The sequence below is a fragment of the Sturnira hondurensis genome, unplaced genomic scaffold (genome assembly GCF_014824575.4).
Source record: "Sturnira hondurensis isolate 20B ecotype Veracruz unplaced genomic scaffold, ASM1482457v3 Scaffold0016462, whole genome shotgun sequence".
Lineage (NCBI taxonomy): Eukaryota > Metazoa > Chordata > Mammalia > Chiroptera > Phyllostomidae > Sturnira > Sturnira hondurensis.
In genome coordinates this window covers 7501555-8033719 of record NW_028089093.1, presented here as the reverse complement: position 1 = coordinate 8033719, position 532165 = coordinate 7501555, and the positions used below count along the sequence as shown (strand labels likewise).

The following is a 532165-nucleotide window of genomic DNA, read 5'->3' as shown; positions in this document are numbered from 1 at the left end:
CTTCTCCCTGGCCCAAAACTTGGCCACAGCTATTTAACATATCTATGAAACCAGTTAAAGGTTATAGATATGTTAAATGCCATTCCAGAGGTTAGCTACAAAACTGTTGCTATGCAAAACAGCTCTCAATGGCCCTGCTCCATTCATCCCTTCCCCCAACTGACACCTTGGGGGGGGGGGGTGAGGACATCTCAATATTTCCTCCAATATTCCTGTACACCTTGAGTTCTGGACACCATTCCAAATCTTTTCTGGGGCCTCCCTTGGCTGCACCCTGTATCACTTTGTGTTCTGCAAGATCCTACGATCAGACACCTGGCCACCTCTCTGGGCAAGGGGGAATTTTCTGCCACATTTTCTCTTGCTTACATAGTATTAACTCTACTTTGGTCCCTTGAATAACCAAAGGGATCACTTCATTTGTCTCTTTTCAAATGAAACCACATCATAGAGTCCTTCTCTACCTGGGGTGAAAATTAATGCTAATTTGATATTTTACATATTCATTCTCCATTCCTGTTTCCACACACACACACACTTGCAGGAATATAAACGCTAATGTAAAGAACTTTTATTTTTACTGTGGTACCCTGTGTACTTATAAAATTACTAATTTATAGTACATATTTAATAAATATTGGCTGAACGCCAAGCAATATGACAACAGAAGATCACAAGAAATAATTTTTTAAAGATGTAAGTCTCAAGAGCTTTTGATACTCATGCCTCTTGATACTCCAAATCCTTTAGTTTCACAATGGAAGAACCTGATGATTCAATCGGAGAGTGTGGTAATGCAGTTAGACTGAATGCCAGGTAGATTTTCATCTGGATGATAAATAATTTTTGCTATACATGTAATGCACTTATTTAGAAAAATTACACCTAACTAACTTTCATCTCTAGTATTTTCAGTATTTGACTTGCAAATTATGCTCTAAGATGAAAAAAAAAAGATGAGGGGAATATTCATTTGTATTTAGTATCTTATTTGCTTTATCAGAATGTCACAAGTTAAAATACAGAGTGGGATATTTATATAAAAATCAGGTTATCCTCTGAGAATAATTTGTGTTGCAAAAATTTACCAAGAATGAACTAATAGAAGACTGTTGAAGAAGCGGGGAATATAGAGATTTCAGATACTGCCTCAGTCCCAGGTAGCTTAAAATATATTTGTAGAGATAATACATGCATAGGAAAGAAAATTACAGAGCAAGGTAGAAAGTGACAAATTAATGATAGAAAAAGCAAGGTAACCTCTGATCAGAGAAGACAGCCTGCAGTCTGAAAAGACTAGAGGAGGTAGGAGAGAGGCAATAAAATATAAACATTTCCTGGACTTAGCCAAAATGAAAGCCAACTTAAGAAGTTTATGCATATTAACCATTCAAAATTGAATTAGCAAAAACTAATGAATAGCATAAATAAACTCTCTAATTCAGACAGGATCACATGCTAAGCAACCTCCAAGTGACTAATTGACTACCACAAAAAGACATAATAATTCCTATTTACTCTAGACATAAAAAGTTACTGCTTGCACAGCTTCTCTTTTGAAGAGGAACACATACCTTTAATGTTTTAAATGCCTGCTGAGTTGACTATAACTCACAGGTAGAAGCCGTATTTATGTTTCCAATGAACCCCCCAAGTGATGATATGTCAGAATAATGTGAACAAACAGCCCTTTCAATGCTCACAATAGTGAATGGGGTTGAGCAATTAGCATTCCAGTTCAAACTGAAAAGGAAACTAATCAAAAGCTTCATGGGTCAATTACATCAGTACAACTTCAAATTTGTCCCTTGTTATTCAAGGAATCTGAAAATTTGACGCCCACAAGTATCAGGCTATGTTATTTTGCTATCTTTTTATTAAAATTCCTAATGATTGTAACAGACAGTTTATTTTAAGGAAACTATTATATATCCACTCCAATCTATTTGCTGTTCTATTTCCACACTGCATTGTCATTTTCACTGGCTTATTTTAGAAATATTTCTTTTCTTTTTCCTCCAGTCTTTCCTCAGCCTCAACCCTCAGTCCCCATACCCCTGTATATCACAACAGCAGATGAGCAAATACATTTTTTTTCATTTTTCTTATCCTTAGAATTGGTGTAAGATAGAGCTCAGGTAGATATTAACCAGTAAGAATTACTTTAGATACTGAATATAACGTTTTTTTAATGGATATACAAACTTGAAATTATCAGAAGAGTTGATTTGTACTCAGTTCCCTTCAAGTTACCAAAAGCATTTGTCTACAACTCCAGATGAATAACTTTTACAATAAAGTCATACAAATTTTTTCTTTTGTCCTTCTCTTACTGTCTCTCATATAATTTGTCACAAGTCTGCCTGATATCCAAAGCCACAGGTAGAGAAAAAAAACAAGTAGGGTCAGGAGACTGCAAGGGTCTAACAAAGACTTAAGAGATTAAATCAAATGGGAAATTCTCAATTAGAAGAGAAAGGTAGGTTCTGGTTCAAGGTGGCAACAAAGAAGACCCTGAACTCACCAACCATGGGCATACAAAGTCTAGAGCTACACATGGCACACTTTTCTCTGAAAAAAATCGAAATGCCAGCTGAGCAAAGACTACTACAAATTGGGAAACAAATCCTGTAGAAGAAGCAGAAACACAGTCTCACCATAAACCCACTCTTAGCATAGTGACCCACAACTGGGAGGTGACAGACAACCCAGAGCTTCCCCCTGAGGTGATGCCTCTTCAAAAATGGCACTGGGAAAACTGGTAGGCCACCCGCAAAAGAATGAAACTAGACTATTGTTTGTCTCTATGTACAAAAATTAACTCAAAATAGGTCAGAGACCTAAATAGAAGACCCAAAACAGTAATTTATATAGAGAAAAACGTAAGTGCTAAACTTATGGACCTTTGCCTTGGAGAGAAATTTGTGAATATGACCCCAAAGACAAGGGGAGTAATAGCAAACATAAATGAATGGGACTGCATATAACAAACTAAAAATGCAAATCAAAACTACAACGATTTCTTTCACACATGTTAGAATGGCTGTTATCAACAAGGCAATAACAAGTGTTGGGTTGTTGGAGAGGTTGTGGGGAAAAATAAACTCTTATTCACTGCTGGTGGGAATGTAAACTGGTACAGCCACTGTGGAAAACAGTATGGAGACTTCTGAAAAAAATAAAGAATAGAGTTATTATATGACCCAGAAGCCCTCTTCTGGGTACCTACACAAAAAATTTAGAAACACTTATTCACAAATATATGTACCTCATCTATATAAATGGTAACTTATATAGATATATAGGTATATATAGATATGGCAGAATACTACTCAACCACAAGAAAAGATAAAATACTGCCATTTGTGACAAGATGGATGAATCTTGAGAATATCACCCTAAGCAAAATAAGTTAGACAAAAAAAGCTAAGAACCATGTGATTTCACTCATATGTGGGATATATAAAACTGAAAGCAACAAATGAACAAACACAAAACAAATCAGCAAAAACTCATAGATACAAACAAGAGAGAAGGGGGTTTGGGGGAGCATTGCAAGGAGTCAAATATATGTTGACAGAAAAATCTGAGCTTTGGTGGTGGGCACACAATTCAATCTATAGATGGTGTATCATACAGTTGTACACTGGAAACCTACATCATTTTTATTAACCAATGTCACCCCAATAAATTGAATGAAAAATAAATTAAATAGATTAAACATTTCAAAAAAGGGGAGAACTGCTCTCAAGAAACAGAGACCAGCAAACACCATCTTTGCACTCACCTCTGCCTCTCTCAACCTGACCTGTGCCCTCAAAAATGGTGGTACTACACCTGGTACTCTGACTTCTGTGTCTGCAGTTAGAGGAGACCTCCACCATGGCCTGACTCTGGTGGCAAAATTTCAGATTTGGGGGATCACTATAAAGGCTTTACATGGATTTCAATGAAGACATTTAGGTGTTACAAAATGATAGTGTTTAATGTGTTAAGACATCTTATTCAGGAAATGCCAAACTTTTCCATATCTTAAAATATTTTTCAAAGATGTTTTAGAAGCTTTTACTGGAGGGGAAGATGGGGTGAAAGTGGTTGTGAATAAGGAACCCTTCACCCCCAGGTCTTGCTTCAGCCAGAAGAGACCTTTCTATTACTTTCAATATTGGGCTTACTTGTTGAATTTTGTTTAAAGAAAGAATTTCTGTCAATTTTATACTTCTAGAAAGCACAGGTCAATATGAAACTGAGATTGTGAGTTATTGATTGGGGAACATACCAGTGAAGGATAGAGGTGAGAAGGAGTGGGAAGAGACTGAGTGTGATATCTGAATCCTTAGAGAAGCAGGTGCCAAGATAAAATTTAAAATATCAGGATTTATAAGAAAATGTCTGTGTGGAAATAAATGGTCAAGTATTTAGATAAGGCAGGGACAGTCATCGGACAATGATGTAAGTCTTAGCCTTTAGAGGAATCCTAAATCTACCAAGAATAGGCCTGCCTTAACATCCCTCAGTCACTGGTGGGCAGCATCCCCCAGAAAATGTAGTCTTCTTACAAACTTGGCAAAGGATACTAGGGCACAGCAGATGGGGCCCTTGGTCAATTATTTCTGTCTGTAGTTGGAGATCTGTGAAGTATGTTCTCATGGCTCCTATGTAGGTGAGCGCCAGACTATAATGTTGATCTAACACCTGTGAAGAAAGAGAGCTGAGGGGAAAAGGTTGAATGATAAAACCTCAAATAACACTGCTGCTCTGAGAAACTCCCATCAGCCTGATGGAGAAGCTGAGCAAGATTACCTGTTAGAGGAAATTACCTTCCTTGGACACAAATGATGCAGTTTTTGTGTTCCCACTGTTCTGTCTGTGGGAGTAGACCTCAGAAGAAAGCGGCCTTGATATAAACACTACATCAGATTTTAAAGGTGCAGCAGCTGGGAGCTGTCAGGGAACTACATTCTTTGGAGAAAGTTTTTTCTCGAAGGGAGACCTGGGTGGTGCACCTTCATGGCCTCCACAGTATTTTATGAATAAAACTCTTTGAAAATAAGGTACCTAATAAATCCCTCATTTTACAGAGGGTGAAATTTAATAACTAAGTAAAATGAACTTCCAAGGTTGAATGGTTAGTTGTTTTATAGCCAAGACTAAAATATTTTTTATCTTCTATCCAGAATTATTTCTACCATACTTTCATACATTTACAACATTGAGTTCCACAATATAACTAATAATTTACTCTTATTACTAAAGCTTTCACATAATTACAGGATGAAGAGAAATTCCAATTTGGCTTGTATCCTACCTTAATCTTTCTTTTCTGATTTCAGAATTGTTAATGAAATTCTAACTCAGCACACAGAACCTTAAGATCAACAGGTAAAGATTATACTTAAAAAGCTGTTGATTTGCAAATAAAGAACTAAAGCCACAGGAAGAATTAAATTGTCTGATCGGGTCTAAACAGTGAGTGATGATACAGGATAGTCCAATTTGTCTAACCGAAAAAGTGCCAAAGGAAACTGCTTCCTCTTGGTATACGCTTATTTGCATGCATTTGAAGATGTTCCTGTTGGTAACATTTCTTGTTATGCCTTAACAAAAAGAGACAGGAAAATCATTTATCGATAGTTTGTTACCCAGTACATACTCTTCGAGGCCTGCTTCTGGAATTCGAAATCAAGATCCGTAAAAATACTTTACAGTATTTTGCTTTCTTTTTTTTTAAATTTAAGACAAACAAATACAAAGAATGTTGAACTTTAGGTAGAGAAAATTTGAGAAATAAAATTTAACTAAATAAAGTGAATTTGGGGGCTGTTACTTCTTTGATATTTAGTCTCTCAATATGCCTAGATGGAAAACAGAGTATTTCTCCACACTTTTATCTTTTCCCTTAATTTTTTAGTTGTTAAACAGTATAAATCTTATTTGTTTATTAAATTGGATTTCCTTTTATGTATTCTAGACTAAAATGTATAATTTATTATCAAAATATAATATATCTTAGCTCCTTTATGAGGGCGTTCCTCATGGCATACTCAGAGGTGTCTTCTGGTTATTGTCAGAAGAAAATACTGTGAAACCAGTCAGCAACATAAAGTAAAATTGAGATTGGCTATTTCAAAAGAGCCAACTTTAGAAGAGGATGTGTCTAATATTTTTCCTGGTGTGGAGTTTTAGTTTAACAACCTATATCATCAGATGGTGAGTATTAATAAAATTTGGCAGAAATTTAAGACTCTCCTTCGGCTCACTAAAGGCTTAATCACCAGGATATCAGATGTAAAGTGAGTTTAGAGATCATTCAATTCATTTTCTTTCCTGTGCATCTTTCTAGAAATTAGCCAATAAATTACTAACTGTTTGGTCAAGAACAATTCTAATTAAGAGAATGTCTTCCTCCATTCATTTACTGGACGGGCACCTAGGTTGCTTCCAACTCTTGGCTATTGTAAATTGTGCTGCTATGAACATTGAGGTGCATATGTTCTGATCTCACCTTTAACAGGAAGCTAAACAACAAAACAAACAAGCAAGCAAAATATAACCAAAGACACTGAGGAGAGAGGGGAGGAGAGAGGGGAGGGAATTTCAGGGAAAATAGGGGAGGGATTTAGAGGAACATATATAAAGGATACATGGACAACAACTGAGAGGGGTGGAAATGGGAGGGAGTGGGGAGCACGGGGGTTGGGATGGGATGGGAGTAATAGACAGAAAACTGTACTTGAAAAATAATTAAATAAAAAAATTGGAAAAAAGAGAGAATGTCTTCCTTGTATAGGCTATGGGTATATCATCCACTGTCTTAATTTATTCTCTGTTTGGCAGCTCAAGATTGTTTTAATCCCTCTTGCCACATGGTAGTACTTTAATTTTAAAGAAAACTCTTATGCCTCTTGTCTTCATGTCTTAAGCCACATAATTATAGCTAAATGTATACTAATATAACTTCCTTTTAAAAATAAGCAGATCACTACTGTGACTTTAAATATATCCTGAATTTCATTAAAAGCTTTGCCTAAGGGACACACATTTGAGAGAGTGGGTAGGAGTTTTTATTTCCTTGGCTGCATTAAAAAATAGAATTCTTGATGAGAATTAAAGGAGAGGGAGGAGTTTAGCTCCTTCAGATCTTTTAGAGGCTGAAGTGAAATCTCTGGGGAAATTGCAGGAGAAATGACGGAGAAAGATGAGCTTTAAAATAAGAAACTCTGCTAATTAGATATAATTGGGTCACCTCCTAACTATCATCACAATCTCATCTCTCATTTAGTAGTATTACACGTTCCATGTGAAATGATAAGAACATTTGTGCAGTGCACAAACCGAAAGTCTGTAAGAAAAGTGAGAATTTTTTAAAATGTAGCAAAAGTCATTATTGTAGCTATTTAAAAAAGTAGTTTATGTTTTTGTGCGTATGTACCCTAGTGTCCATTATGTAAACATTAAAATCCATGATGTAAAATGTATTATGCATTATCCCCACTCATCTCATTAGGTGAGTGGGATATTACAATTTTAAGCTGAAAGTAAAACTAAATGAGGATTTACCCTTTTTATCTAAATATTTTAATTATTTAAAATACTGAGATAGAGTAATGTCTAAGTTCTACAGAAATTGTTTATACTAGTATATTCAAAATCTAAAACCTAGGAATTACTTTCAGCTATATTATATATTTTAATAATATATCTTTACAAATTGACTATTAAAAATTACCTTCTAGGAAGCTGAATATATTTGATTTCAGTTACATAGAAATTTGTGGTAAAGTTAGAAACATCATTTGCAAATGTTTTTATTCACAGAGGCAATGTAGTATTTTGTCAAAATGTATATTATACAAATTTTAAGTTTTTATTTTATTTTATTATTATTTTTTAAGATTTTGTTTATTTATTTATCTTTAGAGGGGAAGGAGAGAGGGAGAGAAACATCAATGTATGGTTGCCTTTCGTGCATCCCCTGCTGGGAACTGGCCTGCAACCCAGGCGTGTGCCCTGACTGGGAATCAAACCACAATCTTCTGGTTCACAGGCCTGTGCTCAGTCCACTGAGCTACACCAGCCAGGGTCAAATTTTAAGTTTTAATTGTACATTATCTTTTGGTAATGTTATTTTGAACAAGTTTTGTGATGATATCACTATTTAGTACTTCAACTTAGTTAACCATAACCTGTATTAAGGTGCACAGCAAAAGTGAAAGATATGTATATTAATCTAGAGGTATTAAGAATCTGTCCAGAAGAGAAAAGAAGAAAAGGAAGGAAGGAAGGAAGGAAGGAAGGAAGGAAGGAAGGAAGGAAGGAAGGAAGGCTCCGATAAAGCAAAATTATTTTCTGTGTTAGCATTCTAACTTCCTACTCCATAAATACAAAATTATTTCATCAAAATAGTAAAATTTATGCAAAATAAAATAGGCAAAGTAAAAAATCTTACTAAACTGGGGATTGAGTTTCTTTTTCTTTTTCTTAGATAAGTTCCTTTAATATTTCATATAATAAGGGCTTGGTGATGCTGAACTACTTTAGCTTTACCTTGTCTGGGATGCACTTTCTTAGCCCTTCATTTCTAAATGATAGCTTTGCTAGATAGAGTGATCTTGGATGTAGGCGCTTACTTTTCATCTCTTTGAATACTTCTTGCCAGTCTTTTCTTCCCTGCAAGGTTTCTTTTGAGAAATCAGCTGACAGTCATGTGGGAACACCTTTGTAGGTAAATCTCTTTTTTTCCTCTTGCTGCTTTTAAGATTCTTTATCTTTAAACTTTGGCATTTTAATTATGATGTATCTTAGTGTAGTCCTCTTTGGGTCCAACTTGTTTGGGACAGTAAAATGATGACAAACTCACAACTATCAACAATGGAATCTAAAGAAAAACCAAAAACAAATGAAGCAAAAAACTAGAACAGAAAAAGAACAGAAACAGAATCATAGAAATGGAGATCACAGGGAGGGTTATCAGAGGGGATGGGGAAGAGCGGGAATGGGTGAAAGGTACAGGAAATAATAGGTATAATTGGTAGGTGCAAAATAGAGAGAGGGGGTTTAAGAATAGTTGGAAATGGAGAAGCAAAAAAACTCACATGTGTGACCCATGGGCATAAACTAAGGGAGGGATTGCTGGAGGGAATGGTGTACCAGATGGAGGGGGGCAAAGGGGAAAAACAGGACAGATGTAATAGCATACTCAATAAAATATACTTAACTTAAAAAAGAAAATTTCTAATATATTCAACCCTATAGCTATATTATGACATCTCATTTCAGTTTGGCTGTATTCCTTTTTCATTTCTCCTGAAGACAGCACCCAAACTTATTCCGAGAATCTTACTGTCTGTGAGGTTTGGTGCTTAATGACCTAGAATTTTATTTCTTAACTAAAACTAAAAGTTAGATATTCTTACATAATTCTCTTAACTGTCTATAATATTTGTCATGAATAAGACTTAGAAGTTATAATAAATCATTCTTAATTTGGGGACACATGTATGTACATTTTTATTATAATTAGTTATATATAAAATTTTTATAATTTTTAATGAAAGGTAAAGATCAAATATGTTCTTTGTTTTATATAATCAAAGGGAGACTATACTGCTTGTGTTTGAATAAAGTTTAGACTGTGAATATTGAATCAGTTTTAGAATTCATTTTGTATACAAAACAATCTTCTGACATTTTCCATTTGCACGTGGCCTAGTAGTCATTTCAAGTTCACTGTCTATTGCCATCGTCTATAGAAATTTCTTCTTTCTCCTTTTATTAGGTGGAGTAAGTATACAGAGCAAGACAAAAGTAGTTTTACAGTTGTGAGTATGCAAAACAGTGTTTATTCTTGTATTATTATTTATCAATTATTGTATTACTTTGGCCCCAGCCTGTACACATGCTGAATGATAGGTTTTGCTTTGGTCATAACTTTTTGGCAGATATTGGGGATACTGGCCATTATATAGATTAATTAAGCCCACATTTTTCTACTTGTGCTACATAGAGATGAGGATCCCTCAACACATCTGCCTTATCCAATCATTATATGGGAATTGCTCTCTGAAAAAAAAAGTGTGTTTTTATTTCTGGTTCTGACATTACATTCTTGGTTTCATCATGCAATTATTGGTAAGTCCATTTTAGTGTCTCACCAATCAGAAAGATATAAACAAGCAATTCATCAGTTTTGTGGAAATCAAACTCATTAGTTATTGCAGCAATCAAATTCTTTCAGTTCTTAAGAGAAATGCTGTTCTATATGAAAAACATTCCAAGATGGAAAATGGTTTTGTGTTACAGAGAATGCAATAATTTATTGTAAGTCCACACAAACCGAGGCATTTTATACCAAATTCTTCATGTTGCCTTAGAAAAATCTCATTCATAAATATAACTGTGTAGCATTATATTACACTTAAGTCTCAGTTTCAAGGTTTTCCTGAGTTAATATTGCTTCAGTGATAAATCACCATACCATGTACCTTGTTCACAACTGTTATTCAGGGCAGTGTTTTGTGGTATTACTGTGATTGCCTGACAGATCATGTGGTGATCGTAGAGAGCCGTTCATGACATTCCTACCCCAGTAGAGACTAGGAAGTAAAGACCGCACCGGAGTCCTAGACAACTGAAATTGATTACTGGAAAGTTTATTGCTTTTGGAATTTCTACTTTGTTTTGAATAATGAAATTGTGCGTGACCAATTCCTAAAACACAGTTAAAATCAAATATACTAGACATGATTTGCCAGGATGTAAAAATATATAATCTACTTTTAAAAAAATTGACTGTTAAAATTTATTGTTGCTTCCTTTTAATTATCTTCAGAATCTATACTATTGCGCTTAAATATTGCTGCTACTAGTACTGCTGTTACTGGTAACAGCAATATTTTTATATGTTTTCATAATCTAAATCTGGTAAATGTGACATCGGTAATTTCTTAGAACCCTTCTATCGAGGTAGTGCAATGATTACCACCCCCATCTTCCTGATAAGGAAACAGGAGTAAATAACTTACTCCATGTGACCCATCAACTACACGGTGAAACTAAGATTCAGACAAAGCTGGTCATGCTCTTAACTAATGGTCGAGAAGATATGAGAAGCACGTTAGCATTCTGGTGAATTTCAGGGGTGGATGTACAAGGGACTCGCACTGTGGCTGTTACCAAACTTATCATCATTTTCATAGTGGCTGCTTGTTTCTAGGTACAATGTATATGCATCATATGATTATTGTTCAGGTAAAGTGGCTATAACTTCCTCAATATAACTTCTCAATGGTGTTTTATGTGCATATAAAGTATTAAGTTTTATGGGCTTTACGATAAGAATATATGCATGAGTATGTATCAATTTGGCATTCACAAATACGCATACTACATAAATACACCAGTAAATAAATGTTTCCTTATGCAGCATAAATGTTAAATATAATACACCTTCTTGTGTCCATAATGTGATAAATCAAGAATGAGTGCTGTTTTCTTCCTCATGACTGTCAGTTTGGTGATGGCTGCTTCTTAGAGCCGCCCATGCCATCTGGGTACAGAGAGGGGACTGCCCAGGGCAGAGTGACAACAATCTTGTGAACCCACAGGCTCAGAAGTCAATACATTCTACTCATTATATTTACTTGATGAGATTGAAAGTCATGAAAAACATATTCATTTTTTTCTGATAAGGAATGGAACGATATAGCAGTCCTCAGCAATAAAGGCATAGGTAATTCCCTGTAGCCATGAGACATTCATCGCCATTCCCATTTATCCTCCTCCCCCCGTCACACCACACACACGTCTTTATGGTATCATCTCAAAACCTCATCCACTGGCAAGGCACCACAGTTATTTGTTCAATGATCACCCAGAAACACACTGAAGGAAATGGTCGAAATGTGAGGAATAAATTAACCAAAAGCAGCATTGGTCTTTTAAAGAGGAAAGTCATAATGGCGACTGAACACCAAAGGACACCAACCCATCACTGAAAACTTCTTGTAAGCAGTTTGATGAAAGCACAAATACCTGGTGGTAATATCACTAATCTATGTAACAATATCTTAAAAGCATATTAAACACAATTACATGAATAGCCTCAGCCTGGATTCAAATCTACACTTCATCACTAGTTACCCTGCTCAAAAACTCAGCTTTACAGAGGTGTTAACATGGAAGTGGCTGCAGTACTCATCTCAAAGAACCACCCTAAGGATTTAATCAGATAATACGCTTAAAACAAAAAAGATGGTTCTTAACACATAGTAATGTCTCAAATGTTTAATACTGAAAAAAAAAAAAAAGAATCCATCAGGAAGGGACACATGCTGGGCTGGAATGACAGCTCCACCAAGTTATCTCCAACTCCGTCCTCCGCCATCTGTGGATCTAACTCATTGGCTGGAGGTGACTCCCAAAGCCACATCAAGCTCCAAGCAAAGCTGTGAATTGTAGCCACGTTTTTGTTATAATAAAGAGAAGAATATATGTTGGAAGTGCAACTAGATCTCTGACACACGAGTGTTGCTACTAAAATCTAAATTTGAATAGAACTTGTTGCTTATTTATAACAATAAATTGAATATGCAGCTATATTTGGACTTTTGATCCATAATGACTAACTGCAGCATAATTGAATGTTCTCCTAACTTTTTTTCTCTTTACTATTGACCATAACTTTAAAACATGTAACGCTGAAACAATACAGACACTTGTCTGTTCCACTATCCCCCAATTTTCACTTCAGAACATATAGGGTCTGGCCCAAATAATGCCTTTTTTTAATTACAAAATATTTTATTACAAACATAAGCATGCAATTCTGTAACATAACAATATCACGCTCAAGCACACCATAGGACATTTTAGGTGAAATGTTCAAATTATAATTGTAAATTATTACATTCATATCATTACCCTACCAATCACACTCAAGCAGGCATTACTTCTGCTGGATCTTGCATATTGTGTTGGCCTAACAGTCTATTTAGGTTTTCCATAAAATAAAAGACACATTTTTCATTTTTACCAATAACATTACTGATTCAGATATTTTGAGTATATTGGCTATCTACCCACATGGTATAACATTGATTATTCTCAATTAATATCTTGATTTGATTATTATGAATTTTAACTGGTCTACCCACCCATGGAGCATCATCCAGTGAGAAATTTCCAGCATGAAATTTGCAAACCACTTTTGACACCTTTGATCAGTCACAGTGCCTTCTCCATACACTGCAAAAATTTTTTTGTTTGTTTGGGTTTTTTTGGCATTTCAGTGGCTTTTTTAGCTTTCTTGAAATAATAAAGCATAATATGTTGAATATGTTGCATATTTTTTTCCACCTCTAATATTAAAATGGCTCACAAGAAAATTCACCAATTTTGATGAGTTTTTTTTAAATTCATGCTGATGTGACAGCTGTCACAATACAATTTATCAAAAGTGTTTTGAAATGACTTAAAGATAATTAAGCACTACTAGAGCTATCTTACAGAGAAAACCAAACTTTTTGGTCAACTCAATACATGGTCTTCCTTACACTCTGGAAGCAGATGTGTAGTCACTCATTTCCTGGGAAATAAAGCAAGGTTTGATAGCAAGATTGTGAATAATTTACTTCCTCAATACAAAAACATCTGTACGTTCTTTTAGTATTCTGTATGAGTAAATTCAGCCTACATCTTTCTATCAGAGTAGCCTTTTTCCTATGATTGCAGCAAGTGGGTCAATTTCTAGAATACTCTCCATTAACACATTGGGTTAGGGTTACATTTTTGATACTATTTATTAATACTAATAGTAATTACTTATTAATCACTTATTAATACTAATACTTTTATTAGTATTAATAAAATATTTTTGAGATTAATTTAAATTATCTAGACATGCTTATGCTATTTGTGACAAAAGTAGTTTTACTTCTTTCTTTCCAATATATATAGATTTGATTAACCTTGCTTGTACCTCACTGGCTAGGACCTTCATTACAAAATTAAAAATGGTGGCAGTGGATAACCTTACTCTTTTTCTAATCTTAGAGAGAAAGCATTACATACTTCAACTTTTAGTGTGATAGCTGTAGGTGTTTTTCATAGACTTTTAAAATAAGATTAAGAAATATCCCTTCATTTCCTAGATATTTGTGAATATTTACCATAGATAGTTATTAAAATTTATAAAATTCTCTGCCTCAGGAGAAGGTCATATGTTTTTTCTATCTTATTTTTAAGGTGATAAGTTACATTAATTGTTTTTGGAATGACAATTAATTTCAAGTTTCTGAAATAACTGCTACCTAGATATGGAGATATATATGTATATATACATATATACATGAATTTTGTTTGCAATTTTTATGTTTATGTGTATGAGAGAGGTTATATATTTCCATTCTTGTGATGATGATACTATGAACATTGGTATAATGATTACATTGATTTCAAATAATAAACTGGGAAGTACTTTCTCTTTTTTGTTTTCTGGAAAAAGTGTGTATTTGGAGAAAATTGTATCTTTTTTAAGTATTTTTCATTGATTATGCTATTACAGTTTTCCCAATTTTTCATTCTGTATCCCCCTCACCCTCCAGCATTCCCCACTGCTTAGTTCATGTCCATGGGCTGTACATGTAAGTTCTTTGAGTCCTGTTTCCTATACCATTTTTTATCTCTCCCCATCTATTTTATGCCCACTAATTATGCTTCTTCTTCCCTGTACCCCTTCTCCCTACTCCTCCCTTCCCCTTCCCCACTGAACTCCTTCTAGGTGATGTCCATTTCTCTGGTTCTGTTCCTGTTCTCCTTGTTTGCTTAGTTTTTTGTTTTTTGTTGTTTTTCTTTTCTTTTAGGTTCATTTGTTGATACTTGTGAGTTTGTTGTCATTTTATTGTTCACTTTTTATCTTCTTTTTCTTATATAAGTTCTTCTAACATTTCATATAATAAGGGCTTGGTGATGAACTCTTTTAACTTGACTTTATCTGAGAAGCATTTTATCTGACCTTCCATTCTAAATGAATGTTTTGCTGGGTAGAGTAATCTTGAATGTAGGTCCTTGTCTTTTATGACTTGGAATACTTCTTTCCAGCCCTGTCTTGCCTATAAGGTTTCTTTTGAAAAATCAGCTGAGAGCCTTATGGGAACTCCTTTGTCAGTAACTGTCTTCTAATGTATTGCTGCTTTTAGGATTTTCTCTTTGTCTTTAATCTTGGGTAACTTAATGATGATGTGCCTTGGTGTGTTCCTCTTTGGGTTCAACTTCTTTTGGACTCCCTGGGATTCCTGGACTTTCTGGAAGTCTATTTGCTTCACCAGATTGGGGAAGTTTTCCTTCATTATTTATTCAAAGAGGTTTTCAATTACTTGTTGTTGTTCTTCTCCTTCTGGCATCACTATAATTCAGATATTGGAACGTTTCAGGTTGTCCTAGAGAGTCCTCAGCCTCTCTTCACTTGCTGATCTCTAGCGCACTTTCCAACAGACTCTCGTATCAGACTGGAACTATCTCCCACCTCCCAACCCCAGCCTTAGCGCACAGTCAGCTCTGAGTCTCAGTTTTCCCCTTAAGTCACTCCCTCCCTCGAAGCTCCACTGAGCTCAGCAGTCTCTCCACCCTGCAGCCACCTCCACCTGGTTTTTCGGAGTCAGGGGGCACAGTCCGCCTTACTGGTCTGGTTGTTCTGGTTGATTTTTTCTTTAATCCTTGGTTGTCAGGGTTCCATGCAGTTTCATTTTCTAGCAATTTGGGTTGCTTATTGCTTTTAGATTGGTTGTTATCCTCCTTTTGGTTGTGGGAAGAAGCAAAAGTTTTCGACCTACACTTCTATCTTGGCCAGAACTCAGTTGAGAAAATTATATCTTTAATATTGGGAGAAGTTTATCAGCCAAGAAGACATCTGGGTCTGGAGTTTTTTTTCATGGGAAAGTTTTAAATTATGATATTATTTATTTTAAATTGTTTTCTAGATTGCAATTTTTATAATTTATCCCCAAACCTAACTAAAATTAAGAACATTAGTATAGACTGATTGTTTTTTTTTGATTGTTGACAAGGGAAACTCAAGAAAATATAAACATTCAGAAAGTGTGGAGAGAATTTTACTTCATATAAAAATTCACATTACTGATATAAGAAAATATGGAAGGGTGAAATGTTCAATGCATTTTGAACAAGAATTATATTTATAATTTTAAAAACAGTATATTTTGTTTAGATATGTTCAATGTATACTGAACATGAATTAAATTTATAATTCCAACAAGAGTACTTTTTTTAGAAACAGGTATTATGCAATATCAATGAGTTTCGAAATTTGAGGAAATTGTTTATTTTTGTCATTAAGTTACTATTTATTAACTGACTAGATTAAAAAATAATCATGGTAGATATCCCATTTCATCCTTAAAATAAGTCTCTTGATCTGGTCTTCCCTGTTACTAGCATCTCTACCTTCTATAAAATAATTTGAATTTCTATGTGAAATTTTAAAATTTTTCTTAAGGGTTTCTGGCACAGCAAAAAACATTCTCTTTTGCATGCTCCATAGTTCCAACTGGAAAAGAGGTTGTGGGATTATTTTTTAATCCTCACCTAAGGGTGTGTTCATTGATTTTAGAGAGGCAAAGGGGAGGAGGGAGAGAGAGAGAGAGAGAGAGAGAGAGATGTGTAAGAGAAACATCAACCAGTCAATCAGTTGCCTCTTGGATGTGCCCCTACTGGAGATTGAACACACATCCTAGGTATGTGCCTGACCGGGAATCAAATTCACAAATTTTTGGTGTATGAGATGATGCTCCCACCAACTGAACAACCAGTATAGGGCAGGTTGTCAGATTATTTTTATATCTCAACATAATTGTCAAATTCATCTGTGCTCAAAATTATCAGTTGGGGCTATGCTGCTTTTCTCTCTTTCCTCTGTCCACACACATAAACAACCCCCCACACACATACACACATACATATACGTGTATACATATATACATATACATATATACATGTATGTGTATATATATAAAATAAACTTCTTTGTATTTGGTTTTAATTATGTTCTCTGGCTCATTTATGTCTGAAAATAAAAGATTTCCTTTTTGAAATAATTTTGACAATTTGTTTGATATAAAGGTTATCTACCATAAATTTGCTAAATTGTTTTGAAAGTAATCATGCCTTTCTAATTTAAGGTGTCCTAAGAGAGAGAGAAGCATATTTATTTTTTGTTTATTGACTCCAGAATATTTACTAAAGTCATCCATAAAATAGTTCCACTTGCAACTCTACAAAGTGATATATTTATGTTAAAGTATCTGGTTTTCTGGTAATTGGCAATATTATATTAACTGGTCACTTTCCTTAAGCAATTTTAGAAAGTAAATGATAAAAAATAGAGTAATTGTTTATATTAGTGTTACTTTCTCAATAAAGATTTCTCCTACTTTTGTATATTGTTTAGCATAGAAAATACATTTTAAAATGTTCATTATCCAAATAACATTTTTAAACAAAAAATCAAATTTTTATGGAACAAAAAAAGACCCCAAATAGCTAAGCAATCCTGAGAAAAAAGAATGAAGCTGGAGGTATCTCACTATCTGACTTTAAATATACTACAAAGAGATGATAATCAAAACAGCATGGTATTGGCAGAAAAACAGAAACACAGACCAATGGAACAGAATTAGAAGCCTAGAAATAAAATCACATGTATTTGGCAAAAAAATCTTGACAAAGGAGCTAAAACACACAGTGGAGAAAAGACAGTCTTTTCAATAAATGGTTCTGGGAATACTGGAAACCCACATGCAAAAGAATGAAACTAGACATTTTTCCCCATATACAAGTATTAACTCAAAATAGTTCAAAGTCCTAAATATAAGACCTGAAATAATAAATTAAATAGAAGAAAACATAGGTACTAACCTCATGAACCTTAATCTTAGAGATTTTATGAGTTTTGCTGAAAGACAGTAAGAAACTAAAGACAAAAATAAGTGAATGAGACTATATTAAACTAAAAGCCTTCTGCACAAAACAAAAAACCACCAACAACATAAAGAGGCAACCAGTAGAATGGGAGACGATATTTGCAATCATCAGCTCTGACAAGGGGTTAATATCTGAAATATGTAAGGCACTCATACAACTCAACACCAAACAAACATACAATCCATTTAAACAAATGGGCAGAAGACCTGAACAGACACTTCTCCCAGGAAGACATATAAATGGCCAAGAGATATATGAAAAGATATTCAACTTCACTAGCAATTATGGAAATGCAAATCAAAAAAAGAGATACCACCTCATGCCTGTTACAATGGTTATTATCCACAAAACAGGTAATAACAAGTGTTGGAGAGGTTGTAGAGAAAAAGGAACCCTCATTCACCGCTGATGGAAATGTAATTTGGTACAGCCATTATGGAAACCAGTATGGCAGTTCCTAAAAATAAAGAATAGAGTTACCATATAATCCAAGCAATTCCTTTTCTGGCTATCCACTAAGAACCCCTCAAAAACATTTATTCACACAACTTATGCACCCCTATATTTATTGCAGCATTATTCGCAGTGGTCAAGACATGGAAACAACCAGTTTTCTTCGATAGGAGAGATGGGATAAGGAAGATGTGGCACATGTATCCAATGGAATACTACTCAACCATAAGAGAAGATGGAATGCTGCCATTGGTGACAACATGGATGGTCCTTGAGAATATTATACTAAGAGAAGTGAGTCAGAAAGAAAAAGCTAGGAAGCATAGGATACTCATTTGTGGGATATAACACTAAAACTCATAGACACAGACAACAGTATGGTACCAGGGGGAAGAGGTGGAGGGCAGTAAATGGTAAAGGGGACCAAATACATAGTGACAGAAGATGATCAGACTTTGAGTGGTGGGCATACAATGCAGTATACAGATCGTGTATCATGCAACCATCCATTTCAACCCAATATACTTATTGACCAATATAACCACAATAAATTTAATTANCAATGGAATACTACTCAACCATAAGAGAAGATGGAATGCTGCCATTGGTGACAACATGGATGGTCCTTGAGAATATTATACTAAGAGAAGTGAGTCAGAAAGAAAAAGCTAGGAAGCATAGGATACTCATTTGTGGGATATAACACTAAAACTCATAGACACAGACAACAATATGGTACCAGGGGGAAGAGGTGGAGGGCAGTAAATGGTAAAGGGGACCAAATACATAGTGAGAGAAGATGATCAGACTTTGAGTGGTGGGCATACAATGCAGTATACAGATTGAGTATCATGCAACCATCCATTTCAATCCAATATACTTATTGACCAATATAACCACAATAAATTTAATTAAAAATTATATGTAATAAGAATCTCAAGAAATGTACACTTGAAACCTTTAAAATCTTATTAATCAATGTCACCCCAACAATTTAATAAAATACAAATAAATAAAAACTCTTGATTTATTACTTTATTCAATACTTTTTATTAAGCATTTACTATATGTTATTTGGTAAGTGTTGATTCATTGAAGCTTTTTAAATATCGAATTAATTCCTCTCTTGTGCTAAAATAATACTTGGTGTTTATTTTCACAACATGAGTTGGCATGCAATTTATTAATTTTGAGTGAAGAATCCTCAGTTGTGTATTTCACAATTTAAGGTATAAGAAGCCATCACTCACCTTTAACAGGAATCTAAACAACAAAACAAACAAGCAAGCAAAATACGACCAATATACTCAAATACGGAACAGGCTGACAGGGTCCAGAGGGGAGAGGGGAGAGAATCATAGGGGAAAAGGGGAGGGACTCGCATGAATAAGTATAAAGGACACATGGACAATAACTAAGGTGGGGGGACGGAAATGGGAGGGAGGTGGGGAGCACTGGGGGGGGGCAGGGCAGGGAATATAAAACAGAAAACTGTACTTGAATAAGAATTAAATTAAAAATAAATAAATAAATCTAAACTAAAAAAAAAAAGAAGCCATCAGAGAATAATGTGTTAAATATTATTTTTGTCTGACAGTATGATTTTATTCAGTTTTACTGAGAAATAAGTTTAAAGTATATAGCATGGTGGCTTGATTTATTATACTATGAAATGGTTGCCACAATATACTTGGTTAATATCCATCATCTCATAGAGATACAACAAAAAGTAAAGAAAAAAATTCTCCTCCTGATCTCTCTTAATATCTCCTCTCTTTATAACTTTCATGTATATCATACAGCAGTGTTAACTGTAGTGATCGTGTCATATCTTGCATTTCTAGTACTTATTTATCTTATAACTGCAAGTTTGTACCTTTGACCACCTTCCTCCAATTCTCCATCTTCCCACAGTACCTCTTACCCCTTCTCATAATCACAAACAGAAATCTGATTTTTTTTCTGAGTTTGGTGTTTTTGTTTGTTTGTTTCTTAAAGTCTACACATAAATGATATCATATAGTATTTGTGTTTGTCTGACTTATTTCACTTAGCATAATGCCTCAACTTCCATTTATGTGGTGATGAATGGTAGGATTTCCTGATTCTTATGGCTGAGTAACATTCAATTGTACATATACAACATCTTCTTAATCTGTTCACCCCTTGATGAGCACTTAGGCTGTTCCCAAATCTTGGCTATTGTCGATAAGGCTGCTGTAAACATGTGGATGCAGGTATCTTTTCGAGTTAGTGTTTTTGTTTCCTTTGGATCTATTCCCAGCAGTGAATTGCTGAATCATATCATAGTTCTATTTTTAGTGTTTCAAGGAACCTATGTATACCACTTGCCACAGGGGCAACACCAATATATAACACCACCAACAATGCACAGGGTTTCCTTTCCTTCACATTCATGCCAGTATTTGTTACTTCTTGTTTTCTTAATGATGGTCATACTGACCGGCATGAGCTAATATCACATTGCGGCTTCAATTTGCATTCCCCTAATGACTACTGATGTTGAGCTTTTCATGGACCTGCTGACTACTCCTATATCTTCTTTGGAAAAAAATGTTGATTCAGATCCTCTGTCCATTTTAAAACTTGAACGATTAGGTTTTTTTGTTTGTTTGTTTGTTTGTTTGTTTGTTTTTGCTGTTGACTTGTGTGAGTTCCTTATATATTTTGAATATTAACCTCCGACATATGGTTTGCAAATATTTTTTCCATGCCATAGGTTGCCTTTTCACCTTGATGATTTTTTTCTCTGAAGAAACTTTTTAGTTTAATGTAGTCTCACTTGCTAATTTTTTATGTTGTTACTTTAGGTGTAATTTAAAAAAAATCATTACTGACAACCAGGTCAAGGAGCATTTATTCCATGTTTTTTTCTTTTTTTTTTAAATTTCTACATTTCAGGTCTCATATTTAACTCTTTAATCCCCCGACAGTAGAATTTTTAAGTCATTAGGCAGATTTAATGTTTACTGGGTAAAATATTTCACAAAAAATGTTTTAATAAAAATAGATTCATTATGTCCTGGCTGGTGTAGCTCAGTGGATTGAGCGCGGGCCTGCGAACCAGACGATCGCGGTTCGATTCCCAGTCAGGGCACATGTTTGGGTTGCAGGCCAGTTCCTGGCAGGGGTCAGTTCCCTGCAGGGGATGCACCAGAAGCAACCATACATTGATGTTTCCTTCCTCTCACCTTCCCTTCCCCTCTAAAGATAAATAAATAAAATATTTTAAAAATTAAAAAAAAATAGATTCATTATTTCAGTTTAGCAGATAACACCGTATTTTGCTTAAAACTCTTAATTCAACTATAACTTAATCCTTAGTAAATGTAAGTTGTTATCAAGTTTTTAAAAATCACTTAATTGTTTAATATATTTTTTATACTTTAGAATTAATATTCTCCCCACTATATAGTAAACTACATTTATAACAGGGATATATGGTATTTTTCCATGAAACCCTGGCACCAAACAGAGGTTTGGCTCTCAATAAATGTTAAGTGAGTGAGTCAAAAGAGTAATGTATGTAATTACTTCTCTTTCTGGAAAAAATGACAAAAATATTATTACTTGGTAATGTAGATGACAATGGGTTAAATTCACCAAATGAAAACTATTTAACAGTGGGAAAGAAACTTTACTGGGACATCTTTTACATAAACCAAGTAACTTGGGTGACTTTGTACTTAATGCAGTGTAATCTTTTACTATTACGAACATTGAAAATCTCAGTTACCTCATCTACTTTCTGGTTGTTCTTTGATCAGAAGTTGAGTGTCCTCCCAGGTTGTAGTTACTGAACAAGGAGATAACTTGTTAGCCTTGTACACAAACTATCTCAGCAAAGAGTTTGCTTCAGGAAGCCAATTTTTGGTAAATTTGTCCATTCATAATAAAATAATTTTACACAGAATAAGACTTTTCTATTTCTTACTTCTTTTACTTCAATCTAAACCAAGTGCAACATCTTCTTGTAAGAAAAATGGAGATTGGTACACTACTCTCATCTTGGCCTAGTCCAGCAATTTTCAACCTTTTTCATCTCATGGCACACAAAAACTAATTTCTAAAATTCTGTGGTTCACCAAAAATATATGTTTTGCCAATCTGACCCCCCAAATAGGTATCATTTTGGTTCATTCACACTGAATAGCTTTTGTTATGTCGATGCTTGCAATTTTATTTTTTGACAATCTAAGGGAAAGGGGTCAGTGCCCCTGACTAAATAGTCAGGAACTGCATGGTTTAAAAATTCTTGTAGCACACTGGTTGAAAATCACTGGTCTAGTCATGGGCAACTTCAACTTTAAGAACTCATAAGTCATTTCAACAAAGACCAGGCACAGGGTCATTGTTGTGTAAGAAACCCAGACTCAGAGACTAAAGAATGTACAGTAGAGGTTGTTCTCATAGAACCTGGCAAGCTGTCAGAAATTGAACTTAATCTATGTCTCTCAGAGCTTACGTCTCTCCCATTTCTGCCTTTCTCGGTGTTTATTTGATGTACTTTCCTATTTCTGGCAGTGGAATGGCTTCTTCTGCTTACTTGCCACCCTTACAGGACTCGGTGCTGGCTGCTGCAACCCCAAAGGAGTCATTTGGCTGGCATTCATTATAGGTTGACTATAGTCTTTATTCTTCAAGTTCTTACTGAAAAAAATCCAATTGGCTTAGTTTAGACTATGAATCCCTCATCTATCCGTGGGGCTGTGTGACTATTCCAATGTAAACAGCAGTGTTCAGGGCTTCGAATTCATGTGATGCTCAAACAGCGAACTGGAAACTCCAGGTGGGGCGTACTCTGTAATGGCCCGTCTGGTATCATACCGCATCAATTTAAAGAAAGCAGTTGCCCTTGTTCCCAACAGAGCAGTATGTAAGCCTACTCCTTTTCCTTTCTGTGTTTCTTTAATTTTCTCCATTTGGAAACTTTCAAGATAAGTGAGTTGAGCATAAGATTTAAAGAGTTTTGAGATACTGTTCTTGTTTCTACTGTCTACTTAGAGTGCTTCTTTACCCTTACTCACATTTTCCCCTCTACTTTCAAATACTTACAATCTACACAACTTTGATGTAAAAATAATTAAGAATTACAAAAACATATTTTTAAATGTAATATTTCTAAAGACTTAGGTTATCTTAGGTTATCTCTTATCTGTGCTCTCATCACCCAAACAGTGATAATGATGCTACAAATTAAGGCAGTAGGGAGCAGGGGCCAACAGTGCAAGCTCTGTTGCTAGACTATTTACTTTCTCGTCCTGTCTTCACCTCATTCAAGCATTATGATCCTGGACTATATGTGTAATTCATGTAACTTTCTTAATACATATAATGTATTATATATGTTAGACATGAAGTAGGTACTTAATAAATAATAAATATTATCACTGTTTCTAATTACTACTATGTTATTACAATTACTGCTGTTACTACTAATCAATTTTAAAGCTATGAGTTTCTTAAAATTTGTAAATTAATAAAACATTCAATTACACTTTTTTGTCTTTTCTACAAAAATAATATATAAAATTTTAACATGAACCTCATCAATAAATTTCTGTCTACTTAAGCATTATGTAATGTTTATCCATCAGAAAAATTTTATCTGCTGAATTGATACCCCCCAAATTTTGCTTGTCATAAGAATTGCCATTTTCAGCGCTGCACCACTGCATTCACCCTCTAAATATTTCCTTCTCCTGTTTTAGTCCAATCTTAATAGACAGTTTAGCATAATCTAGATTAGTAAGGGAGGAGGTTAAGTTATCTACCTTTTACTTTCCTACAACTTTTATTTGTATTCAACTTATATGGTTTAAATTATGTACAAAGAATAAAAAGAATTGAATATATAGCATTCCATTGGAATGAAAACTGTGAAACCTTGGTGGTCTGTTTTGTAAGCATGTTATAGACTGCTCAAATATAAATCAAACATGCATATCTATTATAAATGTGGAACAACCTTAATCCACTGAGACAATTTGCACTGTGGCAACCCTTGATCTGCCTCAAATCTTGGTTTTATGTAAATGTTTGTATCATGAGTAGACACTGAGAGGAAGGTCTTTTTTAAATTGGTGTTAAATTTGAGGATACATGACAGCTCAGTTGGTAGAAAAGAACATCCCGGTGCCCCCAATCTTATTTCCAAGAATGTCAGTCTTCACGAGTGCTCACTAAACTCTTTCCAGGAAGAGCTCTTGGAGCATGGCAGCTGGCTTAGAGCTCTCATGACATTTAAATTCTTTAGCTAGTCACCCTTGAAAGGGGGATTATGAAACAGATGTACGGAAACCTTGTATTGATGTGTGACAAGAGTAACTCACATGGAGATGAGAGAGATTAGAGTTTTCTTTCATGTTTATGAAAGCCTGATGCTATTTAACTAAAACAATTACGTGTTGCTCCAAATAGGTAAAGTAAAATTATATCAGTTATAAATATTTGAATCCAAATAGATGTTTTCTCAATCCCAGCTAAATCATCTTATTTTTTTTTCTCTCTTTTTCTGCTTCTTCAGTCAATGAAACTTGTGGTCAGACTGACCAAAAACCTCCCAAAACCCAACTGTAGTTTTGTTGTCATTATTTCTATTTTCAGAGTAGAAGTCATGTTTTTGTTGAAAGTGAGTGATTTTAGAAGTTAATTAATTGCTTTGATAACTCTGGTCCATTATACATTTTGTACTTTTGGAAGGAGTTGCTCTTCATAATAATTTAAAGATAGGAATACCTAAGGCCCCACCCCTTATGACTTATCAGGTGTGCCAAGACAAAGAAATATGGCCCGGGTGAAAGAACAGAGCAAAACCTGAGAACTAAGCGACGAGGAGATAGCCAACCTAACTGATGGAGAAGTTAAAGTCCTGGCAATCAAAATGCTCACAGAACTGATTGCGCTGGGTCAAAAAATGAAAGAACAAATGAAAGATACCCAAAATGAAGTAAACCAAAATATTTAGGGAACTAGCAGTGACAAGAAGGAAACCAGAATTCAAAGTAACGATTTGGAACAAAAGGAAGAAATAAACATGCAACTGGATCAAAACGAAGAAACAAGAATTCAAAAAAATGAAGCGAGACTGAGGACTCTCTGAGACAACCTGAAACATTCCAATATATGAATTATAGAGATACCAGAAGGAAAAGAACAACAGCAAGTAATTGAAAACTTCTTTGAACAAATAATGAAAGAAAACTTCTCCAATCTAGTAAAGAAAATAGACTTCCAGGAAGTTCAGGAAGCCCAGAGAATCCCAAAGAAGTTGGACCCAAAGAGGAACACACCAAGGCACATCATCATTAAGTTGCCAAAGATTAAAGACAAAGAGGAAATCCTAAAAGCAGCAAGACATAAGGGGACAGTTACCTACAAAGGAGTTCCCATAAGGCTCTCAGCTGATTTCTCAAAAGAAACCTTACAGGCAAGAAGGGGCTGAAAAGAAGTATTCCAAGTCATGAAGGGCAAGGACTTACATTCAAGATTACTCCATTTAGCAAAGCTATCATTTAGAATGGAAGGGCAGATAATGTGGTTCCTAGATAAAGTCAAGTTAAAAGAGTTCATTATCACCAAGCCCTTATTATATGAAACATTAAAGGGGCTTATCTAAGAAAAAAGAAGATAAAAATATGGGCAATAAAATGACAACAAACTTACAACTATCAACAAATGAACCTAAAAGAAAAGAAAATCAATGAAAACAAAAACTAAGCAAACAAGGAGAATAAGAACAGAACCAGAGAAATGGAATCACATGGAAGGTTTCACTGGGGAGGGGGAAGGGAGAAATAGGGGTGAAAAGGTATAGGGAAGAAGAAACATAATTAGTGGGCATAAAATCAATGGGGAGAGATAAAAATGGTATTGGAAACAGAGGACTCAAAGGACTTAAATGCACAACCCATGGACATGAACTAAGGGGTGGGGGGATGCTGGAGGGTTGGGTGGGAGGGGGCAGGGGGATAAAGGCTGAAAAATTGGGAAAACCGTAATAGCATAACCAATAAAAATACTTTAAAAATAAAAATAAATAAAAAACATGGCATAGCATTAAAAATGTATGAAATGTTTTAAAAGTCCTGAGACCATGAAGTTTTATCCTGATAAACAATTCATAGTGATAAAAATAAGAAAAAAATAATTTAGAGATAAATGAAAGTTATGTAAATGTGGTATGCTCTGTAAAAGTATTATTAAACAGATTGCAATGCAATTAAATTTAGAGGCCTTCAACGTATTTATAAAGAAAAGGGCAACATCACGGTCATTCTTGTGCCTCCATACCTGATAGTGCACTTCACTCACTCCTCTTTCCGGTATTGATGCCAGATCCTGTGTTACTTGACAAGACTGGATATTTCATTTGAAACTCAGACAACAGGAAACATAACTAAGAGCGGGGGTAGGAAAAAGGGAAATCAGGTTATTAATATTAATTGATTCATTCAATGTATCTTTCCAAAACATCGTGCTGTTTTATTGGATATTGGAGTGAAAAGAGCAAGTAAAACAATACACCTCCCTTCAGGTCATATGAATTATAGAGAACACTCATCCGTATGATTAGTATAGGGAAGTGTGCCGATGAGTTATGAGAAACATTCTCAGCAGCGAGCTGAGCTCCCGACTGGCAGAGCCAGAGTCCCATGTTGTTGCAGTCTGAGTTTCTCAGAAATCTTATCTCGGCAGCAAAGCTAGAAAGAATGCCAGATGGTGAGGTGCCATGTAAATCCCACCCCCGTGTCAAAGCGGATGACCAGATGTGACAAATGTGGAAGAAGGATTTTAGGGCAGATGGAAAGGGCTTTTTAACCATGTATGTTTAGGAAGACTATGTATTTTAGGAAGACTGAAATCCTGTTGTTGCTTTAGTAACTCATGACCATTGTATCTAGTTTCCAAGAAGAATCTTTAAAAATTAAGTGTATCAATATTAAGACATCTATTAGTTTTAAACCTGTTAACATTCTAGAACTTCATTTGTTTAAAAACATTGTAATATACTAGCTTGGTTTTTAAGCAAGTGGTGGTGACCGTAAGGCTTGATGTGTCCATAACAGAGACCTTCGATCAAACTCATTATATTATAAAAACATACAGACCACCTTTCTTCCAAAGGCTCTTGCCTTTAGAGGCATTTAGTCCTGACCTGTCACAGTACCCTATGCAGACTTACCTTTCTTAGGTATTACTTCGGCCCATACGTATTCTTCTCCCTTTTATTGCATCAGTCATCTGAATCAAAACACCCTGCAGTCTGTGTTTCCCTGCAGCGTGGGATCTCGATAGCTGAAGAGCCCTCTGGAAATAAAACAAGATCCTAAATCAATGAAAATATACATACTTTTAATTCATTACTGGGCTCATAAGAAAGCCACATATCTTTCTAGGGACAAATAAGATGAAACAAAACAAGCTACAGAACCAACAACAATAAAAATAGTGAGCCAAACCAGTAGAAAACAAAAGTCAAAATGAATATTCAATAGATTGGCAGTGAAGAATTTTCTATCATATGTACCTAAGAAGTGGGAAAATGGCCTGAGATTCAAAAAGTAATGGTGAACAAGGAAATAAGTAAATATGTAAACAAACTGAAATATGCATTGTTTATATAATATAATAGCAGTATGGTCTAACTTGTAGATTTAACAAAAAACACAAAATTCTATTGAAAGTAGCATATATATCAGGAAAGGAGATGTCAGAATGAAAGTGTTCTAAGAATCTTTTGTTATATGTTAGGGAACTGAGATACCGAATAACTTAGGAAATTGTTGAGTTAAATATATATGATAAAATTTTGAGGTTGTTTTTCTATTTTCACAGTAGAAATAATGTTTTCATTGAAAGTGAGTGATTTTAAAAAACTAATTGCTTTGATGTATCTTGTTCATTACAAATTTAATACTTTTGGCAGGAGTTGCTGTTTGTAATAATTTAAAAAGAAATGATAGTTATGAAAATCTAGTATACTCTGGAAAAGTATAATTAAATAGAATGCAATGTTACTACATTCCCATGGCCCTCAACTTATGTACAAAGCAAAGGATAATATCATATTTGTTTTTGTACTGTCATACCTGATAGAGAAAAATTAAAAGTAAAAAACAATCAATATGCCAAAATAAAATATAAGAAAAAAGAAACAGAAGTAAGAATGTAAAATAAGCCCTGGCTGGTGTGGCTCAGTGGACTGAGTGCTGGCCTGTGAACCAAAGGGTCACTGGTTCAATTCCCAGTCAGGTCACATGCTTGGGTTGCCAGCCAGGTAGGTGCCCACTAGGGGGCGAGTGAGAGGCAACCACACATTGAGGCTTCTCCCCCTCACTTTCTCCCTCCCTTCCCATCTGTCTAAAAATAAATAAATAAAATCTTTTTTAAAAAATCCACTGGCTGGCATAGCTCAGTGGATTGAGTGCGGGCCTGTGAACCAGACGATCGCGGTTCGATTCCCAGTCAGGGCAGATGCCTGGGTTGCAGGCCAGTTCTCAGCAGGGGACACACCAAAGGCAACCATACATTGATATTTCTCTCCCTCTCTCCTTCCCTTCCCCTCTAAAAGATAAATAAATAAAATCTTAAAAAAATAAAAATAAAAAAATAAAAAAGAATGTAAAATAAAAATGGTAGAAGTCGAAGTGTGTCAGTTATCACAATAGACATAACAGGCCAAGCTTGACAGATAGTAGACACAGGTTATCAGATAAGATAATGAAGTAAAATCCATTTATGTGTATACTACCTGTGTAAGGATGATACAGGAGATACAAAAACACATGCCAGGATAAAAACTATAAAGTAATTAGCTACAGAGAATAGCACATTCTAAGAACAATTTTCCTTGTGAATGACATGAAAATGGTGAAGATGGCATGGGAGAGATCAGTTCAAGAGCAAAATCAATTTATGTATGCCTTGAGAGGCATACAATTCAATTTAATAACTGTACTTTGTTTTAATCATAATTTAAATAAGCCAAGTGTTAAAAGACATAGTTTAGCAATAAGGGGAAATTTGAACAGGAGAATAATGACAAAGTCAATTTGAGTGGCACAATCTGTTTTAAAGCCTGAGGTACTGACGGTTCAGGGGTTGGTTAAGAACTGGATATTAAACATGGAGGGTGCAAATAATGCAAAGTTACACTCTATATCTTCAGAGACAGACAAAGAAGCCCAAACCCCAAGAGTCACATAAATGGTGCCTACATCTGAAGTGTTTTATATGTTGATTTGTTATATCTAATGAGACTATAAGCAAGTTGTTTATTTTTTCTAAACTTTTTGGACCTCCCTATAGATGGAGCTCTAGAGTTATACCTAATAAATTTCATTAGGCTCTAATGATCAATAATTTTTAATAAATAATCAAGGTGTAATTCTAATGACTTCTAAATCAATACATTCTAGTTAATTCCTTTAATACAATATTAGAATAAAAACCATAACACACTGCAATAATTTACTACTACATAAAAATTGACTATCCCAATATATTTCCACTAGTACAGAGCTATTTTAATGTCAAAAAATACAAATGGAAAGCCTCAATTTTATAAGGTAAAACTCCATCATCGACACAGTTTTTTCTTCTGGGCTCCCTCCTTACCCACAGATTAAGTCACTAACGTCCATTACGGCTTTCCTCCCCGACCCTTGTTTGGGTTGTATTTCCAGGCTGGATTCCAAGATTTGGCTCACTCCTCGCATGTGTCACTAATCCTTGAATTGGTTCCCTGCTTTTTCCTTTGGGTTCAACACTGAACATTTTGAGAACTCATTTACGTCTTAGCATGAGACTCCAACTGCATATTACACTTGGCTGTATGCTCTCATATTATACAAAGCTCAACCCCAGTTACAGCCACCTTAAAGCTCAGGTCTAAGGTTCCTAGGCCAGGGGATGGCCCAGATTGTCACTTGCCAAATAGAAAAGAATTTCTTTCCTTATTATTATTGCTATTATTTAAAAAAGACACACTTATTCAGCACCAGGCTTGGACTATTACTTTGAGCAATCAACATCATACGTGGAAAAAAAAATACTACATCCAAATCCTTTGTTGGAATGCTTCACCCTTTCCACAGAACAGAAACTAAAATAACCTGTGACACAATTAGTCACAAATACAGTGTTCGAACTTCTGCCCATTGATGTGAGTGCTGTCTAAAATGGGTCTTCTTTGTAGCAGCTGGCATTGTCACCAATCTGCTTGGCTGAGTCCACAGACATGTTATTACTTGTAGCTTCCTAGCCACTTCCCTGGCCCTCCTCCTCTGTTAAGCTTTACTTCCTGGTGGTAATTAAAACCTTTCAACGCTGCCTCGGCTACTGCTGCTGCTGGAGCCACCATAGCCACCTTGGTTTTATGGTTTGGCAAAGAATTGGCTTCTATCACCATAGGGGCCATAACTTCTGCCTGCAAAGTCTCCTCCTTTCATGGCTGTAAAATTTGAAGGTTGTTGTAATTATCCAAATCATTATAGCTTCTGCCACCTGCCAAACTGCTTCTATCATCACCCGGTCCATTACAGCCGTCCTCACTCCCACCATACCCACCACCGCCACGGCTACTGCTGCCGCCTGGACCGTGAAAATTTCCTCCACAGCCAAAGTTGTCATTCCCACCAAAACCACCTCCAGGAAGTTTCCAGAACCCCTTTCGCCTCTGTGACTGGATGAAGCACTAGCCACATCCCACTTAGATAGCACTCCCCTTGCTTCCCAGCTGTGGCCATTCATAATATGGGATTTGTGAATGACGGTCTGTTTTAGGGAGTCAGGGTCATCAAAGGTTACAAAAGCAAGCCTCTCTGCTTGCCACTGCCCAGGTCAGTCATGATTTCCATCACTTTAGTTTTCTCATACTGTTCAAAATAATCTCTTGGATCTCTCAAGAGATCACCACTCAGTCTGCAAGTGTTCCCCAGTGCTCAGAATGGCTCCTCTCGTCAGTTGTTTCAAAGCTCAGACCTCCACTAAAGAGACTGGTCTGGCCCTCCGGGAGACTCTGACTGAGACACGACGACCGTGGGAGGGAAGACCTTAATGATGCAGGAAAAGAATTTCATTTTAAAATGCACCATTAAAAAAAATAGAATTCTAAATCTATTCTTTTTTATAGGTCCTTCTGGCCAGATTACTATAATGCTTACATATCATGTTCAGATAGTCAAATATGTGGAATCTGCAATTAAACTAACTTAAGACTGACCATCCAAGAGAAAAGATAGGTGAATATTAGGTGTGGAAGGTGTTCTAGGCTGCTTCCTGTACTATTTGTGACATGAACCAAGTCTCTTTATCTTTCTGGGACTTTTAAAATTTATTTATACAGTGTCCTTGTACTATTTTTTTTAAGATTGCCGCTTATTAAATGTTATCTAGCTTTTTTATCTTTGATAATGACATATCCCGTGTCTGAAAACTTCCCCTGAGTGGTCTGGACTATTGAAATAAAGCCTACATTTGGGTTCCCATAGCAACTTACGTGACTCAGTTAGATTTGCAACTACATTGCCATCATTCCTTTCGTCTCCCACTCAAATTGAATCCTCTTGCTCATCCTTATTTTCTCCATGTCCATCTTGGAGTCAACCCATAATCTGAGTTCATGAAATATTTATGGAAATTACAAGTGAATTATCAAGAATATTTTCACAGTTTAGATCTGCGTCACGTAGTATAGGTTTTTAACAGTTTTGTTGTGTCGACCCGTTTTGAGGTCCTCAGCAGTGGTCAGTCCTCTTTCTGAGCAGCTGATGGAGGACACACCCAACGACTTCCCTTCCCTGGTGCTCACACTGCAGGCCACCTCGCATCAGCCCTCAACTGCCCCAGCTTTCTGCTACCACGTCCCTGGGTGCGAAAACCCCGTGTGGCCCAGCCCAGCGGCCTTGTCTTGTCTGGAGACGTCAGTAACAAAAAGTCCTGTCTTTCTCGTGTCTAGTGTTACTAGGCTATTTCTTACTATCTAAGGGATCTTTAAATTGTGTACTATAACACATGTCAACCCTTACCTAAAAGCTATGTGTGTCTAGTAGAAATAATTAATTTAGCATAATATATTCAAGACTCAAAATAAAAAGTGTTCCTTAGAATTTGGTAGCAAAAAAAACCCACTTTACTATCAAAAGCCTTGAAATAACTCCCTTAGAGTGGACAAAAGAAATGTATAGCTTGCTAACATTTTTTGAAACTAACTTTTAAACACTTTAAAAGAAGCAATTATGCTGTATTCCACACTTATATGCCTCACATATGTCTAGACGCATAATGGGCACTTAAAATACAATTACCAAGAGATTGAGTTCGATATTTTTTTATATTGGTCTTTCTAAGGAAATGGTACTATTTCATTTTTTCTGTGAGAAGAATTTCATACAATCTAACCATATTAATTTAAGATGATCTTATAGACAAAATAACATAGATAAAATAACAAAATAAAATAAATCAATTAACAATATAATTGCAAAAAAACGAAGTTGGCTGCAACGAGTGTTCTTTTTTGAAGTTTCCAGCATCTGCTGAATTTACTATATAGGTTGTATTGTCCTTACATTTTGGCAGAAACATAAGAGAGAACATATTTTCCTTTCTGCCCCTCACACTCTTTGATTGGAAGGTTCCACTACTTTATTTGGACATTTTCCATCATACTTCTTATAGTATCCATATGCTAGCTTTTTATGCCTATTAATGTTTTCTTTACTCTGGGCACCCTTCCAAACACACTACTTTGAAATATGGAACTTCTTATTTAGTTATATAGCCAATATCTAAAAACCTCAACTAAGAAAAGATTTCCACCAGAATTTTCAAAGGTGCTGTTAAGATCAATCAAGGCAGTCACTCATGGAGTGTGGAAAAGAGTCATATAACAGCCCAGGAAACCATCCCATAAAGCCCGTACCAGGGAGAACAGAACGGAGGACCAGACACTACAAACCACCACGAGGGGAGACCGGCCAAACTCAGCAGCAACAGATGGAGAAGAAATGCTCTTATTGACTAACTTCCTTATGAGGTTGTATTTATGTTTCTACTTACTGGGTGCAGATCATATTTTCTGCCAACAGTAAATGCTATTGATTTAATACATGTGAGCTCTACATCACGCTACAGCCCTGTGGAATACAGGGATGGAAGAGAAACACAGAGTTAGTTCTTTTTCTAAGATACAGAAGATAACCCATAGACTGTCGAGGCACTTACGCTCCCGAAAGGCTCACGGCCAGGGAATGTGTATATCGTCTTTTGAAAAAAAGCATAGACATGAAGCAAAATTACATTTTCGATGGAGATGGGTGGTGCTACTTTTTTTCCAGATGTCTGCCTAATTTTCTTGCCAGAAATTTCTAAGACTTGTATCAAATTTTCCTTTAAAAATGCTTACCAGTGTTCTGTGAAGAAAAAGCAAGGCACGTAATGACTTGATCATCTCCGAGTGAGACGTAATGAAAAAGATACCGTATCATTACTGAGAAAATACGAGTCCAGAGAAACCAGAGATCAGGGCTCTCTGGCCTTTGGCAACGCCATGTGGGCCAACACGAGCAGCGGCTTTTGATCTAATTGTGAATTTGCCCCTTTGTGATGATGACATCCCATCGCCAGCATGCAGGAAGTAAACATTCTAAAGTAACCGGCTATGTCACTTGAAAATCAAACCCCAGAGATGCTGGCTGGAAGCCAAGGAGTGACTCCCAGACGCATAAGGAAAGTGGTTGCAGTGTATAATTAGGTTAATGCTGGACTAGACCCTGCTTTTGATGAGTTGGCAACTCCCATGACTGCTTCGCTTTAAGTGGGCTGGTGCCTGGGAGGAAAGTATACCTATGGGACTTACCAGGAGACGAGCCATTGAAGGGCTAAGGTTTCACAAAGGGTTCAAAGAACGGAATCACAGAACAGAAAGGTCGTCTGCATGGGTCCTGACACTACATGGGTTTTCCGTCTGAAGGACGAAATCCAACCTACTCTTTTGATTTAGATTTTCAGAGAGGGAGCCTCCACCATCTTCTCCGGTGGAGGTTTTAAGGTTTAATATATTGACAAGTTTTTCCATACGATGCCTCAAACCTCAAAGTCTCTTAGTTATAGTTAAAGCCTAATAAATTTCCCCCATAATATTCTTTAATATATATGTGTGTGATTCCTTCATATTACTAACTCTTACCATATCTGTACAATTTTTTCTTTGGAGTCACATTCTACACTCTGAACATTTTAATTTCTCAGTGATTCAGAATTTATCAGAATCCCATAAACTTGCCATTCGGATAACACGGAAAACACTGCACTCTCTTTCTTGGGTTTCTTATTCAGGTTATGATCATTTGTCACAGGTAATGCATTGAGGCCAATTGGACACTTTTGTTAATTGAAAGAAACTGTGAGGGGCACTAAATACATCTGCTACCCAGTGTTAGGTGGTTATGTCACTTAAGATCAGCCACTTTCTGTGGCTGAAGGTGAGAATGAGAAAAATATCAACATACAGAATGAGTTTCTGGTATGTAAGAAAAAATGCTGATTTTTATGGAAAAGAACACAAAACATTCAACTTGCTATTCCACTTGTTATTCAACATGTAGAATCACACTTTCTAAAAGTTTACATTATATTTCAGGAACACGTATTTTTAAAAAATTTTAACTTCTTTAATGTGCCTGAGTCATAGACTAGTAGTAAAATATTAAATAGGCAGTCACTTTCAGAGAGCACATTTAATACTCTTGCTAAAATATTCTGCATACTGTGGACTGTGATTCCAGGAAGTTTTTTTCAATAGCATGGCTTCCAGTCTGCCAGCAACAGAAATCAATAGCAAGCCCCCAGTATGGCACAGTTCCCCCAGTCTTTAGTCTTCTACGTGGTGATGGCTGATTACATTGGACTGCTAATCATTATAGAAAGAGCAACCTTCTGTTCTTACTGGAATACACGCCTCTGTAAATACAGACTTGAAATTCTTTCATACAATGCTCTTTCCCAAACTACCATCCAAAAACATACAGAATACCTAATACACCGTTGTAATAGTCTGCATAGCATTGCTCCTGATCAGGGAACTCTCTTCACAGCAAATGGAGTGCATTATTGGACCCGTGCTCATGGAATCTGTTGGTCTCACCAAGCTCCCCACCATCCTGAAGCAGCTGACTTGATAGAATGGTGAAACAGCTCGTTGAACACCCAGTTACAATGCAGACTAGGCGGAAACATCTTTTAGCACTTGGTTAATATTCTCCAGAAGGCGGTACATGCTCGAAATCAGCTGTCAATATATGTTGCTGTTCTAACGACAGCCGGAATTCTGGGGGCCACGAAAGAAGAGGTGGAAACAGGAGTGATACTGCTTACTGTTACACCTGGTGACCCACTAGCAGAACATTTTCTTCCTGTTTCCAGAAAGTTATCTCTTTTTGCTGGTCAGGAGGTCTCCCTGCCAAAGGACCGGGTGTTCCCCCTAGGGTTTACGCAGATGATTCCGTTCAACTGGAAGTTAAGGTTGCCTCTCAGCCACTTTGAGCTCTTCATGCCTCTGAATCTATAGGCATAGAAGAGAGTTTGTGTACCTACTGAGGTTACTGGCGCTGATAACCACGGGGAAACTGGACTGAAACCCCACAGTGGAAATAAGGAGGAACACGTCTGAAAGATGGGAGATCCCCTAGGTGTTTCTAAGTTCTACCACATCCTGTCATTAAAGCCCGTGGGCAGCTGCAACTGGCCAATTCCTGAAGGACTACGCATGTCCCAGGGCCTTCAGGAACAAAGGTCAGTCCACCAGGTAAACAGCCACAACTAGCTTAGCTGTTGCCGAGGGTAGTGAAAGAAGGTAATTAGAAATACCAGCAGCAACTATTTGACTAGTTGCAGAAAAGAGGATTCTAACTGTTAAATGTTAAGAGTATTTATTCCTCCTTGTGCTGTGAATGTGTGTGTGTGTGTGTGTATTTTTCAGGCAAACCCTGGCCAGTGTAAAAGTATGGGTGAGAAAAGTGATGAGGTAAAAGCATTATGGGAATTAGACGTACAAAACAAGAAATAAAAAATGCGGAAAGTGAACAAGTTTTAAAGCCCTTTGAATGAGGACAGTCAACAGAACACTCACCAAAGCGAGCTGTGTCTTCGTCTTCCTACGCTGACTTTGACAACCACCGTCATCCCTAGTACCGATCGCCGTGCTGAGCGACAACTTCCTTTGAAATTGTCTGATAAAGGAGAGCTTGTTTCTTATGATTGTGATTACATTAATACTGTGTTCTATTTGACTATCTGAAAGTATAACCAAATAGAAGACAGAATTTACTAAAATGTCACTTTATATACTATTTTAAAATAACATTTTAAAGTCATCAAACACAGGAAATTCCAGTTAGTTTTACCCAGCACCAAAGATTCCCTATTTTGTTTTGTGTTAATTATTCCCAACAAACAGGGTTTATTTTGAAATACCGAAAAGAAGTTTTGGTTACACACTTTTACGTAAAATATGTTTGTCTTCAGTGGTCAAGAAGAAAAGTGATATTCTACAAAAAAATGGAAATTTCATATGAAACACTGAATTGCTGAACATGACCCAATTTTCATGGGCACATGGAAAATATCAAAAGAAAAGTATGTAACTAACTTAAAGCACTCTAAGATTAATTAAACATTATGATAAAGTGTATATGAAATGATAATCCAAGTAAATAAACCAGAAACTAGTGATAATTCATAGTTATAAACTTTACATTATAGCATAGATACCAATCATTGACAATTACTGGTCCTATTATTACAAGGGAAAATCTTTTGAGCGATTTTTATTTATTTGATAAATAAAAAATTATGATTGTAACTTACATTCGAATGATATTCATAGACTTACATGACAATGTTGCCTTTATGAGTTGCGAGCATCCTATAAAACAGCACTGAGTGCGCAGAATGGAGGCCATAAATGCCTAACCTTGGCACCCTTAAGTAAACGCTAGGATACAAGAAACACCGCGTTGGTGTTCCGCTGTAATTACACGTCTTGTCTTTGGTTTATCTTTAACACATTTGACAACTGGGGTTTTTCTCTAAAGAGAAAATCTGCTCCTTATTATAAAGTTGTAAATGTAGTTTTGGAGATTTAAAAGTGAAACCAGAATATAAGAAAAATATAAAAAATGTATTTAAAAGTTTAATTTGGAATGCTTAATAAAACAAGAGAGAAATTACAGATTCCTGACCTGGGGATATTTGAAGGGTACATTTTTTGTCACTTTGCAATTTACTTATTAAAAGGTTGTGAGAAAATTCAGGGAAAAACGAAATATAAAACAAAATGCTAAAGATGCACAATGTCAGTAGTAATCATTCTGATATCCAGAATGAATTGTAACAAAAAAAAAATTTAGATCAATATTAAAGCAGTAATTTAAGGGGAAGAGATTTTCATAAATTTTGAGTGAAAGTAATGAATACACTTTTGATTATATGATCAAGTTGTTCAAGAGAATTCAATAATATGAACACATTTGAAAATGCTTATGATAAAAATATAAAACTTATAAACATTACCATAATATATAAAGGAAATATTTAAGAAATCATTATCTGTCCTGTAATAATATGGCTCCTATGGGGAAAAAAAACTTGATAGATATGTTCCCAAGATGATAACCATCCTAAGAACTTTCAGGACACTAACTGATACTAACTGTGAGGGTAAAATAGTTCTAACAGGTATTTTTTTCTACTTTCTCTACAGCAAATCTGATTACAAAATTGTTGTTAACTTAAGAAGCAATCAGAGTGTATGCAACTAAAAATGTAAGAAGAAACATGGGTAGAAGTGTGTCAGCCCACTTACACAAAGTCCTAGAGTTGCTTGCAAAGGTGGTTTTACATGACACAGTCACTTGAGGTCACTTCCCGTGTGAACCAACAGGAGTTTCTGCTACAGCAAGTAACTCCTGCTACGTTTGGATCAACACCTCTGGTGCTGTTTCAAATATAAGCAAATGTCAAACAAGCCACTTGGCTAAAACAGGTTAATGCCTCTTTGGTTCCATCCTTTGATGTATTTGATACCAACTGGCTTTGCTCCAGGGGGCTCTGGCATGGAGCAGACTTCAGCCTCTCGGTATTGTCCCCCTAATGGCGTCATTATAGTCTTCCTGCTGCACCAGGTTCCCCCACAGGCTTCACACGCCCATACGCAGCCACCAGCAGCCACCGGATGTCTCACTGGGCCTGGAGAAAGAAAAACTTGACGAGCAGCATAAACTGTGAGTTGCACCAGGAGACAACAGCAACTTAGCTCTGAATGTGACAGAAAGTGTTGCTAATCACAAATTTTTGGTCAATCTCTCATGGATGAGAAGATGAGCAAAACAGGAGAATTGCTCAGATATTTAAACCAAGAGGCCATTAAAATGATGTGGCCCTGATGCTGTGGTGGCCTACCTGAGCCAACCAAACTCTAAGCCTGTAAATTCTCCAAGGCTATGAAATCAAAATTCGAGGGACAAGCCCTCACAAACAGCCAGTGAGGCTTTGAGTTGTAACCTTTCAAACAACTTCTTTTCTTTGACTGGGCTGTATCCCTCTGTCTTGGCCCTGACTCCCACTGGGGGAATGCTTCTGACCACTTCCAGTTCGGCACAGGCCAATTCCAATGGACATTTGCTCGAATAACCTTAAACAACAATACTGCTGATCTTCAGGATCTTGTGAATCAAGTTCAGAATTCCCAAGGAATACACAGAAATCACTTTGAGAAGCCTGCTCTAGTGGAACATAAAAGCTTACAGAATAGAGTGACATGTGAAGAAGAGGATCATAGAAACTGTCCATTTGTTTCTAAGTGTGAGGAGTCTTAAGTTATGAAGGGTATCGTTCTCAACCATACGTTGTCCTTCCCAATTTTTGGCAAGAAAGGAAAGGCAAATAATAAATTGAAGCTTGTATTTATTTTACTTCAGAGTAAATTTAAGAAATCCCACTTTTTCAACAAGTAGTTGTGTGAGGAAATGTGTTAACATTTTATTTCCTTGATATTTACTAATTTATTCTTGATACTTCTAACCCACGGTTTGGAAACACTATTGTTGTTGGGTTTTCAAACTTGTTGAAAACCATTCTCATTTTTTCATTAACGCTCATTATGGTAGATGTTAGATTTTCCATTAGCTGGTTTAAGCTCTCACCTAACTTTCTGTTCCTAATAAGTTGCCCATAATCTCCTCGAAGAAACTTAGAACCACTTCTTTTCTCCCTGCAAAAACAAAGGAAAAATATTGGGTGGATGGACATGACGTTTTATTTATTTAGACATGACAATTTAGTGGGTGTGTACCCACTGTTAGTCAGCTCTGTTAGTCAGAGCCCCATTAGAATATTTAGTTTATAAGTGTGATTACCCAAATCCTGAAGGAAAAAATGACTTCAAGAATAAAACACCCAAACATATTTCATTGCAATATATTTGCATTCATATTACTCATGTGTCTGGCCCTATACTTTACACTCTCTTTTACACCTTCACTTATAATAATTATTTATTTACCTGACATAATACCAAAATTAGGTGCTCCCTTGAGTGCTTTATAAACCAGAGAATTAGGAGTGGACTAGCATTCTTTGTTAATCATTAAAAGTATGGCTGCATATTTATCCATCCATTTACTGCAATGTTTATTTATCCATCCATTTACTGTATTCAAGGCTGATGGGAAAAGAGGAGCACATTAGGAAACACACACAGATGCAGCACATGACGGACAAATATGCTCCTGAAATAAGGAAAATCAGCTACTCTTTTGATATGATAACAAACTTTCCCCCTAGTTATTATCTTTGACTCATCAGTCATTTACTTACTCATTAACAGCTCTCTATCCTGGGTCAGGCACTGGCTGTGCACCCAGACTCCATTTGTGAGTAGAAGACATACAATTAGGTGTCACTAACCCAACCTTGATGGTGGAGTTCCAAAATGGTAGCCACCTAAATCTTCCCCAAAGACATCCTAAATCAATGTGGTTTTTAAAAGGCTTCATGTTATGGAGCCATTTTAGGTCCACATCGATTTTGAGAGGAGGAGAGACTTCCCACGTATCCCCTGCCCCAAAACATGCATGGCCTCCCTAATGATTACATCCTCTACCATAGTGGTAATTGGTTATAGCTGATGGACCAACAGTGACACGTTGTTATCATGATCTAAAGTCCATAATTTTATACTGGGTTCACTCTTGCTGTTGTCTGTTGTGTGGGTTTGGCTGCATAACCATCATTGTAATATCATGTAGAATAGTTTCGCTGCCCCTCAATATCCTCTGTTCATCCCCCCTTTTCCTCCCACCCCCAAAGCAGGCAACCATGGGACTTTTTACCGTCTCCTGTTTTCCTTTCCTAGAAGGTCATGTAGTTGGAATCACACAGTGTGGAACTTTGTCAGCTTGGCTGCTCCCACTTCCTAACACTCATTGAAGCTTCCTCCATGTCTTTTTAGGGCTTGGTAGCTCATTTCTTTTCAGCTCTAAATAATATTCCATTATTTAAATGTACAATGTTTATCCATCCATTTACTGCAAGACATCTTGGTTTCCTCCCAGTTTTATCTACTATGATAAAGCTACCGTAAACATCTGTGTGAAAGCTTTTGAGTAGGCATAAATTTTCATGTACTTGGAGTAAATAGCAAGTAGCACAGTTGCTGAATCATATGACAAATTATGTTTAGTTTTGTAAGAAACCATTAAAGTTTTTTCCAAAGTGGCTGTACTACTTTGCATTTCATCAGCAATGAATGACTGAGTGTTCTTGTTGCTCCACTTCCTTGCTGGTAAATGATGTTGTCAGTGTCTGGGGTTGGCCATTTTAATCTGGTGTATAATGGTGTCCCTTTGTAGTCTTAATTTATATTTTCCTGATGATATATAATGTGCAGCATCTTTTCATATGCCTATATACATCCATATATCTTCTTTGGTGAGGTATTTCTTTAAATATTGGTGCATCTTTAATTGATTTTTTTAAAATTTTCTTACTGTAATTAAAAGTCTTTTGTGTATTTTGGAGAACAGTTCTTTATCAGCTATGTCTTTTGCAAATATATGCCCCCAATCTGTGACTTGTATTTTTATTCCCTTACTATTGTCTTTCATAGATCAGAACTTTTTTTTTTTATTTTAATGAAAGCCAGTTTATCAATTATTCTTTGGTGGATCCAGTCTTTGGTGGTTTATCTAAATAACCATTCTGAACACAAAGGTATCTGAATTTTATCTCCTAGGACTTTTGTAGTTTTGCATTTTACTTTAAGATAAGTCATCCATTTTTATTTTTTTGTTTGTTTGTCTGTTTTTGTTCTGTGAAGCATCTAATCCTGTAACAACATTCTAAAGTTCAGGGGACATCAATAATGAAAGCAGCGGCCTCTGTAGAATCTCGAAGTTCCTTCTTCTTTTGTCCGATATTCATCTAATTGTAAGTTTTTCCTTACTTCTTTGTTATTTTGTAAAACCTGAAAAATTCCTATATAAAATTTTAGATGCTATATATGTGAATTAGTATTCCAGGATGTCTGTAGGCCAGCAATTTTCAACCAGTGTGCCACAAGAATTTTTAAAGGATGCAATACTTATTCAGCCAGGGGCACTGACATATTTTTGCTTACATTGTCAAACAACCAAAATGACAACAGCCAACACAACAATAGCTGTCCAGTGTGAGTGAAACAAAATGATGCCTGTATATTTTTAGCAACCTAAAAATGTAATAGCAAAAAATGTAATATATTTTTTGGCATGCCTCATAACTTTAGTAGTTAGTTTATCTGTGCCATGAGATGAAAAAGGTTGAAAAATATTGCTCTAGAGTATTGATTTAGCTCTGAGTCCTTTTTAGAATTGGAGATTTTAGTCTCTCACACTCACATGCCTTAAATGTTTAAAACAAAGAAACAGCAACAATGACAAACTTGCTTTCTCCACAAAATATAAATTTTAACATTGAAGCTTTCTACAAATGGAGCAGTGGTATTTGATAATAAAGCAAGTTTACCTTGCTATTCTTTCTCAAAATCCTGTTTGTTCCCTTCATCTTATTCACTAAATATACAATTATTTTAATTGTTTTGGCTTTTGCAGTTTGTCTCTCTCACTAGAATGCACATTAGAAGAAGTTTTTACTTTTTCTATTTCATTCATAATTGTATGTTGGGCCTCACACAGCACCTAGCAGAGAATAGACACCTATTTGTTAAAGTATTGGGTTTAATGCTTTAAAATAAAAGACTTATAAATATTTGCCACTAGAGGGCATTTTCCCTCCATCTTAAAATCCTAGTCCGCTTTTAAACTGGAGAGACTGAGTACACTTTATTAACTTGCAAAGGTAAAATATTTCATATCAATCAATCATCTCAAATTACTATGAGCATATATACCCTAAAATACATATTTTAAGCATCTATATTCTAATAGTTAAGCCAACTAGAATTTAAAACGTTGATCTAATAAACTATTCAGGCTTTCCAATTTAACTCAATGTAACAATATACATATGCAAATATATTTCAGTGATATAAAATAGACATAATGGCCAGAACCATGCATCTTATAATACTTTAGTTATCTTAGAAAATATTATGTATATGATATGGTTTAACAAGAGATAAATAATTTTAATTGAGTTAAAAATGTAAGTCTTTTTTCCATAGAAGAATGGAGAATGAAGTGGTCACGAGGAGGCTCTGCAGCTTGAGTTGCTCTTTCCCTCCCCCATGGAAGTGGCCTCGACGTGGAGTCCACCTGCCAGATGTTTACTAGGGAGCACCTCGGGGATTAATGCCTGTGGACAGGACGGGGAGGAAGCAGGATTGGGCAAAGACCAAGTTCAAGCTTTGAAGGTTGATAGATCAACCCTACAAGTGAAGCTAAGAAGGCCCATTAGAGTAGTTCGAAGTTAGGCCCAAATAGCTGGCCCTTACATTTCTCTGTCCACCTGTCACTGGATGTGGACCATGGGGACCTGGAGCAGTTGGGAGAGTTGGTAGACGCAAGTGCAGAATCCCGAAGAGGCTGGAAGCTGGGGTCTGGGGCCTGGGGCGGCAAGTCCTTCTTAGAAGGGAGATCTGAGTAGTGCTCTGGCTGTGTCTATCACAATTCAGTTTTATGATGAATTTAATGGTGAAATATTAAATTAAATTTAATTTAATAGTGAAACCATTAGTTAAGTGGGGAATCTGGAATTGGTTAATATAGTTAGAAACAAGGAACGTTTTGTACAGCAAGTGGAATATTTACAATGTAATGATTTTTTAAATAAAAAATTAACACATGGACGTTTAAAGCATATTAACATCCAGGTCAGGTATTGAGAGAAAAATGTAAAGTTATCTTGCATAAGCCAGTAATGTTTTAAGTGTAACAAATTTATAGATACGGTTCAAAATTAATAAAGCTACTGCTTTGTTATATTTTGATACATGTTTGCTCTAATTTTGAATGTTGGTATTAATATTCTTGAGTACTGAATATTATGCTTTAAGTATCAAAAATTTGAGATTTCTATTTTTAAAATAGATTTTAGAGAGAGAAAGGAAGGGGGGTGGAAAGAGAGATGTTGATCTATATTGTTCTATTTATTTATTCATTCACTGTTATTCTCATGAGTCTTGACCAAGGACCAAACCCGTAACCATGACGTGTTGGTATAATGATCTAATCAACTGAGCTATCTGTTCAAGGCTAAGATTTTTAAATAATTAATTAACCCAATGGCATTTTTAGAAAGTATAAATAACCTGCTGTGAAAAAACCATACAAACAAACCTTCTTTTAACCGTAAAATTAGACCTTCTCTTATTAATGGTCTCTGTCAAAAGACATCCATCCGTTGGTCATTCTTATACCTTTCTTTTCACTTTAACTTTTAGAGTGCATTATTACTTTATGTAATTTAGGGTGACATAAAATCCTTAGGAGGAAATATTTTCAACAATTCTACAATTCAGTTACAACAAACTGAAATTCTTTGTTCAGTAACTGTTTCCTAAAAAGTTCAAGGAAAGCTTTCTGTATGTTTTCAACTCATCTACCAGAAGATGGCGCTCACGCTCCTCAGCAGTGAACCTGGAGGTTTGAAACTCTTGAAAGAAGTGGAATGAAGAGGCCTTCAGCTTGTTTAGCTGAACCGATTGAGATTCTTCGTATGCAGGTGCAACTAATCCTTTCAAGATATAAGAAAGCTCAATAAATTCTCCTTTTACAATATCTTCACTGGCTTTTGAGGCTGATTTTGCTTTTTGTCCGCAGCAAAGTGCGGAAGGCCTCTGCACCTATGATGTGTGTTTAAGCAGTAAGGAGACTGCCCTATTGTCTCCTGTCAAGCTGCTTGGGACGCAATTTCCTTTTTCCTGTTCTCAGGATTAGCTGATGAGAGCCAGTTCCCCAGGTACGCATAAACTTGTCAGATTCTTTTCTCCCCTGAAGTAGGTGACCAAAGAACTGTGCATTCACTGTCTCTCTCAATATTGTACGCTAGCAGATTCACTGGGCACAATAACTCTTCCATATCTCTGTCACTACTTCTTATTCATAGAACAAAGTGTGTACCTACTACTCATTTTTTTTAGTACTGTATAAATACTGAAGCTATACATTGGAAATTTTCAGGATTATTATGAACATTAAGATCACTACCAGGCAAGTTTATATATGTAATATTAAAGTACATACACAGATATTTACAGGTAAATTCTTTGTATATACAATATAAAATAACTTGTCCTTTGAACTGAATATCTAGTAAACTTCATTTCAGGCTAATCTTTTGTTGTTTCTTAGGTAAGCTCAGATTCTCAGATGTAAGTAGTTAGAAATAGTTCTCCTATTTAGCTATGTCATCCTGTGAGAAATAAGTGTACATAAAAAAGAACCAGGACTTCTCTAAATCATTTTTAGTTCAAGAAAACTACAATAATATCACCTGATAAGCTGTGGGGCTTAGCCCTTCAGTCTTTGTTTAGAAAATGAGCTGCTAATGAGAGTGACTGAAAGCAAATGCTGAAGAGGCTTCTCATTCACAGCTTCAGTGTTCTTCAGCTTTCCTATTGCCCCTGCATTGGTCCCAGTGACTGGACTGAGTTAGATACGGAAATGAGATGCTGGGCCTACCTCCAGTTATCGCTCTCTTAAGACTATATGCTAGTTGCTGAAGGGTTAACCAAATACACACTCGAAAGCAATCAGAGACATCTTTTAACATTCTCCATCAGATTGAGTTCATTTCCTACCTATTTTAAGATTTTCCAACCTTTAAAAATTGCACTTAAAATTAAAATCTATGTATGTCCTTATGTTACATGCATTTTGAAATCTTCTTAATACAATCTCCTACCCTTTTCCAAGCTGCACTGGCCTTGTGTGGGTTCCTGCAAGGTGGCCTGCTTGTGAGAGCCTTAGAATCGTTGCTCTAGCCATTGCTTCCGTCTTGAACTTTCTTACTGCTCATTTGCTTGAGTGTGGCTAGCTCTTTATTCACATTCAGATTGCAGAATCAATGGCATTCATTGACGTTCTATCCTACCATTTGCTTTTGAATGAATCTACAATGGATCCCTGCTGGGTTAGTTTTTTAGGATCACCATAACAAATTGCCCCAAATGAGGCTCTGTGTTCTGGAGACCAGAAGTCTGAAACTGAGGTGCTGGAGGGGAAGAATCCCTTCTTTCCTTTTTCACTTCTGGGGGCTCCTGGTATTCCTTGTGTTGTGGGAGTGATACAGGGTGCAGCCAAGGGGGGGGGGGCAGAAAAGATTTGGAATGGTGTCCAGAACTCAAAGTGTACAGAAAAATTGGAGGAAATATTAGGATGTCCTCACCCCTCCCCCCCGGGTGTCAGTTGGGGGAAGGGACGAATGGAGCAGGGCCATTGAGAGCTGTTTTGCATAGCAACAGTTTTGCAGCTAACCTCTGGAATGGTCATTTAACATATCTATAACCTTTAACTGGTTTCATAGATATGTTAAATAGCTGTGGCCAAGTTTTGGGCCAGGGAGAAGTGAGTGGCGGCTACCCAGGCTAGAACTGGGAGCTGCTTCTCGGAGAGAGGGCCTGCTTGAGAGCCACGTGGCTTTAGCAGAGTGGGGGTTAACCAGGCGAGAATTGAAAGCTGCTTCTCTGAGAGAGTGCCTGCGAGAGATGCATGTGGCTTTAGCAGAGTGAAGACCCCCTTTTGGCCAGGTGAAAGGGAAGACCACGCAGCTTTGCCAGAATGGAGATCCCTGCGGCCGGGTGGAGAAGAAAGACGCGCACTTTTGGTGGAGTGCGGCTTTGGTAGAAGAGGCCCACGCAGCTTTGGCGTGCTCCCTTTGGCTGAGTAGCCTGGAAAGCAGGAGAGACTTTGACTCTAGGACTTGGTACAAAGAACTCGTACCAGTGGAAGGTGCTGCATGACTTTGGATTAATTGGAGATCCTGCCTGGACAGGCAGGCGACACAGCTCACGTGCCAGCGACCTGAAAAAAACGGACGTGTGCTCTTTTCCTGATTTACGGTACCCGGAGTTGGGACAGTGGGAGAAGGGAGGCAGCTGTGTGTGTGTGTGTAGGTGTATTCCCTTAAAGACTTTGATATTTTAATGAAGGCACTAGGCCTGAATAGCATTAAATAAACATTTTGTTTCCTTTTCACAAATCTCTGGCATTGAGAGATGTCTTTCCAATTGGCGGCGGACAGAAGAGCCCAATAGATATTAGTATACCGTCCTTGGGAGGGGTCCCTGTTTTCTGTAGCAGTTTTTGGCATCCCTCGGTGGGCCAAGTATTGCCCCCCCCACCCCGGACCCTTTGTTCGGTAACAGGAGCACAACTTCAATCACAGCCACCTCTGTTTTCACAGACCTTTCTTCTCTCTGTGTCTTCCAGTGTCTCCTCTTTTTACAAGGACACTAGCATCTGATTCAGGACCCACCTTAGTCCAGGATGATCTCTGCGAAAGCCCTATTTTCATGTAAGGTTATATTACCGAACAAGGGGTTCAGGGGGGTGCAGCACTTGGCTCACCGAGGGATGCCAAAAACTGCTACAGAACAACAGGGGCCCCTCCCAAGGACAGTATACTAATATCTATAGGGCTCTTCTGTCTGCCGCCAATTGGAAAGACATCTCTCAATGCCAGAGAGTTGTGAAAAGGAAAGGGGAAGTTTATTTAATGCTATTCAGGCCTAATGCCTTCCTTAAAATATCAAAGTCCTTTAGTATACACACACACACACACACACACACACAGCGCTCCCTTCTCCCACTGTCCCAACTCCGGATACCATAAATCAGGAAAAGAGCACACGTCCGTTTTTCAGGTCGCTGGCACGTGAGCTGTGTCGCCTGTCCAGGCAAGATCTCCAATTAATACAAAGTCATGCGGCACCTTCCACTGGCAAGAGTTCTTTGTACCAAGTTCCAGTCAAAGTCTCTCCTGCTTTCCAGGCCACTGGGCCAAAGGGAGCGCCCCAAAGCCACGTGAGCCTTTTTTACCAAAGCTGCAGGGGTCCGCACTCCACCAAAAGTGCCTGTCTTTCTTCACCTGGCTACAGGGATCTCCATTCTGGCAAAGCTGTGTGGTTTTCCCTTTTCACCTGGGCAAGAGGAGGTCTTAACTCTGTTGAAACGGCATGGCTCTCTCTCCTAATGGCTACAGGGGTCTATATCTTCCAAAAACAGCGTGGCTCTCCCCTTCACCTGGCCAAGAGGGGGTCCTCACTCTGTTAAAGCCACATGGCTCTCAAGCAGGCACTGTCTCAGAGGATCAGCCCCCAGTTACATCCTGGGTCCCAGCCACTCACTTCTTCCTGGCCCAAAACTTGGCCACAGCTATTTAACATATCTATGAAACCAGTTAAAGGTTATAGATATGTTAAATGACCATTCCAGAGGTTAGCTGCAAAACTGTTCCTATGCAAAACAGCTCTCAATGGCCCTGCTCCATTCGTCCCTTCCCCCAACTGACACCTGGGGGGGGGGGGGATGAGGACATCTTTTGTCTCTCCAGTATTCCTATACACTTTGAGTTCTGGACACCATTCCAAATCTTTTTTTGCCCTCCCCCCACTGGCTGCACCCTTTATCAGTTACAGTTGGAGATGCCAGGTAGACATTAATTTTTAAGGGACACTCTTAAATCCACTGTATTCACTATTTGATATATTTCATCATTTATGTATTGATTTATTTATTATCTTTTCATCCATCTTTTTCATCCCACCTTCCATTAGAATGTCAAGCCCCTGAGATAAGAAACATTGTCTATATGTTTGCGTGCTATATTGGCACATAATAGAATATCAGTAAATCCTTTTAATTTTTAATAAATGAATAGAATGATGCTTCCAATAATCGTAGCTGAAACCCTCAAACATTTGAGGCATGTGACTAAGCTAATCGGGCAGATCAAGTTTCTGAGCACGCAAAACCAGACATTGGACCTTGCTGAATGCAAGCAGGTAATTCTGCTTCACATGGCCTTTGTTTGGTTCGCCTTTAGGCTACCCCTAATTTAACACAGCTCCTCTGTCTTCAACCCTCTCTCACTCCCGATAACAGTGGCAACAAAGGAAAACTAGCGAAGATCCTTCTGGATCTTTGAATATCACAGATGGAATCTCTCCTTTAACTCTGTGAGGGTTTATATGTGTTTTAAACTCCTCTTAACCATGACTATTCACAGAAGATTTCATCCTAGGCTGCACATTAATGTCACATGAGAAACCTTAAAAAAATCCTGATTCCCTGGATGAAATATATCATAATATCAAATCCTCATTTGTTGAAGATTACAAAGTGTTCCTATTTGTAATTCAGCCTCTTTTAGGAGCTCGGCTCCTTCAGCTTATGAAATCGCTTTGAGGGTTGAGCCGTCAAGCTAAGCTGGCCTTTAACTACCCAAAGGTTTCAGTGATTCTTTGAAGGACAAGATTCGTTTTTAAATGAAAGTTTCTGCTCTTTTGTTCTGGGCCTTCCCCTGCTCCCCACCCCATTTTTCTCTAGCGCTGCCGGCTGCCCAGGGCATTGTCTTTTATCTCCAAGGCCGAAGTCTGTCTTGAGACAAACACTCATAGTACAGCCGGTTTGGGTGGTGAGGGACGAGTTGTGTAGGGTGGCAGCGGGGCAGGAAATGTGTGTGGTTGTAGACACACTATTCTGTTTGTGGTGCCCCGATTCATCCCGCCATGATTGCTCCCCATCCCTCCCACTCCAGGCATTCACCGTGGAATTTCTGTGGCTTTGCTCCTACCAAATTTAAAAAGTTGTACTCTTCCAAATGTTTGTTGAGCTGACATTCTTCTGCTTGATCAAAATTTGTCTTCTTTCAGTCTCTCAGGAATAACTCAGTTCAGACCTTCTGAAACTTTTCTTCTCATTTCTGAGTATGGTTGTACATTAATGTAATTAAAAATATATACACACACTTTCTTGCAGTCTCGTTATAGAGGAACTCATGGGGGGAGGGGGAATGACATACTATTACCAAACGGACTCCCTGTCTTCTGGGGTCGCCCTGTACCAGGTTCACCTTGCCTGTCACCAGGGAATTATGGCTGTCAATGCCAGTGACCAGTGAACAGGAAAGGAACTATTTATCCAAAAGTTTTATAGACTTAGTGTAATGATTTAATGTCTTTGTTAAAACCCCAAAGTCCCTTAAAACATCCCAAACAGACACCATCCTTCCTTCCCCCCTTTGCCCAGTCTGGGGTACCGTATCTCGGGAAAAGAAATAGAAGTCCATGGCTCAGCTAGCCCCCGGTCCTTCCCAGTAATCCGTGCTGGGCTGGCAGGACTCCCTCAGGTCCTAGCACCACCAGCTGTGTCACCAGGATCTCCAGTTCTTAATCTGAAACCATGCGGCTCCTTCTCCTGGGCTACCAGCAAGAGTCCTTTCACCCATTTCCTTCCCACAATGTCTCTTCTGCAAACATCTCTCTTGCAAACTGCTAATGGAGAGCTCTGTATCACTGCTACATCTTGCTTATCAAGTTCCTAAGCTGCGTGGCAAACAGAGCCTCAAAGCTCCCCATGTAGGTTCTGCCCCACACAGCTCCTGTGCGTGGGTTTAAATCCCAGCACCAATCTTCCTCTGTATCCCCACTTCCTACTCTTCCCATAATCAACTGCACCTGCCAGCATTCCTGGACTTTTCTAGGTTTTCTGGCCTGCCATAGTAAGTTAGGGCAGGGGTGGCCCCATGATGCGGAGCCAACCATCTCCAAGTTCTCACGCAGGCACTGCAACCAGGGGGAGTTGCTTCCCAGTTACATCCTGGGTGAAAGTCACTTCCATCTCCCTAGCTCACGGCATGGCTATAAGTATTTCATGTATCCATGAAACCAGTTAAAGGTTATAGATGTGTTAAATGACTGTTCTAGAGGTTATTTGCAAAACGGTTGGTGTGCAAAATAACTCTCACTGGCCCTGCTGCGTGTGTCTCATCCCCCAGTTCAGACTGGTGGCTGTGGGAACATTCTATATTTTTAATATTTCCTGGGCATTCTGTGCTCTGGACCCCGTTACAGATCTCTCCTTGGGAGTGGGGCGCATCTGGCTTGTACCCTGTCACAGTCTTAGGGTGTAATGTGAAAGGAAAGATACTGGGTGCACCCAGTATGCCTTTTTGTCCAATGTGAGTTGCATATGCTTAAAACTAATACATATTATATTACACACAAATTTCTCATTCACACTCAGAGATGGCACTGGTGATTTTAACACGCTTGTTAAGAAAATTTAACACATTCCTAGTAGTGCTTTAACTAAAAAATCAAACATTTTTGAGAACTTCCTACTGTTTGTCTAAAACTGAGCTGGATACTGTAAATATAAAAATAAATAGGACCTGCTTTATTTTCTCTTGAAAAGCTCACCATTTGGTTAAGATGCCAGTCAAATAAAATACAGAGACTATATCTGACATATAATATAATGAGTGCTAGATCAGAAGCATATTCAGAAAGCTTGTTCTGAAGATTAAAAAATAAATAGTGTGATCATGCCTTTGAAGGATCAAGATTCAGTGTTCTTCATTGCTCTTCTGGTTTGTGTTCATTGTCCACATCCTCTGTGCTCCTTGTCTGAGTTCAGGGACTCTCTTCCTGGGAAGACAGTGGGTCTTCCTTTAAGACCAGCGTTGGAGTCTCTTGGCTTTCTGTGGTCATGTTGTCTGAGCAGGCAAGACCTTTCTGGTGGTTTTCCATACTTTATACAATCTGACATAGACTCCGCCTCTTTGCCTTGTGTGCTGTGTGAAATCTTTGTTTAAAATATGTCCCTTTATCTTAGCTCAGTGTCAGACTGGCCTGCCCGTGCCATTGTCTTACTGGAGACGGATCTGTGTAGCAGGTGCATTTCTCCAACAACCTGATTTTGTTTCCTGCCCGGGGTCACTATAGTTTATCTTAGAAACCACCCTGTTTCTGCTGTAGATGGAGCTAACATAGGTTTTCTTTAGCCAGATCTTACTGTAGAATACTGTTTGTGTTTCCTCAGGTGTGGCAAGTGTTGTCTCAGGCTCATATCTTGTTTTGAGAAGAAAACTATATTTTAAAAGATTGTTGTAATTTAATTATATGAAACTATTAAGTTGTAGTTCTTTTTTCTACCTATTAGATAATTTGGGGTAACAGGCAACTGTCAGGAAGTGAAAATTATTCCACATAGTATCAGTGTAGATTGCTGTATTTTTGCTACATTTTACATAACTTTCTAAAATTTGTATTTGATAATTCACAATGCTACTCAGATAATTTTATGCCTATTTTGCGTAAATATTTTAACACTTTTATGTTTTCCTATTTTATTTTTGCATTTAATATGGTATAATTGTGATCCAGGTAATAAAAATATTAAATTAATTAGAAAGTACTGACAAAATTGAGAGATGATTGAGATATTGTACAATAAAATATTTACTTAATAATTCCGGGGTCAGCTTGACCAAATATTTCAATGGTGGATATTTTTATTATGCAGCTAACTGCAGATATATAGCTGGCTAACTTTCAGAGTTGAATTAGCAGTGAATAAGACGCCCAATGTTTTCTAAATAAAATAAGCTTTAAACACTTTAGAGAACATTCACCATATTTAAAACATACTTTTGTTGTATTCTAATAGAAAAACCTTTTTGAAAAAAACTTAAATTTTACTCTTTTCAAAATTACACCTCAGTTTTAAAATACTAGGTGCCATAATAAATATAATTAAGATTAATAGTGTTCTCATTGCATAGTAGAGGAATTAAAGTTGTTTTACAAATGTACCACTCATTTGAAACCACAGTCATTTGAAGAATTCCTACAATATCAGCTTTCTCAATTAGCAAAGAATTTGGTGAATCCATCCAAAAGAGAAAATATAATATTCAACTCCACTGGGATTTCAGAGTTAAGAGACAGAGGCAGAAAAGAGCTGTTGTTAGGAAAATTTTCTGAATAAGTAGATTCTTCACATTTCTCCACGTTAATCTATTTCACTTATTCATTGGATTTTATATTACTTCCTTTCTCCTATCCAACAAGATTTTATTCTTTATAGTTCATGAGAAAGTTGAGAAAGAAAAGCATATTTTCTCATGTGTGGTTTCTAACCAGTAAAGTCTTGGAGGCTAAAGAAATACCTTTTGGGTGCAGGATTAATTATTCAGTATTTGCAAGTATTCTTATTCATTTGTTTATTTTGGTTCTCCAGCAGTGAAGGATTATAATTTTGTGATTTATGGCTCCTACTTACCTTTTAATAAAAAATAGGTGAATTTAGTACCTGAACTAAATCGAGTATGGAGTCTACACATGTCAAACACTTTGTCTCTATTCATGTAATTACAACCTCAAATTGCACTGGGGAAGTTCTACCAACTGACACTATCATAGATTTACAATGTGACAGTTTTCCCCCTGTAGGTTTTTAATTTGAAGAAGGACAGATGTTGAGATTCAAACCAAGTGGGACCAGTTCTCTGAAATGTTTTCCACTTGATTCTATGTTATGGCACAAAATTTGCAAGTGAAAGCTCTTAAATGGTTGGACAGCAGGCATCCACTTGAGTGAAAAGGTCATAAGAGTCAGTTAGCTGAGAATTTATGTGATAACATCAGGAGCTGTTTGTCTCGATATTAAAGGATCATGAGTGGTATTATAGTTTACAGCATACATATGTGTGCTGGCGTAGTAGAGGTACTCAATAGTCATCGAATTAATGAACTAAGATGCATATTATAATCAGAATTTGATTATTAATAATGGGGAGGGGGAAGAGATACAGTGCAAATAGTGGAACTTTCAAATAACATAATTCTCACCTTTAATGCTTGTAATGCACTATATTCTCCTACTTGGTACATCTGCCATTCTGAGTACTTTCAGCACTTTAATTTATGTATTAAAACCACATGGAAAAGACTAATTTTCAGCCACAGCTGTGGCACTGCTTGGCTGACATGTATAGCCTCCGTACCAATACTGACATATTTCCCATTTCACAAAGCTAACATCGTTACTTCTCAAGATGATTCAAATTATTAGCTGAAATTTCTTTTTACTCATTTTGTTTTCAATTCTAGCCTTTCAGACACTGCCTTTAAAGGTAAATAAGAAACAAAACATCTTTGTTTCAGCCTTCAGGATGCATTCATGGGCGGCCAACCCCACTTGGATGTACACGACCAGCTGCCAGAAACCCCAGTTTCCACAACACTAACAATGCATTGTCCATAATTTATTTCATGGTGAAGTAAACTCACACTTTTCACCATTTACTACATGCAAGGCATGGTGGCTTACATATTAAATGCATTATACATTATAAATCTTTACAGAAACCCTGTAGATACCTATTGTTATTCTCACCTAGCCAAGATGATAAGTAGCTCGCTAGCAGGTAACAAAGCCAGGCTATGTCTTTCGTTTAGCAAACAGTTATGGAACACATACTATGCACAAAGCACTTTGCTTGGTGCTAAAGAAAATAGCAAGCTATTAGATACTAATTGTTTAATGTTTTATTGCCTATTTCACACACTGAAATGTGAAAACCTTTAGTGTAGGAATTTTGTCCTTTTTTCATCACTAAATATTCAGCACCTTGGAAGCATTTGGCACACAATAGTAGTCATTAAACATTTAAAGATAAACGAATGAATGAATAAATGAAATACGTTCTCTTGGAGCATTGATAAATGAATCAGAGGTATGAAAGAAAATATCATATGCAGAAGAAATTCTTCATGCCCAGAAGTACAAATGCAATCTAAAAAGAAGAGCTAATAGTTACTTTGCTATCTATTTTTTATGCTCATTAACTAGTTTTATCAATTTTTTCCCAATGAAACTAGGATAATGCAAAATTTAAATTTTTCTAAAGTGCTGGAGGTGAGAAGCAAAACAACAACAACAAAAAATGGGATAATGAAAGGATTTCACAATGCCGTAACAGTTGGGAATCCCTGCAGTATGAGCTGTAAAAAGCTTTACTTCATGTAAGAAAGTTGCGCAGGTGTGGGTCTCCGGGGACGATGGCAGGTGCGGGCTGGCTGAAATCATGCAGCTTTTGTAAAGTTTCTGCATTCACCTGGACTCTTGTAATGTTACATTTGTCACGATAAATGACACATTGAAGTGTCTTTCAAATGGAAGTAAAACGTCAAAAGCCCAAGTTTCCAAGAAATTCAGATGGAGACATTTTATGATGTGAAAATAGCCTTTGCAAATCCTCTAGATACTCATATACTGCGAGGCCTTTACTTGAAATGTTGACAGCCGCTGATGCTTTCTCCCGGTACAAGCCCATGCTCAAGCTCAAAGTATTCCTGACGTATATTTTAAGAAGTGAACACACTTGGCTAAATATAAATTGTGCAGAACTTCAGACTTATGTGAGGGGAAATGAATAACCTAAATTTTTAAGATCTTTCTACATAAAAATGAAACAACTGTTAAGAGGGATTAGTAGGTATGAATGGAAGCTATTAGCAGGCAAACTAAAAGCAGAAAGTTGTCAGAATGAAATATTTATTTCTGAAATATCAAAAGTATTTACACAAAAACATTTTATATGACCAAACTTGCATAAGTATTTTAATTGCCATGGAGGAATATTTATATGAACTTCACACATCATATGGAAAGGATTCTTTTTTTAAAAAAATATATTTTATTGATTATACCATGACAGTTGTTCTATTCTCCCCAGAGACATGAACTCTAGTCTCGCATCACAGACTTTTACCACTAGTCTATTTTTTTTTCTGTGTAGTGGTTAGGAAGGCTAGATCTCCCTGAGAAAAGAGAGCTATTCCAGAATTGCTTTTGATGTTTGTCTAAAACCATGCAATTTATGAATTTGTGTAACACATAAACCACTTGCTCTCTTAAGAAAGTCATCATTTACTCTTACACATTTCAGTATCAACCCTTATAGGTTGTAACTTCCTAGAAGTCAGGTTTATATTTCTGGAGTCCGGTACATAGTAAGGAATTGAGAGATAATTTTTAAGTGAAATAAATGAGATATATCAATGTTTTCTGGTCTTCCCAGTGTCAATGCTTCCCTAACACATCTCTTTGTGAATTTTTACATATTCTAAGTATGTGACAGGTGGTTATCTGCCATATGTATTTCTTCCTGATAAATAAAACCTCAAGTTAACATTACCTGAATATGGTGATGGTGTGAATGTAGTATAGGGGATAGGATAAGTTATTTTTTAAGTTGACTCAGATTATAACCATGGTACAAGAGCCTGCCTCGCCACAGTGATGAGCAGAGATGAAGAGGTCTCTCACATAAGGAGACAGTGAGGTAAAGTGTACTTGGAAGCCAGGCGGAAGAGGCGCTAACCTGAATGATAAGATTTGGGGCAGATCTTCCCTGCCTCCCAAACATTTCTCTTTTAGGGTTTGATATTGTCACTTGGATTTTTGAGATTTCCATCACTTACAGCAATTAATTTATGTTAATATGCACAAACTGGGAGATTGTTAGAGTTATGTTATTAAATATTTTTTGAGTAGTTCTTGATATTGGTAGCGTGTCTTGAGAGAGTTACTTGGTTTACCTTTTTTTCTCTGAAATTTGTGGGAGGAGTTTTAGGAAAGACCTGGAGGCCTATACTAGGTGTCTCCTTTTAAAAATGCACTCTAAGAAGTAAATGAGAAGAAATGCACTTGAGTATTTTCACCGGAGACAGAAGAAAGCATTTGACACAAATCTTCATTTTGTCCGAAGTCTGGGTTTAAATTAAGACCCAAAAAAGATTATTAAGAAATTCAAAAAACCCATGTATACTTACTGCATCTATCGTTCAGTTACATGGAACTTACTGACTGGGAACTCAATGCCCCTGGTAGAATATACCAGGAGCAATGAGGCTGGTGCAGAAGAAGGATTGGGGAGGCACCGATGAACAGCACCAGGGATGGCAGTGGTTTCCTGAATTGTGTCAAGTTCTGGGTACGTCACAGTCAGCCAGGACAGGCTCTAGGTGGTTCAGGCACTAGTGTCTGAGCTAGCGTGGGGTGAGTGCAGATATGTAGCAGTAGAGACTCGGAGCTGGGCGGGATGCAGAACAGCAGGAACTGAAGGTGGGTTGCAGCAGGGATGTTGGACCAAACTGGGGGGCCAAGGCTCTGTAGGAGGCACTTATAACCGTGAAGTGCCATATCACATTTTATTTTTGCAAATGAGTTGCCTGTGAGTTTGGTAGTAAAGGTGGAGCTGTTGGGTTTGTTCCCACTGACATGCACATTCCTACTGGAGGAGGAGCTAATCCGTTCTATTGGCTAATGGTACAGAGAACGCAAAGATGAGGAAAATGGATAGGTGCTTGGGACGTAAATGCCATAGATTCCCGTCAAACAATTTTAGCTTTGAAAATGAGGGTTCTAGAATTACCTGCCTCAAGTTTTGAATGCAGAGAGAGCTCTAAGTTAGTTTGAATGTGTTTGAATTAGTTAAAACATACACATGCACACACCCCTCCTTGAAACCCAGATAAAACAACCTTGATTTGAGAATTTGCACTTCCAGCTAAGTAGGCATCTCCCTGAACAAATTCCTTAATCATCTCCCTTTTTAGATTAACCCACACTCTAAAATTACCTTTCTTCCAACTTCACTGTAACTGCCCTTTTGAAAGTTCAGATTTCCTAAAGGAAGGAAGGCCAAGTTAATTAATGTTTCACCATCTTTTTTACCTTTCTTTCTACTTCCACTTCCTGGTATCCCCTCTGACTTCTCAAGCACATGGGGCTCTTTTGCTTTGGCTTGGGGACACAAACTTCCTCTCTGGAACAGGTCAGAGTCATCCTGACCCATCCTTTGCCATGTGCTCTCTTTAGCCCCAAAGTGCAAGGGATGAAGAGCCCCCTGGAAAATGCTGTTCTTCTGCCCAATTTTCCAGCCCTTCTGAAAATTAAAGCCTTGGCCATGTTGCATAACATTTATAAGTTTTAAGCTACTGTTCACGACTCTATCATGATCAGCAAAGGAACCGACCGATAAAAGAATGTGGATTCTTCACGGTACTTGGTCAAGAAAAGAGCTCCTAAAGGCTGTGGGTCTTCAAGAAAACGGTCACAAATCTATTTCAGGACAACACATTTCCCAATGCAGACCTGAAACTGGAGTGGATTATTTGCTGTAAAAGGAGATTTGGATGTAAAAAAAAAAAAGCAATGGGTTTGGCTAGTGACATAGCTGTTGATGCTGTGTGAGATTTTATACAAGGGTTACCTTTTATGTTAAAGACATAAAAATACATTAAGTCACATCAAGAAGCTAATACTCAATGACATCTCTTTGGTTGTGACTTTACAGAGTTGCTCAATTATTGTATCATATCTGCTTTGCAAATAGTCTTGTACCTCAAATTGCCCCAGACTCCCATTACCATTGTTTCCAATTTATTGTCCCCCCCCTCCCGCAAATTTGGAAGTTTTTGTTACACATTAGCAAATCAGCAGTATTTTAAGATGATTTACAGATTACTTCAGCAAAAAATGAACTTTTTAAACTCGATGGCTGGAAACTTTCTTGCACTTTAGTTTGAAGTCCCTGCTTTCTGAAAGCTCATTGGCGTCATGTACTCAGAGCAACAGCTCTAAATGGTTTTTTTGGAAATGATTTTTAATAGGGCCCCCATGTTGCTGATGATCAGTAAACTATTTTCATAAGAACAATAGCACAGTAGCAAAGAGTCTTTTTTTCCCTTAAGGATAGATATTCTGGTTGATAAGAACGGGTACCTACAACAATGGATAAGCTAAGTAGTTCATGGGCTGCTTTAAACAGATAGTATTTGTTGCTTTGACCTGCAACAGTGAATGCAACAAAAGAATTTCATGCCTTCACAGTCAGACTTGGGGAGGAATTGTCAGGGTGAATTTAACATTGCAAAACTATTTGTGCTTGTACGACTAATGGTAGACATTGTTAATTGTTGCTGGTAGCAAACTGGCAAAGCTGCTGAAACCTTTGTAAATATCATCTGGAACTTAAACAATGCACACATGGATTTTATTTATGATGCTTTTCAGTAACCGTGAACTTGGGATCAGTTGGTTGTGGTGTGAAAAACAGTAGTAAGACCACCCAGGATGGTGTACAAAATATATCTCGGAAATCGATGGCATGCTCACATGTGTACACTTCAGCATTGGTTGTGTTTTTAAGTGTTGGCTCTGCACATCACTGTGATTTAATAGTTCCAAAGTATTTTAAAAAAATGGCCTTTGATTACTGTTTTTGCTAAATTACATATTTTATTATAAAAGACTTTCTGTTGGCAATCCAAGTAGTTCTACTTATAGTACAGATTTAAATTACTATATTCACTTCACAAAAATAAAATGCTATAAAATTACAGGAAAATGGTTCAGAAATTCAAGCAGTCACTTTCATACGGCTGCCAAATTCCAAGAAGCCTAATACTGGAATATTAGAAAAATGTGTCCCTGCGTAGTCCTAGGAAATCTAAAGGGAATGAGATGACAATATTATCTATAAAGTACACCCTCTGACTGCACTGCACCACTTCTCCTAAGAACATTATTTAAAAACTAAAACTATTTATATAATTGAGGTTCTTCATATTTTTTGTCCAAAACAACAATAACAGCAACCCAAAGCAACACAGAAAACCTCGCTTTTGAAAACCTGGGTAGTAGAAATATCTTCTGAATGGAATTCTCTCACTTTCAAATCAGCCTGCATCAGTATTGAGTAAATATTACATAAAATACAACAACTTGCTATAATTTCCATGGCAATCATTCTAAAAAATGTGCAATAGTTCCTCTTCATCAATAGTCTAAGTAAATCTCACCTGATGTGCCTGGGCTCAGACATCTGCATATCAGACCTCTGCCCCTAGAGCCGACAGGTCCTGGGCATGGGCTGGCCTTCCTAGGGCTCAGGCAGTGGAGGCCTGAGCAGAGCTGTTGGGCCAGTAAAGTCTTAGGAAATCACCTATAAAAGTCAGTAAGAATTATCTAAATCTGTGCCCTTGAAAGAGAATAGGATCCAAATCTATAGAAATGAGTCACTTAGAAGGAACCCCGATGCTGGAACATTTGTGTATGCAAAAGTCATTGGAGGATTTTGCTAATTCTGAATCAGTTCTGGTTCAGAAAGTCTGGGGTGGATCTTAGGTATCTGCCTTTCTAATAAGCTCTCAGGTGATGCCTGTAGTCGGCACTTTGACCACCTGTTTCCAGTAGCCTGCCCTTAGTGGATGGGCGATTGGCATGGACAAGATCAGTGATACATAAGTGGGATCTCAAGAGGAGTAAAAAGAGGAGCAGACAGGAACCCATGCATTTGCGCATTCATAAGAGAGATGCTGGTTGTGTTCCTTTACGCTTTTACTTCTTTGAAGATCAATAAACTTTCTTTTTCTGCTTTCTCCAGCCACCATTCTCTCTTTCTTTATACTATCACAGCTTTTGAGATTTTTCTGCTCCTTATGTTCTTAAAATTTTTTTGAGAACCCTCTTCCAACCCTTTAGCATTCTGTTAAATATGTTACGTCATTATGTAACCAGTAAATAGAAGTTGAACGTACAAGGTGAGCTGTGTTGCATTCAGTGCAAGACATTTAAACGTGGCAGGACTGACCGAAGTGCACAGAAATACAGAACTCAAAGATGTCAAGAGAGGAGACCTAGAATGAAGGCATAAAAGAAAGTGTAGTTCAATATTCTCTGAAAATTACCTTCAGTGCTACCATAAATATATGGGGTGTGTCCAGAAGGTTTCCAGCCATGTGATATGAAAAAATAGAGACATTTATTGAAGAAGATAAAAATGTAAAAAATATTGCATGTAAGACAATGATGCCTCAGTCCTTTCAAAGCAGGCACCTTGGGACCTCAAACAGTTCTCCTAATTGCCATCAGCTGCCTCATTATACTTTCCCAAATCTCATCAACAGTCTGAAATCTCTTCCTTTTCAAAGGTGATTCTAGTTTTGGGAAAAGCCAGAAGTTGCAGGGCTCCAAATCCGGGCTATAGCGGGGCCCAGTAATATTGTAATTTGATGTTTTACTGAGAAACTCTGCACCAGACATGATGCAGGAGGGGGCATATTGTCATGATGAAACTGCCAATCACCAGTTGCCCATTCTTTGGCCTTTGAAATCATGCAGATAGTTTCTGCAGGGGAATGTTCAGGATTAATGCAAAATTTGATGCAGATTCATTGCTCTACTTGTTCAGTCATTTTGAACCCGGTTGCCGTGCAGTACACGTGCTCACTCAATGGTGTCTATTGCCCCCACTGACTAGTACAGTGAAGTCATCATTGTTCACTCATGAGCATTCCAGTCCACTCTCCTTGGCTGCCAGGTCATATCAATGTTATGCAAAGCATTCTCATTATATTAACAATGGCTAGACTTTTTTCTGGACAGGCCTTGATTAAGTTTTGAACTTAATGCTCTTTTTTTTTTAGTTATGGACAGTATAAATTAAGTTTTTTTTTAAGAAGATTTTATTTATTTGTTTTTAGAAAGGGGGAGGGAAGGGGAGAGAGAAGGAGAGAAACATTAGTGTGAGGAAGAAACATCAATTGGTTGCCTCTCAAATGTGCCCCAACTGGGGACTGAACCCACAGTCCAGACATGTGCCCTGACTGGGAATTGAACAGTTGACCTTTCTTTTTGTGGAACTATGCCCAACCACCTGAGCCACACCAGTCAGGGCTAAAATACTTTCTTACAGTCATTCTTTTTCCACCTACCAGATTGTCTGATACACACAGTAGTTTTCACTGGGGATGAGTCAAAATAGTCTCTTAAAGTCCCCGTAAACACAATCATTCTACTTCAAAGGCTACTTTTTTTAAATTTCATCTCCTTATGCAGCTCTTTAAATCAATATCTCAGATAGTTAAAGCTGAAAGATGACAATACTTCAAACAAAAGCAATTATTTTACAAGAATTACCAAATAATTGAAGCCGATCAGTGTTCACACTTTTGGAACTTTTATCCTCTCCTACCAGACCTTGAGGTTTGTCAGATTCTGCCAAGACCTTCCTGTTAGTGAACATCTGGATCATGTCATAGATTGGTCTTGTTTTTGCCTAAGAGTTTCCTTGTGGATTTGCCTCTCACAGCACATATGGTTTATTTCTTATGTTTATCCTTAGCTTGGCAGGGTTTTCTGGTGTCATGTCTCTTTTCATCTCTACTTTTAAAAGGGAGTAATTTTGCATAAATTATTATCTTTCTAGGTGTGAATTATGGTAGTGCTCTTTTTCATGTGTTCTTTAGAGACTATGATTAAATGCCTGAGCTTCTTGTAAATTATGTCTTATTACAAGAAACATAATTTCATCTACACTATGTTTCTCAACTTAATTCTATTTTTGACAGCTTTTCATCTGTACTTGCGATGGCTTAGACTCTGTCTCAATTGAGATTTTTTAAAATATAAAAGCACACTTAATTAATATAGTTTATTTGAGCTTATATGAAAATAATTATTTTGTTTCCTGGAAGACAGTTTATGAAATAATGTATAGAGATGTGTTTTCTTTCCAAGCTTGAAAAACCTAACTTTGAAAGTTGTATATTATATATATGTGTGTGTGTGTGTATAGATGTGTGTGTATATATACATATACATATATATACATATATATACACACACACACAACCAAGTCAGTACTTAGTACAGCAGAGCAGTGGTTGAAGTCACCTTTAGAACCTCCTTTGGGTGATGCTGGCAGACAGTAGCCCTTAAAATTAGAAATAAAAAGTTGACCTAAGTAGAAACTAAGATAAATGTGTTGGTATCTTAATTGAATTGGGTTTTATGAGAGGATAAAAGTCAAACACATAAATTCTTTATCTTTAACTAGGTGTCCCTTAGAATTGCTTTTGAGAATTTTAATGGGAAAAAAGGCACATACAAAAGTGCTCAGATGAATGATATGACTAAAATTATTATTATTGCTATAATTCAGAATTCCTAAAATTTTGTTATGCTGCATTAGTTTTGTTTTAAAATTACAATGGTATAATAAATAAAATATATTAAAAAATAAAAAATAAAATTACATTATTAGTTATATGTACCAAATAAATATATAATTTAATAGAAAATTATATATATTGGAGTTGAATATATATGCATGGGATGATTATAACTATTGTTGAAGAATGAGAATCTATATTGCATTTCTTCTCATCATTATCAATGTACAATATTTGTAACTATTATATTTGATCAAAAGCATAAGGTTGATCTAGCTGTACACTTTTATAAAAGACACCATTTTGAAGTTTGCTTCATGAATAGATTCATTCCAACAATGAAAAATAGAGGTTTTGGTAACAAAATTATTTTCAAATAAAAAGCAGACTTTATAAATACATATATAATTCCAAAAATATTTTTTTATTTTGGTTACATAATGAAATATGTGAAGAAACCTTATTTTATATTAGTTATAATACTCTTTTTTGAACTAATTTCAACAGTTTAAGAATGATGCATGAAGAAACCAATAATTTTTCTTTGATTTTTTTTGTTACAAGAAGTAAACTATAGACATCGATTCAAGTGATTGATAACTCAACACTCAACCAACATTTCATTAGTTCATTCATCTTCCATATTAATTACTATCTTATATTACCAAGTGCCCAAGTCAATAAATTGTTTCCTTAAGTTTACATTGTTTTAGATGATCTAAACTAAAAGAATGGTTATTGCATTGGTCATTTATTAAAAGTATAATTGATTAGTTACTTTCATTATATGATACAACATGGTAAAAAAAGGTTCTGTTCTAACTGGATCAAAAAACAACATATTAATCTGGTGCTTAAAATTTGCTATATGTTAGATCTGGACAAACCATTTGTTAAACTTCTCTACAGAGCTGGGATAATAAAATCGCCCTACTTCATATAAGGAAGTTCAAATGTGACCATGAAAATCCTGTGAACATTATAAGATGATATGAAAAACATAATATACTATCAAGCAGAGCTTTAGTAAGGCTTTATTATACTTCTGCTTATGTTGATTTTATTTACCATTATATTACATTATAATACAATGCAATATGTAATAACATCTCTATTGGTGGGTTTAATATATACTGATGCAAATCAGATAATTTTACAAAAACGTATAAACATTTCCTTTAAACAAACTAAAAAAATTATTTCTCAATTATAAATATAATGCTACCTGATATTACATAGTTTTAATAATCACTGTTTAATGACAAAGAAGATCTTAGAAAGAGACTAGTATGCAGACTAATCTGCAACCTGCAATTGCAAATTATATTCCAATTTCCATTAAGGGTAGTGGGATATATTTTTTGAGTGATTAGGAATTTTATACCCTAGAGTATTTGTTGTCTGTTTTTTAAATTCTAGAGGGGTTTAAAAGTTGCAAGAGAGACCTTAATAGTGGCATGTCAATGACTATTGTTTTGATCAATATAATAACCTTGGGATGAGTATTTAATTAAACCTTTATAAATGAATATGTTTCATAATTGTATAAATTCAATATACACTTGATAGTACATTTTTTCATATGGATAACACATTTTATTTTTGATGTGGTATACTATTTAGTAGGTAATAAGGTAACCTGCTTCCCATGCCAAATAAAATATAACTAATTTCAACAAACATAGTATTAGGGTTAAAAGTAATGCAAGAAGAAAACGAGTAATGTTTCTGAAATTGGTAGATGCCATCAATACTAACTTGAAACATTGTTGAACTGTTTTTATTCCATATTTAAATTCAAATAGAATTTATTGAATGCTATATTATATATACCTACATTAATTTGTTGACACTTATCAGCAATGAAAAACATGGCATGAAAAAAAATTAAGGATTGATAAAACTACCATTCATTTTTTTATAATTTCAAAGATGTAAGCCTCCTAAATATTGAGGTACATTAAAAATAATCCTTAAGTGGAAAAACTCTTTGATATTAGGCATGTAACTTTGTCTAAACATGGTTAAGCCTTTCTCAAGTTAGTTATTAAAAACACAGTTCAAGCATTAAGAACTGGACTACACAAGTGACATGAGTTTTTAAAAATGTATTTACTTGAGGTATACTGTTTCAGTGACATGCACAGAAAGAGGATGGAAGTTGAGACTTCAAAATTAACCAAACCGTGATGAACTCAACACATTTATGAAAACTTTTATGTGGGTACTGTAAAAATAAACAGTGTGTCTACAAGTGTAAAGTTTAGATTAAAAGACATAAAATACATTCTTTTGTTACACAAGACAACCTTGACAGTTTAATATAGTGGTGATTTGGAGCGGACAAATTCAAGATGTAACTAGGTCTGTTCACTTTTTAAAACTTGTGTGTGTGTTTGTGTAAAAACAAGTCTTTGCTTGTCAACTAACCTCACTTGTATGATTGTTTAGCCGTGAAATGCTCCATGTAGGGTAACCATGGAATAATTACACCATTCATGTTGTAATGATATCTTTGGTGAAGTCTTGTTAAACCAAGTAAGCTATCTGCAAATTAGCAAGGTAATGCTGGAACCTGTGCCTGAGCAATCTAATAATAGATGGGAGAAGTCGTGCTGAAGGAAGGTGAAATATAAGAGAAATGATCTGTTGAGCTGTTGCAGCACAGAGAGATCAACGTGATGGAGCTGTCTTCTCCCAGCCATTCATCTGTGGAATTCCCAGTTCTAGCTGAAGCATGGACAGTTGACCTAGAGAGGAAATGGTAGTATACAGATTAGTTTGAAGATGCTTGTGGGAACTCTGTCCAGTGCTGATTTCAGCTGAGTCAGAATAAAAGAGGTCAACATTAAGAGGGAAGGAAGGGGGAAAAAAGCAAAGTGGGTAGGGGGTGGAAGGAAGCAGAGTGAATGACACCAGGGGCCAGTGATGAGAGTATGTGGTACAAATAGAGGGCAATAAGCCAAAATGTAGGAAAAAACAAACACACACACCATGTCGACTCATAGCAGTGGGGGATTTTACTTTTCTTTATGAAAGCGTACTCCATCCACCTAAAATATTTATTCCCAAACTAAAAGCATTTTTCCCATCTCCCCTCTACTCTCCTTATTTCTTCTATTCAGATCTCCCTTCTTTTACATCATCTGGACAAATCTGTCTTAAATTTTTGTTTATAGCTTGCATGTTATTTCTTTTCTGAAGCTTTCCATCTCTCTGCCCGAAGGAATTCCTCCTTCCTCTTCGACACTATAGCACATTTACTGTGAACTTGTATTTGGAACTTCCCACAGTATAACCTGGTTCTTTGCAACCATGATTCACTGAGTTCCCTCCCTGAGCCTGGAATCCTGCTAGGCACTGCAGTCAGACTCAGGTTAGACACAGACCCTGCCCTCAAGGAGCTCCCGTACTAGAAAGTGAGGCAGTGATGTAAATAGAAAAATTATACCTTCGTAATAACTGTAACAATAAAAATATATACAAGACCCACACTTAGTGTTGAGAAGGTGGCTAGCTTCAGAAATGGGATGTTCAGAAAAGACTTGCCAGATATGATGATTATAAATCATGTTACTATCTGTTTCCTTTATATTACTGTGAACTCTTTGAGGACAAGGGTTAAGTCCCAGTCATCTCAGTATTCTCATCCCTTACCAGTGCCAAGTACATAGTACATAGACAAGATCTATCAGTGGGATTTAGTCAAATAGATAGGAATCTGGCTTTAATGGGCAGTGTCTACAAGCCCTGTTTCTTCCCATTTGAAATCATCTTTGGTTTGGTTTCAGTGGCTGACTGCCTCTGCCTGTGTGTATCTGCATGTTTGAAATCAGAGCCAAACTTTTTTCTTTGGTCATGTGGATTGTAAAAATGGTCACACTGCGTGAGGCACGATTTCTGTGGCGTCATTCCCTCCCTCACTTATAGCTCCTCTTCATACATTAACCTCGAAACATGTTTCTTTAATGAGTCTAGAAAAAATTTAAAATAAAATAAACTAATAAGATTTTGCAGACTTTTTGAAAAATAGTGTTTTCTTTCTTATAGAAACATGTGTTTTGTCAATATAAACATCAACTTTAAATAATTATTACAAAGTCCAAACAGAAAGGATAGCTCACTTTGGCATTAGACCAGTTTATATTTAACAACTTACAACCCAGTAAGATGATTTAATAGTAACTTTGAAGCCATTAAACTTGATAGATTTCCAATAAAGTGAAAGCAAATTGTGTGTAAAAAATGAATTAATAAAACAAAGGTTTCAAAATGTTATACTATTCACTCCATATTAATGCTTGCTTATGACCTCCAAGACTGGCAATTTCAATGACAAATTATCAGGCATCTTTGAAGATCCTGAATAAAACCAAACTGATCATGATGACACATTATAGAGTTCCATTCCCTTTCATATTTCCTTTATAGATATGACATAAAAATAATAACATTTAATTTGAAGGCCTGAAAATTCACATCCTCACCACAAATATAGAACCCAGGTTACAGCCGATGACAATGCAGAAAACTGATAGCTGATTATGTGGCAACCTGGTTGGTTCTCACCATTTTCTAAACTTATGTTCCTTGACACCATATGCTAGAGGGAACAGTAAAGACATCTGAATTCAAATATTTTGAAGAAATATGTATTTAGCAACTGAATACATGCTAAAAGGAATAATTTACAGCAGCAGTTTCATTACATTTTCTCTCCAGTTTTGTAGTTCCCATCTGAAATGCAATGATAAATACAGATATGGAACACATATACTACCTGGAAAAAACATGCTTTTCAAATGGGCACACACCTTCTGCCCTTAAATAGCACATCAGCCACCTCATCACCTGTGAGGGAAATCTGGCATTTTAGGATGGTGAACACAATGCAATGGAGTACCTATAAAAAGTTGCATTTTACACTCTTCTCCTTTTCAAAATTATTTACATCTCTTTGCCTAATGTGTAGGTAGCAAAAATATTAAACACATACCATTGAAAAATTACTAAATAATACATAAGAGTGGTATTAAGTGTGCATTTACATGCATTTACATTTTACGTTTGATTTCAACGGGGCCATAATTTCTCTGCTGTGATGTACCTTTTTCCTACCTTCAGACTGTGGTCATCATTTGCTTAAGGACCTACGAATCTCTTACCATAGTTTCAACTCTGATGATCCATGCATATGTCAAAGTCTGTTAAAAATTACATGGGACATTATTTTTCGTGCAACCTGTCCTGACTCAATATACATTGGCAGAAGATTATGACTGTAATAAGAGTTATTTACCCGCAAGTTATATCTATAATTGTCTTTGAAAACTTAGAACTGATGACATTCAGACACAGATTTGTTGGTCTTTTGTTTCTTTAATTGAAGTGTAGACTTTCTATGGGTATTTTAAAATGCTAAACAAAATGCATTCAGATATTGGAAGATATCCTGAACTTATTTATTATCTCTATTCCTTCAAATCTTTTATTTTTGAAGACTAATCAGAAATAAAATACTTCTGTGATTGCAAGTAAATTTGTTTCAGTTGAAAATATAGAATAAAATGCACCACCAAATTTTGGTACACTTAGGATATCCTATAAAAATAAAAGAATGACCTATTTCTGGAACATTCTTTGTTTTTTGACTTTTATATTTCACACTTCTGTTTTCTCTACATGAATGTGTTCTTCAAATAACTTAAAATTCAGTTAGCATTTAAAGATGTACTACTGTATTAATCAATGGAGCTTAAAATTGAATGTAGAATTTTTTAGGCTTTCCTTTGAAAAAGTGTGAACAAACTGTTTATTCAAGATAATCATTAAAACTGTAAATTGAGCTTCCATCTGTGAAATTTTTCAGTTGATAGCAAAATTTTAGAATATTCACTGTAGTCTGAGGTGAGAAATGAATGCTGAGTTATTTAGAATCCCAAGACAGAGTTAGAATTTCAATGCTGTCTTCATTAAGTAGCAATAGGAAGTTTCTTTTGCCTTTTTGTCATAATGAAGGACCTAGGGAAGGATTTCTGGCAAGAAGAACGCAGTGCAAAAGAAACAATTGCAATGCTGATGGTTTTATACACCTTAACGTCAAAGATTCTCAAGAAATCATCTTAGAACAATAAAGCAGGCAAGCCCTTAATTAATAATAATATTTCATCTTATTTAATAAGTTGTTGCAGGAGACAAAGACTTTTACAGGTGTAAAGTGTGGATTGTGTCCTGGAAAATAGTTTGTATAAAAGTTGCTCCTACTGACATGAAAAGAACTAATGTTCTTTAGACAGACAATTGTCTTTAATGTGAGATAAGAGACAGTTAATACAGATATAAACAGAGTGGTAAAATTTGTTTTTAAGATGTTGTTCTGAATATTACTGATCTCTCATTTTTAAAAAATTAGATGACCCAGAGGTAATTCCTAATGGAATCATAAGACAGAGTTTTTATGTCCCAAATGTCGTGCAGAGATTCAAACACAGAATTAAGAGACATTTTCTATGAATATCTATTCAGAACAACATGAATGCTTATTCATTTCATGAAATATGCATTCCTTTTCTCTTCATTGATTCATTAGATACAACAAAATGCATTTAACAAATCAATTTGTTTCTTCCCTTTTTGAGAGGGTTAAATGCTGTTTTTCTGAGACCATTATGCATATTAAAATCACTTTAGACAATACTTAAAGAAGTGGAGGTGTTATTTGTTTGAAACCCTAAGAGTAATAAAACATAATTTATATCCAGGCTTTATGAATTAATTGCAATGATGTATATATATATATATGTATATTTCTAAAACAGTATTGGCTATCCCTCTTGAACAACTAAAAACAAAATGTTGGAGAAAAAAGCAGCATAGAATTGGAATTTTTAAAACAAAAACTATATAGCACAATAATTGTAAGATGAAAACCTACTCTAGCTTAGAAAAGAGCTAAATTTTACTGCATATTTGTCATGGTACATTTAAATTATAGTTTTAATAAAATACATCTTTAGATCAAAGCTGAAAGAAGACATCAGTAGTAGATCAGTGAATTCCATTTGTTTTCTGGATGATGGATGGTTTATGTTTTTCATATTTCTATAGACCATTTCATTCAGTATCATTTTACACCTCCCATACATATATAAACACGAGCGCTGGTAGACAGAAAAATATTCTTGGATCCAACCACATTTCGGAATATTCATCAGCTTAGTAACTCCATGCAGTTTATTTTAAAGTTTTAGTTCAATAAAATGGCTTTGCTGATGCAACTTTTCTTCTTTAGATGGCGATATGGCAAATGATATTTTTATTTCTCAGGCAAAGAGGAAAGCAAAACCTGTACAGTGAAGTCCCATAGGAAACATTAAGTCTGCTAAAGTGAACATCTGCGTTCACCTGACCTCTATTACATGTTGGTATTAGAAAGGAAGCCTATTAGGAAAGTTACTCATGGACTTAATTTATAATTGGTGGAACTCAGTTGCATTTCCCACCGTTGTAAACATCCACATAATGCCATGAAAAAAAGTTCATGTATATTGCATTTTTTCCAGTTACTGTCTTAAGAGAGTTTCTACTTGTTTGAGGTTTCTAGAGGTAATGCAGCTCAGACACTCCTAGGTGCCCTCTCAAATTCGTGGGTCCTCCTGTTTCTACCTTTCTTATTTTCCTGTAAGTGCTTCCACTTGTGACTGTTCCCTTGGGTATGTCCTGGCCTTTGCCGACGTTGTTTCCTGTCCCTTTTCCAAACTTGTTCACAGAACTCATCCATTGTGTTCAGGTTGGGGTGGTTAATGAGCTGCATGAAGTCTCTGTACCAGACCTTCTGGCTAGGTGTCATGCTGTTGGACATTTCTTTGGTTTTAGAGCCATCTCCATCATCATCTTTATGAAGAAGTTCTTCCAAATGCTCTGTGTCAATGACTTCCAGGGTCACTTTAAGAAGAGTTTGCATGAATCCATGTTCCACAGCGTGACACAGGTAATTGCCCGAATCCTTCCGCTGAAGACTGCGCAGTAGAAGTCCTTGTTCTGTCCTGATGATATGGTCATCAACTCTAATCTAGCAGAAGAAAAAAGGGCAGTAAAACACACGTATTTAAAAGGAATATATTTCTGAAACTCTGTCTCAGTAAAAATTTAGATTACGTATTGAGGCACATTTTAACAGTCAATAAAATTTCTAGCTTAAGAGATATGATAGCATTTTGCTATCAGAAAAAAGTTATAAATTTATGTCAATTTTTTAAGATGCTTTGCAAAATATTGGTTGCCTATGGTTTTAACAAATTTTCCCATTATAATAATTTAAAATATTCAAGATGATGGGAGGAAAGTACCAAAATATACTTTATTTTGCATATTTGAAAGCAAGCGTATAGAAGAGAAAATTAACATTAAATATAAGAGTTGGAAATACAGAACCATGATACTAGAAAACAATGCAGCATGAGAATAAACATATAAAAGATGAAAAAATAAAATACAAAAAATCAGCAGTTGGATAAGCAGAGAAAAGCATGGGGTTACATGTTTCATAATTATTTATTTAATTTCCTGGGTCTTAGATGTGATATAAAAATGCAGGTATGTTCTTAAATACAGCCAACCTCACTTTTATTTTGAATGCAGTTTATAACAGAGATCCCTGAAAGCCTAGGCTGTACTGTATAAAATCAACCTTGACATTTGCATGATGTTATTATACACAAAGACTGCTTCAATCAAAAAAGATAATGGGAGGATTTTTACCTTTATATTCAGATTATGTTTGTAAAAATGCACATTATCCATTTAAAAGTCATACAGCCTGGTTGCTCTTATATAATGCTTTTCAAAAGCTTTGAGTCCTCACTGAGATTTTCTTTGCACAATTCTCTAATTTCACAGAGGAATAAATGTATTCATTGAGGAGACAGCTCTGATATGCAAAATTCATATCAGAGTTCATACTGGGACATTAGATACTTCATCCTAAATCCCCTACTCCCTTTCCCAAAACTCTCATTTGAGGTGGAAGTTAATGGAGAAAGAAATACACATTTGGATAGCAGCATTAATTGAGTAACAGTTAAAATTAGTAGAATAATTTTTAATATATAAATATAGATAATATATGGACTCACATGAACAAGTATAAAGGACACATGGACAATAACTAAGGGTGGGGGACAGAAAGGGGAGGGAGGCGGGGAGCATGGGGCGAGGGGCGGGCAGGGTTGGGAATATAAGACAGAAACCTGTATTTGAACAAGAAGTAAATAAAAAAATTATATAAAATATATATATATATAAATATAGATAATATAATACCTTGTAGATAACTACAGAAAGAAGAAAGCAGATTCTAAAAATATAGGGCCTGGCACAAATACCACCCCTTTTTTATTACAAAATTTTTTATTGTGAAATCATAAGCACGTAATTCTGTAACCTAACAATACCACACTCAAGCATACCAAATGTCATGTTAAGTGAAATCTTCAAATTAAAACTATAAACTATTGCACCCATATTATTACTCTACCGACACTCAAGCAGGTATTATTTCTGCCAGACCCTGTATATCACCAAATGGCTTCTAGGACAAAACTTCCCTTTGTTATTGCAACACCTAGCATACAACCTGCCGTCTAATCAGACCTTCAATGCCTATCTGTTTAGTGAATGAGCTGTTATGAAAAGGATAAAGATTTGCAGTAATTTTTCCCCTTCAAGCCAACCATGCTGGGGTCACTTAGAATACGTCAGATAGAAACGATCCAGTTTATTTCATTCCTATACCTCCTCTTTGCGCTCTTCATTCCGTCTCTGGAATTGCCAGTAGACCAGAGCTCGCTGTGATTTTGGACTGCATTCCAGGAACGTGCTACTGTTTTCTACTCCATAGATGATTCTTTCTTCAAGGCTGTGGCCATGGTGATTATCTGTTCAGTGGAAAGGAAGATGAAATGAGAACGTGTTAGAGAAATAAACTCAACTTTCCAAAGAATTTGTTTGGAAATTCAGGAGATAAATTTATTGCCAAGTTGGAAGTATTTCTCAGATTGATTGAGGGTGGCAGAAATGTCAAGGATGTAAGATTTCAGAACCCAAGTGCTTATCAAACTAGACATTGTTTTGTATGGATTATATAAGGCATGTGCAGATATTCGTCTTCCAGAAAATAGCATTACAGTAACAAAGTCAGTCACGTGCGCGGCGTAACTATCCATTTTTATATGCCATGGTAATACTACCCAAGAAATTATTTCCACTCTAAAACTCTGTGCTCTGAGTGATGGGACCAATGCATACTGTACTATTTCCCAGCAGAAAAGTCATTCCACAGGGCTTTGTAAATAAGATTTTGCCTCTTTGTATTTGTTTTTTAATCTGTAAAATTAAATTCACCAGCCAATATTTATCTAATATTTTACAAAAAGTAGAGTTCAGGAAGTTTGTATTCCCTGCCAATTACCCCTAAATAATCCGCAAGTCTGTTCTGAAGAACAGTTGGCGTGAAATGTTTGGAATGGCTCAGAAGAAAGATGCATATTTCTAATGCAATGTGGTTTCAATTGCCTTTATTTTAAAATGACACATCTTTTAATATTTTCAAGAATTAGGCTACAGAATATGGCAAGAGTATATAATAAAATGCAGCAATAAGAAATCCTGTTTCCTGATTAAGTTTCTATTATTTTACCCTTTATGTAACCTCCTTCAATGTGGTAAATGAAACACAGTTAAGATCAAAAGTGCGACCTAGGGAGTGTAGGTAAAACTCATTTAGACAAAAAAAACCCAAAAAACCCTCTACTTATTATCTTGTATAATCCTGTTTCCATTATGACATCCTGTACAATCTGGGATTCATTAAATTAATTTAGAAAAAAAATAAATATATTTTCACATGCATAGAAGGCTGACAGTACAGACAGATAAAAATATTTTGTTCTCTATTTCAAGCTTAGCTAGATTTTTAATTCAAAAAAGTTTCCCCTCTTTTGGCATCACTTTGACAGTTTTACTCTCCTTATAATCAACTGAGAATTTTGTCTGTCATAGACAATATGATTTGCTTTCACTAGCCTTAAAACTTTCCCAAATCCTGTTTCCATCCAATCCCTGCCCATGGCTGAGGTCCACCCGCTCCTAATCTCCCCCTGCCTGTAGTCAGCCTTCTGCTTCTATTTGTTATCTCTGGGGCAGTCAGCCTCAGGGCCTGTTCCTTTACTGCCGGATGTGTGAAATAAAACTTCTAATATTCAGAAATATCTTATTTAAAGGACTAATCCCTTGGAATTAGGAAAAAACAAGAAAATCACTGAAATGTAAAGAAACAATATTTAACTGATTTGAAATCACTCTATTTCTATATTGGAGGTATGTATCTTTTTCAATATCTATATTGAATATAGTAGCATTTTTCTTTTTTTTCTCTGAAAGTATTAGTATATCTTTGATTGAATAGATTTGGCACGTGTGGCTCTGCCAGTTTGCAAGGCATCTGCTTCCTTGGATAGAGATAAATGGAATCTCTGTGCCCAGCAGGGTCTGGGAAGTCCCCTGTGAGTCAGGAGCTGCCATGAATAATTAAAATGCTTGTCACAGGGATCAATGCAGTGTACATGGAATTCTTTTTGTTCCTGCTAATTGCTGTGTTGTTTAAATTTCTTTGATTTAGAAATCCTATCAGTTGGAATATTAGTCAGTCTTAAAAAAGAAGGAAGTCTGCCATAAGCAACAACACAGATGGACCTTGAGGCCATGCTAAGTGAAATAAGGCTGTGGCAAGAGAACAAGTATGAGAAATAAAATCCCATTTATATAAGAAATCTAAAGTAATCTGAGAGAAGCATGGCAGTTGCTAAGGGTGTGGGAAAAGGCAAATTCGGACTTGCTAGCAATAAGTATGTAGTTTTAGTTAGGCAAAATGAGTAAGATTTTGAGATCTAAATTTTGTTAAGAGGGTGGACCTCACACTGTGTTATCACACCAATTAAATTTTAAAAACTAAAAAAATTAATATAGTAAAGAGTTATTTTACTTTTAATAAGAGGGTTTTCATTAAAATTCTAAATATTAATGAATCATAATTTATATGACAGCGTGACAATTCAGAATAAAATCCACTGGATTCAGAAACAAACACCATGGTGATCCACAGACATCTTCTGATTCGCCAACCGTGCCTCCCAGGCCTGCTTTTCTTGTAGACTTGTCTCTCACCTAATCTATGTTACTATAAATACCTACAGAAATACAAGGTATAAGTAAGTTATTGCTCTTAAACACAGAACTCTTTAAATACTTTAGTACACTAGTTGCCCCAAAGCTAAGAACAATGTGACTTATATAACAAGAAAGAACAGATTTTTATATTAATATATCAATTAGGTACATAAAAAAAAACAGAAAGTTGTCTTCTTCCCAATTAATGAAATCATTCCACCTGGCCCATTGAGAGTTTTTGGCTCAATTTTCTTAGAGTCCTGAGAAACCTGCTCAGCTTTTATTTTCTCTCAAGATTTCCTCTGGTGACAGCAAACATTTCCAAACACACACACACACACACACACACACACACACACACAGAGGAATTCTGTTAATAAATGTTTTCTTATATTAAAAAATTATTTTAACTGCTACTTATCTACAGGAAAATCTAAGATAGTATTTGATTTAATCAAGAACTTACAAGAAGTTGTATTTACTTTAATAGAGCAGAAGTTCAAGGACTTTTCAAGACACATCATAACATTTAGCTAATTTTTACCTAAATAAGAAAAGAACCACAACTGGCAAATTTGGCACATTGGCTTGGCACCTTTCATTTGAGTTTGCCTTCATAACCACTCTTGCCACTACCTTAAGGATTCATACCCCCCTAACTTGGCTCTTTGTATCTCTCCTTTGTCCAAATAAGAATCAAAAGAAAAATCTTTTAGTTGGGGAGCAGTGAGCCAAAAGTTTCATCTTATTAACCTTAATAGTAAATCATGTGTGGCGGTAGTACTGTCGTTCTTTGGTTTGAGATCCCTATATCGAATGGGATTTTCTTCTTGATTTCTGCTTCTGCTGCTTTAATCTCCAAAATATACAAGGAACTCACTCGACTTCACTCAAAGAAGACCAGCAACCCAATTAAAAAGTGGGCAGAGGACTTGAACAGACACTTGTCCAAAGAGAACATACAGAGGATCAAGAGACACATGAAAAGATGCTCAATATCGCTAGCTATCAGAGAGATGCAAATTAAAACCACAATGAGATACCACTTTACACCAGTCAGAATGGCTATCATAAACAAAGAAACAAACAACAAGTGCTGGAGAGGTTGTGGGGAAAAGGGGACCCTAGCTCACTGTTGGTGGGATTGCAGACTGGTACAAACATTATGGAAAACAATATGAAATTTTCTAAGAAAACGAAAAATGAACATGCCTTTTGACCCAGCAATTCCACTATTAGGAGTATGTTCTAAGAACCCTGAAACACCAATCCAAAAGAACCTATGCATCCCGATGTTCATAGCAGCACAATTCACGATAGCCAAGAGTTGGAAGCAACCTAGATGCCCATAGGTCAATGACTGGATCAAAAAACTATGGTACATTTACACAATGGAATTCTATGCTGCAGAAAGGAAGAGGGAGCTCCTACACTTTGCAACATCATGGATGGAACTTGAAAGCATTATGCTGAGTGAAATAAGCCAGGCGGTGAAAGACAAATACCATATGATCTCACCGTTAACAGGAATCTAAACAACAAAACAAACAAGCAAGCAAAATATGACCAATGACACTCAAATACAGAACAGGATGACAGGGACCAGAGGGGAGAGAATCACAGGGGAAAAGGGGAAGGACTCACATGAACAAGTATAAAGGACACATGGACAAAAACTAACAGGGGTGGAAATGGGAGGGAGGTGGGGAGCACTGGGGGGGGGGCAGGGCTGGGAATATAAGACAGAAAACTGTACTTGAACAAGAATTAAATAAAAATAAAAATTAAAAAAAGAGATACCCCTGTTGTATGTTTGGTTGGGTCCTGCCGCCATCAGCAGTGATTGCAGGAGTGAACCCTCCACTGAATATGGTTTTCTGCCGATTCCACCACAGCAGAATGTTCCAATCATCAGTAACTTTTAATTTCAGCTGGAACTTTCATTTAAAGTGCCTCAGTCAGACATTCATTAATTTGGGTGCTCAGATGTAACAACCTGTAACTGTTTTTTGTTAATTTCCCCATACCTGCCACCTTATGAAAGATATCCAAGTATTTTAGAAAGAATGATAAGACACTCTATAAATACCATTCTTCTTCCTAACCATTCTACCCCAAGTGCTTGACCAAAGTTTGTGCAACATTAGATGTCAAATAACAAAGTTTCTCTCCCCATCCTTTAGGGTCTTCCATCTTTTTCCTGCCCCTCAATCTGCCTCTCACTATCTCTCTCCCTCTCCTTCTCCCCCTCTTCCCCTACTCCCTCTCAACACATTACAAACAGGAACGATATTTTGATTGTCTTCTAACATTACTAGATTGTCCATACTTTCTTGGAATACAAGCGTACTACCATATTGAGTGTTCATTAAGGCAAACAGCTCTGCATAGAAATGGCAGCAGAGTATAGTTCAACTGTAAGTGCTTTTGGAAGCACATACTACTGAACTCATCATTAGCTGATATGAAACAAAAGCTCAGCCGAGAAAGCATTGTTAATTAAAGATTTCCTGAAGGATAAGAAATCTTGCATATTCACAGTAAATATAAGGTATAATATCCCCCTGGGTTAAACTAGTTGATCAGAGAGCTGTTTACATGAAACACATTCTGTTGATGCCAAGAGATAACAGATTTTACTAAATTGTGTTGTGCTGGGCCCCTCTGACTTGCTCACTGTGTTTATGTCATGATGACTTTGAGTGTGGTGTTCAGCACTTCGAAGTGTTTCCTGATGTTCATCTTTAATTTTTTCTTTCTCATGTTAATTTTTAGAAATTATTGATATTCTCTTGATTAATTTACTTTCTAATGTACCTTGTGACTCACTACTTGATCATATTTCTCCCTCTACAGTGACTAAAAATGTGTCAGAAAAATTTATATCTTGCCTTATAACTTCTTGGTACATATGTTCTTCTTAAATGCCTGCTTTTGTTCTCTGTCAGCAAACTTGTTTTGCCTTGTGACATTATTGCGATCTTTGTCTTATATTTGTTTTTAATCAAACATAGCTAACAAAATATTTCTAACCCTTTAAAATATTGTTTTTATTGTTCTTAAAATATACTACATAGAATAACAGTATAATGTTTGGACACAGAAATAGTCATAAAAATGTGCAGTATTATTATTATTGTTATTACTGTTGTGATAGTTTCAACTGTTAATTCATTCAAAACCTAAAATCTTTCACTGAGAATTCACACGAGGCAAATTACGAACTCCTTCCCAATATCAATCCTACTCCCCATCACCATCACGGAAAGTACTTCCTCTTCTATGATTCCTAAAAATCTCTTTTTTTGCATCTATTTCCAGAGCACATGTAGTCTTATTTATTATAACTATTTATTAATCTGGTTATCTTTCTTTTACTGTATAGTCTATAAGACAGTCATTAACCCTTAGCTGAGGTCTGCTGAATGGCAAATCCAAACTGTGTAGTCTGCATTTATAAGTGGAGGTCTCAAGTAAACTTGATATCCCCAGCACAGAGTTACCATAATTTTATTTAAAGATCATTTAAAATATAATCAATCAAAAAGGATATAGGGATTATAACCCTGATTATGGTAGGATACATTGTTAAAACACTGTTAAATGTCAACATTTCAAATTTTCTAAACTTGTTAAGTTTTCAAATTTTGCAACAGTTGATTTGAGATATGCTGGGAGAAAATAGTGACTAATCAAGTGTACTCCAAAATCAAAAATTCCAAATATGGGATATTGAGAAGACAAAGAAATTTAATAAATTTTATGAATATACTCTCATATGCTCAAGGACACCTAAATCTCTAAAAGATCCTTGGCAATGAGTAATCTTGTAAATTTTCAGAAAGAAAGAATTTTAATTTAATATATTTTAAAATACATTTCACACTTAGGAAGCAACTGTTTGAATACAAACTTTTGTCATGAAAATTACCAGTAGACAAGAAGGGTATAGTTGTTAAATTTGCATAATGAATTCTCACGGCTGAATTGAATATTTAGAGCAAAATAATTGAGAACAACAGACATTAAAATAATTTTAAAAGCACCACAGTGTGTTTGAATAACACAATGTTACAATATGTTGCAGCTGTTAATGACAAGAAATACTGTTTTTAAGGAAGCAATTCTCAATTAATCACTTCCTCTTTTAGTGGGGTAATTTATGGAAATGAAATGAGCCCAATAAACCAGAAAGAATGGGAGGAAAGAAAGAAGTTAAATAAATTGCTTCCTTTTGTAACAACAAAAATCCATGATATCCATCATTTGGCCAGAAATATCATATTGCTAAAGGCCTTATTTAGTATTTGATTCTCTTCCAATAAAGCAGAAACAGAAGGCATCACATTTCAGCTTTCCATTTATTCCACTCTCCATTTTAACCCCATAAATGTCTTCCAAGAGTGAGACGTTAATAATATAAGAGGCTCAACAAATTAGATGTCATGTAGAAAAGACAAAGATGGGTGAGTTAATGAACACTATATTTATTTAACTATTTGACCTGTTATCATTTTTGATGTCCTCCCATTTGTATTTGAAAAGTTGAATTTAATAAATAATAAACATAAAAGTAAAGCAATTTTGGGGAGGGGCAAATGGTTGTAAATTATTTTAAATGTATTTAGCAAATACAGTTAATTTCAGAAATACATAAGGAGAGATCTAATTCTATTTGTTTTAGTCACATTCTAATTTTAATATTTTACAGTATAAGTTTTTTTTCTCTATGATGTTTACTGCTAAAGGCCAAGCAAAGAAGAGAAAGAAGCGTTGGGTAGCAACCTTTGGTGATGTAGAAAATTGCAGATATGCACTTTTTCAGTAAAACATCATTACTTAGATTTTCCTTACTAGATTCTAGATGATTTTCTCCAGAAATAGAAGAAGCACTTTATCAATAGAATATATTTTAATTTGACTTAAGGTGGATGAATTGTATTTTTTAAGTTGCAATAGCTAAAAAGACATTTTTATGGATGATCAAAAACTCTTGGGAAGACATAAAATATTTACAAATAAAAAATTGAGGACAAAAATTTTATTCCTTTCAACATCCATGCATATTCTTGGATCTGCCTCCTAAGATGGCTAACAACTGATTTAATTTCATATACTATAGTGCACTTAAATTACATAGTCTGTACTAAGCTATATAGCAATTTGCTTATTTATCAAGATAATGCTTAGTACAGTGCTTCTCCAATGTTTTATAGGACGCTCACACCAACTAGTTTCTTTGTAAATGTTTGTTGAATGTTAGTTTATGTTCATGTGTGCACCCAGAAATGAGCACATATGCGTATATTAAAGCTGTGTGCTCAATACCTCTATTTGTCAAGTACAAAAAAGACTCAATTAATGAAACTTTAGAGACAGTTTAAAGTTACAAACTTATCAACTTGAAAAAAAGTTTAAATTTCAAACTACTTTGATTTATGTGCTAAATTAAGATCTGTCTCTGGTGCTGGGGAATACTTATTGACCAGTATACAGCATTTAAAATTTTATAATTCAAGTAGTTTCTAATCTTCCTTGAATCCACTGATTCCTGTGGATTTGTGTTGAAAATGTTCTTCTTGGTATACAGATAGGTAGATGAAAAAAAAATCACAGACAAATATGACCAGGGCACTTTAATTTTATTGTTCATAGGTAATTATTTTTTCAGAGATAGTCACTAGTAGCTTACTTTTTAGAGATTAGTTAAGTTAAAATATGAAAGTGGAATTGAGTTATTAGGAAATTACTATGAAGCCAACGGAATAGTTGTATTTAATACTGTGCTTAATATCTTGTGATGACGGAGTCTGCAATGCTTCTTAGCATAGCCAAAACTCAGTAAATTAAGAGGCAACACCAATATGAAGATATCTACTGTAATGTTAACTTCGTCTATATCAAACATCTAATATGTATTACTTTTATAATATTATAGAAAATGTTGTATCAAGAAAACACATAATTCTTGTGCCAGAGTAACATTATCATAGGAATGTTTACTTTGTGAAAATATGAAACATGGACTTTGATGTTTAATTTACTTTTCCCTAAGAGGTATGATAGGAAATGATGGAAAATACCCATTTGCTAAGGCAGAGAACTTCTATAAACAATAATGAAAAAAAAATCTTCCATTTTAATATGTTCTCCTTATAAGTTTTAGAAATTAAAAAATATGGCATTTCTAAAATGTTTCTGCTCACAATGCTTAGGTTATATGTGTAGAAACACTTAGATAGTCTTTGGTGACATATTTAAAAACATTAATAAAGAACAAGGATGACATAAAATATTTAGAAATTGTTATTCAGAAGTATATGCATGTTTTGCACACATATACTATAAATAATTGAATTATTAGCCTAAGGTACTATCAGAAGATGTTTATTGTGGTGATTATCTCCAGTGAAAAAAGTTTTAGAAGGGGTTTACAAATGTTACAGAAGACAATACCATGGTAAGTTCATTCTAGATGCTTACTTCTTTATTTGTTAAGATCTCTGATATCAGAATGCATGTTGAGGCTGCTGTTGATCTGAGCTGAAGTTGCTTTCTTCAGGAAAAAATTTGTTTTTTCTGCAACACACATGAGAATCTACTAACCTGATACCTTTTTTTGGTCTACCGTGTTGGTGCTTTCAGAAAGTAAACCTACCCCTGACTCGTGTGGATTGGGCACCATCCTGCAAACCAAACCGTGCTGGTTGGTTTCCCAGTCAGGGAGCATGCCTGGGCTGCAGGCCAGGTCCCTGGTGGGGAGAGTGAGGGGTGGTGATGTTCCCCTCCTTCTCTCTCTCTCCTCATTTCCCCTCTCTCTAAAAATAAATAAATAAAATCTTATAAAAAAGAAAATAAACCTTGATGAGTACCACCTTGTGGTTCAAAGAGTACCCCCTCCCTTTTCACTACCCATAATTATGGTTGAAATAAGCAAATTTCCTTGCTATCTTCTGTACGGGGATTGGTTTTGCCTTCATGCTAATACAGAAGCATACTGTGTCCTGATGTGCTACTGGGAATATCTATTAGACAACCCATCTGGGGCAGGTGTTTTTGTTTTCGTTTTAAGCAGTGCATAAAAATAATGGTGCATCTTACATTCAGTGACATCTTAGACTTGATACAAGCTGGTAATTTATTAAAGTTAGAGATTTTTTAAGGCTGACATCATACTCATCTATCACATCTTGAGGCTCCTCTTGGGGCTAAATGATCAGATTCATAGCTAGATTTTCCTACATGTATAAAAGAAGCCAAAGCATAGACCAGGCGAGCATTGCTGCAAAAGACTAAATTTACAACTCTGCAGACCATAAAAATGACACTGCAAACAATATTTTATGAAATTTTGATGCCAAGAAAGACATAAATTGATTCAGTTGTCAGGATAATTAAGAAGACTGAATTCTGTGGATGTTTTACTACGGGACACTGGAGGAAGCTGCATGTATGTAGAACAGCCAAGAGAACTATCGCAAAATGAAATTCAATGATGGCATTTAACTAGAAGTTAGGATATTAAATACTTCAATGATTCAAAAATCTAAGATGTAAAATTTAAAAAAAAATTACGGTGGAGGTTTTTCCTTCTCTGGAGGTGTAGATGAGAGTATGACTGATTTTGGCTTGGTAAGGAAGAGGACATGGGAGGTCGTTTTAAAGGTAAATTCACTCAGATACTTATGCCGTTGAATGTAGTCAGACCAGCGCCAATTCTGTACACAACAGTCATTTTAAGGAAGGAAACATGTTGCAAAAACCTGAAGTTTGTCTTTAGCATTCTGTATGAAGTGTGAGTGGAAAGACAAGAAGATCTGGCAGCACATACATATTTAGGGTTTTACACTGAAATTTCCCAAGGTGAATGGACACCAGCAACAGTGGAGAGCCCCCTGGACCAGGGGAAGGGGAGCTGGATTTGTCTGCCTCACCTAAGCTGGCTCACCATCAGTGTTGTCTTTACACAGAGGGCACAGGGCGCTGAGTGAGTGTTAAGGGTTTCATTGAGAGTAAAATTCCATCCACTTAATTCTGAATTATTTTATATAGTCTCTCTATTAAAACCTCAGGATATGTAAAATATGGAGTGTTACAAAATATGTTTACCATTACAGCTGGAACTGATTGTCCTGAAGTGTGTAATTTGGCTTCAAGTTGCTTAGCAGCTTTCTGTGAAAACATCTCATATCCTTATATGTTTCCATATGAGCACAGATATTTGATTCCATGTGCGATGTGACATTAGCAAGACAACATACATGACTTAATAGGGCTGAGCTCTGGACTTCTGCCCATTTTACTCTAAGTATTGATAGCACCCATTCAAAAATAGTTTACTGATCCCCAAAGGTAAGACTTGGCCTGGCCGGATGGGTATGCCTGACTTAGTTTCCAAACAGTTAAAATTTACTACAAACTTTGATGTCTAGTTTTTCACGTTTGGTCAATTATCAAACAAGCAGACAAGGAATAAAGAGGCCTTCAGAAAAGGAATGGTTCACTGCTGCAGAGCTGCTCAGAGTACTGCACCATTTCCTCCCGAGTGCCACAAGCATCTCCTTAGGACTGCTCACACACACACACACACACACACACCCCAGTAACACTGAACCTCAGCGGCTCCTTCTCCTCCCTACATTGCTCATTCTGATAGAAGAGTCAGGGAGAACTTGATGGATGTTCATTTTACTTTTACTATAACTAAGCAACTCCATACTACCAATTTTTACAGGCTTTTACTAATCTAATTTCGAGAAACACCACTTTAGAATCTGAAGCTCTCTCAGGCTTAGTCAATCAACAGTCAACAACAATAATTTATTCAGTTTCGCTCAAAAAAATAAATAGGTTTTTGGTCAGCTTTTCCTTGTATATACACTCATGATTCCAGCACATATGTAATTAAAAATACCTCCCGGGGCTAATAACGGTCTAGATTGCTGAACAAATGGCTGTATCAGTAAAATATCATGTTAAATTGTAAAATGTCATATTGTACTATATTAAAAATGATTATTAGTAAAATATAAACATATATATATTTATATGTAAAATTTCCTAGCAATCACCAAAATATAGTATGATATCCTACATACAGTGGTGTGTAATAATTACTTATTTGTTAACTGATTGACTGATATTTCTTAAGATATCCCAATTCTAATTGTGATGATATCAATAACAGCATATGACTTAAAAATACTTACAAAAGAACAGATGTTAAAAATACTTAAAATACTTAAAATACTTAAAAAATACAAAAATACTTAAAAAAGAATAGATGTTATTTAATTCAAATTTCTACAGGAAAAATGAAACAACTATTAGCTATACTACATCTTGAAATATTTACATGATTCATTTACCAAATATTTATTAAATATCTATGTGATATTTATTACCATGATATTCATGATATTGTGTCTGTTTTAGCACTCAAGGTATAAGAAAGAGCAAAATAACAAGATCCATGTTCATATGGACATTAAAGTCTGATTAAAAATGAGCTCTATTGCATCATCTTATTTCTTAGCTTCTTCATAGCTCAGGAAATAGATTCTTTAATACAATGAATTAATAATTCAAAAGACTATATAGCTTAAATGTACTTATCATAATTCAACATTTTTATATGAAATAGATGAACAGAATAGCGAATGTTAACACCATTTGAAAATTTGAAGACTGTAAGTCAATAAGGTACTATATCTGTACAATAACAAAAATTGGTAACATCTTCTCTAACATAGTGCCATTTTTTCTTTATGATGAGAACAGTAACAGATAGGAAAGTCCTTGGCAAGAAAATTTCCAAGCATAACAGATCCAAAATATAGGCTGAATTCATGACTACTTGTCTTCTGATACTGGCACCCTCCAAACAACCCTGTGATTAGTCATGAATCAGACACCGCATACACAGGACACCTAACAGAGGGTGTGGCCTTCGGAAGAGGAGCTAGATTGTGAAATACATGCTAGAGGGCTACTTGTGCAGTGTGTTTTCTTCGGTAACATTCATGAAATGTGAATATTCTACATTCAGAATTAGTAGATCAAATCCAAGTTTACTGATGAGAATATTAGACCTTCTTTTACAATTAATGTAAAGGGCACCAAAAAAGTTAATAGGATAATTATATTCAATTACATTTAAAATGCTTACATTTTACATCCTGGCTATTTTTAACTATGAATTATTCATTAATAGTGATGCCATTGATTAGTTTCCCCAGCAGAGGGAAGCAGAGTTTCATCATTATTTTTGTAAAGGGTTGAAGAACAGGAGTAAATATACTGCAATTTTACTCCATTTTTAAATGGAGATTGCTTGGTATTTCAGCATTAAAGAAGCATTTTAACATTAAATAGGCCTTGATATTTTTAGCAGGCATAAAATGATTAAAATCCCCAGTTCAAGAGAATATCGTACTAGTAAATTAGCCTGAAGATATTGGAATTATCTTCTACTTGACTAGGATAGCCAATAACAATATATTGGGTCTATGTCACCAGCATATTGATGAATACTTTGCATGACATTTAAAAACTATACTTTCTGTCCTAGCTGATGTAGCTAAATGGATTGAACATGAGCCTGCAAACCTAAGGGTAGCTGGTTCGATTCCCAGTCAGGGTATATGCCTGGGTTGCAGGCCAGTTCCCCAGTAGGAGGCAAATGAGAAGTAATCACACATTGATATTTCTTTTCCTCTCTTTCTCCCTCTCTCTAAAATAAATAAAATCTTTTAAAAATACACTTTGTTTTTTGATATATTTAAACGTATATATTTGCCTATTACTCTCAGGTCGCTACTATATATATGAAAACATGTACTTAAATTGATTTTGTTAATATGAGAAAACTGAACTTTAAGTCTCATAACTTTAATTTATCATACATGTAGTAATAAGACATAATTAATTTCTTTGTGTTCTTCAGAGTTTTCTTTCTCTTTGGTTTTCTTCCTCTTTAGTTGCATTTCTGTAAGTATTCTGGGAGCGGTGTGTGCCCTGCCTGTGTGTGGATGTGCATTATTTCTTATGATTTTATCCTCGTGGTAGCAGGTTACAAGATGAAAAATGTAACTTACCATGGTGTTGTAAGTCTGAACAGTGAGTTAGTGGGTCTCCATTTCTTATATCTTGTCGTCTTGTGCGTCTAAAACAATCCATTTAAAAGGTATTATTGTATCTCTAGTCCCTCTTGGGAATTTGTCATTAGACTTAATATGAATCAAAAATCAAAGACTCTCAGAGTATATCAAAAAAGATCATCTATGTCTGACTAAAAGATTTTTTAAGAGCAGCTTATGACACCTGTGAGGGCAGTCCCCAAGATGATCAAAATGACAAACAGTATGCAAATGTATTAACAATGCATTAGAAGTCTTTCAAAGACCTCGGTAACAGAAAATTCATGTTTTGTTTTGTTATGCTACTGGATATGAATCAGTAAGAATCTAACATCTAGAAACGCCTACGTTTTTAACATCTTAAATTTTGATTCTCAGCTAAAACCACAAAATATAGAATAGCAATCCATTTTTTCTTAAACAGGTAAATGTTTTTTTTCCTAATCGCTAATGAGGGAGTAAGCTTGAAAATTAAAATTCACATGAATGTTCTCTTTATCTTCACATATATACATAGTTTCTTAAATTGACTTTTGTTAAGTTTAAAAGTATTAGGACTACCAATTCTATTGTTAAGTTAGCTTAAAGTAGTCTTTTATGGTTGCTATTATTAACCTTTTTAAAACAAAACATTTAAGATCACAGAGCTGTGATTGAAAATGGATTTACTTGGGCAGTGAATAAAAAAAGAAATTCAAGAACAAATATTGAGGAGCAAGGCCTCCTTCTGTCAGAGTCAGGTGAGTGAGAAGACAATGAACTTACCTCTGAAAGAAATGACAAATTTGGTATAAAAATCTAAATGAATTTCTCCTTCCTTCTACTGCTCAGATTATGTTAGTGGTGGTACATTCTGGGTGTTCTGCCTGCCCTTAGCTAATGGCTGACCAGGAAGAAGGAGGTTGTCTCTAGCCATTGTGGTGCAAACAAGATATATAGTTCCAGAAAGAGGCTAAAATGGAGATTGCCCATGTGTAACAGACTGGAAGAGATTGGGGACACTTGTCCAACTGTTTTCTGCATCTGTTTTAGTGGGTATTGTCTTTCTGCAAAGTCAGTTACTGTCCATGAAAAGAGCTCTCACAAAGGCCATTGAGAATTGCAAACATGGAATTTGTTACTGTATTCATAAATTTAGAAGTCCGAAGTATTTATAGATTCCTATTTGTAGAATTGGTTAGACTGTCAACAGATGTTGCACATTTCAAAATTGAGCCAACAAGAGAACTTGTGAAACACAAACCACAAACACTTGGGAAGACATATTTTTACTGCATTTTAAGCTTTGAAAAATGCCATTACAAAGGATATATAAATATGAGGTCTCTAAACATCTTTTCCAAAGACATGAAACTGGATTAAGTAAAATGTGCAAAGCACAAAATTTATAATAATAATCCCTTTAATTGTGGATTATAGGTATGCAATAAACACATTTCAAGTACATAATAATACACAGCTTTTTAACATATGATAGCTGTAGTTATGGTTTTAATCCTTCATATTAAAATTAGAATGGAGTATTACTAAATTAGGCAATGTGATACACTAGCACATGGAAAGGAAATGATATTCAATTTTAGTTCAAACATGAATTCACATTTTTTGAATAACATTATAAGTCTCATAGAACTGACTGATTTAAAGAACCATAAAATTTTAATCAAATATTTAACTTGATTGCTATAAAAACTGCACATTTTTATTTATTAAACTATCCATAGTTTCTTTAATCAATAACACATTATATTCACACTGAGTTTTTGTTTTAAATATAAACTTCCAACTAAATCAATACATTTGTATAAATGATACAAACATGTCATCTCAATTCTGAATGTTAGAAGCTTAAGAAAATTATATTTATTAAATGAAATAGCCTAATGCCAAATTTTCATTCAATATTACTAACAAGAAAGGTATGTAGGTTTTAATTCATGTGGACTGATTATATGACAAAGTTAGTGATGATTAACCACTACATGTCAGTATTATCTAGAGTGGTATAATGAACAGATTTTGGTAGATATTAGGATTATTTTTCCAACATTTAAAATAAACCAAGTATTTTAGAATACCCTTCACTAGAAATGAAAAATATTTATGCTATAGCTTCTTATAAAACATGAACTATAATAAAATTTGTTTCTCCTAAAATGCAGTTGCCTAATAATGCTGATTTCTTTTTATATTTCAATAATTTTATGTGTATAAGTTTATGTGTACTGTTTACCTTTAGGTTTTTATTAGCATGCTATTGTATATTACTTTCATCTATCATTCCTTGTTTTTTAAGCAGTGGTAAATATCAACAGAGAAGAACAGCTATAAATGGTAGAGAACATATTGAGATAATGATTTTGTAAAAGTAAGAAAAAAAATTTAAAGCAAAAGTGAAACAAGTTTGTATACAACTTTCAGATTGTGCTGAGTTCCCTGAAGTGTAACTGAGCCTCCTTAATATAACGCTATACACAAATGCTCAAATCACTGTTCCTAATACATTTAATCTCCCAAATAGAGACTTATAGTTATATTATATTTATACTTATAAATATATAAATATATTTATATTACATTCAAAATATATTTATTTAAACTATATTAAATATATTTATTTAAAATATTTATATTATGTTTAAATACATTCATATTATATTAAATATATATTTATTTTATATGATATAAAGTAAATATATTTTAAATATAACTTCTAGGCACACTTTAGCAGTTTTTATTCAAGCATGACCTAAAACATATTTTAAGTAGTATTATCAAGGGTATATCTAAAATATCTGTATATTATATATATACAGATTGAGAAATAGAGGTATTTTTAATGTAGTTTTATACTTGTAGTTTTATTCAAGCACTGCAAATACATGGTGATACTATGATAATATAGTAGCCTTTAAATTTGGGGGTGGTCAAAAACATATATTTGGGTCAAATAAAGATGTAAAGTTAATCAACACTATATAAAAATATGATACCTTCAAACCTAGAAACAATTCTTTTAAACTGTTTATCATTGTGCCCCTATGTACTCTCAAAGACTCTAAAGGTAAGTAAATTCTTTCCTCTGAGAATTTCCTATTCATCTGAGGACATGGATTGTCATATTAAAATTTAGAACCAGGATGAAATGTTGCTGGATAAAAACTGAAGGTTTTTTGTTGTTTTTTTTTTTTGACAAAACAGCATTTTCATCCAAAAGCTCAAGGCTCAGCGTAGATTCTGTCTGTGACTTTTACCCTCAGTTTTCCTCTGTGTAAAGTGAAGCTGCAAAACTTTGTAATTTCCAAGTATAAACATTCAATGATATTATTGTGATGTTTTAGATTCCCCTCAGTACTTTATTAAAAGTATCTGTCCCATTACATTTGTCCCATATGTGACAGGACCCAACTACCCTATTATACATCTTTCTGAAGGTTTTGACTATTTCGGGAAAAGGGGCAAATACCTAAATCTCTTTTTACTCAATAAAAAAAAGCTGGTACACTTACACGAAGAAAGCTGTTTCAGAAATAGAATCAGGTACAATAAATAGCAGGCATTCGTGTTTATTCTTAATGTCTTCCCTACCTCTTTGCAGTAGGGAAGTAGCGAGAGCAGGAAGAGCCGTCCCAGGCACAGTAGGGGTCTCGGGCCAGGCAGCACTCGGCGCAGGCTTTCCCATAGACATCACAGCGGTGCAGAGGGAGCTGGGCCACCCCCACCGCGGAACCAATGTAGAGCTGTTGCTGCAGAAAGAGTTTGCTGTTATGGCGGAAACTATCTTGTTTTCCAAATCTGTTCTTTCTTAATAAAGTTTATACATATCTTATCAATGATGAATTTGTATTTATGCATTTAAAAAAATCCCGTTATTGATTGTTTCTTCAAGGCCTGGCAGATAATCTGACAACTGAAAATGGGCAAGATGAAAATTCTAATATTTGACTGAAACAGGTGTAGTTTATAAGTGTAAAACCAAGATAAGGAAGGTAGTAATAAGTACCCTATATGTCAATTACACTTAAAAAAATTAAAAACAGTAAGACACTGAGCAATGGAATGTTCAAACTGTCAGGTTTTTTTGTTCTTAATATTTGATTGTTTTGACTTCTCCTGTTCATGATTCTGAGTAAGCAGGTTACTTGCCGTGAGTTCCTGAGGCAGGGATCACTCGCTTCTGACTCTTGGCTGCCCTACTATACACACTGCCTACTGTGTAGTTTCAGGGCTTGTGTCTGCGAGTCGTTTTGCCCAACACCAACTGTGTTGTTCTTGCACTACCTCCAACAAAACCACTAACTTCTCATTGAAAAGGTCACAAAAGAGGGAGACCAAGTGCATGCTGGCTGGTGCAGTAGACTTAAGCCAAAAGCTCAGGCTTCTTCGTGAAACAGCGCTGCAAGGAGCATCAGGATACCTGCATTAACACTGTGTGTGATCTTGGGGCAGTCACATAATATTTCTAAGACTTACCCATAAAATGGGCATGTTTAACTAAATTTTTAAAGTACACATCCAGATAAAATGTTCTACAATGCCACTGTCCTCAGTTGGTTGGGAGTTACTCAACAAAACTTTCCAGAAGTGACTAATTCAGGATTTCAGTACAGTGTAAAAAATGCCTGTAACAAAGTTGAGCCAAATGTATCTAAACGCAATGTGAAGTATAAACATAATTATTTTCTGTTTACTCACATTTACTGTAATTGGTATCCTAGCTCTCCTTTCTTACACTAAGGGCTTGAATAGAAACTGTGTAAAACACTGCCCTGACCAGAGTGGCTCAGCTGGTTGGGCATTGCCCTGCAGAGTGAAAGGTTGCGGGTTTGATTCCCAGTCAAGGCACATGCCTGGGTTGTGGGCCAGGCCCCCACTATAACTCTTTTATAGTCTCTCAAAGATAGACTATACATATGAAAAAATAAGTAAGTTGAATAAAAAATGAAGTACCTATTAGAATTAAATTATTAAGGTTATAAGGACTACCTATATAGAAAGTAATTCTGTGCTTCAAGCTAACCAACTAACTTTTATCTTAATATAAGAAAGGGAACTTAGGGGAAAGAAGTAACACAATAAAAATAAACCACTGTAGAAGCAGTTATCCTGATAAATGTGGCTCATTTTATTCCAGTAAGTGAAAACTATAGTATATCATATTTTAGTATAGTATAGAGCATATATTATAGTTGATCAAATTTTTATAGTACTCATATTTTATTACTATATATTGAAAGATGACACAAGTCAATGGCAAATTAAGAAATGATAAAGTCCCTGGGAGAAAAAGATGAAGTATTTTCTCTCGGTTTTTTGCTGAGAGATAGTTAGATTAAATTGTATCTTTCTTAAAGCATTACAGTATGTATTAACAGTTGACCATAATTTGAAAAATATCCACAGGAAACTTAATTAGTGGGAGAAACTCCACCCACTCTTATCCTTTATTTCTCTCTTTCAAAAAGCATCATTTAAAAGATAAACTTAGATTGTATTGAAAGCAACCTCAATGTTAATTATTTAAAATGGGGTAGCAGTATCCTGAAGTACATTTGGCATTGGAGAATATGGACGCGCTGAACTGCATATTGTGGTCATTACTGTTTAAAAAGCTATTGATCAAGTTTGTGCTACCTAATTAAAAAATCTCTATGTCCAATAGCTTTTAAGAAACATGAGCAAAATTCATCGTTGAACATCTTAACAAATATGACATTTGAGTAGAAAAAGAGTTGCTATTATCTAACATTTAAATCTATAATATTCCTTTAAGAGAAAAACAGAGAAATAATACACAGGAAGAATAGAAACCCCCAAATATGGCAACTGAAATTATTGTAATGAAAACCTAAAGTTTATAAAATGCCCAAAACTAAATACAACCCAGTGGCTAACTTATATTTTCCAATTGTTCTGTGACACTGTTAGTGATTTGCAAAACTGATTTTGCTGTCTAAATGAAATACAGGGGAGGTTTGTAGGCACCACTGAGCATAATCCAGTTGCTAGCGAGTGACCTGATGTGCTTTTTTCTGCCCAATTTAACATCACCATAGGCTTTCTCACTATCCTCCTTAACAAGTTGCAGGTCATAAAACAGGAGATGAGTCTATTTATCCAGAAAATTAGTTGCAAACTGCTTGTCCCTCTTGAAACAATTGCCTCACTTTTCAAATTTCCATGAGCATTGAAGTAATTGAGTCATGTCTACATGCAATGAAACTTCCACTATTTGAAAATAAAGCCTAGAGACACTGTCTTTTATTTTGATACTTTAAATGTGTATACTCTTTTTTTTATGAAATGTATTACATTTAATAGTCAATTCCTAAGATAGCTGTATGTATTTTTAACCTTTTCTTAAAGATTTTATTTATTTTTGAGACAGGGGAAAAGAGGGAGAAAGAGAGGGAGAGAAACATCAATGTGTGGTTGCCTCTCATGCACCCCCTACTGGAGACCTGGCCTGCAACCCAGGCATGTGCCCCAACTAGGAATCAAACCAGTGACCCTTTGGTTTGCAGGCTGGCATTCAATCTACTGAGCCACACCAGCTTTACCATTTTTTAAACAGAAAAAAATGTTTTACAATACTAGATAGATATAATGTAATTAAGACTAGTAATGAAACCCAGCACAAAATAATTAACAAATCATTATGACAGAGTATCCCAGTCTCACTTCCATCTTGGAAATTCTCAGATTTTCTTGCCAACAGTTGATAATTTTTAGGTTATAAAAATAGGTGACACATACTTGTGAAGTGTAGGATCACAGTATCAGGTCTATAATATCTGCGCCCTGAGTTTCTGTAAATATCTTAGAGTTATCAATCTATTTTGACATGTATGTGTGGAAAGGATATACACTGAGTTTTACTGGCATAGTATTTCAGTGTCTTGTACAAAGGGTAATGCACAGTCAGAGATAAGATTAGCTAAATAATTCTCCTATTTAACAATTTTGTATTTGTAAGTGCTCACTGCAGTGAGTGAGGGACTCCCTACTATATTATGTTTTGTTTCTTACAGGGTTGTTTAATAATTAATTATTAATTCAACTCGATATCAAATCTTTAAAAATATATAGTTACCAGTTATATATTTGATAGAATGGTTAGATAATATTTACGAGGAAAAGATACATTTCTTCGAAGTTAAAATTATATTTGTTTTATACACGTCATTTAGCATTTAGCAATTGTTTTTAAGCATCTTGCCAAAGGATTAATTCAATTTGAATGAACAAACTATTAACATGCTGCCCATAACCTATGAATTCATGGAGTGTAATGACATCATTTGGCTATGACCATTTTTCTGTTTGACCTTCATGCTTAGCCAAACTAAATGTTTTTTCTAGAATATAATACTACTGAAAGAGTAAAATTACTTTTAAAGTCAAATTCTCCAAACACATATAATCTGTTACATAATTTTATTAGCCTATAAAATGTATTTTGATTATACATACAAATGAAATTATAAATTTATATTCTGAAATATTCACCACTTTTAATTTTAAAGGACAGATAGAGAAATGAAAATTATTGAGTAAATTATATTACAATGACTAAAAATGTTATACATGAAAATTTACAACAAATAGTAATCTAAGAAATATTTTTATAGAATATACATGAAATTGGTCAAAATGTGGGGGCAATAAAAATATCTTTAATTTTCATTTTACTAGCTTGTTGTAAGACCATTCTTTTCTCTTTGTTTGAACAATTGTTAATAAATCTGTAAAATTTTGATGGATCATAAAATATTTACTTATTTGAAACACAAAATTAACAAAATGTAGAATACAATTTAAATACATAATGAAAGTACCTGCTTAGTGGAAAGCTCCATTGCTGAAATAGTAGTTGGTTCCTAAAGAAGAAAAAGAAAATGTAAACCTTTGGTCAATTATAAAGTCATTAATTAATTAACATGGAACAGAAACATAAGCTGTCAGAGAGGAAACATCAGTGCTTGTAAGAAGCAACATAATTGGGAAATAAGATGCATGAAAGAAATTGCTTAGATAAGTGTTAAATGTGTAGAACAGACTATAAGAGTGTGTTAATATCCCCCAGGCAGACTATTAGGAACACACCTGTAGTTGATCAAGTTCAGTTTATTGCTCGTTACAATAAGGAAGACCACAGAACTGCTCAGTAAGTGTTGGGAAAGACTTACATCTTTCGGACTTGTGTTAGGTGATTTAATAGAGGGTTCAAGGAAGTGAGGGTTTGCTCTGCATTAGAAGCTATCAAAAAGCAGAGATAATTCTATAATTAGGTATCTTTATCAATCTTACTTGGAAGGAAGAACAGAGTGAAGAGAAAGCAGTGGTTAGAAAAAAGTAGCAATCACTCAGATAGGTATGATAGGTGGATTTGGTCACTTTTTATAGTTCAGACAATATTTATGTTCTTGTCTGTGTTCTGACATAATTACAGAAAGGTCCTGCATTTCTCTTGATTCACCATGGTTTCAGAGTGTACATCTCTGATGTCGGCCTTCTGTGAAAAAGTGTATCTTTTTCTGGCAAACGCTGTGGCCTGCTGAGTGGCAGGCCGACTCCTAATAACACCAGTGAAGAGCTGATAGCATTAGGTTAGTTTCCAGCTTTTGAGAACTGTGTGGACTTAGTTAGGATGAGAATACTGTTGCATGATAGGCTACTGAAGCCTGTCAAGAACACATAGAGTTAGCCTTAATAAATACTGTTCTTTGATGAACTCAGATCACCAAAATGCTATTCATCTGAACTCATTAGCCTATTCCTCTTAGTTCACTTTCATTGAACTGTGCTCCATCATATCTTTCACCAATGACAAACAACACTAAGAAGGAGGTTGCTTAGGGGTTTCAGAGGTGGCTCATGAGAATAAAGGCTTAGATAAAAAAATAATCTTAAAAGGCATTACTTTATAGGTGGCTGAATCTGAGCCCTAAACAAAGTATAAAAAGCTAGACTCTGGTTCCAAACTGTATGTATTGAAATAGTAACTCAAACCAGGCCAGAAGTGTGATATTAGAGCCACATAACCTCTTTGTAATTCAGTTTTCTCATCTAAATAATAAGTATCCAGGCACCATCCTCAAGATGGCTGAGAAGATTGAGTTAATAAATATAAAGCACTTTTGCAAATGCGCTTGTTCTCTCTACACACGCACACATACCCATATCCTTTTATTGCTTTAGTTTTTCTTTTTAGTGCTTATCATTACCTGGGAGTATATACATAGAATTTATCTTGTGTCTTAGGAATCCCCCCCAATGTCCCAGAGCAGAATCTCAAGTATGCTTTTATCTGCAGGTGGAGAGCAAGAGTAAGGAACTAAGAGTTGAGAGGGAGGAGGAAAAGTCAATAAAAGGGTATGTCATTGAAGTCACCACTGAGGGAAAATCTGAGAGTAGTGGGCAATGACTGCCAAAACTGTCCACTGAGGTTTGTACCAGGAAAAGTATTCATTCATTCCGTTACTCAATGGGTGCCCACAGGGATGGCAAATGTCCTGTCCTGCCAGCTGTGACTCTTGTTTGCCCTTTGTGCTGCCAGAAAGTGAAAGACCCAAGGGGAATTAAGGCAGGCTGATGGGATGTGAGCAGGGGGCAAATTTAGGACAGATATTTTTTGTGTTTTCACTGCCAAATCCCTAGCACCTGGGACTGTTCCTGGCGTTTAGAAATTCCCCATCAGTGTCTGTTGAATGAATGAATGCAACAGTAAATTAATGAGTGAATCCTCTACCAATTTTCCCCTTTCTCTGCTATCTTTCCTACTTTGCTCAGTATATTATGTTCCTTCCACTGAACTTGTATATGAGATAAAGGCACCTATTATTTTAATACTCCTTAATCCTTCGAGCTTAGCCAGGATTTCTTTGAATATATTATAAATATTCTAGACTCACTGTTTTTATTTGTTCATTTCCCATTTAGTGCCATTCATCCCTCGGCCCACTGCGTCTAACCCTTACTGTGGAGAGGCTGCCCACCACCATTAGAGGCAGAAATCAACAAAGAACTGTATTGCTGAACGGACAAATTCAAGTCTATATTAGTATTTCTGGACTTTGTTTTATGTGGCACTATTGACCACTTATTTCTTCTTGACTGCTCCTATATTCCTATATTAAATTTCCATATGCCTTGGAACTCTTTATTGATTCTTTATTGTTAGCTTTTTTTAGAGTCTTTTCGAGCTCTAGCCATTCCTCGCATGTTAGCTTTCCCTTGCCCGATCCTGTTCAATCTCCTTTGGATGCCACATTCTTTTCCGGGAGAGCTCGTACACTTTTGTGGTTTAAATTAGCCCACTATGTGCTTCAAAATCCCATACTTCCACTTCAGATTGTGAGCTGACTGCAAGATTTTCTTAATAAATTTAAGATAATCTGCTTGAAACAAATGAGAACAACAATGTAGCATATAATTTAATTTAATTGGGATGATATAGAGATTTTCCATACTTCCCTATTTTCATAGCTTAAATTAATAACATTTAAAATGTTTTGTAGGAATTATAACTCATAAAGATAACTACAATAAGAGGAACGTATATCAATTTTCTCTATGAAGAGATACAATCTTTAGAATTTAGTGGCATCAAATCACAAAACTCAGGGGACAATTCGTCAATAATTCTTACCTTAAAAGACAAAGATGACTTTTTTATTTAGTTTTATACGATATTGGAATCAATGAACCCAAACAGAGAATTTAGAAGAGTTAGGAAAACTTTCCATAGCAATTTCTTCCAATCTGAGAATTTTACATGAGAAAGGATTAGGTTGTTATGTAAGCAGCTAACTACGACCAGGCTTTCATATTTTATAGTCAGGGTGTAAGAAAAGTGCTTCTTAGAGAATTATTAACAGCTTAGTATAACTGACGTGAAAGTTATAGGTATCTAAGTTCTTTGAAGAACTTAAGTGAAACTATTTAAAAGGGAAACTGATTAACATTCTACATTTCACGGTCACTTAATTAAATATCTACAAGGTAGATAAAAATGAATTAATTACCTCATACATAAATTGTAAAACAAAACTAACCTCAATCCACACCAAACTCATATTATGTCACATTATGATTTCAACATTCTTTTTTTTTGTATTTTTATTTTTTTCTCTTTTAAACATTTTAATTTTATCCAGTGACAATTTTTTTCTTCTCTTTTTTTATTTAATTATTTTTCAAGTACAGTTTTCTATTACTCCTATCCCATCCTACTCCCCGTGCCCCCTCCTCCCATTTCCACCCTTCTCAGTTGTTGTCCATGTATCCTTTATATTTGTTCCTCTAAATCCCTCCTCTATTTCCCCTGAAATTCCCTCCCCTCTTCCCTCTGATTTCAACATTCTTAAATTAAGATCTTAGAATCCATTAATTAAAAGAACCTTATTTTTTAGACTAGAAAATTAATTACAGTTTGGAATAAAAGGTATACTATATACTGCCTGTGGTTGAGTTAATAGGTAAAATATTAAGATGACATACATTTAAAGAAACTATGTATTTTTCTGTGAAATAACTGGTGGTAAATATAATTTCCATTTAAAGCAGATATAGTTTTATAGGTGTTTTTTCATGCAAACAGATTCACTTGCAAATACAATTGGTATTTAAGTCATTAGCATCTTTTCAAGATTTTCTATGATTCTAATTTATTATATTTTTCCAGATATTTTAACCTAATCCTTTTTAAACTTTTGCACTTACATAGCTTTTCAACCTGCTGATCCCAAGACAGTCTGATGCGGCTGCACCCTTGAGGCTAAGCGCATGGGCGTTCCTTTAGAATGAGTTGATAGTCTAGGTTTTGGAAAGCATCAATATTGCCTCATATTTGAGTGAAAATTAAACTCTCATTTATTTGCTCTTCTGTTCATGGAATATTGAGTAAATTTGGTTTAAAATGGCTGTGTTATTGAAGTAACTGCCTTGCAACGCCTTGCCGTCAATCGGACTATAAAACCCATCATACTAAATGCACTGCAACTTGATGTAAATACTCCACTGTCTCAAAAGTAGAACATGATTTGGACTGGAAACAAGATCCCACATGGAGTAAAGTAAAAATCAACACGTGTCTGGCTTTTATATCCTCTTAATATTTTAACAATATTAAAATAACAATATACAATATATATGTAGGATTTTCAAGCATTTTAAAGGAGACTTTTATTTGAATAACTAGTTAACAATAGCTACCATTTACTAGCAATTTTAATTTAAAACATTAAAAAATTATAAACTGAAGAAGTTGAGGATCAACTGATTATACCCAACATGTTCAGAATCACATAGTAAATATGACTCAAATATCAATTTATGATTGTAATATTATTTAAATTAAGTATGTCTTAGTATTTTAATACCATTTTGAATATATAATGGCAATTTAAACTCACTTCTAGACTCCTGTAACAATGCCAGTTTTATTTCACTTCTTATTACCTATTAAAATTTTACTCTAAAGTGGAAATTTTTATTACAGAGTAATATTTTTTCCTATATTCTGATTGGGATTTGATTTCACTCAAATAAAAGTATCTTGGCTATAACTTAAGCCACTGGAATGTTCTAGGCATAGCCAGGGTGTTTTCCTAAAACCAACCTCAAGATAGTAATGGACACAGTACTGGCTCTAATTCAGAATTTTGTATGAGATTCGGTTATTCAGTTCAGCAAGGGTACATAATGAACATGGTCTCCTGGAGGTAATATGGTAAAATTGACTGGTTGGTTGATATTAAATGTCTTTCTTTTTAAAATCCAAAAGTATCAGATACTTCCATTGATCCTAAATGTGTTCCTTGTCTATTTACCTGGTCACACTACCCTAATGCTAAGGTTAACACTTTAAATAAAACATTTTAATGAATTTATTTTTAGAGAGGGAAAGGGAGGGAGAAAGAGAGGGAGGGAAACATCAATGTGTGGTTGTCTCTCGAATGCTCCCTACTGGGGACCTGGCCTGCACTCCAGGCATGCGCCCTTGACTGGGAATTGAACCGGCAACCCTTTGATTCACAGGCTGGCACTCAATCCACTGAGCCACACCAGCCGGGGCAGATTAACACTCTTTAATTTTATGTTAAATGGAATGAATTGCAAGGCTCAAATAGAAATATAATGACTGCAACATTTCTTTCTGCTTTTTTATTGTATATAGTAACTGTTTTAATGTATTATGTTTTTCCCTACCACTGCAAAATTAAACAAAGTTTGACAGTGAAATATTCCATTTGCTAGACCACAATATGTGTATGAACTTTGCCTGATAGAACAGAATGTTGAAAGTAAATATTTCTCTAAACTCTGCCCAAATATGTTTTGTCTACTGGAGGACCAAAGAAATAATAATGACAATAATGCATAGCAGAGAATATAGGAGCAAACTGGAGCATTTATCTATGGAAAGAGATGTGCTCTAAGTTGCAATCAGTCTTTTTTGCAAAATCATAAACTCCTAAACAATATTTCTATGCTAGTACTGTACTGATTACCTGTATTTAACTGTTAGAGACTGATAAAGGAACTTTCTAGTGACTCTTAAAGATTACATAGATGTCATTTAATAGTGATCATAAGTGTAATTCAGTTGTATATTTCTTCAGCAACTGCCACACACTAACAAAATCTAATAAGTATTAAATATCTGTTCTTGCAACTTCTCAAGATGTTGTAACAAGTCATTTAAGATAAGCATAAATTAATATCTTATTAAACAAACATGTTTATTAATGTACTAAGGAACATAGCTAACATGAAAAAGGTAAGGTTAAATTCCAGTGATATGGAGAATGATAATTAGCTAGAATACACCATTACTGCAAAATTATGCATGTTCTGATTTATAACATCTCAGAGCATAATTAAATAATAAGAAACTTTAATTTAAAAATGGCATGATACCCTGGCTGGTGTGGCTCAGTGATTGAGTGCCAGCCTGAGAATCAAAGGGTCACTGGTTCAATTCCCAGTCAGGGCACATGCTTAGGTTACAGGCCAGGTCCCCAGTAGAAGGCACGTGAGAGGCAAACACATTGATGTTTCTCTCCCTCTCTTCCTCCCTCCCTTCCTTTCTCTCTAATAATAAATAAATTAAATCTTAAAAAATTAAAAAAATAAAAGTAAAAAATAGAAAAGACATAAAATGGATGATATAACATTTTATAATTCCACAAGGTAAAACTTAATTGTACTAATAGATGATAAATTAAGTCCTTAAAACTATGAGGGAAAACACACATGAATCTATAAGCTGTATAAAGTCAGGGACCATGTTTATGGTGTGCAACTCTGAACCACCAGAACTTAGCATTGTGCCAGATTCATGGTAGGTACAATATATTTTTAAATTGTGAATTATTAATGCACTATGAATATTAGTAAATTAACTTGTTAATTAATAACAGTGAATTAATAAATAAAACTTAAAAAATAACATAGAACCACTGAAGAGAAATCTAAAATGAACCGTGGTGAATCTGCAAGTAAAAATTCTAAAAGTAATTAAGAAATTCTTAGGTTAGCATACTATTTCAGTATCATGTACCACTGGTAGCAATATTAATTTTCAATATATAGAACTGGCATTTTTTTCTAGTAAAGAATAATATGGGATATAATCAGCAGTGTAACTTGTTGCTGTTTCCAGTTTCTCTTCCTATTTTGGCACCTCACTTTATTATGATCTTCCTGAAGAAGACCGTCTTTACCTTCTCATATTTCATTTTGTCATCAATGCTGATCCCTTCATCTATTTAATAAATGTTAGTGGAAAACATATTTTAGGTGCTGAAAGACCCAACAATGGACACAGCACTGCAATTTATTTATCTACCCTTCAGTGCTCACAATTGTTTTCTAACTCTAGATGGACTCAATATTGCTAACACGGTCCACTTGGATAACTAGTTTTGAATATGTAGGTTAAAGTCTCAGTGTTTAAATTTTAAAATGGGGCTTAGTGAACAACAGAGATTAGTCATCACCTTACGCCAGACATAAATAAATAAAATAAAGCCCAACTACCTGATTTTACAAAATCATAATATAACTATGATGATTTTATTATTTTGAAGACTTATACCAACAACTAGTAGATAATGCTACTGGATATGTGGCTTATTTTCAGTGTAGCTAAATTGAAATAATAACATTAAATTAGCAATAAAATTTTGAGTATAGTACCTAGACTGTCCTGCATGTTTTACATGTAGTATCTCCAATTCTTTTTGCCTCCTTGTGAATTATGCATTCTTCTCGCTGTTGTACTGATGGGAAATCTCAGAGGGATCCTGTAAATGTCCCTACAGAAGTGCCATGTAGAAAGGACTGAAAAGCCTACACTCTTTTCACTGGAANAGTTTTGAATATGTAGGTTAAAGTTTCAGTGTTTAAATTTTAAAATGGGGCTTAGTGAACAATAGAGATTAGTCATCACCTTACGCCAGACATAAATAAATAAAATAAAGCCCAACTACCTGATTTTACAAAATCATAATATAACTATGATGATTTTATTATTTTGAAGACTTATACCAACAACTAGTAGATAATGCTACTGGATATGTGGCTTATTTTCAGTGTAGCTAAATTGAAATAATAACATTAAATTAGCAATAAAATTTTGAGTACAGTACCTAGACTGACCTGCATGTTTTACATGTAGTATCTCCAATTCTTTTTGCCTCCTTGTGAATTATGCGTTCTTCTCACTGTTGTACTGATGGGAAATCTCAGAGGGATCCTGTAAATGTCCCTACAGAAGTGCCATGTAGAAAGGACTGAAGAGCCTACACTCTTTTCACTGGAACAGTGCTAGTTGTTACTACCTGATGCCAAGGCAAGGTTTATCACATACTGCTTCAGTGTTAATTATAATTTCAATCAAACGAATATATACCAGGATCCTGCCATATTGTACTTCTTTTCTTCAAAACAGTACTGAATAGTGAGCAAGAGCCCAATTAGGTTAATAAACTGGTTTAGAAATATGAAGCTAAAAAAATTCTTGGGAAAACGTTGTTTACATTTAATCAACTGTAAATATCTATTCAGATATTTACATTTTATAGATGAAATTTTATAGATGAAATAACTGAGACATGCGGAGACTAAATTAGATCATTCTGAGCTTTAAGACTACATCCAGCATTTTCTCATTCTGTCCACAAAAGTCTTCTAATCCCAGTTTACTTTGCAGCCTTATGCAATTGCTCTAGTATTTCATCAACAAATTGAAGTAACACCTATCATAGGCATCTACTTCCCTGTCATATGATAAATAATTTCTACCAAGATGTGCTTCCATTCAAACTTTTCCAATTAGCTAGTTTTCCGAGGAAAAGACATTGTGGTGAATGCTACAATACTTCAGCTGAACTCTCTCAGGTCAACCCACATCCCCCTGCCCCCCCCCCCGAGTCTGATATGAATTTACCTGGGCCTTCTGTGATTCAGGACAAAGGCACAAGTATCATACATTTCTTACATGTGTAGATCAGGAATCCATACAAAATGTGCTACCAGTGATTACAAAATCTCAAACTTTTTCTTCTAAAAATAATTTTTAGTGAAAATATGGTAATACAATTCATGGATAGGCTACGGAATGGTTGAATGCATTCATTCCCGCTTCATTCTGAATATATTTCCCTTAATACATTCATGAAAGTTACCTACCATCCCAGTTATACTGTAAAGTGTGAAAGAGAAGATTTTGAATGTAGGGGCTCATGAAGTTTGTTCATTGAGGTAACTTACATAAATAATATAAAATATAAATCATATATATGATCACTGAGAAAACAAAATATAAGCCAAGAATACATTTCTTTACATTTTTAGATTCAACTGGCATTGAGAATTTCAAGGTTTATTTTGACTAGTGTCTGGCTTTCTAACTGACAAGCTAATTAGAAGGGTATGCTAGGCTACTTGTCCGTACCAACTTTAGTGTGCAGCTGTCCTGGGGGACAGACATGCAACTGAACTTGTTGACACTTGAAATTAAGCAGCACTCACCCGAAAAACTGTCATTTCTTCCAGCAGGACTTCTTCTAAATCATGCCATGTCTCTTTAGGAATTGAAACTACTTTGAGAACAGTTCCAACATCTTTGAAAGAAAGTAGAGAGAAGAGCAGAGTTTAAATAGATCTGAGCAGAGTGCAGTGTTAATGAATGGAGTCCATATTTGACTAGAAGTAACATTTTGACCTCAGTCTTCCCTTTTTTATTTTGGTTACAGCATTAGTAAAATATTCATATGCATTTCATGCAACTAGATAAACTACAAACCTAGCATGAAATTAAAAGAGCTGAAATTTTAGAATATACAAAGCTATGAAGATAATATCACATTGGACTTGCATTATTAAAAATTAAATAATCACTAGGTTAGACTATTATTATTTTTAATCTTAAGTGTTAGATGTATCAGAAAAAAAAACCCTAAAATATTACCAGTTTTGACATGACAGGTTTTTCCACTTTTGTTATGAAATTCAGGGACTGCCATGAAAACTTAATGTAGGTGCATAAAGCCAGGAATGTGGTCAAGCAACAGAAAGAGCAGTATTAGAGCTTCAGAGCCTGAGTGCTTATCCTCTTGTCCCATGAAAGCCTTTGGTATTTAAAGGCCCCTGTGGCCAGCTCAATAACCATTAAGTGATGAAGGACAATAATTTGGTTTCTCAAAATAAACACCTTGGATTACTTATCACAGTGTTTTTCTAATAATTGGCTAATCCATTTTGGTTAACATATTGGTTAATCAACTTTAGAGTAATAAAAACTTTAAAATACAAATACATAAATTATAAAAACTATTAAATTAAATATATTTTATATAGATTTCTAGCATTGCTTATTCTAACTTTCATTGTTAAAGGAGACAAACTGTTTTATTGTTCAGAGCTATAGCTTTTACTCTTAGTTGGGTCAAGCAAATATTAATTTTCCCATATTTACCAGCACATTGATAACGTGCAAAGTAGGACCTTATTAAAATAAAAAATTTGAGTCTTCACCATTTCAATTGTAATCAGCTGATCAAATATATTTAGCTTCAACTGGCTCATTTCAATCAAGTGTAGGAGACTCATTATTGGAGGAGAAAATCTTGCCAATGAAAAAAATAAGTTATATCAGAAAAATAATGTGTTTATATCATTGATAATCATTTTCGGGGTATCAATATGAGATCAAAAAAGGTTGTTAGTGTACCCCTCATAAAGTTTAAGAAAATAATCATTTAAGAGGATCTTTCTCTGTTTACAGGACCTTAGACTCCTCATAACATCAAAGATTAAAGGCAAATTAGGTTAACCTACTCAGTGCCTCTGATCGGTCTCTGGTATCCAAACATAACTTTATCTGGGTTCCAGATCAAATTTTACTGAGTAGTATTTCAAACAATTTCACACAAATTGAATCAGATTACTCAACTCAGATCAATACATTATGATGTGCTACTTAGTAAAAAAGATAAAATTACTGTAATCAATTTACTTTGCTGACAGATGACCTTAGCCTGTGCTGACCGATAGCAGTCCACATCGTCAGACATTCAACATGCTCAGGAGACTGGCTCCTTGTGGACAGCTTGTGTCTGAGTGGGATTAGAAACTCGTGATTGGGTATCTTTGGTCACATAGTTGAAAGCAAGCTTTCATTGCACTGACAGTGAGTGAGGGACTTCTTACCATGTGCAGGCCAGAGATGAAGAAATAGACAAGTGGGACATTCCTGAATAAAATTAATTATTCCGTTGAGAGATCTAATTATAATTTGACATTAAAAGATAAACTAAAATTTATAGGGAAGAAATATCACCTTATAATTTCTAAAGATATTTAGAATCAGAAGTTGATATTTACAATTCATTGCCTTTTATCAAACACTGAGCTTCACTGGACACTGAGCTTCATTGGACACTGAGCTTCATTGGGATGCTTTCATTTGATGGAGAACCTTTCTCACTCATAAGAGCGGACTGTAATGACTTGCTCACAACCTGACACCAATACACCTGCTAACATAAGTATTTCACAATTTCGTTATAAAGCTTTGTCTTTAAAGCACTTACTGCAAGGTTGTCATTCCCCTGTAGTTAATGCCTTTTTTTCCCTGTTTCTCACCAAGGAAAAATAAATGTTATTACACAAGGTTTCAGTGGAGCACTCACTCAGTTTGCCATTGATTTATGTCAGTTAACAATGCTAATGGAGACTAGGAATTTATTGCCTTGGAACCTGACCCTAAGTAGCAAGTTTCAAATTTGTAACTGGTACTTTCAAAATAGTATTATTAAAGACAGTAGGGGAAAAATAAAATAATATGTCACAATAGCAATGGAATTCTTTCTGAAAATGTACCCACAAAAATGTATTTTTAATAGTAAAATTAGCAGAAATATGTTGATAAGTTTCTATAGAAATGGATCTAAAATGTATCTGATGGTCACTTAGATTCATTTTGTTGTTTTTTTGATAGTGTTTTTTTTCTCACTGTATGGCAAAAACACTGAATGAGTTTTGGTGCCAAAATGTACTTGCTGGAAAATTTGCACCCTATGGTAATTAAAAAACTTGGATAACTTTACATCAGCTCATTTGGAAATCATTACTGAATGCCTTGGCGATTTCAGGTATGGTTTGAACAATTCATCTTCGATCTAAAAAGCCACTGTCTAGAAAAGAGCTATGATTCAATGACAGACATTGATTATTCACCTAATTATTAGCTTTACTTGATTATGTTTCTCAACTTTTGATTGAACCAAAAATTAATTCAATATATGTCAACTTGTTAAAAAAGATAACACATTTACCCTGGTAGAATGTTCATTAGAATGTTGTTAGGCATTTAATAGAGTTTAACTATACCTTGACTATAGAAACCACCTCAGTATTTAATTCTCAGTATTCTTAGTCAGTGAAACTGAATGGTCCTGAAGAAAATGGAGAGTTGAAGTTAAATATTTACCTGTTCCAATAAACATGACATCATACTGGCCATCTTCTGCATCCACTCGATCCACTACGATTTGGGTAAACTGATAGCTTACATCTGTTTTGATCATTATCGGGCGGTTATTAATGGGAAACACTGGATTGTACATGGCTGGATGACTTCTTGCAAATGTTATAACATCATCAGGAAGGTCTTTGGTAGAGTCAAATCCACCAAATGTTTTGCTGGGACACTAATAAGATAGAGAGAATATCTTTTGATTAAAACCTAATGAATAGGATTATAAATGGTCTAATAATATATGGCCTAAATGATCTGTGAATCTAAACATATGGTTATATTTTTTAAGTTAACTGATCAACTAGAAGTAATGTTAATTAAATTAGTATATGTAATATATACTATACATATTTTCTGAACATATCTTAAGTCTCAATGGGATTTAGTTATGTCGCTTTTTCTTACCCTGAATTGCGAATGCCTCTAATGAATTCAGTGTAGTGCAAGATCTGATGCCTCTATTAGTGACAACGCCTCATATTTTATTTATGTAATAGATGAAGTGTTTGAAATAATGAATGGACTATGTTAAAACTACATGCAGTTAATCATTAGACTAGAGAAACCCAGCATAATTGTGTTAGATATGTTTGATTTGTATCCTATGGCCAATGCTGAAATCCAAATGCTCTTTTCAACCTAAAAGCAATATAAACTATTCTTTATTGCTGAGTTTCTGATATAACCCTGAAAGAGTACCAGAACATATAACACAAGTACTATGTCTTTAATGATTAGAGTTATTTCAGGAATAAGGAGAGATATTAAGTGTTCAATCTGCAGGGCACAGACACTGACCACTCAGAATAGACCAAGTAGAACAGGTAATGGCCATAGAGACTCAGAAAGGATGCACTGTAGTACGCTGGTGAAATGTCATCTCTGGATGTAAATGCTCCACATAAGGCAATGTAACAAAAATGAGAAAATTCAGATTTCACTGTCTCTTTTCATTGAATTTAATTATGTGGTAGAAGCATTCAAAGTACAATATCTCCAGTCTCTCGCTTTTTATCTTACACTGACGTAGTTTCTGCCACTTAAAGTAACAGCTTGGAGCTAAAAGGAATATGGATAGGTTCTTAAAAGAGGCCTAGAAAGAGAAATCAATTGTCGGTAATTACCTTGATATAGATCATTAATAATTCATGAGAAATAAAATAAATAAACCTGTTTTGAAATGAGAGGAGTATCTATCTACTTATGAATATATAAGTATATACATGTTTAAATACATGTGCATGTAATAGTTAAGGGATTTAAGAAATTACTTTTTATTTAAGTAAATTATAAAATTATTTATATTATGTTATAGAAATATCAAAAAACTATAAAAGTTCTTAGCAAAAATAATAAAACATTTTTATGACATTTACTTATTTTTGCTTTCTACTTTTAAATATAACTTGTAAAAATTTAGAAATGTGTGATTGAAAGTTAAAGTAAGAAATTTACTTATTTTTATTTTATTCTATGTTTGTGTCATTCTATTGCCTTTCTGGCCTCTTTTTTTGCATCTAGTACTACTTAGCTGTAGGTTTTTCTTTAAAAACAAATACTATCTATTGACAGTGTATTTTTCCCAGTAACTGGTGAAATAAATTCTCAGCTGCCACCTTTTGGGATTAATGAACTCATTCACGTTGCTGACTTAATTTCCCATGTTATAACTACTCTGTGTGAATTCTGGTGAGAACAGAGCTTCTAGAACCAAACCACCTGGACCAAATGCTGACTCTTATCCTCACTTCAGTGTCCTCTTTTGTGAAATGGGAATAATAATTGTTTTTTTTAATTATATATATATATATATATATAAATCTCATACAACAGGGTCTGGCACACAAAAAGTTCTAATTACTAATTTCTTTATCCTCACCCGAGGTATGTTTATTGATGAGAAAGAGACACAGAGATAGATAGATAGAGAGAGAGACAGAGAGATAGAGACAGAGAGAGAGAGAGAGAGAGAGAGAGAGAGAGAGAGAGAGAGACATGGATGTGAGAGAGAAACACGGATTGGTTGCCTCCCATACAGATCCAGTCTGGAGATCGATTCCCCAACCCTTTGGTGTTTGGGACAGTGCTCCAACCAACTAAGCAACCTGGTCAGGGCCTGAAGTCTTTTCTTTTTTTCTCTGTACTTTAAATTAAAGGATCAGATCTGGTTTGATTTTGAGTTTTGTCCAACTTTATTTATTTCTTTAAGCTGGAGAGTGTGCAGGGTTGCTGGAGAGGAAGGGGCGGCTGACAAGGGCAGACAGCATCTGATGCAGTGATAGGCCCTGATCACTCTACAGGATTTTCTCAAACGTCTTCTTTACCTACAATATTGATGAAAAAGGTGGTTTTTCTTCCATTTCATATGCACTCCTTGGGCCTTTTCTATGATCAGAGAGAACAAGTCCAGATACACACTAATTGCTTCAACTTTCCATAAAGACCATTTTCATTATACCCCATTCAGAAAAGAAAAGAAATAAGCCTGCCAATTCTATTTCTCAAAAAGTATGAGTATCAATAACTGGATTTAAACACTGATATTTGTAAATAACATGGTTTTAATCTTAAAATCCCATGATACCACAGAAAATCCTTGCCTTGCTTTCATTTATAGTCTTGGAATCTTTAACATTATCAGAATTTAATATTTGTGTGTAGCTTCTATTTTTAATGTTTAGCAAAACTTATTCGTTTTATGTTTTAAGCACCTAGGCCACTTACAGTTCCTGGTCGTGGGTAGGGGACTCTTCCTTGGTAAGGAACCCACTGGTAGTTGGGACCATCCCTGTGAGCGTATGGACCAAGAAACACCCTTCTCACGTCACTCATGCTGTACATACACACAGCTGACCCCTTGAAGATGTTACTGAAAGAGAAAGAGAAAACAACAAGTAGATATTTTCATTTTTGTACAGTGGCAGAACAACTGTTGATACGGAGTTCTTAAATTCCAAATATCAATGATCAAAATGAACATAAATTTTTAGCAATCTCAAATAGTGTTTGAGATTTGTCTTTTTTCTCCTTTATTGAATGCATGGTGTTACATTGGTTAATAAAATTACACAGGTTTAAGGTATACATTTTTATAATCCGTCATCTGTAAACTGTTGTGTGTTTATCACCCCAACTTAAGAATCCTTCCATCACTATTTACCCCTTCTTTTACCTCCCCTTATCAACCCCTCTGCCAATCTGTTGTCTTCTTCTATATAGTTTAATAATTCTAAAAGAATAAATTATGATTCTCAAAAATCAAAGGAATTATTCATAGAATATATATTTATGTCATATATAAACTTTGATAGGAAAACCATATAATTTTCTAAAAAGTAATCTTTAATTTTAAAATCAACTAGAAGAATGAAAATATAAACTTTGAAAATTTGTTAAGCCTGAAGCATCATAAATCAAACGGGAATTTTTGAATAAGAATGCTTAAGAACTTATTTTATAAGCTGAAACTGGTTATAAAATAACAAATATAACATATCATATAATAAATTAATAATGTTATATGATATGTTACATTACACCATTTTTATGATATTAGAACAACTAATTTTTGTGAAGGCTTTTAAAATGATCTCTTCCCAGCACAGAAAATCATTTTAAGTTATGAGCTATAGTGAAGTATTATAGCAATTATCTGCATCTTTTTGTTAGACAAAAATCAGGTAATTGAAGTGAACCAGAAGTTTGCCATGAGCTGCCATAATTTTCCATTTTGTTTTGCTCATGTAAATACAGTAAAATGATGGTTGTATTTATACAATGATATGAAACAGTTATACACATTTAAAATACAGAATGCTTATCTCCTAACCAATCTACAGAAAATTACATATAAATCAGACTAAATGAAAAACATGTGTTTATAGTTATGAGCGTTTATCATTAGAAATCAATCCCTGCATATAGATAATGTTTAGTAAAGCACAGCTTCATGAAGGAAGAAACTACACCTGGCTTCTTTTCTGTAACTTTAAGTGCATATTTCATGACACTTGACACAGAGTTGATCTCAGTAAATAGCTGCAGAATTTCATAACAATATTTTCATAGCAGAATAGCAAATTAATACACACTTGATGCATCATAGTCTCTAATGTTTTTTTTAAAGATTTTATTTATTTATCTTTAGAGGGGAAGGGAAGGAGAGAGGGAGAGAAATATCAGTGTATGGTTGCCTCTTGTGTGTCTCCTGCTGGGAACTGGCCTGCAACCCAGGCATGTGCCTTGATTGGGAATTGAAACGTGCGATTCTTGGGTTTACAGCCCGAGCTCAATCCACTGAGCTACACCAGCCAGGGCTAATGTTTATATATCCCTTTTCCATTGTTATATACTTTACTCATCTATTGATGAAATCAGTCATCATTATAAGACTTAATAATGATTTACAGCTGTTAAAACTAATTCACAAACATCCAGCTCGCTGAAGTAGACAGGTGAAATCATTTTAACCATTAAGCTAGTAATTTTCAAGGTGTGTTCTGTTCCCTAGCCAACAGAATGGGCATCATTTGGGAATTTGTTAGAAAGGCTAATTCTTAGTTCTTACCCCATTCCTACTAAATCAGAAACTGGGTGGGGCAGTGCCTAGCAATCTGTATTTTAACGTGTTCTCTAGCTGATTCAATGAATGTTCAAATCAGAGAATCATTGTGACAGGCATTGAGGAAGCAGATAAATCAATTAAATTTTAATTTGGGCCTTTGTTTTATATCAAAGGGGGAAAATATTTAGATATATACATAGTTGGAGAAATACGTGTTTCTATTAGTTCAAAATATCCTATTAATTTGTAAGGCTTTAATATTTATAGAATAAATCAATGTTTGACATTGCAGTTAATTTCTCTGTTGATGCTATCATAATCTCTCCCAGTGTTTTTTTTTTAAGATTTTATTTATCTTTAGAGGGGGAGGAGAGAGGGAGAGAAACATCAATGTATGGTTGCCTCTAGTGTGTCCCTGCTGGGAACTGGCCTGCAGGGAACTGGCCTGCAACCCATGCATGTGCCCTGACAGGGAATGGAACCGTGATCCTCTGGTTCGCAGACCTGGGCTGAATCCACTGAGCTACACCAGCCAGGGCTCTCCCCAGTGGTTTATGACTTTAGATTTTTAGTTATTTTTTAAACATTTTATCCATATAGGAATGTATAACCTTATTTAGGTGCATGTAAATACAGTTTCTTTGCCAGTTCCAGGTAATGTAAACTTTATACTGAATGATATGGAAGATAATTGCTGGTTGATTTATAGGGAGAGCCTTGAGGGACACAAAGAATGGAGGAAAAGGAGGGACAAAAATGGGAGGAAGGATCTGGAGGAGGGAAGGAGGGGAGGGCCAGAGAGTGAGGGAAGAAGGCGGGGCTTGGAGGGATTGGTGGATAGGAGAGGTGAGGGGAAAAGTTTTTTCACTCTTGGTTTACATCACTATAAACCTATCAAAACTCAGATTTCCATTTTTATAATACTCTACATTGCACTCTAATTTTTAAAGCCAAAGCTATACATAGGGTATTACATACATTTTTCACCATTATTTTTAGTGATACTATTTTTGCTTAAATTTATTTAAGAACCCATTTATGTCATAACTTATTTCTGCCACCAAAAATGTATGCCTCAAGGGTTAAGCCAACATTGTTTCCTCAAAACTCTATTTTCATAAATTATGGATGCTTGGAAAGCACCTAAAGGACAGGAAGTTTCTATGATAATAAGATAGTAAAAAAATATTGTTTACCTGGAAGTTGTAAACACTCCATATACAATTGGATTTTTAGGATCTTTAGAGTTCATTAGGAATATATCCTCTGTTTGAAAACAAAATTGAGAAAAGTTGCACTTTTTGATGACTATGGCAAAGTCTAAACAAGTATTCTCTGTGAAACACAACCAGTTCTACGTACGCAATTCATCAAAATGAGTGTCGATGCCATTTGGACCTGGCACTGAGCAAATCAGGCGGGCTTTGAGGAATGTCGTCCACTTATTCACCAGACTTCTGTGTCCCCCAAAGTCATTCTGAAAGGAGAGAATGCTGGTTTCAGGAACTGTGCATAAAAAGGATAATCTCAAATATGTATCTTATCTTGATGTAGATATGAATGCAATTCTTCATATTTCAAAATGAAGAATGAGGAATTTTAAATGACAAGATACAAGTGCCTATGTTTTTAAGTCATCTTGTTGATCAAATCTTTTCACTCAAACTAAGGAGTGACTTAGCATTAAAAAGTCACTTTTTCGATTCTCTTACCACTCTTCAATGAACAATTACTACTCTTGTGTTTGTTTTTGGTTTGGTTTAAATTTCTTCTGCATGTGCATTTCTTGAGATCTTATTTTTCTAAATTGACTCACAGTACAAGTACTGAACACATTGGCACGTAGGAGGCATTTAACAAATATGAACTGAATGAAAGAATAAAGTCATGCTTTAGAACCCATACTGAAAATACATCATGAACAAAAACATGCTAGCACTAAATATTTCATAAGTTTAAATAGTTGAAGCAATGCTGACTTTACAAATAGCATGTTGAAAAAAACATTTGCATAAACCGTAGTAAAGGAACCTCATTTTAGTGGAACATTTTGAAAAAGTCCCTTCAAAAATATAATACTGATTTATATTTTGTTTATGTAGTTCTATACACTACAAAGATTTTTTAACTTTTGTAATTAGTCCTTTAAAATATATATTCTGTGAAGAAAAGATTCTTATATAGTTCACATATTATTTTGATGCTTCCAGATTGTTACAACTTTTAATTTTCAAGTAATTTAATATACTAGAGATAAATAATTAAGTTATGATTAGGATAGCAAAGAGACTAAACCACCTTCTAAAACAGAGGTTATTAATATTTCATTACTTTTTTAAAAAGAAAAAATTCTGTTCTAAGATAGTTACTGGATCTGGCTTGGTTACTCTCTTGAGATGAAAGTTGCTTCAAAATATACAAACGGTTGACTTTGTTCATGTTGCACATACATTACAATACACATAGGCAGAGGGACACTTAGTGCTGTTATCATGTCTTCGTGTCAGTATGAATCCATCAGTATTGATCTATAATTGCTCTATACACCTAACATTATAATATGATATTACATTCGATTTTGTGCTGCATAGTATATGCATTACTCAGATAAAGTTCATGGCTTCATAACTATGTGAATATATATGTACGTGGGATGTTATGATAATCAATTTATAAAAACAACCTTTAAGGCTTTTATATTAATATTTTAGTTATCCTAACAATGTAGTAGAAAAATGTGCTAGGTCTGAGAATACAAAAAATTTATCCTATAATTTGTTTCCCTAGAATTTCAAACTAAAATCATTTAATGTAATGTAATTTTGAAGTAATGCCTTACAACCTCCACCTGCTTGTGTGACTATGAAGTTACTTATAGACAATGATAATATACTTTCAATCATTTCTACCATTTAAATATATATATAGTGACTGGTCAAGTATTTTAGCCAGATTTTTATTATATATGAATATAGGTAGAAAAGCAAAAGAAATAAAATTGTGATTGAACAGTACCCCCCTCACTGTCTTTCTTTACCTCACCTTGCATATCTGACCTATTCTAGCATGAGTGGCTTTTCCAGTGTGCTCTCCATCTATCGCGCTTTCCCGGAAGAAAAAATATACTTTGTCATCTTCAGGGTTGTCACTCTCTGGGATGAGGTGAGCACTAATGAATCTTGGATCTAGGAGACAAGTCATAGGACACATGTTAATTCACAGGTAGAAAATAATACCATTCACTGCAGTCCACTTTCACTTTTCCTAACTCCTCTTTAACATATTTCCAGAACTGATCTTTTCTTAGTTCGCTTTTTCAGCATATGCAAACCATTCTTTATACATTTTAACTATGTTACAAAAATGCCTTATATCTCATAAAAATAGTAATTAGGTTTTTTTTTCTCAGAAAGTTGGTAGTAACTGTAGAAATCCACAGCATAACCACATAGTGGTATTAATATATTTTGGAAACTTTAAGTGCTATCGAGTATTACTTATTTGCCTCACGACTGTTGTTCTTCCTTTCAAGCATAAAATAGTTTAAATCAAACTACCAAATAGTCTATTCCAGTTTCCAGCAAAAACTGGGTGAGAGGGGAGAAATGAGATCTACCGGAAACACACACAAAACCAGCCCCTCTCATGTTGTTCCCCATCTTAGTAAACACAACATCATTTACTAGGCACTCGAGCCAACCCCCCTGGAGCCACCCTTGAGTCCCCCCTGTCTCTCACATCCCACATTCCATCAGCACATCCCTTAAGACCAGACTCTCCCAGACAACCTTTGCCAGTGACAGATACCTAATAGCCTCCTTGATCCTGTTTAACCAACCTTGCTCTACTTCTCTACACAGTAGCCAGAGAAAACGTACACTATGTCACTTCCCTGTCTAAACCCTCCTATATCTTTCCAAATCACTCACAATGAAATATTATTTTTAATTAAACATTTGATTGTTTTTCTATTACACTTGTCCCAATTTTCCCACCTTTGCTCTCCTCTGCCTACCCCACCCCGACTCCCACAGTCCATCCCCACCCTGTTGTCCATATCCGTAGGTCATTCATACATGTTCCTCGCCTAGTCTCTTCCCCTTCTCTCCACCTTTACCCTTCTTCCTCCTTCCCTCTGGCTGCTGTCAGTCTGTTCCTTGTTTCCATGCCCCTGGTTCTGAAATATTAATTCTTATCGTGAGCAGAAGCCATTTATGATCTGGCCCCTTCTACCTCAAATGCCTTTTCTTCGACCTGCCTTGCCTTCCCTATCTCACTCCTGGTCAGCCGTGCCTCCTGCTCTGGTTCCCAAACAGGTCAAGCACTCTCAGTCCTGCCTCAGACCTTTTGTCCCTGTGTAACTCGCTGCCTTCGTGTGTCCTAGAGTCTGGGTTCCTACTTTTACTCGGGTCATGGTTCAAATACTACATGATCAAAAAGGTCTTTGTGGACTACTCCCTTTAAATCATTGAAATTCTTACCTCAGGGTTCTTAAAAACTTCATTGTTAGGCATTATTTTTTTCTTAACATTATTCGTGATCTGCTAAAATACATCTCTCTCTCTTTTTTTTGTCTCCCTCTATGTCTAATCTCCATTTGCTCGTTGCCTGATCCCTCTCTACCCCAGTGGAATGTAAGTTCTATGAGAATAAGAACTTGGTGTGTGTGTTTCATATTATGATCCTAGAGTTTAAAAGATAGTGAGCATTCAATAAATATCTGTTCTAGGAGGGAAGAAAAGAAAACAGGAAAAAATGAGACTGCCTTGATTATGCATAAATTATATCACCAGAGTTTAGACCCCTACTTTAAAGAAGTACTTCTGTAAATACCTGGGTTGATATGGTTGTGGCTCATACAAACTGTATAAAAATGTGCATTGGCTTTACAGCTTTATATGTAATATAAGAATCTGCATTTATATCACTTAAAGCACTTAGGACATTGAGGATACTTCAATTCTTACAGTAATCTACCTTTATTCCCATGGTGTATGTGTAAACAATGAAATATATACACACAGGTCAGCATCATACTTAAGAGACCAGGAAATAGTTCAGAATCCTGCAGTTAGATTTATTCATGGTTTTGAGTCCTAATCTTTACACCTGTGGAAAATCATCGTAATCATGTTTTCCATGCTTGTAACCTTTCTTTAACATTTGCTCTGGGACCATGTACTTAGTATATCCCACTAGCCATCTTAGGCAAATTATACAGACTCTGTAAGTAATGTAAAACATATGAAATATTACTTAATCACATTTCAAGTTCAGTGTTCCATTGGAATAAGAGTAAAAAACCAGTAGTTTAAAAGTTGAAATCACTTAGCACCTGAATTTTTAAAAGATATATAATATAATGGATTACTTTAACCTTAATATTTGTTGCAAATCTTGCCTTGTCTTTCTAAATTTGTACTTGTTCACATACAAAAATATATTTGTATATATGTGTTATAAATATGTGTGTATGTATATGTGTGTGTGTGGGTGTCTCATAAGGAATGATAAGAAGGATAATTAATGTGACATGGTAGGAATTTCAATGTACAGACCAAAAATTATTACTTCATTGGTGAAGTGAGGCTCCTAGAAATAAGATGTGTATGTATGAAAGAACTCAGTTCAGTCACTTGCAACTTTGGTGACCTTTGGTATCTCTCTTACTTCTTAGATCTCAGATGCCTAATTTTCAAATTGGATTTATCTCCAATTGAGTTATTTCAGATTGGGTTCTATTTACTTTGTGTGTCACAGTTTATATAAAACCAATTATTTTAACCTGAAATAATGCATGTGAAACAACTTTGTAAAATGCTAACAAATACATTATTATCATTAGAAGTCAGTGAAAGGAAGTTTCAGTGACATGCTAAGTTTAAGGGCTCACATTATAATTCAGCTGCCTCATTTTTAATTTTAATTATAAAAATTGATACATTCTTTTGCTTCAGTTGTGGAACAATGGAGAAGATGGTCTAATATTACCTCCCAAATCGGTGTAGTTGTTCACATAAACACTGGAATACATATTTTAAATAAATGCATGCAAGATACTATGTAGAAAACAATGAAAAAATATATCCCTTGTTCTCTACAATCTAGCAAGAGTGATGGTAGAAACACAAACACAACACAAAGCAAATAATTTTTTACATGCACAAAGAGTCTCTTGATGTTGGCTATGAGAGAAGGCATTGTTGAGCATCATGTCTTTCTCTCTAAAACGTACCAGGATAATTATCACCTTACAAATGTGGACTTTAGTAAAATACAATTTAAGCAAGTTATCAAGTATACCAACTGGTGAAAGGGCCTTCAGTCCTAATTTCTTCTTCAATATCTGAAACTACAGAAATAAAGGATATTGCAGGTGAATTAACAGTTTGGCATAACTTCAGATACAGCCCAAAACAAAAATTATACATGTAAAATAACAGCCAAATTTATTAAAATAGGAAAAGAGAATATCAAAGAAAAATAATGTCAATTTAATATAACTTGTTTTCAAGAAATTTAGGTTATATCTTATACCAGAAAAACATTCATTCTTATTTAAAAATAAAATAGGTGTCTAGATGATCTCTTTCAAAACTCTAAAAGTAATATTCTTCTAGTATTGCAAATTTGGAGATTCTCCTTTTTGGTCAAAACCTTTGCTCATTATGCATTTTCTACTTCTGTAGTCCACCAATTTTGCCTTCTTTTTTTCTGTGCTATTTTGTTCTTTAACCCTCTCTCTTGTTCTCTCAGTTTATTACTCTCCTTACTGGTGAATTCCCTATTTCATTCATTTTGGATGTTCCAATCAGTCATTCTAACTGTCTTCTTACTACTTTAGGACCTCTTACTCTTATAAACATTCACTGTACTTGCTGTGCAAAACCCAAAAACTTTCTTCCATTTGCTCCTATAGCTAGGCAAAGATGAACCAAATTATATAATGATAGCAAATGGGTGTGTGGTAAATTCACTCTATCTTAAATAAGAATCTTGGCATTGCTAAGGAATTATTTTATGTATTATAGGTGTACTAACAATGACTTTCAAAAATCATTCTGATTTTCTTAAGGTACTACCATTTTTCACTTTGCTTTCCAAGGATGAACTTGTTATTTGCTATATCGATAAGATTAAAGCCATTAAGTAAAATTTCCCTCCTTTTTCTTTCTTCATTTTGATCCCCCACCTCCATGTATGTGTGTGTGTGTGTGTATTTCCTTTTTGTGGGGGAATGATATATCCTCATTCTAAGTCTAAGGACTCTCTATATTTGCTCTTAATCCAATAATCTAGAGAATAATACTCCAGTAACAATCCCAATTCTTCATGCAATCACTTACCATTTTTATTTTCACTGCTCAAATATTTTAAAACTCTGTGCTATGGATTGTGGAATGATCGGGGATGTTATGATGAAAAGTGTCATGCCCACTTTTGCTTACTGTCTATGAGAAAGCACCAATAATTAAATAGAGAAATTATGAAACTGCACTAAAAGAACAAAACTAAGAGTTTGCAAAGAATACAGCAGAAAATCAAAGAGACAACCTTGCCTTGAAGGAACTAGGGGAAGTTTTTCTTAGAAGATACAGCATATAATTCAAGATTTGCAGAATAACCAGGAATGTCCCAGGTAGAATGAACAGATGTGCAAAGTCACAGGCACAGCAGAGAATGTTGTGCACACAGAGAGTGGTCAATGAAGACAGAGGTGGTCAGAGATGATGAGGATGTTAAACAGAGGTCAGGATAAAAAGAAAGTGTTGTTCAGCAAGATATTGTCCTAATGGCTAGGAGGGAAACCCTCAAGTATTTGAAAGCTGGTAATGTCATTATCAGACTTCTATTTTAAGATCATTCTGATTGCTATAGAATAAAAACTTAGAGTGAGGCAAGAAGGAAAACAGATAGATCAGTCTGGAGATTGGTGAGAACTGATGGTGATCTTGAGCTGTATAAAGAAGGAAATATATCTAGGGACTACATGAATGTAGAACTGATGGATTACATTCATTGATGTTGATAAAAGGAGTAGTGAGAAAAATAGAAATATTAAAGAGACATCTTATGTAAGTAATTGATTGGATATAATTCATTACTGAGAGAAGGAAGAATAGATATAAGAGTGGGGAAGAAAGATCAGCTCAAAATTCAAAATTATGACTAAATTTTTCTACCTAGCTATCTCACTGCAACTTTGATTCATCCTACCAAGCAAGAAACATAACAACTTATCTTTTAAAAGTGCTTCCATTCCTTCCTACCTTTCCACTTTGGTTAATGGCAACATCAACATCTAGACATTAAATATTATTTTACCTTAAATTGTCTCCATCTCCTGCAGGACTTTTCCTTTGCCCTCTAAATTTATGATTAAATATATTCCAGCTATCATTTTCATTACCTTTTCCTGTTTTATAGTTTTAATGTTACCCTCACAATTCATGTCCTTTCTAACTTATAGCTATATTTTTAGAATCATCTAACTGTTCTTCTGCTTGTATTATCCATTTCTTGTAAGCCATCCATACAGTGTTTTAGAAACAACTGTGAATGCATTTATACCATACATTTTCCAGCAGAGATTTCAGGTGTCAGAAAATATGACAAAGTAGCATAAATTAAACACACATTAGTATACAAGACAAAAAGGCATATGTTACTCTGAGCCAGACACAAGGCTGAGTTCAGTTACTACATTCATAATGAGCCACAATTTCAACTTCAGGCATTCTAGCACAAAAGGAAAATAGAAAACCCTGTCAGTTACATTATTCACAGGGTCTCTAATATAGAAAATAAACTGAGGACATCAGTGTCACCCATAAACTGTTACCTATATGTCCAACCATTCATTCTTTAATCCCTTAGTGAACCTGTTTATCATTCTAGAAAGCACGGTGGCTACTATCTTTATAAGCATGTAGTTCACATAATATGAAAGAAAGCTTGCTTCTACCTGTCTTACAACATTTCTTTCTCTGTTATCCTCATTTTTGTATTTGTTTTGACAGGCATTTGTCCTACATCCCCCCCTCTCTTGCCTTCAGCTTTTACATAGAACAAAATATTTCCCTAAATGTAGTTTGATTCTGTCCCACTGCAACTACTCAGATGTAGATCCTTGTCTCTTTCCACCTGGCAGTGCCACGCAATCTGTTTTCCCTGCCTCTGACTTCACCTTCTCCTAACCACCCAGTACTGACTACCACCTTTTACCATAAAAAAACACTCTCTGGCACCTGGTGCATAGATATATATCATATATGGAATGTATATATATTCCTCAATTAGAATCTATACAGCTCTATTTTACTCACTTGTTTTCTTCCCCCTTTCTTCTTGTAAGCTGATCTTTCTATTAACACTGACTATTGCTTTCAGGCTAAGCATAACTTCTGAAACAGAACATTGTTCTTAAGAAGTGAATAAATTCAAATCTCCTGAACTAAAACATGTAGTTTTTAAAACATTTTTGTTCCGTGGCTTTTCCCCCAAAATTTACTTTCCAATTGCAGTTAAGATACAATGGTGCATTAGTTTCAGGTATACAACATAATGATTAGATATTTATATAACTTACAAAGTGATCACTCTGATAAATCTAGTGCCCGAATGACACCATACACAGATATTACAGTATTATTGACTATGTCCTTTATGCTGTACTCTACATTCCCATGACTATTTGGCAATTTGTGTAGTTTTTTTAAAAGAAAGAATCACACTTTCTTGCCTTCTTGATATAGTTTATTAAAGCTTCTGGGGTGAGCAGCAATCACCATCAGCTCAATGATGCTTCAGTTTCTGGTTGAAGAAGTGCTTAGACCTTCCCCTTTAAACTGCAACTATTTTTAAGGGTTTATGGCAAAACAGCAGGTTTTCAAATAGTCTTCTGACATGTTATGAATGTTCTTTCAAATTGGAAAAAAAGCTTTTCTTTTTTCAATTGCATCCTTTTGAGTTAGACAATTAATGAAGTAACATTAATCATCTGTTTGCTGTTTTTGAAAATTAGATTGCATCAATAGAATTAAAGTAACAGAAAGCATATTTCTCCATTTTATGAAGCTGAAACTAGTGCATATGTTGGAGGTCAGAGATTACCAATATCCTGGAAAACTACAAGCAGTTCAATAACTTGCCCTGTCATCAAATACTCCCCATGGGAATGTTTTACCAAAACTCACTCGGACTGATCTATTTTATTAGTTCTCCTTAGGAACCTAAGAAAGTTCATGGTATTCAAAAGAAGCTCTTCTATTTCCAGTTGCTACCATCAAATAGCACACAGAGATGGGAAATCCAAGCTCACTAGTTCCTTTTTCTTCTAGTGTCTGTAGCCTATTAGAGAAGAGAATGCCTATTTCCAGTCCACAGGTACAAATTCTTGATTACCATGTGGCCAAGTCTATTGAAACTAACAGATACACACATAGAGATTGTTTCATAATGTAAACAGTTAAAAGGCCCCTAGATACCTAGCCACACTGCAATGTTCTCTATTCTGTTCACAGAATCTCAATAGAGAAAAAATTAACAAAATATTTGAGCTTGTACAATTTGAAAATATTTCTTTCGATGTGAAGCAGAAAGTCAATGTAGATGTATACTAAAGTTGACATCAAAAGAAAGTGGCAAAATCCATTTAAGCAAGATCAAAGTGCATTAATCTCCTCCGCACAAAACTACAATGCAAATACTGTGAGAGGTAAATAGAGTTGGAAAGGAATCTCTCATCTGGAAAGCTTAAACGGTTGCCTCTGGGGAAGAAACTTTGCCTTTACAGGTACGGTGGTACTTTTGCAATGCCCGGGGCACATGGCAGAAGCTGAACAAATAATATTTAATAATCTTGAGCCAATGCTATTATGTGAAGCATGGAATCCATAGTTATGATAATAGCAAGAAACACTGGGTAAATACACTTCTATTTTCTTTCCCTCTTTATCTCCTTTACCATCCCCTTGACATTCTTCTACACCTTATCCCACAGATGGTATTTCTTGCAAAATTCACGTTTGGGCACCACCTGCCACCCACTTGTAACAGTACCACTCTGTTGAAATATTTTTAGCAGCTGCAAATTAAACTGTCCTTCAGGTGCAATCTCACACTTAATGAAAATGACACCTTGGCAAAGGACACGCAGCTGCCTTTATGATTCATTTGGCAGCTTGAGCTTATTTAAATAATGAACACATTTTGCTGCTCTCAGCATTAGAATCAATCTGAGTTTCTAGTACAGCAACATTTTTACCAGCGTTTGGATGGACCTATCTCTTCCACGAACAAGCCTACAAAGTACAAGAACATACAACTGAAATTATAGAAATACGTTTTAATGGAAAATGAATCAAAGGATTATTAATTAAGGCTTTTAGAGTATCTATACATTTAAAAGTTAGGGCATCTATTGGGTTTCTAGAATATAAATTATACATAGTTCGTTAGAATAGAGGCTGGAATGAATGATTATGTGCTATCTCATGTGACTGCTACAAGCACCAGTTTCATACCATGAAATAGTCAATCTCCTTGTAAAGCGTGGCAGGAGGTTCAGGAGCAGAATAGGAGGAACATGAACCATCGACCCACAGTGGGAAAACAATTCGAATTACTTATCTCTGAACCGGCTGTGATCACACGTATGAGAGTAAAAGAAAAGCTTGAAAATTCATGTACTTCACTACATACAGGATCAGTAAAAAGGGGATCCTACTGATGCTATGACTACTCATGAAGGGAAATCCTTACTAAACATTACTTTCTATTATCAAAACATCTTTTCTTCACTGTATGTGTGTGTGTGTATACATACACATATGCATACATATATATATATATTCTGAAATAGAAATCAGAGAAAAATAGTAAAAAACAAGCTTCTCCCACTCACTAGATTTGTAACTTCAAAAAATTAATTAATGTCATCTAGCCCCAGTTTTCTTATCTGTCAGAAGTGCATAAGTACATATACCTGAGAAGTGCTGGGATAATTACATTAGAAAAAATATACATGACATCTATACATACGTGTCTTCCTTCTCTCTTCCCTTCCTTTCTATATGTCTTTTTTATTTTTTATTTTTATTTAATTATTTTCAAATACAGTTTTCTGTCTATTACTCCCATCCCATCCCACCCACCGTGTCTTTTTTAAACTTTCTATCTACCTACCTACCTACCGACCTACCTACATATGTCAGCATATCATTGGTTTTCATTGCTAGCTGAAATTGCTAGCTGTTATTATAACACTGTTCATATAACTTTGAGAAGTGTCCTATATAATTAAATGTTTAAAAGTTGACAGTGACCAGAGGGAAGAGGGAAGGNGGTGAGATCATATGATATTTGTCTTTCACCGCCTGGCTTATTTCGCTCAGCATAATGCTTTCCAGTTCCATCCATGATGTTGCAAAGGGTAGTAGTTCCTTCTTCCTTTCTGCAGCATAGAATTCCATTGTGTAAATGTACCATAGTTTTTTGATCCAGTCATTTACCGATGGGCATCTAGGCTGCTTCCAACTACAGTTTTCTGTCTATCACTCCCATCCCATCCCACCCACCTCGTCTTTTTAAAACTTTCTATCTACCTACCTACCTACATATGTCAGCATATCATTGGTTTTCATTGCTAGCTGAAATTGCTAGCTGTTATTATAACACTGTTCATATAACTTTGAGAAATGTCCTATATAATTAAATGTTTACAAGTTGACAGTGATCAGAGGGAAGAGGGAAGGGAATTTCAGGGGAAATAGGGGAAGGATTTAGAGGAACATGTATGAAGGACACATGGACAACAACTGAGAAGGGTGGAAATGGGAGGGAGGGGGAGCACGGGGGGTGGGATGGGATGGGAGTAATAGACAGAAAACTGTACTTGAAAAATAATTAAATAAATTTTTTAAAAAGAAAAAAATAAAAATAAAAATAAACAAACAAAAAACCTTAAAAAATAAAAGTTAATGGTAACATAAACTTTGTCTGCTAATGAATCAAAACGAATCAGAAACCGACTGATGAGGAAACCTGTTAAAGACAACTGAGAAGAACAAAATGGAATTTAGGTAAATTATAAAACTGCTTTCTAAAAATTAAAAAATATTTCTAGTATCACAGTCTCAGGCTTCAAATACAGGCTAACTAGAGAGAAATTAGTGATGGGGAAAGATCAGCAGTAGACGACAGCCAGCACACCAGACTGACAGCCATCGTGACTGGTTTCTTTCCTTTCCCGTGCAGCAACATAAGGAAGGGAAAAGTTCCCCAAATCCGATGACCTTGAATGGGAACTTCCAGCACATCGGGAATGCGGAGAATGCAGCACAAGGTCATTTTAGCTAATAGCCTATGCAAAATGGATATATCATTTTTGGCTGTGGAATAGAAGAACCTCGGCTGCCAAGGAACAGGCCTGGAAAAACTTCTGATGCTTAGCTGGCTGGGAAACTATGAATAGCTCTTGGGATAGCTTAACCCGAAGAAAGGTTGAAGATGAGTCATGTCAGGAAGGAGAAAAGGGCTGATTACGATGGAAGATGAGCATGAATGTTAAGTAATTGGTACTATTTACTGTGTTTTTTCCTTGTTCTTTTTATACATTATTGTAATCCACACTCACCCCAGAAGAAACCCTGACATTAAGACCCGGCAAATGCCCCAAAGTGCAAACTAGTACAAAAGCAAGAGCTGAGCTCTTTCTACTGTGTCCAGTGGCATCAAGTATTTACACATGTCTTTGCACTATGTCTCCAAGTTGCCTATGCTTACACACTCCTAGCTATTTTGGTTGCTATTTCCACAAAGAAAACAGTTTTTAACATTAATAAAAAATCGGTGGAAAAGCTTGCTGTTTTCTATCACAACAAAATAAGTCTATTTGAACGAAATGGTCATAACCAACTCAAACTTTCCACAGCTTTTCTCAACTGAGGGCAAATTACTGGAGAGGAAATGAAAAGCCTTTGGGATATTGGCCTCACAAGAAAAAACATATGAAGTAATTGCAGACATCACCGTGGCGTGTGATGCCTCCAACTGTACATGTCAAACCAAATTAATGACCTTACACTTTCCCTTATTTGGTCCTGCAAAGAGACAATGTTTTTCCATGTTTATCTTTTCAGTTCCATTTCCCATATCTACTTAGTTGGCATTTCTTAACTAACTCTACCCCTCATACACTTTGTAGTATATTTTCCCCTTATTTCTTTTTTTCCTAATTAAAGTTCTTTCTTCTCTCTCCTGAAGCACTGGTTTGTGTTCTTTAAAGAGCCACCTGCTTCAAATCATTCTCCTCAATGAACACTTCACAGTTTAGCCAGTGTCGGTTTCAAAATACACAGTTTTACTGATGGTTTTCCAATGGCTAAACAATTAAATTCAGGCTCAATTACTAATTTATTTATTTATTTTAAAATTTATGTATAGTTGGTATACAATATTATATTAATTTCAGTTATGCAATATAGTTACTCTACATTGATAAAGTCAGGCTCCTTTAAAAGGTATTCAAGGTCTTTACCATTCAACCCCCAGATAGGAGGTCTGTCCAGAAGGTATCCAGCCATGTAATATGAAAAATAGAGACATTTACTGAAGAAAATAAAAGATACCAGAACCATTGTACACAGGACAATGACATCTCAGTCCCCTTCAAAGTAGGGACCTTGGGACCTCACACAATTCTCCCAATTGCCATCAGCTGTCCTGTCATATTTTTCTGAATCTCATCAACAGTCTGAAATCTCTTCCCTTTCAAAGATTATTTTAGTTTTGAGAAAAGCCAGCATTCACAGAGAGCTAAATCTGGGCTGTAGTGGGGCTGAGTCACCTGAGGGATTTGACCTTCCACCAAAAAACTGCGCATGAGATGTGATGCATGAGCAGGCACATTGACATGCTGATGACATGCTGAAGCTGCCAATCACCAGTTGCCCACAGCTGTGGCTTTCTGATTCATCTGACTATTTCCACAAAGGAATGAGAAAGCTTCACATAAAATTTGGTGCAGATTTGTTGCTCTATGTGCTTAGTCATTTTGAATGTGATGGCCATACAGTACACATGCTCACTCAATGGTGTCTATTGCCCCCACTGACTAGTACAGTGAAGTCGGCATTGTTCACACATGTGCATTCCAGTCCACTCTCCTTGGCTGCCAGGTTACACTGATGTCACGCAAACCATTTCCATTATATTTACAATGGCTGGACTTTTTTTTCTGGACAGGCCTCCTATTGAATTGCCCCCTGCACTCTTCTATCATACCACTCTGGGCTCCCAGAACGTCGATTTTTAAATTACTTTTCTAATGCAAATTTTCTCTGAAGAATAATATCAAATTTTCAAGATCATTTTCAATTTTTTTTCCAAAAGTGCATTATTTCAATTCTTGAGGTGGAAACTTGTCTTCTAAGTTTTCACAATATTTTGTTTATATTTCAGTGAAATTAGTGATACATTCCCACCTGCCCTAGATTATTGTGTATAGTAATATACTGTGTTTGCTCACTAATTTCTTTGGATTCATGGTTCTGTCTTTCACCTTAGAATCCCTTCTACTTCTTAAGATAGCATATTATAATTTAAGATACTGCTAACTTGACATCAAGCGAACAGTATTCTATTTATACAATCATCTTACGGTTTGCAAACTGCCTTCACTTGAACGATAATGGTGTGACTACCCAGTGGTTAAGGGGCAGTCACAGTATTCAGCTTTGCTCTATTAATCACTACCTCTGTGACCATAAGGCAAGAATATGGAGATGTTATCACAAACAACTGACAGTAGAGTTAACATGTGTATACTTGGAATAACATGCTATTGTGAAGTGTGAACTGTCTTTATTATCAGTGCAAGATTGGTTATCTCTGCTTCATTGTTTAGCCTTGTACTGCTCGCCAGAAGTCATTTAAGAGTTTCATCGAAGTCAACAGAAAACAGGTACCTTTATAAGAAGGAGTCAGAGATAAGGAACAGAAACAAAGAGCAAATCAAGAGCTCCTTTTCAATCACATTTATAATGAAAGAGATGATCAAAATGAGTCGGAAACTAAAAAGAGCAGCAACAACATTGTTCTCTGTACTGACAGATAAAGATGCATGGATTTAAAAGATCCAGGAAGAGGCTTTACTCCCAGTGCTGGGGCTCTGAGAGCCCAAAATTTAAAACTATTTTGGCTGTTAAATATAATATAAAAAATGTAGAGAAAGCAAATACTTGAAAATATATCACTGATGCATGCTGCTTCTTTCCCTTTCCTGTATTTTTTTCATTATCTTTATCTGTTTGATTCCCTGATTCTCATACTATTTTTCTATGCTTGAAGAACATTTTTGGCTGAATTTTGGCCATGTTCACAAAGTATGGCATATTTAAGTCTTCAGAATAACTGTCTAATTTCCATCCTTTCCACACCTGGTATCTTTGTGGCTCAGTCATAAACTTGAACTACGGCAAAACTAAGAAATTCAAACATATAACTTGAACCTGAGAACTAAGCATCACTTAGGTTTTCTTAGACATGCAAATTTGATATAGTATAATCTTCAGTGTATGGTTAGTTTTCTATATCTAGATAGCATGTATGTTCATTTTACTTAAATATTATGATTTCTACCATCTTCTATTTAAATAGGAACATTTTTGTAATGTAATTGCATACATGTTGTCAAATTGTGCTTGGAAACTAAATCGGAAATATATGTTTAGTTTATATGTCTCTTAAAAAATTTTGTCACATTCTGGTTTTGTTTTTCTGTTTTACTGACTGATTTATTTCCATTGTGTGTATCATCCAATTATTTCTTTATTTTGGTGAACTTCACAAATTGCAGGACACAGTGCTGAGCTTAAAGTAGGTTTTAAGGAAAGTTATTGAAATATTAAACTAATTGGATATATCACAAGGTCATATGACTGTCTCGTCATTATTGTTTGATAATTATGTACCAATAATTGTGTTTCTGTATTTATGTTTCCACTCTCTTATCTAGTAATAATATCCTGCTATTTATAGGACCACTGTGTGCAATGGCTTAGAGGTCTGCATTTTATCATGTTAAATATATATTATAGCCCTGGCTGGTGTAGCTCAGTGGATTGAGAACGGGCCTGAGAACCACATGATTGCGGTTCGATTCCCAGTCAGGGCACATGCCTGGGTTGCAGGCCAGTTCCCAGTGGAAGACTCACAAGAAGCAACCATACATTGATATTTCTCTCCTTCTCTCCTTCCCTTCCCCGCTAAAGATAAATAAATTAAAATATATATATATATATTATAAATATTTTGATGTCATTAGATTTAATTGTTTTTTCAAGTATAATGCTGTTAGGCATTTCTATAGTTCTTTAGATTTCTTCCCTCTTAACTACAAATAGCTGCAATATTTATAGATTATTTCTTGTATTAGGTCTTCAGTGAATAAATTCATTCGATCAGTGCACTCATCTATCATCATAAACTGTTTTCACCATTTACATTGAATTTTGTTATATATAAACTACTGCATGACTGAATTAGATGGAATTGTTTTTTGAGAAGGTCAGATGGAATTTCATGGAGGACATAACGTCCACAAAGAACCTTTGTATGGACCTCACAACACATGCACACACATGTATATAACACAGGTATATTTGTAGGTAAAATTTTTTTTTAAGATTTTATTTATTTTTATTTTTAGAGGGGAAGGAGAGAGGGAGAGAAACATCAATGTATGGTTGCCTTTTGTGCGTCCCCTGCTGGTAGTTAGCCTGCAAGGAACCGGCCTGTAACCCAGGCATGTGCCCTGACTGGGAATCGAACCGCAATCGTCTGGTTCGCAGGCCTGTGCTCAATCCACTGAGCTACGCCAGCCAGGGCTGTAGGTAAAATTTTTGATACTAGTTTTGTTTACTTAAAGACATCAAGGACTGAACACAGATTTTTCCCCAAACCCTAAAAATTGGAAAGATATGAAAAAATAAAACAATTATCCTTTACAATGACATTATAGGAGATGTCAACATGAAGGGGAATTAAGTAGAATATGCACAATACAAACTCTGTTCTTTAAACACAAAATGATGCTACCAGTGAAGTCTATGTTCATAAAGTGACTATGCTATTTTGTATGTAATACAAATTAAAAATAACTTTTGGACTTGAGTGAAGAAAACCAAGACAGGAAACTTTCATTTTCTACCTCTAAAGAAGAACATTCGATTTAGAAAAGTGAGTTCTCCATAATAACAAATTATTTCTATGATCTTAATCAATGACTTCACACTAAAACTTCCTCTTAATGAGAAAATTGGTAGAGGTTCAAAAAATATGATATTACCTAAGTCCTATTTTAAATTAAAGCAGGTTTTTCTTTCCTTTGGCGGAAAGTCCATCAATTTTTTAGACAGTGTTCTTACTCTGCGTTATTAAATGAGATGAAACAAGTGCAATTAAGTGTGTGATTTATTTTCTAAATGTTTCTGTGCTTAAGCAATGAGCTAAAAAAATCACCACACCAAAGAGATATAATACTACAGGTGTGATTTAAATCTCTGAGAAAAAGAAAAAATATACCCATGCTTTCTTTTAACTTTCTCCAATTGACAGTCATATCTCACTCAATGGTTATGTTTAAAAATTGAAAAAAAATTTACCCTCATCCAAGGATATACGTTTCATTGATTTTAGAGATAGAGGAAAGGAAGGGGGAGAGAGAGAACATCAATGTGAGAGACATCCACCAGTTGCCTCCCGTGCATTCCTAGAGAATCAAACCCACAACCTAAGTATGTGCCTTGATCAGGGATCAAATGGACCTGCACCCCCGATGCATGGCCCGATGCCCCAGCCAAATGAACCACCCAGCCAGAGCCTTCACTTAAAATGTTGTTTTGAGAGAGAGAAAAACATAAAGTTTCTGTTCCATTTATTTATACATTCACTGGTTGATTCTTATATGTACCCTGACTGGGGAGGAAATTAGCAACTTTGGACTGTTGGGGCAATGCTCTAACCAATTGATCTACCTAGCCAGGGTTCATGTAAAAGAGAACTATGTAAGTTTAAGATGCATTTCATAGAAATAAACACATTTTAATAGATGATTATATACAGAGAATAAAGACTCAAGTCACTAAAACATTTACAAAATACATCTGATAAGGAACTGTTATCCAAAATATTCAAAGAACTGTTTTTCAAGTTTTTTAATTAATTACTTTATGGCTGTTCAATTACAGCTGTCTGCATTTCCTCCCCACCCTTTCCCCCACCCACCCAATTAAAAAATGTGTAAAAGACCTGAGCAGATACTTCTCCAAGGAGGACACACAGAGGGCCCAGAGACCTATGAAAAGATGCTCAGCATCACTAGCCATCAGAGAGACGCAAATTAAAACCACAATGAGATACCACCTCACACCCATCAAAGAACTCTTAAAATTCAATAAAAATAACTTGATTACAAGGTAAGACAATGATCTCAAAAGACATGTTACCAAAGTAGATATTCAGAGATGTTACTAATATTGGCAGCATAGGTAAATGCAGTATTGGAATCTTCCCACAACCACATCGAAATTTAAACTACAGAAAGACCATCATTCAGATGGTCTGAAATCTAGTAGAACAGAAGTCCTACAACTAAGAATATAAATGAAAAGCCAAGTGGAGACTGGTGGGAGGGGTGGACATGTGGAACAGGTTGGTCCCACACCCCTGTGTGTGTAGTAAGAATTGGGAGGGATGTCTCAGATGCAGAGCTCCCCCCAGGGGGTGAAGGGTCCCAGCCTCACACTAGGCCTTTCAACCCAGGGTTCCAGTGCCAGGAAGAAAAGTCCAATTTTCTCACCCACATATTTTATACATGATTCAAAAATAAATTAATGAATTGAAATTTTGGTCCAAAACAAAGAACAAACAGAACCCCTAAGCAAAACAAAAACAAAAGCAAATGTGGAACACCAATTTTTTATATAACATTCTCTTAAAAATTATGTGTATATTCAATTTGTTCTTAATATTTTTTTCTCTGAAAATTACCTCATAATCTACGGATGGCAAAACTGGCATTTGGGAATGCCAGTAACAGGTTTATCTATTTATTTAAAAATATTTTTATACTTACTTGAGGACATTTTTTCATTACTTTTGGAGAGAGGGGAAGGGGAAGACAGAGAGAAAGACTGAAACACTGATGTGAGAGAGAAACATGAATTGGTTGCCTTCTCGAACTCACCCCAACAGGGGATTGACCCACAACCTGGGTATGTGCCCTGCACAGCCATTGAATGTGCAGACTTTCGGTCTACAGGATGCTACTCCAACCAACTGAGCCACACTGTCTAGGGCTAGTTTTATTTATTAAAAAGTGCTAATATTCATATAACCATAAAATTTACCAAAAATTTTCTGAATATGTAATCTCAACATATTTTTTATTCTGTGAAATAAAAACGTTAATTTTATAAATTATATAGAAAAACTTTCTGCCCTGGCTGGTGTAGCTCAGTGGATTGAGCACAGACCTGTGAACGAGAGGATCGAGGTTCGATGCCCAGTCAGGGCACATGCCTGGGTTGCAGGCCGGTTCCCTGCCCACCAGTTCCCAGCCGGGGACACACGAAAGGCAACCACACATTGATGTTTCTCTCCCTCTCTCCTTCCCCTCTAAAGATAAATAAATAAATCAATCTTTTCAAAAATTTCCTTTTTGATATTTGCCCATTTCATAGGGCGTAGTGACAATCCAAGCCCTAATTGAACAGCTTCATCAACGGGGAGCTTTTCCTCGGAGGTACCTCTCATCAGGCACTTCAGTTCTAGGGAAAAGGAAATATCTGTTAAGAACGTGACCTGATTCTTAAAATAAAATAATGATTTAGGGACCAGGAAAGATTTAGGTCAATTTTATTAGACACAGACCTTGGCAACTTTTTACTACCTTGAGTGTTGTTATAGATAGAAACTAATTATACTGATTGCAACACCGGTGGAGCTGCGGCCCTTCTATCATCCTCTGGTCAGAAAACTTCCTCAAAAATGCCGGAAATCCAGGCTCTCTTCAAACAAGTAAAACGTGTTCAACTGTGATATAATTAGCAGTTCCTATGGCTTTTGCCTTAACAGACAGTAATAGTTTGGTTCTTAAGAATGTCTAATTATGTGGGGAAGGAAATTTGAGGCAGAAATGAAGATAATTTATAGCATAATTTTCAAAGTAATTAGAATTTGCAGAAAACAATTCTTATTATAAACCCTATTTAATTTGTAAGATTTTATCTTTTAAGAAATAACAAGTCAAATTTGGCATTAGATACTATATTTTGTACTTCCCTAATCTCAATGTGTTAAAAATAAACAATTACTGTTATTTTAATACAACTTCCTCTTATTTTCAGGGGTTTTTTTAGGGTTACATCTATGAACACTTAATAGTGAGAAAGTTGTCAGTTATGTATATATAAATTTTGGAAGTTCTTTTAATATGAGAAAGGCTCTATTACATTCCTAAAGTTTATTCATTTATTTTAGCTTTCATATTTTATTGTATTTTTCATTACCATTTAGTCCCCTTATATTCCCCTCTCCCCAGCAATCACCACACTGTTTCCCATGTCCTTGAATCCTTTTTTCTTTTTTGCTCAATTCCTTCACTCCCTCCCCTCTCCCCAAGCTTGCTGCCATCTGCTCTCTATGCATTTGCCTATATTTTGCTTGTTAGTTCAGTTTGTTCATTAGATTCCCCATAAGAGTGAAATCATATGGTATTCATCTTTCTCTGACTGGCTTATTTCACTTAGCTTTATGTTCTCCGGGGCCATCTACATTGTTGCAAAAGGTAAAATTGCTTCTTTTTCATGGCTTAGTAGTATTCCACACTACTATAAATGTCCCATAGTTGTTTCATCCGCTCATTTACTGATGGGCACTTGGGCTGTTTCCATTATCTTAATGATTGTAAATAATGTTGCAATGAACATAGGGGTGATTATGTTCTTTTGACTTAGTGTTTTGGGTTTCTTTGGATATATAGCCAGAAGTGGAATCCCTGGGACAAAGTCAGATACCAATTTTTTGAGGAATCTCCATACTGCTTTCCACAGTGGCTGCACCAGTCTGCATTCCCACCAACAGGGCACAAGCATTACCCTTTCTTCTCATCCTTGCCAGCACTTGCTGTTGTCAATTGATAATAACCATTCTGACAGGTTTGAGGTGATACCTCATTGTGGTTTTCCTTTGATGTTGAACATCTTTTCATGTCTATTGGTCCTCTTTAGAGAAGTGTATTTAGGCCCTTTGCCCATTGCAATACCAAATTTAATGTTGTAACATAAAAAGCACATATCTTTTGTTATTGCTTGGGTTTGATTTTGTTTCTTTGCAATAAATATCTACCTAGCTTTCATTACTGGATGCTTTTAACAAAAAGATGTTTACAAGGAGTTAAAAACAAGTTATTACGTATTTTAAGTACCACATAGCTGTTTTATCATCCTTTTAATACTTAAAATAAAATAGCATTAGTCCTAGCCTAGCTTTAGTGAAGGAAACTTTATTTATTGTTTTAAATTTTTACTTATTGATTTTAAAGAGAGAGAGGGGAATGGAGGGAAAGAGAAAGACGTGTTGATTGATTTGCTGTTCCACCAATTCATGCATTCACTAGTTACCTCCTTTATGTGCCCTTCCTGGGGATCGAACCCACAGAAACCTGGCATATTGGGATGCTGCTGTAACTAAAAGAGCTACCCAGTCAGAGTGTAGTTGATTTACATTAACCCGTTCTGAAAATGACCTAAAAAACCGCTACCTCAGTTTTCTTTGAACCCTGGAAGTCATAACCTCTACCACAATTTTTTGAAAAATAATTAACATTTAACAAGACATGTAGTTGTGGGAGATTTCACGAGGTACCAGAAGGTGCCAGCAGCTGTATTCATCTGACACCATCTCAGTAGAAGGATTCAAGCAGAGTAAGGTGGGCCGTACTAGCCTCACATAGATTTCATGTTAAGTGGTTATTGCATTAAATTCCAACCAATCTTTTTCGAAGGATGTTTAATGTTTATATTTCCCAAGTTTAAATGGAATCAAAAGTCACTAATTTAAGAAGGCTGATATTAGAAGAATTTCAGTTTGGATTAGGCCATATCACGTGAAATAAACTGAGTCTAAATAATGAGCACACTCACACAGACATTCTTGCATTCTCACATCAATTTAAGTAGAGATATAAGATAGTCTATTTGGTTGTGGAGAAAAGGAGACCCTAGTGCACTGTTGGTGGGAGTACAGACTGGTACAATGATCGTGGAAAACAGTATGGAATTTTCTAAGAACACTAAAAATGGATCTGCCTTTTGACCCAGCAATTTCACTGCTAGGATTATACCCTAAGAACTCTGAAACACCAATTTAAAAGAACCTATGCACCCCAATGTTCATAGTAGCACAATGTACAATAGCCAAGTGCTGGAAGCAACCTAGGTGCTCATCAGTAAATGAACGGATCAAAAAACTATGGTACATTTACACAATGAAATTCTATGCAGCAGAAAGAAAGAAGGAGCTCCCATCCTTCACAGCAGCATGGATGGAACTTGAAAGCATTATGCTGAGTGAAATAAGCCAGGCGGTGAAAGACAAATACCATATGATCTCACTTTTAACAGGAACCTAAACAGCAAAACAAACAAACAAGCAAAATGTAACCAAAGACACTGAAATAGAGAACAGGCTGACAGTGTCCAGAGGGGAGAGGGGAGGAAATTTCAGGGGAAAAGGGGAAGGATTTACAGGAACTAGTATAAAGGACACATAGACAAAAACTAAGGGGGGTGGAAATGGGACGGAGGTGGGGAAGACTGGGGGGTGGGCTGAGCTGGGAGTAAAAGACAGAAAACTGTACTTGAACAACAATTAAAATAAAATAAAGTTTGAAAAATATAGTCTATTTGGGAACACAGCCATTGTGTCTCTATCTCTCTTCTTTAGCAATCAAACATAATGTATTTTGGTAGTTTAGTCTAGTCTGACTCAAATTTTAATGTAAAAAAATCTCAACAGAGTGGAGATTCCGATTCAGCAGGTCGAGGTGGGCTCTGAGATTCTGCATTTCTAACAAGCACCCAAGAGATGCACATGCTGCTGGTCCAGGGTCCAGACTCTTTGTGGCAAAAGTTTACACAGTTTTCAGTGATTGGAGGTATGCATGAGTAATGCAGTTCATTCTGTGATCCATTGTAGGAGAGAATCCTTTAACTCTGTCAAATCTTTGCTTTTTACAATGCATGCACTCTCCCTGGCTGGTGTGGCTCATTTGGTTGGAGTGTCACAGGTTCGATTCCTGGTTAGGGCACATGCCTAAGTTGTGAGTTTGTCCTTGGTCAGGGCAACCAATCAATTTTTCTTTCTCACATGACGTTTCTCTTCCTTTCTGTCTCCCTCCCTTCCCATCCCTCTAAAATCAATAAGCATGTCCGTGTGCTTATTGATTTTAGATAAGGTACCAGGAGATGTAGATAAACTGATAAATAAAGTGCATGTACTTGATATAATATCATTTGTTTCTTTTTTCCTTTATTTTCCTTGCCTTAGGATATGTATCATTAAAAAACATTGCTATGCAAGATGCCTGACATTTTCCTGCCAATGTTTTCTTTTAGAATTTTTATTGTTTTGCAACTTACATTGAAGTCTTTTATCCATTTTAGTTTATTCTTGAGTATGGTGTAAGCTGGTGGCCCAGTTTTATTTTTCTTTATGTACCTGTTCAATTTCCCCAACTAAAACACTTCTGCACAGTGAAAGAAGCCATCAATAAAATGAAAAGTAAACCCATCATATGGGAGAATGTATTTGCCAATAATAACATCCAATAACAGGTTAATTTCCAAAATATATAAAGTACTTATACAACTCAACATCAGGAAGATAAAGTCTAATTAAACAATGGGTGCAGAACCTGAATAGACATTTCTTCAAAGATGATATACAGATGGCCAGTAGACACATGAAACACATGCCCACCATCACTAAGTGTCAGATGGATACAAAGTATAACTACAACGAGGTATCACCTCACACCTTCCAGAATGGCTATTATCAATAAACCAACAAACAACAAGTGCTCGCAAGGATATGGAGCAAAGGGTTCCTCAATAGTGCACTATTGGGGGAATACAAATTGGTACAGCCACTGATGAAAACAGCGTGGCATTTCTTCAAACATTAAAAATAAAACCGCCTCTTGATGAGATCCCACTTTTGGGGAATATACTCTAAGGATCCCCAAACACCCAATGAGAATGCATACCTGCACCCCTATGTTCATTGCAGGGTTATTAAAAATAGACAAGACTGGGAAAGAGGCCAAGTGCCTATAATTAGGTGAATAGATAAAAAAGCTGTTGTACCTTTACACAATAAAACACTATGTGGACATGAAAAAAAAAGAACTCTTACCCTTTGAGATGGACTCGGACATTGCTATGCTAAGTGAAATCAGCCAGTCACAGAAAAACATACAATATGATCTCACTTATATGTGGATTCTAATGAACAAAACTGCCAAAAAATGGAACCAGAGACATGGATACGTGGATCAGACTGACAGAGACCTGGGGGAAGGAGGTTGCAAGGGACTGGATGAAAGAAGATGAAGGGATTGGCCAAAGAACATACATGCGTAATCCATAGGCACACACGGCAGGGCAGTGAAGTCCAGGGGAAGGGGCTGGGGGCTGGGTGGAGGTAAGCAAAGGGAGAGGGGGAATGGAGATTGTCTGTAATAGTGTCAACAACAAAAATTGAATTAAAAGAAATAAAATGTGTGCATCTGTATTTTTCAAAGTCTAATTCTATAATTGTCCTATTTGCAAAATATTTAGCAAAAATAGAAATATGCAAAATTTTAAAATGGACACGTTAGAAAGAGAACAAAGAGTCAGAAAACTTTGGTTTAGTCTCAGTTTTCACTCAGTAGCAGGTTACTCTTATTTCCTTGTAGATTACTTAAACATAATTACTTTCCATATTCTATTTCACAAGGTTTTGGTGAGAAAAAGTGAATCTTATTGGAAGCACTGTGAGGGTATAAAACATTAAATAAACATAGGCTTTCCATAATTCACAATTATTTCAATTATTTTTATATAAGTATATACATTTTTCAAATTATTGCCTTAAATATGAAATGTCACAGCATTTACAGTGTAGAGTGTGCAATGCAAAATTGCTACTGATGCTTAAATCAATTTTTGGTCTTTTTTCAGTTCAGGGACTCCATTAACTCTATTCTTTTTTGGATGCATGTGTAACAAGTATCCCCTATTATTTCCTATTTAAGAATGATTATGTATTTTGAGTGCTAATATAATGTTATTTTCATAGACACCTAATCAAGCCCTAATGAAAGTGTTTTCTAAACAGATTTGATGCTTCTAAGTTAGTTTAGTATGGGGTTTGTGTAATTTTTTAAAATAAAATGTAAAATAAATTTAATTTAACTATAAAATGGACTTACTATTTCTATATGGTTCCACGATATCCATAATAAAATACATAGAACCATTATATGAACAACATTCTAGTGAGCCTTATATAATTACATATTATTACAATAAATTTCTTAGACCACATACATTTCTTAGAAATACACATATATTAGCTAAGTAGATTAAAGAGATTTTCCATTTTTTAAAATAATAATCCTCAAGATGTTCCTGAGACCAAACAAAGAAATGTTTATAGATTATCTGTAACTAGAAAGGCAAATAATAAAAGGCAGCACAATTTACAAACTTAAATAAACCCCCCCTCCAAATTGGAAAATTACTGTATTTTTGTTTAACGATTATTACAATGTCCTTTACTAACATCTTTTGATAACTCTGGTCTTTCTGAGGACAGTTTGGGAATTCGTGAGTGGCTTATAAGCAGTATTAAAAATGGACTTTTAGCACATTCATACAAACTCAAGAAGGCCATACTGATCAGAGCAATAGTAAATGTATTGGAAGTTTTGTAAATCTTCACTACATGGTACTGTTGTCTTTGGAGCTGCCACTGTTTTGACTCTACCAAGGGGCTTTGCTCTGTGCGACTGGGCAACAACCGGCCTGAGTCCTAGCGTTTCAACCGCCTTCCTCAAATTGCTCTCACCCAGGAAATAGAAGCGGAAAAGGAAGAAAACAAGAGTAGTTACAGTTTGGGAAAACATCGAAGATTAGTTCACATTTTAAGATTCATTAACCCAATTATCTCCAGGTCTTTCAAAGGCAATTATGATATAGTAGCTTGGGCACTGATTGATCAGAGCTAGCTCTAGTTACCTTGCTATCTATGAAGAATATGCTTTTCTCCTTTTTTATGTAATGGAAATTAATGGAAAGAACACTAAAAAGAGGTCAGTCATTAACCTTCTTACGGCAAACAGTACTATTCCACTACTTCTATAATTTCTTTTCAATCAAAATATTTTATGATGAAAGAAAATACATAAAGCTTATTGATATAGATCCTGAAACTTACTGGTTTATCCTAGGCATATAAGCACAAATTTTATAATTTGGATTGTTAATGTGATTAGATTTTCTTTGAATTCACCCCAAAATGAGCATTACCACAAAAATTTTTGTGGTAATACATGTGTTTTGTTTCTTATCTTCCACATTAATTTACTTTTGTTTGATTTACAAAATTGCTTATTACCCTCCAAAACAAAGGTATAATTTTTAAATTCATTCTTAAATGAGTTTAGAAAACATATTTGATAAATACTGACTCTGTGGGTGTTAAGTAACTAAATGGCAGTCATCAGTTAAATATTAGCATTAGCATTATTTAACTTCCAGGATCAGAGAACTGAAGCCCAATACATTATAGATGGGTCATAATACAATGTATAGGCCCAAAGCACAATTCCGTGCTGGCCGTAACACAAATCCCACTGTGTGTTAAACAGAAAAGGCAGTGTGATTCCCAGACAGAAAGTTAAATCTGCCGTCATAAACTTCCCATGCACATTCACAAGGGATTTTATAAATGTGTAAATAAGATGGCTCTCTATGAGATTAAAGCCTTGTGATTTTTTAAAATTAGAAATTAGATGAGCAAAGGACGTTATTTGGATTTATATGAATAGATAAATGTATAATCATATGGAGAAGACACATTTTTTCATGGGTCCCTCATGCTGTCAGCCTACATTAAATCCCAAAATAGTTATTTATCAAATTGTCAAGCAAAATAATAAAAACTATGTTTCTAATGAATAAAATATGCCCATTCATATTAATTTATAAAATCACTACTAATAGCCCTGACTGCTGTGGCTCGGATTGACCACCGGCCTGTGAATCAGGGGTTCACCAGTTCGATTCCCAGTCAGAGCACATGCCTGGGTTGCAGCCAGGTTCTGGGTGATGGGTGCATGAGAGGCAACCATACATTGAGGCTTCTCTCCCTCTCTTTATCCCTTCCTTCCCTTCTGCCTAAAAATAAATAAATAAAATCTTAAAAAAGTGAATATATAAAATCACTACAAATAGTAAATTATAATGTTTTCAAAAGCATACCATTTTTTGATTCAATATATTTAAAAATAATAATATAACCAGATATATAATGGCATACTATTTAAAATGTACAGTTTATGTGATGATCCAAAAATGTCATAGGCAATGACATTTGTGAATTATGTGAATGCTTTATGTGAATTTACTCATGCATAATCCTCATAACAACTGAACAAGGAAGGAATTACTATTATTGCATTCAAAACAGGGAACATGGAGCACAGACAGCTCGCATTAACTGTCTACAGTTCCTCAGCAAGTGCCCAAGGCAGATGGTCAAACTCCATACATTCCATTCTCTTAACAACTGTACCAGAATTTATGTGTGATGTCCTCACATGGAAAGATTTAAAAGCTAAGCTGTAAAACAGCAGGATGAGTGATTGTCTTGTAGTTATCAATGTACTCAGTCTTCTTAAAAACTGTACTGGAAAAAATTTAATAAAATTAACCAAATTTTCTTTATTTTAGTGGTAATTATTGCACTTACTAGAGCTAAGTCAATGCTTAGAAGAATGCATTTATTGAAATTTAGCTTTTGTACATCAATTCCTTTTTTCACATGCTAATTTTATTGAGCTCAATTTCATTAAAATTTTGATTATTATTTTAATACTAAAGTGACTTGCCAAATGTGCATTATGTACTATTAATGCACTAACTCACATTGTTCACTTATGGATTTGCCAAACATGCGTTATGCACTATGTGTAGAGCTGATACGCAAATGACAGCAGCAACCATAGTTATTATGAGCATTTGTTATACTATCAGACCCAGTCCTCACTGTCGTATATGAACTGTCTCATGCATCCTCAGAAAAACAGTATAAGATATTAGAATTAACTCCATTTTACAAATCATACATGGGTGATGAAAATAAGTAAAGTAAAAGCTACAAAGGTAGTTAAGTGGAGAGCCTGAGATGCAAACTCAGGCAAATCACCCTAAAACCATTGAGTCAGATTGATTGAATTGTTTCTTATTTGATAAATCTGGAGTATAAGGCGCTGTGTATAGAGTGCCTTATAAGAAAGTATAAGTATAATCTAGAGTATAAGAAACAAATACGCATCTGTGTACTCTAGGGATTCAAAGGTGGGAAAGATGAAAATCCACTGGGAGAATGGCATACTTGCATGAAAGAGATAGTAAGTTTGAAGGCAATGAACTCAATTTGATTTGAGTTTGCCGGTGTTTAATATTGGAGAGGTCACTCAGGACTGGATGGCAAAGGACCTGACAGGGAGCGAAATCTGGATTCAATTCACTTGAAGACTGAGAGACATAAACGTTTTTTGAATGGAACACTGTTGTGATAGCCACCAGAGCTGTATTTACAGAGATCCCTGCCAGTGTTATATACAAAGGAAAATACATGAGGCTTATCGTGTTAGGTTGTCTCACAAAATTAAGCATAAACAATGATTTACTGGATAAAACAAATTTTCATGAGTCAACATTTATGACTCAGGATTAATTTTAGTGGGCATTTGAAGATTATAGCTTAAATAAGTTAGGATAAACATGAGCAACATTTTATCAAAAAAGGCATTATTTTATTTTTTATTTTATTCATTTTATTTTTATTTATTTTATTTTTTAATTTTTAATTGGTATTTTATTTATTTATTTTTTTAAATTTAATTCTTGTTCAAGTACAGCTTTCTGTCTTATATTCCCAACCCTGCCCGCCCCCCACCCCATGCTCCCCGCCTCCCTCTCCTTTCCACCCCCCACCCTTAGTTATTGTCTATGTGTCTTTTATACTTGTTCCTGTGAGTCCATTCCCTTTTCTCCTGTGATTCTCTCCCCTCTCCCCTCTGGGCCCTGTCGGCCTGTTTCATATTTGAGTGTCATTGGTCATATTTTGCTTGCTTGTTTGGTTTGTTTAGATTCCTGTTAACGGTGAGATCATATGATATTTGTCTTTCACCGCCTGCCTTATTTGGCTCAGCATAATGCATGCATTATTTTATAAACTTTTTTTATTTATATATTATCATTTTGTTTTTTGAGACATTGTAATTAAAACCTTCCAGTCTGAAAGCTTCTGAAATCTACCACTATGAATGTATTAGTGTCAAGCATACATTCGATAATACTGTAAACTCATTCCTTCCACTGAGGGGATAAGAACATAGTAAGTTTTGGGGGAAGGGGGGAAGGGCGTGTTGGTCAAAACTATCCATTCCGTTAAAGTTCAATGGCATTGCTTGCCACCATTCAGCTTTATCTGGCTAAAATCCTTTAATTCCCCAGCCCCTGCTGCTGGGGAGCTCTAGGCTCATCACACTTAACCTCTGCCTAGGCTCCTCAGAAAAGAATTTGTTTCAGTCCATTCATACTTTCAATAGTTGATCAAGCCACACGCAACTGCACACTGGTCTTTTACCCTGAGCACACTAATCTGATTGTTTTTCCACTCTACAAACTCTGGGTCAACAATCAAGCTGCCGCCAGAAACTAATTAATTTGCAAACAGGCTTCTGTTTTCACAGAGGGAAATCTTTTGAGAGCCATGTCGCAGAGGCCGGTCACACCACGGTTACACTCATTGTGAGGGCATCCACTCCGCTGGGCAAATCCCTTGCTTGATGTCACTGCACACATGAACCCAGATTACCCAGTCAGCAGTAAATCCCTATTCAGGCCCGCTGAGCTCTGAATGCCATGGTTCAGAAGAGGAAATTGCCATAGACAGGCTCTGTATTCATTCAGCTGATGGTGAGACTTGAGAGAAAAAAATTAACAACTAAGGAAAAAGAGAGCTGGCTGTAGTTTAAAGAATTTTCCAAGATATTGTCTCATTTTCATTGATTTTAATTAAAAAAATGGTAGAGGCGGTCAAAAGGGGAAAATGCCACAAATGTAATAATATGAAGAATATTGTATAAAAATAAATATAAAAATAAGTAAAAATGGGATTCTCTTGAGTGTAATAATATCCTTAAATGTTACTTTTCTATTCTCGCCTTTCAATTATAAATTCTGGAAAAAGTTCAAAATTTGGAACTAATAGGCCATTCTTCAGAGTTATACTTTTTTAGCTCATCATTAAAAAATGTAAAAATATCATATCCTGACAATTATATTCAGGTACATTTTCTCAGAGCTTTGAAAAACATAAAGTCACCTTCCAAAGTTTGCCACTGAGCTAACTTTCATTTCAAACTTTTACCTATTTTCCTCACTAGTGCCATGTAATTTTAAACACCACCGGTGGAAGGAGATGGTGTGCCTTAGACAATGTAACAGAGAAAGTAGTTCCTCTGAAAAGAAGATCAAGTCTGTATTGGTAACTTCTTGCTCTTTTTCAAATAAAAAAGCATACTTAATGACCTTATTAAATGTATTATCATTTAGAGAGTAGATTCATCTTATGGTATATATTTTTTGAGAAACTTAGAGTTGGGTGTGCACATTCTTTATTGGGATGAAAAATTTTCTAGGTAATAGATTCATGAGAAAAAAACAGATTACTAGTTTATATTTAGCTAAGGCATGAATGATTTTTTGTTGTTGTTGAGATCTGTATTTTATTTTACTTTTCAATCAATGTTTACTTTCAATATTATTTTGGATTGGTTGTAAGTGTCCAGCAAAGTAGTTAGTAGGTATGAATACTTTTAAACTACTACATATCCATGGTTCAGCATATTTCAGTAAAAACAACCAAGAATATGATGATTTTTATTTTTGCCTCTTTATAGTGATACTACAGAAGTGTTCACCAACAGAGTAAAATTCATAGTTGTGTTCCAAAAGTTGAAAAGACCACATCCTTGTTGTGTCTTTCACAAGCTAGGAAAACCAAGAAGACATTTGTGGTTGCTGTTGCTGTTTTAACGAGATGGTCGCTCTTCTTTCATAATATTCATCTGCTCGTCTAACCATAAAGCAAGGCTTCCAGAGGGCTTTTTCTCCAAGATCAGCAAAATATATTACTAACTTACTTAAGCCAGAGAAATAATTCAAAATGGCATCATTGAGAAGTCTGACTTTATGCAAAGCTAGATTTGTTTTACTTGTTAAAAAAAATCTAATTAAATACTCTGACATAGTTTATACCTTTAAAGATAATAGAATTACAATAGTACATCAAAAGAGTCATACAAATGATTCACAATTAGGTATCTGGTACCATGTAACATTAATTTCTACTCTCATAATTTATTTGCAATCACATTGCTTGGTTCTATTTGCATAAAAATATATCTTGTGGAGAAATCTGAATCTCCAGAGCACATGAAATCGCCTGGTGCATGACCACAGGGGAAGCTGTGCTCATTCCAATAAGGGCAGGCCAGGCCTGTAGGAGAGTGTCACAAGTGAGAGGAAGTGGAATGATGACTTGCATACCATTTCAATTACAGAAAAAAGCAAGTGGGTTGTTCTATCCACAGGCACAATCCTTTTAGGAAATCCACTAAAAGAAAACAGGTCTTTCTGAAATGAGTGGGAAGGCCTCACACTCTGGGCACTGTAATTAGGTCTGTTTGTGTTCACTGGGCCTTGGTTCTCTCAAGGATCCATGTGGTTTTATATTAAACCCCACTGTGACTGGCCTTTCACCCTGACTCAAATATAATCACTCGCAGAATGAATCTGACAAAGCTTCTGAAGTACGCTCCACCCGATGGAAGTGGAAGAAAAGATACAGAGGAAATTCACATTTATTAAATGCTTACCACATGCCCATCACTTGCTTAGTACTTTATATCGATTATTAGGAGGTCATATTTTTCACAACTCTAAGTATTAGTATCATCCCATGAAAAGTAAGGTCCAGAAAAAGGTGAAACTTTGTCTTACTCTAAAAACTATGGTCTCTCCTCCCTAGCATATAGCCTTCCAATGTTAATCCAAGACATAAACAATACTGAGAATAGTGGCCATCAAATAGGAAAATAAATGTGGGTTAGTCATACCTCTGCTCTAATGAATGTTTATGTACAAGAACTAAGTAGTAGTACTTGCATAATAAACGCAAAGAAATCATTACTATAACAAAAACATAAACTTATTCTGTGTCCTTACTATGAATATATAAAGAACATTTTTACCTAACCCTCACATTGTTTGTACACCAAAACTGGAGCCGAAGTTTAAAAAATATATATATAATACTGAGAAAACTTATGAAGCACAAAGTAAAGCATTCTGAATCTGGGACATCACAGCAAATACATACCACTACATTTTCTGAAATCAAGGGTTATTCTAACATAATATCAGCCTTCAATTAGGAGCTAGTGTCAATAATAATTTTTAAAACAACAATTCTTATTTCTTTACCTAAATATATTACTCATTCCTAATACTTCTTGTTAAAATAAAACTGAATTTAAACCACTACTGGTATATTATAAAAATGTAAATTTAGCCAGTAATTATGAAAGCAGTGAAATTCCATTAAAATCAGATATTTCAAAATCCAATTCTCGACAATTTTTAAAGTTTTATTTAGAAAGATAGTAAAAGTCATTAAAATAGGACAACTAGTCATTCCAAAAATAAATAGTTTGAGTTAATTTGAGAAAAGTAAAGTAAGACCTGTGCCCAAATTAATTTTAATAGACTTTTCGTAAAGTACTATGCAAGGCAATTTATTAGTTCTGGACGCACAAATGATTGTGTAGTCTATTCATGCCTCCACACTCAATTACTTTATGCATGAATGTGTAAACATTAGCTTTGCAACTTTATTCTGAAATGGTACTTAGTTCCGTGAGGCTGTGATTCACACAGTCCCTCGGCTCTGTCTCAGAGGTGTTTGCGTCCCCCATCTCCCAGCAGCTCTGGTTTCTGCACCCTGTCAAATGTAACCTTTGTGCTAATTTGGTAAAATCAGTTCTCACGTTTAGTGCTGAGAGACTGATAACTGAATTCTCAAATGCACTACACATTTGCAGAGATGAAGTACAGAGCTGTGGACAATGACTCTTTTCCCACAGTGTAAATTCTTCGGACTCAGCTGTCAACATGTGAGTGTGTGCAGCGCAAAAGCAGCTTTAACTGGATGACTTTTTCCTCCCAGACCATAAAAATGAAATGGATACTGTACTCTCCTTTATGTGATTCCATCTCCTAATGAGGTTTTCTTTCTCATGGACAATGAAAGCCTGTATGCCTCTTAGTTCCTAGTAGATCAGTCTCCTTCTTGCAGAATAAAAACAAACATTTTTCTTCCTAAATGAATGACTATTTCAGTTGGAGAATAGACCAGATAGCAACAGTGGATATTTCAGAATTGTCCGCTGGGAATTTGGAGTTAGGCTTTTTTATAGTCTTACACAGATAGGCTTGTCATGATCTCAGTATGTTTTCTCTCTTTTGGTGAAAAACACAATTTCTCTGATGGTCACCCAGCTCCCCCAGCACTTCCTCTCTCCCCAGTGTAGGTATTTGACTATCTGTCCAATCTCCTTTGGCTACCACAGTGTTTGTGCTTAGTATCCAAGGTCTTAGGCATCATTTACATTAAAGAGAACAATAATGGGGAAGTGAATGATATCAAACTTACTTGGGAGAGCAGGAAAAAAGGCTAGTTAAAAGGGACAAATACTTCAGGAGAGGTTTTCCTGAGGGGGGATTGATAAAAAGCTATGGAAAGTCACCAGTGACCTTGCAAGGGGCAGTTTCATCAGATCAAAGTCAACTTGAAAACAAGTAAAGGGGAAAAATGTTGAGAAAACTAGTTTGTAACAAGGCTATGAAATTGGATATACAGGGACTTCATGGCTTACCATGACTAAAGCAAGTATATGAATAGGTTAGATGAACAAATGTTTGGATCAGAGGGAAAAATAGTAGTGAAAAAGAGATAAGGACAGCAAGAGAAATTTAAATTGGGTAATTTTTTTAAAGATTTTATTTATTTGTCTTTAGAGGAGAAAGAAAGGAGAGAAGGAGAGAAATATCAATGTATGGTTGTTTCTCATGAGTCCCCTGCTGGGAACTGGCCTGCAACCCAGGCATGTGCCCTGACTGGGAATAGAACCACGATCGTGTGGTTTGCAGGTCCGCCTCAGTCCACTGAGCTACACCAGCCAGGGCTAAATTGGGTAAATTTATGAATATCAATGCAGTTAGGAGCAAAGGTAGAGGGTAAAATGTGGAGAGTAAGAGGCATGCCATTCCCATTAATACATTAAAAATAATAGGATGATCAGTACCGTTGTTGCAGGTGGGAAGAGATGCTGATCAAAGTTATTTGTGGTGTGCTTTACATTTTGAATAGTTACTTAGAATGTGAGATATATCAGAACAAAGATGGTCAAACACAACTCACAGTCTCTTGACATTTCAGTGAGGTTCAGTGGCAATATTATATTTTTTTCTTCTAGCAAATCTATGAAGGACCAAGTAATGAAATGAACTTGGGGGTTCTCCATAACAGATGGCAGGAAAAACAATTGTAGTAGAAGTTCAAAGAAATGAGATAATCAAGCATCTTACTAAAAACATAGATGAACTACAAACCAAGAGTTCCATCCTTATTAATGTGGCATGTGAAACCAGTTAGAAAGTCATGGATGGAAGGTTAGGGACCTGGCAGCTATTTTTCTAGGACTGAAGGCAGATGTAAAGGGAGATAATAATTTAATAATAAAAAATAACCACGATAGCACTGTGGGACCATTATAAAAACCTTTGATGAATGTATAAATGAATCATCAAAACAAAATCAAACTCTAGATATAAAACATTAGATTACTCAGTTCAAAATCTGAATAAAATAGCATTTATTTATTTTAGGCATATAAATTTGGTACATTTTCTCCTGTGGTAGAATTATTTATTTACTGAAGAGAGAAAGAGAAAAAAAAGCATCTACTGATCAAGTAGTGAAGCCAGTGACTCAAGTTAGAAAAACTGGGTTTTTGTCCCACATCTTCTACTACTGGGTCACAAGTAACCTTAGTTATGATGCTCAGTTTCCTCACCTATAACACAGGAGACAGGGTTTTAGGAAGATAAAGGAGAATCAGAGTAAATGTCACAAAAGTCCTTTGACATTTTGAAAATACTTTCCGTGTGATGTTTTCATCAGTAGAATTTTTGAAAATGCTATATAACGTATATGATGTTCTCAAGGAAATAAGAGAGGTGTGGAGGAAAAAACCAAACACTACACCATGAGACCTGCTGCGGTGTTCCTGCAAGACTGGATTGGCGAGTCATCTTATCACTTTCCATTGCCTCCCTTCCGCGGCTCCAGCCCAGATCTATTTCTTTCCGCAGTTAACTACTGAGAAATTTCACGTCTGGCACAAAGCAAATATTTCCCTGAAGCCTTAATCACTCGTTTCTCTTTTGCTCAACTTTCTCACACCCACAGTCATGAAGTCACCACTATAAGCTTCGCTGCATGCGAAATCTCGAATCATGTTGTTTGTACTATACAAAAGTGGTTCTCCACTTACTTACTTCAGCTACACCTGCTTGGTGTCTGTGCTTACAAGCACCACCTACCATTGAGCCACCTGGAATCGTGCTGCTCTGTCCTGATGGGGTGGTGGTGCCCAAGAGTTCGGAAGATAGCAAAGTCTCTCCCCATGAAATCAGCTGCTGTTCCCGAGTATAATTCTCCATCTGTGTTGTGACAAAAGAAAAGCACAAATACATACTTTAATTCAATTAAGGCAAGAAGAACAAAAAGAATAAAATGCAAGTCTGATGTTAAGACCATGCTAAAAGGAAAACAGAAATGCTCTCTGCACCATGATGCAAAGCTGCTTATTTTTTAATCTTATCTTTGTTAAAGACAGTATTTTATTAAATGATCATTCATTAATTAAATACTACCTGACTAGTCATTAAGTACTACCTTTGAAACATTAAGTAAAATATGATTCAGTGGACATTACTAAAACATGAAATTTCGTTCTTTTCAACTATAATCAGACACAAATTTACAAAGTGCACTCATTGTTTGCGTTCATATCTGTAAAGAAACTATGGTCCTAATAGTCTTGTTCATTAGGATAAGGAATCATTGTTAATCTTGCTTATAGTTCTTATTTTACAGAAATGAAACTTCTAAGATATTCCTTTGTAATGGAATCTTATATTTTGCTCTAGTTAGAAAGTACTAATGTATTTTCTTTCCCATTTATTCTTTTAATTTATAACTTGGAAAGTGTTTTAATTTAGTGGAAATACAGTAAAAAAAAGTCTACCACCCAACCTCATATATGACAGAGATGTGTTTGGAGAAAAGGAAATGTTACAAACACAGCTCATAATTACTGCAGTTCAAATGATTTGTTCTTTGATTCATTCCAACTGAAACTGAATTAACTCTAGGTCAGAGTTTAATAATGGAAGACTCCTAATCAGAAGACAAAGTATAGAAAGGAAAAGGAAAAAGGAGAAAAAGAAGGTAATACTTACTAATACTCTGCTTGCTCAGCAGTAGGCCCTGGCTTGACACTTTCAAATGATCTAATTCAGTTCTGCCAATAACCTCATGATGTAAATGCACCCCTATTTTACAGTAAGTAACCCAAGGTTGCTCAGCTGACTAGGTAAGTCAAGGTGAAAGTTCAAACACAGGCCCGTTTAATCTCAAGCCTCTTTTATTAAAACACAGGGCCCTTCAATAAACTGAAGTTGGTAAATGTTATGTTTTCTTTCTGTTAAACAGAAAGTGTCACATATTATTTCATCCAGAAAAATACGTCATTGCTTGTCTACTTACAGTGAATTATCAGGGAAACAAAATAACAAAAAATCCTAAATTTTTCTCCATATAATCTACCATACTGACAGTAAAAAAATACATTATGTTGTTGATCATTTGGGTATGTTAATGTTTCTCAATTCATTGATTTGAAATATATTCAGAAAATAAGTGGGGATAGATAAATTATAACCTAAATATTTAAATAACACTATTTTCATTTTCAAAGAAATTTCATACCATTAGCAAATGGAAAACTCCCTGTGAATTTTCAGTTATAAATGCCCTTGAGAAAGTTTTATTAATCTGGTTGCTTATTCAATATGCTTTGTTCACACCTTCAATTCTCAGTTGCAAATCAGGGCTTTGCTTCAGAAAACAGACATTCACAGTGGTCCAACCAAAATCAATTTCTTTTGTAAAACCTGTGGTTCTCAGCAATGTGTAAATGTCCCAGGCTTTGAGGAACCCCGAAGCAGTGAAGAGTAGTTACATAGAACCATTGAACAGCTCCAACTTATGACTTTAAATATTAATAGAAAGACACCTGATCTTGGAGAATGAGTTTAAAAATATTGATCATTTACTTTAGATTGCTGTGAATCAATACAAATAAAAAATGATTGTTGGACAACATATTAAGTACAAACAGTCAGTTAAGTAAATAGAACTCATATTACATCCCAAATTGTCATACTATAGAATCTTTGGGATTCAAAAGCATCTATGTTCTCTTCACTCATCTGAATAGGAAGTCCAAATTCAACTTACCATAACTTCCTGCAATAATATTTTGCATAACCACAAACTAAAGAAATAACCCTTTTAACCAATATCACCCCAATTAGTTTAATTAAAAATAAGAAATAACCTTTTTCTAAAAGCACAAAATGCTATGAATATGTTAACTATAAGTTTAAAAGGTATTTTGAAATGTTTGAATGCTTGTTTGCTTAATTTAAATCTATGTTCAATCATTGTAAGTTAATTTTTATGGGATGTTTATATCCTCCTTAATGTATCATTGTTATTAAGCTTGGTATTTGATCACTTAGCAAATAATATATATACATATATATATATATACACACACACACATATATACACATATTTAAACTTCTGGTGAGTTATTTTTCTTGCTCGGTGTGAATAATGGGTTATCAGTTTAAAATATGTTGTGAAAGCAGCCTAAAATGTTCACGTCAATTTCAAAAAATTGTTCATGTTGTTAACACCTGTCACACGATGTTTTCTATGTCCTTTACCTTCAAAAATAAAAAAGAGTAAATTATTAGTTGAACCTCATTGCCCTCTTAACCACAAGTTAGGTAGTGAGAATCGGGAAGAGTGAAAATAGAACCACCAACAGTGAAAACCGAACAATACTACGTCAGAACATAGACTGATAGGCATGCCTGACAGGAGGTATAATTAGACATGTAAAGATTGTTATTAATTAATCATTCTTTTTATCCTATTTAACTTTTTGTGATTAAAATCTATAATTATGGTTGTTATTATAGTAAACTCTATTCAGGAGACAGTTGAAATAACAAAAATGACACCAACATAGATTGTTACTTGGATATAGACAGGTATTTGTTTCTCTTATTCAATTGGCTAATGATTTTATAACTTTCACTTACTTTATCTTACCCACTCCCACGTGAGGAAGGCAAAAGTCGATATAAATAAAGGCAAAGGGAGCATGACTGATTTGTTTCTCTTTCAAGGATAGGTTGGTCATTCCGTGAAAGCAGGAGAGCTATTCAGCAGAAGGGACTATTAACTCAATTTACTACTAAAAACAGAATTAAATTAAACAATTGACTTATAAATCAAAGGAAGGTTACAGTTTGGATACCAATTGCCTCCAGTTACAGGAAATTACTTCCTCCACCTGAGTATTATTTTTGGCAAGAGCCAGAGTGCTTTCTGTAAGCTGGAGGGAACCAGATAATTAGGTGGCCATGAAGGGGACATTCTTGTAGTGTCAGTACTACACATCAGTGACTATTCTTCTGTAACAGCACTCAGATCAGATTTTCTGCTAAGGCTTCTGCAAGATTTTTATCAAGGATAATTGCTCCAGAAAATGTATGACATATTTTTTGACGCAAAATGAGAGGTGGTATAATAACCTACTCTCGCATTCTCATTAAGTAGAAATATAATTTCCACTCAGAGTACATTTCATTTAATATAGTTGTTCATTTTCAGCATGTATTAAAGACTTAGTAGCCACATGCTATGGCGATCTCAAATGGTCTAATGATATCTGAGCATAAGAAATGTACCATACATTTCAGGTGGCATGTTTACAAATATGTTTAACAAAAATGCCTACTTGCCGAACTTCTTTTGTAGCTTCTAGGTTGTTAGGTCTAGGCAGGCCTAGGAGGATTGAAAATCACCAGGCAAGAAAATGGCACCTTGGGAAGCTGCCTGCAGACCCTACCCAGGAAGATTAGGGTCTGGGGTCAGCTTATCTGGTGTAACAGGATGCAGCTTTCACCCAGCAACCAGCTCTAGCCAATCAGACTCTAATACCCCAACCGCAGGTTTTTTACATTTAAAAACCCTGATCTAAGAAAAACCGACCGAGTTCTTCCTTAGTTGGCTCCACTTTCCTCTTTTTTTTGCATTTGTCTTTAGAGAGGAAGGAAAGGAGAGAAGGAGAGAAGGAGAGAAATATCAATGTAAGGTAAGGTTGTTTCTTGTGAGTCCCCTGCTGGGAACTGGCCTGCAACCCAGGCATGTGCCCTGACTGGGAATAGAACCGCAATCCTCTGGTTCGCAGACCCGCGGTCAATCCACTGAGCTACACCAGCCAGGGCTCCACTTCTCCTCTTATTCCTGCTAATAAGCCTTGGTCTCTTTAGCTTGCTGCATCCATCTGGTTTCTTGAGCAACTCTGACCTAACATAGGTCAATTCTGAAGTTATCAAATTATATGTTGACTCTTGGGCATAATGAAAATCAGCCAGTTTTCTGATTGTGAATATGCCTTCCTGAGAATCTGAAGTAGTATATTAGGTAAATGTTATCTTATGATAGAAATGACATTATGGTTATAATAGATACTTTTGGGTTGTCCATGTATACTAAGCTACTAGTGAAAGGGCATATGACATTTGTTCAATTTTATTACATTTACGATGATGAAATAATATACTCAAAGAAATGTTATATATATCAAAAAGTAGTTCTGGATACTCTGTCTGACCATATTTTTAAGTCTTTCCACAAAAGAAGACATAGGCAGTTTGGTATCTCAAAAATAATAATACATTGGAGTAAGATACATTAGTATGACAATGTAACCACTCAGAAATTGTCAAATATAAAGTTGTTTTTTGAGTACACTGCCATTCTTTCTTAATGGATAGTTTTTTAAAAATAGTCTTTAAGCAAAGCATTCTTTACTGAGATGAACAAGAAGTTTAGCGAACTGAATTTCCACTATTGCAGAGTTATCTGAGAAACATGTGTTAAAAACAAAAGTTCATGTGTACTCTGGACTTTCTGTTCACAGCTCAAAATGAAGTGGAAATGTGGCTCCGATCAGCTAATGTATTATATTACAATTCCTGAGAAGGGTGTGGTGAGGAGAAACAGAAGGTGAAAAAACATTTCCTGATAAAATGGAAGCATTACTAACACAGGTGTAAAGTGTGACATGGATGTGAGCAAAAATCAAACAAACCGATAGACCGAGCCCCATTATGTTGTTAACACCTTAAGTAAATTCCACTCGGAGTAGAGAGTAATTAGAAACAGGACAAAGAGAGGTTTCTTGCTCTCTCCCTCTCCCAACCCCTCTTTCTCTGCACACACATACACATATGCACATAGGCACATGGATGAAATCTATTTCCCAGAGAATGGAAGGGTATGGGAATAATTTTACATTTTTAAATTTAGTGAACACTTTTTCTATACTGATAAATGCAGAGTGGGGCAAAGTACATTTATAGCCATTCATATGACAAGTATTAATAAATAATACAAATATTTATTATTTACAATATTATAAATAATAATACATTTAACACCACTTATTAATATTTATATGAACCAGCAATTCATAAATAGTAATACAAATAATAAATAATAATGTAAGAATAAATTGTGTTTTCCATACTCAACTGTAAAGTGACTTTTGTCGCACCTTGTAATATATATATTTAATATATTTGTTTTGTTACTTATGCTGCCCTTTAAGACCAACACTTTTTGAGTAGTTAAAACGTACATATGGTACAAAATTATTAAGACATAAAGTATATTAGGTACCAAATCTGTCTCCCAGACTTCACACAGATAATCACTATTACTATTTATCTTCTGTTTATTTGTTTGTTTCTATTTCACATATATTTCAGAATATGTAATCCTTCAAATATAGTATGCTACTGTACTGTAGTATTTAATGTCAAAAAAAAACAGTGAAATCAGCATCACCTAGCCATTTTATTTTTTTATTTTTTTATGATTTTATTTATTTATCTTTAGAGGGGAAGGAAAGGAGAGAAGGAGAGGAACATCAATGTATGGTTGCCTCTCATGAGTCCCCAGCTGGGAACTGGCCTGCAACCCAGGCATGTGCCCTGACTGGGAATCGAACCGTGATAGTGTGGTTTGCAGGCCCATGCTCAATCCACTGAGCTAAGCCAGGGCATGGCCTAGCCATTTTATATACAAAGACTGATACTGCTACAGCTTCACATAATTTTCTCAATTGCATTTAATTAATTTAAGGAACACCATTTTTGCATTACTACAAATTAAGAGTATACCCTAATGTAAAATTATGTTCTTTCTTAAGGCCCAGCAAAATTCTAGTTTGGGAAAACACGCCTTAGCTAACAGTCTAGACTCTTGAATCAAAAATATCTCTTAGTGATGGAATATTTCTAAATTATTAGCACTGCAATACCTAGAGAAGATTTCAATGAGAAAATAAAACTGCTTTCAAGTTGACTGCTCCTTTTATGCCATGAAAATGTAAGATGATACTGAGAAAATACTACATTTCAGTCTTCTGTTGTGTTCACACCTGGTATTTATTCTAAGCAAGACAGCAACTATGATTTTTAATGAAGAACTGTTAAAATTGTCATAAAATATTTACATGTGGGTAAAATAAAAAATAAAAATAAATACTTGAGTGATTTTATATTGACAATGATTTTTATTAAAGGAGATTCTAAAAGTTAACTTGACTAAATGTGATTTTTAAAAGCTTAGACACATAGAATTTGGAGACTTGATTCAGTAACTTCGCATTGCTCAGAAATGAATCAATAATTCCTATGAACATCAGCTTAAAAACCCACGGCATTTTGGCATTTTGGAAAGAGGTTCTACTAAAGCATCATAGATTTCATAAACTAAATTTTAAGCTGTCATCTGGTTTTAAAGTTTACTACTAGTTGAAACTGCTTAATAGAGGGTATAAAAAGTATTTGCTGTCAAACCCCATCTAGCCACTTTATGGGTGTCTTATGCCTAACATGAAATTTTATTTCCCAGTATCGGAAAAGGAAGCGGCCCAAGTCACCTTGAATTTTTTTCTTGTGTGCTGAAATGAGGAGACTATATTCAAAACCTTTTGGTAGATGGGTTTTCCCAACAACTTGTATATTTCAGAGATAATAGTTACCCTTGTATATAAAAGTTTGGGAAGCACAGTAGAAAATATTTATGTTAAAAAAAACTCCATTTAATTAGTAAGCATTCTTTATAAAACATCATAATGGAAAATGCCAAGAAAAATCTAATAAGGGGAGTTAAATGTACTGTGAGAAGAAGAATTTATAGCATAGTTATGAGAAGTAAATAACCTCAGTAAAGAAAGTCACAGCTCTTGAATTAAAGTGGCATTGTGGATATTTTGAGAAAATTTACCAGACCTAATACCGCCTGTTGATTTTATGTATCTTGTTAATCAATTGATTAAGAAATTAATTCATGTTGGCTTCAATAATCCTCCTTGTCAATAAGCACTAAATATTTCTAAATGGACTTCTATTTTAAAGCTGATTTCCTGAAATGCCTACTGTTTTTTTAAATTTAGTCACACACTCTCTCCTTGACTAACCATGCTTCCCCCATTCTCTTTTTCTTTTCACAAACTTATACGGTTTTTTTCAAAGAATTTCTAAGATAAAACCCAAACCATGGAGTTAAATATTCTTTGTGGACTTTGTGTGACTGCATACCAAATGAACTATGTAATACTTACTTGTCATCATCCTTTCTCAATGAAATATTAAAATAAATAATCAAACAAATCCCTACTGAGAAACATACCACAAATTAAGGCCGCTTTGGGCATGATTTTACATATTGCTTTTTGAGGAAGATCTATCCTTTTTTTCAGCATGCAATTTAAGTAAGTATAGGCTGCATGTTCAAACAAAGCTGGTTTCTTCTCCTTTGTTCAAGATAACTTTCAAATTTCTGTGTGTGCACTTAAGGAAGTCACCCACATGTAATCACTAGGCCATCTGTGAAAAGGAAAATTATGTGTGCTAAATTTGCTGCATTTCTTTAGGTCTTAAATTTTTGCTAAAATGCTCCATAAATAGATCAAATGGATTGAAATTGTCTACATTTTGACAATTGCTCCAAAAGCAATGAAGGAGATAATCATGCTGTATGATCTTGTTCTTAATAGAGAAGGGACCAGTGATATGTAGTAATAAATACTAGAGAATACTGGAAAAATACATTTTTATAGTTGATGTAGTAGTCAATATAACTGGTTTTATTTTGTTGAGTAGAAAAATATTTTCAAAAAAGAAAAACACTGGAAAACTTTATGGACTTTTGACACATAAAATAATAATCTAAATATACAAGAGCATTATGCTAAATTAAATAAGCCAGGAGGTGAAAGACAAATACCATATGATCTTACCTATAAGTGGAACCTAATCTACAAAACAAACAAGTATGCAAAATATAATCAGAGCCATTGAAATAAAGAACAAACTGACAGTAACCAGACAGGGGAGAGAAGAGGGGAAGGGTCATTAAGGAACATATATATTAGACTCACGGACAAAGTCAAAGGCAGGTAGGATTGACAGTGGGAGGTGGGGGTGAGTGGCATGGGGAAAAATGGTGGGGAAAAATGATGGGGAAAAAATGGAGACAACTGTACTTGAATAACAATAAAAAGAAAAGAAAAGAAAACTCTAGATTTATTCTTCAGATTTCAACCAGAAATTTTTATACTTGAAAAGTTTTAGTATTATTTTTTGTTGTTATCAAATAATGACCTTCTATAATTTATAAAATAGTAAACAAAAAGTTACATAATTTCTACATAATTACATAGAAAAATACATTCAGTAATAGGGTAATGACCAAGTATCTTTTGCATCTTGGGTTGTTGGTGTACTCAAAAGTTAAGAAGAAAAATTGTTTAATGATGTATTCTATTAAACTACAGTATACAAGCAGTAAAAAAATGGAAAAATTATCTTTCAATATGAACTAAAGTTTTCTCCTTTATCTGCCTATTTCTATCTTTCTATTTCTATCTTTTCAAAATATGACTGTGCATTCACTCCCCATTTTTAATGCTGAAGGAAAAAGGTAAAGAAGAAAAACTGGAAAGAAAATGGTTTAGAGAAAAGGATAGGAAGAGTATGCAAAATGTTTTATTTTATTTTAAAAAGATTAGAAGATGTAAAGTTGAAACAGATGAATATTGAAGGCCTTCATCAACTCAAGGTACCTCAGCAGGGCCCCTGCCAACTGAACTACTGATTAAACTGATCATACTGATTAAGTTTCCTAACAGTGAGAGTGTGACAAACCTCGGAACTACAATGAACAGGACAATCATTCATTTTTTTTTTGATTTGTCAAAATTTGCCATGTACACATGTCTTCATAAAAAGAAACAGAATACATTTCTTTAAAAATAAAAATTTTAAAGATCTATTGAGGATGTGTAGTATTGAGCTGGTAGCTTGAAAGAGACTATTAAACCACTCTGCGGTAAAAGAATCATAGTCTAGACAGTGCAATCATCAAAGTAGCATTTAGTGTTTCCTCATTTTTCAAAGTCATTTACGATCAATAGTGGAATATATTGGCATATGATAAATAACATGCCATCTGATTGATTATCTATAGGAAATTCACTCTTTCATTCATTGTTCTCTACGCACCTATTAAAAGAGATGCTGTCAGCAGTTTAGGGTCATACGGACTCTTCCCACGGCCGTTTTCAAAGTGTGAATCTTCCAGCTTAAAAATGTTGTCCTGTAGATAAGAAAGAGAAGGACTGCATTTATTTATGACAAGAGGTGTTTTTAACAGGCCAGTTTATCAGAGAGAGATTGAGTATTCATTCCCATTATCAAGGAGTATAATTATTTGTGTAAACTTCAGATATGGAAATATAACCAAGTGAATTAAAATCTAGCTAGTACTAGCCAAAAATCTACTTAACTCAGTGATGTTTAGTAATGTTTAGCATGTTGCAAATAATAATGTGGAAATGAACTCTGAAGACAAGACATGTCATGAAGAGTAGAGGGGTTATTTTATTACATAAGTATGCCAAGGGCTATGTTAATGGCTCTTGAAAGGAAGAATTTTAAATTTAAATCACCCTTTTTTATTCCTTCACAAAAAGAAGAGAAACAATTCACTATATTGCACTTCTACAATAAACTAGACCATTTTACTTTTCTTTATGTTCCAGAAGGAACTGCAAAACAGCTGTAGCAGCCCCATTCCCCCTTCTTGCCATCACTACAACTTTGCTACTTACATACCTGTAAGCATTTTAAATCACTCACGTTGGAAGGTGGAAGGTACCTGAAAGTAGCCTTATCGATTTCTCTAAGTGAGACACACAAACTGTACGTCGGGGAGGTATGCCTGGAGGTAGTGTCACCAGAACAGCAAACACAAAGCTGACGTATTTTTATCCCCAGGAAGTTTGCTCAGTTGACTCAAGTACCCAGAAACTCGAGTGCATGCTTTAGTCCAGAAATATGTTCCAAGGGAGAAGGTATTCCAGAAAGCACTGCAACAAAATCCTTAATGAGGAGGCAACTTGCCCGTGCCCGAGACCCTGCCCTCAGAATATGTGTAGCTACTGCAATTTCTATGTGACAGTAAAGTAAAGTGGGGGTGAACACTCTTTCAGAACCAGGTGCACTGGGGAATAAATTAGCTCAGAATATGCATGCTCTTTCCAGGAGCACATTAACTTGTCCAGAGGCTGAAATGAAATAGCTTCTTTGGCAAATTCTCTACTATTCATATAAAAAATATTTTCTATCATCTTAGAATAGTAAATGATGTCCATTTTTATGGCCAATGGAACATTTTATTTAAGGTTTAATATTTCTGATGGAGTTAATGGCAGAGTTTCAAATTATCACTCTTAAAATTCATTTGAGTTAGGGAAGAAGAAGAGTGAAATAAAAAGGAAACCAGAAGTGTTCTCTTTTTATTACTGTGAGTAGGAATTACTGATTTTATTCTTTCCTCACACTGATTCTCTATTTGGTAATTAGTTGTCCCTTAGCAATGATGGTTTCTTTAGCTGAGTTCAAAAATTTACCCTGTGTGACATTTATGGGCTTTTTCAGAATTGTGCTAAGTTGCAGTGGAAAGAACAGTGATATGGGAGGCAGGTCCAGCGAGGTCAGAGATTAGCTCTGGTTCTTTGGTCAGCACTTGTATCTTTGAGCCCCTGGCTCCAAAAAGTCAGTGCTGGTGATTGACTTGTTCGTTATGAAAAATTAAAAACAAATACATAAAACCTTTTAAATCAGAAAAATATAAATAAATACAATTTATTTTTATTCTTATAATACTGCTTATATCACCACTGTAACAAATAAATATAAAAATTAACCACACATTACCATTATTGTAAGTTTGCCTAGTATAATTTCAAAGAACTAGCACTTAAATACAGTTATATGTCACGAACTTACAAACTTGTTTACAAATACAAATTTATCACAGGCACTTGGATATTAAGATTATAATATGGAACTTATTGGCGTACACTAAGAAAAAGCATAGACAAACCTCTTAAGAAGTATTTCAATGTCATTTGATAAAAATTGGAAAGTAATCTAAAAGAAATACATTTAGAAGAAGATACATATTCTACTACCACAAGTCATAAGAGTATTATTTAAGCTTGTATATATGATTATTTATCACAAGTTAAAGGTAGCAGCAGGGAAAAGTGGTGGTGTGGTTGAAAATGTTGTTATAAATATTATTATAAATTTTTTGCTGTCATGCGACATTTTTCAATACCAGCAAAGATGGAGGAGATGTGCCTCAAAGTATGAGACACTTGATAACAGAGATCATATGTCCAAGTTAATAAGACAATGCCAAGGTGGATGAGAAGTGCTTCCAGCCTCATGTTTAGTATTTGATGTACAAAGTAAAGGATTAGACTTCATAGGAAGGGAGGTTAAGCATATCAGTTATGGTTCAACAGAAGATGAAACTCTATCCTTCATCATGGTGTCAGCCAATATGTTCAAAGCTGGCTGGCTTTCCCTTTCCTCTTTCTGTCCCTTTAAATGTAATTCTTACTCAGATTTGTAGGTATCTACCATTCGATTCTTCTGCATTCTTATATGATTCTATTGAAGGGGGGAGAACTGAATTTCTTTTTCAGCCCAGTGAGTTGGGGGCCTGGAATAAATAAAATTGGTTTCTGAATAGGGAAGTAAAAAAGACATTTCTTATGTACAAATGTCTGTCGTGTAAAATTCATACCCATTACACACAGTAATGGGGTTCAAGGGTGTTGAAATCAGACAAAGCTGGATGTTATCCTTGGCTCTGGATTTTATTAGCTCTGGGCCTCAGGCAATCCTTACACCTTTCTAAACTCAGATTCCTCCTCTGTAAATGGAGTACAAAAAATCTCATAGGGTTAATGTGAAGATTTGCTGTAATAAAGTATATAAAATAATACTTTTGTGCCCTTAATAATATTAATTACTTTCCTACTTCTACTGTTTTGTTCATAACTGGCAAAATAAAACCCCTCTTTCCTATACTGATCCATCTATCTTGTGCCACAGTGGAAATAGCTGCCTATCTTCTCATCAGTGGAAATTAGGACATACGTTTAAAATACGTATCCATCTTTGGACACTGAACATGTTTTGAAAATTATTCTTTGCTATAGCTAGACAGGCATCTAGTTCAAAAGCTGCCCTGAAAAGATATTGTTAAATAAAATATATATAAAAATTCTCAACAAGACTGTCTTGCTGATATGTCTGATAGATTTAATGTGATTGATACAAAGAAATGCAAATATAGCTCTTTCTGTTATGAGTAAGACCTATTAGATAGATGAAGATATTAACCTATTGTAAAAAAACTTCAAACACCTGTGGTAATAGAGTAGATTAGTAGCATCCTATGTTGTTAGATGTAACATGTCACGTAGAAAACTCTCCAATTGTACTTGCTAGGCCTTTTGAAATTTTATTGTTACTCGATGAGTTTTTTTGTTTTAAAGAGTGTGAAATAGATCACATGCAAATAGAAAACCAAAAATCCTAAGAACAATGTACACAGTTAACCTGCATAGTTTATAAGTCTTACCTGGGCTGAAACAGCTTTTATTTCTGGTAATACATGACTGAAAATCTAGCTGCATGGATTCTAATTGCTTTAGCAGATACCATGAGCATATCATTTAAGTTATTATGCCATATTTTATTACATGATTGCATCAGTTTTCAGCAACTAGTTTTAGCTTTCAAGACCACTCTTTCCTCTCTGTCTTTTGGATTTCCTGAATGTTATTAGACTGTGGTGAGGTAAGGCATTAGAGGAAATAATAATCGTGCTAATGTCTAATCCAAAATCTTATAAATTATAAACCACGGGTGACATCATGAAAATATATTTCCTAAATCTCAAACTTGTCCAAGTAATAAATTTAGATAACAATATTGCCATTTTATTTATTTTTATGTAATGATTAAAACATAAAGCATATTTGTAAAAGAGAAAAAATAGAAAATCTTACATCTATATGATGGAACTTCCATTTTTTGTGGTGAATGAATATAATTGTATCAAAATCAATACTTAGTATTTAAAAGTATATACTCTTATCTTTTTTTCACACACACCCCCCATTATACTCTTCACCAAAGGCACCTTGTTTGCCAGTTATACTGAATCGGGTACTCCTAGGTCATGCCATACCTTGTTTTGTCCTTGTCAGGAACCTCTTTGTCCTTCCCCACTCACCCTCTGCTTTCAACCCCAGGTGGACTTCCTGTCCTTTAAGAGTAAGTTCAAAAGTCACTTCCTAGAGAAGTCTTCAGAGATTCGTGCAGGTATAATTTATTAGTTTCTTTTGTGCATGCCCTAATTAACAATAGTATACAGGCAGTGACTAAACTGGGTAAAACTATTGGTTTCAGCAGAGAAGGGATGTAATAGGATCTCACAGGAAATATTGTGGCATATTGCATTTTGCCCAGAGGAGATCCTTTTGTGGATCCAAATCTATCTGCAATTTATTTTTCCTAAAAAGGTGACTCTATGATCTATGCTATGTAACACTATAGTCAAGAGCTGCATGTGGCTATTCAATTTACTTAGTTAAATTTGAAGTTACCATTCCTTGGTTACACCAGCTACATTTCAAGTGCTCAATAGTCACAGTGGCTTGTGAGTGCAACACTGTGTAGATACAGGCATTCCCACTGTCCAGGAAGTTCCTTGGACAACAAAGCTCTAGACCCAGACTCCTATTCCTTGAGCAGGAAGGAGTAGAATCAGAAATCAAAGCACCTCCAGGGAGAGAAAACTCATCCTCAGATCACAATCACAGCAGAAAAAGTCCATGAATTATATGAGTAATTATACTAAATAGCTAATGGTTGAGCTATTGGTTTTCATGAACCAGGGTTATGCTAAGTAATGGCATTTAATGGCTGTGCAGATAAACAAATAAGTGTTCTGTATTTTCTTGTATGTCATTCTTTTTAAAATTTGAGTCACTTTTCCCTAATCTATGCAGGTACAATTTTTACTCATAATTTAAAGTTTAGGTCATGATATCCAGTACACTAGATCTTCATTGATTTTCCCCAGCAGAAAAAAAAATGTTTATCCCTAGAACTTGCATACCCTAGAATCATTGGTAACAATGATTCTTGATCATTGTTACCTTCAACCTTGATATTCAATAATGCAGGTGTTCTGTGTTTCCTACTAAATTACTTTGAGGTAAGAGATAAACATTATTCAATACATCTCTATTAATACTAAGCTACGGCCTTGCATGAGACAAATCACAATAGAAGAATCAATGAAAAAATGAGTGAGTAAATGAGTGACTATGTGACTGAATTTGTAAGAGGCTTCATAGAAAAGCTGTATTCAAGGAATAGCGAGGACACAGCCCTGGCTTCTAGGAGCAAATAATTTAAAGATATGACATACATATGAACATAATTTGCAACAGGTGATATTCTGTAAAATTCAAGTATGAAACCAAGTTTTCAAGTCAGTTTTAGGAAATATGATATTATAACTCTTTTGTGTTATGTGTTATTATTAATATAATATTGATACTTAGTATACACTTCAAAGATGAGTTTACTCTTTCTATAGAAGATAAAAAATAAAGCCTAAAGACAAAGGGTATACCCTTACAATGCCTTTAGATTTATATCCTTGTTTCTCTTTAATTTTCATGGGGCCCTGTAATTCTTCACTTAGTATTGATATTAAGCTTATTAATAAACTATTCCTCTCAACNAGCTATATTCAAGGAATAGCGAGGACACAGCCCTGGCTTCTAGGAGCAAATAATTTAAAGATATGACATACATATCAACATAATTTTGCAACAGGTGATATTCTGTAAAATTCAAGTATGAAACCAAGTTTTCAAGTCAGTTTTAGGAAATATGATATTATAACTCTTTTGTGTTATGTGTTATTATTAATATAATATTGATACTTAGTATACACTTAGTATACACTTTGGTGATCTGCACCAAAAAGTTATCATAATATTCCTTTGTAAAACTTCAAAAATCTTTCTGATCAATGTAATTTCATCTCTCCTGTGCATCCCATCATTCAGTCATAACTGCGTTACCTGATTAATTTTGACTTCTAATACCTCTGAGATATAAGCAAGTGTGAGACCAAACTGGAGATGCTATTGGAGCTTGCCAAATGTGATTTTCTACTTATCAAAATGCATCACTACCTATTGGTACTTTCATCTTTGTACTTATTTTAGAACTATCTAATCTATACATTTTATGAAACACTAATATAGATGTTAATTGATTCTATAAGTGCATATTGAGCTGTGACTCTAAGAAATATGTTTGGAATATGAAAGTGAAATGTCTAATTTTTTAACTCAAGGAGCTTAAAAGAACTCACAACACAATTATATAATGATAGTAAATATGATATTATAATTTTTATAAAGTCTTTGGTAGTTATTACACTTAACACTGAATACATACAAAATACTAATGATGTAAGACTTCATGCACATTATTTCATTTAATGTTTAAGCAACCCTACTATTTTACCAGTTTTATGGATGAAAAATTGAGACATTTTAAAGACAATATTTCAAGTTGGAAAGCTAGTAAGTGCTGGAGTAAGAATTTAAGAACAGCACTATGTCTTCTAAATCTGTTTTTAGCCATGAAAAGGTAGTTCACTGTAAATATTATGTGAGATGTACCCTAAAAGAATAGAAACTGGAAACCATAGGAGTTCAAAAATGTGGAGGTTTACTTCTCTATTTCAGTATATGAAAAGAGGCTTTATTTGATTTAGTTCTTGAAACATGTATTTTGGTGGGAGATGCGCATGCCTGCGGGTACGCGTGTGTGTGCCTGGCAGGGGGCACCGCGCTACAGGAGCTCACGGAGAGAGGACAGAGAAGAGCAGGGAGGCAGACTGCTCTGTCTGGAGGAACCAGGATGAACAAAAGCCCTTTGAAAAATAAAGTTCATACTCAAGATATAACGCAAAGTTGAAGTTAGACAATGAGGAATATATATGTGTGTTCAAAGATAAGGCTGGATATGAATGTGGAATCAAGCTGTGGAGAGGTTTCGGTGCCAGAAGAGGCAATTTAGTCTGTGTTCACAAGGTGTTAGTGACACAGTGCTAATTTTAGTTGGAGAACAATAGCGTCAGGAGGTACAATATTATGATGAACCTGACAGTGATGCATAGGATGATTTAGAGACACACAAGCCTTGTGGCAGGGAGAAAACTATTGCCACAAACCGGAGAGCGAAAGGAACTTGGACTTTTTACGTGGTTTAAAGGAATTTTTTAATGTTGTGACTTGGTCAAATCTTTTAGCTTCTTTGTAGCTCGGGTTTCTTAACTTCGGTTACATCAGAATCCCCTTTAATATTTTAGCAAATCTATGAATTTTTTCCTCATGAAAATTGAAGCTCAGCATACATACAGTACAAAAGCAATCTTTAGTGTTTATTGACTTTATGAAGTCACGGTAAGAGGTTCTAAATGAGTGCTCCTCCAGAGACCTATTCATTTCTAACATGATGTGATTCTATCTTCCTGTCTCTTTGACCTTGAGCATTTGCTTCTGTTGTTCGCTGTCCCCGTCCTTGAACATAAATATACGGGATGAATCAAGTGATTAACCAGATTTTTAAAAGCCATTTTTTATTTCCATTCTCTACGTACTACTATTAGGAATTTATTTATTTTTATAAATTCAACCACTAAACTCCAGCTGAATCCCTCTGCAGTTCTAGTCATTCAAGCTTGGGTTTCCTGGTCTGAATGGAATCTGCTTATTTTCCATAGTTGTCTCAAAATTGAGAGCTATTAAGAGTCCTTGGCTCTTCAAAAGACTATAGGAGCAATTATGGATAATAAACTTCAAAAAATTACTGTCAGAAGTAGTTATTTCACAATATACATTGTGGGAAGATACAAAGGAAACATAACCTGGTCTTTGTCAGGGAGTGCTGAGAAATTTAAAAAGCAAGGCTATAAGAATAAAGCAAGTATAATTTTCTCCCCTGATTATAATGTATTAGCCCTGTCTTATGTTTAACTAACATTTCAGCCAGATCATATTAAAATTTTACCTTTCCTACAATAAAACAAAGGAAAAATTCTGCAAATAAATCACCGTTGATTGAAAAAAAAAAGGAACTTGGTAAAAAGTAAGTTCAAGGAAAAGGCATAACTGTCAAGAATTTTAGATCTAAGTATATTAACAATAATTTCCTTTCACATTAACTAATAGTTCTGAGTGTTTTTATAGGTCCGATATTATAATATTTGGTTTTAAATGCAAAATGTAGTTGTTTGAAGATACTTTGAAGCAATAATGGCAATTATTATATTTAGTAATTGCCACTTTATTTTTAAATGTATACTTAGGAAAAATTTCCTCAGTAAGTATAGCTACAAAGCCCATTATATAATCATTGTTTTGAGAAAAACATATTTTATCTGTAAAGTTAAAATAATAAAATAATAATCAAATAAAGAATAAATAAAATAATAAAATAAAAATACTCCAGTTATAAAAATATGATCCAGTTTAATATTAATGCTACATATGATCAATTTCTAGTTACATCCATGTAGAACTTTAGATGAAATACAATTTTTGTTTCTGAGGAATTCTTAGGACCCAAAATGGAAGTGAGAATAATACCATCAGGGTAGACAACATTCCCTTAAAGTTCATAAATAGTTTGAAGTTAAGTAGAGACGGTTGGCTTCTGGCTTCATTGATTTAATTTCTACTGTTTCTGTTCAAGCATTGCTTTAGAACAGTGGAAATCATACCTTTGAACTTGGTCTCCAGAGATCATATGGATTTTCTGTGCCCCAGAATTTTCCCATTATTTGACCTTTAAGGTAGACGTGGTAAAAATATTATTGTTTATGAATTATGAAATCTAGATTCCACAACCATTGTGCCAATTATTGCTTGTATGTTTTAAAATAAGTTTTTAAAATCTCTGAAGTGTCCATATTCTTATCTATAAAATGGAAACACACCAGAGAATTACCTCTAGAATTCAGTAACAATGTATATTAACAGAGAAACACACTTAAGCCATATAGAAATTTAGTTCATTAGCATTTTAGTTATCATAAATACACTATTAATGGTACATCTTTGCCATGGTATGATGTTGATAATTCATTGTTTATAATAATAATAACTAATACCTCTTAAACAATCATCATGTAAGCACGCTTTCCTAAGTGCGTTGTCAGTATTTACTGTTTTTTTACCCTTACACTAGCTTTTGAAGTAAGGTGATTATCCAAATTTTGTAGATGGAGTAACAAGGAGAGAGAAAAGGACCTGCCTGGGGTCACACAGCTGGCATATAGCAGATCCAGGCAATCTGTTTCCAGGAACTATAAACATAGAGGAATTATAATAATCTAATTTTGTACGTTTCATTTCACAACCATGTTACTTTGTTGACAGCCATCACACATAAAGTATTGTTATACCTAACGTCTATTAACTTTGCATTTGAATTGACCCTGAGAGATAGCACAGTATTTCATATAGTCCTCATGTTATAGCATTAATAAAACAAGTAGGAGGAATTAACCTATTTCTAACTTTATTGGCAGAAAATATGTGAAGTCACTTTGTTTTTAGGTGTATGTAAAGTTACTATCACTTTATTCAGTGTCTTCCTAGTAAGAGTACATACATACTCTTACTAGGATTAAATAGGATTTGCCCTCTAAATTTAAGAGACATGAATTTATCTGGGTTCCCCGAATAAACATCAGTGACCCAATTCATCTGCTTTTTGTCATCATTAAAATTAATGGTATAAACCAAGTAAAAGAGAAAGCACATGTGTTCATACTTCAAGCAGATTGTACTTTTAATAAGAGCTTAATTTGAGTTTATGCAGATATCACAAAACTGTCACAGTATAATTATTCAGCTATAAATGCTTGTTAACTCCCAAGGTACATAACAATGAAAGAAAAAATTCTATCTTGGCTGGAGTGAGAAACTCCAGAACACGGACAATTCACTCCAGTGTTTCTCCCTAGTGAGACTCAGTAGAGTGAGCTCAGCCTGAGAGCAGGTCTTCAGTCCACCGAAGAATACAAGTGGAACAATACACTTGATCTTTTTGCTTAAATTTTATCTTATACATTTAAAACATAGTAACTTTTATTTGCCATCTTATAACTTCAGAAAGCATAAGAATGCTTTTCAAACTTAAATTCTGAAAGGACAGCCATTACCTTTTTACCAATTCTTTTTCTAAAGGTTTTGTCCTATCCATGATTAGACAACACAGAATTTTATCAGTCTAAATGCAGATATTGTTGATACATAGAGCATATGTATTGTAAAAGAACTGGAATCTAGTTATGTGGTTTCTTTACATTTTAAGATTTTTTGATACATGTTCTCTGGAGAGTAATGAGGCCAAAAGAACTAACACTTTATTTAGACAAGGCTTCGTCTGAGCAAAGGCTTGTCACTCCAGTCTTGTCATAATCAGATGATGTAAACATGTAATTTTCTTTCAGCAAATTACCAAATATTTTAAATATGATTCTTATTTAGGTAAAGGTATTTAAGAAAACAGACAGTTATGTTTCGGAGAATAATTTGGGATTTAGAAAGATGATTAAGTTTCCATATACTTTATCTTGATTATTTTGCTCTTGGAAATAAACACAAATGCAAAGGAAAAAAATGTAAAGCAAGAAGAGGTTCATTATGGCATTTAGAATTCTGGAAAAATATTTAAATGTTAATAAGAAGGGGACAGTGAGTTATGACACATTTGCAGAATTGCATATGACGTGGGTATTAGAATAGATGATTATATTAGGTTATAACATATCACCCCCCAGTATGCACGCGAGATGGGCTGCAGCAGCCCTGTGCTTACCAAAATCTGAGGAGGCCCAAGTGCCCTAGTGGGCCCTCCATATCCATGGGTTCTGTATCTGCAGATCCAACCAACTGCATATTCAAGAAACTGCCAACTTAGAGGGCTGGCTGTTCTTAGAATCGATACTTCTGTTAAATCATTGGAAGCAATATGGAGTAATGTAACAACTATGTAAGATGAGTAAGAAAAACTTGAAGAAAATGTATGAATTTTTTTCTTTAGCTTATTTTATTTGGGTATTTTTCTATTTATATTGTTTTTCTCTATTTTTAATATTTTATATAATGATCATGCAACACATACTAAAAAAATGGGGTCTCTATGTCCCACTATTCAAGTAAAGATTTAAGTTGGCAGGGCATGGACTGACTCTGGCCCTAGATATGCCTTCCAATATGCCTATTGGACTTAGTACTTTTACTCCTCATTCTTTTTGCATTTTTTTCTTCATCTTTTCATGTCACCTACACGGCCACTGTGGGCATTTGAGTTTGCAACTCCTATAAAGCATTGCAACTTGATCACCAACAACCACATTGCATTTACCATCTAAGAGTCCCCATTTTTCAGATTTATTTCAAATAACAAAATCCTCAGCAGGACTGTAGTCATCCTCTTATATCATGATGGAAGTACTACAAGCTTTAGCAATTAATCATGGTTAATCATAGAAGTTAATGGGAACTTCAAAGTGATCTGAGACTTCTTTAAATAGCATGGTGTCATACATCTCCATCACTTTTCACTCATTCTTTTTATGTAATTAACTTGATTTATAGATGCAATGCTTTTTAACAGTATATTTCTACTTTATTAGAAAAGATTTTGATCATGCCAACTATTTATATCTAAATTAATTTTTCAGATTCCTTAAAAGTGAAGCTTTAAGGCTGTGTGGTTAACTGCTGAAATACACAGGCAGACCAATATTCAGAAAAGTTTTCATACATTGGATGGTTTCTTTTGCTTTCAAATAAAAGGCATAGAGACATTCTATGTCACATGGTGAGTTGTCTATTGGGTCATTATCTGTGACCTACTATACTGAACTCTTGAATTATTTTTAATTGAATGCTTCATACTGGTAGAAGTCAGTTTCTGCTTGTAAAACAAGACTTCTTTGTTTTCAAATAAACACTTATAGTTACATAATCTGGAATAAATCAAGCATTTTATTTAGTTTATTAATCAGAATGTTGGGTGTTGAAAATTATGCTTTATACCTAAAATTATCATTCAAATACATTGGAAAATTATATCATAATAAATAATATGTTTAATTAAAGAAAACATAACAAGTCTCTTATGAATTATTTTAAGAGTTGGTAGCTCAATTAATATCTTGCTAACTTGTCTGTAGCCATTTACAACCCTTACAAATACACTTTAATCCTTGTAATTAAAAATTAAAAAATTTGAAATGTGGGAAGAATATTAACACAAGTTGAGAAGAGTGAAACATTAGTTACTATAAGTTATAGCATATATTAGTACATACTTTGTGTTATAGAAATTCAAAATGGAGGGATGGAAGAGATGGTCTAAATAAGCTGAAGCAACAATGTGATGATGTGTTTGTGGCACTAAATAAAACTGAAGATTGGTCCAACCTTAACGTTGGACTGATGTGGGAATAATAGGAAAGAAAACATTTGCAGAATGATGTTTTCTACTTGCTTAGGCGTGACTAAATTTAAAAAAAGGCAACATTTTCCTAACTCTATGCTTGATCAATGTTGATGGGTAATACATAATTACAGCCAAAAAGCCCCTAAATAAATGGATATTCAACTAAAAAAACTAGAAGGCAATATTCAGATATAAAAAAGTTATGTTGCATTACTATTTATATATTTATATGCACACATACTTCTAAATATGCATATACACATGTAAATATACACATATAAGCATGTTTTATGTATTTGACCTCAATATGTTATATGTTACATATAAATTTGTATACTACTTAATAGTATACTTTTGCCCTGGCTGCCATGGCTCAGTGGTTTGAGTACCAGACTGCAAACCGAAGGATCACCAGTTCATTTCCCAGTCAGGGCACATGCCTGGGTTGCAGGCCAGTTCCCAGTGAGGAGCATGTGAGAGGCAACCACACATTGATGCTTCTCTCCCTCTTTTTCTCCCTCCCTTCCCATCTCTCTAAAAATAAAAGGAAGTTTCTCTCTAAAAAATTTTTCATGAACTCATTTTTATTGATAATGTTGCATAACAAGGGTTTCTTAATTTTTAAAGAAAAGTTATGTTTAGCTTGTGAAGTTTAGTCCTGGGGTCCTCTTTATGACATGACCGAGAAAAATCTATGAGCATTTTAAATATAGAAAATTGACAGGTAAAGTCTATAATGCTATTAGCTTTTGAGTTAAAGGAATTTCTATAAAGTAGCGATTAGTTCAAAAGCACAAGAAATTCAAGCCATCTGAAGTCTGTGCATGGACAAGGAAACTAAATTTTGTTTAGTTTTGTTTAGGCTGCCTAAATTTTGTTTAGATTTTGTGGCAAAATTAAGTTGCAAATGTCATGCTTCAGAGAAGTCATCTATAGGTTAAAAATTACATATTCGAATCCGGCCTGATTTTCATAGGATCACTTAAATAATATATAATAAATTGCTAGTGCTCTTAATTACTGTTATTGTAGTTATAATGAAATGGTTTTTTCCTTAAATTTGATATTAAAATTTAAGCAGTTGGACACCTCATCGTAGAAATATATAAAATTATTAAAAAACATAATTGTTGAAATGTATATCAGGTTCAAATTTGATTGAAAACTAATCACTAAAAATTATTTTGGGAAATTAATTTCTGATAATATTTTCTTCCATTATATTTATATTAAAATATATTAAATTATGGAAACTTTTAAAGAAGTGGTTCACAATATATATTTATTATATATAATTTTCATATATACTAACATTCACTAATATAATTAACTAAAGAATGATTTGAAACCACATTCCTTTAAAATGTGCATATTTCTTTGAAATTGTATGTATTTATGTAAATAAAACCAAAATGACTACTGACTCAAATATAAGTGATAACTATAACTTCTACATAGTTTTTAATTTATTAAGATTACTATTTACATAACCCATCAAAATAGTTAAAATCACTGAAGTTCATACAGAAATAAGTGATTATTCAATATTTCAGTTTTAGAGTCTTTTCCACTAAATGATCCTGGCTCTTTTCATGGTAACCTTGTGGGTTACTGTTACATCATTTACTCCTAATTCATAATTAATTGTACAAATGTCATTATTCTTCATACAATATAAATTACCTCTCCAGTTTCATTACAAATTGTCTCATGTTTATTATCGTTGACTGAGCTGCTTTAAGTCCAGAATTCTGCTTGGCTGAGCATCAGTGCTCATATAAGTGGTGGTGTGTGGTCGGATGAGACGCACGACGAGTTATTAATATTTCATCTGATTACACACTTAGCGTCTTTTGATCTTTGAGTTAAATTTAATTTCATAAAGTGATTTGCACTTTGCTAAAGTTCTTAATTTGTATATCTCAAATGTCTAAGTTTTATTTATTTTCAATCAGGTGCTTTTAAAAAACTGATCATAATCAAGTAAAACTGGCCACGGGCTATTTTTTCCATATAATCTTCAAAATTATCATACATATTTTGAATAAATGTCCAAGTAGCTCCAAGATAAAAGTATATTTATATTTTGTGTAAAAGTAATTATAAAATTAGGACAGTACATGACATGGCAGGAAAATTTTATCTAACTAAGGAATGTAATTCTATACATTTTACTTTAAAAAATTTCACTCAGAAACATTTGAAAACATAACAGATAAATCAGCTTGCCAGATAATTGAACTGAGGCAGTGAACTGAGAATAATTGTATTAAAAATTAGGTGAAATTGCTTATAGCATCATTTAGTCATACCAATTTTCCAAAAATCATAAAATAATCCTCCAAACTCATCACTTTTAGAATAATATATAATTGCAAGAATTTGGCATGGTGGAGGGGGGTGAACATCCATGTAGTGTGTTTAATGGTTAGTAGCATAATACCGCTGCTCTGAAGGATGTTATAAAATCTTTCCTAAAAAGGCAAAACACTCTCTTTACAAGCTGCTTTATGTTGTGATTTTTAAAAAATACCTTTTAAAAAAAATTTAAGCTTAGTCTTCTATATTCAATTTTATGTTCTCAGATATGGCATAGATCAGAAAGCAAGCTCCTCATTGTGTCAAGATATTCCAGTTTGCCAATGTCAACGTAGCACACTTAAGAAAAAGTGGAAAATTAGGTCGCTCTCTAAAAAAATATAACAATGATTAAATAAAAAAAAACACATATTAGAAATAGACATCACACTCAGTTGCCTCAAATATCCTAATGTTTATGTCTAAATTTCTGAACATGACCAAAATAAGGTAAAAATCTGTTCTGAACACTAAGTGGGTTACTTTTGTCTTCATAGAGATAGACTGTCAAATATTCTGCAAACCAACTTGTAAGCTGCTGTCATCGTTGTTATCCACTGTCAAAGATAATGCCATCAGAAAAATAAAGTAGCAGGATTCTGAGACCTGAAAATGCCTATGTAAGGCGATGCCTCACAATGTGGACTTCTGGAGGGATGTGAAGACTTAGGGACGTGTGGATAGTAGTGAAGGCAGCTGCTACATTTTGAATGAGGTATTTTTTGGCTGGGTGCAGCAATGGACTGACTATATTAAAGTTTAGGAGGACCAAAGGGAGGATGAGAGGGGGTGTCGTAGGAAATGAGGACATAGAGGTAGGAGGGTATTGTATTACACAGAGCTTTGAAACTGATCGTAAAATCTTAGACACTGGACTGGGGGAGAAAATAACTGATGGGCTGGGACGAGGGTGGTGAGTGAACGTAAATGGAAGTGAAAAACTGCCGCGAGATCAAGTGAGGAGAAATATGAGAAGAACTAGGTGGAGGAATATTCTGAAACATGTGCTAAATGTTGTAAATTATAGCATAACTAGAAATTTGAAATGATTTTTTTTTGCAGATAAAAGTCCAATACCAGAGGACAATGAGAAAACATAGAATGCATTTGGTGAACTATGTATACCATATAATTAATTGTATCTTGAGCGTCCCACCATATTACTCTCAGTTTTGCTACTTCCTTATCCTTTTAGAAATAAATAAAGCCATCATTCTCCATGAATACTTTGTATCCCTCTTGCCCTTTTAAAAATAAATAGGGGAAAAAGGAAAAGCTGCATACGAAGGGGTTATCAGGAAGATACAGCTGTCTGTTAGAGGTTTTGACACCGGTATTTTTTTTTTTTTTTTGGAAGAGAGAAGTATGGTCAACCCAGACTACTTGCCTTACTATTTTACTGTGTTTTGGGTTTTTTGTTGTTGTTGTATTTTTTGCTACTGTTGGGCATTTTATAATTGCTTCAACTCCCAAAGATACACAGCTGCAAGAAATCAGAGGAGAGGTTAGAGCAATGCGGTTTTTGTTGTTTTCCCTACCCCTGTGGCTGTTATAAGTTGTCTGTGTGTGCTGTTAGATGATTCCATAGCACTAGCCATGAACATCAAAGGCATAAAGCCTGCTTCTACACTCACTACCTCCAGTGTCGACTTTGCCAGCCCTCTCTCCAGGACTAGCATGAAATCACAGCAGCACAAGGTGAGAACACAAGAAGATGCTAGGTTATACGCTGGCCACTTTCTGCAGCCTCTGAAATTAGAGCCCCCAGTCTGAGTCCAGGCTCTGGGGCTCTGCCATTGTGTGGCTCTCACTTTCAACTCCCGAAGGCTGTTTTCTTCTGCGTGACGATAACACACAAAATCTTTGCTACTATTTGTATTATTGTTATTTATACAACATATTTATATTCCCCCAGAATGAGCTATAAGGCAGATGTTATTTTCTTCATTTGACAGTTAAGGAGGCTGCTTATGCTTCAGGGGGTAGAACTAGTATTTAACAGAAGTGAAATTTACAGGGATAACATGCATGGCCACAGTATTATATGAGAAGATAGTAGGCTTAACTGTTCAAGTTGGTGTGCATGAAACATATGATTTTTCAAATTCATAACAAAAATTATGTGGTCTGTGTACTGAAAAAAACATTCTAGGAACAAAGAACTATTATTTCTAATCTTGCTTTACCACGAGTTGTCTTAACTTGTTTCTTTCTTAAAAACAGTAACCAGAGGGTTGTGTAACAAATGATATATCTGTGAAACAGGTTTCAATATGTAATCATTGATTTCTACAGTATTTTTCATGATCCTCCCTCATGCCAGGGGCTAGGGTTGCAAAACTGAACAACACAGACACAGTACTAGTCCTCTGGCACGTACAGCTTTGTAGAGAAGACAGACACTAAACACATACTTCTATAACACTCATGCAATTTTAATGCACAGTATTCCCAGAAGACAATACCATATGCAAACTAGGGTGGTGATTTAACTCAGGTGGGGATGGGGAATGACCCAGCGGGAGAAAGCTTCCCTGAGGGAAGAACAGCTAAGTGGAGATCTGGGACATAACCAGAAGGTATGTTAGAAAGGTCCTCAGGTGTAACTCAAAAATAATAGTTTACAGTTGTTTTATTGCTGTTACTACCACTCTCTATTAGATTGAACCTTTTTTGAACCCTTCATTCCCACTGACCTCTGTTCTTGAAAAATATTGCTCTGTGTCATATTCTTGCACTATATCAATGGCTTTCATCCATGTTTTGCATTTTATTTTGCTCTTGTTCTTCTGTACCTTGCAGTGTTTATCCCATTTTCTACAATGGCTCTATTCATGTCTTGGTCTCATTTAGAAGTAGCTCTAATACTCTTAGGCAAAATTGGGTATTCCAGAATCAAGGCTTCTATGGTATATTATACATAGCTATATTATAACAGGCCATTGCTTTATGTTTCATATTATTTACTTTCCCAATGCCCATGTAGTTCCAAGAGCAGGCATTTATATTTTATTTGTAAATTCATTATGTTGCTATCATTATAAAATGAGCACAAAAAAGTATTTGTTGAAAATATGTTTATTGATTATGGTAGATTTATAACAGGGAGTGAGTGGAAGATTCCTGTCTTATATAGTTCTATTTACCTCTATCATAATATGACACAGTTGGTATTTGTGTGTGTTGTAGGCTGATTATGAATACATTTTCACATCTATTTAAAGATATTAGAGCATTTCATTTTCCTTTAACTATAAAACTTGACAAAATTAGAAAAATGGTTGACATTACCACAGTATAAAATATTAGTGTGAGAAATCAAAAATAAATATATGATTGAATTACACCTTTGCTATTTAGAAGATTCTGTTGTTGCCCTGGGTATTCTTTAGCGGTGCTTTTTTTCCCCCAGCATTTAAAACAATAAGAAGGGGGTTTTATTAGTTCAAATAAGTAGAGTCATTTGCTTCATGTTTTGAGCTTGTACTGAGTGAAAAAGTCATAGAAATAAAGATCCTCTTAAAACCCAACGATGAGTCAATAGGGTTCTAGAGCTGTTAGGAAAGAGACTGCCACTTGGTGAAAAGTATGTGTAAAAACATATCTCAGGCACTACTTCACAGCACGTTTTCAGAGCAGCATAAAATTCTTCCTCTTAAATAGGAACAGAATTCTCAAGATTGTATCATTCTGTTTGTTACTCACTTGCAGGAGAATATGTGTTACACATATTGCCACTACTATAACTGGTACAAAATTTGCCGTTTTAAAAATAAAAAAAAATATTGGTGGTAAAGTCTTCAACAAAAGTATTTTTAAGTTTGTAGGTACAAATCTACAAAACTTGTGAATTATAAATCAAGGCAAGGCAAGTAAACTGACTAGGCAAGTCAGTTTAAGTATCTATAGAGAAAGATCAACAGGTGTGTTCAATAAATATTTAAAAATGTGACAATCAATACCACGAAATCATGAAAAGTCCCCCTTTCCATTTCCAAGATGTATCCTTTGCCCTGACTGGGTGGTTCAGTTGGTTGGATCTCGGTCCCATACACCAAAAGGTTGCAGGTTTGACTCCCGGTCACGGCACATACCTAGGTCATCCCTGTTCGTGGTGTGTATAGTGGGCAACCAATCAATATTTCTCTCTATTTCTCTCTCTGTCCCTCTCCCTTCCTGTCTCTTTAAAATCAACAAACATATCCTCGGGCGATGATGAAAACATCCTTTAATATTTGATCGTTAAAAACTGGGTAGGGAACACGATGTTTGCAGACGATTGGCCTAAATATGTGCGGGAATAGCCTACCAAAGGGCAGCAGCACCTTTTCTCTGCAAGGAGGGAGGACTCAGCCCAAATGCACAGGAAAGGAAACACACAACACAGAGTTGAAGAAGCACAGTTAAATGGCATTTCAGCTTATACCTAAAGAAAAGGAAAAAATCAAAGTGGAATGAAATGCATGCTTTTAACTGATTTTTTCCATTATAAAACATTTATTTAAAACAATTGATTTTAAATAGTCAATATTGATTCATGGACACTAGTGGCTATTTGTTTTCTTAAATTAATAAATATTATAAAGCATGTAAAATGTATCACACATTGCGCTATAGAACATTGCGTAGGTAGGTGCCTTGCTAGGTTAAACACATTTGATCACAATATTCCTTTGAGGAAAATAATATAATTAAACTTTAATATAGCAACACTGTGCTTAATTTAAAGTAGTTTCTAAAAACTGGCCTTAGAGAAAACTGATTTACTTTGACTCATGTTTTAGGCAATAGCCATACTTTTTCTCTCAATGACTATTCTGAAATTTATTAATGTATTAGTAGCTCAAAAGTAAAGAGCTTTCTTCAGTATTTTCAGTCTGTCAGAAGCAGGCAGTGATTTTGAGTATAATTCTTTTTTTCTAACCTACCAAACACTGTAGAATTCTAAGGTCCTTTAGCTATAATCTAAATCAGTAAGCTATGGACAATACTAAATACTGTATTATATGATGTCATTTTTCCCAATGGACTAATATGCAGGTTGCATTTTTACCCAACACTGTACACTCTGCTAAATTCTAAAGTCTGAATTCTTGTCAACCCACCATCTATTCTCTGAGAGCACTAGTGAATTAATGTTTTACACATGCCAAATGCATGCTCTTCACAAAGAGAAAAAAAAAGCATTTAAAGAGACTCAGGAAAAACGCTGCCTGTCACGTTGTTCCACCTCTGACATACCTAATTGTTAAGTAGGCTGTGTCATCTCCTGCCAATTAGGTCCTGATGGGGAAGATGAAAGGCAATTCTTTTACCAAAATAAAATTTGCCTTTATCCTCAGAGAGCTTTAATTCGAAACTCTAACAATGGAGCATGGTTTTACTGTAATATTACCTTCAGTTATCATCATTCAAATGTTCATGTGCACACATTTCTCCCTTCGCCTTCCTTCCCTGGTCCCCTTCGCCCTCTCACCTTAAAGCTCACTTCCCCACACTGTTGGGAGGAAGGCTGCTGCTGACCATTGCTCCTTATATTTGTTGCTTCCTCTGTTTTAGTCTTCAGCAGTGAAATGCTGATTTTCACATAAGTGTTATGTTATGAGTGAGAGCACCCAGAGAATCTTTAAGTATCACACTTGATCCAGAGTATTAAAGTCCACAAAGTATTTCTGACCTAGTTTGAATAAAAGGCCTCAAATAAAAATGAATAGACATGCTATTTTATTACTGTTATTGTGTAATCAATCCACTGTTAGCCCAACCTGTGTCATCAAAATGGACTTTTTTTTTCAAGATGATATTTTAAAATTATTTAATTATTTTTTAAGTACAGTATTCTGTCTACTACTCCCATCCCATCCCACCCCCCGTGTGGAAATAGGGGAGGGATTTAGAGGAACATATATAAAGGATACATGGACAACAACTGAGAAGGTCAAAATGGATTTTGAAGCCTATTTCTCCTTTAATTCCTCCTTTCCTTTTCTTAGTCCCTTCCCTTCTTTGCCCTCTTTCCTTCTTTTCTTCCTGCCTTTAACTTTGGCCACGTATGTCATCCAACAATTGCTTTCCGTGCTACATAAGGGCTCTAACAGCGGAATAATTTTCCATTGCAGATCTGTGTAAATGTTATTGTGGAAATTTAACTTAAATCTGTTCTCTGCTAAGGCCATATGCATATGAGGAATAAAACACATTTATCACCAGTAATGGCAACAAAGAAGTGCTAAACATTTCAGTTTATTAACATTTCAGTATGTTAATTAGTATGGATTATTCCTGACATGACAGTTGTGATATACATCAAATGTACAAAATGGCTTGTGCTAAAATATGAGTATCTATTTACAAACTTTTAAAGAGACTACTTAGTGCTATTTCTCTAAGGGTGTACACTGGCTGGGGATTTTAACTGCATGTTCTCATTCTAATTTGCATCTTCTGACTTTTGCACAAGAAAAACTATAATAATTAACTCTTGGGAGATGTAGAACTGATCCTCAACAGTTCAGAGGTTATGACATGAATCCTACCTGCCAATATACGCATTAGACAATGCTCTAATCCTTATGATAGGACTTATCACAATATATGTATCTATTTACTAAACTGACTCTTCACTTATGTTGCTGTGAGAGTATATATAATAGTAACATTACCAACAATCAATAGAATCCAGGTAAACTGGCTGTAAGGAAGTGGTGCTTTAGAGATTTATTATAGCAAATATGTGAAGGAAAATCTGTCCAAGAAACAGTAACAAGTGCAAAGATTTAGGAGAAGAGAGATTCAAAATGAAAAGGAACTGAACGAAGAAAAGGGACTCGAGAATGTCAAGAGGGTGTAAGGGGAGAGTGGTCCAAGTCAGGACACAGAGGCAGGAGGCGCCAAGACTAGAAAGCAGGTTTCCCCAACTGCCAGAATTAAAAGTAGGCAAGGGAAGGTTGAGGTGATAGGCTACCACTGGCTTTCTGAGAAGACAGCTCTGACTTTGATGTAGAAACCAGATTGAACAGTGCCAGTGGTTGTAGTGAGGATGGCGTGTGGAATGCATGTGAGTTAAGAATATTATTTCGTGAAGTGTAACCATATGTCCTGGTGACCTTTACACCTCCAGTTCAGTGTCCAACAAAAGTGTCTATTACATGCAGGTATGCTCTTAGAGGCAAATATATTTTGTTTGTTTGTTTCCTAAATACTTTCTCACTGCCTCTCACCTCATGGCCTTTTGCGATTTTTTGCCCATTGTTCTCTCTATCTGACCTGAGACATGGCTCAATTTCCTAAACTTAAAGTATGTCCCTTTTCAAATGTTTTCTTTTTAATTATATTTTAAAATAAATTATGCCCAATTCAAGATTAAGGCTCCTCCGTTAACAAATTTCAAGGTTAAGGCTCTAATGTCATTATTACACCCATGTGTGATCCAGAATACTCTTCTATTTGCAATGCTGGGCATGCTCACAAAGGAACGCCACACACGGGCATGCTATTTACCAGTTACAAGAGTTGGAACAGCTGCTGTAATGTTCAAAATCGAAGAAAACACTAAGTTACATGATAGCAAAATTTACACTTAACAGCATAATATAATCAACTCTAAAAATCAGTTCTAAAAACAAAACCACCACCATCAACAGCACCCACCTTTTGGGATATGAAAACCCAAAGATGAAAGTACCCAGACTTATACAGTACTGATGAAAATGTGTTTCCTATGGATGTTTGCCATAGTGGAGTGATGGACAACGCCCAGGCAAATTCCATCTGTATGGAGAACAGATCAACTTCAAAACAATCACTTTGCCCACAATGAAGGTTATCTCCTTGAATGGGAAATACACTAAAGTCTATATTAACAAGTATACTCATATGTTCAGGCAGTCTAAGTTTACTTTTTTGTGTATTCTGAGGTGTTGTCATCCACTATGGATACAAACACACTACATATAATATATTATATACAGTTTATATACAAATATAATATATATACACATTATATATAAATACTGCCCATAGAAAACATTTGTAGAGAACTACCACAGGAATTAAAAATACTTTAAATATGAATCAAACTGCCTTTATTATCTTTTTTCTAAATCAGACTTTATCTCCTTGTACCTATTGAGTTTGGTGACTATTAATAACTTGTTTCTGCATTTTATCTTTTTCTTTTCTCGTGCTCTGTGTCAACACTCCACTAGAATTCACCCTGGTCATTAAACCTTTTTTTTTTCTAACAGATGTTGCCTTCTTTTTATTTTACTCTTTCATGTTATCCAGGAGAGATCAAAGCATCTAGTCATTCTTGTCCATTGTACACAGAGGTGTGTGGGTGAAATTTTGTGTGATCCTTGTGTTCAGGTTGCCTTCCTACTGTTTTCAATTATTTTCTTTGATAATATTTGATATGTGTTGATTGCTTCAATAGAAATCATCATAAATCCAGCTACTTTTATGAGATAAAATAAAACAGTGTAAAGTATTGAAACCACATTTAAATTGTATCTATTTTGAAGAGACAATGGACTCACTTACAATAGATAAATATTACTTTAGTAAAAAAATTATAAAAATTTTCTCTGAAATTAAATGCTATAATTTATAATTAGAGCATGAGTGCATGAATAGATATATAAAAGATAACCATCTTTTACAAGTAATTGTCCAATGTTCCTTATTTATTTTATTTTAATTTTGGGTAAAAGAAAATGTAAACACCTTAAGTACATGGAAAAGTATGGCCTCCATGTGCTTTTACACATTTGACAATGAGAGTAAAGGCAATGCGGTGTAATGGAAAAGACTCTGAATTAGCTGTCAAAAGATTGAATTTAAGTCCAGCTTTACCAATAAGTAGCCATGGAATTTGAGAATATTATTTAACCAATCTGAGTTTAAATGTCTATATTATAAAAAGAAGACTAGAACTTAGAAGAACTATATAGTAACTGTAAGTTATAGTGTTTTTTAAATATACATCTTGAGTAAGAATTTTATGGAAATTGTGGTCACAGTCTAATTCTGAAAATATAATATTAAAAAATAGATATCAGATGCTGCTGAGCTTTGTGTTCAGTATAGTATTATGCTTAAGTAGTTACGAGTATATTGACTTTTCAACTTAATCATTTTGTACTAATATGTTGCAAATTAAAACATTTTTTCTTAGCAGCATAGTTGAAAAATGTCCTAAGAGATCACTGAAAGTTTCAGACTACTAAGTACAAGGTAGAAAAGTGAGTAGGATTAAAATTTTCATCATTCATATGCCAAATGCAACATTTCTTTTTTAAAATTTTTATTTCAGTTGAAGTTGGTATTAATCCAGAGCCTAGAAACTACTGACTGCCTGGGAAGTGCATTATAAACTATGGTACATCAGGTTCACTTCCAATTTTTTGGATGTTTGCATCACAAAAATAGATAATATTATTCTTACCAGTTAGATAACCTGTTCTTATTCCTCTGTCAAATGAGTTATTACACCTTATTCTAGAAAAAAATATTTTTTTGCATCTATTTAGTATACTGCGAAATTTGAACATGAATTAAAAACAATTACATACTGCTGTCAGAAAAATTTGTTGTGGTATCAAAGAAGTATCTGGAATTGCTATCTAGCATGAAGTAATATTAAAAACTAGGCATTTCTCCCTGAAAACCTTACATTTGCCTCCAAAATTCAGGCCAGCTAAGGGCAAGTAAATAAGGGACACTAGACATTCATCTTTTCCAGGTTAAGTAACTTCAATGTGAGGTAAGACAGCTATTAAATGCCAACAAAATATAAATCAAAAGAAGAAAAGTTTGCCAAGATAAAAGCACTTAAAAGGAGCTTGATCCCTGGCATGTATACAAAACTGCATTAGCAATGTTGGAAAGACCCAGACTTTTAGCCTCTGTGTGAAGCTTCGGAATAATTTCAAGTGAGATAACTCGTTGAAATAGAAGCTAGTCTTGTATGTCTTGAACGGTTAGCTATTTTTTAGTGGATTTACACATTGTGTATTAGGTAAGTATTTTTAAATCATGGAGAAGTCTTGATGTATAAAAATGTGAAGGAGACCAGTTTGAAGTCATGTCGGTGGCAGCAAAAGTCACACACACCATGAATCAGTGACAGACCTGAGAATTGATTTTAGGTCCCATTAGACTCCCCGTTTCACCAGTCAGCAATTCCTGAGATTGCTTTCCGTGACCAAAGATGCACAATTAAATTAAAATGTCAGACTGGAAAATAAAAGTAAAGTAAAAATGGAAAGTAGTCATTCTGTGTGGTTTGATATGTGGCAATTTTAAAAGATTTATGTAAATATACAAATCTCAAAGCTGTATTCATGTATTATTATCAAATTTCCTATCACTTACATAGGAATGAATTTAAATTACTGAAGTATAATAGCAAAGTATGCAAAGATAGAAGTAACTATCAAATGAAAGTTGAATGCCTAAGCCATTTAATTTTTTAGGCAATAATTGAAGGATGTCTCTTCACATAAATATATGTTTCTTCACATATATTTTTCTAGTTGAAATTTCTAAAGACTCATAAATGCAAAATTAAATCTGGGTAAAAAATGAACCACCCCAATCATGGTAATATTTCAATATCTTTATAAGAAGAGGTAACTTGTAAGGCCCACTTACATTAAGCAAGACAAAATAAAGAGTATGCTTATATTCAGTTAGTTGATAATTTGTATGCCATTTAAAATTACTTTTTGTTTGTTAGAGAATTTAGAATTCTATTGATATAAATGTATCAGTACCCAGACTTGTCTGTTCTCTTGAAATATTATATGATCAAAATATTAAGAGAAATTAAAAGGACATGTTTCAGTGCTAAACTTATGTTGAATGAAAGTTGGAAAACTCACTAATTTTATTTTAGATATTTTAAGAACTCTATTTCAAGTATGTCTGTATCAGTGGTATAGACTTCAATTTTCCCTTTGGGGTAAAAATGAATTACAATTTTCTTTCTTTGTAGAACATCACCTCTCCTGTATCTGAGTGAAAAATGAGTAGGTGAGTTTTATCTTTGCTCAACACCTCGACTAAGTATACAGAGGATTAGTGGAAACAGAAAGCATTCTATGGGGTATATTAGCATTTATTTTGCTGACACATGACTCCCTGATTTATATTATTACCATATCCTTTAAAAGACTCCATGAATTTTCCATCTCATGAAATTTTACCAAGATAATATGCAGTCACAATTGCAGCACAAAGAACTTAATGTTTCTTTACAGAAGGTTCCTAATAATGTAATGCAAGTTTTAATTTACTTTACCTGAAATTCGATGTTTGGGAGGGTTTAGACCTGAGTATTAATGGGCATATAATACATGTTGTACCATCTATGAGGGTTTCTGTCTTTTTGAAGGCTTAATGATATTCCACTGTGTGTATATGCCACATTTTCTTTATCCATTCATCAGTGATGGTCATTTAGTTTATTTCTATATCCTAAAATTATGATTAATGCTCCAATGAACTTGAGAGCTATTATGCTAGGTAAAATAATCCAGTCACAGAAGGACAAACGCCCCCATCAATCGCACTTACATGGGAATTCTAAGATAATGGACTCCCAGAAGAAGAGTAGGATGTGGTTGCCAGTGGGGGGAAATGGGGTTGGCTGCACCATGGGTACTCCGTTTCTGCTGTGCAGCATGAGTAAGTTCCAGAGGTGAGCTGCACAGCACTGTGCCCGTGGGCAACAGTACTGAATGATACACTTTAAAACATTGTGGAGAGAGATCTTGTGTTAAGTATCCTTACCTCAATAAAAATTAATTAAAAATCCACATGGGGCAGCATCATACAAATGAAGTATAACTGGCATGACATTGACATTTATGCCAAAGGTTATGGTTTAATAACAGGTTACTAGTTGTGTGATGATAGAATAATATCATCCTTGTCAAAATGGACAGTTTTTAAAATTGAAAACTGAAGATAACACTTCCATCACAAAGTTGTAAAAACTAAATGCTCTACTATGGCTAAGGCCATCAAATAGTTAAATGATAGTCATTAATATTAATAAAAATAGTACCAAAACATGGAGAGTAATTAATTATAGCAGGAGAAGAATTGTGCAGAATACAAGATAAGTCAGTCATATAATTTTCATAAAAAACTCACCAAACCAGTCTAAGCTATTACATAAGAATAATACCACAAATACAACATGGCTTAGTAATTTTTATTTAAAATCACTGTGCTGGACAGCAGTAGACAAAAGTAGATTTACAGTTTTGAGTACACAAAGCAGAGTTAATTCTTGTATTATTTACTATCATATTACAGTAATTATCGTATTATTTGCATTATAATCTACTTTTGTCCACTACTGTATATCTTGTTTCTTTCTGATTAGTTATTTGTTGTTTGTTATTTATACTTTTTAAACAAAATGCCTTTAAATTGCTTTTACACATGTGGTACACAAAATAGCATTATCTGGATTTACAAGCTTGGAGAAACCACACCTTAATGATATGACATGGGTGAGAAATCCACATAATTTTGCATATTATAGTTTAATGTTTTAGGCACAACATAAATTCAGCTTATTTGAAGATTCATGAAGTGAAAATTGAGTGTGCATGAGCCACAATGTGCTGCAAAACAGGTTTGCCTAATTATCAAAAAGAATTGGAAAACCATCTTTCCACTGTGGAGCTTCAACAGCTCCATCATCTCAGCTGTATTTGAAATAACAGCTTAGGGTATTCAGATGTTATTTTTTAAATATTTTATTTATTTATCTCCAGAGGGAAGGAGAGAAGAGAAATATCAATGTATGGTTGCTTCTTGTGAGTCCCCTGATGGGAACTGGCCTGCAACCCAGGCATGTGCCCTGACTGGGAATGGAACCGCGATACTCTGGTTCACAGTCCTGTGCTCAATCCACTGAGCTACACCAGCCAGGGCAGATATTTTGATTTGTTATTTTAGGTTATATGAACATTTTAGGTGATATTCAGTATCCTTCCCTCAGGATCAGTCTAGGCTCACATAATGTCACACTACACATTCACCATAGTCTCAGAATAGATGCATTTGCATGTCCATGCATTTCTCCCACATTTACACCGAACATAGGCTTTAAAACCAATCCTGGCAATAACAGTGGTCTCTCCTTACAAGCTTGTACAATTCTGAACTAGCATCCCCAAAATCAACTTGATCCTAATTCCCAAGCCTCCTTTTTAAAAATCACTATACTCTCTGCACAATGGGATATTTACCATTTTTCTATTGGCTTTTTATATCTCTGTCCTTCTATTCATGGTTGTTATCACCTTAATTATCTTCCACATCCACCAATACTTCATCCAATTTTCAAAGTCCAGCTTAAATGTGAAGGTCTTTGTTCACTTCATCAACAAACTGTAGAAATGATCTCTGAAAGTATAGTCTTAGGTTCACTTCATCAACTGTTCCTTCTTTATACTCATCACCTTGTTCAAACCAGGCACAAGAAATTTTTAAGTATAAAATAAACCTAAGATGAAATCCCTGACTTGACCCCCTAAATCAAAGTTAATGATTTTACACTTTATTCCCCACTGCGTGCTGCTGGTGTTTCCTTGCAAAGGAATGGGTTCTAGAATCAGACATAAAGATGGCATGCATGCCTCGGGCTCATTACAAAGTACCCACAGAAGCCTTAACAGTTATACGGGGATACTAAGAGTACCTACTTCATAAAATTTTGTGAAGATTAATTGAGGTAATATATTTAAAATAGGCAGATAGTACATATATTAATTATTCAATAAATATTATTTATTGGGAGTATAATTCTTATTATTACTGATGTCTTCACCTATGGTGAAGTTATATATATATATATATATATATATATATATATATATATATATATATGCCATTTGAGGCAGACATTTGCATTTATATTCCTCAACATCACGATGAGGACCCTGCTTAAAGATGTGTTTTCTGTATTTTCACTAGTTGATTTTTCCTCTATTGAATCATTCATCTGAACACAAATTGTTACAGTATCAGTTGGGCATTGACTGTAGCGGCTGAGCAGAACTGTAGCTGTAAATCTGAGGAACCCTATACATAAACACCTCCATTATNTTATATATATATATATATATATATATATATATATATATATATATATGCCATTTGAGGCAGACATTTGCATTTTTATTCCTCAACATCATGATGAGGACCCTGCTTAAAGATGTGTTTTCTGTATTTTCACTAGTTGATTTTTCCTCTGTTGAATCACTCATCTGAACACAAATTGTTACAGTATCAGTTGGGCATTGACTGTAGCTGCTGAGCAGAACTGTAGCTGTAAATCTGAGGAACCCTATACATAAACACCTCCATTATATCCTGTTGTTCCCTCACATCTATTTATTAAAATCTCTTTTCTGGAAATCTGGTTTTATTATAGCATCTTTTCTTTTCACTTTAGTGCTATTTTACAACGCCATGCCGATTCACATCACCAGTCTTTGCTGTTTCTTCCTCTCCACTTCCCACCCTGTCCAAAATGACTCCTGCTATGATGCTGGTCCGGTCCCCCCTTCACAAGGCTGCCACGGACTACTCTGACTGCTGCCTTGCTGCACCTCGGGATCTCTCTTTTTGTTCCTTATAATTCTTATTGTACTTAGAGTCAGTGCAGTGAAACACACCTTAGCAACTTACATAATGATATGTCTTTGTGACTTGCTCTAATTGCATACGTCAGCTTTCACAGTGAGACTGTTCAAGATTTATAAGGGTAGGTCCATCCCACATGAAAAGTGCAAGTGCTTTCATGAGAGCTGCATGAATCTGAAGCAGAGAGTCCAGATTTTTATATAAACAAAACTATGACATCATATTTATCTTTTCAATGTTCCAGAACAATAGTGAGTGCTTTCCTTTTCTCTCAGAAATAAAGACCTTCACGTGTATTTATATTTCAGTGAATGGCAACAGAGAGCATATAATGTTTGAAATTTTACCATAAGATATCTGAAAAGTTATCATAATGTTAAAATTGTTACACAATTATAAAACATTTTGTTCTCCTCCACCCTCTTGAAGTTCAATGTGTACCATGTCTAGGAATCCTGGGGCTCTTCTCCAGTTGATTCAATGGGTGGATCTCATTAGGTTTTTGTGACACTGTTTTAATGGGTAAATGTAAAACAGTTTAAGTGACGTTATAAGCAACAACATTTGATTGCATAAATGAAATCGTAAATACCTTGCACAAATGTCACTATAGATAAGAGGCATCCTGCATTTCATATTTGCCCTGCCTTCTATGCCTGAGCTGTTCCACACTGTAGCACTAGCCACACGAGGCTATCGAGGGGGCAAAATTAGCTAGACTTAATTGAGTTGAGCTATAAGTATAGAGCACACTCAAAATTTCCATGGTAGTACAAAAAATAATGTAAATGTCATTGACAATTTTGTATTGATTATAAACTGAAATGGTCACATTCTGCATATAATGAGTTAGATATGTTACTGAAATTAATTTCACTGATTTATTTTTACTCTTTCTAGTGTGGCTACTAGAGTAATTATAATTATAGCTGTGCCTTGAATTATACTTCTGTTAGAACTGTTCTATAAAACCCTAATGTAGAATTCAAGATGCTAATGTAGGGTAAGAAGGTCCGTGTGTAACTATTATAACAGGCTCTTCTATTTACTTGCCTTAAGAGAGCTTCTTGATTCATTTCTACTTAATATTTCCACCTTAAAATATGTGTTGTATCCATTTTTAAAACCTCAGGTTAGCTGGTTTTAGTTTGGGGAGATAATAATTGATGTGTTCTAAGTGCATGAGACATTCTCAGGTAGGGGAAGAGCAGTATTAAAACCATGTAGATCATCCATGTGAAGCCTGGAGGAGCTGAATGTCCTGGGGAGCCCTAGGCCAGAGGTCGTTACACTAGGGCAAGGGAAGTGTCCCTAGACGTGGACATAGGGAACAAGCGACACCTCCTGCTTAAAAAGCACCACAAGGTATCTTCTTAGTGGGTCGCCAGAATTACCTTACTTTGTATATTTTCTAATAGTACCTACATTTCTAGAATTGTAAATCAAACTATGTGTACATACTTATTGGTTAAAATTAAGTGCCAACAAAGCTGGAAAACATATACAATTAAAGTTAGCAATAGTAATACAGTGTGACTGACAATGATGTTGTTGTCTATGCTGAAAAGCAAACATCTCACAATATTAACATGGTTCTAGTGACTAGAAGCTGCAGACTTGAGGGCTGGCAGTCCTAGCTTCCTCTGTGCTCTGGGATGATTTCATTCCCTAGCCACTTTTTTCTGCACGAACCACAGCAGCATCTTAATTCATTCAGCCCAATGTGACCTTGCTTTGGCCTTTACTTGGCAGGACAGCAGCATTTGCTTATGGAGTCAACCATTGTTTCTTTCTCACTAGTTCAAGAAAACTAAAGGAATATTCTTGGCACTCACATGATCATAACCTCAAGCCAAAAAAAAAAAGACACTGAGGTCTTCAGATTTTACATGATCTATAGTTACCCAAGTAATTTAGCATATACTTATATAATTTTTCAGATTATCATCAAAGTGAACTATCATGGTTTTTTTAAATTTGAATTTATTGGGGTGACATTAAAATTATACAGCCTTCAGGTATACAATTCTACAATACATCATGTGTATTCTACTAAGAACATTTCAATCCACCTTTTGGGAAATCTCATTCTACCCAGCGAGTTGGTCTCAACTGAGATTTTTAGCAGCTTTTTCTGAAGGTATATTTCCCTAAGGCTGAGCTGCTCGGTTTAGACTAACACCCCACTGGGGCTCAAGTAGGGCCACCAGAGTGGACTTGGGTATTATACATCCACTAGCCCTCGAGGCCAGGATGAATGCTGCTAGTCTTGTTCCATCCAAGAGCTCTCACTCAGGCAGGCTGCGGCCAAGACTTCCTATTCTGTATGTCTAGCAGGTATCTGTGGGGCTGTCGAACCACCCAGCCCACAGCCCCAACCCGCACAACTACACACTTCCCAAGCACAAACTCACAGGCAGGGCTTTGAAACTACTACTAAGGATGAGAAGCATTTTTCTAATTGAAATACTTCATTTTCACACCCTCCCAGGGTGTGATCCAAGCATGGGATCAATGCCCACATTCAGGTAAAGCCTGGTTGGCTCCTTCCATCAATGTTCTGCTCCTCCTTTACCTGTCTAATTGTACCAATTCTGGTTCCATCATGAATTGTTTAGAATAACAACTTTTCTAACATTTCAGTGGCTATTGCCTTAACTACAAAAACGCTCAGCCAAAGATTTGACATTACACTTTTTTTTTTGGCTGAATGGATTTTTATTTATTATTTATTTTTTTAAAANTTCAGGTAAAGCCTGGTTGGCTCCTTCCATCAATGTTCTGCTCCTCCTTTACCTGTCTAATTGTACCAATTCTGGTTCCATCATGAATTGTTTAGAATAACAACTTTTCTAACATTTCAGTGGCTATTGCCTTAACTACAAAAACGCTCAGCCAAAGCTTTGACATTACACTTTTTTTTATTTTGAATGGATTTTTATTTATTATTTATTATTTTAAAAATATATTTAATTATTTTCAAGTACAGTTTTCTGTCTATTACTCCCATCCTACCCCACCCGCCCCGTGCTCCCCCCTCCCTCCCATTTCCACCCTTCTCAGTTGTTGTCCATGTATCCTTTATATTTGTTCCTCTAAATTCCTCCTCTATTTCCACTGAAATTCCCGCCCCCCCCCCATTCCTTCTGGTCACTGTCAGCCTGTTCTCTATTTCTGTGTCTTTGGTTATATTTTGCTTGCTTGTTTGTTTTGTTGTTTAGCTTCCTGTTAAAGGTGAGATCGTATGGTATTTGTCCTTCAACCTCTGGCTTATTTCACTCAGCATAATGCTTTCCAGTTCCATCCATGTTGTTACAAAAGTTAGGAGCTCCTTCTTTCTTTCTGCAGCATAGAATTCCATTATGTATATGTACCATAGTTTTTTGATCCATTCATTTACTGATGGGCACCTAGGTTGCTTCCAACACTTGGCTATTGTAAATTGTGCTGCTATGACCATTGGGGTGCATATGTTCTTTGGGATTGGTGAGATTGTATCCTTAGGGTTCTTAGGATACAATCCTAGCAGTGGAGTTGCTGGGTCAAAAGGCAGGTCCAATTTTAGTTTTCTGAGAAAATTTCATACTGTTTTCCATAATGGTTGTACCAGTCTACAATCCCACCAACAGTGGACCAGAGTCCCCTATTCCCCACACCCTCTCCAACATTTGTTGTTTATTGCTTTGTTTATGATAGCCATTCGCACTGGTGTAAAGTGATATCTCATTGTGGTTTTAATTTGAATCTCTCTGATAGCAAAAAGCCCTGGACCAGATGGTTTCACAGGAGAATTCTACAAAGCATTAAAGGAAGAGCTAACCCCTATTCTTTACAGACTATTCCAAAAAATCCAAAATGATGGGAAACTCCTCAACTCTTTTTATGAAGCCAGCATCATCCTAATTCCAAAACCAGATAGAGACACAACAAAGAAAGAAAACTTCAGGCCAATATCACTGATGAACATAGACGCTAAAATCCTCAATAAAATATTGGCAAATCGCGTCCAACAATACACCAAAACGATCATACACCACGACCAAGTGGGATTCATCCCAGGGATGCAAGGATGGTTCAATATCCGCAAATCAGTAAATGTAATACACCACATAAACAAAAGCAACCACAAAAACCACATGGCCATATCAATAGATGTGGAAAAAGCTTTTGATAAGGTACAACACCCATTTATAATAAAGGTACTCAGCAAAGTGGGACTAGAGGGAGCATTCCTCAATATAATAAAGGCCATATATGAAAGACCTACAGCCAACATCATACTCAATGGGCAAAAACTAAAATCTTTTCCACTAAGATCAGGAACAAGACAAGATTGTCCACTTTCACCACTTCTATTTAATACAGTATTGGAAGTTTTAGTCTCAGTGATCAGGCAAGAAAAGGAAATAAAATACATTCAAATTGGAAAGGAGGAAACAAAACTGTCATTGTTTGCAGATGACATGATAGTGTACATGGAAAATCCTATAGACTCTACCAAAAAAACTGCTCAAACTAATAAATGAATTTGGCAAAACAGTGGGTTATGAAGTCAATATCCAGAAATCAAAGGTATTTTTGTATACTAACAATGAACTATCATGTTTTAAATTAAATCTGCAAGATAGCTTGCTGATGCCGATTTGAAGCACATAGCAAGAGAAGGCAAATGTATTTTGATTTGCAGAAATTCAGTCCAAGTTTATCCTGTTATTTTTATGTTTCTTGTGTATCAAACTAACACCTTTCTTCTTGCCTCTAAATCCAAGCTATACTTCTCCTATCTTAAACTTTGGTTTCAACGGAAGTAATATAGGCAAGGAGACAAAAAATAGAGGAAAGAAAACACAGAACTAGAGTTCAAGTGCACAGAAAGGGTCATAATGGAAGACAGAGAACAAATAAGATGAAAAAGGACCAACAGGGGAGCAAGCAATGGGTTTTTGTGTCTTGTAAGAGGTAATGTTGATAAGAAATTAAAGTTTTTATGGGTAGAAATTTCCTCTTAAAAGAGATTATATGGGGGAATGAGTGTTGAGGTATCTAAGAGGGCACAGTAAAAGAAGACGTAAGTTTGGGAGGTAAGCTCCAGTGATAGGCTAGCTCCAGTGAAAGTAAGATTATTGATCTAGATAATTCATGATAAAGAGAAAGAAAATACATTGGCTAATGGCTGTATATGATTTAGTCCTTATATCTATATTGATGTGTTGTGAATAAAGGTGCTATTCAGAAATTGAGTACCATACATAAATCATTTTAAATAAATAATTAATAATAATATCATTGTAATAATATATCCTTTATAAAGTTGTTTAATTTTTCTCTGAATTATTTTTCTGGCAATAGGTAAACCAGATCTGCTAAAACATGAAATTAAATATCCTATGAGTTCAGAACTGAATGTGAACACATCTATTTTTGTCTCTTATTGTTCTTAGAAATAAAATACTGTGAGAAAAAAAGGTTTTTACAACTGAACCAAATAAGTAGTATAGGGTAAAAGGACGTTAATCTCATAACTATGGTGTTTATGTATCAAATATTCAGGAAAAACAAGTTTATTAAGCACAATAACTTGTACAGGTCCACTTTCCAACATGATGCAAGTATTGAAAGATAAGAAAATCCTAGAAACCATTATGGAGTTACTCTACCCACATTTGGCTCAGGTTGGTAATGCAAATGAGGGATATACTGCCTCTGGGAAATAATGAGTAGTCAAAAAGAAATCACCAAGGAATCCTGACAGTTCCCATCTAGGTTAGCCTACCAGAAAGTAAATCCGTTCCAATGTAGGATCTGAGAAAGATCAAAAGATGTCATTTACTCAAAACAAAACAAACATTGCTTTGCCAACATATCTAATTTTTTTAGCTTGAGTATTTCCTCATATAAATAAACTTGTGTCTATTGGGCTAAATAATATAAAATATTGAGAGATAAGTCAATTAGAAGATGTTAAATTAAATGCACAGATTAGTCAACAGAACACTAGCTACCACTTAAAGAGCATAGGCCAAGGGGACTGGTAGTAAAAGCATTTGATTCAAAGTTTCACATAAAAGCAAGCTCTTATTCTTGGTGGAAGGGGAGAACCTGACAAAACACTGCATTTTATATGTAGATATATTGGTTGTCATTGTAGAAATGACGTTGCAGATAGCCATTAAGCTTCACTGCATTTCTTAACGTCCTCTTGGTTCAATCATAAATTGAGGTCATGAGATTATGAGAGTATTTATAGAGTTAATATTTTCCAGCTCTCATTTGAGTCCATCTTTCTTTAGATTTCCTGCTCAGTACACATAAGAGGCCTATTTGGAATCAGAGAAAACATCCAGAGACTTCTTGGAAAAGCTATACTTGTCCTAAATCCACACATTTTTTTAAGAGATGTAAGTTTGAAAGAGAAATACTATATATCATAAGCCACTTGGGACTATTTTCTCTCTTAAGGATGACTTACAATTTTCATTTGAGTGGCATGGATGCTAACAGCTTAAACTCAAAACTCATCTGAACTCTAGCTCTGAATCATTCCTTCCATGAATTCTGAATGTATTTTTATGATAAACACATACATGTGTATGAAGTATGTGACCTCACGGGCAGTTATCTGCAGTGTCAAGTACTATTGGCAGATACCCAAGAATTGATTGACACACATCTTATGGAACTGGAGTTAATTAATATGTCTACCAATTCCCCAAAGTACTACAGGAAACAGAATATCTGTTTAATACAGCAATCAATGACATACTGTGTGTGGTCAGAGGGTATTCACTATACAGCAAGAGTAGGTTTGGAAGGTAAGTACTGCTGTTAAAATGCGAGGAAAGTAAACTAAGGTCTGCTTAAAGAATAAATGAGCAGACTATTTTGCAAACTGCTTATCATTTTAAAAGGAATTGTTAATTTCCTCCAAGAGGATATGAAGTTTTTAAATGACAAAGAAAGTTTTGATTTACTTTAAAAGTGATATTGTTATTTTGGTGACTATTGGCTACCTGGAATAGTAGCCCATAAGGCCATTTTTTAACAATGAGTGTCAACAGTCCCAGGAAATCAATGTAAGACAAGTTATTTTAAAGAAAGAACACTGTAAAAAAGAAAAATGAATGTTAAAACTGAATGTCCACCTTGAATTAATTTTGGTGTATGGTGTAAGTTGGTGCTCGAGTTTCATTTTTTTGCATGTAGCTGTCCAGTTCTCCCAACACCATTTGTTGAAGAAGGACCTATGCACCCCGATGTTCATAGCAGCACAATTTGGGATAGCCAAGAGTTGGAAGCAACCTAGATGCCCATCGGTAAATGACTGGATCAAAAAGCTATGGTACATTTACACAATGGAATTCTATGCTGCAGAAAGGAAGAAGGAACTACTACCCTTTGCAACATCATGGATGGAACTGGAAAGCATTATGCTGAGCAAAATAAGCCAGGCGGTGAAAGACAAATACCATATGATCTCACTGTTAACAGGAATCTAAACAAACAAGCAAGCAAAATATGACCAATGACACTCAAATAAGGAACAGGCTGACAGGGTCCAGAGGGGAGAGGGGAGAGAATCATAGGGGTAAAGGGGAAGGACTCACATGAACGAGTATAAAGGACACATGGACAATAACTAAGGTAGGGGGCAGAAATGGGAGGGAGGTGGGGAGCACTGTGGGGGGACAGGGCTGGGAACATAAGACAGAAAACTGTACTTGAACAAGAATTAAATTTAAAATTAAGTTTTAATAAGAACAAAAATTAAAAAAAACTGAATGTCCATTAAAGTCATGACAAAGCAAAATATCCTTTTTTGTATGATAAAATTATTTAAAATACATAAGGGCTAGACAGAGTTTAAAGGAAACTATTTCATTATTTTACATAGTGTGAGGCAGGTAATGGCAGAATGCACATGTTATTTCTAAATAGAAGCTAGGACAAAAATGTGTCCTGTTCTCACCTGAAAAACCATCCTTGCAAATAAGGTGCTGAATTCAAACTTCATGAAAGATTATGAACTCTAATCTAAAATTCCTGCCCTTGGTCTGATTGCTATTTTATTTCTTACTCTTCCAATCCTTCCATTTCCGTTATCTTTTCCCTAATGGTATGAAGCACCCATTGTCTGTTTTACCAAACTCCACAAACAGCGTAACTGTTTAAGTCCAAGGGTAGTATCATAAGTACCAGCATACATCAATTTAAAACAGATTCTCTCTTAAGGAAGCTTAAGCATTGAAAATTAAATTTTATGTCATCTAGACAAACTATCTTGATAATTTTTTCCAGGAATTCTGAGATAGACTGTCTAGACTACTCTATATATCCTAGGTAATTGAATAAGCATCTTCTTGCCAAATCCTAAACAGTGCGCAGCAGTACTTCCCAATATATAGTTGCCACACAAATAAAGACCACCAATCTTCTTAAAGAAGACCTCTCTCAAAGGGTCTGCGATTCAGAATGTTAGAAAAATACCTGCACCACAATATCCCACATCAAAGAAGATCACATGGGATATTTATACATCTATCTCAATCAAATAAGTGACCTCCTCCATTTGCCCGAGTAAATGGCCTGGCTTCAGAACCTGTGTGTTTCCATCACCCCACCTACCCATAAGTCAGCAGTGAGTAATTAATTGATGAGTTGAGAAGGAACATGTTGTGAACTGTACAAAATAGTAACTTCAAAAACAAAACAAAATGGACATTTTTGGGAAAAAGAAAAAATATGGCAACAATATATGGTATTTAACTTAAGGTCATCTAAGCTTCAAATTTAAAAATGAAGGAAAACAAGACAAGGTTAGAATCACCTGGCAAGAGTGAGAGCAGAAAGCTATCATTCACAGACTCTGATGAAGTGAAGGTGATGTTTAAGCACTAACATGAAAAAGTGCAATGTCTCTCAGCCTTGAGATGCAGGTTTATATTTCAAAAATTATAACTGACATTTTCAGCACCTACAATGCTTTAGACAATGTTCGACTCTCATAACAATGGCATTAGGTATGGGCTGTTCTCTACTATTTTCTAGATTAGAAACAGAGACACGGAGAAAAAGATTAGCTTGCTCCATTTCAAGCATCTAGTATTGACTGAGGTTGGACAAAAGCCTGCAGTCGGAGGCCAGAGGACATGCTTTTAACAAGGATGGGATTAGAACTGCTTGAGTTTCTATAGCGAAAATGTCAATGGGTCGGCCCCGCTAGGAGGGTTGGAAGGAAGTGGGAGGCGAATAGTCAACCTCTCACTTAAAATATATGAATACTGAAGATCAAAGAGGATTTGTTTAGTTTTGTTTCACATATTGTGAGACAGAGTCTCAGAAAGGTTAAATAACTATTGCAGTGCTCCACAGCTAGTACATTGCAGAACAAGATCAAAGTCAGATGTGACAACAAAGCCCATGTCTTTTCCACCAACCTGTGCTAGGAGCTCGGCTCCCCTGACGCCATTGCTTGACAGCGTGATGCCTGGGAGATGCAAGAGGTGCTATATAATATTAGGGAATTCTCTAGAGTTATCTCCAGAATAAAAAAAACAACAATGAAACAATCTACTCAGGTTTGTGTTCCAAGGCGCCCGACTATTAAAAATGTCTGATAAGGAGGCAAAGAGGGAGGGATTTATCCAGAGGTTGCTAAAAAGTTGTGTACAAAGTCTCCAGAACCATGTGTAAGAAATAATTTCTAAAACAGTGTCAGGACATCATTTTGATTCCTAAGTCTTTGGGTTGAAAAAACACATTTGTGTTGATTTCGGACCTCTTAAGAAAATGTAGAGTCTGGAGTTTAAGTTATACAGAAGTGGCTCACATGTAAATTATATTTTATCTTTAGGGTTTCAGAAACATTCTGGGAACAAATCCTTCATTTGTTGAGTATTCCGGAATTCCGGTTTGGAAGAAAATTCTGTCACAAATGATTTTCTCACTGCATGCACACTTTTATCCTAAGCATTTTGAGGCAGAAATAAAAGGGCTTATAATCAAAGCCTAGTGGTAAGCCCAGTTCATGAAACTGCTTTTAATATTACTAACTTTTTTTCTGTAAATACTCCCCTAATTTCAACTTCCACTTCCATTTACCTAATTTTAATCTCCTCACTAAAATTTCTGACTAGAACATCCTTTAAGGAATCAGATACATGAAGGAAACATTTTTTTCCCATTTCACTAAAATAGCAGCCCAAACTATAAAAGCATCACTTAGCTGAGCACACATGTAACTAATTTAGATAGCGCAGGAGAGCAGATCCCTGTGCACGTGTATGGCATCTTTTTCATCCCTAGGCAGAAGAAAACAACTGGGGTGGCAGACACTTCTGACTGAGGATGGAAATGGAGGGGGAAGCTGGCACTCTCCAAATGAAGGAGAAAACACTGAGCATTCAGACTGCTGACATCTGCCGCACATGCAAAATGGATCTGACTCTGTAATCCAGGGCGCAAGCAAGTGCTTTCTTCCTTCCTTCCTCCTGTTCCATCGTTATTGTGGAGTGATGGTCTCATTGTTTTTGCATTCACAGATTAAAATTAATAACAGCCTCTGAATTTGAAGTAGGTCTCACTGAATAGTGAACCAGCCGCTGAATGACCTGAAGAGATGAGTGGTGAAGCATCTGAATAGGAAAGGGTCACGGGCAAACGCTATTTTTTGAAAGCCAGCTTTACCTCAGGGTGATGTCCAATTTCGATGTAGGTGCAAATTGGATGAAAAGCCCCCGTTCCGCAGGCGTACAAGTGTGTCTGATTGTAAGCCGTAAGCACCTTGATGAAATTAGCACATTCTCTCTGTAAGACAAAAGGAAGGCCAGAGGGATTTAGCACTCAGCGTGACTGAGGTATCCTCTAGGGTGCTAAGTATGACTGAACAGATTTTTGTGTGTCTGTTTTTACAGCATTTTTAGGACTTATTATTCTATTGTTTGCTCATATCAAATGAACGAAAAACACAGAAATTCTTACTTTTTGGAGGGCTAAATAAAATGTTTTCTTTCACTAACTCTTTTAATGAAATTATTTGTAATTCATTCAAAGGTAAAGTTATAGATAACCAATAATCAAAGGTGCCTTTTCAAGAAATGAGAACAGCAAATTATTTGGCTAAAATAGTAGTTAAATAGTACAGTGGTAAAAATTTGTTTGTAAAAGTCAACTTTGAATTTCTTTTTAGAAAGGAAAACAAAAATAAAAGATAATATAAACTTCTCTTCAAATATGAAGCTTACAAATCAGTAGTAACCATGATGCTGACTTCTGAAGTTCAAATTGACCTTGAACTTCAAAAGCGCTGCTTGATAGTGAGCTCTAAGGACTCCAAAAAGTTAGAGCCGCCTCCCCCTGAAAATATTGTATTACCCTCAAAGAAAATGTGGGCATATTTAAGATGAGATAAAGAGGATGTTAGAGTTTGGAGTATCTGAAGGCTAAAGGGTGTTTTGCAGATGGGGTATAATTAAAAAAGACTTCTCAGAGGTTCATGGACATAATGAACCCATCCATGGAATGCCTGCCCAATGAGCTGTGGCTCCCCCAGGTAACGAACAATTACCGATGAGAAAATTCTAGTCATATCTTATTATTTATACAAGTTCATACATTCTTGGCATTTTATTTTCTGAATAAGGGATCACAAAAACTATATTCTTTCTATAGACACATATTCTGCCATGCATAATGCATGCTCACATATTTGGCCTGAACTTTCAGTAAAAAAACTTTTATTTTAATTTTTTAATTAAAATCTTTATTTATATTTAGATACTTGTTTTGTATTATAAAGAAATTTTAGCATTCATTTTTGATGTATTATGGTACAAGAAATTTTATGTAACAAATAATTACAAAACATAGAACAGATACAAAGTACAAACAATTTTATGTACTGGTAATGAATTTACAATATTTACACATCATAGAAGACCAAGAATTCTTTGTCACTGTCAATATTACAAGCATTGTCTTCTTCAGTATATACATTACTGGTATAATCTGAAGAGTCACTTTCCTCCTCTCAGTAAATTTCATCATCCTCAGTTCCATCCATAGCATTGCTGATGCTATATTTTTTAAACAATTTCACAACCACTTCCTTCTAGACACTGTTCCACAATCTTAGGATCCAATCACAAAAGTGGACTATGGATGATTTCCTTTTTATTTTATTTTATTTTTTTAAAGATTTTTATTTATTTATTTTTAGAGAGGGGAAGGGAGGGAGAAAAAGAGAGAGAGAGAGAAACATCAATGTGTGGTTGCCTCTACTGTAGTCCCCACTGGGGGCCTGGCCCGCAACCCAGGCATGTGCCCTGACTGGAAATTGAACCTGCAACCATTTGGTTCGCAGCCCACGCTCAATCCACTGAGCTACACCAGCCAGGGCAATGCTTTCCTATAAAAAAAATACATTTTATTGATTATGCTATTATGGTTGTCCCATTTCTCCCCCTTCATTCCCCTCCACCCTGTATACCTCCTCCCCCACCATTCCCCCTTTTAGTTCATGCCCATGTGTCATAAGTTCTTTAGCTTCTACATTTCCCATACTACTCTTGCCCTCCCCCTGTCTATTTTCTCCCCACTGTCTATGCTACTTATTCTTTGTACCTTCTTCCCATCCCTCCTCCTCCCACTCCCCTGTTGCTAACCCTCCATCTGATCTCCATTTCTGTGGCTCTGCTCCTGTTTTAGGTGTTTGCTTAGTTTGCTTTTGTTCTAGGTGTGGTTGTTAATAACTGTGAGTTTGCTGTCCTTTCACTGTTCATATTTTTTATCTTCTTTTTCTTAGTTAAATCCCTTTAACATTTCATATGATAAGGGCTTGGTGATGATGAACTCCTTGAACTTGACCTTATCTGAGAAGCGCTTTATCTGTCCTTCCATTCTAAATGAAAGTTTTGCTGGATAAAGCAATCTTGGCTGTAGGTCTTTGGATTTCATGACTTGGAATACTTCTTTCCAGCCCCTTCTTGCTTGTAAGGTCTCTTTTGAGAAATCAGCTGACAGTCTCATGGACACTCCTTTGTAGGTGACTGGCCTCTTATCTCTTGCTGCTTCTAGAATTCTCTCCTTCATTTTAATCTTGGCTAATGTAATGATGATGTGCCTTGGTGTGTTCCTCCTTGGATCCACCTTCTTTGAGACTCTCTGAGCTTCCTGGACTTCCTGAAAGTCTATTGCTTTTGCCAGATTGGATGCTTTCTTGATCCTGCCTGTAGGTGTCAAATCTTTACCACGCTGTGTACTCTTCATTCTTTAGGGCTTTAAAGGGCTTGCTTACTGACATATTAAGAGGTTGCAGTTGGCTGCTGAGCCCAGCAGGTGGGCATGCCTGGTGGGCATGAAAACCCATCAAATTGGGTTTTCAAGTCCACTGCGATTGCTTTTGCACTTTGCATAACATGGACTTTGAAGTGATCAAAAACAAGCAAAATTGTTGTGTTAAGTAATCCTGTAGGCCTTCACAACCAGACTTTATTAAACATGATTTTTATGCCTTCTTCATCCATCTATTCTTTTTCATGAACATGGACAATAACTCCACTTGGCATTTTTCTTTTGGAAATGTTTTTCTTTTAAAGATGACCATAGGGAGTAGCTTTGCCCCCCTACACAACAGGCCAAAAGAGTGAAATGTGTTTTCTCATGACCATTTGTTTTAACAGCCACGGCCTTTGCTCCTTTGATGCCACAGTTCTGTTGGATGGCACATCAAATGTGAATTGGACCTCATCCCTACTGGCGATTGGGACAGCTCAGAGTTGTAAGTCTTTTGAAGATTGGTAACATGAAATGAAACTCCAAAACTTGATTCTCATAGGCTGCTGGAAGTTTGGGGGCAAGTTTCATTCACATCCTCACACTCAAACCTTTTCTCCTCATGGGATTAAAGCACCATTTAGGTGTCCCTGAGAAACCATCCTTGTTTTTTTTTTATTTATTTATCTTTAGAGGGGAAGGAGAGAGGGAGAGAAACATCAATGTATGGTTGCCTTTTGTGCGTCCCCTGCTGGGAGTTGGCCTGCAGGGAACCCGCCTGCAACCCAGGCATGTGCCCTGACTGGGAATCGAACCGCGATCCTCTGGTTCGCAGGCCTGCGCTCAATCCACTGAGCTACACCAGCCAGGGCTTCCATCCTTGTTTTTTTTTTTTTTTTTTCTTGTGCAATTCTTTTATATTCTTCTTGTATCATCCTGGTCAAAGCAGAGATCCTGGTTTGACACTGCTCCAGAATCCAGGTCTTTACCTCCTGCTCCACTTCTGGCCTTTTGGGAGGTCTCCCTATCATTGCCTTCTTCTGTCAAGGCATCTGAAAAAGCTTTTCTTCCTTTTGCCCCACCATCTGCTGACACTCTCCAGGGAAGGAGGTCCAAAGTGTCTCTTGGCAGCTCTGTTGCCATGCTTTTTAGCATATTTAATACCTTTTAGCTTAAAGTTTGCAGTGTGCAAAAGCTGTTACAACATTTTCCAAGGGATTTTCCAATAGCCGGCCTAAAGTGCACAAAGAGAAATGTTGTGCACTGTCCACACTATGGTAATGAAGTCAGCATCACCTGTGTTATCAAGTGGATAACAATGGGCACCATCTACCTTACTTCGTGGGTAAAAATGGGCATCATCTACCTCACTCTGTGGATAAAAATATGTTGCTCTTGCCCTGGCTGGCATAGCTCAGTGGATTGAGCGTGGGCCTGTGAATCAGACGATCGTGGTTCAATTCCCAGTCAGGGCACATACCTGGGTTGCAGGCCGGTTCCTTGAAGGCTAACTACCAGCAGGGGACTCACAAAAGGCAACCATACATTGATGTTTCTATCCCTCTCTCCTTCCCCTCTAAAGATAAATAAATAAATAAAATCTTAAAAAAAGAGTATTTAGTTCAATCTTTAAAAAAAAAAAAATATGTTGCTCTTCATTGCATTTTGCTGAATTGTTGGCCCAAACTGTGTTCACTGAAAGTTTGTCATAAGTTCAGCAAAGCTGATTATCCAGGGTATCCCAGGGTACTGAGGGTACTATTTTGTACATAGATATCATTACTGCTTTCTAGAGTTACACTATTAATGCATAAATATAAATAAAAGGATTAAAAACATGTATATAGATATGGAATTAGTACTACTTATGTATAATGCACATCCTAAATTTCCCTAAAAAATCTGGGCAAAAACTACACATTATACACAGTAAATTATGGTATTGTATTCTATATGCAAATCCAATGGAGGAAAATAATTTTCTATTACCCATATTCAGGAAAGATTTGAGGGAAAATGTCAGATATTCATAATATAAATGGGATAAGTTTATTGTCAAAAAATCCCAACCAAGAAATACTCAATTTTTGCAAAACATTTGAAATAGATGAATCTATATTAACATTGTAAGAAGAAAACCTTAAACTCTCCAAATAGCTTAAAAAATATTATGGCCTACTCTCAAATCACAAATCTTAAAAATTGAATACATGTAAGTAGAAAATAGAAAATATGAGTTCATCATGGAATGTATATCTATTTTGAAAATATCTGAATATCCATATGATAAAATTATACCAAATATCATCTTTTATTGATTATACACTTTCCTCATTACTTGATTGTTTTTCCCTATAAACATTTGGAATTAAGAGCCAGATGTATAATAAGAAGTGCAGATAAAGACCAAAGGCAGACTACAGTACCAGCAGGGTGGGAAGCACAGTGGAGCCCAGGTTGGTCCTGGCACCTCTACCTGGGTGACAGTCCTCAAGTCACTCTCCGTGACTCACAAAGGGAAAGCTCAGAATGCACTGGGGCTTGTATAGCAAGTGGTGACTATATGACTGAGGTGTTACAATAATTTAAGTACATTTCCATGTGCCATCTCTATTCTGTGTTTACATCTGATCATACTGGGCTTAATTCTATTCTTTCCCTAAAAAGGGCGGCAGACAACCAAACTTGATTAAAATAACTGATTTTTATTTTATTTTTTTCCTTTTTTTGGTCATTTTTTATTTAATTATTTTTAAATACAGTTTTTTGCCTTTTACTCCCATCCCAGCCCACCCCCGCATGCTCCCCACCTCCCCACCTCCCTCTCCTATCCACCCCCCTTAGTTGTTGTCCATGTGTCCTTTATACTAGTTCCTGTAAATCCTTCCCCTTTTCCCCCTGAAATTCCCTCCCCTCTCCCCTCTGGTCGCTGTCCCCCTGTTCTCTATTTCAGTATCTTTGTTTTTATTTTGCTTGCTTGTTTGTTTTGTTGTTTAGCTTCCTGTTAAAGGTGAGATCATATGGTATTTGTCTTTCACCGCCTGGCTTATTTCACTCAGCATAATGCTTTTCAGTTCCATCCATGCTGTTGTGAAAGGGTAGGAGCTCATTCTTTTTTTCTGCTGTGTAGAATTCCATTGTGTATATGTACCATAATTTTTTGATCCATTCATTTACTGATGAGCTCCTAGGTTGCTTCCAACTCTTGGCTATTGTAAATTGTGGGGAAGCAAAGCTTCCATTTAAAATGGAAAGGCAGATAAAGTGCTCCCCAGATAAGGTCAAGTTAAAGAGTTCATCATCACTAAGCCCTTATTATATGAAATGTTAAAAAGATTTATCTAAGAAAAAGGAGATAGGTTCTTTTGGATTGGTATTTTAGGGTTCTTAGGATATAATTCCAGCAGTGGAATTGCTGGGTCAAAAGGCAGGTCCATTTTTGGTTTTCTGAGAAAATTCCATACTGTTTTCCATGATGGTTGTGCCAGTCTTCAATCCCACCAAAAGTGAACTAGGGTCCCCCTTTCCCCACAATTTACAATAAAATAACTGATTTTTAAATTCAAAATATTGCTTCCCGACATCACTGACTTTTCTAGGATAAAACTTGAGGATGTCCTATAAATATATTGCCCTAAAAATGAACTACAGAAATTTCGAGTTATGACTCCTTATGATTTCTTAACATGTGCTGAGTAGTTTAGGAGAGTAACTACTAAAAACATGTCATTTCTCATGCTGTGTTTTATGCTACTAAGATCCTGATTTTTACTTTTGTCTGATAAAGCATTATAACATATAAAACCAAGCTCTGAAATGAACTGATTTTTCAAGTTGCTATAAAGAAAAATTTCCTCAGGTAAAGGGTACATGGAGTTCAGCCATGTTTCACTTTGAACATGGTACATCTTAAGCAAAACTGCGAAACTGATACAACTTAACTCTAAGACTCTTAGCAACAAAGTTCCCATTTTGTAACAGTTACTCCTCTTTCCCCAAGAGAGCGGGGCATAGATGCTTGGGCAGAGGAAAGAGGTTGTGGGAAGGGAAACAGCCGATAAACTGATTTACAAAAGAAGCATTCATGGGTCTTACCCAAAGGACTTACTTATACTTTTAAGAAAATTCAGTAGTTTGCAAAGAATTCATTTTCAGGAAACCGTTTTATTGCATCACTTTCTTGGAAACGTGTAGGTGGCCACACACTCTGCTTTTGTATAAAGATAGTCATCACTGATTGTGGGTTGATTCAAGATTATAAATAACCAGTTCCATCACCATATGTTGAAACCAAGAAATTGGCTGCATGTATATTGGTAAGCAAATGGATATCCTGATAAATAATAGTCGTAGTCCCAGATGGATGTTTTGTTCATTTCATAAAAGAACAGGATTACAGTTTCTCTGCCATGCTTTTAAAGACCATTCATGCAATTTTGCATTCTCTAATCCTATTAGTAATACCTAGATGAATCTTAGAAATTTAAGAATAAGCTGTAATTCTTCATAATAAAAAAATAAAAGGAAGGAAATTCCTTACAAACACAAATATTTGTGACCACAAATGAAGGCCGGTGTCACCTCAGTAACTGCTTTTGAATCCTAAAATCATAGAATTCATGGGTTCTTATCTCTTATAGATTCAATAACTAATTGGCAAAAGTTAATGGCTGAAAAATTCTTGGGCTTCTTGAAAACTATGGAAGAGTCACACTGAATATGATCATTTTAATGTGTTCTCTATTAGCTGTCAAAGAAGAACTTCTATAGCATGACGGCTATTCCTCTACAGAGCAGCTGGAAAAAAAATTGACTTCAGAACTAGAGCTGTGAAATCTGGCAAATGCTGCACACCATCCTCACGGCCGGGGAGGCTGATACCAGCGTCTATCTGTGCTGCAGACCAGCCAGACCCACCCTGCTGGCCTGAGGCCTGGAACGATCCCTTTCATTTCCCCCTGAACTCTCTCAGTTGGCAGCAGGTTGTATTGTTCCCATGCCCAGGGGCTAGCTCAATGTTATTTTGAAGTGAAGGCTGATGCAAATAAAATGGAGAGAAATTTCCTGGGTTTATAGTATGTTAAGACGGAAATAAAACAAATAAACTGAATTAAATACTTTCAAAATTGGTTCAAATAGCTTCGAGAAAATTCACCAGCAATAATGGAGGAGGAAACAGTGAATTAAAAGAACTAGATGGAAAAAAAAACCCAAACTTGAAAGAGACATTGGTAAGGATTTGTTCTGTAAACCGAAAACCTACATAAAAGAGTATTAATCCTATATTTCGTTTGCCTTCATTCTTTAGCTTATTGCTGCCAAGGTTTCTGACTGTTCCAAAACAGGATATTCATTTTATTTGGAAGCAGCCTGGACATTCCATCATAAAAGAAGGAAGCGTGGCAAAAAGAGGAAACACACTTCACACATTTCTGTTCTGGGGAGACAGAAGAGGAGTGTTCCTGACCTTTTCCTGAACCGTGACGATCCTTAAACCTCAGAATGTAATGTACTTTTTGGCATTAAACAACTGCACTGCTTTGCTCAGCACTGGCGGATTTACAACGTAATAAAGAGAATGTAATCAGTTCAAAATGAATTCATTTTCAAACCTTGATCCTTTTTGGAATTTAAGTTGATATACACAGACAAGCTTAGCAACAAGTTGGCTTCCCAAGAGTCAGGCAACCACACTGATGTTTAACTTCACTGAAATGCACTCCAGACCCACAGCATTATAAACTGTTAACTTAGCCTAGAAGTAAAACTAAAGGCAGTTATGAAGCAGTAAATCCCAGGGCCACACCTGAGGAGCAAGGATTCAGCATCCTCAGCGACAAACTGTTTACACTTATTTTTTTAAAGGGTTTCTAGTGCTTTCAGATCAAATGTGTAGTTTCAGAGGAATTACACATAGAGATACTAGCCTGGAAAAATAAATTAGAAAGAAAATGTCTACCCCCTGAAAATGATATAGGAGCCAAATGCACAGAGCTTCAAAAACAAACATCACAAATATGTAGCACTGATTAGCCTGCATTACACAGTCTTTTCCCGGATGGTTACAAAAATAAAGTCCACCCATCTGTCAAAACAACTGCTCCATGCATGGAAATTAAAAGAGAATTGAGGTGTTTTTAACTAACTTCCGATAATTACACTTTTCACAAAAGAATATAATTTACCTCCAATTCCAATTACCTCCTTCCAGGTTCTTAAATTATGGACGGAACAGTGAAATTTTACTACAAATAAAGGAAAAAGGAGAGAAGACTGTGAAGATGAACAATCTCTATTCAAATATATTCAGTTCATGATTAAACATAACAACTTGTTTTGGTTCAAATACAAATTAGCCCAAAATGAAGAGATACAGCACTCATTGCCTTAGGTCAATGAACATTCATTTAAAAAGAAAAAAAAAATCTATAGCCCATCTGCAGTTTGTGCAGAAATATTTTAATGTATAATCTAGCAGCTGGGAAAGCCTTTCCCTATCACGATGGGTAGATTCATTTCTGCATGGAAATCCATTAATAAGCTTAATTCCTGAAGTTAATCTGTTGACTTTCTTTTTCTCTGGTCAATTTATTTGGCAAGCAAACTAGATACTAGCATCTTCATGCCAAAGCAGTAATCCGTGGGATTGTTCCTGTCACTCACTTCGTCCTCCTATTTAAGTTGCCCCAAACTTATCTAACAGTAATGTTTTGTGCCTTTTTCTCTCAACTCTGTGCTGACATCAGATCATCCATAATCATGTCTTCCTAATACCTCAGCATTTACTAAAGAATGTTAGAAATCTCTTCCTCAAAGGGAGATAACTAGTAAAACTAAGATTTAATTGTCTTCTAATTATAATATTAGCTATCTAATCTTGAATTTGTAACCTGAGGTTTTTAAACATCTGCCATATGAAATAGTGAGTGGGCTGTTTAGTCTATTTGGGAGATAGGTTTACCTTCACTATTTAGAAAGATGGTATAATAAAATCAATTTATAATAATAAACTTCCCATGTTAATACTTTGTTTTGTTTTCTTTGAATGTCAGATGATTTTTTTAAAAAATCTGAATAAACCAGGATAGCAAACTTGGCATAATTTCATGGCTAGTTATTTAAATAAGTATGTCTATTCATATTAATTGAACTATATAATCTTTAAACCAATGCTAATTAGACAATAAATTTAAAGTGGCTTGAACAATGTGATAAATTAAATAAAGGCTCTTGCACCAAGCTACCAAATCATTTTACTTAAATGTTTCTCGTTTGACTGTTTTTTCACTTCCAGATGAACTATTTGTTTTGAAGTTCTAGAAATACTGCTTAATATTTTATAAATATTTTTCTTGCAAATTATTTGAAACTTTCAAACTTGGTTAAATTTATGATACACATAGCCGCTATAGACCATGATATTAGCAAAAGTCGCCCAATGTAATTCTCTTCTATTTAAAGAAGCTTTGAACAATTTTCACTTTGAAATTACTTATGGACCAGGGAAGTTGATGATATCTAATTCTGGTTTATATTTTCTTTTATATTGTGCCATCTGTCTAATTATCACATTTGTACTGTTTACTGGCTTTATCTGATTATAGGTGGTTTATAACACGTACTTAGCATACTGTGTTTTACATCCAATTTTTTTCTTTTAAGATTTTTTGTTTATTTATTTATAATTAGACAGAGGGAAAAGGAGGAGAGAGGGAGAGAAACATCACTGTATGGTTGCCTCTCCTGTGCCCCCTACTGGGAACTGGCCTGCAGCCCAGGCATGTGCCCTGACTGGGAATCGAACCAGTGATCCTTTTGTTTGCAGGCCTGCACTCAATCCACTGAGCCACATCAGCCAGCACTGTATCCTGCTTTTTTTACTACTGTTGAAAACTGCAGCAAACATAAATATGTAAAAATTAAATGATATAAATAAAACTTTCAGAAAATTTCTTGATGCCTTGTGGACATAAAAAGTGGCTTTTTATTGCTTTATTTCCAAATCAAATTGAGCAGTTTGGGTTAAAAAGTTAACCAAAGCTTATTTGCCTTGAGTCATTGAGAGAGTCATATCTAAGAAAAATATTTCTAGAGTTCTTGTTAAATCTACATTATAATGGTTAGAGTATCCTCAGAAAGAAGCGTAATTTTATTCATGAAGATTATCAAGTACATAAAGAAACAAAATACCAGTGACAACTACTAGAAACTACATATCACATAGACTTGGAACAATCTGCTAACCATGCTGTGAGACAACATTGGCCGAAATCCTGGTCCCAGAGGAACTGTCCAAATCATTCCAATGAAGCTTACGGAGTAAAAAAATCTTACTGCACTCTAAAAAGTATGTATATTGATGTGTGGGTGAAATATGGTGTCCCATCAAATCTAAATAATAATTTGTCAATGACAAATAGTTGCATTTAATTTTAGCCATTTAACAGTATGATTGAAATTTCTAATAAAAAAGAACACAATCAAAATATCTAAGCCTCTGAGAGTGTTTATATAATGTCTCTATCATAAGTGCTGGACTAAATACTTGCAAATATAAACTGAAAATGCATTTAAATTTTAATGCAGAATCAAAAGATTTCTAAAAAAATTAAGTTTGTATGTATGTGACCTGATCCATGGCAGTTCAGACACAATGAGTACCAATGCCCTTCATTGTATCAGTAGAACATGTAAGTTAAAATATGAATAAAACTTAGTTCCTAATGCAATTTTAATGCTAAAGCTTCATTTCCCATGTATCTCTTACCTGAGATACAAATGGGTTCATCCAATTGCTTTGAAATGTGTATCTTGTGTCCAAATATGAGTTACACAAATGAGCTGATAAAAATAATGCATTTAGAACAATACCAAGCATATATAGCAAGTTTTCAATAAATGTTGAAACTAGTTATTATTACCACTACTACTTCTGAATGCCAAATTAAAACTGTAATCCTTTTGTTTACTTTCCCTGAAATTTACCCCCGAGCAGCAATACATCTGCATGTGTGTGCACCTGAAAACCTGTGCTTATTTCTCTGATATTTAAAAGACAAGGTATTCACTGGCCTTTATCAAAAAAAAAAGTTGTCTGTATATCTGAAGTGTCATCAAATCTCATTATGGGAGTCACATTTAAAAATGAATAAACTGACCATAGTCTTTCATTTGTGAGAGCACCTACTGTGTCTCTGAAAATCAATTGTAATCAATGCTGTCCAGAACTGTAAAGCATCTGATTTTTGCCTTAGTTGTAAGATAAGTTGCCCTGGCATAGTTTCATGGACTCTGGCAGAAGATACAGGTCTCCTGGGTTAGAGATAAAAGACTTTTATTACTCACAGAAACAGCAGTATTCATAGCGTTAACACATCTCATGCCAATTCTCCAAGCTTCAATTCCCCCTGGGCAGTGAAAAGAGCCATGTGACACCAGCAAATGCATTGGGCTGGTTTATATAAGAGGAACCCTGGGTTGAGAGAATCTGAGTGTTTCCTAGTAGTCAAACACATACTGGATCTTGAGGGAGATGTTATGTTCATCATACTGGACTGTAAGCACACCTACCCTTTGCACCGATGGAGACACTATCTCTACTTCTCAAGGCTGTTTGCAAACCAGTCATTTGCTTTATAGGGAGACACTACCTTCCAAGTCCCTTCCCTGCACAAATGTCTCTAAAAATATTCTGCAAAATAGACAGCTAATCCCTTTTTTCACCAGATGTGCAGAAGCGTGAGAGACTCATGAAAAGTCTTCTCCCAATAATTATACTGTAAATAGGGTTTAGAGATTTAACAAAAACATAATTTTTGTAGATTATAAGGTAATTCAAACTATCCATTTAATAAATTGTTATGTTCCTTGAAGTCTCTAAGATAAAAAAATATTAAACTCATTCTCAACTTTGACTTTTGAAAAAGTAAATGAAATTCAAGGACTAACATGCATTTTGGATGCTCTGCAGATGCATAGATAGCTTTAAAGTCTCAATTGCATTTACTCGGCAAAAATTAGTATTGAGGGCCTGCAATTTGAGCCAGAATATTTTGACAAACATGTTATAATATATCATAGCATTAAAATTGAATAACAACTAAAGACAAACATATAAAAATAAATCCCTCAAGAATTTCAAAAATGTCCCAAAATTCAGGTGCATGATACTTCACTTTGAAATGTCTCCAACAATGGGGATGTTATGAGAATCAAATTTTTTGTTCATCTCAGATGGTTGAAATTTTGATTTCCAGTGATATTCAAAATATTTCTGACAGTCATACGGTTGCCATTTGGTTTTATTGAAACAGTGCAAAGAGAGATGGTTTAATAGGATAAACAAAGAAGATTCAGAAAGCTATTGATTCAAAACAGATCCTTTTAACAGTTTAGCATGTATTCAGTTTTCATTTGCAAACCAGGGTCAAGGAAGTTAATCCCTCAATAGAAATGTTATTGTGAATAACAAAGTGGATTTTTTAAATATTCTATTTCTTTATTTTCAGAGAGAGGGGAAGGGAAGGAGAGAGGGAGAGAAATATCAATGTGTGGTTGCCTCTCATGTGTCCCCCACTGGGAACTGGCCTTCAACCCAGGCATGTGCCCTGACTGGGAATCGAACCTCGATCCTTTGCTTCACAGGCCCGTGCTCAATCCACTGAGATACCCCAGCCAGGGCAACAAAGTGGATTTTAAGCACCAGAAAAATAGGAAAAAAATGAAAGTAAATTGGATAATAGCAGTCAGAATAGATATATGTGGATTGCATTCATTTCCTTATTCTGGGTCTCTGTCCAATAATGTTATATATTTTTAAAAAATTACAACTCTCAAGTAACAACAATGGAAAAGTTCATGAGCAGTTCACTCCTCTAGTATAGAAATGCCATAACAATGTATAGATTTAGAGCCTACACCACCAAGAAAAGAAGACATAATGGTATATATCCTGCATATTCACTTCTGCAAGAGGAAAAATGAAATTTATATTAATGTTATTGTCAGAAATGTCATCAGCAGCCTCAGCCCCAGACACATTTATGTGCTCTCTCTCTCTCTAGAGAGAGGGAATATCAAGCAATTGTCTCAGGCTGCAGATTCCCTCTTTACCACAAAGGCCATCTTTGTGGAACAACTGCTCGAATTCCAGTTGCTGACTTAACATATGTGTTTGACACAAAGCTGAGCCATGAGAAATGATGGTTTGTACTTTCCCTGCTGCCTGGAAGAATGCAGAGAGTGTTCAATTTTCTGTATGATGTTACACTCAGTGACACATTCTTCACCCACTCTCAAGGTACGTAATATTAAACAGTGTCTTTGCCCGGCTTTCCTTAATGTATTTATTATTGTATCCTTGCATCTGAATCTAATTCTGAGAAGATAGTGGTTTTCCCAGGACTGGTTGTTTAAAGAAGTTTTATTTCCAGAGGGCTTCATGAGAGAACACTAAAGCCAGAAGGGAAAAGGTGAACTCAGCTTCTAGAAACCAAGGAGAGCACTGAAGGAGGTCATTAGTTTACTTTTCTATTATTGTTCAGGTCAGTTCCTATTTTGGTTACAATACTGTCTTGGAGTCCCAATGGCTGCAAAAACCACTCAAGCCTCATTCTTGTGGGTTTCAGCATTACAAAAGCTCTTTGAAAGGAATTATTGTCCACAAGTCACAGCTGACTATTATTTACTCAAGATAGAGTTCAGAATTTCCATGTGTCACTTCAAAAATCAGGGGTTGAATGAAAATTATGAAAACACTCTTTACCTAAGGGGTTCTTTCTTTCTCAATGGTTATTTAAGAAATTATTGGTAAAATACTAATGTTATTTATGTTTGAAAGTTTATTAGGAAAGAAATGTTGTAAATCCTGGGGAGTCAACCAACAGCTATTCTAAAATCATATAAGAAAGAAATGAAAGAAAAACGGGTCTATATATGAAGTCTGAAAGGATTCAGTGGCATGTATTCTATTTAAATAAAATGGATATTTAGAAGTACATAAATGGTGTTACCTAAAAACTAAAATACATTTTAATAAAGTAAATTCCAAATGTATAAAACACATTTTGAATACCAGGCCAATAAAAAGCAGCATTAAAGCAATAAGATGGGTTTCTAGAAAAACAGTAGAAAACGCATTTTGCTATTTGAACATAGTTTCTTTCATGTTTGAACATAGCTGATTGTAGAGGAATACCACGTATTTTTTCTTGAACTAAAATATCTAAAAATTGTTGTCTCTTCCTTTTATTAAATGAGTGTCAACAAAGAGAACTTAAAATCCACAATAATTAAATTGACAATGCACAATATAAATGAATAACTGCAACATAAACATTTTATCATATTACATTAATTAGTTGATTTTGAAAAGCTTAGTATGGCTAATATTCTCATACAATTAAACTTTCAAAAGTCCATTTCTCAGTGGACACATAATTATCTCTCTCTACCATAACGTGTGAAACACCATGTATAAGTTTTCAGAATCTTTATTATGTGTTATGAAATGATGTCTTATTTCCTTTTAATTTAGTTTTGTATACTAGTTACATATTTGCCTTATGGTTTTGGAGTAGTTTCTACTTTTAAGTAATTTCTCAAAATTGTGACATATGTATATTCCATTTAATGGATGAGATACAAAAGCCCCCCAAAAGCTAAGGTACTTGCTCAAGGACAATGAGTATCTGGGGGCATCAGCAGACTGTCCTTGACTTCTCTGGACTCCTACTTCATATTTACTCCTTTCCAATAGTCCCCATGTATTCATCATTTGGGATAGTACAACATTTGATAAAGTGCACTTATTTTTTTGTCCAATTTCATATAAACACAAAAATGTTTACTGTAGTATGAAGGTTACTGTGATTTATAATCACTATATATAAAATGGGATTTTCAAAGATGAATTTCCCATGCTTGCTGCTATGAAATGAATCAGGATGGTGAACACTTGTGCTCTGTGCAACTTTATCTGCCTTCCTTCACCTGCAGCCAGCATGGCTATGAGATTGATGCATCTTTTTCCATGAACTCGATTCTATCTAAATCATTCTAAGCATTCACACACATACTTCATTTTGTTGAGATTTGCTTTATGGTGCTTCACAAATGTTGCATTCTTTTACAGATTGAAAGCAAGACCATCCATCAGTAAATAATAAAAACATTACCACTCTATTGCAATACTTGCTTTATTACGGTGGTGTGCAACTGAACCCAAAGTATCTGTAAGATATGCCTGCGCGTCATTTTAGGCAACTGCTACCAATCAATCAAGTTGTCCCTTGAATACGTCAATCTATCTATTTACACATATACAGGTTGATTTATGTCTTTTGGTGCATAGGATAAATTTCTTGCAAATTCTAACATATAGACAAAACTTTTAAACTATTTACTTTTTCTTTAGACATCCAAAAATGTGTGATAGAGCATAAAATAATACAAATTATATTTTAAGTGCTGGATTTTTTTGTTCATTGATTTAAGTGATTATAACCACCTTTCATAATCTGTGCCGATACTTAGCTACACCTAAAACCAGTAGCCCACTTAACTGCACTGCTAAAGTTTACCTCAGGAACAATGGCCTCATTTTTTACAACAGTAAAGACATTGTAGGAATTGCTTACCATTCACCTTTTGTTTTGCAGTAACCAGGACAATGCTGTTATATAGTCATTTATTTTTTGTAATTAATAAATTATATATGTTTCGAGTATGTTACATAGACATTTCTCAATCCATATTTATTTCATGGATGAGTAGAAGGAAGGAAGAAAGGAAGGAAAGAATGGAGGGAGGAAAGGAGAAAAGGAAGGGAGGAAGACCGGCAAGAAAGGAGAGAGGAAAATGGGGCACATATAAAGTGAAAAAAAAGAAGAAGTAGAAAGAAGAAAGGACTTGTAATTTAATTATGGCTCAGAGGTAAAAATATTTCATATTCAAAAGAAACTCAGGAGGAATTGACATATTAAAACCAATCTGTACAAATAATTTGAATCATTTAATATAAATATATGTGCTAGAATATTGCATTTTTCTTTTGCATATATAAAAGTCATCAAAGGGAACATAGTTTTGCTTTATTTAGGAATGTTGTTATTTATCGCTTCTCAGCCTTTTGGCTAAGATCAAGGGTTGGAATGTTGTTATTTTAACCTACTTTCTTTATATAAAACTGTCAATACTTTACATAAAAATGTAAGTATCCAAAATCAACGACTATTTTGTTTTTAAAGAGTGATTGGGCTTTAAAAACAAGCCCAAAAATGATGACAGAGTAATAAATTACTTGATTCAACTATTAAAATTATTTCACAGATTTATGCTTACCAGAATATCTTTTCCAGCCCACTTGCACTCATCCCTTCTGGTGTAAGATACAGGCCACACAATCTAAGGGCAGAGAAGGAACATTATGTTATGCCAATTAAGTTCTTAATACTAGATCCAACATTACAGTGTATTAGACCAAGTTGGGAAACTGAGATAAGGAAAGTTCCATAAAACATTGTGTGGCAGGACCCTTTCAGTTTAGACTGTTCAGTGGTATCCGTTAATTGGTATAAGCTTAAATCATTCACTCTTTGGGTATCCATGTGGATTTTCTGGGGTTCTGTTCAGAAAAAGTCCAGCCATTGTTAATATAATGAGAATGATTTGCCCAACCTGGCAAATGCCTGCCTGTAACCTGGCAGCCAAGGAGAATGGACTGGAATGAACATGCGTGAACACTGACTTCATTGTACTAGTCAGTAGGAGCAGTAGACTTCATTGAGAGAGTGTGTGTACTGTGTGGCTGTAGCATTCAAAATTAGTGAATAGAGCAACAAATCTGCATCAAATTTTGGGTTAAGCTTGAACATCCCTCCACAGAAACTATTTGGATGATTCAGAAGCCTTTTGGGGGTGATGCAATGAGTACCACACAAATAAAAGTATGGCACACATGCTTCAAAGATGGTCAAGAAGAAGAAATGGCAAAGTCACAGCAAGATCAAGACCATATGAATTCAGTTTTTTGATTGGGAAGGTGTTGTCCATTGTGATAACACTGCTCCAGGTCAAACAATGAATAACCAGTGCTACTCAACATTTCTTTGTGGGCTGAGAGATACAAAAGGGCCACAGCCATGAGCAACTGGTTTTTGGCAGCTTCTTCAAGACAACTTGCCCATTCATGCATCATGTTTGGTGCATAGTTTTTTGGCAAAATATCATTACCCTGATGACTCAGCCCCGCTTCAGCCTAGATTTGGAGCCCTGCAACTTCTGGCTTTTCCCAAAACTAAAATCACCTTTGAAAGGGAAGAGATTTCAGATTGATAAAATTTCATTGATGAGATTCAGGAAAATACAACAGCAGTTTGGGAGAACTGTGTTCTGATGAATTAAACTGATGGCAGTTGGGAGAACTGTGTGCGGTCTCAAGGTTCCTTCTTTGAAGTAACTGAGGTGTCATTGTCCTGTGTATAATGCTTCTTGTATCTTCTTCAGTAAATGTCTCTATTATTCACAGTACATGGCTGGTTAGCTTCTGGACAGACTTCATATAGGAAAACCGAGCAACCCAGAAATTCCTGCAGTCAAGGCAGGCATACCTTGTTTTCTTGCGTTTTGTTTTATTACACTTCACATATGTTGCATTATTTTAACAAATGGAAGATAAGACCCTCCACCAGCAAAGTGATTTTGACTCATTTTATTGAGATACTTGCTTTATCAATAGAGGTCTGGAAGCAGACCCACCATCTCTTCAAGGTATGCCTGTGGAACTAAGCAGTGTGTAGTGGGAAGAACTCCAAAACAGGTTGGGACAGAGAGACCATCCTGAGAGGATATGAGCATTTAGTAAAGAGAGGTAGAAATAGACACAGAATATGACTTACATTCTTCTAAGTGAATTAGCATTTTAAAATAGTGATTTTGAAATTTTAACATTGGCTGCTCTAGATTCATTACCCTAATCCAAATCTCAGCTGAACGTGCTCGAATGAACAATTTACAGAGTTAGAAAAAAACCATTTTAGGAAGAAATATATTTTTTTGACAGGGAAAATAGGTAAGAGTAGGTTTATTTTACTTTCAGGAAATAAAGGGGGAAATGAAAAAGCAAATAAATAGCTCTAAAAATAATCACCCTCTTCACTGTAGGCAAAACAGACTAATTGAGAAATAATTGTTTGCATTTTTATCCCTAATTTTTGGTCTTCATCCTTCCAAAGGTTCCTATGTTGTATGAATTCAGTGACAGTGGTTGACAAAGCGAGGTGTTACTGGTGGCTTTGAGGACTGTGGATACACTTCCCCTTGGTCATGTTAATGCTTATACCCTCATCTAAGTTCTAATATAACATTTTAGTTTCCCTCGGCAATTCCAATGACACCTATCTCTCCTGGGGCCAACAAACTTAATGTTTTTTATTCAGCCTTCTCTTCTGTTAGCATTAGTTAATTTCAGGGGTGGTGGTGGAAATCTTATGTAAAAGTCCAGAGACGGTGGCAGGTAATCATTCATGTCAGCTAAAAAAATTTTAGTCTCAAAATGACTGATTAGCAGCCATTGGGAACCTCCAGAAAATTGAATATAAATGGTCATAAACTTGGACAAAGGCTGTGATAGTCAATCTAGGGTATTAAAAAGCAAAATACAATACATTTACTAGCAAGGACTTAGGGCATATTGAATTAACTATGATGACATACACATTTCAGGTCTATATCATAATGAAAAGCCCTAACCATTTTTGGATGTGCACCAATTTTTACCATTTGAATCTCTTAATTTACATATTCTTTTCTTTTCATGCGCTTTTCTTTACATTGATGTCTGTGTGTGGTATATAAATTTGAACTGTTATTTGACTAGTTCCACAAGGTTGTTACAAAGTCGTCACAGAGGCAGAAACACCGTAGGGGGGCAAATGTATGCCCATCCCATTTTCATACCCTGACTCCTGAATGACTAGCACGGTTGCTCGGCAGTTGCGTTCCACAGGCACCACAGCCTTAGCCTTACACTGGCTACAGAAAGGCCGATGGTCTGTTCTCAGTTAATGGTTACACCAGAGGAGGATACCATATACATTATCCCTGGGACTCCACAGGGATAGAATGGTATACACCAGAGCTAAAATCATTCAGCTTTCTAGTAAGGTTATGCAAAATTCAGATTATGAAAACCTAATTTTTTTAATTCAAAAAGGTACTTTGCTTTTTCATAGCTTCCTACATCTTGATTGTTGTGTTGAGTGGCATAGACTCCATTTTGTGATTTCTCTCTTATGTTAAAAATTAATGTAATTTTGATAATATTTGTGCTACATTATATCATACCAGAGAAGTATGTGTACTTTCAACTTTCTAGAGTTCCAGAGTAATGTGTGTGTGTGTGTGTGTGTGTATACAAATATGCATACATTTGTTAACCTGTTGATGTTTTGGCTCCTATTTTCAAAAATGTCTCACTTAACTAACAATGTCTAAATTTCTTATCCATTATACTATTCAAAGTGCTTCATGATCTATTTTATAGCATCCTCCTTATGCTTCTAATCATGGTGGCCTCTCTTAGTTATTTAATAACTGCTTATGCTTCAAAGAGATTGCATCCTTTATCACGGCCAAGAATCCTTCGATAGTCCTTCCAAGCCTGATAGTATGTTTTTGTATCTAACAAGGATTGGCCTAGTATTTACCTTTATATTCATAAACCTTTATCTTTATCTACCATTTTGTAAATTCCTCAAGAATTATGCCATCATATTATAACCTATAGAATTTATCACAGTAGTAGAAGCATAGAAAAAATTTGTTAAGTAAGAGTAAATAGGGTAAAAAGCACTGAATATATGAATATATATATTCAAACAGATGTAATATTTAAGTAAATTCTATTCACTCTCATGGGCAGTGTGATATACTGCCTATTAAATCAAATTAAAACTAAGTAACGTGTTTGAAATGGGATGTTTTAATATTAAAATATGTCTTCCATTACTAGCATAATGATTTTAAATTCAAGAGCAGGTGTTTTAACAGGAACACTATGGCACCGGGCAAGTCACCTAACTTTAATTAATTCAGTCTTTCAGTATATATGTGGGAGGACAAATGCAGGTTCACAGTTGTTCATATGGAAAATAATACAATAATTAACAAATAATAACCTAAGAAAGTCTAATTGGTAGAAGAGGTACGGTGATACATCTTGGGCATTCAAGTGGCCTTAGGATTTTTCTCATATATAAAATTATTGGTTAACTTATATGATGACTTAATCTTTTCAATTTTAAAACTAATTAATATGCAAACCAAAAAGACTATTCAGTGGGAAATGTTAAATACATTAAATATTGCATTGTGAAGTGATATGTGCTCCTATATTGTCTATATATAGGTATATAGATATGTACACATATATTTATATTTATATATTAATTTTAAAAAAGATCAAAACATAAACCTCCCAAAGTTGAACTGAAATAAACTTTTATTATTAAAGTAGCAAATATTTATAATCATCTTAGATTTTTCATTCATTTTTAAAGAATAATTTCCATTCACTAAAAGAACAAAAATTTGCTTATTTTGTGACCTTTATGAAAGACCCGAAGATAAATGTTTTGTCATTTCAGAAAACAGGAGTAAGCAGTTTTCTTAGATAATGGTTGATGTTAGGGTACTGGTATCTGTGCTAGCTCAAAAACCAGACAGATGGAAAAGTCAGAAAAGAATTATCCAAGGTGATTTTTAAATGTTATATTCTAATTCTAAAGTATTATGTATTGATATTATATATCAGTATTGCTATTTTATATGCCTCTATGTAAGGAATCAAATTTTTATACATATTCAGAATTTCAGTATTTCAGTAATGGAAACAAAGTGAGTCTTAGGTTTTTAGTACAGTACTAAAGATAACTTCAGATCTTTAAAGATCTGAATCAGCTTTGAATTTAAATCTTCATTTTATTCCAAAAGCAATATTCTCCAAACAGAATAAAAGCTTTTTACACAATAAAAAAGTGTTGCTCTGCCTACTATGGTTTATAAGAATTTGAGGCACACCACTTTAAAGCCCTATGTGTTAAGAAGCAAAACTAACATAAATACTGAAGTGTATTCACTCTTAAAAACATGTTAAACTGGCACTTTTGTAAAAGCTTTTGCGTAAAGATCTTTGTTCCTTAAAGAAGCCTGGAAATATTGAAAGGTGGGAAAATGGTTTATTTAGAGAGGATAGCAGATAGACTCAGTAGCACAATATCCACTAATTTTCAATCAATGTTTATGTTCCAAACTATATACCTTATTAATTAAATAAGCCAGAAACACTATAAAGAATATGAATAAAACTGACAAATGGGCAGTATCTAAATGACCACATACATAAAAACCTGACACTGAAAATTGATTTTTCAGATAAGTGTTTGACAATATTTTTGTTTAAAAGGCTAGATAACAAACAAACTAAGGTAACAACCAGAACAGAAACAGAAATCGGTATGGAGATCATTTGGAGGTTTATCAGTGGGGAAGAGGAGTGTGGAGAATAGGGGGAAAGGTGCAGGTATTAAAAATCATAATTAGTGTGTACAAAGCAGATAGGAGGGTGTTAAAACTAGTATAGGACATGGAGAAGCCAAAGAATTTACGCCTAACCCATGGACATGAACTAAGGGAGAAGATTGCTGGAGGGGAACGGGGATACCAGCGGAGGGGAGTGAAGGAGGAAAAATTGGGACAACTTAATGATATAATAAAATGTCCTTTAAAAAAAAGGCTAGATAGTAAATATTTTAGGCTTTGTGAGACAGATGATCTCTATCACAATAACTGAATTCTGCCATTGTAGAATGAAAACAGGCATAGACAACATGGAAATGAGTGCCAGTTTTCCATTAAATTTTATTTACAAGCACAGTTGATGTACCAGGTTAGGCATGTGTATAATGATTGATGAACTCTGCATTTGCTGGTCACATAAAGATGTATACATTTACTTTATCATTTGCTGGTCACATAAAGATGTATACATTTACTTTATATATATGTGTATATATATATGTGTGTATATACACACACATACACATACATAATATACACAGTACATGAAATAAGTTATAATATACTTTTATAATGGTTCAGGTATTTATTTAATTTTATGTAGGAAAAATGAGATAACTATATATAATTTTTTGAAAACACTATAGCTTTCTCCTTGAGGATTTTTATGGTTTATTGCATCCATTGATTTGTGATAGTCAAAACAATGCATTACTCATATTTGTATCTAAAAAGGTAAAGTAGTCATTTAAACAATTTTTCAATGGTCACACTGTTATATATCTAGAGAATTCTTGAGATGTCTCAAAAGTACTGTAGTACACATATTAAAATAAAGATACCTTTTGAAAATCCTTGATATTAACCAGGTTGAATGAGAATATGTGATCTTTTGCTCCAACATACAGCCTGCTCCGTTCTTCATCCAAAAGGAAGGTGTGATAACTGGAGCTGTTGGCCAAGCCATTGAAAGTGATCAAATTGTTGGATTCCAGCATTTCTGCAATGTAACAAAACAAGACATTGGGTGTTAATCTGAGGTCCCACGTAAGCATAGATTTGGTACATGGTAATCTGACTGCTCCCTGATGTACTTACCAATCCATGGTTTCTCTTCACAGTAATATAAAATATATAGAAGCCAACCTTTTTTTACATTTCATTGAAATGGGAATTATGCTCATTAGTTTCCTGATATCATTCTCAAGACACACAGTGCTATAGAAAAAAGGGAGAAAAATCCCTTTTCCTCACAACTGGTCTGGTGGAGTCTGTTTGCATTTATCAATGGATTAGAATGGTCAGTTTTACATAGAAAGTGCCTTGAATATTACAAAGACTGGTGTAAGTGGCTTAATGTGATCTGAGTCATTAGCTAGAAGAATAAGCATTAGCAGAGTTACTAGGAGGAAACACTGTTTAGACTCCTAGGTTATTTGAGGTTTCATTTTATTGCAGAATTTTAATCTTTTCAACCATATCCTTTGTAAAATTTTGTAACAGACATATATAAAGAAGCTGAGTTGGCCTTTTGTAAAAACATGAATTAAATTAATTATATAAACTGACCTCAATTTTTCTGTTGGTTAAAGCTCTCCAAATTTGCTTTTGGTGTGAATGGGCAAGTACTGAACTGTCGGAACTAAACTTTAAGTGAGAAAAATATTTTCATATAAAAATAACATTAATTGTAAGTTCGCTTTCATACAGAAAGGCAATTATTGAGTATCAGCAAAGAGGTTTTCTTTAAACATACGTTTTTATCAAAATTATGTACATAAACCATCACAACCTTACTCCCAAGGGCTAGAAATGTTGAAGAGTCTCCAAAACTATGTCCTGAATCAATGATTCAGATTTTTCTGTTACACACATAGTAGAACCTTTTCATCAGCATTAAACGTAGACAGTGCCTTTCGAGGAGAGGAGGTGGCAATGTAGACCCTTCCTCTGTCTCAGCCCTGACCTGAAGACATTGGCCATTTGATAAATTTCTTTGATTTATGTATTTCTCCTACTGCCTCCCAATATAATTAAATATTATTTTAATAGAGGACAAAGTTCAAACACTTTAACATAGCATTAAAGATCCAATCATTACCATCTGAGTTGAGACTCCACACCAGTATACCTCCTCATGTCCTCTTTCCTGCCACCTTGGCCCAGCAGTACCCAGCCTTATAAGCTAGTTCAAATGCAAGCTCCAAGAAATTCTCATAGATTTACCTTTTTAAAAAAGAGTTTGTTTATTTATTTTTAGAGGGAGGGGAACGGAGGGAGAAAGAGAGGGAGAGAAACATCAATGTGTGGTTGCCTCTCACGTGGCCCCCACTGGGGACTTGGCCTACAACCCAGGCATATGCCTTGACTGGGAATCGAACTTGCGACCCTATGGTTTGCAGCCTGCACTCAATCCAGTGAGCTACACAAACTAGGGAAGATTTAATTTCTTTGTAACATCTTGCTCAAATCATTCATGACTTGTATCACACTGTCAACTATTACAATCATTTACATAAATGACTTTCTCCAGAATTAACATTCCCTCATGTTAGGAAATATATAATTAATAGCCCACCATCCTCAACTCCTATGGCTTCTTTTCTATACTACCAAGTTACTAATATTAAATTATAGTAACACAAATTATAGGAATTGTTAACAAATGTTTAAAAGATGCATTTAAATTTCACGAGAAACATGTCAATAATGAGACTGATCTTATCTCACCTCTAACCCTGACAAAAAAGAAAGAAAACGAAAGAAAGAAATATCTGGCTGGTGTAGCTCAGTGGATTGAGCACGGGCCTGTAACCCAAAGGATTACTGGTTTGATTACCAGTCAGGGCACATGCCTGGGTTGTGGGCCAGGTCCCCAGTAGGGGACATACAAGAGGCAACCATACATCCATGGTTCTCTCCCTCTCTCCTTCCCTTCTTCTCTCTCTAAAAATAAATAAATAAAATATTTTCAAAAAGAAAGAGAGAAAGAGAAAGAGGAAGGCAGGCAGAAAGGAATAGATCAAGGGAAAGAGTTTCGTTTATGTGAATCATATTTAAAATAAATAAGAGCTATTAGTCTTCTGAGAGAAAAAACAGAGAATACACTATATAATATCTAAATTTAAATGCCATTCCTCTTGCTAGTGTCCAGATGATTGCAAAAGATTAATATATGACCGAACTTTCAGGTACTCTGAGCTGTGTGAGGATGGAAGGGACTCCTACCAGAGGCAGGGGCTATATTAATAGATATATTCTCTCATTGATTAAATGGATGTTTAAGGAGAGCTGTTCATCAAATAGACTAGATGTTCTTTAGTTTTTCTTCCAATTTTAAACTCTACTCTAAACTCTATAATTCTAACCCAATACCAGAGAGACCAAACTGAGTAGGTAATCAAAAACCAAACCAAACCAAACCAACCAACCAAACAAATGAACAAACAAACAAACATATGGAGTTTGGGCCCTGAGTGAGTCTAAACCAAGAGATTTTTACACTGAGATCAATGATTAATCAATGGGAAGATCATTTAAGAGACATGGTGAGACTTAGATCAGAAAGGTACAGAATCTACTATGTAAGTGAGCTCTAAGCATCAAGTAGAAAACATTATAGGAAGACAAATACTAAAGCTGTAGAACATAAAATCATCCAGTTATAGTTAAAAACACCAGCAGCACCACTATACTTGTTTACTAGGTGTGCAAACTAGAATGAGTTCCTTATAATGCCTAGGCCTCAGTTTTTGGAAGATGGGATTAATAATGTATCTGCCAAGAGTTATCGTGAAAGTGAAATTGGATAATTCATCTAAAAACCTACAATAATAGTTGGCATAGTATATACTCAGTCAAAGTTTACCGATTTGCATAACTAGGAAATTAGGATCCAGATGGAGCAGACAAAACGCTTATCTTAGCAAGTGTGCTAACTTGTTATCATATTAGTAATCTTATGTGGTGAAAGGATAAGAAAGAATAGCAGTACGTACTTTGATATAAATTAGTATTAAATGTAGTGGTAATTTTAAGAACACTGAAATATTTTTGTTTGTCAATACATGTGTCCTGAATTATAAATGACAAATATCATGGCTTTCTATATCATAATTCAAAATAATAAAAATATTTATCCAATTGAAAAATATGTTACAGGTTGAATTTTGCAAATTCATTCTGGGAGAATTATTGGTTCCTAGGTACAGACAATTTAAAAGTCTTCAGTAGTTTTTTTTAATGAAATCACTCTGAAAACAAACTACCCTTCAAAAAATGTTAGTGCTGGATCATTTATTAAAAAGAAGATGGTATTTTCCTGAAGTATGTGTCAGCAGCTGTTTCTGGTTGCTTTCAAATGCACTTAGCCTTGCCTCATCATTCCTTTTGCTGCAATTTCTTTAGATGTTCCTTTCTCTCAGGGACTCTTTGCGTTGCTTTATTACTGAAAGAAGAGCCTTTCTGAGATGCTCATGGCATCGAGCCATGGCAAATTCTGAATTGTTTAGGTTTACTTACTACTTTCCAGGTCAAAAAATATCTAGGTTAAAATTAGAGAACTTTTCTCTAAATCTAGATCTTACATTATTTAATACTTTGTTTTCCCAGATGTATGACTTTGTTTTTCCTCTATGTAGACATATTCACCTGCAATTGACATTAAAGAACTTCAACTTTGTCTCTAGTCCTTCACAATTTTAGGTGTTTCTTTTCAGTGTCTGTTATGTGAATCTTACCATGACATAAACCAGCATGTGAAATAAAATAAATATTCATTGGTGTGAGATATTTAATATCCCACTACCTTTTAAGATATTTAATATGTGCATAATCAGTCAAATAACAACAAATGTAATTTTAAAGTACAACCTAAATTTCTATAGAAACAATTTCACTATGGTAAACCCCAGTAAGCCAATTATACCTTTTGGGTTTAAGTCAGTATTTCTCTGGATGAGACATTACTTTGACTCCTACATTCTCTGTCAACCATAAAGAGAAATAAATGTAGAATTGTAATCAAAACTGCCATTTCAGACATGTTCTCATTAATGAAATCTATATTCTTTAAATTTAAATGTGGTAGATAAAGCATTCTATTTATTCCAGATTCACCAAGTGATTGAGTGTTTCTATGATTTACTTAATGACATAGTAGAAGATATGTGGATCATATGGCAAAGCAAATAGTTTGTGCTCAAAAAGTGCTATTATCATCCTTATTATTATTTAATAGAAAGCAATGTAGATATTAAGCTTAAGCATATAGATATTTTGGAAAGAAAACTCAATTCAACTTACATAATTTCAAGCGGCACCATGTTCAGTTACAAAATAGATTACACTCTCTTGTGATGTAGTTCCAAAAAATAGTCTTATGAAATTCAAGATACTTACATAAGAACTCCATTTAGTAATTTATTTTTAACTAATAAAATAGATCAAAAGAAGAAAATAAATTATAATTGATATAGACTTTAATCAAAATATCCTACCAAATTATTACCTCCCAAATAATCATGGTAGGTAAATCATGATCTTTCCTAATGAGTCAATTTTAATTTTCATTCTACTTATTTATTTATAAATGTTTAGATTAAGCATTTTCCTATAAAATCTTCATGACCTCTAATGTAGTTCTATTTGAGTAAAGAAAAAAAGAAAAAGGCATTGTTAGCAGACACTATCAATGCATTATGTAGAATAATGAAAACTTATTACAAAGCCTAATGCTCTTCTTATATATTTAACACAGAAAAAAAAGATGAAAAAATTATATCAAAAGTCATACATGACTACACAATAAAGTTATATGTTTCCCATGGTACCATGATTATTTTTAGGATAAGCACATATTTATACAGATGCTTACATTACAATGATTGGGTCAGATTCTCAAAAGGCAATGAAATGAGTACTGATTTCTAGAATGCAAGACTGCCTGGAACTAAGCTTTTTATAGTAGGATGGAAAATTGTGTACTTGACCTTCAAATCCAAACAATAGCCACTCTGTTCTTTATATTTCTGATTTCTGTTACATTTCTTCCTTTCTCTCCTTCCTTCTCTCCCTCTCTGTCTCCCTTTCCTTCTCTCCTTCCCTCTACTTCACCTTGGCCTCCATCTCTATCTCTTTGTTTTACAGCACAGAAGGTAATAAGATATCATCAGTTGCTAGCCTCATGAATTGCCTGAATTCAGTGATGGTTTTTGATTTATGTCCTTTTCCTTGACTGAGACTTTGTGCTTTTAATAGACCACTCAAAGACCCTATTTAAAGCAGTCAAAGGCAGGTTTATATTATGCCAAAATATTTTGACTAAATGATGACATCCAGATATTTGTAAATACTGGAAAGCTCACTAATGTCTAAAATTTTAGACCCTATGTTTCAGTGCTTCCTGTGTTATATTTTAAATTTCATAAACTGAAAATATTTCCAAAAAACAAATACAGCTGAAATAAAAGTTGGCATTTTTTTGCATTTAAAAAATGAAATAGCAAGAACAAGTGCTGTTTATTATCATAACTTCATACAAAAGAGAGAAGTCATATTATTTAATAAAAAGGGCAGAAAGGACAAAAACACAAACATAAAAATTATCTTTAGAGCCCTGGCTGGTGTAGCTCAGTGGATTGAGCACAGGCCTGTGAACCAGAGGATTGCGGTTCAATTCTCAGTCAGGGCACATGCCTGGGTTGCAGGCAGGTTCCCTGCAGGCCAACTCCCAGCAGGGGACGCATGAAAGGCAACCATACATTGATGTTTCTCTCCCTCTCTCGTTCCCCTCTAAAGATATATAAATAAATAAAATCTTTTAAAAAAGAAATAAAAAGTTATTTAAAAAATTATCTTTAGAGATAAATTTATATTGTGGAAAAGTTCATCCTATTTTTTTTACTTTATTTTTATTTCACCAACGACTAATTCTTAAAGCTTATAACAAGGAAGGTACATAACTTTCCACAGACTTAGGTTTGGGGAGTAATGAGTTAATAAGTTAAACCATGTGGATGATGAACTTTGCTCCTGGCATTCCTGGTCAGTGCATCTTGTCATGGCATAGATGGACCCAATATTATTGACAGTTTACCTGATTTTATTTATTTGGTGACGCTAAATATTTTCTCTCAATTTACAAAGTTTGATGAGTGTTGTTGCAATGTATTGGGACAAATCTAGCTTCTGAATTCAGTAGCAGTAAACACGCAAAATGTGCATCATGTTTATACATTCTAGTCCGAAATTCACTTTTATCTAAACTACTTTTTCCTGCCTATGTCAGCAATGACAACACTCTGCAAAACACAGTCCCACCCCCTCTCTCTAGAACATTTCTACAAGTTCTTCTTCTAACCTATTTCTTTGCATTTGCTGATAGTCCGATCTCTGATGTTTCCATCATACTGAATTTATGCCAGGGCATTCCTCAGCCAAATGATTCTTATTCATAGTTGATGTGAATAATCAGCCTTTGGACTTGGCTAGACTTCCTGACCAAGACATATCATACCCACAACTTAGCTTGGGACAAGTTAAGATCCATTCTGAGCTTAAGCCTACACAATGGATTGTGCTTCTAGATCCCACATAAAATACAAGTGGCCTGAACCACTTTGTGAGGGAGGAGCAATACATTCCCCTTAAATATGTATGTAAAACCTCAAAAGCAGGACTCCCTGTGATTTAATCTATTTTCTACTTTGTATAATGTAAAAAACATGTGTTTACAATCTAATCTGATGATTCAGATTTTTATTATTTAGTGAAATCATTCAACTAATAATTCAACAAACACATTTACAGTCCTTATTATGTGTCACCCACAGACATTGCTAAGAAGATTGTGGAGTATCAAGATTAATAAAACCTTGATGGAAATGTATACAAAAGCCATCAGACAAGAAAAAAGTGAATGAACAACAACAGAGAGAACAGGAGAGAATTCCACGTAGAGGACATGAATCAAGTCCAGGGGAAAGAAAGAAGGACAAATAGAGGAGAAAGAAGTTTTAAGTGTCTACTATGTCCCCCAAACTGCTGCATGGTTTATCAGTATATTCAGTGAAGCCTCACAGCAACATATGGAGATGAAATTTTTTATCCCTATTTTACCTTGTGAGGAAATTGACTCAGCTAGACACTGGAATATCATAGGTCACAGGGCTGGTGTGATGCAGAGTCCAGATACCCACTTCCTGGTACTAGAGGCTGGGCTTTTTATTTCTTGCTCCATGTCAGCTCTAAGAGGGTAGAATTTTTTAGAATCCTATGAACGGATTGTTGAGATGTGAAAAATGTAAGAATACATTTTGGGAAATACAAATAACTGGTGAGAAGTTTGGTTATCTCTCATTATCACATAACTTTTCTTAGTTAATAGTCTCTTTTTTATATTATTCTATTTGATATGTATTCAGTCTCTTTACACAGTCATAACTGTAAGTAATCTTATCTGCAACTATTGCTTTTGTCACTAGAAGTCTTTTGAAATGTTTCAGATGTATATGTTGCGAGACATATTTCCTCCCAAAGGTCAAAGACTTAATAGAAACCTCTTTTTAGGTATTGCACAAAAACCTCGGAGTCTGAGACTTAGAGGGAACACACTCCCTTTGGTATTTTTCTCCATTACTGACATCACATTTCTGTATGTTTTAAAATTGGTTGCAAATATCACTCATCAAAAAATTATGCAAACCATATCCTCTTCATTATCTACAGATCCAATCCATCACTTCAGTTTCGTTTAGCTCTATAACAAGTTCCCCTACATTTGCTTTTGCTTATATATTCACTATCACTGTCATAGATTAAACCATCATAATTTCTTCCCTCAATTATTATGATTATGATCCAGCTTAAGTTCCTCTTGAGGTTTACATCAGTAAATGATGTTATACACTGTCTCCAGGAAGTTCCTTCTACAAAACAAACACAACTTTCTTCCAGTAAATTTGAGAGAGAAGCCACTTATACTTTATTCTCCTTCCCTTGAATCTCATGGGAAAAATAAAAGAGGCAAGAAAATATCCATATTAAATGAAAAGAGGAAACAATACCAATGGAACATCAAGCCACAAATTTTTAAGAGAATATATGCAATATAGTGAAACATAAAAACATTTTGATATATAATGTTGAAATCTGGCACATATCTATATATTCAGGTAGGATAGAATTAGTGTTAAGGGATTAGAAATCATAAAACATATATTTGCAAGTGTTTTACTACAGAAACAAACCACTTTGTGGATTCAAATAATTTCAGAAATTATTTGAAAATGTCAGTAAAGAGTGGAAGCACAGCTAAATAGAAATGCAGCATCATCACAGCTAATACATGCATCCCAGGTACCATTTAAATGAGACACACACATGTGATATTTACCACATGTGCATTATCCTTTTATCAGAGGAAACTACTGTACGTAAAGTACAGAGACGGCAGGAGTGCAGGGTGTGAACATCAGACAGCTCCACAGAGTGTTTCTGATGGGTTTTACACAAAAACACCAATCACAAAAATATGAAAGAATGGAGGATTTATTTTCCCAGGAGGAAATACATTAAAATTTTGTAGCTTGTTTTCAAATCAAAATGACCTCTGTCAACTATAAACTCCTCCAGCTCACCTCTCTGTCAGAGGAGGAGATAAAAAAATTCACTAGATGTAGTTAAAGAGCCCAGAGGAGACAAGGACTTGGCTGAGCACAGAGGGTTAATCCTGGTTGTTAAATTTCAAACTAAAAGTAAAATATGATATTCTTTGAAAGAGGTGAAATTGATTAATGAGAAGGTAACAGAAATGAAAGACAGGAAATAAAACCTCAAATTACACATATCTGCAGACTAAAATGTCACTACCATCCAGGAAAATCTTATTTTACAGAAAGATTAATTGTGGAACTTTCTAAGTAAAGGAAGAATATATTTGGACTCCTTGAACAAAAAGCAAGGAGAAGGTAAGGTAAGTAGATAGTTACCTTCCACAGAAGGTAAGTAGTCAGGTGGTTTCGTACTTGTACAAAACAACATTGTATGATAGAAAACAAAAAAGGAAATTGCGTAAATACCTAGGTGAAGAAATAGGTGGCTCAGTAAGTTTATACCCAGCAGATTGTCTGTCAGGAAACAGAGGCAGTGTCAAATATTCTCAAACATGCAAATTTTAAAAATATAAAACACTCACCCATTCAAGAAACTACAGCAAAAGCAACTTAATAAAATTCATTCAAATAAGGCATGAATCAAAATCAAGAGCACTGATATTACATCACTTGTCTTTTTAAAACCTGCCTACAAATCTCCAGTGTTTATTTGATTCAAGCCCTTCATATTTTCCATATTTTCTTTGCTCACTCACCAATAGTATATATGTGTGTATATACCTATGCATTCAATGATATATACATATATATTTACATACACAGAAGATCATTTCCACAAACTCAGCAGCATGCCATCTATAGTTGCCACAGCTCAAAATGCTGTCTATTGCCCCTAGGGCTCTCAATTCTCCACGTGCTCCCGCTTAGGTGCACCTGCTCACCACTCAGAATGGAAGTCAAACCTCTCCTGCCACTTCTCCAGCCTTCTAGGTGATTGTATATCATGCCTTCCTTCATGAAACACAGAGCCATGTACAAATGTAAATTAATCACCTCTTTATTTCGTTAGCTCCTGTTCTATACTTAAAACATCCTTCTTTTACTCATTTTTGTCTTCCTAGGCCTAGAACCTTTCGAACCTAGTCTTGTGATATAGAAGTATCTCAATACATACTACTTGGAACACCTTTTATTTTTTAAGTGCAACAAAACACTCAGAAAAAGTAAGTGTAATAACAAATATCTAGGAAAAAAGTGTAGCGGTATATCTTGCATGTCAAATTATATGCTAGTTGTATAGTTATCACATAATACATTCAAATAACCAATAAAATTGTATGATCTAAACCCTAAATTATTTAAAACAAGGCTATAAAATTATAACAATATAGCTCACTTTAAAAGTCTATGTGATAAGCACTATTGTCATTTTATATATCATAATCACATAAATCAAGTTTTTCAGAGTTCAGTTTAACTAGTAACATCAGTCAGAAAATCTATTGCAATAACAATAGTAAAATTATTTGAGAGAAATTATAATAGAGGGCTAGTTAAACTATTGATATAAAATATAGCAATAGTACAATGAACTAAATAAAGGAAGAATATGTTTGGACTCCTTGAATATAAAGCAAACCAATAGTAGATGCTTTATAATATAAAGCACTTTAGTGCTATGACAACAATACAAAAAGCTATAACTTATAGCAATACTTTAACTGGTCCCATGTATTCAATTTCTCTCAACTTTAATATATTCATCAAGGCATCATCATATGTATTGATGTGAGTGTATTTCAAAAATGTAATGCTCTTCTTATAAAAACAACAGCACTTTCGTTTATAACTATTACCTTAGCCCAACCTACCTAATAAAAGTTGCAGTCCCTAATATCCCTTTGGTACCATATTTTATGCCTGTTTCCGTAGTTCCCATAATTCTATCAGAAATGGCCAGTTTACTCTGCTCTAAGCCTGGCCTGCCCTCTCGTGTTTCTAGTAGATTTGCCATGCTCTTGTGCTTCAAGGCAGAGTTGGAAGCCATCTCTTCCAGGAAGAGTTTGAGAATTAGCCAGTATTGCTTCCTCCTCTGATGCCCCGCCTGCTCTGACCACAACACACATGAATGCACGGATTATATGTCACTCATCTTCATGGACATTATGGAACATGCTTTTCTCTTACATATAAAGTTAGCGCAGTGCCATAAGGGTCTAATTATATGTGGAGGAAATGGTGAACTAGACAATTAATCATTGAATTTGAGATCTAGAAGGATCTTTAGACGATAAGGTCTGATTATAGCCATTTACAAAAAGAGCACTAAGTGACTTTTATTAAATAAAGTTCTTTCTAAATAAATTTCTACAAAAATGTGGCTTTAATATTTCCCTATATTTTTTGGCTGCTTAATTGCTGATATCGATGAGTTTTTGGTAAAAGTGTATGCTGAAAAATAAATATTGCAAACAATTTAGAAAATAATGCATAATGTTCATTTTTACTTCTTGTATGACAATGAGTTTTTAGACAATGAGTTTTAGTGTCATTATTATCTAAAGCAGCTAAATGTTGTAAGTGGGATGAAAATGATGAATACAAACATGTGTTGTAATTGAGCACTCAGTTCTGTGCAAGATTATTAATCAGTAAAAGTTTAAAGTGTAGATCCTTCTTTCAAAATTCACATTGGGTTAATTTACAACTTTGAGTGATGGGCTAGTAATCCAGAGATCAAACTTTTGTTTTTGATCCTGTCTTATGTCTTAGATAGTTATATGGCTCCTTTACAGGCAAGTTTCTATTACTAGTCAGCTTACTAGCAAGTGTACATTAAATGCCTAGGAGTAGTAAGCACTGTGTTAGCACTATCAAAGTTGGAAAAAAAAAAAAAAAGGAAAGGGAGGCTTATCTGATTAACACAATTGTAAGCCTGTTTTTCTCGGGCAGTCTTGGTCAACTACACACATATACTATAGCATATATTTCAGTCTGTTCTTCAAATTACTATCATATGCCATATGACCATAAAAAGCAAATATTTTCTGATATTTCTAAAAATTTCTAAATATTGTTGTGTTTCATTTTTCCCCATTAAAAACTATGGAAATATTCATGGAGAATTAACTAGTTGTAAATCACTGAGTAATCTGCTATCTGTTGTGTATACCCACTACAAGATTTTTTTAAAAGCTGCTTAAGAATGATTAATTTGAATTGTTGTAATGCTGAGCAAATGAGCTTTTATTGAAGAAAGAAAGTGAGTATTTTTATCAGTCTTTTTCCATTATAAGATGCATNAAAAAAAAAAAAAGGAAAGGGAGGCTTATCTGATTAACACAATTGTAAGCCTGTTTTTCTCGGGCAGTCTTGGTCAACTACACACATATACTATAGCACATATTTCAGTCTGTTCTTCAAATTACTATCATATGCCATATGACCATAAAAAAGCAAATATTTTCTGATATTTCTAAAAATTTCTAAATATTGTTGTGTTTCATTTTTCCCCATTAAAAACTATGGAAATATTCATAGAGAATTAACTAGTTGTAAATCACTGAGTAATCTGCTATCTGTTGTGTATACCCACTACAAGATTTTTTTAAAAGCTGCTTAAGAATGATTAATTTGAATTGTTGTAATGCTGAGCAAATGAGCTTTTATTGAAGAAAGAAAGTGAGTATTTTTATCAGTCTTTTTCCATTATAAGATGCATTTATGTGAGCATAAACACACTGGAGAACATATTCATTTCAGTGTTCACAGAGACAAGAATCTGTTTATTTCTTGGAGTTGGAATGTAGAGAGAAGGACACAAAGAAGTCCCAAAGATCAATCGTACAGATATTCTCAAGGATCAGTCCAGTAACCAAATCAGAGGAGGTGTGTCTGGTCAGGGATAAGAAGTACCCAAATCCTAAATTTGGCTAACAGAGGTGTTTACTATATGTTTATCAAATGAATGAATAAATGGATTTATGGTTAGGTAGATAAAACGAATGTATTTTTGAGTGTGTAATAGTGCATGTGAGTTAGATAATTTATCCTACTGTTCTACTTCAAGTAGATAATTTATCTACTGTTAGATAATTTATCTACTGAGTTAGATCATTTATTCTACAGTTCTACTTCAAGTCTCTTCATTCTCTAACCTGCACAATGTTTGGATGTCACGACAAATGTAGTTTAAGTTTGCCAGTTGACAAATTAAAGTTGTTGACTAGAGAAGTTGTTTTATTGTCTCTTTTTGGGGAGGAGAAGGAAGACAAGGCATGCATACGCATGCCTAGGCATGCCCTACTCCTTTAACTAGAACAGATACATTTTGATTATAAAGACTTCTGGTTTACCCATAGAAGGATCTTGTTTGAATCAGATTTCCATTCAGAGGGGTGGGAAGGAAATGAGGGAGAAAAGTGTTGAAAACCAATGAACTCAAAGAATCTCTAGATAAAACCGTACAATGTATATTCTGGGTATATTCTAATGTTAGTGACAATAATATCCTATTTATGATAGGACACTATAAATATTTCCCCTAATAATGTGTTTAATTTTGGAGTGGATATATTTTACAATTTATTAAGTATTCTAAGTCAGATATTTTAATGAAACTAGTTTATAACAATTCATTGACACTTAAATTTTTTGGCATGTACAAATAAAATGGAAAAATAGAATTACTATGTAGATACTTTGGTCCAAATTTAATTTTCCTATCTTCTGCTCTGCCCAAATAATTTTTTGTAAAAATTATCTGATGATATTACTTCTAAAATTTACTTTATACAGAAAAAAACAATTGAGGTTTATATAAAAGATGAGACAAGTTTAAATTATTCTACTTTCTTTTCCAAACACATTCTGCTATAAATATATTCTAACATTGGCTCGTGTTTAGAACTGTTCTGGGATTGAAGTTAAATATAGTGTGAACCAGGTTTGGTTTAAGAGGCCTAAGAGCAACTCAGTGTGATTCCGTAGAATGACAGTGAAAATACAGCATGTTTGCTGGAAACCTTGGCTCTCCCAGGGGTCGTTAAATCAACCCATCTGACCCGTTCCGGGGTCAGACATGACAGCAGACCCTAAAGAGTCTCTAGACCAGTGAAGGACACACAGACATTTATTGCCACAGGGACAAATGTCTAATTCAGAACTAAATTTACCTTTTCTTCAAGAATGGGCAAAAAAAGTAGCGTAAGTCATTGCCTTATTAAACTGCCTTCTGTACTCATCAAAAAATATGATCGTTTTGCTTTTACAAAGCAACAACAACAACAAATGAAAATACTAATAACAATGTTAGAATAGGTAATAAATGCTGTTTGGAGTGAAATATGATCTTCTAATACCTGCTGAACACAGCACATTTTCAAAATGAGACTCCCCCATTATTCTGAATGCAGATAATAACCTGGGTAACATTTGCCTCTGGACATGAGGGAGAAAATGTGTTAGTGATATTAAGTTCTAAAGAAACCTTCAGAGCTATTCAATGTGAGCAAGGAAGGAGTCAAGTAACATTACCTAAGGTCACTGATTTCTTAATTCTTGAATTTTCCTAATACTTGTTTATTTTGCATATAAATATAGTTAAAAGATTATCTTTGCCAATCACTTCTTTACAATAATATTGCTATTAGTAAATTTTGGATTAAATAATTTAAAGTAAATTTATATCTTCACAATTGAAATGTTTATTTATTTGAAAAAATGATAGGTATTATTTTTAGCTTGCTCTTCAAATTAGTAAATTGTTGTGAAAATAAAGACCTATGAACTTCCACCTCAAGAAATTTGCTTTAAAAGCTGAGGTTATGTATTTTGCTATATCCCTAAGTGGCCATACCTTTGTAATAATACTTCTAAGATTTAAAAAATGTATTTAAATTTTATATTTTCTTGTAAAAGAATTATTTTTAAAAAGACATTTGTTTCTTATTAAGCTAAAGACCACTACTGATAAAACTCAAAAGAAACTAAGATAATTTTAAAATTAAGACAAAAGTCTAGCTTTTCCCAGTTATAAATTGCTTTATCATTCTAAACACTCAAAGGGGAGAAATTACTTCTACTTAAAAAAATGAAAGAACTTTAGTTTAAAAGTTCATAGCTGAGTTTGTTTGATGAACTTAATGACTTCCACCTCATTTAGTAAATCAGAACCTACAGAAAGCTACACTCAACCCTTTGATAGGTTCTGGAGCCTATCAGCCCGGCTTTGCCACTTCATTAGATGTCAAGGAGCAGTAAGTGATACTGCTGTGAAAGTCTTGACTCAGGTAGTTGGAAATGCTCTTATTGCAAAAGTACCAATTATCAACAGACTTGATGTCAAAAAGGGGTGTATCCGGAAAAGCACATCATACACGCACACAGTTGGTTATCATCTTGGTTGACATCAAAGAGAGAGAGATCGTTTGAACAATCAGCAGTTGACTTGCAACGTTCCCAAGGAGTGCACACATTGATTTAATACACGCTGTAGCAGAGTGACAACTGACCTTGGAACTCTTACCTTACGATCTTTGGAGGGCAACAAAATAGGGATAAACAATGCATATTTTCTTCCCAAAGGAGGAAGCATAAAATATAGAGGTTGCATGTTTTAATCTCTGTGCTGAAATGGACTCTTGCACTTGGTCTCGTACTATTTTTGTGGCTAATCTTTTCTGAAATGTAATTTTGTTTTGTTAACTAAATTCTACCATGAACTTCCCCTTTAATGTCAAAATAGTATATGAGGCTCAAATTATACTTTAGTGAAGTTTAATTTTAATTATATAGCCTTTTATTTCTTCTCTACCTTCTACCTTATTTCTGGCAAAGAGAAACTAAGCAGGAAAACTATTGAGGTACAAAATCTTAAATAATCGAAATCAAAATTAGAATATATTTTGGTAACATTTACATGACATTATTAAGAGGACTAAATGATAATGGAAAAATACAATTAAAATTAAAAAAAAGAACCACTGACTGTACCCTACCCAATGGAAGCAAACATGCATGCTAATGACTGAATGACCCTATACCGCACGATCCATAAAAGATCAGTTTCCTTTGAAGCTCGCTGGAATGAAGGATTCCACGAGGAAATGCATTTGGGAGAATACAAGCTATAGCACTATGCTAGAATTCAAATTAAGACAGCAAAGACTTTTGGAGGTCTAGTGTGAGGAAGTTTGCTCAGGGCACTATTAAACCCCATGTTTTCCAACCTTGTATGGCACAGAGCCCTTCGTAAATACATAAAAGCACTCCTACTTTCAAGGACTATTTAGGGAGATACTATCATATTAATGTCAGACCTATATTTATTGGGATGATCACTTAGTAAATTATATAATGTCTAGTTACAACTTGAAACTAATGTAATATTGTATGTCAACTGTAACTAAAAAATCAAAAATATTATTTAAGTTTAAAAAAACCCCATAGATCACTTTAATTTTTCTGTAAATTTTAAGAGAAATTTTTGGGGTGGTGGGGTTTTAAAATATATCTATTGTCTGTACACTTTTGGCCAGGTTTTTGTTGTAAGATGGTACATATACTGTATAAACATTATATATATTATAATATATACCAGGTATTTTATGCACACATCTATCACAGGTCTTGGGGCGGGAGTGTGCCCATCTGTGCTGGTGGGCATAGGCAGCCTTCTTGGAGGTGGTCCAGTGGAAGAGGGCACCTGCTCCTGCTCTGTTGAGGCCTGCAGAGTCCTCATGGCCCTCCACAGGGTTGTGGCAACAGAGCTGCTTGCAGGCCATTGGCTGAAATCCTTGTTTGGGGATGCTTTGCTGAGTGAGAAGAATCTCTAGTGGGCAGGTGGAACTGGTGAGGGACCTTAACCAGCCATTTAGGTTGGAGATGACAAATTCTTAACACATTTGCAGCCATTCCTTTCTCCTGACACCCAGAGAGACAGGGGTAACCGATCACTGCACTCAGACTCCTTATGCCAGGCAGGCAGGCAGGCAGGCAGGCAGGCAGGCTGGCAGACCCAAGTGAAGGGTGAGGATTGTCCATCCCTCTAAGACACTACTAGCTGATAGCCAGGCCCCTGGATGCTAAGAGGGTAGTGCCCAGGGTTAAATCCAGGCCCAGGCAGTGGGCGAATGAGGACTAGAACTCATATCTAGGCACTACTTACTGTGCTGCTCCTCTTGGGCCCTTGAAATTCTGGGTTCCCCAAACATAAATATGGGGATGCTGGCCATACACACACACACACACACACACACACACACACACACACACACAGGACAGGATGAGAATGGGTGGGATGGCTGAGCATGGAAACTCACTGCCCTGAGGAAGCCCCATCTGGCAGGATCCTGGGACTTTTACAGAGGCCCAAAAGGAAGTGAAAATTTACCCACCCTTCTGTGAGGGGCCTGTGACAGTAGGGAATGTTTGTTTACATAGTAAAAAGGCTTAAAATACATGAAGCAAAAACTATAGACCTACACAGGCAAACGGGCAAATCCACTTTTATTCTGAGGTGTCCACAATCCTTCAAATAACTGATAGGCCAACATACATACATATAAGAATACAGAAAACTTACATGATGTTATCAACCATCTTGACATTTATAGAACATTTATACATTCATTTCAAGTAAATGTGAAACACAAGATGGCCCATATTCTGGGTCCTAAAGTAAGTCTTAATAAACGTAAATAATTCAAGTCATAAAGTATGTACTCTGACGGCAAGGGGATTTTTTGATACTGATTTATTTCAAGGAAAATTGTATTTTCACGCTGAAGCAGCATATCCGAAATACTTGAGTCCAAATGTCCACCTCTCTTTGAGAGTTGTGGAATCCTTAAAATGACAGTAGCTAGTTTGATTCCATTTGTGTGCAAGACATTACATTTTACAAAAGCAGCTGTTTTTCATGGAATACGTCCAGGTTTCCTCCTCAGGATATAAACCGGTGACCTCATACTTCCAACTCAAGACCTATCTATCAACACTCTTTCCCATGCAAGATTTTCATTACGCCAGAACCCTCCCATGACTGCATCAGTGCATCGAGGACTAGAACATAAAATAGTGTCGCTTTTAATTAGACTCAAATATGTTTAACTCTCAGTAGAATTTTATAGCTTTAAAATTTTAATCCAAAGTTTGCTGGAGAATTTGGATGTATTTTAGCTTTCATCAACTTTATACCTTCCTCATGTACAGTTTTTACTTTTTAAGAAGTTGATGTACTTTGGGCAGGTGTGCCTTGTTCTTCCTAAGCAATTTGACCAAAACACTTGACCTCAGCTAGGCCATCTTTTCCACTTTGGAAATTTCTCTTGGGTAGAAGATTAGAAATTGTGTCAACTTGTATCAAACATTGATTGCTTTAAGTGGTTAGCAAATGCAGTTTTCTTGGCTTCTTTATAACGTTATAATGTTTTTTATTATCTTTAGCTTCCTATAATTATATAGGAAAGGGTAAAGAAGTGATAATGGCTTAAGTATATTTCCACTCTAATATACAATGAAAGTTTTTAAAGCATGTATTCTGTTTGCTGATGAGACTTCCTGAGATTTTCTTAAAGTTATACTACTAATACTTTTTCTTATATTTAAGCAACACTGTATCATAAATGCTATCAAGCATATAAAGTTTCACTGTAGCTTTAAGGAAGATCAGAAAGCTTAGTTTTTGTCTGAATAGCATATTAAATTCTAAATCCGATTTATGATTGAACTACTGGCAAGATGTTGCCTTCCTTTGTCTCCGTTAGACCACATGTAAAATACCTGCCCTTACATATTTCTCAGGCAAACTTGAAAAGAAAAAAAAATGATGTAATGTCTGAATTTCTTTAAAGACTTTTCCTTCTGGTGTTATAATGATTCCAACATTTAGAAGTTTCTATAATATTCTCTCCAATTGGAATTTTATAAATAAAACAATATCTTTTTGTTTTGTTTCTTCTTTTCTCATATCTTCTGAATCAAATGTTACCTGAGTTCTCATAATGCATCAGGAAAAAATAGGAATAATAGGGTTTATGCTACCTGAAGTGACAGAAGTATGCCATTTTTGCAAATACCATGAAAAGTACTTAGATACTTGGATTTAATTCAAGTTTGAAGTCTCTACCTATAAACCTTAGCACAGAAAAGTAATTTTTCCCAACTTTCCCTTTAACAAGTAATTAGGAACCCTTGAAAGAGGACTCTTAATAAAATGCTATTGTTAGGATTCTTAGGTCATTTTATGACTTGAAGTTTTCAAAATAATCTATGAGAAAAAATGTCATACATTTATGTTCTATAATTGAGTAGACACAAAAATAAAGTTTTATACCTTTGCCTAGTATTTTTTGCCTGGATTGTCTGCACAGGAATTATTTGTAAAATACACATTCCAATTCTACGTATGTGGCATGTTTCTGTGGGAAAGTTTGTATGTATCTAAGTCTGTATACAGTGAAGATACACATGTCAAAAAGACATGAAATGTATGTGGGAATATTATGTTTTCAACAGCTGTGTGTTCTAGCCACAGGACATTTTCCCTATATATTTATTTGAATGGAAGTCACAGTCCTCCATTCTGACCCATAAAATGTTAATCCTTTCAAGAATGCCTCAATTTCTTTTAAGGAACTCTGTATAACATTAGCAAGCTGCAATCCTTACTTGTAGCTAACCTTTTCACCTAAAGGTGGATAAACAGACTTGAAATGTCTATTATGCATGCCAGAACTGGTGTAAAATACATGTATGGAATCCTCTACTTAAAAAAATTTCCCCCAAATTAGCAACCAGAATTGTAACTTTAAAGCTTGATACATTTTGAGCAGCTGATTGAACATTCTATGTAATTTCACATTTCCTAGGATATATACAGGGGCAAACAGGTACTTTTTTGGATGGCATTCGAAGGAATTCTAATCATAATGTTTTTAAGAAAATTAAAAGTTTCTATTTTTCCTTCACATTTGTACCTGTACTCATCCAAAATCCTTATACCAATATTTTACAACATGCCTGTTCACCTGCAAAAAATGCAGGTGAATGCAGTAGCTAATAACTATCAGCTACTAATTGTTTTCCATATTCTAAAATATATACATCCTTTGAATTACTATACTCCATTGGTCAATGGTGAATAACATCTGCAGGAATCTCAAAACCCTTGAGTCCAGGGTCTGTTGATTGCAATTTTGAGGATCTGAACACTGAGCACACACTACCTATATCTAATAAGATTAAGAGGCCTCTAAAGGGTATGTCTACTAGGAAAAATTAAAAGGTAGATTTTTCATTCTTATCTTCTTTAATGGAATGTGTGTGTTTGAGTGTGCGTACATGTGTGTGTAAACAGCACTGCAGTCTTTTCTGAAGATCTAGAGCATTTAGCTAGTTCAAGCAATTTCAGTACTCTAAGTTATCTTTGATATATTAGTTATTAGGAAATTGGTGAAGTGTACTGTTGTTGCAACCACCCCAATTCAGAAAGTTAGAGTTAATCCCACCCCGAAAATGCATCTCAAATCCACACACACCTTTCAATTGCCACTACTAGCAATCTAGTTCAACACAGGCTTCTCTAATACCTGGACTAATGCCACAGAATTCGAAGTGTGGCTCAGCCTTTCAGTGCATTGGACACAGAATGATCGGGTGAGCCTCTTAAAACATGGACCACATCACGCAACTCCTCTGCTCAAGTTCCCACCAGTATAGGGCCCGTGTCTTATTAAGTCCTTTCCCCCTCACCACACTTAGAGCTATAGTACTTTTCTGTCTCACCTATTTAGCAGATACTATGACTTTGGTCTGGAATCTTCCAATCCCCCTCCCCACTTGGCTAAACTGAACCTTATGTTTCAACTTCAATGTTACAAATTCAGTGATGTCTTCCCTGATGTAAGAATCTGTAACAGGCTTCACTGTTAAATTTCTCATGATATCCTGTTTGCTTCATAACATTTATCATAGGATAGAACTATGTATATTTATTTCACCATAATTTTGTATACTATTCCTCTCTTTTTTTCCAAAGGATGTTTTTTTAAATGTTTTATTTATTTATATTTAGAGGGGGAGGGAAGGAGAGAGGGAGAGAAATACCAATGTATGGTTGCCTTTCATGTGTCCCCTGCTGGGAACTGGCCTGCAACCCAGGCATGTGCCCTGATTGGGAATCGAACCACAACCCTCTGGTTCGCAGGCCGCTCAATCCACTGAGCTACACCAGCCAGGGCAGTATTCCTCTCTTTAGTTAGACAATCACTTTCCTTTGGGTAGCACTAAATATGTTTATGTCTTGTCTCCATCACACATCACCTAGCACAGTGCAGGTAGTCCACCATATCAATTAAATAACATATAAACCTAGAATACAAAATATATGTTTGTGTCTCTATTCTCGTGATAAGAACATTTAACACGCAGTCTGTGAGGTGGTGGGTATGTCTGTCACCTCGATGGTGGTGCTGGCATTGTGGGTGCTTGCATATGTCCAAACTCATCCACCTGCATGCACTAAATATGTGCAGGGTTTGAATACAAATTATACTTAAATACAGCTGTGTTTTAAAAAAGAAAAGCAACTAAAACAAGCTACTACTTTCGTGCAGTAGGACGGCTATGTGTAAAATCAGCAACAATCGGGAACAAAGTATTGGTGAAGATGCTGAGAAATTTGAACACATGTGCATTGCTGGTGGGGATGTAAATGGTCCAGTGTTGTGGAAAACAGTGTAGTGGTCCCTCAAAAACATACACATAGAATCACCACTCCTAGATATACAACCATGAGGACTGAAAGCAGGGGCTCAAACAGATCTTGTATACCAATAGTCACAGCTGCATTATCTCACTAGCCAGAGGGTGGAAATAACCCAAGTATTCATCAACTGATGAATGGATAAATGAAACATGGTATATATGTACTTTAAAATGGTAAACTTCATGCTGTGTATATTTTACCACAATAAAAAAACAAAACAAAAGCTAAAAAATTATTATGTAAAGTTCCATTACAATGGTGCTTCCATTGAGCTTTGCATACTGTGTGATGATCTGAATTTTGCTTTTTTTATTACTAGAAGTTTTAACAATATTTTTTGATAGGATATAATAGTTTTACAAGATGACAATAAAGAAGAAAATTGTACATATTACTTTTTGTAGATGACAAGTTATAACACAGTGGTATACAAATGGTCTATGACCTACAACAAGCCAGGTTTAAGACGGGTGGAAGTAATAGCCGTTGCCTGTGTCCCAGGCTAACAATGCACAGTGCTGTACTCTGGTGATGCTGGGCAGTGCAGGAAGCTGCAGCTCTGCCTCCAACACGTGATCAGGAGGGCGAACAGCAGATGTTTTCCAGTATGTTGTGCTGCCAGTGGTTTGTAGATATTGTGTTCTGAGTACATTTAAATTAAGCTAGAATTAGCTATGATGTTAGGTAGGTGAGGTATACTACATGCATTTTTGACTTATGATACTTTCAATTTACAATGAGGTTTTCAAGAGGTAATCTCATTGTAGGTCAATGAACATCTGTTGTAGGTCACAGTGTGGTCCTAAAGTAAATTGTACGGACTAATTTTTAAACTATTTAAAAAAACAAGCCTCATTTTGACATGCTGGATCTGGTAAATAATTCCTTTTGTATATCATCAATTCAAAATATTTTACTTTTTCAGTTTTTTCATAGAAAGGAACTGTGTTTTAGTTTGCCTTCCCCTCTTTGGAGAAATCTATTAGAATAATTTTCCACTGTGCATATTAAACAGCCACTTCATTTGTCAGGGTCTTACAGGTACGACATTCATAAAATCCTATTTCACATTTTAGCACTTGATACAGTTATGGTAGTACTGAAAGACTTTCTATTCCAGCAGAAGTAGCCAGTTTATCTGAAACTGCTACACCTTACAAGAGCAGACATTTTTCAATAAGGACAAGAGAAAAACAACTTTTTGTAGTTTCTTTTTTTATGTTACAGTGATTTAAAAGAAATAAGGGGGTGTTTTAAATAATATCACACCTAGATACCATTAAAGAGTAAAACTCTTTAGACTCCACACTCCTACATAAAGATCTATCAGTCTACCTTTGCTGTGTTTCCAAGGGAGCTGACATAGTAATTGTGAGGGAAATAAAATTAGAATGCCATCTCTTCACACCAGTTAGAGAAAAGCACGCTAACATTAAGGTAATTTGCAGTTTGAGAAGTGCATTACTTAGTGATACTATAATTCAATCCCAGAATAAACCGTCAAAAAAATATGGTCAGGCTGTTTTAGCTTTTGATGCATTCTCAGCATTAATGCTTTTAGTAACTTTAGGGCTGGAAAGACCCAATTTTACCATTAGCTGTAGATAATGCTGGTTGTGGACAATTGTGTTCTAATGAGTTTAACATTTTCACGTTCATGATTTGGATATTTCGCTGTTAGAAACCAGCAAAGGAACACTAAAATACTGAGTGCAAGAGTTCCACAACAGAAAGCATCAATTTCACACTAGATGGAATAAAAACAGGGATAAGGATCAGAAGGTGATCCCCCAAAAGTGATTTTGGGGATTCCAAATTCAAATTTATTTCTGAAATAATGAATGAGTTTTAAAACCTCAGGAGATAGCTATGAGCTCAGTAAAATCTGAGGAGCTGTAAACAGAGTAAAAAATAGTTTTAGCGAGTATAGTGATTCCACATTTATTCTTACTACCAAAATTGCACCAAATATTAGTATTGAGATATTTTTAACTGTAGAGCATTTTGTGGGGTAAAATGAAAAAAAACCTGCATTTAGTTCTACCCTATGCCAAGTACTCTTTCAGACCCTCTATATATGTTACCCTTATAGTGACTTCATGAGGTAGGTAGTTACACCATTTCTACACATGGGGAGACTGCTGTTTGTAGAGGTAAAGAAACATGGTTAAGACTTCAGAGCTAGCCCGTGTCAAAGCTATCTGAATTTCATGTCCCAACAGACCCTTAACACAACTGCTTTCTCTGCTCGCTTCTCCAGAAGTAGGATGAAAGGTTGTTTTGCATGAGCGGATGACAATCATTTTTTTTAATTCAATCCAGAAATTAAAACGTGAGCCTACAATCTTTATGCTGCAAACACAGCCTGGAGCACAAATCATCCACGGCACGCCCATGGGACACCAGGAGCACTGGCTCCTCCACTTTAGAAAAAGCAATGTAAGAAGGTTTTTACTCTCCTAAGCTATAAAAGTAGTTGACAAGCCCATGAAAAAGTGGCTTGAAGTGATGTGTGAAATGATTTCATTGCATAGTGTATAAATTTCCCTGCTTTGGAGACTAGAAATACCTTGACTTACGAAAAGAACTGCAGGATCTTTGTGGTCTAACTTTGGAGTGGTACGGAGCGGATGCAGGGCAGGCATGCAAAATGAACTGACTTTACTTAAGATCACAAACAGGCAGATGATTAAAATATTGACAAGGCAGCCCTGGCTGGTGTAGCTCAGTGGATTGAGCGCGGGCCTGCGAACCAGACAATCGTGGTTCGATTCCCAGTCAGGGCACATGCCTGGGTTGCAGGCTGGTTCCTTGCAGGCTAACTACCAGCAGGGGATGCACAAAAGGCAACCATACATTGATGTTTCTCTCCCTCTCCTTCCCCTCTAAAGATAAATAAATAAATAAAATCTTTAAAAAAATAAAATAAAATATTGACAAGGCAATAGTCAGGTGAGATAATAGTAATATATTCTGTTTCTTAAATACCCTAGGATGATGAATATTTAAATGTATTTAATGCTCTTAATACTTTATTTTTATCATGTTTATATGTTTATCATTAAAAACAACAACATCCAAAGACTGCTTGGTTCAGTATTAATTCTAATCCTGACCCTAATTCCCATCCTGAGAGTTTAACCTGCTTAAGTATACAGTATTTAACATTGGGCCTTATTGGATTTAGTTGCAGTAGAGTGTTGCTGAAAGAGCAAGGATATTCATCTTTACATAATGCTAACTGAATACTATAAATATAATATTTTAATAATTTATTTCTATATGAATGTGCAGACGTTCCTATATGCATGGAGCTCGCTCCAAAATGTAATTACGTTCATTTTTCTCTAATATAAAAGAGTCAGTACAGAAGCAGTATGATGCTGTTACTTTCTGTGACTGGCTAGTGGAACTGAAGCCATAGGTACACTGTAGTAGGAGTGCAGATAGGAAGGAGAAGGGTTGGAGGGTGTTGGGCAAGGGAGGCCAAGTGCCCTGCTGGAGCCAAAATGATATCCAGACTTGGTTAATTTCAGGAAATGGAGTCGGGGGCTCCTCATTTGATTTAAAACATGGGAAGAGAGAGAGAGAGAAGAGAGCGAAACTTCCTAACAATTAATTCTCAGGGATAAAATTGAGGGATGATTCTAAGTACAGCAAACTGTCATTTCATTTGGGTTTTAGCCCACATCCTTCAGGACTGGCAAAATTCAGGAAAGTGTTCCACTTAAAAACACTTTTCAAAATAGAGGTTTATAGTCCTTTCTAGCAGAATGTTAGATCACAAGGAAATCATTCATTTCAGTTTACCAACAAAGACCAGAATTTGGGCATCTCAAGGTCTTAGAGGCAATGTCTTGTGAAGAGTCCCCCCCGCTCCCCCAGTAGAGGTCTCAGTACTCCATGCCTTGGCAAAGCTGTAGTCAGGTCTATGTCATGCCACAAGGTCTGAGGAGAATGAAGGTGCAATAGCTAAGTAACAGCATTACCTGGTCTACAGTTCACTCTCGCTAATTGGGTTAGATTTGTTATTGATATAAAATCTGGGAACTCCCATAATTAGGCAGATAGCTGCTCCAAGAAGGCTGGGATGTTGCATTAGAAGTTGTATATCAAAGTCAAGAGAATACAAGTAATCAATTAATGCAATTGCTGGTAAGTCCTTATAAACTCAATTTCTGAATATCTGTAAAGAAGACCCATTTAACTTTATTTTATAGGTAAGCAAAGATATTAAGGACAAAGTTGTCAAGAACCATACAAGTCACCCTGGCCAGGTAGCTCATTTGGTTGCAGTGTTTTCTGTACAGCAAGACTGCAGGTTGGATGCTGTCAGGACACACATCTATTTTGGGGGTTCCAACCCTGGTGGGGCTGTGCACAGGAGGCAACCAATCAATGTTTCTTTCTCACATAGATGTCTGTCTCTTTCAAATCAATAAAAACATATCCTTGAGTAAGGAACCAGACACACACACACACATACACAAACACACACACATACACAAGTTGTTGGAATTGCATTTTAATAGAAAATTTTTGATTGCAAAATCAAAGTTTTTTATCATTTATATGTTTTATATAATATTTTCTTAGTCCTATAAAATATATTTAGAGGTATCAACTTAAAATTTTAAGCAATATATAAATATATGTGTATGTATACACACACACACACACACACACACATATATATATATATATATATATATATATGCCTACACACTTAAAGAGGGGTGTAGTGCATGAATGGTGAGAGCAAATATTTTCTGGAAGGTCCAAAAAAACTGTTCTTATGTTATATTTAAAAATAAATTAAAAATTTTTTTCTTTAGCACTTAGATTTTTTTTTCATCCTAACCTCCTTTAGGATCTGCCTATCTTTCTGACGCAACATGAGTGTCTTCACCCCACCCCTCCCCTCATGACTCTGTGTCTTTATCTGTGTTTTTTTTAATTTTAACTATTCTTATTTTATAAGTTTGAGTATTTTAATTAATTTGTAATTTCCATGGACTGCACAGTTCAAATGCTGAGTTCTGGTGATCTCAAATGCAAAATAAATAATATTGAACATTCTGTTAGCAAGCATGCATAAATAAGATCTAAATATTTCCTAAAATTGGACAAAAATCAGTCATCTTTCAATTAATATATTTTAATATGTAATTTTAAAGAGCTGAAACAATAAAATGAATAGTATAGAAGAATATTTTTCTATATATCTAAATATTGTAAGTTTATGTTGATCAATATTTAGGAAAAATTTATTTGTGAATTGTTCATTATTTTCTTATTGAATCATCTTTTCCATTGGCATATATTTATACTTTTGAGGAGAGTTATATTTATATATGGAAATCCAATTAATTTCACACAGTACTGTTTTAACAGAAATGTTAAATCATAAAACCAAAAATAAATACTTGTAAAAGATATTTGAATGAAACTGTGATACCATTTCTTGTAATTTATCGACAAATTCATTGTTATGATTTATTATTAAAATAGGAAAATTTTTGTAATAAAATTCTAGAATATATTTGATACTTTTATTTATAAAGATTATTATATATTTGTTTTAAAAATCAGTATTGTAATTAAGTAAAACCAAGTGGCTGAATAAAAATCTGTCTTTTGTACTTTGGGCTTTTATTACCAAGAAAAGATAATCTTGTATATTTGTTGGTAAAAATACTCTAATAACTATAATTGCTTCAACTTACATAATTTTTATATAGACTAAGCCACCTTATATTAGCATATTTAGTCCTGGCAATAATCTTTTGACGTGAATTGTGTCACTATTTGGAATTTACCATGAGAGATTTATGAATAACTTGCATGTGGTAAATGACTTGTATGTGGTTAATAACTTGACAACAGAATATGGGCAGCTTGGCTTAAGAATCTTTGCTTTTGATCATAATACTGTCTTGCCTTTATGTCCTGAAACAATAAATCAGAAAACAATTCTTAATTCTTTTTTTTAATTTAACTCTTGTTCAAGTACAGTTTTCTTTCTTTTATTCCCAGCCCTGCCCCACCTCCCTACAGTGCTCCCCACCTCCCTCCCATCTCTACCCTAATTCTTAATTCTTAACGCACTTCTTATTCCTATAGTATAATGGAATGTTCATTTTAATATACACATATATTGAGAAACTCCAGTTTACATAATATTTTTTAAAGATTTTATTTATTTATTTTTAGAGAAAGGGGAAGGGAGAGAGAAAGAGAGGGAGAGAAACATCAATGTGTGGTTGCTTCTCATGTGTGTCCTACTGGGGATCTGGCCTGCAACCCAGGCATGTGTCCTGACTGGGAATCTAAGTGGTGACATTTGGTTCACAGGCAGTGCTCAAACCACTGAGCCACACCAGCCAAGGGCCAGTTTATAGTATACTTATAGTAAGCATGGGTATATATGAAATGTGATTAATATGAAAAGTGAAAAATAGTAGGACAAGAAAGATGAGATTGGTAGTAGAAATACTGAGTTAATGTCTACATAAGGAATTCTGGGAACTTTTATATTGTTCTCCTTGTTCATTACTAGATCTCCAGGGCCTAGAACAGTGCTTATCAAATAATGGGTATTCAATGAATATTTTCGGAATGAAGAAGAAATACTGCAAATGCAATTCAGATTTTCTGGGTCATGGTGTGACTAAATAGCAGACTGATGTGATAGTGAAAAGGCGGGAAATTTAAAAACAATCTTGCAAGACATGGTAAAAATTAAAAGAATATGTCTGAAAGACGAAGGGAAACCATACAATGAGGGAAAAAGGGGAAGGAGAAGAGATCTAGTCAGGACTGAGCCCCGGAAAGGATAAACATAACCCTCAAACTACCTATGGGACGTGTAGTTGGGGTGCACAGGTTACAGTTGAACAGCAGTGAAGTCATTAAAACTCTGAGTCCGCCACACTCAGAGCCTCCCTCTGCATAACGGGAGCAGTATCTGCTGCCATACTTTGTATCATGCCACCACAATTCAAAAGACGAGAGATCTCTGCCTGTGCCAAAGTATGCACTCTACCTGCTTCTGAGGTGGTCTGGCACAATAAGTATTTTCAGTAGGAACATTTTATTAATGAAACCTCACTGCAAAGATTAAATTTCCTCTGCTAGGGATTCTGAACACTAGAGACACAGATAATTGGATGTGGCAAAACCTGGAGAGAAGGTTGGAAGAAATAGCCAAGACCAAAAAAGTCATGAAGTGGCAGAAACTATGAGGTAGAGAGTAGAGTACAGATGACTTTGTAAGTAATGTTCATAGAATAAGAGAAATGACAATCATTTGGTGCAAATCTTTCTACAGAATTTAGATATACAGCTTGAGAATTCTAATGTCTTCTCTTCCTAGTTCAAGCTCAATAGCACTCCAAAAGGCTATAGTTACTATACCTCTTTTCAAATACAAATGAAAGAAATAAACAAAAAACTATTGATTTGGAGATATTTTTTGAAATGACTTCATTTTGAAAAGCATTGTGGCGATGACGGCAATGTTTTGAAACAGAAAATGAGATAAAGAAGTAGGCCACAGGCTAAACCAATTAACTGCTTTAAGTAACCAGAAGAAATAGGTAACAGAGTCCAGTTGGCTTTGTTTGACTATATTTACTATTTTCATTCCCATAGATTACACAACCATATCTCACTAAGTAAGGTATTATCTAATAGTAAATAAAGGCACCCTGGTTTACAGTCAAGGATAATTCATACGTAAGTGAAAGAATATTCTGAATTCTATGATCTATGCTGATAATTCAATTATAAAACACTGCTTCTGAAAAAAGGCAATAAAGAATAAACACAAAGATAGTAAGATAAAATAAGACGTCTTCTGGGTGGTTTTGCCCTACGTTCAAATAACGTTTGCAAAGAAGCAAACTCAGTGAATGTGACTATCACCCTCTCTTTTTACCCCTTTTGTGCATGAGGCATTTACAGACTTTTGTTCTGTTTGCAGCTCACAGCTGGCACAGCAATCTATGTTCTAATGTTTTCATTTCTGACATTTGAAACAGCTAAACCTATGTACTGTGAATTGCTTTATTGCTTTTACTAAGAGAAATAACAACAGTATTACAAATCTACATAAAAGTATTAAAAGGATGGGATACCCTGGCTGGTGTAGCTCGGTGGATAGAGTGCCAGACTACAAAGCAAAAAGTCACAGGTTGGATTCCCAATCAGGGCACGTGCTTGGGTTATGGGCCAGGCGCCCAGTGGGGGGCACTCAAGAGGCAACCACGTATTGATATTTCTCTCACTCTCTTTCTCCCTTCTTTCCACTCTCTCTAAAAATAAATAAATATAATCTTTAAAAAAAGGATGGAAGAGCCTTTCTAAAAACTTAACTGGCAGAATAATTAAATGTATGCTTCAAATAAGAGTATCACATTTTTCTAAACCTAGAGGGAAATAAATGATGGCTATCTACTATAGAAATTAGGCAATATGGAATTTATATCATTTCACAAGCAGGTTAGATGATTAATAGAATTTTATTTCAGAATCTGATGGGAGCCAACTGGAATATTTAACAATACCTACTAGTTTACAACACATATGACTTTTCTGACATTTGAGTTAATTTTTTAAAATATACGTTTTAAAGACTACCTTCATCATCTAAATTTATGAGATAATAATTTAAGCTTCTATTTGGCTGTCACATACCTATTTTTTGAGGGTTCGAGTTTGTCCCATACTACATACCACTACAGCAGTGTTATAAGCCCAAACTTACATTATTATCTACTGGCAAGCTAAAAAAAATGTTAAGGCTAATATAGTTGATTTTGCATTGAGGTCAGGTGTCAGTATTTTATTTTTTTAATCAGTCTCTCCTGGGATTCTAATGTATAGTCAGTTTTGCAAAGTCTGCATTGTCTTCAAATACATTAAATATTGTGGTAAAATAACATCTACTGTAAATTATAAGTAGCATTCCTATTAAATAAACACATTTAAAAAATAGAGGAGAAAATGGGGGTATTAGTTTTCTCCATTACTTACATTATCTATGAAAATAATGAAATATCATAAAATGTTCAAAACACTTTTCTGTTAGTGTATACCATTGGCCCTAATTCTGTCTTGGCCACAAATCTTTAAGAGTGAAAGCCAATAAACTATCTAGGCTTCAATTTTATAATTAATAAAATTAATAAATTGGCCTACAGGATCTGTGCATTGTAAATAATCATTCCCACTCATGTATCTACATAAATGTTCTTCATTGTAAGTAAATATAAGTGGTAGTGAATGAATTTCATATGGATTATAAGTTTACTACTTTTTTAAAATATATTTTATTTATCTTTAGAGGGGAAGGGAAAGAGAGAGGGAGAGAAACATCAATGTATGGTTGCCTCTCGTGTGTCCCCTGCTGGGAACTAGCCTGCAACTCAGGCATGTACCCTGACTGGGAATCGAACCGTGATCGTGTGGTTCACAGGCCCGAGCTCAATCCACTGAGCTACACCTGACAGGGCATAAGTTTACTACTTTTTAATAAGAATCATTATAATTCCAATTCTTCAGACATTGAAACTAAAATTAATTAATATTAAGAAAAATGTTTTTTTCCAGAATTTTCTTCCTTGTTCTAAACAACAAAGTACCATCTTTTTTTGCTGTTTGGTCATAATGAATAGCCAACAAAGAGTAAATCACACACAAAAAATGACACTTTCATGAGAAGTAACATTAGATAATGTAATCTCAAAGTACAATGATGTTACTAATGAACATATTGATGATATCAATCTTAAAATGAGATATTATTTATTAAAATGATTACAACTGCTAACAATTTCTTTGTGTGTCATTAAAGCTTTTCAGTACAGATATTAAGATCTGAAGCTCTGTTTTTATTAAGCTACTTATATTTTAAAAATAAAGTGCCTGCAACTGAGAGTTCTAGTAACAAAAGTTAAAAAAAAAGAAAGAAGATGAGAAATACGTGTCATCAAGCACTCTGCAATTTCAGGGTGCAGAGATGAATGAGGCGTCAGGTCGAAACAGCTTTGTTAGCACAGCTCTGACGTAAGTCATGGAAGGCAAACACGTCATTGTACTCTGAGTTACAATGACTCTTTACCTTGTAAAGATAAAACATGTTTACATATGCATTGTTTTACATCTTGCTCATATCCCTACTTACAGAATACAACATTCCTTGTCAAAAAGTCAAAATGATTTTTCAAAATACATAAAGTATACAGAAGTCTATGTAGAGTGCAACTTCTGAGGATTCTTATTGCAGTGATATTTTAAAAAAATATGGGTCCTTTGCTGTAGATTTTTGTACAAATAAGACTGCACAATAGCAAATGCTATGAAATTGTGGATAATTAGAAAATACCATCACGCCTTTTGTTTCTATTCACTGTATTTATATTTCTGACAATCATGAGATAAATTTGGCATGTGTGCAAGAAAACCTATATATAAGGTTTTCAAATGGAATACACCAACTGATAATTATGCTAGGATTTTGTGAATATTATGATATATTTGTCTTCAGAAACATACATACGTGTATACATATGCTTAAATCTCTGATAATATTTTCAGACTTCCTTACAGTTAAAAATTTAATCATCATATCTCCTTGGATGTGTACAAGTGATCCTCACAAAAAGCTCTTGCTGCATAAAGAGATTTTCAGGCTGGAAACAGACAGTGTGTGGCTTTATGTTTGCCAAGTGTTGCCATCTTAAAATCTTGACTGTTGAAACAATAACATTTTGGCTGCTTTTATAACACTCATTTAATGTTTACAGTTTAGTAAATGTGCACTTTTATAAACAGAGGGCTTACCTAATTAAACTGGACCAGGGTAACAACTAGGTCAATGTATTGTGAACAAAATAATGTCAATATGGTTGGGTTATGGAGCAGCTTAATTTTTTTCATTGAGTTCTATCAATTTTTGGCAGAAAAGAAGGAGAGAAAGAACAGATGGTAAAAGAAAGAAATTGAGCTGCTGGGTGAGGAATACACTATCACACTGAATTATAAAGAATGGTATTCCAATCTCCTGAATAGTTATTTCAATTTGGGTACAAATTCAACACATGCTGCTTATTTCAGAAGCAACATAAATTCTTCAGTAACGAACTGAGGTAAGTTTCAAATCATGATGATTCAGTGTTAAAACACAACATCATCTGAAGGGGAAAGGTTGCTTTCTGCAGTTGGCTTAATGAAAAAAAATTAAACTGTATTTCCTTGCTTAGATTGGAGAATGGGAAGACATTTGCACTTACTAGTTGACAATTTGATGTTCACAGACCTGAGGGTTTGCACTACTTTGACATAGGTGAAGCTTGTTTATACACGTGAATTGTATATAAATATGTAAATTGCCATCTTTGCCCTGACAGAGATTAGAAAGTATTCTACCTGAAAATATACAAAAGTACTAGAAAAATTTACTTTTTCAAAACAAGCATAAATGTATTAATTTAAAACAAAATGGCAAATTCATTTCATGTTGATATTGATATTGTATTTATTTTCTATTGTTTACCACATAAGTCTACATAAATAATATCTTGAACAGCTAAACAGTAGCTTCATGAAATATTTGTATGAAATTGACCAAAATAAGTAGAAATATTAATACAATAAAATTATTATAAGAAAACATAATTTTTATACTTTAAATGTACTGCTATAATAAGGAAAATGTATTCTGTTAAGAAAGAACCAAATTATTTTAATGCTTCATATTTTAAAGATTTTTAAAAATGATTTTTAATTTATTTATCTTTAGAGGGGAAGGGAAGGAGAGAGGGAGAGAAATATCAATGTATGGTTGCCTCTCTTGTGTCCCCTCCTGGGAACTGGCCTGCAACCCAGGCATGTGCCCTGACTGGGAATTGAACCTAGGTTGTTTGGTTCACAGGCCCATGCTCAATCCACTGAGCTATACCAGCCAGGGCTAAAGATTTTTAAATTAACATTTCCTTCCTTCCTTCCTTCCTTTCTTCCTTCCTTCCTTCCTTCCTTCCTTCCCCTCTCTCTCTTTCTTTCTCTTCTTTTCTTTTTTAGAGACAGAAGGGAGGGAGAAGAGAGAGAGAGAAACATCAATGTGTAGTTGCCTCTAGATTGTCCCCTGCTGGGGACCAGGCCCATAACCCAGGCATGTGCCCTAGATTGCAAATAGAACCGGTGACCCTTTGGTACACAGGTAGGCGCTCAATCCACTGAGCCACACCATCCAGGGCTAAAATTAATATTATATTTTATTCTGCTTACATGGGACATATCATTTTGAATTTTCTGCATCTACTGTACCACTAGAATAACAATGTAAGTCATGGCATGACGCTTCAAAGAAGAATGAAAAAGGAAAAAAACAACTATTAACTTATATATTCAGTAGTATAGGAAAAAAGCTAAATGATCAAAGGAAGACTATTTTTCAAATCTCAAACACACTCAAATTTTATATAAGAATTTGTCTACATTCTGTGAGTTAATTGAACAATATATTTATTTTGTATGCCTTCATGTTGTCAGTCATTGGGATTAAACTGACCTTTGGTCTCTTTAAAATATAAGGGAATCACCTGGTCATTTCTGAGTATGATTTAGTTCAGTCATCAGCCACCATTTGTGTCAAAGTTTATATAGTAAATATTTTGACATTGTAGACCAAGAGGAGGCATTAAGGTTTTTGTGTGGTTTCAAGAGGAAACAACAATTTTATTGACACATTTCAAAACTTGGGAAACAGAAGTTTGAATTTTATATAATTTCATATCACAAATATTACTAGTTCTTTTTTTTTGCTCCCAACCATGTCAATGTGTAAAAACTCTTTTAGCTCCAACATGTACAAAACCAGGCAGCATGCAGGGCTTAGCTCAGTGGCTGTAAATTCCCAATCCTGGATTCAATCTATTGTTTTATTTTTATTTTGGAAAGTATCTCAGTTACAGAAAGAAACATACATTTATTTGTCTAAGGAAGTAGAAGTCTCTTAAGTTAACATATATATTTCTGATATATATCCTGAACACGTGTGGGGGGTAAATGTTAATATGATGACTGAATTTGAATTCCCTTTTGTCCCTATCAGAAGGTAAAGGATAAGTATCTGTTTTTCACCCCATTTCATGGCTCTTTTTCAGAGGCAAAGTATAGGGAGAAGCAATTATTTTTTGAAGCAAATATATAGGTATTAATATTTTAGTTATTATCTATATTGAGTGTCTCTCTAGTGAGGGTTTTAGGCCTATTTTTATCATATCATCTATTAAGGAATCATTACTAACCATAGAAAAAGAGAAAGCTTTCCATTAGCCACCTGAACTATCTTTAAATACTTTTGTAAAAAAATGTTGTTTATTTATTGGAAATATGTAATCAAATACATTTACTACAATGGGGAAACCAAGCATGATCTAAGTTCTCAGCTCAGCTGCATGTGGTGCCATGTACTGAGCGGCAGTGGATAAGAGAAGGAATTTGAGAGGAAGGAAGACCCGACACAATCAAGTTGACATATATTCAATTTACACATGAATTCAGGTTGGTACATCCAAGAGAGACCTGGGATACAAAGAGGTATATGTATCCGAAACTCTCAAGCAGCAATATGAAACAGAAATCACATGCTGAGGTGCAGAAATACTGTGATATTACATAGTCTATTCCTTTATGAAGTATACTTTATTGATTGTCATTCCAGCTGTCCTGGTTTTTCCCACTTTGCCTCCCTCCCCTGGGAACTCCACTTCCTTCCAGCCATGCCCGTGCCATGTTCATGCCCATGGGCCGTGCATATAAGTTCTTTAGCTTCTCCAGTTTTTATACTATTCTTAACATCCCTTGTCTGTTTTGTACCTACCAAATACACTTTTTAATCCCTGAATTTTCCCCTCTTCCTCCCCCTTCCCAACTGATAATCCTCTAAATGATCTCCTTTTCTGTGATTCTGTTCCCATTCTGGTTGTTTTCTTAGTTTTCCTCCCCCCCTTTTTTTTAGGTTCAGTTATTGATAGTTGTGAATTTGTTGCCTTTTATAGTTGATAGTTTTGATCCTCTTCTTTTTCCTTTAACATTTCATATACTAATGGCTCAGTGATAATGAACTACTTTAACTTTATCTTGTCTGGGAAGCACTTTATCTTCTTTTCCATTCTAAATGATAGCTTTGCTGAATAGAGTAATCTAGGTTGTAGTTTCTTGCTTTTCATCACTTTGAATACTTCTTGCCAGTCCATCTAGCCTCCAAAGCTTCTTTTGAGAAATCCGCTGACAGTCTTATGGGAACTTTTTTGTAGGTAACTTCGCTTTTCTCTCACTGCTTTTAAGATTATCTCTTATCTTTAACTTTTGTCATTTTAATCATGATATCATTAAATCATATTTAATCATAAATGGTGTAGTTCTCTTTGGGTCCAACTTGTTTGGGAATCTTTGTGCTTCCTGGACTTGTATATCTAGTTCTATCACCAGATCAGGGAAGTTGTCTTTCATTACTTTTTCAAATTAGTTTTCAATTTCTTTCTCTTTCTCTTCTCCTTCTGGTATGCCTGTGACTCAGATGTTGGCGTGTTTGGAGATATCCCAGTGTCTCCTTATACTACCCTCATTTTTTTGTATTCTTGATTCTTCTTTCTGTTCTGGTTGAATGTTTATGTCTTTCTTATGTTCCAAATCATTGATTTGACACTCAGGTTCATCCCCTTCACTGTTGGTTCCCTGTAGATTTTTCTTTATTCCACTCAGTGTAACCTCCACTGCTTCCCTTATGTTTTTGCTGTATTCAGTGACTCCTCTGAGCATCCTGATGACATGTTTTCAAGTCTGCATCAGATAGGTTGGCTATCTCCATTTAGTTTAGTTTTTTTTTTTCCTTAGGGTTTTGTTCCCTTCTTTCACTTGGGCCATAATTCTTTGTTTCCTCAATTTAGCAGCTTCCCTGTGTTTGTTTTTTTGTGTGTGTTAGTTAGAGCTGCTGTGACTGTAAAAGGCACCTGTAAATTGTGTGCAGCAGAGTCTTATATAAAGTGAAGCAATGTGAGACAAACTGCTTCACTGCTTTGTGGCTGTATGTGGGGGAAGGGCTCAGAGATGGGACTGTGCTGCTGCCCGGCCTCTGGGGATTTGCCTGGCACTTGCCCCATTTCTAGTCAATTTACCTATTCCCTGTATGTGACTGACACCCTTCAAGCTGTTGCCCAGGTGTTGAATCCTAGAGTGGGTGGATTGCCTTATCTTTAAAGATCATTCAGTCCCTTTAAGTGTAGATTCCTGAAAGTCTGTCAGTGTCTTCTGCTGCTCCAACCCCCACTGGTTTTTCAGCCAGAAATTATGAGGATTTGTCTTCCTGGTGCCAGAACCCTGGACTGTGTGGTCTGACCCAGGGCTGATACTAATCATTCCTAATGTATTCCTCCCAATTTTTATCTATCACACGTGAATGTGGAACCACAAACACCCTTTTTGTCACCACAGCTGCCACCTCTCCGTGCCACACTGAGTCTCCTGGCCTCTCCACCCTGTCTCTGTATCTCTGTCCCTCCTGCCCATGTGTACGAATACGGCTTTTTTAAATCCTTGGTTGTCGGACCATAGTACAGTTTGATTTTCTGACAGTTCTGACTGTTACTTGTTTGAGATTTAGTTGTTATTCTTTTTGTGGTTTCACGAGGAGGCAAAGCATGTCTACCTATCCCTCCATCTTGACCAGATACATAATCTGTTCTTTCACTAATTCTTTATAAGTTTCCAGGTTCATGATAGTCTAGGCAAATGCTTTACTTTTTTATAATTAAGCATTGCAGTTGTTCCTCTAAGTACCACTCAAAACATTAAAGTAAAAGTACTAAATTAAAAACAAAAATATGACTTGTGATGGTCATAGTTTTTACATTGCTCTTATCTGATCGCTTACTCTAAAACTAGAGTAGCCACATCATCTAAACACAGTCTTTCTCTTTCTTCCCAAAAGGTTGATCAGCCTCATAACATTTCCTAAAAACTGCCCATTTCCTTCATGCTGAGAAGTACCATCATGCCTCTAATGAAATGCCTGCAATAGAATGTGACAATTGATTCTATTCTCTGATTTTATCCATTTGTCAAAAAGTTTGCCAAAGCTTAGGAACCATTATGCAAACCAGGTCTAAGTTTGCCTGTAATGCTCCAGTAATATCAGGATGTTAGGAAAGGATTTATGGTTTAGAGAGTAAATCCTGTGGAACACAGAGGTTTTTCATTATTTCAGTATCAGCCAGCCACATTATGTTTCACTGGAGTTTTGCACAAATGTTTCTTCAAGCATATGATAATGGTTTGTATGCTGAAATATCTCAAGCATAAACAACAAAAAAACAGAGGCTCAAACAGTTTGCTTTTGAAAAATCTACTTTTTATATATTACCTTTATTTTAGTAAATGCAATTATATAATGACATAGGGTTAGCTGTACATTACTGGAACTCCATATGTTATGATTCAGTTTAAAATGATAGATTTTATGAACATCCATATCATTTCAAAATAAAGATATAGAATGAATAAAGATCTAAAATTGGAGTTAAGCTTCTTGTAGTTTCAATTATTCATTTTTGTATTTAGCTAATATCTTTAGAGGAAATTATTTTATTTCTTTCAAAGATTTTAGGTACTAGTGTGTGCCTTTAGTTGGCAAAAACTAAACAATCTCTGATGAACTTTTTGGAAATATAATAGTTTCTGAATTTTTAACATCTAAAATCCAGTAGCAATAATTCATATCACGAATTTTAGGACTCTGTGATTTTTTACTTAATTTTTTAAATTTGTTTTTCCACTGTCATGATTATGTACAACTGCATGGTGGAAGCATTCGAATAATTGTTTCTTCCAGTTACCTGGAATCAGATCTTTTTTAATTGAGAGCAGTAGTTAAAAGTAATGATTCACTTATACAAGTTACTTAAAATAGTCAAATTTATAAAATCCAAAAAAAAGAGGAATGGTGGTTACTAAGGCAAATGAGAGATTGGTAATCAAAAAGCACAACGTTCCATTTAAGCAAGGTGAATACGTGCTGGAGATGCGCTGTACAACACTGTACCTCTAATCAACGATAACGTATTGTACACTTAAAATGTATTTAGAGGGTAGACTGCAAGTTTGGTGCTATTACAACAATTTAAAAAAAGAAGAAGAGGCTATGATGTCCGACAGATGCCAAAAGTGTGTCCTTTACTACTTGTACTTAGGGCTGTGGCTTTCTCACCCATAAAAGGATGAAAAATGTACACTACCCAGAATGGCTATAACAAATACATGAGATAGTTTACACAAAAGTTTTAGCACTGTTTCTGGCCAATGATAAATATTCATTAAATGGTGATTATTGATATTGTTTTTATCTTCACCATTATATATACTTTAACAGAAACATAGGAGTTACTTTTTTCAAGTATCTTTAAAAACAATTGTTTTAGAACTAACCTTATTTCAAACATGAGTAAACACCAGTGTTGGGGAATGCCAAGCATCCTCAGTAAAAAGGAATACAAAGGTTGATCCCAAACCAGCACCTCACTGTAGGATCTGTGCCAGTCGAGTATTCCGATTGTCAGCTTCCCTTACTTTCGAGACAAGAGGGGTCAGCACTTGGAGGTACACAGGCAAGTTTAGTAACCAGCACTCTGTGTTATTTGGAACCCTGGTCCTAGGATTAAAAACTGGAATTTTCTTGAGAACAAATTCCATTTCCTTCTTTTGGAGTCATCTGAATGGCTTAAGGGCACTTCATGACACACACAGATAAATGGTTTTGATTATTCAAGTCATAGCTTATGAATGTTTAGATTGGAAACCTACAGCAGTACTTTCGCCTTCTTCTCTCCCATGTGCATTGTTCTGAACAAAAAGTCTGATAATCATTCCATCAGGTGAGTAAATATACCATTAAAAGCTTAACATGTGAATCCTAAATATCTGGAAGTAGGCAAAGGAGCAAACTCTACATGAACCTTGCCTGCCCCACAAAAGAATGCTCTGAAGTTTTATAGCAGTTTTTATTTATGGCCACAATGATTCACCAACACTAACAAGCACTAAATTTTCACAGCACTCCTATCACTTTATTTGGCATGGGAAATGGTAAATCTGTGACAGCCTAAATATGCAATTCTGAATTAAATCTCTCAATATTTTTTCTAAGAAAAATTATTTCTGTTTAGTTGCTCCCTTTTTAACATATGCAATATCTTGTTTCCCTGAATTTATAAATTAATTTAGATACAGTTCTTTTACATAGATACAAATCTTGGTACAGAATGCACATTAAGAGTTTATTTTGTGGTATGTTGTAAATTGTTGAAGCAATTTAAATAAAGGTCCCAATTAGTGAGAATAATAAGAACATTGAAAAAATGCAGCCAACTCAAAAAAATATTATCCAGACTGAAATAAAGATCTGAGGGGTGTAAATATGTTTCCTATTGGAATTTCTACCACAAATGGCTCTCTTTTCCTGTATTTAATGGAAAACATACCATGAGCTTGATGTATACCTATCAAAAAGAAAAAAAAATCTATTATCTTCTAAAATATATGAGCTTATTTATTTATGAAAGATGGCATGGAAACCACTTGGGTGCCAGATTAATAATGCCCATAAGAGTCTAGAATGGTGGCTTAAGAATGAGTACTTCTCCCCAAAGGTAGAAGTAGAAAAATCAGTATTTGTAAACAAAGTGAACAGCTGTTCTTCCTATGCTTAACGTCTAAGACTTAAGAGTAGTGTTTAAGAATGGTTAAGTGTTTCTTTAAGCATTTAACAGGACTTTCAGGTCTGACAGGGAGCAATTCTTAGTATTCCCTATTCAGTCACATTTCCTAGCCACTTTGACAATGTTGGGTTTGTGAACTGAAAGCAATGACTTTGATTTACTTCAGTAAGCAATTTAGATAATTCAGTCTGGAGTCGTCTTTCTTAGTAGCGTGCACCACGTTTCGAGTGCACGGCATTTAATTGCAGTAGTGAAGATAGCTGACTCTGGAAACTGGAAAAAGTGGCACCAACTTAGCCTTCTTTCAGTCTTGTAAAATAACGTGTAGCCTTAAGCCATAAAATTGAACTACTCAGTGGTGCTATCAAGTTTCCTGAAAATATTTCTGGAACAGTCTTCTACTATTAGGAATACTCAGGGAGAAAGTTAAAATTGCACTTATGAAATTTAAAAGGATATGAAACATGTTCATTTACATACAGCTTCTTCTTCTGTATGAGTCATTTAAGTGAAAATAGTTAAAACACAGAATTAGAATCCAGTGGAATGCCTTTAGAACCTTGATATTGAGAGAGAGAAAGAGCACACAGTGCATAGCCTTTACCGGATATAGCTGCTATCCTGCACAAGCAAATTTAATCCATCATATACCATAAGGCATATTATAATAAACAACCTACACATATACTACTTGTGTTTGGTTTCCATGATAGACCATGTATTTTACCCTTCTAAATGTCTATGATATCATACCATCTCAGCCTTTTAGCTACAGCATCTATCATTGTCATTTAAGGTAAAACTCTCTTGCTGTTCTTTTCCCGAGCTAAAAGGAACTACATATTCTTAGGCTCAATTTCAATAATAAGTGAAATGCAATGAGATTGTGAGAAAATGTAATCACTTGGAAATAACTTAGTTTTTATGCATTCTATGCAGGATATTCTATTATGCGCCCTTTTTACAGTGTACATTCAGAAGATACCCCATTTAATTATTGTTATTTTGTAATTCATTGTTTTTACAAAAGTTTAAAGAATTTTATGTTAGACTTATTTCCTGTCTCAATAAATGAGTTGTAAAAATAGTATTAACCAATGTATTTTAAGAAAAGATTTCTCTTCCTCAATCACATACTCTCTTTGATTCTATGCTTCTGATTTAATTAACTCCTATCTCTTTAATATTTTGATAAACTTCTGGATAAATCACTATATAAAATGACTCTTGTTAGCTGTAGCTACAGGAATGTCTAGTCTTCTTGCTCTTTCAATTATCTCTGGTTTCATATATATCTTGATCTAGTCACAATTTATCTATCTTTTCAGGAAACAGGGAGAATAATAGAAAATCAAGTGTAGCCACACAGACTGAAATTATTTCTTCAGCCCAATAGTTAATACAGTAGAAGGACAATACAAGCAAACAAATGACCTCTTCCTCCCAAAATGTAGCTTGTGTATTTACACAATTGCTCACACTGTTATCTCAACTTGACTTATGTTACTTGTTCCCTTCCTTCAATCTTCAGCTCTCATCTCACACCTTTGTGAAGAATGACCCTTTTGCTTTTCCATTCTGCTGATACCCGTTCTTCACTTTTATTACTTGACCTGATTACTTCACATTGTGACCTGTTCTTATATATGCTATTAGTGTTTAATATTTACTGGACACTCACTATATCAAGTACATCAAGTGTTCCATGTGTACACCCATCATACATTTTATTTATCTTTTTATTTTAATTGTTGTTCAAGTACAGTTTTCTGCCTTTTACTCCCATCCCAGCCCACGCCCCCAGTCCTCCCCACCTCTCTCCCATCTCCACCTCCACTTGTTATTGTCCATGTGTCCTTTATACTCATTCCTTCCCACCCTTCCACCCTTCCCCTAAAATTCCCTCTGCTCTCCCCTCATACATTTTATTTTATTTTCATTTTTAAATATTTTATGTATTTATCTTTAGAGGGGAAGGGAAGGAGAGAAGGAGAGAAATATCAATGTATGGTTGTCTCTTGTGAGTCTCCTGCTGGGAACTGGCCTGCAACCCAGGCATGTGGCCTGACAGGGAATCGAACCACAATTGTGTGGTTTGCAAGCCCACGCTCAATCCACTGAGCTACACCAGCCAGGGCTTCCCCTCACACATTTTAAAGGGCTACTTCCAAGCTAGTAATCTACAGAACTATTCAAAAGGGTAGAGCTTTTATTATCCAGTCTTACATACGAGTTTCAGTGAGGTATATTTTCTAAGGTCACACAGATAATAAGTGTCAGATTTGAGCTCAGAACTTTTTGATTACTAAAACCATGTTCTTAACTACTGTGGACTATTGATTTCAACCAGATTGTGATTCTGGATTTGGTACTCCATGCACCTAAAATGTGCTCAAACACATAAATTAATAACAGTGACAATGGCTATTTTATGAGTTATTTAATCATTTTTTATTGGAAACTGAAGGGTGAAAGATGGAACAATCAATTGTTGGTCACCTTGTTTGTGGCATGCATTGTATGTTCAGAGAAGTCAACTAGCCAGGGTTATTCAGTTAGTACCTGAACTTACATGGCTTTCTTAAACACGTCTAGGCAACTAGAACGCAAAACGTATTATGACATTCTCTGGATACTTTGCCTCCTGCTTGTTATTCATTTACTCCCATCACCTAAAGTATTCTCTATTCTTCCTCTTTCTCCCCATGCCTGCCAAAAGGCTCTTTGTGCCCACCTTCAATGCTTCTTCCCACATAAAGACTTTCTTGATTCCTTGACTCTCTGTGTTATCTTAATTTGCTCAATTCTCACAGTTTTTTGTTTGGATATATAACTCTTTGCATGTTTGTCCTATAATATGTGTTTTGACATACTTAAATATCTCCACTAAATATGAGTTTCTTGGGGCATACTATCTTTATCTGTGTATAACCTACAATTTATAGTATATTCCATGGAATACTTTATTAGTAGTTATTAGGAGAATGATCAAAGATTGAGAAGAGTCACTGATGATTGAAATACTCAGATTTTCAGAATCAGCTTCTATTGCCTCACTGTCTGCCATTCTTTTTCATTTAAGATTAAATTAATGTTGCTGCATCTTAGTTAAGCTGTACAAATTGATGCCTCATTTCTCCAGGCTGTGTTTTTTTAAGAAATGTCTTCCTCATTCTTTCTTGCAAAATTTCCTCATCCTTATAGGTCCAGCCTATTTTTTGCCTCCTCATAAAACATATTTTTCTCATGTTCCATAGCACGCCATTGGACAATTAACAAATCATTGTCACTTCTAAACTTCATAGTATTTGTTTTATACCTGAATGATGGATGAAACTGCCTTATCATTGGGTAGTATTCTTTCTCTAACACTACGTGGTTACTGACATTGTTGAGAAAAGGGATTAATCATACATATTTTTCTACCTTGTAGTAATCATTATAATGATTGACGTATAGTCATACTTAGTAAATTTTGTCCACTTGAAATACATGTAAAAGTTTTCAAAGAACTTTCTGGATGAGAAAGAATATTTAAATAAGCAAGGGCACAATAATCTGGGAAATATACACCAAGAATAATCAGAGTTACAGTAGAGCCATAGACCAAACTGCAAAAATGACACACACACACACACACAGTTGAGCTGAAGGTGATGTCTGTCTTCTACACTTGTCATTCCTGCAGCTTTGTCAGTGCTTCTCTGCTCCCCTCCTCTACTCACCACCCTTCTCTCCCTCCTCACAGTCCTCTACCATTGCTGTAGGAAATAAACTCCAAATGGCAACTGGTATTTGCCTGGTATTAATTTGTGGAATTAATTCTATTTCTGAAAACGTCTATATTTTTAAAAAACTGCCCCATGATATACTGAACTCTGATTAGCCTGGGTTGACACTAGAGAGTAAGATCCTCCTGCGCAGGGACTGTCTCAGTTCTCTCTGCTAGTTTCTCAGTGGTCCTGGCCCAGCACATGCCTAGAATGAGGAATGGCACCCTGAGTCCAGGTTGGGAGACTATTTCTTTCTTTAAATATTGGTGATTTTTACTTAAATTCTTAGTATAATGATTCACTTCTTGGCTTCCTTAAATAAATATGTTACTTGAGTGGAGATTTGTTTGTTTTATTATGGGCAAATTGGGAGTACAAAAGACCTAATTTCAGTCTCGGAAAAAACATGACCTTGTGCTTTTTTAAATTGAATCCTGAAACACCAATTCAAAAGAACATATGCACCCCAATGTTCATAGCCATACTATTTGCAATAGCCAAGAGATGGAAACAGCCTAAGTGCCCATTAGTAAATGAATGGATAAGAAAATCTGTAGCACATTTACACAATGTAATACTACACACCAGAGAGAAAGAAGGAGCTCCTACCTTTTGAAACAGCATGGATGGAACTGGAGAGTATTATGCTAAGTGAAATAAGTCAGGCCATGAAAGAAAAATACCATATAATATCACCTGTAGATGGAACCTAAACACCAAAACAAACAAGCAAATGAAATAGAACCAGAGACATGGAAACAAAGAACAAACTGACAGTGACCAGAGGGTAAGGGGGAGGGGAATAATGGGGGAAAGAAGGGGAAGGGTCAAGTCAAGGAACATGTTTAAAGGACCCACGGACAAAGACAAAGGGTGAGGAGAATGTGGGAGGTGGGGTGGGCAGGGCAGGTGAGAGTAATGGGCGAAAAACTGGGACATTAATGAACAATAATAAAAAGATTTTTTAAAAAGAAAATAAATCTCTGTGGTTTAAAAATAAGAGGATGCTTTGATACTCATTTTGTATTTATTTTATTTTCCCTTATTTTATTTTTCTTTTCTGTGTGTATATACACATGGGTGTGTGCATACATGTGTGTGTGTGTCTAGTAACACTTCCCTGAATTCATGTTATTTTAATATCCGGCTTTACATGTAGCAGATGGAAGAAGTATTTTAAAGACATAGCACCATCATATTGAGACTAAAAGTTTCACTGTTTTGAATTTAAAGAAAAGAAAACATTTATTTTTATTATATCTATTTCCTTTTCAAGGAAATTTGATTGATTCAGGTTTATATGTTTAAAATTTATGAAATGTTATGAAGCATATGAAGCATTATATATATTTCTATATATATAGAAAGTATATTATAGTAAAAAACAAATTGATTCATGCTTATAAAAAGGAGAACATTTATTTTAATAAAAGATAACTGTAGTCATTCTAAAATGCAACCCTCAGGTACAAACTTCCAGTTATAAAATAAATATATCATGGGATATAATGTACAGCATGGCAACTAGTAATACCAAATTGCATATTGCAAAGTTTATAAGAGAGTAAAACTGAAGAGTCCTTTAAGAAAAAAAGATTTACCTACATATGGTGACGGATGTTAATGGAACTTACTATAGTTATTACTGCACAAAATATACAAATATACAATCATATGTTGTACACCTGAAACCACTATAATGTTGTATGTCAATTATAATTCAACAAAAATATAAAAACTAAAATGCAGCCCTTGGTGAAAGTGCTTTTTCAAAGATAGACTGATGTAACAATGTCTAACTACAAATACTAATGCTTTAACAATTACTTAAGATATAAAATATTTGCCTTTGAGAATTTATTGTGCTTGACTAAAATTTTTTTAAAAAACCCTAGTAGTTTTTAAGAATTCATCACTGATTATTTTTACATTTAAGTTACTATTAAAAGGCACATTTCTCTTTGTGATGTAGTTATAATTTATAACCACAGACATTCTAAGTTTTTAAGCTAAAACTATACCTCACCTTCACATATCATTTACATATAATGATTGCTTCCACATGTCTGGCATAAGGTAAAATAGTTTGTGAGCATTTTAATATGGCTAAAGCCACAATAAAATAAAATTCATCTTTGTCTAGAGTACTTCAGAAATTTATTCATGCTGGTACATAAAATGTTTTCCAAAGAAATTCTGCCTTCCAGAAAAATCCTTTAAAAGCAGACTGTGGTTAATGTCACCCCCTTTCTATAACGATGTCTAGATTTCCCAGTCTGGCTTCCAAGTGTCTTCTGTTAGACAAAAGCCCCTTTAAGTTACTCTCAACATGTTCTTCATTCTATTTACTAGCTGTAGACTGCAAGTTTATTTTCTTCAGTGACTGCATATCCTCTTTCCTGCAAATGGGCTATTGGTGATCACAGGTGGTTCATAGAATTGGTCAGAACAACTCAGACTTTATATCTACAAAGTTTCATTTAGACATGGGGACACATTAAATAGGAATATTGTGTTAATTCCTAGGTGGATTCAATACTCTTTAAGTTGTCAGGAAGGATGTTGTGTCTTCATGAACCAAGTCATAACAAAATAATATTCAAGGCAACCATTCCACCATCTGAGAGGATATGATGTAACTAAAGGAGTGAATGAAACTAGTCATTTCCTGGTTATTTTTACTGAATATTGAATGGCTGACTTTGGCTCATGTTGAAAACACGAATTAAACCTCTACCATGTGAGATGCAGGCAAGCCTTTCCTAATAAAACAGGTGCTTCCTTGCTCAGCCTGGCTCTGGAAGCAGTCATAGCAGAAGACCCACATATCAGGTCTTCTTCAACGTCCATCATGAGCTTTATGTACACACACAGATTCCACAGAAATTACACTTCAAACTGTTGTCAATCAGTAGGTCAGCATCGAAGCATTTAACTTCCCTGGAAGGCCTAACTTGAGACTTAACAATTTGTCATCAATTGTTGACTGGCAACATTAGCTTTCCACAAAGCTTTTTCACGTGCTCACTGACTAGCAGATACTGACAAAATTCATTTTTTTAAACGTTCACACTATTGCCAGTCTCGAAAGAAGCATATTACAAATACAATGGTATTTTCTTTGTATTATTTATGTAATATGTAAGTAATAACTAGAGAACACACCTATGTAGACTCACTCCAAATGAGCAAAACACAGAAGTCTAGAATCTAGGCAATTATTAATTGGCCTCAAGTAATTAGTAGTTAATGAATATCTTACATATAGTAAGCATTAATTAGGCACATTAAATATCTATTGTCGCTAACCTGATAATAGCTACTATAAGATAGCTATTCTTCTACATTAGATAAGAGCAACCTGGGGCTAATAAAGCTAATAATATTCTCAAATCCTTACACCTAGAAGGTTCCAGAGGCATTTCAATGCTTTCTTCACCATGTTAAGATTCTTTTATTCTCATAAAATTTTTGATCCAGTAGCTAAATTAGAAAAAAAAACATTAATTTTCAGTAGGTCAACAAGCAAGTACTTTACCACTATGAACATAGTATGCCTTAATATTCAATAACACTAAATAATGATAATGTATATTGTCAACATATTTATTTCTAGCTAAATATGTGCTATCATTTTACTCATTCTAAGAATGTGAAATGTTATTCTTTAGCAATATGAAAAGGCAAGAAATTCGGCTGTTAGATGGGGTACACCAGAGACATTTAGCCATTATCTCTCTCTATAAAGAAAATAAATTATTTGAATAAGATGGTGTAATATGTACAGTTGGGAGTCCATTTGGGAGAGTGTGGGCCTTCGTGCATTATGTGTGGTACAGCTTAATACTATAGACTGAGAGCTCTACTAAAGGAGCAAGTTGCTGGAGCATCACTAATTTCACTTCCTTACATGACATCTGCTTAAAATAGACTGAACATATTCTTTTGAAATTAGTGTGCTGATGTTTATACAGTTGCAGACAGAAATCCTGTCATATAGTAGACAGTTTTCTCTAATTTGAGAGCTAAAGAGCACAGCCAATCAGATAAGTATTAATCTCATTCCTGATGAAACAACACTGAATACAACAGACACTGATTTTGCCTTGCTCAGTGATTTTATTCACGGGGAAAAAAACCCACCTTTTTTTTAGTCACTTGGTCTCACATTGTTGTTATGCTAGAAATCTTTCTTAAAAAGCTGTCTGCATTAGGAGGTTTAATGAGGGACAGAGGATGTCTGTTCTGTTAGTGCAAAGGGGACCTTAATTTTGTTCTGAGTAGGCACCTTGGGAAGCAAAAGAGGGCTGAGACTCTACTGAACATAAGGAACTAGAGGCTCCATGGCCGCAGGCCAGCCTGTGAGAGCCTAACAGCAAGTGGGGTGTGGGTAGTAGCTGCTCTGTTTGAGCGGTGCTTCCAATTGTGTCTGGTTAGAATCAAGTGCAAAGGAGTGAATCTTTGCACACCAGCCTGGGGGGCGGGGGAGGGGGAGGGTCCATCGAATGATGGATCCAGATAATATAGTGAGCTGAAAAACTAAGCAAACAAAAAAAAGTCATTCTTGATATCTTACTTTGTTGAAATAGGGTCATTGTGATAGGGTAAAATTGGTGGGCTAGTCCTCAGAAGTTCTAAATGCACAGTCTGTCATAAATCCAAGAACATAAGAAGAAAGTAGTATGTGACAAAAAATATTTTTAGGTGGAGAGCTGTATCCTGACACTTAATTGTTAGGTTTTAAAAAAATATAGGAAAGCATAAATAACTGCAGTTTTTCTTAAATATGATTTACATTTTTCTGAATATATGAAAATATATTGCTCTAAGTGAAAGAAGAGTAAGCTACGTGCCCACACATGAAGTCTTTGTACCCCGGGAGAACAGGTCCTTACGTGAGGCCAGATCTGAGCTGTAGTCGCTTGTTTCAAATCTTTTTCATCATCTCAGGTGATGACTCAGTAACTCAGAACTGAAGGCCAACGCCCAGATTTCTGGATTCCTAAAGCATTACTTTGCACATACCACTCATTTATGAACTTAAAAAATTTATCTATTCAAATTTAAAGTTTGAATGCTGTAAACTCTGTTTCAAAATTCTCTGCCATTTGCCCATATATAAACTGCAGCCTTAAAGGATTTTTATTCCCATCAACTATTTCACTACTCTGTTTTAGAAATCTTTCACTTAATCTGGGGCATGTGTGTTCTTACTTCTCTGTGCTAGGCCTCTTACCTGGAATAATTATCTGCCATCTCCTCACTTATTCCCTCAACCACACTGTGCAAAAAGTATTTACTGAGACCTTATCCTGCGCAAGACTCTGTACTTGACCGAGGATATAGGATGAATAAAGAACAGGTGTGACCTCAAAAACTGATGAACTGTCTTCTCTCCTTCCAATGGTTAAGTCTCTTCAGGACAGTTGCCATATTATGTTTTACCTCTGAGCCTCTTCAAAAGCCTTGCAAAGGACACGCTCAAGTCAAGTGTTTATAGGAGAGAGTAGCATCCATAAGCAACTGAGAAGGTGGGAGGCTATGTACACAGGAAGGAAAGTACACAGGTGTGACTTGGAGAACAGTTGTGTTGGAGAACTGTTGGTGCTGCAAGGTGGAGAGTTTCACCTTCCCATTACTATCACCTGTTGTGGTACATTCCTAGCTGCAAAAAGTTAAAAACCATTGTTCTTGAATTCTTCAGATCCTTCTTATGCACAACCATTTACCAAACCCACTTTTTCTATACACTCAATGTATTTCATCTCAAGCCTTTCATTTTAATTTCTATTATCATGATCCTTAATTAATACCCTCATATCTGAATAACTACAGGGCCTCCAAATAGTTCTCTTTATGTCTTAGACTCCTCTAGAGCAACCATTCTTATAGGTTGAACTACGGAGTCTGGAATTTAACCAGTAAGAATTAAAAATTAGGAAAAGGCATAATTTGATCTGAAGCTCAGAAAGAACTGTAGACAGTAATGAAGGAAAGAAGAAAGAATGATTATAGGTGGCTGTTGCCATAATAGAGCAAGTAAAGACAAAGGTTTGCCTTAACCTGGAAGAGAGGATAAAACACATTGGAGGAATAGACTCATGGCAACATGAGGCAGAATCCACAGGACACCTAGTTAGATACAGGTAGGCCAGCGAGGGAAGAAGTAAAGATGCTGCTGACCTGGACAGGTGGAATAAAATGACATTCCCTGACACTCTCCTTAAGGAGGAGAGGCAAGTATGTAGAAAGGACAGTGAGTTCAGGAGTTCTCTGTGAGAAATCCAAGTGTAGATATTCTGCAGCCTTTGACATGTGGAAGAGATACATGCAAAAGTCCCCAGCTGGCTTAGCAACTGGTCCCCAGACCTTGTAGCATCTGGAAAAGTAATTTTGCAGGTAGGGCAAATGGAGAAGAGCTCCCTGGGTAACTCTAGCACAGCATTTCCAATTCTGTGAGCCTTCTGCTACTCTTCCCTTTCTCGTCATTTGGGCAACATTTCTAGATCTCAAAGGTCAAGGAAACTAATTTGTCCTTTAACCAGCATATTTTATACATGTAAAGCGGAGGTATTGGACTAACTGAGAGAACCACACTCTCTGTATCTGGCATGATGTCTAGTTTAGATCATATAGTTGGATGTCTGAGGGCAGCACTAACACATCTACCTAAAGACTTCAGAGGGCTTTTGAACACAGGACACAAGGAAGGTGAACCTTCAGGGGACAGTCACCTACAAAGGACTGCCCATCAGACTGTCAGTGGATTTCTCAAAAGAGACCTTTACAGGCAAGAAGGGGCTGGAAAGAAGTATTCCAAGTCATGAAATCCAAAGACCTACAAGCCAAGATTGCTCTATCCAGCAAAGCTTTCATTTAGAATGGAAGGGCAGATAAAGTGCGTCTCAGATAAGGTCAAATTCAGGGAGTTCATCATCACCTAGACCTTATTATATGGAATGCTAAAGGGACTTATCTGAGAAAAAGAAGATAAAAAATATGAACAGTGAAAGGACGGCAAACTCACAGTTGTTAACAACCACACCTAAAACAAAAGCAAACTAAGAGGACAGCTAGATTGGGTTAGCTGAAACGGAGACCACATGGAGGGTTAGCAACAGGGGAATGGGAGGAGGAGAAGGGGGGAGAAGGTACAGAGAATAAGTAGCATAGACGGTAGGTAGGAAATAGATGGGGGAGGGCAAGAATAGTATGGGAAATATAGAATTTAAAGAACTTGTGACACATGGACATGAATGAAAGGGGGGGAATGGTGGGGGAGGGGGCGTGCAGGGTGGAGGAGAGTGAAGGGGGGAATGGGACAATTGTAATGGCATAATCAATAAAATATATTTTAAAAAACAGAAAAAAAGAATAATCTAAGAAGGCAGAAGTAGAGAAGAGTGGTAATTATGACTATCAAAAATAACTATTTCTTTGTAATATGTTCTTTTTTCTTTTTAGGAAAACAATATATTTTATATAATTTANCATGCAAAAGTCCCCAGCTGGCTTAGCAACTGGTCCCCAGACCTTGTAGCATCTGGAAAAGTAATTTTGCAGGTAGGGCAAATGGAGAAGAGCTCCCTGGGTAACTCTAGCACAGCATTTCCAATTCTGTGAGCCTTCTGCTACTCTTCCCTTTCTCGTCATTTGGGCAACATTTCTAGATCTCAAAGGTCAAGGAAACTAATTTGTCCTTTAACCAGCATATTTTATACATGTAAAGCGGAGGTATTGGACTAACTGAGAGAACCACACTCTCTGTATCTGGCATGATGTCTAGTTTAGATCATATAGTTGGATGTCTGAGGGCAGCACTAACACATCTACCTAAAGACTTCAGAGGGCTTTTGAACACAGGACACAAGGAAGGTGAACCTTCAGGGGACAGTCACCTACAAAGGAGTGCCCATCAGACTGTCAGCGGATTTCTCAAAAGAGACCTTTACAGGCAAGAAGGGGCTGGAAAGAAGTATTCCAAGTCATGAAATCCAAAGATCTACAAGCCAAGATTGCTCTATCCAGCAAAGCTTTCATTTAGAATGGAAGGGCAGACAAAGTGCTTCTCAGATAAGATCAAATTCAGGGAGTTCATCATCACCTAGACCTTATTATATGGAATGCTAAAGGGACTTATCTAAGAAAAAGAAGATAAAAAATATGAACAGTGAAAGGACGGCAAACTCACAGTTATTAACAACCACACCTAAAACAAAAGCAAACTAAGAGGACAGCTAGTTTGGGTTAGCTGAAACGGAGATCACATGGAGGGTTAGCAACAGGGGAATGGGAGGAGGAGAAGGGGGGAGAAGGTACAGAGAATAAGTAGCATAGACGGTAGGTAGGAAATAGATGGGGGAGGGCAAGAACAGTATGGGAAATATAGAATTTAAAGAACTTGTGACACATGGACATGAATGAAAGGGGGGAATGGTGGGGGAGGGGGCGTGCAGGGTGGAGAGTGAAGGGGGGAATGGGACAATTGTAATGGCATAATCGATAAAATATATTTTAAAAAACAGAAAAAAAGAATAATCTAAGAAGGCAGAAGTAGAGAAGAGTGGTGATTATGACTATCAAAAATAACTATTTCTTTGTAATATGTTCTTTTTTCTTTTTAGGAAAACAATATATTTTATATAATTTACATAGCAATACAGCCATAAAACTCTTTTCTGCATTCAAATATAACATGGAAACAAATCTGTCTTTAACAAGGTCAAATTAAAGCTGCAGCATATCAGACTGGGAACACTGTGGAGTTAATATGCACTTGGATAGGTTTGACTAAAAATGAGATCAGGAGTGACAAGTGGTACATGCTTATAAGGACTTTTCCAAGTGGTCATCGGGCTTATTTGTTTCTTCTTTCGGATTTGTCTATAAAATACATTGGCCAAGCTTCTTTCTAACCAATGGAAAAAAAGGAAAAGAATGCTGAATTTGATTATCCAGTGTTGAAAAACACTGACTATAGTTCTTTGAGGTCACAAAGTATATTGGCTCTTCTTCTTGTTTTCCTAGCTAATTCCCATGTTTCTTTACTTTGTTATTGTTCATTTGACCTATGAACAAGTTGTGAAGAAAACAATCACTATTTCATAAATAATATTTATTTTACTATAGACACCTATGTCATCTACCTGATGAAAATAGATATTAAAATGTCTCTTTAACTATGCATTCTTGTTGTATAGCACATGTCTTTAACTGCAAAGTTATATACTGCATAGATTTTCACACTTAGCACTTTATCATTCAGGATGTTTCTCTGGTTCACTTAAAAATAAATCAGTTTCAGAACAAACAGGCTACTAAAATCTTGGAACACTTTGTAATGTATTAGGAAAATTGTAGATTTGTGGAATTTTTCAATACAAACTTCAAAAAGTCACTTCTAGAATTTGGTCATGTTAATGTAATCCCTTGAACCTTTAGTATTGTATATGCTGGATGAAGAGCTACATAAATCACTGGGCTTATATTCAGTACGTGTGTGTGTAAGAAATACAAGAAAATTTACATTCAGTCACTATTTTTCTAAATCGTATTACATTTAATTGGGAATTATGGAAAGTGAAATGCCAGTCAGTGGAGCACAGGATGAATCGAAATGTCTTGAGGAGAGGTTCTCTCTCTTTGCTTCATGTCATGTCTAGGATTGTCTGTGATCTTCTGTCCTTTAATAGTTGACATTCCTTGAACATCTTCTGCTCTGCAATCCTGCTGTCTAGCTGATTTCTCCTCTCTCTTTTAGGCACTGGACTCTAGGAAGTTGCCAAGAGGCTCATTTCAGCAACTCTTCTACGGAGCCTTCTTAGCATCTTGGCTCTAAGCCACGTGCATAATGTCATTGCCTCCACAGACGTGCACTCAGTGTTTCTACCTTCCAGTCCTTCCACCTCCAGAGTGCAGCCTGTGAGCTGGATACAAATCTCCCCAAACAAAATAGCCTTCCATCTTTCCAAATTTGAAATATGTATATGCATATATATGTATGTATATGTATATACACCAACACACACATATATACACACACACATTTTTTATTTAACTCATCCTGATCACCCTCCCTTCCACTCCCTACTCTCACCCACCCCCTTTCCTTGAACTCATTCTTCTTGTCCTTTCTAAATAAATATCATTTAAGCCTCTCTTTTTGAAAACCAAATCCCATTTATTCGTCTCTTGTGGCATGAAAAAGTTTCTAGGCCTCAAAAATCAAAAGCCTTTATGTCTTTATTGAGAAGCGGTCAGTAATTTTTATTTTTAGCAGATCAATCTACCAAAGAGCAAATAAAATGACAACTTTTAAAATTAGATAATCTTGCCCCTTGAAAATGTCACTCAATATCTTTTTTATACACAAATGCACTAAATACACTATTCACTTTATTACCCAACAACCTACTTGTTCCAGAAGAAATCCACAACATGCCTTATGTGGGTTTGTGTGTTTGTACATGTGTGCCTTAAACAGAGAATACAAGTAAAAAATACTTATTAATTATAATGATTGAATATATAAATAATTAAAACGTGCATAGCTGATGAAGACCTAGATTCATTTCAACTAATTTTTATGAAATGAGCATAGCAGAATTTATGCTCTTAAAACTTCAAATTTAAAGATGAAAAATTAAGATTTCTAATGCATAATAATAAGAGTCACAACTACCTGGACAGTTTATATTCTCTTTTTTCTCCTCACCTGAGGACATTTTTTCATTGCTTTTATAGAAAGAGGAAAGGGAAGAACAAGAGAAAGAGAAAGATCTGTGTGAGAGAGAAACATTGACTGGTTGTCTCCCAGAAGCCCTCGCCCCTGGTATGTGCCCTGACGGGGACTGAAACCACAATCTTCAGTTGGCTGGATGATGTTCCAGCCAACTGAGCCACATGGACCAGGGCTGGGCAGTTTGAACTTGACCTCAGGTATAAACCACTTTGTTTTGGCTTTTCCCAAATATATTCCTTAAGGGTTGGGGGTAGGCCTTTTTAAAAAATACCCCTTAATAGCTATGACTGTGCACCATGATACTCTTGCCTACCGTTCTTTCCTGTTGGTACTTCCACTTTGTCACAAGACTAACATATATTTTTTAAGACTCTAACATTAAATACTGTAAATTAATTCTACATCAATTACAGACTTATAAATGTGCTAAAGAAATTAACCTATTATGTGCCCCCATCCTCTTAATTATATGAAACTGGGATCTTAAATAAAGAACTCAAAGTGTATTTCAAATATCCGCACTTCAGTAATGACCTCTGCAGCTATTTTCTATCCCACCTATTCTCCTGGGCAAGTGGGGACTTGGAAGCAAGGGCTGAAGAGAAAAGTGAGTGCTGTTCCTGGTCCATAGAGCCCAAAGCCAGGGGAAGAAGGGGCTGACTTGAAAATGAAAAGTGAGAAGGCAACAAGCAACTGCTGCTATCAATGACCAGAGGGGAGGGTGGAGGGAATTTCAGGGGAAATAGGTGGGGGGGGGATTTAGAGGAACAAATATAAAGGATACATGGACAACAACTAAGAAGGGTGGAAATGGGAGGGAGAGGGGAGCACGGGGGTGTTGGATGGGATGGGAGTAATAGACAGAAAACTGTACTTGAAAAATAATTAAATAATTTAAAAAAATAAGAAGAATCAAGGATAAGAAACAAGGAAGGTTCTGCAATACTCAATCTTAGCAAGCTGTCAGAGAACAACGCCAGGGTTGTCCCAAAAGTGTGGACAATGAAATCTAGGCAATTTAAAATTTAAACGATTGTGCTCTCAACTTTGGTAAGATTGATTTGTTTTACACAAAGGTTCAGATACAATGAGACTGATGATGAGAAATTTTATCTTTAGCCGTATTTGGTTTATAATAGTGGTGCTTACTTTCTTTTCTGGTTGTGTATACTGAGATGCAGTGATAAAGAATATCAGGGTATTCCTCCAAAAGCAGGGAGCAATTCCTCAGCCTGGTTCCCAGAGTCTTCCAAGAGGTATGCGCTATTACATATTCTCCCCCTTACTTGCAGACAAACAAAGGTGACCCAGATATTTTCTGATTCAATTCCAGAATAGGCTTGATTCCGAGGCGACATTGTGGAGGTACCACCACTCTCAGATGCTTTGTGCACCCCAAAATGCCTCTCTGATATCCCCCTACCCTAGCATCTAGCGCTGAGTTTACTTCCTCTACAATTCACTTATAAGGAATTGTGCATTATAAATGTGCATTCTTTTTATACTCACTCATAATCAGGTATATATTGTGTTTAAAAAACAAGGTGTGTCACATAAAGTACAAATCTACTCAACAATAAGGGACTTTGTCTAGGCATTGAGAATATAATGATGACAAATAATGCAGATTGGCCTTGAGAACCTCACAATCTGGTACAAAAAAGATAATCCACATAAGTAGTTTTACGGACTAAAGAAGTCATTGACGTATTCAATAGAACTAGGCTTCAGTTAGCTGACAGATGCAGACTCAAGTGAGTGAGGTTGTATTTCTTTCCTCAAGACATGTTTGTGACTAAAGCAGCAAATTAAGTTCCTGTAAAGTTTGGACAAAGTTGTTTCCCATGCCAGGTCTCTCTGAGCAAAGGGAACCTGGAAATGCAGGTTTAATGACTCATTCAGGAGCTGACAAGACTTCCTAAATTTGTGGTCCCTTTAAGTTTTACCCAAAGCTTATAGAAAATAGTAAGACCAATTAATTTTTCATATATATCAACAGTATTCTACTTTTGCTTATCTTTATTCCCTAATTCAAGTATAAATTGTATATTTTCTTATCCTGGGTTTGATGGAGTCCAGCTTTGTTACTGTTTAGAAATAGTGTATGAATTCCTTACTTTACTGATGTTTATGTCTTGGTAACAAAAAAAAAATCCCGGTAACTGGGGACATTTGTGTCAGATAGAATTTATTGATTCTTCCATATGTTTAATTATAAAAATAATTTAAAACAACCTACAGACCAAAAGGTGTTATTCTTTTAAAAATATATCAAATGTAATTTTCTAAACATTGTTTTGCCTTCTCAACTAGCTACTCTCTAATTATAAATGATGGCAATCACGTGCCACAGCCATGCTGTCTGACTCCCGATAACCACACTGAAGGATTGTGGCTTAAGAAAAAAGTTATATATGTAAATGTATATGACATATTAATGTATATTTCATACACATGAAACTGTCTTTTAGCATTCTGATTGTTTAGTGACTACTTTTCCACCCATTATTTTGTTTTCCATTTGATAGATCTATCTCACCTGGGAAGTCAAAGTAAAAATACTTTATTTATTTTTTACTTATAACCATTTACTTTATCAGAGTCAAACTGTACCAATAAAGGTATGTGAAGAGCATATCAAAGCTTTAGCAAAATTTACTTTAACTAATATTACTTTAATTCTGTTTTGGGCATGTTACACCTCCTGACATACCAGTTTTTCCAAGTTTGGCTCTAAATATTACTCTGTGTATTTATCCTAGCTGCCTGCCCATTTCCAAACTAATGTCACAAATTGCTAGTGCCACCTATTAGTGGAAGTGAAGTACTGCAGATCAAATGATAATGCCTTTAAGTAGCACCTAAGAAGTCACGAGGGGTATAGTCCATCCCAAGACTCACACTTGCTCTAATTTATGTTTACAGCTGTTGGTCTTTTAAAAATAAGTTTTCACTACGAGCACTAAACTTAGGTACTGCCATGAGTTTTGGAGATTTTTGCCTACAAATTTCCATTAATGAATCATTTATCATAAATTTTTTTCCATAATGTTTTCATAAGCATGATATTTTAATCAATTAATATGTAACTTTCCATGATATATCAGGACTTTGTCAGTGACTGTTGTTAGGGAATGGTCAGTCAAAAATTTGTTTCAGTACTGATTCCTCTGGAAGATTTTAGAGAACTTCAAGTATAAGCGCTATTTAAAATAGCCCTGACTTTAGATTTCAAAATTCTCCCAAAGATGCAAAGGTGTGATGTTCTGAGCTGTGGAACTGTGATCTGTAGATGTGCCACTGAAGTTTAAATGAGAAGAATTAGGATGAGAACCTCGCCATATAATTCTGTATAACTCACTTAAAGTTCATGATAACTTAGTGTCAGTTAGAGTGCACATGTGAAATACAGTTATATATTCATCCTAAACACAGATCATGCTCTGCCACCAAAAGTTTAATTTTAATTTTGTTACTAGGAACAGATGCAATCACATTAATTACAATTAAACTTATTCCTGAAAGATCCTTTATTGCCTTAATTCTTAAATATGAAATTTAAACATAATTGACCAAAACACCGCAAGATATTTGTTACATATATTGATTGATTTATGTGTGATAATTGAAAACAACAAAACAGAGAGAAATGAGTTATCACAGATGTATTCATCCACTTAGTCGTGCACACCCCAGTGTTTTACATCACTGATAGGAGTGCAGTTTTAGAAACAATTTATACGAAAAGAGATAATAATATAAAAAAGTTAGAATTGAAGAGAGTGATCTCTTCCATTTTTTTTCAGGTTTACTTAAGCTAGTAATGACTGAATATCATTATCAAAAGTAGTGGGTTAGAGACTTACACAGAATGGCTTTGTGGTCTCCATTATTTTCCTACTTGCTAAAGTCTACACTGTATAAATTAATATTTCAAAGACCAGTCTGGTTGGCAGCTTGAAACAGAGAAGCCACAAACTGGAGACTTTCACTAGACCTCATTTGATCTGACCAGCACTGAATCACCAGATGTGTGATTGAGTATTTCCTTTTCTTTAATTTTTTAAAAAATTACTTTGCCAGGATATAAAGGGTGGGGCAAAAGTATGCTTGCTGTTGTTCATATGGAAAATAATACAATAATTAATAAATAATAATATAAAAATAAACTATTTCATGAACTCAGAACTGTAAATGCCCCACCCTGTACTTGGAGAGAAATGAGTAAAAATTCTAGTTCTCAGTGTACTTAAATAGAAGACTTCAGAATCAAAATACAATTTTTTAAGTTAATAAAATTCAAAAGAAAAGGCTCTGTTGTATAAGAATCAGCAAGTGAGAGAACCTATGCCAAATATGGAGTGATATTTGGATAAAAGGTATTGCAAAGAACTAATAATTTCTTTGGTCTTGCTGTATAGTATACATACATATACTACACTATATAGACTATATACTATATATACATTATAGTATGAAACATACTATACACACATCATATACATATATGTACTAATATATATGTATGTACATATACTATATATATTCCCCTACACATTTCATTTTAACTGTGAGGAGATTTTAATATAAGGCAAATTTCATTCTACATCATTATGTAAATACTTGAGATACCCATGAAAACGTCCCATGGGGCTTGAAAGAAGATGTGTATATGTGTGTATATATTTAAAAAAAAAATATATATATAAAGTACAGATACCATTTTAAACCAATAAAATTTTATTTATAATGCATTTATTACAATTCATAACCTATATATTGCCGGGATTACTTTACTCAGTTATAAAATATTAAGACAAAGTTTTGTTAGTTATATATTTACTTATTCATATATTGGTATATATATTGTGTGTGAATATGTGCTTATACTTTGGTTGAAATAAAATATATCTCTGAAGAGTCAACAAGTGTAATCAATAATAAAGTAAATACTTATTCATATTATTAAATTTTAAAGTGATCTTAATACATTGAGCAATGACAGATCATAATTTAATATTGTCTTCTTATATCAGAAAACATCTATGATAATTTTGATTTAACTGATAATCTTATTCTTAAAAAAATAAAGTGTTTGACTCTTGGAAAAGTAGCTGTAGAGAGTATGAAAAGAAAGCCTTTATAATGTCTGCCATTTTTAAGTGCTGTTTACCAGGTCCTCCCTATGAAGGTAAAGTTAGTGCATTGATTTAACCTTTGGATCCACACGGTCACCACTCAGACTTGCATGTGTCTTTGATTTCTTCTAAAACTGAAGCACAGAATGTCCTGGAAAAGCTCATTACACTGAGTGATGGAACATTTGTCATTTGTTTAAAACCCCAAACCTAATTTATTTCCTTGTGATTTCCATAGCCTTTTTTTCTGAAGTCTTCATAGTACCACACATTCCAAAGGGCAGATTACATGATATTCTAGTATGTCATGAGAAAAGTGAAATTTGGCTAGTTTTATAGGGAAAATAAACTGTTATGCACCATTTTGAAACAGAAGCATTTTAATGTTTAGCTATATTGCATATATTTAAGGGAGACAAAAGTATCTCTCAGTGAATGTTTCTTGAGGATAATTTGTACGTGACTGCTGAGATTTACAGAGTTCTCACATTTGCTACCCCCACAAGGGTTCTAAATCAGACTGGTTCAGAGAAAAAGCCAGCATACCCCATTTTTCTAATATTATCACTTCTCCAGATGGTCCTCAAACATCTATTCAATTCCTTTTTCCTAGAAAGTAAAGAGGTACCTATTAGATATCTATGTATATCCACTACAAAAGCTGCCTTCTTGTTCTTCTTTTTCTCTCTCATTTAACACATCAAATCTCTTTTATCTCTTACCAGAAAGTAAGCACGGTGGTTGCCTAAAACTTTGTCTTGGCAACCTGAGCAAAGAGAGAGTTAATGGTGGATCTTTGAAAACAGTGACCATGGGAAATTGGGGTTGGCAGGGATTCAACTCTTCATGAATCATGCTGGAATATTTTTAAGGGCAATGCAGTGGAGGTTTTAACTGTGTTTGACATCTAATTAAGGAGGTAAAAGAAGCAGCTAAAAAATGTCTATTTTAGTTTAGAAACAAAGTATTGGTAATCGCCAACCAGGCCTTTGCTTTGGCAAAACAAGTGTACATAGAGAGACAAAAAGGTAATGACAGCCCAATGACATGCCAGGAAAAATTGCTTGGGCCATTCCTTTTATTTGTCTTACTATTGCTCATTCCACAGTTTATTTTACCAAATTGCCAAGCTCTCGGTATATCAATAGCCTGTCATATAGCTGTAGGGCAGTTTTTTATTTAAAGGAGAGCAAAAATTATTATAATGGGTGCCATTGCTAAAATGAGCTCATAAAAATAGTGTCAAGTATATATACCTTGTCAATATATACAACTTACTTCATCAGACAAGTTTAAAGCATACGAACATTAACAAAAGGCCATTCTAATTAAATGCTATCCTTTTAATATGTAGAAAGAATTGGTGCCTCCTATATAAAGGAGAGCAATATGCTACCAGGGAAATAAAATTCTTGCAAAATAAAGAAGGATAATTTCCAATTCTTATTAATTTTATAATTTATTTAGCACTTTAGACAAGCAACTGCAATTGTCATAGATTTCATGTTTCAAACTTACTTTAAAATTATAGCCACTCACATTCCATCTTTAAGAAGTAAAGTTGCATGCAAAACTTACTTATAAGGAATAAAAACTTGCATAAAGTGGACCATCAGCTTAAGAATTATTTGATGACATCCTCTCAAAGAGTGAAAATAGCAAAAACTGGTGAAAACCAGATGCCATAATATCATACACTATAAGTAATTTAAAGACAATTACTAAATAGAGACATGATAGAGATTTAATTAAATATTTAATGGAATCTACATAATTTTTTATATTTCAGATGAGCACAATTGCAATGCTGTTTGTTCATGCTTAAAATGCATTCCCATTTTAATGATCAAGAATATATTCTACCAAAAAATATATTTTCCAATTCAGTGTATTTTATCTAACAAGTATTAAATCCAAATAATCACATTTAATAGGTGTCTTAATTTTCTAATCCAAAGTGTGAAAATTATATCTCTCATTCCTATCTGTGGTCCTCATTCACACTAGAGTATTCAGAGAAATTATTCCCATTGTATGAAAATTAAAGAAGCTGTTTTCTGGCATCAGAACAATGTACAGTATGCAGATACCTCTACAGGATAGTTTTAATACATTTGTTTTATGTTAGAGGCTAAAAATTGAATATAATTGTAGCTTCTCATTGCCCCACCCCCTATTCTAGAAATCTGAGAATCATAAGCAACACCTTAGAGAGTAAAACTACTTGAGTTCAAATAGTTTAATCTTAAATGCCACTTTACCTTGGCTATATAAATATTTTCTTCCACTAAAAGTCATATCTATTGTTTTGGAATCCAAGTTAGCATTATTTTATATATCTATATGTAAAAATGTATCTGAACAAATATAGGGTTTCTTTAAAACCCTCATTAAGAAACATTAAGTATACACATTAAAACATAAAGTGTACACATTAAACTATAACCAAATCAAGTACTAGCAACAGTGTGATAATCTTTTTTTAATGTATACTTTTTTACAAAAGAAGTTCACACAACTAGTTCTATAACTAGGAAGTAATGTGTCTTCATTTCTCATTGAGGTACATATGGAATTAAATAATATTATATTTCAAAGGTTTTTGCTTTACACCAATTAACCAAATACACAGTCTTTTTTGTGCAATCATAACACACTGTAAAAAAAATCTAGTCTGTTCTATCCAGTTTATATCCCTTGGCAAAACACGATCTACTGCTTATGTTAAGCATCTGATTGTCAGATTTGAACAAACTGAATATTCATGAAGATGATTAACCATTTAGTGTCTAAAACTAAGAAAATGTAATTTATCATAATTATTATAGGTGAAGCATGCACATTCTACAAAGAGACCATTTTGCAATAGTAGTTTTAAAAATATTTGAAAACTAGGATCAGAAAAAATTAACAGAACATATGATCACATATACAGATCAGCATTCACCAGGCATTCAGCTCCTCTCTGCAAATGTGATTAAATGTTCTTTGTTTGCATTTAAATTGTCATATCAAACAGAAGACATGCTTTTATTAAAAAGTACTGAAATCGTCTCAGAAAGACACACACAGTGATATAGGTTCCCTAGGTTAAACCAAAGGTTTTATGGTTTAGGTTGTGAGGGAGTTGAAGGGATGAAAAGGGGGGTGTGGGGGGGGGGAATCACAAAGCTAGCCCAATAAAAGAAAAAAGATACAGATTTACCTTTGTAGGATAATTTCAGTCTTGGCACATTGTTCTTCCCGTTTTGATAGTTTGCTCTTGCTGTAAGTAATACTCCCCAGAAAAGACAGGCAATCTTAGTGAAGCAGCCCATGCTGCAGACGCTGTGGGTCCCTATGCTGCTTCAGGCTTCCCTCCTGTATTGTGCGGCCAGAGAAGTTCAAACAATCTGAAAACTGGAGGTAACAGGTGATTTAGGTCAGTTTCATTCATAAATGCAGACAATCAAGACTTCACCGCAACACTAACACCTCTTCTTCTGTAACAGTCACTGAAGCACAGAAACTTCAAAACCTCAAAAAAAAAAAAAAAAAAAAGCGAGGCAGGCACCGGATAATGAGGCACAACTGTTGTGTGGAAAGAAAAAAAAAATTAACAAGGGCTGCTGCAGTAGTGCTTAAGAAGCAGTTTCTTTTATCTAGGCTCCTCTGATAGCCGGTGGGGACTCTAATCCTGCTCCCTGCCTCATTCGGCTCCGGGGAAGCAGAATGAAAGGGAAACAGAGAAAGAGAGAGAGAGGAACCGTGAGCAGCGCGTACTTTTCCTGTACACATGTAGGGAGAGATGACACAAGATCCCACAGACAGGTTTTCCCAACACTCACTAGACTGGCTGACAATGGGAGAACAGGCGAGCTCAACCCACTCCCCTTCCCTCCTGTCACAAAACACATGCAGAAAACATCTCGTGGAGATTAGAGCTGGGAGCAGAACCCTCCAGCGTGCCTGTGAAAGGCATGTAGCTATAAATTTACTTCCCAAGGCAAGCGTTGTTTTATAGCCATTTTAGGTGCAATTTTGATTTAAAAAATCTGAATTCGGCTACCTACATAATTTATAACTCATGCCTATTATATAATTCTGCTGAAGTTGTGCATTATCTGTGTGTATGTACATGTATATATGTATACATGGATATATATTATATATGCATATGTATATGCGTGTATCTGCATATCCTTTCATCAATATAACTTTAACCACTGAAGGTTTTAAAGGCTTGTTAGAGATCGTTCCCTCCTCCCTACAAGCCCACTTGGCTCAACCACCCCCTTCCCTGTCCCGCTGCAATTTCAGCAAAGAAATTCTTACTAAAGCCCATTTCAACAATCAGTTCAAGACAAATATAGGTCCACCGAGGATTATAAATTACAACAGGGTATTCTCAAAAGAACAGTCAGAATTTAAAAACCTCTATGGTTTTCCAGCTTCTGGAATGCTCTGGTTAGCATTTTTAATGCATCACATCTCATTAATTAAAGCCACTTCCAGAGTTTTGGTTTAAAGGGCAGAGGAAGATGACAAAGTTCACGAAAGTCCCTGCCGAGTGTCCCTGCTGAGGGCCAACATGAAGAGGATACCTCTGTGTCTCCCTGAGCTGAGAAGGGTCACTAACTTTTCTGCGGATACGTGCGCACAATCGGGCAGTCCTACAACATTAGTTCCTCCCTAAATGAGAATGGGAATATATGTATATATATAGTCTAGGGTGTTCACATTTCCTCTCCTATTTTTCTTTTATTTCCCCCCACAGCTGATACTCTTACAGGATTTTGGTGGGTGGGAGATCCAAGTTAATAGGACAGAACTTTTGCTTTTTTCACTGTTTACTCCCCAAACCTTCCTGCCCCGCACTCTCCCCAGCCTCCGCCCGCATACAACATAGACACTGGAAACCGAAGAGAGAACTCTACTTCAATAAACAAAAATGTCTCTCCTTGAAAGCAGAGGGTGAGTCTCGCAACCGGAAACATAAACGCTCGCTGAAAGTATGTTTGTAGTCTTGTGAAAAAACTGTCTGAGCCTTGTCACTGCAGCTTTCATTCCCCGGTGCCTGCAGACCAATAGAGAAAGAGCATCCCCTATGTGTGTGTCTGTGTGTGCACGTGGAGGAGGGGGCCGAGGAGGAGGAGGCAGAGGATTGAAAAGGGGGAAATGGGGGAAGGGGCGAGTGATTGTCTCTCCACTTCACTAGATTGATTCATCAAACAGACCAGCATTGTATTTGGCAGTTTCCCCAAGCCAATTGATCAGTCAGTATTGTTAAGAAAATAAAATCCAAAAATAATGTTGATTTTACTGACTGCCACACTTGTTATCCTGAGGACTTTTCACGCTCTAGGCAATGGATTAAGGCTGCAAATGACAAGAGGCTTGTCTGTCTCCCATGGATTACTCTCTAGAGACATTCATTCTGCAAAGGAATTCATGCCACTTTGGAATTATTTAAAGGACCGTACTAATGAATTATCCTATTGAAATATCACAAATAATCAGTTTAAATACTTGAAATAGTTGTACCATTTTCATTAATATATGTTTTAAATGCCTTAAATATTTATTTTTCTCTAGCTCTTGGTCACTGGAGTCGAAGGGCAAGTTTATATTTGTCAAAACTGAACAGGATAAACAAATTTATAAATGTATCTATTTCACTGGCATAATGACTAATCCTGAAACATTTTGGTGTGTTGCAGGAAAAAAATAAAAGGTTGTAGGTAAAATTCAGTTAAAAGAGGGTCAGAATTGACTCTATGGCAAAGAAAGACATTTGATCTGGATTTCAAACCAAACAATCAGGATAAACTTATTTCATTTTGTAAAATAAATAATTTAATGTTGAATCCTAGAGTTTGGTAACTCAAGCACCTCCAAGTTTAGATACACATACACACATAAATAAAAAATAAAACAAAATGGAATTTTAACATTTTAATTATATTTTATATTTGTCTTACTCTCCACTTTATAGAGGTTAAATTTATGGAGTTTAAAACTTACATCCTTTCAGATATTCAAAAATTTAATAAATTCACATTACCTTTACTTATCTATATAATTTTTAATCAAAACACATGAAAATAGTAAATACTTAGGTGAACAAAACTGTTCTGGAAGGGTTCAATTATAAAATAGGAGAGAAGAACAACTATATATTGATATTTGAAATGTGATTAAAAACAAAGACAAAGAACTTCATGACTATAAAATACTTTTAAAAACTATTAGGAATCTTATATGTTTACTTCTTCCAATCTTTTGACTTTGGTCAAGGTTAAATAAACTCATTTTCAACTTTTTTTTAGATCACGAAATAGGTGAGCGATAATCAAGGTTGAAGCTATTTCTCAGCTGAGAAGGGTGGACCTGGGTGGGTGTTTATCAGAGCCTATAAAATCAGCTGCATGTGTGACCCCTAGACTTTGATTCACTCCTCTCCCCACCCCTGCCCCCACCCCACACTCCCAAGAACATAATTCTCTGCTCTGAAAACCTGTGGCCGAAACCTTGACATCATCAGGCCTGCTAAATTTGTCACCTTAGCCATAATTTTACTGAATATACTACGGTTTAAAAGTCAGAAGAATTATATTGCTCTTTTAATGTTTAATATTATTTAAGGTAAAGGTGAACATGTTATCTTGTTTCTTTCTGAAAGCAATCTCTCCATCTTCAATTACTTTAACCCATAATCTACCTCATGTGTTATCATTAAGTCTACTTGCATCTGAGATCCTCATATCTTAAGTTTCAAGTTTTCACATGGGATTAACTCCTAGGACAGAGTCAGATTGTAGCAGGTGCCTAGCATGATGATCAAGCTGTTGTGTACATTTCTGTGAAATGAATCAGTGGTTTTCAACCTCACCCCACTCAGTATTGAAAGAGATGACAAAGACAGCGGTTTCCTGGGTGGGTTGCTTGCTTTCCTAGGGAAACAGCATTCTCAACTGCACACCAAGTTGGTTAACTCTTGCTTTTCAGTAGAAACTGTGTAGGCACAGAAGACGCACATTAAAGCATATCTCCACTGGCAGTGTATTTCTGCTCTTTTGATGAATCGCGTAAAACAAATGTGTATGTTTCTTTAATTTTGCTCTTTCTTATAAAACAAATTGGGATGACAAGAAGCATTGCAATTTAAGAGCAGTAATTATTGTTCTAATTTGTGAGGTGGTCTTCCAAGCACTTGCCTATGTTATAAATACCCTGAATCTTTCTGTAAATTGTAGGTGAAAACATGCGCCATATGTGTGCATAAAAGAATATAAGGAAATATGTATAGTTTAGAGGTATTTAAAAGATGTAGTAGATTAAATGTGCTTGGAGTTTTGGTCCTTTCATTTAATACCCTAGCCTTTCCCTGCAATCCCATTCACCCTCCATTTTACTGTGGTTAGGTAGAGAAACATCCCTAACGTGTGTCCCTGACAGAAGTACATGACCTCTGTAAGAAGAATCACTGAGTGAAGACTTTCAGAATGAGTTGGTTTACTGGTTTTTCTAAGAAACAACATCAAAGGAAAAAAATATTAAAAACGAACAGAAAAATATCAGTACTCTTTCCAAGATGTTGTTCAGTTGAGTTTTATGAAAAACAAAACCAAAAGAAACAAAACAACAACAAAGAACCTATATTAGTTTTTGTCCAACACCTGCTATTTCCTATTTTCTCCTTCAAGGGAATACTTCCTTAGTATATGAGAAAGGCCTACGATAATAGAATTAAGTAAATGTCATAGTCAAACATTCACCCTTGGTCCAATATCTCATGTTGGAAATTCAATTTTAACGAGGGTTTTTCTGGTACAGGGAATTTGAACCTTCTTTTTTTTTTCTAAAAATGAATTGTGTGGGTGAACACAGTCTTTAGAAGATCAGAAGACATCCTATTATTTGGAAAAACAAATAGTCACTGTGTTATTCGTTTCAGCCAAAAATGATAGTTATTTAAGAACCACTGCAATAGTCACTGGAAACTGGGTGCCGCAGGTTAAAAGTAATAATTAAAGAAATTGTTAAACTTTTCATAATTTGACCCTAGTGCTTTAGTATAAGCAACATTTGAAGACATGAGCTGAGAGGAGGAATTGGTAAAAAAAACAAAGGGAATTCAGTCTTTAGGGAGGCATTCACTCCTCCATCCCAACCCCCCCCCCCCAATACAGAGTTCAGTAAAATAAGCTTGATCCTCTGGATTGAATTTGTAACAGTTTGAAAAAAATAGTTCGTGTTTTCTTTTTGACGTCAGTCATCAATGTTCAGGATCCTTTAAGGTAAGTAGGTACTTTAGATGAAAGACTCCCTGTTTTTCAAATTAATTGAAGTAATGAATGTTAAATCAATGCAGAAGGAGAGCAGAAACTATCCAGTCACATTATTTGTACCTGTAGATTTTAAGAAAAATTTAAACTTTTAAGGGTTCAAAAATTTTAGTTCTTTGGTCATAAGGTAAGGTGGAAGCTTCCCTTTCCTTTGGAACTTGATTTGTGTGGCTACTAGCTAAGTTTTTTTCAGGTTCCTAAGTTTGAGTGGGGGATGGTAGAAGGTGGCAAAAAAGGGAGGAATGTGTAAAATTGTGTTTTTGATCAGTATCCATGCTGCCAAAAGTGGCTAAAATCCAGTTATAGGAACACAATTTTTCATTAATTTTGATACATCTTTTTTGACTGCTTAAGTCAATCATATTTTCAACATTTCAAAATGTTTTAAACGTGATTTTTCCTTTTCCCTTTTCATCTATTTAAAGATCTAGTCATCAATTACAGCTCCTGTATTAGATTATCTGATAAGTGAATGCAGTGTTCCTGAATATTAACATATTGAAATAATAAGACACTGAAAATACCAGAATACCTAATTTTTGTAAAGTGAGAGTGTCTCCACCTCAACTCAAATGGAACAAGAAAGTTTTCAAGTAAGACAAAAATCCCATTGTTAATACTGATCAGTACAGGCTAAGCAGTGAGGAGGAAAAAATGAGGCATCTGTGGAATACAAATGAAATGTGCAGGTTGGCTGTTGAGTGACTCAGGATACAAAGTTATTAGTTATTTGCTTTCAGTAAAGGCATACCACACACTTTCTCACTGAATAAATAAATAGGCAGATATATACTAAGTAAACAAAGTGAAAAATCAGGCAGTATTATTTAAAGGATTGCTTTACATCTGACTTGAACAAAGCAAATGTGTATAGTTCCTCTTTGTTATCCACTGAAAAGAAAGCTGCACCTCAGATGTGAGTTTAATCAAATCTCTATTATCTAGAACTGATCTTCTACAAATGGTTCTAAAGAATTTGAAACTGATAACAATAGGGAACAGGAATGCTGAAACCTAGAATTAAAACTTTTAAAAAAGAGTTTATTATAATGGCAAAACCTAATGTTTGTTGGGTGATGACACAAAAACTCCAGTGCATGCCGCTTTTCACGGGCACACATTTCTCCAAATTTCAAGAGAAAGGAAAAAAGAGACTTAAATTATTTTCTCTCATCTTCTGTGTGCTCTCAAGTGTTACATATTACTTGGTCCAGGCTAGGAACCCCCCATTTTTCCTTTTGTGGCTTTGAGGTGGAGCTAGAATCGTATGCCAGGTTTCACTTACTGCCTTGGCTACAGGGGCAGCTATCACCTTATGGGAGTGATTAGAAAATGCCTTGTTTATTAGTTCACTTTTTTATTATTAACAAATGATTCGTGAAGAAAATCCAAGTCTTCCCTATTACCCCTCAGGGCATATCTATAGAATTAATCTCTTTGAAAATCAGTCAACATAAATTCATTTTCTCATTCCTATAGTATTCAAGGAAGAAGAAATAGTATCCCCTATGTCTAGCCTTGAGTCTTCTTAAATTACAGATCAAGTTGAAAATGGCTTGACTCGAGAACTTAAATGGCAATATGATTATCCCCTTGCTGTTTTTTAAAAGTTGTTACATGACTTTAATAAAGTACTTTAGAGACCCTCCAAATATCTAATAGATGGAGTTTATAAAATACCATTTATAAAACACATTTTGATGTTTATAAAAACATTAAAATAATGTTTACTATATCAAATTGTGTTCTCACACAGTTTTTAACTCTATTATCTCAATTAAAGAGCTTTAGCAATTAATTGTAAAAACTGTCATGCTGATTATACATAAAAAACACACTTTTTTTATACTTACAGTATTAAACAGAAAGTGTATTATTATGTAACTTTGTAGGACTGACATTTGATTTCTTTTTTATAGACTCAGTTTGGTGGTGGTATTTCGACATATATAATAATTATGGAAGATTTCATGAGCTGTGAAACCCATTGTGATTTTGTTAAACAAAAATAAGGACAATTAGAGAAATAAAAATACTAAATTTGAATGAATCAAGATAAATATGGCGATCTATTTCTTGGGCTTTCAACATAAATCTGTAGGTGTTTGTCACTCTATGTAACCTAACTTGGTACCTGAGATGTAATTTTAAATATATTCTTGACTTTTTTTAACTTTAAAAACTAGTGACCTTTGAAAACATTTTACTTACACTTCTTGCACTGTTTCTTTTGTATTTACCAATTCATTTAAGACAATTTTGAGAATAGCCTGGGCGTCAAATATTGTGGCTTGTAAAAGAAATTGCAAGTTGTTTTAGAATAACCATAGACATTCCTGGTAACTGATGCCAGTTTATCTTTTTTTAAAATCTTGTACCATAAACCATAATACCATAAAACCATCTACAAAGCTTTCTGTACCTATTTTGGCTGGCAGTATATTCATTTGTTTTTTTATTTATTATTTATTTGTTTTTTTTATAGACATCTCACCTGCTATTTTCTTTTCACCAAAGCCTATATCTATTTTCATTCCTCCTACTAATATCTTCTCTATTATTATGGAAGACACTAACTGATGACAGATTGTCTACATCTTCTGTTGGATTACTCATGATTATAGACTTTAGTATTCCACTAAAGTTAATCTGCCTATATCAGGATATTGCTTTAGGGACTCAGGATATAAGATTGCTTACATGCAAACAAGCCTTGCATAATTTTCAGTGTTTTAGTGAAAATGCTGGAAGCTTTCTCCCTTATAATTCTATGGTTGTGTGTACATCTGCTATAGCTCTTACTTACTTCATATAATGTTCCCTCAATAGACTTTAATCTCAAGCAGAACAGAAATAGTTTTTTTCATTACATTATTTTCAGATCTCAGTATGACATTTGGCACAGAGTAATGTCCAACCTATTAATCAATGGATTTATTAATTAATTAAAGTCAAAATATATGCTAGACAGTTAAAATATTGTAGTGCACAAATCTCACAATCTTAATAGTTGAGGTAAGTAATTCTTTGCAAATATAATTGCACTAGTTTTCTATGTTCTATGCTCTTATACATAGCATATATTGTGGAGTATAGAAAGTAGCATTAGAGAGAATTTTAATTTGTTCATTTAAAATGCTATGAAAGTAGTTATTAGAGTCCATAAGTTAAAATGTTTGTCTCTCCTTCAAAGCATGAAAAATGTTATTGTTTTGTTATTATCATTTTTACCTAATATCTATTTCAATGTAGATTAAAGGCCTATGTTTATATTTCTATAATCTTCAAACTATTACAGATGTTGCTAATATAGATGTTAATAAAAGTGATCATTGATAGTGTTTCTAAACAGCAACAAGTTCTCATTTTTTATCTAAAAAATCTAGAATGGTGGGTATAAAACTCACAGAAAGAAATCCACTGCAATAGAGAAAATGCATGTATTATATGAAACAAGACACCTGGGTTTAAATCACAAGATCACAATTTGTAGAATTGTAATTGAAATGTTAGTTTCTTGGCCTAGAAGTGAAATTGTTTACCTCCTCCCCCCTTTCACAATGGCTGCTATCATGTTCAACACTGCCCAGTACAAGGACATCCAGGGAGGCAGTGTTCCCAGGCAGTTTCCACCTCCAAACACCATGGCATTGGACTCCCCAGTCAAAGAGTTTGGTCAGGCATCTGGGCATCAAAATAGAATATGGGGGCCAGGGAATCATGTAGATGTTGGGCAAAAAACGATAAGGTTGATTCTAAAATGCTCTGTTGGAGAATGAAAGATGACCACTTGAAAATCACTGTAGTAGGCATATAAATGTTAGAAGAAAAAGAAGAAAGGAGGATCTGGGCTGCTCTTCACTTTATGGGTTGAAAAATTGTTCTTTAAGCATTACATGTTTGATTTTAACTGCACCAAACTTACTTATCAAGTGAGGCAATTTTGCCCACAAAGAATATATCTAAATTAGCTCTGGTGTGGCTCAGTGGATTGAGTACGGGCCTGCGAACCAAAAGGTCATTGGTTCGATTCCCAGTCAGGGCAGATGCCTGGGTTGTGGGCAGCGCCCCCTTTAGGTGTGGGAGAGGCAACCACTTGATGTTTTTCTCCTCTTTCTCTTTTCCTCCCCGTCTCTTTGGAAATAACTAAAAAAATCCTTAAAAAAGAATATCTAAATTAAAGCATCAAGAGTAAAGAAGGCAGTAGTAAGCAAAGAAACTATGGCTTAGACAAAGGAGCATGAGATTGTGTTCTCTAAAAGCCCTGTGACTATCGGCCACTTCACTTTTAAGGAGAGCAGTGTTTCACTTATTAACAATTTGCTGGAAACTCACTTGGCCAGACATGGATTTGAAATCCTCCACTTTCACAGCTTGCACAGTATAGAAATGCATCTTTTGTGGTAAATCAAGCCTTATATTAGTGGAGGACCCAATACCAGCACTAAATCTCCAACATGCAAGGGGTTTTTAATAACCTGAATTGCAAGAGTCATGGGTTAGTATTTATGACTTAGAGCAAATTATTTTCCCAGATAAGTGTTATACTTAAGTTTAGGAAGCAGAGAAGTTTAGGTCAACAGGTGAAACACCTGTACAACTACTATGGGAATATATCCTGCTACTATTTATATTTTAAGTCATTACATCTCATAGGTCAATGGCACTCTTTAGTATTTTAACTGTTCAACAAGTTTATTTCATGCTGCTTTCAGAACACTAGGGAATCTTGATTGGCCGGTAAATAAGTTAATTTTCCATCCTAGTGGAATGTTTCACTGTAATAGTTTCAACAGAAACATTTCCCCTTTACCTTTATTACCACAGTTAAAATACACTGGTAAAAATATGATAATGATTTATATTGTAAATATAAATATAACTACATTTGAACAGTTTCTCAAATTTATAAACAGCTACCCATGAAATATAATTTAGATTCACAAAATGAATTGCAAATATATTAATTTACAAAATTTGTCAATTTCTATATTTATTTTTTACTATAATTGCCAGAAATTGAAACACAACAAAGGATGAAAACATAATTGCAACAATCTGAATAGAATTCCAATTTGTAGTTTTGCATAAGTATCAGTCCATGGCAAAACTTTTTAGATTTATTGGCAAGAAGTAATGGGATATGTAATGTAGATTTTAAAGAAATAATCATGTTTTATAGGAGCCCTGGCTGGTGTAGCTCAGTGGATTGAGCGCGGGCCTGTGAACCAGAGGATTGCGGTTCAATTCTCAGTCAGGGCACATGCCTGGGTTGCAGGCAGGTTCCCTGCAGGCCAACTCCCAGCAGGGGATGCACAAAAGGCAACCATACATTAATGTTTCTCTCCCTCTCTCCTTCCCCTCTAAAGATAAATAAATAAATAAAATATTTAAATAAAAAAAGAAATAATTATGTTTTATAAAACTATAAAGAATTTTAAAAGTTCATCATGGCGTGCTCCCTCAAAAATGCTGTGTTTGAAATGTATTTAGTAGCATTTTCAAATGTGAATTCAATAAATGTGGAAAGCCACTCAGTCTCCTACTAAGTGGAGTCTATCAGAAGGTGGTTCAAATGTCACTAATTATTTTATATGAATAAAGCACGTTGCAGCTTTAAACAAACTTAAGCTTTAGTGTCCTTTAAGACTGAGTGCCAGGATGAAAATAAAGACCCCTCTGCTGAAATAGAGACGATTGAGTTACATTTAACAAGACGCAGGATGTGGCGCTTTGGCTATCTCGCAGGGGCGGGCTGTTTGCCACCCCAGCAGCCAGGTCAGATTTCCTTTGCCGCATACGACTTCAGAATAATTTCATAAAAATTGCATGACTGACAATAAACCTTTCTTTTCATTCTGATTTTCAATGTTAATATCTCCATGACACATTTATGCTTTAAAATATTAGAAAAGAAAGAGAAATAAGCCAGCAATCTTACTTTGTTAAATTTTTAAAGAGTTTAGTTTATCGTACAAACAAGGATGACCTTTACTCTAAAGGTTTTCCCTAATTGATGTTACTTTTTGAAAATGTATTTATTGTTTTCACTAAACAGGCATTGTGATACTTTCCAACTTCTTCTCAACTGCAAAAATGAGTGATCAGATACTGTAAAAAATGGGTAATCTTTTTTATGTATATATTTTAGTAAATATATTATACAATACTAAGTATCGCTTCCTTAGTTTATTCTATCTCCAATTTGTTTATTCCCCTCCTTCTGTTTAGTTCTCTGCACAGTTTTGCAAAATAATTTATCCTAACTGTAGTCACTCCAGTCACTTCATTATGCATTATGAGCTAAATCTTTACACATGCATTTTATTCAGGACATGTTATATGAATTTGTTCTGTCAATAAAATGCACATATCATGAATATATTTGTCTTTAGTAGTGCTTCCATTACAGGATGTCTTCCACAGTGAGGCCCATAAGGATGGCTTCCCGTGAAGTTCCTAGTGCAATTCCTTTCAATGGGTCCCAGATAAATACAAGTGAATGACTTCCTGACCATTGTCATGGTTTCTGAGTGATGAAGGATGGGGTTGGCAGCAGCTGACTGTCAAAACTGTAACTTCAGATGAACAGCGAAAACAATCGTTGGAAGAAATCTTGAAGATTTTCAGAAGAGTGCTGCCCATTCTGTTAAAAACTGATTCAAAGAATTTTACATATTCCTGAACCTATAGAGAATGGCTTGAAAAACAAATCCCAGAATTCAAAAACCTGATCAATGATCATTTGCTTATTTAAAGAAGAAAATAGGTAAAAAAATACAATTTTAAAGCTATATTTAACTCTAGAAATTATGATGTTCTAATATGGTATACGTAGAAAAGTATTTTGTAGTAGGGTGATGAAATACTCTTAAATAATAGAATTTCATTAGGTATAGGTTTGACATAAATGACTTTCCTTTGCCCAGTTCTCTGACCCATAAGCTAAATATCAGGTGTTACAACATTTAAGAGCTAAGTCTTCTTCCTGTATAAGTAGGTGTGGGAAGAATGTGTCACCCTTTTCCAAGGAGGTTGGTGGAGCTGTTGGCAGGGCTGTGGGTAGGGGAGGCAGGCTTCCCTTCAGATGCTCTACCCTGAAGTAATACTGCCACGAGAGAGCAAGGCTTCCTCTGGAATGAGGACCTCAAAACAGCGAGACAAGAGTTTGCAGTTAGTTAAGTCAAAACCTTTTTCCCCAAGATTATAAAGCACTTAGTTTTACGTATTTTATAGATGCATAGATATCTGTATGTATAAATCATGTACACATATATACACATGAAGTGAATTCAACAAATATGTAGTGAACTTCTGTGCAAGGCATTGTGCTAAAACTATAAGAATTCAAAGAGAAGTGAACACATACATTGCCTACCATCAAGGATTTGCAATTGAGTGGGAGAGAGAATATAAGGCTAGCCTTTTATTTTATTTTATTTTTACTAAAATGAAGCTTTTATTCATATTTTAAACATAAATGTTGCATTTTGTTTAGCATTTTTTATTTAATTATTTTCCAAGTGCAGTTTTCTGTCTATTACTCCCATCCCATGCCACCCCCGTGCTCCCCCCTCCCTCCCATTTCCACTCTTCTCAGTTGTTATCCATGTATCCTTTATATATGTTCCTCTAAATCCCTCCCCTATTTCCCCTGAAATTCCCTCCCTTCTCCCCGCTGGTCACTGTCAGCATGTTCTCTCTTTCAGTGTCTTTGGTTATATTTTGCTTGCTTGTTTGTTTTGTTGTTTAGCTTCCTGTTAAAGGTGAGATCATATGGTATTTGTCCTTCAACACCTGGCTTATTTCACTCAGCATAATGCTTTCCAGTTCCATCCATGATGTTGCAAAAGGTAGAAGCTCCTTCTTTCTTTCTGCAATCACAAACTTTAAGACACCGATTATTACTCTGTCTTTTTGAAGTATTTACCTAGATTTGGAGTAGTTTTCAGTAACATGTAATATATCTCCTCTTTCTTAAACAATACAGACTTATGTGTGATTTCTGGCATTTTATGTACAACTGGAACAGTTGACTTTGACCCACTTCTTTATTTTGAAGAATTACAGATTTTAGTCTTGGAAAAAGTGATAAAGTCTATGTTCAGAAATCAGACTCAGGATATAGAAAACTGCAGGTTTCTGATTACAGTATTGTAAATGGGTCTAAAAGTAAATGCTATCACCTGAGTTTCATTACAAGCAATGGATGCTATGTATATTTAATACTTTAATATAATGTTCAAATCTAAATATCATGTTGTCTTACAACTAATGGGTTAGTGGCCTGCACACCCTGATTCAATTTTAAATACCAAGAAAATCATTTTGTTGTGACTAACATTTGCATTTAAAATCTCTTTTTCTTCTGCGTGTGTTTTTCATGTTTACTGGAGAGGAAATGCCACTTATCCACTTTGTTACATATCCCTGAAAAGAATCTGTAATGAAATTGCAAAGCAGAGTTGAACATTCTGTAACACTTCTCATTGATTTTATTTATTTTAGAAATGAGCCTTTCACATTGCTCAAGGGTCCAAATAGAAATGACAATAAAAAGATTACATTATTTAACCACCTTGTGTAGTAGTGTGTGTGTATACAGGCTCATGTTTGAGTCGAATGTGTGAATTACATTTTTAAGTAATAAATAAATGAACATTACAGTGTCTTGAGAGAAACCCAGTCTGAGTCCTGTTTCCAACTGGAGTTACTCAACAGTTATGTTTAGTAGGTAATTAATTTGGAATGGGGAGCTCAATATTCTTCTCAGTAAGGGAGTTAGCTGGACTGGACATATTGTACCTCTGGTTCTATCCAGTGTCCCAAATGCTCTATTCAAAAGTATATTTCCAAACCATAGTGTGAAACTTATCATTTAGAATGGGGGTGTCAAACTCATTTTCATCGGGGGCCACATCAGCCTCATGGTTGCCTTCAAAGCACCAAATGTTATTTTAGGGCTATGTAAATGTAACTACTGATTAACTAGGAGCAAGGAGCTCAGCACTGCTGCCGGGTAGAAATGAGGTGCCAGGCCAGATAGAACAAGGTGGAGGGCCACACTCGGCTCATGGGCCTTGCGTTTGCCACCTGTGATTTAGAATATTAATGATATTAAATTATTTTAGTTAAATATAATAATTCAACATTTCCAGGTAAATTTCAGTTGGGGAATAAAATGTAAAAATACGTACTACTCTCTCATTAAAACATTTGAAATGTCTATGATTGCCACAATATCAAAAATATTAATTTATTAAATAAAATATATTTCTAATGTTCCTCTTATCCCAGTCTCTGAAGAAGAAGTTGGGGGTTAAAAATCTAATTACATGGTTCTGATGTTAAATGCAGTTGACACAATGCAGAAGAATTTTCCTGAAATTAAGGTTTCTGGAGACTGTTTACTGTTACTATCATTTTGGGAAGAAAAGTTAAATTTCTTCCTCAGAGAAGGTTAATAGAAACTGTAATACTTATGTTTAATTTACAGTACTCTCATTTGGTTATATTGAAATACACATTTTCTAGAAAGAAAAACAATGCTACTGATAATAATTTTTTTAAAAGATTTTATTTATTTATTTATCTTTAGAGGGGAAGGAGAGAGGGAGAGAAACATCAATGTATGGTTGGCTTTCGTGCGTCCCCTGCTGGGAGTTGGCCTGCAGGGAACCGGCCTGCAACCCAGGCATGTGCCCTGACTGGGAATTGAACCGAGATCCTCTGGTTCGCAGGCCCGCGCTCAATCCACTGAGCTACACCAGCCAGGGCATAATTTTAATTCAACTTATTTCATTTGCTCTTTAGCAATCATTTTGAGTTACTAAACTAGTTGCTTTGGGAGAAGATAAAATGAATAAGTGGTGATCTTGCCCTTGAGGAGATCCCAATCTAGTGGAGAAAAGTTACAGAAAAATAAAATACAAACACAATACGCTAATTGCACAGCGCAGATGATAGCCAACAGGGATTTTAGAGCGGCTTCCTGTGGGAGACAGTACTCCAGCCGGGTCTTAAATGATGAGTAAGAGCAGGTGAAGAAAGATGAGGAGGTCCTGCCAGGGTTTCAACCTAAGCATAAAGCCACAAAAGAGGAGCATATGGGTGAGTGCAGGAAATGGGAGCAATTTTGCTATTAACAGAGTGTAAACTGCAAAGAGGAGAGGAAGGAGAAGTCAGCAGGGGCCAAATCAAAAAGTTTCTATCTAGTCATGCTTGTAATTCTGATATGGGTGATGAAAAGACAAAGAACTTTAAAGAGGAGGAAGCCATAAATAGATTTGTTTTTTCGATAAATGAGCCTGCTTGCAGTGCGAGAAATATAATTACTAGCAACAAGCATGGAGGCAGAAAGGCCAGGGAGGCGCCCATTGGGACAGTCTAGACCTGAAGCGACAAGGCACTGAGACAGGCAACAGATGATTAAAAACAGAGAAAAATCACATGAGCAAAATGATGAAAGGTTTGATAAAGAGAAGGATGGAGAAGTGGGGTTTTACATTTCCCATACTGTTCTTACGATACAGAAAATACTGTATTATAAACAGTAAAGTTATTAGCAATAAGTCCTATGCTTATGACACAGATTATTAGAGCCATTGACTGATACTAGAAGGGGAGCAGGTATGCCTGAGGCAAGAGGAGGAAGTTCAGTGGTGAACTTGTTGGTTTTCACATTATGTACTAAATAGTCAAGGTACACGCATGCAGTTTGGTAAGTTAGTTTAAAACTCAAATACTGCAGACAACGATTGGGAGAAATGTGAGAGTGAACTTCAATTCAGAGATAAAAAGTTGGTTGAGGACAGAACTCTGCATGGCAGTAAGGAAAAGGAGGATTCCAAGCAAGTGAGTTAGACAAACAACCAGGGAAGGGCAGGAAAGCAATGCCATGGTCATCCAAGTAATTTTTAAGGTCAGCCAAATGTGGGTGAGGGCTTTTGGAAACTGGCAATGCAAGTTCTATATGAAGCTGTGAGATGAGAGTCAGACTTGCTCTGTGCAAGAACAGAGTAGGTGGTGGGAATAGAAGCCAAATCCCAGTGGGTTTTGGGGAGACCAACTGCAAGAGAAATGATCAACTAATAATTAACTGAGTTTTGGCTAATTAGTTCTCTCCCTTTCTCACTATGAAATGACATTTATAATTTTGTAATAGAATAGAATTTTAAGTTCACAATGAAATAATAGAATTTTGAGTTCACAATGAAAATGGAAACATCTCTGAAAATGGAAACATCTCTGAAAATGGAAATTATTTAGAACATGTAGCAGTTTTCATTTATCATCACCACATCGGGAAAAATAATTCTATTTTATTGCAAATGATTTGATTTATTTCTCCATTTGCCCTCAAATTGTTTTGCAGAATCCTCATAGAGATTGATTCAAGGGTCCCAATGTAATATTATGCCCCTAGCTTTTACTGTGGACTGATACAACAAATAATCTTATGAAGAATACTCTTCCGATGTCTGCAAAACCACTATTCATTATATTAGTCAACATCTCAAATAATGATACACATGATAAATTCCTCCCAGAATTTAGTGCCAGGAAAAGTTTTTCTTTCCTGAAGAACTGATATACTTCTCATCAGTTAGCGGAAATGTTTTCCCTTTTATCTTCAGCTGATGAGAGGTTTAAAGTGAAATTTAATGCTTGCATGAAGAAACCAGCTTTTTCTAGTTTCCTAGCTGATTTTTGGAGAGTACCTTTTCTCTGTACTGTACTGTACTCTTGTTCAGCACCATTTTAATCATGTCTGTATGTCCATGTGCACATCTGCTTACTAAAGTCCTCTATAAATGCTATTAGAATAAGAAGTGCAATTAACAATAACAATAAAAATGACAGTAATAAGTATTTGGTCAGCATTTTATTTCACTCTTTTCTTCCTTCCTTTTGAAGGTTCTTTTCCCCTCCCACACAAATCCATGCATGTATTGTTTGAAGAAATAAGTACTTTTATATTATTTTAATTAAAATTCTTCAATGAATTTTTATCAATTATTTTACATTTTTCCCACACACTTCTTTTGAAAGAAAGAGATATAATAGAATTCAATTCTGGCTTGAAAAGCATTATTTTTCAGACTATAAGATGCACCTCCCCCAAATTTGGGAGGAATAATGGTTATTAATGGTGTTGTTGAATTCTGTTTACATTTATGTTGGTGAAATATTATGTTATTTATGTTATTAAATATTTTGCCACATTTTTGCTTCAATTTTTTCCCTATTTTCCTCCTCTGAATCCTAGGTGCATCTTATGGTCCAAAAAATGTGGTAACTATTAAATTATTTTGCTTATATTTACTGTCTAATCATATAGTCCTGTGTCTGGTACAAATTAATACAAACATCCATGGTGATTTTTCTCACATTTAGCTGAACTTAGAACATCTTGAGTTTGCAACTAAATTTGAGCTGATTTTATGCCATTCTCCTCCAACATCAAGCATACTTTTTGTGAGTGCTGCCCTTACTCATCATTTTCCCTAAACAGAATTTTGTAAGAAAAGAGTGAAGAGTAGCAGGTGCAAATAAAAGAATATGCAAAGTCATAGAAAGCTTACAGTTTGAGTGTAGGTAGGTGTGAGAAGTTTAGAAGGGGATTTGATATGAGGACTAGCAAAAGCTGCTTCTTTTTAAAAGAAATCTCCAAATATTCTAATTAGTTAAATATCTTCCCATTCCTCATGACCCATCTCAGATGTTGCTTTCTTTTTGAACCTTTTTCCTAAAACTCTAGCCAATTGTCGGTGCCCATTTTTTTCCCCGGAGCTTTGATACCACTTGTCAAAATATACTAAAATGATTTATTTGAAAATCAGCTTTCTTTCTGTCTTCACAGAAAGGAATTATATACTTTTGCCAAACAACAAAAGAAGTAAGTATACACGAGGTACTCAGTAAAGAATTTTTTGAAAACTGAAATATAAGAGAGAATGAAACAGACATTTGGGTGAAAACTGCAGTACGATAGGGATAATGAGTTGTCAGTCTGCATTTAAAATACTTTACTTTCTGATAGTATTTTATTTTATTTTTCGTGAGGGAGGTTCCAGGCATTGCTATATTATTTTATTATTTTTAAAAAATATTGTATCATTTATATAATTATAGTTAGCCCAATTGTTCCCCCTGGGAAAAGTAAGAGTCCCAGGAAGAATTGGAAAAGTTGGGAAATAAACCTGGGTCCTATTAAGCTAACACTAACTCACCATAATGCTCTGGAGTGGTGATGCAAAATTACTTTAAAATATCACATAACTCCCAGTACCAGGAAATTTGAACTGAATCTGATGAATGTACCGTCAAAGCATAAAAATGTGCAGATTACAAGAAGATAGCACAGCCATGGAAGCACTAAGAAAAAAGACCCAACGATAACTGGTTGTAGTGCACAGCCTTGAATCTGCCCTGGACACTCACCTTCTGAAAAGGGGAGGTTGAACCTTTATAGCTGCATGGCGCTATGCCCCCAGCACGACGACCTTCAACCTCCAAGTATGTGTGTTTCTACCTTCCCCTTTGCTGGCTCAAGCAATCTGCTTATAAGGAGAGAATGTGATTGTCATAAAAATATGAGCATTATGGGTTGTGCAACGTTTAAGTTTATTATTATATTTTAATAATAAATATTCTGCTTGATTACACACTGATAAAACACATTAGTTTTTTATTACCCATAATAAGCCAAATGCTAGACTAGACACTCTTGAATATGATAATGTTAATCCTCACAACAGTAGCCTTCAAGACAAGAATGGTTTTCCCATTAAATTGATGACAAAACTGAGTCTTGGGCTAATTAAGTAATGTAATGGCTGACAACATAGTTCACATTGCATTTAAAATTTTTTCTATACAGTTACAACCCAATTGGACTTATATTGGTATATCTAGTCAGATAATATGATGACAAAATTAGATATATAAAGACTTTTGGTTTATCTAAAATTCAGTTGCCTTATGGAAGTAGACAAATATGACGCCAGGATTACCTTTTTTCAAATACATTTATAAAAATGATAGAATACCGGAATGATAATGAGAGAATATTTTATTCCAACTTTATGCCCACAAGTGAATAGCTGAATTAAGTGAAAGTCAGCTTCTCACCTCAGAAGAGTTCCTCTAAACCCTTCATTCTTGGACACCAATAACCAAAGGCCAAGAGTTGCTGTGCCCTTTGCTGGCATGTTCTTCCCCCAAATAGCTGCAGTGTCCTTCCCTCACCTCCTTCATGGATTCACTCCAAAGTTACATTCTCAACGAGGTCGCACTGAACCCTGAGCATTCAACTTAAAACTGTAACCCTTATTTCTGTCGTCTAACTAAGATCTATATTTCTTTGGACTCCTTGTTACCATCCAACATATACATTTTACTTATGTGGGTTCAGTTTGTCTCCCTCCTTTAGAAAGTGTTCCTTGTGGTTAATCTGCTTTATTCTGTATCCCAAGCACCTGGAATAGTACCTGGTCCATGGTACGTGTTAACTAAATATTTATTGAATTCATGAATTTTTTCACACACCCAGAAGGAAAGCTGTGGAAAACTAGTGAATTTGTTTTTCATTCATTCTGAAACAAATAATTATTCTACACCATACAGAAAACATGCAGCCATTTAAAAGAGAGCTAAGACAAAACAGTAGTAACAGTTTTACAAATATATTATTGCCTTGAACCTACAGATTAATTATTAAACACTAGTACACATCCTTTGAACAAATGCTTACTTATTATATAACTTTTTGTCTTTTATTTAAAAGTAACTCTTCTGATAGTGAAAAATAATCTATCCTTAGATTTTCTTGTAAGATATAACTGCAGATTGAAAAGTCAGCTCTTTGTATTAAGGTATTAAGAGTCTATGGCAAACACATTTTAAAAACATTTTTTTTCAAGACCTACTTTTTCTAAGTTTGATTACACTGATATTTTTTGGTCAGATTAAAATAGCACAACAGAAGACTGTAGTTGAGTTATGGCACTGAGATGAAGAAAGACATTGGGTGCAGCATTGTCTCTGAGTCACGTAAGGCAGAGTGACAAATGGATGGTGATATACAGAATGGCATGGCAGTCTTTGGCTTTGGACAGAGGTCCATAAATATTTTGCACATGCTTGGAATACATGGACATCCAGTTGACAGGCTCTCCAAGAAACTTCTAAAATTAGATACCAGATCTAAATTGGTATCAGGAATTTAATAAAAAGGGATATCCTCTGAGACTTTGAGGTCATCATACAAAGTGGTACGAACTGTGTTTCACTTAAGATTGCCTTGCAAGACCTTTTTGGAAAAAATACAGTACAAAGAACTGAAGGATGAGGCGGTGATTCTCTTTCCTCCCATATTGTAATCAGTTTGAATAGCAGTGGGTATGTGACTCGTGTTAATTGTGCCAAAACAGCAGCAGCATGAATGCTAAATTATTCACCATGTTCACAAACTGTCAAATGGGGCAAATAGCCAACTATTCAAAATAATTGCAAAAAAGATTGGCACAGCTGTAATGTGTTTTAATGTGTATTCCATATCATCTTGAAACCCATATTCAATGCACAGAAATGAATGCCTCCCTTTGATAGGCTCAGATGAGAATTTTGGTTTTATTCATAAGTATTTCTAGCAAAAATTAATTAATTCATTTGTTCTATAATTTCCTTGTCTCTAATAATATAAAAATACCAACATATTTTTAGATTAGGGGAAATTGGCCCTAAAAAGTAAGCTCTCAAATACATGTTGATAATGCATGGAGATGTGCTTTGTCTCCTATCATTAAAAGGAAATGAAGTCATTTATTAATTGTAGACCTGTGTATTTTTTATGGCAAAGAATATAGTGGTAAAAATTCAAGTATGTAGAGAATTTAGCTTCCATTCTGAATTTTATGTTATAATATTGCTTGCTCGTAGTACCACGTGCTGGGGTGTTTTAGTGGGATAGGTATTTCCAAGAGGAGTGAGGGAGGGAGGCCAAGGCTCATGGTGGGGGGTGGAGTGAGGAAGCATAGAAGAGAAGGATGGAGGGAAGAAGGGTGAAGACAAACAATGCAAGGTTTAGAATCTTTATTTTAAAAAAATCTTCCCCTGGGATCTTAGACCTATCCTTCATCCATTTTATTTACCCTTTCTTCTTGCAAATAGAATAGTTTTGAAAAAATTCACACATAAATTTGTGATTTTGAAAAGAGCTTTTAATTTCCATACCCAGGGATAGGCCATTATTATTACTTAATAGAAGCAAATTTAAAATATTTTCCATTCATGGGTTATGCCAATAGCCTAAAATTAAAAATGTTTTTAAAGGGACTTTTGAAATTGGCTGAAGATTTTCTTTTTTCTTTTTATCATTTTAAAATCCTCATCTAAAAATATACTTGTTGATTTTGGAGAAAGAGAGAGAAATATCAATTGGTTGCTCCCTCAGACACCCAACCTGGGATTGATGGAATCCACAACCTTTTGTGTATGAGATGCTCCAACCAAGTATTGCAACCCTGCCAGGGCAAAATTTGCTGAGGTTTTAATTAAAAAACAAACAAACAAACAATGATGGTTAATAATAAAGAACTATATGAATGATGGCAAATATTTATTTAATTATGATGAAAAATAGAGAAACAAAATTTTATATGGTATATTTTATTGACAGATCTCAAAAATAAATTTAATCTTAGAGAAATATTAATACTGAGAAATATGGTGATTTTTATAAATTAATAGATTTAGTTTTATTTCTATAACAAGAAAATATTGAGTGGCAAATTTACTCTAATCCCAAATCTTTGAAACTTACATATTTTTATTAATGTTTCGGCCTCCATTTATGTGCTATTATCGTTATCAGTATTATTAAAGATTTGTGCTATGCTACAATTACAGTTGCTTATTATAGAAGAACTATTTGTCACACTTCTGCTTTTATCTCAGAATGTGAATAAATTGAGATAAAGGTAGTCCATTATTAAAATGAGGTCAGAGACTTGTACACACATTTATGGAATAGTAAAATATAAGTTTCCTATGTTAGGTTACAAAGAAACATTTTTCTCACATTATTTCAATTAACTGACATTTTCCATCAAATTGTTTAGGTATATTTTATGCATAATTTAATGCAATTTTTACTTGCAAAAATGTTGAATTTTTATGACAGAGTTTTAGATAAACTGTGTATTTCTGAATGCTACCAAGCAGAAATATTTTTTAAAGTAAACTGAAGAATAGTGTTTAAATATTTGCTGCCTTTTCCTATTGGAGGATTACACTTTCCTACCCAGCTGATATTGGGCTTAGTCATATGCCTTGTTTTGGCCAAATTACAATGAGCAACAATGCTGCAACCTCTGAACATGGGTCTTTAGAACCATCCCCACGGTTCCACCATCTTTCTTTCCATGTCTCAGATGAGGCGGCTTCTTCAACTTGTAATGCAAGTAAAGAAGACTTGGGTTTGTTTCAAAAAACACAAAATAGTATTAACTGAAAAAAAATTATTTATTTATTTATTTTTATTACAGCAGCATTTTAGCCTAATATGACTGACATACTATTACTGGTCCATCTTAGCCAACATGAGGATCATTTTATAGTTTTAACTAGGCCTATTTTAAATTATTTCCATTCAAAATACCCATAATTTGAAACATTTATGGTATGATTCCTAAATCTGCATTGAAGAAATGATGAGTAGAATAATTTAGATGCTTAATCCACACAAAAAGATCTGTGTCTTAATAACTAAGTTGTATGTGACACTATAATCTAGAAAGCTAAACGAAGACAAATAGTATTCTTAGACCTGGTAACATTTATATGAAATTATATGATCATTCCTCCTGCACTTAAACAAGTTAAGGATCATTAGTAAGTAATCAGTAGTTTCTCTTGCTTTCCAGTACAAAATGATGTATACCAGAAATAAAATAATCAAAGAAAATTGTTTAGCTTTAGGGAGTAGAAATAGTTTAAATTTATTTGTAAATTTCAGATAATACTTCATACTTCCTAGATTTTTTTCAAATGAAATTAAATATTGAAAATCCAAATTCTGCTAACTATTCTGTAGCCTTAATGAAGCTATATACTATTCAGCTGGTGTTCTTTAAATAATTCAAATGCTTTTTATTTACTTCATTGATTAGGCATAATTAAAAAAATAGATACAAAGAAAAAAGAAATAAGGCACTGATGATATTTAGGAATTTAAATACTATATTGTAATATAACTGTGATATTTAATATGATTTTACTTCCCTATGATTTGTTCCTTTAATTTTTCATAACTTACAAGAACCAAATACACTCTAAGTGGTAAAGTAATATTATATTTTATATTTAAGTTCCTCAACATATTACTCTTTCTCATCTATCTTCAATTACATTCATGCTATGCCTCCCTGTCATAGGATCCCAACAGCAAATTGATGACACATACAAAATAAAATATTTTGAATAGCATTTATTTGCAAAGGAACTATTTGCCAAAAAAATGTTGGTATAGAAGACCCACAAAGCATTCAGTGGATTCTAGTAATGGCTCAACGTCACCAACAGTAGACTGATAAACTAATGAGGGTGATATATGATTGAGATTATCTTCAGTGGAAAGTAAGTGACCTTGAGAAAAGATAATTAAGAAATTACTTATTTGTTGTCTCTAAGAATTTTATATTTTCACCTGAGTCCACAATAAAAAGACATAATTATGTAGGGCCAGGACTATAAGAGGTAAAAATAGTTGGCCGAAGGTGCCTAAAACTAGTCCCAGTGTAAAGAGTGTGAACTTTTCTGCATGAATGTTGAATCTCCATTGTATGGAGATACAATGTAAGTTCTACAAGTGATAGCCAGAGTTTCCACCAAAGTGCCTGTAAAACCAAGCATAGAACTCCCTCATGAAGCTTAGCTTCATATATATGTCAATACCATAAGGCTTTGCCATGATTGATTGTCTACAACGCTACTAACATAATATAGGCATTGCTGATTGCTGTCAAAATTTACTTTTGTATTTCTGAGAAACCTCTGAAGACAACAAGATTTCATCAAGGAAAAATATCATATGATCTCACCATTAACAGGAATCTAAACAAACCAAACAAGCAAGCAAAATATGACCAAAGACACTGAAATAGGGAACAGGCTGACAGGGTCCAGAGGGGAGAGGGGAGAGAATCATAGGGGAAAAGGGGAAGGACTCACATGAACAAGTATAAAGGACACATGGACAATAACTAAGGGTGGGGGGTGGAAAGGGGAGGGAGGTGGGGAGCATGGGGTGGGGGGCGGGCAGGGTTGGGATTATAAGACAGAAACCTGTACTTGAACAAGAATTAAATAAAAATTATATTAAAAAAAAGATTTCATCAAGGAAAAACACTAAATTATCAATACATTGATTCTAATACTTAAGTTCTATGCTATTTGATGATAAAGTGATCAAAGAAAAATCAAACTGAAATATGTAAAGGAAGTTAGATTCAAATTTTATACCTGTGTTTGTAGGCTAACCACAGCCTACAAACTGGAAATATAACATCACATTACCAGTTCTTATACTTAGGGATATTACCAATCCCTAAGGGCAAAATGAAAGGGCATATTACCAATGATAAGTATATAGGTACAAACCCAGTAACCAAAACTTTTCTAATACATTCCAGAATAAAATACAGAGGACTGGACACACGAGAACAGATGGATGATGGACATTTTATCAGTTGTAATTTAATGAGCAGAGTAGATAGAATGACAAAAAGACTTAAAATTTCATATTGCCTTTAGTGATTTGTCATACCTGAGAAGCATAGAAATGACAGTTGCTGACAAAGCAATCCACAAGGAATTAATTGTATTTTTGTTCCAAAACTTAATAGTAACTGTGAGCATAGGATAGATTTTCCCAAAGAATGATGTAAAAACTTCATCTAAGCATTATGTTTGCTTTCAGTATAGGAAGATTTATTGGCTCTACACTAACATTTTCAGCCTTCTTCATTTTGCATTAAATTAGTCTCCAAGCACATAATCTGTACCATGTGGTTCACCTGTGCCAGGGCAATGGGTCTCAAAACTGCCTGTGTGTGATATCGCTGGGTGTGTTTATTCATCACACAACTAGGTAGAAATCACTCTGAACTTTTTTTAATCCTCACCTGAGGACATATTTGCATTGCGTTTAGAGAGAGAAACATCAATGTGAGAGAAAGAGAGATCCATCGATTGGTTCGCCTTCTGTAAGCACCCTGGCTGGAGATTGAACCCACAGCTTAGGTATGTGCCAGGGCCAAACTTTCTGATTCAGCATCCAAAGGTATGAAGCACAATCACTTGTGTGTTCAATAAATTTTTCAGGTGTACATTATACCAGAGACATACATTAAACCAACTGAAAATAATTCTGACATACTATCTCCTTCTGCAAAAATGTAATTGTGTCCAGATGAAATGATAGTGTAAATAGAAAATCCTACAGAGTCCACTAAAAAAAACTGTTTGACCTAATAAACAAATTTGGCAAAACAGCAGGATACAAAATTAACATTCAAATATTAAAGACGTTTTTGTATACCAACAATGAAACGTCAGAAACAGAAATGAGGAAAAAATCCCATTTGATAGAGCAACAAGAAAACAAAGTACCTAGGAATAAACCTAACCAAGGAGGTAAAATAACTATACTCCGAAAACTATACAACACTGAAGAAAGAAATTAAGGCAGACACAAACAAATGGAATCATATACTGTGTTTATGGATTGGAAGAATTAATATCATCAAAATGTTCATACTATCCAAAGTAATTTACAGATTCAATGCAATCCCTATTAAAGTACCAAAGACATATTTCACAGATATAGAACAAACATTTCAAAAATTTATAGGGAACCCAAAACACCCCCAAATAGCTGCAGCAAATTTGAGAAAGAACAAAGTAGGAGGAATCACAAAACCTGATACCAAACTGTATTACAAGGCCACTGTAATCAAAACAGCCTGGTGCTGGCATAAGAACAGACACAGATCCATGAAACAGAATAGAGAGCCCAGAAATAAACCCAGTCCCTATGGTCAGTTAATATTTGACAAGAAGGGCAGCAGCATAAAATGGAGTAAAATTAGCATCTTCAACAAATGGTGTTGGAAGAGCTGGACAGCTACATGCAAAAAATAGTACTTGATCACCAATGTACACCATACGCAAAAATAAATTCAAGGTGGATAAAGGACTAAAATATAAGTCGTAACACCATAAAAGTCATATAGGAGAACATAGGCAGAAAGTCACAGGTATTTCACACAGCAGTACTTTCACCAATATGTCCCCTAGAGCAAGGGACATACAGGAAAGAATAAACAAATGGGATCTCATTATAACAGAATCTTAAAACGTTATGTAATAAGTATTTTTTAGTAGAATCCTTCAACATGGCGACTATGGCAACTTAGAAAGAAGGTGTAGACTGAGAAGAGACTTGCACCTCCATGCTCTCATTAAAAGATTGAAAACTCTGCCCATTTTTTAACCGGATTGTTTTTCTACCTGGTGTTGAGTTATATTAAGTTTTTTATATATTTTGGAAATTAGTCCCCTTTCTGATGGATTACTAGCTAACATGTTCTCTCATACAGTGGGTTTCCTTTTCATTTTGTTGATGGTTTCCTTTGCCGTGCAAAAGCTTTTTATTGATAGTTTGATGTAGACAAATTGTCAATAGACATATGAAAAATATTCAATGTCACGAGTCATCAGAGAGATGAAAATTAAAACAACCATGAAATATCACTTCATGCCTGTCAGAATGGCTATCATCAATAAATCAACAAACAACAAGTGCTGGCGAGGTTGTGGAGAAAAGGGACGCCTCATTCACTGTTGGTGGAAATGCACATTGGTGCAGCTACTTTGGAAAACATGAAGTTTCCTAAAAAAATTAAAAAGAAACTGCCTTTTAACTCAGTGATCCCACTCCTGAGTATGTATGATTTTAAGGAATATATGCACCCCAATGTTCATTGCAACATCATTTAAAATAGCCAACATTTTGGAAATAGCTCAAGTGCCCATCAGTAGATGAGTCTACAAAAAAGCTGTGATATATTTACACAATTGAATACTATGTCACCATAAATAAGAAGGAAATATTACTTTTAGGGAACTTCAGGTGAACCTGGAGATTGTTATGCTGAGGGAAACAAGCCGGTCAGAAAAAGACGAATACCATACATCTCATTTTATGTGAAATCTAATGAGCAAAAGAAGCTGACAGAGAGGATCAAAACAGAGGCATAGATAGATTGGACAGACTGATGGCTAGATGAAAGGAGGTGGAAGGATTAGTCAAAGAACATATATTCATGACACATAGATACAGACATCAGTGTAGGGATGGCCAGAGGGAAGACGGGCAGCAGACTGGGTGCAAGTAGGCAAAGGGGGAGAGAATGAGGACAACTGTAATGGTGTCTGCAGTCAAAACAAAGTTAAAAAAACTAAACTAATTTCATCATAAAAACTAAGAAAATTCAGAAATTTAGATAGAAGCAAAAGTCATTCATAAAATTTTTCTTTCATTTTTTTTGTTATCCACATATATATTTTACTGGATTGTTATGTACATGCTGATTAAAGTCTTGCTTTTTGTCATTAAAAAAAGTTTGAGAATTAAATACAGGGAAGGGGAGAAAGAAAACTGACAGTAAGAAACCATCACAGGTCATAGTCATAGTGAGTTTTACTTAGTGCTTCCGGAATTAGGGCAGGAAAAAAACCCATTAGAATTTAAAACTGGTTTGTCACCATTCTAATAAATGTGTGTCGAGGTGTGTGTATCTGTGTGCTTGTCCAACATGTTACCTTGGTCTGTAAACTGTTGTTTTTGTGATTGATACAGAGGTTAATCCACTGAAGAAGATTCAATTTGACTAATAATCTGTTTCTAAATATTACGATTCTTTTATACTTTATAGGGAAATAAACTCATTCGATGGGATTATATATATGAGGTCTTTCTGGAAATGTTAAACCATTGTGAATATAATGAAAACAGTTTGCACGACATTGATGTAACCTGGCAGCCAAGGAGAGTGGACTGGAATGCACGTGAGTTAACAATAACGAGTCACTGTACTGGTAAATGGGGGTTTTAGATCCTCTTGACTGAGCTTGTGTACCGTGTGGCCATTGCATTCAAAATTACTGAGTGAGTAGAGTAACGGATCTGATTCAAATATTGCATCAAGCTAGAACATTCCTCAGGAAACTATTTGGATTATTCAGAAGGCCACAGCTATTGGCAACGGGTGATTGGCAGCTATATCACAACAACATGCCTGCTCATATACCACGTCTCCCGCAGAGTTTTTGGTGAAACATCAAATCACTCAAGTGACTCAGCCCCAAGGTACAGCCCAGATTCAGTGCCCTGTGACTTCTGGCTTTTCCAAAAACTAAAATCACCTTTGAAAGGGAAGAGATTTCAGGCTATGGATGAAATTCAGGAAAATACAGTGGGGCAGCTGATGGTGATTGGGAGAACTGTGTGAGGCCCAAAGGGGCCTTCTTTCAAGGGGACTGAGGTGTCATTGTCCTGTGTACAATGTTTGTTGTATCTTGTATCTTCTTCAATAATGACTCTATTTTGCATAGCACATGGATGGATACTTTTAGGACAGACCTTGTATAGTGTTTTTCAAAATGTTAGAGTTTTCTAATTAGAACAGAGACATAAAAATAATGTATGGCACAGGCTGTGAAGAGGAATACTTTATATCTATGTGAAAAACTAAGGTTCAACATATGAAACCAATATGGGGAATAAAGATAATAAAATTAACATGACATCTAGAGAATTTCAGATATCATGAACTTTAGGAAAGATAAGATGATATCATAGTTTTGAAATAAGATGAAGATCTTATCTTAACTGAACCCAGTTGCAGGGTTCACCAGAAGAAAATCTTGAGACTTGTATTACCAATTCTGTTGAAATATATATCCAGGTATACCTATGGCTAATTACAAAAATGAAATCTTGCCAAAAGCAAGGACTAATATGTGACTAAAAGTACATGGCCAAGAAATATCTTAAAAGGGTTCTGTAGAAATACATAAAAATTTACAAAAGATTATAGAATAACTTACCACAACTATATAGTTTTCAGATGCTAAGTGTAAACAAACATATTCTTATTTTCTCACACACTTTTCTATATCTTTAACTCAATAATTTATGTGATGGCATCTCTTCCTTTTGGTTCTCCATGTTCTATTCACATTAATTTAAAGGTGACTAATTTACACCAAAGGATAGAGGAGAGCAAGAAAGTGACATATGTAAGAGATGATGCTCCTAAGAAAATTGTATGCTCTGCATACAATTTAAGGTTTCTATTTTATGCATTATAGAAATATTAAGAAGACAATTTTAAGCATTGCAGTACTAATTGTATTCTCTGCATGACACAAAGGAGTTTAAGGTGTTTTTGACAACTCTCCCAAGTTCTCCAATTTAATTATTTATAAGAAATTGTCTGGTAAATATACCAAAGAGTAAAAGGTCACTTAATCTTTTGCTCTATTTAGGTTTTGAAAAAAAAAAACACAATAGCATGATGAATGAGCATTGACACAGAACTAAAACATTCCCATGAAAATATACAGTAAGAACTATACACAATCCATTAAACAGGACAAAGTCCATTGCATACTAGTTTTTTCTCAGGCAGTGTGGGTATTGAGAGAGAGAGAGAGATTTAGGACACCTTGATCACCCTTTCAAGTACCACTAACAAAATAAATAATATTTGTTGTCACATCACTCACTGGGAGGTGGATGTGACTTCAAGCTTATTCATTTGTCACTCTCCAATTGAATAATGCCTCCCCTAGTACCCAGACCTTTTTCCCAACAGCTGGTGAAGACTCAAGTAGAAGTTAATGGAGTCATTGGTTTCCCCTTGAATCTGTGAAATGAATGGGGTTTGTGAGCCATCTATCCTTTATAATACAGTAGTAAGGTAATAGTCCAATTTCTATTATGCAAACAAGATGAGTCTGCTGTATATTCTACTCAGGAGTAGGTACTGAAACTGTACATCTTTAGAAGGAAGTTAGGGTGTGAAAGAATCAGGAAAAATAGAATATGAACAGACTTCTTATAGCTCTAATAGAAAATATTTGAAAATTATACTTACTATATTTCACAGAAAAAAATGGAATTAATTTTTCTGATTTAGAGCCAATTGATGACTTCTAATATTTGTATATCCTTCCACTCTCAGGTTCAGATTTAATATAATTCTAGAAAAGCATCACACACACTGTAAAGCAAAAATGAACCTTGATCAGAAGGTCCAAGTTTGTGATCATAGCTCTGAATTAAACAGCACATAATTAAATAAACATTTTATCATATCTCACACATTGTGCTGGATCTCACTATGTTACATATTTTTCTTCTGAGAAACAAGAATAATACAACCAGAGTTGCGTTAAGAAATTGAAAATCCCCCAACAAGTTTATCTCTTTAGAAAAGCAGTTTACTCTTTTTGACTGACCCATATGACAATAACAGAACAAGCTTTTAAGGTGTGTTGTTCTCTCATTAGTGAAAATCCCTCTCACAACCAGCAAAGAAAGCATAGAGAAGAGGTGTCAGGGCTTCCTTTAAGAGGAGCGAGGCTGTTTATAAGCTAGAAATGATTTTCATTGACTCAGAGCTCATGCAATATATTTGGTGACTTTGCCTGCACCAACCATGTGCCTCACCATCTAAACAGAGCCCTGAGTGCCTGACTCGAACTCCTGGATTACCCCACAGAAGGGAGCAGAGAGGCACAACACCGTGCACTCTGTTCTTCATAGATACAGATAAGAAACTGCCTGTAAGGTTGTGGGTACAGCACTGTAGAATTCTAGATAGCTGGAATGGCATAACAGGAGAAAGTGGGAAGAATAAGATAACTTGCTGTCTACTTTACAAGCAGTCACATGAAGATTAATAGGCTAATTTCTGAGAAGCACTTAAACAGTGGTGGATGCCAAGTTTAAACATTATTATTTATTAGTTGGCTATGTGGTATATTTCCCCTGAGAGCGTGACTAAAAGCCACATAGAATTGTGTCTTCTTATTTGATTTCAATATTCATATTGCATATAAGGCAGATTTTAATTGTGTGAGGCCATTTGGAAACGTAATAAATCACCTTCAAGTCTAAGGCTGAAATAATATCTCCCCAAATATTGAAGAGTGTTCAGTATTCACAGGGTGGCAAATCAGAAATTAACTATTAAATGAGATGCTCTGTCATCTCTATCCCCCGAGAACAAGATTCACGACTGCGAACATAAATTCAGAATGGTGCTGTTGGAAACGGGAAAGGTGTCAGAAATCACACATTTGCTATGGACTCTCCTAAAAGAAAGTCTTTAAAGAAAATGACTTTGAATGTACAAGGTGAGCCCATAAAGTTTTACTAAAAGCAGGAGCTGCGAGAACCCAGCTTGCAAATGTTCCAGAGAATTTTTGAGACACTTTAAACTCCGTCTACAATAAAGTTACAAGGCACAGTTTGCCATGACATGCGTTTATGCAGTAACAATCACATCTTTGCACCTATAACTTTTTTCAGTGTAATTTGTTGCCCAGTAGAGCAAGCAAGATTTTTGATATCATATTATTATTTAAAATAAGCATGGTTTTTAAAATGCTGCTAATATTTGGACAAAGATTTATAGCTAATATCAAGGTGGTGATACCATATTTCATTTAAAAAGACTCAAAATTATTCTGCTTAGTATTTTTATAGTTCTATTCTATAATCAATAGCCGATACCTACTCCTCAGTAGCCAATATTTGAAGCTAAAAGAATGCAAGATGATTTAGGAATAAGTTTCTTACACGCAGTAAAAATTACATATCATTCTGTTCCTAATGGCTTTGGCACTTGGGGATGAAGATTTATAGTCAGTTATTAATGCCCTTAATTATAGAGATGCCATTAAAATCCTCTTTGCATTAAATATGCCTCACAGACTCAACTCTCATTATTTGTTTAATGTTTGAGGTTTATTCTTCATAGGACAGAAAGGCAATGGAAATGAGAGCAGCTATCCTGTAGAAGGTTAATTTATGAATGATACATGAGTGCTTTAAAATGAACTGCATAGGTTACAAGTTAGACAGGTTTTGGCAGAAAACCAGTTCTCTCTGTTTAGTTTTTTTTTTTAAGAGGTTCCATAGCACAGAAGAAAATACAAGTGATTGTTATGGAGAATTTCTCAAGAGAAACTGAGGCCCTGGCTGGTGTAGCTCAGTGGATTGAGCGCGGGCCTGCGAACCACATGATCGGGGTTCGATTCCCAGTCAGGGCACATGCCTGGGTTGCGGGCCAGTTTCCTGCAGGGGACTCACGAGAGGCAACCATACATTGATATTTCTCTCCTTCTATCTCCTTCCCTTCCCCTCTAAAGATAAAGAAATAAAATATTTGGAAAAAAAAAGAGAAACTGAGATGTTCATCAGGATATGTTCAGTCTCAAAGCAGGCAAGATCTGTGATTTGGCCTTGGACACAAGTATTTATTTGCTATCTCCTTTCTTGGAACAACAACAAAACTAAGTATATATATGTGTGTGTATATGTATATATACTTATATATGTGTATATATATTTATATACGCATATATAGTTATATATAATAAATGTGTCTTGTGTGACAGTTGAAGAAGCAAAGTGAATTTTAATGAAATATCTGAGTAGAAATTTCATTCTATCCATCCCTTTAATTTATTTGATTGAACTCTGGTAAACCTAAGCCACCTTATTATTACATTAATTTTACTCTTGAAAATAGGACTCCTATAGTCAGGAGTGTTTTTCCAATAACTCTGAGTAGCAACCCCACAGGCATTCTATTTGAAGGTATTAGTCCTAATGCCTAGGAGAGTGGATTTTTTCTTTACTGAGTAGGACCACCTGTGTGATTTGATTTACATGGACAAGAAAGATCTATGCAAAGTAATTCCACCTTCAGACTTCTATAGCAATATACCCTTCTGTCTATCTTGAAATCCTTATCTCTGAGCACTTTTCTTTTCTTTTTTTTTAAAGCTACTGCACCTAGTAGGTGATGTGTGTGCGAGGGGCAAGATGTAGTTGAAATCTTGCATAGGATTGGTAAGGAAAGACAACAGATAATGAAACATGAAAAAAAGCTCATTTAAACATAAATATCCCTTTAGCCCTGGCTGGTGTAGCTCAGTGGATTGAGCATGGGCCTGCAAACCAGACGACCACGGTTCGATTCCCAGTCAGGGCACATGCCTGGGTTGCAGGCCAGTTCCCGGCAGGGGCCAGCTCCCCACAGGGGATGCACGAGAAGCAACCATATATTGATGTTTCTCTTCCTCTCTCCTTCCCTTCCTCTCTGAAGATAAATAAATAAAAAATATTAAAAAAACAATAACAGCAAATATTTAAAAAATAAAAATAAATGTCCCTTTAATGTTCTGGGAAGGACTTCTGCTCTGCCTGTATGGATGGCAAAATACGGCTGGGGTTGGTGGCCCACAGACAAAGGGTAACCGAGATGTGCCCTAAGATGGGGTGATGGAGAGTGAATGAATGGGCTTGCGTGAGCTGCAGAGTTAGGAGTCAATGGAGAGCTGAGTCATGGGTGGACTGGCAACTTCAGAAGGTAGTACATGTTAAACTAGAGAGAAAATAAAAAATATTTTATGTCAGTGCTGAACCAAGATTTAGGGACCTAAGGAGCCTGCAGTAATACCCCACTGACCTGATATTAATTATTTATTTAGTATTTATTGATTAAGGTTCATAAGAAATTGAGTCTTTTCATTGAAATACTACATTGTTTTAACATTAGTTTTTAATGCTAAAAAAGAAATAATATATGTGTTAGAAACCTTCTGTTTGCCTTTGCATATACTCTCTTACCTTCTTGTGCTCATAGAACTTGAGGGTATAGGCATAAGCTCAACCAGTTGGTTCTTGTGTTCCCCGGCTTCTGTCTGGGGTTTGCCGGTGGAAATTGATTACCAGCATGAGAATAGAAAGGGTCAGAGAAAGGGTGAGGAGAGGGGAGGTCTGATGTTCATTTCCCTATCTTTCTTCCTCTTTTTCCAAGTTCTGTAAACACTTCCACCTCCCCCCCTCCCTCCATGAGTCTCTGGCTGGTAAAAGCATCTTCAAGGCATGGGACACTGTGCCACTATCCTTTGTGATTTATCTATACTCCACTCCCATATCTGTAAATGTCCTTTACTGAACTTTCCTCAAATTATCTCCTTTGAGTGTACCAGCTGTTTTTTACAGGACCTTGCCTCTTATGCTATAATTCTTAGTAGAAAAGACAGAAAAGTGTGGATAACAAAAGGATTTAAATAAATATATGTGTGTATATATTGTAATCATTACATTTAAAGTAAGCTGCTATAGTTTATTAATATATGGCAAAATAAAAAATGAAAAGCATCACTTAATGAGGTTCACTAAATATGACAACATATTCAGTTCAATAAATATTTAAAAATTGGTCTGAAAGCATAGTTTCAACACATAGAAAACAAAAACCTCAAGTTTTCCAAACATGAATGTATAATTTCATGGCAGAACAACAGATTTGAGCGCATCCCTCTGACACAGTGTTCATTCAGAAACTGCCAGACATACGCACACGTGCAGGCCCGTGCAAATCAGTAAAGATGTAGATGTCAACAACAAAAATTATAAGTTTGTACCCAGCAACTGTCCCTTCATAAGACCAATCCTCTCCTTTCATTGGAAACGTTCCTCATTTCAACCCCAGTACCTAGGAAAACATTGAATTCCACCCCAGAGAACTTGTTTGAGAGATGTTTTCCTTTTTATCTTTACCTTTTAATTTTCTTACAAAAATCAGTTGACGTTTGTATTTTTATTCATTTTCTTGAAATGCCTCCAAGTTCTGTTTAAATGTAAAAGGATACCTTACACAAACACAGACTCATATTCCACAAACATTTAGTCATCTTTGCTGTTCCAGGTGCTTTCGCGTCTCAGCACCACCTCAGGTTCTTTCCAGGAGCCTGCGCGAGGGTCAGCTCTTTCCTTAGAACAGCCTCTGTGGCTTTTGATATATTCAAGTCCCTTCTTAGTATGCACTAAGTAACAAAGAATTAATTTAAGGAAGAACATTGCTTAAGACAGGAAAATGACAGGTTATTAAGGTGGAATGCTCTTGGAGCTGCTCTCTTGCAATTGTGCTAGTCATTTTTCAGTTTTTTTCAATAACTTTGTATACTTTCTATGTCCTATTTGCTGACCTAAAGACTGGGTGAGACCAAAGATAAAAGTGAGGGCAACATAAAATTTCTCAACCATAGAATATATTCTTCAGTTTAAGCTATCTTATTACTTGATTATTAAAAAGTCCTTGGTGAAGAACAAAATTTTTCTTGCATGCATTTATTCTCTTGGGTAAAAATTATGTTTCTAGTACATGTTCTAGCAAGCAGAAATATTTTAAAATATGTCTTAAACCCAATCCTTAATGGGTGATTTTGGCTACTTATTTAACCTCTCTGTATTTTTTTCATTAAAAAGTAAAATAGTATTTACTCCATAAGGTTGTTGTGAGGATTAAATGTATACAGACTATCTACTATAGGGTATTCTGTGAGGTGAAGTTTCATAGACCAATTCACGAGTATACAATATTTGCACACGATGAAAACTGAAAGTGGCTTTTTGTCAATGGATACAATTTATATAAACAGGGGAATTTTTATTTAAGTGAATAAAAGGAAATACCAAAACCATTTTAAAGCCTTTAAAAATATTTCAATTCTAGAATTATCTATTTAAGAACACCAAAATGCTCTCATTCCCTGAACACTTGTAACCAGAACATATTTTTATTTGTATTTTCCTTTAGATTTACTTATATTACACTAAATCAAGAAGTAAAATATCTTTAAAATAATTTTTCTGCTGTGTTTTCTAAGTGGCCTAATAGTTTGTCTGGCAAATTCTGTCATGCAAATGTGCAACAGTTCTTTTAGTGAAGCTCAGGGCCCTGTTAGCAACTCAGCACTAAGTGTCTGTTCAAAGCATAAGACCTATTTAATCATAAATTTTAAATATTGTGAGTAGTATGTGAACATTAGATTCTATAGTTAAAAAAAAAAACAACCCTGTCTCATGTCTTTTAAGTATTGTAGAACCACAATTATTAGTCTTGCTTGTTCATTTGGTTTAAATCTGATCTCAGAGCCATCGTGTAGCAAAAGCAATCAATAAAAGCACAAAAAGTAAATACATTGATTTGGGGTGGAGGTTGGGGGGTTGTGGTGGCAACTAAATCATATTGTTTTCATCCTCCAGGCACTTCTAAAATGCATTTATTCTGGCTCTATCCCAGATCACTTAGAAAACTTTAAAAAAATCCTACAATTTGATAGAGCACTGTCTCCATCCCCTCACCTAAAATAAAACCTGACCTAATTAATCCTGGTAACGCCATCTAACCCGAAACCCTCCCCCACATTTCAGCCATGAACACTCACAGGGGGCCCAGTGTTCTCATTGCTCCTCATGGCTCTATGGAGGCCACTGCCCCGCTACCATGTATCAATAGGAGCTCCACTTTTGACTCCCATTTATTTGTATTTATCTCACCAACTTTCTGGGGCTCTTCTCTTTTCCCCATTGACATGACCCTCTTTTGATTATAATATTCTTCTATTACTCCTGTTTGGTCTGGTTCTTAATATTCAAATCACGGAGCCTTTTAACTGTAACTTCACAGTACCTAGACCTCTTCAACTCCAAATGGAGTTGAGTGGGAAGAAATATTATAAACTGGCATATTATATACAATTTGATACATGTAAGTATGTAGCTAATGTATGCAATCATATATATGCCTCTTGTGTGTAATTACATACACATTTGGAAAACGCTGAATTATTAATGGTTGATTCTTAAAAATTTTTAATGTTTTTGATAGCTTTTGTTCTTAAATTTTCTTCTTCGCACTTCTCAGTATTGCATGGAATTTCTGCATGAACATGCATTTCTTTAAAAAGAAAAAAATAACATTTAAAGTACATTAATTTTCAGGAAAAATATTTTATATCTAAAATAGTTTAGATATAACTGTTTTTATTTAATTTTTTAATTTTTAAAATTTACTTATCTTTAGAGGAGAAGGGAAGGAGAGAGGGAGAGAAATATCAATGTATGGTTGCCTCTTGTGCGTCCTGTGCTAGGAACTGGCCTACAATCCAGGCATTTGCCCTGACTGGGGATGGAACCATGATCTTCTGGTTCACAGCCCCGCACTCAATCCACTGAGCTACTCAAGCCAGGGCTAGATATAACTGTTTTAATCCTTACCTCCTTTTTGTCCCTAAACAAATAAAATCTGGTGTCTGACTTCAGCTATTTTATTAAAATGGATCTTGTAAAGATCAACTATCAATGAACTTAACACTGTATCCTCTGATGCCTTGTTCCTGGGCCACAACCTGAAGTGGCTGAGTATGCCGTCTTTATTAACAGTGTGACTGCTTCAAACCACAGCACCTTAAGCTCTTTCACTAGCTTATTCCACTTGTCCCCTAAGTACAGACATTTTCTAGGTTCTGTGTTCAGAGTGCATTCTTTTCACTCTACACATTCTTTGTTTCTTATCCTCACCCAAGGATGTGTTTTGCTTTATTTATTTATTTTTTAGTGATGAGGAAGAGAGGGAGAAACATCGATGTGTGAGAGGAACATCAATCGGTTGCCACCCAGTATGCGCCCCAACCAGAAACTGAACCCACAACCTAGGTATTTGTCCTGACTGAGAATCACACCCATGGCATATTCATGAACAGGACAGGGACGATGCCAGAACCAACTGGGCCAACTGGCCAGGACTACATATTCTTCCCTAATCTACTTTTCTCTCACAACATCAAATGCCACCGTTACTGAATCTTTCTCATATTATCCAAATATCAAACTACACACCTGACAGCTTGCTGTTTACTACACAAAACAAACTTGAAAGTAATCAACCTCAAATTCTTAAGAGTAGACTAATTCATTAGTTTCCCCTTCAAATTTTTATTCTCCTATTGCTTCAATTTTAAATGTGTTAGTATCCTTGGCTTGGATTTAAAACTCCAGACTTGTTGAACTTCCTCTCTCTCATGCCTCAGCAAATCACCATATCTGTGTTGATTATACACGCCTATCACCCATTGTCAGTGGGCAAATGAAGCCAGGTTTTGGATGAGGTCCTATTTTTTTTATACTTCCAATTATATAAGTCTATTTTGTATATTAACTATTTCTGTACTGTATATCCAAAACTGCCACCTACTCTGTATTTCTAGCTTATTTTCCCTTCGGTCACATAGTCATCAACATTAAGTTGCTGAAGCTGATTATGAGGATGCCATTTTGCAAGAGACAAAATATTACTAGCTTGATATTCCAGGTCTTTTCTCCAAGATGTCATTTCAACCTTCCCTTGAAATTTATATTTTACTACTTTGATAATTAATAATATTTTTAAATGTTAGAACTATTATTTGATTAAATAATTATTCACAGAATACATTTTGAGATTCTTATATAATGAATTCATTTTTAAAAGCATCTGGCTATCTTTCTGACTAAAATGCAGTATCAATTATATTTTATAGGTAGCAATTTTTAAAAGATACTATTCATTTAGACAGAGAGGAAGGGAGGGACAAAGAGAGGGAGAGAAACATTGATGTGTGAGAGAAACATCAATTGTTTACCTCTTACATGCCCTCAACTGGGACCTGGCCTACAACCCCAGCATGTAGCCTGACTGGGAATAGAACCTGCAACCTGTGTCTCTCTGGGGTGATGAACAACTCACAGAGCTATACTAGTTAGGGCTCAATTTGTTTTTATGACTTAAGAATTAGATTATATTAAAAAACTGTGGGTATACTATTTTTTACATATTTTTTAGAAATACAATCAGACCTGAGACACTAAATATGAAGAGTTAGAATTAAAGACAAAACATTATTGACTTCCATCATCCTGTGAAGCTGTCTTTAGATGAATTTGCTTGCGCACATGATGGGCACCCATCCACAGTCAGTGCCTCCATCATCATGCCTCTAGGGAAAGACTATTCTGATGCAAAAAAGAATAGTAGCTACAAACACACTTCTCACCTCCAAGTAAATGTTAAGATTTGATATGATATGGTTTAATAGTTACTTTTTCTAGAATTTTTTAGACAGAACACATATTTTTCCAGTATTATTAGTCTGAAAGAATATTTTAAAATAAAATCAGTATATGTAACTAGAATATAAATATATCATATAGATTCTCAAGTGTTTTAAATAAGCATTGTATACCTAAATGGTAGCTAAATACTCAGAATCGCAAAATAAATAGTGGTATCTGTTGTAAATATAAAAGACAAACACCAAAACTAGTCTAAATATATCATATTCAAATGCAAAGAGAGAGAGAGGAAAGAGAGAGAGAATGAAGAGGCCTAAAATACAAAAGTGAACATTATCTCAGGAACCTGTGAATGTTACTTTAAATGGTAAAATTATTGCAGATGGGACTAAGGACTCTGAGATAAGGAGAGTCCCTGAGGTGTCCCAGGTGGGTTCTAAATGCCATCAGAAGTGTCCCTATTAGACAGAGGCAGACGGAGATTAGACACACACTCAGATAATAGACAGGTGAAGATGGAAATGGAAAGAGGAATTTGAAGATGTTAAATCACCGGTTTTGAAATGGAAGAAAGGGCCATGAGCCACGGAAGATAGCTCCAGAAATATTAAGAGGCAAGGAGCAATCTTTTCCGAGAGCCTCTAAAAGGAGAGCGACCCTGCTGAGCTTGGTTTTGGCCCAGTAATGCAGATGTTGGACTTCTGCCTCCAGAATTATCAGGGAATACATTTTTGTTATTTTAAAACACCATGTTTGCAGTTACTGCAACACTCAGGAGCAATTCAAAGACTTTCCAAGCACGAAGCGAAAGGAAAAATGATAAAACAAATAAACAAACACTTGACTACAAAATATTTTACAAATATTTATACCAATAATAAAATAAAAACTGTCAATACTGCTCTGATACAAATAAAACACAGGGTTAATTATATATATATATATATCACACACACACACACACATTACTAAAACCCTGATTATAGAAAAGCTATTTCTAAAATAAGAAATTCAAGGGACCAAAAAATGCAAAAATATATTTAACAATCACCCTGAAAAGGAATCAAATAAATTCAAATAAAAGTGAGCTAATATTTTTGCCCATAAATTGACAAAAATTCCAAACTTTAATTATTTTTTTAGTTGAAAAGGGTGTGATAAATTAAACACTATCATACTCTTACAGAAAAATTATAACATCCTAGAAAACAGCTTGATATGTATAAGAACCATACATATGTGTGCATATGTATATGTATGTATACATATATAACACATATATGTATATATAACATACATATACATATGCACACATATGTATGGTTCTTATACATATCAAGCTGTACTGTATTTGACCCTGTAATTGAACATCTTAAATTGTCTTAAGGAAGTCATCAAGATGACTGTTACAAGAGTATATATAACAGTGCTCTTTCCTGCAGAAAAATCATTGAAAATAATGTTAAAGTCAATAATAGGAAACTAGATCTATAATTATTGCAAAATGATTCAATGCAATATGATTATAAATTATGGTTTTTAAGTATGGTTAATGACATTGGAAATGATTCTTGTGGCAGACTTTGGTGACATGAATGTTTAAGGAAAAAACACTAAAATATCAAATTATACAATGTATCAAAAATGTGTAAGAAGCAAAACAAACCAATAAAAATATATGACAGTGTATATTTAAAAAATAAATACAGAAATACTTATTCTCAAAATTTTAAAGTAATTCTGAGTGGTTGCTGTATAGGTGAATTAGTTTTTATATTTTTTAATTTCCAGTGGTTTCACAATGAGCTTTTGGAAATTTAAATTATTTTTAAATACAAGTATTTTAATTTTTGAGAAAAAATATATAGCATGCACTCAGATATTCACCATTAAGATTAAACCAATAATTAACATATTGGCATATTTGTTCCTGATCCCCCCATCATACTTTAGATTTCAGAAAGATGGAAAAGTAACAATATATATAAAAGTATCAACTGTCCCTCTCACCTTCTATTATCTAGAGATAACAGATATCCCATAGTTGGCATGTGTAACACCTGTGATTGGGTAAAAAAGTTATCCAACTTTTAAACAAAATAAATTTCACTAACAAAACCCTTAGTAAGGAGGGGGATGGTCAATCGACAGTGATCAAATTTTCTACAATACAGAAAAGTGTTTTGACTGGCCAGTCAATAGAAGAAGGACAGAGAGAAAGATCTGCAAGGGGTGGAACAAATGGCGGGTCTGCCTCCTACCTCTGCGATGAACTCAGTGAGCCACCAGACTCATGACCACAGTGTCCCCCACGACCACTGCCTCCAAGTAGCCCTTCAGGAGAGAGTGATGCTGCTCAGAAAGTCTGAGTTTTGAAACTTAAACTGCAGATGTTTATTGACTCAGTGTTTGGAAGGTAGTATGTGTTCCATTGAAATGATTTCTTCAAAATCCTTTAGACATGATTTATCTTCTGGATTACATCTGTACAAACTGACTAACTAGCTCCTTTATAGTTGTAAAAAAAGCGATGCAATGAACTCCTTTCTGCATTGTGTTGGACAGTATAGGCATTTCCTCCTCATCATCTGGTAAATAAATACATGTGGAGCCTGACATGCTACTTATCTCTATCACCTCAAGATACAAACTGGAATTTGTGATCTCTTTTCCTGTAAATGACAGACATAACTAACACTTACTAAATACAATTAATCCTAATTTTCTGATGTCCATTTTTCCTTCTAACCCTCTCCTTCCTCTGTAAATAATTTATAGCCTGCTAAAAAAACACAGTTGATATTTAATCTGAGAGAAAATTATTTAAATGGAATTAAAAAGAACGTCAAATTCTTTTTTAAAAAAGATTTTATTTATTTATCTTTAGAGGGGAAGGGAAGGAGAGAAGGAGAGAAATATCAATGTATGGTTGCCTCTAGTGAGTCCCCTGCTGGGAACTGGCCTGCAACCCAGGCGTGTGCCCTGACTGGGAATCGAAGCACTATCGTGTGGTTCGCAGGCCCGTGCTCAATCCACTGAGCTACACCATCCAGGGCTAAGAACATTAAATTCTTGACTACATCATTCTGACAAATTACGCACCCACACTTTTTTTTTTACCACTCATGCATATGTGTTACATGCCCCAGCAAGCAAATACTGTGCAACAACTAAAGGGAACAATGGGAAGCGTGACCTTTTGCTGGAAAGTTGTGGCATGTGGTCAAGCAAATATTTTACTGTAAGTGAAATATGGTAAATATGCCTTTTCTTGAGAGTCAGCAGATATCAACTTAGTTTCCTCTAGAAATTGTCTCTACTTATTCTGCCTAAAGATAAAAACTGCATTCTTTAGCTCCATTATCTACAAGAGTTAACATCTATTTTTTCAGACACACGATTCAATAAACAGCATGTCAACGATTGTTTATGGTGGTAAAAGTTTTTCTTTAAGCATACCACCTAAAATATCTCACTCTTTGATGTCTTTTTTGGTTTGTTTTGTTTTGTTTCTTTAGATTACAGTGTGTTGGGAGGGTCTTCACCTAAGAGACCCTACACAAATATTTCTTAAGACTTTTAATAGCCCAGTGTACCCACTATAAGGAAGTGTAGGGCTTCAAAGAACAGAAAGAGAACAGCTTCTCAGAGTGACTGGTCCTTCCCTCGTGGCATGATTTGGGTCAGAGCAAGGCCACATTTGGCTGTGTGTAATGCAGGCTCTAACCTCATGTGGAATGGGAAACCTGGGTGTGTCTACATTTGGGGACTCATGTGCGATCTTTTACGTAGCTCCGTTTATTTTCCCTCTGCTATTTCTCAGGACTAGGGTGCTTCTCTATACTTCACTAGATGCCACTCCTGGGTCTCCCAAGGAATGCTCTCTCCCCTTTGCCTCCTGCTAGGATACCTGAAGATTGCCCATTATCCAGGGAATCTTAAAAGGGGCCATTCTTCAAATCCATTCTTCCTATGTCGTTAACCCTCTACACTGAAAGTCTTTTCAATTAACTTAAGGCAAGGGGATATTTGTTCACAGAATAGCAATTAAGACCAACCTGGAAAAGAAATTTAGTCGGGAGGGGACGTATGTTGGTCACAGTCCAAAATTTTTAAACCTTTTTTTTTGGCAACATATGCAGATACAATCAACACATCCATGCTTCCCGTTTCCCATGGTGGAGGTTAAGGGTTTTTTTTTTTTTCAGACACACAAGAGTCAGTCAATAGTATGCCAAGTTGCTTCTGGTGCTAAGAAGTTATTCTTTAAATATGAGCAAATATTTTTTTAATTATCAATAAAACCAAATATTCCATGTCACTTAAGAAGACATAATTCCATGTATGATATCATATAATGCATGGAAATAGAAGTGAATTTGAGCCTGGCTCCAACTTTTACTAAATGTGTGGTCATAGGTAAATCAGTTAATCTGTATTTTTCTGTTTTTTAAATTGTCTTTGGTCAAACATCCCTCTAGATTATATTTATTACCTCTACTTAGAAGTCAAGTGAGATAATGAATGTGAAAACAATTTGTATGAAATAAGGTACGTATGTATGCATTCAAGTATAAGATGTTGCAGCCGGGTCTTCTGGCTCTGTGGCTGGTTTTCCTTCTAACTGACCATATTCAAACAAACATAAGTAATGTTATTATCTCATTCAACAAGCCTGAGTTTCCTAGTGTAACTGAAATTTATAGATTTCAGAGGTCCTGAGACATCTGTTTTATAAAGAAAGAACACATAATCAGTTATTGATGAAGTATATTCATCTATTCTGGGGTGTTTTTTTTTAGGGAAAAATAGTATGTTAAAACATAACTAAGCATAAAAGGCAGTTTCTTATGTATGACTTTTGTAAAAAAGAAATCACATTTTGATTACATCAGTACTTCTTTTTTGGTATCTGCGTTACAAAGAAACACAAAATAAAGCAACATTATTTAACTGTTTAATTGCTTCCATTTTGTTTGGGAAACTTAACCTCCATTTGACCTTAGGGGCTACTGTGCAAGTCAAAAATCAAATGACTTGGACGATCTTAGTCTCAGAATAATAAACTCTTTGGAGGCTTTAAGCCTCTACCTTTAACAGGGGGAGCTGAGCAGTCTTCAACTTGTTTGTATTCGTTGATTGATAATGAGCAGTTTCTCTGTCCACCTCTGTGTGGGACCATGTGAGGTCTGCGTTAGCCTGCTGGGAATTGAGAGGAGGGAGAGGCAATCACAGTGGGTTTAAAAAATTTTTCTAAAGATGACATTTGGAGGCAAATATTTTGGCCACAGGCCAAGATGATTTTTTTTAACTTGAAAACAAGCTTGGCACTTTACATTTTCATTTTAATCTGTTTCCACAATTCAATACAAGTTGACAGTTCACTATTTCTAAGTAATGGGACCTTTCCTCGTATGGCCACCTCTACCAATAGGTTCTTTTAAAAATATGTGATGAAGGAAAAGTCCCAGAGTTATAGTATTTTATTCTGATTTCATCACTTTCTAAAAAATGTATTAGGAATCAACTCTTACTTGTCAATTATGGAATATTTGGTTCTTACTCTTGTTTCTGTTTAATTGGCAGCAATGCCTATGGCCAGGATGTGAGATAATCTAAAGAGTTAAATACTTCTTATTAACTGGAGATGAGGCGGTAGTGGCAAATTCAGAGAGCATCTCCTCGCACAGAGTTTCCCTTATCATAAGAATTTCACAAAATGAATAGGTTCAGATATCACTGATGCCTTTCAGGCCATTCATGCAATAAGAGGAATGTGTGTCAAATTTTAACATATGGCTTTAATAACACTATTGATTGCTTTATTCTATGCAACTGGCTATCTTTAACTCTATCAGTGTTATGGTTCTTTGGTTTTCAGGAGCACTGGTTAAAATGAAAAGTATCATTTGCTGATACAAGGTGCTGCGCTTTGGTAAGTAATCAGGAGAGCAGCTGGTTTGGACTTCTGACTCAGAAACAACAGGTTAGAAGCCAGGAGGGCCGATTTGCATGACTGAGAGCCAAGAGTCTGTTTCCAAGTGGACAGGAGGCCTGGAAGCCAGTACACATGGTCAGAAAGACTGACTCCAGGAAAAGCAGTGTGTTCTCATTTATCCTTAAGTGAGGACATGCATGCTTAAGCGAAGACAGGGAGACTATTTTTGAGCCAGAAGGCTGACTCCAGAAAACTGAATTTCTTTATAGCTTGAAAGGCTATCCATGGAGCAGGGGTCCCACAGAAACCTTGCTACACATCTAGTGACTGCCCGGTTCTCTTACACAGAACTTATTATTACATGACTCACCTAGCCTCACCACAGGCTGGGCTTCCCCCGAGCAGTAAAATAAGTTTTTTAATCCTCTGAGCAACTGATAGGATTTCCTTGGTCACCTTTTCTATAGGATTTTTGGGAGAAATAGGCCCTAACTTGTGACTTAGAATAACAACAACAACAACACTCAGTCTTTCTTTTCATACTCTTTTGTGCTGATACTTAGACAATGAGATGATTCAATCAAAATGTGACTCCAGTTCTGCAAAATAAAATAAACCAATTCCAGAGAACATATAAAATTCTTGTTCCTGGTATTGAGAATAGAGACATTTCTTTTATATGCTGAACATTTTTATATTACATATTCTTACAATAAATAAAGCCATAATAATTTGGCTTTAAAAATAATATTCTACAATTCAAGAAAAATATCATATTAGGAGTCAAAATGCCATACAACTATTTTAATATTCAGATTAATCTAAGATTAGATGCTAGAGTGGATAGAAAGTAAATATTCCAAGCACTTCTCTTCTCTGAATGTCACTGGTCTCTTTGGAGATTTGGCAAGTATAGAGCAGGAGTCAGATTAGCATTAGATCACTGGACTGTTACCTGGTGGGCAGAGATTCAGTTTGTTGTCAAATAGTATCATGTAATTTAATAATTAGCCATGAGAAAATAGGACTTGTAATCATTTATGAAAGATGAAAGATGGAAAAACCATTCACACTCAAGTAGACGAATACTGACTTCCACATAAAGGCAAACTCTAAAATAACACAGAAGGAGTGAGGTTATTGCCCAGACGCAGTGTTGACTCTGCTGCAGCACATGCAACAGAATGGGCTACGCATACAAGATCGACTGTTGAAAGTACCATCTCTTTCATAAGCTATGCACCTGTCAGAGAAAGTACTGCTTTCCTAAGATATTTTCTTAATTATTAAAGAATATTAATCATTTATGAAAACCAAACTTTCCCCATACCTATAAATTAGAAAAACAAGTTCTCACCTACAGAGTAATTCAGGACAACATATAAATATTGAGGGTCATTGTTACAAAGAATCAAAAATATATTGGATGATATAAAATAAAATACATTATTTTAATCTATCCACCTTCAGAAACTGCACTATAGAAACTCGTCAATGTACTTTTAGATGTGAGGAGTACAAAGCTGGAATGGAAGAGAGTGTCCCCAAAGGCTTTAGTAAACATTTCCTTCATGCTTAAGGTAGAATGACGCTTCTTACAAAGGTTGCTATATTCATAAATGCAAGTTCTGGTAAAGAATATCATATGACTTTTTAGAACATTAACTAAATCACGCATTCATATTTACTGACCACCAACCATGAGAGGGTTGGAAATACAGAGGTAGAAAGACATATCTAGCCCCAGACCGCACACCTCAGAATTTCCAGTCTGGTAGAGAGAATGTCTAAAAAAACATTATAATAAGGCTTGAAAAGTATCTATGAGATTAAGTGACCTAGTTTTTACTTATATGTGACTTAATGAGATCAGTTTTATTAAGTCACATATAAGTTTTCACACACTTTCACAAAAGTGTGTGAAATATAGGTATACAACTTATGTATTATATATGCAGGTGTATATATTATAGATTATAGTTAGATGTAGGTATACAATGTAGGTATCACACATACCTGTGTGTATTATACATGTTTTATATGTAAATAAATGTTTGTGTATATCTACATGATATATGCATATATATGCAGGTATATAATATATAATATCTACATTATATATGCAGATATTTAACTGTGAAAGCAAGAATGGAAAAAAGGAAAGTAGTAGCTAAATGGGGGTTTGGGATAAAGAAAGTTTTATATGGAAAATGGTTATTTTAAAATAAGAATTATTTAGTACAGAAGTAAGAGTTAAAGTCATGGGAGTGAAGCCACATAAAATAAAGTGAGAGCTACAGGAGAAAATAGAAAATGAGGTCCAGGATACACTAATAGGAGGAAGAAAACATTTTCATTATTGGGAGGGGGAAAAAGTATCAGTGATGAATCACTGATACTTTTTTATCCATTAGGTGGCAGAGAGTTGGGACAGTTTTCATTCAAGGGTTATAATTTTCCCCATTGCAGTAGGTGGCTAGATTGTCTCTGAGAGGGAGACATCGAGGCAAGGAAAGCCTGGAAGGTAGAAAGGTAAGTACATTGAGAAGTGATTGCTGTAGAGAACTGCAGAGAATGTAGATCAGGAAAGCTAAGATCCCTGGGCAGCTTCAGGGACTGGCTGGTGCTGGTTATGGTGAATGTGCACCAGTACTGTCATTGTTCCGTGATTTTCTCTAGTAGCCCTAAGGTGGAAGCATTGGAGCTGACAGGCAGTTCAGATGATCCCAGACTGGGGTTTGGCAGAAAGAGGAAAGGAATTCAAGTGGCCTAGAAAAATGAGGCATTAATCAACAGAGTGAATTAGAAGATAAACAAGGAAGTTGTAAAGAAAATTTTTAAAATGATAACAACTGAGAAAATAGAAACGTCAGGCTATTGGATGTGTGGATGAGAAAAAGACTGAACTGCTGTACTGGGAATAGCTGAATGAGAGTGCCAGAAGGAAGGAGGCTGTAATAGACTTAGTTGTCCCAGTCTTTTATCCAAGCCCCTCCTGGTGATGACAAGGCTCAAATGTGACTCTGAGATTCAGTCCCTGAGTCCAGTCAAGTGGAGATGAGACAAAGAAACTGAAAGGGCAGGTTGTCAGCTGAGCAAACACAAAGACACTGAATTTGCATTAAAAAAAGGATGAATTGGGTACAAAAGTTTCCAGTAAATAACAAGAAATAATTTGGAGGTCAGTGAAATCAACTAGGAAAAAGAATGAAGGGAGATAGAGCTGTTTGCATGGCCTAAAATCAGAAGGGCTTACATCCTAAGTGTTGAGGTGCAATGGCTTAGGGACTTCTACGAAAATTGACACCAGATGACAATGGCCCATCATATTCTGATGTGAATTTTAAATAATATGCATTTCACACAAATCCTTCCCTCTAGATATCTCTTCTTCTAAAATTTTAAAAACATTTTATTTTAGTTTGACAATTGTAAAGTGCGTACATTTGGTGTCAGTTAACCAATCCTTATAAAATGGACATATCATATAACCACCAACCAGCCAATCAAGATGTGAAAGATTACCGGTACCCAGAAGCTTGCCGCGTGCTCTCTTCCAGTCACTACCCACCCCTCCACACAGGTAGCTACTAATCTGGCTTTCATTATCATGGATTAGCTTTGCTTATTTTTGCGAGCTCCTATGAATAGTTTGACCATGTCTGTTGGCCTGCACATCTGGATCAAAAGACATTTATACGAGGTTCATGACAGCATTACTTCACATAGCTTTTCTCAAATGGTAATGAAGTAAAACTTGGTACGTACTTCGCCTATGAAGCATGGATGTCTTGTCCAGTTCTATTTTTGACTGCTGGAGACAAAGTCTAAGTGAAGGGCAGACAGAATTCAAGGGAAGCTCTAAGCCTTTCACTTGGAAGTAGATCACCATCGTGAAGTGAAGTAACCAAGGACACGTGGCCCTGGCATGAGCAAGCCTTGGCTCAAAGGTGAATAACAATATAGCAAATAGAAATAACAATTAATATTTTTGAACATTTCCCAGAATACATTCTTTTAATAGAGGCGTGTGAATCAGCTTCATTACCTTCACAGCCATTGTGTAAGGCTACTACTCCTTGGCCCCCATGTTATACCTAAGTCGAGGCACAAAGAAGTGAGATGGTGAAAGGCTTACTCCTGTCTCCAGCTAGGATGTCCATCCAAACCTTTTGCACTCAAAGGCAACACTCATGGTCAAGTTCCTTCCACAACGAGCCTTGATCTTTTTGCAAAGAGTATAGAATTCTAACCAGGAATTCACAAGAACACATCTGCTCCGCCATAGCAATCTGTTGAAATTTGAAACCTGAACAATTATTTAAATGTATGGTCTTTGGTGAATATCTCTGAGTTCTACATTCTCTTTTCTCTTTGGTCTAACCTAGTAAACACCAGAGATTGATCCCTTCTGTGTCCTTTTATTATTTCCATTGATTGCAAAACTCCTATAATTTTACTCAGAGCTCACATTCCTTATCAGCCTCATTACATGAATGAGAGAGAGATGGTGTAGAGTTTTGTAGCCGTACCAAAATCACTTGTGACAATGAAAACAGAAACATTCTGTAATGCTGTAGTGCTGTTTTCTGATTCTTTATACAACTGCCAACTGGTAAAATAGGCAAGACTTTTACAATTGTAATGTCCTTTTTATTGTGATGGCAGATGAAACAATCCTGCTTCTATCACTTTTTTATTTAGCTTTATGGAGTATCTAGAGATTTATAATCCCCTCCCAAAGCCCAGGAATAAAACGCAGCATTTGGAGTTTTCAGAACTCCATGTGGGTTACGGGTGCGACGCTGATGATGTGACACTGGCAGCATCACAGGCGGGCTCGGGGCTCTGCGTGCTTGGTTTTGCACATTCGCAGTCTCTTTACTTACTTAAACATACACAAAATGTAAAGAAACCCTATCAATGTGACTCTCCTTTACAAGGAATACCACGTTAAGGTAGCCTGAAGAATGTTGTTTCACCCTATTTAGGACTTGATCAATGGTACGTGATTTGGCAAAAGGAAGGTAGTAGAGGTGGCTCATTATATGTCCCATAATAGTAGAAGTCACATTGTTATTTAAAAGCAAGGATGTATCTTTAACTTGCCCATTTTTCAATAATGAAATCAATTCTTAGCACTCTGTTAAAACTCCTGGTCTCTGATCACTGCTCTGACACCTAGAAATCCTTCGGACTTTTTAAAGCTATGATTGTCAGTTGTGCATGTCTCTAAGAATATTTTTTAAAGGCAAAGAAGAAGAACAAAAACCAGTTAATGGAAGCATCTGTTTGAAACTCTCCTGCAACAAAGGGAGCCTGCCACACACTCCGGAGCCGCAAGGAAAGGGTTACTGTTTATCATATTGTACAATGGAAAGAAAATGTGCACTGGCTCTCAAGTTCAAAGGGCTTGAGGGAGCTTTGGTAACTCTATCCCCTCTAGTCACAAACTGTGAGACGGCATATGGTTAACATCCTTTATTGGTGTTATTTTTAAACTTGTTTACGAGACATAAATAAAAAGTATTCTAAACCCTATAATGACGTTTCTCCCTGAATGGAAACCTGGCTGGGATAGGCCAGGCAGTGCCTCTTCCAGGCTGCTATGTCACGGCCTTTCCCTGCGCTGGTGAGGCGGCAACGGATGGATGCTGGAGAAACCGAAAGCTAAAGGGTAATATATTACATGTTGCTCTTTATTCTGCTCTGAGTTTTCCCATGGCATTGGTATTCCAGACTGACAAGAGCTAAGATAGTTGAAAGGAGATTTAGAAAACTGTCAAAAGCCATTCGGGGAAAGGGAGTGTCTCCACGATTTTCCATGAATCAAATTTGGTAACGAGGGAATATCATTTTCTGACTAATTTAATTTCTGACTCTGTAGCAGCCAGAAGGGTAGTCCTCCTAAATCACACACGATTTTCTGAGGAAAAAAAAAATGTCAAAGGAAGTAATAAATGTCAAACACTCATCACAAACAGGCTGGGCACTTTAATTTTTTTTTATTTTATTTTTTATTTTAGTCTCTACTGGAGTTCTTTGAACTTGTAACAAGTAACTCATCTGCAGGTCAAATCTACTGTAAAGCTGGTTTACCATGCTACCTGTTTTAAAACTTACATCTTTCCCCCAGGCCATTAAGAACTGGAGCCAGAATCCATTCTGAAGTATAGATCTCTATTCCCTTTACTCTTCCTTGGTATATATTTAGAGTTTCGTGCAATGTAATCAGGTAACATTTAAAGTGTTAAGATGTATAAACATATGGGCCCTGGCACTACATTCATATCATGTGTTCTGGGGCAAGAATGTATACCTTCTCTGCAAGACTAACCCTCACTGGGGATAGACAGGGCTTCCCAGTAGAAATTAAACTGTGCCTGCTGTGATTTCCCCTAATCCGATTCACTGACAGTGAGTGCTTTGGCTCTTCATAAATGAAACTGAAAAGCAATAAAAACCCAGAAGAAAATTTTATAAAAACACTAATTTTTGCTAGTGCTTCATTCTGGCAAACAAGATGAGTGTACTTACATTCATAAATTTAAAGAACATGACTTAGATGGAATAAATGCCCTGAGTCAAATAACTTAATAAAGAAAAACTTGTAGACAAAAATCATATAAAATATGATAAAATTTTCTATCTTCTTTTAGACATATTAAATAGAATGGTATTTTACCTCTTGTGCATCTACCTTTTCAACTGCAAATATTCACGATCTATCTGACACCAAAGAGAACAGCCTTTCACTTTAAAGCTCTGAGATTAGGTCTTTGTGTTCAAGGAATCTTTCTCTACCTTTCTTCTGACAACACTTTTTACAGTCAGAGTGTGACGGGTTCCACCTCCTTCATCATCTAGATTCACGTCCAACACTTCATTTTCTTGGGTTGTTTCTTCTTGGCAGTCAGTGGGCAAACGAGAACTTCAGGCTTCAAAGCTACACTTCTGATTATCAGCTTCTGGTTCCAAAGGTCGGTTGCTGCCCTTGCACAGTTTTGAATATTTTATTAAATTCTCCTCACTTCCTGGGTATAATGGATATGCATAAATGGATGTTTAATATCGTGATGTTCATACCGAACTCTTGAAGAATCGTTTCCCACCATGTAAAAGTTCAAAGGAAAGAAAAAATGTGACATAATAATCCAAAGAAAAGATGTATAGGCTGTATTTTGAGAAGATAATGCTACCCTTTTCAATATAATTCTCTCAACTTTGTGAAAAAAAAAAGACCCTGAAACAATTACTCTTGATTTCTATAAGATTTTACATATTTTCAGACTGATGAAAATAATCTCTCTAATGTTTCATTTTTTGCCATTTGATAATTGAATAATGATATTCTAAATATTTCTGGTGACAGTAAATACTTGCCCAGCATGCTTTTCACAGAGCCCTAGATACAGTCTGTCAATATTTATTTATTAATCAGTGCTGCTTTACTGCTTCAAGAGACAATGAGTAAATGGTGTAACCAAAATTATAAGATAGGATTCCCTGCTTCTAGTCATAAATTCCAACCGAAACCTCATTTTTCTTTTTAATGTATTGCCATGGGAAACTAGTCTTATTTCAAAGGCAAAACTCTAGGGATTATCTAAACCAGAAGGGATGATTATTTTTTTATTTTCTGAGCTGTGGCTTTGCCATCTGTTCTATTTCCTTTATTGCACAAAACTGGTTTCTATGACCAAGAAACTAAAGTTCTGGTAAAGAAATAGGATATCTTATGATGATCCAATATTGTAAAGACTATTAACTTTGAACAACCTCAATACTGAGATACCTGCATTTTTACTTATTTTCAGATAAATTAGTTTTTTCAAATAAGTTTAAAAAAGTGTTTGAATAATTAGAAAACATCGTATTTTTAACTCATCCGTGATGATCACATTCAATGTTTTTACCTAGTTCATACTATGAAGATATGTTATATTGAACACTCTCCTATTTTTGTATTAATTCCATGTAACTTGTACAAGTTTTAAAGAGATTTTGTTTCTTATGTATTTGATCTAGATAGTATACCACCTCCAGGATAAATTGTCACCTAGGATATGAGTAAATTTTCTATTCTACCTCATTCATTCTGAAAACAGAAATTGGTTCTCAGATGAAAGGTATATGAGATATGTATGTTTCTTACACGCATGTTGAGGGGAGGGGTGTGGAAGGATTTGGGAAAGGGTTTGAAAAAAAGTATGACCTGAATATACTACTAAGAAAAAAATAAGAGCATGAATATAAACAATTAGTGTTTAATTTTCCTGCTCTAAATTCCAGAAACTTATTTTAGAAAAGAAAACAGGAATATTTATGGTGCTGGGAAAGAAATGTAATCTTCACTTGCGAAGATCAAATGTTGTCCAGGAGGAGATGTAGAAGCCATAAATGAGGACATTAGTCAGGACAAGACATTAAAGGAAGCTGTAAGTGAAGAACTGGGAGATTAGCCCAGTAAAAAAGGAAGTGGAACACTTGGAAGCATAAATGACATAAAATGAGGTCAAGGCCCCTTGTTGTTTCTGGAGAAAGGAAGTAGTTTAGATCAAAGCTCAATGAGAACACTAATACACTGCAAAAGTTGTTGATGCTTTATGTCATCATCTGCCTAAATTTTTTCAGATATTTTTTCATACTTCATTGCATCTAAAAAAAAATAGAGTGGACCGTAACATTTAGTTGGTAGTCAATAAATATATGTTAAGTGAACAAATAAATAAATACATGAATAAATAAATGAGTGAATGAATAAAATGGTAAGAGAATGACTAAAACTTTCAAGCCTAGAATGTCTTCAAGAGTTTCACTGGAGAATAAGATACATAAAATATACCTCTCTCCATAATAATAATAATCATAGTCATGTATGTTTAATTAATAATCTGTATCAGACACTATAATGGATATAGCAATATGCTATTAATATTATTTCTACTCTCCAGAGTCATTCACTTAAGTAACTATTGTCAGCTTCTTTAAACAGAGGAGCTCTTCCTTTTGCAGATATGCAAGATCCCTTGGACCAAGAGCATCTACGAAAGCAAGGTTCCTTGTTTCTGAGACCACCTGTGAGGACTTGCACACTTAGGCTAGAGAGCAGCTCTTAGTTTCATGATACTCTGATCATATTACTGCTTCATATCGATTGAGAAATTATAGTAAATATGCCTTTTACATAAAAACTATCACACTTTTCCAGACTACTACATTTTCAGTGTATAATCATACTAATTTATGTATTCAGTGAAACATTTCAGTTTTTAAAATATGATAACTCTTTTGCATTAAATGACTTTCTCTGAGAAGAAGAGCTTGGAAATCTGTGTGCATATCAATAACTACATCTACGTCTGTTATCTTGCCTATAGATACACATGTAAGTGAAGAAACAACTTTTTTTTATAAATACAATCAGTAGATACTTTCAAAGTAAAACCAGTTTTTAATTCACTAATCCTGGTAGACTAGCCCATCATATGGCTAACATCTCATTATTTTTTTCTGTTTATGTTTCATCAGTCTTACTGGCCAGATGATTATCTCACAAAGTATAGGCTAAGAGCATGTAGATACTCTCCTAGGGTTTATTCAGAGTGTCAAGGTCAAGCTTACAGAGAGAAGAGAATCTCATGGATGATCCATAGAAAGAGAAAAATGTGCTTTATTTTTAGAAGAAATGGAAGGGGTTGTTTTTAAGAAGCTATAATATTATATATAAATTATAGCTATATAAGTATTTGAAAATTTGGCATAATTTAAAAATAAATTGTGGCAATTATGTACTTTAGCAAATGGAACTTTTTCATTTACTTATCCTGCTTTTATATTAGCACTTGGGTAATACTATTTTTCAACTTACTCAGTTTTTAAAAAGGTATCCCTAAATTCTAAAATATGCTACATTATAAAAATATGTGATCAATTTTTTCTCTTTGTCTAATCTTGTGTACCACAAGTAGGCAGTTGCAGGCAAAAACACCTGAGGTCTGAAAGTCCTAGCCATACCCACTTGGATAATATTGTAAGTAGTGCAGATATAAGGTAGGATGGCTTGCCTCAGAATTAGAAAATCCCAGTCTTCCAGAGCCTTTAATTTTAATGTTGGCAATAGGACAGGCGGTCTTTGCATTGTGTTCTGCTTCCCTCCTTGGGATATTTCATACTGTATGTCCCTCTGTATCTATAAAATGGGTGTAATTAAAGTACTTAATGCATAGTTTGTTGTAAGGATCAAACTAGTTTATATATATAAAGCATTTGTAGCATGTCTGGCACATAGTCAATGCTATGTAAGTATAGTTATTGTTCTCTCTCTCTCTCTCTCTCTCTCACACACACACACACACACACACACACACACACACACAGAGTCTGTGATAGATATCTGCTGAGATGATGTTACATACTCTATTTCCTGCATTAGTTTTTTTTACAGTATTTGAAAGCAAAAGATCTAACCTGCATCATTCCAATGTTTATTAAAAAAGAGAATGCATAGCCCTGGCTGGTGTAGCTCAGTGGATTGAGCATGGGCCTGCGAACCACATGATCGTGGTTCGATTCCCAGTCAGGGCATATGCCTGGGTTGCAGGCCAGTTCCAAGTTCCTGGCAGGGGACACATGAGAGGCAACCACACATTGATATTTCTCTCTCTCTCTCTCTTCTTCCCTTCCCCTCTAAGATAAATAAATAAAATCTTTAAAAAAAAGAATGCATATTAGATATATAAAAATCCTAATCATTACCCTTGATCTTAAAAGGAATTAATGCATCCCGATATAAACCATATTAAAAATGAGTAAACATTTTCTTTATAGTATTAGAACTGACGGCTGAATAATGGAAGCAAAAATCTCACATATCTGAAACTTTTAAATGTAAAGCACAGCATAAACTAGTTAGTTTTTGAATGAAAGTTGTAAACAGGTTATGAATCAGTCTGTATTTTCACTGTTACCACTGAAGAAAAACATGAATGATTGACCCTGCACTGCTATTGACGAGATTGTGATTTTTTTCTTGTATTAATTCAGTCTTTATTTTTGTTTTAATCAGATAATTGATATTGCACATGTCAACTTTCCTGCCACTATAAGCTTATAGATATCTTCTCAGCTCTTCACATAGATGTAATATTCTTGAAAATTCAATATCATGCTTTGAGAAGACAGGAGATGATGTAAATATTTGAGGAAAATAAATAGCAACCTCAAGCAAACTACTTGGGGGGCCTACAACATTGCCTATACAACAACGTGTGTAACTCTCTTCCCTGCTCTTTTTAATTTTCCTGAATATCTACGTGTTTTGCTTCTGGCTAAGGATGACAGTAGAAGAGCCAAAATTCTGTAAGAAAAATTACTCCTGTGGTTTTTTTTCTGGCTCCTGTAACAGCAATAAATTCAGGGATACCAGATATATTAAGATAACGTATTTTCATTAAATTTCTAACTCAGTGGGTCCATGTGGTTCAGATAAAATGCATTCATGTACAACAATCTGAGATGCTCATTGTAACCAAACTGAACTCTAATACCCTGGGGCATTATTCATTATGAGAAGAAGCCATATTCATGCCTAAACAAACAAACAAACAAAAAGCAACAACAATGAAGAAAAAAATCCAGTTTTTAATTTGTAGGGGGGAGGGTTTAGGAGCTCTCCTTAAGAGTGCTTAAGGCTGACATATTTGAGCCAGGACACACTCAGTCTTCTCAGTCTGCCTCACTCAGCAGTGGGAATTTAGACACAAATTCACTGTCTCTGGTGAGCTGTCCTGGATCACAGACTTTCAACTTCAGTTTGTTCCCAGGTTCTTGTAAGAGTTGAAGTTGTCCAAGCTCCTCTTCTAATTTTCTGAACCAGGTTTCTTGTGTGGCCTCTGATTTGAGTTTCTATGCCAGCCAGCAGCTTACTTGCCCATTTCCCTAGCAAGCAAAGGTTCTGTTGATGTCCAAACTGAATAGCACCCCGTTTCAAGCCCAGAGCACCCCCCATCATAGTTATGATCTCTTCTCGAGTGTTGTTTTGGAGTTTTCAAAATTTTAACTATGGCTTAGAAAGTTAAGGAACCTACCCCAGGAATGAGGGCTGATAAACAGCAAAGCTGAGTTTATAATGACTTCTCATTGTATTCACTTAATTCTAAAATCCATGTACATCTTTTTTAAGCTAGTGCTTTTGCCTTAGCTGTGTCTCTCTTTTTGTGAAAAGGAGGAGAAAGGACTCTGAACTTAATCCCAGAATGGAGCTCTGCAACCTACGGATGGCCTCTCACACCCTGTTTAATGCCTGATCTTAAAGTGGTACCATGAATCTACTGCAACCACATGCTGCTCCTTTCTTTGAATATTGGGGGCCACTCTACTCTGTTAACAGAAAACCACGCCTGCCTATTTGAAAACGTCCCTTCACATAACTGTCTGCACCATTCACTCCAGCCTAGTAGACTAAACTAGTAACATGTCTTACCCCTGCCACATCCCCAATTGCCCCTGACCCTTTTGCATCCCACGTGGATGCAGTCTTGCTTAGATGGAGCCTACAATATGTTTAATGCACAGGGTATATAATTGATGCATAGGCTATATATGCTAAACAGTAAAAACATTACCATACAATCAGTAGGATCATGGCAAAACCATTCATTGGTCTGACTAATTTTGACTTGAATTGAAGAGTAAGAATTGGAACACAATCTAGAAATGAGGGTACACTGACCATTTTCGGATTGGTCAAAGTGGGGTTTTAGAAAACCTGTTCTAATAGTATCACAGCAGCAGGGAGAGCAAGAGCCATTTCAGCATGACAAAGGACAGGTGAGAATGGATAGAGAAAGTGACCGAAAATGAAACCACTTTGGTGTGAGTCTGTACCTATGGAATATGAAATCATTATTTTTTTGCAAATTGGGGGCATTTAGATTATTGAGTTAAGAAGAATGAAAAAAATAACTTATGAATCATCTAAGAAGATGAGAGGTCCTACCAGAAATTGCAATGAAATGGGAGGCCAAATACAAATCAGAAAAATTAAAAGCTTCATTGAAAAGAAACGTGAGGTGCCAACTGGCACACAAGTGGAAGGAAATTGCTTTAGCTGCTGAGTGAGAAAATAGGAATAATAAATTAGCTGAGGTTTGGTCACCACAGGACTTGTAAGGACATTTCAGGAATGTTGTGAATATTGTATTTATTGAGAAATAAGAGCTTATTGAGAATATTTACAACTTTAAATATAAGCATTACTTAATTATTAATGTGCCTGTCAAGTCGCAGCTATAGATTGCTTATAATACACATAGAAATAACATATAAGTAAGATATAGTTAAATTTATGGAAGCTATTTTATGTTCTCTAATTTAATTTTTAATATATTGGGTAAAAATGTCAGTCAAAAAATTTCACAGTTTTAGCAAGGTATAATAGTACCTTTTTAAATAGTCATTCATTATTAAGTATAATATTTAAAATGTTTTCAAAGCTCTCTTATCTCTATTCACCTCCCCTACATATGTACACACATACATACAAATATGTAATTATCGGCTTCTCAATAATAAGAATTACTAATTTTTTAAATTCCTAGAACCTAGTCCTTTTGTCTAACAAGTGAGTATATTTGTCAGTAAATAGTAATAAAGCAAATCCTCCCCTAACTCAAGAAGTTATCAGTATCATGTTAATATTTAATATTTATTCAATATTTATAATTATAGGTATGCTGAAAGAGCAAACTCTGCTTTTTATTTTGCAGTCCCAAGCTGGGGTCAAGCTAAGTGTGATGTTTGCCCTCCACATTCACTTTAGTGGAATATACAGTCTACAGTGCAGGAGGAAGCCCAGGTAAAAATGAGGGAGAAAAGCACAATGGAATATTTGAGTGCCTGCTTTTATCAAGTCTGAGGTGAACCTCTGCCTCTCTCTCTTTCCTGGTATTTTGCATTTTTCCTTAGGCTGAGTTGGCTTTGGTTTGTGTTCCTTTCAGCCAAAGAGTGGCCTTGACTTTCTCAGCTGGACAGTTACTCACTATCAGGATTATGAACAATTTGTAGCCCACTATTAGTTTACCCTTTCTTTCCTTTCTATGTGGAATGCCTGATGGAAGCAAAGGGGTTATTATTATAGGCTTAACCTAAATGTGTTCTGATTTACTTTAAAGAAAATCATTTGCAAAGTTTGCTCCATTAACAAATATCAAATTGCTTGAAATTCACCTATAGCTAATCATGACCCATCAGTGTATCCACACCACTCTTGAGAATTGCTACTGCAGCTCAAGGAAAATGAATGGTTTTAATTTGCTACTCGTGTTATGGCTAATCAATGCAAAACCTCCCAGTGACTCCTCTTGCCAACGAAATGGACCGTTAGTGCACAACTAGTAAGTAAAAGGCTTTTCTTCTTTCACTGCTCCCTTTTTCTCCCTCCATTCTCCTTCTCTCTCACTCACTTGTCTTCTTGGAAATACCTTCTGTTTTTCTTCTGGAATTCTGGATCGATAAATAGCCTGAAATTGTCAATGAGTAAAATACATACACACATACATATATACATACATGCACACATATACACACTGAGTTATCTAGCAGTTCTTATTATCTTGCATACTAGAATACCTTACTCCTAATACACCTGATTTGGCTTTACTGTTGGAGTTAAAAAGCATTGTGCTAAACAATAAAGCCAGGCAGTGAAAGACAAATAACCATATGGTTTCACCTTTAACAGGAACCTAATCAACAAAACAAACAAGCAAGCAAAATATAACCAAAGACACTGAAATAGAGAACAGGCTGACAGTGACCAGAGGGGAGAGGGGAGGGAATTTCAGGGGAAAGGGGGAAGGGTTTACAGGAACAAGTATAAAGGATACATGGACAACAACTAAGGGGAAATGGGAGGGAGGTGGGGAGGGTTGAGGGGGGTGGGCTTGGATGGGGGTTAAAGGCAGAAAACTGTACATTATCAACTATTAAAATAAAAAAGTGCTAATTATTTGACACATAAATTTTAAAATGTATTTTAATACAACTTAGAGGTGAAACAAAGGTCTGAAGTTAAATTATCCTTGGCCACAATACTCATGTCATTATTTCAGGTGAACTCTTAACAAAACTGGGCCAGAGGCATATGAACTGAAGGAGATGGGAATTATGTGAAGTTGGTCTTTCAGCATCTCAGAGATATTTGAGTTTCAGGGACCTAAGAGATAATATAGTCAAATTCTCCAATTTTAAGAATGATTGAATTTAAATCAAGAGAGGTTAAGGGATTTACATGAAATAAGACAGCTGATTGATGGCAGAGCACAGATCAGAATTGGGGTCACCTCTCTCACAAGTCAGACATCCTGGTTCTGTAATATGTTCTATGTTAGTTTAAAATAATGTTAAGGACATTTTACATTATCGATATTAATTTAATTAAAGTTTGCACAAGCCTATCCATGCAGGATTTTACTTTTAAAAAAGTTGGTTGTTTGCTATTTGATTGCCATTTAACTCTAGCATATTTTTGGGGGGGTTGCTAAATATTTACTTTAGAATCTTTGGAAAGATGCATGCTTTTCTTTATCAACTTGCACAGAATATAAATGCATCATAGTAATCATATCATAGTAAAAAGTAAATTTTTCAAAGAAGAATAATTTAACTTCTAAAAATAAAGGTAAAACTTTTTCTTTATAATAAATTCATATGGTTTCAAAACAAGAACACTTTCCTCCCCGACAAAACTTGTTGAGCAAGTGTGGTTTCGAGCAGGAATATTTAGATGGAGAACCTGATTTGGTATCCCCTGAGGTGAGATCAGTTTTCAAAGGCTTAAGCTTGGAAATTTTCTCAAGTGGTTTACCTGCTTGTCTGACTAGCCACGAAAGTCCAGGTGGCACTCTTATTTTCCTCTTCAGCTTGGGTGGGCTTATTTCTGTAAACCAGGTGTAAGAATTTTCATTAATTATTATTATTTTTGAAAAGTTTGCTCATGGTAAGGTTGAAAAATAAAGATCGAAACTCTCATGTGCCTAATGCTAACCTCTGTGTGCCTGGCAGAATCTGAAACATGCACACTGTAGAACCTTTAACCCTGCTATGCAAGAGAATACGAGGGAAGGGGGTAAGCCAAAGGAAGGTGACAAAACTGAGAAATAAATCTCATTTCCTTTGTCACCCCCAGCATGTTTGTGTAGCTCTAACTGGTCTTTGGATCTAGTTTGCTGTTCATTCCCCTTGGGTCATAATTTTTGTTTCTTATCTTATACACATGCCTCCTTTATTGATTTGGTTTGCTTTCCTGCTCGCTAAATCTCCAGGCTACATTAGGATTGTGTTATTTTTAAGGGAGTAAAAACAATTGAAAATATTACATCTTAAATGTTTATTAACAGAAAAAATCAAAATTAAATTTGTTGGGGTGACATTGGTTCATTGGTTCATATAGGTTTCAAGTGCACATTTTTATGACACATGGTCCGTGCGCCCGTCACCTGAAGTCAAATTATCTTCTGTCATCATATTTGAAAGAATCATGGTTTATAGAGAGAAATTGTGCTTCATGAGTCCTATCACCAGGGACATTTCTATAAAATGGAACTTTCAGGTAGATTACTTCTCTTAATCCCTGAGGCTACCTGGTCCACCTGGTATTTTTCAGACTAGTAGATCCAGTTTCTCTGCTTCTTCTATTCATTCACATTCATTCCCATTCACATTGCTACTGGACAAATTTAAGGATCATTAAGTTTTGTAAGAAATGTGTAGGAACTTTACATTGCAGATAATGTCAGCTTTCTTCCTAATCTCATTCTGCTTTCTTCTCTTCTCTCTTTCTTTCTCTGTTTATATTTAGTTACCTCCCCTGAAGTCTATGATTTCAGGGACACAAATACTCATCCATTTGAAGCTACTGAGAACACAGGCCCGCACAACAAAAGTGGTTCAGCAGTTTTCACTCTAGTCAGAATTGCCTCTCTTAAATCAGAATTATAGTTTCTGGACAATCACTTTTACTACATCGCAAATAGAAACATAAATGTGAATAAAGGAAAAATTACATAGGCATCAGTCTGATAGAGACATTTTATCTGGCTTCTATAGACTTATTGTCAGGTATCCAGGTAATTATGATATGTGAACTGATATTAACAAACAGAATGATGACCAAACTTACACCAGCCATTGGCTGTCCGTTAGTTTACAGACACAGCCCCCACCTTTAACTTTAACCAGGAAAGATAAAGGAGGGCCTGGTGGGGTGAACCCAAATCTGTCAACACTCTTCAAAGGTCATGTCCCACTGAATTCCATTCAGAAAATCATCTTCAGAAATTCAGGAAAGCACACTACAAAAAATTCAAATGTATGATTTTATTAATGTGCTTCTAATAATTCAACCTTTGTCCTTGATGTGAGATAATAATATGTTGTAATTCATAGTACTCCAACCAATTACAGAATGCAATTACTCAGTCTGTTTATGTCTCATTGCATTTATCTGCAGTTTATAAGCTTCTTACAGTGGGTACCATGTCTGTCCTATTCATAGATGTACCCAGAGTGTGTAAGCAACCTGGCCGGCACAAATTGGACACTTGTTGAAATGAATGAATGAAATAACTGGAGCAAACTATTCTATTAGTTCGGTAAAACTAACATCATATTTTGTTTCACAAGTAATCACAGAAAAAGACTGAAAATCAAAGAAAATTTAGAACCTGTGAAAAGAAAGCAGGATACATGGAGGTAATTTCACAGGCCCCTGTTGCAGATTTTATGGAAATTGGAATCTACTTTTTGTGACAATTAAAAACATAATACTTCTAGATGCTTGCTTCTCTACTAGTTTTTAACTTAATTATTTCAAGTTATATATTATATTCTGAACTTATATCCATTATTACAAGTAACTAATACTAGATTTTCCGCAATAGTAACAATAAAGTAAATGTGTTTGTAATTTCATTCACATATATTAAGTGATTGGGGCTAAAAGAACTTTGTGTGCTGAGGAAGTAGACAACAAAAACAATCATATTGGTAACAATGTCTTCAGATATTTTTCCATAACATTTTCATCATCAATACAATTGACTTTATCTGTCAAGCTATATCATTTATAGTGATTATAAGCAAGATTACAAAGTCTAGTGCTGAAAGATATTTTCCCACACTTCTACCAAGTTAAGCACAGTACAGGCAGGTCAGGTTACACCGTATCTCTGAGCATCTGGAAACCTTACACTATTTTGTTCCTAGATCCCCATAAGAAATCCCTTAGGGAATTTTTGTTTTTCTCCAGCTCAGATTTCTTTTTCACCTTAAGAAGTAAATAATAATCACGAGCTGAAATGTAAATGCAGTTATTTTCCAGTAGCATATTATAGTGTCCAAACAACAACCGTGATGGTTTTCTACATTGTACCTCTGATGGTACCTCTGTCTCATTTCAGAAATACCTGGCCTTCATAGAATCTCAGATGTCATATTTGAGAATATTTCAGTATTATTTGTCAGGCTCCTTTTTAACCAGGCCTTTGGCTGATACATTAATGCAAGACTGAAATTAACCCAGAAGAAGGCTCAAGTAACTGAGAAAATTCAACTAAAATCTTTTAAAGTATTTTTCCTATACTGCCTTTGATTTTCTTTAAACTTAAGTGTTAATATCCTGGCCAACAGTATGTTAGCAACAGTAATACATAACAACATCCCTCCAGCCTGGCAATTTCCAAAATGTTTTCTGTAACACACTAGTTTCCCAGAAATTAATAGATGTCACAGTAAACTTTCTGAAATTTAAGATGCTTGAGTAATGGTAGAATAAACAAAGTTAAACAACTGATTTAGGTATTTCAAGGAACTCTAAAACCATTAATACTGTGAATGTACAAAGTGAATTTTAGGACAGTAATACAATGTAAAAGTTTTCCTACTTTTTACTTGAATGTAGCACCATTTCTCCTATGGCATATTGAAAAAAACTAGTGTTCCAAGGAAGACAGTTTGAGAAAAGTTGTATACACTTGGCCATCATTATGTGAAAGATAAAATCTGTTATAGACAGTTCTGAGGATGCCGAGGAAGCAATTGAATATGATTGGACATTCTCTAAGTAGGATACATGTACTTGCAACTTAAATTTTTGATGGCATTACTGCCAAATATCTGCTCTGTTTTGATGGGTTTTGCATCCTGCTCCCCTTTTCCCTCCCTTATGAAGAGTCATGTTTAATAGATAACCACATTCCTGGGGCATTTATCTGTTGGTTCAGTTGTCCCTTTCCTACATGTCTGGCCTGTTTCATTTATGGGCCACTCAAATTGCATTGCTCATTCTCCAAAGTTTGTTAATCCTTTTAATACATTTTCTTCACATTAAATAAAAAATTAGTATTTTTACCTGGATTGGAAAAGTACACCCATGTAAGTTTCATTTTCTTAATATAGACTCTGAGAGCTCAAAATGTTTTTGGAGATTATGTATGCATCCATTTATTTAGACTATTTAGCTCATATTTAACCACTTAAATTCTACTTTTGCTTTTCCTGCTTAAACATTAAATTCCTACTTTTAGGTTATCTTTAATGTGTCCCTAGTATCTTTAAAGAACTAGTAGTGACGGACCCACTTTGTAGTTTGCAGGTTTGCCTTCAAGGCTTTCACTGGACTTGGTAAGTTACCCTCTCCTATTGATTCTACCTTTCCTCTGGTCAGTAAACAATCAGCCACACAGGAAGGCCCTCTGGAATTCCTAACAATTATTTCCCTCTCTTCCCACAATTAGGTAGTAGAGAGAGTAGAGAGAGCAGAGAAAAATACACAGTTCTGCTTCGACTGTCACTTTGCATCAGTCTGAGAGGGAACACATATTCCCCGCCTGAAGGGGCTGCCGGGAACAATTAAGCACAGAGCTGCGAGCGAACCTGGGAAACATTCCAGCTCCCCACGGGTCAGGTCTTCACTGTGTGATGCCTACGTAACCAAAAATAAATAAATAAATAAATAAACAAACAAATAAATAAATAAGCAAAACAAATCTTTACTGGAATATATGGTTGTCCATTTTAATATTGTGTACATGTTCTATTTACTGATACCTGACAAACATTATAAAATATCAAAAAAACAAATTATAAGTGCATGTGATAAACAGAGCAATATACGTGCGGGTTACATTGATGGTTACCTATAGAAATGTTAATAGATACGTCAGGTAGATATTTTGATGATTTTAGAAGTTCCCCCTCACTAGTCAGTGAATCTGATTATATCATCATTCCCCTTTATCTGTCATGGAGACTGAGGAAGCCTGTCTGTAAGAATTAGAAGGGTTAACTCTGCCCCTTTTTGGTTTTGTTTTTTGTTATATTTGATAAAATGCATTTACAAAATACATTTCATAGTTTTCTTTTTGTTAGTTTAATTAATGCTAGGAAGCATGATAAATGATAGAATCGGAAAATGCACTTAGCAGGTGTAGATAACAGCAGCTGTAAACTCGTTTCCTTCTATGCAACTTCACCTCTTACCTCAGTTTATCAGATATTACTGACACCACAGTTTGACATTTAGACAAAATAAAGGCACTAGTGTAAATATGATGTTAAATATATGTAAACCTTCCTTTACTTTGTACTTTTAAGGCAAAATTAGTATAAAATCGATATAAATAATAGTTCTAATCTTTCCCAATTTTAACAGCTCCTGTCTCAGGCACTGCTTGGAATGTGCAGACCTAAGGTTAGAGCTGGTTACCTGGACCAGCGCTTCTCTGACCACCACGCACACACAATTGCCTGTAGTTCTCGGGTAAGTGCAGATTCTGACAGAGGTAGTTGGGAATGTGGCTCAGGATCCCACATTTCTACACCCTTCTCACAGTGTTGCCAACCAAAGGACTGCAATTCAAATAAGGAGAACCCCAGAACTGTCCTGGTTAACACAGTAACCACCAGCTACATGTTGCTATTACACACTGAAAATGCTAATCTAAGCTCACATTTACTGTAAATGTAAAATACACACCAGATTTCAAAGATGGTACAAAAAAGGATGTAAACATTTCATTAATTATTTCAATATGGAGATGTTGAGATAATGATTTTGACCCTTATTATATATAAATTTTTAAGGTAGGGTATGGATGCATTCAAATGTTTTCATGTGGTTTATTAAAGAATTTAAAATTGTTTGTGTGGCTCACATTGTTTTTCAATTGGACATCGCTGCTGAAGATCATGGGGTGATGTCCTGATCATTTGTTGAGGGGCAGTGAAAACATTCAGGATGCATTTCTATCAATATTTCCCTATCTGCTTTCTGCCTTTCCCCATTCCATGCCCTAAGTTTCAGAGATATGATGTTATTTGATATTCACTCAGCATCTATTCTTTCATTTACTTTTTTATTCAACAAATATTTATTAAGTATTATACTGTGCCAGGTAATGCTAGTACGTAATGGGGTTATAGTAAGTTAAAGGTTAGATATGGCCAGGCTTCATCAAACATTATTATCTCTGACTTTATTAAAGGAAAAAATCCTTTTATCAGTTACTTACATCCCTCTTTTCTTTGAAGGTACCTGCTGGCTCCATAATCTGTACTTCTGTAGCATTTTGTATGCATTTTTACAAAAAAAATCATTTTCTATGATATGCTTCACAGATATTGTGTTAACTGTGTTTTTCCACATATAGGTTATCTGTGACGGTATAATTTAATCATCTTAACAGTTTTTATTAAATTTAAAGCACAATTTCCAGCACTTAGTAGGTGTTTACTAAACCAGTTTATGAATGCATTAGTTATTTCACAAGCAAAATGGTAAAAAAATTTAAATATCAGTCATTTCTACAATCTAATTTAATTTAAAAATTAATGATTATTTTAATTTGATTGTCATTGGGCACAATTTACTCCAGCCCTTCCGTTATGACAAAGATGCTATGGAGTGATGTGCTATTAAGCTCATCAAATTTAGAATCAATTCAGCAAAATTTGAGCCATACTAGATAATCTAATTAGACTAAGCAATTTATTTATTCTTCCTTAATACTGTTCTCATTAGAAAAATGGATGTTTAATTAGCGGCATGTTATTATTAAAAGGATTGAAAGAGTCATGAAAGTATACCAAGCTTATAGCAGTCCTTCAATAAATGTGAAATCTAACAGATTTTAGCCACTTTATTTTCTTTTTTGGTAACTGAACATAAAATAACATTTCCATTGCTTAAAAGTCAACAAATATTTGGAGATGATAATAAAGTCTTGAAAATAAATAAGTAAAAACCAATACTTTTTAAATTATTTATTTATTTTCTTCCATTTCAGTCCCAAAGTCATTTTATGACTAATAATATATTAAAATTGATCTATTCTTAGACCCTATGGATATTTAAAGGTTAATAATATACTATAGGCTATTTTAAACATAAAAATCTTATAACTTAGTTGAAATGAACCAATTCCTTGATAAAAGCAATTTGCCACGATTCATACAAGAAAAAATGCATATGAATAGGACCATGTCAAATAAATTTAATCAAAATAAATAAACTTAAATGTACCAGGCCTGAATAGATTCACTTGTGAATCTTACCAAGCATTTAATAAAGAATATATACCAATTTTCTATAATCTCTTTCATAGAATTGAGCAGAGAATACTTCCTAATTTATTACCCAAGGCCAGCATTTCCATAATATAAACCCAGACAAAAACATTACAAGAAAAGAAAACTATAGACCAATCTCTTTCATTAATGTACATGCAAAAATACTCAACAAAATATTAGCAAATCAAATCTAACAATGTGTAAAATAAATTAGATACCATGATCAAGTGAGATTTATCCCAGATATGCAAGGCAGTCTGAACATTTAAAAGTTACTTAATGGAATTTACTATATCAGTAAGCTAAAGAAGAAAAATAACATGATCATGTCAATAGATGCAGAAGAAGCCTTTGACAAACTCTGACATCCATTCAGGATAAAACTCTCAGTACATAAGCAATAGAGGGGATCTTCCTCAGCTTTAAATAGGTAATTTACTAAAATAAAAAACAACTACAGCTAGCATTGTGCTTAATAATGAAAAACTGAAAGCTTTGTCTATGTAGGAAACCTAAAATAATCAACAAAAATCTTCTGAAAGAATTAAGTTACTATAGCAAGCTCACAGCATATAAGGATACTACACAAAATTCAATCGCTTTCCTATATGCCAATGAATAAGTGAAATTTGAAATTAAACATGATACTATTTTCATTAGCACCCTCTGAAAATGAAATACTTAGTTATAAGTCTAACAAAATGTGCATAATATTTATGTAACAAAAACTACACAACCCTGCTGAACACTATCAAAGAACTAAATAAATGGAGAAATATTCCATGTTTAAAGTCAGGCGGATTCAATATTGTCAAGATGTCAGTTGCTCTATATGCAATCCCAATCAACATATCAGCAATTTACTATGGGTATTATAAAACTAATTTAAAGTTTACAAGCAGAGGCAAAAGACTCAGAATTGCCCGTGCAATATGGAAGAGAACAACAAATTTGGAAGCCTGAAATTATTTGACTTCAATATTTAATATGAAACAATATAAAGACAATATAATAAAAAAGTGTAGTATAAAAATAGTGAGAGAATGGACACTGGATCAATGGAAGAAAAGAGAGAGGCCAGAAATACCCTCCCCCATGCATAGAGTCCCCTGATCTTTCACAGATGGAGGAAAGGCAATACAATGGAGAGAAGACAGTATTTTCAACAAATGGTGCTGGAGCAACTAGACGTCCACATGCAGAAAAAAGTGAATCTAGACACTGATCAACATTCATCACAATACTTAACTCAAATGGATCACATACCTAAATATAAAATACAAAGTGTAAAACTCTTAAAAAACAATATGAGGAAACATAGATGACTTTAGGTATGATGAGAAAACACTGAAGGCAGAATCTATGTGAGTGATCTATGGACTTTGGGTGATTATGATGTTTTAATGTAGGTGAATCACTGTAATAAACATTCCACTCTTGTGGGAGATGTTGGTAATAGGGAAAGCTATATAGGTAGGGGTAGGAAATACAAGAAAAATTCCTGTGTTTCTCCCTCAATTCTGCTGTGAATCTAAATCTTCTATAAAAAAATAAAGTAAAAAAATCTGGACCTGTTAGGATAAAACCATGGTTTAATATATAAATATATAGTTACAGATATATAGATGTAAAGTCATATGTATTGTCACATAATGATGATCTATTTAGAATTCTATACAGCAGAGAGAAAGAAGGAGCTCCTACCCTTGCAAAAACATGGATGGAACTGGAAAGTACTATGCTAAGTGAAATAAGCTTGGCAGTGAAAGACAAATAGCATATGATCTCACCTTTAACAGGAACCTAAACAATAAAAGAAAGAAATAAACAAAATATAACCAAAGACACTGAAATAGAGAACAGGCTGACAGTGACCACAGGGGAGAGGGGAAGGAATTTCAGGGGAAAAAGGGGGGTTTACAGGAACAAATATAAAGAAAACATGGATAAAAACTAAGGAGGGGTGGAAATGGGAGGAAGGTAGGGAGGCATGGGTGGGTGGGCTGGGATGGGAGTAAAAGACAGAAAACTGTACTTGAACAACAGTTAAAATTAAATTTAAAAAAACAAAAACAGCAACAGAAAATGATTTGGACACATCAAAATAATAAAGATTAGCTTAAAAGACTTCCACTGACCAAATCTGGACAGTTATGCTAATAATTATGATACACTGAATAAAATTGGAACCCATAAATTTACATTAATATAAAAATGAATAAATACATTGGAAGAGAATAAATCTCTTCTTTACAGAGAATGTCAACTAATAAATACATTGGGATAAATAAAATTAGAAAACAATTATTGATAATTATCAAAGTAATAGTATAGGACAAATAGCAAGTTTCTAAATTCACTAATTTTAAATTGTGTGATTTACAGGATACTTATCCTGTAAGTGTGATAAGTAACAGGATATTTATTAATCTCAATATATTTCTCTGAAAAATTATTATTGATTATGAAGAAAAAAAGAAAATGTAACTTTCTAGTGGAGAAACCTGGCAGTAAGCACCTTAATAAACTTATCAAAGCTACCACCACTCATAATGGAACACACCAATATCACATGCTGACCGATGGGACGCAACGAGGACACAACATCACTCCTGTGCATTTCTGCCGGAAATGCGTAACTTGAAGAAACACTGGAAGATCTCTCATCATGAAATATTCTAGAGACTAATGACCTGTAGTCTTTAAAAATTTCACAGTTGTGAAAGTCAAAGGAAAATGAAGGATCTGCTCTCACTTAAAAGGAAGACAGTGAGATGATTACTGCATGCAAGGGACCATCCCAGACTAGACTCAATTTTGAAATTGTCCTGAGCAAATCGACAAAATTGATGAGGTGAAGGGTATGTGGGAGTTATTTGTACTATTCTTACAATTTTTTTGGTAAGCCTGAATTTTTTCAAGTAAAATCACTTTCAATAAATAAATGAAAGAAAATGAAGAACAGTGAAAAAAAAGGAAACAATAGATGATACAAACTTTTTGCGGTTAGTCAAGTATATCATAATTTGAAGCCAGAGTGCTCACAGTGAATGTTTAATATTGGTCTGTTGCATGCTTTTCATGGTTATATTTCTCTTTATTGTATCTTAACAAGTAATCTCATATTTATGTAGCTTATTTCTAATAAAAATCATCTCAATATTGTCTGACTTCCCAGTCTACTGAGATGTTATTCACTAAATCTTTCCACAGCATTCACTAAATCATACATCCATCACCGCTAATCTTACTGTCTCTTAAATTAAGTTCAGGTCTTAGGCCTGGCTGGTGTAGCTCAGTGGATTGAGCACAGGCCTGTGAAGCAAAGGGTCGCCAGTTCAATTCCCAGTCAGGGCACATGCCTGGGTTGCAGGCCAGTTCCCAGCAGGGGATGCACAGGAAGCAACCATACATTGATATTTCTCTCCCTCTCTCCTTCCCTTCCCCTCTAAAGTTGAATAAATAAAATCTTTAAAAAAATTAAGTTCAGTGAGCAGCTTGTACTAAAAGAGCACTGAAATACTGCAGTGGGTAACAGAGTTATGTCCATAACATAAATTGTGTATTTTATCAATGAAAAACGCCGTCCCCTCTAACCTTTATTTGTATTGTTGTTGGAATGTCTACACAAAGAAATCATAAAATTGCACTATTTTTTCTAATTTTAATACCCTGACATAATTCCACCTATTATTTGGCTTTTATTTTTTCTGTTAAAATTTTCATTAAATATTCTTGTAGGTTTTTGATCTTTCAAACAGCATGTTATTGAATTTAGATTTTTACCTTAGATGAGAGACTGCATCTTTTAATAAGAAATTTTCTCACTTTACTATTATAACTGATATACTTCTTTGTCCTTTTCTTTAATCCAATGCATCATTGACTTCTCATTTTTTCTTGTTATATGGGTTTATTAAACTTGATTTTAAACCCACTGACATGTAAGAAGATGTATGCCCTATTTAAAATTTGCCAGTGATTTCTCTTAAGTTTTTCAAAAGTATTTTTAAACTGCTACCATTTTCTCTAATTGTTGAGAGTAAGCTTCATTTCTTCAAGTATGTATCACTTACAGTTTAAGATTATATTCTCATGCTCCTTACCTGTCCATTACTGCAAGAGCTGGATTAAGGAGGGTGAAATTGTTATAGTTGTCTGCAGAAGTCTGCAGTGCTAAAAGAAGAGGTCTACCTGGGGTGACCATTGAAGAAGAGACTGGACTGCCTGGGGATACCGCTGCATGCACTCATCTATTTCTAGTCCTGGGGAGTCACGTGGCAGCTGTGTGGAAGTTAGTCAAAATCTGGAGTTAGGGGACAATCAAGTCGCATCTCACAAGAGCTGTACCTGGATAGGGATGGATGGGGAGGGCGTGCTCCTCTGTCCAAGAAAAGAGGGAACATCAGTTTCCATAACCAACAGAAGCCTAAATTTCTCTCATTCAAACTGCATATTCATCAGTTTTTTCCAACTTGAAATTATTACCAATTTCTCATAAGTTTTGATCTTAAAATAGAATGAGGTATCTAAAAGGCCAGACTTTGTAGCCACACTAAAATTCCAGCCCTTGTTCACTAGCTATGCAACCTTGAGTATTTTACTTAAATGGAGATAATTTATGGATAACAATAAAATATTTGAAATGATAAACTGAGTTGATACTTTTGTATATGCTTGGCTGGCGTAGTAAAACCTCAGTAAATGTTCATGGATATTATTATAATGTTTTTTGAGAGTGCTGAGCCACTTTCTTTCTCTTTAGCATTTTTGCGTATAATTAAAAGAACACATAGGCCGCCCTTTCGCTGCTACTCAAAAGCTGAGTTGAAGTGAAATTTCTTGACTATCCATTTTAAATGATCCTTTTCATAGCATTCAAAATCACCTAGGTCCCTGCCTGCCCTGACGTCACATTGCCAAAGGTGACATGTAGAGAAACACCTAATCATGTCCACATCAGCTCATCACCCTTTACGAGAATAAATCCAGCACTGTCAATTAGCTCCACAGCGAATTCACAGTTTGAAACTGCTGCCGGACTCCAGAGGCCAATGCATAATTCTTTTATGGATCCCTAATTTCCTGGTGGACTCCTTGTTGCCTTTCCTTCTGTGGTTGTTATAAAATACTCCCATTCTCCTTAAATGTGCCACATCATTTCTCAGAACTCCAGAAGCACTTCCTCCAAAAACATTTTAAATAAAGTCATTTTTATGTTTGCGATTTAACTGATATTATCTATTATAATCATCTTCATGATCTTTTTTCCTCACCCTCATATTTTTCTTGAAATTTCATGCTCTGTATTGACTTTCCCCATCCACAAACAAGCACAAGTCTTCCCATCCTAAAGCATCTTCTGTCATCTTCCTATCCTAACGTTTGGAAATCTCTCCATCCATTCTTCTTGTGCAGCCTTCTCTACTGATTAGATCATCTTAAACCAGTGTTTCCTAAAGGAAAAAGCTTTGTATTTCTATGTGGCAAGCATTGCTCTCTCTCTCTCTCTCTCTCTCTTTCAATAAATAAAATAAACCACCATAACAAAATTAACTTTGTGAATAGCAAATAAAATTATGTGGATACAAATAGTAAAATTGTGAAAATTATTAAATAGGTTATACAAATTTTTAATCTTCAAAATTGTGTGTATGTGTGTAGGGTTTATGGATTACAATGGGTAGCTTGGCTTCCAAACCAAGATGAATACCTAAATCTCTGTTCCTAGAACAGCCAACATTACAAGATCATACCATTCTAGCATCAGCAAACCAATAAACACATGCTGACCGTTTCTATGATACATGCAAATACATACATGTATTAAACTGTGTATTGGTACTTTTAAATAAATGGATTTAAAATCTGGTCAAAACTGTTTATTTTCATTCATAATGTTTTTATTTTAACTCTTACCTTTAAAGTCATGTAACATCTTCCCAGACTTAAAATCCCAGAAAATGATCAAAATAATTTTAGTTCCTTCCTAGTTCTCTACTATACTAAGGGAAAGGTAAACAGGGCCCAAAGAAAGGTGATATCAATGAAAATGTAATTAAAATGTAATATCACATTTTAAAGAGAACATAGAAAATTTGTTTACCAATGGACTATAATAGAAAACTATTCCTAACTAAATCCAGATTGGAAAACGAAATTAATGCAAACATACATACAAAATATTTATATAAGACATGATTCACCTCTAAAAATAAGCACAGTTTTCTTTTTAGAAATCCACATACTTGCATTATACAAGAAAAGCAGATAATTGAGTTATAGTAAAGTCTACACATAAATGCCATTGAGCACCTACATTCTCTTCTAGAGTAAATATTATGTGTATCTGTGCATCTGTGTCTGCTTTCAAGTGCTGCCTGACCCCTTACAGGAACAGCAAAGGAACCATCTACTAAGCAAACATTTAACTTGGTTCTTCTGATTATTTAGAGACTAGTTTCTCTTACTATTCTCTAAGTACTACATTTTCCCTTCTTTCAAATATTACTTTCAGTGAGAGTCTGAAAGGTAGTTTTTGAGATATTGAAATAGACAGAATAGCAGATATAGCCCTAAATCTGCATTAGCTGACAATATCACCATCTAAGCTCATTGGACTCGATCTATAAAATTTTGGGGTGAGAGCAGACAAAGCTAGGTGAATAATTATCCCTAAGATGGTAAAACGTTTCACCTCCCCACCCTCATCAAAAATTAAAACAACTCTTGACCTTCAACCCTAGTGTTCTATTCTAGTGGATGTTGAGCAATTTAAATGGAATGCTGGATCCCCTTAAATCACTGTGTCCCATGAATGGAATTGATTCTTTCAAAGTTATTAATAACAAAAGTCATATGGAAGGAGAATGTGTTTATTGTTTCAATCTCACTATCAAAACTCTTTTCCAATTTTCTAGATGATGATTCTCTTTTGATTGATGGGCCTATTAAGTGTCTCGGAATAAAAGCCAAACAAACATATCACACAAAGGTTTTATTTAGGCACTTAAAACTCAAGTCCTATTTAACACAGTGGGATCACCAAACATCCAGTAAAGCTTTTGCCAATGTTTGTGTTTTCTTGCAATTAGATGAAAATCAAAGCCATGTGGACATCGATGGGGGAAACAGCAGGTCTCAATGTGTGCTTGCTTGGTGGGGCACATTCTGCTATTCTCTTGTATTCTTTTATGTACTGACAATGTAACCAAACTTTATTTTATTCTATTACTTGAGTTGTGATTGTGGCAGTCCTAATTTTTTTCTCCCATTTTATATTTTGTTTATCTACAGTTCCTGGGTAGATTTCAAGAAGAAAATAAAACACCCCTTTTTAATGAGTTTATCTCCCTTACTGTTTAAATACAGAAGACAATAGAGCAGGTGCTGAAAACCTGTGGGGAGATGTTAAACAAAAAACAAATGTACTAAAGACTTTTCCAGGTAATGAAAGAAATACAGGTATAACAAAGATATCTAAGAACGAATGTGTACGTACACATGCACACATTCACACACACAATTGAATTCCTAAAATACATACTTATGACAAAAGTAAGTAATATACCCAATGCATTTAATAAGAAAGTTATATTTCTTTTCAACTAAAGATTAAGATATAGAGGCTGGTGATGCCAACAATTTTAAGTGGCTCATATAATTGCTAGCATAAAAAATCTTATTCATTTATTTTTTGAGAATTGCAATGAATGTTTTGTTTGTTTCCCTTTAATTGTCAGATGGTTCCCATAATAGAAAGTACATATACAAGAATATTTTCTTTGGTAACAGACAACTTATTGGGAAAGAAAAAATAGCTGTTTATAGGCTCTGGCTGGTGTAGCTCAGTGGATTGAGCATGGGCCTTCAAACCAAAGGATTGTGGTTCGATTCCCAGTCAGGGCACATGCCTGGGTTGCAGGCCAGTTCCCAGCAGGGGACTCATGAGAGGCAACCATACATTGATATTTCTCTCCTTCTCTCCTCCCCTTCCCCTCTAAAGATAAATAAATAAAATATTTTTAAAAATAGTTGTTTATATTAGCAAAATCCTAGCCCCCAATAGATATGTATAAATTATGATAATTCTAATTTCATTCAATGTCTTGGGATGTTAAACTTTGTTAAAAATGTTTTAATTCACCCCCTCTCTACACCTCTACTAAAAAAAAAGCAGAGCGATGGATTTGTTACTTTAAAGGGGGGAAAAGCAGTAAATATGAGATATCTCATCATAGCAGGGGTAGGAGTGGTTTGACATTCATCCAAATCAAAATCTTTTATTCAGATCTTAAAGTCTCATTGAATTCAGTGCCAGACAGTGAAGGAATGTAGGACAGACAGAGAGAGCTGCAGATAAAGAAAGGCGTGGGCTTAGAATTTCATTTTGATATATAATACCTTTCATTAAAAAAAAAAACTCCCTCAGGAATTTTGGAAAGAGTTTTATCTAAAATAATTGACTGATTAAAGAATCAATAACAAATACAAGTCTCTAGGATAGAAAAAGGAAAAGATTTTTCTAACCTCTCCAATCCACTACCTTTAGTTGATTGGGTTCTCATTTTATTAGGTAATAATAGGTAATATTTCTTCAAAAACAAGTTAATGCTTTAACCCATTTAACCTCAGCATACCTATGTGATATAGAATCTGCTGCTCCTTTCCATTTTATAAAAACAGGACTTGGAGAATTTTGGCAAAATGTATTAAAATAGAAAAAAGTGCTCATAATTCAATGGTGGGCAACTTTTGAAGCCCGGGCCTCCCCTGCCCCAGAGCTCTTATTCCTTAATGCCGTGCTTTACTGTTTTAGGTTAGTATGTTTTATAGGTTTTGCCTTTTTAAATGCAAGGAACTACATTTGTGTCGCTTAAGATTGAAACAATATATTTCTAAGATCATAATATTTGATGCCATTCATGTCATCAATAATCTATACTTAATATTTAAAAATACTTTTGGAAAGAAGTTCCTGAAATTAATGGGGAGATTTCATTTTAAAAAATGACCCCGACTATACAGACATCATCCTAGGTTCTGCTCATTTAAATTATCACCAGTCAAGTTATTCTTATCTTTTAATAAAAATAAAAACTCAGTAAAGTTTTTATTACCTTACTTTATGATGAATAATGACAGTTGCCATGTTCTCTTCATTTTTCATTCCAAATAACTTAAAGCCTAGAATCACAACTATTTTAAAGCTGAGAAGAGTCATCTGCCTGGGTTTCCCAGGGTACCATCATCATCTCTCTTATCATTCTGTTCATCCAGACTCTACTCATGAGATGTACTTTTGCTGTTGTTTCTGAAAGTTTATTTTCCCATTACCATGTAGTCCCCTCATATTCCCTTCTCCCCATCAATCAGCACACAGTTGTCTACATTTATAAGTTCTTTTTCCTTTTTGCTCAATCCCACCACACCATCCCCTCCCTGACCTTAGCTGTTCTCCTGCTCTCTATGAGTTGCTCTCTGCTTTGCACGTTAGTTTCAGTTTGTTCATTAGATTCCACATGTGAGTGAAATCATATGGTATTTGTCTTTCTCTGACTGGCTTTTTTCACTTTGAGTAACATTCTCCAGCTCCTTCCACACTGTCACAAAAGGTCAAAATGTATTTTTAAATTTATTCTGCCAGATATATCACTCCAAACTATTCCTCTCCTACCAGGACTGATTCCTTTAGGTTCTTCATTGCAATATCCAACCTAAATTGGTTTTTGAAAACTCTTTACCAGCTTGATATATTTGTTATTATTATTATTGTGCTTTCTCTTAAGATGATATTCCATTTGATTCAAATGTGAAGTATTTCTTTTTTTGTTTTTCAATCATTCCTAATGGTCATGTCTCTGAGAAGTCTTTCTGTGAACTGTCTACTCCAGTTACTATTTTAACAGAAGCTTCTCAAATAATGCAAATCTTCACCTAATTTACTAAAACTGTTTAATGTTTTATTGAACTTATTTATGTTAATCCTTATCTATGTATTTTTTTACCTTGAAAAGTATGTCAAAAACAATCTCCAGATTTAAGGTCATGTGTATTAAATGGAAAGTTTGGAAAACCTAGTTAGGACCTCTAGTGCTCTGTCTAGGTATTCTGTCATCTGTTGTATCATCAGGTAAATGAACTACATGGAGCACTTCACACATTCATTGTTCACAACAGATTCGCCATAATATCTGCAGGTTCAGATTGTGCCTTTGTGGTGTGTCTTGAATAGAAAGTTATTGTAAGACAGTGAGAGTGAGTTTGTAACTTGATTAAATGTATTAAACTTATGGCAATATGACAATAACAAGGATCAATGCTAGGTTTAGAAACATGGAAAGTTACCTTCTGTCTTCTAGGATCTTTGAGAATCATCACCACCCCTACATACATAAACACAACATGAAGTCTGATTTTCCTTCAGTTCAGCAATGGATGTTTCCATCTTTTTCATTTTAATCATTTAAAAATGTAATATTAGAAAATATTTATGTATTTCTAATTTTAAGTAAATTCAAGCTGTTTTTCTTTAAAGTTATTTAATTTTTGAATTGTACATTAGACCACCCAATATACTCAATAAATGGTGCCTATGAAGTACACTCTATCATTTAAAAATAGGACATAATGGACAGTGACCAGAGAGGAGGGAGAGATTGGGGAATGGAGAACGAAGGGGAAGGGTCAAGTCAAGGAGATTGTAGGAAGGACTCCTGGACAAGGACAACGATGGAGGGGGACTGAATGTAGAAGGAGGGAGGTCGGAAGGGCAGGGAAGAGTAATGGGGGACAACTGGAGATAACTGTAATTGAACAACAATAAAAAATTTTCAAAAATAAGGCAACATGATTTAAAAAATAAAAGTAGGATGTAAGAGATTGCCTAATGTATTCATTTTATAAGTTAAGATAATCAGGTCACAGAATATTAAAGATTATGTCTGTGTCTCTGGCGAATCCAGAAAATCCAAGGATCTCTTCTCTGACTTCAGTGCCCCTGGAGACGGACTACTTTTTCAAATAACTTCATGATAGCTCATTTTTAGATCGTTCTATAAGCTAAAAAGTTATTCTTATTTATCTAAACTGTATCAACGGAGCCACAGGGTATTCTGAGTATTTTACAATGGATTAACACGGCCCAAGCTTCCCCCTCCTTCACATATGCGGTAGCGTTTGAATTGATTCTTTTCCCTAATTGTCTCAGTGAGGGGTTTTTTTTTGTTCCCTTTTTTCTGAATGGCATGATGAGGCCTCACTGTGGTCACAGGTATCTTCTGAATTAACTCCTCTTTAAAAATAGTCTATCGGTTTGATATCTGAAAATAATGTTTGAAGTATTAAATGGAAGTTCCATCACCCTTATTATGTGATCTAAACATCTTCAAGTTTATATATTATCTCTATTAAGAGTAGGACCATTTAATTGTAGTTTAAATAAATGTCCCTTCCTGAAAAGTTTTCACAAGAGCAGAGTGAGGAACAACTTGGGATAAGAGAACCTTTTCTTTACTCTCAAAATTTTAAGGAGTATTATTGTTTGTCTAATTGTAGTACTTAATTCTTTTTACATGGGAACAGTTCAGGCGGCAAGAGTAAAATGTGATATTGCTGAAAAGTTTAGTTATTTCCTATAAACATATCCTCTATCTTACATAAAGAAAAAAAAAGACTTCAAAGGGTTAAGCCCATATGCCAGATATTGTTCGGACTAGTGCCAAGGAATTAATCGTAAATTATTTTGAATAAATTCTTCTCTGTGTTGCATTACCCCAGAATGTTGTTCATACCATCTCATTACATATCATATCAAATTTAAAGAGCTAGGAAATAAAAATTTTCAGGTGAATAATAGCAGCAATATTCCTTTGTTAAAAAGTATAAAGCATATTTTATTTTTTATACTACTGTATATAGGTGAGAGTTTCAAATTATTTTGCCTGCCCTTAATATTTTACTCATCACTCTTGCACTTAATATTTACAAGCAACAGTGAAGAAGTCTAGGGAGCGTAAGAATCTGATTATTAGTGGAGTATCTCAAATTTAAGTTTTGTTGCAAATTCATTTGAACAATTTGTTTTCATTTTTCATAGCCAACTAATTTGCAAGGACTACAAGAATAGCTAAAAATGTAAATAATTAGTTAATGCTACCTCTTAAGCTTTAATACGAAACTATAATCTTCAAAACATTGAATATTTTGAATTTGCTTGGAATTTATCTGGAATTTATATTGCCATGCTCTTTCAAGTTACAAAGGAAGATAGGTTATAAAATTTTAAACATCTTAAATGTGGCCCTGGTATTAATGGAGGATGGTTTTCTTCTGGTAAGCTGTTTAGTCTTTATTTGTTACCAGGATGACATTACTGACATCTGACACTGTTCATTGTTCAGTTTAAAAGTGAAAAGCTTCTTATGAAGAAAAGCTTCTCATCCCAGTTAATTTCCTAAAGAGTTTACTTCCTTGGGCAAAATAATCACACGGAGCACCTGTGGTGCAAGTGCTACAGAACCACCAAGCCAAGCCCAGCCACAGCTGTGCTGTAATCACTGAAGTGTGCCCAGTGCATAATGGCACATTAGGTAGGCATTGATCTCTGCCAGTTTATGAGGTCTCTTACAGAATCAGGCAGACTTTTTCACTGAAACCCTTGGAGCAGAAATTGCTACTTCTAAGCTAATCCATTTTCAAATTACCATCCAATTGTGACTGATGACCTCACTACAAATCCGCTTATCTACCTCCAACCACTCAGCAAGCAAAGGAGACGCAATCGTTATTTCCCCTTACTTTCAACTCTTTACAAAAAACTCCAGCTGACATTCTTAGTCACCTTTTAATGCCACTGCAGCTGGGAAGATAAGCATGATAAATGTTAAATGCTGTTTAATTGTCGGTGCTTGTTTTGAAGGTAAGATGGAAGAGTAGAATATGTGCTTAATATGAGACCAGGTTTAACTAATATTTGATATTAAAATTGCTATTATAAATTATGGCTAATTTCATTGATTTATTTTAAATACTTTATTTAGACTGAAGTATACTGAATGCTTGATCAAAAGAATTTTTCATTGCTACAATATGCAACTATTCCTCAGTAAAAACCCTGGGTCCAGTTTAATCACCAGAGTGGTTAAAACTTAAAACATTTAAGGAAAAACTTTTATGGGTAAAATGATGGTGAAAAATAGTTTACTTAACTGAAGGCAGTAATATGTAAAAAATATGTAGGAGGTATTAAACAAAGAAATTAGAATAAACTAAAGCCTAGTCCTAATTTCTCTTTAAGAAACTTTATCATCGAAGCATAGTGATTTTAGGCATTTAGTAATTGCCAGAATGTGTCAATAAAGAATGTATAAAAGTGATACTGACCTGCACTACTTTCTCTTAGAAAATTATAACTAACTGTAAACTTCAAAGGTTATTTGATATATTTTAAAAGTCAATATTTAGTGCATATTTTGTAGGTTATTTGTGAAAAATATCTTACCTGGTCTCTGAAAGGTTTTCCTGTTGACCAGCTAGTAGAAACTTAATTGGTAAGTATATTAATGTATGTATGGGAATATTTGTCTATTATTGAAGCAAACAATATACAAGTAGCAATTTGAAAATAGTTCTAGCAAAATTGTAAAATATCTGATTTTAAATGTATTGGACAAAGTAGTAGTTACAAAAATCTCAGTCTTGGCAGGGTGATAGATAAGAGAGAGAAATAATTATTTGCATGTCTGTAGTTTATATATATATATATATATATATATATATATATATATATATATTTGAATGTTTCCATTGCACTGTAATAAAAATGTAAACATTTGGGCCAGTCCAGATGTGAAGCCTCCTCTTACATGGTATATGTGTAGTGTCCTGGCAATGGGCTGAGCAAATTAACTCTTCAGAGCTGGGTTAGCAACCCTTCAGTTTCTTGAAAGAGTATCTTCTCAAAGACATTAGAGTTGTTTTCTCCCAGTCGCTTTTTGACTTAAGTAAGTATGAATATGTCATGGCTTCCTTCTGAACATTAATCAATAGTGTTTCTTATAATTGGTGTATGAGCTAGGACAAGCCATTTGTAAAGTGATACAATACCTATTCTAACCTACATACCAGTAGGTAGAATGAAAAACATCAAATTAATTCACAGATTAAAAAATATTCTATTTTTGTTTAAAATATCTTAATTTTAAAAGTAATAGCAATTTCATGAATACTTATATAAATGGATGGGGAAAAGCCACTGGTCTATAAATTATAATCAATTAGTAATCTAAAATATTATTCCAAGTACACTCATCTCATTATGGGGTCTATATGTTTTGTTATAATTAATATTTTCAAATATAATCAATTGGTATTTACCTCAACTAGTAAAAATATAAGAAGCTACATTAGACTAAAAATTAAAATTAAATTCCCTGTATTAGATTGTTTCCTCATGCCTCAGGTTTCCAAGGTCAACAGTATCTTCTCCTATATCTTTCTTTGCATGATGAAAACATCTAGATGTATGTATCATATAGATTGAGTTTTACATTATCTGTTACAATAACAGTATCACAACATAAATGCTGTTTAGCAAAATGTTTATTTCCATGAAACATATGTTATGAATAGGCTGCTAGTTGAATGCATAGATCTAACCCATGCTGTTACTTAAAATGTAATACTCAATTGTATGAATTAAAACCACATTACCTAGCCCATCCCCAGTGAACATTCACAGCCAGGGTATCTACTATGTCCTTGTTTATTTGTCTTAGTGGTTTGTTAGTTGTTACTTTATTTAAATATATGCATTTTTATTTTAGTAGATACTTTATATTAAGTTTCATGAATTCATGTTCATTTGGATTCCCTCCAGCAATGAGTATACATACTTTAGGCACTATGAAAAACATTGACCAACTTTCCTCTGTTTAACGTTATCAACTTGATGGAAAAAAATGGTATCACAACTCTGTTATACTTGGCAGTTCCTAGCTAGTAAATTTTCACATCCTTTCATATATTTATTGTACATTACAGCTGGGTATGCTGTAATTCCTTATTTATATGCCTTGACTAGTTTTATAATAAGTTATTTGTCCATATTTTTCAATCATGATTAAATACATTAAATTCTTATTTTCTTCTCATGGGAGTAATATAAAGGCTAAGTAAAGACTGAGAAGTAGGGAGAGGATCCAAGATGGTGGAGAAGTAAATGGAAGCTATAGTAACCTCCTACCAAGATCAGTCTTGTTTTACAGAAAAATCATCCTGAATAAACAATGGAACACTAGCTGCAGAGAAGCCTTATAACCATGGACAGACAGAAGAAAAACCTTCACCGCAATGAGACTGGTAAGGAATGTGGAGGAGGTGTGAGAAGGCTGGCTGTGCTTCCATGGGTGGCAGCTGAAGTGCTGGAGGAATATGTCTGTGGCTTGGGGTTCCCCTGAGAAGTGTGGGGTCTAAACCCCAAACTGGGCTCCCCAGACTACAGTGCCAGAGCGGGAAAGGAACCTGGGTAATATCCAGCTGTGAAAAGCACCAGGGTTTCTGTCTTCAAGGCAGAGATGGCTGGAGATGCAGAGAGCCTCTTAAAGGGCCAATGGACAAAATATCATCTGCAGCCCATTCCCTGAGCTTTGACAAAGGAAGGGCAGAATTGATTAGAGATGCTTGAGGAAAATCTGAGTTTGGTGGCTCTGGGGAGACAACTAAAGGAATAGTTGTCTTCTTGTGCCAAGGAAGGATGGGATCCCTGTGCTGAGTCATTACCCATACTGTAAAAGCCATCTTTATAAGGCAGAGCACTCCCTTCTAAGTGTCAACAGCCTAAGGGGAAGTAATAGCCCTGCATATAGAAATTACTCTGCCCCACCATGTGGTGCTTAAACTGAGCAGCTTATTACAGCTTGACAACTCAGGTGGAGCTCTGAAATTCTAGCTGACCTTCCCTGGGCCTGATGCTAATAAAAGCCAGCCTAGTTCTTCCTGCACACAACCAGGCCCAGCAGAAGGAGTCACATGTTGTAGATCACTGAAAACAGAATGACCATGGCCAGTCACAAGCAGCATATGACAAAGGCCTACACCAGGGTTTTTGCACATCAAATTAATACATACAAACAAATATAAAGAAACCGCCAAGATGGGAAGACAAAGAAACAGTCCATAAATGAAAGAACAGGAGAATTCTCTGGAAGAACTATGAGAAATGGAGGAAGCGATTTATAAAATAGAGAGTTTAGAGTAATGATTTTAAGGATACTCAACAGCATAAAAAAGACATAGAAACCATAAAAAAGGACCAGTCAGAAATAAAGAATGCAATATATGAAATAAATAATACACTGAAGGAATAAACAGCAGGTTAGATAGGTAGAGGATTGAGTCAGTGATTCGGAAAACAAGGTAGAAAAAACACTCAGGCAGAGAAGCAAAAAGAAAAAAAATGTTTAAAATGAGGAGAGCTTAAGAAACATTTTGGACAACATGAAATATAACAACATCCTCATCATGGGAATACCGAAAATAGAAGAGTGTGAGCAAGGAATCGAGAACCTATTCAATGAAAAGATGACTGAAAACTTCCCCAATCTGGTGAAGGAAAGAGACACACAAGTCCAGGAAGCTCTGAGAGTCCCAAATAAGTTGAGCCTAGAGAGGCCTACACCAAGGCACATCACAATTAAAATGACAAGGCTTAAAGACAAGGAGAGAATCCTAAAAACTGCAAGAGAACAGCAGGTAGTTACATACAAGGGAGCATCAATTAGACTGTCATCTGATTTTTCCACAGAAACATTTCAGGCCATAAGGGAGTGGTGTGAAATATTCAAGGTGATTAAAGCAAGGCCTACCACCAAGGTTACCCAGAAAGGCAATAGTTTAAAACAAAAAAGCTTCTCAGACAAGAAAAAGCTGAAGGAGTTTGTTAACACCAAACCAGTATTGCAATAAATGTTAAAGGGCTTGCTTTATGAAGAAGAAGAAAAAAAAGAGAAAGAAAAAATAAGAGCAAAATTGTCTAACAATAATATAATTAAATATGTATCTATCAATAATCACATTAAATGTAAATGGCTTAGATGCTCTAACCAAAAGGCATAGGGTTGCTGAATGGATAAGAAAACAAGAACTATATATATGCGGCCTCCAAGAGACACATCTCAGTTTGAAAAATTGCACAGACTAAAAGTAAAGGGATGGAAAAAAATACTCCATGCAAATGCAAAGGAAACAAAGCTAGCAGAATAGTTCTTATATCTGATGAAATACACTTTAAAACCAAGGCTATAGTAAGAGACAAAGGAGGACACTACAAAATGATAAAGGGAACAATCCAACAAGAGTATATAACCCTAGTAAACATTTACACATTCAACATAGGTGCACCCAAATACTTAAAACAAATCCGGATGGACATAAAGGGAGAGATCAACAGAAATACACAGTGATTTTAACACCCCATTGACTTCAATGGATAGATCTTTCTGACAGAAAATCAGAGACAGCAGCCTTATATGACACACTAGATCAAATGGATTTAATTGCTATCTTCAGATCATTTTACACCAAAGCTGCAGAATATACAGACTTTTCAAGTATATATGGAACATTTTCTAGGTTAGACCACATATTAGGACACAAAACAAGTGTCAATAAATTTAAGAAGACTGAAATCATAGCAAGCATCTTCTCTGACCACAGTGCCATGAAACTAGAATTCAATCACAAGAAAAACACTGCAAAGCATAAAAAGACTGGGAGCTAAATTACATGTTATTTAACAATGAGTGAATCCACAATGATATAAAACAAGAATTCAAAAGATAACTTGAAACAAATCAAAATGAGGACACAAACCCCCCAAATCTATGGGACACTGAGATAGCAATCCTAAGAGCATTACAGGACTACATCATAAATTAATAAATCAAATAAACAGTCTACCTTCACACTTTAAGGAGTTTGAAAAAAGAACAACAAACAAAGCCCAATGTGGGTAGAAGAAAGGAGATGGTAAAGATCAGAGCAGAAATAAATGAAATAGATTCTAAAAAAAAGATACAAAAGATCAATGAATCCAAGAGCTGGTTCTTTGAAAAGGTAAGATTGACAAACTTTTAACCAGACTCATCAAGAAGAGCAAGGAACCAAATAAATAAAATCAGAAATGAAAGAGCAAAATAAAAACTGACACCCAAGAAATACAAAAGATTATTATAAAAATATTATGAACAACTGTATTGCAACAAACTGGACCACCTGGACTAAATGGATAAATTCCTAGAAAAACACAATCTTTAAAAACTAAATCAGGAAGAACTGGAAAATCTGAATAGACAGATCATACCTAGTGAAATTGATATAGTAATAGAGAAAAAAAAACTCCCAACAAACAAAAGACCTGGGCTCTATGGCTTCACAGGTGAATTTCACCAAACATTCTAGGAACTAACACATCTCCTTCTCAAAATATTTCATAAAATTCAAGAGGAGAGGCTTCCAAACTCATTTTACATGGCCAGCAATATCCTAATTCCAAAATCAGATAGACACTACAAAGAAAGAAAATTATAGGCCAACATCACCAATGAAGATAGATGCTAAAATTCTCAACAAAATTAAGCAAACTGAATACAACAATGCATCAGAAAGATCATACACCATGATCAAATGGGAATTTTTCAAGGAAAGCAAGGTTGGTACAACATTTGCAAATCAATGTGATTCACCACATAAACAAAATGAAGGATAGAAACCATATGATCATACCAATCGGTGCCAAAAAAGAAAACATTTGATAAAATCCAGCACCCATTTATGATAAAATCTCTCAGTAAAGTGGGATTAGAGTCAACATACCTAAACATGAAGTCCACATGGGGCAAACCCACTGCCAACATCATATTCAGTGGAAAAAAACTGCAAACATCCTCCTTAAGATTGGGAACAAGACACTTATGCCCACTTTCACCATCCTTATTCAACATAGTACTGAAATTCCTACTCATAGCAATCAAACAAGAATAAGAAATAAAAGACATTCAAATTGTAAAGACAGAAGTAAAACTGTCATTATTTACAGATGACATCATATTGCACATACAGAATTCCAAATATTCCACCAAGAAACTATTAGAACTGATTAATGAATTCAGCAAAGTAGCAGCATACAAAATTAATATCCAGAAATCAGGTGCTTTTTATATGCCAATAATGAACAAAAATAAAGGGAAATTAATAAAACTATTCACAATAGTGTCAAAAAGAATAAAATACCTAGAAATAAGACTAACCAAAGATATAAAAGACCTGTGCACAGAAAATTATAAGACACTGAAGAAAGAAATTGAAGAAGACACAAATAAGTGGAAGCACATACCATGTTCATAAATAGAAAGTATCAACATTATTAAAATGTCCATACTCCCAAAGTAATCTATAGATTCAATGCAATTCCTATCAAGCTTTCAATGTCCTATATCACAGAACTAGAACAAATATTTTAACAATTTATATGGACCTCAAAAGGCCCTGCATAGCAACAGAAATACTGAGAAAGAAGAATAAGGATGGAAGACTGACACTATCTAATTTCAAACTATACTGTAAGGCCATAGTAATCAAAACAGCATGGTACTGGCATAAAAACAGATACATAGATCAACAGAATGGAATAGAGAGCCCACAAATAAACCCACACTTTTATAAGCAATTAATATTTAACAGTGGAAACAAGCACATACAATAGGCTAGAGATAGTTTATTCAATAAGTGGTTTTGGGAAAATTGTACAGATCACGCAGCAAAATGAAATTAGACCACTTTCTTACACCACATAGAAGAATAAATTCAAAATGAATCACAAGCTTAAGTGATAGGCATACAACCATGAAAATCCTAGAAGAACACATAGGTAGTAAAATCTCAGATATTGCTCATAGCAATATTTTATCAGGATATCTCCCCAAGCAAAGGAAACAAAGAAAAAAAAAGAATGGAACTACATCAAACTAAAAAGTTTTTGCACAGCAAAGGAAGTCAACATATAAAAAAATACCCACAGAATGGGAGAACATATTTGCCAGTACGTCTGATAAGGAATTAATAACCAAAATGTATAAAGAAATAACAAAATTCAACACTAAAAAAACAAACAACTCAATTAAAAATGGGCAAAGGAATGACTTCTTTTGACTTCTCCAAAGAGGACATACAGAAGGCCAATAGACATAGAAAGATGCTCAACATCACTAATTCTCACAAATGCAAATGAAAATCACAATGAAATACTATCACACACGCATCAGAATGGCTATCAATAAATCAACCAATAAGTGTTAGTGTGGATGTGGAAAAAGGTCAACCCCTTTGCACTGTGGGTAGTAATGAAGATTGGTGCAGCCACTGTGGAAAGCAGGATGGAACTGCCTCAAAAAATTAAAAATGGATCTGCCTTTTGAGCCAGTGATCCCACTACTGGGAATACATCTGAAGAAACCCAAAACACTAATTTGAAAGAACATAAGCACCCTATATTCACTGCAGCATTATCTAAAATACCCAAGATATGGAAGCAGCCTAAGTGTCCATCAGTAGGTAAATGGTTAAAACAACCATGGGACATTTACACAATGGAATACTACTTGGCTGTAAAAGAGAAGAAAATTTTACCCTTCGAGAGAGTATGGATGGACAAGGAGAGCAGTATGCTATGTGAAATAAGGCAGTCAGAGAAAAACAAATGCCATATGATTTCACTCATATGTGGAATCTAATGAACAAACTGAACCAACAAAGAAAATTGGGACACATTCATAGATGGAGAACAGGATGACAACTAGTAGGGGAGGGAGCTTAAGGAATTGAGGGATTGACCAAAAAGGAAAAAGGACTCATAAGCATGGACAATAGTGTGGTGATTGCTGTGGGGTGGGGAGGTGTAAGGGCACTAAATGGTAATGGAAAAAATATAAAGATTAAATTTTAATAAAAGACTAAGAAGTGGGCAAGCACTCTGCCATCTTAGTACTTACATAGTGCATTGAAAGTTTTATTATATCGCTCTCTTGATGAAATTCTTTTGATTGTATGGAATTTATTTTTAATTCTACTGTATCAATATTTTATGATAATACTTGGTATATTTTCCATATACTAGAAATAAATGTTAAGCTCCTAAAATGGTATCAAAAGTACATCTTCAATTAAACTGCCTGACATTGTGGGAAGGAATTGATCTCACATTCATGTGTCACCAATAGAACACTGTTCAGCAAGTATCTCTGAATTAATTGGCTGCCCAATATGTTTTCCAGTTTAATTGAGGTATAATTGACATAAAAAATTGTCTAAGTTCAAGGTGTATAACCTAATGATTTGCTATATATGTATAGTAATACAAAATAATAACAAGAATAGTATGAAGGACACATGGACAATAACTAAGACGGGGGGGCGGAGATGGGAGGGGGGTGGGGAGCACTGGGGGGGTGCAGGGCTGGGAATACAAGAAAGAAAACTGTACTTGAACAAAAGTTAAATAAAAAAAATAGTTCACTTTATAGGATATTGGTAGCATTAAATGTAATAATCTGTATAAAATGCTTATGATAGTGCTGGTACACCTTCAGTCAAATATTTTATAAATATTTGTCCATAACTCCAATAAATTTCTCCATGGATTATTTCACAGAGAAAGGACTTTTAATAAAAAATAAATAAAATCAATAAGCATGTTAAAAAAAAAGAATAGGGTTACTAGACACATTCATCACCTTTTATAATTACCATTTATATATCTCTGTGATGAGAATGTTTAAGATATATTCACTTAGCAACTTTTAAGAATATAATACAGCATTGTTAACTGTAGTCATCATGCTGAACATTTATTCCCAGAATTTAGTCATCTTGCAAGTGAACATCTGTAACCCAAACCTCCCTATTTCCCCACCTCTCACCCTGGCAAATACCATTCTACTCTGTTTCTTTGAGTTTAGCATTTTTAGATTTCATATATATAGGATCATACGGTGTTTATCTTTCTTTCTCTGATATTATACTTTTGGTTGCTCAATCTTGAATTCCTTTTCCCTGCTTTCACAGTTCCTCCCTGGAGCTTTTGGTTTAAACTGTGAGTGTAAAATGCTGGGGGCCCTTCCATACTCTCTGCTTTCTGCAGGTCCTTGTATCATATACATTTTTTAATGCTAACTTCCCTCAGTTTTCTTACTTTTAGTATTATGTTCATTTCATCCAAACTTGGCAACAGAGGATTGTGTGGAATTTCAGCTAACACTTCTCAGATGTGCATGATCTCAGCCTGTGGGATAGGTCAGGCTTTACTGTAGAATGCACCTCCACCTAACTTCAGCGTCTAGACTAACAATTGGCCTAACAATGCTTCTATGAGACAATGGTCTCATAGAAATAGATTCCAAGCAGGCATTAATCAAAATACTGACAATATCATTTTGTTGTTAAATGAGTGACATAAGGTTTATTTTTTTTGATATTCTTACACTAAATTACCAGGTTGCAGAGGTAAAGGTTTTCTTAATTCACAGCTTGTGACCACTGTATTTTATCTTTTGCTTGAGGCAAAATTATTCAAATGAATAATCTTTTAAAGCAGGAAATAACAGAAATAGAGTTCATATATTTGCATTAGAAAAAATGTCTTTAGAGCTTTCAAGAAATTATTTCTACACATAGGCTTTCTATTGACAATATTTACTTTGGAAAAATGATTTTTCATTTTCCTCATTTTTTTACTCTTATATCTAAATTAATTGCATAGATTTATCTCTGAAATTCCTTCCTGCTCAAAATTTGCTCTTTCATAAAACAATTCAACTGTAAGTAAATATGTAATCATGCCCTCTGATAGATACTCAAGCCAAAATTTTAGATAACATTTTAAACTACATAGTACATTTGTACTTAACCCTTAGTTATAATTAAGAATTTCATTATGATTTTGAAAATAAGTCAACCAACATGCTGAGAGTAATGTTTGCAAAACCTGTTGCTAATAATAGCTATTATCATTGTTGGCGTTGACAAGTCAAAGATGTCTAGAAGTTCGCAGGTCAAAGTCATTTTCATCATTAATATTTTCATATTTTAATGGAAGCAGTAAGATACCATGAAAATAATTAAGCAAAATGTATTTTTAAATGTATGCTCAACTCATCAAGCCACTAATAAGTTAATTGAGCAACATCTAGTGAATAAAATAGTTAATATACAGAGAATTACAATCCACAACTCAAAGATATGATTTCTAGTAGACAACCATTAAGAAGTTACACATTTGATAAGAAATATGAAGACTTTTATTGTGAAAGTAATATTGGGTTGAGGCATGCAGGTTTACATGGAATTGGCTAGATTAGTGGATGAGATCGAAATTAGGCATTTAGGCAGATGATTTGATACAACCATTTTATGTAACGTCTTTAAAATGTCTACGTCAACACAATACGAATTCAAGCAACATATTCATCTACTACTTTAGAAATTGAACAAGATTCACAGTAAAAGATGGATATGCTTTTCATATTATCTAGTAACAAAAATGTGAATGTCTCAATCCATTGGGTCTTACTGCTTCTTTCCCAGATTAATTTAGTAAGACTGTCAGAGTAAGAGTCTGTATAGCATGTTAGAGGGGTCACTGCGCAGAGGGTCTCCTTGACCATTTAACGTGGAAATGTTGGGTGTTCTTTAAACAATTAGAGATCTTCAATTGATTTTTTAAAATTTATATAAATAATAGATCCTAGACATCCAGGGAATCTTTTATAATTATGCATGCTCTTATTTTTTTTATCTTTATACTGCTTTTGATAGTTTATTAATCAATATCCAAAAATAATTTAATATTGTGAGTAGAAAAGTATAAAATGTTGAGAGACAAATCTTCTAAGTTTATTTTTTAACATATTTTTACCACCATTTTCTACTCCCACCCACCAAAAAATTACAAGTTGGCAATATGACAATGTATTTACAGCTTTCACTACACTCCACATTATGTTAGTCATCATATCATTTGGTAAAATGATACTTTGTGAGATTTTCATTAATATTTGGGAAACCACTATTTAAAATACAGCTGGCTATAAATTTTACCTAAACTACTGTGCTATGCTAATTGAAAAATAAATTTATGGTTTTGTCTAAGAATTTTTTTAAACTTCAGTATTTTAGAAACAAAACAAAGTTGCATTTAACAAAGTAAGCTCAGGAGAACCTGTGACCACACATTTAGAATAAAATAGAATATAAGTAATCAAAAACTTCTGTGTCTGATTCTCCATTTTTGTAGTGTAGATTAAAGTAAATCGTTCCAGAAAATCTATTCAAGATAACTAATCTTCATGGACCTATGTACAATAGTTTACAAATCCAACTATTTTTAATACCCTGCATATTTATGCTTATTTCTTCACCTATTGTTATTTTCAGTTCTGGCTAACTGTTGTTGGTTAAGTTTTCACTAAAAAAAGCGTTGAGTGAGACAGTTTCCATAGCAACTGTCTCAGACCTCAGGCAAATCTTTAATGACTATTTGTAGCACTTCCAGACATAAGTTGTTTCAAAGTCCATTGTGGCCAAAAAGGGATATAGTTTTGATGAAACCCAGATGAGCTGCAACTGTATTTCAGTCTATACTTCCACTTAAACTATAGTCAATTACCTATGGTAATGGGAGAACAGAAATAACATGAGTAATAAAATCTATAGATTATTGCAAAGTATCATTTTAGCCAATAATCCCTCCTCACCAAACCTCTTTCTAAAATTTCTCTACATAAATTGGAATGAACAGATGTGAGTTTTCTTCTCTTCCTGAGGTAAAGGTGACAATAGGTTATAAAATGATTCTTAAAATATGGCCATAAGGGAGGGAAGACTGATGATTAACCATTTGGTCTGGATACTCGTTTATGAAAAACTCAGGGAAGTTTTTCCTCTAATCTTGGAAACATACCACCATCATCAAAAATAATATTTAAGTTAAATAAACCTATTAAAGTTTATACATACAAATGTATCTTCTCCCTCTCTTAATCCCATTGAAGATACAATGAAAGAACTGAAACAAACAAATGAATGTATTCATCCACTAGGACCAAGAGGGTGATAAAGTGGTTACCACGATGTAAGATTTCAAGGAATTTTGGAGATGACAAATTTATATAAACTTATCTGTATTGCAAAAAAGTGTTAGAGGACCTCTCAGGACAAGCAAATCCAATCATCCTAAGGAACCTGGGAGACAATCAATACTAGATGTCATGCCTTCGAAGAAAAAAAGGAGATGCCAATATTTCTACCCTCTATTCCCAAAATATTAGCAACCAGCAGGTGTTTTTCCTTTTTCAACTACTGGAGACACTAAACAGCACTGAAGAAAATACCCCACATATCATCACTCGGTGGTCCATTGTGAAAAGACTGATTTTCCTGCTGGTAAATATAAATTACAGTCTAATGATTCACAAAATATCCTCTAAAGTCTACCACTCCAATCCTCATCACACAGGGCTTCCAAATATGGTTTGATATCTCACTTATAAATATTAATTTTCAGTACAGAATTACATGACTTTTCAGGAAAATTGATCACATCAACGAAAGACAAAAAACCCCAAATCACCAACTGAAAGAATCTGGAGAAAACAAAAATAATAAAGGACATGAAAAAAAATGTCAGAACTGTAGTGAACATTTCCTAGAAATAAGAAAAGATTTTTAATCTATTAAAAACAAACAAATGAATAAGTAAATAAGACCGTAAAAAAGAGAAACAGAACCAGAAAGTGCAGTTAGCAATTCAAAGTTGGGTAATTGAAATAAGAACTTTATTATTTTTATTTTTTATTTAATTGTTGTTCAAGTACACTTTTTTGTCTTTTACTCCCATCCCAACGCATCCTCCCAGTGCTCCCCATCTCCCTCCCATTTCCACCCCCCTTAGTTGTTGTCCATGTGTCCTTTTTACTAGTTCTTGTAAATCCTTCCCCTTTCCCCCCTGAAATTCCCTCCCCTCTCCCCTCTGGTCACTGTCCCCCTGTTCTCTATTTCAGTGTCTTTGGTTATATTTAGCTTGCTTGTTTTGTTGTTTAGCTTCCTGTTAAAGGTGAGATCATATGGTGCTTGTCTTTCAACGCCTGGCTTAAGAAATAAGAACTTCAATAGAAGGTTTAGAATACAAAGTCAAGAAAAATTGCCACAAAGTAAAATCAGTGAGAACATGAAATAGAAAAATAAAAGTAAAAAAATGGATCAAGTAAAGTACTAAATTTCATATTTTGGGGACCCAAAGAAAGGGAAGACAAAAAAATCTCAGGGAAGAAATTTATATGTATTTCTTTCATATATATTTTACACATGTCTCTACCTATATCTTTATATATATTTCATGTATATCTCCACCTATATATTTTAATATCTTCACCTATATCTATCTACACCTATATATCTATTAAGAAAATTTTCCTTAAGTGAAGAACATTTATCATCAGATTAAGAGGGCTGTTTAGCACTTAGTGCAATGATAACAAAATAAAACAGATCCTAAAAGGCTTAAAATTCCTAAATTTTAAAATGTCAAGAATAAAATAAAATTCTAAAAGCTTTTATTTTCTTGATGGGAGGGATACAAGTTGCAAAGGAACTGAGATTGCAATGTATTAAACGCTCAACTGCAGTATTAAACAGGTGACTTGAAAAATCAATAGATGCAAATATTAACCATAAGAAGGTTATAATGTCAGCTAAAATAGACATCAAAGCACAAGCATTACCAAAGATAAAAAAGAAACAGTACACAAAAGGGTCAATTCAGCATAAAGACATACTAAGCAAAAATGTATATGAAATTATCAAGGAATAAAGTATAAAGAAGTCATAATTTATTGTTCAGAATTAAAATAGAAAACTAAAATGTCATAATTACAGTAAGGAATTTAGTAAGACAACAAGGCAAAAAGAAACCAATAAACACAGAGTGGATCTAGAAAACACTATACAGCACATATGTCCAGACTTAAAACAACTCTCAGTAGGTTTTAAATGATAGATAGCCAAGTACATTCTCTGACCACAATGAATTTAAAATAAAAACCAATAATAAGATATCTAGAGAAACATAAATAGATTTATAGATTCAACAAGTATCAATCTGAATCTCAGTAGGCTTTTTTGTGAGGTGGAGGGTAGTTGTTGAGAGGAATTGTGAGGGAGAGCAAAGAACTTTGAAGTAGCAAAGAAATCTTAAAGCACAACTGAGATAGGGACTTCCAGTCAAGATGGCAGTGTAGGCAGACATGGCTCACCTCCTCGCACAACCACATCAAAATTACAACTCAAATATAGAACAACCATCACTTAGAACTGACAGAAATTGAGTTGAATTAAAGTCTGACAACTACGGAATTAAAGAAATCACATCCATGGAGACCCGTAGGAGAAGCACAGACGTGAAAAGTGCTGCTCCCTCACCCATGTGTGGTAGATAAAAATTTGGAAGGAGTATTTTGGGAGTGACGAGCACCAGTCCTACACCAGATCCCCGAACCCAGGGCTCCAGTGCCAGGAATATAGAGCTCACAAATTCTGTTTGCAAAAACCAGTGGGAATTGAGTTGGTGGAAACTGTCTGGAGCCCCAAGCAGTTCCTCTTAGAGAACCCATACACAGACTCACCTACTCAGACACACTCCCTCTGAGCTCCAGCAACAGGGCAGCAGCTTGAAAGGCATCAGTAGCATACAGGGAGAAAATGAAGTTTCTGGTATTAAGGTGAGCAGAGGCCATTGACTATTTTCTAAATCCCCCCCGCCCCCAAATCCATAGAGCCAGCAATCTGGTGCCATGTCTGAGACTCCATCAACCTGGCTAACACAGCTTGACCTGCCTTGGAAATGCCCAGAGACTCTGCCCCACCCAACTTATGGACCCACTCAGGCTGCCTTTCCATATAAATGGTTGGTCTTGGCTCATGCTGCGAAACTTCCTAAATCCTATCAAACAAGCAACAGCTGGCCTCAGTAAGCCCCAGACCCAGCATTGGCAGCAGCCAGCCTAGAATCACAGCTTGACTTCACCTGGAAATCTCCAAGCACAAGTAGCAGCCATCTCAAATTGCTTTATAGCTCAGGCAGGGTGGCCCAGTGAAATTACAGCTGGGGGCTGATGTTGTCCTGAACCACTGGGAAAACCCAGGGCCAGCCCACCCAGTGGACAGCTACAGACTACATCAGAGCACCACCACCCTGCCCTTGAACGGTTGATCTTCCATGGAGGTTGGTGGTAAGAGATCGCAGCTAATCCTTGCAGTTGACCGGACTGGGTAAATCCCTCCCATTAACCTCACAGCATCAAGGTTCAACTACAAGAGGAGGGTGTACTCAGCCCACACAAAGGGTGCACCTTGAGTACCCAGCTTGGTGATAGGGGAGGCTGTGCCACTGGACCCTGTAGGATGCCTACTACATTAGGCCACGCTACCAAGACACAGAGCCATAGCAGCTCCATCGAATACATAGAAACAAATACAAGGAGGCTGACAAAATAAGGAGACCAAGAAACGTAGCCCAAATGAAAGAACAGATCAAAACTCCAGAAAAAGAGCTAAATGAAATGGAGATAAGCAACCTATCAAATGTAGAGGTCAAAACACTGGTTACAAGGTTGCTCCCGGAACTTAGTGAGGACCTCAGGAGCATAAAAGAGATCCAGTCAGAAACAAAGGATACACTAATTGAAATGAAGAACAATTTACAGGGAAACAACAGTAGAATGGATGAAGCTGAAAATTGAAGCAATGAATTGAAAACCAAAGAAAAGAAAACAACCAATCAGGACAATAAGAAAAAAGAATGCAGAAGAAAAACAAACAAACAAACAAACAAAACAAGCATAGTATAAGCAGCCTCTGAAACAACTTCAAGAGGTTCAACATCCTAATCATAGGGGTGCCAGAAGGAAGAGAAAGAGCAAATAGTTGAGAATCTATTTGAAACAATAACGAAAGAAAACTTCCCTAATTTGCTGAAGGAAATAGACATCCAAGTCCAGCAAGCACAGAGAGTCTCAATCAAGATGAGTGCAAAGAGGCCCACCAAGAAACATCATAATAAAAATTCTAAAGGTTAAAGATAAAGAGAGAATCTTAAAAGCAACAGGAGAAAAGAAGTTAGTTACCTACAGGGGAATTCCCATAAGACTGTCAGCTAATTTCTCAAAAGAAACTTTGCAGACTAGAAGGGATTGGCAAGAAATATTCAAAGTCACGAAGAGCGGGGAGCTACATACAAGATTGTTCTAACCAGCAAAGCTATCATTTAGAATCGAAGGGCAGATAATGAGCTTCCCAGACAAGAAAAATACTAGTTCATCATCACCAAACTATTAATATATGAAATGTTAAAGGGACTTTAAGAAAAAAAAGATCAAAACTATGAACAATAAAATGGCAAAAAATACATATCTATTAACAATTGAATCTAAAAAACAAACTAGGCAAATGAGAAGAAAAAAGACAGAATCATGGACACAGATTTCATTTTGATGGTTATCAGATGGGAGAGGGGTGGGAGGGAATGGGTGAAGATCTAAGGGCGTTAAGAAGTACAAATAGGTAGTTACAGAATAGTCATGGGGATGTGAAGTGCAGGATAGGAAATGGAGTAGCCAAAGAACTTATAGGCATGACACATGGACATGAACAATGGTGCAGGAATTGCCTGAGGGCTTGGGGGATGTTGGGTGGCAGGGGACAAAGAGGGGGAAATCAGGACAATTTTAATAGCATAATCAATAAAATATAATTTAAAAAACACAGCTGAGTTGGTAATCTTACAGTTTGATTTCAACACTTAGTATAAATACAAAAAAATCAAGACACTGTGTTCTGGCAAAAGGGTAGATAGACACATAGTCCAATGGAACATTTATAGACAAGAGCTTGGGTTGATTTTTGACACAAGTTCCTAAGGTAAGTCAATGAGGAAATGAATGTCTTTTCAATAAATGATTCTAGACAGACACTGGAAATGAAAATAATGAGTAATCTCAACACTTACCTCAAACCACATGCAAACATTTACTTAAAATGGATCATATTCTTTTAAAACTTAAAACAATAAAGCTATTACAAAATTATTGGACAAAAAATTTAACATTGGAGTAAGCAAATATTTCATAGTACAAAGTAGTAGAAAATATAAATGAAGAAATAAATGACATAATGTCCTTTGTCAGTGTAAAATTTTGCTAAAATGAACTTCAGAAAATGAAAAAGAAAGCAATTAAATGGAAGAAAATATCCACACACCATGTATGTCTATCAAAGGGCTTGTATCCTGAATATATAAAGTACACTTAAAACTAAAAAATAATAAGAAAAATTTAGCCCTGGCTGGTGTAGCTCAGTGGATTGGGCATGGGCCTGTGAACCAGACAATCGCGGTTCAATTCCCAGTCAGGGCACATTCCTGGGTTGCAGTCCGGTTCCCAGCAGGGGCCAGTTCCCAGCAGGGGATGCACAAGAAGCAACCATACATTGATGTTTCTCTTCCTCTCTCCTTCCCTTCCCCTCTAAAGATAAATAAATAAAATATTTAAAAAAATAGAAAAATTCAATTAAAAATTGGACAACATATTTCAATAGATACTTTAGAAAACATATAAAGATGCAAAAACACAAATTAAGGGATGCTCATTAGGCATCAGACAAGTGCAAAATAAAGCCTAATTAAAATGTCATCACATAATACATTAAAATTGGTAAAATGAAGAAAGACTGACAATGGGAAATTCTGCAAGGATGCAGAGTAGAGATCAGCAAACCTTTCTGTAACTGGCCAGGTAGTAATTAAGCATTTTAAGATTTGAGTGCAGGGTGGAAGGGAAAGAAGTGTGTGTGTGTGTGGGGGGATGGGACAACTGTAATGGCATAATCAATAAAATATATTTTAAAAAAAGATTTGAGTGCATAATGACCTTGGTGACAATTACATAATTCAACTTTTGTAGCATAAAAGAAGCTAATTCATAAAGAAATAAGTGTGTTGTTTTCAGTACAACATTTTAAAGAAGTAAAGAGAGCTGAATTTGGCTTAAGAGCTATAGTGTGCTGACCCCTGATGCACAGGGATCCACTGTAGAAAACTGACATCTTTTAACAAGTTAAACCTGTGCCTACCAAACAATCCTGATGTCTCAACCCCACAGGTTTTTCCAAGAGAAATAAAATCACATGTCCACATGAAGATTTGTACACAAATGCTCATAGTAAATTAGTTCGCAAAAGCCAAAAGATGAAAACTACTAAATGTCCATCAACAAGAGAATGAATAAATAAATGTAGTATATATATTCAATAAAATATTATTTAGAAATAAAAAGAAATGAACTGCTGAGAAATACAAGTGTATAAATAAATCATTACGCTATGTAAAAATTATGCATAGTTGTATGATTTTATTTAAATATATAGTTATATAATTCCATTTATATAAAAATGTGAACCAAATGCACAGCATGAACAAAGTAAAATGTCATAGGAATCTTGTTGGGTTAATGGAAATTTTGTTTATCTTACTTATGGTAGTGCTATCCTGGGTACACACTACTACGAAGACTCACAGAATTGACCCTTTTAAAATAGGTGGAGTTTATCTTACCTAAATTATTTTCAGTTAAGTTAGAAATAAAAAAAATAAATATAGAAAGAGGCTTCACCCAAAGAAACAGGACACATCTCAATGAGTTTGATAAAGACCAAAGTTCTATGCAGTACTTTGCTTTTTCTATATATGTACCAACAGATATTTAGCCAGTCATAAAATGTCATTCCCCAAACAGGGTTGTTTCTGGAGGTAGTACACTATGTATGTACTCCTCTTACTTAATCTTTCTTGCTCTTTTATGCACTGACAGTCATTGTGTTTGTGTGTGTGAATGTGTATGTGAAAGAAGAGGATGTCACCTCTTTCTTTTCCTGCACAAATATAAATTGCACTTGAAGACAATAATGTTAAATAATGAGAACAGTAAACAGATAAGTCTAAAATATATGATAGAAACATCATACCTTGGGAACAAAATATAATATATAAAGGAGTGTTTTGGAAGTAAGATCTATGATCTAATAGAAAGAATGTTAGAGTTTGGGGTTTGGGTTCTTGGTCTCTGTAACTTCTACTAAGTTTATATTGTTCTTAATTTCCTATGTCAACAATGAGATGACCTCTTAAATTCCTTCTGGCTCAGAAATTCTGTGGACCTAAAAACATTTAGCCCACACTATAAAAGATAGAGTAAAAATAAAGAACTATTTGGGAAAATAGGAGATTATTAGCCAGTAAAATAAGTAAATGATTCAATCTGAATCTGTGGTAGGATCTGTGCAAACTTGCAGACAATGAAGTTTTTCAGAGGTAAATAGCATCCCTCTCCTACAGGCACTATTTTGATCCCACCCTCACTGGGTGCAGAATAGGTTAGGCAGATGCTGGGCTCTCCAGAAGCAAAGCCACATCTCCCAAACACTTCTTCTGACCCTGTGGACACTAATATCTAACCCAAGGCCATTAGGTGAGAGCTTGTTGGTTGCTCAAGTCACCGACATTTCTTGTTACTGAAGCTGAATGAGAGCTCCATTCCAGAATGATTTTCTAGGCAAACTTGAAATATCTACCTTTCTCTCTTTCTTAAAAAATATCTAGAACATTCTCTGATAAGGAAAAGATATTCAAATTCCTCGAACAATCTTAGATGTGATTACAAAGCAGATTAAAATACTAATAGGCAATAAGCTCAAAGAACCTATTTCAAATCAAAATTGAATAACATCTAAATTAAGGGAGCATATTGAGTCAAAAAGAGTTTTATTTTTAAGAAAGATTTTATCTCTTAAAAACTAACATATTTTAGAAAAATTTAAATGTTTTTGTTTTAACTCAACTCACAATCAGCATATCTAAATAAAAATGTTCTTATTCTTTCTTTTAGTCACTCATTTAATAAATATTGTCTGTCCCTTACACTAGGAGGTGGAGGAAGGCATAAAGAAGAAAAAATGTTTTTACCTTAAAAGCTTACAATGCATAATAGAACAAAAAAGACTTAACCATGAAAAAGTACAAAAATGTAAAAAGACTAATGGACATAGACAACAGGGCAGTGACTGCTGTGGGGGAGAGGAGTATAAGGGAATTAAACTGTGATGGGAAAAACACAATAAACATTCATATTTCTTTAAAAGTCAAAAAAAGCATAACACTTTGAAAATTATATAAATAAAAAACAGTTTGACAGTTATTTAAAAAAGAAAATATTTTGTATATTTCAAAATTCAATTTTAAAAAACACAATGTTTCAAAAGAATAAACAAGGTATTATTAATCAGAATGTGTAAATGATGAAGTTAAATAAAGCAAAGCAATTTCCCCAAGTTTACATAGAGATTCGGCTTGGAAATACAGAGAGATGTGTGTCAAGGATGTAGTATCATTCTAGTATATGAAACCACTTCCTTATAAAACAGACCAAAGTTATTCAATGTTTATATAAGAATGAACCTCAAATGGAATAACAAACTATATGTACTACTCTTGATCTTAGTATTCTGATTTGTATTTTCTTCTTTCTTCTCATCCATATATTTTCAATTTTTCTTTTCCGTTAATGTGAAATTTTATCTCACCTTCTCTTCCAAGATCAGTACATCTTTTTCTTAACTATGGCTTCCTTTAATTTCCTTCTTTTTAAAAAATAAACTCTTGATGTCTTTATCATGATGTCTCTAATATGGTATTGGTTATACATTTAATATAGAATTTGTTTAGAATCAAACATATGTAGACCCATGTCAATGGAAGAGTCAGTAAGTGCAGAACTATTCTCCAACTCAGCACAGAAAATAATGCATCAGTTCTTGCTATATTGGTGTTCCATAAGGAAATAAGCCAATAAATAATAAGATTAGCAGGGCAAGCAAAATATATTGTTTGTCAACTATGTAAATATTTATTGATATTAAATATGTCATCATATATTTGACATGGCCACAATTCTTTAGCAGATTATTTTTGTTTAAAAGGAGGAAAAATTAAGGGGTAAAGTAACCTGTTACTGAAATGAACACTGGTGTGTAACAGGTAGGTCTCTAGCCTCTTAATTTGGAATGGCCAGATCACATTTTCAACAAACTGACATTTATCTACTTTTGTTTGTATTTGTATCATTAAATGCCTAAATCATAAGTTAAATTCTGCAAATAGTTCTAGTGAATGCAATACTGGGAGTAAATTTTATGGATTTTAGTGGAATTTGCTTTTCTCACTTTTATAAACATTTACTAATTTTTTAGGATTCACTATCCCATTTCTATTCAATGTGTTCATTGTTAATTGTGTTCAATAATTTAAGATTCATCCAAATAGACTGTTGATTAATTTATCTAAATTAATTTTGAAAAACTAGCTTGCTCTCTAAGTATACATTAAAACCAATTATGACAATGCCTTTAAAAAATAAGTCTATATATGACTTTGGCCATCATAAATTTCATTTATTTTTTTAAAGGTTGATTTTTTAAAAATATTAAATTTATTTATTTTTAGACAGAGGGGAATTAAGAGAGAAGGGCAGGGAGAGAAACATTAATGTGTGGTTGCCTCTCCCACAACCTAGGCATGTGCCCTGACTGGTAATTGAACCAGTGACTTTTTGTTTCATAGGCTGGTGCTCAATCCACTGAGCCACACAAGCCGGGGCTGGCCTTCATAAATTTTAAACAATCTTGAATTAGTATCTAGGAAATTTATTTGGTGACCCTTGCCTTCTTTATTGATGTCCTATGAGGAAATTGTAATTGGAAAATCAGGAGGTTCTTATTTGCTTAAAAAAAACCCACATTTTTAGTATTTGTGGGCATAATATACTAATGAAAAATAGCAACCAAGATATTATGGACATTTTAATGATGTTAATTCTTCCAATCCATGAACACAGTTTATGCTTCCATTTATTTGTATCTTCCTTAGTTTCTTTTCTCAGTGTTCTATAGTTTTCCAAGCACAGGTTTTTTACCTCCTTGGTAAAATTTATTACTAGGTATTTTATTTTTCTTATTGCTATAGTAAATGAGATTTTTCCTTGTTTTTTCTTTCTGATATTCCATTGATGGTGTACAAAATACCATCAATTTCTGAATACTGACTTTGTATCCCACTATTTTGCCAAATTCACTGATTACTTTGAGTAGTTTTTTTGGTGGAGACTATAGGGTTTTCCATGTACACTATCATGTTGTCTGCTAATAATGACAGTTTTACTTCGTCCTTTCCAATTTGGATGCCTTTTATTTATTTTTCTTGTCTGATTGCTGTGGCTAGAACTTCTAGTACTGTGTTGAATAAGAGTAGCAAAACTGGACACCTTTGTCCAGTTTATTATTATAGTACAGCCCAGTAGTAAACTGGACACCTTTGTCCAGTTTACCCTGTAGTACAGTCCACTGCATTACAAGGCCACTGTAATCAAAATAGTCTGGACCTGACATAAGAACAGGCACAAAGATCAATGGAACAGAATAGAGAACCCAGAAATAAACCCAAGTCTCTATGGTCAATTAATATTTGACAAAGCAAGGCATGAGCATACAATGGATTAAAGATAGCCTCTTCAACATATGGCATTGGAAAAGCTGGACTGGTACATGCAAAAAAATGAAACTAGACAACCAACTTACACCATACACCAGAATAAAATCAAAATTGATATAAGACTTAAATGTAAGTTGTTTTGACTTGTGTGGCTCAGTGGATTGAGCATTGGCCTGTGAACCAAAGGGCCGCCTGTTCTATTCCCAGTCAAGGCACATGCCTGGGTTACAGATGGGGTCTCCAGATTGGGGTATGTGAAAGGGAACCACATATTGATGTTTCTCTCTCTCTCTCTTTCTCCCTCCCTTCTCCTACCTATACAAATAAATAAATAAAATATTTAAAATTATGTAAATTGTGACACTGTAAAAGTCCTAGAAGAAAACATAGGTAGGAAAATGTCAGCTATCCCGTGCAGCAATATTTTTGCTGACATATCTCCCACAGCAAGGGAAATGAAGGAAAAAATAAACAAATGGGACCACATCTAACTGAGAGACTTCTACACAGTTAAAGAAACCATAATCAAAATGAAAAGGGATCTGACTCTGTGGGGGAAAATATTTGCCAGTGATACATCAGACAAGGGTGTGATCTCCAAAATATATAAGAACTCATATGACTCAATACCAGGAAAATAAATAATCCAATTTAAAACATGGGTAAAGGATCTGCATAGACAGTTCTCCAAGGACATACAGAGGGCCTAGAAATATATGAAAAGATGTTCAACATCACTAGCCATCAGAGAAATGCAAATTAAAACCACAATCAAATATCATCTTGCACCTGTTAGAATGGCTATTATTATTAAATCCACAAAAAACAAGTGCTGGCGAGGATGTGGAGAAAAGGAAACCGTATTGTTGGAGGGAATGTAGAGTGGTACAGCCACTTTGGGAAACAGTATGGAAGTTTCTTAAAAAAATAAAAGTGAAACTGCCTTTTGACCCAGCATTTCTGCTGCTGGAGATATACCCTAAAAATTCTAAAATACCAGTTCAGAAGAACCTATGCACCCCAATGTTCATAGCAGTGTTATTTACAATAGCCAAGTGCTGGAATAGCCTAAGTGTCCATCAGTAAATGAGGGTAACAAAAAACTGTGGTATATTTACACAATGGAACACTACACAGTGGAAAGAAGAAGGAACTCCTACCCTTTCCAACACCACGGGAGGAACTGGAGTATACTTTGCTAAGTGAAATAAGCTGGTCAGTGAAAGACAAATATCATATGATCTCACCAATAACAGGAATCTAAGGAATAACATAATCTAATGAACAAAATAGAATCGTAGGAATGGAACATGGAACAGACTGAAAGTGACCAGAGGACAGGGGTGGGGGAATAATGGTGGAAATAAGGGGAAGGGACTAGATAAAAAACATGTATGAATGACCCATGGACCTGGAGAACAGTGTGGAAATTGACTGTGGGAGTGGGGAGTGGGATGGGAGGTGGGGGAAATAGGGGTACAAATTGTGTCAACTGTAATAAAATAATAATAAAAATATATAATAAGAAAATAGCATCCAGGAAATGAGTGTTCTGGAAGGTAAAAAATTAATCTACCACTATAATGAACACATCTACATGTATATGATATGTGTGATACATTATGTATATGTATATATTAGAGAACTGGCTATACAAAAGTCATATTTTGAAGTCTCTATTGCTCTATGAATACTAAAGATGTAAGATACATAAATTAAAAATTTTAAAGTCCCTATAAAAATTAAAAATCTTTTTTGACTCAATATTAACTTTAACAGTTCCAAATGTACATGCCAAATCAGTGAATTTTCACCTAATTTAATAAATATCCTGCATGTATAATGCTTTCATGTAATAATTATGATATAATTTTCATTAAAAATCATTTTCTCTTGATACTAAATATGAAAAATAGATAAAATGAATTTGTTAACCTTAAATAGGACTAATTATCTAATTAAATCAAAAGGACCTAACAACATTGGGAACTCTTTGGTTTTATTGAAATAAAAAATTAAAAGTTGATAAAATATTTTATTCCACTCAAACACCCATAAAAGGAAAATAAAATTCAATTGTTTTTCTCTTATCAGTCCCTTAGACTTCTCTTAGATCTTTAAGTATATGTTTAATTCCTTTGTTCATTCCTCTGATAGCAATTTTTTCTAATAGTAATATATTTACATATATAACAGTAGAATGGAAGGTTTAATGTTGCTAAATTTTCTTCCTACTTCTTATAATGAAATGAATCTTGTGCAACAATTGTAGTTAAAGGGGGTTAAAAATAATGCATATGCATTTAGATTTCCTAACTGCATTTTACTTTCAGGGTTATATTTCAGTCTTACATCTTAAGTCAAAATTATGATAGCATAATATATTAAAAAACCGACTCCTCCCTCTGTGCTTGGCACTCCAGCCTTTGAATGGATTCTAGCTGATAGTAACCATATGTGCTCCAGGAACTGTAGAAGGGACGGGCCAGCCAAACGATCTTTCTGGATGGCAATCTGCCCACTCATCAACTACCTCTGTTCTGCTGCTCCTGGGGAATAAGGCAAAACCAGTCTCATTACTATGTGTGAGGATTTTTTTAAAAAAAATAGTAAGAATCCCGATCTTGACATTTTGAAGTGGTAATGTGGCTTCTCTACATAGTTCATTTTTTAATCTGGGAGCCCTACCCCTTTTCAAATCATCCCACAAAACAGAAGTCTATAGAAGTAAAAACAGAAAAAGCCCTTAATTTTTAACATTTGTCTTCTAAATTATATGCCAAAAATGTACTAGCAAAGCAAAATGTCCACCAAAACTTATTAACATGAAAATGGGCATATTTTTAAATTTCTTACCTCCTTCCAGGAAAAATTCTTAATTTCCGAGATACATTTGTTCAGCCCAACTGATTAAGTAATCTGGGCACTTCAAGTACCCTATAAAAATAAACAAGTTCCTTCTTAAAATTGAATGTAAATTAAACAATTGGCAATCAATTAACAGGTGCACCATTATGTTAAATTTCTTCAAATAGTGCCATTACCTTGCATAGAAAATGTAGTGTAGGAAGCATACGGTATCATGAGAGGCAGATACTGAATTTAACCAACACTGCTCCTGCTCCTTCAAACAAATTAAAATTTGTAATCACTAATGTGATTTAAGGTACTTTGAAATAATTCATTATTTAGGTTCTGTCTCTGCTGAAGAATGACTGATATAACTGATTTGAGAATTAGTTGAAACACGAATACCCTCTATTGCATTGTCCGTAATGCTATGATATCATTAACCTTGTTCACTACTGAGGATGAAATGTGCACATTGACAACCCAGCTAAGCAGTGATTTCATGGCACTGCTAGCATTTAACCAGATTTCACTGGAAAATAAATAATAATTCAATAACAGAACCTTCTGAAATATAAAATTAAAAACATGCTTTAAATATTTTTACTAAAACATTGTAGATGCTTTGTAACATTAGCCATATACACACACTACTTCATATTGAATACAAACAATTTAGAAAACAAAGTAAGAACAATTCAAATCTGGGCCAAATACTTAATATTACCTTATTTGGGAAAAATATAATTTGGTGAAAACAAAAATGTATTTAATGGACATTCATGAGCTAAGCATTAACCTTGTTAAGTAATAAGAATCTTTTTTAAGTCAATAAAAACCATAGTAATACAGATTCTAAAGGAGGATTTTTTCATATTTATTTCCAATCTTATTTTTACTGTACATTTTTGAGAAATATAGACTAATATATGTTGCAGTATTTTTGAGAAGTATAGAATCTATCATATATTTATATAATATATTTTTATTGGATCTCTTACTATTAATAGAATTATAGATAATTTTAAAAGTGACATATGCTAAATTAGAGGTAAATAGACAAATAATCTATTACTCCAGGAATACATGCAAATATTGAAACTTAAATGACAATGTCATGTTCAATATTCCTTGAATGCATATATCACAAGGTGATGAAATTGTTTCACAGCAGTAATAAGGTGGAAAACAAGACCTTTGGATTTGAGGAATCAAGTAATTCAGATACTAGTGTTTTTGAAGTTTCATCCATGTGGGGTATTGGAATTTTTATATTTTATGATGAGAATGGTGTTGGACAAAGTGACAATGGGCTAAGACTAGTATCTTAATGGAAGAGGTGAATTGGCCAGAGGTTGGTTGAAGACTTCTATAAAGAATAGTGGGTAGATGCCATGAGATCCCAGCAAGGAGGTTGTAGGAAGGAGGGAGACTGCTTTGGAAGAGATATTGAAGAACAAAGAGAGTATTATCCCATGTCCAATCTCAGTCATTTAAGTGGTGTGGTATGGAAACAGCTATCTCTTGAAAGCTAGCATGAGAATCAGAGTCAACAAAGAAAAACTGGGTGTTATTTAGAGAGCAGATAAGAGGAAAATATATAAAGTGGTTGGACATGGAGCTTTGCTGGTGAGTTCCAGAAAACATGGTGAAAGGGTATCCGGAGTCAGAGAGGATTAGAGGATGAGGTTTAGAGATGAGAATCAAGAATAACTTGGAAATTCTGAGTTCTTTTTGGTCATTGACATAAAATGAAGAAGTAAGCTTGATGAGTCCAATCTTAATTTGTCCTGAGGGCATGGTGTGTGAAGTCTTGTCAGGAGTGTCTTGGGATTTAGGATGTCCACTTGACTCTTGATGATAGTGCTCTCTAACCCAGCAAAGCATTTGTGAATTCCTGACATCTGATGGACATCTTGAAATAAACACAGGGGCTCTTCCCCTTGACCTCCATCAGTGGTGGCCTGAAAATGAGGAATGGCACTTTGTGTGGGCTTCCTTTGGACTTACACAGAAGGCAACCTATGACCAATCTAGGGGTCAGCTTACACCAAGTGCATAGCCAAAATGCTCATGGTTGCCTCAATCTTACCATTTTTCTGAATCTTCTACACATATAGATCTAAAGGTCTTCAAGGGGTCATCACTATATTTCAGCATTTTGATTTCTTGACTTCCACTACAGGAAGTCTAAAGAAAGAGAAGTTTTGAGCCAAATATAAAGACTTCCATTTTTTATGTGTTTGAATTTTCTCTTATCCTGATATTATGAATGTTCTAATTATTTTATTCAGAGCTTTATGAAATTTAACTGGTCTGTTTACTATTAATATAGATATTTATTATTAAATCAGTAAATATTTATAATTTAATCTGTTCCAGGTGCTATTTTAAGCAGTGGTGACAAGTAATTAAAGTACCTGGCTGTAAAGCACTTAAATTTTATGTGAACTATAAATCAAATATTATACAAATTTATAATACGAGGTCAAACAATGGTAAGAGATATCAAATAAGAAGATCGAAGATGGCTGGCTAATAATAAGCTTGGGATAATCAGGAAAATCCTCTCTGAGTTGGTGATATTTTATCAAAGGTCTGAAGAAAGAAACTATATGGATATCTTGAGAAAGAAAATTCAAGCCCAAAAGAGCAGTAAATACGAAAGTCATGTGGTAAGATCATTCATAAGATTGTTCAGAAACAGCAACGTGGTCAGTGCTAATGAGCGAGAAAGAAGGGACGGGGTGGGGAGGTGGAGAGACAAAATACAGTATAATTGTAACTATATACAAGCTCAATATTACTTGTAAATACACTATAAATATTGGTAAAATCTATGCCATAAACACAATTTCTTAGTTAACAGTGATATCAAAATATTGTAAAATACAAAACAAACCACATAAAGCTATAGACTATATAATTTAAAGAGCTTATTTACTGATGGCTGTAGCTAGATACCACTTAACACCAGTCAGAATGGCTGTCATAAACAAAGAAACAAACAACAAGTGCTGGAGAGGTTGTGGGGAAAAGGGGACCCTAGTTCACTGTTGGTGGGATTGCAGACTGGTACAACCACTATGGAAAATAGTATGGAATTTTCTAAGAAAACTAAAAATGTATGTGCCTTTTGACCCCTCAATTCCACTCTTGGGAGTATATCCTAAGAACCCTGAAACACCAATCCAAAAGAACCTATGCACCCCGATGTGCATAGCAGCACAATTCACGATAGACAAGAGTTGGAAGCAACCTAGATGCCCATCGGTCAATGACTGGATCAAAAAACTATGGTACCTTTACACAATGGAATTCTATGCTGCAGAAAGGAAGAATGAACTACTACCCTTTGCAACATCATGGATGGAACTGGAAAGCATTATGCTGAGCGAAATAAGTCAGGCAGTGAAAGACAAATACCATATGATATCACCATTAACAGGAATCTAAACAACAAAACAAACAAGCAAGCAAAATATGACCAATGACACTCAAATAAGGAACAGGCTGACAGGGTCCAGAGGGGAGAGGGGAGAGAATCGTAGGGGAAAAGGGAATGGACTCACATGAACAAGTATAAAGGACACATGGACAATAACTAAGGGTGGGGGGTGGAAAGGGGAGGGAGGCGGGGAGCATGGGGCGGGGGGTGGGCAGGGTTGGGAATATAAGACAGAAACCTGTACTTGAACAAGAATTAAATAAAAAAATTATAATTAAAAAAAGAGCTTATTTACATCTTAAAAGTTTCAGAACTTCACTTATCTCTACACTAAATAGACCACAATGAAACCATCATGTTGGTATAAAAAATTTAGCACATGGAATGTTGTATAATTCAATAATTATAACTATAATTAAAATATACTTAGCTTTTTGTGAAAATACCCATCTTCAATGATAATTTGAGAATCTTCTAGCACAAGTGAGATTTTCCACCAATCTCTGGGAAGATTATATGAGCCAAATAGGCACCGGCTGATACAAAATATCTGATCCTACCTGACAGTTCTTTTTTTTTTTCAATTCACACCCTACAATTATTCAACAACAACAAAAAAATATCTGTCAGATGAGGTTCCATTAGTGTCAGATAACGACTCCTAACCAGAATACTTTTAATGTTCTAAAATGATAGTGACGAGTGAAACTTAAATGGAAAACTCCTATTGAAAATAAATTGTAATTCTTTATCTTATCTATTTCTGTTCTTTGATCCTGGTGTTCTTTTGGAAACTCTGAAGGAGTTTGGACTTTGACAAATCTTGATGTCTGCTAGTTCCTACAAGGGTATACTAAGTACAAATTTAACATTCTACTCTCTGTTGTACTTGTTTTCCTTAAACAATGATTTACTAGGAGTTAGATGAATTGAAAATTACACTGGCCATTTTCTTTAAAAGTAACAGTAAATTTACTAGAAAGGCTTAAACTGTCATTAATATTTCTAGAAAGCTTCATTACAAATTTAAAAGTTATCTCTCTGTCTTCTTTCTTCTAGCTCTATTTCTCTTTTTGTCTGTTTCTGTGAGAGGATGGGAAGGTGAAGTAACTTAAATAGATATGAATAAATGTAAAGCCATTCAATTGAGGTTTTATTCACAATGCAGAATTTCAAGTGATTTTGAGTAACATTAGAAGATGCATTTTAAACAACTTGAAAATACATGCTGTCCTGCTTATTGAAATTTTGCTAAAGTGTAAAATTTTTACTAAATTTTAGTAACTTAAAACATTTTTATGTCTATTGTAAACTTTCCCTGTTTATTTATTAATAATTTAAAATATTTAATACACATCTAATATATCAGGCAATGTTTTATGTGCAAAATTACATTAGGCATGCAGCTCAGATACAACCTCTAGAGAGCAGAGACCTGCTTTTTATTTGCCCCTGTAACTCCAGTGAATAGAACGGTGCCTGGCTGAGAGTAGCATTTAAATATATATATAATGAGTATGTACTTAAAATATACGTATGTATATGAACAAATATATATTTGAGTAAGTGAATTCCTTTTGTTTTACTGAGTCAGACCACTAAATGAATAATTTCAGTACAATGTTATGAATATAATGATGGTTATATGCACTGAATGCTGAGGAAGCATATAAATAAGAACACAAATCAGGTTATGTGGTGTTCAAGTTTCCAAGTCTACGGACAAGGAATTAAAGTGCATAATCAGGATTCAGAGTGCATGCATCTGGCGCTGATTTATCATTAGGCACTACACTAAATTGTTCCAGTAAAATATATATAATTGAAGCTCCTACAAAATACATAATTGTGAAAAATCCAAATTAGAAATTAAGAAATATTTAAGTAAATGCCTGTTAAATTTCATCTTTTAATCTTATTATTAAATTATAAATGTTTTATAGTTAAAATCCTCTTACTCTGCAAGTATCCAAAATACACATTAAAAATATCACAGAAAAGCTAGTGAAATGAAAAGACAAATTATTATGTACTTTCAAATTTTTAAAACAAAAAAACAGTGCTTAATGTGGGACAAAGGTAGATTTAATTTATTTGAAATGTGATGAGGTGAGGCCACCAAAACAAAGAAATGACACCTAGTGCTTCACAAAACCTAAAACAGCTCATATAATTTTGTCTTATACTGGTTCTGACATAAACTGAAAATTCATATAATTTGATCAAAATATTTGCATCAAACCTATCATTTCAGTAAAAATTTCTAAATCCTAAATTATCACTGGTAATCTCAAGTGTATAATAGAGGCCTGAAATTAAAAGTTATTTATGCTAATATTTTAATGAGATTACAAAATTATTCTAATGGTAATGGGTCATTCCTAAACTTTACAAGAAAATTTTACACTAAAAATAATTTCCCCTTTGAAAATAAACAGAAATTCTATGAATTATTATAGAACTATTGCATACAGATAAAATGCTGGAGTTTTCTCATATGTTAATGATGCTACCTTGTAAACTTTCATTCATGCATACCTCATAATATGTGCACATTATTTACATTCATATGCATTTTATAAAATATATACTATTACATGCAAAACATGCAATACATGCATGTGTGCTTATACACAGATGAGCACATGTGCCTGTGTGTATATGCACACACACACACACACCCTTGGAGAATCTTTAGCTGAGTTGTACATACTTTATGTTTTATTTAGATAAACTGAACTTAAATTATTCAATTGCTTAGTTATACGAACAAAATTTCTGAAATCTCTATTTCTTTCTGATTATATGTGATTACCTATTCTGAGTACATGTAATCCATTATTCTGAATAGATATTATTCCTTAGAAGGATTTGAATCTTTCTACTCTTTCTTACTTATACTTATAAATATTATGGCTGCAAATATTTTTGAAGATCCTGGTGTTTGCAACATCTAAAGTTACTTGCAATGTAGATTTCTTTTCTGTCTTTGAAACTATGCAAATAATATATCAGATCTCTTTGACCACACTAACCACTTGTCCTTAATACTATTATTTAAACATTATTTTTTTGAGATTATCAGCTGTGGTATACATTTAAATATTTTCTCTGAAATTCTATTGCCAGTCAAGTCAAAAGAATCCAATTCTGAGAGTAAAACAAAGTAGAAGGGAGACTGTAGGGAGACTGAAGCTATCATCTATAAGTCATTTCGCTTTAGGCTATTTATTTTGCAATTGTGTAGAAACAAAAATATCAATGCCCTTGCCAGTGTGGCTCAGCTAGTTGGCAAGGTCCTGTCCATGAAAATGTCAGAGGTTTGATCCTAGTCAGGGTACGTATGTGAGACAACCAATATATCTTTCTCTCTCATAGCCATGTTCCTCTCACCCTCTCCCTCCCACTATCTCTAAAATTTAAAAAAAAGCATAATTTAAAATTAAAAATAATCTTGATTCATAGTTATTTGGGGATAACTATTTTTAAACATTTTGAATATATTTTATTATATAAATTACCTGTTAACAAACATATTTTCTTCTTTCTTTTTAAGTTAAATAGCACCATAACCAGTTCTACACTTAAAGCAATAAGTAAAACTGTGTTTGTTGAGTTGGTGGTTGAAAGGTCTGGAAATGGATGCTGTGTTTCCAGATGTGCACTTACTACGAGAGAAAAGACCTGTGTCCCAGAGCTTAGCAAAGTCTTTCCAAACTGGATCCTTGTCCTGAGACCACATTTTATATGTATACTCTGAATGGACTCAGTGAGTCTATCTAAGTTTGCAATTAGATAAAGAGGTGGCATTTAATTAAGACAGATTGTTATACATCTATGATGTAATTCTTTGGAAACACTAGGGACATAAAAATTAAAGATGTACATTTAGATACCTTGTACATTGCATGTTACAAGAAACTCTATTTTTCCCCTGTGATTATCTATTATTATATTACCAAATCAGATCTATGGTATGCTTATTTTAGTGATACCAAGTCAAATATTTATAAGCAATGTTAGCATTATTAGCACCATTAGAAAAAAATATTTTACAATATTAAGAAACTGGCCCTGGCTGGTGTGGCTCAGTGGATAGAGTGGTGGCCTGTGAACCAAAGGGTCGCCAGTTCAATCCCCAGTCAGAGCACATGCTTGGGTTGCTGGCCAGGTCCCCAGTAGGGGACATGTGAGAGGCAATGACAAACTGATCTTTCTCTCCCTCTTTCTATCTCCCTTCCCCTCTATTTAAAAATAAATAAATAAAATCTTTAGGAAACATGTTAAAAAACTGATATGTAGTATACTCAATAAGCAGCAGCTCTCAGTGACAACTTTAAATTCTATGCACATTGAAGCTTATCTCTTCTAAGACAAATGTGTAAGGCTACATTATTGTCAAAATATTTATATTCTCTCTCTACCATGTCCCTCCTTATCAGGAAGGTCATACCTCACACTCTTTTGACTTCAAACTTGGCCATGTAATTTGCTTTGGCAAATAAAATGTGAATGGAAGTGACATAGCTATTTCTGAGCAGAAATTGTAGGGCCTACAGTGTGATTCTATGAATCACCCTCCTTTTAGGGGGGACACAATCTAAGACTTAAGAATTAGATTGTGGCCTGAAATTAAAAGTTATTTATGCTAATATTTTAATGAGATTACAAAATTATTCTAATGGTAATGGATCATTCCTAAACTTTACAAGAAAATTTTACAAAATAAATGGAGCAGAACTGAAACTATCACACAGAATAATGGAGCAAAACTGAATGCAAAAATGCAAAATAATGGAGCAGAACTGAAACTATCACACAGAATACATATAATGTGAGTGACATTTTTAAGAAATCTTTATTCTCATTATAGGGCCATTAATTACTTCAGCATAATGAAGTCTATGCTAATTGTATGGAATTTGGTGTTCAGAAAAAAATGTATTACAGTGACAAAAGCCTAAATCATTTCCAAATAGTTAAGTTAGCTTTGCCAGCCATGCAGCAAAAGACTCTAAAGCATTATATCAAGTTGAAAATTAAAGTTAGATAAATGTGATGGGTAAATTTTTCAGTTCACCACAAAGGTAAAATATGAAAATGTACACTGTTAGGCTGGAGAGGATGTGAGCTACACTCTTCCAGACACTTCCAAATTTTGAAGACCTGGATTTTACTAGTGACACCACTGCTGGGACACGGGTCCGCGGAAGAAAGACCCAGATTATCAATGTCTACACGTTCTCTCTTCTCCCTGGATGATTGGCACAATAATAATAGATATATTTTTGAATTGTGTTTAAAATACCAGCTATGAGTAAGTCATAAAATCATAGGCTAGAAACCAATAAGGAGACATTGTACCGTCTCTGTTAAAAGCAATCTTGTAGTTTATCTCATTCCTAAACAATTAGGGAGCAGTCCTGGGTGATCCAAGTTTTTCTCACTTTTTACCCTTAATTAAAACAGTAACACAAAAATAGGACAACACTGATGATAGCAAACCTTTATTTGAAAAAAAATTAATAAATTGTTCAAATTAGAAAAACCACTGCCTTAAGTTTTATGTACCTTTCTTAATTTGCAGTATAACTGCAACCCAACCAAACCAAAGTAAGCACTAATATGAAGAAGTATTTGGAAGTAAATCAGTTAATATTGTCAAATAATAATAATTGTCAAATAATAATTATTAATTAATAATTGTCAAATTATTAATTATTAATTAATTAATTAATTATTAATTAATTATTGTCAAATAATATTGTTAATATTGTCTAATATTGTCAGGGTTTTAAATCTTTAAGAAAAAGACTTATTTCACAACATACAGAATGCTGGTACATAAGCTAAAAATCCGCTAAATTACGAACACACAAAAGCCTTCCTTGGTTTTGCACCATACAGAGCACATTACTACAGTCTCGTATCAACCAAGACAAAAGAGGTGTTCTAAGTTTGTGTATCAAGAGTATATTCGCAAATATTGAGAGATGTGTAGAAAGAGAATGAGTTACCATTTCAGAGCTCCTGTGAGTCTTCTTTCCTATTGCTCGCTGCTGATTTTTTAAAAGTAGTTTTTAATCTTCCAGAATTACGTTCTTCTACTTTGTTTTAAAATTAAAATGCAGCAGCAGGGGAAAAAACCCTGAAACTGCTAGCGGTCAACTAAAGTAAGAGATCAGAAGAGGTGGAGGGAGGCCCACGATCGGGTTGATTAAACTCTGCGGGACCTGCAGTTTGTCAAAAACCTTTTTGCTGCCTCACGTTTTCTAAAAATGGAAAAGGTGAAGCTTTCACAAGTAGCAGGCTCCAAATATACCAGTATGCCCAGCACAAACCTCGTGATACCAGCAATTGTTTTTCACACATTAGGAAGTTCTACTATTAGTGGGTACCCATCATCCTAATAGGACATCTTTCCACAGTAATGTGAGATTCAGCTATTGGACCCCCGAAACTCTTTCTGTCCCTCAGGCTACATTTGTCCCAAAGAAGCATGTGTCACATGTAGCCTTGAGTGACTTTTGTACAAATCTTGTTGAAGTAATGTATAGATTCCTTCTTTGGAAAGGAAAAACACAAAACAAAACTGGGTCACTGATGGTGATAGTTAAAACAGTAAATCTAAGAATGTGCTTTTACTTCTTCCTTTTCATTTAATTTACTCAGTTTGACTTTGATTTTCTAGAGATAAGTATGCCGTGTATATAAATTAAATATGGGCTATATGATGGCTACCCATGATATTATGTATTCAGTGATGGCAGACTTGGTCCAAATTTATTTATTTTTTACCTCTCATCCTATCTAGATGTTAAAGGTAATAAACTAATCTATTTTTTTTGTTTTTGCATAGAGCTTTGCCTAGAGCACTGTTTTACTCTTTTAGTTTTTACTTATATTTTAACAAAATTGATCTTTACCTAAATATTACTATTTTTTTCAACTTAAAAATGCTAAAAACAAATATAATCTCATTATTTGATAGGTATTATTCTTCATTGTTTTTGGCATATGCTCTTCCTATTCTAAAATTTACAGTACATTTCACATTCATTGAACTTGACAACTCCTTGTCTCAATGTATTTCATCAGCTTTTATGGTTGCTGTGCTGCCAATAAATTATTTAACCGAAATAAGTGTTCTTCGGTTGACAGTATGTCTTAGGACAAACTCCACAAAAATGTAACTACTTCAGGAAATCCTGAAGCTACAAAATTGTATTAAAAGTGCTTAGTTTCTAAATTAGCTTTGAAATAAATATTTTAAAAGATAACTTGTTTCTTAAATGTCAATTATCTAGCAATATTTGCTACATTTTTATACAGTAAAAGAAACAATGCATGAATGAGAATTAAGCAAAACAGTTGTTCATCAAAGGGGATTTAGGTCATATGTGAGCCTCCCTCTCCTTGCCTGTTAAAATAAATAAGGGATAGGTAATTTATAGTAAATTGCATTTACTGAAATCGCTATGCTTGTAAACTGGTAGCATTTAAAAAGTATGGATTTTCCATATTTAGTCCATATTTTCTTTAGCAATTTAATGCTAATACCAAATTGATAATGACCAACTAACTGTTAATAAAAATGATTTGTTATCATGATTTTGAAACATAGTCTAAATAAGAAAATTATTAGAAGCTCTGTCTTTATCATTTATTATAAATGATAAATTATTTTTGTACTCAATAAGATGGGTGAAATAGAACAAATGGATTAGTTGGCATAAAGTGACTTCCATGTACCACTGTCTTGCAAAATACCAGTTTTCATATAATTACCTTTATCACTCTTATATATGAATTGTGTGATAGGATACAATACTAGCAGACCCAGATATTAATAAAACCAATTTGTTTGAAATCTAACCACCTAGAAATCAGCAGGTATGGTCTTGGAAGTATATTTCTTAAATATATTTATGCAAATGATTATGAGAAATACAACACACTCACCAGATACTATAACTGAATAAGGCTGAATTAAACCTTAATCCTATTTTCAACAGATTTCAAGTCTCCTTATCTACCACATAGATGTTGATTAGTTTAGTAATTTATCACATTAATCACCAAATCCTAGAGGTCAATACAATAGTAATTACTATTATTGGGCATTTATTATAAATCAAAGTCTGTTCAAAGCACTTTATATCAATTAGCTACTGTAATTCTGATAACAGTTAAGTGAGCTTTCAATTCACTTCAAAGGTAAGAAAACTGTAGTAATGAAACTCGATAAACTGGATAATAGGTGACAGACTGATATTGGAAGATTTTTTGATCTGATTGCAATGGTTCAGTCCTTAGGCTCTGTGGTCTTTCTAGCATCACTATTTTGACCAACATCGATATTTCATGGGAGAAGGGAAGCTGATGGTACAGATAGTACACAGAATGCTCAGCTTGTGATGCTAGGCCCTGACAATATACTTAGCAACTTTTGAGAAAAACAAAACAAAACACAGATCTAATTGTTGTCTCTGAAGTAAGTAAAGCAGGAACAATGAGCAGCTGCACTAGGGCAGCATGTAAAGGAAAAGACAATGGAATATTATTCAGCAATAAAAAAGAATAAAATATTTTCGTTTGAGACAACATGGATGGACACAGAGGGTATTACGCTAAGTGAAATAAGTTAGTCAGACAGACTGCATGTCCCATTTATACATGGAACTGAAAAAAATAAATGCATAAACAAAATGAAACAGAAACAGATTCACAGATATACAGAACAAGCTGATAGCTGCCAAAGGGAACAGGAAGGGGGCATAGAAGTAAAAACAAAAAAGAAGAAGAAGGTGTCAAAGACATACTCCACTGACATAATCAAAGAGACTCCTCTGAATCCCAAAGCTTCTTAACCAGGGGTTCGCAGAACACAAAGAATCTGGTATAAAATTTAGGTGATCAATGAACTTGGATTGAAAACATATATATATATATATATATATATATATATATATACACAATATGTATATATATATATATATAATATATATATATATATCACCCCACCTCTCTTCTTTCTTGTTTCTTGCACCTGTGCTGTTAATATATATATTATTAATAGCTTTCAATATATATATTATATATATTAATATATATTAACAGCTTTTAACTGGAATTTAGCATTTCCTTCATTAACAAAGTTAGATAATAGGCCACAGTGGTATTAGCATACCTGTAACAGTATCGCCAAGAACAATAAATGATTTTCATATCACATTACATTGTTTTCAGAAATCTTAGTGACACATACTCATAATGACTTTCAAATTGTGCTATTGTTAGATTCTCAACTAGATCCTCCTTTTTAATTAACAAGGGCATGTATTACTAAGTCGTAAATATGCTCTTTTCAATATCTTAAAACTCAATTTTTACTATAATTGATTTCCTTGTAATGCTAGAACAACCTGGGAGTTACAGGCGCCAAGCTATGAAGTCAGAAATCTGTGTATGTTCATTGATTCTCCAAAAATGTACCTACTAAGAGTCTACTGTTGACCAGAAACCTTGCAGATAACATAAACAGTAAATTAACATATATTTTGTATGTATTGAGTACTGTCCTCTTACAATGAAGTAATATAGAGTAAAGAAAGTATTATTAAAAATCATGAAAAGATAAAATATATCTACAATATTCATTGAAACAATTCACATGTAAGTGAACCCACAGAGTTTGAACCTGTTGACCAAAGGTCAGCTGCATTTTCTTTTCTGCATTTAAAAACATCATTCTAAGAAGAAATTCATAGACTTCACCAGACTGCCAAAGACATGAAAGGACTAAAGTTCCATGGTAGGTGAGCCCAAACCAAGAGCTACGTCAGCAGCAAGGACTTCAGCCGAACCACTTCTCGGATATCACCCCACCTCTCTTCTTTCTCGTTTCTTGCACCTGTGCTGTTATTATGCTTATGAATCACTGAAGACTCGATCACATCTCAAGACCACTTGGTAATGGGTATTGTACCTGTAGCCCCAATAGTACTTAGAGATATACATTTAAATCCTCTTGTTCCCATAAGAAAATAACTTGTTGTCTCTGGGTATTATGATATATTATCGTTTTTGTCCTCTATGTATAGATTTTCCTCTTAATTGGTCTGTATACAACATAAATTATATGCTTCTTTCCGCACATTAAAAAGCTGCTAAGTTTTAGCAGAAATTCCTCCTAAGCAGAATTTCTAAGATTCGAGCAAATGAAAGTTGTTTCTCATTGCTAGCAAAATTATAAATTTCATGTTGCTGGCATCAGCTACTTGCATTAGTAAATGCACATACTTAGATATATGGAATTATTTGTAAAACATAAGAGGGGCACACATTTCTGCTTCCAAAAAAAGTCTAAGACTCTTTATTGAGTCATTTTCTTCTTAAAAGGGAAAACTATTACAATACTGTAAAAGTATTGGTTATGATTTTTCTGTATGGGAGTTATCATAATAACTATGCTTTTTAAAATGTCTATATCTTACAACGTTTTGACATCTCTTGGGGGCAATACAGCCGGGGAGAGACTGACCCTCCTGGGCTAACTAATTCCAGGGTGTGGTAGACAGCTTGCCTGGAACACACTGTTTATGTGCGGAACTGCAGAACCAAGGCCTTAGTCTCATCTACTTCATTATTTATTTCTCACACATTAAGTTAACATTTCCTCTGCTCTAAATGAACCCATAGCCATCTACCAGAAAACTAGAGACTATTTCTGTAGCCTAAAGGCTGCCAAAATTATTCAAACTAGCGTATCCTAAACTGCTTACCCTGCCCTACACTTGTAAGCTGTAGAAACTCCATTAAAAGCCCTGTTCGAAGGCTCTTCCCTCACTTCTGCTTTTTCCTCCTGACCAACAACACTTGGTGTTCTCCCTGTGGCCCTGTGTAGATAAGCATACTTCTAGTACTAGGGAAACTGTAGTTAAAACTTTTCTTTCAATGGCGTTGACCTCTTCTGGTGGTCACTCAGTCACTTTCATAAATGAAGACCTGAGCACATAGCAATTGTATTTCAGAGTAAAAATACAAACTGTGCACAATTATTTAACTGTAAGTGTTACACAGGATGGAGTGTTGTGATATAGTAAGAAAATAGGAAACTTTAAATCAGACAGACTTCTCTAACTTATTTGCTGTGTTCCCTAGAGCAGCTTATTCAATCTCTCTGTACCTTCATTTTTTCTTCGGCAAGACGAGTACGATTATGATTGCCATTCAAGATTAATATGAAGATTAAATGATAAGAAGTATGAAATTGCACCACAGGTGTGCTAAATGCACACTGGTCCTTAATCTTGGTGAATTACCTCACATTAGTCAAATATGTTTTGGGCTGAATTTTATTTTGCATTCTAGACTTTAGGAATTAGGTCATTTTTTGATAATAACAATTGTGATTATAATTGCATCGCCTAAATAAAACCAATTACCCATATAAAAGCAAGTGGTAGTCTGTGGTGAACACACAGTTTTGTGAACACTAACCACATAATCACACATTTAACTCAAGAAATCTTTTTTTAATTAAAAAAGCACTCTATTGTATATTTTTTTCTGTTACATTTACATGATATCTGAAACAAAATGATTGATTATTACTGAAATTAAAATGTGATAATTTAAAAAAAATTGGATACTACTTTGTAAAAGTGCTCCATAGCCAAAGTAAAGCACCATCTTTCTCTACAGTACTACTGAATGATAATGATGACAGTAACTTTTAAAACACCCAATCTGGAATCAGATGCCTGGGTTGAAATCATTGCTCTGTAACTAATTAGTTGTGTGACCTTCGTTTTATCATTTGTAAAAAGTGTACGGCAATACTAATTGCCCCATAGTGTTGTGACAATAAATGAATGAATGCTTGTAAAACAAATGCCTGTCAAAAATGAACCTTCAGTAAACATACTGTTATTATCTCACCATCATCATTTATATTTTAATTATACTTAAAGAAAACTCATTTATCTTTTAAAAGATGTGAGTCTTCGAAGGTTTTTTTTATAAATGGGAAATGACATCAGTCCCATGTAAACTCGGTAGGGTTTCCTGAAGGAGGTTTCATTGGAGGAGAGGGGCCCCATTCCCACAGCCAGGCACAGCAGTTAAGTAAGGACAGGGCTGACAGAGTCATGCTGCCTACATTACAAACTTGACTCTACTGTTTCATTTACTGGACAATTTTTAACAAATGACTACGACTCTAGCCTGTTTCCGAACCTGGAAAGTGATAGACTCCTTGTCACACTGTGATAAAACTAAATGAACCTTTAAATGAATGCCTTCAAAAGCTGAATGTAATTAGATGCATAATAAATGCTTAATAAGCATTAACAACAAGCCTAAGACTCCTCTTTTTAATGATCTGTGAAGAGTAGTTACCAATATATGGTCATTAAACTAATTGTGCATTTTCTCTATACTACAATATTTATGCTAATCAAAGCAACAATACTCAAGAGAGCTTGAGTCCTTTCAAAGATGCAACTCACTGTGCTATGGCTATTAAAGTTTGCTAATATTCATTTTTTAGCACGATTCTTAACCTACAGGTTCTTATGGCATTAATCACTACATAATCAAGCATGCCAAGTATGACAGACAGACTACTTTCGGCTAAAGCAGAACATAAGTACCATTTGCTTCTTAAAAAGAAAACATTTCTTTGATGAGAAGAAATCATGTCATTTCCTGAGTGGAAGCTCAGAAGGAGTACTTGCAACATTCAATGAGTAAAGAATAAATTTGAGGGGAAAATGTAGAAGAAATTCTGTAGAAATAGTCTAAATGAAAAATATGTCCATGCTTCTATGCTAAACATGATCCTTTCTTACAAGAACTATAGTTCTTTAAAAAATGGAGAGTTTATCCTCTGATTCTATTTTGTCATAAATCATGTAGACAGATGTGTGCCTTAGTCATGCATCATGCTTAATTACCGTCATTCAAGGTCTATGCAACGTGGGTTAAGAATTTTATTTTATAATTCAACATTTAATTTCTTTGGTATTATAACAGACAAAAAGTAATGTTCTACGAAGTTTCCCTTGTTATAGTACAATATCTGCACAATGAAAATATTTATATCAACTTTTTATTTTAAATGTGACTTTAAAATCGTGTATTAATTTGTTTATTCTCTTCGAGAGAATAGTACATTTTAACTTTTAAATGTGGTTTATAATAAATAGTTTTAAAGTCTTAAATTATGTATATATATTTCCTAACTATTTTTTAAGTCATCACAATGTTAAGTGTTTAAATAAATAAAATTATCTAGAGAATTAGTATTTAGCAGTATGACGATGGTTGAGCCCACGTACATTTCTGTTACCATGAGTCAAGGATTTTTTTAATTCCAGGGTGTACAAAGACTTTCCAAATTTTGTTGATCCACAGCAGCCAGATTTGGGGGGGGTGGGATAAATCTGCACGATGATTTCTTACAAAAGCAAATTCTATAGCATGACAGAAATCTACTGGAGTTTCCAATCAAACCTTGTTCATTAGCACTAGTCAGAACTAGGACACAGAGTAGATTAACATGAGATTATGTGATATTTCTATCAGATAGATTTCAGAATTGACATTGGTCATGGGTATAAAGTTAATGCTGAAGTGGCTTTGGAATTCAAACCCTTATAACTATCTGCCATCTCCAATGAATGAACAAAAACAAGATTGTTATAGGGCAAAAAGTGAAGAACATATGGTTGAAACAAAACAAATGCTCTTTTTGGCTGATAGACAAATAGTAAAAAGATTTTTATTTATACATTGGCACTCATATTTTACCAAATTAGAATTCTAGATAAGAAAATATATAATTTTATATATTTAGCAAAACATTTCAAAAATTATACCTGAATTCATATTTTTCAAAGAGACTGAAATATATCATACTGTATGATCTTAAAATAATTCTCTGTGCTTATGAAAAATATAGTATATATCAAAATATGCCTAGCTAAATAAACTACAATATTGGTTAAAAAGGGTTAGAAGATTCATAATATTCCTGACAGTATAAATATTAATCACAAAATAACGTTATTTCAACATTCAATTGATAATTATGCTTTAATAAAACATATCAGACATGTACTTGCATTTCAGGAAACACTAAAATTAAGTAGACATAACCATCTGCTTCCTTCAAAGAGCTTATATTTAGTGAAAAAAATAAAAGACATTCCTTGCATATTAAAGCTTATGGAAATGAGTGGCTTAGCTAATATAATATATGCTTTATATGTAATAATTTATATGTCTTTATATTTATAATAGGCCTATAGACCTACAACAAAAGAATTTATGTATATGCAGTGTTGACTCTGGGCTAGGCACAGTTCTAGACCTTGCGGTTATGGCAATGGACAAACTTTTGTGCTTATGAAACATATTCTAGGGAGAAGAGACAGACAATAATTACATAAAGAAATAGATTAGAATATTATATGAAAATAAACTATCAAAGTGAGGCAAAAGAGAGAAAGAATGATGAGAGCTGTCATTGTAGATCAGAACGCAAGGGAGAGCTTCTCTAATAAGGTCACATTTGCAAAGGGATCTGAATCATGGTAGAAAGTTAGCATAGGATATTTGAGAAGAGTCTGAAGCAACAGAGACTTAAAGCATAGATAGAGGTTGGAAGCATTTCAAGAACAGCAAGGAGGTCTGTGTGCCTATAGTGGCCTAGGGAGGGGCATAGATGGACATGAAATCAGAGAGGTATGAGCGAGCCTGACAATGGAGAGCTTTGTGAACTTTGTTTGACATAGGAAGCCCTTTAAGTAATTGGAAAGTTTTGAGCAACACAAGGATAGGCTCTGGTGTGCTTTGAAAGACCACTCTGGCAATTTGGCAGAGTTGAGACTGTTGGAGCTACCTGTACAGTCATGGGGGTCATTTAGACAGCTTCCACTGTTGTTCACAGGAAGACATTGGTTGTCCATTGCAAGGACATTCATAGAGGTAAGAGTTAAATGAAGGTTTCTGGCAACATTCCAAATAGGGCAATTCTATAACTCAAGGACAAATATTATATTGAATTTAAGTGTTTATGAACCATAAACAACAAATATTTTATTGGAATTATTTGCTAGTGGCTTAATTTAGCTAGGGTTACATAAATAAAACCCATGGGCAAACCATAGGCACTCTATTGTTAGTGGAAAAATATATAGAGTATTTTTTAATTTTTATTTTGTAAAATTTCCTCAAAGAATAAAATATTTGTATCACATAAATTGTTACAAGTTGGAAAAATGGGATGTATGAATATGCATCTATTACATGTGTTATGTATCTTTGAGTTTTACTCCAACCTGTGACTTACATAACAATTTATGTGACAAAAATATTTTATTTTTGCATTAAAATAATTTTAGAGGCTGTTATAGGTACAATATCATAGACCTAGACCCATTTCAAAATGTAGATAGTCTGAAATTGTAAAATATGCTGATGAGTTGATCTTTGCCTTCAATAGATTTACATTATTTCCAGAGAAGTGAACATTTATATATGAGAGAATTCCAAAAGGTTTTTGCAAATAAATTTCACAACATAACTTGAGTCTAGGCATTTCCTATGGCAATTAGGGGACAGGTGTTCAGTTTTTGGTGGGATAATTAGAGAATGCTTCATTTATGTGTAGTAGTTGAGATGGGTAGAGGGTAGAAAAAGAGAGGAAAGAAGGGATGTAGGAAGAAAAGCAGGCAGGCAAAGAAAGAGAGGAGATGCTGAGCCCTTGATGTATGCCAAGAATTATACTAGGATTATTCACACAGAGTCAAAGTAGTATTAAAAAGCATGCATAATTCCAAACAGAAAGCATGAGTATGTAAAAATATTCTTGATTCCTATAAGATCTAGAAGAGTAATTCCATATGAGGGATCTTTTAAAAGTTTTCTAATATCACTATTTACATTTATAACTGTCATTTTAAAGAAATTAGTTTATTTTTTGAAATAATGCTGCTGTGTACTAGGCCCCAGATCATAATTTTCACCACTGCCAGTTAATATAAAGAATGTAGCATTTAATCATAGATTTCAAGCTTAAAAGCATGCAAATGGAGCAAACTTCAACATAATAAAGCAGCTATGGCACATGGTCTTCTTGATGAATGGACGACACTCAGGGCTGTTTTTCTTCTTGTAAGGGCCTTCTAGTGTGTGATAAAATGCAAAATTGGCTTAAAGGCAACAACATAGTATTTGCATGCATTTACCACAAAATAGACCACAAAGATCATCTATAGCATTTTCTAATTTGTTGGGATGATTATTGATAGATTACAGTTTTGAGGGGTTTTTTTTCTCTCTAGTGCTTATGCTTAGAAAATTTACTGCAGTTAGGTTATTTTTTGTAATCAAAGTATATAACAACCTTTCCCCATGTGAGTCTCCACTGCAAGGTTCCACTGCAGTCTCACCCCTCTCCCTAGCGAGTCAAGCAACCCTCATTTGAGGGTCCTCTGAATTCTCATAACATCTCTTGCATGCATCTGTTTTTACTCTGTGTTGTAAATACATCTTATTCTGTGGGCAATCGTTTATTTTCTTGTCTGTCTACCCCTGTAATCGGCAGAGGGTAGAAGTTTGCCTTTTTTTCCTCTTCTCTTTTTTAATTTAATTCTTATTCAAGTACAGTTTACAGTTTAGAGTTTTATGAATTAAATCTTTATGGGTGGATCCAATGATCTTTAAATAATTGTTTTTTATGGGATTGCAAACAATTCCTTCTGTGACAATAAGTGTTTTTGTAAATTATGAAGAAATAAAAGAGTCCATACAATCTTTAAGAACATAAGTCAGAGAATCAAGAGATAAGTCAAATGAATAAGGGTTGCAAATGACAGGCCAGTTATTTTTCATGACAGACTATGTGGAAAAAAACATTTTAGTGCCCCCATCCTTACACTTCAAAATCTCATTTGCACCATCACAACAGAGTTGGTAACTATATAAAATGTCAATGACCCTGTTCACACCATGTCCTAGAGAAGTTTCTGGCACATAATAAATGTTTAGTTCTTGGAAGAGAGAGAAAGAAGACATCAAGGGAGAGGAAATAGCTTGTAATTTTCAGGAAAAGATGTTTTTATATGTAAAAAGTGTCTATCTTCATGAAAAAGGAAACATCATTTGCTATACATAAAATATTTGATGGTTTATTTTTGGATGAAATAAACCCCCATTCACACTGTATCAAGTGACTACAACTGATCTATTTCAACAACCTGTATTAAATTTATAGAAAATTAAAACATCCTTTATTTTACTGATTTTTATTCATCTTGACCCATTCACTTCTCTCGTTTGTTTATTTAACACACAGTGACTGAGTATGTAGGCACTCCACTAGGCCCAGGAAACACAGGTGTATATAACATGGTTCCAGCCTTACAGGGACACAAAATGTCACAGGAAGATAAAATGTAAATTCATTAGAGAAAGGAGTGCAAAAATGTAGTTAAACCAAAAATACAAAGGCAGTATGAAGTGAAAAATTCCAAGTGAGGTTCACAGAAAATTTCCGGAGAATGGAATTTTTATTTATATATATATATATATATATTATTTTTATTAATGTGTTCTGATAACATTAGTAAAAAACATAGGTTTCAAGTGTGCATTTCTTTTTTAAAAAGTTTTCTAAGGCTCTTTTTTCACATTTTCTTTTATTGTTGTTCACATACAGTTGTCTCCAAGTGTACATTTCTATGTTACATGATCTGTATATTGAATTGTGTGTCCACCACCCAAAGTCCAATCATCTTCCATCACCAGACAGTCGATCTCCTTTACACCATACTACTCACCCCCAACCTCGCTCTCTGTTGTAACCACCATACTGTTGTCTGGGTCTATGAGCTTTTGTCTCCCATTTTTGTTCATTTTGTTGCTTTTAAGTTTTATACCCACTTAGCAGTAAAATCCTATAGTTCTTGACATTTTCTGTACAATTTATTTCACTGAGTATGGTACTCTACATTTATGTTGTCACAATTGGCAGTACTTCATCTTCTCTTATGGTTGAGAAAAACATTTTAACCTGGTAATTTTGATTAGATTGTGCTGGGCTTCTGAGATGCAGAAAAGTGGAGTTAGATAACAATAAGGACAGTCCAGGCAGAGGCAATAGTATTTATAACAGCATTAACATATTGAATTTGCAAAGAATTGCATGTAGCTTTCATGTTTCAAAACATACCTTTTTCTCTTTTTTTATTGTTATTAAATAACAGTTGTCTATTTTCTCCCCACCATCCCACTACTCCAGCCATCCCCACCTCCCACCCTGGATCCTACCTCCCTTTGGCTTTGTCCACGTGCCCTTCATACAGTTTAATAAAACAAGTAGACAAAAGATGAGTTCTGAGAGTCTGTCATAAAGATTTGAGAAAGATATTAATTGGCAGGTAGGGAAAACATAAACAGTGTAATTTTAGGAGGAAGACTCTCCCAGAAACCTAGAAGAGGGATAGAGACCAGGTCAAGGAGAATCTGAAATAAAAAGGGGGTCACAGTTCTGTTTACCAAACCCCTGTAAAGTATAACATCCTCCAGTTCTCTAAATGACAATAACTCAAATTATATACATTCATGAAAAAGAAGAGAAAATACAGTGAATAATTACAAATGTTGTGCTATCTTAGAATATACGTTTGTATTTCTCTTTGTGCTTTCCCATTGAGCCTTTGTGGTCTTTAAATGAACTACTATCCTAACCTCCAATAATTGTATGCTATTATTTCTCTGCCAGATTTACAGCTTGTACTTGCTTATTTAAAATTAAACCCAAGCCCCGGCTGTTGTAACTCAGTGGGTTGAGTGTCGGCCTGCGAATCAAAGTGTTGCTGGTTCAATTCCTGGTCAGGGCACATGCCTGGGTTGCAGGCCGGGTCCCCAGTTGGGGATACATGAAAGGCAATCACACATTGATGTTTCTCCCTCTCTTTTTCTCTCTCCCTTCTCGCCTCTCTAAAAATAAATAAAATCTTTAAAAAATGAGACCCAATATATGATGAATTCAATTACAGGCATTTGTGGCCAATCATATGATTAGTATCAGGTACCTCACATTCTTACCTAATGGCAAAGGATGAAGATATGATATAGAAAACGCAGATTCTCATTAGAAGTAACTCAAGTAAAAGTAATGTAAAGTCAGTAATGTTCAGTTTGTTTTACAATATCACTGACTCAAATTAAGTGGCAATAAATAGTTTATGCCCTGGATATATGTTCCATAGCTTTCTTTTATGGTTAGTCTATTAAAAAATACACTTAATTGGGAATTCAAAGGGAGCCTGAAAAAATCTTTTATGATATTCATATGATGTAAATCATGTTCTTCAATATTTTAGAGCATAATTTACAAAGTGAGAGTGATAATAATCTCTTAATTTTCTCAGAAGTAAATTACATGAGTGAGGTAAATGACTCTTAAATGTATCTGAATAATGAAGAAATCTAATAACAAAACTTTGAAAGAAAAAATACTGATGAAGACAATATATAACAAAACTTTGTACATATTAAGAAATAAGGTCTACTGATTTTTAAAGTGTCTACAGGGAAGATAAATTATCTAGGTATACATCATAAGTAAATATTGTTAAGACAATGACAGTGTGTGGGGAAGTACCCTTTCATGTGTTTTAACACTGAAGGGATATTACCTAATTTATTTTTCCGTTACCACCCAAAATAGTCATCTGCCATTCATTGTAATACTTATTTTCTACCACTTTTTTTTCTGTGGTACATGGAGCATATCGGGGTAGTTCAATATACTTTTTGCATATTTACATGGCTAGATCTTTTGGAATTTTACAGTCACAGTGTTTTGTCCAATTATTCCATGAGCTCATGCTAACAACTACAAAGGCCCTTGGTTCACATTCTGAGATAAGAATGGTTTGGATTTATCAAATCAAAGAGGCCTAAGTGTATTGGGATGGACTTTGTCCTGTATCTATGTCTTTGATATTTATTATCTGAGGGTGGTTAGCCAAGAGGCTCAAACATAAACTGAGGAGCCCATGCCATGGAAAGAAAGACCAGAATCATATACTTTTAGGTTTTATAGATCAAAGTCTGTACCTCAGGTTTTATATTTGAATGCCGTGACCTACGTAGAGTGGAGTTTCAAGCAGTCAATGCCTGTGACAGAACTGCTTTTCTTTTTGGAACTATTTATTGCTTTTCTGAATAATCTCCAAATCCCACTTTGTAGTCACTCAATTTGGAGTTCAAAAAGATATCAGGAATCTTGAGGTATCAAAAAAAACCAGAAGTATCTAAGATGATTAAGAAATTTGCCAGGGGTATTTGGAAGAAATTTTTTTGGCTTTCTTCCAAAGTTCTTTTAGCTTGAATTCAAGTCTTAATATTTTATGGCAAGAGCTTCCCCCCTTAGACAAAAGGTGTGTTTCTGCTTTTCATCCCAGACCACAATTTTATAATAAACTTGGAAAATGAAAGATTCAGATGACCCTAGTTTTTATTAACTGTTTTAAATTCATTTAATTTTTGAGTTAAGTTTTCATTGCCCCTTATCTACAATGTATTGAACTTGTTCTTTATTACTTTCAGTCTGTGGTTTTATATGCTTCTAACTAATCATTGCTCATTATACCAAAAGAATCAAATTTCCAACTATGGCTTGATGTCATTGTGTATGTACAGGACGTCCACAGGTGTCTGGAAGGCCAAAAAGAAAAAGAAGGAAACCAGCCAAGATTAAAGTTGCATAGATCCAGATGTTGCTGCTGCTGATGTTTAAAAAAAACACAGTTTAAAGTTTGGCATTTCAGCCTTACAGCTGGCAAGTAATAAGAGAGAATGAGGTCTGTGTGCGTGCGTGCATGCTCCTTTACTCGTAGAAAAAGGAGGAATAGAAGGAAGGGAAGTCCATTCTGCTGAAATAAAATAGGAATGTGGATGAGAGCTTGTTTAACCCCACTGGCAATGAGATATGTCCCTGTTATTAATGAAATGTTCTGGCACATTGGGAAGAGTGCAATTTGTGTGGATAAATGTATAGGACAGAAAAATAAATAAAGCCTAATTCTTAATAGCATCTCTTCAGCTTGTTCACAAAATTATCATAAACAGGAGTCAGTTGTCTCCCTTTTTCATTAACTTTTTTTTTTTTTACCATGACTCATTACTCCTTTATTCATTACACTTTCAGAAAGAGTTTTGACAAAGGATCTACAAACTTCATAAATCCCTGAGTCATGCAATATGTTAAAAATCGGATTGGTGACACTATGATGTTCACAAGTGGCTTCTAGCAGATGTTCCTAGCAGGATATTACAAATAAACCAAAACTTGAAGTCCCAATGACTCATTTCCAAAAAAAAAGAATGGCATTGTATCCACTGCACATGAAATGTGATCACAATGATTGTGAATACTTGTGAATTCTTATTCATGGCAATGTGCTCTACCTCCTTTGTAAAGTGTGCGTGTGTGTGTGTGTGTGTGTGTGTGTGTGTGGTTGATATATTGTCAGTGAAAAGAGTTGCTTTTAATTTGAGTCTAGGTTGTCCTGGACAGTAATCTGTAAAAACGTATATATCTAATCAAATTAAATTTTATTAATTCCTAAATTAAGTATAATAAATCCTGGGCCAAACTGGGAGTCAGCATTCAAGGTAAAGTCTAAAATTTCTTCTTAAAGCTTAGTTAAATTGATTTAATAGGAAGAAATGAGTCTATTGGTTTTTCAGTGGCAATTTCATATAGTTTAAAAAATAAAACCTTAACACATGGCTGTGATATAATCAAAGGCACTGACAACTTGAAATATTTGTTTATTTTTATATGCTCTACTAATGGAGTAGGTGTAGATAGGCTTCAAGATGTAGATAGATCTGTGCTTTGTAGAAAAAAATACAGAAGGAAAAATACTTAGTGATCACTGTGTATTAGCTCTTACTCCAGAACAAATATTTATAGTCCTTGAGTATATTTAAAGATTGAGTAATTTTATTAAGTTTGTTACACCCAAATAGGTTATTTTTAAATGTCTCTGCATATGTTTTATCAATGGAGTCATTTCACATAATAAGGTTGAATCATTTTATTATTTAAGATAAGAAAGGGAAATAATGAAATCTCATTTTTTTAAAGTTACAATTCAGTCTAAGACTATTGCCATGAACACTGTATCAGGCCCTGATCTAAGTCTTTAGTTATCTCCATTAATTTTATGTTTGAGAAAAAATCCAGCTGTGATGGAATATTTCTTACGTAAAATGGGGAAAACAACAATAGTACTTACATACCGCATGTGAGTTCCGATTTAGAAATACCTTGTAAAATACAGCCCTCCAAAATGCTCAGTTCAAGCTACTCTCAAGCTCCTCATCGTAAACACATATAGGACCTTCCTTGAATGTCCCTGTCTGGTATTAACACTTCCAGGTTGTAGAAACACTACACAAGGAATGATGTTATATTGGCTAATACTCAATCCTGGTAATGCTCTCAATTGAAAATGATGATGTTGAACTTTTTCCACAACAGTGATTCTACACTCCTACTCCTCCTCTGTCACTGTATCAAAAACTTTAGCGCTCATAGAAGAAATTAGAACAAAACAATAAGGGAGACAGTTGCCTATAATTAATAGAAAGTTGCAAAAGAATGTTCATTACTATTTCAAACTTTCAAAGTCTTTCAGCTTGCCCGAATGAGAATGATATACTCACTCTTCAAAGAAAAAACCCAGATAAAGAAAATAGAGCTACAAGGACAGAAGATGGGCCAATTTGAAGTGTTTTAAAGAAACAAAATTTTCAGCGATGTAATGTTTATGAGCAGTGACTCAGATCTTTTGTATGTGTATTCTGCCTATGAAGGCTTACTCCTGCTAAAACATATTTTTTACATTCATAAACACAGGTTATAAGTGTGAAGAAGAATAATTTATTAGCTCAGTTGATATATAAATGTAATCTGTCTTCTCTCTCTCTATCACACATGCATATGTAAACACACACACTGTTTAGTGCTTGCTAGAAAGTAAAGATGATGTAATTCACATTTTCTTAACAAATTCGGTTTGTTAAAGAAAAGTTCAATTTGTTAAATGTGTTTATGACTATGTTTATCCACCATCATAAACACATTGATGACTATGGATACACACATTTAAGCAAAGAAATTGTTGTATTTGATAATAAGAATATAAATATTAAGCCAAATAATGAATAATTATTGTTATTTTGTTTATTGACATTATCTCAACTATCAGAAATGGGCTAAAGTAGCAACTTCTAATTCAACTACAATGCAAGCCACATATTTAATTTAAAATTTCCTAGCATTTACATTTCTAACTAAAAAGTTTAAATAGTGAAATTAATTTAATATTTTACTTTACCTATAATAAAATGAATATTATTGTATGTAACCAACACATAGTCCAAATAAAATTATTGATAAATTCTACATTTCTTTTTTCTTACTAAGTCTTCATAATGTTCAGAACTCAACTAACAATAGCACAATTCTGGAATTTTATTGTCATCCAAGACTACTGGCTGTTTATCTCATTGGACAACACAGGTCTATCATGTGGCTAAAATCTACTAAAAGCCTGATCTCAAGAAATATTAGAGCTTTTTCATCCTAGATACCATATTTAGAAGAATATAAGCAGGCAACTGTCACACTGAAGTATCACAATGACTATAGAAAAAACCCTATGTGAGTGCAATTAAGGGGAAACTTTTCAAAACAGAGGGAGTAATTAAGTAGAAAATGTGTAGTTCAGCCCACACAAAAAAGTTGGATGGAAGAATCCTTTCCAAACAGAAGAACACCAAACATAAAAGGAAAGGGGAGGGGAGGAAACTTAGCACAGGCAAAAATTACCATATCTACTGAATAGAAGGCTAGTTTGGCTCTGGAAAACCTTTTCTTTTTTCCTCCCAGAGAGAATGGCCACACGCCAATAGATACAGACCTAAAATAGAGTATATACCATGGTAACCATAGTAATGAGTAGATAGAACTAGAAAAAGCTGGTCTTGGGTGAGCAGATGCTCAGTCAAAGCAAGAATGAAAACATGAACTGCATTGCACAACCTCCATTTCATCAACATACAGTAGGACAGTGTTCTAAGACCCTGTGGGAGGAATATGTGTATGGAGGAGGCACCAGAACACCAAGGAGGCCTGTCAGTCATCTGCACAGGCACACAACGTGGGCTCCCACTAGGAGACTGTTAGAGAGAAGCATCACCATGTAAGTCTATGGAACTTCCTAAGTGTCACTCTGATAGAAACTCATGCATATATTCTCTGTCTTACAGTCTTCTAACAGTCCATCCAAGTTAAAGAATGAAAAATTATTTACCATATTAATTTTCTTTGGAAAGTCTAGACTAAATACAATTTTTAAAAGAATAGTAAGTTGTTATCTACAGATGTCAATACCTACTCTAGATTTAAAGTTACCCTAGCTATAGAAGTGTGTCAGTGTTTTGGTTAGCAACAGGGAATGTTACGCCAAACTGCCTGAGTTTGAATTCTGGCTCACTAGGTAACTTCTGCTTTTTCAGCCTAAGTTTAAGCACCTGCAAAATGGAACCAGATCAGCCACTTCCAAGCATGGATATGCAGGTTAATGTAAAGAAATTGGAGGTGATTGGCACATAGTTAACACTAATATATTTTAGTTATTTGCATTGTTATGAAATTCAAAAACAAATTTTATGCCATAATGTGATTAAATTCCAAAATAGCTGTCAAGAAAAATACTAAAATTGTGTTTTATTGTGCTCAGCACATTTTTTGGACACATGTATGCACAAAAAATAGATAGACTCATGCCTATATCTATATTTTTCATCCCTTAAAAGAGCCACTTTAAGATAAACCATAGAAGTTATCCTCAAAGAGGACAGGTAGCTCTCATCACATCTCCCAAATTGCTGTTTGGCAAATACTTCATTGTGTGCCATCCTCTGCTCCATTCAGCTGGTAGTACTTTAAAACCATATACTATACTACAGAATGTCATAGAAGCCGAGGAGCATCCAGACACAATTAGCTCAAGAATAAAGTTCAGCAAGGAATAAATTCAAATTCAGTTTAATATAAAAAGGCTTTACATGAAGTGGACATTGTATTGAGATCTGAATAAAGCAAGTCTGCATTCTTTTCTATTAGATTTATTGGAGTGACAATGATTAATGAAATTATATAGGTATATAGGTAGCTCTATAATACACCATCTGCACATTGTATTGTATGTTCATCACCCAAAGTCATCTCCTTTCATCACCAGTTACCCCCTTTTTTAATCCCTTCACCTTGAATTCTTGATTATTGGAAAATCCTTGATGAAGTACCTCCCTAGATCCTTAAATGCCTTGTGCAGCTGGGGTTCCAGGTCATATGCTATTTCTCACTACATTTAGTGTGGGCCAGGAGGGTTGGCACATGTTCAGCCCAATATGTAGGTAGCAACCAAAGCACTTTCAGATGGAAAAAAAGCATACAGAACGGCCTAGTAAGTAATGTTTCCAACAATAAATTTCAGGAAGCAGTGAGGTCTCTGGGAAGAGAATGTTTCAGGCAGAAGTCGAATGATGAACTCTATCCACCATTCAGGGATAATGAATCTTCTTAAAGTTTTAACAAATGCTTTACACAAACCAAAGTTTAACAAAAGCTTTATTCACAAAGATGTCCGTCACAGTGTTTTATATGTGTGTATGTATGTATATGTGCATATATGAATATATATTGCATATGCATGTGTATATATGTATACATAACTTATGTATATATATATATTTAGCTAGATAAATGGATAAATAGATAAATAGCGGATAATGTTCTACATAGTTCAATGGCGGGTAAGTGATTAAGTACATATAATATAAATGAGTATTAAGTGCTTTAATAGAGCACAACAGAGTAAAAGATTTCCATTAGTATCACAAATCTGTTCCCTTAAACTTTAAAGTTTAAACTTCCTTTAAAATTTAAAGTTTAGGTGGAGGGTGAAGTTAAACTATATAATATGTGATTATTTAGAATTATGTTTCCCTCCTCAAATTGAACAGTGTGCCTTCTTTTTATTAGAAAAGTGATAAATATTGATCATTAATATGTTAATATTCTTTTTTCCTTTTTTATTTAATTATTTTTCAAGTACAGTTTTTCTGTCTATTACTCCCATCCCAGCCCATTGTAACTCATGATGCCTAAGACTTTCAGCTTATTTTAGTCATATATGCATTGAAGCTCCCAGTACACTTTACTTACTTCTAACTCTAGGATTATTCCTTTGCCTCTAATGATGGATATTTGAAGAACTGGGAACTTTAAACAGAGATTGGGCATAAATGAATGTAACATCACTAAGATGACAGAGAAAGGCATTGTGCTTTCCCATGCCTATACAAAAGTGTCTTTCAATAGCAACTTCTGTTTTCACCTGTACCTGCCTAATTGTGTTCATTCAACTAAATACAGTTAGTTAGAAACTGAAAGAACAGATGAGCATTTCATAAATGTCCATTTTCTAACATTCATTAAGAAATGGAAGAAGGATTTAAAGCATAAATTGAACTTGTTTTAATCATTGGGAACAAAGATCAGATCTAGTTTTTAAAAAATTAGAAGAAAAATATGTTCTAAGTTATTTCTATCAGATGTGGGGTTTTACTGAAATTTTCTCTTTCTTTTTTATATGGGTTAGCTCATACATCTGTGGTGGGTTCCATTCTCTTTGCTGGTATATATATCACACACATATTGGGTCGCTAGTAAAGATTTGGTACCAGGGATTGCTTTAGACTTTTCAGGAATTAACTGTTCAAATAATGCTCCCTTGGAAAATTACAAATCATTAACTGAACCAACATAATTGTACTTTATTTGGTGTGGGTTTGTGTGTTGAAAGAATATATAATCCAAACAAAAGTAGGTGACTTGAGGACTAAGGCAGGCACAATAAGGGAGATCAGACTCTCCCTGCGTGGTCAATTAGAGACTGCTTGTGCAATTTTCCCCTGTCTAATGGCCTTAATACAACCACATATTCATTTTTTATTCCTTAAGGTTATTGAACATATGAAATCTGTGTATCAGCCTTTGTGGGTCCTTTCAATAGTTCTACTCAAGCAGCTGCACTTGAAGCTTAAGGGTTTGCAGCTGTTAGAAGCTATATGAGGAACGTGAGGATTTGGCACTGTTTTTCATAGTTCCTACTGTGTAGAAGTTTGGCAAGAACTGTGGAAAGGGTATGGTAACCTAAAGAATGTTTGTAAAACTTTTCCCCATAGTTGTGGCTCCGAGCACATGAGGTATGGAGTAAAAAGATGCAAGGGTGGTTATTTTGATTAGGGCCTTTGGGTCACACTCATACGACTAACATGAAGGAAGAATGTTGAGGCAGTGCCTAAATTTTGTTTTTTTCTTTGATAAGTATAGCAAACAGAAGACTGTTGTAAAGTAGGTCTGAAGAATATTCCATTTTCTCCATTTCAATAACAATTTTCAAAACTTTCATATGACTATTGATACTATAACATCTTTAACAAATGTATTAATAATAACATACCTGGAAATAGTTTCAACATTCAAAGAGGAACCATTTTACCCACATGCATTAATTATAAGGAATAAATAACATAGTACTCAAATGATCACTTAGAGGATATTTAAAGTCATTTTAGAGAGAAAAAAAGCAGGGAGGATTAAAAAATTACTTTAGAAATAAAATTCAGTGAATGTTTACATTGTACAGAAAACTTTCAAAAATTAGCATGATGGGTAATAAGGATTTTTATTTTCAGATTGCTTAAATATTATAAAAATATTTGCTTAACATATATTTACAACTTCTGACATTATATTATTTATTTTTTTAATTTATTTATTTTTCAAGTACAGTTTTCTGTCTATTACTCCCATTCCATCCCACCCCCATGCTCCCCCCTCCCTCCCATTTCCACCCTTCCCAGTTGTTGTCCATGTATCCTTTATATATGTTCTTCTAAATCCCTCCCCTATTTCCCCTGAAATTCCCTCCCCTCTCCCCTCTGGTCACTGTCAGCCTGTTCTCTATTTCAGTGTCTTTGGTTATATTTTGCTTGCTTGTTTGTTTTGTTGTTTAGCTTCCTGTTAAAGGTGAGATCATATGGTATTTGTCCTTCAACACCTGGCTTATTTCACTCAGCATAATGCTTTCCAGTTCCATCCATGATGTTGCAAAAGGTAGGAGCTCCTTCTTTCTTTCTGCTGCATAGAATTCCATTGTGTATATGTACCATAGTTTTTTGATCCATTCATTTACTGACGGGCACCTAGGTTGCGTCCAACTCTTGGCTATTGTAAATTGTGCTGCTATGAACATTGGGGTGCATAGGTTCTTTGGGATTGGTGTTTTAGGGTTCTCAGGATACAATCCTAGCAGTGGAATTGCTGGGTCAAAAGGCAAGTCTAATTTTAGTTTTCTGAGAAAATTCCATACTGTTTTCCATAATGGTTGTACCAGTGTGCAATCCCACCAACAGTGGACCAGAGTCCCCTTTTCCCCACACCCTCTCCAACATTTGTTGTTTATTGCTTTGTTTATGATAGCCATTTTCACCGGTGTAAAGTGGTATCTCATTGTGGTTTTAATTTGCATCTCTCTGATAGCAAGCGATATTGAGCATCTCTTCATGATATTATTTAAGTGAATAATTTAAAAGTCTACTTAAGTGAATATTTACATGAACATAATTATAAGCTATGAATTCTCAATTCTTTTCAGAGTAAATGTGATAAAATGACATTTTCCTGGGTAAATTTTAAACAACATGTTAATATACTATATATGAATAATCCAATGAGATATTTATTCTTTGATTGACATTTGTTATTGAAGAGTACTTTTTTAACTCTAGCAATTTTATATCCTAGCTAGGACTTTCAGGTTACAAGCCACAGGATTATAATAAATTCAAGGTGAATTTATCTACATATTATATATATATATATATATATATATATATATGCACACATATACAATATTTGTGTCAGGTTAACTATAATATTGATAATTTTAAGTATAGATTTTATATGTATAAATGTATATGATGAATAAAAACCAAATTATAAAATTCAAATTTAAAATATTTTTAAGGAAATTAGAACTCTGGTAATCAAAGTTCCTTAATATTTATGCTATTTATAGCTTTATGTAGAATGTAAAACAGAGTAATGAAGTGATTTCAAAATCATAAAAGGACCACTTGAAAGATAGGTCTTTGATACTGTTTTCCACAGTGGCTGCACCAGTCTGCATTCCCACCGACAGTGCACTAGAGTTCCCTTTTCTCTACAACCCTGCAAACACTTATTGTTTGTTGATTTGTTTATGATGGCCATACCTCACCAGTGTAAAGTGGTATCTCATTGTGCTTTTAATTTGCATCTCTCTGATGGCTAGTGATGCTGAGCATCCTTTCATATGTCTCTGGGCCCTCTGTATGTCCTCTTTGGAGAAGTGTAATGGTAATAGTATGGAATTTCCTCAGGAAACTAAAAATGGAACTGCCTTTCAACCCAACAATTCCTCTGCTGGAATCATACCCTAAGAATCCTGAAACACCAATTTAAAAAACCTACGCACCCCAATGTTCATAGTAGCACAATTTACAATACCCAAGTGCTGGAAGCAACCTATGTTCCCATTAGTAAATGAATGCATCAAAAAACTATGATACATTTTCATGATGGAATACTATACAGCTAAAAGAAAGAAGGAGCCCCTACCATTTTCAAAAGGCTGGATGGATCTGGAGAGCATTATGTTAAATGAAATAAGCCAGGTGGTGAAAAACAAATACCATATGATCTCACCTTTAACTGGAATCTAATCAACAAAATAAACAAGCAAGCAGAGTATAACCAGAGACAATGAAATTAAGAACAAACTGACAGTAACCAGAGAGTAGGTGGGAGAAAATAAAGGGGGAGAAGGGAGGAGGGTTTTCAGGGATGTATAAAGACACATGGACAAAGCCAAAGGGGGATAGGATCAAGGTGAGGATGGCTGGGGTGGGAAATAGAGACAACTGCACATGAACAACAATAAAAAAAAAGAAAAAAAAAGAAAAATAGGTCTTTAAACATAATTATTGGAATGATCTGATAAGTGTCCATTTCACTTCATTTAGACATGAAATGCCAGCCATATGGTGAGCACATACTCTCTGTGCTCCCTTCAGTTAACATAATAATGTATCTAACTTTAATATATTCATCTAGCACCCATTTATTAAGAAATATCTAAATATGCAATATTAGGCAAAGGAAATAGACTTCCAAGAAATCCAGGAAGCTCAGAGAGTCCCAAAGAAGTTGGACCCAAGAAGGAACACACCAAGGCACATCATCATTACATTAGCCAAGACCAAAATGAAGGAGAGAATCCTAGAAGCATCAAGAGATAAGGCGACAGTCACCTACAAAGGAGTACCCATCAGACTGTCGGCTGATTTCTCCAAAGAGACCTTATAGGCAAGAAGGGGCTGGAAAGAAGTATTCCAAGTCATGAAATCCAAAGACCTACATCCGAGATTGCTTTATCCAGCAAAGCTTTCATTTAGAATGGAAGGACAGATAAAGTGCTTCTCAGATAAGATCAAGTTCAAGGAGTTCATCATCACCATGCTCTTATTCTATGAAATGTTAAAGGGACTTATATAAGAAAAAGAAGATGAAAAATATTAACGGTGAAAGGACAGCAAACACACAGTTATTAACAACCACACCTAAAACAAAAGCAAACCTAGAGGACAGCTAGATCAAGAGCGGAACCATAGAAATGAAGAACACATGGAGGGTTAGCAACAGGGGAGTGGGAGGAGGAGAAGGGGGGAGAAGGCACAGAAAATAGCATAGACAGTAGGTAGAAAATAGATGAGGGCAAGAATAGTGGGGGAAATATAGAATCTAAAGAACTTGAGACACGTGGTTATAAACTAAGGGGGGGGAGAATGGTGGGGGTGGGGGTGTGCAGGTGGAGGGGAATGAAGGAGGGGAATAGAACAACTGTAATGGTACAATCAATAAAATATATATATATAATGAAAATAAAAATAAAATTGCAGTGTGCATGTTTCTTTTATCAATCTTCAAAGATTATTTCCAAGTCAGATTTGACCGTTCTTGCACCAGTTCACAAATCTAGATACCTGAAACCTATGAATCATTTTTTAGTCTCTCTTATCCCACATTTATTCCATCAGCAGGTCCCACAGGTTAAGTCTTCTGAATAGTTCTTTTTTTCTCTACTTCGCTCCAAAGGATCCATGTCTACTGACAGCATCCATCCAAGCCCCCATCATCTCAAACTAGAAAGGCTGAAATGGATCCTTTATTCTTCCATTAACTCTAGCTGCCCTTCAACATCGTCTCCATGATGGCACTAAAGTGATTTTTTAAATTACAATTCTAAACATGTTGCCTACACACCCCAAGCCTGTCACACCTTTAAGGATTGGAAAGTATTAGTATAACTCCAAAGACACCCACTTAAGTTATTGCTTCTACTGAGGTTTTAGAAGTTTATCCTATTTCACACCTTACAACATTTGCCCACAATGCATTTCCTACCTTCCCATCCCCCAAACAAATAAATTTCTACTCCTTCTTCACTTGCCATCTTATGATTTACCACCTCAGGGAAGCATTTCCTAAACTCACATCAGAATCATTTATTCTCAGCTACTGTAGAAACTGAATTACTTTTCTCCGAAATATCTATCAACATCGGTACCTACATTTTGGGATAACTTATTTAGTTTCTACACTGTGAACATCACAAGCACAAGAACCAGGGATGTTTTTTTAATAATTTTTATTTATTCATTTTTTTGGGGGGGAAGAGAAGGAGAAAGGGGGAGAGAAATATCAATGTATGGTTGCTTCTCGTGAGTCTCCTGCTGGGAACTGGCCTGCAACCCAGGCATGTGCCCTGACTGGGAATCGAACCACGATTGAGTGGTTCGCAAGCCCGAGCTCAATCCACTGAGCTACACCAGCCAGGGCAGAACCAGGGATGTTTTAATAAATTAAACAGAAAATTAAGAAAAATTTTAGAAAGTCAGGAAGAGTACAGGTTTTCAAATCTATTTTTCAACTAAATAAGCATTTCAGGTAAAATAAGAGATGTTTGAATAGTCTAATCTTAATGATAAATTTTCTATATGAATATATTGAATGACTACACAATCTAGTAAAGTTAGTAAAAATAGTTATAAATAATCAGTAAAGTAATTCTTATAATTGTGAATATATAATGAAAATAAGAACTTAATGAACACTTACGAAGTGCCAGATATCATGTATATTTTTGAAATGTGCACTCTCGTTTAATTCTCCCAAGTATGTGATATAGGAACTACTATAACTACAAAGAACCTAAGTATGCTAAACTCAGGATTCAAGCTCTTTGGTACATTTTATATTAATGTGTACTTAAGAAAGAAAAATATCTGAACTCTGGGGCCCACAGACTTAACCACAAGCTGATAATACTCTTTAGGAGTGGAGGTAGAGATGAGGCTGGAATCATAAACCAGTCACATGGCAAAGGGAGTTGAATACCATGCTGAGGAATTTCAGCTTTGTCTTCCAGGCAGCAGTGGAAAACACTGGAGGGTCTGAAAGCAGGGGGATTGTATGATACAATGTAATTTTTGAAAGATTTCTACAGTGGAACATATGGAAGATTAATAAAGGTGGATTGATTAAATTGCCTATGACTGCATTAAATTGCCTATAACTGAGTGAGGCAGCTACAATACTTAAAAGTAATTCAATTCAGTCTTATTCGAACTAAATCCTCTAGAGTGATTATTGAATCCTACCTCATCCTCTGCCAAAAACTGATTCTCTAAGGAAACACTTGTCTGTTGAGGGTAATCTGGCATTGAGAAGTAGCTGATGTTCTCACGGGACAGCCAAGTGGAGCTGTCAATAAAAAGTTAACAATATGAATCAGGAAAGAAGGAGTCATGCCAGGTAAAAATAGAAAATCAAAAGTCTAAACACACATTATTTAAAGAAGGAAATCTGACTTTATAAAAAGACGTGAACACTTTTGCAAAATATTCTTTAAAATACATTACAATACAGATATATCTGGCATTAAAATGTGCTCCAACGGAAATGTCAGTCCACTCAGTATTGATATTTTATAATGCTTCCAATATTATGCAAGATAAAAAAACAAATGTGCCTGGCCCATATGGAATAACAGGGACCAGATTTACTCTTCTGCTTTAAACTACAAAAGGAACACAAAATGCATAAAACAAAGGTTTCAAGATATTGCACAGCAGGTAGTGCAGGAATATAATCCCTCAGAGAAGGGAAGTTAACAAGGTTAGCCCTAAAATTGCATCAACTTATTGTGTGGGAGCCACATCCAGACTTTAATGCAGAAAGGTAGAGAAGACCTAAGCACAAAACAGAATTTGTGTTGAGTTGAGTTTACAGAGAACTGAGAACTGAGTTCTGAAGGGCTAAAGCAGTTATATTTTGCTGACCAAAAACCTAGAAAAGAGAAAGCTATAGATAGAAAAATAGAGACACTTGTATGACTGCAGAAGGGTCTCCTCAGGCCCTTGGCATACTACTGATTTCCTATGTGTGAGAAGAGACTGCACTAGGAAGGAGAAAAACCACTAATGAGTTGGTAGAAAAATACATGGAGCCAAAAGGTTGCACGGTTCATGCTTCTATCATCCATAGTGGAAAGACCTCATAGGACATGAAGTATTAGGTAGAATCCTTAGACTTACTCAAAATTAAAAATTTTTTCTCCTTGAAAGGCACTGTTAAGGAAAATTAAGAGGTCAGATATACACTGGGAGACAATATTTTCAAAACAAATATCTGAAAAATAAAATACTGCAGCCAGAATATAGAAAGAACTTCTACAACTGAATAATAACAGGTAAATGACTGTATTTAAACAATGTGTACAACATTTGCATTGACATTTTACCAAAGATAAATATGAGTGGCAAATAATGGAAAAGGGGCTCAAGATCATTAGTCATTAAGGAAAAGCAAAAATATCAGCACATTGAGCTATCACTACAAACTCTATTGAATGGTTACCACTTAAAATACCAATAACACCAAGTGTAAATTAAGATGTGAAATTTTCATGTGTTACTTGTGAGAATCTAAAAAGTGTATGCTCGTGGGCCTGTAAACCAGATGGCCGCAGTCCGATTCCCAGTCAGGGCACATGCCTGGGTTGCAGGCCAGTTCCCAGGAGGGGACATACAAGAGGCAACCATACATTGATATTTCTCTCCCTCTCTCCTTCCCTTCCTCTGTAAATATAAATAAATAAAAATCTTAAAAAATAAATAAATAAAAAGCACATGCTTACTTCAGAAAACATGTCAACAGTTGCTTATAAACACATCACCTTCCATATAACACAACAGTCTGTGCTAGGTATGTAACAAAAAGTAATGAAAGCACATTAACCTGAATGTGTATCCAAAACTTACAGTAGTTTTATTCTTATACATAAAAATTATAAAGCAAACAAATTTATATTAACTGATAACTAGATGAACAAATTATTATACATCTATAAGATAGAAAACTACTTAGCAATAAAAAGGAGCAGATTATGTACAATAACAAAATAATTTTCAAAAGTATTTTCTAAGAAAAAGAAGCCAGCCACAGTTGAATATATTTTCTACAATTTGATGAAATCTGAGAAAACTCAAAGCTTTAGATTTATGACACAGACACGTGGTTGCCAGTGGCCACAGATGAAATGAGATGAAATGGTGAGCTGACTGCCAGGGAGCATCAGAGAGCTTTGAGGATGTTGGAAATGGTCCACGTCATGATTGTGATGTTGGCTTGATAATTGTACACGTTTGTCAAACTCGTGAACCTTACACTTAAAATTGGTAAATTGTATTACATGCATCTTATATCTCAATAAAGCTTATTTAAGAAATTAATGTGGATATTGACAGCAGAGGACACTAAATATTAATTGGGAAGGACAAATATGAGAATTCTGCACTTTCCATTAATTTTGCTATGAACCTCAAATTGCTCTAAGAATAAAACCTATTTTTAAAAATGCAATCAAAAGTATTGCTAAAAGATGAATTTCATCATAAAAATTAATGTAGCTTTGCTAAATTATTAAGAGTTTAATATATGATAGAAGAAGTAGATACAATTTATAGGATTTTTAATTCTCTGAATATGGGATTATTATATGTGAAAGACAAAATATTCATTAACATGTATTAAAAGTTAAGATTAGTTTTTCTATGTAGATTACAAAATGTAAATCTATTTAAAATTAACTAGGATTTCTGTCTTCCTCTTTGACTGGGAATTATTTCTTGAAAAAAATAATTTGAAGTTTCTGAAGGCATTTTTCGAGATTCACACTTGATTACTTTCTTTAAAATACAAATAATCACCAAAATATCAAAATGAATTTTATACAATAAAGTTCAGTAAAAGCCAGACTCCAAAAGTACATGCTGCATCTTTCCATTTGTATAAATTTCAAGGAAAGGAGAAACTAAACTACAGTGATAAAAGTCAGACTGTTGGTTTTACTTAAGGGACTATTGTCTGGAAATTGGCATTAAGGAATCCTGTATATTTATGTCAGTGGTGGCCGTGTGTGTGTGTTCGTGAAGTTGTAAAAGATTTATTAAGTTTTACAATTAAGAACCATTCAATTCATCCATGTATTTTATACTTAAATTTGAGGGTTGTTTTTTTTTCTGTATAGGAGATACATGAGCTACTTAATACTTTTCTACTTAATATTTTCCTCCTGGCTCTTGTTCTTCCTTCATTTCCTTAGTAAATAAGATGTTCTAGCTTCAACTCTTATTTTTCTTGCACCACTTTCATGTTTCCTTTCTATTTTTTCTCTTTTTCTCAATGTATATATTTTTAACCCTCACAATATCCAAAAATGTACTAGGTGTTGGGAATACAAATGAACTGTAAAAAAGGTATGGTCTTCCTCCCATGAATATTTAATGGAGGAAGGAATATTTAATCTAGGAAAGAAGGAAAATATTATGTTTTAAAAATCACTCAAATAGCCCTGGCTGGTGTGGCCTGGTAGACTGACCACCTGATTGGGAAGCAAAGTGTCGCAGGTTTGATTCCCAGTCAGGGCACAAGCTCGGGTTGCAGGCCAGTTCCCCAGTAGGGGGCACCTGAGAGACAACCGCACATTGAACTTCCTCTGTCTCGCTCTAAAAATAAATAAAATCTTTGGAAAAAATCACTTAAATGAATTGCTCAATAATAGCATATAATGGTGAGACTTTCTCTGAATAAATAAGCATCATATCTTAAGAGCTTTTGACTTTATTCATATATTTTCCTAGAATTTACTCCAGGTCCTCTTTTCTCCCTCTACTATAATCTCTGGATTGTCTCATATATATTTATTATTATATTTAACAATGATGTCTCTATGCCAGACTGCTGCTCTGAGCTTAATATTTATAGCTCTCCCTGCCTTCTTGACATCTCCAGGGACAGCAATATATCCTGCTTGAAAATCAATTTTAAAAGAATAAAATAATTTAAAAAAGAAGAAATAATAACATTCTTGCTTCCTTGAGTCCCCCAAATTGACCTACTAGTGTTCCCTATATCAGTGTTACATCAGTTGTCACACAGGCCAAACCTAGAATTTAACCTTGACATCTCTTTTTCCTTTTGTCAATACATTTCCATGCCCTGTCAGTTAATTAATCTATGTCAATCTCTATTGCATTGTTCACTAAAATGTCTCTCATATGAGTCCATACTTCCTCTTTTCATCCCCAAAGCCCTGTTCATACATATCATCTCCTATATTATGCTAAAAAATACTTGCTTGTAACTTCTCATAGTTCTTAATATATTTTAGGGCCTGATCAAATGCTTTTCTGTGGGTTGGGGGGGGTGAAATAGTAGTTTCCTTGTAACCATACATAAAACATTACATTTTCACTGAAAACAATTAATACATTTATAATATATTTTTAATCCAACAAAAATTTCACGTGTTTAGTAACTTCATTTTTTAAAACAGGAAAGATATTTTTGTGTGGTTTGCATCCTATGAAAATCATAAACTGAAGGCCCAAATTGCAACTGGGAAAATATTGTGTTGTGGGGTGTCTGCATTCTGTATTTCCCCCACATTAAAGATGTATTTACTACTAATAATGAACATATTTACCTTTATTTGTATTTACATGTTTAAAAATACAATGTGTGCTAAACTATATTTAAAGTCCAAATTCAGAATTCTTAGAAATCATTATTAACAATGCTGCTTAGTAACCAAAGAATGACTTAGAGCACAATAGTTCCAACAGACATCTAAATCCTTAATTACCACGGTTGTTATTTTTTTTCACAAATTGTATCTTTGAATTATCTTTATATCATTTATTGTTTTAAAAAAATTTAAGTGTAGCCTTAAATTTAACATTTAATCCTTGAAATGTAGCCAACATAATGTCATAACACTTAGTGCCCTTGAAAAACTGTTAGCAATTGAAAGAGATGACGATACCATGGGTTGTGTGTATTTTGTGATCTTCCTTGGAAACAAAATTATTTTCACAACAGAGGATTTGTTGTAAGTTCAAAGTTATGTGATTCAGAAAAGCATGGGTGTGTGCATATGCATACAGGAAAACACACCAAAAGTAACACATTAAAAAGTATTTTTTAGATGGTCAGCTATTTCAAGCTTGTATAGGATGAACATTTATTCATTGTACTTATATAAAGTTAATGTCAGCATTCCTAATGATTTGGATGACCTTCAAAACTCTGTTTGATTCTTGCTATGCATAAGACCCACTTATTCATGGACTTAGAGCCTTGCTGGGTCTCCTCTGGTGATATCACATCTTGGATAGGCCTCTGAAAAATAACTCCTTAAATCACTGCATTTCATTTTTTAAATACTACATTACAAATTGAGGGTTCTCTAATATTTTATACATCAGAGCATGATACATAGCTTTGCCTCTATTTCAGAAGATAAAACAATTTCAAAAATTCAGTTAGATTCTTAAAGTAGATCCCTTCCTATAGTCAGACAAATAGCTGCTTGCTCATACTGATACACAATAGGCCAAGACTAAGTACGACATGGTAAGATGTGGGATGTCTCACAGATTTACTTAGGATATATGGTTGTAGTGTGGGGGGAAGAAGGATACCCTTCTGTAACAGTAAGCTATAGCATTCTGAAAAACATCTTCAANACATTACAAATTGAGGGTTCTCTAATATTTTATACATCAGAGCATGATACATAGCTTTGCCTCTATTTCAGAAGATAAAACAATTTCAAAAATTCAGTTAGATTCTTAAAGTAGATCCCTTCCTATAGTCAGACAAATAGCTGCTTGCTCATACTGATACACAATAGGCCAAGACTAAGTATGGTATGATAAGATGTGGGATGTCTCAGAGATTTACTTAGGATATATGGTTGTAGTGTGGGGGGAAGAAGGATACACTTCTGTAACAATAAGCTATAGCATTCTGAAAAACATCTTCAAGTATCAGAAAGTAAGCAGACTGGAGTCAGGCTGCCACATCATTCATTCACATTCATTATATCCACAAATATTTATTGAGATCAAACAAGGGGAAACTGATAAGTCACGTGGGCAGCTACTACTTAAGTAAGTTTCAATTGATAAGAACAAGTATCAAATTAATCTGTAACAACTTTATATCTCCATAATATATAGTTAATGTCATATATACACATACATACACATAAGATATATATCCTCCTTTCTTTTTTAATGTAAGAGAGGTATTTTGGAAGTTTGCTTATCAATTATATCATTTCTCAGAATATCCTGAGGTAAATAAAATGCGATCCAGAAATAATGAGTTACCATGTGTGGTTCTTCTCTATGAGATAACTTACCTCTTTGCATGTTTTCCAAAGTCTAATATACTTATGTGATTCTACATAACACATATTATATAATGTATATAAAGTTTGAGATGGGTAAAGCATAGTTCAACACAGATGAGTGAATCAATTGGAGTATGAAGAAAAAGGTTTTTTTGTCACTTTATAATAGAAACCGACATGCTGTGCTATTTGTAGAATTGAAAATCAAATTTTGAAATGTTGCTTTTTTCCAGAATATATTTTGTGGGAGAGAATAAAAAGTCTTGATGATTACATCATTAAAATGTCATAAAACATGTAATCTGACTTAAGAAGCAGTTTCGATGGTGAGCTTTTTGGTCCACACTGTTTATTGATTTTATCCTCTTCTCAAACCATATCCTAAGTTGCAAATACCGAAATTGCGTCATTAAATAACATTTTTTTCTTCTTTTCTGTGTCAGTTACCTATTGAGAACATATGCTACCTTGCACACGAATGCTTACTCCCAAGTCATGTACTGGTTAAGTTTTATGCTCTGAAAATGAAATAAAAATGTCACCATAGTCTAGCTGAAAATAAAATGTCATCAACATAATATTATAAACATTTAAATTTTAAAGCAAAACTTATAATGATGTAATAACAGATTCACGAAGTTCTTGGACAGAAAAGGCCATACGAAAGAGCATTGGCTCCGTATTACCTCCTGGATACAGCCATTGCTTACTTTGCTTGATCCACACTGATAAGAAAACTTAGACCAGAGATTTGTGTCCAATTCAACTGAGGCTAGTTTCTTAAGTTGTAAGATCTCTTGAACTTACTTGTCCAATAAACAAACCATTTCTTATTTCATATTTTACACAAGAGAGATTAAGCGTTTTAAGAGATGGTACTATTAACTGTAAGAATGTGTGTATTTGTACCATTATTCTACCCATTCAGGTTCCACTCTCCTCCCATTTCTACTGTTTTCTTTATTCCCCCATTAAGTTGTAAACATTTCAGACAGAGTTGCTTTTAAGAGATTTTTCTAGAACAAAATCTAGATAGACAAGTCCCAGGCAATGAATGGTAAATTCTATACTCAATAGGTTTTATCCTGCCAAACACTGATGGAGACCAAAAATCAGTTCTGCTGAAATTTTTCCCCTTTGATGCCAGAGGGTTGAAAGTAGTCTTTTAATTATATCATTTTATTTTATCTTGTTCATGAATGAAGAATTTGCGGCCTCCACTTTTAGATGTGATCCTTTACCAATGTCATACTTTGAGTCCATGTATTTTGCACACACCACCACAATAAATGAATATATGGATAGTTGGTATTTGGTAGAGAAACGGAGGAGGTAAAATTAACTCAGAATCACTAAATTCAGGTCATTTCTCCAAAAATAACATGAAAATATGGCCTTTTGTTATTATTTTTTAAAAGATTTTATTTATTCATCTTTAGAAGGGTAAGGGAAGGAAAGGAGAGAGGGAGAGAAAAATCAATGTATGGTTGCTTCTCATGCAGTCCTTGCTGGGAACTGGCCGGCAACCCAGGCATGTGCCCTGACTGGGAATCAAACCATGATCCCTTGGTTCCCAGGCCCACACTCAATCCACTGAGCTATACAAGCCAGGGCTGTTACTTTTTATTGTGGCAAATTCTATTCTCCCAACCAAGTCACGAAATCAATTTGTCTACCACGGTAAGGTCATTAGGATGAAATACAGCATCTGCATACCAGACCTTCCTGACTGGCTGAGGACAACACAAATCGTTCCTAGTTAAGACTCTCAGGGAAATTAAGTATACAGAATGGAATGCCCTAAATTAGAATGTCCATAAGATGAGAACAGAAACAAATGATTTGACCAGAAATCAAGTAGTCAATATTTCTTTCACAAATTTAGTGTAACAAAGACAAAGTTGCTTGTGAAGTTCTTGGGCTTCCTCAATTTTTCTGTTGTTGTGTAGAATAAAATGACTTCATTCAATAAACAGAAATTTATAATGTATTTACAAATAGATATATATCATACTTATGCAGATTGATTCTATAATAATTGGATAATCAGAACCTGCATAAATGTTTTCTAGAAAGCCTCAATTTACCAAGTCAATGACTAATTTCTGAATTACTATCACCAAAAATTTCTCAGTATAATTTTTTGGTGTATTTTTAAATCATATCGAGGATCCATATCACATAGTTATCACTTGGAAACAATTCTGTCTGCTCAATCTACAATTACAAAACTAAGAAGGAACTATTAGAAAGTTGAAAAATACATGAGCCCAAGTTAAATTGTTTTAAACAAAAGTAGCAGGAATAAAAAATTAATTTGTTAGTACTTGAGGATACAATTTCTAATGTATATTCACTGGTAAATAAAATATGAATGAAAAACCTGTTCAGGCTGAAATGCCTATGGCCTTCATGTCATAAGTGGAAGTAAAGGAAACATCCTAGAATAAAGAAAAGTAGCTCATAAAAAATCCCCCAAAATGGTTTTAACAAAAATGGCAATGCGATACAAATCTTTGCTGCATTTCAGATTCAGGTATTATGTTTATAGACCTTATTTACCTATTGTGTGCAGTAAATATCATAGATCTTTGAACCTTAAAAATACAATGATTTTATTTTGAAACTACTTTAGTGTTTTAAAAATAGGTATAAATTTGGGTCATATTGATTTTATAGTGCATGCAATATGAATTTAACTTGCCCTTTTCAAATAATAATTGAGAGGCCAGATAGCCATTTAATTTATTGTACATAATTGCTAATTCATTTTACTTCTAATATACATCTTATACTCAAATTCAAAAGCAAAATTTAATCCCTTGCATTTACCCTAATCCCAAGAGAATGAATAGCACTCTACTTTTAACCTAGTCCATATTATTACAAAATGCCCTGGACCTTAGTGGTTAATTTAAAAAATTTTTTTTATTTTAGAGAGATGGGGAGGGGAGGAGAAAGAGAGGGAGAAAAACATGGATGTGTGGTTGCCTCTCGCATGCCACCAGCCAGGGACCTAGTCAGCAACCCAGGCATGTGCCTGACTGAGAATCGAAGCAGTGACCCTTTGGCTCACAGTCTGGCACTAAGTCCATGGAGCCACACTAGCCAGAGCCCTTACAGGTTAATATTAAAATCATTCTTATACATGAAATATTCTTAAATGTGTTTTTTTATTATAACCAGTGATTTAGTAGCTTATTAAATGAATGTAAATTGAATTCCATTAAGTAAAACTAAATCATTATGAAATCAAGACTTTAATAACATACATTATAATGAGAAAAATGTGCAGTTTGAAAAGTCTTCATTTTTTTTCATATAAAGTAAGCTTTGCATCTGTTGGAAAGTCTTACTATAAAAGGATTTCACATGTGTCATTTATTCTAACTGCTTTATTTTCTCTGATTTTTGAAATGTCTTAAATTTAAGAAAATACAAATAATAGAATTACTTTATTATGAAGCGTAGTTTTAAAAAGATAAAAATTAGCTCTGATAAACCTGTACATTAACACTTAAGTTTTTTAATGGAAAAATTGTAGGTTCTGAAAGTCCAAGTATGGATATTGTGCTACAAGTTAATAAGAGATGTTATGCAACCTTCGATAATGACACAACGCAGCTTAATTTTGATTAAATTTATCTGGGAAGCACAAAGGAACATCATATGACACTTTTTTCTTTATTTCATGTTGACAAAATAATTCCTTAATATATCAGCATATTTCAGAATCCTTCTTCTGCTAGACTTAAAAGATTTTACATTGAAAGAGCTTATAAATGTAGAAGTATTAACATATTTTTCACTTGTCTAAATTTAATTGGAGCACATTGGGATGAATCTACAATATATAGTTTATTATACAGGTGCCGTTAATATGCATAGAATGAAATTACATCAACTTCCAAGGGCAACAGAGTAAACCACACTTTTGGGCCAGCTATCCTTTTCTATTGCCCTTTTTGAAAATCTGCAATTTAAAATAACCCTTTAAAGAGCCTGTGATCAATAATTAAAACTTAACATTTAAAAACGTACATCTATAAATATCTTCTAAAAATTGTTATCAGGAATTGAGAATTTAATGCTTCTTTTTCTGTATTTGGCCTTTGCACGTGAATATATGAAAATGTTTTACAACTTCATATGCTTCTTACACACTTTATTGTAAGAGATGTTTTTCAATAGGCCACATTAACCTTTGTAAGTATACTCCACTGTTGCTATAAAACTATGATAATTCAGAAGAAAAACAATGAGGCAAAACAAGATATTCTAGATTGGTTGCCATCTACTCAGCACTAAGGGAATGAAATTAAATAATTCAAAACAAAATTAAAACTGGATTGCCTTCATTCTTTCCCACATCAAATATAATTGATAATAAATCTTGAGAGAGGAGGATATGAAGTAAACAAATGTGCAATCTATCAAAATAAGGAAAGAAAGATGAAAAGGAGGGAAATCACAAAAGAGATATCCTTGCGCGTAGTAACAGAAGGGCAAAGGAGATTTCTGTGAACTACTATTTCAGTGAATATACCATTAGCCAGATATAAAGATGGTGGAGAAGATATAAAACTTCAGGAAACAGGAAACATTTCCACAGCCAATATAGGAAATTAATCAGAATGCTAATTAGAAAAAAATTTATTCACCACAGAGAGCATGGGGTAGCTTTAACAAAGAGAAAATCAATGTAATTTACTTTTTTGGCAGAGTGGCCAAGCCACAGAAGCAGGAAGAAAATGTAAGATTTCAATTTTCTTACATAAAATGTACTAGATTTGGCAAGACTAAAATTTCTTTGTCTTTTTTTAAAATAAGAGGTGGGTTTAATTAATTTTGCATAATTAGTGAAGATCTTGTGCTCTGAGTTGGGGGTACTTTACAACTAACTGACTTTCAAAGACTGGTGTTAATAACTGTTAATTGGTTCCTGGTGGATATGAGAAACTACTTAAGAACAAAAAACAAAAAAACTAAAGCTAAAAATAAGCAGGAGCTCTTGGAGCTTGGAATGACTAGATCTTGGGAAGAAATAAGCCGTTTTTCACATCTGAAGTAGTCACCAAGGAGAACCACACTGGCTTGGAGTTCGATGATTACCAAAGGAGAGATGACAAAAGTAGAAGCCTGTTTTGCATGAAGCACTAACTTAGTTTTAAAGGAATATAGTATAGCTACATGGGCTTAAGGAACTTTTATGATTGGGAGAAAGAATATTTATATTGAATTGGAGAAATGATACAAAACGAAACCACTGATTACAATATTCTTAAATAATAGAGAGGGACAAATAAAAGTAACCTAATAAAAAAATAATGATGGAAAATTACAGTAGAGGAGATTCTACCATTAAAGTAGCAAAACAAGTTACCTATAAAAATAAATAGGGGACTTCCGCCAAGATGGAGGCATAGGTGGAAGCACTGTTCCTTCTCCCACAACCAAGTTTGAATACAACAAAGGTTTAGTAAACAAAGACACAGCCAAAGAACAGAAAATTGAACTATACGGAAGTCCTACCACAACGAACCGTTCAAACGATCAGTAAGAGGAATGACCGCAGAGGAACGACCACAACGACCGAAGAGCCAGCAGTGGAGCGGGGATGGGCATGAAAGATCCCCCAACCCAGACGCGCAGGCAGCGGGGTAGCAGCGTGGATCGAGTGAGGGTGTGGAGCAGGCTGATAGCGTCACACATTCTCGAGCAGATAAACAGCAGAGGAGTGAGCAGTGAGACGGGCCGGGCAGACCCCAGTGGCAAACCCAGTGAGTATGCAAGGCAGCGGGCTGACCACAGTCGCACATTCCCTCGCAGAGGGACAGACCTCACAGCGGGAGGCGGCAGAGGGGACCACCATTGCTTTACTTTGACCCCACCCCCACATACAGCTTCATAACCCAGCCAGAGTTGCACCGCACTGATGAACGCCTAGGGCTCTGCTACTCTTACATAACAGGCACGAACAGTCCAAAATATGGCTCAAGAAGAACTCAGAGTGCCAGAGCCGATAACTCTAAGCGAAAAAGAAATAGTGAACCTCTCAGATGCACAGTTCAAAATACTGGTGATCAGAATGCTCACAGAACTGATTGATTTTAGTCACAAATTAGAGGAACATATGAAGGCTAAACTAATTGAAATGAAGGGAAATGCACAGGAAACCAATAGTGATGGAAAGGAAACTGGGACTCAAATCAATGGAATGGACCAGAAGGAAGAATGAAACATCCAACCAGAAAAGAATGAAGAAACAAGAATTCAAAAAAATGAGGAGATGCTTAGGAACCTCCAGGACATCTTTAAACATTCCAACATCCGGATTATAGGGGTACCAGAAGGGGGAAAGAAACAGCCACGAGTGGAACACTTATTTGAACAAATAATAAAGGAGAACTTCCCCAGTCTGGCAAAGGAAATAGACTTCCAGGAAATCCAGGAAGCTCAGAGAGTGCCAAAGAAGTTGGACCCAAGAAGGAACACACCAAGGCACATCATCATTACATTAGCCAAGGTTAAAATGAAGGAGAGAATCCTAGAAGCATCAAGGGATAAGGGGACAGTCACCTACAAAGGAGTTCCCATCAGACTGTCAGCTGATTTCTCAAAAGAGACCTTACAGGCAAGAAGGGGCTAGAAAGAAGTATTCCAAGTCATGAAATCCAAAGACCTACATCCAAGATTGCTTTATCCAGCAAAGCTTTCATTTAGAATGGAAGGACAGATAAAGTGCTTCTCAGATAAGATGAAATTCAAGGAGTTCATCATCACCAAGCCCTTATTATATGGAATGTTAAAGGGGCTTATCTAAGGAAAAGAAGATAAAAATATGAACAGTGAAAGGACAGCAAACTCACAGTTATTAACAACCACACCTAAAACAAAAGCAAACCAAGAGGACAGCTAGATCAGGAGTGGAACCATAGAAATGAAGAACACATGGAGGGTTAGCAACAGGGGAGTGGGGGGAGGAGAAGGGGGGAGAAGGTACAGAAAATAGAATAGACAGTAGGTAGAAAATAGATAAGGGGAGGGCAAGAATAGTAGGGGAAACATAGAATCTAAAGAACTTGAGACACATGGTCATAAACTAAAGGGGGGGGAATGATGGGGAAAGGTGTGTGCAGGGTGGAGGGGAATGAAGGGGGGAATAAAACAACTGTAATGGTAAATCAATAAAGTATATTAAAAATAAAATAAATAAATAATATATATCTTTTCTAAGCATGGGAATTAGGTATTTTAAATATAAGGCAATCGTCTATATTTAAAAAATAATAAATAGGCATCATTAGAGAGAAAGATTAATTTAAAATTGAGTCAAAGAAGGACATTACTACTACTAAGGCTTCAATAATGATGAATTTAATGACACAGAGCTTTCTGGAAAAGTGCACTGAACAATGAGAAGAATTGCCAAAAAACTTTCTATTGGTAAATCATGTGGATACAAATAACACCATGAAAAGTTTCAGAGAATCATGTTTAGAGCAGGCCTGAGGGGTTCAATGAAGGACTTGTGAAAGGAAGCTGTTTTCTGTATTGCTTTCAAGGCAAATGATTCTGCAAGAGAAAAATTAGAAGGTAAACTTGGTTCCAGGCTCTCCCTTCTTCCATTTTTATAATAGTTTTATTAGTTCTTGAAAATAGTTTAACTTTCTTTTTCTTTATAACACTCATGTAGTTTTGGGTCATATATTTAGTGGTTAAGGATGGGAAGATAACCTCTACGATAAGTGTTCTTTCTTTGGTGCCAAACATGATGACTTTAAATAAGTCAGTTTCTCTAAGACCCAGTTATCATATCCATAAAATTGCTATAATAATGATACCGATCTCACAGCCGAGTTGAAAAAACTGAAGTAGAGAATTCCAAATCCCCAGCCACGTAAAAAATGCTTAACAAATATTAATTTTACTATCACTATCAGGCTTTTATGGTTCCATCAACACTATTGGGAAGCATATTTGAGCATTGGTTCTGAAAATATGAAAAAAAAAAAACAGGACACCACTTGACAGAGTTGTGTAACAATGAACATGATGGTGACCCAGGACAATTATGAGATCATTCTTATGAAACTTTCTAATCTCATCTTTCAGTTATGATTTCATATCAAAATCTGTACACCTGAAGTTTCACATAGCTGAGCACCTGTGGAACACTTGCTACATTTATAATAGAACTCTGTTAACTATTAATATTTGTACACTTTGATTGAACCTTAATATCTTCATTGGTAATTTTACATTTCCATCAACTACCTGTAATGTATTCCTCAATTTCTTAACATTAGGGATACAGGGTGTGACCTGATAGAGATATGCATTTCAAACCTTTTATGTCGAAGTACACAAAATGGATAATTGAAACAAACTATACTGTAAATGAATGTTAGCTGAGGCAAGCTAACCAATTCAGTAGTACAACGAACACTTTTACGAATGGAACAATTAGAACATTACGAGACTTCTGTGTAAAATCAATTTCTATATTCAAATCTCATCTATTACACGTGCACAGACTTGCTTCATATGTGTTCCCTCGGAAGCAGTCAAACAGCTGGCAGACTCTGCTGCAGAAACCCACCAAGTGCTCAGAGAAGGACTGTTTGAAGTCCAAACACTGGACTGCGGGTTCCTCAAAGGGCTGAGGGAACAGAGTCCCACACGGTACCTGCACAAAACAGAGACTGATTCATTAATCTCAGACGAAACCTACTGCAGAACAAATGGGAAAGTTACAAACTAAGCAGTAGGGTGGGAGTGTACCACGGAGCCACAGGGGGGAAGGAAATGGATGACGTGTCCTGCCACAGGTCGCCAAGCTGCCTCAGAAGCCAAACAAAGTAGCAATGAGAGAGTTTCTCTACAGACATCTGCTGAAATTCTCTTTCAGCAAAGTCACATCATACGACAAGTTCCTGACACACCTTATTGAAAATTCTATTCATCAAAGATAAAGGAAATGAATTATCTGGGAAATGACTCTCTGGACTTAATTCTGATCAACAAAGAATTGATTCATGAGGTGAGAGAAATAGGAACCCTGGAAAAAAAAGAGTTCACTGGCCTAAAATTCCATGATAGCCCAGGAGATGGAGACCGGATTCCTACTTTATTGGACATTTGGAAATACAAGTCCGTGTTCTAAAGGCAATCACTGATCATTTTGGGCACATGTTCTTCCAATTTATTTTAAAGTCCTTAAAAAAAGCTTAACAGCTTTATTTGGAACTAAGTTTAAAAATGTGAGTATCTGTAGATATTTTAATTGACCACATTAGACATATAACTTTGTATTTTTGTATGTAATTTTATAACATAAACATTTCATTGTTTTCATTTAATTGTTGTGATTAACCTAATCTGAATGGTTGAAAATGATTAACTTCATGGTTTAGAGAACTTTGCACCTGTGATTTTCATATTTATTCTAGTCCTGCTTAATTAGCAATCATGCTGGTTTTTGACATTGTTATTAATTCTCCTCCAATGGCCCTACCAGCCTAGGACAATAGTTCTCAGAGTTTGATCTGGAGAACTCGAAGTTCTTCAGAAACTTTTCTTACAGTCTGCAAGGCCAGAACACCTTTTAAAATAACATGAAGGTATAACCAGCCCTTTTCACTGTCATTTGCAGTGTTCCAGAGCTGCAGGCAGGCATTGTCACCAGGAATTAAACACGAGTGGAGATAGAAAATCCCATCTACTAGGCCAGGGATTAAGGAAATGCAGAAAATATATAAAGCAATATTACATTGTAATTTTCTTTGGAAATATATTTTCATTAAACTATATATTGTGTTTCCAGGTGATTAGTTCATCACAATTTTAAAAAAAGACAAATACCATATGATATCACCTTTAACAGGAATCTAAACAACAAAACAAACAAGCAAGCAAAATGTAACCAAAGACACTGAAATACAGAATGTGCTGACAGGGTCCAGAGGGGAGAGGGGAGAGAATCACAGGGGAAAAGGGGAAGGACTCACATGAAGAAGTATAAAGGACACATGGACAATAACTAAGGTGGGGGGCGGAGATGGGAGGGAGGTGGGGAGCACTGGGGAGGGGGGCAGGACTGGGAATACAAGAAAGAAAACTGTACTTGAACAAGAGTTAAATTAAAAAAATAAAATAAAATGAAGTAATAAATAGATATTTTTAAATGTCTGTGTTATGATTGTATTATAGATATAAACATGATATTCAGGGTCCTAGATAATTTAAATAAGTATAATGAGAACCTGAAACCAAAAAGTTTTATATATTAACACAATCTTTGTCATATTTCCTGAAAACACGTTGCTTATTTTGTACTCTGCACGGCAACACTGCTTAAATAAAGAGAAGAAATTAGAGAGTAAATACATAAAATAATTTTAAAACAAAAAATTTGATTTTGTGTTATTAAGTGTTTACTTCTATCTTTATAATTTTTCTAATCATTTAAGATTAGAAACCTATCACACTTTTGAATTTGAGCTATATTTATTTATTTTGTTTCTGGTATTTTAGTCGTTTGAATTTCTATGTTTAATTATCTTAGTTACAGGGAAAGCATACTGTTGTATGGTATGAAAAATGAAGTGTTTTATTCTGCAAGCTTAGTTTTGTTGTGTCATATAAGAACCTAGTGTTTATCTTTTCAAACAACAAAAAAATAATTCACTGTTAACAACATTATGCTGTTTTCTGTTTGTTTAATTTTTGTTTTTGAGTAATTATGGATCAAAAACAAAATTCATTATATAAGAAAAAGGAAAATAGAATAAAGAGTAACTTTTGGAACCAAAAGAATTCAGTAAATTCTGAATAAACTGTTTAGGTCAGGCAGGCCCTAAGGACACAAAGAGTCTTGAGGAGGGGGAGGGGGAAAAAAGAACAGAGGGAAAAAAGAGGTAGAATGGTAGAACCGTCTGCATTCTTTTAACCACAAGAATGAGGACACTTAAAAACAGAGAATGCCTTCCACCAAGTAGAGTTAGAATTCTTGATCAAAGCTGCCCTGCACACTAATTTTATTCCCACTGGCCAGCAACCAGATCTTGCCTTATCATTACCTCTGGTTTGGAAATATAAAAGGAATAAAAAACATGACAATTATATAATTATAATTAGGAGTAGAGGTAGAGGTGAAAGAGTTAGTTCAACCCTGAAGGACATCTGAGGGGCATTTGGGTGGGATTTGTTTCACAGGAAAATAAATGACATGACAAAGAAGAACATGTAACATAGAGTTCCCTTTCGCCTACTTGCTGGAGAGAACATTATCTTACCCAATTTTCCTAAACACTCATACTTAGAAGGGAGCCCCACCCACAGACATGTGATCCTTAAGGACCAGGATATTCTGAGATGCATCGTTAGGTGATTTCATCATTGGGTGAACATCACAGAGAGCACTTACACGGACGTGAATGGTATCGCCTACAACACATCTAGGTTATACGGTGTAGCCTATTTCTCCTAGGCTGCAAACCTGCATAGCATGCTACTGCACAAAACATGAGATTAAATCAAGCAGAAGAGAAATGATGCAATCAGAAGACATGATAAACATGAGATGTCTGAGGCTGCAGATGGTGTAATATAGCACACTAACTTACAGTAAATTTTTTTTATAACCAGAAAGAATACATTCTAAAATAACAATGAAAAAACTATTGTGTAGTAAATACACTACCAAGAATATAATAATTTATTATAATGATCAGCTACTATGTACTCTACATAAGTGAATGTGCCACACTTTCATATAACTTGCAGTGCAATAGATTTGTTTACATTATTATCACCCCAGACTTGTGAGTAATGTGTTATACTCCTTGTTATCACTCCATTGTAATTTCATGGGTCCACCATTGGATATGTGGTCTGTTCTTATGTGGTGCTTGACTGTGTTTAGAGTTTGCAAAAAGAATAATAAGATTATTCTGACTGGAATAAAATGATTACCAGAGTAATATTTTGGTATGTTTATGGCTCAAAAAGTCTAAGTTTGATAGCACTGGGTTGGTGCTCTCTGGACCTTTTACAATTATGTTCATTTTATATTTGAAAAAAAACAGACAAAAACATTTTAGCAACTTCTAAATCACTGAGCTCTAAAGTTGGCTCTAAACCAGGGGTATCAAACTCATTTTCACTGGGGGCCACATCAGCCTCATGGTTGCCTTCAAGGGGCCTAATGTAATTTTAGGGCTGTATAAATGTAACCACTCCTTAACAGTTAAGCGAGACCTCTGCGCTGTTGCCAGGTAGAAACAACGTGGAGGGCCAGATCCAGCCCTTGGGTCCTGTGTTTGCTACCTGTGCTCTAAAACATTCTCTCTTAGCCTCCCAAAATTATTTCCTAAGCCAGTTCCTTATTTGGGGAAAGAATCTTTCCCAAACTAGATGTAACTATGTCTCATACTTGGTTACTATCATTTTATCTACTGATGTATTTATTCATGTTGGTAACCACACTTCTACAGTGAGTTTCTGAGCATATCACCATAGTAGAAAATGTATCACTGATGTTCAATTTTCACTTCACCTTGTATGACTGGAGGTTACATCCACGCTTCACACTCAATCAGGCAAGAACATGGGACACATATTCTTTCTGCCTCAATGGATGAGCACTCCAAAGCAGGATTATTTCAAGTTCCCTCGAGAGATTCACTTGGTTCATCCATAAACAATGACTGAAAAGGCCTTTCTATTTAATGATAATCCACATGTCATGTTCTAGACATTTTAAGATGATAGGCATACTATCAAGTAAATTGTTATTCCAAAACTAATCATATAAAATGGTGATTTAAATTTATTTATTTGATTATGTAGGTTTTTTCCTTTTTTTAATTGTATATTTTCCATTACCATTTAGTCTCCTTATACCTCCCTCCCCCAACAATCACCACCCATGTCCATGTCCATGAGTCATTTTTGCTCAATCCCTCCACCCTTTCCTGCATTTAGTTACCTTGCTCTCCATCTATGAGTCTGTCTCTATTTTCCTTGTTAGTTCAGTTTGTTCATTAGATCCCACCTATGAATGAAATCATGTGGTATTTATCTTTGACTGGCTTATTTCACTCAGTATAATGTTCAGTGCTCTCATTTAATGATGGTGGAAAATTATTGAGGGATTGCTCTTAGCCAGGCTGATGTTCTAAACTGTTTACATGTAACTCATTTAATCCTCAAAACACAAAACAAAACTTATAAGGTAAGCTCATCACATTCCAAGTTTAGTTTTTGGCAAACCAACGTCTTGAGAATTTAAGCAACTTGTCTGAAGTTTGAAAATAATTCAAGGAATCATGTCTATAAATCCACTAGCACTGCTGTCTTATATTTCTCTGTGCTCAGACCATGCCTATGCAGGATACACAAAGTACTAACAGCAAAACTCATCTAGGAACTGTGGATGGAATGTAAGTGAAAGACATTTTCTAATAACAAAGAAACATATAGGTTATGTTCCAAACATAAGTGTGGAATTGTCAGTCATAAGGATGCCTTCATAATTTAATCTAATTACTTAATTATCCATGTAAAGCAATAAGCCAACAAATGCCAGTTGGTTTATTTTAGACAATATACAATTGGCTTTAAAAATAGCACAGGGAGACAGACCGCACAGGCCCCAGCAGTGGGAAGCAGCAGAGGGGACCGCCATTGCCCCTCTCTGACCCCGCCCCCACATATAGCATCACAACCCAGTGACTGAGTTGCCCTGCTCTGGTGAACACCTAGGGCTTCACTCCTCATATGTAACAGGCATGAACAGTCCAAAATATGGCTCAAGAAGAACTCAAAGCCCCAGAGCCCATAACTCTAAGTGAAAAAGAAATAGCCAACCTCTCAGATGCACAGTTCAAAATCATCCTCCAGGATGCTCACAGAACTGGTTGATTTTAGTCACAAATTAGAGGAACATATGAAGGCTAAACTAATTGAAATGAAGGGAGATGCACAGGAAACCAATAGTGATGGAAAGGAAATGGGGACTCAAATTGATCAAGTGGACCAGAAGGAAGGAAGAAATGTGAAGTAACAAGAATTCAAAATAATGAGGAGAGGCTTAGGAACCTCCAGGACATCTTTAAACATCCCAACATCCGAATTATAGGGGTACCAGAAGGGGAAAAGAAACAGCCATGAATGGAAAACTTATTTGAATAAATAATAAAGGAGACCTTCCCCAATCTGGCAAAGGAAATAGACTTCCAGGAAATCCAGGAAGCTCAGAGAGTCCCAAAGAAATTGGACCCAAGAAGGAACACACCAAGGCACATCATCATTACATTAGCCAAGGTTAAAATGAAGGAGAGAATCCTAGAGGCAGCAAGAGATAAGGGGACAGTCACCTACAAAGGAGTTCCCATCAGACTGTCAGCTGATTTCTCCAAAGAGACCTTCCAGGCAAGAAGGAGCTAGAAAGAAGTATTCCAAGTCATGAAATCCAAAGACCTACATCCAAGATTGCTTTATCCAGCAAAGCTTTCATTTAGAATGGAAGGACAGATAAAGTGCTTCTCAGATAAGATCAAATTCAAGGAATTCATCATCATCAAGCCCTTATTATATGAAATGTTAAAGGGGCTTATCTAAGGAAAAGAAGATAAAAATATGAACAGTGAAAGGACAGCAAACTCACAGTTATTAACAACCACACCTAAAACAAAAGCAAACCAAGAGGACAGCTAGATCAGGAGTGGAACCATAGAAATGAAGAACACATGGAGGGTTAGCAACAGGGGAGTGGGAGGATGAGAAGGGGGGAGAAGGTATAGAAAATAAGTAGCATAGATGGTAGGCAGAAAATAGATAGGAGGGGGCAAGAGTAGTAGGGGAAATATAGAATCTAAAGAACTTGAGACACATGGTCATAAATTAAAGGGGGGAATGGTGAGGGAGGGGGTGTACAGGGTGGAAGGGAATGAAGGGGGGATAGAACAAATGTAATGATATAATTAATAAAATATATTTTTAAAAAAAAAATAGTGCTCCTAAACTAAGAACTATTGTACACTCTCAGAAATAATCTATGCAATGTTTGTTTATGTGTTTAAGGATTCTAAAATATGGTTAAAGACTTAAGATATATGCATAAATAAAACACAGTTCCTTATAATGTTACTTCCAAACAATAATTTTGCTAGAAATTTCTTTGGGAATTCAAGGGGTAGATCTTCTATAGAAATTCCAAAAAAGATGGTCTGGTCTATCTATAGTTATTCCAGTTATTTCAGAAGACTAGATTTGAATTACAGTTTGACAGTCTACACTTTTGATCAGACTGGTGGAGGAGAAACAACATTCAAGACAGGAAAAACAAAATGGAATAAAAATATATATGCATTATATAACTGGGGAAGCAATAATGAGAAGACTTATATATATATATAGATAAAGATCAGGTTAGAAATGTAGACTAAAATCCAAGAATAAATAGCCAAGGTTAGACTAAGGAGATTAGACTTAGTTCTTTGGAAGCCATATACTTTCCCTTAACCAAATTTACAATCTTGCTCATTTAAAAGAGTCCGTAAGAACTCTTAAATTTATAAATACTGGACCTTCTTAGAATACATAGTAATCTATTGAAACTACTAGGAAAAAATGGTTTTGGTTTAGTCAGGTAAATAAGGTAGCATGAAGTAATGCTGTAGATGCTATGAAAAACCATATATAATATTTAAGCTTATTTATATACTTTATACTATTTTTTTAAAATATGGTATATATCTCAAAATGTTGATTTTTCCTTTATAGCTTAAATAATAGATTGAAAAAAAATTATTTTATTTTTAGTGAATCTGACTAGTACCCAGTATCTTTCCATATATGTAATCCTTTTTTTTTCAACCCAATAGATGACCTGTATGTCAAACTCACTTAGGAAATTAAATCATTGTCTTCTGCAGATGAATTACAATTAAAAGCATGTTATTTATCTTTGTAATGAGGGTTTTGAGGATAAGAAAACCAAGGCAGTTATTTTGAAGATCACTTAAATATCATACCACTGGGTCACAGTTCTATTTGGATGTTTTCATTTTATATTTTTTTGGTTATTGTTGTTGTTGTTGTTGCTGTTCTAGGCAATGGCTCAATGTCACATCATATGTTCATAATCTTGTGACATAATGAAAACCTAGGGATTTATATTTGGAGATACTTTTATTTCCTCAAATTATTAAATCTGCTCTTATCTCAGAGCTGATTATTTTTAGAAACTGTTAAACATTCAGGCAAAGTGTTTATTTTTTCAAGTTTATTATTACTATTTTGCTTTATTTTCATATTACTTTGTAGCCAATCACTCTCTCTCTCAGTTTATACTTGTGTGTACATTTGTGTCTATGCTCTATGCAGTCACCCGATTTTATTTCAATGATATATCTTTAATTTACTCTTTCAAATATATATCCAGCCTTGAAATTGAAGATATCACTAGAGTGCAATGTTAATTTATGTAATTTAAAATATTATCATTGTTCTCCCTGAAAACAATAAACCAACTTTGCCATAATTGCATCCCCATGGAAATCAATAATTATAGAGATGGACACATAAGACACACAAACCTATATTTCGAGTTTAAGCTAAACCTCACACCAGCTTGGAGCCAGACATTTTACAAGTTTAGTATGTCTGGGAACTTTTTAAAAAATGTATTTTAATATCCTGTGTTCTGAATAAACTTATTTCTAAGCAGGATGGGGGTTTACCAAATGCACATTATCATCTTTCTTTGGAATCAAGTAAAAGCATCATGTTTTTAGTTGTGCCCAAGAATTAATAATAATGTGCTGCTGAAAATGACTAAGTATTTAAAAGTATTGTGTTCATCAGCTTCATGACCCTAAGTGACAAGGACAAAGGCAAAAATATTTATCACAGTTTCATAAAGAGACACTGAGATGTGATGTGAAGCTGCAGACTTGAGACAAAAGAACAGCCTCATCTTTGGATGCTTAGACCAGGCAGTCTTTATAAAAATTGTTGTATTTAACACCCCAATTTTTTAAACTAGAAAAAATGTATATTTCTAACCTAAGTATTTGAAGAAATTAATCTATTTATTCAAATATATTAACTGAACATAAAGTATGTGCCAGATGATAATCTAAGAGCTGTGAATAAAATCACACACAAATCACAGATGCTACTTTCACAGGTATGTCACTCTCATAAATGGTAAGAGATAATAAAAACATGGCCATATAAATGTAAAATATGATGTAAGGTAGTAGTAGGTGTTGTGATGACAATACAGGAGTGTGAGTGAATACTGACTAAATGCTGGGGATATATATCCTTTAGGCTGGTCAGGGCAGGCAGGCTTCTCTGAAGATGTGGGGATGTTTGGTGAGAGGCAAGCAATGAGCAAGGCTGATACCTGTGATGAAACCCACCTTCTCATGTTGAAGAAGCAACAAGTGTTTGGTGTTGTTCAGGTGTAATGTTTAGGAGGAGTAGACAGAGGTAGTCTGAGTCAAAACATGAAGGGCATAAATAGGGAGTTTGAACGTTATTTTAAACAGTGAAAGGGTGTCATTAGAGTACTTGGACAATGAAATTAATAAATGATCCTACTGACATTTAAAATCATCCTCCTGGTTGTTACGAGACTAAAGTGTAGGGGCAAAACTGAAACCAATAAGTCCAGTCATGGTAACAGATCATGGCTCCTGGATGGAAGAATGGGAAAGAGAGGTATTGAGAATAATATATTAAATTTGTATGTAAAACTATACAATTACATGTCAGTATCAACTGTTAGTACCTGAAAAGCAAAGAGCTCTTTTCCTGAGTTCTTGCTATTCAGAGATCATGATGAGGCACTGGTGGTTATGAGAAATCATAATACCAAACAAAAGAGGACCTCAGTGAGAGGTGGAGTAAGGAGGTGTGATTCTGAATAGGAGGATGTGGCATGCCATTGCTGGTTCTACCACGTAGGGACTGTATCCTTGGGCTGGAGAGAGACTTTAAGACAAGTTAAGGGAGGTCCCCAATTGACAGCCAACAAAGAAATGGGCCTCAGTCCTACAGCGAGAAGTGACAAATTCTGCCAACATTCCAAAAGAGCTTGCAAGCAAGTTCTTTCCAAAGCCTTCCAGTAGAGCCCAGCCAGCGGTTAACTAGATTTTGGCATTGTCAGTCAGGAGCAGAGTTAGCAGATGAGACAGACTAGATATCTGAACTACTGAGCATCCCAGCAGAGGGAGCCACATGCTGTGGATTGCTGATAGTTCCCAACAGGTTGACCATGGCCAGTCACAAGCAGTGTCTGACAAAGGCCTACAACAGATTGTTTGCAGATCTAATATGTACAAACAAATACAAATGGGCAGCCAACATAGGAAGAGAAAGACATAGACCCTAAATGAATGAACAAGAGAATTCTCCAGAAGAGCTAGATGACACGGAGGCAAGAGATTTACCAGATAGAGAGTTTATAGTACTGATTATAAGAATACTCAAAAGCATAAAACAAGACATAGAAACCATAAAAAAGGACAAGATATAAAGAATGAAATATCTGAAATGAGTAATATACTGGAAGGAATAAACAGTAGATTAGATGAAGCAGGGAAGTGAATAAGTGATTTGAAAGACAAGGTAAAAAATACCTATTCAGAGAAGCAAAATTTTAAAAATATTTAAAAAATGAGGAGAGCTTAAGAAAGATTTTGGACAGCATGAAAATATAACAATGAAAAAGGGAACAATCCAAGAGGATATAACCCTAGTAAACATTTATAAACCCAACATAGTAGCACCTAAATATGTGAAGCAAATCTGGATGGACATAAAGGGAGAGACTGACAGAAATACAGTCATAGTGGAGGATTTCAACAGCCCATTGACTTCAAAGGACAGATCTTCCAGACAGAAAAGAGACAAGGAGAAAGTGGCCTTAAACAACATATTAAATTAAATGAATGTAATGGGTGTCTTCAGAGCATTTCTCCTTAATGCAGCAGAATATACATACTTTTCAAGTACACACAAAATATTTTCCAGGATAGACCACATGATAGGAGACAAAACAAGCCTCAAAAAATTTAAGAAGATTGAACTCATATTTAAGCATCTTCTATGGCCACAATGCTACGAATCTAGAAGACAGTCACAATAAGAACACTTAAAAACACTCAAAGACATTAAAGCTAAATAACATGTTATTAAATAATGAATGGGTCAACAATGATATCAGAGAATAAATCAAAAGATACCTTGAAAAATGAAAATAAGGATAGAACAATTCAAAATCTGTGGGACACTTGTAAAGCAATCCTAAGAAGGAAATTCGTAGTGTTACAGGCCTATCTCCAAAAACAAGAAAAATTTCAAATAAACAATCTAACTTCACACTTAAAGGAACTTGAAAAAGAACAACAAACAAAGCCCAAAGTGAGTAATCAGAAGGAAATAAAGAAATATCACAGCAGAAATAAATTAATAGAATCTAAAAAAATGATACAAAAGATCAATGAATCTAAGACCTGGTTCTTTGGAAAGATAAATAAGATTAACAAGACTTTAACCAGACTCATCAAGAGAAGGAAGGAAGGGAGGAAGGAAACTCAAATAAATAAAACCAGAAATTAAAGAGGTGAAATAACAACTGACACCAAGAAATACAAAGAAATACAAATATTGTCAGAAAATATTAGAACAACTCTATGCCAACAAACTGGACAACCTGTATGAAATGGAAATTCCTAGAAACATACAACCTTTGAAAATTACATCAATCAGGAAGAGTCAGAGAATTTGAATAGACAGATTACACCCAATGAAATTGAAACAGTGATAACAAAACTGCAACCATAAAAGCCCTGGACCAGATGGCTTCACACATGAATTTTACCAAACATTCCAAGAAGAAATTACAAAACTTCTCAAAGTATTCCACAAAACTCAAGAGGAAGGAAGGCTGTGAAACTCATTTTACAAGGGCAGTATTATCCTAATTAGAAAGCCAGATAAAGACACTATGAAGAAAGAAAATTATAGGTCAATATCCCTGATGTATATAGATGCTATAATCCCCAACAAAATATTAGCAAACTGAATACAGCAATGCATCTAAAAGATCAGATACCCTGATCAAGTGAGATTTATTTGGGGGATACAAGGTTGGTACACATTTGCAAATCAATAAATGTGAATCACCACGTAAATCAAATGAAGGATTAAAAGCCACATCATGAAATATGTGAAATATATTCCATGAAACATTCCACTAAGCAACAGCTACAACTGATAAATGAATTCAGCAAAGTGGCAGTACACAAAATTAATATCCAGAAATCAGTTGCATTTTTATAGGGCAATAACAAACTAACAGAAAGGGAAATTAAGAAAGCAATCTCACTCTCAAATGCTTCAAAACAAGTAAAATATCTAGGAATAAATCTAATCAAGGATATAAAATACCTATTCTGGGAAAACTATAAGACACTGAAGAACAGATTGAGGAAGATACACATAGTGGAAGCCCCGGCCATGTTCATGGATAAGAAGAATTAACATCATTAAAATGTCCATACCACACAAAACAATCTATAGGTTCATCACAATTCCTATCAAGATTCCAATGACATATTTCATGGAATTAGAACAAATATTTCAAAAATTTATGTGGGACTACTAAAGGTCTCACATAGCAACAGCAGTCTTGAGAAAGAAGAACAAAGATAGAGGAATGACACTGCCTAACATGAAACTATACCGTAAGGCCATAGTAATCAAAGCAGCATGGCACTGGCATAAAAACACACAAATTGATCAATGGAACAGATAGAGAGCCCAGAAATAATCCCATATATTTATATTCAATTAATATTCATCAGAGGAAGCAAACACATACAATGAAGTAAAGGTAGTTAATTCAATGACTGGTATTGGGAAAATTTGACAGATACATGTAGAAAAATGAAACTAGATGACCTTACACCACACAGAAGAATACATTCAAAATGAAACAAAGAATTAAATATTAAGCCAAAATCACAAAACTTGTAGAAGAAAACATAGGCAACAAAATCCAGGACATTGCTTGTAGCAATAATTTATTGAATATATCTCCCCTGGAAAGGGAAATAAAAGAAAAGAGAAACAAATGGGATTTGATCAATCTAAAAAGTTTTTGCTCAGCAAAGAATCATCATCAACAAAATAAAAAGGCACCCACAGAATGGGTAAGCATATTCACTGATACATCTGATAAGAGGTTAATGCCTAAAAGTCAACACCAAAGAAAACAAACAACACAATTAAGAAATGGACAGAGGACTTAAATGGACACTTCTCTAAAGAGGATGTACAGATGGCCAATAGATATATGAAAAGATGCTTTCAAGGTCACTAATCATCAGAGAATTGCTAATTAGAACTATAATGTCATATCATATCCATCAGAATAGTTATCATCAATAAAGCAACAAACAAGTGTTAGTGAGGTTTTGGAGAAAGGGGAACCCTTTTGCATTGTTGGTGGTTGGAATGCAGACTGGCACAACCACTGTGAAAAGCAGGATGGAGGTACCTCAAAAAACCAAAAATGGATCTGCCTTTTGACCCAGGGACTCCCCTTCTGGAAATATACCTGAAGAAACCCAAATACTCACCTGAAAGAACATAAGCACCCCTATGTTCATTGCAGCATTATTTATGATTGCCAAGATATGGAAGCAACCCAAATGTTCATCAGTAGGTAAGTGGATAAAAGTAGGTAAGTGGTATGGGACATGTACACAGTGGAATACTACTCAGTCGTAAAACCAAAGTTTTACTCTTTGGGACATTATGGATGGACCTGGAGAACATTATGTTAAGTGAAATAAGCTGGTCAGAGAAAGACAAATACCATATGATTTCACTCATATGTGGAATCTAATGAACAAACCGAACTAGCCAGCTCATAGAGAGCAGGATGGCAGCTGTGGGGTGAGGATATTAGGTTTGGAGGGACTGAACTAAAAGGAAAAGGGACTCAGGAATATGGACAACAGTGTGGTATTGCTGGAGGGAGGAAGGTATAAAGGGACTAAATGGGAATGGAAAAAAAAGAAAACATAATACCTTCTTCCCTCGTTATAATATAGTATTTTGCTTGTCATCTGACATTGTTTTCCATTTTCTTTAAGTAGGGAACATATACATGTATGGGGAAAGAATAACAATGTAAGATGACTCAGAGAATATTTTATGACTTTATAGAAATTTATAATTTACCTATTTTATAACACTCATTATATTAGTCAATTAATTCTTGACTAAGAGAGAAAATGTCAAATTTTATCACTAATTAGAAAATTAATAATTCTGACTAACAGTATAGATATTACTTTTGCAGATGACCCTGGGATAGTTATTTGCTGGGATGATTCAGAAATACTGCCAGGTAGAAGCTAGACATGTTATTTAAAGGATATAAGATGTACAATCTTTAGTCAAAGTGAAAAGCCATCTCAGATGGGAAAGGAAGCTGCAAAAATAAAGGTGAAGATGCTGTCTGTGGAACTGTGTGTGGCATGAATAAGCTAGTCTGATTGCAGCACTAAATTATATTGGACAGAAGTAGAAGATAACCTCAGGAAAGTGAGCTGCGGCCAGATTCTAGAGACCTTGCAATGGCCATCTAAGGAATCAAGTAGTAAGTTACTATGTAGGCAAAGGCAGACAAGCACGAAATGATGGAAGTTGCGTTTAAAATATATGAGGGTTAAATGTGACAATGTATGAAAACTGCAATTCACATATTTCATCTTCACACTATGGTATGCTTGCTCCGTAGTTCCAAGGCCTCCTCAGAGAATCAGAAATGTGCATACATATACGTAAATACCATATATATTAATGTATATATTTTTTCTATAATTATACAGTTTAATAGATACATCTTTTAAAATATAGAATATCTATGGAAGTCATAAATAATTATAATTTGTAGAAAAAACATGTAGCTAGGCTTTAAACTCCATTTTAAAACATTAAACACATACAAACTTGGTTTCTCTGTTGAATTCTTTTTAGTCATGGGTCAACACTTTTTCTCAATTCTCCATTTCAATTTTAAACTCTTGCTTTCTCAATATTTTATATACACCACTTTAGTTACCGCTCAACAATACTTTTACAATACATATTCTGTATGTGTTTTATATGGGAGGAAACTGAGATACGTAGAGATGAAATTGTAGGACATCACATTTCTTTAGTAAGAAAAGATTAGGGGACATACAAAGCTTGCTACCAATAGGAGGCAGACCTATCTAGGGCAGCAAGTATTTGATGACAACAAAAAGATAATGGTATAAGATAAGTATGAAAATAGATAGGTAGTTTGATATATATGCAGATAATGGATGGATATATAACTTATATATGTAACCTATGTGACATGTATACATAGCTTTGCATACATAGATTTCATTTGCCTGTGCATATCTCCTTTTATACATATAGGGGCACACAGGCACTCACAAATACCCAGATATGCACACACGCACAGACATCTACCTTTAGGAGATGTTACTTTTGCCATTCTCACAGAAGATCTGCACACCAGACTATATGAGTAATTATTGGCAGAATCTCTTTCTAATAATACTTCTTTCTTTATTGTCTTGTTCCTTCAGATACTTATTAAAAAATCAGATATACTACCTATGCCAGCATGTCAATGATTACTACCGGGCAATGTGTAGTGTCTCAGATAGTTTTATGTATAGTACATAACATAAAGGAGGTAAACAGCTGAGACATTTAAAACACATGGAATTTAAAGTCATATTAATAGTATGCAGACTATGTAATTATCTTTAGTCCCAACCTTAATTCAGACTTTGATATTTTAAAATAGTAATTCTATGACACAAATATTTACATTATTATGTGAAATAGAATGAATTATTTAGGTCTCAATTGTTCAGATCATAGTGTTAAATTATAATATATAAGAAAATAAAATATTAAAACATACAACCATTAGTTATAGGTATAAAATTACCTACATAAAGACAAGTCTCACCTCTCACAGAAACTAATAAACAAGTAATATTCTGTATGTTTGAACTTGAAGAAATAAGTACACATTTGATTAGATCTTTTGCTCTGGTTTTAAATCATTTTAAATCTTAAAACTTTAAGAATATAAAGACATTAATAATTTTATTAAATCTGTTTTAAGTTCCACTTCCAATAAAACACAAAGCAAAAAGTTGTGTGCTTTCTAGAAATAACATTTTTCTTCCAATTACCTGCTAAGAGGCTTCTTCTTGATGAATACGTCTCTTTGCTACTTCAAAGATGGTTTCACTGATTATTTTTTAAAATATTCTAAAAAGAAAAGCAAGCAAACCAACAAAAATCTTTCGTATCTGAACCTTTACCAATAACTGAACTTTCTTGGTAAACCAGTTAAAAAACAAGCAAACAAAAAAGAACACTGTTCTCTCACCAGCCGTGAACTATTCTGTGATCCCTTGGAAGCATTACTGAGCTATCTCACAGGCTTCCTTACCCTCTATGGTCTCTCATCACTGGCCACTCGGAGCACACTATTATCTCCCTCACTTCTTCCTAAATTGGATACTCAGAGATTATTTCCACTATTTGTGGGTGTAAATTTGGCTCATGTCTTCTCACTCCCTGTTCAGCTGCCTTATCTTTTTCAGACAAAATATATTCCCCCACTCAGCTGCTGTAGACATTTCCGGCTTTCTATCTTCAGTCATACTCCTGGGCTACGATTCCCTCCTCCAATTTCCGCTGAACTCACGGGGGGTGAGTAATAGTCACCTTAGGATCAGGTTCCCCAGCAATCGAAGTTATTTTTCTTAGAGACAACTACTCTCAAGTACTCTTAAAGTTTAAGACTTTACTTTTTGGCACCAGAGTTGAATAACAATTATGGAGTCTACAGTCTTCATGCTTATGTGACCCAGCAGCCACAGATTTAGAGGCTGCGGCGTGAGGATGAATGGGTGGATAGAGTGGTGTCTAGTTTAATGAGTCACTCCCTGAGAGGTTATAGTGCTGAAAACTGAGCCCAGAGAGACACACTAGAGGTTCTGAAACAACATGAGCAATATTTCATAGGAAGAAAACACCTGATTGAAAACCAACACATCTACAATATCTCCTTCCTCCCTCAGGAAATTGGAAAGTTTCATTGTATCCCGTGATCAAATAGTTAAGAATGTAGGCTAATACTTTAGTTTGGAACTATAATAGATTTTCAGAGAAAATGCCATTGTTATGGTGGTAGGTTGCATTAGCGAACCCTCCCTTTCGATCTTCATCTTCTCTTCCACAGGCCTTGGCACTTTTTCCCACAGGGCCCTGATTATATTTCTATCCCTTGGCATGAGTTTGGTCATGCAACTTGCTTAGGCCAATAAAATGAGGCAAAGAGAATAGTGTGCCAGTGTCAAGCCCAGGGAATGTTATGTTTCCACTTTCCTCCTGTGTTTCTTCTACTGCCATAGAAAGGGTGTGCCTGGGCTAACCACCCGCTGGACCCAGAAGGATAAGAAGAAATGCATGGAACAGAGCTGCCTGCATAGGATGTCCCAACTGAGTCCAGACTAGTCCCGTGAGGGACGCCAGTCAACCCGAGGAAGCTGGAATGAGCTTACATCATCAGGTAAACTCCTGATGACTGAGGTGATGGTTATTTTCAGGCACCAAATTTACAGTGTTTTATTCTGCCATAACAGCTATTCAATATACATCGAATAGAAGAGCCTGCCAAATACACACAGAAAATAGTTACTTACAAGCCTGTCTAAATTTCTATTTCATCATAATTATGTGAATATATTTTTAACTATAAAACTATCAGAAAATGTCCTCAATCATTATAAAAATATAACTAATAACCTTTTATTATGAAATCCAATAACAGCTATTTGTTCAAAAATGGTAAGATTAGTCTAAACTAACCCAAATCTAAATTTACATATTTCATTACATGGCAATTTAATCAGTGCATTTAATTTCCAGAATTATGCCTTTGAGGTGCTGGTAAAGCCTTAAATTTGTTTTGAAATCTTCAAATGCAGACAGTATATTATAGTGGATATATGGTGGTTATGACCATAAGTAGACTTGGTCTTAAAATCAAATACTAGAATGGCAGTTACGAGGGGTTGAGGAGAAGGGAAATGAAGAGTTAGTAATCTACAGGCATAAATTCTCCAATAAGTAAAATGAATAAACTCTGCAGATCTGCTTCACGACATTGTACCTACAGTCAACAATAATGTATTTTACACTTAAATGTGTTAGGAGGAGAGAGCATGTTAAGTGTTTTTTTTTTTTTTATCACAATGAGAGATAGAAAGGGGAGGAGGAGAAAGAAGAGAGGAAACAGATAATAGAATAGAATAGGAATTACAGAATTGTGGATATAAGCCCGGATATGCTACTCATTGGCTATTTGTCCTTGGAAATTAATTAGGATATTCTGAGCTCCGGGTTTCCACTGGAAAGGAAAATATTAATGATAACATTTAATTCTTTACATAATATAATTACAGCATTAGCCTATTGTTGTTTTTGAAGAAAGTTTAAAGTATATTTGCTAATGGGTTATTTATCTTTATTTTCTTTCATATATTTTAAAAAGTTGATGTGAGCCCTGGCTGGTGTAGCTCAGTGGATTGAGCACAGGCCTGCGAACCAGAGGATCGCAGTTTGATTCCCAGCCAGGGCACATGCCTGGGTTGCAGGCTGGTTCCCTGCAGGCCAACTCCCAGCAGGGGATGTACGAAAGGCAACCATACATTGATGTTTCTCTCCCTCTTTCCTTCCCCTCTAAAGATAAATTAAAAAAATAAAAATAAAATAAAAAGTTGATGTGGAAAGTATGCTGAGATTCGTTTGGCTTAGGAAGGGGGAGGTATCAAAAGATCAGCAAGGGAGTCCTCAAAGTTGAGGACAGGGCCCCACTAAGAGTCACTCAGAGCACGTGATCAAAAGGCCTGGCAGGAGATCAGGAGGAGGGCGATGGCTCCAAGGCAGCATCTCATGGGCAGTAGCCTGGAGAAGGAAAGCAGTGGGAATAGAGAATGAAACTCAAACACGTTTTAAGATTCTACAATGTCAGTTGTAGCAAAAATCAGTAACAGATTTGTGAAAGGCAGCATGTAATGAAAATTTTAATGTGTATATTATTTGCCCCCAAATTCCATTTCACGGAATTCATCCAAAGAATAGAAATAAACATGTGCACAAAGACATTTACACCAGGCTGTGCACTGCAACATGGCTAAAAATAGTAGAAATGGAAAGCACATGTTTATCAAAAAAGGAATATTTAAGTAAGTTATGGAACTTGAACATTATGCCCCAAATAAGATGCATAAACATTAACCATGTAAATATTTGACACACACATGATATGTATGTGTATATATTTGTAGGTGTATATGCATGTATATATGGGTATATGCATATTCAATATATATGTACACATACTATATATATACTTATGAGTATACTCAGTGACATGTATATTTCCCATAATATATTGATAAAGGAAAATTATAAAATATAATTTAAAATAGCTGTGAGACATGGCATGTGTGTGTACATGTGTGTACACCTGTGTATACACATGCACAAACCAAAATGTTTAAAAGGACAATCAGCAACCTGTTTAAAACTGCCCTTGGTGTATAAGTATTTAACTTTTTTACCATTTTTATATTTATCAGCATTTATTTATAATAAGCTAAAATATTTCTAGAGTTTTCATTAATAGAAGAAAATCAAAATAAATTATCAAAATGCATTTAGGAATGCTAGCCTGATACACAAACATTTGAAAAGCAAGCTCTCAATATTATAACTGCTCTAATGGATTGGTAATAAGAATCTACCTAGCCATGTGACACTAAGTGGATCTAGTGGGAGTATTTGTTTTACTGTATGTGATTACCAGTGCACAGGGACTAGGGAAGCTTTACTCATGTCTGTGAGATACATGCAACTGGACTAGCCATTTTGTCATAGAATCGCATGTGACAGGTATGGCTCATTTTCTGAAACCCTGGGTAAGAATGTGAATGTTTGGAATCTGGCCTGGCACTTTAAAGCAGGCAGTTGCAGGGGAAAAGTAACATCGTAGTTGTGTGCTGCATAATACTGTTTCCATCAGTAAAGGACTGCGTATATGATGGTGGCCCCACAAAGTCATAATGCAGCTGGAAAATTCCTGTCACTTGACAAGAAATCATAGCCCTCATAACATCATAGCACAGAGGGTGCAAAAGTCAGCTTGGCTGGGATGGCCAACGACTTTATGTCAGGCATGGTTGAAATGACACCGAAGAGCTCCTAACAGTGGTTCCCGGGGAAGTGCTAATGAGACGTTGTGGGGACTGAAACTGGAACAAGCACTGGTAGCTGGAGAAAGGCAAGAGAAAAAGATACTGCAGGAAGAGATAGAGAACCCCTAGGAAATTTCACAGCAGAGGGTATAGCAGAAACTTTCATAGACCTCAGCAAGCACCTGAAAAAGTCTGAAAACATGGACCCAAACACTGAAAGGTTTGCACAGAATGCTCATTGTGCATTATCTGCCTTATTACAAGCAAATCTATGATAAAAAAAAGAAAAGAAACAAACCACACAAACCACATAAACATGTTGCTAAATAGAGTGGTATACATCCTCAAGAGCCCCAGGCATGTATTTGGGAAGGTGCTGACCATGGAGGCATTGTTATTCTTTTTTTAAAAAGATTTTGTTTATTCCTTTTTAGAGGGGAAAGGAAGGAGAGAAGGAGAGAAGTATCAATGTACGGTTGCCTCTCGTGAGTCCCCCTGCTGGGAACTGGCCTGCAACCCAGGCATGTGCCCTGACTGGGAATCAAACCGTGATTGTGTGGTTCACAGGCCCACGCTCAATCCACTGAGCTACACCAGCCAGGGCATGTTAATCTTGGAGAGGACCATTCCATGAAGGGCACTGCCCCCCAGGACCTTCTGGTGAGACAAAATTTGAACATGGAGGACAGTGATATTGATGGTCCTGACCCTGTGTAGGCCGAGGTTAATGTGTTTGTGTTTTAGTTTTTAACAAAAAAGCTTAAAATGTTAAAAACAACTTTAACAGGAAAATGTTAATAGAATAAGGATGTAAACAAATAATACATTTTGTATAGCTGCACAATGTGTTTATGTTTTAAACTAGGTTTTATTACAAAAGAGTTGAAATCTTTAAAATAATTTATAGTTTATAAAGTAAAAAACTTGTAGTAAGCTAAGGTTAATTTATTACTGAAGAATGAAAAACATAAATAAATACAGTGCAGCCCGAGTGTGCAGTGTTCATAAAGTCTACAGCAGTGTACAGTGATGTCCTTCACATCCACTCACCACTCCCTCCCTCACTCACCCAGAGCAACATCCGTCCTGCAAGCCCCATGCATGGTAAGTGCCCTGTACAGGTGTAGCATTTTCATCTTTGATACTGTATATTTATTGTATCTTTTCAGTGTTTTGTTTTATTTAAATACACAAATGCCTTTGTGTTATAATTGCTTGCAGTATTTAGGACAATAACTTGATATACAGCGTTGTAGCCTGGGGGCAATAGGCTATAACATATAACCCAGGTGTGTGGTAGGCTACAACATCTGTGTGTGTGTAAGTGCACTCCACGATGTGAAACAACAAAATCACCTAAAGATGCATTTCTCAGAACGTACCCTGTCTTTAATTGTGACAGCACCCAATTCTGTTTTTCAGTTATGATAACTTGCTCATTCTCCTAAAAACCCTATGGGAAGACAGCTTCCATTCACTAAAAACTTCCTCATTCTACTGGCTGGACACAGTACGTGGGGGAATAGCTTTACTCGATCCACCTCTCAGCCCAGTGCGGTGTATATTCTTATCTGTTGTCTCTGCTCTCCATCCTCAGAGACAGACCTTTCTGATGTGCAAAGACACCTCAGGACAGTAGGAAGGGGTTTCCATCCGTAGTAGGGAACTAATTGAATTCTAGATAGGTTTGACTTGCCAAATGGTACTGTCTAGTCTAGAGGAGCCTCTTCCTCTTTGGGGTGAATCTCTCCTAGCTACCAGTGATCAAAAGCCATTTACCTGAGCATAGCCATGCTGCCAATATTAGGCGGTAATTCTTCAGAAAATATAATTACATAAGTTCTCTCAGGCTCATCTGGCCACTCTACTCAAAGCCTGTCCCATTAGCCAGAAGAGGGTTCCCCTCATTAAGAAGTTACCATTGATAGTAATTTCAGTCCTACACAGTAATTAGAACAGATGATATACCCTTCGTCACAGACAAAGCCAAATAGAATCTCATTCCCCAATATCTCTGGGCAAATGAAAGCTGGTCATAATAGTAAACTATATGCAATCTAATTTTGTTGACATTCAAAAGCAATCTTGCATTTTTTTCATTTTACAAAAAAACTAAAGAATGTATGTGTAGTCAATTTAGACAAAAATTCATTGCTATATAACTTAAGGTATACTTATTTAAAAAACAATGTAATTTAGAAAGATTACATGTAGACTACATTTGTTTAATTTCTTCTTCCTTAGGAATTAAAAATTAAAATCTATGACCATATTTTTATGTACTTGTACTAAGTTTAATAAATTGGAGGCAACTTTAAGTTTTTTAATGGCATCATGTATGATGATGGAGACATGGACAAAGACATGGAGACATGGACAAAGCCAAAGGGGATGAATTCAATGGTAGGAAGTGGGGAAGGGTGGGGAGGAGGGGCCTGGTGGGGTAAAAATGGAGACAATTATACTTGAACAACAAAAAAACAAGTTAGTTTATAACTCATGGACTTAATTTACAACTCCATGGTTAACATTGCCAAAGCCTGCCTGAGACGATTAAGTACATGCATGCAAGATGAAGTGAGTGTTTACAGAAAAACATAATTTTTTGAGATTGAATTGTCTCCATTGATTAAATTCAAGAGTGAAATTCCAAAGAATTGAGGAAAACTACTCATGAGAGGTTCCGTTCGATGCACATTTCATTGGAGTCATCTACCAAACATATGAACACAATCGTGTCTCTTTAGAAGAACAAAGCAGAATTTTCTCTATTTGAGGAAATGGTCTGGTCTTGAAAAACACCCAGAGGCACCAGCTAATCCATAACTGGAATGAGGTGACAAAACTGAAGCAGAAAAAAAAAAGAAATTTGGCTCCAAGCTCATCAAAACTAATGTGGGAAAGCCCATCCAATTTTTGTAACCAATAAACTTCAAAGTACTGGTGGCTTTTCTCTTCATATTTTACTGCTTATGCTACTTTCCAATCAGGGACAACTTGCAACAAGGAAGGCAAAGATACTGACAGCACGACTCACACACAGTTGCTCAACACATAAATTAGATTTGTTTGGCAACTAATTTGTGGCTATTTTGATTTGAATGTTAAAAATGGAAATGAAAGTTCTGGTTTCAGAATGAGACTGAGTTTAGCATATTTGACTCTGGAAAGTTTGTCGCAATGAATTGTAAGGCAATATGAGAAATTGCAGGGCAGGTTTTCTGGGAATTGGGAATAGTGAGTCCAGCATGTGTTCCCAAAGAAATGAGACTGATCTGCAATATACTTCAATCGTTTATCACAAAGATGATAAGCTAAATTTAGCATCTTTGTAAATGGAAATGAAAGGGCATTTCCCTGGATTGGAAGCAAAAGACTCACATGACACATTTTATTACTCCAAATGATTTTGAGTAATAAAAATGTACATTGTTCCAGGTGCGCTGGAAGACACAAAATAGGGATAAGCTTAAATCATACTTGTGGCATGTTTACAATCTACTCTGGCAGCAAAAGGAAAATGGACAAAATCTTCAGATGGTAATTCAGGGTCCCATTGTATGATATGGGCTACAGGTTCCGCAGATCAAAAGAGGAAGTTAGAATGAATGGAGTGACAGAGAGGACTACTCAGAGAAATCGGAGGTTTGCCTCAAGGTCTGAATTTATGATTGCGCTTCAGATAGGCAAGGGAAGTGTGGGGCCACTTTGATGAAGACCATGACTGAATTCAGGACAATTAGCATAGATTTTAGTTTTCTATTGCTTTTATAAAAAGCTAAAAAATAGTGCCTAAAAAACACAATTTTATTATGAAACCTAACAACTTGACTAAAATTAAGGGGCCAGCAAGGTTGACCTTCTTACTTGACACCCTGGGGGGGGGGTCCCTGCTCTTGATTTTTGCACGCTTTTAAAGATCTCTCTGGCTCTTGCACAAAGAACCCTACATTTCAAGATGAGCAACAAGAAATTTATTCATTTTCATGTGGCCATCTCTTTTTGATCATAGCTGAGAAAGGTCCTCTGCTTTTAAGAACTCACGTGATTAGATTGGATTAGATCCCAGGTGATCTCCAAGGCCTTAAACCCTAATCAAATCATCAAAGTCTCTTTGCTAAATAAAGTAACATAATCACAAGTCTTGAGGATTAGGAAGTGGACATTTTAGAGAGCCATTCGTTTCTTATCATATCATAAGCGTTGGAAGGGATAAGCTCCCTTGCTTTGTTTTTTCTTAAAGTTTTCTAACTTTTAAAATCTCGCTCCTTCAATATTACATTAGGATAAGCTCTACCCCATAGAAAGAGCCTGATTCTAATTTGAGTGTGGAGTTTGGGTCATTGTGAAAAGTAAAAGGAGCTCAATTTTCATAATTTTCTAATTTGCTTCAAGTCAGTCATGACATTAGCCTAGATAACTTAAGCCCATTTTCATCAGAATATTGCACCTGGGAACTCATGCTTCTTTTAAATGATATTACATGATGACCTTGGTGGTCGTTGTTCACAAGTGGGACAACAGGTAGACTGTTCTTGTGTTGTCTGCAGTTGTCAAGACTCCCTCAAGACTGGGGGCCGATATTTTTGGCAAAGCTGTCCAATTCAGATTGCTCCTCTGGCAGTCATTCAGACCTCAAAGCACACAGAAACCTAAATGTCGAACAAGTTGCTAGAAGTATTCATGTCTGCAAACTACCTTCTTCTATTCTTCTGCTCACACCTGTCTCATAAAATTCCACTCTTTGATCTTCTATTTACTAACCTACATTTGGGCTTCTTAATCTGTATTTTGTGGTCTGCAGAACCAGCCCTGTCCAGTATGACTGCTTTTATCTTGTCTAAGTGCCTATTCCAACAGCAGAGAGTAGGAAGACATCCCTAAGAAGCAAAAGTTATAGCTTGAATCTCAGTAGCAAATGCAGGGTACAGTAAAAGTAGGTTTACAGTTATGTGTATGCAAAACACAGTTTATTCTTGTGTTATTGCTTATTAATTATTATATTATTTGCCATATGAACATAATTTAAACTACTTTTGTCCCACCCTGTATAGTTAATTGAATATGCTGTTGTTATTCTATGCAGGGTTTTAAATGTTGGACAGATAATTTTGCCTTCAGTACTGGACCATGAATGAGGAAGTTTCAGGATCTAATTGATACTTTAGAGAAATTGTTCAGGTGTATCTTCTGAGAAAAAAAAACCACGAGAATTGGGGAGATGTAGACATGAGGTCAGGTATGAGGTCTGTGTGGTAGTTAAGGAAATCAAGATTATGTCAATTAAAAAAACACACTGGATTCACTTAGGAATTTACAAAATGTTTAAAGTAGCATTTCTTTTTTTTCAAAATCCATATGCTATTTAAATTGAAGTACAGAATTTTAGAATCTGGTTTTTGATGTATGTGTTTTGTGTGTGAATGCATGACTATGTATAGTATATAATGAAAACAGTTTTATAAAAAATCTCCAAGCGGATAAATGAATGATAATTTTATCATTTCAGATGTTGTTTGAGATTATAGTCATATTCAGTTTGTTTAATTGTACACAAATACCCCATACCTTAGCTTTATTTTTAGAAAGTGTATTCCTGATTATAGTAACTATGAAGAAAATAAAAATTATCTTTTTCTCAGGAGAAAATGCATGCAAAGTTAACTGTAATAATTTCCTAGAACATCTCTTAACGACTTTTGTCATTATCCGCTTTTAAAAACAGCTCTGTCTAAAGTTTCAGTCTAAGAAGGCATAAATAATAACAATAAAAAGCCTCAAACCCTTGTTCCACATCTTTCATGGATCTTAAAAATATAAGGGTAGTAATTGAAAAATTAAAACAAAAATAATCTCCCAAATGCATTAGAGTACAGAAAGAGGAGATTGATCATTTGATCAATCCTCTACAGATTATTTTAGGAAGAGGATGATTTCTTTCAGTTTCTCCACATCCCCTTCCTTTTGTGCTCAAGGTGAACAGCTAATGAGTGAGCAGCTATGACTTTGGTAGGGAGGGGCCATCTGCTTTTCGAGCCAACTGTGAAAGAAATTACGAGGTAGATGTGAGGGTGGAAACAAACATCAAGGAGCTGACTAGAGCTGGTGTCCAGTGTGGTGGCCAGAGGCCACCTGTGGCCACTGAGCACTACAAATGTACATGTAAGATGCACACCAGATTTTGAAGACTTGGTTCAGAAATAATGTAAAAGATCTTAATAATTTTCATATTGTGGAGTACAATCACAATATTTTGGATATATTGAATCAATACAATCCATATTAACTTCAAAAAAGAATAGATTGTTCAGGACCACACTCTTCAGTACTTCTGATGACCCACAGGTCAACTTATGCTGAGTTACTGTTATTCAGGTTATATTATAATAAATATTAAGAAACTGAAAAAATATATAAACTTCATAGAAGTATACTTCTATACTGAATGATATTAAACAAATAAGATAACATAAATTGAATATTCCCACTATATGATAACTCATTTTTATGCTTTACTAGGTGGAAAATTCAAAAAGGGACAATTTGTTATGAAGATAAAATATAACAACTATTATCTTTAGCGTCAAAGAAATATCTAAAGTTAAGTAAATTTGAAAACTAAATTTTATTTATTTGCAACAGTACACTTCGATATTTACATTTTCTTAAATGCAACTTCTTAAATTTATTTAAAATTACAGTTATAGCAAACTGACTCTACTGAGAGGGAAACTTTAAACATTAATGCAGATAGTTACATTCCTATTATCTAACAAGAAGGGATCTATTTATAATTTATTCAAATGAGCCATGTACAGTGTTGAAACCAAACAGATTGCAATTCAACATTCTATGGCAGCAATTTTCAACCTTTTTCATTTCATTGAACACATAAACTAATTACTAAAATTCTGTGGCACACCAAAAATATATTTTACTTTTTCCCCATTTGACAAAAAAAAATTGGTATCATTTTAATTTACTGTGTTGGCTGTTGTCATATTTTTATTTAAAAGTCTAAGATCAGTGTCCCAGACTAAATAGTCAGATATTGCATGTTTTAAAAATTCTTGTGGCACACTGGATGAAAATAGCTGCTCTGTGGTATAGATGCGTTAACTATTTCATAGAACAAAAAAGTAGAAAATATCTAATAAATTAATTATTCTGTGCTATTTCAATGCATTTATAGAATGCTTGTTACTACCATGAGTTAGGTAAAGAGATTTCTATATTTAAACCTGCTTCAACTTTGATTAATTCAGAGAGAAAACTTTGATGATAAATTTACCTCCTTACTGACCTAATATATTGAGCTCTTTAAAGTTTAGGAAAACAACTTATATTCTTAATGCTTAGTATTAGACACTGTCATGAATTATTTGAGAGGGAAGTTTCCCCTTTTGCCTGGACCTTGCAGAGATTAGGCTAAAGAACAGGATCACTCCCTTCTGTGCCAGTCAATTCAGAATGTTTGGAAAACTCATAGATCATTTCTTGGAGGGTGCTTCTAGGACACAACTGTCTCAATTATAAATAGGGTCATATGAAAGTTAATGAGTCCTTTAAATAACTCACTGGTGCCTTGTTCCATTTATTTTTGCTAATACGTTAGGGCAGAGATTACTTTCCTATGACACTGAGAAATGAAAAATTATTGTCATTTGCAGGTTTGAAACTATTTTTGATTTGTTATTATGTGTTAAATTTAATTCAGGTCCACATATTAAAGATCCCTAATCATAGAAAATAGTTCAAGTATTGTGACTTCTGAGGAGTAGAAGGTGGGTCAATTTGATAATTACTGTAATGTGTAAGAATGAAAAGAAAAATAAATCTATTAAAAATGTTAAACATTTTTCACTCTGAAAACAGAGCACAATATGTCTCTTTGTGATTTACATTAAAAGTGGTAATAATGGTGTTTATTCAAGAAAGATGAGGTTAAAAAGAAGTAAAAAAGGCCCTGGCTGGTGTGGCTCAGTGGACTGAGTGCCTGCCTGTGAACCAAAGGGTCACCAATTTGATTCCCAGTCAGGGCACATGCCTGGGCTGCAGACCAGGTCCCTGGTTGGGGGAGTGTGAGAGTCTTTCTCCCTTCCTTCCCCACTGTCTAAAAATAAATAAATAAATCTAAAAAAAACAAGTAGAAGAGCAAAAAAAAAAAAAAACCACTTCAGAACAAAAGTCTATTTGTCATTCTCACATGCACTGTACAGATCCCACAAAACCCCAGCCATCAGGCTCTGTGCAGCAGCCCGTGATCCAGGAAGCTTCAACCATGTGTTCTGACCTCAGCTCAAGTTTTTGTTGTTGCCAAGTTAAGGAGAGAGAGATACCGAACATCAAATATGAGCAAAACTCTCTTGGCCTGAAAGTTGCACACGTCATTTCTATTAATCATTCATTGGCCAAGACTAGTTCTTGGCTGTACCTAACCTCCAGGGCAAAGTGATGTAGAGGACTAATGGAAGATGTGCGGAGTTTTATTGGAGGATTGTCTCTGTCACCCAATATTCTTTGTTTCAATTAATCCACTAAGAAACACACTCAACTGCTCTCGGACTGAGACAATCCAAAGACCAATCCAGTCTCTGCTTCCAGATCACTGAGTCCTCTGGTTGATATTCTGTGTGAGAGTCTCTCTGTCAGGTTCAGATGTCTCTGCTTTCAATTGAAATATATAAACTAAAAAAGACAAGTTAGCGTAGCCTTTATGTACATATATAGTATGCATATTATATATATGTGTAACCCATACATGACACTTAATAATAAAGGATGATTAGGTATAGTAATGGAACAGAAACAGAGCAAATACCATTAAGAGAAGAGTAAATTGAGCAACACAGAACAGCCATTAGTCCACAGAGTTTTCAGTCCCCATGAGCAAGCATTTTGAGAAGTCCCAACCTGGAATTGAGGAATATTCCTCTATTGGGTCTAAGTTTTGGCGGGGAGGCCCCAGAGAGTCCATTGTTCTTTGTGCCTCCTGGCTTCAACTTTAAGGATGTTCTTTTTTCCCCTCATTGTGCTTGTTCCCATCAGACATGGGTTTAGGGAATCTCTCTACTGGGAGACTGAAGAAATGTCCCAGCCAGCTTCCTGCACACAGCAAGTTTGGGAGCTTGGAGTTATTTTATATCTCTAAAAGCTGCTCCCCCTCCAAACACAGAGTTTCTTTACCAGTAGAACTCACTGGTAAAGTAGAACCCAGGAAGCTTTCCTTCTAATCTTTTCCATGTACCCAGAACATACTTAACTCCCTTCTAGGTTGTACTTCTCTAGTCTTTATTTCATTACTCATTATACATAACATGGTTACCCAGAAGCTGCTATAATTTCTGAGCAAACCCACACTCTTAATCTAGTTATTACACTGGATCATTTTACCAAGCGATTCAGTGCCACATTCGTAACCTGTTCTTTGCTTTGAGACAATTTAATTGGTCGGGAACATATTACCAGACATTTGTCTGTAAAGACTTTTGCACTCTTGTTGTTTACTATGGTCATGAAGCAATTGGTTTTCCAAAGGCTGTGTATTAGACTCTGTCTATTCCTTTCACTTGTGCTTGCAAACTCGCCAACCTATTTGGAGGTAATTTATTACTTAATATAGGTTGCCTAATAAAGGTAATAACACATCACACACATTATTAACACCCTGCTTTCAAACCAGCACCACAAATCTGTTAGGCATGTGATCTGCTGCTCACACTATCCTAATGTTTTGGTACTGTATGAAATTAAACACCATCTTCTGAAAACACCTAATATCAGTTCTCTTTCTGCATCTCCTGGTTAGATCATTAGGCTGATGTCAAATATAATACTTTTTTGAATATATCATCTCACTTCTGGTACCAATTTCTAAAATAACCAAAATAGGTTATATAAGACAGATAGATTAGAGAGACAGAAACAAACAATCTCACATCTTAACGCTCAATACAACAAAGGCTTCTTTCTGACTCCTTATGAATCCGTCCCATATTTGAGCTCACTTCGGGAACTGCTCTCCTTGCCGCGGCTCAGTGATCCAGGCTGTTTTGATGTTTTGGGTCCATAACACGTGGCCTTGTGAGCACACGTTAAAGGAAGAGAGAAACTGAAGAACGGTGCCTGAGATTTTCACTATTTTAGCCCAGAAGTGGGGGCACATGACACTTATTCTCACATGTTATTCTCCAAAATAGTTTTATGGTTCAAAGTAATTGTAAGAGTACATAGGAATGTGGAGGAGTAAATGAAATGTTTAGTGAGTATTAATCTCTGCCCCAAGAGAGAAAACCCCCATCTCCCCTACATTTTTGTAAAGATAGTACTGTAATATATTTACCTATTTTAAAACAGAATTTTCTATAACTAACATTATTTCAAAAGAAAAATAAAAGGCAGTATAAAGCTGTAGGTTCTTTTTTTTTTTAGTCTATCCTGGTTTGTTATCTCTGTTATTTTGGGCCAAGAGAGGTTAAATGAGATAATTTTCATAAAACACCAGACACGTATGAAGTATTTGACAGTCTTTAGCATTAACTGAGAAGCATAGTCTATTATTGTATTTTCTACTTTCTTAGAAATAACGTAGGTATTTGGTCCATAATGTTCTGCTAATATTAGTAAATGATATTAGTGAAACATGACAGAGAAACCTAATTCTTTTGTCACTGAAAAAGATAAAAGCCAAGTTTTTGCTTACAGACTCCAAATAATTCTAGGGAAGCCAGTTATTTGGCTTTCCCAAGGAACAAATGGCCCAAGACTTGGAACACATAATGTGAAACTATTGTAAGTAAACTAAAGAGGAGGAGGGATGGTGATGAAGAGGGGAAAGGGTTAAGAGAAGGAACGATTAAATTTAATGAGAAAAGCTAGTTAATTTTGTCTTAAAGAAAACCTAAGCATAATTGTGGTTAATTAATAATAGACACACATGCCTCCACCATCTTATTTTAATACCTGCAATATTATTCTGTTTGATCTCTTTTCATTGGAAACCGTTGGCTAAATGCTACAGATACAGAGAACTTTGCTATAATCAGAGAAAATGAGTTTCGACTTTGAATCCGATCTGTAGTCTGGCTCTTTTATAGCTGTCCTGACTTCTAAAGAAACAGATTTCTTTAAAAACAGAACCTGTTAGAATGTGGACATGTTTGACATATTAAAACTCTACATTTGTTTGATCTCACCAAACAATTTGAATGTACATCAACAGAAATAAAGCTCACATCTGCCACAACAGGCATGTTTACAATCATTTTAATGATACTATTAGATGTAGCTCTTCAGGGCTTGCTATTCTAGGCTGCTATATGAAAACCATGTGAGATAAGTTTACCACCTGTGCACAATGGAAATAACCCATTTAAATGAATCATGGCAAATACAAATAGAAGATAGAGCTCAATTCATTTCCTAGGTTAAAATATGACCTTACAAAATAAGATTTTTTTTGTGGATGAGTATGTCTTTACTTTAAACCAGAAAAAAAAAAGCCATAAACAGACTTTTCCTGATCTCAGAACAATGGAACTTCATTGTCTCTGGAAAAGTCTTAGTTGACAGATAGGTACCGAACTCATATACAAAATCTGAACTCAAAAATCTTCTCTAAATATTTACTTGGTTCTTCAGGTATCTTGCATTTAGATGCTTTCAGAAAGTTAGTAGTTAACTAAACATAATTTTATTGCTTCTAATACATTTATCTTCAAAAAGGGTAGAAATTGTTGTGTCCTTTTTGAATACTGAAAGAATTACAGGATAATTCCTCCTGAATCTGTACTATTTTTAACCCCATTTTTGTTCATTTTCTTGGTCAGGGGTTGTTGGAGTGTCCTGTTGATTACAATGAAAACCATTATTGAGTGAATTCTAGGTTTTTTTTTAATTTTAAACCTTATTTTTGTACACATCTGTATTCCTAGACAATCAAACTGTAATTATGATAGGAATTCTTTATAGGTCTCCATACGACTTGGTATAACAATGTGGAAGATAAAAACAAATAAATGTACTTTCATTTGCCAAATGCTTTCTATGGGTCTGAAACTATACTAAGCCCTAGAAATAGAAACACAATAGAACCATAATAGAAATAATAGAAACAGAAATAACCAGCTACTAGCTGCTTTCTAGCAGCTACTAGGTTGTAAGAGGGACACAGCAGCTAAGGAATTTCTCACTTTCAGTAAAAGGCCCAGAAACCTTTACCCTGCTTTATGACACTAGGGGGCTTCCTGATTCCTTAGCTTCACGCCCTGCCCACCCACCCCAGGTTGTGTGGGAACAAAATCTTCTTACTATGGTTAACAAAGTAGACGAGTGTGAATTAATTGGAATATTTCCTTAGTGTTCAGGTCATAGGTAGCAATCTAGGGTATCACAGTTAAATTCACTCTCTACAATCACAAAAGGACAGATTACAAAGAACAGTTTATCAAAAGGAGATGTTACAATGAGAAAAAAAAGAGGAAAGGTTGCATTACTATGTCTCATTGCGTGAACATTAGGGATATTGGTGGTGAGGTTCTCTACAAACAAAGTTTCTTGCTACCTACCTATCAGGTAACAAAGTTAGTGAAGAAATAAATAAAGCAGGACTTTTTCTGATTAGATAAAATAAGAGTCAAAGATTGCTTTGACTTTTTAGGAATGTAGGAGTTACTCTACTGTGGTAGAAAATTGCTGGAGTGAATCTAATCTCTTTGAATCTCTTTCCGTGTGTCAATGTGGTATTTTCTCTGATTTTTCTACCCACTATTTACCAGAAGGTGGCCTATTTTGTGAGGCTGAAGTATGTAATGATGCACACTGAGAGTGTGTTTTGTTTTTCTGTCTATGAGGCTTTTATGGTTTCATTTCCCCCTTTTGATTTTCAAGGAGGTAATTGTGTAACTCAATGGTACACACCTGGCTTCTGAGTAGACTAGCCCAGGCTGGTAAGAAAACAATTCGCAAATCTCCGAAGTCTTGACAACATTAATATGTCAAATTTAATAAAACTGTGCACAGATACTAAACATACCTGCTGAATACTGATTGGAGAGACCCTCCTATGTATAAGATCCACTATTTAGCTAAGTAATTCTTCTTAGAAACTAAAGTAGTTCTCACAGTAAAAAAATAAATCCTGTACTTGAATGAAAATGTATTCTACATATCTTTCTGTTGCTATATACCAACAATGATTTTCTAAAATATCTTAGTAAAATTTTATGAGATCAGGATGAAGAAATGTTTATGCTTTAAACGGAACAAATAGAATTGTAGGCACATAGAACCCTTTAAACAGAAGAGAAAAAGAGAGAAAGATCTTATACCCCGCAAAATATTTAAAATATAATATATTCCAGGGCATTCAAAAGTTTATATAATTGGATACTGCCTATGCAAGATGAGATTAAAGAGATATGACTAATTTTCTAAAATCAGATTTCATGATTATCTTGTACCAAAGTAACAGCTACACGTCTCCTCTGCATAGAATAAAAATAAATAAATAAATAAATATAACAATAAAAGAGATGAGTGTATTTCTGAGCCACTTGATATTTATGAAGCAAGTGCAGCAACTGGTTGTCTCAAAGCTTCTACTGAGGCTTATAAAACTCCTTCCAATCCCCATGCCATTGTGCTGGGAACTCTCCTGAACATCTGGCAGTACAATATTTTTTATTGATACTTTCAATATATTGAACTAACTAAAAAAAGCTGGTGATATTCAAGAATTATTATTATCATCATTATTGTTATAACATCTGGGAAGCAATAGTTGGGTCAATTTCAATGATGTTTAGAGTATTAACTCCTTTACCAGTAGAAATAAGAAATGGCCCTTCTGGTCACAAAATAATGCTTGGGAGGACACTATCCAGTTTTCCTGCTGTGTTCTGTCTTTCTTCTCCAAAGTACTATTTGACTCAGCATACTCAGCAATTAAGAGCATACTTAGCGTTCTAATGCAGAGGTATCCTGTCATCAGCAACATTCTCAAACCATCAGTGGATGCCAATATTATCTTGAACAGAGCTGGAGGATTGGGTCGATGCCAGTGCCTCTGAATGAAGTATTGGTTGATAACAGGATGCAGAACAGCCAGAAACCAATGATCCCTGACTTTGAGAGACTCCTGTTAAGATTTGGTGAAACTTTTCAGCAAGCTGCGGCCTGAACTACTTTGGGATACAGACAATGTGCTAGCAGAGGCTGAGCTGCTGGAGAATAAACAGTCAAAACTCAGCGTGTTGGCCTGTGTTCAGTCGTCCTTAGAAGACAGACATTCTCTGCCTATGGCTTGCAATCAGGACTGCCTGAGAGTCTACCCTCATAATTTGCAGCTTGGCCAGGTTAGAAAAGCCAATTTCTGTTTGCCAACTTCAGGCTGGTATAAACACCAGCATGAAGACACCATCAGCCTTCATTAGGAGATACAATAAGAAGACACCTCAGTACCTTTCTCTGAGGGAGGAAAACCCTCTAGCAAGAACACGTTACTAGTTATGCGTATATATCCTAGCTTTAAAATTATGTTTAAGCAATTTACTTTGGCCACAGATACAAGAGCATGGCATTGATTAAGAGCAAGTCAATTGGAACCACTAAAATGAAAGGAAAATACACTAACAATAAGACAATAAACATGGCTAGGACACATCTGTGGAAACCCCTGGGCCTCCAACCAAGCATCAGTGGGAAAAAGGACACGGAAACAATAGATCCTTCAGGAGAAACATCTTCACCAAAACCCAGTTTAGCTGTGGTTGGGAAGGAAAACAAAAGGACAGATCCTCTCTCCATAGCAGAACTGAAGGTTCTGGAACCGAAGCAATGACAGATCAATTGGCTAATCAGGTAATTTACTTCACAGCCAGGATAGGGTATTCTGTCATTAGGGAAAGACATATGCTCTCAAAAGGAACTATTGTGTGTTTTAGTGGTTTACATTTAAAACGAAGAGTTAAGTTATAGCAGTTCTTCTCCACGGTTGTGTTTTGTTATGTGTTAAGGGCAAATGACTCCTATTTTAACTTGGAATCACTAGATCATGAGTAGTCACATCTAACCTGTCAGAGAGTAATGCATACTGCTTAGGTATTGCAGAAAAGGAACCATAGACAATAAGTGGAAGACCTCCACACAGTTGTCCTTGTAGGAGAGGTGAGTATCTTCCACTTGAGGATGGATGTTGCACAGCCAGCGGTGGAGCTACTGCAGACACCGTTTAATGAGCCTCCCAATTCCAACCCCAACTTCTTTCCCTTTTGTTAATTCTCAGATGATTTTTGTTCTTCTAGTGTCTCTCAAAGCCAGAAATAGTCACGTGGTCCAATTCCAATCAAAGTAACTTAACTTGGGATCTTGTTTGAAAGATTATTTGTTGGGAAGGAAACAATAGCTGACTAGCATAACTCCTTCCCCTTTGTTTATGCCTTGCAAATGTGATTTATAGAGCTATGGAAACCATACGTATCTAACATGCAGGAATGAGCAGGACAAATAAGTGGCATAGTAAAAAATCAAAGGAATATAAATGTAGTATACCTTAATGAATGATCTATGAAACAATCCACGTCAAAGCATCTTTCTAAATAAACAATCACATTATATTGTGTAGCCACTGTTGGTCAGGTAGTTTGTTTTTTATACTCTAAATTTTTTTAAATTGATAAGTGCTCACAGATCATTAACTCAGAAATTTACAGACTGTCATATTTGAGAAACATATGCATATAGAGTCACCAGATCATAGCATTCTGTGCATTGTTTGCTAATCTTTAAACAATAAAGTATGAAATATATATATATATATCACATGTATAATGGAATACTACTCAGTCATAAGAAAAGATGAAATATTACCATATGCAACAACATGAATAGACCTTGTGAATATCATGTTAAGGGAAATAAGCCAGACAGAAAATGTTAAGAACCATAAGATTTCACTGATATGTGGGATATATCATTGAAAGCAACAAAAGAACAAACAGGAGAAATAAATGAAAACCTCACAGAGACAGACAACAGTATGGTGGTTAACAGGGAAAAAGAAGGGATGATTGTAAAGGGTAAAGAGGGTCAAATACATAGCGAAGAACAATGATTTGACTTTGATTACAATGCAATATACAGATCATGTATTATAGAAGTGTACACTTGAAGGCTATATAATCTTATTATCCAATGTTGCCCTGATAAATTTATTAAAATCTAGGTAAGGTTAAAATGGGATGTTATTTCTGAGATGTAATTTATAGGAATTCAGTTATCTATAGAACACTTCAGACCAAACCCAGGGCATTTTTAAGTTTCCACTTTGATGGCTCTTCAGGGTCTACAGGACACAAGACTTGGGTATGCTTAAGGCAGCCTACATGATAGGATATTGCACTACAAGGCTAGACTCCTAAAAGATTACATCTTCAATAAACCACAGCAGAAGATGCAGTAAATAAATGTCCTTATGCCACTGGTATCATGGGAGTGGAAAAATATTCTTTTGAGAATTCATGAGCATAATCTGGTCTTTACATAGATTTTTTCTCATCTTTACACAATTTAGTCAGTGGAAGAACCCCAAGAAACTGACAAAAGTAAATGCAAAACCTATATTATAAAACTTTAACTTCAACTAAGAGCTCATACATAGATAAATACCAAAAACTAATAGGGAAAAAATGTACCATGAATGAGGACCAGCTAAAGTAAACTTGCTGAGCAAGTATACTATATATATTAGATATATGAAGTAATCTTTAAATATGCATGCTTTATATACTTCAAAAATAAAAGTAAGCTTGAAAATTTGAGTGAAGGTTAAGAAACTTTAAAATGTTGGTAGAGACGTAAAAAAGGAATCAAATATAAATTTCAAAATGAAAAAAGCAAAGCAAAAATTTCATTGTATCAAGGTAGAAGCGCAAGTTAGAAAAAAAACTCAAGAAAATATTCATGAGGCAATCAAAGAAAAAAGTTAAAACATCTAATACTGGTTATGAGACATAGAAATTGAATTGAGGATGTCTGATAAAAGTCTCATTGAATTTCAGAATAAGAAGAATAGTATAACAAGTAAGACAATAGTTAATAAAGAAAAATGAATATAATTATGAATTTTAAGATATAATTATGAAATTATGAATATGCATCTCCAGAATAAAGGACAGAAATCCAAATTTTATACCAAAAGAGCAAAAAATTAAACAAATTAATTAAAAATTCTGATAAAGATATATCATTGCATTAGAATATATTATATAGTAGTACTATAATAGTGATAATAGTAATTAAATTTCAGAGGCAAAGACAACATTTTTAATGGCGAGAAAAAAATTTACCATTTGTAGAGGAAGGCCAGGAGATGGGCATCTCAACTCCAACAATAAAAGTGAGAAGCACTGTAACAAATTTGCATTGTGGTGTAAGAGCATAAATGTTATCACTAGTAATTCTATACCTGGAACTACTATCCTTCAAAAACTAAGGTGAAATAAAATATTTGTTTTCAGGAAAACAAAAAGTGAGAGGATGTGCCTGCTGACTCTCACTAAAGAAACTTTCAAAGGCCTTCCATGTATGTGGAAGGGAAGCATTCCTGGTGGAAGGTTTGACATGCGAGAAGAAATCATGAGAAAATGATTAGTTTTCTTTCTTTCTTTTTTATCTGTATATTCTTTTCTATAGTAATACTTTCTAAATAAAATTTTATTTTCTTAATATAGAGAAATTACCTAGGATCCATACTTGAATTCTCACTTTCCTTATCCAGGCAATATTGCCTCATCAGTTATAAATAAGGATAAATTCTTAGCAAAATAACTAAGAGTTTAAAAGCAATTAGCATGTGTTTGGTGCTGTTGCAGCACTGTCCAACATACATTGACAAAGATGCATGATTTTTTTCTTCCATGTTTATATATATGTATTCTATTGCAAAGAAAATGCAAAAACATGATTGTTTGAGATTTTCAAAATCTTGATGATTTACATTTCCCAGTTTATAAGAGAAGTTTTTAAAGGCGTACTATATCACCAGGTGAGAAATTGCAAAATTTCCAAAGCTACAGCATTTCTATTGCTTATAATATCAGGTAAAAAGAATCTACTTAATCTTGTTTGTTACTTTAACTTTCTAGTTCTAATTGAAATAGTGTACACAAATTAGTGCCCCCAAAGTGTTAACGATGCACTAAACATTTATGGAGTTTATTTCACATTGGAACTTTCAGCATCTCCTGAAAATACTTTGTAAACTTTGCCATAGCATTCTTCATGAATTTCTTCCCTTTTAATCTAATGCATACACAGGTGCAAGGAGGCTCTAACATGGAATGTGTAGTTTTGGAAAGGAGTCAGAAAAACCCCTCTAGGTTAGTAGTTTTGAAAAGTTTAGTTAACCTCTATGGACCTTCATTCCCCTACATGTAAATCAACATGTTTGAATGATATCCCATTTCCAGGGGAGTGGCACCCAGACCATGGGGTTTTGAGGTAATTAAATGAGATAAGGCATGCAAAGTTTATAAAACTGGGTATGGTACTTGCAAAATCAAAAGATTTTTCCCCTTTGCATCTGTATGCCAGGCATTGTGCTAAGTGTCTCATGTCTTACTCAATTTACTTTTTGACATGACCAATTAGAAAAGTAAAGATAAGCAAACTAACTAAACAACCAAAAGGCATGTTGGCTAGTAATCCATTTTTAATTCCAGTCTCTCAAATTTCAAACTAGTATAATCCAGCTACATCTTCATTTTCTTATCCAACCAGTCTTTTTAAAAATATTTTTTTATTTATTTTTAGAGAGAGGGGAAGGGAAGGAGAAAGAGAGGGGAGAAACACCAATGTGTGGTTACCTCTCACATACCCCTGTACTGGGGGCCTGGACCACAACCCACACATGTGCCCAGACTAGGAATTGAACTGGTGACTCTTTGGTTCACAGACTAGTGCTCAATCCACTAAGCCACACCAGCCAGTCTTATAAGACGCTAAAGTTTCTTCCCATCTCTTCATATTGAAAGTAACAATAGCTACCATTTATTGCATGTCTGCAATTTGCCAGAATTGTAACAGAAGCCTTATGCTGTTTAAGGCTAAAAGTCTAAAAAGACTAGACTATTTAATCTAAAGACTATTTAATCTAAAAGTCTAGTGCTTTTTTCTCATTTTTTGTCCTGATTAATGGAACTGTGGCATTTAAGATTTCTGACCATTCACTTTCCTAGATCAGGGTTTTCTCTAGATTCTGGAGCTACTACACATTTCAAGCACATCTCTCCTTTCTCAACTCCTCACTGTAGCCTTCACAATCATACACAATGTGTTGTTTTGCTTCTGCATCCTTCCAGTACCCATCATCCTAGGCCTGCTATGCTATACAAATCCCAATGGCACCTTCCCATCAGATTGTTTTGTGGCATTCTACAACTGCCCAGGTGTTTTTACATCGGAACTTGAGGGTAAATTTGACAGCAGCATTCACTAAGGATTCACTGTGGAGCATTGTTCTCTTCCTTGAAACCCACTTACTGATCCAGAGATAGAGAACACCTATGTTTAAATTCTTCTCCAGTGAAAAGAAACAAGCTAATTTATTTGCATTTTATTTCATTGTTCCCCAAAATAGAAGGAGAAAGCAAAGGTGTTTTCTGAATCACTGACATTCTTGGACCAAGTAAGTCAGGTGAGAACTATGTTATGATAGAATTTGTGAAAATGGCTATTTTTGAAACAAATTAATTTAGATAAGAGCTATAAAAATTACATAGGACTTGCAGTTTTCAGAGAATTATGTACTGGTTTCCAAGGTTCTTTTATTATAAGGTATAAAATAGAGAAGTATTAATATTATTTTAAAAATATAAATATTTGCTTACTTGTCATCAAAAGCTTTCTTTTTTTTGTTTGGAAAGAATGGCTAATACAAATCAACCACATTATGGAATAGCACTATTAATATGATACTTAATTTTAAAATAATTTTCCACTGGGGGAGCCAAATATATGAATACTATAAGACTGTTAAATATTTGATTTGTTCTGTATAAGGATAAAAAAAGTAAATTGATATTATCTTCTTGTATTATATGATCAATTGTTTGTTACCTGAAGGAAGACAAAAATTTATATGAATTATTATATTTATACACTAATATACGTGTATATACATATATATAATATACATATGGATACATATACCATAAACAAAATACACTTTTTTACAAGTTTTGATTGTGGTTATTTATCAGAGGACATTTTCTTCTATAATTTTCAAGATAAAACACATTCTTTTAATGTTAACCTGTGCCTATGTGGTTATGTATTCTATTATTAAGCAAGCAACCTGGATTTAATTCCCAGCCCAGACTGCACACTCCCCAGGCTACTTTGTTCAACACCTGTAAAGAAGAAAATTACTAATGCTACATGAAAGCACCTATTTTAGTTTTAAGGCAAGGTGCTAGTTTCCAATAAAGGGATAAAGTGTTATTTTGCTTTGCTTTCTGTTGGAAATGTAGGAGTCGTGGCCTTTCAGCAGGAGATAAAAAGTCCCTCCACAAAGGGTTTCCTTCCCAGTGTATGCATGACTCTGTGCTGCACCACATGTTTTTCTCATAAAGAAGAGAAAAATGCAGGTATTAGAGATTCTAATTATATGTTTCTACAAACTGAATTAACACGGAAATGGCAAATTGCTTGAGGGAGTATTTAACCCTGTGTCTTTAAACCTTTCAAAAGTATTTGTGTTTCTCCATACTTGTACTCTTAAAGCCCACTTGACTATTTTCCCAGGATAGCTGCACCCCAAAGACTCACTTTTTATTGACACGGTGGCAACTATTGGATAGAACTTCTTCCAGCTGTTCTTGAGAGGTGTAATTTTTCATTGCTCACAAATCTTAACATTTAAGATAGAAGAATAAGAACTTGCAGTAAGTCAGTGTGTTTAAAACTGTTTGCAGGCGTGTGCGTGTGGGTGTTTGCTCAGGAGGAGAGTTCGTCATATCTCAGAAGCATCAATGGAGGGGGAAAAACAGCCTTCTTAGGTGTGTGGTACTTGATTTCTGGAATAGGAGAAAAAATGGTAGCAGCTTACTTGGGATTGTTTTTATAATGCAAGATGGTTGTGATTAAGAGTTTCTATTTTAACAACTAAATATATTTACGGGGCAAGTTAGAAAGCACAGTCACTGGAGCATAAACTTGAAGGGAATGTAATAAGACATTTTGTCAGGAATAATTTATCATGAAGGGATACCAGAATTTTAGTTCCCCCTTGCTTCCTAATTACTATGAATCATTGACTCAATGTCCTGTTACTTCCCTTATGATATTTCCAAACTATCAGCCAAAGGAGTCATTTCTATTAAGTGCACTTGAAAAAATAGACTACTAACAACTTTATCTATTTCTTAAAATATTGACATTTGGGTATGATGACAAATTCTTAGATGCTACTATTATAACAAAAAAACTGGGATAAAGTAGATGGGCTCAAATATATTAAACCTTAAACATTTTAATAGACATGTAAAAATTACATTGAAAAATTATGTTTTCCCCTATATATGCAGAAATTTTTCTGCTATTCTTTTTTCCCTCATATTAAGGAAGACTGTGTTTTAAATTCAGGTTTGTTTTCTTCTTTCAACAAGAGGTCAGGGGCCACCTGTAAACTGGATCTTGATGGATTGAATAAAATTTGTGAAATTGAATCCTGGTAATACAGTAGATTCTATAAAATAGACACTTTGTAATGCTTTCTCCATTATCCCATTCTCTTGTAGTCCTTTCCTTAATTCGAATGTGCACTTATTTGAAAATACATGATTTCTGTAAAGTTCTACATTTCTTTCTCTCCTTATTTCCTAAGAAACCCCCTGTGACTTTTCATACTATGCTGGGCAAACTTTGAACTTCTCGATGGTATTTATGATAGTTCAAAATGAACGCCTTGATAAGACTGCAAAGCAAAGCAGTGGTTTGAAGGGCCTACTGATGAAAAGGTTGGTAGGGAGGGAGGGCAAATCATTCCCATGGATCATGCAAGAGGCTACAGGAGGTCACAGGTTTTAAGGAATAAAGATCAAGCAGGGTCAGATTGGTTTTAGTCAGTTGCACAGACACATTTTTCTCCATTCATCCTTAGCTGAGTCTCTAATTATGACCTACACTCAGTGCCAAAGCTCTAAAGAGAGAAACTGTATTGTTCCATGGTGAGTGCCTAGCAAAAAAGCTGGAATTTGATACTTAGTCACAGTTTGCAAACAATGAGGTTGAACCACCTGAAGGGTCACATTTTTACATTCTGAGGCAATTTATTAGTAATGGTACCTGTCAGTCAAAAATCCCCCCAAAGCATTTTCCTTCCTAGGCATTACTTTGATATAGAAATGGTTCAAAGCAAGAAGAGGCAAATAAAACGAGCGAGATCATTGAAAAAGAAACATCACCACATTCCCTTTATCCTTTCCTGATGCGCAGTCTTTGTATTTGTGCTCTAAGTGCTGTGTAGATTAGACTGGATGGGCTGTTTTAGAAGCAAGCCTTTTCATTTGTCTAGGAGGAAGTTTAAAGTTCCTAAGCTATTTCCATGACTACTCCCACTTTAAGTCAAAATATAAACAGAAGCAAACACTAGGGTTGAGACACTTGATGAAATGACACTTTCCCAGGAAATAGTACTCCAGACAGGAATCATTGAAAGTGTAGAAAGCTTGTCCAAATTTAAAAACAGCGTCCTGCACATGGATGTTGCACAGCTTTCTCCCAATAAGGCACACGCGCACACATACATGCGTGCAATCAGATGCACAGGCACTGACATTTTCAGGACACAGAGCAAATTTTGATTTCTGATTATCAATTTTTTTAAGGACAGTTATGCAGAACTAAAGAACCATTAGCACCAATTACAAGCATGCAATATTTTAATATTTTATTTAATTAGTTTTCCATATATACTTCTGGAATTATTACTCTCTATTTACTTCTTTCTACTATTTCATTTGGGAACTTATTGTTATGACATCATAGGGTATATGACATATTTGTAATTTTGTAATTTGTTGCTATTGCCACATTCTTTCTCTATAAAGGTATTCAAGAATGAAAGTAACATTCTCTAAGGACTTTTTTGTGGGCCATTTTAAAACAATGAACAAGAGACTTAAGGTAAGGAACAGAACATATAGGACAAAGCAAATCCATCAAATAAAATTGCACGTGCAGAGAGAAAGGATCTGAAAGCAGCTTACATGGAATTGTATTTATTCCTTTGTTTCACATTACAGTAATTTTTAAAAAATTAAAAATACTAAATCACATGATAGCACAATGTGATACAGTAAAAATAATTAAAAAAATCATTGTTACATGCCAGGAAATATGGCCCATGCTTTACATGTAGGATCTTAATTAATTCTCAATACAGTCCTGTGAGGTAGGTATTATTACTACTAAATAAACAGATGGGGAAAATTAGTCTCCAGGTCACACATGCTGCTTCATTATAAATTCCTAGTAGCCCTATCAGCTAATATTTTATTAAACACTATAATGGTATTTATGATAAATTCTGCATTGTTAACCTGAATAACTTATTTATTCCACTTTAAAACATATGCACACTGTAACATTCATGAACTTCTTTTATATTTTTAAAAACCAATTTTATCATCAAAGATGCACCAGTCTTTGAAGTTTGGGAGTTATGCGCAGGCATATGCATTGATCTCTCGACTCCAGTCCTGAGCTCTCCAGTCATTTCCATTGCCCATAAACACCAACAGGTCAAAATGACAGAATGGGCTTTGTAAATGTCACTGTCATAATTATCCAGAGCAACAATCATGAGAACATGCTAAATCATTGGCTAACTAAAATGTTACCAGGGAATGGAATCTTCACGGAGTCTCAAAGATCAGCCCACAGGCCGATAAATGTGTACAATGCCACATCCCTTCCCAATGGAGAAATCACATAGAAATCACTATAACCGCACAATGCAACTTAGTATCTTCCAAAAAAAGAGACAAACTGTCATTATGTAAGTCTGATATAACAGAAAGTATATAATATCCCTGTAGTATTGCTGTCAAAATAGTTTAATTTAATCTTGACTAAGCACTCAGACAAACTGAAGAGGGGAACATTCTATAACACAATTAGGCCGCATTCATAGAAGAAAAAAATTGTATCAGGAAAAACAATTAAGCCAAGAGAAATAGGGTGAAATCGAGGGGCTATTTTTCCACATTGAAGGAAACTGAAAAGACATGTAAAACCATTACAATAGAAGATCCTTGATTGATTCATGGATCAAAATGATCAAACAAAGAAGTGAAGAAATATAGAGTACAGTTGAAACATTTGAGGAAATTTGAATAAGAACTATGTATTAGATCATATTATGATTATAGTATAATTTTCAAAAGAATAAAAACTGACTCACCTATAAATATAGACTATATATGTCAAAATTTGTATCTAGCTCATCAATTAATGAGGAACCAGTTAGACATTAGAGTTAGATCCAAGATAATAGGATCTAGGTTTCTATAGGCAAATTACTAAAGGAATGTTAACATGATACTGTTTGGGCACACACAGAACTAGGACAATAAATGACAGTCATAGGGTTGTTGTTTTTTTAATAGGTAGAAATCATTTGCAATCGGTGCAGAGAAACATCTACAAGTTAGCCTTTGTGATTTTAGAAACCTTAGATTTTATAAAATAGACAAATTGATCGAAAATTTACCACCCAGTACAACTGAGTATATTAAGGGAAACTCAGTACTTTCTTTTGCCTGTGAAGTTTTAGAATTTTTTCATATTGTTATATCAAAGTTAAAGTTCTTGTGTGTGATAAAGAATACTGCCACACAGGCAGAAGAACATCCAACTTTTACGGTGCATATGCTGAAATACTTGGGGATTTCATTTTGTAGCAGCTGCGATTACTTTCCCATAATTCAGAGAAAAATACTGCTTTCAGGTGGCCAAAAGCAAATGTGGCAAAACTGTCAATACCTGATGAATCTAGTGGATATTTATACAGGTTTTAATTTTACTAATCTTCCAATTTCTCTGTCGTTTGAATTAAAAAATAAACATTTGAATATATTAAACAAAATATTTTGCTTTTTTGGCATATTTCCTTATTCAAGTTGTATCAGTTTGCTTGCATTGTGTCATTATTCTAGTCATTGGAAGCCATATAGCTTGGAGCATAGGCTTTTAAGTGAGTTTTTTTTTTCCCCTGAAGGCTTTAAATATCAAAATTCTTACATGCAACCTGTGTATAATTGGAAAATGTAAACATACTCTGTGCTTACTTTTCTCAGCTATATCATTGGGATATAGCATTCAAATTGCCTACCACATATTTAATACTCAGTAAATGCTACCAAATTTAATAGTATTATATTTTATATTTTTAGTAATTACATCACTAGTCTCCATTTGGTCAACTAAATTCCTAGGATTTCTTCAAAGCCTACTGTGAGTCTAATTCCACAAGCCTCAAAGAGTGTATCCATGTAATCTGGAGTTGCATGTACTGATTTACAAATACCCTCTGTACCTTTTGTTATTGGTAAGACATTTTACATGCTCATTTTGTTTTTGCCAGTTACCCCTTTCTGACCAGCATTTCTAAAAAAGAAGTTCTAGTCATATGCATTTATTTAATAAATGCAAAGTTTTGAAGTAGAAAAAAATCTTTTAAACATAGAACTTTGGGTGTAAAAAAAAAGATAGACAAGAACCATCTCAAATTAGACTATCAACCTTTAGTTAGATACCAGATTGAAAAAGTTACAAGAATTTGAGATTCAGAAAAATAAAAATGTTCTATGTTTTCATTTTCCTTTGGAATTGCACAGGTATAATTCAAAGCAATATTTGGAGAAAAGGATTTGGAGCGAAGACAAACCCTTAGGAAGGAAAATGATGCAGAGGCTGTTCATCTACTTTAAAGCCACTTGGAGCCAGAGTTCTGATAGAGCATCTAATTAGAAGAAAGATTTTGTCCCAACAAGGAATAAAATTCAGTCCTGTCTTGTTCATTAAGGATCCCATGGTACTTGCAATTTTTAAGGCATAATCCTTTGGAAAAAAAAAACATTTTTCTGATTACTATAGCTGGGTATGCTATTTCACAACTTAGGCTCATGATAAACTTCTTTATAATTTGGCCACATTATAAATAGATATTTAATTCCAGTTCAGAGAAATCTACTCCAACTATGAATAAGGAGTATTCACCTACACTGTCATTTAAGAGTGCTCTACTTTTTTACAAATAAACTATTCAAACCTATTTCAGTTACTCTGCACTCATTATAAGACTCTTTACAAATACAAATTCATAATTAAGATCAATGGCTACAATGTTGTTTGGTCTGGAAATAGCAAGGTGATGAAAACAATTTTATTTTTAATTATTGAAAATTATTGTGTAAAATGTTTACTTACATGACAGAAAACAAGGAATTCACTTGAAAGTTTCTGGAAAAAATGATACAAATGTATTGTAAATATATTCACTCTCATTGAAAATTTTAGGACCGCATTATGTTTCTATTACACAATTTCATTTTACTTCAACTATAAACATACTCTCATAAAATTTCTGTTCAAAGTTTTTTACTTTTATAGTGATTTAACTTAATACCATAAAACATTTTCTTGCTCTTATTTAAATGTCAATTATAATAAAAATTGATTCTTTTTTTAACTCATTGATTTGAGAGAAAATAGTGAAGGGGAGAGAGACAGATAGAGAAACTGACTTGTTGTTCTACTTGTTTATGCATTTATTGGCTGATTCTTGTATGTGTCATGACAGGGATCAAACTCAACAACCTTCACTCATTGGGACGATGCTCTGACCAACTGAATTACTCAGTCAATGCCACAAATTGTTAATTTAAAAAATGGCATTTTTCTTTCAATTTTTATTGGATATTGCTCTTAACAATCAGTAATGCTCAGGCATCAACTTAGATATGGAGAATAAAATAACCTAATCTAAATGAGTTTAGGTAAAGAATACTGCAGCAGTTACTAAATGTTTGGTTTGTAACTCTACTTTTTATTTCCTACATGATTTAAAGGACAAATGCAGAAAAATATTGTAAATCTATTATGGGGCACACAGTACAAAATACAATTTGGGTCATCAACATAAGGGGAAGGAGAAGTTTTTGAAGTACAGTTTTGCATGCTACAGAAGCTAATTTGGTAACACTAAAAATTTGACTGTTACAAATATGTCAATTGCAATTCCCCCAGTACCCAAATAAAGATAACTCTAAAGAGCCTGCATTAAAACTCAGGCAGTGCAACCTGTAGTCTCTGCTCTGTCAACATAACATAAGAAAGCCATGCTAAGGGCACTGCCTAGCATGGCTAATGACTCAAATCTTTGGAATGTTAAAACAGGGCAAAATAACCTTTGGCCTGAGCCTAAACAACCTCATTTCCCCAAGAACTATTTACAAAGATAACAAGAAAGCAGTTATTATGACTACTGATTGGACCGAAAATTAAAATCCTTGTGTAGAATTAGCATCACTATGTTGTGCTATCTGCACCAATAGAAATGCCTACCTTCTATTGATATAATAGTTCCCCTTCCTTTTCTCAAAAACACACTTTGCCATTTTCTCTTAATCGGAACACTATTTGTTTTTCTGACTGAAAGAGTATATACCTAATAACTATTCTCTTTGATCTCAAAACAAAGAAACAAACAAAAAATCCTTGCTTGCCTCTTTCTTTAAAAGGCCTTTTTGTTTTTAGGTTAGCAGCTTTTCACCATATTATTCTACCTTTCACTGTAAAGAGATATTTGAATTATTCACTCATTCACTGAGAAAACCTGTATATTGACCATCTAATGGAAACTACTGTAATAGACTCTGGCATCATAATGCTGGGCAAAGTATTACACTAGCCTTCCAGTAGATCATGGAAATGATTGTATCCATACTATTTTAATTCACTATAATTCATCATAACATTATAGACACATTTGTAATAAAAGAAAACAATATCTATTCAAGAAGTACAGCATAAAAGACATATCTGTTGCACTGAAGCTATGCAAGTACTATTGGAAAGACCTGCATTAGATTTGAATACGAGTTTGTCACTACATAACTCTAGGTCTCCGGTGCCTCTTTGCACTTCTCCCTCTTCCTCTAGAGCCGCACTGTGTCCTGCGCTGTTTCTTGAAAACGCCAAGCATATTCCGGTCTTGAGGCCTGTGTATTTGCTATTCCTTCGGCATGAACACAATCCCTATATGGAACCCTGAGGCTCTCCACCTCATTTTGGGCACTTTACCAAAGAGTTCTTCTCCAGACACCCTATAAAAAGAATTGCATTCCTCCCCAGATATTTCCTACTTAATTTAATCTGTATACCTCTATGTATGTTTTGTCATAGCAGTTTAAATACCTATCTATCTCTCTATCGATCATCTTTGTTTCTCCAAATGAATGTAAGCTCCATGAAAGCAAATGTTTTATATGATTTTTTCACTACCATACATCTAAAATGTCCATAGAAAAATGTGCAGGTCATAGTTGGCCTTCACTAAATATTTGTTGATTGATGTGGTCAATGAACTACAACCAATATTATATAATTTCTATTACATTTAACAAATTATATAAAGCTAACAGTGTACTAATTATATAATTAGAAGATTAAGATGGACTTAAATATTTACTCAATTTGCCATTCAGCCTTCAGGTAAGCATATTTTTAATTTTTTAAAATTTATTTATCTTTAGAGGGGAAGGGAAAGAGAGAGGGAGAGAAATATCAATATGTGGTTGCCTCTTGTGCATCCCCTGCTGGGAACTGGCCTGCAACCCAGGCATGTGCCCTGACTGGGAATTGAACCAGGATCCTCTGATTCACAGGCTCGTACTCAATCCACTGAGCTACACCCCCTAGGGCATATTTAAAAAAAATAATTTAAAATAAAATGCTCACAACATCACTCTTTTCCACTCACAATGTTAAATCATGAAATTATCTTCTTTTTTACAAATCTAACATAAATCTTTCATATTGATATGAAATTTTCCTTCTTGATACAATTTTCCTTCTGATAATTAGCAGTGAGAAACTTATTGTACTTATTATACTAACTTTCGGTATTTAAACTTAATGGTTTCTAACAATAATCTTTACCTTTTACATAAATGTCTACTTTTAGTAACTGGGTTTTATATTCGAACTTTTAAATTCTTTCTAAATCTTTCCTGGAAGACGCTGACTTCATTGTCTACACAGGATATTCTCCACTATAAAATACTTTACCACAATAAAATAAAATACTGGATAATCAATTAATAACCATATTTTATGCACCTTTTCTCTGGCAGAGCAAAGACAGAGACTGACACTGTGAAGATAGGTACCCTGGAGTGAGGATTCTACCCTCGTAAACGAGGAAACCACATTATGGGGTTCTGGGTGTTAAGCTGTTCAATTGTGGTGGTAAATTCCATCGCATATTACTGCCTTTACAGAGGTAGTTGACTAGAAGCTGGAATCATTCTATGTGAAGAACTATGCTCACTTGTCCAGCACCTGTAACAGCCTCCAAAATAAAGAATATCTATAAATTACTTTTGCTGACATCATTCGTTTTAATTTTTTTAATATTTTATTTGTTTATTTTTAGAGAGATGGGAAGGGAAGGAGAAAGAGTAGGAGAGAAACATCAATGTGTGGTTGCCTCTCACGTGACCCCTACTGGGGACCTGGCCTGCAACCCAGGCATGTGCCCTGACTGGGGATTGAACCAGCAACCTTTTGCTTCACAGGTCTGTGCTTAATCCACTGAGCTACACAAGCCAGGGTGACATCATGATTTTGAAATTAAAAAAAAAAAAAAGAATGGCTATCACTCAGAATTCCAATGGCTTCAAACAAAGACCTTGTGGTTAAAACTTTTCATTGGAGGTGGAAGGAAACACAGGACATGATTCTGCACTCTAGAAACCCTCATCAGGGTAAAACGCACAAAAGAAAGACATGTTAAAGAAAGAAGAGGCAGTCTGAGTATTTATGTCATTTTAATTCAATTTGCTGTTTGAAATGATTGTGGGAGGAAGAAGTTGAGGCAGGGAAATGGAAACGGACTCTTTCCTTTCAAACACATCTTTGACAAGAATACCAATTAATGTCAACCAGCATAAATATACCATAGGCGTCATAATATGCTAACAGCAACTTTGAGCTATTATAAATGTTACTTGTACATTGTGGAGACAGAAAGTTTAATTTCACATTAAATTCACACTAATCAAATACCTCACTCAAAATGTTGAGGAGTGTGTATTTGTCACTCTGTCAGTATAAATGGTGCATAGTATAAACGTGATTTGGGAAGCTCTGGCTTTGGCAATTTTTTAATATATTTAAGTACAGCAAAACTTTCCTCCATTTAAAAAACAATTTTACTATTTCAGAGGGATATAATTATAAAACAACATAGCCAGAAGAAAATATACATATTTCAATGGTGTTTAGTTTTAGGAGATTAAAATGAGATGTACTTGATTTTAGGCAACCAAAATAATTAAAAGAAAATTCTGATGAATGTGTGTGTGTGTGTATATATATACATAGAATGGACAAAAATTAAAATGACTGAAATTACAATTGTCATTAAATGATCAATCTGGGCTTGTGCTTTTCAAGTTGGATAGATGACTATTATTCTATAAGATTAATTTGAAAAAATGTAAGTACAGTTGACCTTTGAACANTGTGTGTATATATATATATACACACACATACACATACACACACATATATACACATATATATGTATTCCAAACAATTTAGTTAACTAAATAGCATACATTCCAAACAGAAAGCTATATTGTGTAAGAATTATGAAATTCCTATAATGCTAAAAAAGTACATTTTCTGGACAAACATCATTGTTAAAAAGTCAAGATAGCTAAAAATTCACATAGAATGGACAAAAATTAAAATGACTGAAATTACAATTGTCATTAAATGATCAATCTGGGCTTGTGCTTTTCAAGTTGGATAGATGACTATTATTCTATAAGATTAATTTGAAAAAATGTAAGTACAGTTGACCTTTGAACAACGTGAGGGTTAGGGGTGCTGAACCCCTGCACAAAGGTTTGTGTATGATTTTGACTTCTCTAAAATTTAACTACTAATAGTCTACTGTTGACTGGAAAAACAGTGGATTAATACATATTTTATATAATACATATATTACATATTGTATTCTTACAATGAAGTAAGCTAGAGAAAAGACAGGTTATTAAGAAATCATAAGAAAGAAAAAATACATTTAGACTACTGCACACATTTATTGAAAAAAATATAACCTCGCATACGATTGAACACATGCAGTTTAAACCTATGTTTTTTAAGGGTAAACTATAATTTTATTCTTTTATATGCAACCTAGTAATCTGACCCTGTATTTAAAGATGAAACCAATAGGGTTTATGGGTCGGATGCCTGGGAAACAGATTGGCTGAGAGAGCCAGGTGTCACTGCATTATGCTGTCTCGGGCTACACAGGCCATTTGTCTGAAAGCCTTTGAGATTATGTTCCAAATCACACAAAAACAAAGGTGTATGTGTGTAATTTATTGTACTTAAATCAACATTAAATTTTGGCAAAGAATAAACAACTAACTATAATATCTTCTAGATATTTATGAAATATAATGCTCTGAATATTCATATATATATATATATAAACACATGCACAGAATATGGTTCTTCAGTGTATTTTTCCCACAGAGTTGAATGATGTAATGTAACTTTACATTAACAGCTACTATGTACAATTATTAATTTCTCTTAATAATCTGGTTTCCCTAAATAAAGGACATATTAAAGAAAATACTTTTGTTTTAAATTTTATTTCAGCTTTGTGTGTGGAGGAAAACTATGTGTGTTTAACCTTGCATTCTCTGTCCATGGAACTTTGAGGGGAAACTTAGATTCTGTATTATGATATGCTGACATTTCATTAATCAAATGATGTTTTATGAGAATTTGATGTTCGAAGAATCGTATGAGTCCCTTAACCTTTAGAAGCTTTTCTTCTTTGAACCAAGAAGTAATATTTTGCTGAGAATATACTAATTTTCAAAAATATGATACTCATTTTGGAGTCAGAATGCAATAAATTTGAATTATATTCAATGAATAAAGCATTTTTATCACTTACTTTGGCTAATATACGGAAGAAAATAAAATATGTTCCCAAGAAGTTACAGAAAATTCAAAATAAGAGCTCAAATAGCAAGGTTACCTAAAATTGGTAATAGGATTGGGTTTATTAATTAGTTTCTAAGATTTTTGAAAAGATAGAATAATGGATTAAGCCAACTTCAGTAGTTAATAATAGATGAGGATGTGATCAATTTTAACTAATTAAGCAAACATTTATTGACATTTACATTACAAAGACTCAAATTTTCAGTATCCTGCCTTCAAAAAACTTACAGTTGAGCGACAGAGGAACATACACAAGCAAATGCTCATAATACATTATAATAAATGACCTAATAGAACTGCATGCAGAGTAACACAAAGGAGTAAGCTGTTGCCTCTCTCTGGAGGAGTCAGGGCAGATTATAGAAGATGAAGTGTCACAATTGCGTAGCAAAGAGTGAACTGTTTTCCCAGCTCACAAAGGAGCCAAGATCTCTCCACGCCATGTGAATAAGTTTGGATACAGCTTTAGAATGATGGAAGTTACTGCTTAATGTAGAAGTGGCATGAAAACATGTGTCTTTCAGTGATTAATCAGAAAGTAAATCATTTAGAATGTTTCTGTTCTGCAAATGGGGCCAAAGTTAATGAATTCATAATTTACTAGGGCTGAGTTTACACCATAGTTTTCTTCATGGGCTTTACCTTTATTTTGGAGGGGCTAAATATTAAACTGTTTTTTAATATATTTTGTTGATTATGCCATTACAGTTGTCCCATTTCCCCACCTTCATTTCCCTTCACCCTGCACACCCCCTCCCACCCACCTTCCCCCCTTTAGTTCATGTCCATGTGTCATAAATTCTTCAGCTTCTACATTTCCCACCCTACTTTGCCCTCCCCCTGTCTATTTTCTCCCCACCATCTATGTTACTTATTCTCTGTACCTTCTCCCCTGTCTTCTCCTCCTCCACTCCCCTGTTGCTAACCTTCCATGTGACCTCCTATATGGGGAATCCATGAAAATTTACTTATTTTGAAAGATAAATTGTTTATTCACCCCAAAGTTTTTTTTATTCACATTTTCCAAACAATTTTAAACTGCCCTTTATTTTGAGTTAAACACCAGGAATTCAATTCCATGCAGAAACACAGACAAAGCAGAATCCCAGTTACTGATTCAAAACAGTTTCTCAGCACCCAGTGCTTTTACATACTATCCTTCAGAACAAAGGATCACAGGGTTTTATTTCTTTACAATAGGCCCACTGGATGGTTGAGGTGATTCCCAAAGAGATCAAATGAAGAATGATATATGATAAATCAGAGCATAGTAAGCTTTAGTGGCTAATATTTCCTGGGAGACTAGCTGCAAGGAAAAAAAAAAGGGAATAATAGGATGAACTGAAGTAGACAAATATGGTAGGTAGGGTTTTGTATCATTTGAGTTAGTAATTAGTTTTTATTGCTAGTATTGAAAGTAACTCTCTCTTTTTTTTGCATGTTTATTTCCAGTTAATGGTCAAGCTTGAACACTAACTCCTTAAACTGATATTTTTATTAAGATAGTCTTATGTAATATGCCCCTAAGATTGGACACAATCCCTTGTTATATTAGTAGAGCATATTTCATTAAAAAACATACATTTATTTTCAAAATTCATGTGATACTTTTATAGCATTAGGTTTCTTTTTAGAGCTGAGTATAATAAAAGAAGAAAGCTGCTTTAAAGAAAATCATTGAAAGATTTTTGTAAATTGGATATTACATAATTGTACATGAGAACAAAGTATTGCAGAAGACATAATTTTCAAACAGAAAATGCCAATAAGTATCTTGAAATGTGAAGTAATCAGATTGACAGAATGAAAACAATAGAATAGCAAAGGATTATAATGGGTGATTCTATAATAAAATAGAGCAATAAAATAGATAAGAAAAAGTAAGACAAATTTTATTTGCAGAAGATATGATTATACAAGTAGCCAACTCTAAGTAAGCTACACAGATGAACTGTGCTACTACATAAAATTACCCTAGTGACAGAATTCAAGTTTGATATATAAATATTATCTGTAATTGTATATGTTAGCAAGACCTAATTTAAAAACAAAAAATTTTAAAGTTGCACAATAATATGAATTATATAAAAATATTGAGCAATTATCTAAACTTAAGACCTCTCTACTGAAAAATACCAAGTACAGCTGAAAAAATTAAGAGTCATAAATGAATTGAGAAACGTAGTATTGTTAAATAACCATTCTCATCAAATTGAGCTATAGATTGAACACAGACTCAATCAAAATCTCAGTGAGCTTTTAAAAGAAATTGGGAAGCTAACTATAAAATTTATATAGCAAGATAGTGGTAAAGAGGGTAAAATCCACACATCTTCCTCCCAGAAACAATCTGAAATTAAACTAAATTATAGAACAATCATTCTGAATAACCAACTGAATGCCAGCTGGAAAAAAATAGTCTTATTATCAAGGATTTACAGAAGAGGCCATCAAGACTCACCCAGGGCTCAGGTGGAGGGAAGGCAGAGCAGATTAGAGTCACATGAAAAGAATCTGGTGTTTGTGGCTCTGTGGAGAGAGCTGAAGAGACAGGAGTCTGGATTCCTACATTGAGTCATTCCCCACGCTGCAGATACCACCTATCTTGGGTAGAGCATCCCCCTCCCTCTGTGCAGCATCAGCCTGGAGAAAACTAGTAGCCCTGGCCTCTGTACTCCCTTTTGCTCCACCCAGTGGAACTTAGGCCTGCTGAGGAGTATAGCCAGAAGCTCTTCAAGTGACAGCCAAACAGGCAGGTAGTAGGCAAAGGCAGGCAGAAGTGGATCTTGTCAGGTGACTTGGGACTTGTGCTGACCTGTCCCCAGGCCCAGTCCCAGTAAAATCCAGACTCAGTGCACAGTGTGGTCCTTTCCATGGACACCCGGGCCCAGCAGAAGCTGCCACAAATGGAATTACCTATAGCTCCAAATAGGTTCCTGAGGGCCAGTCACAGTTTCTTGCATTGGCCTGCACCAGAGTCCCTTGCAAGAGGACCAGAAACAATACACTCAGTGGCCTGATGCAGACAACATCAGAGCAGGATATGATAAGCTTCATGAGCAGCATATTTAAAAGGAGAAAACCTTGGCAGGCATGAAACCCTGATGAGGCAAATTTTGCTTCATGTAGTCAGCGCCATCACAGCAGCTCACATGCAATGGGTGAGGTGTCATCCAGTGGGAAGTTTGATCCTACACACAAATAGGCCAATAGCATTCAAGACTCACAACAGAAGGGACCACATAACTGACACAGGAGACAGTCCTGGAGCACATAGCTGAGGTGATTGAAGGGACTGGAACACTGGATCCCACAGTACAACTAATATATAAGGTCACCCCACAAATACTGGGAGACATAGCAGATCAATCTAATATATGGGAACAAACAAACATATAAGAGGCAGCCAAAACTGAGAGGCAAAGAAACAGGACCCAAATGAAGGAGCAGGAGAAATCTCCAGAAAAATAACTAAATAAAATGAGGCAAGCAATTTATCTCTGAAGATATAGACTTCAAAGACATTTATAGGATGCCCAACATCATGAAAAAGGACAGACAAACCATATAAAATGAACAATCAGAAAATAAGAATACAATCTGTGATTAAAACACTGAAAGGAATAAACAACAATTTGGATGAGGCAGAGGATCAAATAAACAACCTGAATACAGGTAGGAAAAATCAAACCAGCAATCAGAGCAGCAAAAAGAAAAAAAATTTAAAAACATGAAAATGGTTTAAGGGACCTGTGGGATAATTTGAAGCATAACAACATCCATATCCTAGGGGTACTAGAAAGAGAAGAGAGAGAAGAGACTGAAAACCTATTTGAAGAAATAATGACCAAAAAATTCTCTAACCTGTTAAAAGAAAAAAGATACACTGCCCAGGAAGCAGAGAGTCCAAAAAAAGACGGATCCAAAGAGGTCCACGCCAAGACACATCATAATTAAAGTGGCAAAATTTAAAAACAAAGAAAGAATCCTAAAAGTTGCAAGAAAAAGAGAATAACCTATGAGAGAGCTCCCAGAAGACTGTCAGCTGATTTTTCAACAGAAACATTTCTGAACAGAAGGGATTTTAATAAAGTATGCAAAGTGATATAAAGCAAGGATGTACAACCAAGACTACTTGACCCAACAAGGTTATCATTTAAAATTGAAGAGAAGAAAAAAAGCTAAAAGAGTTTATTACCCCAGACCAGTATTATAAGAAATATTAAAGGGCCTGCTTTAAGACAGGCAAAAACAAACAAACAAAAAGAACAGGAGGAAATAGTAAAAAGAATAAATTGGCAATAAATAAATACATGCATATCAATACTTACTTTAAATGTAAAGGATTAAATGCTCTGTCAAATGACATAGGGTAGCAGAATGGATAAGAAAACATGACCCATATATATGCTGTCTACAAAAGACTCACCTCAGAATCAAAGATATACACTGACTAAGCTACAGAGATAGAAAATGTGTTTCATACAAATGGAAATGAAAACAAAGCTGGGTTAGCAATATTTGTATCTGACGAATTAGACTTTAAAACAAAGGCTATAATAAGAGACAAAAAAGGACACCACATAATGATAAAGGGAGCATTCCAACAAGAGGCTATAATCCTTTTAGACATTTATGTACCCAACATAGGAGCACCTAAATATGTAAAGCATATCTTGATGGCCATAAAGGTACAGTTTGACAGTAACAGAATCATAGTAGGGAATTTTAACACACTATTGAAATCAATGGATAGATCTTCTAGACTGAAAATTCACAACTAGATCATGTTGATTTAATTGATATCTTCATGAGAATTTCACCCCAAAGCAGCAAAACATATAGTCTTTGAAAATGTACATGGAATGTTTTCTAGGATAAAGTATATACTAGGACACAAAATAAGTTTCAATAAATTTAAGAAGACTGATATCATATCAAGTATATTCTCTGACCATAATGCTATGAAATTAGAAATGAATCACAAGAAAAAACTGAAAAACATAGAAAGACATGGAGGCTAAATAACATGTTACTAAACAAAAAGTGTATTAACAACTAGATCAAGGAAGAAATCAAAGGATACCTTGAAAGAAGTAAAAATGATAACACAACCACTCAAAATCTGTGGTACACAGTAAAAACAAAACTAAAATAAACAAGCTAACTTTACACTTAGAGGAACTTGAAAAAGAACAACAAACAAAGCTCAAAGTGAGTAGAAAGATGGAAATAATAAAGATCAGAGTAGAAATAAAGAAAATGGAGGCTAAAAAAATAATACAACAGATTAATGAAACCAATAGCTTGTTCTTTGAAAAGATGAAAAACATGACAAAATCTTTAACCAGATTCATCAAGAAAAAACAGACAGAATCCAAAAATAATAACAATAAAATGAGAAAGGAAAGAGAAGAAATAACAACTAAATGCACAGAGATACAGTGGATTATTAAAAATATCGATATTAAAAATATCGTTAACAACTATACCCCAACAAACTTCACAATCAAAATGAAATGGATAAATTCCTAGAAAAATACAATCTTCCAACACTGAATCAGGAAGAATCAGAGAATTTGAAAAAACAGATTATGACTAATGAAATTGAAGCAGTAATCAAAAAAATTCCAATCAACAAAAGTTCAGGATGAGATGGCTTACAGGTTAATTTTATCAAACATTCAAAATGAACTAACACCTATAATTTTGAAAGTATTACAAGAAATTCATGAGGAGGAAGACACCTAAGCTAATTTAGGCAGCATTGTTCTAATTCAAAAACCAGATAAAGGCAAGGCAAATAAAGAAAGTTATAGGTCATTATCCTTGATGAACATAGATGCTAAAATCCTCAGAAAAAATATTAGCAAACAGGATCCTGCATACACTGGATGTCTACTACATGGTGTATAATCATGTTCATACCATGGTCAAGTAGGATTCATTCCGGAGATTCAAGATTGGTACAATATTCATAAATCAATAAATGTGATATATTACATAAACAAAATGGAGGGTATAAATCATATGATCATACCAACAGATGCAGAAAACACAATTATAAATCTAGTACCCATTTATAATAAAAAATTAGGCAAACAGAATAGAGGGAACATATAAAGGCCATATATGACAAACCCACGGCCAACATCGCACTCTATGGGCAAAAACTGCAAGCATTTCCCTTAAGATTGGGAACAAGGCAGGGATGTCTGCTTTTACCACTTTTATTGAACACAGTACTGGAAGTCTTAGCCACAGCAATCAGACATGAAAAAGAAATAAAAGGATCCAAATTGGAAAGAATGAAGTAAAGCTATCATTATTTGCAGATGGCGTGGTACTGTACATAGAGAACCTTAAAGATTCAACCAGGAAACTAATAGGCCCGATAAATGAATTCAGTAAATTAGCAGGATACAAAATTAATATCCAAAAATCAGTTGCATTTTTATGTCATCATAAACTAACAGAAAGGTAAACTAAAAACACAATTCCATTCACAATTATTCAAAAAGAATAAAATAGGAATAAACCTAATCAAGGATGTAAAAGACCTGTTATGGGAAAGTTATGGCATTGAAGAACAAGTTGAAGAAGATACAAATAAGTGAAAGCATGCACCATGTGCATAGACAAGAAAAATTAACATCATTAAAATGTCCATACTACCCAAAACAATATATAGACTCAGCAAAATTTTTATCAAGATTCCAATGATGTATTTCACAGAACTTGAACATATATTCCAAAAATTATATGGAACTACAAAAGACCCCAAATACCAACGGCATCTTGAGAAAAAATAACAAAGTTGGAGGGATCACACTACCTGATATCAAATCATACTAGAAAGCCTCAGTAATTGACAAAGCATGGTACTGTCATAAAAACACATAGATCCATGGTAAAGAAGAAAGAGCCCAGAAATAAATCCAAGTCCTAATGCGCAATTGATATTTGACAAAGGAGGCAAAAACACACTTTGGGTTAAAGACAGTCCATTCAATAAAAGGTTTGGGGAATATTGAATAAATATGTGCCAAGAAATGGCACTAGACCACGTTTTTACACCATGCACAAAAATAATCTCAAAATGGAATAAAGACTTAAATGTTAGATCCAAAACCACAAAAATCCTAGAAAAAATAGATAGACATTTCTCATAGCAACGTTTTTCTTGATATATCTTCTCAGGCAAGGGAAAGAAAAGAAAAAGGAAACAAATGAGACTATGTCTAACTAAAAAGGTTTTGCACAGCAAAGTGAAAAGACAAACCATTGAATAGGAGAGCATATTTGCCACTACACATGATAATATCCAGAATTTCTTAAAAACTTGTAAAACTCACCACCATTAAACCAAACAATCCAATTAAAAAAATGGGCAAAGGACCTGAATAGACACTTCTCCAAAAAGGATATACACATGGCCAATAGGCGTATGAAAAATATTCAATGTCACTTATTATCAGAGAGATGCAAATTAAAACCACAATGAGATGTCACCTCATTATTATCAATAAATATACAAACAATAAGCGTGATGAGGCAGTGGATAAAAAGCAACCACCATGCCCTGTGGGTGGGAATGCAGACTGGAGCAGCCACTGTGGAAAGCAGTTTGGAGATATCTGAAAAAATTCAAAATGGAACTGCCTTATTACCCAGTGATTCCACTTCTGGGAATTTATCTATATAAACCTGAAACACTACTTTAAAAGAATAAAGGCACCCCTGAGTGTCTTCAATAAATGAACCCCCGTGTTCCTTGCAGCATTATTTCCAATAGCGTAAATTTGGAAACAACCCAAGTGTCTATCAGTAGGTGAGTGAATAAAAATGAAGTGGTACATTTACCCAATAGACTACTACTTGGCCATAGAAAAGAAGAAAATCTTACCTTTTGTGACAGCATGCATGGACCTGGATAGCGCTATGTTAAATGAAATAGTCCAGTCAGAGAAAGTAAAGTGTCATATCATTTCACTCATATCTAGAATGTAAGGACAAAATGAACAAAAAGCAAAATATTAACAGACTCAGACAGCAGGCAGGCTAAGAGCTTTGGAAGGTGGGATGGTAGGTGGACAGTTAGAGGTGTGGAGAAGAAAAGGAAGAAAAGAGAAAAAACTCATGGACATGGACAATAGTGTGGTGATTGCCAAAGGAAGGGGTGGTGAGAGAAGGTGGAGGAAGTTATAGGGGAGATAAATGATGATGCATGGAGATATAACTTGGGGTGGTGAGCATACAATACAATATATAGCAGATGTGTTACAAAATTGTACACCTGAAACCTGTATAATTATGTTAACCAGTGTCACCCCCATTAATTCAATCAAGAATGAAAAAAATCTATATACAAAATGCAAAGAATCAAAACTAGAATTGATAAGAGAGACATGGGATATATTTAAACTATTTAATGATTTGAAGGCTTATTTAAATGCTTGCTCATTAAGGCAGTAAAGTAATGGTACCAGGATTTACATGTATATAAATGGAACAGAAAGGAAAGTCCCAGTATAAGGTTCACTTATATATGTTTATTGGATTGCCAACCAAGGCATCATGAGAGTCAAATGAGAAAATAAAAGGTATTTAAGCTCTGGCTGATGTGACTCAGTGAATTGTGTGCCAGCCTGTGAAACATGGTGTCACTGGATCGATTCCTAGTTGGGGCACATGCCTGGGTTGTGGGCCAGGTCCCCAGTTGGGGGCATGAAAGAGACAACCACACACTGATGTTTCTCTCCCCCCTTCCTTTCTCTTTAAAAATAAATAAATAAAAATTTTATGAAAAAGGTGTTTGATAAATTGTGCTGAAGCAAGTAGATATTTATGTGGAAAAAAACTGTGACCCTTTACCAAATATACAAAATCATCAAGTCAAGATCTAAGATAAACCTAAATACCAAAACCTGAATTATAAAAGTAATGTAAATACATAGGGAGATATGTATTTGCAAATTTGAGGTAAACAAATATATTTAGGTAGGATACAAAAGACATGAACCATATTCAAAAAGAAACTGTATACCTTGGACTTGATTTAAATTAAAAGTTTGTTCATCAAAAACATAATTTATAGGCAAGCCAAACACCTGGAGGAAATACCTAAATATACATATTTGTAATATATATATATATTTTTTTTTTTTAAGGAATAAACTAAATACTAATACTTCAATAAAAATGAACAAATGACTCAAAGAAAAACTCATGAAAGAAGATTTAATTCCACTGCTGGGAATATACACTAAGAATTCTGAATCACCAGATCAGAGAACTTATATACCCCTATGTCCAAAGCAGCACTATTTACAAAAGCCAAGTTCTAGAAACAACCTAAGTGCCCATTAGTAAATGAGTGGATCAAAAAACGGGTACATTTACACAATGGAACACTATGCAGCAGAAAGAAAGATTAAACTCCTACCTTTTGCAACAGCATGGATGGAACTGGAAAGCATTATGCTAAGCGAAATAAGCCAGTCAGTGAAAGACAAATACCATATGATCTCACTTATAAGAAGAATCTAGTGAACAAAATAAGCTAATGAGCAAAATAGAACCAGAGACATGGAAACATGGGTCAGACTGACAACAGCCTGAAGGAAGTGGGGAAAAGGGTAATGGTGGAAAGAGGAGGAAGGGAGTAGTCAAAGCACATGTATGAATGACCAATGGACATGGGCAACAGTGTGCTGATGGACTGTGGGAGTGGGGTTGGGCTGGATGGAGGAGGGCAATGGTGGAAAAATGAGGACAACTGTAATAGGATAACAATAAAAAAGAAAAGAAAAAAAATCCGATATTAACTAAGGCACATTTAAAGTAGTTTTAACATTATGTCATCAAGAAAATATAAATTAAGACCTTAATAAAACACTCTTATACATCTACCAGAAGAGCTAAAATTTAAAGAAACCAACAATATCAAAAGTTGATGAGGATGTGGAACAAATAAAAGTATCATGATACTATTGAGGGTACAAAATGATAAATACGCTTTGCAAGTATATTTTGCTGTTTATTATAAAAATAACCATACATTTTCCCTATGACCCAGCAATTTCATTGCTTGGTGTTTAGTCCAGAGAAAGGAAAGCATTACGTCTTCACAACAGTTTTACACAATAATGTTCATACTATCCTTACTGGGAGCATTCCATGACTATTAACAGTAGAATGAGTGAAAGTTATTGTGGTATATTCATAGAAATATTAAGAAAAATAATAATAAAGAACTAAATGAATAACCAAATGCTGAATAAGTACTGCCTGTAAAAATTTCAGGCATAATGAGAGAAAAAGGTCTGATATAAACTGATATGTATATTATATGACTTCACCTATGTAATGTCCAAGAACTGGTAATAGTTGTGTATGGTAATTAAAAGTGAGAAACTAAATGCCTCTAACAGAGTGATGAGGTGGGAAAAATGAACAGGACAGAAGGCACAGGGGACCTCTGGACTTCCTAGGATGATGGAAATGCGCACTATTTTGAGGGAATAGCTGTCACGCATGCACACACATTACAGAAATCCCCTTGAACTGAATGTTTAATACCTGTGCTGTTGGTGAATTTTTAACATGTTTAGTTTAAATGTAAAAACAGGTTAAAAGTAAAGGATTAAAGTGCTATACCACACAAACATTAAGCATAAAAGGGATGCATGGTTATATCAATAATGAACACAGATTTCAGGAAGAGCAGTATTAACAAAGACAAAGGGAAATTTTTATGATTATGAAAATTATTAAGAAGACATAATAATCCTAAATTTATAGGTATCTAAAAATAAAGCATAAAGATACATTCAGCAAAAAACTAATAGTACTGTGCCAATACAATGAAATTACACACAACAGTAACAAAATGTTGATAGCTACAATAAGATGGATGAATCTGAAATGCATTACAAGGGTAAAAAGGATACATGCTTTTTGATTCCATTTATAGGATATTCTGGGGAAAAAGTCACAAAGACAGAAAAATAGGACACTGGTTGCCAAGGACTAGGTTTGGAGAGAGAATTTGACCATAAAGAGGTATGAGAGAATTTTCTGGGGGGGTTGAGGGAGGAGATAAAATGATTTTATATCAATGGTAGTGATGGTTCCACAACTGTATACATTTGCCAAAACTTGTAGAACTNAAGTATATCTTGCTGTTTATTATAAAAATAACCATACATTTTCCCTATGACCCAGCAATTTCATTGCTTGGTGTTTAGTCCAGAGAAAGGAAAGCATTATGTCTTCACAACAGTTTTACACAATAATGTTCATACCATCCTTACTGGGAGCATTCCATGACTATTAACAGTAGAATGAGTGAAAGTTATTGTGGTATATTCATAGAAATATTAAGAAAAATAATAAAAAAAGAACTAAATGAATAACCAAATGCTGAATAAGTACTGCCTGTAAAAATTTTAGGCATAATGAGAGAAAAAGGTCTGATATAAACTGATATATATTATATGACTTCACCTATGTAATGTCCAAGAACTGGTAATAGTTGTGTATGGTAATTAAAAATGAGAAATTAAATGCCTCTAATAGAGTGATGAGGTGGGAAAAATGAACAGGACAGAAGGCACAGGGGACCTCTGGACTTCCTAGGATGATGGGAATGTGCACTGTTTTGAGGGAATAGCTGTCACGCATGCACATACATTACAGAAATCCCCTTGAACTGAATGTTTAATACCTGTGCTGTTGGTGGATTTTTAACGTGTTTAGTTTAAATGTAAAAACAGGTTAAAAGTAAAGGATTAAAGTGCTATACCACGCAAACATTAAGCATAAAAGGGATGCATGGGTATATCAATAATGAACACAGATTTCAGGAAGAGCAGTATTAACAAAGACAAAGGGAAATTTTTATGATTATGAAAATTATTAAGAAGACATAATAATCCTAAGTTTATAGGTATCTAAAAATAAAGCATAAAGATACATTCAGCAAAAAACTAATAGTACTGTGCCAATACAATGAAATTACACACAACAGTAACAAAATGTTGATAGCTACAGTAAGATGGATGAATCTGAAATGCATTACAAGGGTAAAAAGGATACATGCTTTTTGATTCCATTTATAGGATATTATGGGAAAAAAGTCACAAAGACAGAAAAATAGGACACTGGTTGCCAAGGACTAGGTTTGGAGAGAGAACTTGACCATAAAGAGGTATGAGAGAATTTTCTGGGGGGGGTTGAGGGAGGAGATAAAATGATTTTATATCAATGGTAGTGATGGTTCCACAACTGTATACATTTGCCAAAACTTGTAGAACTGTTACACTAACCAAAACAATGGAAAGAAGTGAATTCTGGGTAATGTATTCCCCAAGTTGACCAGTATATCAAGTAAGACTCAGGTTGGAGTAGACTATTTCTGCTCCTCATGCAGCTGTGGCAAGGATGGCCAGGCCCTGAATCCCACCATGTCACAGGAGAGAAACAAGAGTGGGTCTGAACAAAGGCACAAGGCAAGCCTGAAGAAAATCTGTGCATTTTATATATAAAATTATAATGAAATTAAAATAAACACAGAGAATAGTGTAGGACAGAATTTTCCAACCTTTTCTGACTCGTGGCACACATTATTAATAAAATTCTGCAGCACACCAAAAATATTTTATATTTATTGTTGATCTGATCAAAAATAGGTGTAACTTCATTCACCCCAGATGGCTATTGTTGTGTCTGGCTGTTGTCTTCTTCTTCTTTTTTAAAATTTGATAACCTAAGGGAAAAGAAGTCAGTGTCCCCGACTAAATAGCCATTTACTACATGTTCAAACATTTCTTTTTTCAATAGACATCAGCTTTATTTGGGGACTGTTGGGGCAGAGAGGGAGCAGCTGGGAGTATCAGGCACATGGGATGAGGGGCTCCTCAACTTGCTTTTTACTTTAGTAGATATTAACTGGAAGTTCGGATGAGTGAGAAATGAGAGGGAAAGGGAAGGCCATGGAATGGACACTTTCCTTAGGAAAAGGAGCCAGGACCAGGATGTGGGGACTGGGGGCAGAGAATAAAGGAACCCTTCACAGACCGAGACTCACCAAGGTCACTGATTGACGCCAGTTTTCCTAGCCCCCCTGCCCTAGCCCAGCTCCTGCCCAGATGCCTAGCTCCCTCAACTTTCTGTGGAAAAGAGGGGGATGAGGATGTGGTGAATGGTGGTACCTGCTGCATCCAGGTCCCTTGACTAGAAGGATCCCTCACTTAGCCTATCCTGAAGTCTCAGCCAGAGTCAGGACGTCAGGAAGCCAGGGTGCAGACAGGGGGGGAAATGTGCTCTTCTCTGCCTCTCCTGACACTCTGCCTGACTCCAGTTCCTCACATGAGGCTGCAAATCTTGGCTTGATCCTTGTGTATCTCACCTTCCTTTCAGCGTCCCTGGTTTGGCCATTCTGACAGCTGAGCAGATTGCTGCAGTCCACAGCATGAATCAGTACCGCCCAGCTGCCTGTGACCTTGGTCAATGGGGGTGGCCAAAGGAAGACATCCCTGACACTGCACCCAAAGGTCTGTCAGGAGAACTCGAGAAAGGATGCTGGCCCCCACCTGCTTGGCCACACATGTCCTGCTCATGTGTAACAGGGACAAGCCTGTTGGACAGCTTCTTCAGTGTGTCCAGGTTTGGCCATATATCCAGTTTTTAGCCAGCCAGCACAGTCTTGGCATCAGGGCAAAACTCCTGGGTCTCCTCCTACCACTTCTTGAGGACACTATCCAGTGTGTCAAACAGATGATACATTATCTGAATCAGGATAGGCCAGGGGCCAGATGTTATCACAGTTAGAGGAATCTAAAGTATCCCATGTACTGAGGACAATGTGGTATTTGTCTATCTCAAAGTTCTGACTGTAGTTTTCAAAGGCAGGGGAGACATGAATCTGGGAGGTCAGTATTCTTGGAGATCATCGACAGCAGCTGACATCTTGTTGCACTCTGCATTCCCCAACCCCACGATCTCACAGCCGTTGCTCTACCTGTCCAGGTCCCTGCTCCAAGCTGGCCTGAGCCCTGACTCCCGGGCCTGGCTACTCACACTCTCATTTCATGGCTCCACCAAGTCCCTGAAAACCCACCACCTGGCACTTGTGGTTTACTCTCTTGCCCCTTCCTCAGCCACTTAAAAATTCTTGTGACACACCACTGTGCCAAGTCACACCAGTTGAAAGTTGCTGGGGTAGGGAGGTGAAGAAAGCAAGTACTGACCCCTCTTTAGAGATTTTTTTTGTATAGGAATGGAAGATTAGTGCAGTAGCTAGAAAAATAAAATAATGCCACAAGANGCACAGTCTAGGCATCAGGGCAAAACTCCTGGGTCTCCTCCTACCACTTCTTGAGGACACTATCCAGTGTGTCAAACAGATGATACATTATCTGAATCAGGATAGGCCAGGGGCCAGATGTTATCACAGTTAGAGGAATCTAAAGTATCCCATGTACTGAGGACAATGTGGTATTTGTCTATCTCAAAGTTCTGACTGTAGTTTTCAAAGGCAGGGGAGACATGAATCTGGGAGGTCAGTATTCTTGGAGATCATCGACAGCAGCTGACATCTTGTTGCACTCTGCATTCCCCAACCCCACGATCTCACAGCCGTTGCTCTACCTGTCCAGGTCCCTGCTCCAAGCTGGCCTGAGCCCTGACTCCTGGGCCTGGCTACTCACACTCTCATTTCATGGCTCCACCAAGTCCCTGCAAACCCACCACCTGGCACTTGTGGTTTACTCTCTTGCCCCTTCCTCAGCCACTTAAAAATTCTTGTGACACACCACTGTGCCAAGTCACACCAGTTGAAAGTCGCTGGGGTAGGGGGGTGGAGAAAGCAAGTACTGACCCCTCTTTAGAGATTTTTTTTTTTTGTATAGGAATGGAAGATTAGTGCAGTAGCTAGAAAAATAAAATAATGCCACAAGAGTTTTTTTTTTTTTAAGACCAAGAAACAACCATATAATGCATGCTATATTTTGATAGAGAAAATCCATGAAGAGAAAAATTTGTTGATTGAGTAGAGAGAGGAAAGAATGATATCTTGGAGTAGATGAGAAAAGAAAGTATCCAGAGCTAATTGGACAGTTTGGTCTTTGCTGATAACACTAACAGTTTCATCCATGGTTACAGTCAGAAAGAGAAGAAGAGCATATCGCAACTGGGTAACTAGATGTGGTGTGGAAGATGTTGGAAGTCATTTTTCTATTGTTTCTATTTTCTCGGTCAATACATGCAAGGACAATGACTGCCAATGAAGATGAGAGAGAAAGTATTAGAAGTTTAATTTAGAGAGGAGTAGAGGTAAAATGGTGTCCCAGGAGAGAAGAGTGAATGACTCATGCAATTTAATAAGACTTCTAGGTACGAGGAAGCATTTACTTGAGGTTAGTGGCTATCAATTTACATAGTCACCAGTCAGCATAGATGTCATCATTCTCTCCACTTTTGTTCAGCAGTATGGGTTTGTGGGTAGAGTGGGTGGAGAATTGGTTTTAATCACAGTTGCCAAGCAAATAAAAGTGAAAGTTGGCCAAGAGGGTCTAGAATGTATAAAATATAGACATTATAATGATTGGCCATGGAATTTAATATGGAACATAATCTTAATGCATTGTGGGATTCATTTTACATATCATGATAAAATAGCAGTGATTACTTTTTTGAGCATTCTGGTTTCAGTTAGACTTGAAAGGGTATGTCTAGGTTATAATTGAAATAGTTCATGTCAATCAATAATTCTAAAAATATAAAAAAGACATTTTGAATCAGTGAAATGCATGAGTCATCAGAAAAAAACAGATCTTAACATTTATGTTTCCTAAATCAGGTAAAGTTTGTATAGCACTTGACATTGCCCAACATGGTTTCATAAATACATCATCTCTTCTTAACAAACTGTGAAGCAGATGGAGCAGCTGTTATCGTGTCCACTGTACAAGTGAAAAACCTGAGTGTTTATTGTACCTACCTACTTAAAATCATTTAGTCACTTTGTTCAATATCATATGGTTTATAATCTCTAACATTACAATTAATTATTTCACTATAATGGAGAAGAAAGAGGAAGGAATACCTCTCAGCCAATTATTTACATTTTTAGTGTTATGGTCTTGGAGAATAGCTTGATATTCATTTCTGATGACCACATTCAAGAGTCACTAGAAGCAATAAAAAAATAAAAACTCAGGCTTTGGAGTCAGAGTTGGAATCAAGTGTCTGTTCAGCCACTTATGTTCTACAAGACCGTAGGCAAGTTATGCAACTAAGATACAATTTCCTCATTTATATAGTAGGTATACAAAATTTATCCCAGGGTTTTGTGCTGTTTAAATCTGACAATTCATCAAAAGCTTACATGGTGTTTAGCATGTTGTTGACACTGTATATACAGTAGTTATAATTTTATACTAATTTATATAAGATTATTTATAAATATGTTTGTAAATATAAACTTTTAGTAAAAGTTTGTTATTTATATGATTCTTCAGTTACAGAAATGTAATTAGCACTTGCTTTCATAGTAAAAAATATATAAAATAGTACAATGGGGTTTTAAACAAAAACACTTCTTCCCATGAAAATATTCCTACTTTCCACTTAGGTGACCACTTCAAAGGAATTCTTGTGTATGTTTTCCTTTATTTTTTTCATCTTTGTTATTGCATTTACACGCCTTCCTTGATATAGATTCTTTTCTAACAAACAAGTATCTTAGAGAGCTTTATTTTCTGAATCCAAACACACTTTAAAAAATACATTTCATTAATTATGTTATTATGGTTGTCACAATTTTTCCCTTTGTCCCTTCTGTCCAGTACCCCATTTCGTACAACAACCCTCCCCCCAAGTTCATGTCCATGGATAGTGCATATAAGTTGTTTGGCTTCATATTTCCTATACTGTTCTTAACCTCCGCCTGTGTATTTTGTACCTACCATTTATACTTCTTAATCCCTGTACCTTTCCCCCATTCTCCCCTTTCCCCCCTCCCCACTGTTAATCCTCCATGTGATCTTCATTTCTGTGATACTTTTCCTCATCTGGTTGTTTGCTTGTTTTTGTTTTTTTTTTTAGATTCACTTGTTGAGAGTTGTGAATTTGTTACTATTAGAATGTTTGTAACTTTGATCTTATTCTTTTTCTTAAATAAGACCCTTTGACATTTTATATAATAATGGCTTGGTGATGATGAACTCCTTTAGCTTNAGAAATGCAATTAGCACTTGCTTGCTTTCATAGTAAAAAATATATATAATAGTACAATGGGGTTTTAAACAAAAACACTTCTTCCCATGAAAATATTCCTACTTTCCACTTAGGTGACCACTTCAAAGGAATTCTTGTGTATGTTTTCCTTTATTTTTTTCATCTTTGTTATTGCATTTACACGCCTTCCTTGATATAGATTCTTTTCTAACAAACAAGTATCTTAGAGAGCTTTATTTTCTGAATCCAAACACACTTTAAAAAATACATTTCATTAATTATGTTATTATGGTTGTCACAATTTTTCCCTTTGTCCCTTCTGTCCAGTACCCCATTTCATACAACAACCCTCCCCCCAAGTTCATGTCCATGGATAGTGCATATAAGTTGTTGGCTTCATATTTCCTATACTGTTCTTAACCTCCCCCTGTGTATTTTGTACCTACCATTTATACTTCTTAATCCCTGTACCTTTCCCCCATTCTCCCCTTTCCCCCTCCCCACTGTTAATCCTCCATGTGATCTTCATTTCTGTGATACTTTTCCTCATCTGGTTGTTTGCTTGTTTTTGTTTTTTTTTTTTTAGATTCACTTGTTGAGAGCTGTGAATTTGTTACTATTAGAATGTTTGTAACTTTGATCTTATTCTTTTTCTTAAATAAGACCCTTTGACGTTTTATATAATAATGGCTTGGTGATGATGAACTCCTTTAGCTTTACCTTGTCTGGGAAGAACTTTATCTACCCTTCCATTCTAAATGATCACTTGGCTGCATAGAGTGATCTAGGCTGTAGGTCCTCGCTTTTCATTACTTTGAACACTTCTTGCCAGCCCCTTCTAGCCTGCAAAGTTTCTTTTGAGAAATCAGCTGACACACTTATGGGAACTCCTTTGTAGGTAACTATCTGCTTTTCTCTTGCTGCTTTTAAGATTCTCTCTTTATCTTCAACCTTTGGGTCCAACTTGTTTGGGACTTTCTGTGATTCCTGAACTTGCATGCCTATTTCCTTCATCAAATTAGGTAAGTTTTCTTTCATTATATTTTCAAATAAGTTTTCAATTTCTTGCTCTTACTCTTCTCCTTCTGGCATCCTTATGATTCAGATGTTTGTATGTTTGGAGATGTTCCAGGGGCTTCTTATTCTATCCTCATTTGTTTTGAATTCTTTCTTCTTGCTGTTCTGATGGAATGATTTTTCTTCCTGCTGTTCTGATATAATGTTTTTCTTTTCTTCCTGATGTTTCAAATGGTTGATTTGATACTCAGTTGCATCCCCTCCACCTTTGGTTCCCTGTAACTTTTCCTTTATTTCAATTAATGTAAACTTCATTTATGCCTGAGTCTTTTTTATGCTGTTGCTGTACTCAATGAGTTCTGTGAGCATCTTGATTTCCAGTGTTTTGAACTCTGCACCTGACTGGTTGGTTATCTCCCTTTTGTTTAGTTCTCTTTCTGGAGGTTTGTTCTGTTCTTTCAATTGGGCCATATTTCTTTATCTCCTCAATTTGCCATCCTCTCCATGTTCGTTTCTGTATATTACATAGAGCTGCTTTAACTCTCTCTCTTAGTAGCACGGCCTATTGTAGAACATACTTGTAAATGGTGTGGAGTGGAGCCTTATGTTATTGCTGTGTCATGCAACCCATTATACTAATTTGTGGTTCTGTGTGGGGGAAAAGCTTGGAGAGGGGACAGTGCTACTTCCTGGGTTCTGAAGGTTTGCCAGGGATGACTGTCTCCGAGCACTTGCCCTGTTTCCAGCCTCCTCACTTTCTCCCTGTATGTTACTTGTGCCCTTTCAGCTGTTGCTCTGGTGCTAAATCTCAGAGAGAGTGCATATGTGTAAGTCCTAAATCCATGCAGGCACTTTAAGATGATTCTCCTGGAAATCTGGCTGTTTCTTCTACCACCCCAACCCCCACTGCTTTTTACAGCCAGAAGTTATGGGGATTTATCTTCCTGGCACTGGAACTTTGGGCTGCTGGGTGGTCTGGTTTGAGGCTGGGATCCCTTGCTCCCAAGGTATCCCTCCTGGTTTTTTATCTGCCACACATGGATGTGGGGCCACCTGTTCTGCCTCCTCTCCAAGCCACTTTGTGGCTCCACATTCTCCACCTCTCCCCACATCTCTTCCCCTCATACTCACCTGGAGAAATGTATCTTCCTTAAATCCTTTGTTGTTGGTCATCCATACAGCTCAATTTCCTGATAGTTCTGGGTGATATGTGTTTTGTAGTCTAGATGTAAATTTTTCTGTACTTATGCAAGGAAAAAATGAATTTATTTCTCCCTCCATCTTGACTGGCAGTCCCAATCACATTCCTTGTTAACAGGTGGAAAGAATTCTATTTCATAAAAACACTTTATTTTTTCTAACTGTTCTGTCTTATAGAGTAGTGGCTTTGTTTATAGCTTTTTAATATTCCAATTTTTTCATGAATACCTTGTCACATATATTTTTGCAGATTGATTATAATATATATTTAAGATAAATCCTCCAAAACAAAATTGCAGGCTCAAAAACTATGTGCAACACACATAACATTCCTCTTAGCTCAATACAGCAACATTTTTTGCTTCCCCTGCGGGAAGCTAAATATTCTTTTGGGGTGATATTTAAAGTCAGGTCCACAAGTAATCAAACTATAGGAAAAGTCCCTGTTGTCAATTTTGAGTCACTCTGGAACAAATTTGCCCAGCTATCACAAATAATTCTTAAATTGATTACAGATGTTTATAGCCCTAAATTATCGTAGAATAAGTGCTGCTAAATCATTAACCTGAGATTCATGTTACTCTTATCCTGGATAGTAGTACTGATTTTTATAAAACATGACTGGTGACAGAAATTCACTTTACATATGAATAAATATTTGATGCAGGAAAAGCTAATGTCTTCTGTTTATGCTGTCTCTGCAATTTCTAACATCCACCACTACTTCATGAAGTGACATGGTTTGAAATTTTAAAGCTAATGTATCACAAGAAATTTCACTTGGCAAAACTCTTACTTGAAAAGTCACTGATGACCTAGTTGTATGCTGAGTTCACATTTCACTGTTGCATACCTTATGGCAAATAGGACCGTAGTTTCATTTTTTTATGTGTTGCCCCTCTCCCTTCCCCTCTTCAAGGATGCTTGATGTTGAAAGTCTTGTTTTGTTACTTTATTTGGTAACACTGTATTTTTTCAAATAAAGGAACAATCACATGTGTAAAATTTGGAATCTGTTTCTTTCTTATAATTCTAATTTCTAAATAAATTTAGTAATACTTGCTTAATTTGTTCTTTTTCAAATCTATTTGTAAAAATCACCTTTAGATTTACTTATTTGAATCTATTTTTAACATGCATTTTTATTAATCTTAATTGAGTCTGAACAACATGATTCATATAAGGATCACACTCATGTTCTTTTAAGCTCATATTGAGCTTAAAAGTTCAACATTTGGAAAAACAGAACAAGTTCTTACCAAATACATTCAAGATTATTATTTATAAACTAAGATTTTTATAAAATTAATTGAGTCTTTAACACAAACCCACTTGGATGTTACTCTGTTTGAGTGACCTGCAATAAGACTTGTTTTTATGGACAATAGTAAGGTCATAGAGACTCTAAAGGAGAACTGAATCCTGCTGTAGATAATGCTAGACATCTGGATAGGTGTCACACACCTTATGAGTAAGCTGTGGCCATTTGAAGGCATTTGTATGTCATTCCTACGAACATTCATCAAGATAGTATATGGTGGTGCAATGGATCATACAAATCCACTGTTCTCATGGTGACTTTATCCTATTACTTTGCTTCCTTTCTAAACCTAGTGATTCTTTTTTAATTGACCCTCAGCTTGAAATATAAATGTTATATTATTATTGATTTAAATAGTTTTTTAAATAGTTTTATTTATTTTTAAAGAGAGGGGAAGGGAGGGGGAAAGAGAGAGAGGGAAACATCAGTGGGTGGTCGCCTCTCATGTGCCCTCTACTGGGGACCTGGCCTGCAACCCAGGCATGTGCCCTGACTGAGAATCAAACCAGCAACCCTTTGCTTCTCAGGCCTGTGCTCAATCCACTGAGCTACACCAGCCAGGGCTAAAAACAGTTTTAATACTCTTTAAAAGCTAAAATGTGTAGTAGGACACTCCCAGGGCAACTGAATATTGTATTTTGCCACCGGCACTGCTGCATGAGGTGCTGCTATTGAAAAACCTGCAGACAGCAGTGACAAGTCACCTACCTGTTTCCCCTGGGGCAGCATAATAGATGCAAAGTTCACCTGCTACTAACTAGAGGTGACATTTTTCTTTTCCATTCACAACTTGCCTGAACTTAGTGTACTGGGTCACTTGTCACTTTCTGTGAGCATTTGTGCAAGTCAGCAAGGGTTGTTTGGGGGGAAGTAAATCTTTGTAAACCGTCAGAGTCTTCCTCTTCTTGTTAACATTGGAAGTTTCTATGGCAATATCGTTACAAATCTGTAGCTTGTATATTTTTACTAGTGATAGCTTAACATTTTTATGTTAACTTAGCCTAAAACTTTCCATTTTTGCCTCATCTTTATCAAAGACAAAGACATGTAGAGAGAAAATTAAAGTTGTGCCCTGGCTGGTGTGGCTCAGTTGATTGAGCACCAAAAGAGAGGTCAGTTTTAAGGAAGGGTGCATGTCTGGGTTGCAGGCCAGGGCCCCCGTAGGGGTGCACGAGAGGCAACCACACATTGATGTTTCTCTCTCCCTCCTCCCTCCCTTCCCCTCTGTCTGAAAATGAACAAATAAAATCTTTTCTAAAAAGGGAAAAGAAAAGCTGTAACCTTACATGAATTGAATACTCACTGTTATGCAAATTAAACAGTAAGATGCATGGACAGACAGAATGTCTGAGGGTAGTTTTAGAGGAAATTATGGCTGATGAGGCTGTTTCGTTTGGAGTTATAAGTAGACTTCACACACAGTGCAATGATACATTCTGTGCAATGTCAGGAAGTAACATACAACGGAGCCCTCTGAAGGAAACACTCCCTGGCTTTCCCTGAAGGCCATATGCTGTATTAGTCTTCCAGTATTCATATTGTCTTAGTAAGCGGTAATCTGGAATTTATCAGGAATATCTGCTTTTCTTTGCAAAAATTTTTGTATAAAAGTTCATTTGGTAATATGCCAAAGAAAGACATTGTGCAACAATTACATCGATGACTCAAATCTGACCTGATTGGATGATTAAATTCTAGTTATAATTTTTTAAGAGAGGGAGGAAGCAATTCCTGTCCTTGATATCACAGTGTAATTTCAAGGAAGATTTCTAAAAACTTCTGTATCAAGAAATAAGTAGATTTCATAAACAATTATGATTATTTAAAAAATGAAAAATGCATCCACATTATGGGCACCAATTTTTTTACTTGATTTAAAGTTTCCTTTAATTCTCTCTTCCGCATAATTTTAAGTGTCAGTGGTCCTGAACTTTTCCTGAAAAAAATAAATTAAAAAGAAGCACGTAAACAATATAAAACGACTGTAGAACCTTACTGCAGCTTAGGGAATATTTTCTCTTTCTGCCTTTATTCTGTGTTATGATTAAGTTTGTGTTTATTTACAGAAGGTGTCAAGTCACTTTACACTAAGACTTTTAAGTGTTTACTCTGTGAAATAGTAAGATATACATCATCCATGGCTAAGTACATATTTGGCCTTAAACAAAAAGGAACTAAGTTCAAGGTGAGAGTTTAGTATTTTTTTCCATTATATTTTTGTTGACTACTCATTGATTATTTACTTTATTATCATGTCATTCTTTTCATTGAAGACCAGTGCTTAAAAATGCTAAGAAACCAATTGTTTTAACCCAATGAAATCTTGGGACTGACAGCTCCAGTTATTGTAGCAAGTTGAATGTTTCAAAAACATAACTTCATTATTTTCAAACTCATGATGTCAATGATGGCATGCGTATATTAAAAAGTTATTTACAGCACAATTACATTGAAACATAGAAAACATTTATCAGCAATTACAAGTATTATTGTTTATTCATATCCCATTTTATAATGTTTTGGGGCTTTGGGTATAGCACCAACAACAGAAAAATACCCAAAATGAATAAAAGAAATCATATCCAGGCTGATGAATACAACTATTTGACTCTGATTTTTCCTGCCATCTGGTGGCAAGATCAAAACTCAGACAATATGTATTCAACCACATAAACAACAAATTCTAATTTTGAATCTTTTAAAGTTGACAAGCAGTACAGATTAATACACATGCAGGTGCATAATTAGTGTACACATAATATGCATATATGTGTATAATTAGTATATACATATACTACTTGTATGTGTGATATGAGCAAAAAAGAATCATTTTAACTATATAAACAAATAGACCCTCAAGATTAACATAATCTTTCCAACTAAACATTTGTTATAAATTTAGTGGACAGTATTGTACCATATTCATTCATTTTAATATACTGGAATTTGATCAAAATATGAAAGATAGTTTTTAATCAAGGGTTGCTGTAAAATGAGAACTCTCATTTTTAAAATAAACTTAATGAATGGAAATAAATATCTCTTTCTAAAGATGTTTAAAGTTTGAACAGGAAGTTTAAGATTAAATTTTATTTTATGTAAGTTACTTAGAATACATTCTTTTCAAATGAGAGTATAATGTGTATCATACATTTTATTTTAATAGAACTACTCTATTTAATATTTTACATCTTACTGAATGAAAAAAATTTTAAATGTATGAAAATTTAGTACTTCTAAATGTTTAAAATAGGTGGTTCATTAATAAAAATTCTTATAACTATGTATAATCATTGGAAAAGTATAAAAGATAGTGTAATACATTACATATTAATTTTAGTCAAGGGATCTGAACTTGCAGCAGCAATGTTTGGCAAACTCAGTTCTTCATCTGATGACTTACTTTTAACAGATATAATCGGAAATTTCAGTGTGAGCTATTTCTTCTTACAATTTGATCTGAGGCTCCTTATCAACACACTTATATATTATGAAAAAGAATAGTCAAATATTTTTAAAAGAATAGTCATAAGTTTATTACTAATTTATAAAAATTCTCTTAAGTTTATAACTATAAACAACTTAAAATATTGTGAATTGTATTTTTCAGAATTTCAAGAATAAAATATCTGTTCTGTTTTGCATATGGGAAAGGGTAGGATTAGAAAAAGATTTTACCAATGTAATAACCAAAATACACTTCAACTTTTATTGCATTGAATATTCTTGTCTGCATGGTTGGAAATAGGCAATAGCTGAAATAACTTGTGAGACAGCTGAGTGGCTGATTCATGCCGTCCTATGGATCCATGTTCTGTCTATTCAGCATAAACTGATATGCAAATTTGGCAGCCGCCCAATTTATGCTATCCTTGATAATTCAGGCCTTAAAGAAGATTTAACACTTGTGAATGAGATGCCTAAGTAAAGGATGTTTGGGGAGGATAGTCTAAAATTATTTCATGCACTTCATAACAACTTTCCTATGAGAAAAAAATAAAAAAACAGAAAATACCCCCTTTCTTATATGTAATCCCCCATGCTTATAAAGATATGCTTATAAAAATAAATTAGATACTGATACACCTAGAATTTTTGAGTCAAGTCAGTGTGGTGACTGGAAGATGGATATGGTCTTAATATGGTAGACTCTATTATTAAATTTAGAAACTCTAGATTATACAACTCTCAGAGTTCTAAATTAACACAGGAGTCATTCATCAATTTTTTGAGCATTCATGTGTCAGATATTATAATTAAATAAATGACTAAGGAGGTACAATCATCTAACTATTTAATTTTGATGGGCTACGTGTCAAATGATAAAAATCCTACTGTGTAAAATTAAGAGTCTAATATGAACTAAGTAGAAAGACTTAAATTCACAAATATTTGGTATGTAATAAATACTAATGTTAAATTATGTGACTACATAGCTATCTGTCCTATAGTAAAGCCTTTTAAAAATCACTAAATTGCATACATTTTTCAATTAAAAAACAATAATCTGAATTTTGTTTGCATACAACTTAAATAACTGTGGTATATTTAGCTTTGCTTACATATAATGTCATAATGTCATTTCAGTGTATTGCAGGGATGCAAAAACAAACAAAAAGATCCCCATTTGTATTACATGTTAGAAACACTTCCTTAATCTTCAAGCAATTCTGTAATTTAAATCTTACACCCATTATTGTGATAAAAACCTGAGGCTAATGGGTCCCAAGTGATGTGGCTAATGTCAGCTATTAAGCGATAAAGCAAGGGCACACAAACTCAAGTCTTAGGATACGAACCACACTCATCTGTGTGCTTTAAGTAAATAGACACGAATGTTGGTGTCAAAGATAAGAAGGTCCCCACCTCAACTTCACCACTGAACACCTAGTACCACTGCAAAAATCTGATGATAATGCTATCTCTAGTGCAAAAGGGTATGTCAGGAAGGGTGAGGAAAAGAAAAGTGGCTATTTTCCTGAGTCACTTATCCCTCAAGTACAGAATATACTCTTTCTTGGTAACAAGCAAGTGCATTCCATATCTGTGGAGGTATGTATGACAATCTGTCAAATTTCGGCTCTGCAGCTTCTCCGCTCTATCTTGGAGCATCAGGATTCAAGCGCAGAGCAAACTGTGGAGAAGATGCTTATACTAGCTAATACACTTCTGAAACTAGTGAAAGATTTAATATTTAGAGGAGAAAGACTTGTCTTTCATTTTTTAGTAACTAAAAAACAAAGTAATATTTATTTTATAAAGTTGCAAGTAATTTGAATTAATAGGAAAAATGAATTGACTTTTTTTTACAAGAATCCCTTGAAATGAATCTAGAAAATGTTTTGTTTAAATGAGGCATTTCTTCTAGATAAAGAAGAACAATCTCAAGTGTTTCTATATTTAATCTACTGATGAATACATTCTAAACAAAGTTAACATAATAAACCACTGAATATCTATTGGAGGGGTTCTGTCTTGGGAATATTAAGATATGATTATGAATAAGGGAAAACAATTCTAATTCTCAATGTCTCCTGAAACATATTAGCCAATTAGTCATTGGGAAAATATAGTTATTGAGCAAAAAATTCCAGTCATAGTTATAGAAAAAATGAACCAGCCCTGGCTGGTGTAGCTCAGTGGATTGAGCGCGGGCCTGTGAACCACACGATCGCGGTTCGATTCCTGGTCAGGGCACATGCCTGGGTTGCAGGCCAGTTCCCAGTTCCCGGCAGGGGACGCACAAGAGGCAACCATACATTGATATTTCTCTCTCTCTTTCTCTCCTTCCCTTCCCCTCTAAGGTAAATAAATAAAATCTTTAAAAAATGAACCAAAAATGTATATCTATATCTACATCTACATCTCTATCTCTATCTACCTATACATATCATCTATATCTATATCTAATCTATATCTATCTATACATAAATAAAATGAAGGAATCATCAGAGGGGAGTAACATGGACCTACATGTTGACTTTCCGTCCTCATACTTCCACTGGCAGATAATTCAGCCTTAGGTAACACATGAAACTTTATGTTCACAACCTATTTCTTCAACTGTGTTGATGTCCATGAAGTGAGAAAGCAATGCCTCACATTTATAAAAAGTGAATGACTTTCCTTCTCTAGCCTTTTGGTAAAAAGAATACATTTCACTGTTCATTTAACATATGCAGCATCTTTTGTTTTTGTCCTGCTTTGAAGAGAAGTAAATACTTAAAACATTATTATTTAACATATTGACACCACTAATTTATTAAAGTCCAGTTAGCACTATGTGGCTATGTTAATCATAGAAGTAGATGGGATGAACATTTTACTTTTTAATTTTGATAGCATTTTCTAAATACACTAATAAAATCATTCAATTTCCATTTACATACTATGATTGCCCACCTAGGAAATTAAATTCCTGCTTTCTGCCTTTTCTTGAGGAAAGAACCTCTAGCCTGTTAGCTCTGTAGTTATGGGATTCCTCCCACCATTCTCCTAGTTGTCCCTCAGATTTGACATTTGAACGTATATCTCAGTTCTTACTAAAATCTTTAGAGTACGTAACACTAGTTCCAACACTCTCCCAGCACCTGCTTTTTATTTTATACCCATTTTACCCTTGCTTCTATAAAAACTCTCTAAGGACTCATTATTACATTTCCAACATGTGACTCATTGTCATGTTGCAGGAAGTTGTTGTGGTATCAGGGAAAAAGGTCATACGAGATGCAAAGTGAGTTGTAGGTAAAAACACTCATATGTCTAAACACTCTGACTCAAGTATTGAAAAAAGTAAGTGCAGCCACTGAACCATTAAGAGTAAGAAGGATTCATACTAGATCTGTTGATAGAAAAGAAATTTTCTACAGAGTGCTGATCATTACATTTTATTTGGAGTTTATTTCTTTTTTTTTCCTCCAATTTTTTTATTTAATTATTTTTCAAGTACAGTTTTCTGTCTATTACTCCCATCCCATCCCACCCCCCATTATTTCTTTATAATAAGATAAACGTTGCCCTGGCTGGTGTGGCTCAGTGGATTTAGCACCAGCCTGTAAACCAAAGGGTCACTGGTTCGATTCCCAGTCAGGGAACATACTTTGTTTGTGGGCCAGGTCCCCATTTGGGGGCACATGAGAGGCAACCACATATTGATGTTTCTCCCCCTGTTTTTCTCTCTCCCTTCCCCTTTGTCTAAAAATAAATAAATAAATAAAATTTAAAAAACTGTTAAAAATGAAATAGACATAGTAATAATGCATTGCAATGTTTTAAAAACTTCTTTTAGAAACTTGGCTTTTAAAAGACAGAGCAACAAAAAACTTCAGTAACATTTGTGGCAGATAGACAATAAATATTATCCATCCTAGTAGACAGGAAAGAAAGTATTGAAGGTAGATATGATCAAGCCAATGGTGTGTGAAAAATGATAGCAACAGAGAAATAGGAAGAAATACAGAGTCTGCATTATTCATTTCCTGAAGGTTTCCTTGTCACTCTGAAAAAATAATCTTTGTGTTTAATATGAGTTTTATAATTTTCCCACATTACTTTAGTAATTTTAAAGAAATATAATTTTCACCAATTTACTTATGGTTTACTTAATAAAATTTAAATTGTTACAGTATATAGCTTTCAGAGGCATTAAAGAGGTTTTCATCAACTACATTCAACAATGGTACAAATTCTAATTTTCAAAATGTTAAGAATTCTTGACTTAGAACTTTAAAAACTAATTTAAAGAAATGTGATATAATCACAGATGTACCCTTACACTGGACTTTCTAATCCTGCAAATTGAAAGCAAATAAAGTAATGAGAAATAAATTTGGCTTTCTTTTCTTACCTCTACAGATTAAGGAGCTATATCCTTGTGTGACATTTATGTTTGTGGACATTTTTCTAAAAATACGATGCTGCATAAGGAACTATAATTTGCTAATCAATCCTTTAAAAGTGAGAAAGAATAGCAATTATAATTATTATTTTCAAAGAATTTTATGCAACTGGTAGGCTATTCTGCATATATTTTCTACCATCTAGCTATGAAGCAAAGAATATAAACTCACGTTGACATTTGATAAAAGTAAGGTAATTATTTACAACTGAAAGATCTCTGAGCTTTTACACTATTCCCAGTCCATTTGTTGACTCAGATACCAGCAATTTGAATTATAACATGCTGTCCCATTTCATCAGTGTCTTACAATTTAATGACACCTTATATAGTCCATCTATTTTAAGACACGCAAAGCTCTGTGGTAGACAGGGATATTTTTTTTAACCACATTCCAGAATAAGGAAGCTGAAGCTCAAAAAGGAAGTACATGTAGGAAGTGGAGAAATCAGGGCTTGAACTCTTGGTCTCATGTGTTACTGTCACTCTTTGCAACTGATACCCAGATGTACCAAAGTGCAAATTTGGTCACATAAGCTTCACTAAGATACCTATACTCACTTGGTCAATTTGTCTTAGATTTCAAACTAAGATAATCCCCAAAATGTGTGGTTGAAAATTATAATTTTTCTTATTATAGAAAGTGTAATGTACTATAAGTATACTTTATTCTAAATGCCATGTAATGGACACAATGTTCTATACATGGGGTGTGAAATGAAGAGGAGATTAAATATGTCGATGAATGTTCTTAGTGAGCAGTCTGCAGCTGCCTTATGTTTTAGTCATTTACATCTTTAAAATTGGTTCTTACATTCAATATGTTTAAACACTCAAACACCCAAATTTCAAGAATCTTTACTGACTATCCTGCTGTGTCCCATCAGGAGTGACACAATAACAGAGCACAGAGAAGGCGGGATTTAACTTTTACAAAATCATAATGTTGCCCCTTGCAAGGAACACATTTTTGGTGGGTAAATTTTCTTTATGAATATGTATTTTTAATGCACAAATACTCAGCTTTTTTACAGCTGTCTTCACTTCTTTTAAATAAGACAAACTTTAGATGCATAATTAGGATGCATATGCATAAAGAGATAATATTTTTGCATTATAATCAAGCATAGGCCATGAACAAACAATGAAGATATGTGCCTTCTTCACCTTCCTCTATATTATGTATGTGGATCTTTGGGGACCAAAATAAACAAAGACATTCTGAGAAGGGGTAAGTCTACTTTACAGTACATTATTATTAATATTTAGCTAATTGGAAGACTATTACGATAGAGTAGATTCAAATAGAAGAAAGCTAAATCACACGGAAAAAATGAATCTGTGTTATGTTCATAAAAATAAAACTTATTATTTATTTTGCTCTTCTTTGATTCTAATTCCTCATTTAATTTTGGGTTGTTTGATTCTTTCACAATTTATGTTTTCCATCTGAACTACAAAGACCAAGATTTAACACCAAGATTTGTAAGTTTGAAGATTCTACCATTAAAGTTTTGTAATGCACAGTCTTTTGGACATTTCTTTTGATGCCGAACTATCTTTTTTTAAGTCTTTTTAAATTTTTTTAAATGCTGGTGATAGCTAACGTATCTTAATTATTTTTCCCTCTCCATGAATATATAATGTTTCATATAGGAGCAGCACCTTCCAATTTATAAAGCATTTCCCCTTGTGGTACTAAGCACTGACATGTTACATATTGAATGTTTTTTCCCTCATAAAAATATACCTTATTACCAAAGCATTCGGAGGAATTAACAAAAGATGGATGGCCTGATTTTCAGCTTATATTACATTTCCCGGATACCACTGCTGCAATATTTTATGGTTCAGTATATAATTCAAGTATTCATATTAACCAAGCAAAGAAATGACAAAATTTTACATGCAGCAACTGTGACTTCTGGAGTCTTCCCAAGGAATTTTATGTAAAGAAGCCAAAGTATCCCTGAAAGAATATAAGTACCAAAGTTTCCAAGTTTACTGATACAGACACTAGCTCTACAGGGTCATTAAAGTCTTGTATTTTTTTTTTTTAATTAGAGTAACTATTGTCTGTTTCTTTGCCTGGCTGGTTTCCTTTGAGTCACATTTACTCCTCACTGTAGTCTGGTACCCTTAATTAGTCATGTTCCTCAGATCTTTATTTGGAGTCTGTCTGTAATAATCAAGGCCCTTTCTAATACAGAAGCAGGTTACCATGTACAGAATCCTCGTTCACTCTAGTAGAGTAGTGTGCATTTGTAACACAGGATCAGGGTGGACCTAAAATAAAAATGAGTTAGGTTCAATTTAAAAAAAAAGAAAAAGATGGGGAAGAGGATATTTGCATGTACAGCCTGTTCAACCCATGACATCCCAAATTCTGACACCTTCTTCTTTTTCCAGAGAGAAAATGTGTCTCTGAGCCCCTCCCCTAGGCTATCCATTTGATTGTATTTTCTTTTTTTTAAGATTTTATATATTTATCTTTAGAGGGGAAGGGAAGGAGAGAGGGGGAGAAATATCAATGTGTGGTTGCCTCTCATGCATCCCCTGCTGGGAACTGGCTTGCAGCCCAGGCATGTGCCCTGACTGGGAATCAAACCGCGATCATTTGGTTCACAGGCCTGCACTCAATCCACTGAGCCACACCAGCCAGGGCAGATTTGATTTATTTTCAAACATCCTCTCTATACTAGCTCTTTCTCTTTTCTTATAGTTGAAAGTTTCCTCCATCTTAATACATGTTCCCTCAATATTCCAGTTACTACAGGTTTTATTCGATATCTCTCCCTTAAATAGCCATCAATCTTTTCGAAATGGTTTAACTCTCCGATTTCTATTTTTTTAACTCAATTCACTCTTCAACACATTCAATCTGCATTGTCTGTGCCACATTAAGGTAATAAATCTTGAAAAATTTACCAGTGACTTTATGTTATTCAAATCTTACAACCACTTAATGTTTTTAAAATTATTAGACTCCATTAGAACTTATTCATTAAACTTTAAAGGAAAGCTCCCACTTATTGAACTCTCACACAAACCCGACAATAAAACAATGCTACCCCTATTTTTCAACATAGAAAAGCCCAGAAAATTCATAGTCCTGAGGTTATACAAATGAGTGGCAATGCACGGAGTAAAAATCAAATCTTTCTCTCCAAAGTTGTGACTAAAGTTATAACAAAGAGAAGATAAAAAAGGAGTTTGCATTTAGGCTGATTTCTGAAGAATGAAGGACCTGCTATGGGAAATTTTCCAGAGAGAATATTCTAGAAAGAAAGTAAAACCAGTACTATGGCCTAAGTCATTAGCATGCTTGATAGGTTTAAGAACAAAAGTTGTTAATAAAAGGTCTCACAGAGTGTGGTAATGGAAAGGAGTAAGCAAGGCATACATCATGAAAATCCATGCTAAAATTTTGCATTTTCCCCTAATTTTGATAGAAATCCATAAAAATGCATGGAAATAAAGACATGAAAGTATCTATTTTTCATTTTATAAATATTATTATAACTGACGCATAGAAATTAGACTGTAGAGAAGAGATAAAAGATGGGAAAGTTATATATAAATGATACCTAAGAAAGTCATATTTAGTTGCTTTTGGAACACAGAGGTATGAGGAAGAGTTTTTATTACCTAACCTATTAATAAACTTTTATTTTTGAAGCAGGAGCATTTAAGTCTTAACAGGAACCTGAGCTATTTTTGGAGTAAACATAGAAACCATAAACAGTAATATTAAAAATAAAGTTTACTGTATGCTTCCAAGAAATAAAGAGGTTTAAGGGTAATAGATCCAAACTGCGTACTCCAAACTCAACAAACTGCATGCAACAAATACAATCATCTTTTAATTTGATATATTAATTACATCTCTATCAAATTAAAAATATAGAAAATTATATACCCTCAGTGATTTTCAAAAAAGTATTGAATGTTGTGCTATAATGATGAGGTCTTCAAAATGGATGAAGGTTGTCTGTACAGGCAAAGACCCTCTCTTCACTCCCTTCCACACATAAGTACCTCCATTTTTTTTTCAATTTTTTTATTTAATTATTTTTCAAGTACAGTTTTCTGCCTATTACTCCATTTTTTTTGTTTTATTTATTAGACGTGCAATATTTCACCTGAAATAAACTAAAAATATTGAAAATCTGCTAATTCATCTGAGGCCACTGTTAGACATAATATTACGTAGATGTATCATTCACCTTCTTTTCTCTTTTTCATAGATTATCATAGATGTTTTCATGAATATTATTGCCACATAAATAAATATAAATTTCAATTTTTATTTCTAATACAGTCTCAACTCATGAGCAGGAATATGTCCAGCTGCTTATGTTTTTTTAAACTCTCAGAAAGATCCCAAACTCAACACACTACCAATAAAATACTTGATTCCTCTTTATTTCTCATTGCCCAAGCTGGAAAAGCAGAAAGGTCATCCTATGACCCTCATTTCAATATATGTCCCAGGGTTCTATACTCTACCTCTCAAATACCTACCAACGATTCCAACTACTTTGGCTACTACCTTTATTACCAGCATCAAGATTTTTTTTCAGGATATTAAACAGCTTTCTGTGGGCCTCCTCTCCAACACACTTGTTCAAATTTCAGCTCATAACTAATGTCTGCTATACGAATCTGATCATTTTCTCTCCTTTGAATGGCTTCCCAGTTCATTCAGGACACACTTCATAGGCTGAACATAGCTTCTAAGGCTACAATAATTAATCACTATGTACCAATCACACCTCTTGGTGCTTTAATGTTAAACTGCTATGTGGAAGAAGTTTGTGGCATAATCCAAATTAAACTTTGTTTTTGTTTTCCACCATCTTTACAAAATGTTTTTCATGAAGCTCGCAGGCCCATGAACTGACTGTTTTTTTCTTAAGTAAAAGATAGCTTTTTAGCCCTGGATAGTGTGGCTCAGTGGGTTGAGTGCTTGCCTGCAAACAGAAAGGTCCCAGGTTTGAATCCCAGTCAGGGCACATGCCTAGGTTGGAGGCCCAGTTCCCAGTCAGTGGCATGCCTCAGGCAACTGATTGATTATTGTGTTTGTCTCACACATTTACACCCCTCTCCCTTTCTCCCTCTCTCCCTATCTCTCTAAAAAATACATAAAGTCTTTTTTATTTTAAAGGAGGGTTATCAGTTGCAAGAAGAATGGGGGCAAATGGGGGAAAGGGAGTATAAGAAGCATAAATGGTAGGTGCAAAATAGACAGGGAGAGGTTAAGAATAATATAGAAAATGGAGAAACCAAGGAACTTATATGTATGACACGTGAACATGAACTATGGGGTGAGGGAAATGCTGGTGGGAGGGAGGGTGCAGGGCAAGAAAGAATAAAGGGAAGAAAAAAATTGTAAAATTGTAGTAGTACAATCAGTAAAATATATTTAAAAAATAAAAATACATTAAAAAGTATTATTCAGGAAAAGAAGATAGTTTCTAATAACTTAAGTCCAAAACACAGCCCCAATTTGTGTATATATATGCATCTCTATCTATGTATAAAGTAGCCATATATAAATAGTCCACATAAAATTGGAGATTATATATATGTATGTGTATATATGTGTATATATGTGCATATATATATGTGTGTGTGTATATGTATGTGTATGTGTGTGTATCTCCAACCAAGATGAACCTGATTTAACAACAGATCTTCTTCTACCTGTCTGCTCAAGCTAGCCTCAGCCTGGAGGGCTAGCTGGTACCTTGACCTGGACAAGTCTAGAAGCTGACTGCTTTTCCTGGAATGCCTTCATGAATAATTCAGCTGTGCCCAGCTGGGATGCTCTCACCTGTAGTTCCCCTCTCCAGGCTTGAACTGACGGAGGTAGTGCTACTTGACCCTTTACTCCCATGAGAACAGATGCTTACAGGTTCGCAGTTATTTCTATTCATAAAATTTCTTCCTAAACCCTCCTTGTCTCTCTTTATTCTAAGCATGTAAACAGTTTCAAAAGGGTAAAGAGTTTCAGAGGATCACCAGTGCTCAGAAATTTCTTTCAAAATTCTGCATGTGATGATTTGGCACCTCAATTTATATTTTTTTTAGGTTTTGGAGTCTAATTGATATTTCGATTATAGCATGCATTATTTAATTTACTCCTTAGAATAATCCTAGGAGATAAATCTAATTGCCTTTGTGAACTTATGGAGCTGACTTTAATAGGAGTTAAATAAATTTTTGTAAGTTACAGACCATATAAATGACTAAGTCAGAAATCAATTCCAGACACTGGACTTTGGGCCTGTGACCCTAAGTCCTGAACTATACAGTCTCTCATGAAATTCCTTTTAATGATATGGCCTCTATTCACTTTTTAAGCCACTTTCCCATTTTCAATGCATTCCAATATCACTGACCTTTTAAGAACTATTTTCAGCCCTGGCTGGTGTGGCTCAGTGAATTGAGCTCCCGCCTGTGAAACAAAGGGTTGCTGGCTTGTGTCCCAGTCAGGGCACATGCTTGGGTAGCAGACCAGGTCCCCAGTAGGGGGCGCATGAGAGGCAACCACACATTGATGTTTCTCTTCCTCTCTTTCTCCCTCCCTCCCCTCTCTAAAAATAAATAAAATCTTTTTAAAAAAAGAACTGTTTTCACTTACTAACCTTCCCTCATCTCCTACCTTCACACAGATGATTTTCTATACTAGAAACAGTCCTCCACTTTTCTTCCTATAATACTGATTACCTCCTGAACTCTGATTTTCAAAACAGCTGCTTTCTTGATCTTACCAGGTATAAATATTTCCTTCAACATGCCAGTAAATAACAGTATTACAGCAATTTTTTCTATTCTTTTATAATTTGTTTACAGATCTGCCTTTCCTGCCAAAACTCTGAGCTCAGGCAGATAGAGATTGCATTCTATCCATCGAGTCCTAGAGGAGATATTTGTTGAATGAAAAAATAATTGGCTCCATGTAGGCCACAGGCTACCATTGGTAAAATTAAATGCTTGCCAAATATTCTGGATAGAAGGGTAAATCTTTGGAAATAATCTAGTCCAACAAATTCATTTAAGAGTCAGGGAAATTTAGGGCCACAGAAAAAGATTTACTTGTTGAAGGCACACAGTATTGCATTTTTAATTTAGAAGTCTCCCTCCCTCCATATCTTGGGTACTTTTGCATTCTTTATTTGTATAAAGCTTTCAGCAAGGTCATGTGGCACAGTGCCAGCATACAGAACACCCTCATCTTCCTAAGACCTAGCAGATGTGACCAGGCTGTGCAAGGACCACCTGGGAGCCATTCCTAAGTAGCAAGACTTGTCTCACTTATGTAAAGGTTATAACTACAATCCCCAGCAGGTGCTTAGTTTACTGCACTGAAGGTCATTACAAAGGCACTTTGCTAGGTTCTTAGATGCAATGAAGCTCTTATCACAGGAATAATGCTTACTTGGATTATTTCCTCTCTTTGCTTTAATCAGCAGTTTAAGTCAGTGATGTTTTGATATCTATAATTTTATTTGAAGTCCTTTTCAAAGATAAGGTGTAAGTTATGAATGAGTGAATGAATGACCAAAAAGCATGTTATCAGTTAAGAATAAAGATTTTAAAATAAAAATTACTGACACAAGAGACAAAGAGATTTCTTACCTTTGTGTTCAGGAAAGGCTGGTGTTAGATTAAACAATCTGGTTCCAAGGTTTTTCTGATATTTATGAGTACTGAATCCTTTTCAAGAACAGTTGTTTTCATTTTCAAAAGCTGTCTCTCTAAAGTAAGACACTCTTATTTGTGAAAAAGCTAGGTCAGCCTTACTGTCAAATTTTGCTTACTTTTTAAAGTTTTGTTTGTGATAGTATTAATATGTTATAAAAGTATAAGTAATTTTCTCCTTTTTCATTCCATTTCTGGAAACATAAATAAAATGTCCAAATTTACAATTTTTTATCAAAAATTTGAACTGAATGTTTAGAGAAGTGGTTATTTCATTTAAAAAAATAGAAATAAGCCAAATGGAAAATCATACCATATGTTTTAAAAGCAATGCCCATGTTTTATGTTTTGATATTTTTAAATAATAAACTTTCTTTCCATCCCTAGGAAAGGGAAAGCAGGGGTATGTATATGAATGATGTAATACGATTTCCTGTCTTTGGGAGACCTCTCTTGTTAGTCCCATTCAACTATAACCTTGTAATCTTTAAAGAATGTTTTTGGTCATGGGCCTTCACCTACCAGTGATTTCATCCAGATACAGTTTCGTAGTCTTTACTGGTTTAAACAGAAGGAAAGAGCAGACCATATGAACAAAATAAAATGTTGCCATTAAATTGGTTTTTGCAGCTTAAGGTACAGTGTAATGATATTTTTCCAGCAGCTGCTTTCAGTTGGATTTAAAGTTCAGAAAAAGCTTTTCATTTGATACAAAATAATAAAGTACAGGTTGTGTTACTTCCTTCTTTTTTGTCCCAAAACATAAGGGAAGTCTTTATGCTTTTACATGGTAACTGATGATCATTAATTTTTTTGTAACCTAAATAGTTGCCCACATGTGCTAAATGGGGTCTATGTGAAGGCCCTTTTGAAAAAAGTAAACCCATTCTTCTAATAAGTATGTCTTATTAGAAGAATAAGTATGTCTAATTGACTTGCGTCAATTTGTGTAACTTCTGGATTTCTTCTATGAAATGATTCAATTACTTATGTAAAATGAGATGTCTTAGTGATAAACCAGTTCTTGTTACCAAGAGGTAAGGATTTCTTTCATATAATCATCCTAATTAATTTTATTTCCCAGCCCTGATGATATTTGTTGCATTCTTATATTAGCATAGCAAATAAATACTCGCCAATTAATAAATTACCCCTAGTCTTTTTAAATTGAATTTATTGGGGTGACAGTGGTTCATTAAAGCCAAACAGATTTTAAGTGTGCAACTCAACAAACCATCACCTGTACCCTGCGCCATGCACCCATTGCCCAGAGCAAAGTAGCATCCCTTTTCTTCCCTCTTCTCCCTCCTTTTCCGGCTTCCACCTGCTCCTCATCCCACTTTCCCTCTGGCTATCACCACACTATTGTCTGCACCCATGTGTTTCATATATATGGGTGGGGTTTTTTGCTTAATCTGCTCACCTTCTTTCATATGGCCCCCCAAATCCCCCAGATTTACTGCTGGATATTTTAATGAAGAATGGGAAGATGAGAAAAAAATCATTAGAAAATTTCTTAAGTTTGGGGGATTCCCCTATTGTTATACATGTATAAAGACTCATTTATAGGTGTATAAAGACTCATTTATAAATGTATAAAGACTCATTTGAACAAGTATAAAGGACACATGGACAATAACTATGGGTGGGGGGCGGAAATGGGAGGGAGGTGGGGAGCACGGGGCGGGGGGCCGGCAGGGTTGGGAATATTAGACACAAAGCTGTACTTGAACAAGAATTAAATTTAAAAAATTATTTAAAAAAATAAATGCTTAAAACATTTAGGAGAAAAAATAAATGTATAAAGACATAAATCCTTTATCGTTTCCATTATCAGAAGCTTCAAGTCAAAATTAAATAATGAGAAATACTTTCCTCGTAAACAATGTCCTTAACAAACTTCATTTTTATTTTTCTTTAATTAAGCAAAATTTGTGTTTTTAATAAGAAATATATTTTATTCTAAATTAGAACTAGGCTATGTGCTAAAACATTTGAGGAGACACAAATGACCCTGTGGTTGGTAGAAGACAATAACAGTTGTGAAATATAGTTAAAAATTAAAAAATATATAATACTCTGGAAAATGAGAGGATGTGCCTTACTGTGTGGGTCTTGTCTTGCTAAGGGCCAGTGAATTAACTTAAGGACAGTGTGTGATGGATTTAAGAATAAGACTGTCAGTTGATGCTAAAAACCCAAGGCTTAAAATAGGTGATACCTAATAGTTACTTATACCTGATACATAACAAAGATTATACATACAAATCCCAGAACTCCTCCTCCAATGAACTTGTACTTTTGTAAACACTTCTTATTTAGCAGTATTCCTTAGCACGAGGTCTAGGTAAAGCTCTATA

At 34.9% G+C, this 532165-nt stretch overlaps 1 protein-coding gene across 1 annotated transcript; it reads right to left on the bottom strand.

Moving 5' to 3' along the window:
- Positions 1–67126: 67126 nt before the first annotated feature.
- SEMA3A (semaphorin 3A) lies at positions 67127–390334 on the bottom strand. The gene is made up of 18 exons (XM_037066142.1): positions 390260–390334; positions 283747–283940; positions 220573–220730; positions 214496–214558; positions 197570–197689; positions 157448–157541; positions 148049–148168; positions 114021–114163; positions 112341–112455; positions 112175–112244; positions 109139–109283; positions 106367–106586; positions 103405–103496; positions 94203–94244; positions 89953–90110; positions 86323–86390; positions 72794–72936; positions 67127–71072 (listed from the first exon to the last, which is right to left on the bottom strand). Exons 2-18 carry the CDS (start codon positions 283856–283858, stop codon positions 70617–70619), a joined length of 2319 nt encoding a protein of 772 aa, XP_036922037.1. The 5' UTR covers positions 283859–283940; positions 390260–390334; the 3' UTR covers positions 67127–70616.
- Between the last annotated feature and the right edge of the window lie 141831 nt (positions 390335–532165).

Bases quoted from the DNA above. Each gene is read 5' to 3' on its own strand.
- SEMA3A (XM_037066142.1), bottom strand. From the start codon at position 283,858: ATGGGCTGCTTCACTAAGATTGCCTGTCTTTTCTGGGGAGTATTACTT. The intron at 148,169-157,447 runs GTGCGTAGAGAA...GTCACAACACAG, and splicing joins GACAGCATCTCTTTTAATAG to ATGGAGAATTATACTCGGGA. The intron at 106,587-109,138 runs GTAAGTGGCCTA...CTATCTTATTAG, and splicing joins CCTACCCACGACCAGGAACT to TGTCCCAGCAAAACATTTGG.